Below are 487,587 nucleotides of genomic sequence, written 5' to 3'. Positions count from 1 at the left end.
ATCCAAATGAAGTTTATAGTATTTTGTATAGTTTTAAAATTGTGTTAGAATTGGAACTAGTATTGTTTAAAAATTTCAAATATGGTTAGAAAAATTTTACATTATTTTACTATATGCTTCCATTCAGGTACATTTATGGAGTTTTTTAAAGCTGTCACTAAATTTTTGTACTTTTCATTATTTAGATTATGAGCAATTATTATTAATTCCAACATAACTTATCTTGATATTATGAGGAAAATTTCTCTTTATAGTTCCTAAATAGTCATCACTGGAACCTAGTAGTTTTTTTTTTAATAATGAGTTTTATATTCATCATCTTACAAAATTTCTCCTATTGGTTCCATTTTTCAAAGTTATCGTTATTTTCCTATTCATCCTTGTAACTGGGTAAATTGAGAATGTAAGTAATTTGAGTGTTCATGGTTCAGCCCAGAGCGAGTTGATTGCATCAAAGAATAGTGTGTCTGTGTGTGTACAAGTGTGTGTTGGGAGGGGGCTGGGTAAGAACTTGAGACAACTATCTTAATGATGTCTCCTTGGAATTAATACTGTTTGTCTTGGAAACCTAGATACCCAGAGCTGAACTAATTATTTCTTGTGACATCTCCTCTCCTGGTTTTGGTCGGAAACCAGGAGAACTAGGAAACAAGGGGTTATTGTGCATGGAATGCAGTTCCACAAGATCTGTGGGCCATTAGCATACACATTACTTAATCGTTTGTATCTAGTCCCAAAATTTCTGGATACTATTGTGCATAAGTGTAGAGGAAAACAAACCATTTCCATCTTTGTGTCCTTTCAGGTTGTGACCTTTGACCAACCTCACTGTCCTGGGCAAGTTGTATCAAAACTTTCTAGTTGATAATTGATGATTATCTGTTTCTTAAAATGTAGCCATAAATATTTTTGTGAGTAACATATGGAATGGCATGACAACAGATATAAATATCAAACTGGAGATAGGATGACCACCAGGAGGCATGGCCCTGGCACTACTGCATTCTTTGTCCCTTTGCCTCGTCAATCACTAGTACCTGAGTTACACTGTAAAAACTGGACAGTAACAGGAGTCTTTAGCAGATAATAAATAATCTGTGCAAAATTGCTGGGTCAAATCTTCCTTTAAGCAAAATACTCTATAATAAATTCTGTTATATTCTATGGAATTGCCTGCTTTATCTTTTGGTCTGAAGTTACCTTTTCATTATGGTGGCCATTACACCTTTGCCTCGCTGTCAGACATCCTGTTAAAAAATATTTGGACTTAGGTCTTATTATCCCTTTGCTCTTAGAAGACTCAGGTTTCTGCAACACAGAAATCTGCTTTATTTCAAGATAATTGGTAACCTGATGAGTATGTTGAATGAACTCAAAAGGAGTCTGGAGGCTTTGGCTAGAAATAAATGATAAAGATTTATTCAAGGGTCTTAGGGTTTACAAACCAGAAACACAAGTAGGCAAAACCCAGAGTATTCCAAACAAGAGAAAAAAGCTAAGAGTTCTTATAATAAATTAAAACGTACATGCTTGAGAAGAATCAGTCCTGCGTTGTTAGCCTCTGGCCTGGTCCAAGATGGGAGTCCTCTAGATCAGTGGTTCTCAACCTTGGCTGCACATTAGAATCACCTGGGAATCTTTTTAAAATCCTGATTTCTGGGCCTCATCCTCCGGAAATTCTGTTTGTTACTAATGTTGTGGCCCCACCCCATCACAAAGAAACAGAATTTCCGGAGGATGAGGCCTGGAAATCAGGATTTTAAAAAGATTCCCAGGTGATTCTAATGTGCAGCCAAGGTTGAGAACCACTGCTCTAGATGACAGATTGTCTGGATAATGGAAGTCAGGTGGTCTGGATCCATGAACAACCTTTCCTTAGTCCTTCAGGGGGTAATCAGAAGGTTATCTGGAGGATTGAAGACAGGGGACTGGAAAGTGCAGGAGTTTAAGTTCCCAGGCTAGTATTCCTGTTGTAATTTAAAATAAATTACTTTATTTTAGTAGTTTCGCAGCTTGATTGTAGTGAATCCATTTTATTTCTTCACTCTCTTCTTCAGGTGCTACAGTAGCAGTAAGCATTCCTTAGGTTGCCTACGGAGATCACCTGGAAGGGAGCTGTCTTAATAGACTGTCAGTGCAGATAAAATCTGCCCGTTCTAGAGAGAGATGTCAGGGAACATACACCAGCCCCGAGGAGAGTATGCCTGGTTTTAAAGCTCCAAAGAATCGACTCTTACTCCTAATGAACACCCTAGAAATGCGTCTAGAGCTAAGCCCCTCTTGGAGACTTAGGACCAAATGCACTCATGAATGCTCTTTTGAAACCAAACATGTTCCTAAATAGAGGAACTTCTGTATCCTCACCTCCTCCTGGAAGCTTTCCCCAACCCTACCTGCCCCCAGGCCGACTTACCTCTGCTGAAATCTCACTTCATTTTCCTTCCCTTGACACTCCCTAGTGGCATTTGTGTTGCTCATGCCCCAGGGTCTCCCTCACTGCACCAGAAGGTCCCACCTCATTGGGCATCTCCCACCGCACTTACCAAATGCTTTGCGCAGAGTGGGCGCTCAGTACATGAAGATTTATGGGTGGATATTTTCCTAATCTGTAGTGCCTGCTATATTCTATGGAAAGCTACCAAAATGCTACTCACTTTATTTCTGTAGTCAGGATTTTCCCAAAACTACCCGGTCTCCAAGACATGCCTAACGATTTAGCAAGGGTCAGTGACACTTGGAATAAAGACATGAGCGCCAGGCCATCACGGTAAGGAACACGTAGGCTTGTGTTCTTATTAGGTTGGCGAAGAGAACCTTTCCTCTTAGCAACCCAGCGCGCTCCCCTCCTCAGGCCTCTTTCTCTCCTTTGTTGGTAAATGACTTCAGCCTGTGCCTTCAATTTTAACAGTTTGTGTCCCGCGCGCGCATAGCCCTCTCTTGTGGTGATTAGAGACATTCAAACCTATTCTGACACAGGACCCCAGCCCGATTCTGACTGCTCTGCTTCTTGGGGGTGGACAGTGTTCTCTGCACCGAAACGCTGGCCCTGGAAAAGAACGGGGAGCAAGTGGCATTTAAACTTTAAAGACTGAGTCACGGCCGGCTGCGCAGCAAGAGCTCCTCGGTGCGCGCAAGTACCCAGCGCGGTTCGCTGGCGCGGGGCTGGGCTGGGGCGACTTCGGGGGAACCAGCCGGGTGGAGCCCCCGCCGCGCCCGCACCTCCCCGCCCTCCCCGGGGCCGACCTCGCGCGCTTGCGTGCTGCGGCCCGGCTAGCCCGGAGCGGGCAGGGGGCGGCGCGCCGGGAGGGCGGGGAGCGGCCGTGGGGGCGGTGGGTGCCGGGGGTGGAGATGTAGAAGATGTGACGCGCGGCCCGGCCGTGCCAGACGGTGGACGCCGTGCCCGCGGCTGCAACCGGACCCCGGGCGCTGCAGCGCAGGAAAGCGGCCCTCCCGAGAGTGGCGGCCGCGGAGACTCGGAGCCCCAAATCCCCGGTCCCGGGCCGCCCGGCTCCCCGCGCGCCAGGGCCGGCGGAGAGGGCAGGGCCGAGTGGCACGAGGCTGGGGGCCCGCGGCCGCGGCCGCGGGCCGCCGGGCGGGAGGCTGGGGGGCCGGGGCCGGGGCCGCGCCTCGGAGCGGGTCGGAGGCCGAGGCAGGGGCCGAGGGGCGGCGGCTCCCCGCGCGGCGCCAGGGGCTCGGGGACCCCGACAGGGCCCCGGTGGGGCCATGGCCGCCGGGAGCATCACCACGATGCCCTCCCTGCCGGACGACGGCGGCAGCGGCGCCTTCCCGCCCGGCCACTTCAAGGACCCCAAGCGGCTGTACTGCAAAAACGGGGGCTTCTTCCTGCGCATCCAACCCGACGGCCGCGTGGACGGGGTCCGGGAGAAGAGCGACCCACACAGTGAGTGGTGGCCCACCCCACCCCCATCTCCTGGGGCTTCCACTCTGCTCCATGCCAGCCTCTGCCCCAGCCCTGCTTCCATCTCCTGGGGTGCCCCATTCACCCAGACCCCGCTTCCATCTCCTGGGGTGCCCCATTCACCCAGATCCCCGCTTCCATCTCCTGGGGTGCCCCGTCCACCCAGCCCCCGGCTTCCATCTCCTGGGGTGCCCCATTCACCCAGACCCCGCTTCCATCTCCTGGGGTGCCCCCTCCACCCAGCCCCCCGCTTCCATCTCCTGGGGTGCCCCATTCACCCAGACCCCGCTTCCATCTCCTGGGGTGCCCCGTCCACCCAGCCCCCGGCTTCCATCTCCTGGGGTGCCCCGTCCACCCAGACCCCGCTTCCATCTCCTGGGGTGCCCCTTCCACCCAGACTCCGCTTCCATCTCCTGGGGTGCCCCATTCACCCAGACCCCCGCTTCCATCTCCTGGGGTGCCCCATCCACCCCAGCTCCCCACTTCCATCCCCTGGGGTGCCCCATCCACTCCAGCCCCCCGCTTCCATATCCTGGGGTGTCCCCTTCTCTCCACTCCAGCCCCCCGCTTCATCTTCTGGGGTGCCCCCCTCCGTTCCATTCTAGCCTCTGCGCCTCTTCTTTTCCCTCGGACCCAGTGGGACTGCGGTTTCTTTCCGCGCGGCCCTGGACGGTTTCAGGTTCACCGCCCGCCACCTTCTCCCCGGGGCTGCGGTGTCGTGTTACGCGCCCCCCTGGTTTTAGGGGTGCCAGTTTCTCCGTAAGCCCGTCCGCAGGGCGCGCGGCCGGCTCCCTTCTCGCGGACAGCTTGTTGCGCCGGGGATGCCAGCGGCGAGGAGAGGTGTGTCTCGCCCCCAAGTCCCGACTCCTCGGTCGCACGTGCGCAGCCCCGCCGGCAAAGACCGAGGGGACGCGGCCGAATACACGTCCTTTGTTGGGAGAGCACCTTTCCGAATCGCGCCCCTAAATCCCGATCCGGTAGGACCCAAGCAGTTGGCACGCAGCTCTCTCTCACCCATCCATTTCTTCTCTCCCGCCCCTCCCCGCCCCCAATTGCCAAAAACTAAAAAAGCGAAATATAGAGATTTGGTTAATAAAATGCGACAGACCTTTGCTTCAATAGTGAGAAAACCTACAAAAACTGACCTTCCACCCGCAGTGATTAGCTTCGGGCCCTGAGCCGTGGCCAGTCCCTGAAGCGGGGATAACATGTAGTTTGCATCAGGGTTGAGGAGCCCGTGAGAGCTTATGTATTTGCCAGACTACACTTTTGTGTGCTGTAAAAATAACCTGCTGTGGTTATAGAAATCGCCGAAATCACTGGTTGTCAGACTTTAGGTTCCTTCCGGGAACCACCTGGAGGGGTTGTCACAACACATTGCTGAACGACTCCCAGTTGCGGACTCCTTAGGTCTGGACGCCAGCCTGATCATTTGCATTTCTAAGGAGTTCCCAGGGAATGCTGAGCGGGGACGCACTTTGATGGCACTGGTCTAGAGCAGAGGGAGAAAAGGGCATGAAATAGGCTGATTAGCAACACTGCTGGAATTTCATGTGATAGAAACAGGGTCCGGAAAGATGTTAGCAGTTATCCTGTAGGTGTAGGTAAAACACCTGTGCTAAAAGCTGGGCGCAGGCTTCCCTCCCTCAGAGGTTTCAGATGGAATCTGATACCCTATTTACCTGAGAAACGGCCAGCAGGAGCCTAGAGCTCCACTCTGTAGTAGTTAAGGTCTTTATCTTATGGAGCTAGTGAATGTCAGTCACTCTGGAATGAGGGTGGGAGGACCACTGGGGCAAGCAGAGAAAGCTGTGCAACCAAACCTGGCTTTACAAAGGACTGGGAAATTTGCTTTTATTTTTATTGATTTCAGAGAGGAAGGGAGAGGGAGAGAGAAATAGAAACATCAAAGATGAGCATCATTGATTGGCTGCCTCCTGCATGCTTGCCACCGTCCCCCCCCCCCCTTCCCCCCCACGGGCTGTGGGATGTGCCTGACCCAGAATCCAACCGTGACCTCCTGATTTATAGGATGAAGCTCAACCACTGGGGCACTCTGGCCGGGCAGGAAATGTCCTTTTAGAGTAGTTGGGTTTTTATGGATTCCAAAGTAGTAATAAGCAAAAAATGCAGGTCTTTATTTATTTTTTTTTCGGGCCTGCCATAATTTAAAAATCTTATCAATCACTTACATTATCAGGTCAAACGGAAAGATGTTTGTAAGCCAATATATGGGTTAGTGCTGTTTCTCTATCTTGGTAACTTCTTTGTTTGAAGCCTGTTCCACAGTTGTCTGCTGGGCTGGCTCAGCCAATGAGGGTAAGCTGCATATACGTCCCAGTCAGTTTACTATTTTCCAGTAACACAAACTGTTCATAGTAAGTAAAATAAAATAAATAAAAAGGAGCCTGTTATCTGACTAGAAGACAGAAAAGCTCTCCTCCAGATTAGGTCTGATTGGGTCTTCCCTTTACCTCTTTTCCCCTGAGACACTGTCTGAATCAGTTTTTTTCTTTGAAGCCTTGGGTGCCCTGTTTCCATTAGAATAACACTTAGGGGCTCATGAGTTAGGATAATTTGGAAGTGCATACTATGTCACCACCTCTGTAAAAACTACTGTTTTCTTCCCATTGGTGGATTGGGCTGTCATATTTATAATCTATTTTAACCAATGGTTCTCAAACGGGGGTGATTTTGCCCCCAGGGAACATTTGGCAAGGCCTGGAGACATTTTTGGTTGTCATACCCCAAAAGGTGCCACTGACATTTCACAGGTGAGGCCAGGGACACTGTTGAACATCTGACAGTGCACAGGTACCTCCCTACCCCTCAGCAAAACATTTCCTGACCCAACTGTTAACAGTGCTAAGGCTGAGAAACCCTGCCAACTTGAAAACTAGCTAAGGACAGATGGTAAAAGAGTGGAGTACTCATCTAGGTATGTGGTGAGTACTGATTTTTTTTAAAGACCACCTTTTATCAGGCAATAGACTGACAAGAATACAAACCTGAAAATGATGAATTTAGGCCACTTCTGTGTAGCTCAACATGGACATAAGTTTAAGTTCAGCATATTTTGCTGGCAGGTCAGTAGCTGACCAAAGCAGGAGGACTTAAGAAAAAACGTGTGTAGACATGCTATAATATGCTCTCCAGCACATCTCCAGGCCCCAAAGCAAACACAGCTGACCAACATACATGAACACATGTTAGTGGTTGCTGCAGTTTCCCATGGATTATGGCTCAGTTGTCTAGACCTGAAAAACCCATGGATGGCCCCATTCCTGTGTTATCAAGTTGACCTGTAAGCCCGTCCTTGAAGATTGATTCCTTTGGGATTAAAGCTTTCTGTCCTGCTGTCTCCTAAAATGCAGACACCTCTGAAAGGAAGAGTTTGGCTGTTCTCAGATTTTAATTTTTAGTGTGACTTAAATTGTGATGTAATTTCTTCCCCAAAAGCTGACCAGAAGGACTGGAATTTTGGAGGGATGCTTTAAGGACTGGCATACATGTGGGGTGCTGGTGAGGTGTGGGCGCTGTGGCTCAGGTACTGAAGAGGGGACAGAGGCAGACATGAAGAGGGAGGTAGTAGATGACTGAACCCAGTGTTTCTAACATCTTGGTGTAGCTGCAGCTCATCTTTGCTTCATACCCGGGTGCTCACTTGCATTGTTGCACTCAGAATGGCCCATTTTCCTGCCCTTACTCCTAGTCCTGGGGAACCTTCTTTGACGTGAGGGTCCTGGCGAAAGCAAGTTCTGGTGACAGTCTGCTTCCCCAGCACGCGTGCTGCATACCGCCTTCCCCTGGGCGTCCTGGGTGTTCTGGTAGGCCTCTTCCAAACGTCCATGGGGATGTGCAAGGTGCAGTGCATTCTCTACAGCAGTGAACCCTGTGATGACATTCAGAGGAGAGAACGTTTTATCCCAAGTAGCATGTACAACATGTGCTGGAGTAGTGAGATGTATGCTGCTTGTGTAGCATTAAATATGTTCCAGATGCTCTTATTGAGGGAAAAGTGAAGGTGGTTAGAAGTGATCTACCCTTGGGCTTCTCCCAGGAGGTGACTGCCTGTGGCCACACTCCTCTGCCTCCAGGCCCAAGAGTTCACAGAGAGGAGGAGAGCTGAGGCCCCGCCCACTCCGCACTCCTATGGACCGGATGGATCCTGGTGGCCTGACCCCCGCTTGCCCTCTGCCATGGTGCGGTCTCTGTGCAGCCCCGACTGTCAGCACATGCACTTGTGACATGCAGAGGGAGGCCTCAGACCTTCTGGTCACCGATCTCATTTTGTAGAAGAGGATATCGGGGTTCACCTGCCGATTTTCTCTTGGGTCCTCTGAACGAGCTTCTTGCCTACCTAGCCCCTTGCCTCATTGCTCGCTTCCGTTCAGTCAGAATGAGCACCCTCTCCGTCCCCCTTCGTGGGGCCCTCTGTTGCAGGGCGCTAATAGCAAGCCCCTCTTAGTCCGCAGGTTGCCTCTGGTTGGATTCCTGGGGTAGTAGATGAACCCATCTCTACTTCTCTTCCTTTATGTAAAGGGCACCATTGAGATCATGACACTAGATTCTCTCCCCCCACCTTTTTACTGGTAGGTCATACCTGGCAAGTGGATCCCACTGATTTGCCTTAGCAAACGTGGCATTTACTGTGATGCTATTTGTGTGCAGTAAGCAAGTGAAGTAAGAATCTAATAGCTCATCTGATGGTGGGAATCATGTAATCGGTGCAGCAATAAAAGGACAATTCATGAGTCATAGCTATTACCACACCTTAGGAGCCTTGAAAGATGAGTGTGATGCCAAGTGACTTCAGCCTAGAGGAAGCAACATCCCCTCCTGACATGCCTGCAGGCTGTCGCTGTGTTTATAAAGTGGCCATTATGTAATTAGACTTTGATGGTGGTGTCACAACGGACTTCTAAGTACTCTCCTTTTGATTTATGATACCACTTTAAATGGATGGCCATGATTTGTGAGTTCAGTTTAAAAACAAAAGGTTGCAGATGTAATAATCAAAATAAGAACCATCCTTTGTACATTATCATTGTAATATTGACCTATTCCTCTTCATGGATATTTTCAGAAATCCCCACTAGTGACATAAGAAAAGGCGATTTAAGGTCTTACGTTATTAGAATCGTTATTGACAAGATGCCTGTACAACAGGACAGTGACTACACATGTGCCGTGGCCTCTGCGTGCTTGTCCAGTTCCAGTGTTTGCTGTTTTCTCACACGCCCTGCTTGGGCCCCCTCATCCTGAAGCACACAGGCGTCTGTAAGAAGGCTGGCCTGGGAAGAGATGAGAGCAAGCAGATCGCGCAGTGAGGCCCAAACCTAAAACTCATTATCACGTTCTATCCAAAGAACTATACTTTGTTCGGTTTTGTTGTTGAGCTTGTCATTTTCTGCACTCTGGGATCTGGCTTTGCACTTGACTTATATGTCATCAGTGCTCCTAATATTTAATGCTTGGTAGTTTGGAAGATAATGCAGAACAACAGTCATCAGGGTAGAATTTTCATTGTGTCGGTAGGAAGTGCAGCATCCCTTGTTGTATCTGTTGTTAGGTCGGCTCCTGCATTCTCTTTTGCTCTCAAACTCTCCCTCTAAGCCAGGTGATTTACATCCACAGACCGTGGAAGGGGACCTCACCCACTGAGCCATGGACTATGGTTCTTAGAAGCCAGACGAATCCCTTCTGAAGGCCTCAGGGATATTTTTAGTTTGAGGAAATTTGGCCTGGAGGCAACAGACAGCCAATATTCAGTGTTTAATTTATGTCTCATCCCATCAGTCACTCTTCCTGCACAGGGGGGCTTTTGAGTTGATCACTGTGTCCTTAAAGCTTACTCATTCATTTACAGAAATCCAGTGTGTGTGTATTTGTATTTTCAAAGGGCTACTTACTTCCCCATATTGACCTACCTTCTACATTGAATTATCCCAAAGAACTCCGAAATGAAAGGTTCACAGATTTTGAAGATATTCTGGAGATCAAAAATGAAGAGTAGGTATATGAATATTAAGTGTTATGTTCCCAGTATAATTGAATTGTTGACAGGAATTTTCCTGGTTTAACTTATAATTAAGATATACATTAATTTAACATTTATAATCAAACAATAATCAAATTAGCCAAGAAAGAGGTGTGTTTTTTTCAAGGGATTTTGTATTCAGTAGTCATGATCTGGCTACATTCTGTGGCTGGGTTATTCTCTGTTCATAATGTGGGCACCTTCGGTTGGGAGCCCTGACTTCTCCATATAAATATTGTCATAAAAGGCTTGTGCCTTTTACTCAGGGAGTGTCACTAAATGTCAGTGGGTGATGAAAAGGCTCTGTGTGGACTTCCTGTGGAATAACTACTCATGGGCCAGGCTGTGTACAGCTTTGTGGAGGCTTATCATTCTCTTGGTGTAGTAACAAGTACATTGAGACCCTTGGTCAGTCTTAATGAAGATGATTATATGTAACAAAGTTATATTTGCGAAATATTTGGGAATCTCAGAGACTGGCTGTTAGCATTTCTTAGGGTAATTTATAGAAAGATGAATCATTTCTCAGGATAGTGGAAAACTCTCATGAGGAATTCTGTTTTCTTTAAAAAGCGTTTCAGAGTTTTATGACATCCTGTGTGATGTCAAGTTCCTCAGGTATGCGTGCATTGCTCATTCTTTCTTTGTGGCCATTGTCCTGGAATCCTGCACAATCCTCCTCAAATTCATCAGCTTTTCTCTTTTTAACTCTAGACTCTACTTAAGTCATTCTGGGCGCCAGCATGTTCCAGTTCCATTACATGACTGTATCCAATTTGTCACCTTCGTTCTGACATTTGGCATTATATTGTTGGCCCCGTCTTAGGAATTCCTTGGCTCTGTTACACCACATCAACCTGGTTTCTTCTCTCCCACCCAGCTGCTTTCTGGTCTCTCCTTTTGGGCTTTGGCTTTCCTGTAGCCCACGCATGTCAAACGTGTTATTTAAATGAGACATACGGCCCACCGGCTGCGAGTTTGACATGCTTGCAGTGTAGTCAGTTCACTCAGAGTCTTTAAATTCAACATGTGCCCAATAAATGAGCCAAGTATTTGAACTTCCTTTTTTTGTGTTGTTAATCATCACCCGAGGATATTCTTCCATTGATTTTTTAGAGAGAGTGAAAGAGAGGGGGGTGGGGGAGGGAAGAGAGAGAAACATTGATGTGAGAGACACACATTGATTGGCTCCCTCCCACACGTGCCCAGACCAGGGCCAGAGATCGAGCCACCAACTGAGGTACATGCCCTTGACCGGAATCAAATCTGGGACCCTTCAGTCCAAATGCTGATGCTCTATCCACTGAGCCAAACTGGCTAGGTCCAAACGTCCTTTCTGACCTTCTCACATTCTCCTTCCTCTCAGAGCCTTTAATCAGGCTGTTTCCTTGAACTCGAAAGTCCTCACAATCCTTTTCTCTCCTGTTAGTCAGAACTGTGCTTTGGGCCCCATTCTTTCACACCATCCCGTGGTCATCTTTCCTTCCGTGCATGCTATCTAAAAATTCAAAGAGCTTGATGTGTTTTGATTTCATGTCCCTGTATTTAATTGGAAATTCCTAGTTCGTAAGGATTTTTTATAGAGAAGTTCAAACAGCATTACCCAGCAGTCCTTTACTCCACTCCTCTGAGGGCCTGAGATGAAATTACTCATCCCAGGAGCCCTTGGCTCCATTGCTGAATGAAGGACCAGGAGGAGACCCACGAGGAGGTTCACTTTCTGTTTGTCGCGTGAACTATAAATAATAAGCTTAAGTACTTCAGTTTGAGGCATGAAAAATGGATACATTGAATGTGGCATCACTGTAGTTCTCTCTGCAGACACCTTGAAGCAATAAAGGTAACACAATCATTTGTTAGGATTACTTTTTATTATGGAAGGTTTTCTTTTCAGCTATTGAATAACATCAGTATTTCTAGCCAATGCCAGAGCTAGTAATAATCCTCTCATTTGGGAATGAAGGTCTAAGGAATTCATACTTGAATCAAACAAATCTGTAAATCTCTCAAGTCTCAAACCCAATGTTGAATCATTTGACAAATTGGGATTAAGAGCTGTCTGGGACCATTGTTAGTATCCTTTTTGGCTGTGAGGAAATGACACAGATAGTTTCACCCTACAATTCATTCAGATTTATGAGCCAGCCAGTATTCATCACAACAATCTGAAAACTCTTAAAAGGACAGAAATTGTGTGACAAAGTGAGTCACAGTCTTTGTGATGTGATGTCTGCAAGGATGGGTGGGAGAAATCGCACCGTGACTCCCCTCTAAGCTGAATCATTTTGCAAATAGAAAACAATTCGTAGGTTTTTAGGTGGTTATTACATAAATAGGAAAGGAAGAGAGGAACAGAGCCAGATAATACCTTCATTTAAAACATTACTTTTTGAAATGTTATCACTTGCTAAACAGTCAGTTTTGAATTGGAAATGAAATTAACCTCTCTACTGCCTAGTAGTATATATCTCTTAATCTAACACATGCTGTACATCTTCTTTATATATTTTTATGTGTATTTAAATTAATTTTGTTGCTTTCTTGCCTAGATTTTTTTTTTTTTATTCTCCCATGTCATTGACCTTTTTCCTCATGGCTATTTCTTGTCTTGGCTCATTTGAAGATGGTGTGTGTGTGTGCGTGTGTGTGCGCGTTGTGGGGAGTGTCATTCACTCACTGGCTGGATGACCACTTAAGTTGGATGGGGACCCAAGAGAAGAAGGTCCCTTTGGTCCTAGAAATTGTAGTTCTGGAGTGGATAATCTTGCGTTGTGCATGGTTAGGGCTCCTTCGTTACTTTTCATCTTATTAAAAACAAAAGTTTGGAGAGCCTTTCTCTGAGTCAGATTTAATCTTTAAATATAAGATTGGTTTTATTTTCTTATCTTTTTTGGAGTAAGACATTTTTCAAAAAAATTTTGTGAAAAGAGAAATCTTTTACTTTGAGTGTGTTTCTAAGTGTAGAAGTTCTTAAATACATTACTCTAAACTCAATAAATTTATAATGGGAATGTAATGCAAGTGAAATTGGGAAGACAATCTTGCTAACTGGTTTCATAGAGAATGCTAATTTCTTCAGGCGACATACACAGCACTGTTGGTTTAAGAAATAATGAATGACAGGCACACCTTCAGCTGTTACAGGATGGGGTGTAGATCATTTTGGAAGTAGGTATTAAGGAGGCTGTGAAATAGTCATTGGTTTTGTCCAGCCTTGGCCGGACACCTAGGGAGATTGCCCTGGTGACTAGCAAAGTCCCTGTCCCTCGCAGTAGGGAAAGAGCCAGTTGTTTCGCCTTCACCACTCTATTCCTAGGACTTCAGTATTTACTGAACAGTTATTGAATGAATGAATGAATGAATGAATGAATGAATGAAGTTTTTGAAAACATGCTGTGTGTCACCTTTATAAATAATATGTTTAATCTCGATTACAAACTTCTGAAGCAAGTATCATTGTCCTCATCTTACTGAGAAGAACAGTTTTTGCTCTTGGCTTTCAAAACATGATCTCTGTCTGTGACAACAGCACATAATGAATTGTAGGTTGCACACTTCTTAGTGTTTAGAATACAGGTTCATGGCCAGAATTCCAGAAGGACAGTGTGGCAGAAATTTGAACAGAAATAGTGATTTTAACAAATAATTTAAGCTCTCTTCAGAGGCTTTGCCACCTTTCCTCCCACCCCTTTCCTACATTATTTTATTACTTAGGAAAAAAGATGTCACGATTTTGTATAAAACAATTCTTTAATATTTAGGGGTTGCTTTCTGAAGAGCTCAGAGATTTTTAACTGGCACATACAAGAACAGAAAAAAGTAGGATGTAGTTGAGGATAAAAATTATGTAAGAATAGATACAGAGGCAGAGCTGCCTCAGACAGATTGTCAAACTGCAGCAGGAAGGCCGGGGAGGGTTGGGGGGCAGGAGGTAGGGGGGTAAGAGATCAACTAAAGGACTTGTATGCATGCATATAAGCATAACCAGTGGTCATAAGACATTGGGGGATAGGGGAGGCTAGGGGTCTGTCTAGGGCGGGGGGATAAAATGGACACATATGTAATACCCTTTGTAATACTTTAAGCAATAAATTAAAAAAAAAAGAATGAAATGAACTTTGAAGATGGGTCTGGAAGATTAAAATGCAGAAGGAACTAGGGCATGCAGAAATGCAGAGAATAACTGAAAAGTTTTGTAAGCAAGGTGTGTGGTTGTTGTTTTTTGCTTAATCTCCCACCTTTTTTGTTCAGCCCTGCAGCCCCCTTCACATCTGGGAGCTCAAAGACACTGGCAACAGCATGGTGATTACAGAGGGGAAGAGGATGAGAGAGTTAGGAGAGGATATAGGCAGGATAAATGGTGATGGAAGGAAACTTGACTTGGGATGGTGAACATACAATACAATATACAGATGATGTATTCTAGAATTGCACGCCTGAAACATATATAGTTTTATTAACTAATGTCACCCCCATAAATTCAGTTAAAATATATCTATAGTATATAGTTAAGCCCTTTCCAGGAACTTCAAGATAGGTTCACCGTTTAAGGGCATGTGGTGTACGATGAAAAACTTAGACCTTTTTTATTTTAATCTTCTTAACCAAGTGAGATTGTCAGTCAACCAATAATGTTTGAGTTTCTACTATGTGAGGAAATAAAGCTCAAGATAGACAGGGAGATGTCAAGAGAACACTTAGACACATCCAGAAACACGTCTAGAATAAACTCCTTCCTTGAAATCATGTGCCCGCTTTTGGCTTCCTGTATTTATAAGTGGTATCTCTGTCTTCCTTGCCAGCAGCTCCATCGTGGAATACATTCCTAGTCTTCATTTCCCTCGTCCTCCCTTCAGCCTCGTGCATGTCAGTTCTGGTGACTTGCACACGTGTGCCGGCTCAGCATTCTTGCCGCAGCTGCTCTGGTTCTGTCCTGACTGCTGCAGCTACCTTCTGACTGACCGTCTGTATTAGCTGCAGCTGCCATAGCAAAATCCCACGGACTGAGGGCTCCGACAGAAATATGTTTTCTCACAGTTCTGGAGGCTCGGAGTCCAAGATTACAGTGTCCACAGGTTAGGTTTCTTCTGTCCTTGACTTGCAGATAGCCATCCCTCTGTGTACACACGCAAAGTTCCTATCCTTGCAAGGACACCGGTCAGACTGGGTTAGGACCCATCGTAACAGCCCCATTTTAACTTAATCACCTAGGCCTGGGTTTGTTTTTAAAATAGATCCCACATGTATGTATATGTCTTTGTCACTTAGCATAATTCCCTCAAGTCGTTCACGTTGCCTCCAATGGCAGGATTTCCTTCTTTTTATGGCTGAATAATATTCCACTGTATACAGATACCGCATCTTCTTCATACATTTATTCACTGATGGCCACTTAGGTTGTTTCCATGTTGTGAGTAATGCTGCAATGAGCATGCAGGGGCAGATGTTTTTTGAGATAGTAATTTTTGTTCCCTTTGGCTAAATACCCAGAAGTGGAATTGCTGGATCATATGGTGGTTTTATTTTTAGATTTCTGAGGAACCTCCTCCACACTGTTTTTCATTAGCTTCTTTCTTCTGGTTCTTTTCCTTCCCCTGACATGTATGTGCAGGTTAGTTTAGCTTCATGAGGATTTCGGAAAGCAAGGATAATGGTCCTATTCCAGAAGAAAGGACATTATCAAACAAACAAAAACGACTCCCACCCAGATCACAGTGCTCCTCACACGTGGAGAGGTGTCAGCTGAGGTTGCCTGTGGTCCCGGGAAGGGTCACCGCTGTGCCTGGTCTCTGCCAGCTGCCGTCTGCTCCACAGGCCTCCTGTTCTCATCACAGCTGCCCTGGCCTCGGAGCCTGATGGTTAGGACCGGCCATGGAGAGGCGTGGAGGCTGCAGTCTGATCACATAGGACAGGCTAGTGTTGTTGAGTCCTATTCTGGTCTGTGGTTGGAAATGTCTGTTGCTCATCCTCTTTCCTTGTGGAGGAAAATGTCAATGATCAGCAGCAGCACAGCAGCAGCACCAGGAGCACTTCAGTGGGGCGCTGTCCGGACCCCCTGCCAAGTCCTGGGGGGCAGGAGGAAGGGAAGGTGGCCAGCAGATGCCAGTCTGCCTTTCTGAATCCACGTGGGCACTGCTGAGAGTTACCTGGGATATGAGGGCATGGGGTTGGGGGGGGCCATGAGCGCAGTCCTTCCCTGCACCGCAGATGTCCTGGGCCTGCTCCCTGGACACTGGGTCTCCTGAGTGAGTCTTGTTTTGACTCTATGTCCTCAGGGGCAAGGTGCCTCCCCCCTGGGAAGCTGAAGGCCATGCCAGTACCACCCAGTACACAGATCTCAGTGTGCCCATTTAGAGCAGAAATGGTACCAAATGGCAAACTATCTGGTGACTTAGTTGCTGTAAACAAACAAACAGACAGACAGACAAATGTGGTGAGCTTAGCGTGGCTGGCACAGTATGAGTGGGTACATTTTCAGGTTTGGGAACTCTGAGGGACTTTACATCTGTGTGATCCGTGTTTTCTTTGAAGTAGGAGGGAGAGAGGTGTGGCTGTGGGCGTGGCAGCCCGTGGAGCATGGGGCCAGTTTATGTGGCTGCTGTGGAGACCTGGAAAGTGCCCACGGTTACTGAGCACTTCCTGGGGGCTCACCAGAGGGTGGGGACCCCACATTCCTAATCACACCTGTCCGGATGACTGTGTCATTCCCAGGTGCATTCCACTGTGTCTGTTCAACTGGAAGTGTGGGAGCGGAGAAGCTGGCTGGCTCTGTTGGGCTGGGCTTTAGAAGTGCTGGGATGAAAAAGCAGGAGACTTGAATGATGCCTCTGAGCTTAGGCTGATCAGGAAGTGACGCCTCAGAGGCTCGGGATTGGTGGTAAACGCTGGGTCACATCCGTGAAGTCATAGGCTAACGAGCCAGTGGACGGCCAAGAGGGTGTGTTGGGCTGGTGCTTAAGGGAATGAACATCTCTGGACGATGACACGGCCATGAGAGTGGGCAGTGCAGGTCGCTGGATTGGATAAACCGAGAATCTGAGGCCAGGCTGTTGGTGGATCTTCTACGTGAATGTGAAGTCTTTCAAGATGATGACAAGATGTCAGGTGCCAGATCCAAAGTTTTCAGTGAGTGACAGTGACCCGTCAGTGGAGGAGGAGAGGGGATGAACCTTGAAGGAGGAAAGACTTTGGTCTGGGATCGGGAAAGTAATCGTAGATGCCGTTAGGGAAGCCAGGAAAAGACTCCACACACCCGCGGGAAGAGGCCTGATCCCAGTTGAAATGGTGGTTCAGAAGACTTGGCTGGATCCCAATGTGGGTGCAATGGCCTGTGGTGACCAGCAGCCCTTAGCGTTTGAGTGTTGTGAGGGGAAAACATCTTTTGGCAGGGAGTCTGTTTTCTATTTTTAATAACATCAGTGTTGGAACACGTGATCTATAAAGCGTCCTCCTTGCTTAAAAGTTCTTTTCATGAATCTGAACAAAAGGCAAAGCAGGAGTTAGTCTCTTATATTGCCCAGATGGAAGACTAGGCCCGGACCATCGCCATTCCCTGAGAGAGAGAAAGTAGAATGCTTTAGAAATGCTTGGGGAAAATGCGTCATTATAGCAAAGTTGCACAAAATGAGCCATGTTTTATGTTTCTGGTCTCAGAACACTTTACTCGGGAGGCCCAGACTCCCTTCCAGGCCTGAGGGAAGAGGTTTCAGTTCAGAGCCTCTCCAAGAGAATCACTGGTGGGTGCCTTCCTAGATGCCCGACTTCTCTCTCACGTAGACAGCCTCCACAGCTTCTGGAGGAAGCAGGCAGAATGAATGGAGCCAGGGGAGCAGACAGGGTAAGGGAGGCAGAAAGTAGAAGAGAAAAAGGAAGAGAGAGAAACAACCGAACACCCACTCGAGAACACGCAGGGAAGATTTCGGCTGAAACAGACTTTCATATTCAAACTAGTTGCGTGGGGCGCTTGGCGCTGTTTGCGGGGAGCGCTTCCAAGTCTGACAAGGTTCGAAAGGAGCAAAAGAAAACACAGTGACGTGCTTTCCTGGCCCCGGGGAGGGGAAGACATTCAGTAATTGTGATTTTAGGCTCCTTTTCTGGGAGGGAAGCGTGAATACTAGAGCCAGAAGCTATTTGCTTTACTACTTGCGCGCTCTCGGGACATTTCTTTACCTTTATAAATTATAGCAATGAACGCTTTGTCCTTTTATTGGAAGGAAGAAGAAGATGATATTTTGTGGGAGGATAAGCCTTCTTACCTGTTGGCATTATCTATCCCCTGCTGTCCCCCACCCCCTCCATCCTCACACAACTCATTGCTTGGACCAAGGCACAATTTTAGCATCAGTTCAACCAGCTAGTCCTTGGAGAATGGCGGATGAGGAAGTGACAGCGTGACACGCTTCACAGGCTTCTGTGAGGTTCAGCACCCAGAGAGAGAGGAGGGTGTGGCCTGCTGACCTGTGAGCCCAGGTCCCGAGTTGACCATGGGCTCTGCTTCTTTGCCTTTAATGGAAAAGTCTGCACTAGATGGTTTCTAAGAGCTAAACTCTAAGGATGCCTGAATCAAATTCTGCTGGAGGTTCAAAGAATGAGTTTTGGGGAATGGCTGAAAATGTCCTCAGAAGTAGGCATGTCCCTGGGAAAAGAGTATGTACCCAGAAAAGAGGGTACTTCATGCCGGGTACTCCTTCCTTCCCCCCTCCCTCCCTCCCTCCGTCCCTCCCTCCCTCCTTCCCTTCCCTCCTTCCCTTCCTTCCCTTCCTTCCCTCCCTTCCTTCCTTCCTTCCTTCCTTCCTTCCTTCCTTCCTTCCTTCCTTCCTTCCTATCACTTCTCTGTTAAGGTCATTCTCATGGCTTCATCTTTCACATTCATGCAGGTGACAGGTAGCCCTGGGTCTCTTCTGTGCCTTTCTAGTTGTAGGATCTTGGGTAAGTTCATTTCTTTACCAGTTTCCTCATCTGTCACGCAGGGAAACTATATAGTAACAGCTACTGTGTTAGTGTTGTTGTAAGTGTTAACATGAATAACAGGGCAGAGTGTTTGTATATGGCAGTGTCAGATAGCAATCCTTGATGGCTGTTAGCTGTGGCTGTTGTGTATTATTCCTGAATCTTCCTGACACACGTGTGTCTCACCTGTCCTCCAATGCTTTGGGTGTGTTACGAAGCAAACATCTCAAAATGTAATTGCCTGACCTAAACATGTGGTTATTTCTCATTCCATGGATTGACTGATTCAGCAGGATGGTTCTTCTGCTAGTAATTTGGGATTTCTCATACAGCTACAGACACATGGTGGCTGGGACAGGACTCTCTCAAATGGCTCCATGTGCCTATCTGTCATCCTGGGTGCCTGAGACTCTCTTTCTCCCTGTGATCTCCCCATGAGACTAGCTTGGGCCTCTTTACATAATGGCTGGATCTCAAGAGCAGAGGTACAAACTCCAGTGTCAAAGCACTGTTTACATCATGTTTGCTAATCTCCATTGATCAAATTCAGTCAATGTGGCCCAAGATTAGAGTCAATATGAGAGGAGTTACACGAGGTGTGACTGACAAGAGGCCTGGTTGACTAGAACCACCAAAATAAATCTACCACATCCAGGGCCCTAGTTCCTACTGTCTGGAAAATACCTTCATGTGAACGTTGCTCTGTGAACTTGAATCTACTAACTTCACTTCCAATCAAATGAGCAGTTCATTGTTCTCTTTGATGAGCTTGGAGCTGATACTGGGCCATAAATTTCATCAATTTCCTCCCCAGATTATTCTACATCAGTTTTCATATTTCTAAGTGGAAAACCTAAAGACATCTTATTTCTCCTTCTTGTTTTTTGTTTTGTTTTAAAAACCCAAGTCCAGCCCAGCTGGTTTAGCTCAGTGGTTGAGCTTTGACCCATGAACCAAGAGGTTTGATTCCTGGTCAGGGCTCGTGCCCAGGTTGTGGGCTTGATCCCCAGTAGGGGGGCATGCAGAAGGTGTTTCTCGTCAATGTTTCTATCTCTCCTTGTCCCTTCCTCTTTGTCTAAAATCACTAAAAACACATTAAAAACAATCCAAATCCAGACTTCATGAAACCCTGGCGTTTATTCCTTGGTTCTGCACCCTCAATGCCACCCTCAGAGTCCATGCCCTTATTATCTTACACACGATAAGATACCTTTCAGATAAGTTTTCTTTAAATGCCATTTTCAGTCTGATGCATTTCTTTTCAAGAATGTGCAGTCTACTCATAGTTCTTACTGCATGAAACCTAACCTTCCTGCTTGTGTTTCTGAGGCTTTTATTTATTGACCCTACTCCACTATCACATATTACCCACCCTCCAGAATCAGAGCATGAGGAGAGAAGGTACCTAATCCGAGAGTCTAAGTCCTTCCACATTGCAAATATCTTAGAACACAGAGGGAATGGAGGAGCCAAAGTGGCTGCAGGGCAAAAATCCCGAAGAATAGATGTAGAGTGGAAGGGGTTGGTTGTTGCTACTTGTGTTTTCAATAATTAGGTAGGTGGTGAGGGGAATTGGATGTTTCAGTGGGATAGAAATTAGATCCCTTTAATGGAATCCCTCAATTTTTAAAAATCTTGAATTGTCTTTTGTTCATTGCACTGCTCCTGATTCAGTTGGCTAACACATCCGCACAGTCTGGTTTCACTGCTATGGGCGGTGTGGGGACTGTGTTCCAGTGCCCTGCTCCCCACTCAGGGGGTGCGTCACAGTGTTTGTCAGATGAAGAAAAGAAGCACAACTTAAGTTAAATTCATCTTTTTTATAAACAAAAATGGATAACATCAACAGAGTCAAATAAAAGGATGCATGATCCTATGTATGAAATGGAGATACAGAATGCAGCTTCATGAATTATTTTTTGATGACATTTGCTAGACACTCAGCAGAGGGTGGGATGCCTGAGGGCCTAGCTGGTCACACCACACCGTGAGCAGACCTGTTTCTTCTGTGGATGGAGCATACAGAATGCGTTAGGAATTTGGGGAGGACATTGAATGACGAGGTTCCTGTTCATGTGAGGAGACAGCATGTTAAACTGACAGACACAGGAAGGCATTCACTCCGGAAGTGTAAGGGCATATGCTGAGATTCACTCCGGAAGTGTAAGGGCATATGCTGAGATTCACTCCGGAAGTGTAAGGGCATATGCTGAGATTCACTCCGGAAGTGTAAGGGCATATGCTGAGATTCCCAGGCATGGTTTTGGTGCTGCTCATTTCCATTCCGAAGGCATTGTCTCTTTGTGGGACCCGTGGCAGTGCGCAGCCTCAGCATTTGGGATACTCTGTAAGGAAACAGCAGGCATTTTCAAAGAACCTCCCACCCCACCAGCTTCCAGCCCCAGCGTCAAGTGCCCTGTTTTAAAGAACTGAACTCCGAGTGGTCCACATAGCTTTATTAACTTGGACTTCACCACTGCTGTGTTCTGGGCTAGAGCTGTGATCCCGTCTTACTGAGACCTGTTTTATCCCCTTGGATTCTCAGCACAGCGGAGGGCAGTCCCTGCTTCTTCCTGGCGACTTGGAGGCGGAGGAGCTGGTTCCAGCCTCCCGGAGCCAGGCGGCTCTGCCATGCAGGGTGCCCGGAGGGAGAGTTTTCCTTGGGAGGGCCTCCTCAGGAGTCTTGGACATGGGCCTTGGGCTCTTGGCTGGAACCAGGGTTTTCCAGAGCGGAGGCTGCAGTAATGCTCGTCATTGATTGAGGGACATGCTGTCCGGCTATTTTCATGAGAGTCAAGCAAAAACCGCTCTTGTCTTCAGCCGGCTCCGAAAGGTATTTTCCTAACGATTGCCCCAGTCAAATCGAATGATCAAGAGAGTGCAGCTCAATGGCTGGAACACTGGGCAGCTGCCCTCCCCCTTCCCAGTGTTCTGTTTTCCTTGCGGCTCTGTTTTCTGTCCTGGAGCAGCCTGAATTGTGTGATTTTTGTAGATGAATGTGAACTCTTCGATCCAGAGGGAAGTGCAGGGAACACAAACAGCCCGTTGAGTTGGCATTCACCCCCAGGGTTCAGTGCGCCGCCAACCAAGCTGGTTGCCACGGGGAGAGAAAACTCAGGCTCTCGCAGGCATCCAAGAAGCATTGCAAAAGGACAGAAAGAAGTGGCAACAGGAGGCTGCAGTCAGGCCACCCTCCATCGCTTGGGCATGTTGGATGCTTGTTTGAGGCAGCTTATGTTTTGCTTGTTAATATTGATCTGAGCTGCTTCTCATTTCAGGGTATTCCGGCCAGATTTCCATCACATACTGTGTGTGTGTGTGTGTGTGTGTGTGTGTGTGTGTGAGAGAGAGAGAGAGAGAGAGAGAGAGAGAGAGAGAGAGAGAGAGATTAAATCTCTGCCCTGGGCTGGTGCTGAGTGGTGGCGGCCCCAGGAGCTGGGGTGTGTGTTCTGCAGCTGAGCACAGACCCCACTGTCCCCTCCCCCTCTGGGTCCTGTCCCCAAGCTGCTCCACGCTGCATGAACCTGGCATGGCCCCTGTAGGCCTTGGAGCTTGTTACCCAACTTTTCGCACAAGAATCTCCCCAAGTTCCTTGAATGCTGAAATCCATTTACTCTGAGACAAACCAAAGGGGTGGGTAAGGATGCTTCTAGAATTGATTTGTACATAGAACTGAGATGTAGAAGCCTCGGGAGTTGTTTTCCAGTGAAAGCATTTCTCAGCTTCTAGCAGTGGCCAGCCCTGACTGAAGGTCAGGCGTCCCACAGTCTGTTCCGTACCAGGATATGACTCCCTCCCAGGCCTGTCTGCGTTGCTTTCCACAGACAACAGAGCGACCCTCTCACACCTGGGGCTCCCACCTCCAGTCCAAGATGCTCAAGATTTCTCCTAAGTGGCACAGACTCCTGTCCACGGGGCTGGAGGGCCTGTTTGTCCAGTAAACAGTGTAAGAAATACAGAGAAATGGGCAGTGGTCACATGTTCTGGGGGCACCGGAGCAGTTCTGGAGTTGTTTGCTAGTGAAAAACATAACAACCTGTAGACATTCAGCCATCTGAGGCACAAAAAAATCTTTTTCTTGTCTTTACATAACCCCCTTCCACCACCTAATTCTTCAATAATGCGACAACAGGTGCAGAAGTGATACTGCAGCTTCATCCTTCCCTCCTCTGTGCCCATGCCCTCGCCTTCTGGCTGGCTTGGAAACTGAAGTTACAGTAAAAATATTACCCAGAGCAGTCTGTCTTCTTTACATTCGTTGGTTTGTATTCTTTTCTCTCCAAAAATTCTGTGCCTCTCAAACATGTATTTCAAACGTCAGTTAGTAATCTAGGTCAGATTTTGAACGTCAGTTGGCTGACGTTTTGTAATTAATTTTTTAAAGTTTGAGGTAATTGAGGGTCACATGCAACTGTGAGAAGTAATACAGAGAGATCCCGCTGACCTTCTCCCCAGTTGTAACATCTTGCAATCCTATGGCATCACATCACAGCCAGGGTGTCGACAGCGACACAGGCGAGGTACAGACCCTGGGCTGCCCTTTCGTAGCCACATCATCCCCGCATCGCCCCCTCTGGCACCCACCAATCTGGTCTCCATTTCGATGATTCCATGGCCGATTTATTTATAGAAACATCTGTCCAGCGGCTGGCCTCTGGGAAGAAAAGGCCATTTAACACTCTGCAGAGCTCATGACGCCTGTGGGTGGAAGCCGGTACTTACAGATGCCTGCGTTCCCTGTTGCTTTGTGGCAACAATGCGGGGTCCCAGGCCCAGGCGACCGAGTGTCAGCATTGCAGCTCTCCTTGCCAGAAAATGCCCCGCCAAGGGCTGCGGAAATTTTCCCGCCTGAGCGACAGGATCCCCATGAGGCAGGCCAAGAAGTGCCCTTGGGGGCAGAGCCTTTCTGGCCTCGGCCTGACACTGGAGAGTCCGATGCGTCTGGAGCCCTGGCAGCTGCAGAAAGAGTGAGGCAGGCGTTTTCTCTGCCTGTCAACCTGCTGTGATGCTCCTGCGGATGCTTCCTTTTCTCTCTGTCGTTGAAGTTCTGTTTCCCCGTGTGCAGCTCTGCCCTGACCTTGCGTTGCCCCTGGAGCGTCTGGAACATCACAAGATGCCAAATGTCTTTCTCTCTCTCTTGCTATCGGTCTAATTAGCGGATGCCACCGTAGATGTAGACACCTTTGCCATTCTTAAACAGCAGCTGTGTTAGAAGGACCAGGAATCGTCTGATGTCCTCAGTATTTGGCTTTCACACTTGCTCTGGTCTGCAGCTCAGGCAGCCCAGACGTGCATTTGGGGACTTGACGTATGAAATCCGGAAGAGGTTGTATTGGAGGAAACTGCTTTCTATAAGTTTTTATGGATTGGAATTGCTTGTAACAGCTCTGTCGTCGGCATAAATCAACAGTACATTTTCAATTATTTTTTAAATTGCAGAAATTAAATGTTATGACTTAGACGTATAATAATTATGGCAAGAAAATTTGCATTTCAGACATATTATATTACAGTTATTTATATTTAAACTATTTTAGCCCAGCCGGTGTGGTTCAGTGGTTGAGCATCAACCTATGAACCAGGAAGTCACAGTTCGATTCCTGGTGAGGGCACATGCCCGGGTTGCGGGCTGGATCCTCAATAGGCAGCCAATCAATGATTCGCTCTCATCATTGATGTTGCTGTCTCTCTTTCCCTCCCTCCCCCTCTCTTCCCCTCTGAAATCAATACAAAAATATTTTTTTAAAAAGAGAATAATTTTAGATTTACAGAAGAATTGCAAAGATTTTCAGAGCGTTTCCGTCCCCTTCACCCAGCTTTCTCAGAGCTTAGCTTCTTACATAATGGCACTTTGTTTTGGCACGTTGGTCAAAACTAAAAAACAAAACAACTAATACTGGTCCGTTACTGTTAACTACAGACTTTATGTGGATTTCGCCACCTTTTCCACTAATGTCCTTTTCTATCCCAGGATCCAATCCAGAACATCACATTGCATTTAGTCTCTTGATATTTAATGTAGAAAACTACCATCTGCAGAGAATAACAATTTTGTCCATCCGTTTCCAAATCTGTGTGTAAGCAGCTCTCAGGTGTGTGTATACAGACCTTCCTGCGGGGGCCTGGCCTGACCACCGTGTTCCAGGCTCTCACTCCGTAAATGCTGGTGCTCCCAGGAGCCTGTCCTTGGCTCTTGAATTTGCATCTGCTACACACTCTGCAGCCATTGTGCATCTCCCTGGTGGGTTAGGTGCAGCCTGTGTGCCCAAGGCAGCCAGTGTGCTGTGGTCACCAAACCACACAACTGCCTAATCTCATTGTGGTTTGACAGCTTTTGTTTTTCTTTTCTGAGCTCCAGATCCATGTGTTTGGAAATCTCTATTTGTGCTTTCCACAGGCTTTCAGTGTGTCTTACTGGAGCACATCTCATTGTCTTCTCCTGCCAACTTGTCCCTCTTCCTGGATTTCCTGTCTCAGTAATGTCCCAGGTGGGTTTTTTTTTTTAACATATTTTTATTAATTTCAGAGAGGAAGGGAGAGAGAGAGAGAAACATCAATGATGGGAGAGAATTTTTGATCATCTGCTTCCTGCACGCCCGCTACTGGGGATGAGCCTGCAACCCGAGCATGTGCCCTGACCAGGAATTGAACCATGACCTCCTGGTTCATAGGTCCATGCTCACCCACTGAGCCACACCAGCCAGGCATAAATCTCTGTCTCAGTGTTAAGACAGAGAGACCTGGACTCATTCTTCACCATCCCCCTGTCCTTGCCTCCCTCATTCCCTTTGTTCCCTTCTCTCCATCCCAGCTGTTTCCCTACACACTCTTATCCTCCCATCCCTTCTCCTTAAACATCAAACTCCTTAACATGTAAGCAGAGCCTCTTGGTGTCCCTTCCGCCCTCTTCCACCCTCACACTGCTCGCCGCACCTGAGTACCTGCCGCTCCTGGGCTGCGCGGCTTCCTCGCCCCTTCTCCTTTGGAAGTTTTACATATGAGGGTCCTTTGCTGTTGTTTTCCTCTCTCTTTTCCTGACAAACTCCTGTGGATTCCTTCGGTCTCCATCAGTTGTCACTGATCCTAGGAAGCCTTCCATCTCCCTGGGTTAGGTGTACCTTACGAGTGCTCACAATAGCTGTGTACACTTCTCTGGTGGCACTTATGGTACTGAACCCGTCTAGTGATTTCTCTGTGTGCCATCCTCATCTCCTCAGCAACACTGGGTGTCCTCCAAGGCCAGAAAGATGCTGTGTTTTCCTCTGTGCTTCCTATCGCTAAGCACAGATCCTGGCGCATAGCTGTTACTAGTGCATGTTTATTGAATGAATGAATAAAGGTATTTGCCGTCCATGGAAATGCTGACTTAACTGTTTCCAAAGTCTGTATTTTTCACAAGGGACAAACCTCTCTGGATGTCCGTTTCCTTACCTGTAAACGAGGAGGGTGCGCTGGACGCTGCCTGAAGTCCCTTTCAGCTCCTGCAGTCTGGCATTTATGATTTTAAGATTCATCATCCTTGAGCATATTCGAAAGGCAGCCATGTAAATTCTGAAGAAAATTCCAAAAAAGGAGTTCTGTTTTGAGCCATGGCGGTAACATTGAAATAACAATTTGGCTTTTGGGTTACACTGTGTCACTGCGTGTGTCGCGTGCAGGGATCTGAGCACTTGAACATGTGAGTGGTGTCCTTATGGTGATCGGAGTCTCTGTGCCTTTGCTTACGTACCCTCAGTCACTTTGAAGAGACTAAATTCTCGTTTGCTGGGATTTTCAACTAAAACTTAAGACAGATGCGCCTCAGGGACACTGCAGCTGGGACTGAAGACTTAATTGCGCAATGAAGGGGCTGATTGACCACTAAGATCTCGCCTAACAGTGAGATTAGGCAGTTGTGTGGTTTGACCGCTTTTGTTTTTATGCTACAACAGGAAAAAAAAAGTGGAACTTTAAGCTTGGATAGGACACTATTTATTTTTTATTTTCATCTCTTACTGGATTTAATTTTAACATTAGAAAGCCACCAGAAGTCTTTGTTTATCAAAATTGTTGACTTTTGTGTATCCATAAACTAAATATAGTGGGTGGTCTCCAGCTTGCTGAAATGACCTGGGTGAAACCTTGTCTGAAGTCCCATTTATTTTTGGTTTTTTAGTGTAGTTCTTTAAAAAAAATTTTTTTTAAAAAACTTAAAAAATGTAAAATACACCACAGATACAGAAACCACATAAAACAGATTTGTACTTTAATGAATTATTACAGGTGAACATTCTTGTAACCATAACTCTGGTCAGAAAACAGAACTTTTGGCCCTGTTGATGTGGCTCCGTGGTTGAGCATTGACCTATGAACCAGGAGGTCAGGGTTTGATTCCTGGTCAGGGCACATGCCCAGGTTTCAGGCTCCATCCCCAGTAGGGGGCGTACAGGCAGCAGTCAATCAATGATTCTCTCTCATAGATGTTTCTATCTCTCTCCGAAATCAATAAAAAGATATTCAAAAAAATAATAAATAAAAATATGTTTTAAAAATAAAATACCTAGTGGCACATAACTGAAATGCAAGCTGAGTGTCAATCTCCTTCTTTAAAAAAAGAAAGAGCCTAGCCCAGGGGTGGGCAAACTTTTTGACTCGAGGGCCACAATGGGTTCTTAAACTGGACCGGAGGGCCGGAACAAAAGCATGGATGGAGTGTTTGTGTGAACTAATATAAATTCAAAGTAAACATCATTACATAAAAGGGTATGGTCTTTTTTTTTTTTTAGTTTTATTCATTTCAAACGGGCTGGATCCGGTCCGCGGGCCGTAGTTTGCCCACGGCTGGCCTACCCGGTTTGACTCAGTGGATAGAGCATCAACCTGCGAACTGAAGGGTCCCAGGTTCGATTCTGGTCAAGGGCACATGCCTGGGATGCAGGCTTGATTCCCAGTCAGGGGTGTGCAGGAGGCAGTCAATCAATGATTCTCATCATTGATGTTTCTATCTCTCTCTCCCTCTCCCTTTCTCTCTCAAGTCAATAAAAATATTTTTTAAAAAAGAAAGAAAGAAAGAGAGAAAGAAAACAGAACCTTTGCCCACAACCCCAATGCCTGTGTCCCCTGTCCCAATCCTGGTCCCTGCCTCCCATGTAAAAATGTACAGGTTTTTATTTTAATCACTTATTTGAATTTAAGTTTCATCCCACTGCTAGGCGTCCTTAAATACTTTAGTTTTGCTTTTTCAAATATGTGGGTTTTAAGCCATTTTAGTCTCAGGTCCTCCTTCCATCCTTTTTCTCCCTTGTAACTGATTGGAGAGGAAGTCGGATTACTGGACCTGTAGTTGCTCAGGCTGGATTAGGACCTGGCCGTGTAGAACAAGTGTGGTTGTTATGTGCCTCAGTCCTGGGATGATATTCTACCTGCAATACCATCCCCCGTGTCTCCTTACCCTGGACCTTGTTCGTTAGCTCATCTCCTACTTGACCTTCAGAAGTCAGCCTAGACTTCACTCCTCCTAGACAGACTTTCCACCTGATCATCCCTGTGTCCTTTTCTGTAGTCTCATGACACTGAGGACATCACTGCAATTGCTACTTTAGCCGTGTCAACATAAGAAACATTCAACCCTATAAGTAATTTTTGTGACTTTATTGGAGCCAAACTGTCAACAATTGCCTGGAGTAAAATCTCAACACATTGAGGTAAAGCTCTAGAAGATGGCAGTTTTGCACCTGATTTTATACATGACAATCAAAAGAGAAGACATAAGTAAGTTACATGACATTCATTGGTGATAGATTAGGGAGGCAGGAAAAAGCAAAGCAGGAAACCTCTGGAATTGGATAAGAAGTAAAATGATACATCTTTTATTTATTTATTTAATTTTTTAAAAAATATATTTTATTGATTTTTTATAGAGAGGAAGGGAGAGGGATAGAGAGTTAGAAGCATTGATGAGAGAGAAACATCAATCAGCTGCCTCCTGCACACCCCCTACTGGAGATATGCCCGCAACCAAGGTACATGCTCTTGACCCGAATCGAACCTGGGACCCTTCAGTCTGCAGGCCAACGCTCTATCCACTGAGCCAAACCGGTTAGAGCATGATACATCTTTTACATAGGTGGGTACAGAATAGTGAATAGTCAACAAAGAACATGATACAAATAACAACGAGAGGATCTGTAGTCTCTGCTCTGGTGCTTCGGTTGTGCCCTGAGGGGTCCGGAACAAGGAAGTTACCCAGACATTCCAAAGGTGTGTTATGGTAGATACACAAAAGACTAATACACAGGCTCAGTGACAGTAAAGATTGACTTTTGTCAGGGAAGATTCTAGCCTAGGACATGACTACCTGCCATAAACTACTTTTAGTTAGAAAGTTTTAATTGCAGACCATCCTTTGTGATTACTTGAGGTCTCTGAGGTTGCAAGGCCACCACGCAGGCCTTCCCTGAGCCTGTCAGGTTAGCTTGTGACCCATTTTCATCCCCACCTATTTTCCCTTCCAAGCTGCTTTTCATCCACGCGAGCTTCCTCACATATGCCTGTGTGCCTGGCATGTGAGAACCAGGTACAGAGTTGGACAGCTCAGTTCCTTGCCCTCAAGAAGCCCCTGGACAGGGAGGGGCAGACAAAGATGGTGTAAAACTTCTGAGCAGAGGAAGCAGGCCCCGGAGAGTGTGAAGAGGTTCCCACCCTCAGCTGAGGGGTGGAGCAGGAGAGACCAAGCACAGAGGCTCTCCAGAATCGGTGATAATGAAACCGGACGACCAATGGGTTCAGACTGCCTGCCATTACTTGAGCCGATTGAGCAGACAGAGTTGAATCATATCTGAGCTTTTATTCCAATAAAGCCGGCAGCATGGGAGAGCACCAGCTCATCCACAAAAATTTGTTCTGCATACTCCGCTGCTCATCAATATTAGCCGCTGCTCATATTGGGTAGGACAAAGACTGCATGGGGGGCGGTGATGACACCAAAAAAAAAAAAAAGACTGCATGGGGAAGTAGGCAAAAGGAATAAGAATGGATATAATGGCTCCTGGTTACAGGCAATGTGGGGCAACAGGTTGTATGCAACGTGAATCATATCTCAGATTGTTTAAAAATAAAGGGACCAGGAGCACCAGTAGTTCAGAACCAGAGGCCATCTTAACATCATGGTGTCTTTGGAGAAAACTTTTCAGCTGTATTTAATTTGAACAATTCAAGTCCACTAGGCAAATAAGCATTGAATAGCTTGCTATGGTGGCAGAGTTAATTTTTTTTAGCAGTTTCCAAACAACTATGATGTTAAAAGGAAAATAAAGTCTCAGGTGAGCCCTGGCCTGTGTGGCTCAGTTGGTCGGGCATTGCCCCATGCACTGAAAGGTTTCTGATTCTATTCCCGATCAGGACACATGCCTGGGTTACAGGCTCGATCCCTGGTAGGGGCCCTGCAGGAGGCAGCTGATCAATGTTTAGATCTCACATGAATGTTTCCCCCTCTCTCTCTCTTTCTCTCTCTCCCTTTCTCTCTCTCTAAAAATCAATTTAAAAATCTTAAAAAATAAGTCTCAGGTGAATGAAACCTACCTGATCTAAAATAAAATTTTAAAAAGTTAGGTCAAGTTGGTTGATAATGTTATTCATATATTCTATATTCTTATTTATTTTTTTAGTCAATTTTTGTTTCAGATATTTCAGAATTCTATTAAGAGGTGCTACTCAGTTAAGATTATTATGTCTTCTTGATGTGTGAGATCCTCTTACCATGAAATAACCCTGTTATCTTTAGTTATATTACGTGCCTTGAAGTCTACATCATTTGATGTTAAAATAGCCATATCAACATTCTTACATTGAGGGTGTGCATTTTATATTTTTCCCACATTTTTACGTTCAAGTTGCCTGGATGTTTGTGTCTAAAGTGCTTTTCTTATAAACAGCACAGTTGTTTCGTAAATTTATTTGGCCCCAGGACTGTTTTTTTATGTAACCTCTGTTAGCCAAGTACATTTTGGGGAATGCTGTTCTAGGCAGGAGAATTCAAATTGGAAATTTGCAAGGAGAGCAAAACAGAAAATTTTAATTTCATTTTTATTTGAATTAACTAGATGCCTTGTCTATGTGACATTATCATTATATTAAAGTAATATCTATTTTTTGTTTTCCTACAATCTACTTTAAAAAAAATTAAGCAGTAATCTAGCCAAGTAGAGGCTAATTGCACATAAAAGGGAAAAAATTCCCCACTCTGTCACTCCTCCGCTCTCTGACACTGTAGTGAGAAGGGGGTCAGGAGGCGCTCTCCTGTAGCGGACTTGCATCTCACTCTCATAGCATTTAATTGATAACCATCCCCCAGACCCCCGCCCCCCGCCCCCCAGCCAGTCTTCCAGAGTGGACTGTCTGGTTGCTGGGGTGTCTCCTGTATGTAGTTGCATGTAGTTGGCTGCTTTTCCTATGATGCTACAAAGGTCACTTTTCCCATTACTTCTAGTCAAACTACAACTTCAAGCAGAAGAGAGAGGGGTCGTGTCTATCAAAGGAGTGTGTGCCAACCGCTATCTCGCTATGAAGGAGGACGGCCGGTTACAGGCTTCTGTAAGTAATGCTTTCTGTTTTTGTAGCTTCTTTCTTTATTTGCTTTTATGCTCGGTATGTACTGATGTTGGTATTTGTTAAATCTTTATTAAGGGTTTTACAAGCATTATACTATTTAATATCCATACGTACCCTATAAAATGCGGGTATCATGCTCTTCATTTCACAGATACCAAAACTGAAGATCGGAGGGAGTAAAAAAGTAAGCAAGCAAACTCAGCTCCTCTGAGGCAGCTTTCACTCCAGTGTGAGGCCTCGCTCACTGCTTTTCCTGCCTTCTCTGCAAAGCTTGAAACTACAGTGTTGTTTTGTTTTTAAATCCTTATATTGCGCAGTTGTTTGAAGACCAGTGGGATGGACATATACACTTTTGAGCATCAGTGTTAGGGTTCTTCTGTCAAATTTGACAAACCCTTGCAGCGTGGAATGCCATTTGAGAAGGTGGACTCTGAGCCTATGTCTGAATACTGACTCTGCTGCTGATTAGCTGTGGGTTCTTGGGCCAAGGATTCTGAATTAGTTCCCGTATCTGTAAGATAGAGGCACTGATGATCCTTCCTATCTCATTGTTTTTGTGAAGACCATAAGTTATAAATTAGATAACTTATATCAAGTGTCAACATCAGGGTCTAATACATAATAGGTCCTCAGTGGTTACTTTCTAGAGCAGGGGTCCTCAAACTTTTTAAACAGGGGGCCAGTTCACTGTCCCTCAGACCGTTGGAGGGCCGGACTATAGTTTAAAAAAAAACTATGAACAAATTCCTATGCACACTGCACATATCTTATTTTGAAGTAAAAAAACAAAACAGGAACAAATATAATATTTGTATTTGCATGTGGCCCGCGGGCCGTAGTTTGAGGACCCCTGTTCTAGAGGATGGATTTGAGGCAGCGAAGATTGGTGGAGATGGGCCAGTTCAGGCAATCGATGATGACACCTGGCAATAGCAGGGCAGAGAGGCTGAGCCAAGGACTGGCACCTGAGAGGGAAAATGTTTAGGAGTACAGAGAGGGAAAAGTCAAAGATGGCCCGTAGGTTTCTGGTTTGGATGAGAGGGTGGATGGGAAAGGGGGAAGGGGAAAAGAGCAAGTGCCGGGGAAAGATGTAGACCTATTTCAGTTGAGTTGCCGAAGGGAAACCCGGTGAGGATGTTCACTGCATGGTTGGATGTATGGGTCTGGAGCTTAGAGGTCGGTGTTGACATACGGCTTTGGTGTCATCAGCATCAAGGTGGTAGTGGAATCAGGGGAATGGATGACGTTTGTAGGTGAAAAATAGCTCTAAAAGATGGACTGCTTGCTTGGGACATTCACTTTTTCCACTGTTCTTGTCTTTTTTTCTACCAGTCTGTTGTCAACTCAAGGGGTGATGTAATACTTTGGGATGCAACCAAAGTAGCATTTTAAATATTTCCAGGACAGTGAAGCAGCAGGTAATTTTAGATGCCCTTGATCTTGTAGGGGGAGGAAGAGGGGTTTAACCCTAGTCTTCTCACCTCCAGATGTGACAAGTCATACATGGTGTGAATCACTGTGGCTTTTACAACAGTGTTGGTTTGGCTCCTGTCAGACAGTGAAGATGGTGGAAAGAAGGAGGTGTACACACTGGCTATGTCATAACTAACTATGGATGACCCTAGTCAAATGCTTTTAAAGCTCTAGCCTTTTCTAGGACTGTCTTGATCTGGCTCAGGGAGAGATTTGAGAGTGTTACCCTGTGGTTTTCTACTCATTAAGATTAAGACCCAGTAACTTGATAATGATGGCTGCCCTGTAAGGTGGCCATTGAAGGGCTTGTTTATCTGGAGAACAGTCTGGAGTGGGTATGTTTGTAATGATAAAAGGCTCCATGTTGTCAAAAGAGATGAAAACAGAAGCCACTCTGCTTTCAAGGGCATCTCTGAAACTACGGGGGTCCTTAGAAGAAGAGATGCATTTAAGACCAGGGACCTAAAAATGGAACCGTCTCTCATTCTTCCAGAATTCTCTACAAGTTAGAATTCAGGGAATTCTGATCTCTTTTCTTGGTAAATAGGCATTAAGCTTCCAAAACTGTTGATTCCGTACCACCGGAAGCATAAAGTGCTCTAAAAGAAATTTCCTCCTTTCTTCCTTAGCTAACCAGGACCTTCTACAAGATTAAGGTCACGGTCTTTTATTTCCTCTGAAATGTGTTTCTGTCTCCTTGGATGTGTGTTAATTCTTCCCGACACAGCAGTAAGAGTGAATTTAGCAATGCTTAGGGATTTACCACACACTCCTCTGTAGAGACAAAGCTGCAGCTGTTCTACATAAATGGGAAATTCAGAATTTATCGGTTTCCTCTCAGGAAGGCATCATGGTTCCAGCTTCCATTTTAGGATCTATACTTGGCAAGTTCACGGTTAATCGCTAATCTGACCACTCCATTTGGGTGGCCGGCTGCCATGCCTGTTCAGCGGCAATCCTGTCTCCTTCGTGTCAGGCTGGGTGGGCTGTGTCAATCTTCGGATGAGAAAGTAAGCACACACCTCAAACCAAGGCGGTGCTGGTGGTGGCTCAGTAAGGGGCGGAGTCAGACCCAGAGGCGTGGAGCTGTCAGCAGTCGCTGCTGTTGGTGTCAGTCCTGTGTTGTGACCAGAAGCACCCCCTGGGCGTGCAGTGGCTTCTTGAACTGAGAAACTGCAGTTATGAACTTGCACTTGACAAAGGCATGGTTCTTCCTGCTCTTCAACTACCCGGCCCCATTCCGCCTGCTGTGTTCAGGGCTCATCCCTGTGTGGGATCCCGCAGAGATTTATAAAATATGCCAGTTCCCCTCAAAAAGAGAGCACTCTGGCTACATAAAACATTTGGTTTCTAAGTCACGTCAGGTAGGTCGCCACCAGTTGAGTGCATGAAAAATTACTAAGTTGTGTACCATTTTTTTCCTCCAACACCTTCATGTATTAATGGTATGAATGCATTCAGGATAAGGATTTCTCACTGTTTGCAAACATTTCTTAAGGGTCTCTCCCCCATCCCCCTTCAAAGCTAGAAAATACAAAAGTTCAAAGAGTAACTATATTTAACTGCCAAAGCCTATATTTGGAGGCAGACATGGAGTAGTCTTTAATCCACAACAGACTCCTTATTCCATTCCATAGCAGGAGAAATTCTGTTGCTATGAGCAACAGAAGTCCAGAACAAATATTAGGATTTATGATTTCTTAAGTGTTCACAAAATTGTAGTAGATTTTTTTAAAAAAATTGCATATAGTGAGGCAATTGTAGTTTTAAGTTTAAATCACCGAGCAACCTCAATGTTAGCATTGAACTGAAACAATCTGCCTGGTCTTTATCTGCTAGGAAGTCCGACATTGTTTTCTGTAAAGTGTGAGAGACTGCTAACCAAACAAGACATTTCAGTAAGTATTCGAGTATGTGTGACCTGTGTTGATCCATAATAGTGAAATATGAGAAATCATTTATATTCTCTGAGGATATACGATTAATCACTGTAAAAGTAAAATACGTTTTTTTTTTTACCTGCCTGTAGAATAACTTGCTTACTTGAGGGGCCTTCACTATGAAGCCTACATGCAAAGCAGGGAAACTAGCTTTTTGAGGGCTCCCTTATCTAGATTGACAATATATACTGATCAAAATTGTCAGAAAAATGCAACAATTAAGGAGGAATGTATATCATTTAAGAGAGAAAGTACAATTAAATGCAAAGGTTACTGCCTAATAAGAATTATTGCTTCTTTTAGAAACCAATCTTATAAAATGTTATACAACATATATATTTTTATTTTTTACAAGATTAAGATAAAATTTCCTTTTAACTTTTCACAGTTTGTGTGTTTGAGTTTGTTCTGAAATAGTCGGTATTAATACTTACATCGTCTCTGTTTTTAATTATCAGAAGTGGTGTAAGCACAAGCATTTTTGGATTCATGTTGCGCAAACTCCCTCCTAAGCCAAAACTGCAAAATCAAAGTACTGTAAAAGAACAAACAATCCAAAAACAGAGCATGGGGAAATGACCAGAAGGTTCAAATCTAATATGTAGCAGCAGGCGAGACTCCTGAGGCACAGGGAGGGCGAGGGCAGGGAGCACTGTGGAGTGATCGTCCCCCCACTACCACACTCTCTTCTTTGGAGGGAAGTCACTGTACACGGCCCACACTGAAGGGTGCAGGGTTATGCGCCATCTCCTTGGAGGAGGAATCTACATAAATGTTTTGGGATTTTCTCATCTGACACGCAGACAGCTTCTTACCATCCCTATGGCCACCACTGCGGTCTGAGTCTCCACTCCCTCTGCCTGTGATACTCAGCCCACCTCATACAGGTGCCCCGGCATCGGCCTTTGCCCAGCGTGGTCTTGGCAGCCAGAGTAACCCTGGGAGAATGTCAGGTCATGCCACTTTGCTGCTCAAAAGCCTACAGTGGTTTCCCATTTTCCCAGAGTATTTACAATAGCTTCTAATCTCCTATCTCGTTTCCTCTCTGACCTCATGTCCGCCTCCCCTCCCTTCATGCACCCGGGCTTCCTTGCAGCCCCTCACACGCTGCAGGCCTGATCCTGCTCCAGCTGGCGCTGGCTGTCCCCTCTCTGTGCTCGAAATGCCCTGCTCTCATGTCTGGATGGTTAACTCCTTCACCTCCCAGCATTTGCTCAAATGCCACTTTCCCAGGGGAGCCTCCTGTGACTGTGCTATTTAGTGTTGCAACCGTCCCACTCCCGCCCCCTCTCGTTCTCGCTTTTACTCCTTCCACAGGATTCATTCTAATCTGGCACGCAAGTCCCTCACTGACGTTCATTGCTTATTTGGTGCCTCCACCTGCTAGACTGGAGTGGCACAAAGGCATGGTCCTCAGTGAGTTTGTTCACTCACCAATCCCAGTGCCTAGAAGACAAAAACACACGTTAAATAAATGCATGTATTATTGGAACCGTGTGCTTTCTATATCTTAACATTATTTTTAAATTAAAATAAACCAAAATAAAGGAAAATTTGACTTGATGAAAAGGTGTGAGAAGTGGCTACTTAGTCACGTCCTCTGTGACGTCATTCCTCCAGAGGACCCCCCTTTCTCTGAGGTTTGAAGTGGTGAGAAGTTGAACACTGGGAGCAGGAAAAAAGCTCTGTAAACATGTTTATAAAGGTTAGGGGAACTTCTATTGCATCAATTTTTAATAGAAACATTGAGGTCACAGTCACCGAAGATTTGTAAACTGAGAAAGGAGAGAATTGAAATTGTACTTATATGGTCATGTGAAACCCCTGCTTTTCCTGAGAGCCAAATTTTGCCCTACGACCCATTTGAAAAAGCACCGCAGTTTGTTTTCAAGTGCGTAGCAGTTGTTTAGTAAACGTACGTGCCTGGACGTTTGGCACAGAAGCCAGCTTTCCTTCCGCCCGCGCTGTTTTTGTAAAGGTACAAGTAGCCTCTGTGGAAACAGTTTGTGGGTTCCATGATGTAGTGCCCACTTAATCCCTGGTACTGTTTCTCTTCTCTGAAATAGTAGGAACTGGCAGAGAAGGCAAATATTATTGGCATGGCACCCATCCCCGTAGGCCAACCATTTTAAGGAGTGCCAACAGCAAGGTGGGGCGCCCTGGAAGGTGACAGAACACCCCAAATGAGCGTATCAGTGTCCTGACGACTGAGGAGTTAGCCTGTGTCACTCCATAACAACCTTCCCTGTTATCTTTATGATCGGTATGACTTTTCCTTTCACTCTTTACTTCCTTTCACTTCCACTCCTGGTCTCAAACCTAGAATTGGGAAAGAGGGAGGTTTTTTATCAGTGGTGCTGAAAAATGACAAAGGAACACAGGTTAACATCAGTCATCACAAGAAGCGGAAGGCATTTCACCAGGGGCAGAGTGGAGGTGTGGGCTGTGGATGCCCCACATGACTGCAGGGTTCCCTGCTACCACCACCGGGCCTTCCCCAGCCGCAGCCCTGGCTGTGACGGAGCTGGCTCCTCTGCAAGGCTTCCTGGGTTTTATTTGTATCAGAAAGACTTACGTTGCTTTACTAACTTGTTGCAAAAAAACCTGGATGATTTTGCTTTTCAGTTTTAAAAAGTTTAATGAGCAAAAGCCAAGTAAGCATCCAATAAAATTCTCACTGCTGCAAGCCGCCGACAGGACCTGCAACCCACCCTCACTTTAACCGCCTGAGATGTATGCGTTCTCTGTTAGGTCTCTCTCAGAACCTTTCACTTTGGTTATTACACCAGCTCTTTTCATTGTTTTGCTTATTGATTTATGATTTTTTCTCTCCTGTCAGTTTGTGCCATTGCTCAGTTGATCTTGGAACCAAAGAATCTGGGAAAAGATTCAAGTCTTTTGAACGTGGGTTTTCCCAGTCCTGAAGTTTCCTAGATTTGAGTATCCAGACAGAAGTGGCAACCTGGTGCACTCATTAATGCAAAGCCATGGGCTTGTGCGCATGCTGTATTTATATGTGGAGATAGAAATAGGTGTAAAAGTATATGCCTTTCTTTATGATTTTATTCATCTACCTATAATTGAAATATAAAAAATAAATTATTTTTCCTTACTTCCCTTTAAGTGAGCAAATCATTTGTTGATTCTCCCCACTTCCACCCAGAGGTCAGTATGTATCATCATTGCTACCATGTGAAATTGAGTTTTTAAAATAGTTTGATTTTTAGAGAGAGAGTAAGGGAGATGGAGAGAAACGTCAATGTGAGAGCACAACCTCGAACGGCTGCCTCCTGCACAACCCCTAACAGGGATGGAGCCCACAACCCTGGCATGTGCCCCGACCGGGAATCTAACTAACCAGCAACCTTTTGATGCGTAGGATTGATGCTCAATCAACTGAGCCTCGTTGGCCAGGGTGTGAAGTTGATTTTTGAACATTTACCTGAAATCATGTGGCAGCCTATCAGACTTGATGACTTGGAATCGTATCACCAGATCTAACTATTTGTTTAGCTGGCTATTTTCTCCCCTCGATAAATAGTTGGATTGAAGTCAAAAGGCAGAGTAGTTCCCCCTCCCACAAGAAACTGCCAGAAAGGAGTATGTTCTCCATTACTTGTTCCTCATTATCTCTCAGTGTTTTGAGAATGCCAATCATATATGTTTCAATACAATTTGGGGGCGATATATACATTCACTATTTCCTGTGCAATAAACTATTCTTTTATGCCGTTGAAACAATATTAGCTACTGGGAAAAATATAATTTAAGGAACTTTTTCTTGCCTATGGGAAAGTTACCTGTCCAGCACTGTTTCACGAGAACCCTGATAAGTCAACACGACCCAGTTGGTAACCTGCCTCTGGATTGGATGAGCATGGCTGGACCATAAACCCCTACTGGAAGCCATAGCTTTGGGTTTCCCCAGGTGTAGGGGGGAGGTTTGGTACTGGGTGTACCCCTCTTTGTGGAGAGCCCTGAAAGCTATGTGTGTGGGGTACTTAAATTCCGAGCCAGTGTGGTTCCTACACTACCTGTGTGCCCTTGCTGCCTAACACATTCCTGCCCATGGGGGGTTGCAGAGAGGGCCTGTGGCTGCCTCCATCGGAGAGATTAGCTGGAGGCCCTCCTGCATCCTTCTGCGGGTCTGGGCTGTGTCAGAGCCTGGCCTGCCGAGTCTGGCTGGTTTGACTGTCCCGCTGAACCCAACAGCACTGCTGCTGGTTGAGCAGATTGGGCAGTGAATTGTCAAAACATTTAATATGCAGAGTAAAATAATAATAGCAACAATAACAACTACTTACTCTTCCTTTATTTTTCAGAAATGTGTTACGGATGAGTGTTTCTTTTTTGAACGGTTGGAATCCAATAACTACAACACTTACCGGTCAAGGAAGTACTCCAGTTGGTATGTGGCACTGAAGCGGAACGGGCAGTATAAACTTGGACCCAAAACAGGACCTGGCCAGAAAGCCATACTTTTTCTTCCCATGTCTGCTAAGAGCTGATCTTAAGGGCACCATCTGATCTCGTTTCACATGAAGGAAGAGGTATATTTTAGAAATTTGTTAACGAGAAGAAAAGAAAATGTGTGCAGCTATCTGCTCAGTTTGGATAACTGGTCAGATAACCTTTGATCTGATAGTAAAGTATTTAACCATTGCCTTAGTAAAGAAAACAACAAGAATTCCTGGAAAATGTATAAATTTCCACCTTTTATATAGCATTTGCTTTTATCCAGTGACGCTTACTTAGAGCTACAATCTTTCCATACATTCACTCCATTCGAAAAGAGGCTTTAAAAATGTGTGCACTTGCAAATTTTCTTCATGGAAATCATACACATTAGAAAATTAAAGTCAGAGATTTAGTTAACCCAAAATGTGCACCATTCTTAGAATATGGCACACATTAATCTACATGTACAATTTACTAAAAATTTTTGCACATGTAAATATGACTTAGTCCACTCCCGTCATCATTTTGTAACTGTCTGGCAGTTCCCTGTGATAGAGTTTGTAGAACAAGCCGGTGTAAACAGCTGGGAGCTGGTCCATGGTCAGGTCAATCTTCTCGAAGCCTTCCCTGTGCCCGTACAGGAGCAGCCGCGCGGCCCTGCTGGTGACGGGCGTGGCGTTGGCGGCCTTGGCCAGCTCGGTGAGGTCCATCCACTCACACCGCAGGCACTCGTGCGGGCACAGCTCGATGGTGAAGGAGCGCGGCTTCAGGCGGCAGATGATGTACATGTCCGACTTCCCGAAAGCCCCGGGGTGGCTGTGCTGCTGCCGAATGCTCAGGAGGGACCTGAATTCTGATCGTATACCAGTTTCTTCAAAAACTTCTCGAACTGCTGTGTCTCCTGCGTGAAGAAAAGATGTACAAATCAATAAGAATCACATTTTCAGAAGGTAATCGTCAAGGATTTTCAGTTAGAGAACTTTATCTAAAGGTTCAGAAGCAAAACTTTAAGAAAGTGAAGTTTTCAATAAAAACTCTGACACCCTGAAATACCAAAGTATTTTCTTACCACTGTACACCTAAGAAGCTTTTAAAATAGTGAATATTTCTTTGGCTGCTACTGGGGGGGCCTATCCACCTGATGTTTTTGGGGTCACATATTTTTAACTTCTTCCTGCTCTATTTCTCAAAAGGTGAAAACATAGGTTGCAAAGCTGCGGTTACTGTTCCTACATGTTTCTTCGTCGTTACCTGTTCCTGACCATCCGCCCATACTGCCTGAATTTATAAATGTCGGTGTGGAGAAAAGTGATCCCTCCTTATGAACGTGTAGGGCTGCAGAGTGCGGAGACTGCGGAGGGACTCAGACCTCTCCTGGTGATCGGGGGCAGGTGTGGAGGACAGTCAGGCCTCCAAATCTCAGGAGGATGCCTTTGCAATCTTTTTGTTGTTCTCCACTAATTATCCAGTCCGGAGAATCCCAATTGGGATTTTGGGCAGCTCCTTTGTTTGCTGAGATTCCAAAGAATTTAGATTCATTCCTCCAACACCCAGATGCTGCAGTCACTCCATCAGAGGTTTTTAAAAACTTGCAGTACACAGAACTTTGTAATACAACAAGGTTTCCACATTTTAGAAGGGTGACCTTCTGATAACACACAAAATTATGGGGCAGGATTTTCACTGCCATTAACATATGCTGGTGGCTGCTTTTTCTAACTATCCAGATGATCCCCCAATGGCTTCTTCTAATTCTGTGATGCTGCCATTATCTCCCAAAGAGGCACAAGAAGCCCTGAAAATAGCTGCCTTCCTCATCCAGTTTGCCGGGAATTATCATAGTTGCATAGCTTTTTGTTCAAATGCCCTTTAGTACCCGCCTTTTCTTGTTTGTCAAGCAGTAAATTATATTTGCCTTGTTAGTAGTCTTGCTGGTCTTACTGGTGAAGAACAGGCAAGGAAGAAGAGGGCAAGGAGACTGTCTCCAAGTCCATGCGCTCTGCCATGGATGCTCCCTAAGAAATGGCTCTGGAAGTGTGTGCAGGAGGAGCAAGGTGCTCTGAAATGTAAGCCATCGGTCTGCCATTTTTTAATTACATGCCTACTCCCCTTATAATTGAAATTTGCCACAGGTTGCACAGGGCTAGAAATTATATTTTTAAATTAAAAATGTATAAGAATTTATGCTAAAAAGGGAAAAATTTCCTTACTAAGAAAAATAATTTTCAGTCTGGTATAGAATCCATATTTGTTATTAAATCTATTAAAGACTGTGGCACTAGTCTTAGCTTTTACATGTCATTGGCTGGTATCACTTAACTATCGGTTAAGTGTTCTTTAAACACTTTGAAAACTAAACATGGGGGTCCTGTCTAGTTCTCAGTATCACTAGTCAAGATTTGGGCCTTCAGTTCCCATCTAGCCTGTTTCCATGTCACGGATCACAGATGGGGACAGTTGGGGAGTCAGCCCTGTTCAGCAGTCACTGGTGCGGTGGACCCCAAAGCAGAGTGCCTGGGTAGTCTGATCAGTTTAACTTGAATCAGCGGAGCAGTGGCTAGACGAAAACCGAGTGGGCAAGTAGGTGCTTCTGTGTCCAGGGTATGAGAGAGCCCTTCTGCCCCCAGATGGAAATCTCTTCTCCAAAGATCTTGCCATGAATCTGAATTTTTATTTGGATAAAGTGCTTTTCTCTGTTGGGCCTTTGTTATTCTAAAGTACTGTAAGCTAAACTGAAATACCATTTACTGTGTTACAAGTTTGAAGAACATAGGAAAAACCAAGAGGGTTATGTTTTTACCGTATTTTTGCTGATTGAGAGGTATGTTTAAATACGTCATAGCATTTTGTTTAGTTGTAGAACAATAGTGAGATGGAGTTTATATTTGTTATTTCTATTTTGTGATATTTAATGAAGGATTAGATGGAAATAAAATAAAATCATAGAAAAATTGTGCAGAATGTGGGCTTTCCTAGTGATTCACTCTGACTCTGGGCCACAGATGAACCCAGACCAGCGACTGGTGCAGTCCTCAGGCTATGCAGGGGGTTGTCCCTGGCAGGGATAACGGGGTTTTTTAGGAAGGCAATGCCTCTATTTTTAACCTTTGTACTCCTAGGGTAGTATATTAAAGCCCTATATTAAATGGATTGCATTCCATTTTGTATATGCTCCTCTTGATTCTTTTTAGACACTACAGACAATAGTGCTTCATTTACCTAGTAACACAGAATGAAGGTTTGCAAACAGATGTGTTTCCCAGTTAACCAGTGTTTACTACTTATGAGCCAGTATGAATGCTTGCACGTTGGTGATGGCAGTATTCCTAAAATAGATTATGTTCCTAAATATAGGGTTTAAAGAAAATAAATAATTCTTGGATGATTTGGCTTCATCATTAAAAATATCTATTATTGTATTGTATTGTATTACAGAACAGAAATGCCTTTGGATAGACATAGTCGTTCAGGACTCTGTCAGTTACCATTTCCAGCTGCTTTCAGGGTTTTATCAATCTAAGGCAAAGCTTTAATTTATACTAGAAAGTATGGTGAATGACAACTGCTGCTTTTTCCTTCATTCCACACGGTTGAGGTGTATCTATGATTTCTGGGTAGGTGGATTGTTGTGTCAACCACAAATACATGAAAAGTAGTAAATTCTTAACTACTTGGACTTGAAGGGTTCTGGAGTACACTTAAACCTAACTATTTGTCTTGGAAATGTGTTTCTTCGTGTATATTTAAATATAAGTCTATCTGAAATTCTGAAGATCCATAAAAATGAACTCCAGTTCATTGGCGAGGAAGCTACCCAAACCTCCTGCAGACAGCTTCCTGCCCAGTATGGGTTGGGTGAGGATGTAACATAAGCTTAACTAATTCACATGCTCTTATACATCACATAAGGAAAGTGGAAGATAATTAGGTGTTCGAGGATAAATGGCTTTACCTCCCAGCACTCACACCACTACCAAATTCCCTTTTATTTCCACAGAAGACCCACCAGAATCTGGGTCAATAAGTATCTAAAATCCAGAATTTGCTATGAATTTATTTGAATGTAGTAAATGTACTTACTAGTTGTTAAGAGTTGGCTGTATACTATATATAGAGCATTTTAATCTGTGTAACATTTTTATAAATTAAGTTTCAGGAATATATACATTTCTATATAAAATATCCAAGGATTATTTAGGAAATTGTGTTCACATAAATGTTGACTAAAGAGAACAGGGACATGCAATCTTGAGGGGAAAGTTGTGGAGAAACAGTACTGGTATCCACATGAGTTATCTATTGATTTATTATGACAGGGGCTGTATTTGACCAGCGGGGTAAGGAGGAATAGGTAGGAAAACTCAGTTTCTATTCTTTCATTTATGTCCTATACAATCAGTGACACTGAGAATTCTTAGCTTTTTTCAGATTCCCCTGTCTCCCATATTAAGCTCAGGAGCTTGTTTTACGGAGATCTGTCTCTCATGTGAGATCTTCTCTATGAGATATTTTACTCTGCTTTGGCTTCTGACTAGTCACAATAATTAGTAGATAAATTTTTCAAAAATAGAAGAATTACATCACCATGGTTCTATAAATGACTTTATAATACTTGTTTTAAAGTTCATGTAAAAGTTACTATTCATCCTTGTGTGATGACAGAGTCAAGAATTTGTGTTTTCTCATAGTTTAATTCCAACAATTTTAGTCATATCCCAAATAGCCCTCAATGCTAAACTTTACTGATGCATATCCATAGCTTCTCACTTTCAAACAATCACTCTAGAAGCAGCCCTAAAGGGAAAAACAGGTGTGTCCTCCTGATGGCATTTTTTAGACTAATGGAGTATGCATGTTTTGCTGCTAATTTTATATCCGCCCTGAAGTAACCTCTCTAAAATTTTCTTAGTCTAAACCAGTTAGAAAATTTAAAATCTTATTCTTAACTATACAGCAAAAAAAGTAAAACATGAATTTCCTTCACATTTTCAGGCCAATTGAAAATATGTAAGATACACACCGATATCTTCTCCAGGCTCCGAAAGGCCTCCTGGGAACTTCCACATGTTTTTCAACTGCAGTGTAAAGTCAGAAAATAACATCAACACAGCTTTTATTCACTAACACACATATATGGTGACCCACAATATTTACCCATATTGGTCAAGGTGGTTGAGAGTTTATTTTTTGGTAATTGCATGTAAATTTTTCCAGTTTCCTTCCTCATTACTCTTTTTCTTCTTTTTTGGGGGGACTGGTAACTTATGAATTATTTTCCCACTGTTTTCTTTGGGAAATAGAAGTGGTTTTGTTTGGTTAATGTGATAAATTCTGTATGAATAAAACAGTGAAGGGAAACATCTACTGAATTAGTGTAATTTTAAAAAATTTGCTGCTAGTTAACTATTAACAAATAGAGGAATCTTACAGATGCTGCTATAAATAAGTAGAAAATACAGTAAAAATGTAATCACTGAAGTACACTACTTTTAATTTCACATTTATTTTCTGTATTGTGTGTCTAATCAGATATATTAACCTTATGATTTTTCTTGCCCTGTGTGTTAATGATTTCATGGGTAGTGTGAATAAAACTGATTAAGTTTGTGGGGTTTTTTGTGCACCTTCTTTGGGGGTGGGAAGATCTGATCTTGGAATGGAGATAAACATGGGGAAAACTGATTAAAAATAATTATGAAAAGGCATGGGACAATATGCTTATGGCTAACATATTTTTTCCTGTTAGAAGTTTGTTACACCTACCCAATCACCATGATCAAAGCTGAAGAATGAGAAATTAGGACATACTCATAAAGGCACTACAGCTTAGAGCCAAGACACCCTCTACTCTTCATTCATAAAACAAGTTCATGGACCTTTTTATGGTGTGCTTTGCGGCCCTCTCATTTCCTGGACGGGTGCTTCTTAAAGTGTGTCATTTCCCAACTATGCTAGGTTGGAGAGCAGTGGCATGATTCCCAGAGTTTCCACAGACAGCTGATTATGTGGGCTCAGAATTCAGGCTTTCCACCCTTCTGTGTCTGGCTCAGACTTGAGGTTCATTTATAATGCATATTATGTTTTATTAATGTAGGAAGATATCTCTAAGGATGTCTACATTAATGCACTGTCTTCGGGGAGTTCTATTCTGAAATGGTTCCAGAAGCTATGTTTATATGGAAACGCTGCAATCTTCTCTCCAATAGGATACGGGCCTTTACCACCATAAATTCTATTTCTAACAAGAGATATAAATACTTCCTCAAAACAATAAAAGCCAATTTTTTTTTAAACTTAGACTTGATGACAATAATTGGAGATTGATTCTTGATTACATTTGGAGATATGAACTTATTGGAAGGGGGAGATATGAACTAGATAGAAGGACTGAAAACATCTCATACAAATTTGATTTTCTTTATTTCATAAACCTTAGCTATGGAAAAATTAAGTTTATTTCTATGCTGGTGAGTAGTTTTTTATGTTTTCTGGCACCATTTAGCTTTAAAGAGCATGTTTGAAAAAAGCTTCCTCCATCTCCAAAAAAGCTTCAGCCTACAGTTAATCTAAGTGGGAGGTAGAGAGGCCTTTGTCAGGTGGTTTGAAAACCTGGTTAATGTAGATCTGATCTATGGAGAGATGAGTATATCTCCTTTTTTAATATTAAAGAATACTCCCCATTAACTGGGTTGAGCAACATAATAACAACAACAACAAATACTAGGTAATATATATTACCTAAATGTTTTTATAAGAATTATATACGTTTAGCCCTGGCCAGGTAGCTCAGTTGGTTAGACCGTCATCCTGATATAGCAAGGTTTCAGGTTCGATCTCCAGTCAGGGCACACACAAGAATCAACCAATGAATGCATACGTAAGTGAAACAACAGACTGAGGTTTCTCTCTCTACCCCTCTCTCAAAAATCAATAAATAAAAAAAAAAAAAGAAGAATTACACACATTTAAACTTTACAGTAATCCATGAAGGACTATTCCCATTTTGGAAGTGATAAAACTGAGGGCATAAAAAGACTTAATAACCTGCCTGAGGTGACAAAGCTAGAGTGTAGTAAACTTGGTTAAAATCTAGGCCTTCTGATTCTATCCATCTTTCAATAAATTTTAAAAGTTGTTTAGCTATTTTCCCACTAATCCTTAACTACTGTTTTCTGCCTTTTTCTCTATCTTTTGCTCTTTTCTTCAGACCTCACTGGAACATTCTATGTAATCCAACCAGAATTTGGACTGTTTGGGTTACATTCATTCCAGGGCTTGTGAATTTGAACTGTGACCTCCAGGTTCATAGGTCGAAGCTCAGCCACTAAGCAATACCAGCTGGCACAGAGCCACTGTACTTAGATAATACATTAGCTATTGTATTATCCTTACCAATGAGATAGAAGCTGCCATAGAGATCTCTTAGTAAGTTTATCCATTGAACAAAAATTTATTGAGTGCTAGGGGGCCGGGTGTACAGAAATTAATGCACAATGTAGCAAGCCCATTCTCTTTCTCCCCATACCACTGTATTTTTCTTAACATCACTGCCTTATATATTATTCTCTTGTTGATTATTCTCATCTTCCCCATTTGAATATAAGCTACAGACATAGGAACTTTGCTTTGTTCACTAATGTTTGCTTTGAGTTCAGAACAGAGCCGACAACGTAGTCAGTACAGGAACTCGGGAATGCCAGTGAGTAAGTGAACAGGTCCCTGCCCTGGTCTTGGCTTTTTTAGCACCCAGTTTACAGATCAAGCCACTGTTAGACCTTTTATTTCTCAAAATCATGGGGCGGATGAAGTATTGGACTATATGGTTAGGGAAGGAGAAAGAATCCATTTTAAGTATCACTTTAGCTTTGTGTCTGTGTGCATATGTTTGTGGTGAGGGTTAAACTCTGCTCTGCAAGAATGCCTTGACAGCAATGCCTGGGCAGAGGGAGGTGCTAAAAGGAGAACTGTCTCAGATGTCAGAAAGAATGCTAATTAGTTGTTTATGGTTAATGGCTGTTATTTATGCTTAAATTCCACCTAACAATATAATTACAGAAATTAAATATGGTTTAGTATCACACTTTATATTGTTTTATAACAACACTGAACTCTACATGAAAACTCAGTTTTCATCTTTTGTTGCTCTCAGATGGTTCTCTGCTTATAGCTTAAAAAAAATTGAAGCCCTAGCTGGTTTGGCTCTGTGATTAGAATGTTGGCCCTCAGACTGAAGGGTCTCAGGTTCAATTCTGTTCAAGGCACATACCTTGGTTGTAGGCTCAATCCCGGCCCTGGTTGGGGCATGTGCAGGAGGCAAGCAATCACTGTGTCTCTCTCACATCGATTTTTCTCTCTCTCTGTCTCTCCCTCTCCCTTCCACACACACACACACACACACACACACACACACACACACACACACAAAATTAACAGGAAAAATATATCCTTGGGTGAGGATTAACAAAAACAACAAAACTGAAGCCCTAAAAAGGAGTATCATTTCTATGTAACCCATACAGAATCCAAAGTCTTAAGTAATCTAAATTTGTCTCCAGTCTCTGCCAGTCCCAGCTGCGCAGAAGCACAGTAGGAATATGAAAAGCATTGCTTTCTCACTCTTAGAGGACCAATTACTGGCAGGTTTGCAAGTCAGCAAATGAAGAGTCGGAGCTCAGTGTGCTAGGGTAGCAGTTCTCAAACTTGACCATGCACCCGAGTCACCTGGGTTTGTGAACATGAACTGCTGAGCAGCATTCCCAGTGTTTCTGATTCAGGAGGTTGGATCGGGGCCTGGGAACGTGAATTTGTAATAAGCGGATGCTATGATTGTCTCTCAGCTCCAAACTCACCCTCTGCTCTGCCTAATGATGCTGGAGCTGGGATCCTGCTAACCAGTTTCTGCTTTGCCAGGGGACTCCCTTTTAGGTTCCATCAACAGGCGTGTAAGGCAGTGGGAGGAAGAGACTTATTGAGGGCCAGGCACAAAATACTTTATGTACGCAATAAATTTCTGTTGGTAAAGCTTAGTTTGAGTCAGAGAACCTGCCTTAACTAAAACTTTGAAAGTTACTTATAACTATGAGAATGCTTTTAGATCGCATTTCTGAGAAATGTGTGATACTTTCAGCTATCATTGCCAATAGTTGTTTACAATTTAAAAACATATATGCTGGGGAAAATTTTTGACTTTGTCCATGATATTTACTGAAGTCTCTGAAAGCATTAAAATAATTATTCTCTTTAACCTTTATACTCCTGAGTGAGCATGAAAACATTTGTTTCTTAAAAACCTTTGTTGGTTTTAGTTGAATAGACTTCTTATTTTTGCGTACAAGGCTTTTTATATTCTGTTCCCAATCTAACTCTTAGGTCACGTATTTTTCCACTGCCTACACTCCTGGCCACAATGAAGTTTTTGCTATTCTTTCCACAGTGTGCAATGGACTGAATGTTTATGTCCTCCCCACCTCCACCCAATTCATATGTGAATCCTAATTCCCAATGTGATGATGGCATTATAAGGGGAGTCTCTGAGAGATGTCATAAGAGCGGAGCCCTTGTAAATGGGCATAGTGTCCTTATAACAGAGATCCCAGAGAGTTCCCGTGTCCCTTCTGCCATGTGAGGACACAGTGAGAAGACAAACACCTATGAACCAGGAGATAGGACCTCATCAGACACCAACTCTGCTGGCGCCTTGATCTTGGCCTCCCAACATCCATAACTATCCTATATAATAAAAGACTAATATGCAAATCGACCAAATGGCAGAATGACTGGTCACTATGGCATGCACTGACTACCAGGGGACAGACACTCAATGCAGGAGCTGCCCCCTAGTGGTCAGTACACTCCCACAGGGGGAGCACCGCTCAGCTGGGCTCATGGCTGGTAAGTGCAGTGGCGATGGTGGGAGCCTCTCCCCTCTCTGTGGTAGCACTAAGGACATCCCCCAAGGGCTTCTGGACTGTGAGAGGGCTCAGACCGAGCTGAGGGACCCTCCCCTCCCCGAGTGCATGAATTTCGTGCACCGGGCCTCTAGTGAGAAATAATATTTGCTGTCTAAGTCACCCATCCTATGGTATTTTTGTTATAGTGGTTAAATGGACTAAAACATCAAGTCAGCTCCTTTCCAAACCCTGTGCCCTTATGTATAGAATTCTAATTATCTCAGTCTGCTTTTTTTTCCTGGTAAGCTCCTATTCATTCTTTAAGATACAACTTAAATATCACCTCTTCTGATAATTCTTTAGCAACTTTTTAAAGGCAAAGTAAATTGTTACCATCTGTTGTATGACTGCTTTCCCAAATGGACAGTGAGATGCAGGACATCAGGGGTATTGTCTTACTAATCTTTGCATGCTCAGCACCTGGTTCGGAGTAGGAGCTTAATGAATATTGGATGAATGAAAGAATGTCTTGATAGTCTGTTAGAAAGAGAATTGTCTTCCCTATTAAATACAGCCATTAATAATTTTCCAGTAGCCATAAAATAATAGTGGGCAATAGTGAGGTTACCCCGACTTTTCAAGGCCTGCATAAGCATTTATGGATTAAATGAATAGCCAAATGATCCATAAGTGCTTAGGAATAACTTTTAAAATACCTTTCTGTAATTCCTTGAGCATATAAAAATTTCTATATTTTATTTTTCTCTAGTGAGAACTGAACATTTAGAAAGCAATTTATAAACAGAAGTAACTTACTTTATTTCGATCTTGGACAACCAATATTTTTCTAGTACTTTCATCAAATACAGCTCCTATTGGGGGAAAAAATAAAAGATAATTGAAAAATATTAATTTCATTCATCTTAGACTCCTCTCACACTCTTATCGGTGGCCATTAAAACCCTGCCCAACCTTCCAGACCTAATTCAATACCACCTCATCCATGAAGATGTACTCTCTCCAGCAAGAAGCTGGTGGCTTGGTTACCCAGGTTCTTGATAGTTCTAGCTATGCTGCCTAGTAGGATAATCATCTGCAGAGCTTCTCCACATTGTCTATTCCTGAGGGCACACAGTTAAATAAATTAATATTTCTATCCTTTTGTAGTATTGATTTAGTGTCCAAACAATTTTAAGTGCTTACAAATATTTACTGAATTAATGAGTTGACTTTTCCATTCTCATTTTTATTCCTCACATCACTATGTATAGAACATGGGTTGTGGCCCCTAATGATCCAAATCTCAAACATGTCAATATTAGTTCAAGACCTTCCTGAAGCCACCTAAATTTGTTTACCATGTATGTACACAGCTTTATAACATACCAGTATATTGCTTAGGGACACTTGCTTTATATATGTTTTAAGTTCTAGTCCATTCCTTTCATTTATTCATTCATGATATGCATGGCCCAGCACGCTAAGTATTTGGCTAGGTGTTAGGACTCAAAAATATTTTTTTCTATTTCTCTTTGGGCCATCCTGTGTCTTTATGATACTTTAATCTGTATTAGGTTCCTATAAATTCTATAATTTAAAAATATTTGTATTTACATAATGTGAGAAGATATTACTAAAAAGATATTTTTGATATTTCCATCCAGTCTTTCAATATTAACTGAGTTTCTATATATATCATGTATAGGTTTTATATATAGTATATGAATTGAGCTCCAATTATGTGTCAGGCACTTTTCTGACTGAGAGTGATAGGGATATGGTGAACAAAACAAAATTCCCTATCCTCAATGGGGTTCACAAGGTGTGTGTGTGTGTTTGTGTATATCTGTGTAAGAGGAGATGGCAAACAAGTCAATTATATAGAACATGAGAAAGTGATACATGTTATCTGGAGATAAAATATAGAAGGGGTAGGTATGTGGAACACAGGAAGAGCAATTTTCTCTGAAATGAAAACATATTTTAGTATTTTTAAGCAATAAGGAAAACCACTGAGATATAATTAATATTAATATTGGCTTCTATTAGAAAACGTAAACTATAATTTAATTGGACTTTACAAAGGATAGGATGCCAAAGAAAGACCAAGGAATCCTCCTCTTAAGTTTTAATAATTTGTGATTACTCAATGAATTCACTATAAACATGAGCAAAATATTCCAAAGACAAACTGAACAGTGCTAAAGCATAATGTGAGCGACCCCTGCTGACCACAGTACAAAAGTTAAATCTAAAGAGCTCAGAGCTTTAACAGGTTATTTAGTATATTATTGTCATTGGTCAGGAACTGTGCCAAGTGCTTTCTGTGCATTATCTCAGGTATTCCTCACAACAACCTCATGAGTGGCAACATTTTGACTGTCCACGTTCAGGCTGCTCTAAGACTGACATCCAGTGGGCCTGGTTTGCAGCAGGCATTGTCATGGCAACACAGCCCCTTCACCACACTATAGCTGTGTTCTCAGAGGGTTTCCATCTAAAGATCTATCCAAACACTCATTCAAGAAATAATTACTGTGCACTGACTTTATACCAGACACTGTCTTTAACCTGAGGAGACAGTGGTGAACAAGAGATAAAATATCTGCCTTCATGGAGTTTATGTTATTGTGGGGGAAACTAAGTAAATGAAATAATATAATCACAGATTTTGATAAGTCCTGTAAAGGAAAACAGCTAGATAAAGGGACACAGGATGATGGGACTGACATAAGAGAGGACTCTTTTTAAAAAATATATATTTCTTTATTGACTTCAGAGAGAAAGGGAGAAAGAGAGATAGAAACATCAATGATGAGAGAATCATTGATTGGCTGACTCCTACACACCCCCTACTGGGAATTGAGCCCGCAACCCAGGCATGTGCCCTTTGCCGGAATCGAACCTGGGACTCTTCAGTCCGCAGGCTGATACTCCATCCACTGAGCTAAGCCGGCTAGGGCGAGGACTCTTGTTTTAGACAGAAAGGCCAGGAGTTTTTTTGAGGAGGTATTTGAGCAGAAGACTCAGCTCTAAAGAGCGAGATGAAGCCCTAGGGAAGAGCATTCCGGAAGAGAAGCCAATTGGGTTTAAAGGCTCTGAAAGGATGAAAGAATTTTCCTCTATCCACTTAGGTTCTGGATCTGGGGCCTTTGAATGGAATTGACAGAAAACAGATTAATAGAGAAAAATATACATTTTATTTGATATTAATATTTTTATGTGGCCTGGAGTAGGAGTGGAGCACTTCATAGAAAGAAAATCCCCAGAAAAGTAGTTACCATTTTAACAAAGAGAAATAAATTGTGGGTTTGGACTAGGGGAGGTAAATTATGGGAAAGGGGCTAGAAAGCATCTGGGGGAAACTAACAGAATACAAAGGTCATGTCAGTGTTTGTCCAGACTCCTCTCAGTGTCAACTCCCACCTCCGGTGATAGAATGCTCTCCTCCTCCTGATACAAGAAACTTATGGTCTACTTTTAGGTAGAAAGGTGGCACAGAACCCTTCCTACATCTGCTGTTTTTCCATTGTCTTTAACTTAAAATACTAATGACCCAAAGTGGCATATTCGAGGTCCTAATCCCCTCTACCAGCCACCCCCACTGTTGTTGCTTATAGCAACAAATGTCAACTATTTTCTCTTCACCTAAAAACTCCGTACCTTTCCAGACCATATTCTTACATTATCTCGTCCCCATCCCCAATAGCCACTTCAAATCCTACTTATTCAAGATTTTTGTCAGGTTCTAGAATCTCATTCCCCAAGTTCTTGTGGTAGATCTTAACTCCAATATAAAATATAGTACGTAGATAGAAACAAGTCCTTCGTAGAACACTCTTTATGCAAATAGTACCAATTCTGTAATAATAAGTGGAAACTCTTAGTCTGTACCAATGAATGGACAATCATTTGTATGACTTTCTAATGAAGTCACCTAATGAAGGCTATCATCAAATTTTTCAAGCAGTCTTGTGAAGCAGAACCAGATGGAAAGTTTCTGAGTGCCTGTGCTTGAGACCATGGACAGAGAAAACATTGGACATCCTTGAATAACTCCTTTAAATGATGTCAAAGGTACAAGCTACCTTTAGAACCTCTTGTAAATTATATGAAGACAAATAAAATTATTATTATTGATTACATTACCAATTAATATGTATTACTGCTTTCATTTACTTTAGGTCTTGAGGATTCTTTACCATTTTAGTTTTTCTGGAAATCTAGGAATGTTCTTAACACTGATTCTCAAAGAGAACAGCAGCAGCAGAGAACTTATTAGAGAAGCAAATTTTCAGGCCCCAGACCTTAAAAAAAATTCTTGGGAGTCATTCCCAGCATCTGTTTTACAAGTTTTCTAGGTGATTATTCTGAACACCACAATCTGAGAACCAACTGTCTTAACCTAAATCAAGACTTTTCTCAAGACTATGTTGCTGGCCATAGCCGGTTTGGCTCAATGGATAAGTGCTGGCCTGTGGGCCAAAGGGTCCCAGGACAACCAACCGATGTGTTTCTTTCACATGGATGTTTCTCTCTCTCTGTCTCCCCCTTCCTTCTTCTCTCTCTCTCAAAAAAAATAAAAAGTCTGTCTCTGAAGCTAATCAGTAACTTTGAAATACTAGAATATATTTAAAGTATGTTATTTTAAACAACTGTTTGGCACACTAAATGTAAATGTCTTTAAGAAGTAATGTTCAAACCATTAAAAAACTGGTTTGCTTTATCTTAAATTCAACCTATGTTATCATAAATTTACATAATTAGTACTAATATGTTTTACCATAATGAATTTATTCCCTGGTCCCCATTCAGTGTTACTATTTGAGTAGTGAAGTTCACACGGGTGTGAAACATGTTCAAACGCATCCTGTGGAAAACTAAACACTGAACTTGCTTGTGCTCAGAGCTGCCACGTGCTGATTCACAGGGCAGACTTCCTCTAGTCAAAGCACTAGCAATAGTCCCAAGGATAATCATTTCAACAAAATTTTCCACAGGATACACCATCGCTCAAGCTGCACGAAGTAAGAAATTGGGGGAACCTTTAAAAAGTTAATGCTGACGATCTTGGGTTAGAAACTGACCCGCAACTCCCACTTGATGTGTCGCATATCCTGGGAGTCTGCTGGGCCCTTGTCCCAGCCACAGGGTCAGCGTGGATGAGTCCGCTTCCGCGTGGTGAAAGCAGAAGCCCAGGGCGGCGGCCGGGGCAATGAAGCGGCTCTGCAGGATGGGCACGTGCAGCCAGACCGCCGCTCTGCCTTCCGATCGCCACTGCTGTATGGCAGCTAAAATGGAGAAGATAAAATAGTGTCAGTGGTTGCCAGTGAGAGGAACGCAATAAATTCAAACCATCTTAGGGTGTCACCTCCTCCAGGAAGCCATTTTAAGCATCTACTTCCCTTACTAGTTAGCTATGGGGGATGGGGGTGGGGATTCCAAAATGTCCTGGTAACACCAGCAGCGCGGGAACTACCATGTTTTATGATCATGACGACCTTGTTTATGTGATTCTCCCACCAGACCGAATTCCTTGTGAATAGGCAGTACAGCGATGGCCTTTATATTCATATCACCAGAGACAATGCTTGGCACATAATTGATGATCAATAGTTGTAGAATGAACAAAAAAACTGATTTAAAATGCCATTTTAATGTTCCTTTTAACACCTACGTTTTAATTTTTTTTTTTAGAATAACATTACTTTTTTTTTTTTTTTAAATTTCCAAGTAATGTAGGACCTGGGGAGCAACATGACAAAAATTAAGATCAGTTCCCTTACGCCGAAACCGGTTTGGCTCAGTGGATAGAGCGTCGGCCTGCGGACTGAAAGGTCCCGGGTTCGACTCCGGTCAAGGGCATGTACCTGGGTTGCGGGCACATCCCCAGTAGGAGGTGTGCGGGAGGCGGCTGATCTGTGTTTCTCTCTCATCGATGTTTCTGACTCTCTCTCTCCCTTCCTCTCTGTGGAAAATCAATAAAATATATTAAAAAAAACAGAAAATCAGTTCCCTCCCAAAGGGTCCGTGGGCCTCTGTATTCTCAGCAGCAGAGCCTCAGGCGGGCCCATGTTGCCATGGCAACTGGAAGGCCTGTCACAAGTCTTAATCTTTATAAACGAGTATTATGGGCTTCTATTTACTCTTTAAGAGTTCTTTTGTCATTTAATTTTTTTAATTTATAAACTTCAAGATGATAAAATATAACTGTTTTTAAATAAAGTATGCAAGGCCTAGGAAGTTCTGTAGTCAGTGCGGCTAACACAGTGACACACACAGGGTGCATAAGATCCTCAGGTGACTTTGGTTTTTCTTTATAGGAAATGCTATTCAGTTTTGTTTTACTCAATAACAGTAGGACCAGCAGTAGCTCTAGGAAGCAGTTCAGTGCAGTAAGAATAGATTCCAGAGCCCCGGGAAGTTAGAATCTCTCTGTGCCTCAGTACCATCATCTTTAAAGTGAAGATAATATTGTACCTACCTCCCACGGCTGTTATGAGGATTAAGTAAGTTAATATTTGTAAAGTTCTTAAAACAGTGTCTAGCACTTAAAGTAAGTGCAATAGAATTTATTTTAAAAATAAAAACTACTGGACAAAAATCGTGCACCTATGGATGAGGACAGTGGGTGGGGAGTGAGGGCGGAGGGTGGGGTGGGAACTGGGAGGAGTGGAGTTATGGGGGAAAAAAAGAGGAACAAATGTAATAATCTGAACAATAAAGATTTAATTAAAAAATAAAATAAAAAGTATATGGTACTGCCTAACTGGTTTGGCTCAGTGGATAGAGCATCGGCCTGTGGACTCAAGGGTCCCAGGTTCGATTCCGGTCAAGGGCATGTACCTTGGTTGCGGGCATATCCCCAGTAGGGAATGTGCAGGAGGCAGCTGATCAATGTTTCTCTCTCATCGATGTTTCTAACTCTCTATCCCTCTCCCTTCCTCTCTGTAAGAAATCAATAAAATATATTTTAAAAAAGTATATGGTACTTCTGAGTTTATAAATTTCATATAATTTATCTTTGATCACCACATCTATCCAGTAACTTGGGCTGACATTATTCACATAAGCAACCTACGGGGCTAATATTTTCTGTGGTGAAATGCCTACATGCCTGCAGAAGCATGTGGCAGAGCCTGGAACTTGAAACCTGGGTGTGTGACTCCAAACCCAGCCCCCTTCCTGCTTCGCCTGCTGAGGGCACCTGAGCTTCACCTGTTCCGTCACTGACAATTGACAGTGTGTGCAGTACGTACCTGTATCTGCCCACACATATGTACACCTTCTAGGGAATGAACATCGACTCTTCTACTGGTGGTACTGTTGGAGTCGGCGATTATTCACAAGCAGGAGAGAAAACGAGAAGTAGTTTGGGAATAAAGAGGATTAAAGAAAGAAATAGGAGCACTCGAGATCTTGCTCCCAGACAGAGTCTGTTTGGTTCAAATAAACTCCTATAGAAATTCTCAAAAAGCAAAAACGCAGCTCGATTATATCCACATGGATGCTCACTTGCTATATTGCTCAACAGGACAGATTATTTGGAGCTCCCGCTAGCGCGAGGCTCTTCCCCCGGCTGCATCTGAAGTATGGTAGCAATCATCTCAGGTAGAAACTATAGTTTAACTTTAACCCCGCTGTTTGGCTTCTGTACTTATTTGCTTTGTTTAACAATAGGAAAGTTATTTTGATTTTCTGAATTATATAAATTATCCCATTGGTTGTGGTCATACTGGTCTTAGAAAGCACATCTTCCTTTGCCTGGGAAGGACAGCACGATTATCCCAAGGTCAGAGGGCTCCAGTTAACGTGTCCCTGTTGACTCAGTGTCCCGGAGACCCAAAAACTGTAATTTAGATCACATGCTTAAGTCTGACCAGGTTCCTCATTCCAGACCCGAGGGCTCTAGATAATGTGTTCCTGGCAACTCTGTGATCTAGAGACCCAAACCTGTAATTAACATGCTGCTTCTGCTTCTGTAAACTGCTTTTTTGCAAACCAGGTCCCTCATTCCAAACCTTGAGATGTAATCAATACCTTTGTGATCTTTGCCTATATAAGTCTGGTGTTGCCACCATCTTATCACTATGAGATTTGGGGAATGGCCCCTCCATAGCCCAGGCTTGCAATACATGTGACTCTTTAATTCGACTTCTTGAGGCATCCTTCTGTGATTCCCGGGGTACATTACAACACATTTCCATGGTCTACCTTCAATCTGATATCAAGGAGCCTCGGGGCCGTTTGGAAAACTGGCTGCTCACCAAATCAAGGCTCCTCCTTTCAAACTTTCCTCTTTATCACTGCGCTCAAGGTTAAGAGAATGGGGAGTTTTCTCACTGAAGACGAGCCACCCACGCCCTCCCTGATTAATCGCAAAAGCTTTGTCCTCCATGAAGCAACAGGCAAACGCTAGTTGCTGACGGCGCAGCCCCCGATCCGATTTGAGTGCAAATATGACCACTGGGAACCTCTGGTCCACTCACTGTCCACCACGTGTACGAGAGTCGGGGCAAAGCGCCCGGCAGGGCAGTGAATAGTAAAGTGACGATCCTGACAAGACCGCGAACCACCGTCCGAAGCACGTCCTGTTCTGGATCCAACTTAACCCTCAGCGACCCCAGGCGCAGCCATGACCCGGTTTTACCAAAGAGGAAATGGAGGTTTACGGGACCTGCCGAAGGTGAAGGTCACACGCTAGAAGGTGGGCCAGAAACTCGGGCTGCTGATCGCAGAGCCTGTGACCGACACCACTGCCTCCCCAACCGTCCCGGAGACCTCCCAGCAAAGGGCCCGGGAACCAGGGAGGCGGGACGGATCACGCGCGCCCTCCCGGCTCGGTGCCCGACAGGCGGAGGCGTGTGGGTCCCGGTGACTTCGACGCGACCCGGGGAGCCCGGGACCCTCGGCCGAGGAACTTGCCATGGAGGCCCCTCTGGAAGGCGGCGGCGTCCAGGCGATCCAGGGCGCCCAGCCGCACCGAGACGCCCCCGAATCGGTCCACTTCGCCCCGCAGCCAGCCGGCTTCGGCGGGGGAGTCCCGCGCACCACTTAAGCCGCCCGAGGCCCTGCGGGGCGCAGCCGAGAGCTCGGCGCCTCGGGCCCCGGCCAGCAGCGCGCGCAGGTAGCCCCCACGCGGCAGAGGCCACATCCCCGCGCCGGCCCACGCGCGCCGCTCGCTTCGCCCGCAAAGCGCCCCGCCCAGGCGCCGCTCGCCTCGCCCCCAAAGCGCCCCGCCCAGGCGCTACCGTAAACCCGAGAAGAGAGACGCACACGCGTCGCAGAGTTGAGCTGGGCTTAACCACTTTGCAGCGCTGTACCCAGGAGACCTCAAAGTCCGGTCCACCTGCTCCTCTCAGGAGTGTGCCCGGCTCCAGGAAAACGGGGAGAAACTTTCCCTCCACTGTTCCCCTCCCCACAATAGTTTAATTCAACGCACCGTATATTCAGGGATGGGGAAGACGAATGGGTTACGAAAAAGTCCTGTCTTTCAGGAATGTGCAATCTAAGGGACGCTTCCATCCACCTAATCCGTTTTCCTTTACAGAAAAGTCTCTCCGACCTCTTCAAAGCCCTCAGGTTCTGAAGACGGTTGGTTTCCCTGCCTCACCTTTGCGCTTCACTCTGGGAATTTCGGCGCGAGGGGGCGGAGCCTCGCTGACTTCTGCCCCGGAAGTTTTTCCCACAGTAAAGCGCGCACGTTGAGCCGGCTTCACTTGCTTCAGCTTCCAGGCTGCCTGTGGAGCATGTCTTCCAAGAAGAACAGAAGACGGTCCAACCGGAGCTCCGGCCGGAGCTCCGGCCGGGGTTCGCCCTCGCCCGCCACGGCTCGCTCTCCGGCGGGGGCCTCGGCTGCTTGTCCCGAAGCCGGTTTCGCGGCGGCGACTGGGACCCTGGCGGTGATCAACTTCCTAGAAAAGGGTGAGAGCGGTTGGGAGGGCGGCCGGAGGCGGAGGGGGCGCCACCTGAGGGGACGGAGACCAGGCGGTGGGCCTGGAGGCGCGGCGCTGGGGAGGGTGGGCGAGGCCGGGGTGTGAGGGCTCGGGGCCACGCGCGCCCCGGGCCGGGCACGAGTGCCCTTTTCGTGACTGACTCAACGGTCCCTTTTGTAAGTTGCCTGGAATTGCCAAGTTGCACTGCGGACATTGACAAAGATGGACGACATATTTAGCGGCACATTGCGCCTTCGGGGCGGAAAGGTGGCCGCTGCGTGCACGACCGCACGGGCTCTGCTCCCATTGCGTGTCCCCGGCAGGTGTAGTCCCCGCGGACGCCCTGGGGTGCGGGTGCGGGGTGGACTGTGCCCATTCTGTAGATTCCTCAGCTGCACGTTCGAGCCCAGGTCGCAGCTCGCAGGAGCTGGGAGGACGGGTTTGCCTGAAAGGTCGTTGGTCGGCCAAGCCCTGGAGAGTGGGGCGGAGTGAAGCGGGGGCAGGAGGCCTCTGTCCCCCGTGGACCCCACAAGCAGCCCCAGAGCGAAGCGCTCGTCCCAGAGTCCTTGCCTCCCGGGGGCGGGCGGGGAACAGCGCGTCCTGTCCCCAGGCGGGTCCTCCCGTCCGCTTCAGTGCGCTCCCCGACCCCCTCTCCCCCCCCCCCCCTCCGGTCCTGAGGCCGCTCTGCCCGGGGCTGTGCCCCCTCGACCTCCTCACGTCCCCCGGAGCTGCCTGGGCCGCTGACCGCGCTTGACCTCCCCGCAGCTTCGTCCAGGAAGCCACCATGTCCTCCACCTGGAAGCACTTGACTTCATTTGACGCCTCGTCAGGCTTTTCTAGTTTCCCCTCGCCCTCTGGTCGGTGCTTGGTCGGTTTCCTTTCCAGGCTCATCTTCTTCCAAATGGCGGAGTTCCTCGCCTGCCCGGCGGGTGCAGTTGGTTGGAGCATTGTCTTGCACCCCAAGAGGTGTGGGCTCCATTTCTGGTCCCGGCAATGATTCGTGTTCCCCCCTCTCGCCCTTTCTCTCTCTCTCTCTCTCTCTCTCTCTCTCTCTCTCTCTCTCGTCACTCCCTAATCAATAAATATATCCTACGGCGAGGATTAAAAAAAGTTGAAGTTCCTCAGTTCTCAGTCCTAAAGCTCGTCTTGTCTTTATAAATCTTTCTTTGGCAGGTTTAGTCACTGCCCAGAGTTTACCCATCTATGCCCTCAGCCTTTTCAGATTTATATTTCTAGTTTATACTATTTCTCAGTCTTGATTTACTTGTCCTCTAGACCAGTGTTTTTCAGCCTTTTTCATCTCATGGCACACATAATTAATTGAAATTCTTCGGCATACCGAAAATATGTTTTTCGCCAGTCTGACCAAAAAATCGATATAATTTTGATTCACTCACACCAGACAGCTATTGTTGGGTTGGCTGTTGTCATTTTTTTAAAATTTGACAATCTAGGGAAAAGAGCTCAGTGCCCCTGACTAAGTAGGCATTGCGTGCTTTAAAAATTCTTGGGGCAGGCTAGTTGAAAATTGCTGCTCTAGACCAATGCTTTTCCAACTCTACAGGAAAGGTTTTAAAATTTAAGATATGCCACAGATCAGCACAGTTTTAAAATACAATAAGCTCGGCTGGCGCGGCTCAGTAGTTGAGCATCGACCTGTGGTTGAGGTCAGGGTTCAATTTGTGGTCAGGGCACATGCCTGGGTTTCAGTGTGGGGCATGCAGGAGGCAGCCAATCAATGATTCTCTCTCATTGATGTTTCTATCTCTCTCTCTCCCTCTCCCTTCCTCTGTGAAATCAATAAAAATATATTAAAAATAAAAATAAAAGCTTTTAAACATTTATTCTCATTTTCTGTGCTTATCAGGAACCAGAAGCAAATAGTTTTCCAACTACAGTTTAAATAGCACTATATTATATCTCTTCTCTTGGATTTTTCAAAGGTATTTCAAGACTGACCTCAAGAACTCATTCAGAAACCTAGGAGTCATGTATGACACCTCTCGTCTCCAATATTCAGTCCACCACCAAGTCCTGCTTATCACCTAAAAATTTCCCACATTGCTGTTTTTCACTCTGTTCCATTGCTTCCGCCATAATCCAGACACTTACCCTCTCTCACCTGGACTGCTTACTACACCAGCCTTTCCACTTACTTCCTGCTCTGCAGCTGGAATGGTCTTTGAAATGAAGATCCTGTCATGAACCCTCATTTCACCCCTCAGTCCTCTGTTGCTGTTAGAGTAAAGACCAGCAACTTGATATCACCTGCTGCCCTGAATGGTCTTGACCTTCCTTGCATGGCTTGTCTCCCATCACTCCCTCTGCCTGTCCTCTTCCCTCTGATGCACAGAACTTGCTTCTGCCCACGATCTCTGGACATGTTGTTCTCTGCTCAGAATTATCTTTTTTCCTCTTCATTTAGTTAATTCCTACTCTTCCTTCAAATCTGAATTGAAGCAATATTTCCTTGAAGAAGCTTTCTCTTATTCTTCCAGATGAGATCAGATCCCACATTAAAGGCTTTCTAGCACTCTGTGTCATTTTTTTTTATTGCATTAATCTTTATTTATAACTATGCAGTTATTCAGTGTTTTTTTAAAAAAATCCTCACCTGAGAATATGCTTTTAAAAATTTATTTTTAGAGAGAGAGGAAAGGAGAGAGAAAGAAACATCAATGTGAGCGAGAGAAACATCGCTTAGTTGCCTCTCATATGGGCCCCAACGGGGGATGGAACCTGCAACCTAGTTAATGTGCCCTGAACTGGAATCAAACCAGCAACGTTTCAGTGTACTATATGATGCTCCAACCAACTGAGCCACCTGGCTAGGGCTCAGTGACTGTTTATAACTCTGTTATCCTATTAGATTATCAGTTAGAAAAAGCCAAGGACTGTGTCTACTTCTGAATCCCCAGTGTCTAGTGTAGTATCTGTCCTATAGTAAAGATTTGATGAATGACCGAGTGAAACCTGGATGGTTTTGTAAAATTACTTTTACTGTCTCATTAGTCAGTCTGGCACATAAGTGCTCAATAAGCATGACGTCAGTTACTGGGGACAGTGGATGTCTGCCTATTTACCGATCTATATTTTTAAATGTATTTTTATTGATTTCAGAGAGGGAGAGAGAGATGAGAAACATCAATGATGAGAGAATCATTGATAGCTGCTTCCTGCACGCCCCCCACTGGGGGGTCAAGCCCACAACGTGGGCATGTGCCCTTGACTGGAATCGAACCCAGGACCCTCCAGTCCGCAGGCCGATGCTCTATCCACTGAGCCAAAGCAGGGCAAGACTTTTATTTATTTATTTATTTAAAAATTAAATTTTTATTGTTCAGATTTTTACAGTTGTCCCTCTTTTTTCCCCCCTTAGTCACCTCTACCCGGTTCCCACCCCACCCTCTGCCCTTACTGCGCCCCCCCCCCCCCCACTATCCCCATCCATAGGTGTACGATTTTTGTCCAGTCTCTTCCTGCATCCCCCACGCCCTTCCCCCCACCCCGGAGAATAGTCAGTCGTCCACTCCCTTTCTATGCCCCTGGTTCTATTTTAATGACCAGTTTATTCTGTTCATCAGACTATTTATTCACTTGATTTTTAATTATTTTATTTATTTATTTATTTATTTATTTAAAATATATTTTACTGATTTTTTACAGAGAGGAAGGGAGAGAGATAAAGAGTTAGAAACATCGATGGGAGAGAAACATCGATCAGCCGCCTCCTGCACATCTCCCACTGGGGATGTGCCCGCAACCCAGGTACATGCCCTTGACCGGAATCGAACCTGGGACCCCTCAGTCTGCAGGCCGACTCTCTCTCCACTGAGCCAAACCGGTTTCGGCTGATTTTTAGATTCACTTGTTGATGTGTAGTTGTTGTTCATAATTTGTATCTGTACCTTTTTCTTCTTCCTCTTCTTAAAAGGATACCTTTCAGCATTCCATTTAATACTGGTTTTGTGGTGATGAACTCCTTTAGCTTTTCCTTATCTGGGAAGCTCTTTCTCTGACCTTCAATTCTGAATGATAGCTTTGCTTGGTAAAGTAATCTTGGTTATAGGTTCTTGGTATTCATCGCTTTGAATATTTCTTTTTTTTTTTTTTAAATATATTTTATTGATTTATTTTACAGAGAAGAAGGGAGAGGGATAGAAAGTCAGAAACATCGATGAGAGAGATCGATCAGCTGTCTCCTGCACGCCCCCCAGTGGGGACGTGCCTGCAACCAAGGTACATGCCCTTGACCGGAATCGAACCCGGGACCCTTGAGTCCGCAGGCCGACGCTCTATCCACTGAGCCAAACCGGTTCGGCGACTTTGAATATTTCTTGCCACTCCCTTCTGGCCTGCATAGTTTCTGTTGAGAAATCAGCTGACAGTCGTATGGATGCTCCCTTGTAGGTAACTGACTTTCTTTCTCTTGCTGCTTTTAGGATTCTCTCTTTGTCTTTTGCTCTTGGCATTTTAATTATGATGTGTCTTGGTGTGGTCCTCTTTGGATTCCTTTTGTTTGGGGTTCTCTGCGCTTCCTGGACTTGGAAGTCTATTTCTTTCACCAGGAAGGGAAAGTTTTCTGTCATTATTTCTTCAAATAGGTTTTCAATATCTTGCTCTCTCTCTTCTTCTGGCACCCCTATAATTCGGATGTTGGTACGCTTGAAGCTGTCCCAGAGGCTCCTTATAGTATCTTCATATTTTTGGATTCTTTTTTCTTTTCCGGTTGGGTGTTTTTTTGCTTCTTCGTATTTCAGATCTTTGACTTGATTCTTGTGATCCTCTAGTCTGCTGTTGGGAGTCTGTATAATATTATTTCAATCAGTGTATGCTTAATTTCTAGTTGGTCCTTTTTCACAACTTCGAGGGTCTCACTGGACTTACTGAAGATCTCATTAAAGTTATCGGCGGTCTCACTAGATTTCTTGAGTGTCTCACTAAGTTTATCGGTGGTTTCTAGAAGATTCTTGAAAAACCTTAAAAGTGTGGTTTTGAACTCTATATCCGGTAGTTTGCTTTCCTCCATTTCTGTCATTTGTGACCTGTTTCTTTGTCTCCGCATTTTTTATGCTTCCCTGTGTTGATAGAGTGGCTTCCTGTGCTAGGTGTCCTATAGGGCCCAGTGGCTCAGCCTCCCCAATTACCTGAGGTGGACACTATTGGTGCACCCCCTTGTGGGCTTTGTGCACAGTCTTGTTGTAGTTAAGCCTTGGTTGTTGTATCACTGGGAGGAATTGACCTCCAGGCCAATTGGCTGTGAGAAGCAGCTATGTCTGCAGTGGGAGAACTTCTGTGCTGGAGACACCCCTCTGGGGCAAGACTTGCTTCAGTGGGGCTTTGGTGCTCACTGAGTCTGCCCCCTGAGTGTGTTCCTTATGGATCTAAGGAGTTGTAATCTGGATGGTCCCACTCTGACCACTGGGTACACTGGCTCTTTGATCCCTAAGGAGGTGCTAATATACCCTCTGCCTGAGGCTACCCAGCAGGAGCTATGGAGAGATCTGCAGATTCCTCTTCTTTGTTTGGGGTTTGGAGGTGCCTAGATGAGTCCCAGCTGTGAAGCAATGCAAGCTGCTGTGGGGCCTTGGGCCTTCTTTTGTAAGTTCTGGGTCTCTCTGACCCAGCTGCAGTTTGTTAGGTAATTTTCAGATTGCAAAAGGCCAGGCCTTTCATATGCAAAAGCCTACGCACAGATTGGGCGGGGCGGGGTCCCAGGGAATCAACAGGGCAAAGCAGGCAGCTATGGCTGCTCCTCAGTCCTGCTCTAAGAGGCCCACGTCTCACTGTCCCGGTAATTGCTGCAAGCACCTCTGAGAGAAAGCCGCCCTCGAGTTCTGTCCACTGTCAGACAGTCCAGTTTCTCCCCGTATGAGTCTGGTCTCGAGAGACTCGCCCGGAACTGGAGTTCAAACAGTTGGGGAGCTTGAGACTCCCTCCCGATTGAAAAAGACAACCATGTCCTCAGCCGCCAGCCCTTTCCGCGTGTGCCTCCATACCTCTGCACTTTACTTCCACACCTCACCTCCTCTGAGTCTTGGTATGCTTTTCTCTTTCCTTCTAGTTATAGAATTTCCACTCAGCCAGCCTTCCTGTGGTTCTGGGTGATGTCTGTTTTATCTTTTAGTTGTATTTTTGAAGTGGTTGTTCTAGGCAGCAAACTCCGGTGTTTACCTATGCCGCCTTCTTGGTTTCACAAGAGTTTTTTTTTTTTTTTAAATTAAATCTTTATTGTTCATATTATTACATTAGTTACTCTTTTTTCCCCACCATAACTCCCCTCCACCCAGTTCCCACCCCACCCTCCGCCCTCACTCCCCACCCACTGTCCTCATCCATAGGTGCACGATTTTTGTCCAGTCTCTTCCCGCATCTCCCACACCCCTTTCCCCCCGCAACAATAGTCAGTCCATTCCCTTTCTATGCCCCTGATTCTATTTCAATCACCAGTTCATACTGTTCATCAGATTATTTATTCGCTTGATTTTTAGATTCACTTGTTGATAGATGTGTATTTGTTGTTCATAATTTGTATCTTTACCTTTTTATCTGGCCTTACACTATCTTCGTATTTTTGGATTCTTTTTTCATTTTGCTTTTCCGGTTGGGTGTTTTTTGCTTCTTCGTATTTCAAATGTTTGACTTGATTCTTGCGATCCTCTACCTTTTTCTACTTCTTCCTCTTCTTAAAGGATACCTTTCAGCATTTCATATAATACTGGTTTGGTGGTGATGAACTCCTTTAGCTTTTCCTTATCTGTGAAGCTCTTTATCTGACCTTCACTTCTGAATGATAGCTTTGCTGGATAAAGTAGTCTTGGTTGTAGGTTCTTGGTATTCATCACTTTGAATATTTCTTGCCACTCCCTTCTGGCCTGCAAAGTTTCTGTTGAGAAATCAGCTGACAGTCGTATGGGTACTCCCTTGTAGGTAACTGAGTTTCTTTCTCTTGCTGCTTTTAGAATTCTCTCTTTGTCTTTTGCTCTTGGCATTTTAATTATGATGTGTCTTGGTGTGGTCCTCTTTGGATTCCTTTTGTTTGGGGTTCTCTGCGCTTCCTGGACTTGTAGGTCTATTTCTTTCACCAGGTGGGGGAAGTTTTCTGTCATTATTTCTTCAAATAGGTTTTCAATATCTTGCTCTCTCTTCTTCTGGCACCCCTATAATTCAGATGTTGGTACGCTTGAAGCTGTCCCAGAGGCTCCTTACACTATCTTCGTATTTTTGGATTCTTTTTTCATTTTGCTTTTCCGGTTGGGTGTTTTTTGCTTCTTCGTATTTCAAATGTTTGACTTGATTCTTGCGATCCTCTGGTCTGCTGTTGGGAGTCTGTATAATATTCTTTATTTCAGTCAGTGTATCCTTAATTTCTAGTTGGTTCTTTATCACAACATCGAGGGTTTCACCAATCTTCTTGAGGATCTCACTACATTTATCGGCAGTCTAACCAGTCTTCTTGGAGATCTCACTACATTTATCGGCGATCTCACCAGTCTTTTCGAGGGCCTTTTAAATTTATCGGCGGCTTCTAGACAGTTCTTTAAAGACCTTAAAAGTGTGGTTTTGAACTCTATATCCAGCAGTTTGCTTTCCTCCAATTCTGTCGTTTGTGTCCTGTTTCTTTGTCTCGGCATTTTATGCTTCGCTGTGTCGATAGAGTGCCTTTCTGTGCTAAGTCTCCCAATTACCTGAGGTAGACACTCTTGGTGCACCCCCTTGTGGGCTTTGTGCACAGTCTTGTTGTAATTAAGCCTTGATTGTTGTAGTTATCACTGTGAGGAATTGCCCTCCAGGCCAATTGGCTGTGAGAATCAGCTGTGTCTGCAGTGGGAGAACTTCTGTGCTGGAGATACCCCTCTGAGGCTAGACTTGCTTCGATGGGGCTTTGGTGCTCACTGAGTCTGCCCCCTGAGTATGTCTTTTATGGTTCCACGGAGCTGCAAACTGGATGGTCCCACTCTGACCTCTGGGCTTCCTGGCTCCTGGATCTCTAGGGAGGTGCTAATCTAGCCTTTGCCTGAGGCTATCCAGCAAAAGTCTCCCTGCAGGGCTTGGTTGGGGCGGGTCCCAGGGGATCAACAGGGCGGGGTTAGCAATTATGGCTGCTCTCAGTCTTGCCCTCAGAGGCTCTGCTTCCCAGTGTCCTTGTAATCGCTGCAAGCCCCGCGGAGAGAAAGCTGCCCTAGGGTTCTGAGCGATGCCAGACAGTCCCGCTTCTCCCATATGAGTCTGGGTCCTTAGAGACTCGCCTGGAACTGGCGCTCAGAGCCTGAGACTCCCTCCTGGTTGAAAACGACAACCACGCCCTCAGCCGCCAGCCGGCTCCGCATGCACTCCGCACCTTAGTATTTTACTTCAGCACTGCGCCTCCTCTGAGTCTCAATATGCTTTTCTCTTTCCTCCTAGTTGTAGAACTTCCACTCAGCCAGCCTTCCTGTGGTTCTGGATGATGAGCGTTCCGTCTTTTAGTTGTATTTTTGAAGTGGTTGTTCAAGGCAGCAAACTCCGGTGTTTACCTATGCCGCCATCTTGGTTTCTCCCCGCAAGACTTTTTTTTTTAAATAATGAAAACTAATACCTACTCCATAAAACAACTTTTTAATTTTTAATTTTTAGTTAGTACTCATATTTTCTGGATCCTCAAAAGATTTGGTTTTAAGTTTATTTGTTAAAGTAAGGGTTGCTACAGTGGTTTCTTCAGGGTACAGTAAGTGTATTCATGTGGTTATGTGGATAAAAGATTTTTATTGCCTTCAAAAGAAAGCATGCCTTAACTTCAGTGACAAAATAGTACAAAATCATTTTTTTTTGTTTCTTGGTAGATGACAGAGTTCCTAAAAAGTTCCAGAATTCCCTTGCTCAACTCGGACTTGGCACTATGAAGTCTGCAAATATAATTATTGGCCGACCAGTGCTGCTTACCAGTTTACATGGAAAACAAGAGGTAAGAGTCCTTTTCATTTACTTAGTTTGGAAAGATTTGAGAGTTGTTTTTTTTTTTTTAAATTGTAATTTTCAGAACAAGCAGGGAAAAATGAAAAACTATATTTTAAAGACCCTCACACCAATGTAAACTTTCCCCTCCTTTGGTGTCTATGATTACAGTGAGAATATAGTCCTAAATGTCATAATGGAGAGAGAGACCTTTCCTTGGGAGGCCTTCCCAGTCTGTTACTTTTCTCTACAGAAATACTGTTTTGGGGTATGAAGTCATCTCTTTTTTATACAACATTTGATTACCCTCCCTGGTTTCAGCTGTGTTTCTCCTTGTTGGTGTTTTCAGCAGCTTGGCTTTCTTCTTTGCTGCCGGCCCCTGCCCCTACCTCTGCCATGTCTTCTCTACTTCATTACTCAGTGTTCTCTCATCCACCAGGGCTCTCTGGAAAGGTTTTGAAATCTCTTATCTGCTGGTGTCACACCTCCCATTCTTTTCATAGTTCTGGGCTTATATTTTTAAAAACTTTACTGTGTCTTGTGGACAAGAAGGCACTAAATATATGAACTCAGCCTCTGTCTGGAGCTTAACATTTGTCTGATGAGGTCCATGTTCCCTGGAACTCTGCTGGGGTCCTTACTATTTCTTGGGTGTAGTTTATGCTCTAGGCTGGGTTACCTGATGGTCAGCTTGCCTTCTGGATTTTATCTCATTTTCTTCTCACCTTGGTCTCTTTTTCTAACCCCACCTCTCAGATCTTTCACCATTTTCACTGTGGGGTCATTCCTGATCTTTGCAAAAAATGTAATATGTATAAAACTTTTTTTTTGTAACTTGTGTCAGATTGTAACCCCTTTGGGGGCTGGCAGATCCATGTACTTGGCTATGCTTAATTTTCTGCTTTATAAATTACTGATATTCTGTGAATGTTTATTATCTCTCCTGGCAGGTCTGTGTGGCCTGGCCTGTATCAGGATTTCCTGGAGGCAAGGTTGGCCTGAGTGACACAGCACAGAAGAGTATGGGTGTCAGAGTTGGTGATGCCATCCATGTCCAGCCTCTTTTGGGTGCTGTGATACAGGCTGAGGAAATGGACGTGGCGCTCAGGTTTGGCTCTTTTCTTTGGTGACTGAATCAGTGTTGCCTAGCAGAAATATAATGAAAGTCACAAGTGTGAACCACATATGTAATTTTGCCTTTTCTAGTAATCACATTTAAAAAGTAAAGAAATTAATTATAATTATATATTTTATTTAATTAATGTGAGTAAAGTCTTATAACTATAAAAAACTATTAATAAGATATTTTTCATATCTGTTTTTTAAACTAAGTCTTCAAAATCCAGTGTGTACTAGTGTGTTATAGTTATAGCACATCTCAGTTTGGACTGGCCACATGTGACTGGCTAGTTGCCTCCTGTATTACACAGTGCTAGCTAGACGAGTGCTATGTAACTTAGGGCTAGGGACTCTCTCATTCCTCTGATTAGAGTGTGCCGTGACACTTTAGGTGAGAGAATTATTGCTAATGGGTATTTAACTATGTTTTTCATCTTGGTCTGCAGTATACTACTCAGGGCTTCTTGTCTTTTTTACAGCTATAAAGAAGGGAGTAGGCTACTGTGAGTAGGCAAGAAATAAATTTTAATTAAGGCTGCCAAGCAAAGTACCTGATTGTGTGTGTGTGTGTGTGTGTGTGTGTGTATGTAAAATATATTTTTATTGATTTCAGAGAGGAAGGGAGAGGGAAAGAGAGAGATAGAAACATCAATGATGCGAGAGAATTATTGGTCAGCTGCCTTCTGCACCCCACACTGGGTGGATCGAGCTCATCTGTGTCCTGACTGGGGATCGAACCATGACCTCCTGGTTCGTAGGTCGATGCTCAACCACTGAGCTATTCCGGCTGGGCTGATTGTATATTTTAACTCATTGATTATTCAATCTAGTGAGAGAGTTATTTCTATCAGATTTTTAAATATCACCTCACCAAAGTCTAGTTATTTGAAGCAGCATATCAATATAATTAAAGCATATCTCCCATCCTCTTGGGTATTCTGTATCTAATAGGATTTTGATTCAGTTTGCATGTAAAAATCTTATCGAAATTTGTTTTTAAAAAGCATCTTTTGAAATTTTAATATGACCCTAGTAACAGTTGGGGACTGATGTTTATATTAATGTAAGAATCACAGAACATTTTCCAATCTAGCTTGATTTTAAAATATTTTCTTCTCTTTTGCTACTTTTATAGATGCCAAGCCTGAGCTTTGGCATATTTTTTTTCTTTAAAAACAGACAAATGTTTTCAAAGCACTTAACAAACATTTAACAAATGATGAAAAGCAGAAAGGAAAAGAAATATAACATGTGTTGAGCACCAGCTGTGTACTAGCACATACATGTGCATGCACACATCTTTCCTTTTTTTTCCCATTTAACCCTCTAAACATCCTGCAAGGTATCTTTACCCACCCCTTTTCACAGATGAGGAAATGGGCTCAGTAAGAAGGCAGGAACTTGCTTGCTCTTGTGTGGGTTGGTTAGAGTTACTGCTTGGATTGCACAGGATTCTTCTCCAGACTGACTTCAAACAGGGCTGCAGGCACAGCACTCATTTGACTGGAGTTTCGTTGATCACTCTTGAGGGCATAGCACTCTTAGGTGATAATGATTTCCTGTTATGGAGGGAATATATAGGTTTTCCATGGAAGCTTGGTTTTAAACTTTTTATTTAAAAAAAAATCTTTTGTTTTAAACGTGGCAGCAAGAAGAGCTTAGACAAGAAAATTTCCAGTAAGAAAAATCATTAATTTTAATCTGCTGCTTAAATCCTTCTGTTGTGCTGTAGCTAAAACATTTCATTAGTAAGTTTAGAGCTCCTTCTAGTGGAAATTATTTTATTTGCACATATTCATTTATAAAAGCAAAATTGGTTGTTTTTGCTGTTCTTGTACATATATATCTCCTATTCAGACTTTAATAAATGGAAACAATTTAAGTATAACTAGGTTCAGAGTTCTAGTAACAAGTAAGTTTAAGCATTTATGGATACATATAATTTCCTCTTTAGTTTATATATACATTTGACTCATTAAATTTTCTCCTTGTATTTCTCTTTCTCACATGAACACACAGTCGATTCTCATTATTTGTGGTATTGTGTCCTACAAAATTGTCCCCAAAACTGAATTAGCAAATACTGAACCATTGCTCCTAGGAGTGTGTGTGTGTATTTAACATATATAGATATAAATATGCAAGTATATATATTTTATATAGGTTATAATATTAAATCCTTAAAACAACTCATTCTGGTATATCCTATTTTCTTTATTTTACAAAAGAGAAGAGGTAGTTCAGAAGTGAGGCCATGTCACTAACAGCTGCCAGAGTGAGGTCCCAGAGCTGGAACTTTCACTATACATTGCACTGTTCCCCATCATCTCCAGTTGCCATCCTCTGGTCATCTGTGATGAGAGTTGAAAGAAGAAGGTGTCGTGTGACTCAGATTTTTTGCCTATTTTACGCACATCCATGAATGACTGGGAATCCTCTGCTAATACTGGTTTTGGGGTTACAAATAAATTTTAGCAAGTAGGTGAATTTGCACATATGGAAACTGTAAATAATGAAGATCAACTGTATTGGTTTTGTTACTGAGAAAGTTGAGGACATGGCTTAGATCTGACCCAGAAAAGCCTGCTAAAACAGCTTTCACTGGGCTCGATCAGTGGAAGGGTCTACTGATGTCTGGCAGAGTTCACAACCGAAGGTCACGTGGGCTGCTTACAAATGGAGGAGGAGGAAAAATGCACATCTTCTCCAAGGACATGGTTCTGTACAAGTGCCATGATTTTTAGGGTTGCCTGCTTCCTGTACTCAAACAAGTGTCCTTCCTGGCAGACATAGTTATCAGTCAAAAAAGGGTTCCCATTTTTCTTAGGCATGCCCTTTCTCTAGAATAAACTTTCATTGTACCACTCTCCTTTTACTTATTTCTACCTCTTCAGATAAAGTACAATATAGGGTTTATTTTTTCTGGAAGATAATTTATAAATTATACAAAGGAAATACATTAAGTTATTAATAAAAGCCCTTCGCCAAGCTAGGCAATTTTGGTAAGGGGTTAATGATGGTCAGCATTTCAAATGTTTCTGATTGACAAAGAATAAACATTTTTCATTGTAGTTCATTGTACATACACATCTATCATATATACATAGAGTGCACATATGCAACATGTACTTGTATAGAACAAGTGTATAGATGTTTGTGTGTAATAATGTCTTACAAAGCAATATTTAACTTTTCTACGTTTGATATATTCTGACACTTGTATTCTATTAAAAAAATGCTGGGTAGGATTGACAAATGATTAGGATCCACTTGTGGGAAGTACCCTATATTTGAAGAACATTGATTTATGCCACTAGGACATCAAACTATAAATGAGATTTTTATGGCTTTAAGAACTAGCTGAAATTTGTAAGTCATTCCAAGATTGTGTAGATCATTTCCAGGTTGTAAACTAATTATGCTTTTCATTAGGTCTGCATTACAACTATGTATGTGTTATATTAGATTTAAATTTCTGGTGTACTTAATGTTTATTTCTATTTTCCCCACCCCAAACCTTTACAGTGACAAAAATGTGGATATTAATGAAGAACAATTGGCTGATTGTCTTCTGAGAAAACTAGGTGAGACAAATTTTAAATATTTTTTTAAATTTTAAGAAGCAAGGCAGCAGCATATACGGCAATGTGTCTTTGAAGTGTTGTCTACTTGATAGTTTTCTTCAAAACAGCATAGAGACTATTCTCCTCAATGAATTAATGTCCTATTAAGATAGGGATGTGGGATTCTTTTCCCCAATTAATTGATTGGCAGTTGAGCAACAAAGAGAATATACAGCGTGTCTGTGGACAAAGTCCTTGGGAGAACCGAGACTTTGAATCCTTGAGCTCTTGCTCTTTCCAATGAGAAATGTTATATTGTTTTGTTGGTTTAAGTGTGCCATTTTGGGTTAGTTTATTATCAAACACTAGTGGCCTGGTGCACGAAATTTGTGCACAGGGGGAGGGGTTCTCTCAGCCCAGCCTGTAACCTCTCCATTTGGGGACCCCTTGGGGGATGTCCGACTGCCGGTTTAGGCCTAATCCCTGTGGGACCGCTGGCTCCTAACTGCTCACCTGTCTGCCTGCCTGATCGCCCCTAACTGCCTCTGCCTACCTGCCTGCTCGCCCCTAACCTCTCTACCTGCCTGCCTGATCACCCCTAACTGCCTCTGCCTGCCTGCCTGCCTGCCTGATCACCCCTAACTGACCTCCCCTGCCGGCCTGATCTTGCCCCCAATGGCCCTACCTACCAGCCTGATCTAGCCCCCAACTGCCCTCTTCTGCAAGCCTAGTTGCCCCAACTGCCCTTTTCTGCCGCCTGATCTTGTCCCCAACAGCCCTCCACTGCTGGCCTGATCTCACTCCAAACTGCTCTCCTCTGCTGGCCAATTTGGTTCTGATTGGTTGGTTCCTATATCAGCATCAAAAGCTCTGCCTCCTAGACAGCAATTGGTTCTTTACAGCACCCACATTTGGGTCTGATTGGTCGGTTCCTATGTCAATCAATGTCAAAAGCTCTGCCTCTTAGGCAGCCATTCGCTTCTCATAGCACCCAGATTCTGTTCTGATTGGCCGGTTCCTATGCCAGTCAGTGTCTCTGGGCCTATCAACGGGACCTGATCAGAAAGGTGGGCTGATCAGCAGTCCAGGTGGAAGCCTGGAGAGAAATGGAGGCATGGCTGCTGGCCAGACTGGGAGTGAAAGAGAGAGGCAAGTGCTGATCAAAAGCTGCCACAGAGGCAATGGATCAGTCTCTACTTCTCTCTTCAGGCCTCTCTCTGGCCCTGATTCACAGCCCCCTCAGCAATCAGTGCTGGGGCATCGTGACCAGCACTGGTTGCCATGGCAACCCAGCACTGACTGCAGGACTGACTTCTGGTTGGTCAAGCCTCGGTTGTGACCGGTGGTTACAACCCAGGCTTTTTATATATTAGGATAGATTGTCTGGCTATTTGTTAATGTAGCTGATAGAATCTTCCCCATTTCAGAGAATCATCTTGTTTTTCTTTGATCTCCAGATAGTGCTCCCTTATTAGGGGAATATTAGGGCCTTTATTTTTCATAGCAGTTATTTTATTAATACTGCCTTCTTTGATTTAGTCTTTTCAGTCAGGTAGATTGTTAATTGATAAAACAAATGCTATTTAAACATTAAATGGGTGAAAACTTGTGCTAATATATATATTCGATAAATTATTTTCTAGATGACAAGATTGTTTTACCAGGCAACTTTCTATACATTACATTCTATGGACGACCATGCATGTTGCAAGTGTTGCGAGTGAAAGGTGCAGATGGCATGATACTGAAAAGGCTTCAGAGTGACTCTGATACTGATGCTCAGGGAATGGCCTCAAAACGATCCAGCATAGAAGCCAGTACCCTCGATATGTCCTTACAGTTAAGCCAGTTGGATCTGAAAGAGCCTCTGGTCCCACCATCAAGCAGTACTCCCTGCAAACCAGTAGATGACAGAAAGATAAATAAAACTGGTGACAGTTTGTCAAATGTCACACAGAGTCCTGGTGGCAGCATTGGGCTTGGGCCAGAGGAAGTTACAGGTCTTGAATGTAGCTTTGCGTCTGCCAGAGGAGGAAATGAGTACCTTATCAATGAAGAGAGATTCCTAAAGCCAGCCAATCTGGGAGCAAAGTGCAACACTGATACTTTCTACTTCATTTCTTCAACAACGAGAGTCAATTTTACAAAAATTGGTGCAAAATCAAAAGAGCAAGGCAACCAGTTCAAAGTAACTTACGACATGATAGGAGGCTTAAATGGTCAGCTGAAAGCAATTAGAGAAATAATTGAAATTCCTCTCAAGCAGCCTGAACTATTCAAGAGCTATGGTATGATTTCTTCATTGTATTGTACCCAAAAGTATTCAATTCAAACTCAAAAAGTTAGCTCATTCCACTTATCTAATAATTGCTCACCCTCTTTTCCTGTTTTTCTTTCCTGAGTGGTAGGTATGGTAGGAGGTGTGAGTTGCTTTGGGAAATGCCAAGTGAGATGTTCTTAGGTTGTAATGACTTAGTTATAGCCTTGTTTCTTTTAACACATTGTATGCGGGAAACGTATTTATACGTTTTACGTATTTATATGTTCTACCAGTGTAGTAGAGCACGGGACACGTATTAATACGTTTTTTATAGACTAGTGGTAGAATGCGGGTAACGTATAAATATGTAAACTAAAGTTATCGTAATTTTGCCATTTGCACAATAAATTAGCAAAAATGGCCCGCGCCACCTATTAGCGCGCGATAAAAACTACCCGCAAACAATGTGTTAATTGCATACTTTCACAGTTGTTTGTATTGTATCTAGAATAAGTTTCTTGTCAGGTTAGATCAGCTGTAATGAGTAAAGAAATAAGCCAAACATTCAGATATGCTGCGTTGAAACTTTTCAGGAAATGTAGCTGTGTGCAGATATCTGCATTGACTTGGTTCCTAGGAAACTCAAGGTTTCCTCTGTGTGGTTGTTGCCCAATTCTCTGCATATATTTGGTGCATACTATCTCTTTCTCTGCTTTTCCCTCTTTTATGAACCTTTATCTACACTAATAAAAGGGAAAGATGCAAATTGACCATACCTTCACGAGGTCCACCAGCCAATCAGCAGTGAGTATGCAAATTGACCCAACAAAAATGGCAGGTTAATTTGCATATGCAGGCACCAAGTGGCCAGGGGTGGGGCGGGATGCAGGCGTTCCGCACCGCCCCAGCCCCTTCGGGCCTCTGGGCGGCATGGGAAGGTGGAAAGGTGGCTCCAGGCCAGAACAAAGGCAGAAAGATGGCTCTGGGCCGGAGCAAAGGTGGTGCCAGCAGCCAGGGGAAGGAAGACCCTTTCTTGCACGAATCTTTGTGCATCGGGCCTCTAGTATGTATATAAAATGAACCCTTGGATTGACATTTCCCTAGGAATGCATGTATGCTGAAAATTGGGATTGGTGGCTTGCTTTATGAGCTTTTTGTTGTCTGGACTTTGTTTTGATAATGTGGAATGGGGCATGACAACAGTGTCCAGCCAGTTTTTTACCAAAGTGCCCGGACAGGTTGGATCTATAGAGAGAGAAACAGTCATTGCTGGAAGTCAGTGTTTGGTCTAGTTATACGTCTTCTCTGGCAGAATAAGGAAGATCTGACTCTTTACTTTGTGATGCAAGGTAAATTTATACTTTTAACTCATGTTTTAAGTCATATGACAACACAAGAAACCTAGTAATGCTGAATCCAGTGTTCTCTTCTTTTTCTTCTAGGAATTCCTCCCCCTAGAGGAGTGTTACTGTATGGCCCTCCAGGTACTGGAAAGACAATGATTGCCAGGGCTATTGCTAATGAAGTTGGAGCCTATGTCTCTGTAATAAATGGTCCTGAAATTATAAGCAAGTAGGTGCATAATTTATTTTTTTTAATTGTTTTATTGCTTAAAGTATTACAAAGAGTATTACATATGTCTCCTTTTTTTTCCCGCCCTTGACAATCCCCTGGCCTCCCCTACCCCCCAGTGTCTTATGTCCATTGGTTATGCCTATATGCATGCATACAAGTCCTTCGGTTGATCTCTTATCCCCCCCTCCCACCCCTCAACCCTCCCCGGCCTTCCTGCTGTAGTTTGACAGTCTGTTCAAGGCTACTCTGCCTCTGTATCTATTTTTGTTCATAAGTTTATAATGGTCTTTATTATCCATGAATGAGTGAGATCATGTGGTATTTTTCCTTCATTGACTGGCTTATTTCACTTAGCATAATGCTCTCCAGTTCCATCCATGACGTTGCAAATGGTAGGAGTTCCTTCTTTTTTATAGCAGCATAGTATTCCTTCGTGTAGATGTACCACAGTTTTCTAATCCATTCATCTACTGATGGGCACTTAGGCTGTTTCCAGATCTTTGCTATGGTGAATTGTGTTGCTATGAACATAGGGGTGCATATAGCCTTTTTGATTGGTGTTTCTGTTTTCTTGGGATATATTCCTAGAAGTGGAAACAAGGGGTCAAATGGGAGTTCCATTTTTAGTTTTTTGAGGAAACTCCATACTGTCTTCCATAGTGGCTGCACCAGTCTGCATTCCCACCAGCAGTACACGAGTGTTCCTTTTTCTCCACATCCTCTCTAGCACTTGTCGTTTGTTGATTTGTTGATGATAGCCAATCTGACAGGTGTGAGATGGTACCTCATTGTTGTTTTGATTTGCATCTCTCGGATGATTAGTGAGTTTGAGCATGTTTTCATATGTCTCTTGGCTTTCTGAATGTCCTCTTTTGAAAAGTGTCTATTTAGGTCCTTTGCCCATTTTTTTTTTTTTATATATATTTTATTGATTTTTTACAGAGAGGAAGGGAGAGAGAGATAGTTAGAAACATCGATGAGAGAGAAACATCGATCAGCTGCCTCCTGCACATCTCCCACTGGGGATGTGCCCACAACCCAGGTACATGCCCTTGACCGGAATCGAACCTGGGACCTTTCAGTCCGCAGGCCGACGCTCTATCCACTGAGCCAAACCGGTTTCGGCCTTTGCCCATTTTTTGATTGGATTGTTTATCTTCCTTTTGTTAAATTGTATGAGTTCCCTATAAATGTTGGAGATTAAACCCTTATCTGTGATAACATTGGCCAATATGTTCTCCCACGCAGTGGGCTTTCTTGTTGTTTTGTTGATGGTTTCTATTGCTGTGCAGAAGCTTTTTATTTTGATGTAGTCCCATTTGTTTATTTTTCTCTTTAGTTTCCAATGCCCTAGGAGCTGTATCGGTGAAGAAATTGCTTTGGCATATGTCTGAGATTTTGTTGCCTTTGGATTCTTCTAGTATTTTTATGGTTTCCCGTCGTACATTTAAGACCTTTATCCATTTTGAGTTTTTTTTTTTTTAATTAAATCTTTATTGTTCAGATTATTACATTTGTTCCTCTTTGTTTCCCCCATAACTCCCCTCCTCCCAGTTCCCGCCCCACCCTCCGCCCTCACTCCCCACCCACTGTCCTCATCCATAGGTGCACGATTTTTGTCCAGTCTCTTCCCGCATCTCCCACACCCCTTTCCCCCCCAAGAATAGTCAGTCCATTCCCTTTCTATGTCCCTGATTCTATTATAATCACCAGTTCATTCTGTTCATCAGATTATTTGTTCACTTGATTCTTAGATTCACTTGTTGATAGATGCATATTTGTTGTTCATAATTTGTATCTTTACCTTTTTCTTCCTCTTCCTCTTCTTAAAGGATACCTTTCAGCATTTCATATAATCCTAGTTTGGTGGTGATGAACTCCTTTAGCTTTTCCTTATCTGTGAAGCTCTTTATCTGACCTTCACTTCTGAATGATAGCTTTGCTGGATAAAGTAGTCTTGGTTTAGGTTCTTGGTATTCATCACTTTGAATATTTCTTGCCACTCCCTTCTGGCCTGCAAAGTTTCTGTTGAGAAATCAGCTGACAGTCGTATGGGTATTCCCTTGTAGGTAACTGAGTTTCTTTCTCTTGCTACTTTTAGGATTCTCTCTTTGTTTTTTGCTCTTGGCATTTTAATTATGATGTGTCTTGGTGTGGTCCTCTTTGGATTCCTTTTGTTTGGGGTTCTCCGCGCTTCTTGGACCTGTAAGTCCATTTCTTTCACCAGGTGGGGGAAGTTTTCTGTCATTATTTCTTCAAATAGGTTTTCAATATCTTGCTCTCTCTCTTCCTCTGGCACCCCTATAATTCTGATGTTGGTACGCTTGAAGCTGTCCCAGAGGCTCCTTACACTATCCTCGCATTTTTGGATTCTTTTTTCATTCCGCCCCTCCGGTTGGGTGTTTTTTGCTTCCTCGCATTTCAAATCATTGACTTGATTCTTGCACTCCTCTGGTCTGCTGTTGGGAGTCTGTATAGTATTCTTTATTTCAGTCCGTGTATGCTTAATTTCTAGTTGGTTCCCCATCATAACATCGAGGGTCTCATTAGTTTTCTTGTAGATCTCATTAAGTTTATCGGCGGCTTCTAAACAGCTCTTGAGAGACCTTAAAAGTGTGGTTCTGAACTCTATATATCTTCCATTGACAGTTTTGTCCTGTTTCTTTGTCTCCGCATTTTGTTATGCTTTCTTGGTGCACCCCCTAGTGGTCTTTGTGCGCAGTCTTGTAGGTAAGCCTTGATTGTTGGAGCTAATACCAGGGAGGGTTTGACCTCCAGGCCAAGTGGCTGTGAGAATCAGCTGTGTCTGCAGTGAGAGAACTTCTGTCCTCTAGGGAGGTGCTAATCCAGCCTTTGCCTGAGGCTATCCAGCAAATGCCTCTGTGCAGGGCTTGGGCGGGGCGGGTCGCACAGGATCAGCAGGGTGGGCCAGAGAGAGCAGTTATGGCGGCTCTCAGTCCTGTCCCCAGGGGCTCTGCCTCTCTGAGTCCCAGCACCCGCTGCAAACCTCGGAGAGAAAGCTGCACTCGCTCTGACTGAAGCCAGACAGTCCCGCTCCTCCCGTTTGAGTCTGGGTCCCTAAAGACTCGCCTGTATCTGGAGCTCAGAGTCTGCGACTCCCTCCCGATTGAAAACGCCAACTGCGCCCTCCGCCGCCAGCCCGCTCCGTGCACTCCGCACCTCAGAATTTGACTTCAGCACTGCGCCTCCTCTGAGTGTCCATATGCGTTTCTCTTTCCTCCTAGTTGTAGGACTTCCACTCAGCCAGCGTTCCTGTGGTTCTTGGTGATGTCCATTCCGTCTTTTAGTTTCACTTTTGAAGTAGTTGTTCAAGGCAGCAAACTCCGGCGTTAACCTATGCCGCCATCTTGGTTCTCTCCATTTTGAGTTTATTTTTGTGTATGGTGTAAGTTGGTGGTCTAGTTTTATTTTCTTGCATGTATCTGTCCAATTTTCCCAACACCATTTATTGAAGAGACTATCTTGACTCCATTGTATGTTCTTGCCTCCTTTGTCAAATATTAATTGAGCATATTGGTTCGGGCTGATTTCTGGGCTCTCTATTCTATTCCATTGATCTATATGTCTGTTCTTGTGCCAGTACCAGGCAGTTTTGAGAACAGTGGCTTTGTAATACAGCTTGATATCTGGTATTGAGATCCCACCTACTTTGTTCTTTCACAGGATCGCTGCAGCTATTCGGGGTCTCTTTTTATTTCAGATGAATTTTTGGAGAGTTCCTTCCAGGTCTGTGAAATATGCCATTGGTATTTTAATGGGAAGTGCGTAGAATTTATAGATTGCTTTGGATAGTATGGACATTTTAATGATGTTGATTCTACCAATCCAAGAACATGGCATGTTCTTCCATCTGTTTATGTCTTCCTCTATCTCTTTTTACAACGTCCTGTAGTTTTCTGAGTAGAGGTCTTTACCTCTTTAGTTAAGTTTATTCCTAGGCATCCTAATTTTTTTGGTGTGATGGTAAATGTAATTGTTTTTTTAGTCTCTCTTTCTGTAAGGTCACTATTGGTATATAGAAATGCCATAGATTTCTTGGCGTTAATTTTGTATCCTGCTACATTGCCAAATTCATTTATTAAGTCTAATAGTTTTTGGATGGAGTCTTTAGTGTTTTTTATGTATAATATCATGTCATCTGCAAATAAAGACAGTTTTACTTCTTCTTTTCCAATTTGGATGCCTTTTATTTCTTTTTCTTGTCTAATTGCAATGGCTAATACTTCCAGTACTATGACGAACAGGAGTGGTGAGAGTGGGCATCCCTGTCTTATTCCTATTCTTAGGGGAAATGGTGTTAGTTTTTGTCCATTGAGTATGATGTTGGCTGTGGGTTTGTCATATATGGTTTTTATTATGTTGAGGTATGATCCTTTAATTCCCACCTTGCTGAGAGTTTTTATCAAAAATGGGTGTTGGATTTTGTCAAATGCTTTTTCTGCATCAATTGATATGACTATGTGGCTTTTTTCTTTCAATTTGTTTATGTGATGTATCACGTTAATTGATTTGCGGATATTGTACCATCCTTGCATCCCTGGGATAAATCCTACTTGGTCATGGTGTATGATAGTAGGTGTGCATAATTTAATAGGATGAACAATATTATTAAATACTAGAGGCCCATTGCATGACATTTGTGCACTTGGGGGTAGAGGTTTCCCGCAGCCTGGCCTGTGCCCTTTCGCAGGGGAGTGAACCTAAGCCATCAGTTGGCTATCCTTAGCGCTGCCGCGGAGGTGGGAGAGGCTCCTGCCACTGCTGCTGTGCTCTGTGCTTGCCAACTGTCAGCCTGGCTTGTGGCTGAGCAGTGCTCCCCCTGTGGGAGCGCACTGACCACCAGGGGGCAGCTCCTGCATTGAGCATCTGCCCTCTGGTGGTTAGTGTGCCTCATAGTGATTGGTCATTCTACCATTTGGTCAATTTGCATATTACCCTTTTATTATATAGGAGGATACTTCTTAAATTCTTTTTTTTAGGGCTCAGTAGTAAAGATTTAATTTAGTTGCATGTAGATTACTGTATTAGTTGAGCTCTTTAATATCTACAGGTCAGGCATAATTGCATTTTTATGTATCCTGCAAAACCACAATAAAGTACTAGAAATTAAAAACTTACATTATGATGATAAACTCTGCCTATGCTGTTATTATTGGTAATAATGAAACAATTTCAGAGATAAGATTTATTACTGAGCTCCAGTTATAATGGTTTGAAGAATGGAATAAATGTCTAGAAATGAAACAGGTCCAGAATCTTTATTAGAAAGATTGAAATTATATTAGGTAAACTCAGGACAGTAAGGAGACCTTACTCATTGAATAGTTCTGGTCTTTAAATAACCAACAACATTTAGTCTTACGTTTATCATATCACTGTAGCATTAATTTATGAAAACTAAAATTGTTAATAATCATAATCAAGTAAAAACATCAGACCTCAGTATAACATACTTATTTTTTTAAGGAAATACTACACTTACTTTGGATTATTCCCTCATTTAATCTTTCTTTTAGTAGATAAGTGGGAGTATCTTTTCAATTAAAATAAAATTCTGGACCAAAATTAGCTGAAATGAAAAACCAAAATATATGAGCCATCTGTGACTCCAAAAACTATTTGTCTTTAGTGTTGACTGCATGCTTTGCAATAATTTACAATTATTTCTTTTTCTCTACAGATATAGGTTCTATGCCAGGTAGAAGAAAAAGAAAACTGAACCTCACAATTCACCTTAAAATATTAAAAATACTATGCAAATTTAACAACACTGGGTACTTTTATTATATAGAACTTAATAATTAACAAAAATGACTTCCATTCTCGTGGCACTTTTATAAGAGGATTTAATTAAAAATAAAGTTGAGAAGCTTTCTATTGAAAAAGAATAAGATAATGGCTACAGTTTTGAAAGGACAAAACTAACTATACTAATCTGGTTGCAACTGCTATCTTGTTTCCTCATTAATATATTCTAAAACAAGAAACATGTCGTGCGTTTATAGAGTCTATCATTTGATGATTTCAGGACCCTTGTTATATCTCCATCTAGAGTAACCAGCACTATTAATCCCATTTAGATGTTTTTCTCTTCATATAACTGTGTTCCTCACTATTAGTAGTTTCATAGAAGCCTGTTTTATTCTTTTATGTTACATGTAGATAACCAATATAAGCCACCCAAAGTGAAAGGGCTGTCAATCCAAAAGCCATTACAGATTTTTTGTGTCTTGTTTTTAATATATTTTGATTGATTTTAGAGAGGAAGGGAGAAGGAGAAAGAGAAACACCAGTGATGAGAGAGGATCATTGCTTGACTGTCTCTTACATACTCCACACTGGGGATTGAGCCCACACCAAGGCATGTGCCCTGATGGGGAATTGAACCTTAACCTCCTGGTTCATAGGTTGATGCTCAACCACTGTGCCATACTGGCCGTGCAGGTTTTATAGGTATATTGAAGCGCTCTGGATTCACAGCTCAAAATAAGGTTGTTGTGTGGACCCCTCTGAGCCCTACATTTCCAAAGTCTTTCTCTTTGGGAGGTTCCTTTTTAAAGGCTAGAGGCTCAGGTGCTGAGACATATTGGCTAATGATGATTTGTTACCTGTTGCAGGGTCACCTCCTCTCAGTGCCCAAGATCCTCTGCTTAATGTGCTTTTTAAAAAAATGGTTGCTTAAATTTAAAAATGGTTGCTTAGTATTCTGTCTGGATGTTTCACATGTTGAAATGTTTTAGATTTGTTCTTTCATTTATATACAAATTAAGTTTGGAAAATAATTTTGGAAAGTTAATTTTAAGTATTCTGGAAATATTTGGAAAGTTTGAGAGTTGTTCCTTAAATGTATTTTATTTGTTACAGATTCTATGGGGAAACTGAAGCAAGGTTACGTCAGATATTTGCTGAAGCCACTCTGCGGTATTCTATATTTTTTTTGCTTGAAATTAGTAGTTAAGGCTGTGTTAATCAAAGTAGAGATACCAGCACTTTATACTAAGCATGAAAGAATAGTACAAAACTAGTAGTGGTAGCACTAGAAATAGGTTGTAAATCTAATGACATTTTCTCTCATCTATTTCTAATAAATTCCAGTTATTAAAGAAATAAGTCATGGGGATGTGATGTATAGGATGGTGACTATAGTTAATATAACTATTTCATATTTGAAAATTGTAAAGTGAGTAGCTCTTAAAAGATCTCATCACAAGAAAAAAAAAGTGTTGTAGCTATACATGGCGACAGATGTCACGATGACTAGACTTATGATCATTTCACAAAATACAAATATTAAATTACGTTGTATACCTGGAACTAATATAATGTTATATGTTAATTATATCTCAATTAAAAAATACATAAGGGAAAAGAATTAAGCCATTGTTATTTGATATCATGAGACTTCCTGAAGATTGTATTATAGTAGCTCTTTATGCTCAAAACTTTATTTTGTTATATACTTTGTTTCAAAGGGACAAATATTTTGCTCTTTAACAATAATTCTTGTTGAATTCTGTTCCTCAAATTAGTCTACCATGTTATATTACAAGAAGCATTAGAGCATGGTCTATAACTTGGTCTAAAGTAATATTATTTATAATATGGCTATGCTCTATCATTTTTTTGGCATTTAACTTACCATAATATTGCTCTCTTATCAAAAGAACTTCAATTTTTAAAGTACTTTTTTCCTAGTTATAGTAGATGAAATAAGTAGTCTGTGGTGCTAATACTGAAGGTTTGAGAACCAGGGCATACCTTATTGTTTGGTATATTTTTATTGTCATTGTTATGTTCCTGGCAGTTGAGGTTTCCTCTTATGAGAGAATTCACATCTTTTTTTTAAAATATATTTTATTGGTTTTCCACAGAGAGGACGGGAGAGGGAGAGAGAGCTAGAAACATCAATGAGAGAGAAGCATCGATCAGCTGCCTCCTGCACACCTCCTACTGGAGATGTGCCCACAACCAAGGTACATGCCCTTGACTGAGATCGAACCCGGAACCCTTCAGTCCACAGGCCAACAGTCCATCCACTGAGCCAAACCGGTCAGGGCGAATTCACATCTTTTTTTTTTTAGATTTTTTTTATTTTTTATTTTTTTATTTACTGCTTAAAGTATTACAAAGGGTATTACATATGTGTCCATTTTATCCCCCCACCCTAGACAGTCCCCTAGCCTCCCCTATCCCCCAATGTCTTATGTCCACTGGTTATGCTTATATGCATGCATACAAGTCCTTTAGTTGATCTCTTACCCCCCTACCTCCTGCCCCCCAACCCTCCCCGGCCTTCCCGCTGCAGTTTGACAATCTGTTTGAGGCAGCTCTGCCTCTGTATCTATTATTGTTCAAAAGTTTATAATGGTCTCTATTATCCATGAATGAGTGAGATCATGTGGTATTTTTCCTTCATTGACTGGCTTATTTCACTTAGCATAATGCTCTCTAGTTCACATCTTTTTATAGGAACATTGACTATCATGAAAGTTACTTACTTACTTACTTACTTACTTACTTATTTATTTATTATTTTTGTTAATCTTCACCTGAGGATATTTTTCCATTGATTTTTTTTTCGAGAGAGTGGAAGGGAGGGGGAGAAACAGAGAGAGAAACAAGGCAGTGTTATTTGATATCATGTGAGAGAGACATATCGATTGATTGCCTCCCATAAGGTCCCTGACCAGGAACAGGGATTGAGCCTGCAACCCAGGTACCTGCCCTTGACCAGAATCAAACCCAGAACTTTCAGTCTGCAGGCCGACACTATCCACTAAGCCAAACCAGCCAGGGTGAAAGTAATTTTTTTTAATAGGTAAAGTAACAGAGAGCATTTCTAATTTTGCTCCCTTGGACTTTAAGCCTGTTCCCAGGGACAACATCTCTAGCCTCTGCTTCTGAATTGAGGCATAACAATGCAGTAGGCATTAGTGGGCAAGTTCTGCCTAGGCGTAGACTCTCATCTCATGAGCAGTACACTGTTCTCAGTGCTCTTCTTTTAATTGAGGGCAGATCCACTAGAATGTACTTTTGGTGAGTTAATAATTTGGGCTAGAATTCATCTAAGGTTTTTCAGTTTAACATCCTGTTGCCTTTGTCTTTAATATTATTAACTAAATCCTAAATGTGACATGTCACATGTCAAATTTAAAAATTAAATGTATATTAGCGAATTCATTTTTACTTATTTGTTTTTAGGCATCCATCAATTATTTTTATTGATGAGCTGGATGCACTTTGCCCAAAAAGAGAAGGGGCTCAGAATGAAGTGGAAAAAAGAGTTGTAGCTTCACTGCTAACACTGATGGATGGTATTGGTTCAGTAAGTACAGCACTAGTATTGATTCTGTGTAGGAAGGGGTCGATTCTTAATCATTTGTGTATATATAGTAGCAAAAACTATCAAATTATTGAATTGTGGAGTATTCTAGGGTAAGGAAAAAATATTAGCTATAAACACTAGAGCAGGGGTCCTCAAACTTTTTAAACAGGGGGCCAGTTCACTGTCCCTCAGACCGTTGGAGGGCCGGACTATAGTTTTAAAAACTATGAACAAATTACTATGCACACTGCACATATCTTACTTTGAAGTAAAAAAACAAAACGGGAACAAATACAATATTTGTATTTGCATGTGGCCCGCGGGCCGTAGTTTGAGGATCCCTGCACTAGAGGAAAGGGCCACAATATAATTTTCTTTGGCAGATTTCTTAGTAACTGCTAGGATAGTATAATCTGACATTTTTTCTAGCATGTAAAATAATATACAACAATGGATTTCTTCTGTAATAAATGTTATTAACTTAAAAACCTGAAACAGAAATCATAAGAAAGATTTAGTGATTAAATTTTAGGAGAACTTATAAAGAAATTTCTTGAGTAAGTCTGATATACACATGTATAAATTGATTCTTTGGGGGCAAGTGAAAATAAAGAAGGTGAGAATAATGTATTGTGCAACATTTAAAAGTAATTTACCTTGTTATCACTCTGATGGCATATACATAATGTTGACAGTCATTTACCAGAAGAATACACTTATGCAGAACTTGTTTTTTAGAACCTAAAGAAATTTTTAAAAGTATGTAATTCCAGGTCCTCTTTTTGCATATTAAAAACTGGACTATTAGAACTTTTTGGTTTTTACTTCCTATTGGTAGAAATTGAACATGCAAAAATAACGTGAAGGTTTAGTATTAAGTCTCTATTATTTGCTAACAATGTGTTGTAATTTTAAGAGTAACACAAGACAAGGGTTGCTATCTGGGGGAGGCTAGATGACCACCTGGTCTCAGTCTTGGGGCAGCACCTAAATGTGATCATCTTGTCTCACTCAGGTTTGGTTTTCAGTTTATAAAGCTGGAGAATACAATGTTAGTATTTCGGAGATGGGTTGTGAGGACTGACAACCCACAATAACAACACTCACAAGACTGATATATAAACCGGGGTACCAGTTTGTTTGTTTATAATAAGAAATATAATTATTGCGCTGACTAAGTATCAACTTTACGGATGACTCTATTTTCACCCAAAAGGTATATATATATATATATATATATATATATATATATATATATATATAGAGAGAGAGAGAGAGAGAGAGAGAGAGAGAGAGAGAGAGAGGGGGGAGCGCGCGCGCGAGAGAGCGCTGTATTATAATTAGAATTCTTGGTGAGTAGGAAGTCAGATGTAAGACTGTGTTGGAGTGTCTTAATTACTGAGACACAGCTGCCTTTTCTTCTGCCCGTGGGAAAGGCCTGCTGTGGATTGGTGTTCTTGCCTTTGGGTAGGAATGGAAGCATGTGACATTGATGTTTTAGCCTGAAGATGTTTAAGGGCCTGTATTTTTGTCTTCTAAATTCACAATTTGTGGATTCATTATAATCCATGCATTTTCTGTTGGCACATGCAGTGTAACTGGTTAGGTTTGAATTTTCTTTGAATCACATTTCAGTTAAATTTGTCTCTGTGAGGTTACACTTGGTTCTTCTGAATAGAATGTTGGATAATTTCTATAGGTGGAAGATCTTTTTTTTTTTAAATTCTCACTCGAGGATATGCTTTTATTGATTTGAGAGAGAGAGGAAGGGAGAGAGAAAGAGAGAGAGAGAGAAACATTAATGTGAGAGAATCATCTGTGGGTTGCCTCCTGTATACCACCTGACTGGGATCGAACCTGCAACCTAGATATGTGCCCTGACTGGGAATAGAACCCACAACCTTTTGGCGAATGGGACAACGTTCCAACCAACTTAGCCACCCATAAGGCCATGATCATAGTTCTTTATAATTTCATTCTCAGAGAGTTAAAGTCCATACATATTCAAGGTGGCTGGTACTCCGGTGTTGGTTATATTGCTGTCTATGTTTTTAGAAATTTAAAAAATTATCAAATTTAAAATAGAGTCCATTTGTGAAGAAGATCTTTTTGAAAACTATAAAAGATCTCTTCTATTTGAATAATCTGTAGGCCATAATCTCTGGTTTCAAGTAGGGGAAAAGGGCAACTAAAATATTTAAATTAAGCCGAACCGGTTTGGCTCAGTGGATAGAGCGTCGGCCTGGGGACTCAAGGGTCCCGGGTTCGATTCCGGTCAGGGGCGTGTGCCCTGGTTGCGGGCACATCCCCGGTAGGAGATGTTCAGGAGGCAGCTGATCGATGTTTCTCTCTCATCGATGTTTCTGACTCTCTGTCTCTCTCCCTTCCTCTCTGTGAAAAATCAATAAAATATATTAAAAAAATATTTAAATTAAAATAACTATATGATAGGGTGTTATATATGTTATTATTCATAGGAACAGTGTCGGTAAGATGCTAGATGTGGGAGAGACATACTTGTGATATATGAAAGGTAAGTATTGGAAAACTAGGTGAGGGATCATTTAGGCTAAGCTTTGGAAAATGTAGGGTGAATAATAAAAGTGTAAGGGATAGGACTTAGCAGCCTGGACAGTTGGATCCATCCATCCTTGCCTATATAGTGTGTGTGTGTGTGTGTGTGTGTGTATTTTACTTGTAGAAGAATAATTAGTTTTTATTTTATTTTGTTAGGAAGGAAGTGAAGGACAGGTATTAGTTATTGGGGCCACAAATCGTCCTCATGCTTTGGATGCTGCACTCCGCCGACCTGGACGATTTGATAAAGAGATTGAGATTGGAGTTCCTAATGCTCAGGACCGGCTAGATATACTTCGGAAACTGCTTCGAAAGGTACCACATGTACTCACTGAAGCCGAGCTGCTACGGTTAGCAAACAATGCACATGGATATGTTGGAGCAGACTTGAAAGCCTTGTGTAATGAATCAGGTGAGATTGATTTGCTATATAGTTATATGTGTTGTTGGACTTAATAACTCTGGTTTATTTGCATACTGATCATTTATATCTCATTCCTTAATGAAAATAGGTTTAATTCCTAATCATAAAGTATATATTTATTGAAAAATGTCTAGATAATTCAGGAAATTATAAAAAATAAAGAAAAATCACCCTTAACTGTACCTCCTAAAGATAACCACTATTATAGTATACTAGGAGCCCTGTGCGTGATTCTAAATTGAACGGCGCTGCCCAACCTGGAGTCGCCAGTTCGGCCCTGCCTCCCTCTCCGGCCCTTGAAGCAGCTGTGGCCGCTGCTGATCAGGACCTTCCCCAGGGCAGGCATGCGGAGGCCCCTCAACCTCCTCCTGTCCTGTTGACCTGTTACGGTATCCTGGTTAATTTGCATATTTCTCTATTATATATAGAGATATGCTTTCAGACTTTTCTTAAATTTACACTCACACACACACACACACACACACACACACACACACACACACATGAATGTGTAACCGGATTCATTAATGGCATTGTTAATGACTACAGCATTTATTAACATTATGCTATGGAAATTAGGGAACCTGCAAAAATCATAATTTTTCTTAAGAATCAGCTTTGTATTTGTTGAACTGCTATAAAAGTACTTAGTGAAACCAGAGTTCTATGCCTCAGAGTATGTGGTAGTGATATTTAAAGTGATATTTAAGTCTGAAAACTTAAGGGCATTATTATTCAGTTGGCTCTTTGACTTTAAGAACTTCACCATGTCATAACTGTAGTTACTATGGGAAACCCTTAATACATTTTCATATTTGGGCAATTTTTCAGAGTAATTTCAACCAATAAAAGGTATTCCAATTTGGGCAATTTTTATAAGCTATTGAAATATTTATAAGCTTACTGGCAAGTAAGAATTTATTGAAAAATATCTGCTGGCCTTTTTTTTTCTTCCTGTATTTAGTTTTTGGTAATCTCTAAAGGCTGGGCACATATCTCAAAACATCTCTGGTTTGCCAGTAATCTTATATTCTTACATTTATTTCTTTTTCTGATATGGGCATTTGTTTCTAAGTCCTTTCATATTTTGGAGGAATTTTTTTCAGTTGTCGATTCTCTTCTTGTAGTTTGTGACCTATCCAATATTTTAAAAAAAGTTTAACTCTTGCCCTCACTGGGTGGCTCAGTTGGCTGAAGCGTTATCCCATACACCAAAACGTTGCAGATTGAATCCCCAGTCTGGGCACATACCTAGGTTGCCAGTTCAAGCCACATTCGGGAAGCAATCGATTGATGCTTCTCTCTCACATCGATGTCTCTCTCTCTCCCTTCATCTCTCTCTAAAATCAGTTAAGAAATATATCCTTGGTGAGGATTAAAAAAATAATAATAATAATTATAAAAAGTTTAACCCTTGAGATAATGGAAAAAATTGAATTTTTGAGTTGGAATTTTAATTATTTTAGAACTTTAGTACAGAAATATGGTTACTTTTACCTCTAAGTCATTGATTCATAGCTAATCTAATTTAGTTGGCTTTGAATACCCTTCCATTAGTGTATTGGTACTTCTGATCTGGCCATATTGCATGTATGAAAAGAGCTTGGAGAAGGAAAAATGAGTGGGAAAGGAAAACTTGAAAGATATACTTAGGAGTTTTTCAATATCTTACGTTTGGTGAAGAAAGTCAGTTTTATTTTATTCTATTTGATCATTATGATTTCCATGAAAAGGACTCACAATAGGGGGAGACTACAGGTTATGTAGACACAAGGCAAATATAAATATTCTTCTGGTACATACTGGTCTAGGACAAAGCCTTTTCTGTCTAGTTTTAGAGGTGCCGGTGTACAAAATTCGTGCATGGGGAAGGAGGGGTCCACTCAACACAGCCTGCACCCTCTCCATTCCAGGACCCCTTGAGGGATGTCCGACTGCTGGTTTAGGCCTGATCCTGGCCCAGCAGTTGGACATCCCTCTCACAATCCGGTAACACTGGCTCCTAACTGCTTACCTGCCTGCCTACCTGATCGACCCTAACTGCCCGCCCCCCCCCCCCCCCCGCTGGCCTGGTCACCCCCAACTGCCCCTCCGCCCCGCCGACCTAGTTGCCTCTAACTGCTCCCCCACCGGCTTGGTTGCCCCTTAACTGCCCCCCCATGCAAACCTGGTCGCCCCCAACTGCCTCACCTGCCGGCCTGGTCACCCCCAACTGTCTCCCCTGTGGGCCTGGTCACCCCACACAGCCTGCTGTTTGGTCATTTGGTCGCCCCTCACTAATCCCCCTGCCGGCTTAGTCACCCCATGCAGCCTGTTCGGTCATTCGTTCGGTTGCAATGGTCGCTTAGGCTTTTATATATGGACTAGAGGCCCGGTGCACAAAAATTTGTGCGCTTGGGGGGGAGGGGGAGTCCCTCAGCCCAGCCTGTGTCCTCTCGCAGTCTGGGACCCCTCAGGGGATGACCACCTGCCGGCTTAGGCCCGCTCCCCAGGGGATTGGGCCTAAGATGGCAATGAGACATCCCTCTGGCAGCCCGGTAGCCCTCGGGGGATGTCCACTTGCCAGCGGGGAGCAGGCCTAAACTGCAGTCGAACATCCTTAGCGCTGCTGAGGAGGCAGGAGAGGCTCCCACCACCACTGCTGTACTGGCAGCCATCAGCCTGGCTTGTGGCTGAGCAGAGCTCTTCCCATGTGAGAGCGACCTGACTACCAGAGGGCAGCTCCTGCATTGAGAGTCTGCCCCCTGGTAGTCAGTGTGTGTCATAGTGACCAGTCATTCCCAGTCTTTCTGCTGTTAGGGTCAGCTTGCATATTACCCTTTTACTATATAGGATAGAGGCCTGGTACACGGGTGGGGGCTGGCTGGTTTGCCCTGAAAGGTGTCCTGGATCAGGGTGGGGGTCCCGCTTGGGTGCCTGGCCAGCCTGGATGAGGGGCTGATGGCTGTTTGCAGCTGGTCACACCCCCTTCAGGGTGAGGGTCCCCACTGGGGTGCCTGGCTAGTCTGGGTGAGGGACTGAGGGCCATTTTCAGGCTGGCGGGTGACTGAAGCTCCCAACCTCTTCTTTTTTTCTTTTTTTTTTAATTCTGGGATTTATTTACCTTCTATGGCTGTCACTGGAACTGAGAGCCGGCTTTAGCTCTGAGACCTCGGCTGCTGAAAGCAGGTATCTGGGTTTGTTTGGGTTCTATAATTGTAACACTGTTGTGGTCCTGCTTGCTCCAGCTCTGACAGCTGAAAGCAGGTTTCTGGGGTTTGTTTAGGTTCTATAATTGCAACATTGTTTCTTAGAGTACAAGCTCAGAGGCTGGCAGCGGCAGGCGGGGAACCTTGGCTTCCTCCTTCACTGGAGCAAGCAAGCCTCCTGTTCGCTTCAGCTGCCTGGCTGCTGACTGCCATCTTGGTTGGCAGTTAATTTGCATATCTCGCTGATTAGCCAATGGGAAGGGTAGCGAAGTTACGGTTAATTACTATGTTTCTCTATTAGATAGGATGGTGGTTTTGTCCGTGGAACTGAATTATCTAGTGACCAAGAAGGAGATGTATCAGTGGATAACTTTGTTTCCTTCATTCCATTAGGTGATAATGAAGTGTCTGGGTTACAGGTGTATCTCATTTTGTTGTGCTTTGCTTTTTTGCACTTCACAGATGTGTTTTTTACAAATTGAAGGCAAGCTCCTTCAGCAAAAGGATTGCCACTCGCTTTATTGAGATACTGGCTTTATTGGGGTGGTCTGGAACTGAACCTGTAGTATTTACATAGGCTTTGCTTTGGACTTGCCCATCTAGGCAAGGAGTCATTCTTCAACATCGTTTATCAAGTAGTTTCTGACTTTCTTACGTACACACTCTAGGCAGCTCTTGGTACATGATGGAAGGACGAGATTTGTAAACACACAGTGAGGTACATACTCAAAAAGCTATGGAAAATGTAGTGACTTTCCTTTGGGGAAAGGAAATGCTCTGGTTATATAGCAAAAGTGACATCTGAAAAGAAGCTTAAATAAAAAGTAAAAGAGTTCTACAGGTAGAATGAGGGCATGAGAAGGTGTGGAAGAGAAAACAACACCCTTTCCTCCAATCCTTACACCAGCCCTATGATCTGAGTATCATTGGCTCAAGAGGTCTCAGCTGGTATGTGTCAGAGCTGGGGTTTAAACTCTAGTCTATTCATCTTACTCTAAGTCCATGCTTATAATTAAGTCATATACCAGACTTTTGTTAGAATGGTATAAAGCTTTTAAATTTACTTTATATATGAAACTAAGGGAAGGATCAATATATATACAGCAGAAAATATCCATATTTTTTCACAGGTAAGTATAGTCCAGAAATTAAGTTGTATCCTGAGACTTTCAGGAGAGAAGTGAAAATGTAAGTCACATACCAGATGTCAATAGGACCATCTACTTTCACAGGCACTTTACTACCCCAAGAACTTTAGGGAAATGGCAAGAAAATTTGAGAAATTCTAGTCCTTACAATCTTACATTTAATTGAAAAGGCTGTGAGAGGATCAGAGATGGGGAGGAGAGAACCCTCTAACCTAAAGATAAATAGATACCTTAGAGTTGCACACAAAATTAGAATCATTGTTTTATTAAAAAAGATTCCTGGTGGCATCTTGATATTTGGGAGCAATATCATGATTTCTGGTACATAATAGGTGCCCAAGAAGTATTTCATCTGAAGTAGATGTGAAACTGGGAGACATGATTACCATCCTACTCCCCTTGATAAAATGTTTATTAACCTAAGACTTGAGTTTTGGTTTTAGTCCTCTGGTGAGCTTCATCTCCTTCTCTCCTCTGCTGCCTTCAGAAATCCTTGCTCTGTGCAGAGGAAACAGTGGTTACTGTTTATAGGAGCTATAAACAAGTTGGACTTGCTCTGTGCCCCCTCTTATAATTGCTGCTGTTCACTTGAGCATTTCTAGTCCTTATTGACTTTCCACGGACAAGGCTTCTCAGTTGCTTTAAAACAGTGCTTTTCAGGAGGCATTTTTCATTGTTCAAAATCATGCTGTGCTTAAATGGACAGCTTGAGAATGCCCACTGGCATATCTGGGAAGTATGGCATATTGACCTTCAGATCTGTGAGATTTATTCCTCTCCACAGGATCCTAGTTCCTTTCACATGTTCCCAATTGGAGCAGAGGTTCTCAGACATTATGTGGTCAGAATCATCGGAAGAAATTAGTAAATAGATGGCCAGTGTGCCCCACTTCCTGAGTTTCTGATTCAGTAGGTCTGGGTTGCTTGCCTGCGAACATCTAACAAGTTCCCACCTGCTGCTGCTGCTGCTGCTGGTGGTGTTCTGGGGACCACACTTCAAGAGCCAAGGACATAGGACATTGGTTCTTAAACCTCATTATGCATCATGTTCACCTGGGAAGCTATACACGCGTAAGCCCCCTCCCCATGCTTGATTAAGGGAGGTGGGGAACTGGAAACAGTATTTACATTGTTTCCCAAGTGATTGTGAAGCAGCCATTTCTGCATTTGCCTATTAGCGGTTTGAATTCCTCATTTAGGCCTATGGTTCTGTGAAGCTATAGGTAGTATTAATGTTGCTGGTCTGAGAATTCCACTCTGAGAACCACACTGATCTAGGCCAAACAACTCTATGAGTTTTGAAGATTCTCCATAACTGATTTAAATAGCTGGATGAAATTTAGGAAATGTAATTCTCTGATTACCTTTGATAGTTTTTAATTTCTTCCCGGAGTTTTTACATGGCAGTAATGTACTATTCCAGACTATATCATTTAACTCCTGCTCTAGGAAAAATGAGCATCCATGTTTATCCTGCAAGTGTGTATAATGGTTTTGAATAAAACTTGAATAAGACAATTCTGAAAGATAGAAAATCCACAATTAAGGAAACAGTTAAGAATTAATAATAGAAATAAACATATAGATGTATGTTTTCCCTGGAATATTTGCTTGCTTATGGTTTGTGGATCTCTGTGCTCTGAGCTTTTGGGTTTTGGTTGTCGAATGGTTTTCCTTTTTCTGGGTTGCCTTCTAATCAGGGAACCTCTGCCCTTTTTAACAAAAAAATGTGGTGCACAGATGCCTAGCAATCACATACAGTGAAGTGATTCCAAGTTTCACAAAATCCACGTGAACTATGTTCCTGATTATTTTTGTAATGTAAAGGTTGTTTGCAGGAAGACAGTACAAAAGGTCAGACTCCCTGTGGTTGGTATATGTTTGTGTGTGCAAGCTTTTTCACACCCTCCTCCATAGCCTGGAAGAGGGACACTGCCTCTTGCAATGTGCTTACTCTCAACTTTCTCTTCTTTTCAATGTTACTAAATAGTTTCCCTAACTTTTACCTTTGTCTCAATAATGATATGAAAGTTGGAAATGCTACAGTAGAGTTGCTTTCAACATTGGGATCTCTTATTTGAGTAGATAGAAAGGTAATGTTGACACTTGGGTGTGAAACTTATTTTCAAATGTTATGTTTCCTTTATTATTAACTTTTGCACTAGAGCATGGTTTTATATGTCGTGACTTGTCCAAAAGCCTAATGTTTTGTAGCTCACCTTTTTAAGTAGAAAGCAGCTGCATTTTGAAATGTTTTATCTCACAAGCTATTTACAAGCTCAACTCTGACACATCCTGACATTGAATGTCTGTGTTTGTGTTCCTCCTGGGATTAGGCTGCCTTTCTAATGAATTAGTTACATAGCCTTTTATTAATTCTCTCAAAATTTATAATGTTTTAAATTATCAACCTAGATAAGCATACTACACTTTTTGGAAAGCATGAAATGTTAATTATGTAGCAGAGACATGAATTATATAAACTCTGCTGAATGTTTGAAGATGCTTAGCAACAGTGTTGTCCAAATACAGGGATTTATTATAAACTTGTCCCTTCTAAGGCTGCCTGTGCCATTTCAGGAGAGTGAGTATAAATAGAGTTGTTTTTTTCAAGAGGTGGATTCAGATATTTTGTTTGCAGAGAAAGGAAGTATTTGCTTCACTACTCTAAGAATTTCATCTTTAGCATCCTTGTTGATTACACATCATTTCATCATGTTCATACCAAATACTTGGCCTTTATAAGACAGCATCACCAAACAGGAAGAATGAAAACTCATATTTAAACAGTGATTTTATCATTATTACACTTAAACAGGTCCAGTAACAATATTAAACCTAATGACTGCAGACATTTCTTGAATGGAAACTTTTACCTGTCTTATACCAGAGTTCTGAGATATTTATAGCTGTTAGTCCTCCCTCCCACCCATTACTCACTTATTTTAAGGGGAATTTATGGTGGATCTACTATGTACAAAGTACTTAACTCTTATGAAAGTTTCTCTTTCTAACATTTTCCACCAAGGTTCTCTTTCTAACCTTTCCCACCATGTTTGGAATTCTTCCAATGGTGTTTTCTAAGAATTAAAATATTGATTCTGTGAAAATTCAGTATTTTAAATAAAATCCAGGAATATAGTGGGGTTTAGTGGAAAGCTTATGGTGTAGGTCGGTGATGGCGAACCATTTGAGCTCTGCGTGTCAGCATTTTGAAAAACCCTAACTTAACTCTGCTGCCGTGTCACATATAGAAATTTTTTGATATTTGCAACCATAGTAAAACAAAGATTTATATTTTTGATATTTATTGTATATATTTAAATGCCATTTAACAAAGAAAAATCAACCAAAAAAATGAGTTCGCGTGTCACCTCTGGCACGCGTGTCATAGGTTCGCCATCACTGGTGTAGGTTCACATGCTAGCTGCCTTTATCAGCTAGCTGAGAATCTTTGGGCAAGCCATTTAACCTCTTTTTGTTGTTGTTAATCCTCACTCGAGGATATTTTTTCATTGATCTTTAGATAGGGCAGAAGCGGGGAGGGGGAGAGTGCCCTTGACCCTTTAGTCCACAGGCCAACACTATCCACCAAGCCAAACCGGCTAGGGCGTCATTTAACCTCGAACTATGTTTCCTCACCTGCTAAATAGGGATAACATATATTTTTAAGAATTCTTTGAGGTTTCAAAAAAAGTCTGGCAGCAGATGTCATTCATTCAGGCCCTTGGTAAGTAGGACCTTTTCTCTTAAAAAAAAAAAAAAGAGTTTCGTATTATGTGTATTTATACATTTCTCTGGTAGAAGCTTATTTGAATTTTGGCAGTATTCCTGGTATTTTATGAAGTATTCGTGGTTATTTTGGTACAAGAGACATTGGGGAAATCTGTCAGAATTCTTTGCCTTGCTAGAGTAGTGATTTTTACTGAATCTGGATCAGTGAAGATCTTGCGCATCAATAAGAATATGCAGGCTAGAGATAGATGTGGCTTTTTTGGGGGGGTGCCTCCCTGACAGATTTTCTTGCTAAATCAATCAGTCACAGTCTCTCCCCTTCCCTGCTTTCCTCATTGCACATGAGTCCACTGTAGGCCTACAATAGAGCAACAAAACTAAATTTATATGTTTTATAAGGGAATATGTCTTCATTCATTGTTTTAGCTGGATAAGTAACCAGTAATTATGTACTATGATCTATATATATAAAAACCTAAGTGACTGGCTGGCCGGCTGACCGTCCTGTAGCTATGACATGCAATGACCACCAGGGGGCAGACACTCAATGCAGGAGCAGAAACCACAGGCATGGAAACATGGAACAGATTGATGAATCTCAGAGGGAAGGGGGAGGGGGAGGAGGGAGGGTGGGAAAAGGTTAGCCAAAGATATTATATGCATACTAGAGCCCTGATGCACGAAATTCATGCAAGAGTAGGCCTTCCCCCTGCTGCCGGCACCGCCTTTCCTCTGGCACCCAGGACCCAGGCTTCCCTCTGGCCACCGGCAGGCATCCAGGACCCGAGCTTCCCTTGCAGCTCCGACTTCGTCTGGAAGGTTGTCTGCAAGGACGTCTGGATGTCCGGTTTAATTAGCATATAACACTTTTGTTATAGACTAGAGGTCTGGTGCACGGATTCATGCACCAGTGGGGTCCTTCTGCCTAGCCTGTGCCCTCTCGCAACCCGGGACTCCTCCGGGGATGTCGGAAAGCCGGTTTCAGCCTGATTTCCACAGGCCAGGCTGAGGGACCTGCACTTAGGCTTATAGACTAGAGGCCTGGTGCACATATTTGTGCACTGGTGGGGTCCCTTGGCCTGGCCCACACCCTCTTGCAATCTGGGATCCCTCAAGGGATGTCGGAGAGCCAGTTTTGGCCTCATCCCACAGGCCAGGCTGAGGGACCCCACTGGTGCACGAATCTGTGCACCAGGCTTCTAGTATCTTATGAAACAATGAATTTTCTCCTCAATTTTATAATTCTGAAATATAGTTATATATGTGGTGTTAGGATTTTTCCTACTGCATAATATTATGGATATTATGTAAGAGATGGATTTTTTTTTTTTGTCAGTGAATTGAGTATCTTAGTATTACTTTTGCTGTTCATTTGAAATGACTTGGTGCTGAGTGGTTTGTTTAGATAAAATAGGTAGGTTTGATTCTGTTTAAGCTCTAAGTGCTATGTACCATTTACTTTGCTAGTGGAAAATTTTTTGAGTTGTCTTGCCAAGACTGGAAAAGTATAAAACTTGAAAGGTTTTCTATCTAATCAAAACAATAAAAAACTAAAATCAGTGTATCTAAATAAAAGTTATTTCTAAGCGTTATTCTTGATTCCTCTTTTCCTTTGTCAAATCCTATCAGCTGTATTTTCAAAATTTATTCAGAATTTGAGCTCTTAAAAATTAAAAAAATTATTTTTAACTACTCATTGTTCTTTTCTAGACTATTCATTATTCTCTATCCCACCTCCCACTCCTCTATTCTTTCTAGTCTATGCTGCAGGCCTTTGAATTGCAGGTTTTGGAGACAGCAGAGTCTTGGTTAGAGATAAGGATTTGGGAGTTGGCAGCAATGAGATGGTGAATGAAATCACTTAGAAAGAATAGAGTTTAGTCATCCATTCATTTGTTGAGCCAGGCCCTGCACTGGGTGCTGGGGCTACCTCAGTGAATAGTAAGACAGTCTGGATCTCTCAGAGGCCTTGATGCACAGGGAAATGCTGGGTGTGACAGGTAATTATAGCACAGTGTGTTGGGTATTGCTGAATGGTAGGGGAAAGTTTACAGTGCTAATGAGAGAAGGTGGGGCACCACCATCAAAGGCTGGGCTGTTAGAGAAGATCTAATATGGAGACTGAGAAGTGGCTAGAGCAGTGGTTCTCAAACTTCCTAATGCCGTGACCCTTTCATACAGTTCCTCATGTTGTGGTGACCCCCAACCATGAAATTATTTTCGTTGCTACTTCATAACTGTAATTTTGCTACTGTTATGAATCGTAATGTAAATATCTGATATGCTATATGTGTTTTCCGATGGTTGCGACCCACAGGTTGAGAACCGCTGGGCTAGAGAGATGGGAAGATAACTATGAAAGGGGTGACTTATGAAATGGGGGAGAATTCAGGGAGGAAGTAATTAAAAATAATGTAGTATTAGTTACCACTGATGGAGTATTTGCAATGTATCAGCCACTGTTGGAAGTTCCTAACATGCATTAATGCATTTCTTACAGCCTCCTTATAAGATTTCATGTTATAGATGATGGAACTTAGGTCAGAGAAGTTAAGGAACTTTCCCAAGATCACTTAGGAAATAAATAGTGGAGTGAGAATTCACAGTATTAGAGACCACAGTGACATTGAGTGGGAGATCATGGGTTGCCTTCAGAGAGTAGTTCTAGTCTAGTCCTTGACTTGCTGCTAGATGGCAATAAATTGAGGAATGATTGAAAGTTGTGGAAACTGATAGTGATTGTCAATTAATTTTTAGTTTTAATGGTGAGTTATTATTTAGAAGTTTTTCTTTTTACCTTTTATATAAAGGAATAAACATAGTTGGCCTGCCCTCCTTTTCAAAATCAGACTATATTCCTTCATTATTTTCCTAGTTCCTCTCACCTGGGCAATGCTCTGGTACACCAAGCTGTAGATCTTTAACCTTTCTTGGCATAAGAATTGTGCTATAATCAACTATTTTTTTTTTTAAACTCAGAATGTTAATAATGTTGGTAAAACAGGTAAGAAAATAATTTGATATTAAAAATTTGAAGCTAAAAGTTATATTTTTAGGAAATTTGTTGAAGTTGGCAAAGTAAATTAATCCTGATGTTTTTGAACTTTCTACCCTCAAAAATCATATAGTACATTCCTTTTCACAGATGAGGACAGACTACAGATCTATCCAGGCTCAAGCTGTCTGGGGCGTCTTGGCCAAGATTCATGTCCTGAGACTAGTGTGCTTTCTAGCAAGTGCACCAGTACGTTTAAAAGCAACTCTTGAAAGTGGTGGGGATTCGGAACAGACCTGGCTCCTGTGATTGCTTGAGGTTACACCAGTGACTTTTAATGTGTAAAAAGCAAGAGCTTTTAGTGCCCTCTTTGAGGGTTTTGTACTTGTTTCTTTTCTGTGAAGGAGCAGTGAGAAATGGAACTCTTCCAGTGACATATCTAGTTTTACTTATCACCTTGTCTATACTTCATACAGAGTTGAAGGAGAATAAAGACTCCAGATAAACCAGAAATTTCCTGGAGTTCTGAAATTTTGAGGAAAGTACAATTTCAAAAGGGAGCCTTAGATTTTATTATACTTGCTTGTACACTTGATGTTGTTGAGTATATTATTAGGAAATTTTATGCTCAACTTTTATAATTCAAATCTGAGATCCAGATGCCCATGTTTCCTGTTTCTTCTTGATATAATTAAGTATCATAGGGTAGGCAGTAATTCTAAAAAAGTGTTATTTCTGGAATCAGTTGAAGTTCAATATTTTTTTATTATTAATTAAATCTTTATTGTTCAGATTATTACATTTGTTCCTATTTTTACCCCCCATAATTCCCCTCCACCCAGTTCCCACCCCACCCTCCTCCCTCACTCCCCACGCACTGTCCTCATCCATAGGTGCACGATTTTTGTCCAGTCTCTTCCTGCATCTCCCTCACTCCTTCCCCCCAAGAATAGTCAGTCCACTCCCTTTCTATGCCCCTGATTCTATTATAATCACCAGTTCATTCTGTTCATCAGATTATTCACTTGATTTTCAGATTCACTTGTGGATAGATGTGTATTTGTTGGTCATAATTTGTATCTTTACCTTTTTCTTCTTCCTCTTCTTAAAGGATACCTCTCAGCATTTCACATAATACTGGTTTGGTGGTGATGAACTCCTTTAGCTTTTTCTTGTCTGTACAGCTCTTTATCTGACCTTCAATTCTGAATGATAGCTTTGCTGAATAAAGTAATCTTGGTTATAGGTTCTTGGCATTCATCACTTTGACTATTTCTTGCCATTCCCTTCTGGCCTGCAAAGTTTCTGTTGAGAAATCAGCTGACAGTCGTATGGATGTTCCCTTGTAGGTAACTGACTTTCTTTCTCTTGCTGCTTTTAAGATTCTCTCTTTGTCTTTTGCTCTTGGCATTTTAATTATGATGTGTCTTGGTGTGGTCCTCTTTGGATTCCTTTTGTTTGGGGTTCTCTGCGCTTCCTGGACCTGTAAGTCTATTTCTTTCACCAGGTAGGGAAAGTTTTCTGTCATTATTTCTTCAAAAAGGTTTTCAATATCTTGCTCTCTCTCTTCTTCTGGCACCCCTATAATTCTGATGTTGGTACGCTTGAAGCTGTCCCAGAGGCTCCTTACACTATCTTCGTATTTTTGGATTCTTTTTTCATTTTGCTTTTCCAGTTGGGTGTTTTTTGCTTCTTCGTATTTCAAATCTTTGACTTGATTCTTGCGATCCTCTGGTCTGCTGTTGGGAGTCTGTATAATATTCTTTATTTCAGTCAGTGTATGCTTAATTTCTAGTTGGTCCTTTATCAGAACATTGAGGGTCTCATTAGATTTCTTGTAGGTCTCATTAAGTTTATCGGCAGTTTCTAGAAAATGCTTGAAAAACCTTAAAAGTGTGGTATTGAACTCTATATCCAGTAGTTTGCTTTCCTCCATTTCGGTCATTTGTGTCCTTTTTCTTTGTCTCCCCTTTTTTTTATGCTTCCCTGTGTTGATAAAGTGGTTTTCTGTGCTAAGTGTCCTCTAGGGCCCAGTGGTTCAGCTTCCCCAATTACCTGAGGAGGACACTCTTTGTGCACAGTCTTGTTGTAGTTAAGCCTTATTTGTTGTATCACTGGGAGGAATTGACCTCCAGGCCAATTGGCTGTGAGAAGCAGCTATGTCTGCAGTGGGAGAACTTCTGTGCTGGAGACACCCCTCTGGGGCAAGACTTGCTTCAATGGGGCTTTGGTGCTCACTGAGTCTGCCCCTTGAGTGTGTCCTTTATGTTTCCACGGAGCTGCAAACTGGATGGTCCCACTCTGACCTCTGGGTACACTGGCTCCTGGATCTCTAGGGAGGTGCTAATCTAGCCTTTGTCTTAGGCTATCCAGCAAAAGCATCCCTGCAGGGCTTGGTTGGGGCAGGTCCCATGGGATCAACAGGGCGGGGCTAGCAGTTATGGCTGCCCTCAGAGGCTCCACTTCTCAATGTCCTGGTAATCGCTGCAAGCCCCTCCGAGAGAAAGCTGCCCTCGAGTTCTGACCGATGCCAGACAGTCCCGCTTCTCCCATATGAGTCTGGGTCCCCAGAGACTCACCCAGAACTGGAGCTCAGAGCCTGAGACTCCCTCCTGATTGAAAACGACAACTGTGTCCTCAGCCGCCAGCCCTCTCCGCGTGCGCCTCCGCACCTTAGTATTTTACTTCCGCACTGGGCCTCCTCTGAGTCTCAGTATGCTTTTCTCTTTCCTTCTAGTTGTAGAATTTCCACTCAGCCAGCCTTCCTATGGTTCTGGATGATGTCCGTTCCGTCTTTTAGTTGTATTTTTGAAGTGGTTGTTCGAGGCAGCAAACTCCAGTGTTTACCTATGCCGCCATATTGGTTTCTCGTGAAGTTCATTATTAGTTTGTAATAAAGAAACTTAATTGCACTTTCAAATATAACATAATTTAGCAAGTATTGAGTGTAAAATTATGGGATTCCATATGTGTGTGGCTACATGATGTTTGTTGATTGAATCTGGAGCATATAATATTGAAGAGCATAATTTAGAGTAATTGCTTTTGTCCTGAAATGATTATATCTGAATGGTGATGTGGAGCTTGAGAGGGAATGCCTCATACACTGGAAGGACTGTGTTGGCATTAGGCTTGCCTGGGGCATTTTGCCTTTTCTTCTCTTCATTGCATCTTGTTTTCTATTCTCAGCTTTGAGAGCATTGGAAAATAAAATGATGAAGACAAAATGACACAGTTATTGTTTAATTAGTTACACCTGTTTTGTTTTTTTTTAAATTTTTAAGAACAGTGAAGTTTGCTTCTGTTTTTGTTTACATTTTAAAAACTAACGTTAAACTTAGCAAGGGAAGGAAATGTCATAGATTGCTTGCTCTAAGCCAGCGGTTCTCAACCTGTGAGTCGTGACCCCTTTGGCTGTCGAACGACCCTTTCACAGGGGTTGCCTAAGACCATCGGAAAACACATATATAATTACTTATTGTTTTTGTGATCAATTACTATGCTTTAATTATGTTCAATTTGCAACAATGAAATTGGGGGTCACCACAACATGAGGAACTGTATTAAAGGGTCGCGATGTTAGGAAGGTTGAGAACCACTGCTTTAAGCTATATTCCTTGATCATGTACATGTGTCCATTTACTTCTCTGGTTAATTGTTTACTTCTGCTTTATAAAAATATGTGTATTTTTAAATATTTAATTTCTTGGCATAAATTCTAATATTTCTTTGTGAGGAATGGTTTATGTCCAATAGTTTTACCTTAGCACCACAGGATTTTAAAGCTGAAAAATAATTGACAATATAGATTTTAATCTTTCCATTTAATAAATGAGATGACTGATGGCCAATGAGGCAGTTTTTCTGAGATATTGGCAGGTATAGGACCATGGAGGATTGGTTGCATTAATAGGATGGCTCCAGGGATCTTTAAAATTGCAAGCTCTGATATTCATTTAACATCTCAAGGCCTATGGCTGACAGCTTTTTGCATATCTGTAACTTCCACATTGTTCTTTGTTCCTTTCTGGCAGTCTACTATACTTTATCTTCTCATATATCTACAAACAAATTAATAAAGTTGGATTTAGGTTTATTTAAAACATGTTCTTAAAACATGTCCTTTCATATTTCTAAGAGTGACCTCTTTAAGGACAGGGGTTTTGTCTTGTTCTACAGGGCCTCCTAGTCTCAAATGTTAAGCTAATTCTTGTCTCTAGGCCTTTGTTTATGCTGTTCTCTCTGCCTGGAGTACTCTGCTGCCTCTTTGTCCTTAAGTCCCATGTTATCAGTTCATATCAACTCATTTTTCAAGTCTGACTTCTTGTACTTGGATAGACCTTGTAGTCTCTCATCATTTGTGAAATAAAGGAATATACTAAATGATTTCTGCAAGGGTTTTCTTACACTGTCACTAATCCCCACTAAATTGTTAGATGTCCTTGATAGGAGCTGAGATGAGCACCTCTTAGACTTTCATCCATTTTTCTTTCCTAATATGTGTATTGTATCTGTCTCTGTCCTTGTAAGTACAGCTTTAGTAGCATCCCACGAATTTTCATGTTATATTTCATATATTTTATGTGAGTATGTTTACCTATTCTTTGGATATGTTAAGTTGTGCTGTGTTTGTCATAGAATCAATCTTTGTACTTTACTCTTTCTTAATTATTGAAAACTCAAGTCTTTTTCATCTTTTGCCTTTTCTGTCTCCTCTGGGAACTACTGCTGTTTTCTTATTATCCTAACAGACCTCGAGGTTTTGCCGAGCTCTTAAATTCTGTAGTTTGTATTTGAAAGTGCAGAGGTTTTGTTGTTTTATAAACATGTACTTATAACGTATCCTTTTAAAAAGCATATATTTTCTGCTCCTTTAAAACCCCTTCTTTTTTTTTCTTTTTTTAAAATATATTTTATTGATTTTTCACAGAGAGGAAGGGAGAGAGATAGAAAGTTAGAAACATCGATGAGAGAGAAACATCGATCAGCTGCCTCCTGCACATCTCCCACTGGGGATGTGCCCACAACCCAGGTACATGCCCTTGACCGGAATCGAACCTGGGACCTTTCAGTCTGCAGTCCGACGCTCTATCCACTGAGCCAAACCGGTTTCGGCAAAACCCCTTCTTTAAGTGAAAATAATTGGTCTCCTTTATTATCAAACTTTGTGCTTACATGACATAAGTGTGGCTGGAAAATTATTAGACCACTTCTCTTGTTTCAGTTTAGTATTTCAGTACTGGTATAAGTAAGGTGTCTGGTCTACATTAGAAATATTCTCAAGTATTGCCATATAGTTACTTGGGACATGAAGAACAGTAAGATTCTTGGTGTTTTGAGTACTTTCATTTATGGGAGATTTTTTTTAGAAACTGCTTATATTCTTTTAGGGCACCAAGGTGATATTGAATACAACACAGCACCTTATTACTGAAGTTTTTTTTTTTGTTTTTTTATTCTTTTTTTAAATTTTTTTTATTATTATTATTAGTTAAGGTATTACAAATGTGTCCTCATCCCCCCCTTTAACCCCTAACCTCCCCCCCCACACACAAACTCATGCTCCCATCCCCCCGTTGTCCATGTCCATTGGTTTGGCTTATATACATGTATACAAGTCCTTCTGTTGATCTCTTCCCCTTACCCCCGCCCTCCCCTACTTTCCTTCTGGGGATTGATAGCCTGATCGCTGTTTCTCAGTCTTTGGGTCTGTCCTTTTTCATCAGTCTATGTTGTTCTCTATAATCCACAAATGAGTGAGATCATGTGGTATTTATCTTTCTCTGACTGGCTTATTTCACTTAGCATAATGCTCTCCAGTTCCATCCATGCTGTTGCAAAAGGCAAGAGTTCCTTTTTTTTTACCGCAGCATAGTATTCCATTGTGTATATGTACCACAGTTTTCTAATCCACTCATCTGCTGATGGGCACTTAGGCTGTTTCCAAATCTTAGCTATGGTGAATTGTGCTGCTATGAACATAGGGGTGCATATATCCTTTCTAATTGGCGTTTCTGGTTTCTTGGGATATATTCCTAGTAGTGGGATCACAGGGTCAAATGGGAGTTCCATTTTTAGTCTTCTGAGGTAGCTCCATACTGTTCTCCACAGTGGCTGCACCAGTCTGCATTCCCACCAGCAGTGCAGAAGGGTTCCTTTTTCTCCACATCCTCTCCAACACTTGTTGTTTGTTGATTTGTTGATGATAGCCATTCTGACAGGTGTGAGATGATAACGCATTGTCGTTTTGATTTGCATCTCTCGTAAAATTAGTGACTTTGAGCAGGTTTTCATATGTCTTTCTGCCTTCTGTATGTCCTCTTTCGAAAAGTGTCTATCTAGGTCCGTTGCCCATTTTTTTGTTTATCTTCCTTTTGTTAAGTTTCATGAGATCCCTGTATATGTTGGAAATTAAACCCTTATCGGTGGTATCATTGGTAAATATGTTCTCCCATGTAGTGGGTCTTCTTGTTGTTTTTTTGATGGTTTCCTTTGCTGTGCAAAAGCTTTTTATTTTGATGTAGTCCCATTTGTTTATTTTCTCTTTAGTTTCCATTGCCCTAGGAGCATTATCAGAGAAGAAATTTCTTCGGCATATGTTTGCGATTTCGCTGCCTGTGTATTCCTCTAGTATTTTTATGGTTTCCCGTCTTACGTTTAAGTCTTTTATCCATTTTGAGTTTATTTTTGTATATGGTGTGAGTTGGTGATCTAGTTTCATCCTTTTGCATGTATCTGTCCAATTTTCCCAACACCATTTATTGAAAAGACTGTCTTGACTCCATTGTATGCTCTTGCCTCCTTTGTCGAATATTAATTGGGCATAGTGGTTTGGGTCGATTTCTGGGGTCTCTATTCTATTCCATTGATCTATATGTCTGTTCTTGTGCCAGTACCAAGCTGTTTTAAGAACAGTGGCTTTGTAATACAGTTTGATATCTGGTATTGAGATCCCACCTACTTTGTTCTTCTTTCTCAGGATTGCTGCAGCTATTCGGGGTCTTTTTTTATTCCAGATGAATTTTTGGAACGTTTGTTCTAGATTTGTGAAATATGCCGTTGGTAATTTAATGGGGATTGCATTGAATCTATAGATTGCTTTGGGTAGTATGGACATTTTGATGATGTTGATTCTACCAATCCATGAACACGGTATACTCTTCCATCTGTTTATGTCTTCCTCTATCTCTTCTTTCAGTGTCCTGTAGTTTTCAGCATATAAGTCTTTTACCTCCTTAGTTAAGTTTATTCCTAGGTATTTTAATTTTTTTGGTGCAGTGGTAAATGGGATTGCTTCTGTAGTTTCACTTTCTGTAAGTTCACTATTGGTGTAAAGAAATGCCATGGATTTCTTAGCATTAATTTTGTATCCTGCTACATTGCCGAATTCATTTATTAAGTCTAATAATTTTTTGATGGAGTCTTTAGGGTTCTGTATGTACAGTATCATGTCATCTGCAAATAAGGACAGTTTTACTTCTTCTTTTCCAATCTGGATGCCTTTTATTTCTTCTTCGTGTGTGATCGCAATGGCTAGTACTTCCAGTACTATGTTGAACAGGAGTGGTGAGAGGGGGCATCCCTGTCTTGTTCCTGTTTTTAGGGGGAATGGTTTTAGTTTTTGCCCATTGATTATGATGTTGGCTGTGGGTTTGTCATATATGGCTTTTATTATGTTGAGGTATGATCCCTCAATTCCTATCTTGCTGAGAGTTTTTATCAAGAAAGGGTGTTGGATTTTGTCAAATGCTTTTTCCGCATCAATTGATATGACTATGTGGTTTTTTTCTCTCAATTTGTTTATGTGATGTATCACGTTTATTGATTTGCGGATATTGTACCATCCTTGCATCCCTGGGATAAATCCTACTTGGTCATGGTGTATGATCTTTTTGATGTACTGCTGGATCCGATTTGCTAGGATTTTGTTGAGGATTTTGGCATCTATGTTCATGAGGGATATTGGCCTATAATTCTCTTTTATTGTATTGTCTTTATCTGGTTTTGGGATTAGGGTGATGTTGGCTTCATAGAATGAGCTGGGAAGTGTTCCTTCCTCTTGGATCTTTCGACATAGTCTGAGGAGGATAGGTTTTAGGTCTTCCTTGAATGTTTGGTAAAACTCCCCTGTGAAGCCATCTGGCCCCGGGCTTTTGTTTGCTGGAAGCTTTTTGATTACTGCTTCGATTTCCTCCATAGTTATTGGCCTATTGAGATTTTTAGATTCTTCCTGGTTAAGTTTTGGAAGGTTGTATTTATCTAGGAATATGTCCATTTCCTCCAGGTTGTCTAGTGTGTTGGAGTAGAGTTGTTCATAGTATTTTCTAACAATCCTTTGTATTTCTATGGGGTCTGTTGTTATTTCTCCTCTTTCATTTCTGATTTTGTTTATTTGGGTCCTCTCTCTTTGTTTCTTGGTGAGCCTGGCTAGAGGTGTATCAATCTTGTTTATCCTTTCAAAGAACCAGCTCTTGGTTTTGTTGATCTTTTGTATTGTTTTTTTTGTCTCTATGTCGTTTATCTCCGCTCTGATCTTTGTTATTTCCTTCCTTCTGCTTACAGTGGGCATTTTTTGTTGCTCTCTTTCTAATTCTTCGAGTTGTAGAGTTAGGTCATTTATTCTCATTGTTTCTTGTTTCTTGCAGTAGGCTTGTAGAGCTATGAACTTCCCTCTCAAGACTGCTTTTGCTGTGTCCCATAGGTTTTGGATTGTTGTGTTTTCATTGTCATTCGTTGCCATGATGTTTTTTATTTCTTCTTTGATCTCACTGGTGACCCAGTCGTTGTTTAATAGCATGCTATTTAGTCTCCATGTGTTTGATTTTTTTGGATTGTTTTTGTTGTAGTTGATTTCCAGTTTTATGCCTTTGTGGTCTGAGAAGATACTTGATATGATTTCAATTTTCTTGAATTTGAAGAGACTTTGTCTGTGACCCAATATATGGTCTATCTTTGAAGATGACAAATGTGCACCTGAGGAGAATGTATATTCTGTGGCTTTGGGGTGAAATGTTCTGAAGATGTCAATTAATTCCATCTGATCTAGTGAGTCATTTAGGATTGATGTTTCTTTGCTGAGTTTCTGTTTAGAGGATTTGTCCAGTGGCGATAATGGGGTGTTAAGGTCCCCTACTATGATTGTATTGCTGTCAGTCTCTCCCTTGATCTTCTCCAGAAGATTTCTTACGTATTTGGGTGCTCCTATATTGGGTGCATATATATTTACCAGAGTTATTTCTTCTTGTTGGACTGCTCCCTTTAGTATTATGAAGTGGCCTTCTTGATCTCTTTTTATGTCCTTCACTTTGAGATCTAATTTGTCAGATATAAGTATTGCTACCCCGGCTTTTTTTTCACTTCCATTGGCCTGAAAAACCTTTTTCCATCCCTTCACCATCAGTCTGTGTGCGTCTTTTTTTCTGAGGTGGGTTTCCTGTAGACAGCAGATATATGGGTCATGTTTTCTTATCCACTCATTTACCTTATGCCTTTTGACTGGGGAATTTAATCCATTTACATTTAAAGTTATTATTGATAGAAACTTGTTAGTCGCCATTTTTGTTCTTTACCGCTGCGTTCCTTCTTTGTTTCCTGTTTTTTCTATTTACAGCAGACCCTTTAGCATTTCTTGCATTGCTGGTTTGGTTGTAATAAACTCCCGTAGACCATTTTTGTCTGTGAAGCTCCTGATTTGACCCTCAATTTTGATTGATAGCCTCGCTGGGTATAGTATTCTTGGATTCAGACCCTTCCTTTGCATGACTTTGTATATTTCATTCCATTCCCTTCGTGCCTGATGTGTTTCTGTTGAGAAATCGGTCGCTAGTCTGATGTGGGATCCTTTGTAGGTAACTTTCTGTCTCTCTCTGGCTGCTTTTAAGATTCTTGCTTTGTCGTTGGTGTTTGCCAATTTAATTATTATGTGCCTTGGTGTCGGTCTTTTCGGGTTCATTTTGTTTGGGACTCTGTGAGCTTCTTGGATTTGTGTGAGTTTTTTCCTCCCTATATCAGGGAAATTTTCTGTTACTATTTTTTCAAACAGGTTTTCTATTCCTTGCTCAGTTTCCTCTCCTTCTGGCACCCCTATTATTCGGATGTTGTTTCGTTTAGCATTGTCCCAGAGTTCTCTTAGGCTCTCTTCCTGCTTTTTAATTTTTTTTTTTAGAAGCTGTTCTGTTTGGGTATTTTTTTCTACCTTGTCTTCTAGCTCGCTGATACGGTCCTCTGCTTCTTCTAGTCTACTGTTGATGCTTTCTATTGAGTTCTTTATGGCAGTGATGTCGTTTTTCATTTCTTCTTGGTTTCTCTTCATTTCCTCTTGGTTCTTCTTCATTTCCTCTTGGTTCCTACACATATTGTTGAATTGGTCTTCCATTCTTTTCATCCACCTTATGACCATTACTCTGAATTCTTTCTCTGAAAGGTTGCTTGCCTCCATTGCCTCTATTTCGTTTACTTCCTTTTCTGATGATGCCTGTTTTTCTTTCATATTTGGGTTGGTTCTTTGTTTCACCATGATTTCTCTTCTCAAGGTGTTTGGTTATGTAGATCTCTCTCTGTTGCACTGATTCAAAGGCACAAAATACAACACAACAAGGCACAACGTACAAGGCACCGAACTAAATGCATTCACGATATTAATAACCCCAAATAAAGGTGACCCCCCCGAGTGAAGAGAATTAGGGGATAAAGAAGAAAAAAGAGAAAAATATTAGAGAGAAAAATAAAAAACAAAAAGGAGTGCCGAAATGAGATTGGGAAAAGGGAGAGAAAAAAAACACACAAAAAGACCAAAACAAAACAAAACAAAACAACAACAACAAAAACAACAAAAAAAAAATTAAGAGAATGAAATAGAGGTGGGGAAGAGGCTATTTGTATGGGGAGTGCGAGGGATTGGAAATTAGATATATAAGTAGGGTGAAATTTAGACAGTGGGTAGAAAGAAGGAATAGGTAAAATCCAAAGCAGGAATAGGGTAAGAGAAACAGGACAACAAAAGGGGAAAAGTGAGGAAGAGAGTTTTGGCTTAAGGGTAAATGTGAGATAGAGAGAAATGATGCTAAAGGAACGATGAAAATAGAGTGTAGAACACTAATCCCAAAATAAAATAAAGAAAAATAAAAAAAATAATAAAAAATAAAATGACCCTTGAAAAAATGGTAAAAGGATAGCTATAATACTGGTTAAAAAATGTAGTAATTAAAAAGGTAAAATCAGGTGATGAAAAAAATAAAAAAAAGATAAAAAAATAAATAAAATAGGTTCTTAATGAAATGGTGAAAAAAGAATTAAAAAAATATATATATAAAAATATTCGGAAGTGAAGGTGCTTCAGATCTTCCACTCTTCTTTTTGGCACGCCTCAGTCCTGCCAGGCATTCAGGGGAGTGTTGAACTTCCCTGCGATACACTGTCCCTCCGTGCAGTAAACCACAGACCTGATTTTAAGGCAGGTTGTATTTTTTTACCAGACTGCCTTTATTTGTGATCGCAAAAGAGAGTTCGTGGCTCTGCCTCTCGGTGGCAGTGTGTCTGGATTTACCTCCGAGGCTCTAAGTCCTCTCTATCAGTAGGGTTTTGTCCTCTATGGTATTTGGAACTGATTCGGGAAAGACCACTGCCCAGAGCTGGTTCCTTGCCACTGTCCGCTGTTTCCCAGGCTCCCCAAAAAGAACTTCCCCTACAGGCTCTGCGAATGACCCCAACTGGGGAATTCCATGCGCTGGGTTTAATAATCAAATGCACGGATCTAAGGGGAACTGTAACAAGAGCCTGATAGTTGTGCGAATTTGCAAGCCTCCACCTTCCAGGTCTGCGCACAGTCTCCGCGCGCAGTCTCCGCGCGCCCACTCGCCCCTGGCACCAAGCAGCCAGCAGATTGGCAAAGTCCAAGGCTGCTCCTTTACATCCAGTCCAGCTATGGGCTCATTTTTCGCGTTCCCTTCTGCCAGCAGCCCTGTGGGGCCCCTTCCCCACTTGCGGGTCACGCTGGTCCCAAAGGCTGCGGACTCTGTGGGGCGCAGATTCCGCCCCGCACGCGCGAGCTCGGTCCTCCCTCCAACCCGAACTGCAAACCGCACCTTTAGGGGATGTCCAACCTTTCCGTGAGAAGAAGCAGTGCTCGTCTGAGTTCACGCAGTCACGCTGCTTGAGATCCCTTGTTTCCAGGTTAGTAGCTGGTCTCTGGATGCCGGCAACAACCACCCAAGATGGCGCAGTCTCCGCTGCTTAGCTGGCGCACCAGGAGAGGCTTCAGCCGCAGTCTCCAACCGTCCTTTTTTTTTCCCTGGGGGGTTCTCAGTCTTTCCTAGCTGCAGACAATCTCTCAGCTGAAAATCCTCTACCTATTCGGGCTGAATGTTACCCGTTTCCGCTGCTCACCCTTATCTGCTCCAGGACAAGGCACAGGACACGTCCGCTTATACCTCCGCCATTTTTTCGATCCTTACTGAAGTTTTATTTAGTTTTCTATGCTATTGCACCATTTAGCTAAAAAGAATGTTGGACAGCAAAACAATCTAATTTAACATAAATTTTTATTTTTATGTCAAGAGCTATAAAGTGTCTGAGATTTTTTTAAAAAAATATATTTTTATTGATTTCAGAGAGGAAGGAAGCAGGAGAGAGAGATAGAAACATCCATGATGAGAGAGAATCATGGATCGGCTGCCTCCTGCAAGTCCCCCACTGGGAATCGAGCCCACAACCTGGGCATGTGCCCTTGCCTGGAATCGAACTCAGGACCCTTCAGTTTGCTGGCCGATGCTCTGTCCGCCGAGCCAATCCGGCTAGGGCAGAAGGGTCTGAGATTTTTACCGTACTTGCAAGCTAACAAGTTTCACAAATGCTTGCAGGAGACACAGTATTCCTGGTCATAGTCAAAGGACAGAATATTACTGACAGCAGCAGAAGTAGCCAGAGCAGCGGTTCCTTGAACCTCAGTTTTTACAGAACGACTTAGAGAGAGGCCTGGGTTTCAGCCCCTAGTGTTCCCTTACAGGTCTCTTCCATCCTATAATAGAACATAACACTGAAGCCTGGCTTCCTCTTGAATTCCAAAACTACATTGCCAACCTGCCAACTGAATATTTCCTTTAAGGTGTTTTGCCAATACCTTACCAAACTTGTAGCTCTGGTTTGAATATATTGACAAGAAGTTCAGAAGCAAAAGATGTTATTATTTTAGTATTTTATCCTATTAAAGGAAATTCTCCAAACAGATTATTTTGATGAACGGTTATGGTCTTTTTTATGTGTATTGTTCTATTTATTTCACAATTATAAAGTATCTGTCTTTTCCTGTTTCATATCAGTTTGTTGTATTTTCCCTGCCAAACTAAGCATTTGGAGTTTTGCCTTTATCCCCCACATTCTTCCATATTCTACTCCACCTCCCACCCCCATATATACACACAAGCACAACACATTAGAAATGCTATAATTGCATGAGGTTTTAGGTTGTTATTATTTTTAATGGTAATGGTTCAGTCTGTATTTATGGGGTAAAAGATAAATCTTGTGTTACTTTTCTCTTTGTAGGTCTCAATGCCTTCCGGAGAGTCCTAAAGAAACAGCCTAACCTCCCTGACAGCAAGGTGGCTGCGTTGGTGAAGATTACTCTGAAAGATTTCTTGCAGGGAATGAATGACGTCAGGCCCAGTGCCATGAGGGAGGCTGCAGTTGATGTCCCAAGTGTAAGTCATTTGTATCCCGCATGCAAGCCATACTGTTTGAATTCAACTCTGAAAGAAACTGAGACGCCAGGGAAACTACCTTCCTAGGCTAAACTTAAAAAAATGTTTTTTAATTGAAATTTTTATGGGGGTAATTGTAGATTCAGTACTGTTCTAAAAAATACTATAGGGACATCCTGTGTATCGTTTATCAAGTTTTCCCTGATGGTAACATCTGCAAAACTAGAGTACATTATCACAAGCAGGATATTTATATTGTCTTAATCACTGATCTTATTCAGATTTTCCCAGAATTACTTGTATTCGTTTATGTGTGCGTGCACATGTGTATATTTACACCTATGGAGTTTTATTACATGTAAAGGTTGTGCATCTTGCCAGAATCAAGATGCTAAAAAGTTCCACCACCACAATGGTCCCCTGTTTTGCCCTTTTACTAGTATAATCACACCCACCTTGTTTCTACACCCATCTCTAAAATGTTGTCATTTCAGAAATGTTATATTAATGGAATTATATAGTATAGAGCAGTTTGAGATTAGGTTGTTTCTCTTAATATTATTCCCTGGAGATGCATTCAAATTGTTATGTGTATCAATAGTTTGTTCCTTTCTATTGCTGAGTAGTAGTGTGTGGTATATGTACCATAGTTTAACCACTCGCTTGCTTGTTAAAGGATATCTGGTCTGTTTCCATTTTGGGGCTATTATAAATAAAGCTGCTATGAACATTCTTGCACAGGTTCTGTGTGAATGTAACTTTTCATTTCTCTGGAGTAAATGCCCAAGAGTGCAGTTGCTGGGTAGTATACTAATTGCATGTTTAGTTTTATCAGAAAATGTCAACTAGGCTAATTTCAGAAAAAAAATATCTTCTAGTTATGATGCCTTCTACTAATGATGCTTGAGGGATTGTGGAGTCTTTTTATATTTAGTTTATCATAGATAGTCTTTGCAAAGTTCTCAATCCAATCACCACAAGGGCAAGAAGTTACCTTTTCTGCATGGATCATCTGTTATATCCTCCATGTCCCAAGTGGGCCTGTTATATTAATATTTTTGGAAAGTGAACAAAGCATTGGTAGTATTGAGGTACAGGATGGGCCATTAAGCTTTCCTGAACTGTATCTCTGTGCTGCTCAAGGAGAGTTAACAGATTGTTCTCTATCAGTTTTAGGAGTGTTCTGATAGAAGTGGGGAATTTTGGACTGTTCTTTCCTTTTGCCTCTATAATATCACACCATTTAAATTTCTCTTTTGCGGTAGTCCTATTGCTGCTGAGACACTCTTTAAAAGTTCTGACATTATAGCAATTTGAAAACTTAGAGCCTTGTTAGAGAGTCAGATATAATTTTGAACCTTTTGCCTCATTGTATATAGATTTGTTAATATTCATTTTCTTGGTCATTAACATTTTTTAATCGTAAGCTAAAAAATAAAAGACTCAAAAGATAGCAAGTCAACAGAGTAGGCTGTGGAACCGTATAGTGAGAAGAATTCAATGGATTTTTTTCACTTTTAAAAGTGACCATTCCTTGAAAAATGTGTTTTATGGTCAAATAGAGGCCTGGTGCACAAGATTCATGAACTCAGGGGGGTGTCTCTCAGCCCGGTCTGCGCCCTCTCGCAATCCGGGGAGCCCACAGGGGATATCTGACTGATGACTTAGGCCCGCTCCCACCAGGCCTAAGCTGTCAATTGGACATCCCTGGCGGGGGCATCCTTAGCGCTGCTGCGGAGGCAGAAGAGGCTCCTGCCACCGCCACTGCCCTCACCAGCCATGAACCCAGCTTCTGGCTGAGAAGCGCTCCCCCTGTGGGAGCACATTGACCACCAGGGGTCAGCTCCTGCGTCGAGCGTCTGCCCCCTTGTGGTCAGTGCGCGTCATAATGACCAGTTGTTCTGCTGTTCGGTTGATTTGCATATTAGCCTTTATTATACAGGATTAGAGGCCCAGGGCACAAAGTTTGTGCATGGTGGGGAGGGGTGGTCCTCAGCCCGGCCTGCGCCCTTTCGCAATCTGGGACCCCTTGTGGGGATGTCTGATCCCCATGGGGATTGGGCCTAAGCTGGCAGTCGGACATCCCTCTCGCAATCTGGGATGCTGTATGCACCAGTGATCATACTTTTCATACAGGTAAAAGGCATCTTGCTGTTGTATGGGCAGCTACATTTTTTTTGCCCTGATTATAAAAAGTAGTATATAACATGATCCTTCTGAGACAGTAGCACCATTTCCCCCATCTTATGGGTAGAAAAAGTGAAGCAGAGAGAAGTTAAGCAATTGGCTTTGTCACCCAGTTTTAAGTGTCAGAATCAGGGCTGACTACAAAATGTGCAAGCCAGAATCCATGCATGTCATCACTGCATCATCCTGTTTTTTCAGTGTTAGAGTAGCCTTGCCAAGTTTTAATTTTTAAATCTAAGAGACTGTTCCCAATATATAGAGTAGGGTCCCTTGGCCTGGCGGGTGATCAGGGTTGATCTGTGGGGCGGTTGGGAGGCTCCCCATCCCCTGTTGTCACCAGTCGCCAGTTGCCTCCCTCTGCGGGGCAACTAGCGGGCGGGGTGATTGGGGGGCCCCGTTGGCACCCACCTTGGTTGGCAGCCTGCCACTGCCCACTTGCTGGCCCTGACCGAGGGCAGCTCCTGTGTTTAGTGTCTGCCCCTGGTGGTCAGTGCACATCATAGTGACTGGTCATTCCACAGTTCAGTCGATTTGCATATTAGGGTTTTATTATATAAGACTAGAGGCCCGGTGCACAAAAATTTGTGCACTTGCGGGGGAGGGGGAGGTCCCTCAGCCCAGCCTGTGCCCTCACAGTCAGGGACCCCTTGGGAGATAATGACCTGCTAGCTTAGGCCTGCTCCCGGGTGGCAGAGGGCAGGCCCAATCCCTAGGTGCAGCCCCTGGTTGGGCTCAGAGCAGGGCCGATTGGGGAGTTGGGGCGCCACCCCCTGTCATGCACAGAGCAGGGCGGATCGGGAGGTTGTGATGCCACCCTCAGTCACGCTCAGAGTAGGGCCGATTGGGGGGTTGGGGCACCGCCCCCTGTCACACTCAAGGCAGGGTCGATGGGGAGGTTGTGGCGCCACCCCCTGTCACGCACAGAGCAGGGCCCATCAGGGGGGTGGGGGCTCCGTACCCTGTCACGCACAGAGCAGGGCCCATCAGGGGGTTGGGGAGCTCCCCCCTGTCACGCACAGAGCAGGGCGGATCAGGGGGTTGGGGCGCTGCCCTCTATCACCCACAGAGAAGGGCCGATCAGGGGGTTGGGGCACCGCCACTCTCACACTCAGGGCAGGGCCGATGGGGAGGTTATGGCTCTACCCCGTCACACACAGAGCAGGGCCCGTGGGGGGCGGTTGGGGCGCCACCCTCTATCACCCACAGAGCAGGACTGATCAGGGGGTTGGGGTGCCTTCCCCTATCACGAACGGAGCAGGCCGAATAGGGAGGTTGTGGCCCCGCCCCCTGTCACACACAGAGCCGCAGGGCGATCAGGGGGTTTGGGTGCTGCCCCCTGTCACGCTGATCCTGGTGCTGGGAGGCATATTTCCCTTTTACTATATAGGACAGAGGCGTGGTGCATGGGTGGGGGCTGGCTGGTTTGCCCTGAAGGGTGTCCTAGATCGGGGTGGGGGTCCCCACTGGGGTGCCTGGCCAGCCTGGGTGAGGGGCTGAGGGCTGTTTTCAGGCTGGCGGGTGACTGAAGCTCCCAACCGCTCCTTTTTTTTTTTTTTTCTTTTTTATTCTGGTCCAGCTTTAGCTCTGGCTCCAGCTCTTAGGCCTCTGCTGTTGAAAGCAGGTATCTGGTTTGTTTGCATTCTATAATCGAAACTCTGTATCAACTCCAGCTCTGAGATCCCGGCTTGCTAAAAGCTGGTTTCTGGGGTTTTGGTTAGCTTCTATATTTGTTACAATGTTTCAAACTGCAAGCTCAGAGGCCGGCAAGGCAGGCGGGGAACGTTGGAGTCCTCCGTCACTGAAGCAAGCAAGCCTCATGTTCGCTTCCAGCTGCCTGGCTGCTGGCCGCCATCTTGGCTGGCAGTTAATTTGCATATTGCCCTGATTAGCCAATGGGAAGGGTAGCGGTTGTATGCTAATTACCATGTTTCTCTTTTATTAGATAGGATAAGTTTGGGAAATGGTGGTGTAAATAAAATCAACTGTATTTCTTTGCTGCAGGATTTCTCAGTTTTTTGATATAGAGACTAAAGTGTCAAAAGAGCTGTTATGGAAACTTATTTGACCATGGATTATGTGGAGCAGGGACTTGTGCATTTTGCAGTGTGGTAGATTTCTAATAATGACCACAAATTCTTCCCATCACTGTGTGCTTGCCCTTTGTACTGTAGCTTTGTAGTTCCTGTCATAAAAGAGATAGAGTTAAGTTTTTTCCCTTTTGAATCTGTGCTAGGCCATGTAACTTGCTTTGGCCAATAGGATATTAACAGTCATGATGCAAGCAAGCTTGAAAGTGCTTTGGTCTTGCCAGCTCTTGCTGCTCTTTGAGACCCTGCATTAACCATGTGAAGAAGTCTGTACTCCTTTCCTGGGGGGTGAGAGATCATGTGGAGTAGAGATAAGCCCTACTACCTGAGATCCTCTTAGTCCAGCCGTCCACCCAGTTGTCAGACATGTTGCCACATTAGACTATCCCACCCCAATCGAACTTTGCTCAGACCAGAACCCCAGTAAACCCTCAGAATTGTCAGAAATAATATGTCTGTTGTTTTAGCCACTAAAAGCTAAGTGATACACTTGTTAACTTAAAGAACACAATTATTTTGTAAACAACACCCAAGAGATAGGAACATCCCCTGGGCCTTCCTGCTAGTTTAGGCTACTTAAGGTGGTTTTGAATTCTTTTTGAAACATTTTTAAATTTACTTAACTGAACTTACAGCCTACCTTTGGGGTTTTTCCAAAAGCTCTGTAGGAGAACATGCTAATTTAGTTAGAATAATTTGACAAATAGGGTTATGAAATAGTGAATGGTTAATGTTGGGTTAGTAGAAACTTTTCATTTCTTTGGAATTTATGGTCTAAAGTTTGAGCACATTGGTATGAATACTTTTATTTGCAGTATTTATCTTAATTTTATTGGCTACTGTTGTATAGTATAATGGGTCAGGTAGATGCCTAACCATAAAATGCCATATGTGAAAATTTCAGATGATAGGGTTATAAATCAACTACACCATCCAAAAACACTTTAGTTTTTTAAAAAATTTAGGAACTAGGGAAACATACAGTGAGATTTTAAACTTCAAACTGCTGCCAATGGAGAATGTGTTTAAACAGTGGCTGTCAGCTCTTGGACCTGCTGAACTGATTTATTCATCACAGGAACTGGTACTATAACTGCACTTTTAATTGCGCTAATGAAAGATTTTTTCCTTTATTTTCTTTTGATACAGTATTTACAATCCATGGACTGGTGCCATTTTCCATTTGGCACTTTATGGTTTGGCATGGGGCCATGGTGTCCTGTGATGTTACTCATGAGCTCCGGCGTGGTTACCCCTGGTCAAAGGACTTTCTTATATTGCTTTTTATGCTCACTTCAGATTGTAAAAAATTTCCTGAGAAGTAAACATTTCTATAATTGGATTCCTAAACTTCACCCTTCTGATTTCTGGCTACTACATCTACAAAAATATCTCCAAATTATTTCTGCAGAACGTTTAATGCTTATTTTGCTATAGAAAACCTGCTTCAAGTAGCTATTTAATTGTGAACATTTAATAGTAAATTGAGCATTCAACATCTTTTGAGAAAAGATTTTTAGTGTGTGAAATTAAAACCTTGAAATCACACTTGCCTATTTATATTTAAGTTTGAAAGAAATGTCTTAAGATGGGAATATTGCCAGTTATAATATAATACATTATTAATTTTAGGAGACCGTAAGTGTTAGCCACTTACTTAAATTAATGTTTCCCCTTTTTTTTGGACATTCTGAAATGGTGATTATACCACTTGGTATGTTAAAAGTCAAATGCATTTTACAATTAATTGGTGATTAAAGTCAAATGTATTTCTTTACCACAAGAATTCCTAGAATCTTTGAATATTCTAATATATAATGTGAAAGCTCAATTTTTCACTCAGAGATAACAACTGTTAATATTTTGTAATAGTTCCTATAGATTTTTTTCTGTGTATATAGATATTTTAGTATAGGATATCATTTTATATTCTGCATTTTTCACTTAAAATTATATGGTAAACATTTTATTTTAAAATTTATTGGCTAATATCTTTTTAATGACCAAATAATAGACTTAGTTGGATAAACCGTAATTTGTTTTACCCTTCCATTCTCAAATATTTAGGTTTTTTTATTTTTCTCTAAAATGGTTATAAACATGATTTGTGTCCAAATCTTTGCATTTATGATTCCTAGAAGTTGAATTACCAGACTAAAATATCTGCTTTTTAAAGCTAAGTTGTTTTTTTCAAAAAGATTGTTCTGATTTATAATCATGTGATAAAATTTTTAAATTACAAAGAGCTTAAAATCTTATTTTATTGTCACTTTAGTCCTTTTCCTTTTTACTATCTACTACAGTTTATTTTCTTGACTGAAAAGATCCTCTTTATTATTATGAGGAATGCCTTAGCAGGTTTGGCTCTGGATAGAGTGTCATCCTGTGAGCCAAAAGGTCCTGGGTTCGATTCCAGTCAAGGGCACGTACCTCATACCTCGGTTGCAGGCTCCTCCCGGTCCCTGGTCAGGGCCCGTGCAGGAGGCAACCAATTGATGTGTTTCTCTCACATCAATGTTTCTCTCTGTCTTTCCCTCTCTCTTCCACTCTCTCTAAAGCAAAACAAAACACAAAATACAAAGAAAACAAAATTACTTATTAGGAATAATACTGGATAATTTTAAGATGCATAGAGAATTTAAAAAGAAAATGAAAAATACCTATAATATCTTCTCCTTCCTATAAAAATGTTTAATTTTTAGCAAAAGGGTGTAGCTTGATAATTTTTTAAATGGATTTTAAGTTTTATGAGAGCAGAGGTTCTTTATATTTTTATCCTTAGTACCTAGCATATGACTAGCACATAAGAGATGTCCAATCAATATCCAATCAATATTGTTGAATGAATGAGTGAATATAATTTTTCATGAAAAAATGTATTAGATGGTCCATTTCAGATATATCTGAAAAAGTATGTCATCTTTTACACCAAAATACAGTATACTCGATTATCACCCACATTCTTTAAATTTTTTATATTTTATAAAGCAGTTGATTTCTGTAGTGAATTTTAATCCTTACTGTTTATTCAATGAATATAACATTTTGGAATTATGATGCCTGTAATAGTGCTAAGCTCTCTACTCTGGAAGGATATAGAGTAGTCCTTTATACTTTCTGCAGAAACATGTTATTTCCTTAATCTATTAGGAATTTTCATTAAGGTAAAGAAAAACTATGCTTTCAATATGTGGTATTTTTACATTATTATTGTATTTACACCCTAGCAATTATTACTGATAAATAGCAATCTGACCAAATATATACCAATTAATTGTCATTAAGCTTAATTCATTTATGTATCTTAACCTCCCCTTCCCAATTCCCAGGCTTTCCCTATTTCATTTTATGTAGTTTTGATTTATCTCTTATTTGGAAATAATCCATCTTTATACTTGTGATGCTGTCTTTAGATTGCAGTTTTCAGAATTTGGATACTGGTTCAGAATAAGCTAAACGTCAAGAAAAAGATGGAGCTTTAATTTCATGTGAACCTACTTTTGTAAAGTGAACTGCAACCGGAACCTCAGGACTGACTATATGGCCCCAAACCCCTTTGTAAACTTGGGTCCAAGTTAAACCTCCTAGTAGTCAGCAGTCACATTAAGTGTATACCACATGTTATTAGTTAAACTAACACTCCTTATTTACTCCCATTTTAGGAAGTAGCAAACTTTTTAATTATATGAATAATCAAAAGGCTTTCTGGTTCACTAATTACATATTCAAAATTTACTGGTGTATTTTCATTTGGCACCTTTTCAGATGAGAGGAGATCATCAGAATGTGACAAGCCAGTTGAATTTCATAGGATGAGCTCATTAGCATTACTTTTCTGGTGCAGAGATTTGAGTAAAATAGTTTAATTGACCATAATTACTCTTCACGTACCCTCAGGATAATTAGAATTTGAGTTTCTGTATTTTAAAAACACTGTATTCTATATTTTCTTTACTTTTTACAGATTCAAAGGGTTGGGGGTTTCTGTGATGCTTTCCTAAACAACAGATTGCTTTTTTTGGAATAGATATTACAACCTGTGGAAATTCTATTAATTCCACATTGGTTCTTGGCAGGGCTTTTGAAATGGGTTTCTTTTGATTTGGGTTCTTGTTGTCTAGACAGAAGAGTGTCTTCTATCACTCCCAAGATCCCAGTCTTCCCTGCCAACTTCTCTTGTACATTTTTATAGTTTCAAGTAATAACAATTGAACAGGAAAGCACATTTGGGAAAGTAGATTACTTTTAACCAGGAAATACTCTGTGCCAAAATCAAGATTGTAGTTTTAGCCTTATTACATATTTTAGAAGTTTAACTCTTTTGTTCCACTTTTCTTTTTATACCTTACTTTTCTCAGACTTCTTTTATAGGAGCAGAAATGAAGAGAGACAAAAGTTGTTGGAAGAATCACCATTTTCTGTTCTCAGCTCTGATCCTGGTTAACTTATGTGAAATCAAACACGTTCTTTTAAATATAAACGGCAAACTCTTAATTTGTGGTTTTTTATGGGTGTCTTTTGAATTTATAAGGAAATTTTTAATAATGCTGCACTTGTGTAATTGATCAGAACTCAAAACTTGATGAGTGTTTGCTAAAAACATGTTTTCCTTTGGAGTAAAGGAGATTATTGGTAGGGTTAATGTGGTTCTTTGTGGCACTACACTTCTTCATATCCCCTTCTACAAGAATGGAGAAATTAATTGCACACTCATCTGATCTCACCTGTTAGTCCTTATGTCCCAATACTTCTTAGAGTGATATTTCCAAAAGAAATTAAAGCCATCAGTATAACTACCTGTTGATCATCTCTAAGATGAAGTCTAAGTTTTTTAAAGTTGGTATCCTTAACCTGGCTCATGCCTCCTTCACTTTCATCTTACATTAGTATTGTTAAACCATTCTGTTGGTGGCTCTGGCACCAAGTCAGACTGGACCTGGGTTCAGCAAGCTCGGTTCTTAAGTTCTGGCTAGGAAAGGATTCAGAGCCAAGATTCAAACTGTAAGAGAACTTCCTATATAATAAAGAGGTAATATGCTAATTAGACCAAACAGCAGAGCGACTGTCTGGATGACCTTCCAGATGAAGCTGGGCTGTGAGGGCTAAGCCCCTTGCATGAATTTCTTGCATCGGACCTCTAGTCCTATATAATAAAAAGGTAATATGCAAATTGACCCTAACAGCAGAATGACTGGTCACTATGACACACACTAACCACCAGGGGGCAGACACTCAATGCAGGAGCTACCCCCTGGTGGTCAGTGTGCTCCCACAGGGAGAGCTCTGCTCAACCACAAGCCAGGCTGACGGCTGCCAGTACAGCGGTGGTGGTGGGAGCCTCTTCTGCCTCCTCAGCAGCGCTAAGGATGTCCGACTGCAGCTTAGGCCTGCTCCCTGCTGGCAAGTGGACATCCCCCGAGGGCTCCCGGGCTGCCAGAGGGATGTCTGACTGCCAGCTTAGGCCCAATCCCCCCAGGGAGCGGGCCTAAGCCAGCAGGTGGACATCCCCGAGGGGTCCCAGACTGCGAGAGGGCACAGGCCAGGCTGAGGGACCCTCCGGAGTGCACAAATTTTTGTGCACTGGGCTTCTAGTTTATTTATAAAATCACAAAGGTAGAAGAAGTAATTTGTAGAAGAAATGGGCTTAGGAAGCAAGTTATAGAAGTAAAGAAAGGGCTCTTGGAGCTTGGGAGTGAGGAAGGTAATGGTAATGTGCCTGGAGGAAGGGAGAGCACACTGGTCCTGAGGTCAGCCTTGGTGTAGCTTGTCTAGTTTTGCTACTTTTCTTGGCCTGGAGCTGAAATACAGCTGAGGCCTAGTTGTTAATCTCTAGGGAGGCAGGGTTAGGGGGTCCAAACTGAATGACCAGCCATATACTAGGGGAGGAAGGTCACCTTGGTGATGAGGTCCCACTCAACAATTGTCTTTTGCTAGGCATCCAGGGCTTCTCACCCTGGTGACCTTCTGTACCTAGCCCAGTACCCCAGGTAAACTTACCTGGTCAAACTGGTACAGCATAGCCCAAGGCCTCAGGCATACAAAAATACTCTTAATCAGGTGTAATATTTAAAAGGCCCAGAGGTTATCTCCAAGATGCCTGACAAGGGCCACTCCTAAAGACTGGCCTTTTTTTTTGGAATGGGCAGGGTTTGAGCAACCCAGGCATTCTGAATCAAACCTTTCTTGAACACTATCACCTTCCTAAACTCCATACTATTTGGATTTTATTAGTTTTTCCCTAATAACCTTTGTCTAATTAAGGATCCCATCTAGGCCATCACATTACATTTAGCTATCTGTCTCCTTAGAATTCTCTGGGCTGTGACAGTGTTTCTTACTCTTATTAGTTTTTTAATGGCCTTGACAATTTTGAGGTTTGCTGGTCAGGTCTTTTGTAGAATGTCCCTTAATTTGACTTTGGCTGTTTTTAATATGGTTAGTCTGGAATTATGGGGTTTGGGGAAGAAGACCACAGAGGTGGAATCCATTCCCATCAGAGCTTAACAAGGGTATAATATTAAATTTGAACCTTTAATTATCTAATTTAAAAAATTTCCAGCCCCTCATGAGTACTAAACTAGAATTTAGGCTGATGTGTGGCCTACATGCAAAATTTGTTCTCAGTGGCTCTTAATCATCTTTAATCTACAACATTCCTCTTTTCACTGGTGTCAATATCTCTAATGTCCACAACTTTAAATTTATCTAGAGATAGTAGGGAAAGGCAGTCAGGATGTAGAACAGTAACCCATCAAGTGATGGATCAGGGAAGCTAAAACAGGTCCCTTTTACTAGATGAGAATCTGGAATAAAACGTGGTCAGGTCCCCAAGTATGATTGTTATCATTTTCATATGCATCTCTTCCCCAAGATGAACTAAAGGTAAGTATTAGGGGCTCCAAATGGTTCAACCTCATTCATTCTCTTCAGTTGGCCTTACTCCCACTCAGTGTTCATTGTCCCTGCAAATGTCAGATTGTCTAGAAAGCTGTATTCTTCAAGCATGTTGTATGCTCTTGTAGTGTCCTGTATTTTTTTCTAGTTTTAAAATTAAGTAATTATGAATATATTTGGTTATTGTCTGCCTCTCCTTCCAGACTGTAAGCTCCACGATGTAGAGACCATGTCAGTCTTGTGCATTCTTCATCCCTCACTCTGTATATATCTGAGTGAATAAGTGAATAAATGAGTAGATGAATGGATATTTGATATTAAAACCTCTATCAACTACAGCTGTAGGAGTCGGATCTCTTGTTGATACCTGTAATACCTGAAGCCCCATACTTATCAGAACTTATATAAAAGATAAAAAGTTAGCCCTGGCTGATTTGGCTCAGTGGATAGAGTGTGGGCCTGTGGACTACAAGGGTCCCAGGTTTGATGCTGGTCAAGGGCATATGCCTGGGTTGTGGCCTCAGTCCCCAGTAGGGGACGTGCAGGAGGCAACCAATCAGTGATTCTCATCATTGGTGTTTCTATCTTCCCCCTCTCTTCTGAAATCAATAAAAAAATATTTTTTTTTGAAAAAAGATAAAAGTTACACAACTTTTACCCCAGAATAGATAATTTTTGCTCAACTATCTACCACCTAGGCTTGTGCAGTTCTTGAGACTTTCTTGACCTTTCTCCTTGAATATGCTTATGATAAATGTCTAATTTCTCTAGGCAACTTCTTCCTCCACAATTTTCTTTTAGCATCATCTTTCGGGCCTGATTCTCAAGCTGAAAATCCTAGCTATTACATGTAGCACCTTTAGCATCCAGGGACAAGTTTAATTATGGTATAAGGAAAAATCTTTTGTTCTTTTTCTAAATATTCACCATTATTAAGACTGCTGTAAGGACTGTTTTCTGACATCTCCTTTATTCTTTGTCAGGGCGTTCTTATACCTCTGCTTTCAAGCCAAAACATCAGTGACAATCCTCTTTCCCCAGCATGTTGGCTCTCTGGCCAGTGTTAGTTATTCGCCCCATGTGGGAACTTCCTTTCTGGTCTGTATCTCAAGATACAGAGTGAGAACTACTTAAGAATTTACTTACATGAATTGCGCAGCTTTTTGACAGAGAGAGGGGCCTCTTCTCTTTGCCTCCTGTTTAACAAAAACTTGGAGCATCTCTAGGGCCAGTTTTGGCAGGAGAGGGTTTTTCTTTCTGTATATGCAAATATTTGTTGTCAACCAACCATCAGAGGAAATAGAGGAAAGCGTTTGAATTTACACCCCAATTATTTGGACATATCTGGGCTAGAAAATGTCATGCAAGGCATGTGTATGTCTGTATGCTTTCACATGTTGGTGACACTTTACACTAGCTCTGAGCCTGCTGCTATGTTGCTAACTCTCCTAGTTTTCTCATCTCATGGCCTACCAGGCTGTTCCCCTGTGATTTCTACCCTTCTGCTGCTTTCTTTTGAAGATGATACAGAGAAGTATATGTTTGGCCATTAATTTATCCCTTTACCAAACCTTGAGCATCTGTAATGTATGGGGCACTATGTTGGGAAGGTCCTGGTGGTACATACTTTTATAACAAAGAGCCTTTTCATTTGATTATCATTCACACATACCACAAATTTCCAAAAAGAAATAATCAGAACAAAATTTATTTAAAATTTTTTACTATTTAAAATGATTTTTCTGGGCCTTTTATATGATTTATTTCAGTTTGGGGGCATTTGGTCATGGGTGATTTAAAATTTAATCACCTATGGGTGATTTAAAATTCACTTGAGGAATGTGTTGCTTCTTTAGCACCTGGGAGTGGGGGCCAATCGGTAGAAATCCCTGTTTTTTTCCTCTGTTCTTGTATTCTTCATTTCCTTTATCCACATTCCTTTATCTTTTCCCAGTTCTGCTGTGCCTTAGTAAGAATGGTAGAGGTTACTAAGCAGTTTCTTAAATAATCAATGCATTTTCTGCTGATCACAGCTGCATTTCATAAATTAGAAAAAATATATTTTAATGAGATACAAAGAATTTTTAGGTGAAGCTTTATCATTTTCATGATGTGAGTTTTAATTTTTTTTCAATTATTACTGCTGTTTTTCTTTTTTTTTTTTTTGTTTTTGTTTAAAGTTTCCATTTTTTTATCAGATTTTTTTTTTTTTCCTGTACTTGTTCATCTGGCAAAAGTAGTTTTTTAAAAGCTCATTTTAGAAATGTTTAACCATTTTAAGGGTGAATTAACCATTTTAAGTTTGTGATCTAAGGGAAGCTTATTTATTATATGTGTAGATAAGGTTTGACTTCATACATAGCCAGCTTTCTGAGAACAGCTCATAGTAAGTTTGATGGTAATATATAGTGATATTTTAGAAATTAAGTTCAGATTATAATATAATCATTAAACTGATTATGAAATATTTGTCTTTAAGTTGGTCATGTTTTCCCTGTTCCTTGAGATATGTGCCTTTTTTTACTTGAGTAATTCATCTTTTTTATCTTAATGTTTTCCCTTATAAATTAGGAATTAGTAGGAACATCTGGCTCTGATAGTTTTTTTTAATGTTTTATTGAGGTGCTTAATATGATTTATTAAAGAATAAGGTCACCCAGATCAGTGGCAATTTGCAATTAGTGGGGAAGTTTTGGTGTGCAGTTTCTTACATTGTTTCTCATCCACTTTTTTTAGCTCCTTGTGCTCTTACCTGTGACATTGTTATGCAAAATGGAAGGAAACAGGCAAAGGGGAAAAGCTGAGTCCAGTGAGAAAAGACAAGGACAAAATAGCACACTCAGCCCCTCCCACCCTCTGTGCAGGGTACTGCTCCATGTTTTTACTTGCCTCATGTCCCACCCTTGACTTTTCAGACTCCTCATGTAGTTGGGGTTTGAATTTTGAATAAAGTTTTTATTTTTAATCAATTGTGGATTGGCAGTGTAGATGGTTTGGGACCCTATAGTAGAACTGGAGCTTTGACTTGATTTTTTAAGAATTCTCCAAAGAATACATTTTTAAAGCATAAGGGAAAATACTTGTCTTTTTACTATATAAAGCTAAAGGCTTTCACTTATTTTCAGTTAGATCTAAGAACACATTTGAACATTGCTGCTCCCTAATTTTGCTTTATGGAAATCTTTTGCTTGTTTTTCCTTTTGGATCTTGGAGGTTAGATTTTCTCAACTTACTTCTTTCTGCATTATGTAGTATCTTTAGAAATTCGGTATGTTTACGATTTCAAAACAAAATCAATGTACTTTAAACATTTGAATTGTTAAAAAGCTATTTTATGGCCCAGCAGAGAATTTGGAACAGGTGCCAACATACTTGCTTCTGCCTGGCTTCTTGTCCTTATGTTAGAACTTGTTAGCATGAATGAACAAAATGAAAAGTTGCAATATTTTCGATAAAAATAACACTTTAAAAAGAATTTTTGTTCCTGGCAGTGTAAAACTTGGCACCTAGCAAATAAGAGGACTCACAGATATATAAAGACACTGTCAGCCCCTCTGGAACTACTGAATTCCTCCATCATAGTAATTCTCCCAATGTCTGCAATCCAGTTCATTAACTTTTATTTTGTCCTCTTGGAACTTGTCCATAAAAGTTTTTTTTTTTTCCTTTCTTTTTTAACCTGATCATCAGGTCTTTTGGCTGCTATGGGTGTGTAGTTTGAGTTGAGGTTTTTTTTTGTGTATTGTTGGATTCTTGTCCAGAAAGTACTATAAGATGTTGGGGGTGGGGGTCGTTTTCCTTGGGAAATTTATCTCACTGCTCTGTCTCTGCTTGTTTGACAGCTGTTCCTTCACTTCTAACTTTATTACTAATTCAAAGAGTTATAAAGCCATGTGTGAGCAGCTGTTCACTGTTTCATTAGGACAAAATAGAAAGAAAGGACCCAACTATTATCAGGAGTGATTTAGGTTAGGTTGTAGAAATAATTTTCTGGCAGTTATGATATAGTAACTTAGTAAAAAGAGAGAGTTGTAGAATTTTTTAAAAAGAGCATAAAACAGTATTTGTTGAAAGATGAGAGAAGTTGAAAGATGAAATACTGACTGAAGATGGGATAGTGAACCAACTAGTTTTGAATTCCTGTTCTAGTTCTAGGATTTTATGATTTCATGCTGGAGTTTATTCTCTTACAGACTAACTTTTCCCATGACTTTCTGTGTTTAAGACTCTTCGTGCAATTGTAAGCTTTTTAAGCTGATTTATATTTATTTTTGAGTTGATATCTTAGCTATAGAAAAACTTCATTTATTTAGCACCCAGGTGCTGAATTAAAATTTAAAACTTGTTTGCTTTTAGTTAAAGAAATGTAATAATCAGACAAAGGGAAAAAGAATAGAAAAATTTGGTAATTAAATATTGCTCATGGGACTACAAATGAGATGGCTTAATCCTTATCTTTTGTCACTAGTCCTTCAGAATATAATTATTATAATCATGTTTCAGACCTTTAAATAATACCTAGCATGTGTTAAATAGGTACTGTGTGCCTGGCTAAAAGTGCAGCTAATTTAATAGATAGTGTACTGTTTAATTCTCACAATAATCCTGGGAATTGTATGAATATGAAAAATGTATGAATATAAAATTGTGAATACATTAGGATGTCATTGAAAACACATACACCCATGCATTCGCGCACATGTATTTGAAAGGTTGTAAGTATTAACAATGGTTACTTTTAGGTGGTAGGAAAACATATAATTCTTCTATTGTCCTTTATAATTTCTGTATTTATTATATATCAATTATCTTTATAATCATATGAGATGGGAATTGCCACTATTATTTTCACATTCTGACACGTTGGCCATGTCTTACATATGTGCAACAATTTCCAAATCGCTATCCTCACCATCTCACATATTTAGGAACTGTAAAACCATTTTAAATATTTTTTAGAAGTTTTTGTATTAATTTGTGGAAAGATATTTTATGTTTTTAGACAAAGTCTGTGTCTTTCTTATTCCTCTCTAGATTACAAAATTTTGAGACTATTATCCTTGTGCCTTTACTGTTCCTAAGACAGGCCCAGCACATAGAAGATATTTTTCTTAAAGTTTATTTAATTTATTTTACTCGTAAATTCCAACTGCAGTGCAATAATTGAAAACAAATTCCTTAATTTCCAAACATTTTTTTGTTTTTGTCTTTTAATGTAACTCTATTATACACTTGCCCAAAGTCTGAGTCCTGGTTGTTACCCTTGATTCCGTATGCTTTTTCACTACCTCTCCAAATCTAATTAATTATTGTTGAAATGGATGAAGTGTTCGGGATAATAAACTGGCATTGTGTATGAAGAGACCTTAAAAATGCCCATGTCCTTTAATCCAATAATTCTTACTTTATGAAATAAATGCCAGGAAAGCAATTTAGAAAAAACATTATATAATCTCAGGATTATGGTTGGTAATACAGCGTTCTCCTGGTTCTGTGGACAAAAAACCATAACATGCAAGTTCATTTGGGAAAAGTAATCTTTTTGTGATATTAACAACAACAAAAAAAAACACACACAAAAACAACCTTCTGTTTTCTTAGATTTGTAGATTGTTTTCTGACTTTTCTTCTTCATTTCCTCTTGCCTCTTAAATGCAGGTGGTGCCCAATACCCACATCTCTCTTCTCATGGTTGGCAATTTTAATGGATCTCATGGATTCTTTTTTTGTATGTAGAGATTTCTGAAATCTGACATTCCAGGCCTATCCTCTCTACAGTGCTCCATTTGTGATGCTTACATTCAAAATACTCAGTTTTCATCTTTTGAATATCATGTAACTGTGAAAAAAATCTATCTTGTTTATTTTTCCTCCTGAAGATCATTTTTCTGTGGTCCATATTCTACCAACCTATCTTGACATCTTTTCTTTTCAGTTCTCCCTCTTTCTTATTCCACCCTCAGAACCCTCCACTGTAGACCTGCATTGTCTTTCTGGTGTATCTTCATTATCTACAGGTGGTCACCTTAGTTTAAGCCGCTTTTTTTTGTTTTTAAGGATGTTTGTGGTTGGTCTGTAATTAGTCTCCCTGCACACTCTATCCTCAAATGACTTTTGTCAGAGAATCTTTCTGATGCACAGATCAGACCACATCACTTTCTAGATTAAAACCTTCAAAGACTTCTTATGTGAATAAAGAGATTCTTAAACTCCTTCATCTAGTCTTCAGGCTCCTCTATTACTATATGGCCTCAATTTAACTTTTCTAATTTTACTTCCCACCCTCAAATTTTTTTTCTCTTATTTTTGTCATACTTTCTTCTGAGTCTTACATCATATTTTCACATTTCTAGATCTCATCTAGGCTTCAAAAGTTGAATTTCAGATTTGCCTGCTAACTGGAAGGAATCTTTCCTTCCTGGGAACTCTCAAAGGCCTTTTCTGTTTCTTTGCTATTGTGCTTAGGATCCTTTCCATTGGACTATGGCTATTTCTGGGCATGTTACTGGTAGTTGTTAAGTTCTTTAAAGTTATTCATGTTTTATTTTTCTATTTCCTAATTAGTTCTTAATGCATATTAAGTAAATAATATGTAAGGAGCTCTCTTGTTGGGGGGGGCATTTCATATTTGAGGAAAAGGAACAAAAATTTGAGGATATTTCATCAGTATGCCAGACAGAAAAGATTATATATTCCATAAGTACCTACAGAAATATATTTTCAAGTATTTGCTGAAAACGAAAATAAATTAGGTGTATAGATAAGACTTTGGGTCACTAATACAAACCATTTGCAAACAGATGAAACCTAATTTTAAAAGCCATCTAGAATAGACGATAGACTTAGCAGTGTGCTCAATCATTTAAGCAGTTATTTATATAAGATTCGCAAGCAGAAACATTTTTTTTTTCTGTAGTATTTCTGTAATATGCAGATTACATTTTATGTACTTTTAATTAATCTTGATATTGTTGGTATTTCTTTTAGGATCCTCCTGATTTTTAAATGGTCTGTTCCTTCTCTTGTACTTCTTTTGTTGATCTTTTTTTTAAGTTCTCTGTTCTGGAAAACTTATGTTTAGAACATGTTCTGTTTTGCAGGTATCCTGGTCAGATATAGGAGGACTGGAAAATATCAAACTGAAATTGAAACAGACTGTGGAATGGCCCTTGAAACATCCGGAGTCTTTCACCCGAATGGGTATTCAGCCACCTAAAGGAGTTCTTCTGTACGGGCCACCTGGTTGCTCTAAAACGATGATTGCAAAGGCTTTGGCCAATGAAAGTGGACTGAATTTTCTAGCAATAAAGGTATGACATTAAGTTTTTAAATTGCTAATTTCTATTCTAGTCCCCTTAGAACCCATCCTCTCATTCCTGCCCTTCAGAGAACATGAGAAGGCAACTTAAGGAGTAGCTGATTTGAGTTTTATAGCAATGTAGTATAGGGAGATGAGAGATAAGTAAATTAGTTTCATCAGCAAATCAGGTGGACAGTAGAAGACTGCTTTATTTAGTTTCTTGATTCTCAGTATTTCTTACACTCATGTGTAATAGAAACCAGTCGTCTTTAGTTTTTACATTTTTAAATTATACTGATCACTTTTGCTCATCTAAGACTTAATTATAAATAAATAATAGGGGCCCGGTGAATGAAATTCGTGTACGGGTGTGGTCCCTAGGCCTGACTGGTGATTAAAGCACGAGCAATCTGGTATAGAAGGGCATGTCCCAGCTGACCTCCGGGCCCTGGGCAACACCTGGACCCCCGGGCCCCAGTGTGCCCCCTGTCTGCCTGAGTCATTGGGCCCCTGCCTGGCTCCCTTAGCGCCTGGGAACTGCCCCCCACCGCTGGTCGCTGTCTGCAGGGCGATTGGTGGGGCTGTCGGGCCCCTGCTCACACCTGTCTTGGCCTGGCACCTCCCACTCACCTGCTCCACCATCCCACCACGGTCCCGCTCTCATCGGGGCCATCAGGGCCTGCTGCCAGTGCCCTGTCGCCGACACCTGCCGTGTTCTGTGCCACCCCCTGGTGGTCATTGCATGTCATGGCGAGCAGTCGAACTCCCGGTCGAGGGGACAATTTGCATATTAGGCTTTTATTCTATAGGACTAGAGGCCCGGTGCACAAAAATTTGTGCACTCGGGGGGGAAGGGGGGGTCCCTCAGCCTGGCCTGTGCCCTCTCGCAGTCTGGGACCCCTCGGGAGATAACGACCTGCTGGCTTAGGCCTGCTCCCGGGTGGCAGAGGGCAGGCCCAATCCCTAGGTGCAGCCCCTGGTTGGGCTCAGAGCAGGGCCGATTGGGGAGTTGGGGCGCTGCCCCTGTCATGCACAGTGCAGGGCGGATCAGGAGGTTGTGATGCCACCCTCAGTCACGCTCAGGGTAGGGCCGATTGGGGGGTTGGGGCATCGCCCCCTGTCACACTCAAGGCAGGGTCGATGGGGAGGTTGTGGCGCCACCCCCTGTCACGCACAGAGCAGGGCCAATCGGCTTGGGGTGCTGCCCCCTGTCACTCACAGAGCACGGCCCACCAGGGGGTTGGGGAGCTCCCGCCTGTCACTCACAGAGTAGGGCCGATAGGGGAGTTGGGGCACCGCCCCCTGTCACACACAGAGCAGGGCGGATCAGGGGGTTGGGGCGCCGCACCCTGTCACACTCAGGGCAGGGACGATAGGGAGGTTATGGCTCTACCCCATCACACACAGAGCAGGGCCCGTGGGGGGCAGTTGGGGCACCGCCCTCTATCACCCACAGAGCAGGGCCAATCAGGGGGTTGGGGCGCCGCACCCTGTCACACTCAGGGCACGGCTGATGGGGAGGTTATGGCTCTACCCTGTCACACACAGAGCAGGGCCCGTGGGGGAGGGGTTGGGGTGCTGCACCCTGTCACACACACAGCAGGGCCGATCAGGGGGTTGGGGCGCCGCACGCTGTCACACACAGAGCCGCAGGGCAATCAGGGGGTTGGGGAGCTCCCCCCTATCAGGCACAGAGCAGGGCTGATCAGGGGGTTGGGGTGCCTTCCCCTGTCACGAACAGAGTAGGGCGGATAGGGAGGTTGTGGCCCCGCCCCCTGTCACACACAGAGCCGCAGGGCGATCAGGGGGTTTGGGCGCTGCCCCCTGTCATGCTGATCCTGGTGCTGGGAGGCCTCTCAACTCCACTGATCCCGGTGCTGGGAGGCCTGGCGGCTCCGCTGATCCCAGTGCTGGGAGGCATATTACCCTTTTACTATATAGGGTAGAGGCCTGGTGCACAGGTGGGGGCCAGCTGGTTTGCCCTGAAGGGTGTCCTGGATCAGGGTGGGGGTCCCCACTGGGGTGCCTGGCCAGCCTGGGTGAGGGGATGATGGCTGTTTGCAGCTGGTCACACACCCTTCAGGGTGGGGGTCCCCACTGTGGTGCCTGGCCAGTCTGGGTGAGGGGCTGAGGGCTATTTTCAGGCTGGCGGGTGACTGAAGCTCCCAACCGCTCCTTTTTTACTTTTCTTTTGTTTATTCTGGGCCAGCTTTAGCTCTGAGGCTTGGCTCCAGCTCTTAGGCCTCTGCTGCTGAAAGCAGGTATCTGGTTTGTTTGGGTTCTATAATCGAAACACTGTTTCAACTCCAGCTCTGAGATCCCGGCTGGCTGAAAGCAGGTTTCTGGGGTTTTGTTTAGCTTCTGTATTTGTAACAATGTTTCAGACTGCAAGCTCAGAGTCCAGCAGGGGCAGGCGGGGAATGTTAGCTTCCTCCGTCACTGAAGGAAGCAAGCCTCATGTTTGCTTCCATCTGCCTGGCTGGCAGTTAATTTGCATATCGCCCTGATTAGCCAATGGGAAGGGTAGCGGAGGTATGGCTAATTACCATGTTTCTCTTTTATTAGATAGGATATATAGGATGATTGTAAATTTGATATTTACATACATAGAATTTTCAAAGAAACCAGATACTTTATATGGTAAAACTAGGTTCCTTAAAATAACACTTCCAGTCAGAATGTATGTACATTCTACTCTGAAGTACACACACTCACACACACACATTTGTTCACTGCCTTGTCCTATTACTTGGGATAGATAATCCTATTTGATATGTAGTTTTACATTTACTTTATGACCAGATATTAATGTCTATTAAATGTGATCACATATCCAGTTACTAAATATATATACATAAAACCTCAAAATCATTTCTGTGGACTTTACTACAAAAATATGTATTTAAATATTGTAGATAGCAAATTCATTTCAGAAGAGGTACATGATAATGGTTTTTTTAAAAAATTTATTTCTTATTGATTTTAGAGTTGAAGGGAGAGGGAGAGAGAGATAGAAACATCTATGATGAATAAGAATTTTTTTAATATATTTTATTGATTTTTTACAGAGAGGAAGGGAGATGGATAGAGAGTTAGAAACATCGATGAGAGAGAAACATTGATCAGCTGATCATTGATCAGCCTCCTGCACACCCCCCACTGGGGATGTGCCCGCAACCAAGGTACATGCCCTTGACCAGAATCGAACCCGGTACCCTTCAGTCCGCAGGCTGATGCTCTATCCACTGAGCCAAACCAGTTAGGGCTTATTTTACTTAAAATTTTTTGTGGAGTGATATTTAGTTAAGTTTAACCTATTTACGTTTAAAGCATCAGTATCTTCATAATCCCTACTGTTTGCACACTTACCTTTGTTTGTGTGGAAGATACTGGATCATGAAGATTTGGAGAGGATACCATGTTATGCTGAATCACAACCACAGTTTTCAATGTTGGAGTAATGAATTATTTTGAAAATTCCCGTTGCTTTTTCTATGGTTCCTGTCCTCCTACCTTGTGGTAGTGGACATGGCCATTTTACTGGCATTTTCTACTCTTTCCTGTCGCCTCCATTTTTCTATGCCTACGTTGTCATGTAATTGCACAATTACATATGATAAACTTTGAATTTTTCTTGTCTATTCAAAATAACCTTATTTTATAAGGACTTAGCTCATAGTTATTTCCACTTGAATCTCACTTTTCCTGACCTAACATAACATTCCAGATGCTACCAGGACTGCTTTCTGGCCTATTCTATGATTACTCAAAAATATATTTAGTACTGTTTTTGAATATGAAATTTTTCATAACTTGAGATAGTTTCACTTTTGTCTTTTTCCAATGTGAGAAAATTACTCAAAGTGTTCTTTGAGAGGTTTATCTTAGATACTGTTCATTTAAAATAACCAAGTGTTCAGCTTTTTTGTTCGTTTAATTTCATTTATTTATTTACGAGAGGCCCAGTGCACAAATTTGTGCACCAGTGGGGTCACTTGGCCTGGCCTGCGGGATTGGGCCGAAACTGCTCTCCCACATCCCCTGAGGGGATCTGGATTGCGAGAGGGTGCAGGCCAGGCCAAGGACCCCACTAGTGCATAATTGGGGTTAGGGAGAGACACGGGAGGTTGGTCAGCCAGGGAGGGACTGCAGAGGGCTCCAGGGCTTGTCTGGCCTGTCTTGCTTAGTCCCAATCGGCCAAACCCCAGCAGCAAGCTAACCTACCGATCGGAGCGTTGCCCCCAGTGGTCAGTGCACATCATAGTGAGCGGTTGAGCGGCCTTAGCATATCATTAACATATTATGCTTTGATTGGTTGAATGGCATAACAGTTGACCAGACACTTAGCATATTAGGCTTTTATTATATAGGATTTATTTGAGAGAGAGACAGAGAGTGAGAAATACTAGTTTTGTTGTTCCATTATTTTATGCATTCGTTGATTGATTTTTAATCCCTGACCAGGGATTAAACCCACAACCTTGGCATATTGGGACAATGCTCTAACCCAGCAGTCGCCAACCTTTCGGACCTCACGGACCACCAGTAGTCCGTAGACTACTGGTTGGTGACCGCTGCTCTAACCAACTGAGCTATCCAGCCAAAATTGTGCAGTTTTTTAATTTTTTAGTTTTTTAGGTCACACACACAAAAAGTAAGTGATGTTAAGAAATTTTCTGCCCTGACTGGTTTGGCTCAGTGGATAGAGCATTGGCCTGTGGACTGAAGGGTCCCAGGTTCGATTCCAGTCAAGGGCATGTACCTTGGTTGCGGGCACATCCCCAAGTAGGGAGTGTGCAGGAGGCAGCTGATTGATGTTTCTCTCTCATCGATGTTTCTAGCTCTCTATCCCTTTCCCTTCCTCTCTGTAAAAAGTCAATAAAATATATTTTTTAAAAAAAAGAAAAGAAATTTTCTTAGTTCATACTTGCTTATAGATTATTATATTCTACTTACAATTTTTTTTAATGTGGATTTTTATTCAGTGTAGAGTTTAGTGTAGTTTCACAGTATTTTTAAATTTGGTTGGAGGATATATTTAATGAAGATGGGTGTTCATCTTACCATTTTTTTTCAGCTTTCTTATATGCTTAAATTTTTCAAAAGTAAAAGCTGGGAACATGAAAAACTAATTTGCTTTTCTTAGCATTTTCATTGATCCTTTCATCTTGGTCTGATTTTGTGAGAAGAGTTAAAGTAGCTTTGTCATATGGCTTACGTATGAGATGAAGTAAAAACATTTGGGAATTCACATTGTATTATTTCTAGTTTTATCTTTGTATGAGGAAAAAGTTGCCTTTTGGCTCCAACATACATGTTTGTTTTCTAAGGGTTTTCAGTGTTATAATTTAAGTGTGAGTTTAAAGCAGGTCTTATACGTTTTTAAAGTGATCAGAAAAAAGTAGTTAGATATAGGGATTTTCTAGCTTGTTGGGAAACACAAGTGTTTTAATACATTGAAAGGAGAAGTTCCCTAATACTTTTCGCAGTGATAATTATCTTTAATTCCCAAGTTAAAGAATTGAAAGACTTTAAACAGTTCCTTCTCTGAAATGAAAGTACCCTCTCTTCCTCTGTGCATCTTTTCTACACAGTGATTAAGAGATATACACTCTACTCAGAGTTAAGACTTCACCTTGGCCAATTGTCTGGGCCCTTAACATCCTTTGGCATCTATATGTGTTTTTGTGCAGACTTGACATATGCTTCAGTTTAGGTTGTCATCTGGGTCAATTATATCAAAATATTTTCCAGTTGAAATTTCCTCTCTGCTTCTCTCTTGCTTTTGTCTGGAGTGCTATAATAGATTAATTATCCTGGTATAGTTGGGGCTGCTTTACTTTATGCACAACTGTTACTGATTCTGGAAGAAGGGTGGTTAGGTCTCTGACAGGGATTTTCAGCAAGTCCTTTATTAACTGTATTGGTGAGTAAAAAAATGTAATGAACTTAGTGTATCCTTGACTTTTTGAGGAAATTTTCTTCTGATACCTGTCTCAGAGAGGAATTTTACAAAATACATCCTATGTTCAGGAAAATCTGTAATTTATTCAAAGCAGTGCACAATTTAAAGTAATTGATTTTGTTTATTTAACCAGATCCCCTATCATTCTGTTATCAAAGATACAAGTTATCTTGAAGCTTTTGTTTGTAGGCTAGTCTATAAATCAGAGAGCTTCCATTTTGCAGACATTACATGGAAAACTGCATAGACACTTCTTTTATATCCTGAAAACTTTAAGATTGGTTTCTAGGGTTACATATACGGAAATGATGCTTAAGAAGGTGAAATGACTTTTCCAAGGTCAAACTGCTGGTGATAGAACTAAAATTTGATCTCAGGACTTTCTGACTCTAGAGCCTGAGCTCTGAATCCATTGTATTATAGGATCGTGTGTGTGTGTGTGTGTGTGTGTGTTTAATAAAACTAATTTCCAGTGCTTTTTTCATTAATTACACCAAGTTACTGGAGAAGGTGTTTCAGGCAGTTTCCATAGGGCAGCTTCAGAAAAATGGAAAGATGGATGTTTCTGAGACCCAGTTTAAAAGTAATTTTGTTTCTCTTGAACAAAGAAAACTGAGAAAAATAGCATAGTTTTGAAGTGGTAGTTGGTTGAGTTAATAAGAAAAGTTTATCATTGGCAAAGAAACAGGAACCTGACCAATAAAATAGAAGTGCATGGAAAAATACTAGTAGTTGAATAAAGTGGAGGTTGACATTTATATACTTGTATGTGATCTGTGCCTTTGAGACTGAGTGTGTTGCAATGAAAAGCACTAAGCTAGGGTTCAGGTGGCTTTGGTTTGATTCCTAACCCTAGTACTAAATTTTTGCTCTGTAACCTTAAACAAGTTCTCTTAAGTCTCAGTTTTTTATCTGTTTAGGCTTTTTGAGAGGACTAGATTAAAAAGATAGGTGAAAAAGTTTTGGAGGGCATAACTACCCCACTCCTTAAATATGGGCTGCATATGATTATTACTTCCTTCCAACCAAAGAGTTCAGTATGGAAGCTGGGGTGGGGAAGAGCTGCTTTCTAGTGGAGAAGTCTGGCAAATACTACCTCAACCAGGTGATCAAGGTTCACATCTTCAGTGATTAGTCATGTTGATAGTATGTGCTTTTTGTATTGTGAGGAGAATGGAACTTCACTGCTTTGGTCTTCTTCCCAAGCACTCATAATTTGTGTCTAGCTATGAGAAAAAATTAGGCAAACTCAAATTGAACAGTCTGTAAAATACCTGACCAGTACTCCTTCAGCTGTCCAGGTCATCAAAAACAAGGGAAGTTTGATAAACTCAGAGCCAAGAGGATCCCAAGGAAACATGACAACTAAATATAATGTTAGGACTTTCTGGATGAGATCTTAGAACTGAAAAAGGACCTTAGCTAAACACTAAGAAAATCTGAATAAATGTGGAGTTTAGTTAATCATGCATGAGTATTGTGGTTTTTAAAAAAATGTATTTTTATTGATTTCAGAGAGGAAGGGCGAGGGAGAGAGAGATAGAAACATCAGTGATGAAAGAGAATCATTGATCGGTTGCCTCCTGCACAACCCCTACTGGGTATTGAGCCCGCAACCAGGGCATGTGCCCTTGACCAGAATGGAACTCAGGATCCTTCAGTCCACAGGTCGATAATTTATGCACTGTGCCAAATTGGCTAGGGCAATATTGGTTTAGTAATTGTAAAAGATGTACCATACTAATATATGATATTAATCATGGGAAAACTTAGTGTGTGGTGGGAGGTAGGGTTGGGCATATGGGAATTCTTTATACTGTCTGCTCAATTCTTCTCTAAGTCTTAAACTCCCCTCTTCCCAAGAAAAAGTCTATTAATTAAATAAATAGAGTTTTAAAGTCACTATCACAGATCTGGGCAGATTATAGACATTCAGTGAATGTAATTGAAATTAAAAGCCGGCTCAGAGTGGTGTCCTGCACCCTACAGGATGAGTGGAATGCAGGGAAGGAAAAGCATGGGGAAGATTGTTGATTCCTTTCATGAGGACAATGGAGGAGACCTTTCCAGTTCTTTATCCCTCTGTTCCTGGTGGTAGTGGAAAGTTACTAAGAAAAGCCCTGTGAGGAAGTTGGCTGGGGAACCTCCTGGGTTTGGGCTGCCCTGAGCTTGCCTGTTTCACTGCTGTTCTCTGTTGAAGCCTATAAAGATGTGTGTTGGTTCTGGCCCCATACCCAGACCCCATATTCTAAAGAATACTTTCTTTTAGAGTTTTGGTTATTTTTTCTTTCACCTTGGGTACAGTTTCTAATTTAGAGTCTCACCAGGAACTGTGTTCAGTTCTGTGCCTTTTGTGGACCTTAACTCTTTCTTTTCCTTCTATAGGTTTGCTGTCATGTGGACTTGTCTAGAGTCTGAGACCTTTTGAGTTTCTATTTAATTTCCTTTAGAGTTTTTATTTTTTAACTTTAAAAATCCCCTTGACCTCTCCCAATAATGTTGTATAATGTGCCCCATACACTTAAATTGGCAATTATTAACATCAGTAGTAAATAAAGACATATACTTAATTTTATCATTGTTAGAATGGCTGTTAGGGAATAGTAACCTATTATTCTTAAGACAAATAGTGTACTTAATATGCCATTGTCAGTATAACAAACTTCTATAGAAGTTAGATTGGATTTACTTAAATTTGGCAGTTTTTTGTACACTGTTTAAGTTGACATAGTAAAGTTGAGACACCAATATGTTGAAACTGTATGTTAATAAAATGTTTTTTTTTATTTGTATCAGTTGATAAAATTGCTATATGAAATATATGTCTTGATATGAAAACATCCTATTACATTTGGCTAAAATAAAAAATGACAATAATATGAACTATAATAACAAAACCTTTAGCAATTGGAATCTAAGAGAACCAAAAAAAATTTAGAAAGAGAAGAATGCTTTCAGACTCTTAAGAAGTTTATTTAATAATAGAGAAGAAAACTTTATTATTGGGTTGGTTTAATTTTTTTATTCATAGATTCCAGCTGAGAGAGACCAGTTATTCTTTTCAATCTTTTTAAATAGAATTTAATTGGAGTTGAAATAAATATTACAGATTTACATTTATAACAATTTAAAAATATCTGTGAATGTTTTACATTGCAACAATAATTTCAGTCTATACATTAAGCACCTTCTTTGTGTCAGGCATTGTCAGTGGTAAGCAAAGATGCATTAGATGGTTCCTTGTTATCTGTCAGCCCATAATTTAGTGAGAGAGACACTTAACTAAACAAATGACATAATGAAATGGGTAATATTTAGAATCTTGATGATTAATTGTATGTGAAAATTGAGAAACAAAGGGAGAACTCGAGGTGAATTTTTTTTGTTTTTGTTTGTCTGTTTCCAATGACTGACAGGTGGAAGTACCGTAACTCTGGAAAGAGTATGTGAGGAGTATGGTTGGAGGTGGGGAAGCAAATAATAAATTGGGATTTAGACATGTGGAGTTTGGGAATGCCTTTATACTGTTTTAAAAAATTTTTGTTTTGTTTTTGTTTTCTTAATATATTTTTATTGATTTCAGAGAGGAGAGAGAGGGAGAGAGAGGAGGAGGAGAGAGGGAGGGAGGGAGGGAGGGAGGGAGGGAGAGAGAGAGAGAGAGAGAGAGAGAGAGAGAGAGAAAGAAAGAAACATCCCCAAAGAGAGAGAGTAATTGATTGGCTGCCTTGTCAATGGCCCACATTGGGGATGGAGCCTGCAACCTGCCTGGGCATGTGCCCTTGATAGGAATTGAACCCGAAACATCTCATTCTGCAGGCTGACGTTCTACCCACTGAACCAAACCAGCTAGGGCTAAAAAATAAGTTTTTAACTGATTTTTAGAGAGAAAGGATGGGAGACAGATAAAGAGATAGAAACATCAATGAGAGAGAAACACCATCGATCGGCTGTCTCCTGCACACTCCCTACCCAGGATTGAGCCTGCTGGTCATGTGCCCTGATTGGGAATCAAACCAGTGACCTCTTGGTTAATGGGTTGATGCTCAACCACTGAGCCACATTGGCCAGGCTGAGATGCCTTTAAAACTACATGGCAGATGGATCCCGAAAGCCATTGTAAATATGGATTTGTAGCTCAAGAGGATGGTGATTTCTAGAGATAAGAGTGTGGAAGTTGAGACCCAGTGTTTAAGATCATAGATAGTAAAGAAGATTGAGACAAGAGAGTCAGGAATAACATACTAAGGGTTTTTGTGGACATGTGGTCATGTACACTTTACTGTTAGCTTAATTGGAGTCAGCATGGTGTCCTCAGTGTAAGTTCTTAAAATTTCTTTGTTTTCTTCTGAGTGAATGAATTATGGAGAAGGTTTATATTATACTTATTGAGACAAACAGCTTGAATTATCTTCCCTTCTCTGTCAGCCTTTGTCACTTTTTAGTAGAAACTTGCCCAAGGCCTGGTATGTAATGCCTGTTTTCAAATTTTTTGAAGTGCTTTTCCAAAATGGCCTTCTGTATGTGCTGATGCTGGTTTTTTTAAAATTAATTTTCAAGATCCTGTACTTATATTACATATATGTAATTCTATCTCATGTGAGTTTGGAGTTTTTATGAGCATATTCCATAACATTTAACTATAGTTAACACGTAGGTTAACTTGCCTTCCCTAGACATTTCAGAACTTATAAAAACTTGATTTGAATTGTAATAGCCAAAAGCAACAGGCAGGTGTCAGACACATTTAAAAAGCCCTTGGGAAGACTGGAAGAAACCCAGTAGATTAAAGGGACAAAATTGCAAGAGTATGAGGTATAAATATTGCCCTTGAATTTGTGACTGATATGGTGTAAAATAATGAAACAGTAAAAGATAAGTCAGGTTAGTTCACACTAGATTCAACAGCCTGACAAATATTTTACATGCATTTATGCTATTTCTGTTGTTTTGTAAACTTGAACACTTGATCTCAGCCATGGAAACATGCAAAATAATGCTACCCTCAACTAAGCCAGTATAGGGTACTGGTAGTTTTCTTTTTCTTTTATTTTTCTTTCCTTTTTTGGATTCCAAAATCTAAAATATTTACTAGTTGGCCTTTTACAGAAGAAATTTGCCAGTCCCTGTTTTAAATGGTATCTCAGTCCATTTAGGTTGCTATAAAAAAATATCATAGATTGGGTATTTATTCCTCACAGTTATAGAGGCTCAAAGTCCAAAATCAAGGAGCCAGCAGATTTGGTGTCTGGTGAGATCCCACTTCCTGGTTCATAGATGGCTATCTTCTTGCTGTGTCCTCACATGGTTGAAGGCCCTTCTGGTAGTTTTCTTGATCACCCTTATCAGTGAAGCATATGGTATCTAGACAGGTGGAATGTGGTAGGACTGACACACCATAGTTATCTGGTAAGTAAAATTGGAAAAGAAATAACCTTATCCAGTCTCATTTATCTGATCTATTCTAGGGATTTATGTATCACTTTCTTTTTCTTTTTTTTTTTTTATATATTTCTTTCTTTTTTTTTTTTAATATATTTTATTGATTTTTTACAGAGAGGAAGGGAGAGAGATAGAGAGTTAGAAACATCGATGAGAGAGAAACATCGTTCAGCTGCCTCCTGCACATCTCCCACTGGGGATGTGCCCGCAACCCAGGTACATGCCCCCGACCGGAATCGAACCCGGGACCTTTCAGTCCGCAGGCCTACGCTCTATCCACTGAGCCAAACCGGTTTCGGCTATGTATCAGTTTCTTAAAGAGTTAACTTAAGAGCAAATATGGGCCTCACAGACCGTACTATATGTACCCATGCTAGCAGCTAACCCTAACACTGTGCTTGATATAGGGTGAAAATGGGGGCAACGGGTAGACAGAGAACAAGATGTTTATGGTCACAGCTTTGCCTTTGTATTGATGTGAAGTTTTTGGAACATGGAATGGCTTAATTTGTTGAGGCACAAATAACATCTAGTGAGAATAAGCATGCTAAAGGAATTAATTTAATTATAAGCATATTTTTATTTATTCCCCCCCCCCCCCTTTTCTTCTTTCATGTATGTATTTGCTCTTTCCTCGTGGTTATATTTATAAAGAACTAAACAGATGTTTTCTTCTCATGCAGGGGCCTGAATTAATGAATAAATATGTTGGTGAATCTGAAAGAGCTGTTAGAGAGGTAAGAACATGATGCCGCAAAGTGGAACTCTGCACAGGAGAACCATACTTCTGTCCTCTGTATGATTTCCATTTTGCTTGGGTTACAGATTTTGAAATTTTCAAATCTAAATTCTAGTGGTATATTTTTTCTTTAGGCAAATATTATTTTATTATTTAAAAATGCATTTTTGACCACCAACAATATTTTGTTTTTAAGTCTCATAGTAGTACCATCCTTTAATTTTACCAAATAAAGATTTTTTAACAACTGCCAGCATTTTATTTTAGAAATGACATGTGTATACTTACAAAGAACACATGATCTCAGAATGAGATTTAAATCCTTTAAACTAGATAGTCCTTTAAATCAAGTAAGCTTAGTATATGAAAATGCCACTGTATTCTCCTATTTAGCCTGTGCCTAAGTGATAGGCCACTCCTTCATATTGCGGAAGCTACATGTACTAAATTCATGTAAAATCAAGGTGCTGGATTTTGGTAACAGCAGTTTGACCACAAGTCTTGACTTTCCCAAGCGGAGGTGGGCCTGCCTCACATAGGCACCCTCTATCCTCACAGAAGCTAAGCAAGGACAAGAACACACAAATAGCAGTGGAGTGGATGGTCTCCACTTGTGAAGTTACCTGAGTGTTACAGATTGGGACACTTTCTTTTTATCTGAGAAAACATTTTAAGTTACTTTTTTCCTTTTAAAATATAGGTGAAGATAATTGTATAAAACATTAATTGATAATGACAACACTATCATTAATTAAAATGAAATAAAGTGATCTTTATAAATATTAATGCTTTGGTAACTGTTTTGTATTTTTATGGTCATGATACTTGTGACAAGAAAATGGGGGCCTAGATTTCACGTAACACACGTTTGGATTTCTTTCTGTCTGTGCGGGCTTTTTCTAACCCATTTCCACATGTCACACTCATGGCTATCAGGCCAGTCACTGGTGTTGATAGTTTGATTGACTTGTGGTATAACCAACCAATGACCTTCCAAGTTTTGGCCATTTTTCTTGTCCCATAAACTATTCCTTTCCCATAAAGTCTTCAGTGACATGAACAAGGTGCTTGGTTTGAGTTTATGGGTATTGTATATGCTCAGCTATGGTTGATTTTGCACATGTATGATTTTTCTTTTAAATATGTGTTGATTATAGTTAATAATACCTGCCACTTACTGAGTTCTTAATATGTTTTAGGCATTGTACTAAATGCTTTGCATTATTATTATTTTTTATTTAGTTCTGAAAAGAATCTTCTGTGACTGGCATTTATTATTATCTGCATTTTATAGATGTAGAAATAGAAGTTCAGAGAAGTAAAGTTATCTACTCTGAAGGTCATACAACTACTGAAATGGTGGAGTTGGGATTTTAGCTGAGATTGTTTGATTGCTTAATCACATTACCTTCTACAGGCAGACCTCTGGATACATATTGTTGCCTTACCTTTGTGCAGTGTGTATCCATCTATTATAGGTTGTAGACAAAATGATTGGGCTGATTGTCTTGTACATAATAGATTCAGTTCTAAACAGTTTTCAAACTAAAACCAATGACAGGAGTTTTTTGGAGTTTGCTGATCTTTCCCTAACGTGACACTTTTCTTTCCACCAGATCTTCCGCAAAGCGAAAGCGGTGGCTCCTTCCATTATTTTCTTTGATGAACTGGATGCCTTAGCAGTTGAAAGGGGCAGGTAGGCAATATTTCATAGGACTACTGTTAAACATTAGCAATCACAGTGTAGAGTAAATAGCATTTCTTATACCAATTTTATTTATTAGTACATTTGGCATAAAGAAAACATTTTTCAATTCATGTGGTTATTTTCTCTTATACCCATTAAATTACTTCATGAATATAATTTCTCATATACCCATTAAATTATTTCATGTATATAATTTCATATACAATTAAGAAAAAAGCCATACGTTGATATCCATTTGGGACATTTGAATTAATTTTTATAGTTTATTATCTACAGGGATCCCTAGCACTATCAAAATTTGAGTTGTTATAAATATGTGATTAAAACTATAAATAAAGCTCAATTAAGCATAATATAATGATACAGTAGACCTCAATTCCAGTACAAGATGTTATTACACAGATGTTAGTATTTCTGAATTAATCATCTTTCCAAAAATATAAATTAGGTACAGTAGAATAAAAATTAGTATTAATAGTTTTGTTCCTGAATTTCAGGCACTGAGTATAATTATTTATATTTTAAATATATAATCATATAGTCGCACACACACACACACACATATATATGTATACATATCACAGAACTATTTACAAGTATGACTTTTTTCTCTACAAATGTTTAGAGGTCCTTTAAGGAATATGTGCAAGTACTTCATGTTGGAGAATGTTAATCTGTATTCTCTGTGCATAACTTCCTGATGTATATATTGATTATAAAAGTTCCCTGATGGTAATTACAGTGATGGCAGAGGGCACCATGTAAGCCTCAGGAGTAAATTCAAGAAGAAGCATTGCTATTCTCTTCCTTTCTGGGTAGTCTACCCTGCCTCACCGGATGAGAATGTAAACTCATTAGGAAACTTGTTAGGCGGGAGCCTGCCCTGCTTTCCTGTTTGATCTCCTGTAAATACCCACCAATCTTCTTTATTTTATGAGTTAAAGTACTTGGGCCCTTTTTATTACTTCTGAAGTGAGATGACACAAAAGGTTGCAAATAGCTCAAGTTCACCTTAACTGCAAGAGAAGAAAAGGAAGCCAGAAAAGTTAGCTGATGCAGTGTGACCTGCCATATTCATGTGATGTTGGGGACATCTGTTTTTGGAGTCTAAAAAGGAACAGGGTGGGATACATTGTTAAATGTGAACCAGATGGGAGGTAGAATATGTAGCAGATTCTCATAAAATGCTTTTGAAATAAAATGGTGTGAGAAACCAGACTAGGCACTTGGCAGAAATAACCTGTTTTTGCAGGCAATTTGGTCAGTAGGACTTTGCTAATGTATTAGAGATGATAATGATTTGCAACCTCCAGATATCATTTCCTTTAATAGTGTTCATTGTATTCTGTACTGTGTACTTCCCTCTTTCCCTGGCTCCTTCAAATCAAGTACAAATGAATTCTGTGCAGTTTTCCTTTGTATAGAAAACTAGAGGCTCCGTGCATGAAATTCGTGCACGGGTAGGGTCCCTAGGCCTGACCAGAGATCAGGGCTGATCGGGGGCCTTTAGGCTGCCGGCCAGGGCCTTCCTTCATTCTGCGCCACCCCCTGGTGGTCAGCGCACATCATAGCGAGCCATTGAACTCCCAGTCTTCCGGTTGAACTCCCGAGGGGACACTTTGCATATTAGCCTTTTATATATACATAGAATTGGGGTCAAAAGTTATTTGACATTTCAGAAAACAAAGATGAGATTGATAAGCAAATGTAATGCTAATGGGCCAAGGTTGAGCGTTTTGGTTGTACTTTAGTTGTGGTGAGCCTCGTGCGTTTGTTTTTTTATAGCTGTAAGAATCTTATAGAATGATATTCTCTTTTCATGGTGGTTGTTTGTTTGTTTTTCCTAATTTGTTGATGGGCCACATTGCCTAGAAAATGATTGTTTTATCTAATTGATTGCTATTACCTGAACACAAAAAATGAAACCTCCACAAAGGTATCTATCAATAGCTGTTTTAAGCTATTAAACCAAGTAACATTTTCAAGCTATTAAACCAATTTTATGCATTGTTAAAGAAATGGAAACATGGAAAAACAGAGAAAAATAAAAAATTCCAAACTAGGAGGCATTTCTACATAATACTGGGCTATAGCAGTGATGGCGAACCTTTTGAGCTCGGCATGTCAGCATTTTGAAAAACCCTAACTTAACTCTGGTGCTGTGTCACATATAGAAATTTTTTGATATTTGCAACCATAGTAAAACAAAGATCTATATTTTTAATATTTATTTTATATATTTAAATGCCATTTAACAAAGAAAAATCAACCAAAAAAATGAGTTTGCGTGTCACCTCTGACACGCATGTAATAGGTTCGCCATCACTGGGCTATAGAATAGTCATTGCTTTCATTTGTTCAAACAGTAACATTAAGATCAAACCCATATGGCTAGTCTAAGAATGGCAGTGTGTAAGAAAGCTGTTTCTTCTTATCAAGGTTTTAATTTCCAAGTTTAAGATGTCTTACAAATTCGGCAAAGAATTATGATGTACTAGTATACATACCAGTCCTTACTATCCCATGCATGTTAAACCAATTATTTTACATACTATTTGCTTAGCTTTAAAATAGGTGTGCTTTCAGACAGATTTTTTTAATATGTACTTATAAAAGTGTCTAATTACACCACTATTTTCTCCTTTTTGCCTCATTTAAATTTCTTTGGGACTTGAAAAATAAATAAGCGTTATATTTATTTCTCTTTATCTGTATACTCATTTAAATTATGGTTGTTTTGAATAAGATTTTTTGGGAGTCCTTATTTCATGTTGGGAGTTGGAGGAAATATAAGATCCCTTTTGCAAAGTGGCTTCTGTGATCTCCCTAACATTTGGGAAAATTGAAAATGGTGTTAAAGTAGCATAGCTCTTTTGAAAATAGGGAGGAATTCAAGCACTAAGATTGGGAAGGGGTTACTGGGCTAATAATATTAGCTAACACTCATTTAATGCTTATGAAACTATAGACTTTTAAGTGCTTTATAGGTTTAAAAAAATTTAAAAAGCTCACAAAAGGCCCCTGTATTAATGCAAAGTAGGTTATTATACAATTGACAATTGGCTTTGGTACTCTGTTGCATCTCTAGCTACCTTAAGTTTATATATTTTTCAAGGTTATAGTGGGGAGAGCAAACTCGGCAATAATTCATCAGTCAAACTTGTCTTAGGCAGCATTGGAGAGGTGTAGGGGGAGCCCCATGTACTGTATTGTCTTGGCCAGGCGTCCTGTGACTGAGGACATGGTCACTGGCCTACCTGAAGACTCCTAGAGCAACCTCCTCTGTCACTGATCCTGAATCAAGCTCATCAACTGATTGCCTGGTAGTTCCAAACTGCAGGCAGAACTAGAAGAGATTTGGAACTGGAAACATATCTCTGGAACTTAGAGCCACCAGCTGGAGAGGCCCATATTGTTTACTTAATTAACTTCCAGATAACTGTGACTTCCTTTGTTTGGAGTGACTCCCTTTGTCACAGAACATGTTGTGTGACCTTTTGTTGTATTATCTTCAAACTACTAGCCCCGTGCATGAAATTCGTGCACATTAAAAGGGAAATAATTAGCGGAGATATTTTAATATTGCTGTTTGCCCTTTCTCTATAATAGAAGTGTGAGAGATAAAAGGAACTTAGTAAAATGTATATGAAAATAATATATAAATTTATTAATAAACAGTAACAAAAGGATATAACAACAACAGAAGCATGATATAAAAATGACAAAAACATGATATGAAAACAACAAAAACATGATATAAAAACAATAGTGATGCAAACAATGACTGATAAAGTGATTAAACTTATTCTAATATCTCCCTGTACACCATATTAAGAGTGAAAACACTTTCAGAGTGCTTGACTAATTTCCCTTGTGATGAAGTACTTAGAACTTTAACTGTAACGTCACATGCTCTTCAAACTCAAGAGAAAGCAACATATAACTAACTGACCATGTGTGAAAGCGGGTTCGGGTAGGAATATGCCTACTCTGTCTAGAGTTTGTCCTTGTGATTTATTAATAGTCATCACAAATGCTGGCATCACGGGAAACCGTCATTGAATCAATTTAAATGGGAAGCCAGTGTCAGATGGGGACAAATTAATTCTTGGAATCAGAACAACCTCTCCCTCTGCAGATCCTGTTAATACTTCAGCTTCGATAATGTTAGGTCGTAATCTTTTGATAATAAATCTGGGACCATTACAAAGACCCCATTTACTATTGAGATTTCTCAATAGCATGATGATTGCACCCATTTTCAATTTTAATTTATGACACGGCATTCCCGAAGGAGTAATGCTATTAAGAAATTCGATGGGGAAATTTTCCTTTTCAGCATCATCTGTAGAATCAATGAAATCATCACTCAAATATATGTGAAAATCTCCATCGAGTATATCCAAAATTTCTTCATTTAATATTTGAACATGCTCATTTTTTGGACAAAGAATTGCATGTTTAGATATATTTTTAATATTATCTATAGATATAGTATTTCCAAAGGTAGCTTTAATAATAGATCCATTACAGATCATTTCACAGGGGATTTCAATATCCATTCCTAAATAAAAACTATTAAGTTTGCCATCTCCAAGTTTTACTAACCATCGACTATAAGAAGAATCCTCTGATCTCTTATTTGTTGTAAGAGACAACTTTCTGAAACATCCCCAAACATTACAGTACTTTAGATCACATAGCATGCAGTACAGTACTGAGACATTGTCGAAAATCCCTTCTAAGAAGGAGAACTTTCCCACCAAATACAACATTCAGACTCATAATTTCTCTTAGTAATCTGTCTATGGCATTTATAGCATGACTGGATGCCATGGTGCATTCATCAATAATGAGAAGTTGGGCATTTTTAATAGTTTTAGCAACTTCACTCTTTATATTGAGTCTAGAAATTGAAGTTTCACTTAATGGAATCGGTAATTTATATTGGGAATGAAAGGTGCTTCCACTGAGAAGTAAATCTGCAGCAATTCCTGTAGATACTGTGGGTAAAACAGTACCACCACGACCTCTAATATAATGTATTAAAACTTTATACAGATTTGCAGGTGAATAGGATTCCTACCTGGCAGGCCCCTGACAGCAAGCTGGCCACCTGTCGATTCTGTGAGGAATGGGGCTCCCTCCTCCCTCCTGTCAGGGTCCGGGGTGCAGGTGAATGGGGTTCCTGGCTGGCAGGCCACTGACAGCAAGCTATCCAACAGCAGATTCTGTGAGGAATGGGGCTGCCTCCTCCCTACTATCAGGGTCTGGTTTGAAGGCCGGACTCAGTACTTCCATGCTCTGCTCCGAGGGTGGGTTCCTGCCTGAAACTTTGCCCTCTGGGAAACAGCTGGGGGAGGGCGCAGCCCTTTCCAAGACGACCCCTGCAGGACTGACTTCCTTCCGGTTGGTCGTGACATGATGTTACACCCAGGGTTTTTATATAAGTTGATCATCATAAAAACCCCAGGAGGTGTAGGTCGTAGTCCCACCTCCATTCTGCAGGTGAGACAGCTCAGACATTTAGATGTGTAAATACCTTATTCGGTCATGTGTCGCTAGTAGCAGAGCTGGGATTTGAATTCAGATATTTCCACTCCAGAGCAGATACTCTGAGCCACTTTTTGAGTTGACTACCACACCACAGATTCCAGGACTCCAGGTCTAAGTAGTTAACTAACTTACCTTTCAAGCTTGTATTTAGTGTGCATTTTCTCAGTGACTTACATTAGTAATGACCCTGCTCATCTAACTGGGCTGGTGTTAGACTCCTTTCAGAAAGCACACAGTCATTCACCCATTCAGTAAATATTTATTGAATGCTATTTCAGCAGCAAGCTTGATGTTGGGGATAAAACAGTGAATAGGACCTAAGGCAATTTTCTTAACCTCTCTAAGCCACAGATTCTTCATTTGCAAATTGGAGTTAATAGCAACAAATTCTAGGTTGTTGGAATTAAATACATGTAAAGTGTTTCCCATGGTACCTGTGATTTTGTAACTGCTTAAAAACTTTAGTGTTTCTTATAATTTCTGCATAGATTTTTTAATAATAATAATTTCATATAGATAGGAATACAGTGCTAGAGATAAAAATGTATCCTGCCCAACAGAGTTTATATTCTAGTGGAGGAAACTGAAGCATTTTGGAAATGAGAAAAAGTATTCTGGAGGTGTCAGGTACTATGACATTTAGTTAATCTAAGATGCCATTGGTTGAAAGACAGGTTATTATTTTATGTACCATTACTGAAGAAAAGTGCAGCTTTAAACTATAAAATGGTGCTGAGAAATACCAACTCCAGGATACATCTTGATTTCAAAATTTTTAAATATGAAAAATGTTTGTGGTCTAGAAATAGAAGAAAGTATTGTTATTTGTGTGAAAGAGAAGATGATCTCTTCTATTTTATAAAACTAATGCTACTATATAAAAAACCATTTGGGGTATTGTTTTATGACTAGAATGTAAAAAAGATGGTTATATGAAAAAATGGAAAGGATTAAGTTTTCAGTCAAAAACTGACAGACTAAATAGTATCTTCTGTGAGGTATTGGAGAATCTGTGGTATCAATGACTGTTGTCTTGTATGGCTGTTTCTGCACTTAATAGTCCAGAATGGGTTTCCACTTGGAGTGGTTGGGGAAAACAGTAAGGAGTTCTGAACTAGCTTTCCTTGTAAATGAGGATTCCAGGCTTAGCAGCATTCTGAGAAGAGCTCTGGGTTTTAAAATAATGGTCAGGAAATGGGGTGGCCTCTTTTGCAGCACATTCAAATTTCAGGTGAATGCATGACACTAAGCGCTGTGGAAGAAATTTTTGTAGGCATTGTTTCTCTAAATGACATTTTTCAAGGAGGATTCTGAATTGTTTTAATGTGATTTTTATGGTGGTTTTAAAATTTTCATAAAATCATAAAATTTTATAGCTGGAAAATTTCTTAGAAGTCATCTAGTTCAAGTTTTTATTCTTTAGAAGGAACAAAAGCCCCTAAAATTTAAGAGAAAGGCACATAACTTCTTTGTGGCCTGGACAAGACTAGAGCTCATGCCTTCTGATTTAGTGCCCTTTGAACATCTTCTTACTATCAAGATTTGGGTGTATTTATACCTGGATAAAAATTACCTAATTATATAAAGAACATTGCTATGCTTAACAAACTCTAACAAAAACTACTTATTAAAAATTCTAAATGTTATTATTTTATATATTTCTTTCAAGTTTCTAACTTCAGTGCCTGTTTTCTGGTATGCATAGTTTTCAAATTAGTAAACTTTTAATATTAAACAGAAATGCTGAAGAAAATAGCAAAAGAAGAAATGGGAAGTGTGTAACTTTTTAAAAAAAAATATATATTTTATTGATTTTTTACAGAGAGGAGGGGAGAGGGATAGAGAGTCAGAAACACTGATGAGAGAGAATCATCAATCAGCTGCCTCCTACACACCCCTCACTGGGGATGTGCCCGCAACTAAGGTACATGCCCTTGACCGGAATCGAGCCTGGGACCCTTGAGTCCGCAGGCCGACGCACTATCTACCGAGCCAAACCGGTTAGGGCAGTGTGTAACTTTTTTTTTATTTTAATAGTTTCATGACATGTAAGAGAGTTCTATGAATATTTAGTGTTTTGTTTGTGCTAAGTACTGTAGCATATAGAGTAAAGGTCTGACTTTTCAAGGCAGGGCCTATTGTAGCATTGACTAGGAACTGGGAATTTTTTGTTGTCATAGGACAGGTAGTTGCTCTTGTTCTATCTGTCTTGCCTTTAAAAATGAAAGTTTGGTTGTGTTTTACATCACCAAGAGAATCGTCATAGGAAATGCTTGTGTTCAGAGTAGTATTTCTTTGGCTAGCCCTTTTTAGATCTTTTATAGGTTTCTTCCAAGCCTGAATAATGACTATGGGAGGTGTGAGAGAGAGATTTTTAAAAATATATATATTTTTTATTGATTTTTTTACACAGAGGAAGGGAGAGGGAGAGAGAGTTAGAAACATCGATGAGAGAGAAACATCGATCAGCTGCCTCCTGCACATCTCCTACTGGGGATGTGCCCGCAACCAAGGCACATGCCCCTGACCGGAATCGAACCTGGGACCCCTAAGTCCGCAGGCCGACGCTCTATCCACTGAGCCAAACTGGTTAGGGCAAGAGAGCGAGATTTTAAGAAACATATTAAGATGCCCACCATTTGGAACTGTTTATGACATTTTGAAATGTATACTAAATAAACATTGAAAATTTTAAATTGGATAATTGAGATGTTGTCTATAATTTATAAATTATATGAATAGATGATAGGGCATTTTATTTTATTGGAAGAGTTGAAAAGGAAATGAATATATAATTTTTGTGAAGTATGGAGTATTGAAAAATAAAAATCAGTGTACTAATGACTACATAGCAGTGATATTTCTGTTAGTACAGATTTTTGGCTTTGGCGGGGGGCATACATTCTCTACTGAAACTCTTCATTCTTTGCTACTGTAGTGCAAGAGTCTCTAGTGAGTATGTGATCAAATAGGAAAACAGTCGGCTGGCCAGATTTAGTCTGTGACTATAGTTTGCTGGCCTGTTCTAAGATATAAAGTCCCTTTGGTCCATGGCACCATATGACTTTTGAATCTGAATAATTTAGAAAAATGGCTTGACCTCTTATGGGAAAAGAGGGTTAATGTTTTGGGAAAGTCTAGCTTCAATTTTCTACAGCTGAACATTTCCCCCCATTGTCATGTTGCCTATCTCTAGCAGATAATAAAGTTTTATAAAATCATTTCATTATGTTAGTGATTACACATTTGTTTTAAAACTTTTTCTGGGAGTTGATTTCCTAGGATGTCAGTTTTATGGGTTTTGTTTCCTACTGCAGCTTTGAAATTCAGCCAAGAATATTTCTCAGCCCATAAAACATTTTCACTGTGCTATTCTCTGGCTAGCTCTCAATGATTTGTGGAAATAAAGGGCAAGGCAGCATGGGTAATGGGAATCCAAAGAATTCCCTTCACCTCATCATCCACATTATTTACAGCCACTGTTTCCTCCTACAACAAATAGCAAATTGGACAAGTATGAGTTCACCACTTTCTGTTTAGAAGTGTCCTATTGGAGGGTATCAGTAATGAGTTTCTGAATACCGATATTTTTATAAAAAATAATGAATTAAATATCTTTACTTAGGTGCTACCTAATACAATCACAGAACCATAGACTTCTGAAGTTAGAAGGATTTATATAATATCTAATATAACTTCCTCATTTATACATGCCAATGATTATGAAGTCCTTAAGGGGACATTAATATCTTTATCCTCTTATCTCAGCTTTCTAGAGCAATGTCTTCCAAAGAAGCACCACACATTCATTTTTCAAATAAGGCAGTGATGGTGCAGAGAACCTATAGATTGGATTCACTAAGTTGGTTGTTCTCAGAATCTGAGCTCACCATGTTTTAGTGTTATTTTAAAAAAATTAAACACTGGGACTGTCTTGGGGAATTTTGTGGCCTGCGTTTATGTGCATAGAAGCATCACTGTCTTCATTCTAAAGAAGCCTTTGTAAGGTTTGGAATACATTCACCTGTCAAAGACCTCTGAAAAGAATTAATGAAGTACTAAGCAATGCTTTTTCAAAAAAATTCTAGATCATAGGCCTTTGGGATATAATTAGGTTTACATGAGGTCATGTGGGTGTGGCCCTCATGGGAGGATTAATGTCGTTTAAGAAGAAATACCAGAGACCTTGCTTTCTATTTCTCTCTGCCATGTGAGGACACAGCAAGAAGGCAGTCATCTATAAGCCAGGAAGAGAGCCCTCACCAGAACTCAACCATTCTGGCACACTGATCTTGGACTTCCAGCCTCCAAAACCATGAGAAAATGAGTATCTGTTGTTTAAGCCTCTAGTCTGTGGTGTTCTGTTATGGCAGCCTGAGCTAACTGATACACATCCCTTCTAAAATACTGGTGTTAGTATTCTGTTTGTTATTAATGTATTAATTAATTTATTTTTTAAATTGATTAAAAATTTTTTTTAATATACTTTTATTGATCTCAAAGAGGAAGGAAGAGGGAGAGAGAGATAGAAGCATCGATGAGAGAGAATCATGGATCAGCTACCTCCTGCAATCCCCCTATCGGGGATCGAGCCCGCAACCTGGGCATGTTCCCCTGACCAGAATTGAACCTGGGACCTTTCAGTTTGCAGGCCGACGCTCTTTCCACTGAGCCAAACCGGCTAGGGCTGTTATTCATTTATTTTTCATCACTATATACTTCCTGGGTGATCTTTTCTACTTCCATCTTTCCAGGTACCATCTCTATGGCAAGACTTCAATAGATATATTTCTACATCAGACTGCTTTCTTTTATGTCTAACTCTTAAGATGTCCCACAGGCACTGCAAACCCAACATGTTTACAGTTAAAGTTCTTTTCCCCCAGTGACTCCATGGAGACTTTCGTTTACCAGCCTTATTGATTGTGTCGCCTTAATATTTCTCATATATATCCACTTCTTTCTCTTTTGTTAAAAAAATTATCTTTATTGTTGAAAGTATTACAGATGTCCCCTATCCACTTATTTTTAAATAAGCAAATCTTTCTTCCCAAATCTTTTATATTTGACAGTTGTGTAGCATGTCATTATTGGAGAGAAAAAGAAGACGGTTGATGATGGAGGAAAAAAAATGATTTGAATAGAGTTAGTTTTGGGATATGATAATTCAATAAGTAATGAATTCTAAAGTATGCATTTTATATTTTGAAACTTTTTTTGTTAGAGAATATACAATATTTTTAAAATAATGGAGTATTTGGAGATTGGTAAACAGATTTTTAAAACTGTTTTTAAATGTCAGTTCTTCAGGTGCTGGGAATGTAGCTGACCGTGTTTTGGCTCAGCTCCTTACGGAAATGGATGGCATTGAACAGTTAAAGGATGTGACTGTTTTGGCAGCTACTAACCGCCCAGATAGGATAGACAAGGTAAGAAAGAAGGCTATGTGGGTGTTGTAAATTCAAGAACTGGATCATTTGATTGTTTTTTATGTCAAATTACTTCCTAGTCAGTTTTTCATTTAGAGAATACTGAAAGCTTTTTAAAAAATATTTAAAAAATTGATTTCAGAGAGCAAGAGAGAGGAGAGAGAGATAAAAACATCAGTGATGAGAGAGAATCATTGATCGGCTGCCTCCTGCATGCTCCCCATTGGGGATCCATTCCCGTAACCTGGGCATGTGCTGTGATCGGGGATGGAACCTCCACCTGGTTCGTAGGTCAACATGATACCAGTTGGCTGAAAGCTTTTAAACTAAAGGAAATGAAGAGAACAGAGAAAAGTTTATGTTATTATTGTTTATGATTTTTGTATTAATGAAACCCTTTGAATTTCCCCTACCCCATGGTTACAGAAAACTTTCAATATATTTCCCTAGGGAATTAAAATTCTGTGATTCTCTTGTTTATTTCGTCTGATGGTTTTTGAGAAGTTTTTAACATTTCCAGTCATATTAAGATAAATTTCTGGCTATTTAGTACTAGACTCAAGTTATTATTAACAACTTTCCTGAAGTCCTGGCCTAACCACTGATTTCAAAATAATTAGAATAAAAATGACAATGGATTTTACTTCTGTAATAAATCCATTGCTTAGCCTGTAGTGTTAAATAAGCTATATAGGTGCAAAATTAACCTTTTCAAGCTATTGCTATCCCTCCCCTCCAGGCCATAGTTTAATGTAGAGCCAACTAAATTTTAACTGACTAACGTATACTAAATGTATAATTTTTTCAACAAGGATTTAAATTGAGGGTAATAATTTACTCCTAGAGCTTGAACCAATTTCTCCTTTTTTGTTAACATGACTTTATGAGCTCCTCCCATCCTGTGCACGTGTACACAGACTTTTAGTTATAAAAATGAGGTTTAAAAAATGATCCTTTTGAAGATATAAAAGGAGCTTTGATGTGGAAAGAAAGCCTTGCTTTCGTTTACTTATGTATTTTGCTATGTGACAAAGACCCTTTAGTCGCTACAGGTAGGAAAGCTTTAGACCTGAATAAGTCATTCTTTTTCTGATGCAGTGTTTTATAAGAAGCCAGGTGAGTTCTGAGCATTTGTGGGATCTGGGTCAGTGCCCAGCCTTCTCTGATGCTTATAAAAAGGTAGGACTGTGTGTGACCAAGGGTTATAGAAAGTGTTGAAAGAGCCCATAAAGATGACCTAGTCCTACCTTTTGATTTCACAAATAAAGGCGCTAAATCCAGAAAAATCATCGTTTTCCTGTTAAGACTACATTATGTTTTTATATTTGTCTCCCGGTGACTTCATGGCTGATGAGTTCTAAAATTTATTGGGTTTCCTTCTCTGTAATGCCTAATCTAATAGCGGTTTTCTTTGGTTCCTTAATATTGTATGTCCTCAGTGTTAGATACATTTCTTGAAGTAGGACATTAAGTTCTAAATAAGTTTCTCTGGGTTCCTCTAAAGTTGTATGACTCAGCCCGGTTGGTGCTTGTGTTAGTTCTCTTGCTGTATAACAAGTCACCTCAAATTTAGCAGCTTCCCACACCACCCATGTATTAGGATGTCTGTAGGTAGGTCAAAATCTGGGCATGGCATGACGGAGCTGTCTGCTCAGGGAATCACTACAGGCCAAAAACTAGGTGTTGGGTGGACTACTAGTACATTCTCATCAGGAGCTGGTACTCTTCTTCTAAATGCACATGGTTGTGTGATTGAAGGTCTAGGGACTGAATTTATTTACTGGGTCAGCTGGGAGCCACTTTCAGCTCCTGGAGACCTTCCATGTATCCCCTTCCCATCTTCAAAGAAAGCAGTGGGGAAAATCCATATCTTATACCTCTCATGGTTTAAATTTCCATTGCCAGGAAAAGCCACCTGTTTTAAAGTCTCACCTGGTCAGGTTAGTCCCCGTTTCTCCCCCGCCCCCCAAAGGGAAATCTCTCCACCTCCAAGTCAACTGATTCAGGACCTTAATTATATTTGAAAAAACCCTTCACAGTAGCACCTAGATTAGTGTTTGAGTGACTGGGAGAAGGTGGGTCCACCAGGGGGTTGTGGCTTGCTGTACTAGAATTCTTCCTACCACAGTGCTCTTCAGCTTCTCCCCGCACCCCCATCCCTCCACTACCTAATTTCTCTTCTAGGCACTAAGAGCAAATTTTAACTCTCAGAGACCAACTTATCCTTACCTGTTATATGACTGGTGACAAACTAGCTCCTTTGAATTGTCCTTGTTCTGTGGAATCTGCTGTCATTTCAGATGCGGCATTTATCTGCCTTGCCTTATACGTCTTCAAATTATACATGTGATCTCTCTTAAAATAGAAAAGGATAAAATAATTAAAATTCCTTTTTGAAAGGATACATTTTTTTCATGTTCTTCATATGTGTAATACTTTGTAAATCTGTTCTTTAAGACAGCGGAATTGTTGATTTATGTTTTGCTTCTATTTCTCTCTGTAAGAGCTAAATTGAACACCAACTGTGTGTTTTGTAGTAAAATTTATCCTAAATTTTACCTATACTTGGTACAAAAGACCTTGAGAAATTTTTAAGACAAACCTAGAGATGAGAAATTATTCTTGGGCCACTCTAAGGTTTGGGGCCTTTCTTCAGGCTCATCTTAGAAGAAGTCAAAACCCCCAAAGTAGATGACTTCCATTCTCTTTAGGATACTGTAGTCTGTAGATACCTTGGATCTCTTGGAGAAAATGCTTAACCAGATTTTGCGCAGAACTTTTCTCCAAAGTGTGAGATTGAAGGGATGGAAGTGGATCTTCTTTTATACATTTTAGATTTTTTGCACTGTGTTTGTGTTTCTTACCTGCTAATAATATTAGCCCCAGGTAGTAGGTGGTGTTTCATTAGTAGCAACTCATAAGTGACAGTCTTCAACATTGCAGAGTTTGAGAAATTGAAATTAAAGTTTGGGAAATATCTTACCCGAATTCTAGTCATATTTTTGATCCTTTATAAAATGTTACCTTTAGTACCTCAGTTCTAAAAACACCTCTAACTGTCCAAAATAAATGTTTTAAGAGCCAGTATTTTTACACATACTGCTAACATTTCTTGATTTAATAACCTTTGCTTCAAGAGGCTTCAAAGAAAACTGCAAACATATATGTATGTGTACTTGTGTGTATGACTTTGTTTATACGTATACATATAATCACATTATATATACACACATACATACATACTTTGATTAGTTTTTTAAACTAATCCTCACCCGAATATATGTTTATTTATTAGAGAGAGAGAGAAACATTCTTCGGTTGCTTCCTGTACACATCCCAACCGGGGATTGAACCTGCAACCTAGGTATATGCCCTGACCGGGAATGGAACCTGCAACCTTTTGGTGATGGGATGATGTTCCAACCAACCAAGCCACCCAGGCAGGGCATACTTTGATTAGTTTCTAAAAATTGGAAGTCCATGTTTTTTTAACCAGTTAATTTTGGATGAGCACATTTAAACTAAGATGTTGAAAGCATTTGCTAAATAGATACAGACTTATTTTTAGGGGAAAGCTAAAGATCTTTAATTAAATATTTAAATTTTTGAAAAATTATAATGTTTACTTTGTAATAGATGAAAATAAAATTACTGGCAGGAAAACATAAAATTAATAAATGGGAAAAAGTTATCTTTAAGTTCATCAAATGATAGGCTATGCTTTTAAGTGCAGCTTTGAATGCAGTTCATTGAAACATTGCTTAAAGGTTCTGTATCCTGTACTTGTACAAAGTAACTACTTTAAATAATTAGAGATTTTTGTAAAAATATTTTTTTAAATATATTTTATTGATTTTTTACAGAGAGGAAGGGAGAGGGATAGAGAGTTAGAAACATCAATGAGAAAGAAACATCAATCAGCTGCCTCCTGCACCCCCCACTGGGGATGTGCCCGCAACCAAGGTACATGCCCTTGACTGGAATCAAACCCAGGACCCTTCAGTCCGCAGGCCAACACTCTGTCCACTGAGCCAAATGGGTCAGGGCTGTAAAAATATTTTAATCCTTTTCTATTTCAGGTAGAATTTCATATTTGTGTGGAATATGGCTTTTTTTCTTAAGTGTACTTTTGATACTACTTAGATGATATAGAGTATGTCAAAAGTCTGCTTCCTTCCCAGATTTTTTTCCTTTGAAGAACTATTATAGAGTATTTCTATATTATGTAATCTTATATAATAAAGCAGTAATATGCAAATTGACCATCACACCCTCACACACGTTGGCCGCCCCCATGTGGTCACAAGATGGCCGCCACAGATGGCCTGCAGAGGAGGGCAGTTAGAGGTGACCAGGCCTGCATGGGAGGGTAGTTGGGGGGTACCAGGTCTGCAGGGGAGAGCAGTTGGGGGCGATTGGGCCAGCAGGGGAGCAGTTATGCATCGATCAGGCTTGCAGGGGAGTGGTTAGGCCCTAACCGTTAGGGGGTGGTCAGTCTGGCAGGCCGAAGCGGTTAGAGGCAATCAGGCAAGCAGGCAGGCAAGCGGTTGGGAGCCAGCAGTCCGGATTGTGAGAAGGATGTCCGACTGTGGGATTGGGCCTAAACCAGCAGTCAGACATCCCCTGAGGGGTCCCAGATTGGAGAGGGTGCAGACTGGGCTGAATTTCGTGCGCTGGGCCTCCAGTAGTACTATAAGAAAAAAGATTCAGCACATGTGTGATTAGAACATGGCGTCCAAAATGTGCCCTGAATGTGCTAGTAGAAACAAAACAGTCTTAGAGACAATTTTTAAAAAGAACAACAACAACAAAAAAAACCAATTTCCTGTTAAACTAATAAATAGACATAGTTTTCACCACCTGTATTGTCTGGAGGAAACTGTAGTAGGAAGAGAACAGTCAACAGAAGAATTAAATTAAATGTCATGGGCTGATGCTGAAAGGTAGAGATTTTGTTTTTAGCCTAAAACTGGAAAGGGGGGGAAAAGGGCCAATCTCGTGTCAAAGAAATAATACATTTAATCCTAACTTTGGCTACATTTAATTAAAGTGTTTGGCCTTGTAAATTAGCTAGCATACTTTATAATTCTGTTGCCTGTTAGCCCATAACCTCTATGTCATAACCTCTTAAGTTAGTATATTAAAACAGGGAGAATTCCTGGACTGTCAGAGGAGTGAAATTGATACCATCATGTGACCCATATGTTGTGCATATTTAGTGTCTTTTTTGGACAATATTTCAGTTTCATGTAGTCTGGGGAAACTAAAGTTAGAGTTTCTTGGGAATTATGGTGATTCAGCAAAGGAAGTGAGACACAGCACAAGAATCACATTATTCTGCTTCCTATTATGTCGCATTTACATGTCAAACCCATTAGCTGTGCTGTGGTCTCTGGTGGTATCTTAAAGTCTCTGCAGACCTTTTACCCTTCCACCCCCTCCTCCAGTTTACAGATGAGTGAAGAGAAGTTGCAGCCTCAAGTGTCCATTTTGCATGAGAATGGCAGGAATTGAAGGGCAGATGAAGATTAATGAGATTGTGTGATGTCAAGTAGACACATTGATGATGGTCAGGATTTCCTCAGCATCAGGAGACTTTAGAACAGCAAACAACTAAATTATTATTGATGCCGAAGTGATAGTTAAGTGTCCAAACTCTAGGAGTTTATATTGTTCTATGTTAGGCTGTTACTATGTTGGCCCCTGTAGAAGAGGATAATGTCCAATCCATGACATTTCATGCATTTGTGTTGAATATTAAGGAAAAATGTTCATGTCATCTTTTCTAGGTGTTAAATAGCCTCAAATAGTTTAATTTCATGAATATTTCTAAATTTAGGCCCATGGTCACTTTTAGTACTTATTCCTAGTATGTAATAGGCTCTCAATGATTATTATTGTAAAAGTATTATCCCTAATTTATAAATCTAGTTTTCTCATATTAGTAAATTTGTAGAATTTTAAATATCGTGCTCTAAGCCAGCGGTTCTTAACCTGTGGGTCGCGACCCCTTTGGGGGTCGAATGACCCTTTCACAGGGGTCGCCTAAGACCATCGGAAAACACATATAATTACATATTGTTTTTGTGATTAATCACTATGCTTTAATTATGTTCAATTTGTAACAATGAAAATACATCCTGCATATCAGATATTTACATTATCATTCATAACAGTAGCAAAATTACAGTTATGAAGTAGCAACGAAAATAATTTTATGGTTGGGGATCACCACAACATGAGGAACTGTATTAAAGGGTTGCAGCATTAGGAAGGTTGAGAACCACTGCTCTAAGCTATCTATGGAAACAGTTGCTCAATTGAGGAAAATTTTGGAAGTTATGTAGAAGTCTTGAATAATTCAGGGTTCAGAATTATTTGCTAACTTAATATGTTTAAGTCATGGAAGTAATAAACTGGCATTAATTTTCCTTTCAGTTTTTCTGAAAGAAGAAATGTGCTTGATGAGTTCAACATGATACAATATTTTTATTTCTTAAATATTGCAAATTAAAAGTTGGTTTTATGGATATCTTTGTAACATGGAAAAAGTTAATCAGCATATTTAGAAATGTCAGCAAATGAGAAGCTAAATATATGTAGCTCCAATTTTCAAATGAATTGCATTCCAAAAATTTCTTCAGAAAGAAGGTTACAAATATGTTTGTGGACAATTTTTCCCTTTACCCTTCCTAGTTATAAGTTACAAGTCCTGTCTAACATTGCCTTTCTCAACTAAATCAGAACTGATAAACGAGCTACTTGCCCTAACAGACATAAAAAGTGTAAATGAATGATAAATTTTTTATTTCCTGTAAGTATTTAAGGCAAGGATACTTATTAATTTTTAATAGTGTTTATCAAAATGACATGGAGAGTCTTTGGAGGTTAGATGGTGAGCTGTAGTGTGGTCAGACCTAGGAGGCTGCCTCCAAGGTCATCTTCCAATTTCAGCTTTACCATCATTTTAGAGTACTCTCTGAAGTAGTTTTACTGTATCTTCTATGGCAGCAGCTGGAATGGTTGTAGGTTTGGGGAGGGAGTTTAGGAGAGAGGAGGGAAGTGAATCAAAGGTTGTATGCATCTATGGGTCCTGTCTTATTTCAATGTTGATAAGATAAAGACTGTATATCCCAGGGGTCAGCAAACTGGTCTGTGGGCCAGATCCAGCGCACTACCTGTTTTTGTATACCCCATAATCTAAGAGTGGTTTTTACATATTTAAATGGTTGAAAAAATTCAAAAGAAGAATAGTATTTTGTGACATGTGTAATGATAAGAAATTCACATTTTAATCCCTATAAATAAAGCTCTGTTGGAATACAGCCACACTGATTTGTTAACGCCTATGATTGCATTCACATTGCTCTAGTAGAATAGATACAGTGGAGACTTGTAGCCTGTAAAGCCTAAATTATTCACCATTTGGACCTTTATAGAAAAAGCTTACTGACCATTGGCTCTGTCCTTGTAAGCTTTTAGAAGTTTAGTAAAGTCTCTGATGTGTATTGTTTGTACATGTGCTACAAAGTTTCTAACAATTGTTTAAATATAATTATTGCATAACTTTTCTGAAAATAAATTATATGAGTCAATAATATAATGCTTGGACAAAAATACACCCACATTAGTAGGAAGACTACATTAACTTATTGTTCTTTCAAGTATTTTATCTTTTCTTGAAAGTTCTTTTAATATTTAATATTTGAAAATATATTTTATAGGACTAAATAATTATTCTTTCCAACAGAATGGCTCACCAAGGTCTATAAATCTAGAAATGCAGTTTTTTTATTATATGAATAATATAAATATTCGTATATATTTTATTTATATATATATATATATATATTTCCCCCCTGAACTATTGTCCATTTGTTTCTTTCTCTAACAATTGTGGCATCCACAAATGTATACCATGCGAGGTTATGGTCTGACTAGCAGAGAGTTTAGTGAGGCACATCATGCCTTTAATTTCAATGCTGTACTTCTGCTAATGCATTCCAGGATTGTGTTAGTTTATTTGCCAGCTGCATCACACTATAGACTGCTATTGAATTCAAAGATGCACCTGAATATTAAAGTTGCATTGGTTTTTGTTTTTATGTACTTGTAGTTCGAATGCCCTTTTTAGTATTTGTCATCATTGAGATTTTCAGGCTTAGATAGTTAAATTTTAAGAAGTTAAATTTTGTATTTAAATATCTTTGTTTGATAAATAATATTGGATGGTGTCAATATGCATACATACATTTAGTCTTCTGTTAGAGAAAGAACAATAACAAAATATAAGGTGTATTGCCTTTGGTAACCAAGTTCTGAAACTACTTTTTTTCAAGGCTGGAGAGAACTTGGAAGGCTCGATAGTCTAGTTACCCTTCTGATGCCTTGACCCCATTAAACAGTTCCTACCCATCATTTCTCCATCCTTTGCTTATTCACCCACACTGATGGGGAACCTATTAACTATAAACTAGACCACTTTATCTGTCTCTCAGACTATTAGGAAGTTCTTTATTCTACTGAAACAGCAGCTGTTTTTCTCCCTACAGCTTCTACACAACAGCCTGATTTTATTCCAAGATACTATAAAAAGTTTTTAATCCCTCTTCTATATGGTTCTTCCTTATTTTTGAAAACTGTTTATGTGTCTTATCTTTACATTCTACCTTTCCCACCAGTTTTTTCTTCTTTAGGCCTGATGTCATATTTAGCTCCATGTGTTACTCTTATTCCATTATTAGCATTCTTAATCTTTTTGTTCCCCCTGAACTATTGTCCATTTGTTTCTTTCTCTAACAATTGTGGCATCCACAAACGTATACCATGCGAGGTTATGGTCTGACTAGCAGAGAGTTTAGTGAGGCACATCATGCCTTTAATCTCAATGCTGTGCTTCTGCTAATGCATTCCAGGATTGTGTTAGTTTATTTGCCAGCTGCATCACACTATAGGCTGCTATTGAATTCAAAGTCACCAAGAACAAAACAGAAACAAAACTAAGAAGTCAAAATCTTTCCTCAGTTTTCTGCTAAGCAATAACTTCCCTGCCTTGGATTTGTGCTATTAATTTAAGTCTTTAGAAGTCGAACCACGTCGATCACATTTAGAGGTTTTCCTTCGAGTTTAGAACCTCCTAGCTTCTACTTTTCATATGCGTCCCAAAGATTTATTTTCCCTTAGTTCAGATGGTTTCCCAGTAGCATCCATGGCAGCAGCTGCAAGGGCATCAGGCCTTGGGAATAGAAAAATTAATTCTTACGAAATTCATTTTATTAGTCTTGATTGATCTTTCTAATTTGTCAACTGTGGGATCCTGTTTCTGCCATTTTCTATGTGTCTCTTATACGCATTGATAGCAGTCTTATACGCATTGATAGCAGAGGCATTATATATATTAAATATTAATGAGAATTTGTGTAGCTTTCTGACTTTTGAAAAATAGTTTAACATATATAGTCCAGGACCCCCAATTGAGGTGAGCTTCACGGAACATTTAATTGGCACAGAGATAGGGATGTTTTTGAAGAGTTACCAAAGAGAGCCCCTGAAGAGAAATGGGTGATTAAGATTGTTTTTGGAGGGCCGAAACCGGTTTGGCTCAGTGGATAGAGCGTCGGCCTGCGGACTGGGGGGTCCCGGGTTCGATTCCGGTCGGGGGCATGTACCTGGGTTGCGGGCATATCCCCAGTGGGAGATGTGCAGGAGGCGGCTGATTGATGTTTCTCTCTCATCGATGTTTCTAACTATCTCTCTCCCTTCCTCTCTGTAAAAAATCAATAAAAATATATTTAAAAAAAAAAAAAGATTGTTTTTGGAGGAAGACCAGTTGAAAGTGGAATTTACCTTAAGAATACATATTTGGGTAAAAAAATGCTTTCTATTTTCTCTGATGGAAGTAGATAAGGTATTCCATCCCATGAAATTTAGATAAATTTCTTAACTCTAAGGCTTATATATATTGTTATAGTATATTCAACATTAATCTTGTTTAAACCTTATAGGTATTTAAAACATTTTCTTTTAGCTTTAAAACGGGGCTGAAATATGTAGTTAATTTCCTCATCATTTGCCTCCACTTTGTGTGTGTGTGTTTGTGTGTGTGTGTGTGTGTGTGTGTGTGTATAGTTGTGTAATTTTCATCTTTGAACATTGTGTTTTGGGCAAAACTGTTTGCATACCTTAGTAATCAGCTGAGTTTTCAGAGTGTGCATACATTGGAGAGGGGCTTTTGCATGGTGTAGGCAGCATGATTGGGGAAATGAGTCTGGAAGACAGTGAGATTGGCACCTGATGCTAAAAATGATAGTGACTAGAATGTTTCATGCAAAATGTGATAGGCCTGAAATTGACAATGAGAAACTGGCAAGGGAGGAAATGAGACAGAGTGAGAGATGCAGGGTAGTGGTTCTGATTCTAGCTCTCTTCTAACACTGTGTTCTTTGAAGTTATTTAGCCTCTCTGTGCCTTAGTTTCTGTACCTGTCAAAAATATACTAAGTAATCCCTGATAATATCATTTACGTACTACAGTCTTTTTTTAAAAAAAGTTGTTATTTATTACAGAGAAAGGGAGGGAAAGGGAGAGATAGAAATATCAATGATGAGAGAGAATCATTGGCTGCCTTCTGCACACCCCTTACCGGGGATTGAGCCTGAAATCCGGACCTGTGCCCTGACTGGAATCAAACTGTGACCTCCTGGTTCATGGGTCAATGCTCAACAACTGAGCCACATTGGCCATGCCGATCCCCTTTTTTTGTGGCAGAGACACATAACAGAAGCTCTAAATGCTGCATAAAATGATGTAATTTACTAAACATTTCTAAGTTTTGTTTTGTTTTAAGCTTTTTTAGGTATCTTCCTTGTTACTGAAAAGTTTCTTTCCTCAAACAGGTTATAAAGCAAGCATATATTATCCAGGTGTGCATAAAGTACTTTTTAAACCACTTGATTGTCAGAAAAGGGTGGGGGAAGCCATAAACCAGCCTTAAGGCTATTGTTGTGTAATAAAAACCTTGGTTGACAGTTGAAGAACACTTAAATTTTTCACTGAAAATTTATTACTCTTTGAAAAAGGAAAACTTGTTGAGCTGCATATTTTCCCCTTTCAGAGATGTCTGATCAGCCTATAATATTTTGGTTTCTATAATGCGCTGTTTTAATAAACTTCAGTGAATGTGAAAATAATTTTGAGTTAAAACAAAAATGTCTAGCTGTATGATGATTTAAAGGTAACTCCCTTCAAAAAAAATTTTAAATTCCCTTTTACATTTGAAAAGCTTTTTACCTTATATTGTTAATGCTCCTAGATTCCTGTACTTGAGAACTAATGCTTAGTGTAGCCAAGAACTATATCTGAAGGCATGTATTGATTATTTTAAAGTCATTAGTAGAAGGAGTAATTTAATTATTTTTAAAGTGCATAGAGATAGGGAGTATTAATAATGTGCTATTATTATGCCTGGCATTTTAGTGTGTGTGTGTGTGTGTGTGTGTGTGTGTGTGTGTTGAAGGGGTGTGTTTGAAGTATTATAATCATAAAGCATGAACCATCTAAACCTTGTCTGCAGAACTGTACTGGCATATGCATCAGAGTAGATTTGGAAAAATGTATCTCGGGTCTCATACTCTCCAGCCTCTATCATCTATGTTCTCTACTTGACAATAAATTTGGTGTTGCAGTTACTCTCTTTTGACACAAGATGGAGATGCTCACCTGAAATGTTGCCTGAGTGCAGGCCCTACTGCTTTCAGAGGCTTCTCCTCCAACCAAAGGATGAGCAGCTTAAGGAAATGAGGGGAATTGGCTTTGCTTTTCAAAATAAAAGAGGTGTGTGTGTGTGTGTCCTGCTGTATAATTTATTTAAAAAATAATAATTTAAATTTAAGTGTAGATTATGTAAATTTAGGTAGGGAGGAAGTGGGAACATTGGGAAAAGGGCAAGTTGAACAGTGGGAATATTGGAAAAAGGACAGTCATTAGATAGGTACATACTGCGTACCAAGCATTTTTGCACTATTCACATATGATAGCCAACTGATTCTAGTCTAATGTAAGCACTTTATATGTATTTTACATAATGCCAATGCATTACTTAGCTTGTTAACTGCAATATTAGTAGTGCTGTGTGTGTTGTCACTTGTAAAAACTATGATATATAGCAGCCAGTATGTAATAGTTTTTTTCACAGTTTATCAATCTTCACTTTAAAAAAAATAGAAAGGGATAAGGGAAGAGAAAAAAGGAGAGGAGGAAAGGGAAGGAGAAGTGGAGTTTTTGTGTCATTATTGTAACTATGTTTTGTTTTGTTTATTTGAGTTGATTAGAATTGAAAAAGTAAGTATTAGCAAGTATATGGTAAATATACGTACCTTTATACTTCTAGGAAAATTGAATCCAAGACTTAAGGCAATTAGATAAACTAAGTGGAGATTGGAAAACTCCTATGTTTTCTGTCTTTTTATGTAAATAATGTTTTATTGGAATACAGCTGTTTAGACTGTTGGGCTGATAAGATGAAAATATTTATTATCTGACCTTTTAAGAAAAAGTTTACTGACCCCAGAACTAAATTTTTCGACCACTGTTCATATGAACTGTTTGTTTATTGGCTTGGATTGAGTCATTCACCAAATATTTATTGAACACTTGTTATGTGCCAGCAATGACATAGGTGACAAAGAGGCAAAAAGAAACCTTTCCTACAAAAATGTTTGACAGTTTTTATAACTATTATAACACAGGTTGCAAAAAACTAAAAGGAATGATAAGACAGATCTCATTTGTCTAAAGCAGTTATAATCCTGCACCTCTTGGAAATACCATTATTGGTTTTCTGACACATAGATACCTCAACTCTTTTTCCTGATTCCCTTTTATGCTACTCAGGGTTTTTCTATAGTATTTATTGCCATACAGACCACTTATTTACAGTATTTATTATTATTCATCCCCTCTTGTTCCAGTGTAAGCTCTGGAAGAACAAAGATTTTTGTTTTGTTTCCTGATGTATCCAAGTGCTGGAACATAGATTAAGCAGTTAGTAGGAAAGAGACTTGCCTTACATATTCTTCTGATTAGCTGCATTAATGCATTTGGAAAGCCTCAGCTTTTCATGTCAGCTATAATTTGCTTATTCAAAATGAGAATAATTTGCTGAGCTAAATTATATATATCTTTTCAGTTTGTTTTATATGTTCTTCACTGAGAATGCTAGTATTTCCTATATGTTTAATCTCCTCACTTTATCACCAGTTATATATTGTTCACATAGCTTTTTCTTGAGAGTGATAAATGTTTAGTAAAGGACAGTTTGGGTAGTTGAGTTATATATTTGCTGAATAGAAAAATGCACTCTAAGACTAAAGCTTATGTTAACTATTCTGATGGCCTTGAAGTAAACTTGGTTGTGTGTACAATCAGCATTAAAACAATTAAGAATGATTCCTTATAAAACTTCTCTTCCTTCAGTTTCTGTTGTATGTTTTGGTGATAGTTAATTTCACTGCCTACATAGTTTGCAAAATTAGTAAGGAAAACAGTAATCTGCAGCCAAGTTTCCATGAGTTGATATTTCACATTCACATTTGTGACCTAAACCTGTGTTCCTTCAGACAGTGAGAGAAGCCAAATGTACTCATAAGCAGCAAAGATTTTCTGCATAGAAAACAAAGAAGCAAAAATGTAGTCTAAACAAAAGTATAATGTGTATATGGAATGTTATAGGCAGATCTACCTATATGAATAAAATAAATATGTGCTTTTATGCATTTCAGTGCAGGAGTTTTTCTTAGGTATGATATTTGAAGTGGAAAATTAAATAATATAGAAAGTTATTTTTTTCAATTTTAAAAATAAGTGCTTTTTTAAAAATTAAATCTTTATTGTTCAGATTATTACAGTTGTTCCTCTCCCCCCCCCCACCATAGCTCCCCTCCACCCAGTTCCCACCCTACCCCATGCCCTTACCCCTCACCACTGTCCTCATTCATAGGTGTACAATTTTTGTCCAGACTCTTCCCACACCCCCATACCCCTATCCCCCACGAAAATAGTCAGTCCATCCCCTTTCTATGCCCTGATTCTATTGTATTCACCTGTTTATTCTGTTCATCAGATTATTTATTCACTTGATTTTTAGATTCACTTGTTGATAGATGTGTATTTGTTGTTCATAATTTGTATCTTTACCTTTTTCTTCTTCTTCCTCTTCTTAAAGGATACCTTTCAGCATTTCATATAATACTGGTTTGGTGGTGGTGAACTCCTTTAGTTTTTTCTTATCTGTGAAGCTCTTTATCCGACCTTCAATTCTGAATGATAGCTTTGCTGGATAAAGTAATCTTGGTTGTAGGTTCTTGGTATTCATCACTTTGAATATTTCTTGCCACTCCCTTCTGGCCTGCATAGTTTCTGTTGAGAAATCAGCCGACAGTCGTATGGGTACTCGCTTGTAGGTAACTGACTGTGTTTCTCTTGCTGCTTTTAAGATTCTCTCTTTGTCTTTTGCTCTTGGCATTTTAATTATGATGTGTCTTGGTGTGGTCCTCTTTGGATTCCTTTTGTTTGAGGTTCTCTGCACTTCCTGGACTTGTAAGTCTATTTCTTTCACCAGGAAGGGGAAGTTTTCTGTCATTATTTCTTCAAATAGGTTTTCAATATCTTGCCCTCTCTCTTCTTCTGGCACCACCATAATTCTGATGTTGGTACGCTTGAAGTTGTCCCAGAGGCTCCTTACACTATCTTCATATTTTTGGATTCTTTTTTCTTTTTGTTTTTCCGGTTGGGTGTTTTTTGCTATGGAGAGATCTTCAGATTCCTCTTCTTTGTTTGGGGTTTGGAGATGCCCAGATGACGTCTAGCTGTGAAGCAATGCAGGCTGCTGTGGGGCCTTGGGCCTTCTTTTGGAAGTTCTGGGTCTGTCTGACCCAGCTGCAGTTTGTTAGGTAATTTTCAGATTGCAAAGAGCCAGGCCTTTCATATGCAAAAGCCGCTGCGCACAGCTTGGGTGGGGCGGGGTCTCAGGGGATCAACAGGGCCGAGCAAGCAGCTATGGCTGCTCCTCAGTCCTACCCTAAGAGGCCCCGCATCTCAGTGTCCCGGTAATAGCTGCAAGCACCTTCGAAGAAAGCCGCCCTTGAGTTCCGCCCGATGCCATACAGTCCAGTTTCTCTCCAGTTTCTCCCCGTATGAGTCTGGGTCCCCAGAGACTCACCCGGAACTGGAGTTCAGAGCAATTGGGAGCTTGAGACTTCCTCCCGATTGAAAAAGACAACCGCGTCCTCAGTTGCCAGCCCTTTCCACGTGCGCCTCCGTACCTCTGTACTTTACTTCTGCACCTCCTCTGAGTCTCAGTTTGCTTTTCTCTTTCCTTCTAGTTGTAGAATTTCCACTCAGCCAGCCTTCCTGTGGTTCTGGATGATGTCGTTTTGTCTTTTAGTTGTATTTTTGAAGTGGTTGTGCGAGGCAGCAATTTCCAGTGTTTACCTATGCTGCCATCTTGGTTTCTCTACAAAGTTAAATGCATGAAAGGAATCAGAAAAATCTAGAACTATTACTCTAAGGTAATAAGAATTATTACCACTTGTAATTACGCAGGCACACATCATATGCAATTTTAACAACCCGGCAAAGTAGCTTTTCTGTTTACATTTTGGAGATGAGAAAACTGATGTTCAGAGAGCTTCAATAGCTTGCAATGGTTTGAAAATTAAGTGATAAAGATGGTATTGTAAGATAGTACTACTGTCTCTCTAAATACTGCATTTCTTTATCCTTCAGCACATCAGTTTCTCATGGATTGTCATGATGTGCTAACCAATGACTACACCCTATACTTGATTTTAAAATCTTACATTTTATAGCATTCACACCATATAGTTTTAAAATTTAAATTTTTAATGTAGTGTGCTTCTAAATAACTTAAAGAGAATACTATACAAAAAGAAGTGGTGCATGGAAGGATTAAACCTCCTTGTTTGTCATTTTAAAATTAAAGCCATTGCCTTTTGATTTTAAGCTGACATGGATTCTTTTATTTTACCTTTCTCATCCTAATATTTATTAGGCCTTATATAGCCACATATAAACATGCACATAATCATCAACAAGGTTTGTAAAGTTTGTTTAAAATATTTGGCATTTCAAAAGTTTTCAAATAAAAGTATTGTGCATAAAGGTATTACCAAAGGACATATTTATTATGTAAACTGACTACAGAGACTGAGTTGTTATATGTAATTTATTTATTATCACTGTACTTTATTTTCTTCATGTTACTAATCAGGATTAGCATGCCATGTTATCCAGGAAACTGAGATAGCTTTATTCTGCAGCCCTTCACATACATTTCACTTCTAGTTTTTCTAAATTCAGATGTTTACTTGTCCAAAAATGAATACTTTGTCCCATTTAATGAGTTTTCTACTTTTAGAGCCATGAGAAATAATGTGTTATCTTTACTGTGATTTGAGAGTATATGACCTATGACTCCTTGTATTCTGATTAGTATAGAATTTGGCATCTGGTTAGCATAGACACTTAAATTTTGGGGTAGCCCTCAGGTTTTACATTTAATAGAACAATGAAAAGGACTAATTAAACTTTAATTTGATGAAAGACTGAGAAACCACAGGACAATGAAGGAATTAGCATTCCTGAAAAGATATATTCAATTCTTGTGGTGGCATATGAAAAAGAGAACTAGTCTTGAAAAACACTAGTTTTATTATTCTATTTAATTCTGTAACTTTCAAATGACTCCCTATTAAGGCTGCCTCCCATTTCTACATCTTATTTATCATAAATTTAATTTTTCCCCTTTATAGTATATCATAAAGCCAGGAAAGAGAGAAAGGTCAATTATAATAATGAAGCGAAGGTGATTTGTACATACTTAATCATTATATAAATGTTAGTTCTTATAATAATAATTATTATTATAATAGGATCTTATAAATACTATTCATTAATACCAAAGATTAATATCTGTCAAGTGACTGACCTGTTGAATGAATTCAGATTTCTGGACTCCAACATTATTGAGAACTTCCCATTGAATGAAAGGTCCTTCTCCTTGGTTTTAGAACATTATAAGATAGCTTAATATTGATGTATAGTTAGTTTTTATAATTGTCAAAAAGAAATTATAGAATCCTCCTAAAAAAGGAGATAAAAAAGATGGTGAGCTAAATTATTAATTTTTATTGATTTTCTGTGTTCTCAAATCATTGAGATTAAAATCCAGGAAGGGATGCAGTCCCTTTGTGAGTTTTATGTTAGAATCTGTCACTTTGGTGCTTTCCATATCAGACAGTAATATTGCTCAAGATCATCCTTGATTCAAAGATGTGACTTTTTATAGTCTACATTTGTTTATGTATCATTTAAACCTTACGCAACTTAATTACTTGCATCATTAAAATTACAGTTTCTCTTCCATCAGAGAGAATAGTGATATGGAATAATTTTTCCTGAATGGCTGGCTAACAGCACAAAATGTAGAGGATAGAACATTAAGCACACAATAATGAGTTTTAAAAAAATTCTTCTTTATCTGATTTCTAAGCATTAACATTTTTGTTCTGTTACCAGTCTTTTAAAGATTCTTCCAAAAGTGTCCCCAGGTCATAGAAACTCTGTTTAGGTTTTCCCTATGTGCTTCTTGATACTTTCATTTAGCAGTATGAACTTGCTATTTACTTTTGATGAAGTTGCTATCTGTAAAGTACCTTTAGATTCTTATTTCTTCAAGTTAGATGATAATTTGAATGCTAGATTTTAAAAGACTAGTACATAGATAGTCTTTGGAAGTCAAGTCTGGTTTGGAATTAATCTGTAATTTAGTTATTAGAGGTTGGTGGGGCATTATTCATATATTTATATTTCCTGTTTACATATTTAAAAACAGTTAGTGATTGCCCTTGACCTTTTTTCTCTAATGTGTTTTGAACTTCAAGAAATTACGTTTGCATATGCATTATTTTCATTGATTTGAAGTCACTTACTATATATAGAAATGTAGATTTTAAAAAATGGTTCTTTTCCAAAGTTTTGCTTGGGGTCTTTGATTTAGATGGATGGAGAGGATTGCTTGCTTTACTGTTTATCATTTTTTCAGACAAATCCATGGAGACAGGCTGCTGATAGGACAGGAGGAAAACAACAAAAACAAATACAGTGCTTTGGTCTGGAACTGAATTGTATTATCTCTGCTGTCAGCTAGAGTCCCTGCTCACTTACCCAGACAATCTCCTCAGGGATTAAAACTTCCCCCTGCATTAGTGATAGCCTTTAGTATGGTGGAGCATCATATCTAGTTTAAAAAAAAAATCTGACTATAAACAGTTTTAATAGCTTGCAAAATCCTCACCATTTCAACCTTTGGGAGAGAGAGAGTGATTATGCTAATGAATCAAATAGGAGTGTCGGTAATGAAATTGCTCATCGCCTGGATTTCATTTTTAGTTTTTATATTTAGCTCCTCACAACCCCCAACTCTGGGTCTCATTTGAAAAGTTTATATTTTGCCGTCTTGGTCAAAGTTGAGAAGAAAAAATGGGCAATGTCTGGAGACATTTTGGGTTGTGATGGTACTGGCATCAAGGGGTAGAGTTAGGGGTGCTGCTGCATGCCCTGTATAGGGCAGCTCCCACAGTCAAATATTATCCAGCCCCAAAGTCACTGTTGAGGTTGAGATTTTTGTCCTCATGTGAGTTTTTCCAAATGAGTATCCATGTGACATTTATAGTGTTTTATAGGGAGATTTTGTTTTGCTTGAATTATGAATTAGAGAAGAGCAGTTTTAGACATTGATTTGAGGATTTATGTAGATGATAAGCAGTCTTTCAAAAATGTTCATGGAGATTTTATGGTAATTTCATGATACAGAGAAATGGAAAACAATCCTACTTCATCATAGAAGGACATGAGGAATTTTGTATTTTTATTTTTTTTCCTTTACAATTTATTTAATGTCTAACACATTTGGAAAGTCAAGTGGTTTTTTTTTAAACTTGTCGGATGGGTTTTGGCTATTTGTATTTGGTAATTTGCATCGACACTAAACTTTTCTCAGAATTAAAAGAATTGTTCAATCTTTAACTGACAGCTGCATTCTCTTGTTCATTTCACAGCTGGAGCTTTTGTTCCTCTATCATGTCATCATTGTCCACTCAATCACAATAATTTGCAGTAGAAGGAAGTATATGTAACCACACATGGATAAACACATACAAACACATCGAGTGACTTAGCAGAGACAAATTAGAGACTAACAAAGAATGTTTGCATTGCTTTCCTGAGACTTAGGTTTTCAGATCCTGGCCCAGGATCCAGGGCAGGGGTGGGCAAACTTTTTGACTCGAGGGCCACAATGGGTTCTTAAACTGGACCGGAGGGCCGGAACAAAAGCATGGGTGGAGTGTTTGTGTGAACTAATATAAATTCAAAGTAAACATCATTACATAAAAGGGTACAGTCTTTTTTTTTTTTAGTTTTATTCATTTCAAACGGGCCGGATCCGGCGGGCCGTAGTTTGCCCACGGCTGATCCGGGGTATAGCCATAACCACTATTGATGTTCATTGCTTGGGGTAGATCATAAAGCCTCAGAGAGATTTAAAAGTATTTCATCCATTGTTTTAAAACAAAAACAGACATTGGGGATGAAATGTAATTAGTCTTCTTAATCTCACTGCATTAAAAATATTGCAGTGGATCTTATTTTTTAAACAATTATCTGCCTTTCTATTCATACCCTGTTAATTAACTGAATGCATGCTGTGAAAAAGTCATACTTTCTATAAAGCCGGAGAGGGTGAAAAAAAAAATGCAGCTTGGAATTAGAAATCATAGTGGATCACTCTACCTTTGTTTACATGTTTAAGAACAAGGTGTCTCTTTGGTGGAGACAGATAGGAGATCTGCATTCTGTCACCAATAAAAGTCTTTTTAGGGGTTTTGTTTTGTTTTGTCTTTAATTAAGGGACCAGCTAGAGTTATGAAGTTAGTATAGAGAAAATTCAGATAAGAAATTGGCTGTCAGATAGAGGTAAAAAATGCAGTTTGATGATCTCTTAGATGTTGTGGTGTGTAAAATAAATTATTTCACTGATAACAGAAAGCAAACAAATAAATTTCATGTTATCCTATATTCTGTATATTCTTCAGACATTTTATTTTTAAAGAAATACGTGATATTTTGAATAGGTAATTACATATTACATAATTCAAAGATCAAAGCTGTATAGAAAGATACATATTGTAAAACCTTGCTCTCACCCCTGCATCCCAACCCTGATTTTCTCTCTTCATTTTTATTAGTCTCTTTCTTCTTCTAATGTTGTTTCTAGTACAAGCAAATTATGTATATTTACTTATTGTTTCCAATACCCATTCCCCCTTCCCCTCCCCAAATATACAGAAAGTAGGGAACTCTGTACACCACCTAGCACGTTGCTTGTTCATTTAGCTCTGTATCTTGGAGATGTTCCTCGCAGTATGTGAGTGTTTTCCTCATTCTTATGTGGGCTGCATGGGTGCAGAACTACATACAAATTGTCCCCTACTGATGGACACTTAGGCTGGTGCCAGCCTTTTGCCATTACTAGTAGTACCTCAGTGATTAACATTGTCCAGACGTCATTTGGTACATGTGCAGGTTTGTTAGAAAATTGGGTTGTTGTGTTAAAAGTCTTTGTAGTTTGGGTAGATACTGCCTTATTTCCTTTTACAGTGGTTCTACTATTTTGCCCTTTCCTCAGTAATTTCAACTATATCCCTATTTCTAGGTTGGTACCAATAGTTAGTAATTAATTTAAAAAATCAGTTAAATAAAGAATCATTAAAATATTTTCCATTAATTTGATATTTATTTGCTTTAGAGCAAATGTATTTATTGGGAAATAGTCTACTGATTAGAGTTCCATGATGTCTCTTTTCTAAACCTCATCGTTCTGATTTAAATGTTGGCTTTTAGCCCTGGCTGGTTTGGCTCAGTGGTTGAGCGTCAATCTATGAACCAGGATGTCACAGTTGATTCCTGGTCAGGGCACTTGCCCAGGTTGCAGGCTCCATCCCTAGTAGGGGGAGCGTAGGAGGCAGCCGATCAATGATTCTCTCTCATCATTGATGTTTTATCTCCCTCCCTCTCTGAAATCAATAAAAATATATTTAAAATAAAATAAAAGTTGTCTTTTATAGGGTGAGACCTTAGAGTACCCTCAGTGTCCCCATTTTTTTTTTTAACTGATGTTCTCCTTACACCAAATTAATAGTTACTTTAGTTATTCACCTTTATTGAATATCCCTGAGCATTTGGCATGGTTTTCTCAGAAATAGTATTGTACTTTTAACAATCATTTTTTATTGGTTCATATAATATTTATTTACCTTGCATTATTTTAATTTTTAAACAATTCTATATAATAAAAGTCTAATATGCTAAGTGTTTGACCGTTTGACCAGTCACTATGACACACACTGACCACCAGGGGGAAGATGCTCTGACCAGTACGTTAGCTTGCTGCTGGGGTCCGGCTGATTGGGACTGGGCGAGATGGGCCGAACAGGCCCTGGAGTCCTCCTGTGGTCCCTCCCCAGCCCCAATAGTGCACCGGTGGGGTTCCTTGACATGGCCTTCATCCTCTCGCAATCCAGGACCCCTTGGGGGATTTTGGAGAGCCGGTTTTGGCCCCATACCTGCAGGCCAGGCCGAGGGACCCCATTGGGGCACAAATCCATGCACCAGGCCTCTAGTAGTGCTGTAATTTTTGATTCAGGATTTTTTCATTGTTTTGTTCACTAATATGTCGTTGTGCTTATTAGGGTGTCTGACCATATTAAGTGCTCAGTAAATATTAGTGCATGGCAGAGAAAAAGGAAAAGCAGTAGCATGGGACAGACTGCTGATTCTGGGTTTGCACTCAGAACACCAGAAATCAACACTCTGTCCCAGAGCAAAGGTTCGGCAAGGAAGAGGAAGAGACAGCATTGCAGAGGGTAATCTTATCAACCAGGGATAGTGAGCCTGCCATGGCTGGCACAGTCATGTATTAGAAATTAAGACTTTTGTGATACTTCCTCTGTGATTAAATTGAAAGAGCAGTGGCTTAAAGGAAACCTCAGTTTTAAGTTCTAACCAATCTGCTTAACATGAGTGCCATACTGGGCTAGACATCTCTGTATTATACTCTTGCCCAGCCAGCTACTTATTCTCTTTTCGGAAAAAACAAACAAACAAAAAAAAACTACAGCTAGTTGAGTGTTTTCTAAACTTCATTTTCTCCCGTGTATCATCATGAATTTGCCATATCCATGTACCTCCTCACTGCTATTTACTTTGTCATCAGATTCCAGATATTTTGTTCTGTAACTGCGCAACCTTTTACTGTGAGGATTCAGGATCTAGAGAAGGGGCCACGCACAAACGAATGCACTAGACAATAAATATGAATTTAGAAGGCATGGGGGGCCATGCAGAAACCTTTCTCTAGTGGAAAGGGTCCCTGACTTCTCGGTCCCATTGCTTTTATTCACTTGAATATACATTTTCTGTTTAGGAATGCATACAGGCATATAAAAGGTAAAGTTTGGTAAACAGTAAAAGGATTATCAGGTTAGGGGATTGCCTTGAGCTATTTGGCCAACAGCAGGGCAATATTATGCTGATTTTTAGCCTTGCTGAATATCTCATTAATATGCTACCCACTGTTGGTCTTAGCCTCTGGCATGTAACCTTTATCCAAGTAGACAATTTTAAATGAGTCAAATTTCACAGACCTTTTTGTGTCTCCTTGGAGTATAATGAACTGTTAACTTCTGAATTCTTAAAAGAGGAGTATATATTCAAGGTTGATTGTTTACAAAACTTTGTAGAGGGAAAATTTGATTTTTATTTTAAACTAGCTTTGTCACACTCGGGGCTGCCATCACCCTCTCTTTCATTCCTGGCCAGGGCCCATTGTATTCTCCCAACTGCCTACTTGGTTTTTTGTTTGTTGTTTTGTTGCCTCATTTCACACCCTCTACTTCCAGTCTTTAAGTTTAACATGAACCTGTTTTAGTGAACATGATAATATTTAGTAAATTGGGTAGCTATTTCCTCAGGATATGTTGATGAGACAGCTATATTTTCTCAGAGATACATATATTTGTTCTAACTATGCTCCTCTGGACACAGTACTGCTACTGTTAATGTCTAACGCAGTAAAATATTAGAAAGAAAGATTTTGAAGTATTGGTAAACTGTTCTTTCTTTGCATTTATATTGATAACCTTTAATGCATAGAGTATAAAGCTATTATTTTGGCCATGTCATTTTATTTTGTTTGTTTTTGTTAATCCTCATTCAAGGATATTTTTCCCATTGCTTTTTTTTTCTTTTTTTTTTTAGAGAGAGAGAGAGAGTGGGAAGTAGGGAGAAATTGAGGATGGGGGAGAGAGAGAAACATCGATTGGTTGCCTCCTGCATGCACCCCTTCTAGCGCTGGGGATTGAACCTGCTCCTAAGGTACATTCCCTTGACCAGGAATCAAACCCGTAAGCTTTTATTTTGTGGGCTAATACTCTAACCATTGAGATCACCGGCTGGGGCCATGTCATCTTTTTTAATTACACATTTGTTAGTCAGCTTATTTGGTTGTGAGTTGTATTTTGAAATCACCTCTACTCTTTTTTTAAAAAAATCTTTATTGTTCAGATTATTACAGTTGTTCCTCTTCTCCCCACCCCAGCCATAGCTCCCCTCCACCCAGTTCCCACCCCACCCCACCCCATGCCCTTCCCCCCCCCCCACTGTCCTCGTCCATAGGTGTACGATTTTTATCCAGTCTCTTCCCGTATCCCCACACCCCTTTCGCCCCAAAAATTGTCAGTCCACTCTCTTTCTATGCCCCTGATTCTATTATATTCACCAGTTTATTCTATTCGCAGATTTTTTATTCACTTGATTTTTAGATTCACTTGTTGATAGATATGTATTTGTTGTCACTTTGTGCATAATTTTTATCTTTACCTTCTTCTTCCTCTTCTTAAAGAATACCCTTCAGCGTTTCATATAATACTGGTTTGGTGGTGATGAACTCCTTTAGCTTTTTCTTTTCTGTGAAGCTCTTTATCTGACCTTCAATTCTGAATGTTAGCTTTGCTGGATAAAGTAATCTTGGTTGTAGGTTCTTGGTATTCATCACTTTGAATATTTCTTGCCACTCCCTTCTGGCCTGCATAGTTTCTGTTGAGAAATCAGCCGACAGTCATATGAGTACTCCCTTGTAGGAAACTAACTGTTTTTCTCTTGCTGCTTTTAAGATTCTCTCTTTGTCTTTTGCCCTTGGCATTTTAATTATGATGTGTCTTGGTGTGGTCCTCTTTGGATTCCTTTTGTTTGGGTTTCTCTGCGCTTCCTGGACTTGTAAGTTTATTTCTTTCACCAGTAGGGGAAGTTTTCTGTCATTATTTCTTCAAATATGTTTTCAATATATTGCTCTCTCTTCTTCTGGCACCCCATAATTCTGATGTTGGTACGCTTGAAGTTGTCCCAGAGGCTCCTTACACTATCTTCATGTTTTTGGATTCTTTTTTCATTTTGCTTTTCCAGTTGGGTGTTTTTTGCTTCTTCGTATTTCAAATCTTTGAGTTGATTCTTGGGATCCTCTCATCTGCTGTTGGATCTCTGTATATTATTTTTTATTTCAGTCAGTATATGCTTAATTTCTGCTTGGTCCTTTTTCACATCCTTGAGGGTCTCACTAAATTTCTTGGAGGTTTCTAGAAGATTCTTGAGTAGCCTTATAACCATGTTTTTGAACTCTATATCCCTTAGTTTGCTTTCATCCATTTCTTTCATTTGTGACATGTTTCTATGTCTCCGCATTTTGGCTGCTTCCTTGTGTTGATAGAGTGGTTTTCTGTGTTAGGTGTCCTATAGGGCCCAGTGGCTCAGCCTCCCTAATTACCTGAGGAGGACACTCTTAGTGCACCCCTTTGTGGGCTGTGTGCACAGTCTTGTTATAGTTAAGCCTTGATTGCTGTTGGTATCACTGGGAGGAATTGACCTCCAGGCCAATTGGCTGTGAGTACCAGCAGTGTCTACAATGGGAGAATTTCTGTGCTGGAGACACCCTATGGGGCAGGACTTGCTTCAGTGGAGCTTTGGTGCTCATTGTCTGCCCTTTGAGTGTGTCTCTTATGGATGTCAAGAGTTGTAATCTGGTATGGTCTCACACTGACCACTGGGTACACTGGCTCTTGGATTTCCAAGTAGGTGCAAAGTCAGCCACTGCCTGAGGCCACCCAGCAGTACCTACAGAGAGCTCTGCAGATTCCTCCTCTTTGTTTGTGGTTTGGAAGTGCCCAGATGAGGCCCAGCTGTGAAGCAATGCATGCTGCTGATGAGCCTTAGGCCTTCTTTTGGGAGCTTTGGAGCTCTCTGACCCAGCTGCAGTTTATTAGGTTTTAGATTGCAAAAGGACAGGCCATATGCAAAAGCCTCTGTGCATAGCTTGGGTGGGGTTGTAAATTGGGTGAGGCGGGGTCTCAGGGAATCACCAGGGCGGAGCAAACAGCAATGGCTGCCAGTCAGCCTTGCCTTGGAGAGGTCCCTGGGTCTCTGTCCTGTGACCCAGTGCAGGAACAACGATAGCTGCGAGCACCTCTTAGAGAAAGCCGCCCCCACATTCCTGTCCCGATATCAGATAGTCCAGTTTCTCCTCATATGAGTCTAGGTCCCCAGAGTCTTGCCTGGAACTGGAGTTCAGAGCAATCAAATCTTGTATCTCCCTCCCGATTGAAAAAAACAGCAGCACCTTTGTACCTCCGCACTTCTGCACCTCCTACCAGTCTCAATGTGCTTTTCTCTTTCCTTCTAGTTGTAGAACTTCCACTCAGCCAGCCTTCCCGTGGTTCTGGATGCTATTCGTTTTGTCTTTTAGTTGTAGTTTTGATGTGGTTGTGAGAGGCAGCAAGTACAGGTGTTTACCTCTGTCGCCATCTTGGTTCCTCTCTCACTTCTACTCTTCATCCAGGTGTGGCCTGCAGCATTGTACATTAGAACCTGCTTTGTATTCCTTTTTTAAAATTGTCATTCCTGTTGTTTTATCATGAATATTTTACTTTCTGAAAATCAGTTGCTTTCTTTTTTTCTTCTTTAATTTTATTTCAGGGAAATCTTTTATCAGAGGAACTTATATTTGTTTTTCAAAAGGCAGCTGCCTTAGAAAATTCCATTTTGCCAAAAGATATTTAAAATACCTAAAATATAACTATTGTATAAAATATGTTAATTTATATAAAGTCACAGAGGATAATATTTAAAGAAGAAAAGAATGGTCTGTCTTTTTCTATTATTATACTTAATAAATTATGTATTTTTTTCAATTTAACAGGAAAAACGTTGTTATTAGATTCCTTTCTGTGTAACCTTAAAGGGAATTTAGTTTGGTTTGTTGTATAGACATATAATCAGTAGAGCACTTTTATTCATTCTACAAGTACTTACTAGTTCTTGTTGATTTTAAATCTTTCCTAGGAAATGTCTATTAGTGTTAACGTCTCATATCAATTTAATTTTGTATTTGAAGATTCAGTCCTGAGGCAGAATCAGGCCTTTGTCTCAAAATAGCTGGTGTACTCTCCAATAAGCATAAAATGTTCTTATTGGAACTCTGCACATCTTGGTGTTTATTTCATTATTTTGGGAATATGAGTTTTGAGAGGAAACTTCATTTTTTATATTTATTTTAAAAAACTGACAATATAGTGATACAAGATAGTGAACTTGGGCAGAAGCATTACAAATGGTCTGCTCTTTAAGCAAATGAGTTAATTGAAATCTAACTTTAAGTATTACATTTCAACAGAAATGCCTTTGCAAAGAAAATGTAGCATAAAATATAATTTATCATGGTTTTGTTGGATGATTCTAAAACAAGCTACTGTTCTATTTTAGGGTACACATGACTTTTCCAAGAAGTCTTACCATGACCACATTTACTTATGACATGTGAATATGGTCTATTCTTGAATTCCATGCTTAATTCCAGATGTCTTCACATAAACCATACTTGGAAAGACTTCTTATATGTGTAGGAAGTGGTGTCAGTGGTGGGTCAGCTTTGAACTTTGTTATGAAATAGCACACAGAGTTTTCTAGACAGCTATAGAAAATGAGAAACATTGGCGAGATGAAGCCATCCCTAGAGACTGGACATCTCCAGTAGAAACTGGACTCCTGGCTAGAAAAGTGATATCAAATATTTTCCAAGTTTTTTGTAAATATTAATCTATCTTTTTTTTTTTTTTTGAGAAATGAGCTTGGAAACTGATTTGTAGAGATAAATTGAGACCATTTGCCATGAACTTCCTGTGTATCCCCATCTTTAACTAAACATAGCTCTGCCCTATTATTTACGTGATCCTCTTTTCCTCTGCTGGGAGACAGACATGTTCCCCCTAAAGTGAATTACTCCACTTAATTTCTATATCTCATCTCAATTTAAAACATTTTCAGCTCTCTGTTTCCTCTTGAGTGTACTACTTTGCTAAAAGTGACCTTGTGAAGGTCACCAGTGACCTCAACATAATAAAGCTCATATATGACAAACCTACAGTCAACGTCATGCGCAATGGGCAAAAACTAAATGAGTTTCCTTTAAGATCAGATACAAGACAGGAATATCCTTTTTCACCACTCGTATTCAACATAGGACTGGAAATCCTAGCCACAGCAATCAGAAAAGAAGAAATAAAAGGCATCCAAACTGGAAAGGAGGAAGTAAAACTGTCATTATTCGAAGATGACATGATATTGTACATAGAAAAATCCTAAAGACTCCACCAAAAAACTGCTAGATTTTATAAATTCGGCAAAGTATCAGGATACAAAATAATATCCAGAAATAGATGGCATTTTATACATGAATAATGAACTCTCAGAAAGAGAAACTAAAAAGACAGTCCCGTTTACTATTGCAACAAAAAGCATAAGATACCTAGGAATAAACTTAACTAGGGATGTAAAAGACCTGTACTCAGAAAACTATAGGACTTTGATAAAGGAAAATAGAGGTAGATACAAACAAGTGGAAGCATATACCATATTCATGGATTGGAAGAATTAACATCATTAAAATGTCCATACTACACAAAGCAATCTACAGATTCAGTACAGTCCCTATTAAAATACCAATGACATACATATTTCACAGATCTAGAAATATATCTAAATTTATGTCAAAAAATTGTTATGGAACCAAAAAAATCTAATGACTTCCTAGGGTTCTTTGTCTTGAATTCACAGATTTGATTCTGCTGACTACCCAAGTATTCTTGAAATCTGTACCCCTTTAGCTGCCATGATACCATAGTTTCCCCTTCTGTTAACACTTTGGCCACTGTTCCTTATTTGTCAATTGTATTTAATAATCAATATGGCATAAGAACTGCACAAAATTCTGAATCTGCCAGGCACCCAGTTTTTTTTTCACCCAAAATGTATCTCCATTTTATTTTTCTTTCTCATTTCCATTGCTTCCATTCTGGTTCAATTCTTTCCCTGGATTACTAGTTATCCCCTTACCCAGTTTCTGTGCCTCCATTCTCTTTTTTCTCCGTTTCATCTTCTACTTCACAGTACTCTTTCTAAAGGAATGTCTTTACCCAGATGATTGTACTGCTAAGGAACCTTTCCTGTTCCCTATTGTTTACCTCAAGTCCTGCTCTTTATTATGGCTTTTTTAGTTTAAAAAAGTTGGGCCCCAATCTCTCACCATTATTTTCTGTTTTCACTCAACATTTATCTATTTAAACTGGCAGTTAAGTCTTCTGGTGTCACATGTTCTTCCCATGCTGTGTCATCATTTCCTCCAGGCATGTGCTTATTTTATCTCATTCCTCTTTGTCTAACCTCATCCTCATTGCTTTTCTCAGCTGTCCCAGTCTTCACAGCCATTTCCATTAAGTTGGTTTTTAAACTAAGTTGGCCTTAGTTTTCTCTAGTTTGCTTCTCCTCAGTACCACGTAGCTTAGTTTTTTATTTTCTCTAACACTTTATTCTTTTCCAGATTTTTCCTATCTAATAACATGTAAGTATTTTGAGGTCAGAGAAATGAAATATTTTTGATATGCACCAGGTAATACTGTAGATATTCCACAAACATATTCCCATTGAGTGAAAATAAGACACAAAGGTTAAACAGTTAAATGTCCTTGGTTTTCACGAAGAAATTGAAACCAATTTCTGGGTAGAAACAGTTTTAAAAAAATAACATCACAATTTTATCTAGGCAACCTGTGTAGTTTTAGAAATCTCACATCAGCAGGGGGCAGTCAAACCCAAGTGCATTCATTCTATCTTATGGGAAATTAGACTTATGTCTGAAATTAGAATACCAGCTGTACTTTATAATCTATTTGTAAATAATTTTCAAAACTCTTCCCTAAGTAGGTTTGTAGAATTGTATTAATCTGTTAATCCATGGAAGGTAAATGAGATTTTTTTAAGTGAAAAAAAAGGAAAAATTTGCTTTATTTGGTGTTTTTGATGAATGACCACTTTACATAGAAATTTGTTTTTCCTGCCCCAGAATCAGAATTTCAATTCAATTAACTTATTATTAGGCTGTTTTTATATTCAATAAAATTATTAACTTTTATAAAACTTTTATTTGCCCTGTGATTTTGAGAAAAATGAGTTTTTATTAGAGGTGGATGTATAACATTGAAATGTAGTTTGGCAAATTCTTTAAGTTTTATTGAGTTTTTTTTTCTGAACCTTTCCTCTGGCTGGCTGCAAACAACTAGTGCCATGTGTTTATTGACCTGCTCATTTTCACCTCCTCCTCTTGGAGGTTAACCTAGTACTTATTAAGGGAGAAACACAGTTTATACTAAACAATGTTTAAATATGCTGATGGTATTACTGTATTTCCTGTTTTGTATTCACAGTAAGAAGACTCTGAAAAACTGCCTTTGTATAAATACTTCACTGACATTCCAGACAAGTATAATCTTGTCTGCTGGTAGGCAGGAAAGAGTGATGTCCTGGAATGCTGTAAGAGAAGGAAATCTCTTTGTGTTCCACAAATGATAGCCCTAAACCTTTTAAGAATTTAATTTTAAAATGACCAGCTCTGTATTTGCTTTTCCTTCCGTTTATTAACTTTGAATGCATTTAGTTCACAAATGCAGCTAGTCAGAAAAAAACACATTGTGTCTGAGAAAGAAGCATCTTCCTGATAGTTTGCTGGAAATTGTTGGTAGAAACATCAGAGGTTAACATAGAAACAGATTTAGTAAATAATTATTATTTTGTTCTCATAGCTTAAATCTTTTTTGATACTTGCATCCAGCTTTTGATAGTTCTCTTCAGGCTTGAAAGATGCAGGGTTTCCAAAATTTCCTGTAAAGAAGTAATTTGGAGATTGTTTTTAGAACACAGATTATATTCTTTTAAAGTTAGATTTGGAGTTTTTCAAGTCTATCGCCTTAACCACTCGGCAACAACTACCTGCCAGATTTGGAGTTTTTATGTTATTTTATTATTTAATGTAAGTTAGTAAAATATATAAAAATCAATTGTGTAATTTGAACCCAGCAAAACAGAATCACCTGTAAGAATTTCCAAATACAAGGTTTAAATACCCATTGATTACTTTCAAGTTGTAGAAAAGTATGATCAGATAATTGTTGCCATTAATGTATATGTTGTACCATTTATTTAAAAATATGTTGACATTATTCTTCTTATATACCCCTTCTCATAAATCTGCTGTGATGAATTCTGAAATACTAAGGCTACTGCATCTTCAAGTAAGAGCCTTTTAAAGGAAATAATTTAAGACAGCAGAGCCACCAACTGCTACAATGATTCCATGGTGTTAGAAACTCAGATTCCTTCTATCTTGCAGCTGTACCATCCCTTAGGCCACATGGGAAAAATAACTCACTGTTCCATTAGTTGGGTTCTCATTCAGGTAAAAGGGGATGAGAAGATGAGGAAAGAGAGCTCACTCTCTCACTTTAAGGACATAACCTATAAGTATCATTTACATCCATATGATCCTTCTTAGCTTCATACCCAAAATAAATATATTTTCTATTTTGGTTGGCTGGCTGTGCAGCTTGAATTGAGGGGTTTTGTTGCTAAAGGAAAAAGAGAAAAACTAGCAGTCTTGTGTGTTGTTAGCTTTACTCATTGTCATTGCCCACTCCTTCCTCTTTGAATCATTTTCTTTGTTTCCAGTTTTTATTTTATTTCTGTTTCCTCTTGGTTTCTTTACATATTTATTCTGCTCTGCCTATCCATAAAGTGTTGGGTTCATCAAGGTTGGGTGCTAGCACCCCTCTTTTTTTCTTTTGTCTCCATGGGCAATCTCATTCACATCCATGACTTCAGGTGTCACATGACTGCACTTGATTCAGCTTAGACTATTGCTCTGATCTCTTCAATGAACTGCCTACTTAAGAGATGTCAAAGGCATTTCAAATTCATCATATCCTAAATATAAGTTTTGCTCCAAGTATTTTAATCACTAAATCTTCTTAACTTTTGAGGTAAATACAGTGATCATACTTGATGCTATATATGAGAAACTGAGATATAGACAGGTTACGAAAGGTGACCAACACAGTATTTGTCTTTTTGTGACTGGCTTATTTTACTCGCTGGCTGGGCTCACTTAGCATAATGTCCTCAAGTCTCATGTGTATTATAGTATGTATTCTAATTTCTTTCCTTTTAAAGGCAGAGTAGTATTCTAATGTATGTATATACTGCATTATGCTTTTCTCTTTGCCAGTGGATACCTGGGTTGCTTTCACTTCTTGGTTATTATGAATAGTGTTTTTATGAACATAACTGTCCTTTTTAATGATTGGACTTTAATATTTCTGAGATCCTGCTTCCAGTTATTTTGGATATATACCTCAGAGCTGGAGCCAGAGCTAAAGCTGGCCCAGAATAAAAAGAAAAAGAAAAAAAGGAGCGGTTGGGAGCTTCAGTCACCCGCCAGCCTGAAAACAGCCCTCAGCCCCTCACCCAGACTGGCCAGGCACCCCAGCAGGGACCCCCACCCTGAAGGGTGTGTGACCAGCTGCAAACAGCCATCATCCCCTCACCCAGATTGGCCAGGCACCCCAGTGGGGACCCCCATCCTGATCCAGGACACCCTTCAGGGCAAACCAGCCAGCCCCACCCGTGCACCAGGCCTCTATCCTATATAGTAAAAGGGTAATATGCCTCCCAGCACTGGGATCAGCAGAGCCGAGAGGCCTCACAGCACCGGGATCAGCGGAGCTAAGAGGCCTCCCGGCACTGGAATCAGTGTGATAGGGGGCAGCGCCCAAACCCCCTGATCGCCCTGCGGCTCTGTGTGTGACAGGGTGCAGCGCCCCAACCCCCCCACCCCCCCACGGGCCCTGCTCTGTGTGTGACGGGGTAGAGCCATAACCTCCCCATCGGCCCTGCCCTGAGTGTGAGAGTGGCGGCGCCCCAACCCCCTGATCGGCCCTGCTCTGTGGGTGATAGAGGGCGGCGCCCCAACCCCCTGATCCACCCTGCTCTGTGTGTGACAGGGGGGAGCTCCCCAACCCCCTGATGGGCCCTGCTCTGTGCGTGACAGGGGGCGGCGCCCCAACCCCCTGATGGGCCATGCTCTGTGTGTGACTGGGCAGCGCCCCAACCCCCTGATTGGCCCTGCTCTGTGCGTGACAGGGGGCGACGCCCCAACCCCCTGATGGGCCCTGCTCTGTGCGTGACAGGGGGCAGCACCCCAACCCCCTGATTGGCCTTGCTCTGTGCGTGACGAGGTGGCGCCGCAACCTCCCCATCGACCCTGCCTTGAGTGTGACAGGGGGCGGTGCCTCAACCCCCCAATCAGCCCTACCCTGAGCGTGACTGAGGGTGGCATCGCAACCTCCCGATCCACCCTGCTCTGTGCATGACAGGGGGCGGCGCCCCAATTCCCCAATCGGCCCTGCTCTGAGCCCAACCAGGGGCTGCACCTAGGGATTGGGCCTGCCCTCTGCCACCCGGGAGCAGGCCCAAGCCAGCAGATCGTTATCTCCGGAGGGGTCCCAGACTGCGAGAGGGCACAGGCTGGGCTGAGGGAACCCCCCCTCCCCCCAAGTGCACAAATTTTTGTGCACCGGGCCTCTAGTTTATATAATAAAGAGCCAGGGTCCTAACGACCGAAGGCTTGACCAGACCGGAAGTCATAGCAACCCAGCACTGACTAGGGCCGCTGTGGGCGCCCCGACCCAGCACTGACTGCCTAGGAGGCTGCGAATCAGGCCTGGAGAGAGGCCTGCAGAGAGAGAGAGGCAGGGTCCGATCTGTAGCCTCTGTTGTAGCCATTGATCAGAACTTGCCTCTCTTTCTCTCCCAGCCTGGCCAACAGCCACACCTCCATTTCTCTCCAGGCCTCCACTGGGGCTGCTGATCAGCCCTGCATTCCTGATTAGGTCCTGTTGATAGGCCCAGAGATGCTGACTGGCATAGAAACTGACCAATCAGAACCAAATTGGCTGGGAGAGGAGGGAAGTTAGGGGTGAGATTAGACCTGTAGGGGAGGGCAGTTGGGAGCAAGATCAGGCTGGAAGGGGGGGAGGGCAGTTAGGGGAGATCAGGGAGGCAGAGGCAGTTAAGGGCAATCAGGCTGGCAGGGAAGGGCAATTGGGGGTGAGATCAGACTGGCAGGGGAGGGCAGTTGTGGGCAAGATCAGACCAGCAGGGGAGGGCAGTTAGGGGCGATCAGGCCATCAGGGGAGAATAGTTAGGGGTGAGATCAGGCTGGCAGGGGAGGGCTGTTGGGGGCGATTTCAGGCCAGCAGGGGTGAGCAGTTAGGGGCAACCAGGCTGGCAGGGGAGGGCAGTTGGGGGCGATATCAGGACAGCAAGGGAGGGCAGTTAGGGGTGATCAGGCAGGCAAGCAGAGGCAGTTAGGGGCGATCAGGCAGGCAGGCAGATGAGTGGTTAGGAGCCAGCAGTCCCAGATTGTGAGAGGGGTGTCCCCGATAGGAGTGGGTGCAGGCTGGGCTGAGGGACCCCCTCCCCTCCATGCAAGAATTTAGTGCACTGGGCTTCTAGTACTTATGATAATAGACTATTCTGGTTATATATTTTCTCCTAATAAAGTTTTGTAAGCTAATGTCTTTCAAGGAATTTGGTTAATTTCATCTAAGTTGTCAAATTTATACCCATAGAGTTGTTCATTGTTTTTTCTTTTAGTGTCTGTGGGAGTCAGAGTGAAATCTCCTCTTTTCTTATTGATAAGAAAATTTTGTGTTTTCTCTTTTCACTTGTTAGTCTTTGGAGAGTTTTATCAATTTTATTGCTATTTTCAAAGGTTGTGGTTGCATTGAATTTCTTTATTGCTGCTTAAAAAAAATTAATTCTCTGTTTTATGTTTCTTCCTTTTTGCTTCTTTCGGATATTGTTTGCTGTTCTTATTCCCCTATGGTGGAAACTTAGATTATTCATTTGAAACCTTTCTTGAAATGGTACAGATATCTCTAAAGGTGTTCTTTAAAAGAATGTATTCTGCTGTTGTTGGGTATAGAGTCATAGATGTCATTTAGGGCACTTTGGTCAATTGTGTAGATTGTGTCTTCTGTATTCTTACTGGATTTTTATTTGGTCTATTCTTGAGAGAGAAATATTGAAGTTCTCAAGTATAATTGTGGATTTATCTATTTTTCTCTCAGTTTTTGTTTCATGTATTTTGATACTCTTTTCTTAGGTGCATATATATTTATCATGGTTTACTGCCTCTTGCAGTCCTGGTAATTCTCCATATTCTAAAGTCTAACTTAGTCAGATATTATAATAATCTCACTTTTCTTTGGGTAGTGTTTGCATGATTTAATTTTAACATGTCTGTTACTTAATTTTAACGTGTCTATTATTTTATCTCATTTGAGTTTCATATAGATAGCATTTAGTTGGTTCTTATTTGTCATATAATTTGAGAATCTTGGGTTTTTTGTTGTTTTTATACCATATACATTTAGTATAATTGTCAGTATGTTTGGTTTTAGTTCTGTGATTTAATTGCTTTTCTGTTTGTCCCTCTTTTCATTTTTCTGTGTTTTTCTGCCATCTTGTGAATTATTAGCATATTTTTCATTACTCCATTTCAATTCATCTAATGCCTTTAATATTATATTTTTGTATGTTTTTTAGTTAATTGCTCTAGTAATTACACTATTCACACCTAACTTTTCAAAGTCTACTTGTAGTTAATAATTTATCCTTTAAAATGAAGTGTAGAAACCTTACAACTATCTTAGTCAAGAAAATTACAAATATGAATATTTGAGGAGCTTAGGTGTGTGCCGTAGAAGGCAACCTTCCTTACTCTTTAACCCCCTCTTCTTCACTTAATCTTTTCAGTACCCATCCTTTAATTATTTTTTTTATTCTGTACTACTTTCAGCCTACAGTGTACACCTATATGTAGAAAATAACTTTATATTCATTTCTCCCCTCTTGAAACTGTTTTCTAAATTCAGTATGAGATTATTGATATAGATGAGAAAACTGAGGTGCAAGTAGTTTTATTTGTCCAAGGCCACACAACTAGTAAGTGGTAGAGCTGGGTTTTTGGTCTTAGGGTTTTGACTGCAACGCAACTGCCTTTATTTTACTGCAGACAATAGTAGTGCTTATGCAAATCTCTTCCTTTTGTAAGCACATGATTTCCAAGTGTAATTATTCTCATATCTTTGGGTATTCTAATTTAGTTATAAAAATGTATTTTTTCCCATCTTCCATAAGGTATCTTCAGTACTTAAAATAGCACATTAGAAATTTATTGCTGCAAATTTTAACTTATTTGAGTTTGTGGAACTAGTTTTTGGCATCCAAACAATTTGTGGATTCCCACATAATTGCAGTTAAATTTCCTCAATGTAATTGAAGCAATATTTTATGGAAAAAAATTAACTACTGAGGACTGTGTAACGTTTTTAAATGATTTTCTATCATTGCAATCACAGCATCATATACATATATTTAAAAAATATGCACATGTCATTTGTTCATTTCTTAGATAATACTGGGTATTTATCTGGGGTCTGCAATCACAGAAGTCTGCAGCTCATAGACTAGAAACCATATTTTAGATTATTAGTGAATAATAACAACAAAATACATTTTTCCTAGGATATTAGAGTTGAATATATAGAGAGATTAAAGAACTCTAATTTTTATCAAATACAAACCTTACCATCAAAATGGAGATGCTCTTCATATTAATCACCTAATGTGTTCCTATTATTACCATGAAGTATTAAAAGGTATAATTTTAGAATTTTTAATAGTCTTTTTCTCTTTCAGGTTTGATAATATTATAGTCCTTTATGGTGGGAAAAGAAACATATTTTACAAATGTTAAGACAAACACCCCTAGCCAGTTTTGCTCAGTGGATAGAGCGTCAGCCCGTGGACTGAAGGGTCCTGGGTTTGATTCCGGTCAAGGGCACATATCTTGGTTGCAGGCTTGATCCCTGGCTCCAGTTGGGGTGTGTGCTGAAGGAAACCAATTGATGTGTCTCTCTCACAGCGATGTTTCTCTCTCTGTTTCTCTCCCTCTCCCTCCCACTAGCTCTAAAAATCAGTGGAAAAATATCATCGGGTAAGGATTAACAAAAAAAAGTAAAAGATAAAAAAAGACAAACAATAACTTGATTTCTATGAAACAGATGATCGCCAGCTATATAGAGCTAAAAGATCTAAAAATCCTTTGAGTTTGGCAACTTTCTTATTGCATTTCCTTTCTTTCTTTACTAGCAATCATTGTCTTATTCCTAAAGAATTAGTACTCAAGGTCATTCAAAGAGATTTTTAAAAAACCAGTAGTGAATTTGTTGTGTTAATAGACTTCTCTTAATTGGCCTCTTTTTGTGTTGTTTTTTTCTCTTTTTTTAGCTTTGGGCACAGTAATATTTTTTCTTTCTTTATGGAGTCAGATGAGCTTTAAAGATTTGAAAAAAGCAGCACTGACATTTAAAGGTTAAAACCTTATCTATTTGACAAAATTATGATTCAGAAAAGCTGCAAGTAAAAGTATGAATTCTAGTTTTACAAATATAGTAATAAAGAATATACTTTGTTGGTAACTTAATACTCATATTAAGAATATTAAGATACTCAATACATTTTAAGGTATAGTTTTTAAAAATAACACCTGAATTAATGTACTTTTTAAAAACCATTGTGAAGGAATGGACCCATTATTTTGAGACGAACATTTATCTTAAGATAAAACTTACGTTGTATTTTATGTTCTACAAAAATTGACACATTATTACACTACTATTTATTATCAATCTGTGACTAGACACTAATTTTCTGAATCATTTAGCATATACATTCTATTAGATTTTGTAAGCTTATTATTTAGTAAGAACTTTTTCCTATTTCCTAATTGAGATCTGTTGTTTTTTCAGCTATATCAGAGGAGTAGGTTTTTAGAATAAAATAACTTTTAAAAACTGTGCCACAAAGAGATAAATAGATATCCAGTAGAAATAGGGATAAAGTTGGAGAACTCACATTCTCTCTTTTCAAGATACACAAAGCGTAAAACAAGATAATTCGCCCTGTTCGTTGCCATCAAGATGTATCAAATTTTTATATCAAAATAATAGCCCCATTCTGTCAGCCCTGTGTTGTGTACTCTGCAGAGTAATGTGGTAAATCACAGGTGGATTGTTCAGGTGCTCAAGGAGCCCCCTGACAGGCCATTGCTGGATCCAGTAATTCACCTTTGTGGCGTATCATAGTTCCTGAAGCCTAACATTTTGGTAACTGTTTCAGGAAAAGAAATACTGTCCAAGGTTTCCTTTCTTGCCTCAGTCCCTGTTACACAAAGCAAACAAACTTGTTTACAGAACATCCAGCCTTCAGTTGAGTAAATGACGGGCAGGAAATCAAGCTGTTAATACAGGAGGATGACTAAGTGAGGAAATCCGTCTTTTGTCAACCACTCTTATATTATTATTGTTTTTAAAATAGAATCTGCTTTCAGTTTCAGTGGTTGGGAGTGTTAGATGTACATGGTTTAATGGATTTTGTACTTAAAATTCTGGTTTCCCTCTTACTTACAATCCAACATTATAACAGAAAATACTGCAAATAGTCTTTTAAGATGATTGATATAGGATGATGGTTCAGGCTTATTTATTGAGTCAGAACTTCACACCTGTTCCATGTCATAACAACTTCCTCAGAGTATGAGTTAAAAAAACAAATACACACACACACACACACACACACACCAAAAAAAAAAAGCCTTTCTTGCAATGCCAAAAACATTATAAATCTTTAAATTGAAAAATTCTGAATTAATTTTCATTCTTTTAAAAATTTTAAAAGTAACCCTTTGTAGTTTATAGTTTCTAAAGTAGATTGCTGATTTTCACATTGCTTTATATGTACTTGCTCTGTTGTAAACTTTGATAAAATATTAAACTTCATATTATGGCAATATGAAAAATAATCCTAATATTATATATAGCATTTTCACTCCAGAAAGGAGTTTACTAAAAACAAGTCTCAAATTTTATCTTTAAGTTCATCACATTAAACACATGTAGGATAAAAGAGACTTTACTTGTTTGGTGGGACACGGAAATTTGAGCTCACATTTAATATAACATTGTCATGAATCTTCCAAAAAAATGCTCATGTCATTTTAGACTGCATAAATTATAGCATCCAGATTGGATAAGCTAATAGTTCCTGGTGCTCTGTCCTGGTCAGATCACATCTAGAGTGTAGTATACAATTTTGGAATCTCATGGTTTGTAACTAATTTTAGATACAACAGGTAAGGATCAAAGCATGTTTTTATTTTGGAGAATAGAAGAATACATGTAGATACAGTTATGTCTTCATATTTTTAAAACTCCATCCTGTTGAAGAGACAGATTTTAAAAGTTTCTGGGAAAGCAAATGGAAAAGTTTTCCAGTGAGCTAGAGTTGTCAACTTTAGTTGACTTGCTGGTTCTGGGAATCAAGAACTACCTTAGTATTCTAGGTGTTTTGAAGAAGGGTTGATTGTACTGAATGTCTGCTATATTGATTAGGAAATTAGAAAAGATAATTTCCAATCTCTTTTCAATTTTGAATTGAGGTAGCAAGCATGAAATGATTTCATGGTTCAGTCACTTCGCATATGTGTAAGAATTTGCAAATTTTGTATTTGAATTTTGAGAATAATATTGAAAACTATCTTTGGCCCTATGCATTTTCAATTTTTTTTCTCTTTTATGTTTTTATTTTCTAAAAAAACAGTTCAAACTATCAAAAAGAAAAGAAAAACATTAAAATGTGGCCCAGGTCATATAAATGCAGTCTGAAGTTAGATGCAGAAATTGCAATGAATAATACAGGTCCTTTGTTTAACTAAGTGCGATCCCCACTCATCTCATCATTTGTGAAAAAATTGGACATGTGGCACTTAATAGCACAGTCTAATAACTTGCTCTTTTCTTTGTAGCAAACATGATTCCTCCTAAAATGAGGGAAAATCATTTCTTTGAACTTTAGTCTAAGATTTGTTGATATTCTTCCTCTTTATTTAATGTTATATATATTTGGGAAAGTTGACGGTAAAGATAGGTTGTGTTTGTGCAGAATTCAGCAAAAGAGGTTGGCTGTTTAGCATTAAATACCTATCTATACTATTAAAAAGGTAATATGCTAATTAGACCAGACGTCTTCTGGACATCCTTCTGGATGTCCTTCCAGACAAAGCCACAGCAGCTGCAAAAGGGCTGAGGACCAGCAGTGTGGGAGAGGCTGCACCTCGGGCCTGTCTAGTGCCGTGGTCCCTTTTGCAGAGGCCGTGGGAAAAGGCCAGTGCCGTGCGAGAAGGGAGAAGCGAGAAGGCCAGTGCCACAACCCCTTCTGCAGAGGCAGCGGGAGAGGGGAGTGCATGGACCAGTCCCAATGTTGCCCCTTCCACAGCGGCAGCCACAGAGGCAGTGGTGCCACCCCTCTATAAGGCTAGACATGTGCAACCTGCTGTGCCTCAACCTCCCACAGCCCCTCCCCCAGCAAGCCTGGCCCCGGTTCGCCTCCCCCCCACCACCACCATTGGGCAGGGGGCAGGGCCAGCACTAAGAAGCAAGGGCTGAGGGCCAGCAGCCACTGTGGCCCGCAGTGGCAGCAGCAGCCGGGTAATGGAGGCAGTGCCTTCCCCTGATTGGCCTGGTTGCCTCCCGCAGAGGAGGACATCCCCTGAGGGCTCCTGTACTGTGAGAGGGGGCAGGCTGGGCTGAGGGACCCCCCCCCTTCCCCAGTGCACAAATTTCATGCACTGGGCCTCTAGTATTAATATAAAGTTTTAAGTTGCTTTTAAATGCTAAATAGCACTGAGTAGCACATGGAAAATACCTGTTACTTAGAGTTAGTCATTGTGGAATGTAAGGGAAAATGAATGTATGCATAAATGCTTCTATGTATATATGTATGTATGTATGCATCCTTGGTAGTTACAAGGGCTGTGATCACGTTTTATCCATGGTCTAGTCTAGAATGGTTCTTGGCACTCTTAAAGTCCTTGTAAACCTTTGTCATGTAAATTAATATATTTGATTTAGGTATCATCAGGGAGATTTTAACATTTGAATAAAGCAGATATATTGTAATTTTAAAATTACATATATGAATAATTTTATTTTTTAAGGGAATCTGTCTATATATATATTGATTTTGTATTAGTTTAAAACAGTCTATTATATAACTATGTTAACTTTGGTAATCTGCTAAAAACTTTACTCCATCCTTGTGGCCATTAGTTTAGGAGAATGGTAATTTTTTCTACCATTAATACTGAGAGGGCATTTATCTCAACATCAATCTCTCAACAGCTGAAAAACCAAGGGCAGTTATAAAAAGTACTTATTATAGGATGCCATAGCTGTTTTTTTCCTTAAAATAATCTACAGTATAAATGAGTCTTAAATCACTTGAGGCTGGATTTGAATTGTTATTTGGCCTTTACTGTGTGATATGAGACAGTGTAATAATCCGTAAAATAGGAATACTACCACCTCTGCAGAAATGTTGGAGGCTTAGATGCAGTAACTCATCTGAACCATTAGACTACCAGTAAGAGCCTGTTGCACATGAGCCCTTGATACATAATACCTTTTACTATTTTCTCCAGCAAAAGAAAAAAATATTAAAATATCATGGATAAATACCTGACTTTAACACTTAAAATTTTAGCTTGTTATGCCTTCCATTGTTTTATTTTTTTTCTTTAATGCTGATGCTGAAAAATCTCCTCCTGTCATACAGAATACATCCACAGTTGTCATTAGTTATCACTATAAATGAATTATATGTTAGCTCAAAGTACTCCTTTGGGAGACCTGGTGACTTTTCCTTTTTCTCTCATAGTGTTATGGTTAATGCGCTTAATTTTTTTTGCACAGAGTTTCTGAGATCTCCAGGAATCTATCATGGTTGTATGCATATGGTTCTCATCTATTGGCAGAAACCTGGCTTCTCAGGGGAGCTTTTCCAATATTTGGACAGATACCTGTTAGAATGTTCTGGTTACCTAAACTGGAAGACTAACCTTTTTGTATTTTTTAACTGGCCTGATTTGATATGAGTCTGTTTGAAGAGGGGTGGGCTAGAAAGTGTTCAGCTAGAAACAGAGACTGAATATTGAAGCTCTTTGTTCTTTATTATACACATGTACAATTTTTTCTCTGAGGTTCTCATTTAGCTTATCTATGGCTCAATATTGACCCAGCAACAAGTTTCCTTCCCCCCACTTAACCCATGCACACAATCACAGGCATACACACACATACCATTCCTTTTCCTTAAATGCAAGTTGATGACTTATTTTATATAGGCATATTATTTTTCAGAGAGTACTTAGCTGACTCCAGCTTATTATAATCGTACCCATAAATGATTAAAATCTCTGATAGTAGTTATGGGAAAACTCTAAGAACCTGTATCTCTGTACTAATAATTTTACCAGTACTACTGAAAAATGTAACTTTATTCTGTGGTAGTAAATAAACCAAGGGTTATAGGTTTTGAGAATTAAAAATTAATTCTGCAGTTCCTGTGTATATTATACTGAAAATTGAAGCTAGTTAGAGTTGAGACAAATATAAATCTATTAGCCATAGTAGTTAAATTATGTAAATATTCAGTTTTTGAGAATGTTTATTAGTGAATCTTCTGTGCTTAGGTATTTTGGGGAGAGAGAATGGGGGAGATTGTACCTAAACCAAACCATAAATAGTGGCTAGTATAGATTTTAATAATAAATCTGTTTATATAAAAACTGTTATTATACTTTAATTTTAGTTTAATCTGTTCAAGTCAAGAATGTGTATTTCTCAAGAATATCCTATTTGCACTCCCTGAAAGACTAGTTTATTCTCTCACCAGTAAGGTCAGGCCATGAATAATTTGTAAGACATACTATGGAGTTTTTTTTCCGAGTGGAAAGACTGAGGGACAGAAAGTGTTAGGCAGTTTGCCATTAGGCAAGTAGTAAACCCGTGGAGGAGCACAAGTATAACCTAGGCCTGTGGGATTGACAGTTTTCTGGTTACTGTAGGAATCCTTGAAATCATTTTGTTTTTATTATACTGTGTAGCCTTATAGACAGACATGACGGAAATTTTGGAAAGAGTACATCCTCATAAATCTTGAGCTCTATATATCTGTTGGTGTCACTTACTTTTTAATATTCTTTCTAACAGTTACTTTTCTGTCTTGCTCAGCAAAGTTCAATTAATTTAAGGATAAGCTGTATACATTATCTAATTCGGTTTATTTACATGTTCTGAGTAATATAGTAATGCTAATTATGCTTTCCCTGGCTTTTGTTCTGTTATTATCTGAGGCCAGATTATAGTTTTATATACTATGTCCTGCATTGGGTGCCAGATGCAGGGGAAGCCAGTAAATAACTTAATATCTAGAGAGATTCCAGCTTTAGTTGAAAAAGGAAGATGCCTTGTAAGTGCGACTATTGTGTAAACCACACAGTAATTATAAAGCTCCATAATTACAAGGGGTATTTTCTCTCCTTTTTTTAACCTGTCTTAAAGTGTTAGATATGATTAAAAGCAGAAGTGTTTCAGTAAGAAGGAAAAAAAAAAACAACTTGTTTTTACAGTCCGTTTTTGAAACAAAAGGAAAACTTCACTGGGAAAAAGACTGTTCATACAGGATCTGTTGTGTCAAATTTTCCAGACTCATAGAGACTTGAACCCTGTTTCTTGGTTATTGATGAAATTGCTTATACTAGTTTATAAATAGTTCTAAATGTCCTCCTGATCTTTTTTACATATAACATTTGAAAGTGTGTCAGTTTTGGTCTCACATCAGTAGGTTGGCCTGTGGAAAAGTGGGACGTGCTTAGAAAATGCATTGAAAGGAGGTGTTTTCCCAACCTTGGATAATTTATTTTCTCCTTCTTCCAATTTCTAGTATGTCTGCTGATCTTTTTGTGTAGAAGGCTTTAAATTGCTATTTGTCTTATTTGTGTGTCCCTAAATTGCAAGCTCCTAGGAGGCAGAGATTCATTCTCTTACTTATTCCTGGTGTCACTGTGTTGCTTTTATTCTTTGAGATCACAGGGGTTGATATAAGATCTCTCATTTTTCTTCATTATTACACCCCAGTCATGTGCACAGCAATTGAGGTGGTTGCTTTACTAGAGACCTGTACTGAGGGGTTGCTAACATAGCTTTCTTGTCGTGTCACATTGTTCACAGAACCTGGAATCAATCTCTCCTGAGCACAGATCCACATTCTAGACCCTTTTCTATCCTGTACCATTTTTCATTCTTGTCAGCTGGAAGCTCTAAGATATGTAACATTTTATGAAAAACTTGATTGTTTTATTAATGTTATAAATTTGTGTTACAGTTTCACTCTTCAGTTATCTTCACGAACACTTGAAAATGTGATATGACCAATCTTGAAGTTAATTTCTTTAAGCAAGGAGACTTTCCATGTGGATATGCATGGTATGCATAGGGATGGTAGATTAAGGAAATTCATTTCCAGATTTTCAGTGCCGAAAACTGACCTGCCTGAGAACCCACTTGTGATGAGAGTGGAGATTTTCCCCTTTCCAAACTCCTCTTTAAAAACCTGTGGGGCACCAAACAAGAGGACAGTGGGAAATATGGGTAACAGGTTTGAAAGAATGGATGACTCTGAAGTACCAGTTTTCTAAGTGTGGTCTGGAGATCATCATAATTACTATTTTCTTTTTTCACTCTCATTTTCTCAGGAGTTACAGTGGAAAAAGACTTTCAGTTGTCATTTGTTTATCATCTTATAAATAACTCAAATTTCAAAGAATTGAGGGGTGTTGTAACACAATTTCTTCTATTCTGACTTATTTATGTGAATAAGGTCTCTTTGTACTTTATTCCATTAAAAAAAGAAATTGAATTGAAAAAATATTTAATCCTAGCAATACATAATAGACTCCCATGTTTACAAGAACTCATTGTGGAGAAGACTAATGAGATCATTGTAATGCTAATCCAGTCCAGAAGAAATTCAATACTTAGAACCTTATGTTTGTATGATTTAAAAATTTTTAAATGTATATACATATTTTTATTTCTGAGAATTATTTCAAAATGACCAGTGACGGAAAGATGTTCTCTTGGGGTAGTGGAATAGAAATACAAATTTGAGGAAAAAAGCATTGTAAGATTTCTCAAAGCTAGTTTTAAATGTATGGTAGTATTAAATCATGGTGATTTTAAATCTGAATGCTTTGGAAAGAGTTGATATAAGGGTCTTATTTTAAAATCTCAATATTTATAATACTCTGGAAATTACATCCTTTACAACTATTTAAACATGAATACATGTGAGAAGGCAACAATCTCAATTTTATTTTTCAAGTATACATAAAGTTCCTTCTTAGCACTACTGAGAGCACACTGATTGAGACCAGAACTCTACATTTTTTGGAGAAAGGGAAGAGAGAGAGAAATCCTTTTAAAATTAAACAGTGAGGCTTTTCCAGGGAGTAATGAAGAGAGAAAGGATAGTTATAAAATGATTTGTGGAAGGAGAATCATTCAGAAAGGTGAAAGGATCACAGTGCAGGAAGAGCAAAAGAGAATGGAGTCAGTCCCTAGCCAGCCTGTACCACTTGCCTATTGTATTTTAATATATGCCACTAGCTGTATGTCTTGATTCCTTCAACTTTCTGCAAAATGAATGACTCTTATTTCTATAGTAACTAGAGTTGATTTGGCTGGTCCTCTGATACCAGCACAGCCTTTTCTAAACTTTTGTCCCACAGTTTTAAAGTGGGACAGGAATATGGCAGTGCTCCTTTGATTGTCAATAAAAGGTACCACCTTGGCAACAATTTTACACACATACACACAAACACACACACACACACAAAACACACTCTAAAACACTGTTTTTTACACTTTGCCCAAGTTTTAATGGAGGTGTCACTTATGCTTCATGAATATAGGAGTTGCATGTGTAGAAATGGGGAAATAGAGAGTAGGTGATTAAAATGAGATGGAGCTAAAACTAGATAGGATAAATCTTTGCTACAGAATGGATAGAATAAATCTTTGCTATAAAATCCTAGACAAAAGAATTAGAATTATCTAATTCAGAAAATTTACAGAGTCAATGAAGGAAGAAAAAGAAACTTGGGAAGAATACTATGAAAGTGAAATTGTGGGGAAAAAATAAAGGTCTTAGAGACAGGAAATAATAAGAAATGGGAATATCTAAACAAAACAAAATGAAGACTACATTTTTTTCTTCAATTCATACTTTTCGATTTCATAATTAGTAGTACTAAAAACTAAGTTTTTTGTTTACATCTGTGTTGTGATAGGTATACACAGGCACATTGGAAAGAGGAAGCCAGGATTGGACAAATTGCCTACTCAAGCAAGGGGATAGCTGATGCCTGCTGGAGAAAATAATAGGGAAACTTGTGATAGTTCTTTGACAGTAGTTATAACAGCTAATGTTTATTGAACATTTATGAAGTGTCAGGCACTGTCTTAAATATTTTACATATATTTAATTATTTAATTGTCACAATAGTAACTACATATGTGTCTTACTATCAAAGAAATGTCCCCAATTTTCCTTTTATCATTCAGGTATTTTTTAGCTCTTCCCTTATCTAAGTGAGCAGTTGAGCCCAGCTCTAGCTTCCTCTTTTATTTACTAGAGGCCTGATTCATGAAATTCGTGCAAGAATAGCCCTCCTTCCCCTGGCTGCCGGCACCGGCTACCTAATGACAGCCGGGACTCTGGCACCCGGGACCGGGCTTCCCTCGCAGCCCAGCTTTGTCCCGAAGGTCGTCCAGAAGGACATCTGGTCTAATTAGCATATGATGCCTTTATTGTTAATAGCTTTTTAAATTTTATTTATTGGTTTTAAAGAGAAGGGCGAGAGAAAGAGAAAAACAGATTTGTTGCTCCACTTATTTATGCATTATTGGCTGATTCTTGTATATGCCCTGACCAGAGATTGAACTCACAGCCTTGGCATATAGGGATGACACTCTAACCAAGTGAACTACCTGGCCAGGGCCCTAGCTTTCTCTTTTTAATCGGGGCTTGGCTAGCCTAGAATTTGGTTGGCTTACCTGGAGCATTACCTTGGAGCTCTTTCATGTGGCTGCTCTACTAGCATGAGTTCCTAATGGCATGGCATCTGGGTTCTAGATAGAGCATTTCTAGCCCAGCAGAGTAAAAACTGCAACTCTCTGAAAGCCCTCCTGTGAAGTTACATTTTACCCAATTCCTTTGCCCCAGTTTTGGTCAAAGCATCTCTCAGGGCTAGCCTTGGGGCCAGAAGAATAGAATCAACCTCTTGACAGGAGGAATGGAAGAATTTTGCAGGCATCTGTAATCCACAACAGATAATACAGTAGCTTGCTATGTTATTATTGTTAGATTCTTCTTATGAGAGTTAACCATCTAGTTTACATGCAATAACGTAAGTTATTTCAAAAATATCTTGCCTACCACAGTTTTCTTAAAGGCTGTCAGACAGTTGGATAAGATTTTGGTCCTGGGAGAGGGGAAAGGAGAGGAGCTGAGTGTGATTATGCAGAGTGTCACTTATGCACCACTCTTTTCTCACTCTCTGCATTCCATGAAATCACCTGCGGAGTATCAGGGAGAGAGACTGTGGGATACTTTATCCCAGTACTTCCCAGAATGCAAATGTTTCTGTTTTATGGAGAGACAGAGATAGAAAGGGATGGATGATGGTGCGCATAAAATCACTTAACATATGTATGTATAGCTATATTTTTCTATATCTATTTTAATTTAGTTTTATCTTTTTAAACGTCAAAAAAGAACTACAGGGCTACAAAGAAAACAAATGTCTCTTATACATTTCTCCCCATTCTCAAATTTCTACACCCTAAGATGAACCACTTTCATCTAAGTACCCACCACCACCTTTTAAAATACCATGTTTATATTCTTATTTCTTAAAAAAAGGAGGGGGGCATTCATTGAATGGGTTTAACAGCAAATTAGATGCTGCACAAGAAAAATCAGCAAACATATCAAGCTGTTGGCAAATGAACCCATTCAAACTGAAGCACAGAGAGAAAGGGGCATAAAAGAGAGAGAAAAAACAGAATCTTTGTGACCTATGGGATATTATTAGGTGTTCTAACATAGATGAAATTGAATTTATGGGGGTGGAGTGGGAAGATGATCAGAGGTAATATATTTGAAGAAGTAGTGGCCAAATATATTCATATTTGCTAACAAATCATCCAACAGATAAAAGCAGCTTCCAAAAATAATCAGGGTAAGCACACACAAAGAAAAGCAAGCAAGATAAGCAGAAGAAGATCACGCCAGGGATATCACAGTGCAGTTGCTGAACCAATGATAAAAAACAAAATCTTAAAAAGCAAACAAAAAAAATCATGTTAAATACAGGAACACAGGTAGGGATTGTCAGAAACAGTGCAAGCCAGGAGACGTTGGAATGATATCTTTAAAAGAAAAGAAAAACACATATAGAAAGAGCAAAACCTTAAAGAATGTTCTTGTTGAACAAGAACTTTCCATTTATAGTCACAGAAACTGTTGCTGGCAAGGACCTTTTGGCCTACCAGCCTGTGGCAAGGGGAGTGGGAGTAGATAGAGATGGGATTAGATTGACTACCCCTGTAACTCACACCCCACTAAGGTTACCAGGTACACATAAAAGCCTTTCTCCAGCACACACCCTTCCCGTCACTGTAGCATTACCAGGGTAGTGAGCCTGTGTGTATATTGAGACTGAGTAGGATCATCTCTGGTGTGTTGAGGCAGAAATAGGTTGAAAAGCACTGACAGTCCAAATCCTCACTTGACACATGTGATCATTAAAGCTTGGAGAAGATAAAATGATTTGCCCAAATCACTTTTTTAAAAATTTTTTTTAAATAAATCTTTATTGTTCAGTTATTACAAGTGTTCCTCTTTTTCCCCCCACAGCTCCCCTCCACCTGGTTCCCATCCCACCCCCTACTCTTGCCGCCGTGCCCTCCCTCCCCCCACCACTGCCCTCGTCCATAGGTGTATAATTTTTGGCCAGACTCTTCCCGCACCCCTTACACCCCCTTCCCCCAAGAGAATAGTCAGTCCACTCTCTGTCTATGCCCCTGATTCTATTCTATTCACCAGTTTATTCTGTTCATCAGATTTTTTATTCACTTGATTTTTAGATTCACTTGTTGACAGATACGTATTTGTTGTCACTTTATCTTTTTCTTCTTCCTCCTCTTCCTAAAGAATACCCTTCAGCATTTCATATAATACTGGTTTGGTGGTGATGAACTCCTTTAGCTTTTTCTTATCTGTGAACTTTTACCTGACCTTCAATTCTAAATGATAGCTTTGCTGGGTAATCTTGGTTGTAGGTTCTTGGTATTCATCACTTTGAATATTTCTTGCCACTCCCTTCTGGCCTGCATAGTTTCTGTTGAGAAATCAGCTGACAGTCATATGGGTACTCCTTTGTAGGTAACTGACTGTTTTTCTCTTGCTGCTTTTAAGATTCTCTCTTTGTCTTTTGCCCTTGGCATTTTAATTATGATGTGTCTTGGTGTGGTCCTCTTTGGATTCCTTTTGTTTGGGTTTCTCTGCACTTCCTGGACTTGTAAGTTTATTTCTTTCACCAGGAAGGTGAAGTTTTCTGTCATTATTTCTTCAAATATGTTTTCAATATCTTGCTCTCTCTCTTCTTCTGGCACCTCTATAATTTGGATGTTGGTACGCTTGAAGTTGTCCCAGAGGCTCCTTGTACTATCTTCATGTTTTTGGATTCTGTTTTCTTTCTGCTTTTCCAGTTGGGTGTTTTTTGCTTCTTTGTATTTCAAATCTTTGACTTGATTCTTGGGATCCTCTTGTCTGCTGTTGGATCTCTGTATATTATTTTTTATTTCAGTCAGTGTATGCTTAATTTCTGCTTGGTCCTTTTTCATACCCTTGAGGGTCTCACTAAACCTCTTGGAGGTTTCTAGAAGATTCTTGAGTAGCCTTATAACCGTGGTTTTGAACTCTATATCCCTTAGTTTGCTTTCATCCATTTCTTTCATTTGTGACCTGTTTCTCTGTCTCCGCATTTTCGCTGCTTCCCTGTATTGATAGAGCGACTTTGTGTGCTAAGTGTCCTTTAGGGCCCAGTGGCTCAGCCTCCCTAATTACCTGAGGTGGACACTCTTGGTGTGTCCCTTTGTGGGCTGTGTGCACAGTCTTGTTGTAGTTAAACCTTGATTGCTGTTGATATCACTGGGAGGAATTGACCGTCAGATAAATTGGCTGTGAGGACCAGTTGTGTCTACAATGGGAGAACTTCTTTGATGGAGATATCCTTATGGGGCAGGACTTGTTTCAGTGGGGCTTTGGCACTCACTGAGTCTGCCCCCTGAGTGTGTCTCTTATGGATGTGAAGAGTTGTAATCTGGATGGTCTCACTCTGACCACTGGGTACACTGGCTCTTGGATCTCCAAGGGGGTGAAAAGTCACCCACTGCCTGAGGCCACCCAGCAGGAGCTACAGAGAGATCTGCAGATTCCTCCTCTTTGTTTGGGGTTTGGAAGTGCCCAGATGAGGCGAAGCTGTGAAGTAATGCAGGCTGCTGACGAGCCTTAGGCCTTCTTTTGGAAGCTCTGGGTTTCTCTGACCCAGCTGCAGTTTGACAGGTTTTTAGGTGGAGAAAGGCCAGTCCATTAGTATGCAAAAGCCTCTGTGTACATATTGGGTGGGGTTGTAAATTGGCTGGGGCAGAGTCTCAGGGAGTCACGGGGCTGCACAAACAGCAATGGTTGCCATCGGCCCTCCCCGGATAGGTCCCTGGGTCTCTCTGTCCCTTGGCCCCATGCCGGAACAATGAACGCTGTAAGCACCTCTGTGAGAAAACTGCCCTCACGTTCCGGCACGATGCCAGACAGTACAGTTTCTCTCCATATGAGACTGGGTTCCCAGATTCTCACCCAGAACTGGATTTCAGAGCAGTCGGGAGCTTGTTTCTTCCTCCTGGTTGTAAAAGACAAGAGCATACCCAGCTGCCAGCCCCTTTGGCGCGTGCTTCCGTACCTCCACACTTTCACATCTCTGCACCTCCTACCGGACTCAATCCGCTTTTCTCTCTCCTTCTAGTTGTAGAATTTCCACTCAGCCAGCCTTCCTGTGGTTCTGGATGCTATTCGTTTTGTCTTTTAATTGTAGTTTTAATGTGATTGTATGCGGCAGTAAGTTCAGGTGTTTTCCTATGCCGCCATCTTGGTTGTCTGACCCCAAATCACTTTTGGCAGAAAAAAATAATAAAACTGAATCTCATATCAGGTAGTTCTCTATTTCTTTTGGACACTTAAAAGCTTGGGCCCTAGCCGGTTTGGCTCAGTGGATAGCGCATCGGCCTGTGGACTGAAGGCTTGCGGGTTACAGGCTTGATTCAGGGCAAGGCACATACCTTGGTTGCAGTCTTGCCCAGATTGGGGTATGTGCAAGAGGCAACCCATGGAAGTGTCTCTCTTACATTAATGTTTCTCTTTGTCTCTCTAAAAATCAATGGATAAAATGTACTCGGGTGGTGATTAAAAACAAAAAGAAAAACATATTTGGGAATCCTCTTGGAATTAGTCTGTGAAGATGGATTTGCAATGAAAGATGAATCAGATTTCAGAGCAAAGATTGTGTGTATGTGTGCATGTCATGGTGGGGGAAGAGGAGACTTACTGTTTTTGTATAAATATGATTTTATATAAACTCAGTATAAAAACTAGAGTTTACTAAGCTATTAATTTATAGAGGCATAACAATAGTAGAGATGAATAAAACACCTTTTCAGTATTTCATCTTTCTCCTTGATAAGTGATGTTCCGCGTGCGATAACACCTAATAGTGTAGTAGCTCCCCAAAGAAGTTCAAGTCAAGAAATAGAGAGTGCATTGGCAGTATATAAACATGCTCATAGTTGCATCATGTCAGTGGAGGGAAATACACTAGGAACATTAGAGCATAATAAATCTCTGCTAAAAAGAGCATTACTTGCTATAACCTGTCTGCAGCAATCAGAGGAAGGAAGTCAGCAAGAACAGGAAAGAATGCCAGGTCCAAGTGCCAGAATGTCTCATCATTCACAACTCAAGGGAAAGAGCAGGTTTCTATAACTCAAAACAAGGTTCAAATTCAGCTGCTAAAATTGCAATAGTGTCCTGGATTTTAGAATCTATTTTTTTCTTTTTTCCACCATTAAAAGTGATCTGTATCCAAATATGAATGCTGGAAAATACAGAGGGTAAGTGTTGAAAGGGACTTAAATCATCTCTAACCCTCTTATTCTCAGGTGAGTAACATGAATCAGAGAACATTATTTGGCTCCCAGGGTCTGGTGTTCTGTCCATTACACTTTGTTATGAAGAATAATTCTAACCACATCACTTTCAAATTCCAGGTAAATTACACCCCATCCAAAGTTCATATCTTTGTAATTTGATTATAGTTAGTGTTTCTGAGAATTGAATTCTGAAGGATTTATAGATAATATATCATGTACTTTTCTTTTGTAAAAGTTTTTAATGTCATATTCTGACCCATTTGAGATCTACCAAATGTTGCTTTTAAAAGTCTCATTTCTCGAAAAAGGAGACATGTAAAACTTTAGACAATAAATAAATTTTTTTTAAAGTCTCATTTCTCACTCAATTTCAGTTTTGATTAAAAAAAAAAAAAAAAAGCCTGCTTCTGTGGGGGAGTATTTTGGATACATGCAATAATGCTGAGGCAAGTAGACGGCAGCAGGAAAAGAGGAAGACCGAATATGAGATGGATGGACTCCATCAAAGAAGTCATGGGCATGAGTCTATAGGAGCTGAACAGAGCTGTTGAGTACAGGACATTGTAGACCTCACTCATTCATAGGTCGCCAGAAGTCGGAGCCAACTCAACCACACTTAACACAGAGGCGCCAAGTCATATGGAAGTCATGTAAGGTGCACCATTAGTTTATAGATTACTAAGGAAGAAAATGCGCCAATTTACCTGGGATCTGCATTGATGATAAGATGCATACTGATTTCTGTGGTGTTAGAGGACGGAGAAATGTGCTCCTTGGAATCATGGAAATATTGGAAGTAGTTAGGAAAGATGAGGATCTTTCTAAAAGGGAGGAGGCAGATTGGAAGCAGGAGTGCAGAAGAGAACCTGGGCTACAGAGTAGGTGAGCCAGCTGAGCATTTGGGGTGAGGGGGTCAAGGGGCGGTCACTGCTAGACAGCAGCAACTGGGCTAGGTGAAGAGTGAGGGCCATGCCCACACTGGAGTGCCTGGCCCTGAGCCCAAGCCTGGTTCTGTTCAGTTGTGAACAAGGGAATAAGTCACAAATCGAGTGTTAACAATTTAAATGGGAGCAACTCTCAAAATCTTCGACGAGACTCTCCTAGGATTTTGAAGACAACTTAAAGGATAGAATACTAGCGTAAAACATTTGACCCTTATTTTTTCATAAATAGTGAGCCTCCATGAACACTTTTAAGAAGATGAATCTAACTAACAAGGGTGTCAGTAATTCTAATCTACTCTATATGGCGAAACAACAGCAGTGTGATGACTAGCTTTCCTTCTTTCTTTCTGTTTACCAAGTTCTACTTCTTGGAGAAAAATCCAAGTCTTGCACATGGTAGTAAAGAAGCTACCCAGCTTCACCTGTCAACTCAAAGCTAAACACAACATTTGATTACATCCTTAAAAAAGTGATTCACTTTGGGTGGAGTACAGACTTGCCCATAGTCACAGGTTTTACTGCAGGCAAAATAAAGACACACCTCTTCCTGAAAACACCGACAACACAAATTGCTGTGGCCAGGTTCTTCCATTATCACTTTTACATCAGTTCATCCCTAACTGCTAATCACCTAATCCTACTAATGTAAACACTGCCCTTTTCAAGCTCCAGGCTTCCATTGGTAGCACTCTGGGATGACCTCGCATTCTGCAGTATCTTCTTTGACTTTTCTTCTTCCTACAAGATTCTCTAAAGACCCACCATGTGAACAATAAATGCTAAATTCCTAGTCATCCTTTAAGATCTCCTGACTGCCCCTGGCAGAGATTCTGGCTTTTTCTATGCCAAGGGTGGGGAACCTTTTTCTGGCAAAGGCTATTTGGATATTTATAACATCACTAGCGGGCCATACAAAATTATCAACCTAAAAAATTAGCCTGCGATATTTGGTCAACATTTAATTAACTCACCCCAAATGCCTTAGCAGGGCCGGACCAAATGAGCCACTGGCTGGATGTTCCCCACCCCTGTCCTATGCATAAAGTAGACTTTTTTTTTAGTGTGTGTGTGTGTGTGTGTGTGTGTATGTTTTAAGTACTTCAGTTGTCTCATTGTATTATTTACTCCTTGAAGGAAAGGACTATCTCTTCAAATTCATATCACAAAAACTTAGCGAAGTGCCTGACACATAACAGATGGTCACTAAATATTTGCTGAATTGATTAAGTGATGAAGATTTATATCCCATGCCAACTATGAGGTTTGTACCATGTACAATATTAGAATCTGATAGGAGACTTAACACAAAAAACTTGTAAAAAACTTGTAAGAGACTGGTAAAAACTTGAGCACTGTCTTTATATGAAAGAAGAGTCCGCCATGTGGAAATGGGACTTATAAACAGATTCAGCTAATTGCATACATCAGAACCATTTATAAGTTATAAATAAACAACTTTTCTATTTAACATAAGAAACTGGCTGTTAATTATAGCAGGCCATCTATCAGAAATATTGTAAAAAGGATGGGCATATGAGAAGTGGGTGTTGACAGTGGCATATGTTTTTATAGGAACAAATTATTAGTCCATTGGATTTATTTTATTAGTATCTTTAATATCAGAGGGTAAAGGAAGAAGAATCATGGGCTTTCCAATGTCTTAGAACTTATGTCCATAACTTAGAAAAATGTCCATACTATTTACTTATGTTTCTGGATGAGTATTCCAGAATTTATAGTTCTCGGATAAACAGTATGCAAAGAGATATAAGGAAGTGTAGGAGTCCATGTGTAAATAACAAACTCTCTTAAAATGCATATCTAATAAGGAGTTGTGGTATAGGATAAAGACCAATGGGTTTACATTAGACATACCTGAACTTGAAGCCAGCTCTTCCACTTACTAGCTGTTTGAACTTTGGCATATTACTTGGCCTCTCTGGGTCGTGGTTTAATCATCTGTAAAGCAGGAGTATAACTACTCACTTCCAGGGTTATTACACAGATAATTCATTACAAAAGATCCTAGAACATACTTGATACTAAAAAGTAGAAACTATTAATGTTATCTGAAAGGTTTTAAATAAGCATACTATATCAACACAAAGTGGTAAAGTAAAATGGGCTTTGAGGTCAGGCTGACTGGACTTTGAAGCCTGGTTCTGTTACTTATCAGTACATCTATAGCCACCCTAACCCATGTGAACTCAGGTTCTTTATCTGTCTACCCCACAGGGTGCAGTACACTAAATTAGGTCATGTTTAGGATTTCTGTGTTGAGCAGAGTCTAGTGTAGTAAACGCTCAGTGTCAGTTTCACTCCATTTCTTGAAATGTATGAACACGCGGTTCCTCACTCCTGACCGGTTAACACCTATCTTACAGATTTAGATGGACTGGAGTCTTGGCTGGGCTCCTCAGTTCCTGAGGGGAGAGACGCTGTTCCTTTTCGCATTGCCAACTCCTGGGTGATTCACCTAATGGACTGCCCGCTATTACACAATCATTGAAAGGAAACGTCCAAGTGTTAATAGATGAAGTGAGGACAAAGACTTCTATCTTGTTCTATACAGAAGTAGAATCTATGTTACTAACTTCCAGTCACACTTATTGCATGTAATTCCTCCTCTCTAGACCTCATCTAACACTTCTGCTGCCTTACCTTTAGAGGTGTAATGATAAGAGAAGATATTTGAAGTCTGACTGACACTTATACCTAGTCTTTAACCCTCTCATCTTCAGCCAAATATCACAGTCCACTTATACTGACTGTCAGTTCTGATCAGGCTTGTTCCTTATTATTGAGATAAATCACTTTCTTCTTTTGGCAAATCTACTGTGATGTTCTTCCTGTTGAGAAAACCACCCCTTTGGGGCTCTTACATAATTTGAACCACACTTCAAGTCAATCCTCTATAACCTCTAATGATCCTTCTAAGCCCACTTCGCTCTCTCTCAGCCCCAATACTGACCCACATTTTGACACTTATTTTTTCTATTTTGAATTCTTCTCTAATTCTTTCATATGTCTAATTTATTTTCCCTAAGCCCTTGAAGGGTAGAAACTATCTTATATTTCTATTGTGCCTAGCAAAAAATGTAGTTATGTACAGCAAAAATGGATTAAAATTTATTAAATTGCCTAAAGTTTTTGAATATTTGTTGGTCTCTATGCCAACACTTCATTACTGTGTTCAATTTGCCTTTGAGAGTTTTCTGAGCACTTCTGATTTATTTTATAATTAGCAGCACTTTGATGTGTCATGACTAGCAATCACTTAGTATGAAGATAAACTGTGTTGTGATTCCGAGTCCAGTTTGTTTTTGTCTAGGTGTGATATTGAAGCAAATGAAAAATGGTGCTTTTTCTTATTTAATTATTCTGGCATTCCAAATGTATTTTTAATGGCAACGAGAATGTGAAGTTTGAGGGTTCTTTGATTATCTCTAAAAAATCTTAAAGTTGTCCTTTTCATTCAATATACAGATGGTTATAATCTCAAATAAATATATGAGATTTTTACTTTCACTTGACTTTAAAGTCAAAATTCCATAAATCTGTGAATGTAACTATGGCTAAGGTTGTTACCCTTCTTTTTTAAAATAAAATAATTTTTTTTAATGTTTTTATTGATTTCAGGACGAAAGGGAGAGGGAGAGAGAGATAGAACCATCAGTGATGAGAAAGAAGAATTGATCAGCTGCCTCCTGCATGCCCCCTACTGGGGATTGATACTGCAACCAGGGCATGTGCCCTGATGGGGAATTGAACCATGACCTGGTTCATAGGTCAGTGTTCAACCACTGAGCCACACCAGCTGAGCAGGATGCTACCTTTTTTAATTAGTATTGCCTAGCTCAGTTTGCCCCTTGTCCAACTAAGATCAATTTCAGGTTTTAATGTATTAATGCTATCTATCCAGTTCCTTGTACTTTTTATGAGAAGGACTATATATATAAGAGTTCTAAATCCAAACTCCCTGGGTTTGGGTCTAGTTCTGCCACTCATTTCCTCTGTGAGCTTGGACAAGTTATTCTCCCCTCAGTGGAGGAGAATGAAACTCCTCATAAACTTGACAGGATTAAATGAATTAGTGATAGGAAGTACTTAGAGCAGTACATTGAATGTAGAATAATAGGAATTTATTATTAACATCATCATAATGAGCTGAATAATATAAGCTGAACAAATTGGCTGGGATGGGTAAAGAGGCAGACCCATATTAGTAGCTTTTTTCCTGTCTTTAGCCAGATTTTTCTCTTTATAGATTTAAATCTGGAGCTGTGTTTCTTAAACTTAAATAATGCATGGATACATTTTAAAGATAATTCCCTCAGGCTTCTAAGACTATACCTGCAAATTGCAGCTGAAGAAACTTCATTAATTAAATGCTGTCACTTTCCATGATAGCTTGGTGCCAACACAATCAAAAATACAAATATTCATTTAGATGTTGAAATTTGGTTAGTAAGGTATTCATTTTATTGATTTAGCATTTCAATTTTTTGAGATTATCATAAAAAATGAAAACACAAGTTTAAATCAAGCAAATATGAGAATACTTCAGCAGACCTTGATATGAGAACGATTGCATCAGAGACAAAAATAACCTACCTTTTGCACAACAAGTTTGTTGTCTTATATGTACTCAAGGACCTAGTATCCCTGTTTGTTTGGATCAGTTGAAATTGCTGCAGGATAATCCTGGCCCTGATTGCCAGTGGTAGTAGCAGCTAAAGCTGACTTTGGTCCAATCACCAATGAGTCAAGATCATGCCAGTTCTGGGGCCAGCTCTAGGCAGATTAAGCTTCTAACCTCTTTGTCTTCCTTCTGTCATCCCACGAAGTTCTCTTATTCCTCCTTCTAACTGCTTTTACCTCTTAACCCCAAATATATGTTCCCCACTGAGGTGAGATTAGTAAGTGCTTATTAGTGTGTTATAGTTCCCAAAATATTTACATTTTAAGAAAACCGTTCTTAAGCCCCCCCAAAACTCAAGATTTATTAGAACCTCTTAAAGTGGAATTTCTAACACTCATGTTCAATAGGAAAAAATATAGGTATATATATCTTATGTAATTTTTTTTGTTTATAAAGCAAGAACATGCTCTTTGTAGAAAGTTTTAAAAATAAAATAAAGCAAAACAGAGGAAAAATATGTATTCTTAGCTTATGAAGATAACCAATGATAATATTTCTAATGTCTTTTTAAAAAGATTTTGTTTGACATTTAAAAAAATTATTGCCCTGGCCGGTTTGGCTCAGTGGATAGAGCGTCAGCCTGTGGACTGGAGGGTCCCAGGTTCGATTCTGGTCAAGGGCATGTACCTTGGTTGCGGGCACATCCCCAGTGGGGAGTGTGCGAGAGGCAGCTGATTGGTGTTTCTCTCTCCTCAATGTTTCTAACTCTCTATCCCTTTCCCTTCCTCTCTGTGAAAAATCAATAAAATATATTTAAAAAAAAAATTATTGAACCAAAATTATTGACCGATTTTGTAGTCTGCCTTTTTCACTAAACATCATAAACATGTAAATTTCTCATGTTTTTATGAACTATTCTAAACATTATCTTTAATGGTTACATTATATCAGTGGTTCTGAACCTTCCTAATGCCGTGACCCTTTAATACAGTTCCTCATGTTGTGGTGACCCCCAACCATAAAATTATTTTCATTGCTACTGCATAACTGTAATTTTGCTACTGTTATGAATGGTAATGTAAATATCTGATATGCAGGATGTATTTTCATTGTTACAAATTGAACATAATTAAAGCATAGCGATTAATCACAAAACAGTATATAATTATATATGTTTTCCGATGGTCTTAGGCGACCCCTGTGAAAGGGTCCTTCGACCCCCAAAGGGGTCGCAACCCACAGGTTGAGAACCACTGCATTACATGGACTTGTCAGGTTAGGGTATGAACATTTTTAATGTTCTTTTTTTACATTATGAGAGTCACTTTATTGACATATTTTAATTGTTTGGTGGAATGATTAGGAAAAGCACATGATGATACAACTTGAATTGGACTACGAACTCGTGGTGGATTATCACTAGACTAGAGGCCCAGCATGCATGAAATCATGTGCAAGTAGCTCGCTTCCACTTGCCTCAGCTGCCACCTCGCCCATTGCCGCTTGTAGCTCGCACTCTGCCCTCCGCAGCTAGTAGCTCATGCCCTGCCCTCCACCGCTCCTTGCTCTCTGCTGCTGGTAGCTCTCCCTAGTAGCTCGCTGCCCTGCCCTCTGCTGCTCATATCTCTCCGCTGCTAGTAGCTTGCGCCTCACTCTGCCCACCATGAGAGCCGCTGCTTGTTTGCTCATGACGGCCACAGGCCTTTTATTAGTATAGACAGAGATATCAGCTTCAGATGGAACAGAGACCAAGACCTATTTGGAAGATGGTTATGAGTCTGTGTTTGAAGACAAAGGGAAGATTGTCTCTGGGTTACTTAAGGACACTGTCTCAGTTAGTGATGTCTGAGAACTTAGCACCTAGGTAGGGGCTTAACAATGTTTAAATGGTGCCTAAAAGTGTTTGTTGAATTGAAAACATTCTGGGAGATAAGAGAAACATAGTTAAGAGTGTATAGTCTTGCCAAATTGGAGGTAGCAGAGTTAAGAGGCTTTCACACAAGTTGTTAGCCAGGTATGGGGTTGGGGTGGGTGGGCATGGTGGGCACAACTTAGCTTTTCCTCTAATTTAAAATAATGGGTCTAAAAAAAGGAGGAATTTTGAGGTCATGAGCAAGGTCCATGAATAAGTTAACACCTGATGCCCTTGGCCCACTTTGAGGGACAGGAGACTTCCGCTGACCTTTTGAGGGGATGAGAAAGGATGTGCATTAGCCAGGGAGGCTAAGGTAAATGGGCTTCTAAAAGAATAACCAAATAGCAGCAAGACCAAGTTGAAATTTGAGAACTCATTTGGATTATGTTTATTCCACAAGTTTTTTTTTTTCTTCCTGTCAGAAATGTGAGGTGCAGTGCACAGCATATAGTTCTGCCTTCATATTTACCATTCCAAATCTAAAATATGCAATCCTGTCAGGTTCCATATTTTCTTCAGGTCCTGGAACCTGGTTGCAAATATATCCCTAGGCCTTTGCGCAGGGTTGGAAGAGTGGGCAAGCACAAATTTAAAATATTCACCCTAAACAATTTTGAGAATGCTTAGAGAAGCTTTGGGTCACACAGCTCAAGTCGCAGCGCTGGAAACATGATTTTGTGGGTAGAGCCAATGGGTTCTTTTTTGTACTTCTGACAATTGTGGTATTTTTAGTAGTTATGATGTGGAGCTCTGTCCTTCCCATCATCTAATTATAATGTGCAAGGATTGGTTGCATGTGCTCTTTGACTACAGTCCTTGGCACTAATAACCCTAAACAAAGCTGCAGGCACTAATTACCTCCTTTTCCTAATCTGAATTTTGATGTGCTTTTGTACTGGTAAGTCTTGTGGCATTCTAAGACAGCTTCCCCATCCTTGGAGAGTCATTTACTTCCCCCAAATTCAGGAAACTAGATTGTGAATTAAAGCTTTTTGAAGGAGTTTTTCGTACTTGTAATTTTATAGCAGCATAAAAAAATCAATGTGCCCTTATTTATTTGTCTTTATATATCCAAATTAGCATTGCCTGGATAGAAGGAGATAATTATAAAGGTTTACTCTAAGATACTCATGAGATATGTGTGCTTTTTGATCGAAAACATGGAGACAAAGAGAGTTCATTCTGTCTCTCTTTTTGATGTGTGTTTATTACCTGTTGGTTTGTTTTTTTTGTGTGATGATGTTAAGAAGGTAAAAAAACCTAAAAATTAACTTTGAGCTTATGCCAGCTGAAAGAAGGTGATGACTGAGTTACTGAGCACATTTGAAAAATGGCAAGGCAGAGTCTTAAAGAACCAGGAAACACTTTTGACTGGTGACATTACATTGAGTCAGATTTTTTAGCTTGAAGCATAGAACTATTGTCTTTCTCCAGAGTCATGACCAAGAGAATATGGTCTTATATAACAGAAAAGATAGTTTAGGATTTTTGTTCTGTTTTCAAATTTTGTTTTTCTTCTTTAATTTTTTCTCCTTTGTTTTATTATTAAAATTATGTGAAATGGGCAACTCACTGTGCTTCCATTTTCTTATTAAAATGGGGTTATTAATCTATTTGTTTAACAGAGTCATTGTGAGGATTAAATGGGAACACATCTGTGGAATGATTAGAAGGACTAGAACAGTGTCTGATGATAATTGAATGGATAGTAGCTATTGCTTTCAATTAAACCAGTATGGCTCCAACCTCTCTGGCAGGAATGATATTCCAGGTCAGCCCTTTTGCTAGCTCTGTGACCTTAGGAAAGTTACTTAATCTCTTAGTACCTCAGTTTCCATGTCTGTAACATGGAATATTGATCTCTACCTACCTTAATGATTTTTGAGAAAATGAGTCAGTGCATGTTACAATGCTTAGAACAACTTGGCAAGAGAATAAGTACTACAGACGTAGACAGTGTGTAACATATATACACCCAGGGAGAGAGGACAAATAAGATAGAAAAGTTCCAGAAAGTTCTTCCTTCTAAAATTTATTTATTTGTTCACACACATACTCAAATTCTAGATAGAATTACATGTTTTATGGGCTACTATCTCCCACCACTTCATAGCACTTATTACACTATATTCTATTTGCTTGGTTCATTGTCCATCTTTCCATTCCGATTGCAAGCTCTTTGAAAGCAAGAAACCTGTATATCTTGTTCAGCTTTGGAATCATAGAAGGCACTCAATAAATATTTAAATTTCAAAAATAGGGCTTTGCAATACTAACTTGTATTTTTCCATGGACTTTTTTCTAGTATTATCCATAAATATGTCTTAAATGTAAAACACATATATATGTTTATATGTATGTATGTGTGTATATGTATATGTGTGTGAATGTGTGTGTGTGTGTGTGTGTGTATGTATGTATATGTATGTATATATATCTCCTTGGATTGTATGGAACATATTTGCCTTCTTTACTGCATGAAATATTTTTGTTTCTAAATTCATATGAAATATTTTTGTTTCCAAATTCATATTTCCTTTTTAATTGGGCAGTCTCAATACTTATTAAAATTAAATATCTATGCTATTTAACATAATAATGCTCACCACCTCTTTAGGAAAATAGTTTTGCTCACCACACTTTATAGTATGTGTTAACTTTTCTGTCATTCTTTTCTTTCAGAGTCTGTTGTTCCTGTTTGTAAAGCAGCATACTTGATGCTGCAACCAGTGGCATTTTGCCATGCATTTTTAGTACTTCTTGGAACATTTGGTTTAGGAAGTGGGGTAATTAGTATATAAACATCGTGTAGCAGAGCTACTCTAATTAGCGTCTTTTGGCCTGAGTTCAGTGATAAACAAAGTAAAATGCACGTCAGCATTGGTCCTAACAGTTTATTAAAATCATATTATGGTCTATGGGTTAGCACATACAAGATATATTAAATAATACAGTAGTGGAGACCATGAGAATAGTCTCCACATGATAAATTAGCTGCCTAAATTGGAAGACTTTCATTAGCCTTAACTATTCAGAAATCCTAAAGTTAGCCATCAAAAGTGTATCCCTAATAATTGTTCACATCTTTTTTTAAAAAAATATTCTTATTGATTTCAGAGAGGAAAGGAGAAGGAGAGAGAGATAGAAACATCAATGATGAGAGAGAATCATTGATCAGCTGCCTCCTGCACGCCCCCTACTGAAGATCAGCCCGCAACCCAGGCACGTGCCCTTGACTGGAATTGAACATGGGACCCTTCCGCCCACAGGCCGGCGCTCTATCCACTGAGCCAAACCAGCTAGGGCTGTCCGCATCTTTAGTGGGATATTGCCTTTTTAATCTATACCTAAATCTGTTTCTCTATAATCTACTAGCAGAAGAAGAGCATTGATTTAGACAATCAAAATAAAATAGATTGAAAACCAGGTTCAAAGGTAAAACCTTTCCACCCACTTATGGGCCATCAGCAAATTTTCTTTGGTTCAAATTTTCTTTGTTTCTTAAGTCCCTTGCCTCTGGAAAGCACTACTTCCTATATTTGAAGTATAAATGCTGAGAAGTTTTTCCCCATTATCATAAAATGGTCCTGTCAGACCTTATTACTTAAGCTGCTATCCATATAGGGACAGATAATTGTTTCTAGAGGCTAAGAACAGAACTTCCTGCTAGACAGATTATTTTTTATAGATACTTTGAGCTTAAAATTGGGGTCTGGGTCTGAGGTTTAGGTATCAGTTTTTATGAATCATTTGAACTCAGAATGTTGGTTGGTAAAAACTTATTTGTGATTAATTACCTTATGAAACCACTGGGCTGGAAAAGGAAGGTAAATATGTAAGAATAGAAAATTTAATAGACAAAGAAATGGTTTAATTTAATTGTCAAAGAAATACTCAAATCTCTCCCTAAATTCTACATTGAAATACCTGAGTAAATAGACACACCTCCCCAAGCTGAATAAGTTTTACAAGATACTTGTACCAAACTTCTAGATGTAGCTCCTATCTCATGCACATATTTATCCTTCTCCTGCCAAAAAAAAAAGTGTTTGTGTGTGTGTGTGGGGAGAGGGGGAGTTGTGGGGGGGGGGGTATTCTGCCTAGATAATTTTGCAAGAGTTGTGCAACTCTAATTCCAAAAGAATAGTGCAAGAAAATTATTGATCCATCTCACAATAACAAGGGCAGAAATTCTAAATGAAATATTGCTACCTAAATCTGGCAGAAGGTTTTTTAAAAAAATACAGTATTGTATCTCTGGAAGTCAAGGATGATTTAACATTAAAAAAAAAAATTAATGATATCCTTTATATGAATGGTAAAAACACATAATCCTTCTTATATAATGAAAGGCTGATATACTAATCAACCAAATGTCAGAACGACCAATGGCTATGATGCGCACTGACCACCAGAGGGCAGACGCTCAACGCAGGAGCTGCCCCCTGGTGGTTAGTGCACTCCCGCAGGGAGAGTGCCACTCAGCCAGAAGCTGAGCTCATGACTGGCAAGTGCAGTGGTCGTGGCGGGAGCCTCTCCTGCCTCCACAGCAGGGCTAAGGAGCAGCGAGCAGGCAGGCAGTAGTAAGGAGTGAGGCGTCCTGGATTGCGAGAGGGTATGTCCGACTGATGGCTTAGGTCTGCTCCCCATGGGCCTAAGCCATCAGTCGGACATCCCCCAAGGGCTCCCGGACTGCCAGAGGGAACAGGCCGGACTGAGGGACCCCCTCACCCCCACCCCTGAGTGCACAAATTTCATGCACCAGGCCTCTAGTAGATATATAAAAGTATCTAATTATCCAAAAGATTGCTTAAAAAGTACTTGATAAAACTTAACTCCAAAATATGACAAAAGTATAGAATAAACTAGGAATAGAAGCAAACTACAAACTTGATAAAGGTTGTATACCAAACCTATAGCAAACATCAAAACTAAAACTTTAAACAAGCCTTAGACAAAGAACAAAAAATATAACTGTTAGTACTGATGTTCTTGATACATATATGGCTAATACAATAAGAAAAAAAATGAAGTAAAATATAGATGGACAGAAGAAGAGGAAAGAGGGAGGAAAAGAGAAAAATATAACACAAAACAGTCCTTCTTTGGCTATTATATGATGTCTACATGAGCAAACTATTAGAACTAGCAAAGGCAAGTAATAAACTTTCAAATAAGTAGTTTTGTTTTTCCACATTAGTAGTAACTTACTCATAAATTATAAAACTATATGTATTTAGGCTTTAACACCCCCCCCCCCCCAATACATAACTTCATAGAACGAATTTAAAATGTTACTGAAAGACATAATGAAGACTTGAATAACTGAAGCTCTCTAACATGTTCATTGGTGAGCACATAACATAAAGATATCCATTCTTATCATATATAATCCAACTAAAATGATAGTGGGATTTTTTAGGAACTCAATAAATGACTATAATGAAGAACAAAGATCCTCCAATAGCTAAGTATATTTTGAAATATACTCAGAAGACTCATTTTTTACCAGATTTTAATCTGTATTAATATAAGCAGGATAGAACTGACATGGAAACAGACTAATGAAATAGAAGTGAGTGCTCAAAACCAGACCCAAAGTAGGAAAGAGGTGTGTTGCTTAGTAGGTTCTTGGAGAGACTGGTTTACAAATCATTGATGTTTGGTTTACCAAAAGCCTTTAGTTCCCTCCTTCTCTTCCCTCAGAGATATTATAGTTACATTTACTTAATTCATAATTATGTTTATTTTATTTATACATAATTAGGTATATTTCATTGTAAAATGCATGACACAATGTTTCTGATCTTAAAATCGTAGACCACAGTTAATGGGGAAGTCACCTGTATATTATGCTGGTTAAGTAATGAGAAGGACAGAGAGTAGTTTCTGAAGTGCCTCAGAAAAATGTCCCTACAATTTAATGGCATAGATAAGGTTTTAAGGCCTTATCTTTTACTTTTTTTTCTTTAAAGGCACAGATTAAAGAATGGACATCTCTTTAAGAGATAAATGTAATGTTGGTTACATCCCTTGTTAATTGCAACCATTGCTCTTTTCTAGAAATGTTATTTATAGCTTAAAAAACAAACAAACATGGTTGGGCCCTACCTTGCATCATGTACTATATGAACTCCAGAGAGAACAAAGACCTCCAATGATAGGTAAAACTATGGAAGTAATAGAAGAAAATGTCAGAGAAGATCTTTGTGACATTGGTATGTGGAGGAACTTAAACCCTACCACAAAAGCTCAAACTATTAGGGACAAATTGGTTGCCTTACCATGTTAGAACTAAGGATTTCTACTGAGTGAGTTGTAGGATAAACAAAATTACCATAACAGGGACAGATTAAAGAAGATATCTGCAACTTCATAATCTGCAATGAGTTAAATCTGTGGACTATATGAGAAATGCTTGCAAATTCAAGAATAAAAAGGAAAACAGTATATGTGAAAATAAAGATTTTACTAGACAGTTCATGGAAGGAAACTATTAAGAGAGATGTTCAACCTTCTAAGTACTTAGAGAAATGCCAATTAAAATAACAGTAACACCACTTCACACCCATCTATTTAGGAAGAGGTTTCTGAAAAAAATCAGCTGATAAATCAAAATGTAGGTGAAGATGGAGGTCATGGGGATACTTGGGCACTGCTGATGGAAATCCAGACTGATGTGGCCAGTTCAAAAAGCAACTCACAGACCTTAGTAAAGTGTGTGTATACCTTGTCCCTCAGGAGTCCCATTTCTGTGTACACATTCCAGAGAAACACAGCTCAGGTTTTTAATGGGCTATGTATTCTAGATGTTTATTGCAGAATTGTTCCAGGTAGTGTCAAGTTGGGGACTACTTAAGTGTCTATCACTAAGGGAATGCTTACATAAAACCTGAGGGATGCACCCTGTAGAACACTTTGTAGCTGTCAGAAGCAATAAAATAAATGTACTGGCAGCACCCTCCAGCCAGAGACACCCCCAACATCCACACTCACACCCACACCCCTGTAGTGGGACAAGCTAAGTTTATTACTCATTGCAGGGAGGGGAGAACTTTGGGGCATCTCAGCAAGAGGCTATTGGTAAGACTTACAAGATCTGAGTTTGTAAATTCTGAGTTGATTAGAGACCAAGTTTAAGGTGGGGCATTGCTCTGGCATGGATACTGTCAGAAAGCAGAGGTAATTTCATGGTTGGTTATCTCTTAGGAGGGACGAATAGGGAGTGCTCGGTTGTTTCTGTGGCTTGGGCAGTGTCCACAATTTTGTCTGTGTTCTTACATGGTCTTGATCCATATGGTCACAGAGTGGCCTTGTCTGATGCAGATGCTTTGTGAAAATGTTTGTGTTCCACAGGACACTGCATGAGTGTCCGGCCAGTGCAAAGGCCAGTGATACTTGGCGTCGTTCCTGGCAGCTCCCGCAGGTACTGTTCTGTTTCCCAGCACCGAGGCCACACAAAGAGAACTTAAACATGATACACTTTATTGAAAAGGGCCCACAGCAAGATCTGTAGCATCATATTATTTATGTAAATTAAACACATAAATAAGCAATCATGTGTATTATTATTATTCAAGGATGAACATATATCCAAGTCCCTGTGACAAATGATGGGTTTTCATCTTTAGTGAGGCTGGAGGGATGTGTCCAGTGGCTCAGACTGGGGGGGAAAGGAAATACTAAGAGAGGAGCCTGTGGACTGTTATGATCCTGTGCTAGAGATTGAAGATGAGGGAAATTGGGTTCTCAGCGGTTGAGATCCAGAAGCCAGTCTGTACATCAGCAGAAGCTGGTAAGGGAAAGAGTGGGCACAGGGGCACAGCATCTTACTGCATTTACTGTCCCTGCCTATGGCAGGTCGGGGAGGAGGAATGCCTTCTTTAAGCTTTTCCTAAACTGCTTTCATTTCCCCCAGCAGGAATGAGCTACTGTAATAGCATGTTGCTGCTTGTTGAAATAAAACATGCCCACCAGTGTAAATGAGAGCGTTAATATTTCATGTGGGAACTTGATTTAACTTTAAACATACCCAAAAGCTTTGGAAATTAAGCTGGGGGGGGGGGGGAAGCACCCCTATTAGCTTCAGAGAAAGCTGGTTTGTTACATCTTAGGTAAAAGGTTTCTTCATAAACCTTCAAATTAGTGTCTGTAATCATGTTGTATCATCCTTTACTTTTTCACTGTAGAAAAGAGCTTGTGTTTTTAAGGAGCAAAGAGACTTCCTATCCCCTTTCTTGGTCTCTTAGTGATTCTTTAAAAGCAAATGTGCTAGTGTCTTGAGAGAATTCACTTTAACTTTTGTAATAAATATTTAGAAGTAGTGTTAGGATCATAAAGGCTGTAATTTAAGAAGGAGAAAAACTTAATTTTGATTTTGGCACTTCTCTACACATCTCTAAAGTGAACATGTAGGTTTCTGTCTCCTGGGGTCCTCCTCTTACTTGACCTTATACCCTTTCTCACCACATTGGGCCCCCTGGCTTCCTAAGCATATTGTCAAAGGGCAGTCAAGGCACCTATGAGGGTCATTCTGCCTCCCTGTCCTGTCTTACTGTTAGCTCCTCTTCTTCATTGGCTGCATTTTGGTGTTATTTTGAAACATTCTTTCTCTTAATTTATGTCATTTCGTTATCAGGTAGGGGAGAAAGTATAGTATGGTAGTTCTTATGTCATCAGAACCTGTTTAATCATCTCTGTAATTACTTGAACATTTATTACCATTACAGGAACAAATACAGAACTTTCTCTAAACATTCAAAACCCTGAAATTAGTTTTTAAGTATACGTACGCTTGCCTATACTACATCCATGGCAGATCCCCAGGTTTCTACCCTACCCACCAGTAAATATAATGAATGTTGACTTAAGAATAAGCATTCTTGAACAATATCCCAGTTGATGAGTTACTCCGGAATTTTGCTTACTAACATAAGGAATGAAATCTCTGTATTGTATAAGACCTCTGTTTTCTTGAGAGAAGTCCTATTGTTTCCTATATAACTTTTTCACACTTCTGGGTTTCATCTTCTAAAATTTCTGTGTGTTTCATCTCTAAAAATATTGAGCAAATTCCACATACGTTTTATGTAGATAGTATTAAGAAGGAACTGTGTTCTCAAAATTGGGCTGTATAGATCTCAGAGTGGTGGGGATGGGGGTACCGGTAGAGATTAACCAAAGAACATATATATGCATATATGTGTAGCCAATGGGACACAGACAATAGTGTGGTGAAAGTTTGGGCTGGTTGGAGGGGGGTATGAGGGGGAGTGGGGGACATCTGTAATACTGTCAGTAATAAACAATAAATTAATTTAAAATATATATATATATAAATTGTCCAAATTCACATTTTCCTACAAAACACTATTAAGAACTATCGCTCCCTACCGCTTTTAAAGCCCACAACATGGCTGACTTACTATGTTCATAATGAAGACTACTAGAGAAACAGTACCGCTGCACGTGTAAAGACAGGCCTTTAATTCTACAGACTCCTGTGCTTCCATCAGTACCTGCAGGTCAGCTTGCCACAGCTGCAGTGTGCTCCATGCCAGATTCTGAAACTCCTTTACACTAACATGTAAGTGAAAATGCCTGAATGGCCTTTGAGCTTATGAAATAGAGGGAGCCAGTGGACAGTGTTATGATTTTATCCCCTCTTTCTCACCCCTCCCCCTGCCCGCCCTGCCCACCCGCCCCCCACCCCCCCAACCAGTTCTCTTTCCTGGACACATTTAGGTTGTGTACGCTCTCTTGGGCCCAGGATTATAAAGCACAGTAAGAAGTCAAAAACAATGAATACCTTTTGAGGAACTTTTTTTCAAATAGTGTACCTAAGCAGACCAGGACCTTAGGAGTTTTTCCTGCAGATACTAGAAATCTGGAGGAAGCAGAATGGGAATGGACAGGTTGCTTCTGCACCTAAATAACTAAATATGGTGTTTTGCAAACTCTTCAAATTACTGACACACACTTTAAGTAGGACTTTATTTAGTATCTCCGTATCAGGAATGAAACTTGACACAATTTTTCATACATGCACCCACACATCATAAATGTCACCCTCTTGCAACTGCTCTAAGAATTAGTGCTTATAACATTGGATAGGCTGTTAAAATCATTAACTTGAAATAGAGTTCTTTCCAGGGGAATTTTATCAGAAAGGATAGAAGGTGTTTTGAGCATGTGATACCAAAGGAGAGGGAAAGCTAACAAAGAATTTAGTAGTATAACCATTGATTTAGCTATTTTACAGGTATGTTTGGAACTAAAGTGGCTTTAAAAAAAAAAAAATCTCTTTAGCCACTGTGGTGGTAGGAGAGGATCATATGTTTGACAGACATTTGGCTTTAAAAGTCATTGTGGTTGGCATTGGAGTAGGAAGTCTTCTGGGATCACTGCTGACATGGACCAGAGTTTGATTTGTTTTTTGAGGAAGGGATTACCTGGGCAAGGTAAATTCTTACTTTTCGTATTCATACTAGAATTGTCTATTCTAGTTCTTATGTTTTTGCACATTATAGTCAAGTAGTAAATCTCCCATGATTCTCCAAACAGAGATATTACTGAGAATACAGGTATTTAAGACCTGAAATAAATTTACCTAAAAACATTTCCATGTTTTAAAGTAGAAAGGGATAGTCTCTCTAATTTCCCCTTTATAAAGTTTAACTGCATTTTGAGATTGTATCATTACCTGATATACCAGGCCTCTGGGGAATGGTATTCCTTTTGTTCTTAGGTTTTAGTATCTCCACAGGGGTCAGCAAGCCTTTTCTCTAAAGGCCAAGTATCAATGTTTGTGGCTCTGCAGACACATAGAGTCTTGTTGCACTCCCCACCCTACTATCCTCTTTTCCCTCTATTTCTTACAACCTTCTTAAAATTTTAGTAGCCATTCTAAGCTTACGGGACCTATGAAACAGACTGGCCCATTGGTCATTTTTGTTTTTTGAAAGAATAGGTTAAAAGAAATACATGTTTTTATTGATTTCAGAGAGAGGAAGAGAGAGGAAGAGAAAGATAGAAACATCCATGAAAGAAACATCGGTTGGCTGCCTCCAGCACATGTCCCCACTGGGATTGAGCCCACAACCAGGCATGTGACCTGACTGGGAATTGAACCAGTGACCTCATGGTGCATGGGTCTATGCTCAACCACTAAACCACACTGGCCAGGCCCACTCATCATTTTAAGTGAGCCCTTAGTTCTAGACCCAGCTCTGCCCAAATGCACTTGTGATTTGGGGCAGTTGGTATGATTGGCCTTGGCTTCTCGGGCTGGCCCTTCTATGAAGATAACCTCATAGTCTTTTACAGCATGAGAATCTATGAAATACCAATACATTTGTTTTTGTTTTGTCATTTGAAATATACAGTTTAGTTATTGCAGAAAATAATTTTATTGTGCTTTAACTAAATTTCATTAATGCCTAGATTTTAGTATTACTTAGGGCCAACCCATCTGTTATGTGAACTTGGTTAGAAAGTCTGAATTTGAGTCTTTGATTTGCCACTTATTAGACTCTGTGGTCTCAAGCAAGCCACCAAACCACTCTCAATTTAAATCCCTCTTCATCAAATTGAGGAAATGACACCAACTCTGCCTACCTCTTAAAATTGCTTCATTATTTTCTAATAGAAATGTAGATACCGAAAATCCTTTGTAAACTACAAAACAAAATCATCATTATGTATCCTTCTTTTAAACTAAGTGCTTTTATTATAACTGTGAACTTTTCCTTATAAATTTTATTACAGGGAAATAATATTTTTTATTTAAAACCCTAGGTTAAATAATAACCAACAAGGCCAATAATACTTTTTAATATAACATCTGGAAAACAGTAGATACTCAATGGCCAGTTGGTTAAGGTAGCTTTTTTCAGGCAGAACTTAGACATAGATTTTGACGGCACTGTTTCTTTTTTAGTGGCATCAATTGCTCTCTAGAATATAGACAGTCCAGTTCTTCACATAGTGCCTTGCACATAATTGCCACTCAAGTATTTGCTGACTTCCCTAGGACCTTCGGTGTGCCTTGGCGTCAGATGTTCCTATTTTCCTCTCAGGACGTCAGAGCAAGACATCTTTTCTTAAACATGTAGGAGGTTTTACAATTTGTATGCTTTGATTTTCTAAGATAAAAACATGTTCTTGTTTCATTGTTATCAAATTTTAAAAAGTCATTTTAGTGCCACAGTAAGCTCTTACTTTTAAAAGTTGCTTAGAAGGTAAGTGTTCTATTGTGCTTTCTATGAATTATCAGAACTCTTCTCCAAATATGTTTCAAAGGACTTTTGTTGGGTGAAGTCAGAACACCGATATTTACGGAGTGTATCATAGTGTCTCACAGGTATTATTTTCTTTTGGAAGTTAGACCAAATTACAGGAGTACATCATTCAAAATGCTAAATTTTGAATCTTCTATAGCTAATATGATTAAATATTCAAAATCACAAATTCATGTTAAAAGTATAATACCAAAATTTCCATAGGTTTTAATAGGTAACATAATAGACTAGGAATTTTGCTATAAGAATTATTTTGGAGGCAGATCATTCATGCACTTTCATTTTAGTTTAAAACTGATAATAGTATTATTGGTACTGATAAAATATTGATTCATCTTAGATGAATATTGTGACTACAGAGTAATTGCTGTAAAGGATGATTTTAACACAGCAATAAAAAAGTTGAATAAAAATTATTAAGGTTGGAAGTTTTTACTTTTACTTCTGCTAGATACTGGATTTTCAGAATATGAGGCAGTTTAACATTATTGTGTTCTGCCTTTAAAACAGCTTTTAGAGTTTCATAAATAGCCACAACCCATTACAGTAGAAGTTGGTGGACATGTCGAAGCTGGGTGCCTTCTTTTCTTCAAAAATAACATGCTCTTCTGATTTGTAAGTTTTAGTTTTCTAAAATCTAATAAAAGATATATTATTTTAACACAGACAACAATATGATTAGGGCCATAGCGAGGGGAGGGTTGGGGTCTAGATGGAGGGAGCAAAGGAGGGGGATGAGAAACATTTGTAATAATGTCAACAATTTTTAAAAAAAGATATATCATTTTAAATTTGAACTATAGTTGGAGTGTGATTCATTGCCTTCAGTCATAGCTTGTCATTTTCCTGGCTTCGTTCTTGAAAAATATTGACCTTTAGGATCATAAGAAGAAAATAATGAAAACTGTATTCATATATAGAGTGATAAAAGAAGTGAAGATATACGTTGTTGGGGTATGTGGTTTAAAGTCTGTGGGGCTGTTCCTAAGAAGTTACCTTAGTCATAAGAAGAACACCAAGTCCTATACTTTGGCCTTGCAAAGAATGGAGTACTGGAATGGGAATGTGTGCCTGCAAAGCTCTGATGACTGTCACTTCCTGGTTTGTGAGAGGAGTGCAGGCCATTAAAGACTAGTTTATCTTTGCCCTAGCTCCCTAGACACTGCTTTTTGAGGAAAGAAAAGAGGAAAGAGGCAATGCCTTGAAATGAAGGGAAAGACTAGGGAGAAGCCACATCTATTATCTTCTAAATGCCTACTTTGTTATCACTGCTTTGTAAATAAGGTAAACAGAAAACCCAGACATTTAAAAATATAAATGCCCACAAAAGGGAGAAGCCAGGGCTTACCTACTTTGGTTTTTACTGCTGTTCTAGTGCATTTGTGTTTACTGTACCCTCTGGAACAAATCTCCCAATCACTTTTTCTGTAAGTTTTTACTACTCATCATCTCCCTTGTTTATTAAGTTGTTTGCATTAAATTGCATCTGTAGTCATTTCCCAAGTTCATTCTGGAATGACTGAAACCACTTATAAAGAAGATAAAAAATATTAAAGGAATGGAATGGCCAGTGTGTTTCTTACGATTGCTGAATTCTGCTTTTGACTAGGAATAATACTGAGGTTTTCATTTAAAAATACATCATTTTCTCTTTGTAAATAGAATATGTATGGAGATAGTACAGTCTTGAATTTATTTATTAAAAATACTAATTTTTAATATTTCTGCTTGAAGTTTAAAAAGTTCTAGCATCAAAATTATATTTATTACTGATTATACATATTAGTTGTATTAATTGTATCTGATTTAAATTGATCCTTCACAATTCTCTATGTTCTTAAGGGGGAGTGGAGAGGGGGGAAGGCTGAATTCTTGCCTCTAAATATTATGCTTCTAGATTTTTAAAAAAAAGGAAGGAAATGAAATTACTTCTTAATCTTTTATTTCCTATTATTAAATAACTAGAATGCAATATTATATAGTCAATGTGAATTTAATAATTTGTATATTTTGAGGATTTATATATTCTGATATCTGTTACATTCCTACAAAGTTTGTTGTACAACTTTCTATTTATTGTAGTGATTTTTCCCCCAATGATTTTCATTATAGCATTAAAGCTGTAAACCATTTTTCTAGTTCTGACATTTAACTATTATAAAATCATATTTTTTAAACATCTATATCCTTGAAAGAAAAACAACTCTCCCATAAAGTATTAACAATCTTAAAATATTAATAACATTTTTCAGTATACTCAAAATAAGAACCAGAATTTTTAGCAGAAGGATTGTCATTCGCATTTTTCTTCACAAGCTGTTCCAGTCACAGATTATAGCATGACCTATACTGTTATGGGGGTGTGGAATCTCACTGTCACCTCACAAGTTAACGCTGTTTTCCCCCTTAGCCTTTTTCCTGCCTTAAAACTTACTGATCTTTTCAAAAGTATTGATTTGGACCACTTCTGTCTTAAAATGCTGACCATAAAAGATAATTCTGTTTTGACAATTTATTATGTATCAAATCATAAAGGTATCCGTTTATAGGTAGGCATCCAAATGGTTGTAGAACACTAGATGTTGTATTGCGTCCTGAATTCTGTAAATCAGCTAGTTCTTGTTCTGTAATGTTGAGGCAATTGACAAAATCCTTAAATTTGCAGGTTTATCAAGTGAATTTATGTTGATTATTCCTAAACCCACAGCTTGCTTACAGGTTTAAGTATATGAGATAATATCTATGAAACACTAAAGAACCAAACGTATTTGTTGGTTATGGCTCTCACTACTCTTTGTCATCCCTCTTTCCTGGTCATGCTTTCACTGCTCTACCAGGATGTTTGGGGGGTTTTATCTGCAGATTAAAAAAAACATTATTTTGTGTTGATTCAGGTTAACTCGGCAAGTGAGCAGAGGTGGATGATGAATGGTTGGAGAAAGGTTAAAAAATAATGGGACTTTTGTGCAAACACTTCTTCATTCCCTTCCTTATATGAAAGAAGTCTTGTATTTATCTTTTTGGTACCCTCATTGTGACCCAGTCAATAATATCAGAGAAAGAAGGGTCATTCAGATGGAAGTATTAAAACAGGCAGAGGCAAAAAGTGGGCATTGCTGAGCACTCCCCAGATTTTCTTGGAGCACCATTCTATGCAAAACCATATTAATATTAAATAACAGAAAAATAATATTAAATAGGAACACACCCTGGTTTTCCTGGCCAGTCTTGTTTGTTGGCTTCTTGATATAATTCCTGAATTTCAAAATCTAGATATCAGCATATGCTTTATGTAAATATTTTTTAAAATTTGAGATAGAGTGTCGGCCTGCACACCAGAGAGTTGTGGATTTGATTTCTAGTCAAGGGCTTGTACCTGGGTTGCAGGTTCTAACAACACTGACTCTTCTCTCCTTTCCATATTAAGAGATGGGGAAGACCGAGACCGGTTTGGCTCAGTGGATAGAGCGTCGGCCTGCGGACTGAAAGGTCCCGGGTTCGATTCCGGTCAAGGGCATGTACCTGGGTTGCAGGCACATCCCCAGTAGGAGATGTGCAGGAGGCAGCTGATCGATGTTTCTCTCTCATCGATGTTTCTAGCTCTCTATCTCTCTCCCTTCCTCTCTGTAAAAAATCAATAAAAATATATTTAAAAAAAAAAAGAGAGAGAGAGATGGGGAAGGGACGTGCCTGACCATGCTGCATGCACGAGAGTAGTAGTTGGAGTGGTGGATGTGGCTCTGCTTCAATAATAGCACTTTTGGCATCAGACCAGCATCCGAATTAATTCTGAAAAAAATATGTGCCACATTTTGTTTCATCGGTTTCTATCTCAGCACTAATGATCGAGGCAAAAAATAAAGCAGTGTGCTTTCTGTATCTAACCTCATCTGATTTCATGGTCTTGGCCAGATTTCACAGAGATGAATGGAGGACTTTGAAGTATCACTTTTCTGGTTAGATTTCCATCTCTCCTGTGTGTGTTTAATAGAGCTGGCAGAATGAGAAAGGGTCTGAAGGTACCTCTATCTCCTTCTCTTCCTCCTCCAGTGAAAGGACTTCCTCTTGTAGATTAGTGGATGGGGTTAATAATACCAGTATTCACAGTAATAAAAGAGAAATTAACTATGCGTGCAGGAAGTCAGGAGCTACTATGGGTGGGTTTATCAGCTAGCATCCTGACTTTTGTAATGTCTAGTAGTAGTGGGGGCATTTTGTTGTTCATATTTTTTATAAAATACACTCTGGTCATGTGAGTGTTGTGAAGAGTACAGAGATTTTAAAAAAACTGCTTCCATGCAATATTCCACAGAGATGTCACTTTTTATCCATTACTCTAATAAATGCCCTCATCTAGCTGTCTAAGCAGCACTTTTGTGGACTGCTAACTTCTGCTGGGCCTGTATCAATTACAGGCAGTTTGACAGAAGAGTTCAGAACAGGAGGGCCATGGTTTGTTTGTATTCACTTAATCGTTTTAACAATGAAGTTACTATTTGGTTCATACAAGTTATTCCATGCACAGAAGAAATGAAACCCTTCCTTTAGATATTTTTATTAAATATTTCCAGCTCCATGCTGTAAGCATCACTTCTGTAAGGAGTGTCTTACCTGATTGGTTTGGACAAAGGAACCAACATGTCCATCTCAACCCCTTCTAGGCTCTTTTCTGAAACTGCCTGGAGACAGTTTGCGTGGCCCTGCTTAGTGGGGTTAGCCCACAGTGACTGGGTAGGTGAATGCATCTAATTCAGAGGCAAACGTTAGGAAGGCCCTGTATCTATACAGACAAGTTACATCCTCAGGAAGAAAGTATGTATTTTGATATGTTCTCATCCTCTCATAGAGCTCGCTCTCCCACATCTTCCTGCACCCTTCCCCCTTTCCTTCACCCCTTCCCATCCCCTACTCTGTTCAGATAGGAAAGATAGGATTATTTTTTTACACCCCCACAAGAAAAGCATCTTTTGTTGTTGTTTTCTATGAGTGTCTTTTCCTATTATGTCTAGGTCTTCCTGTGTTCTGATTACTAATCCCTTGTAAGTCATATGTACTTCAGATGTCCTCTCCCGGTCCTGCAGCTTAGGGTTAACACTTTGTGTTTTATGTGGACTTGTATTATAAGAGTTTTGCACTTTTAATGTAATCAAATTTATCAGTCTTTTTCTTTTTGTGTTTTTATGTCTTAAAGAAATCCTTCTGTACACCCCCAGCCATATTTTCTATTAAATGCCTTCAAGGTTTCCCTTTTATATTTAGATCCTTAGTTCATCTGGAGGTTCTGGCATAATACTTAGCGCTGCAATGGACATACTCATGGATCTCTTCATACATATAGCACTGTTCAGTACAGAGGATATTTTGTCACATGTAACTACTTAAGTTTAAATTGATTAAAGTTAAAGACAACTTTGTTGGGGACCGAAGATCCCCATCACTGCAGCTTTTGCCCTCCCTGTGGTCCTACCTGGACTCTCCCCTCAGTGGGCTTGGACTCCAGTTTCTCTCCTCTTGGATCCATGAGTGTGTTGAAGGACAGCTAGCTTCTTATCTTTCCATGTCTTCTTCCAGACATGAGCTGCTCCCAAGTGAAATGCTGACCCAAATACAGGACTCATCTCTGACATCCTCCTCCTCCCAGATGCTGGCTGCATTATTACTTGTTTGTTCTCTAATTTCTTCAACTAGATGTTTTTCTTCGGTTTTTCTAGTTATTCAGAGCAGAAGGGTTAGTTCAAATGACCTAGACCCCCATTATCAAAAATGCAACTGCCAGCATTCACGCTTGCATTTATTCACTAATATATTGTTCATTTGCATAAAAGTTCTTTTACCCTTAATTTTGAACTCATTTTATTTGAATTCAATATATTTTATTTTTAAATCAATATATTTTCTTTCCAAATCCAAACCCACTTTTTTATTTTATATTTGATTAGATTGTTTGTCAAGTAAATAAATCAGTTCATTAAAAAATATGCCAGACACAGCTGATTCTCACAGCCAGTTGGCCTGGAGGTCAAATCCCCCTAGTATTAACTACAACAATCAAGGCTTAACTACAACAAGACTGTGCACAAAGACCACTAGGGGGTGCACCAAGAAAGCATAAAAAATGCGGAGACAAACAATATCCTGTCAATGGAGGATATTGAGTTCAGAACCACACTTTTAAGGTCTCTCAAGAACTGTCTAGAAGCCGCCGATAAAGTTATTGAGATCTACAAGAAATCCAATGAGACCCTCGATGTTATGATAAAGAACCAACTAGAAACTAAGCATACACGGACTGAAATAACGAATATTATACAGACTCCCAACAGCAGACCAGAGGAGCACAAGAATCAAGGCAAAGATTTGCAATGCTAAGAAGCAAAAAACACCCAACCAGAAAAGCAAAATGAAAAAAGAATCCGAAAATACGAAGATAGTGTAAGGAGCCTCTGGGACAGTTTCAAGCGTTCCAACATCAGAATTATAGGGGTGCCAGAAGAAGAGAGAGAGCAAGATATTGAAAACCTATTTGAAGAAATAATGACAGAAAACTTCCCCTACCTGGTGAAAGAAATAGACTTACAAGTCCAGGAATCGCAGAGAACCCCAAACAAAAGGAATCCAAAGAGGACCACACCAAGACACATCATAATTAAAATGCCAAGAGCAAAAGACAAAGAGAGACTCTTAAAAGCAGCAAGAGAAAGAAAGTCAGTTACCTACAAGGGAATACCCATACGACTGTCAGCTGATTTCTCAACAGAAACTTTGCAGGCCAGAAGGGAGTGGCAAGAAATATTCAAAGTGCCAAAAACGGTTTGGCTCAGTGGATAGAGCGTCGGCCTGTGGACTGAAGGGTCCCAGGTTCGATTCCGGTCGAGGGCATGTACCTGGGTTGCGGGCACATCCCCAGTAGGACATGTGCAGGAGGCGGCTGATCGATGTTTCTCTCCCATCGATGTTTCTAACTCTCTATCTCTCTCCCTTCCTCTCTGTAAAAAATCAATAATATATATTTAAAAAAAAAAAAAAAGAAAAAAGAAATATTCAAAGTGATGAATGCCAAGAACCTACAACCAAGATTACTTTATCCAGCAAAGCTATCATTCAGAATTGAAGGTCAGATAAAGAGCTTCACAGATAAGGAAAAGGTAAGGAGTTCATCACCACCAAACCAGTATTATATGAAATGCTGAAAGGTATCCTTTAAGAAGAGGAAGAAGAAGAAAAAGGTTAAGATACTAATTATGAGCAACAAATATGCATCTATCAACAAGTGAATCTAAGAATCAAGTGAATAAATAATATTATGAACAGAATTGGATAAACAGAATATAATAGAATCAGGGGCATGGAAAGGGAATGGACTCACTATTCTTGGGGGGGGGGGGAAGGGGTATGGGAGATGCGGGAAGAGACTGGACAAAAATTGTGCACCTATGGATAAGGACGGGGGGGGGGGGTAAGGGCAGAGGGTGGGGTGGGAACCGGGTGGAGGGGAGCTATGGGGGGAAAAAGAGGAACAAATGTAATAATCTGAACAATAAAGATTTAATAAAATAAAAAAAAGAGATTAAAAAAATATGCCAATTTGGCATTAAATTTAACCATAAACAATATTTGCTTAATATTTCTAAGCTACTCATATGAGTAAATAAGAAATGACTAGGCTTTACCTGAAAAGGTACATTGTTAATTTTTTTGTTTGTTTTTGTTTTTTTTATTAAATTGATTGGCGTGACATTGGTCAACATGAACATTATAGGTTTCAGGTCTGGGTTTCTATATTACAAGATAATGTATGTTGCTCAGTGTGCCCACCACCCAAAGTCAAATCTCCTCTTTCATTTGTTTTTATGTATTTTGTTTCCTCATTCATTTAATAACTAATTCTCCTGAGGATACTGGTAAACTCCATGTGAATACACATGGTCTTGGAAACCTGAAGCTTCCAGTAAAACTGTGCTGAAACATGATTTGGGGGGAAGAATTATAAACTTTGCAGTAAAAAACGACCCAACCTCCTGGTACTGATTTCAATAGCCTATTGTTCATGTAAGTACACTTTAGCATCTTAGTGACATTAATGCAGTGTTATCAGCTTTAAAATAAATATTCTAGACTTCAGTGTACTCAGAAAACATCTAGGAAATTAAAAACAGTATTCTTAAAGTGTCTCTGTTTTTTTAAATACTCCCTAATGTTGCAAAAGTTTTATATATTTACCTATGTGAGATACTGACCTATAATGCAATATGCAGAGAATATAGATTGAAGAGTACAGCACTGACTATTCTCTGAAGTAATCATTATTATTAATTATTTCTAATAAACTTTTAGGTGCTGAATGTCATAATAATAAAAAACAAGCTTCTCTTTAAAGCACCACAAATAAGAGAAAGCATAATGTTCCTTTAATAGCCAATGAATAAATGATTTAACATTTTAAAGCATTTAATAAGACTGAGCCCCATTCTTTGGTGTATGATTACCAGGGAGGTTCAGTAGGTCAGAGTAAAACTGAAAAAGACTGATCTCAACTTCTAATATGCAGTGTACCTTTGTTTGTTTTTAAATGTGAAAAAGGACATAAAATACAGAATTGTATATCAACAAAACTTAAACCAGAGTTGACATCTTTAAATTATGATTCAAAAATTAGAAGTATATAAATGTCATCACGTAACTAAATAAGGAAAAAAAAAACAACGTATGTATACCCTGTCCTAATTATTCCTGAAAAGAGACCACACACAAACTTACATTTTTAAGCCAAGAGGGCTTTAAAATGTAAAGAGGGAAAAAGATACTGAATAGCATCAGAACCAGTGTCCCCTGTAGATTAAAAGGAAAGAGATAATGGAATAGGGCAAGTATTCTTCCATCAGCCTCTCAGTTCACTTTACACTGCTTCCTAGGATGCACTTTATTGAATCGTAAGGTTTTATTAAGCAGCAACTTGAAATGACATATAAAATGTCTTGTCATGTGGGCTAGTCTTCAGAGGGACAAACTAATCATCAAATTTCTTTTTATAAGGTAAGTTACAGGGTTGTACAGTTTCCATGTTAATACATAACTCACAGGCCACTTTATTTTGTTTTACCATGTTTTATAAGTGGTTCTTAGAAATTTTAAAGAATTTATGCAATTCAGTGTCTGTTCTTGGGTGGCTTTGGGGATTTGAGAGTGGGAGGATGCCAGAGGGATTCGTCAGCTTTCCTGACCTAAGAAACAATAGGGTTAGCAGGGAGGGAGCAAGTTTGGATATAAGGTTAAAGAAAAACTCAATGAAACCTCGGTGGTATTTTTTACAGTAGCTTTTTCAAGGGATATTTAGCATTGCATTAACACTGAACCATTTTTTAAAAATATTTTTTCTCTATAAGGAAAAGCAAATGTCTTCTGTTCTATAAAATCAAAGGAATTTGAAAAATTCAAAAGGATATAAAGAAAATATATCAATAAGTTCATGTATTTGGATTTCTGAATGATGTTTAAATTTTTTAGTTGTTAATTCAAAATTGATGATCAGTGCATGGCCTTAAACATGAGATTCCTAGTTTTATGGTGATGACAAAACCAAACAGTTCCATTCCTTAGCTCTTGGGCCAGACTGGTACTTATTAACAGTAGTAGAATTAATAATAAAAATAATGATCTCTTATAATTAGAATAATACTCCTTACTTAATTAGCATCCATACATCAATTTTCTTTTAGAATATCCCCCATAATATTATTATATCTAGAAAGCAAATATAGAAAATAAGGCAAAGACTTTATCAGGTAACTTTAAATTGCCATCATGCTTCCATTTATTCATTTCCTCCTATTTTTAAAAGGATATTAAGCTAATAATAGCTTAATGATTGACATCAAATGGTGACTCGAGTAGTTAAACAAGTTGACAAAATAAAACAAAAGCATGAGTACTTTACACACTTCAATCATCACTAAGGCATCATGCCAGTTAGCCAAGTAAAAAAATAAACAAATAAATATGTCAAACTATTTGTTTTATGTACAGAAGACTTGATCCCAAACATTCCCTTTTCTCAGTTATTTGCTCTACTGAGAATCCAGTTGAGTCTTGTCAGAGCTAATTTATAAGATACACACCAAAATTCATCTGATACTAAAATAAATTGTTTATTAAGAAATGTCAGATTTTTATTAACAGTTAGACCTTTTGAATGGAAGAATCTCAGTAGCAGATGTTTCCAAACACAGTGCATGTAGAGAGAGAGATTATGAGTTTATTATGTATATGCAGATATACAGTTCTGGTTTGAAAATCTAGATTACAAACATATAAAATTCACGTTTAACAACATATCTTATTAAGATAAGAATCTTAATCCTCCTGTGAAAAGAATAATAAAGCAAAACAAAGCCCAGATAACAGGTTTCTTTTGGTGGTCATCTACTAGCATTAGGATACTATTTCCCTCTTGTTCTGCTGTCTCCATGGCCCTCAGTCATCACAGGTAGAGCATCACTCCAATAACTCTTCCTGTCAGGATCGTTGGCGACAGCCAGTCTGACCTGAAAAGAAACCAACACTCCCTCCCCAACCTGGCAATGTTGGCAATTTATTTCACCACCCCCACTCCCTGAACCTTCACCTCACCCCACCAAGCAGGCTATGTTTATTTAGAATTCCAAACACCTCTTTCACTTGGAAGCTGACTGGATTTTTTAATTTAACATAGTTTTTCTGAGCATTTTACACAAAAAGAAAGGACACATGTTTTTTTTTCCCATATTAGACCACTATTCATGAACTTTAAAATTTCATATGATGCATGCATAAAAGGACCTTGGTTACTTGATGTGTTGTGTGTTGGTCAGGTATAACCAGGTATGGAGATCAGATGAGGGAGAGTAAAGTGAAATTATAGAAGCTACTTCTGAGGTTTTCCAAGTTCATTACCAATTCATAGTATTAAAAACAATGTCACTGTAATTTCCATTCCCACCACTAATATGTTATTTTAGTAAGATTCTTGCCATCGTGTCTTTACTATTTCTAGATTTTGGGGAATGATTTTTCTGGTAATGCAAAGTTCTCTCTTATACATAAAACACTAAATAAAATGAATTGAAAAGATTATTAATAATATTAGGCAAAAATACTGTCCTTTAGTTTACTGAAGATGATCTTATCAATATTAGCAGTGGCTCTTGCTTTAAAAGAATGAGTATCCTCCTCCTGTTTTTTATTATACCTATAAGCAAGAACACCAGCAGTTTTTATTGCAATCATTAGTTATTTAAAATAGTTGTCTAAAATCTTTGGGTTTACACACTTTACATTGGCCATACCTAGGTTTATTATAAGTAGTCAAATACATTTAAAGTACATAATACAACCCACCAATCCACTCGATACAAAAAAACTTAGGGTGATATTGGTTCTCTTATTTTAGACAGTGTTAGCTTAAATAATGAATAACCATGAGTGTTTATTATAATTATACTTGAGGCCCGTTGCACAAATTCATGCATCGGTGGGGTCCCTTAGCCTTGCCTGCGGGATTGGGCCAAAACCTGCTCTCCAACATCCCCCGAGGGGTCCCAGATTGCAAGAGGGTGCAGGCCAGGCCAAGGGACCCCACTAGTACACAATCAGGGCTAGGGAGGGATGCAGGAGGTTGGTCAGCTGGGGAGGGACTGTGAGAGGGCTCCAGGGCGTGTCCGGCCCATCTCGCTCAGTCCTGATTGGCCAGACCCCAGCAGCAAGATAACCTACCTGTCAGAGTATCTGCCTTCTGGTGGTCAGTGCACATCATAGCGAGCAGTTGAGCAGCCTGAGCATATCATTAGCATATCATGCTTTGATTGGTTGAACTGACGACTGGAACGACTGGGCACTTAGCATATTAGGCTTTTATTATATAGGAGGATATTTTACCTAGTTATCTCTAATATTCATTTCTATTCTTAAATCCATCCCTAGGGTAAAAGAATATAGGCACTTGCATCTAGCAGGTATTATAAATACAAGTAAGATTAAAAAGGCAAAAACAGTAAATTTCTTGTTAGACTCACTAATCATGCTCACTAGTTTCACTCCTGGTTTCTTCTGTATAAGCATATATGTACTTTACTTCTATGGATATGCACAGAGGGAGTCATGTGTTAACTTATATAAAATGAAACTCTATAAGGTAAGTTTTTGAATGCTGACCTACAAATTCTATTTAAATGACATTAAACAATAGGAATTCTCAGATCTTGAAGCTTTCAACATAACTATATATTCAGAGGATAACAGAAACCAACTTGAAGGCATTCAGTATACAATTGCTCAGAGCCTCCTCCCTATGTCATGTGCCTAGTTTGTTTGGTATTGTAGTGAGCATGTGTGTTAGACGCACATATGTTTGTGTGTACGTGGCTCATTAGAGTGTCCCTGCCTCCCTTGGGTTTCTGGCTTCCTGATCAAACTCTCTGAGTCCACTGCCCCATTTGAAGGGATCCTGCCACCCTCTTCTGAGAATTGTATCTCTGCTTCTAAGTTTGTTTGTTTTTTCTCATACTTAATTGAAGCTAGGACTTCACACAACACTGAAAAAGTCACTACTAGGTAGGAGCATTGAAAGCCCTAAAATCTTTCTACCCCAAGACTGGTTCTTTTCCCCACCTGAGATTGATATGTGTTAACATTTGCACTTTTTAAAAAAAAATACATGTTTTTATTGATTTTGGAGAGAGAAGGTAGAGGGATAGAAATAGACACATCAATGAGAGAGAAACATCTATCAGCATCTTCCTGCACGCCCCTCACTGGAGATTGAGCCCCCAGCCCGGGCATGTTCCCTGACAGGGAATCAAACCAGTGTCCTCTTGATTCATGGGTAGACACTCAATCACTGAGCCACACCAGCTGGGCAAAATTTGCACTTTTTAATATATTATGTGTTACTTGCTATAGGATAGAGTAAAGGAGGGGTGGGAGGAGACAGGATAGGGAATATGCATATGTTTGTGGGTTTGTATCCAGGAGATGAGGGGGAACTGGAATCCTGGGGTTTCTTGTTGTAGTCTGACATCACACAGATGAAGGACCATGTGAAATTTAGGACTATGGATTCAAGGCACAGATAGTACTGGTGACACTGATTGGTGGGAGAAGGGAAGGTCAGGTGTTTGGAGCAATGATAGAAATCCTGATCTGTCCAGACTTGAAATATAAAATAATGTTAATGTTAACATCGTACAAAAAAACTTACACAGACTGAACTGCCAGGATTTTGATGACCCACAGAGACTGAGTGGTTTTCAGAATCATTATTTATATAATAAAATAGCATAATTATTTTGAATTTGTTGAAGGAATTATAGCAGTAATATAAGAGAATAAAATAGAGCTCTAACTAGATAATACATTAATTTATACAGCGTAAAATTTTTAAATTGAGATAAATATTCCTATAAGCACTAGATATAAAAAATTATAGAAGCCTTTTAATGATATTCCCAGATTTCTAATGTGTTATCTGTTGTCTTTCCTACAAATCCAAAGATATATATATATCCTATCTAATAATAGACAAACATGGTAATTAACCGTAACTTCGCTACCCTTCCCATTGGCTATTCAGGGTGATATGCAAATTAACTGCCAACTAAGATGGCGGTTAACCGCCAACAAATATGGCGGCTAATTTGCATACTGCAGGCAGGATAGGACAGCGCCATGTGCGACCCGACCAGGGCTGGTGAGCGTGACCGCAGCAGTCCGCCAGCACTCACGCCCCCAACCGGCTCTCCCGCCAGGAGATCAGGGCTAGTGGGGCGACCGCAGTGTTCCACCAGCACTCACACCCCCAACCGGCTCTCCTGCCAGGAGATCAGGGCTAGTGGGGCGACCGCAGCAGTCCGCCAGCACTCACGCCCCCAACCGGCTCTCCTGCCAGGAGATCGGGGCTGGTGGGGCAACCGCAGCGGTCCGCCAGCACTCACGCCCACAACTGGCTCTCCTGCCGGGAGATCGGGGCTGGTGGGGCGACCGCAGTGGTCCGCCAGCAGTCACGCCCCCAACCGGCCCTCCCACGGGAGATCTGGCACTGGATCCAGGCCTGCCGTGTCTTGGGAGAGGTGGGTCCGGTGGGCGGGGAGGGCGGCAGCGTGATCCGAGCTGCTATCCACCCCAGCGCGGGATCCGGGCCTGCAGTGTCTTGGTCGGGGTGGGGGTGGGGGGCGAACGGCAGCATGATCCGAGCTGCTGTCCGCCCCAGCATGGGATCTGGGCCTGCCGTGCCTTGGGTGGGCGGGGCCAGCGGCAGCAGATCTAAGCGGCTGCTAACCCCAGCGCGGGATCCAGGCCTGTGGTGTCTTGGGCGGGGTAAGCGGGGCGGGCTGGGCGGGCAGGGCTAGCAGCAACGTGATCCGTGAGAGGGCACAGGTTTGGCCTGAACCCCCTGCCTTCTAGTATACACACACACACACACACACACACACACACACACTAGTGGCCCGGTGCACAAAATTTGTGCACGGGGGAGGGTATGTACCTCAGGCTGGCCTGCACCCTCTCCAATTTGGGACCCCTCAAAGGATGTCCTACTGCCAGTTTACAGGAATCGTGCCTAAACCAGCAGTTGGACATCCCAACTGCCCCCCCCCTCCCCCCGCTGCTGGCCTGCTTGCCCCCAAATGCCCCCCAGCCAGCCTGATCACCACAAACTGCCTCCCCTGCTGGCCTGCTTGCCCCTACCTTCCCTCCCCACTGATCTGCTCATCCCCAACTGTCCCCCTGCTGGCCTGCTCATTCCACACTGTCCCCCCACTGTCCTGATCACCTCCAACTGACCCCCACTGATGGCCTGCTTGCCCCCAACTGGCCCCCCTGCTGGTCTGCTTACCCCCAACGGCCCCGTCCCCCACCAGCCTGATCACCCACAACTGTCCTCCCCTCTTGGCCTCTAACCGCCTCTACCTCGGTCCCGCCACCATGGCTTTGTCCAGAAGAACATCTGAAAGGTCTCCTGGAAGGTCTCCCAGTCTAATTAGCATATTACTCTTTTATTAGTATAGATATATTTGTTTGTAAATATGATTATGATTGCAGATATGAGTAGGACCAGGTAAAATTTTATAGAATGGGCCTTTTATTACAGATGGTTTGCCATGTATGCTTTTTTTCTAAAGAAGTAAAAATTACTTTAAAAAATGTTTCAGGAAGACTTTGAGAAATTTACAGTATCTGCTTTTCTTCCAAGAAAGTTGTCACTTTTATGCCAGAATGAGAATTATTTGTAGGCTTTGTATGTCAGCATTGGGCCACTGTGACTGGGGGGCACTTAGCTTGACTTGAGAGTAATTATCTTGCTCACTGGCTGGGAGGGAGGGTGTGTGGCAGAAGAGATAAATACTCAGTTCTGGATTATTCATAGATTGCTGACTTTCTGGATTGATTGTGCAAGCCCCTCCTTTTATTGATGTCCACCTTCTATTGACAAGCATCTACCCTGGGAGAGAAATGAGATGAAACTCTCTTTTCATTGTAAAAAGCATTTGAATTCCTAAGGTGTAATAAAGCCACCCAGCCATCCACAGTCAAGGTACACATTTTCATGGAGGATGTTCCCACTCTTGAATAAATCAAAACAATTTTTTTCTTTTAACTTAAACTTTCTTCTATAACTGTTCTCTTGTTACTTAAAAGCTAGTTTTTTGAAACTACTTCCAAAGATTTTCAAGCTGTATATGTCCTTGGAATGAATTTATAAATAAGAATTGAGCCCGGCCGGTGTGACTCAGTGGTTTAGCATTGACCTAAGAACTAGGAAGTCACAGTTTGATTCCAGGTCAGGCCATATGCCGGGGTTGTGGGCTTGATCCCCAGTACGGGGCATGTAGGAGGCAGCCGATCAATGATTCTCTCTCATCATTGATGTTTCTATCTCTCTCCCTCTCCCTTCCTCTCTGAATCAGTAAGAATATATGAGAGAGAGAGAGAGAGAGAGAGAGAGAGAGAGAGAGAGAGAGAGAGGAGAGTATATATGTTTGTAAATAAGAAAACATGTATTTGATGCTCTTAGAAAGTCTTATTTTCTTTCATTAAAACTTGTGCAGTATAGGGAACTCCATAGATTGTCTTAATTTGAAGAAAATTAAAGGGAAAGGTACTAATTCAGAGTTCCTTGGGAAAATGTGTCACTTACATATTTTTTTATGTTTATTTTTTTAAATCAAAAACTGAAATATTTTCTATTCAAAAAATATATTTGGATCTAAATATCTTCTATAATTTTAACCCTAAAATATCAATTTAAATATTTTAAAAATGGTTGGGATGTTTGTTTTTTTAAATAAGTTAGGTTGCTGGAGTTCTACATGTTACTGGATCGATCACCTGGGGTAATTTTCTGATTGGAAAATTAAGAATTATAGTTAGAGGGGAGGACATGAGAATTTTTAAAGAACATATTCATTTTACTTTAGAAGCCGAACCTCTCTTATCATGTGACTTGTTTTGTATGTTTGTTAAACTATATTATCACATAAGCATTGCTGCTATTGGGACAAACAGTGACAGTTGATTCAGGTCATTTGAATGTCCACTGTTTTAATTTGTATGTTCGTTTTGACTCTGTCATATGCTCAAACTTCAGTGGAAGTCATGAGAACCTATTATTTTTGCCTGCTCCCTCCTTTACGTTGGAAATATTCTTTTTTACTCAGAGGGACCTTAACTTTGATGTAAGGGATTGTTTCCGTTGTCAACTGTTTTCTTCCTTGCCAAGTAAGAGAGTTGTTGTGAACTCTTCAGTGATGCCTTCCCCAGGATATTTGCAGATGTGGTTGGGAAAAGTCATTTCATCCCCGACCTTGGCATGTCAGGTGCTGGGGTGCCAGGGTGCTGCCTCCCCTGCACCCTGGCTCTCCAATCGCGATGGTGACCACGGGGCCGCAGGCAAGGCGGCTCCTGGGTCACGGGGGTACTGCCTCGCCTACAGCCCAGCTTTCTGATGGCGATCAGCGGCTGGGGGATGGGCAAAGGCAGCCCTGGTTCTCCACCCCGCTCTTGCCTGCCGCCTGGGTTTCTGATCACCATTCTTCCGTCCTTCCCCTTTCGCCTCCCATCATTGCGCCTATGTATGCAAATTAACGACCATCTTTGTTGGCGGTTAACTGCCATCTATCTTGGCAGTTAATTTGCATATTGCCCTCTTTAGCCAGTGGGAAGCGTAGTGAGGGTATGGTCAATTACCCTTTTTGTCTTTTATTAGATAGGATACACACACACACACACACACACACACACACATCTCATATATATACTGAGTGGCCAGATTATTATGACCACCTGACATTTGTAGGCAAATTAGCTATAATTTTGCACTGAAGTTGCTAGAGGGCCAGACCATTATAAATAGGGAAACAGATTGTTTACCATGACAGTAGAAGTGATTTTTTTTCTTAATATATGGGTAAACAATGTGATTTGACAGCCTTTGAACGTGGGATATATATTACACTGAGTGGCCAGATTATTATGACCACCCCATCAGTAATTCGTTGGGCCACCTTTTGCCTTTAATACTGCGGCGATTCTTCTTGGCATTGACTCCACGAGATGTTGAAAGGCGATGTGAGGAATCTGACACCATGCCTGATGAATAGCACTGTCCAGTTCTGTGAGATTTGATGGCTGTGGAAACAGCTGCCTGATGGCTCTTTTAACTTCGTCCCACAAATGCTCAATTGGATTGAGATCTGGTGATTGTGGGGGCCACCTAAGCAAGGTAAAGTCTCCCTCATGTTCTTGAAACCACTCCTGCACAATATGAGCACCATGGCATGGTGCATTGTCTTGTTGGAAGAAGCCATCTCCATTGGGATACACCATCAACATGATAGGATGAACTTGATCAGCAACGATACTTAGGTATGTTGTGCTATTCAGATGTAGTTCCATACAAATTAAAGGGCCCAAATCATGCCAGGAAAACATGCCCCAAACCACAACACTGCCCCCACCAGCTTGAAGGGTTGTACTCATGCATGTGGGGTGCATGCTTTCATGCTGTTTCCGCCAAATTCTCACTCTGCCATCTGCATGATACAACTAGAAACGTGATTCATCGGACCACATGACTTTTTTCCAATTCTCGACTGTCCAAGCCTTGTGTTCCTGTGCGAATTGGAGACGTTTTATCCTGGTAACTGCAGACAGCAAAGGTGTTCGAACAGGCCTTCAGTTTCCATATCCCATACGATGCAGTGTACGGCTAATCTGCCTACAAACGTCATGTGGTCATAATTATCTGGCCACTCACGTTCAAATATATCCCACATTCAAAGGCTGTTAAATAGTGTTGTTTACCCATAACTTCAGAAAAAAAATCACTTCTACTCTCGTGGTAAACAATCTGCTTCCCTATTTATAATGGTCTGGCCCTCTAGCAACTTCAGTGTGAAGTTATAGCTAATTCACCTACAAACGTCAGGTGGTCATAATAATCTGGCCACTCAGTGTATATAACCATTGTTCTAAAGTAATTGAAAATATCCTTAGAATCCTTTGAGGACCATAGAACTACTTTTGTTAATCTGTATCCTTACATCTTTCTCTTTTCTTACTGATATATGGAACAAGACCTTAGTCTTTCTGTTTTCCAGATTTCAAAGTAAAAGATGTGTAGCAGTTTACATGTTATGATTGTTTCAAGGATGCCCTTAAGTTTCCAGGGCTTTAATGCACACCGACCCTGAATGAAATCCTTTATAATCCTATATAATAAAAGGCTAATATGCAAATTGGCCGAACGGCAGAACAACTGGTCTCTATGACGCAAACTGACCACCAGGGGGCAGACGCTCAATGCAGGAGCTGCCCCAGGTGGTCAGTGCACTCCCACAGGGGGAGTGCTGCTCAGCCAGAAGCCCTGAGCCGGGCTCACGGCTGGCAAGTGCAGCGGCAGTGGTGGGAGCCTCTCTCACCTCCGTGGCAGTGCTAAGGATGTCCGACTGATGGCTTAGGCCCACTTCTCCCAGAGCGGGCATAAGCTTTCAGTTGGACATCCCATGAGGGCTCCCGGACTGCGAGAGGGTGCAGGCTGGGCTGAGGGGACCCACCCCCCACCCCCACCCCCAGTGCACAAATTTCATGCACTGGGCCTCTAGTAAAGAAATAAAACTGGTGACTCAGTTCCAAAGTGAAAATCCACATTGTGTGGGTTAATTTGTTTTCTACCATAGCCATTTCATGTTTCCAGTATTCTGAGAGGAGGTACATTTATTTTCTCCACTCTTCTTGACATCATCTTAGAAGCCAAAGGGAATGTTGTGTTCAGAACAGCCCTTTGTGGTACTTCTTGGTGCATACCGACAACAAACTGATAACATAGCTGAGGGACCTGAGGGGCACAGGCATGTGCCATCTACTAAAACATGAAAACGTGTTTGCCCAAAGTTGCCCAGTTAGGATTGCTCCTATGGCCCTTGCTGTGTCCTTGCTCACAGTTTGGAGGATTCCTTTCATTGTTTGAATTTGGTTGCCCTGAAAAAACAGGCCTGTTACTTCATTGGGGAAAAAAAAGTGCTTGTCAGGGCACGTTGCGTGTTGGCAGTTTAGAGCCGCTCTTTTGCCCTGGAACTTGAACAACTTTTTAACCTCTCCAAGGCAAGGTAGGTGTGACAAGGTGTCAGTTACTTTCACAAAGTAAATAAATCACAGGCTTTGAGTTTCAATATAGTAGTAAGGATCCAATGTCCTCACACGAGTTTCTCATTCCATGATTTTAAGTCATATTTTTTTGTAGTGAATGCTCTACCTTCAAAGTAAAACTTTAAAAAGGCATGGTTTAGAGAGCCAAATACCCTGAGAGGAAGATTTTTAAGAATTCTTAATGAACGAACAATAAGCTGACTTTAATCAAATGAACCAAAAAAAACAACAAAGAAAATTGAAGATATATTTTAAATTTAATTTTTCATTGCCTATTTTTACTTTTCTGAGAAAGTACATGAATACCCATTGAGATATGTGGTATTGATAAATGTGTGAGGTCATTCTCTTTCTTCACAATATTATTTTTGCTGTTTTTATGTTTCATCAATTTTATCTTATGATTACAATTTTTCAGAATATCAGGTAGTAATAAGTGGTATAGTTCAGTAGTATGGATTAGATTATGAATATTGGAATCAGTCTGTTTTGGTTCATATCCCACCTCTACTTAGTAGCTGATTGACCCTGGACCTTGGGTCATATATATTGTCCCAGTATATAATTGGGACAAAATATTGTCTCATATATAAAATTATGATAGTAACAATACATACTTCATAGATTATGAAGCTTGTAAGATGATATTTATAAAGCATTTAACAGATAATGACTCAATAACTGTTAATTATTATATTGTTATAATCCTTACCTCTATAATCTCTATAGGACAAACTGAACACCTTTTATAGTTACAACAAATTTTACTAAATGAGACATTCAAAAAGGTATGTACATAATAGTACTAAAAACATGGCTACCTCCATATGTTAGTACAATCGAAAGATGGATTTTGAATCAATGGAATACTTGGGGGGGCAAAATTCATCTCTTATAGATACAGCACTGTACACAAAATATGTAACAATATAAAAATATAAATAAATAGAATAAAAACAATTCATTCTCTAGTTACTAAATACCTACTATATGCTGTGGAATACCTACTCTGTTCTCTTCAGGGAAAAAGCCCTGGGAGACATAAATACGACAAACCATTGGTTCACGTTCAAGACCTTTTTCCTTTAAAAATGCATACAAACATAAAGTTTGTGTTTTCAAGGTGTTTCCCAATCCCTTGACATTTGTCCAGGAGCACCAGCATATGAATATCTATCTTAACTATTTTTAAAACCTTCCATGGCATACTTGGTGAAGGGAGAAGAATATTTTGTGACAAGTGCCAGTTTTATCAGCAAGCTAGAATGGGCCTTAGAAAGTGCTGGTAAAACAGAAGTAAGAACTGTAGGGAGAAATTAGTAGAGATCTTCAGTCCTTTGGACCCTGACCATCTAGTCCAGCAGATCATGAGGAGCTCCCTTTTGTTCAAATTGTCACAACAGTTGGAAACTAACCTTTTATACAGGGTATGGCAAAAGTAGGTTGACAGTTGTGGGTACGTAAAAGAGCTTATTCTTGTGTTATTATTTATTAATATGTTATTATTTTCCATACGAACAACTGTGAACCTACTTTATCCCACCTGTATGTGGTTTGACTATAGCTAAGAATCAATGATAGTGATATATTTTTTTCACTTAACATTGAGCAATATTGAGTCATTTAATAATTTTTTACACCCACACTAATAATCTTGTTTCTATGTTCAAATGAGTAATGGAATTGGGATAAATCTTGAAAATCTTGCTACCTTTAGACCACTGTAAAGCACTTTGCCCGCCTGCTCTGTGGTTTTCAGTTGGCTCGGGTACCTTTAAGATACTGTGGGCAAAGTACTCACCACAATACCAGACAAACTGGGCACATGACGTAGGGAGGAGGCTCTGAGCAGTTGTACACTGAATGCCTTCAACTTGGTTTCTGTTATCCTCTGAATACATATTTGTGACCAGTAAGTTTAAAACAAGCAAGAAAAAACAATCCCATTTTGCTGTTCTTTTTCATAGTCAGGCTTGGATATATCTATCTAAAAATAGAAAATGTCTGGAAGAAAAATGGTTTCTGTGGAGGCAAATTATTAGGTTGGAAGAGGGAACCGGATCTTTGTTCTTCACACTACACATTTCTATACTGCTTGTTTTTGCTGTGCTTTTACTATGAGTTTAAGTTACTCAAACAAATAACAAAAATAGGTGAGGCTGATGTTGCTCATTGGTTCTATACCTGGTCAGGGCAAATGTCCAGCTTGTTGGCTCGATCCCCAGTAGAGGGCGTGCAGGAGGCAGCAGATGAAATCTCTTTCATTGATGTTTCTCTCTATCCCACTCCCTCTCTCTCTAAAAAAAAATCAATAGAAACATATTTTAAAATCAATAAATAGGTGAGGACAGGACACTTTTTTTTCTATATTGATTATTCTTACCTCATTCCTAGTCTCCTGGACACAACCTAGATATGATCATACATGAAACCTTCTACCGATACACTTCCCTCACATCACCCACCTTTTCCTTGTCTTAACTTTTCCAGTTATTCCATTATTTTTGTTCTATGCTTTGGAGAATTCATTGTTTATAAAGAACTGAAACATTCTGAGTTTGTCCAGTCTCATCTCTTTCCATAATGTTTTTCAGACTAAATTCTAGTTCCTTCACATTTTATTTATTGTTACACTCTCTGTGAGATGGAGACTTCCTCTATAAAAGGAAATCTCAGATCTTGTGGCTTATTCAGGAGAATGTGGCTAATGAGAGCAAATTAATTTATGGCATTTGGTTTTTTTAATTGAAAATAATTTTATTAGAGGCTGACCACTTTTAATGGATATACTTACATAAATAGTATTTTAAATCTACATTGTAGAGTTTTTATTCAAAGTTTCCAGCATTTGAAGTTAAGAATCAATGATAGTGATATCAACATCAGTCTTTTTTACTTCATACACCTATAAAACTAGTAGTTTCATTATTTAAAAACTGAATGCCATGGTAGTGGTATTTATCTAGTGTGTTATCAATATTTTGAGTTTTGTTATCATTTCCTATATGCAGGTTGATTCTTGCATATAAGCTCAAGCTAAGCTCTGAGCTAACGAAATCTAATGGGCACACATCCTATGTGGAATAAAGTTTTCTCTGAATTCCATTTTCCTTTTCCTGAATTCATACATGCTTATGCAAATACATCCAATCTTATTTAAGTTTAGATTTCTTTTGATTAAAATCATATGTTTAGTCCCACATCTACAAATGTATTTTTTAATTTAGGAAAAAGAGGGCACCCCAACAAAACTATTAAGTGAACTTCTGAGCTTAGCACAAGTCATGTCCGAATTCAGGTGGATAAAATTAGCTACCACTAAAAATGAGCCATTGGTAGATGCTGAACAAGGCTTTGGTAAGACAGGAAATGACAGATAATGGAAAGAACCTAGCGCTCTGCCTCTAAGAAGAGCTGTTGGCTGCTGTCTCTGGGGTTTCTCTGTGTGCTGAAGGCTTCTGCTCCATTGTTGAGGCTCAGCACTGTCTCTACCATTTCAGTAGAGCAGAGCACTCCCAACAACCAGCCTTCTAGGTAGGAAATGAGGCTTCCTTGCCAGCAAGTCCACATAATACCACTGCACTTTTTATAGATAGATTATATATATATACAAGCACACATAGTTAAAAAGGAGATGAAAGTGTAGCCTTTGGTTGAATGTGAGAATTACCAAGATGATTTACATGCTAATCAATCACACTATTATAATTGTGTCCTTGCCAGCTTCCTTCAAGGACTCACCTTTTGTTCTACTAATCGTACTTCTAGGAATTAATACAAGGATATATTAAGACAAGCAGTCCAAGATGTTAGTTTAAGATATTCATTGCAAGATTTGTTTTAGGACTGAATCTGTAAAATAAGACTAATGGTGTCTACCTATCTTAGAGAGTTGCTTTGAAGAGTAAATATTACATATATGGTGAATGTACATAACAGAGTAATGGACAGCTATTAAGAGAGTGATAGATATCTGTATGTACAGGGTGTCCCCCCAAAAATGTATAAACACTTTAAAAGCTGATATCTTAATTTTGAAAATGAAATGTTTTTTCATAAACACTGCCTTTATAATTATTCAAAGTTTGTGTATACATTTTGGGGGTACCCTATATTAACATTAAAAGAAGTCCATGTATTATATTTACTGGGAAATAAAATTAGTTTCCATAACAGTCATAAATAAAATAATTTTTATGTAAAATAATGTATGTTACAATGTTCTGGAAAATTGTTGCCCAAAATGTTAATAGCGCCATCATTTGGGTGATTTTTACTTTCTAATGAATGTTATTTAGTATTGTGTCAAAATTGTTTACAATATGAGTCACTTCTCTATTCACAGAAAGCAGTGTAGTTACTAAACGGAATGTGCATAACCTTGCTGTTTATTAACTTGTGACTTGGGAACTTCCTCATATGTAAGAGGTGGTTAATAGTAAACTTTCATTGTAGATGTCAGTTATTACCCACATTCCACCTTCCTGACCATTCATGAGTCCTGAACCATCCTTGGCTCCATAATTGCTGAAGTGAATAGCTTCCTTCTTAGGGGTGTGGGATCAGATTTCTCAGCAGTGACTTCCTTAGTAAAAGTAATGCTATTAGAGAGGTGAAGGGTCTGGAGGAAACCAAGCTATTGACAGAGCCCAGGAGAGAAGTCAGCACTATGATGCAGAGGAGTGTTGGCAATTTCCGGAATCAGGTGGCAGTTTCAAGACTATTTAGTTTTATTCATCATTTAGAACTCAGTCATGTTTTAAACATTCTCCTGGTGAATTTCAGGAAAGGGAGACCATCTCTTTCCATTCATTTGGTTTCAGCAATTTTTTTTTAGGTATATATAATGGAGAAATTCTCTTAGTTAAAAAATATATATACACTGAGTGGCCAGATTATTATGACTGGCCAGATAATTATGACCACCCCATCAGTACTTCGTTGGGCCATCTTTTGCCTTCAATACTGCAGCAGTTCTTCTTGGCATTGACTCTACAAAATGTTGAAAGGTGATGTGAGGAATCTGACACCATGCCTGATGAATAGCACTGTCCAGTTCTGTGAGATTTGATGGCTGTGGAAACAGCTCCCTGATGGCTCTTTTAACTTCATCCCACAAATGCTTAATTGGGTTGAGATCTGGTGATTGTGGGGGCCACCTAAGCAAGGTAAAGTCTCCCTCATGTTCTTGAAACCACTCCTGCACAATATGAGTACTGTGGCATGGCGCATTGTCTTGTTGGAAGAAGCCATCTCCATTAGGATACGCCGTCAACATGATAGGATGAACTTGATCAGCAACAATACTTAGGTATGTTGTGCTATTCAGACGTTTATAATGATCTGGCCCTCTAGCAACTTCAGGGTGAAATTATAGCTAATTTGCCTACAAATGTCAGGTGGTTATAATAATCTGGCCACTCAGTGTGTGTGTGTATGTATGTGTGTGTGTGTATCCTCCTATATAATAAAAGAGTAATATGCAAATTAACGGTCACTCCATCACAAAGATGGCAATGGCCTTGGAGCTGGAGCGAGCAAGAGGCTTGGGTTGCCCCTGGCAATGGAGGAAGCCAAGCTTCCCGCCTGCCCTGGCCAGCACTGGGCTCTGCTCAAGGCTACAAAGTTTCAATTATAGAAGATAAATAAATCCCAGGAAAAGCACAAAAGGAGAGGCTGGGGCTTGGGTCGCCGGGGGAGCGTGGCCAGCTTGAAAACGGCTCTCAGCCCCTCACCTAGGCTGGCCACACCCCATAGGATGAGGGTCCCCACTGGGGTGGCTTGACCAGCCTGAAAACAGCCCTTAGCCCCTCACCCAGGCTGGCCAGGCACCCCAGCAGGGACCTCTCCTCCCCCACCCCCTGAACCTGATCTGGGACTCCCTTTAGGACAAACCAGCCGGCCCCCACCCGTGCACCAGGCCTTTATCCTATATAGTAAAAGGGTAATATGAAAACTGACCCTAACAGCAGAAAGACTGGGAATGACTGGTCACTATGACACACACTGACCACCAGGGGGCAGATGCTCAATGCAGGAGCTGCCCCCTGGTGGTCAGTGCACTCCCACGGGGGGAGCTCTGCTGCCAGCACAGCAGTGCTTGCGGGAGCCTCTCCCGCCTCCTCAGCAGCGCTAAGGATGTCCGACTGCAGCTTAGGCCTTCCCCCTGCTGGCAACTGGACATCTCCCAAGGGTTCCCTGGTGGATTGGGCCTAAGCCAGCAGGTGGACATCCCCCGAGGGGTCCCAGAGTGCAAGAGGGCACAGGTGGGGCTGAGGGACCCTCCAGAGTTCACAAATTTTTGTGCACTGGGCCTCTAGTGTGTGTGTGTGTGTGTGTGTGTGTGTGTGTATGCAAATTAGCCAGGACACCATAACCTGTCACAACTGGACCATTAGCATATTAGCTTTTTATTAACTTTTATCATCAGGAGGCTGCCTGCTCGTGCCTCTGGGTGTTGCTCTGGAGATGAAGTGGAAGTGGGGAGGCTCCTGGAGGAGGCAGGACCATCCCGTGCTGGGGAGGGCGAGGGTGAGAGCCCATAGCACCCCCCTCACCAGTCCTTCGCACCCACCGCGGGCACTCAGAGTGCCCCACCGCCCACCTGCCAGGGGAAGGAGCACAGTGCAGCAGGCAGGAGGCTTCCACGCTCTCCTCTGGCGCCATGACAGGGCGGAGCTGCTGCATTGCTCCGGAGACAGGGCGGAAGCAGGGAGGCGCCTGGAGAAGGCGGGACCAGCCCGAGATGACTCAAGGGTGGGCGGTGTCATGAGATTTCACAGGCTGGGCTCCTAATGTAAGTGTGTGTGTATACACTTAGTCGCCAGACTATTATGACCACCTGACTTTGTAGGCAAATTAGCTATAATTTCACCCTGAAGTGGCTAGAGGGCCAGATCATTATAAATGTCTGAATAGCACAACATACCCAAGTATCTTTGCTGATCAAGTTCATCCTATCATGTTGATGGCGTATCCCAATGGAGATGGCTTCTTCCAACAAGACAATGCACCATGCCACTGTGCTCGTATTGTGCAGGAGTGGTTTCAAGAACATGAGGGAGGGAGAGTGGAGAAAATGGCGGAGGTATAAACGGACGTGTCCTGTGCCTTGTCCTGGAGCAGATAAGGGTGAGCAGCTGAAACGGGTAACATACAGCCCGAATAGGCAGAGGATATTCAGCTGAGAGACTGTCTGCAGCTGGGAAAGACCCAGAACTCCCAGAAAAAAAAAGGATGGTTGGAGACTGCGGCTGAAACCTCTCCTGGTGCGCCAGCTCAGCAGCGGAGACCGCGCCATCTTGAGTGGCTATTACCAGCATCCAGAGATCAGCTACTAACCTGGAAACAAGGGATCTCAAGCAGCGTGACTGCGTGAACTCAGACGAGCACTGCTTCTCACGGAAAGCAGAGAGAGAACTACATAACCAAACACCTGGAGAAGAGAGATCATGGTGAAACAAAGAACCAACCCACATATGAAAGAAAAACAGGCATCATCAGAAAATGAAGTAAACAAAATGGAGGCAATGGAGGCAAGCAACCTGTCAGAGAAAGAATTCAGAGAAATGGCCATAAGGTGGATGAGAAGAATGGAAGACAAATTCAACAATATGTGTAAGAACCAAGAGGAAATGAAGAAAAACCAAGAAAAAATGAAAAATGACATCACTGCTATAAAGAACTCAATAGAAAGCATCAACTGTAGACTAGAAGAAGCAGAGGACCGTATCAGCGAGCTAGAAGACAAGGTAGGAAAAAATACCCAAACAGAACAGCTTCTAGAAAAAAAAATTAAAAAGCAGGAGGAGAGCCTAAGAGAACTCTGGGACAATGCTAAACGAAACAACATCCGAATAATAGGGGTGCCAGAAGGAACGGAAACTGAGCAAGGAATAGAAAACCTGTTTGAAAAAATAGTAACAGAAAATTTCCCTGATATAGGGAAGAAAAAACTCACACAAATCCAAGAAGCTCACGGAGTCCCAAACAAAATGAACATGAAAAGACCGATGCCAAGGCACATAATAATTAAATTGGCAAACACCAACGCAAAGCAAGAATCTTAAAAGCAGCCAGAGAGAGACAGAAAGTTACCTACAAAGGATCCCCCATCAGACTAGCGACCGATTTCTCAACAGAAACACATCAGGCAAGAAGGGAATGGAATGAAATATACAAAGTCATGCAAAGGAAGGGTCTGGATCAAAGAATACTGTACCCAGCGAGGCTATCAATCAAAATTGAGGGTCAAATCAGGAGCTTCACAGACAAAAACGGTCTACGGGAGTTTATTACAACCAAACCAGCAATGCAAGAAATGCTAAAGGGTCTGCTGTAAATAGAAAAAACAGGAAACAAAGAAGGAACGCAGCGGTAAAGAACAAAAATGGCGACTAACAAGTTTCTATCAATAATAACTTTAAATGTAAATGGATTAAATTCCCCAGTCAAAGGCATAGGGTAAATGAGTGGATAAGAAAACATGACCCATATATCTGGTGTCTACAGGAAACCCACCTCAGAAAAAAAGACGCACACAGACTGATGGTGAAGGGATGGAAAAAGGTTTTTCAGGCCAATGGAAGTAAAAAAAAGCCGGGTAGCAATACTTATATCTGACAAATTAGATCTCAAAGTGAAGGACATAAAAAGAGATAAAGAAGGCCACTTCATAATAGTAAAGGGAACAGTCCAACAAGAAGAAATAACTCTGGTAAATATATATGCACCCAATATAGGAGCACCCAAATACGTAAGAAATCTTCTGGAGGAGATCAAGGGAGAGATTGACAGCAATACAATCATAGTAGGGGACCTTAACACCCCATTATCTCCACTGGACAAATCCTCTAAACAGAAACTCAGCAAAGAAACATCAATCCTAAATGACTCACTAGATCAGATGGAATTAATTGACATCTTCAGAACATTTCACCCCAAAGCCACAGAATATACATTCTCCTCAGGTGCACATTTGTCATCTTCAAAGATAGACCATATATTGGGTCACAGACAAAGTCTCTTCAAATTCAAGAAAATTGAAATCATATCAAGTATCTTCTCAGACCACAAAGGCATAAAACTGGAAATCAACTACAACAAAAACAATCCAAAAAAATCAAACACATGGAGACTAAATAGCATGCTATTAAACAATGACTGGGTCACCAGTGAGATCAAAGAAGAAATAAAAAACATCATGGCAACAAATGACAATGAAAACACAACAATCCAAAACCTATGGGACACAGCAAAAGCAGTCTTGAGAGGGAAGTTCATAGCTCTACAAGCCTACTGCAAGAAACAAGAAACAATGAGAATAAATGACCTAACTCTACAACTCGAAGAATTAGAAAGAGAGCAACAAAAAAAGCCCACTGTAAGCAGAAGGAAGGAAATAACAAAGATCAGAGCGGAGATAAACGACATAGAGACCAAAAAAACAATACAAAAGATCAACAAAACCAAGAGCTGGTTCTTTGAAAGGATAAACAAGATTGATACACCTCTATCCAGGCTCACCAAGAAACAAAGAGAGAGGACCCAAATAAACAAAATCAGAAATGAAAGAGGAGAAATAACAACAGACCCCATAGAAATACAAAGGATTGTTAGAAAATACTACGAACAACTCTACTCCAACACACCAGACAACCTGGAGGAAGTGGACATATTCCTAGAAAAATACAACCTTCCAAAACTTAATCAGGAAGAATCTAAAAATCTCAATAGGCCAATAACTATGGAGGAAATTGAAGCAGTAATCAAAAAGCTTCCAGCAAACAAAAGCCTGGGGCCAGATGGCTTCACAGGGGAGTTTTACCAAACATTCAAGGAAGACCTAAAACTTACTCTCCTCAGACTATGTCAAAAGATCCAAGAGGAAGGAACACTTCCCAGCTCATTCTATGAAGCCAACATTACCCTAATCCCAAAACCAGATAAAGACAATACAATGAAAGAGAATTATAGGCCAATATCCATCATGAACATAGATGCCAAAATCCTCAACAAAATCCTAGCAAATCGGATGCAGCAGTACATCAAAAAGATCATACACCATGACCAAGTAGGATTTATCCCAGGGATGCAAGGATGGTACAATATCCACAAATCAATAAATGTGATACATCACATAAACAAATTGAGAAAGAAAAACCACATAGTCATATCAATTGATGCGGAAAAGGCATTTGACAAAATCCAACACCCTTGATTAAAACTCTCAGCAAGATAGGAATTGAGGGATCATACCTCAACATAATAAAAGCCATATATGACAAACCCACAGCCAACATCATAATCAATAGGCAAAAACTATAACCATTCCCCCTAAAAACAGGAGCAAGACAGGGATGCCCCCTCTCACCACTCCTGTTCAACATAGTACTGGAAGTACTAGCCATTGCGATCACACACGAAGAAGAAATAAAAGGCATCCAGATTGGGAAAGAAGAAGTAAAACTGTCCTTATTTGCAGATGACATGATACTGTACATAGAGAACCCTAAAGACTCCATCAAAAAATTATTAGACTTAATAAATGAATTCGACCATGTAGCAGGATACAAAATTAATGCTAAGAAATCCATGGCATTTCTTTACACCAATAGTGAACTTACAGAAAGTGAAACTACAGAAGCAATCCCATTTACCATTGCACCAAAAAAACTAAAATACCTAGGAATAAACTTAACTAAGGAGGTAAAAGACTTATATGCCAAAAACTACAGGACACTGAAAAAAGAGATAGAGGAAGACATAAACAGATGGAAGAACATACTGTGTTCATGGATTGGTAGAATCAACATCATCAAAATGTCCATACTACCCAAAGCAATCTATAGATTCAATGCAATCCCCATTAAATTACCAACAGCATATTTCACAAATCTAGAACGAACATTCCAAAAATTCATCTGGAATGAAAAAAGACCCTGAATAGTTGCAGCAATCCTGAGAAAGAAGAACAAAGTAGGTGGGATCTCAATACCAGATATCAAACTGTATTACAAAGCCACTGTTCTTAAAACAGCTTGGTACTGGCACAAGAACAGACATATAGATCAATGGAATAGAATAGAGACCCCAGAAATCGACCCAAACCACTATGCCCAATTAATATTCGACAAAGGAGGCAAGAGCATACAATGGAGTCAAGACAGTCTCTTCAATAAATGGTGTTGGGAAAATTGGACAGATACATGCAAAAAGATGAAACTAGACCACCAACTCACACCATACACAAAAATAAACTCAAAATGGATAAAAGACTTAAACGTAAGACGGGAAACCATAAAAATACTAGAGGAATCCACCTTGTCCAGAAATCAAACCAGTGACCTTTTAGTATACAGGACAGTGCTCAACCAACTGAGCCACACTAGCAAGGGCTATAAATAATCTTTTTTTTTTTTTTTAGAAGTACTGTATGGTAAACTTTGAGGGGTATAAAAATATGTCAGACAGCCTTAGCCAGTGTGGCTCAATTGGTTGGGGTATCCTCCTGTGCACCAAACGGTTTCAGGTTCATTCCTGGTCGAGCCTAATACCTAGGTTGTGGATTTGATCCCCAGTCAGGTGCTCACGGGAGGCAAGCAATAGTTGTTTCTCTCTCACATAGATGTTTCTCTTTTTCTTTCCCTCTATAAAATAAAGAAAAAAAGACAAGTTATCCTGGATTGCAGCATATAACTCTTCAGCATTTACATTCTTTTCTCTCCTAACATTCCCAGTTAGTTAATACTGAGCAGTAAACCCATGCAGACTTTTTCACTGACAAGGAAATGGTGTAACTGTTCACAGCTGTTGCTGCAGAGGTCAGCTGCAGCTCCCTCAGACTCCGGATCAAATTTGAGTTAATATCATTAGACTGCCTCTGCCCAAGATAATAAAATTTTAAGTCCTGTGTGTCAGGAGGACATGTGTGCAAGTACTTGAAGAAGTTTGTTTAAAGTATTTCCTTTTCAAAAAGCAGGAATTTCAAGAAGCAGGAGAGTAGGACCAGGATAGTATACTGGGGAATTTAGTTCAGTTTATTCCCCTGAGAAATTTTAGTTTTATTCAGTGGCCTGGTTGTCGCATACAATAGTGACTCTTACAGAAAATATGAAACTGGAGAAATGAAGAAATTCATTTGCTATTTGTACTTTATTGGGTATAGGTGTAAAAGTAGGCAACTGATACTAGGAAAAAGACAATTCTGCTTTATTAAGCTGAAGTGAATCCTGTCTCTTTCTATAGTTTGAAATGTTGATTTTTGTTATAATTATTTTGTTTAGAAAAGTTAGTTGTACAGATTTTGCCATTAAGAACAACATTTTCATATCTCTCATCTCCATTCTCAAGGCTCCTTCAGGCCAGAGCAATATTGCTTATCTCTGATATATCCAGTGCCAGGCTGATAAATATTTATTTAGTTGGCTAGTTAAGTAATTTTGCCTTTTAATACAGGTGATTTTAACTAACAGTAGGTTTTTTTAATTGATTTTTTTACAGAGAGGAAGGGAGAGGGATAGAGAGTTAGAAACATCGATGAGAGAGAAACATAGATCACCTGCCTCCTGCACACTCCCTACTGGGTATGTGTCTGCAACCAAGGTACATGCCCTTGACCGGAATCGAACCTGGGACCCTTGAGTCTGCAGGCCAACGCTCTATCCACTGAGCCAAACCAATTTGGGCAATTAACAGTAGTTTTACATACACACACACACACAGGCCTACATTCTATATTCTGCTGCTTCTAACTTCAGAGACTTGAGAATGGGAATATTTTTTGCTACAGCAATTTAAAAGTTGTAGCATTAAGAGCAGAAATCATCCTAAATTGAGTGGGAATTGAAAGGAATTGTAATATTAGGGGCTATGCTTCAGTTTGGATAGTTTTATTGCTATGTTGTATCTAATCTGTTGATAAATCCAACCAGTGAATTTTTATGTCTGATACTGTATATTCCAGCTCTATAATTTCCACTTGATTTCTTTTATAGCTTCCATTTATCTCTTCTGAACTGTGCTTTCTTTTAAATCTTTAAATACACATATTGTAGCTGTTTCAAAGTCTGCTACTTCTAGCACCTGTATGAGTTATGGTCTATTTTTATTGACTGCTTTTCCTTCTAATTATTCAGTTTTCTTATTAAAAAGATATCAGGTAAAACTGAGGACAGAGGAGATGGTACTGGAAGTTTGAAGAGAGAGAACATATGAGATGGTTGTCTAAGAGAGTGGGAAAGTAAATAGACTGGGAATACATAAAATGTTCTTTTCCTGAAGAAACTGAAATTAAGAAAGAAAAAAAAAACCTGTGGTGCCCTGACCGCTCATTGGTTAGAGGGTTGTTCTAATACTCCAAGTATGTCCTCTTGGGGTTGTTCAAGGATTAAACAAAATAATGTATGTTACAAGAACTAGCACAATGTCTGATTTATAGCATTTCTATTAAATAATTTTAAGTATTTGAGAAAATAATTATAGGCATTCAGTGCTATGTATAAACACCAAGTGCTATGGAAACATTTAGGAAGGGGAACATCTCACTTGTTTTGGGAGATTAGAGAAGGCTTTCCCTGAGTTATTGATTTTTCAAATGAATCTAAAGCAGCCGTGGGCAAACTCCGGCCCGCGGGCCGGATCCGGCCAGTTTGAAATGAATAAAACTAAAAAAAAAAAGACCGTACCCTTTTATGTAATGATGTTTACTTTGAATTTACATTAGTTCACACAAACACTCCATCCATGCTTTTGTTCCGGCCCTCCGGTCCAGTTTAAGAACCCATTGTGGCCCTCGAGTCAAAAAGTTTGCCCACCCCTGATCTAAAGAGTGAATTGACTGTTAGCCAGAAAAAGAGAGAGTAGGGTACAGGAGATCATCCTACTCAGAGAGCTCAGTGTTTGAAGACAGGTTGGACAGAGCAATGCATGTTCTATGCAAATGAAGATACTGAACTGACCTTAAGGAGCAATATTGAGGACTGCAAAACAAAAATTCTGATTTTTCTACAAAAATCATTAAAGCAGAATTGCCTGTTTGAGACTTTTCATATCGACAGTACTTTTAAGTTTAATGTCTGAGGCAGTATTAATCCCATGACCACACATGAAAAATTTGTTAAAATGCTTTGTTAGAGAATGTAGTTGCAACTTGCAGACTCTAAAGATTCTAATATTCGGCTAGAGTTCCATTTTTCTCTTTTGCATTCTTACAAAGAAATCACTGCCCTCCCCCACCCCCAGAATAAATTTGAGATAATTCAGCTCTGTCAGAGCTGTGCTAACCTCTGTCATCCAACTGTTCTGGTTATAATATTTTCCTTCCCTTTCCTTTCTCTCTCCTATTCTATTTTCTCAAACCTTCAAAAAAAGAGTTGAGAGGGGGAGAAAAATCATCTCTCTTTTCATATTGATATTTAAGGTAGAGTAAATGTGGTTATAAAAGCATCAATCAACACAGCACTAACTTTCCAAGCCAAGTATTTGGGTTGGAACTCATGTCTCCCCAACTGCTTAAAAACAGGAAGTATTTCTGTTAAGTGGTAGGTAGTTCCCTATGGCTATATTTTTGAACAATAAAACAAGTTCTGCAGTTTCATACATAGGGGCCAAATACTTGCATATACACATATATACATATATGCAAAATGGGTTTGCATTGTGAATGTACACACACACATAAACCAGTAAATATAAATATATATTAAAATACCTTCAAAGGCTTTAAACATAGAATCTCTTTCAAAAGCCAGCCCAGGCACATCTTATTCAACAATTCAAGCAAAGCCCTGGGAGCTGTCAGGAACAGTCTATAGGTTTGGGCTCAGTGATTAATTGCCTGAGGAATCTGGTTCTATATTCCATTACATATAATTGTTCTCTTGTCTAAAGGTGTTTATTAAGCTTCAATTTTAAATGGGGGGAAATACACATATAACTTCCATTTCTGGTGTTTAGCCCTTCTTACAAGAAAGAGGAGAACTAATTGATGTTTCTATCTCTCTATCCTTCTCCCTTCCTCTCTGAAATCAATAAAAATTTTAAAAGAAAGAGGAGAACTAATACAATTCACTAACAAAGTCAGGTTTACAGTCATTTCCCCCCGGTTTTTACTAAAACTTTACTAATATTTTCTTTTGCCTAGAAATGTGTCATGGGATGGCAGTATGGAGTAATGGAGTATAGCTTCATTGTTGAGATCTGGGAGTGTAGAATGGACCCTGTTTCTCATTCCAGCTTTACCACTAATGCCACTCTGATTGATGACAGCTACTTAACCTCCTATAAAGTGGGTAGAAGAATATCTCCTGAGTGTTCTTGTAAGGATTGCACAAATTGCCATAGTAAAGCACTTGTCACAATTTTGAACATATCATAGGAGCTCAGTACCTTATCATTACTAAGTTCTGCTTAACCATGTATGACTTGACATGAATTGAACCTCTCTGGACCTCACTCTTCTCAGCAAATGTAGGAGTTTAAAAATGGAGGAAATCCTGTAATAATAGTATCCTGTGATTCTCTAGTTCTCTTCATGTCAAATTAAGAAAAAATATCTTTGCTTTAGATAAAAATGATTCTTGCCCTCAGGACTGACAGAGTAAGACCCTGGCTTGTGTTTACAATGTAGTCTTTGTTTTACTTTGTGAGTATCTAGTAAGGTGTTTTCTGGTGCAGAGCTAAAGTAGACTCGAGTGAAACCACCAAGGGTCCAGTCCTGGCTTCGCCACTTACTGTGCGACTTTGGGCAGGTTACCTAACCTCTCTGTACTTCAGTTTGGTTATTTGTTATCTGTGACACGTTACATTTTGATAAACTGTTGTTTATTTGGAAAAATATATATCCCTTGAATAACTTAAAGTCCAGTGAACCATTAGGACATGAGAACAAATATTATGGTCTATGTAATATGTGCGGTAGATGTGTGAACTGTGTTTAGAAGTAATATAGAGGGGAAAATAAATATTCTTTTGTTTTATGCAGATGTGATTTGAAGGAAGAGCTAAAATTTGCCTGGAATGCATGGCAGAGGGTTGGGTGGAGTGATGTTCAGACAGAAATCAGAATGTGCAGAGAGCCACAGGGGTAGAAAGGGTGTGCTTTCAGGGAATTAAAGGGAGTTCTGTGTTGGTAGAACATACAGTGCACTGAGACGTCGAACGCTAGGAGAGGATCCTGGAGCAATAAGCAGGGGACAAGATAGTTCCTTCCCCCACCACCACTCTGAGCCTCTACCCCTGCTCAGAACCTATGAGTTTATTTATATTTAAGTGTTATAAAAATCAATGTACAAGGTGTGGCAAAAGTAGGCTGACAATTGTGAGTATAAGAAACATGAATTTATTCTTGCATTATTATGTATTAATTATTGTATTTTCCATATGAACAACAGTAAATCTCCGTTTGCTTCACCCTATCTACATGTAAGGAAGCCCCCTCCTACCTCATGAAGAACTTTTTAAAGCAAATTCTATAGAGATACTTGAAAGATTAATTGCAATGTTTTCTGCTTTCCTCTTATCAAAAAGCAGATTCACTGTTTATAAGAGGAAGAATTAGGATTAGTTCTAGATAAATACTGTTTTGGCTTTGGAAAAGGGCCCTTTATTTATTTTTGTATTTAAGTATAGTTATATTAGTTTCAGGTGTACAATAAATTGAAGTGGATGAAGAATATATAATTCTAGCAAAAGAACTTTGGAGTGTGTGTGTGTGTGTGTGTTGAATTGTTTTCTTCACCTTTTTGTGCTCATCATCAAGCGCTGCCATTTATTGTGGCCCAGCGTCCTCAACAGCTGTCATGCAATGTGCCAAGTCTTTTCTTGCTCAGCGCCACAGGCTGTTACAGAGCTGAGCAAGCCCCACGTTAGACAGGTAGCCTACAGACTGATGGATTGGTTTGTGTTAACACAAACACAGGCTCAGGTGTTGTTATACAGAAACCCTTTTTTATTTTTTTATTATTTATTTGATTTCTTTTTACAATTAAATTTATTGGGATGAAATTGGTCAACATGATCATATAGGTTTTGGGTGTGGGTTTCTATGTTACAAGATCTTTATATTGTACTGTGTGCCTACCACCCAGTCAAATCTCCTGTCACCTCACTTCCCCTGTCCTTTTCCTTCTGGCAAACATACTGCTGATTATGTTCACGAGATAAACCCTTTTTTAAAGAATTATTTTGCAAAGGACAAAGAACATTGTAACTCTAGCATCTAATCTTGTGCCTGGCACATAGGAGATACTTGCAGATGCTTACAGAATTGAACTTCTCTGTGAATCTTGAACAGAGCACTGAAAACTCCCTCAATTCCAGGAATAACTGAGTATCTCAGTAGTTATAATACAATTGGAAATGTTGTTTAAAAAGACTTTCCAGCAGTTGCAAAATATAATCATGGTATATGGTAAGATCCAGATTTTTGGCAAGAATCATTCTCTTTGCAGAATACAAATACAAATATATCTAAAAGAAACCCTGCTTTATCTTTTATCTTCCTTTGCTGCGGAGAGGCATTGTCAATAAGTTGAACACTTTGGGCAGATCTACTTCAAAGATATCCCTTAAATCATCCTTTTCAGGCTCACTGCCTCTGTTATATTCGTGTTCTAATTTAAAGCTGAAGGTTGTCCTAGCTTTCTTTTTTTTTTTTTTTAATTTATTGGGGTGACATCTATACTAACAAAAGGGTAATATGTTAATTAGATCGGACATCCTTCTGGACAAAGCCATGGTGGTGGGGGCCGAAGCAGAGGTAGTTAGGGGTGATCAGGCTGGCAGAGGAGAGCAGTTAAGGGTACCAGGTCAGCAGGGGAGAGCAGTTAGGGGCAACCAGGCCAGCAGGGGAGAGCAGTTAGGGGTGAGCAGGCTGTCAGGGGAGAGCGGTTAGGGGTGACCAGCAGGCAGGCAGAGTGGTTTGGGGCAGTCAGGCAGGCAGGCAGGTGAGCGGTTAGGAGCCAGCAGTCCTGGATTGCAAGAGGGATGTCCGACTGCCAGTTTAGGCCCAATCCCTGTCAGTCATACAGTCCCTGAGGGGTCCCGGATTGGAGAGGGTACAGGCCTGGTTGAGGGATAGACTCCTCTCCCCCCCCCCCCCCCCAGTGCACAAATTTCATGCACCAGGCCTCTAGTTGGTTAATAATATCATATAGGTTTCAATTGTACATTTCTGTGATACATGATCTGTATATTTCATTGTGTGCCCACCACCCAAAATCAAACCATCTTTGTCACCATCTATCTGGGCCCCTTTACCCTAGCTTTCTTTTTTTAAACAAATTTTTTTAAATAGATTTTTATTGATTTCAGAGAGGAAGGAAGAGGGAGAGATAGAAACATCAATGATGAGAGAGAATCATTGATCAGCTGCCTCCTGCACACCCCTTACTGGGGTCGAGCCCACAACCTGGGCACGTGCCCTTGACTGGAATCGAACCTGGGACCCTGGTCAAACATGGGACCCTTCAGTCTATAGGCTGACGCTCTATCCACTGAGCCAAACCAGCTAGGGCTACCCTAGCTTTCTAACTGGACGTTCCACTTCATTCTTGTGCCACCTACACTGCTTCAGAATTGTTTATTTTCTTAAACAGAAAATCGGGCCTGTCCTTCACCTGATTAGAAACCTCCACAATTTCCTATGGACCATGAGACAAAGACCCAAGACCTTGGAATTCCCCACCATATATAAAATAACTGGACCTGGGTCTTTTATTTTACTTCATTTCATTTACCTCCATGTGCCCATGTTTCAAGAATCCTCCACCAGTGATTCCCAACCCTTTTCATGACCTGTCACATATGGAATACTAACCAGAAAAGGTTGCTGTCCGACTATGAGAGCCTCTGGCCTCTCTGGGCTTCTGGAGCTCCGGAGAGCTGAGGGAAGCAATGTCCCAGCACACCTGTGATCCATCCAGGTGCTGCCTCCTAAGGTTGGTCTCCCAGTGTGACTATGTAAACCTTTGCCTGCCCAGGAATGGTTAGTGCATTGCTGCCCCTTTAGTTCTTTGTACATAGTATTCCCTCTACCTTTGCCCAATGTCTCAGTCTGGTAAATTTCCTTCTTATCTCTCAAGGCCCAGCTCATTTGGATCAGGGAAAGGTTTCTAGATTTTTTTAAAGACATTTGAAATTCCTTGTTTCCAAAGTCTTAAATTAGTTCATCTCACCTCTTGGAAATTCTCACTTTTTATTTTCTAAACCAGTTAAATAACTTAATTTTAAGGTTAGACAGTTACCTACTGCACTAATAATAATTTTATAATTTTTAAAAATACAAGTAAAATTCTCATTCCTTGGCTTTTTGGAAACCAGTTCATTACTCCATATATTCCATGATATCAAATATACCCATTTCCAAAGGGTTACTTATTTAAAGGATGATGTGTGTAGTACAAATTATATTATTACTACTTACTCAGTTATACTATAAAATTAAAAGATCTCAAATGATTTTTGTGTGAAAAGGTTTACTAAGCTAAAAGCTGTAAGAGAAGAATTACAAAAGTTAGTTTCCTTGTTTAACAGAGCCTATTGCTTAAGAGTAATTTAGCTTGATCTCTGACAGCATCCTCACTTAATTATTTCTGCCTTTCTAAAAACGTTTTATGTATGCATTAGGTAAATATTGCTGGGTTTAGCTCATTAAATGATTGGCCTTCAGTATTGGAGCATCCATCAGGTTGCAATTTGATTTTCTCCTCACCCTGAAATTCTTAAAGTAGAAATTATCATGTACTTTTTCATCTTTTTTACTACTATCTTAGCCTGTTGGTTAAAACTTACTGCATTTAACTCTTTGTTGACTTTTCTTCACTTTTAATGTGTTCTTAAAGGTAAGGACCAAGTCATGTGCTTTTTTTGTATAGCTAATAGTGCTTTGCACACAAAAAAGTTGATCAGTTGATATTTCTAGTTACTTTTAAATATGTGGATATTATAGGATTTTTTTCAAATTTTATTTTTGAAATATTTTTCAAATATTATTCAAATTTTATATAAAACCTGTTTCTGTTTTCTAATATCTGTTCAACAGATAATTCCTCCAACTTAAGTACAATTTATATTCTTTTTCATTAACCCAAAAGTAATACTAATATAACGAAGAGTGTTCCTTACCTACCAGGGCTTACATGATTTTTACTATATGTTACTTATTTTATTCTAAAGCTAATCTCCCTTCAGTTTAATTAAACTTTTAGAGATTACTAATTTATATAAAAGACATTATGAAATTGTATTCCTGAAACATTGAGGATTTAAGGCTTAAAAGATAGCAGCTAAATTGAAATAAGCCAGATAGAGAAAATCAAATACTATATGGTATCACTTATATGTGAAATCTTAAAAATAAGATAAAAAGGCCAGTTTTATAAAAACAATAGAATGATGGTTGCCAGGAGCCATAGGAAGTGGGAAATGGAGACATGTTGGTCAAAGAGTACAAATTTTTAGTTATGAGTAAGTTCTGAGGATTGAATGTTCAACATAGTGACTATAGTTGATAACATGGTGTTGCGTCCTTGAAATGTGCTGAGAGTAGATCTCATATTTTCACCACACAAAAAAGAGTTAAATATGTTGGCCATGTAATTATCTTGATCTTGATAGTCATTTTACAATGTGTATATGTATCAGATCATCACATTGTACACCTTAAATATGTACAGTTATATGTATCAATTCCTCAATAAAACTGGAAATAGATAAATAAATATTTTAAAAGTTAGCAGCTAATGTCGAAGATGTGAAACATTTCTAGACATCAACTATGTCCATCTATATGCTGAGTGATCTGGATCAACAGCATGTAGAGATTTAATAAATACAGGTGTGTTCTACGGCTTCCTCTCTTAGTGATCTCTCGATCAGATTTCTGTTGAAAAGAGGGAGCAGTTAACTAGCATTCCCTGTATTCATAGGGCTCAGTCAAGTGCTAGGGATAAGTACCATAAATAGGAACAATAATAGTGATGATGACATGTAAAGTGAAGCATACATGCCATGTGCCAAACACTGTGCTCAACACTTTATATAGGTTATATCATTCAATTTATACATTCATCCTCTGAGTAAATACTAGGAGTGTTAAGGATTTTAATTACCAGTAGGTTTAAATGATTTATCTGAGAAAAAAAAAAAGAAATAAAAAACAAACAAAAAATAAATAAATAAAAATAAATGATTTGTCTAGACAATAGCTAATAAATAGTGGAGCTAGAATTTTAACCCAGTTTAATTTTAACCCCTTCAGTCAATTATTTTGCCCTTGCTTTTAACCTGTATGCCATATTACAAGTTACATACTTGAAAGAGTCATAGAAGTTTATATAAAAGAGAAAACGATTAAGCTGAGACTTGAACAAGAGGAGGAGCTTGCCGGATAGCTAAGAAGATAAAATATCATTCTGAGCAGAGAAAAGGATATGTGAGGCAAGGAGGTGGAAGATATCCTAATGGGTTTGCCAATTGAGTGGTTAGGTGCACTGGGAGCCATAGGTTGAGAAAGAAGTAGCTGCAGATCAGGTCGGAAAGTTACACCAAAATTAGGCAGGCTCAAAGTACCATGCTTGAATTTGACTTTTCTCCTTGAGGGTGCCATTCATTAATGGTTAGAAAATAGGAAGTTACAGCATTTTCAGTTAGAATGATCACTTTAGCAGTGATGCGGACAGAGGGAGGGAGAAGAAGGAAAGAATAAAGCTGCAGGCAGAAAAATATCTAGCCATGGCAGCTAAAATATTTTAAATGGGATTGCCTTGGCTTGACTTTGTTGAGTAAACATTTACTGAGTGCCTTGTCTGCGCCATTGCTGAGTTTACAGTGTGGAATAAAACAATATATACCCTTCCATTACATATAGCCTACAATCTGGTGGGAAAGTCATGCGTTAAAGAAACACAAGTATATAATAAAGAAGATGGAGAATAAATGAACGTTTCAAAAAGGGTATCATGAACCACACATGTTAATCAGTTGAATTTAGTAGGAGAGAGAGATGCCTAGAATAAGTTAAAGGTTTCTTTGAAATAAGTCAGAACTGTTACCAAGGATTCACCTTTCTCCCCAGTTTCTGGAACTATTTTCTCTATGAATCATGAGCAAAATATAAAGACTCAGTGCTGCTTTTCTTTTTAGAGGAAGATACTCCCCACACTTACATACACACCCTGTTGATCATTTTAAATGAATGACAGCCATAGGACCTGCTTTTTCAGTGTCTGTTTTAATACTTTGGTCTGAACAAGTATTTCTATGCTAATTAAATTAGATTTGAACATTGATAGAATATGAAATTACAGGTATTAAATTTCAGAATCTCTTAAAACAAGCCCCGTAACTGTGGTATATGGTTGGATCAATAAGAATCCTGAATGTGAAATACCAGAAATGCTTTTGAATTCTTTTTTGTGAAGGTCAGAAGCAAAAAAAGTTAATAGTATTCGTTCAATTAATTAGTACAATTAGATAAATAGAACACTTTTCAGTAATGACCATGTGATATAAGCTGTGGGCATGACATTGGGTAAGATACTGCATTGGAGTCTTAGAATTGGGGCTGGAAGGTCATCAAATGCTTCGCTTTCTTAGTCTGGGGTGCACGAGCAGATTTCAGGTGAACTCCATGGAATTATTTATAAAATTGTGTGAAGACGTTTTGTCATCTGTGTAATTTAAGGGTAATTCTTGTCAGATGCACATAGGCTTCTCTTATTAAAAAGCCATCTTCATTTTCACACATGAGGAACAGGCTGATAGAGGTCTTGAATAAGTTCTCTTGAAAAGGCAGTTTTCCTTATTATTTTTTTAGAGTTTTCATGTAGAGGCCACAGTATCTGTGATCTTGGGCCAGAGGGGTCAGAGTATTAGGAAGCCTTGGCTTTGTTTCTCATTGAGAGCTGTCTTGTGGTGATTTTAAAATAACAGAATCTGCCATCATTCAGAACCTGCCATCATCCTTCCACCCTAATATCTCAGGGCAGTATTTTAAAAGAAATTCTAGGAAGGCTGTTAATTCATTTAGGGTTCTACAGGAAGGAAAGCTCTGTTTTTAAGCTCACTTTCACTGGCAAGATCGGGCCAGAAAAAGCTTAGCTGGCTGTTGGCCCAGACAACATTATGGTCATTGAAGTGTGCTTAGCCTTGCACTGTCCAGGTACCAGGGGGAAAAGCACAGATGCATGCTGAGTGTTGTTCCAGTGACTTAGCTACATCCTTTGCTGTGTTGTTCTTTCAGCTATGAGAAAGGGAAGTTTAAATGACCCAGAGTATGACTTTTTCTAGAAGGGTGAGAAGGATAACTTCAACTTGATTAAAAAAAATAAACCAAGTTATTCACAGCTGTATCCCAAGCCACTAAAACAAGGTTTAGCACATAGTAGATGTATAATACTTTTTTTGATGACATAATTATTCACATTTATTTTGTTATCCATGTCATATTTCAGAATAAGAACATTTTTCATTTGTCCATTGATAGAATTGCATATTGTACTGAAGGATAGTAAAGTACTAGTTAAAAAGGACTGATTCAACTTTGAGACTCCTGATTTCAGCCCACTTTTCTGCCATTTATTGTGTGATCTTGGGCCTCATTATCTTTTTCCTAATGGAGTATGATAATATCTACTTCACAGGATTTGGAGAACTATTAAGTGAAATATAGTATGTGAGAAGTGCTTGATAGATTCTTAAGGGCTATTTAATATTAATGTTATTTGTCTTAGATAACATTTTTAATAATTTGAAAATATGTATTTACTGGAGTCATTCTAATTTCCTGAATCATGCATTTGCTTTAGGTGGGAAGCTGTGATCCCCATGACTGAATTCTGTGACATTGTATATTTCAAGGAAGCCAATCATGTGTCACTTCCTCCCAATGGACTGATGCTAGGGTTGGGGAAGAGTCTACAAATAATTAAAGCATTTATCTTTTAAACATAGGGAATATATTTACTACATATTTGTTAGTTGACTTGCTTGCTATTTTTGTTTATAACTTAAAAATTAACAGTTATCTGGTAGACACTCATCATGTTCTAGGTATTGTAATATGTGCAAAACCTGTACAATAGCATTTTCCAAAATGAGAATGGAATATTAGTTTTTGAGATGTTCTATGATTAGAATTTTGGAATTTGGGATAGAATTTCTATAGACTACTGCAGTCCTCTCCTGCAGATTTTTCATATCCAATCTATTTGGAATTCTAAACATGACATAAGATAAATTTAAAAATAAAAAATAAAGATAATTCTTCCTGGATTTATATATTTCTAATTTTTCTCTTTCTTTTATAGGCACACTAATGTTAGGATGATAAAATTGTCAATAAATACTATTTCTCACACCTATTTCTAAGCTACCAGCTAGCCTGCCACAAATAGATTACCCTATTTCTAAGCTAACCAGCTAGCCTGCCACAATGTCATGGAGACTGGCAAAAGACATGAAACTCTTGGGTCAGAGACAGCAGACAATTTATCGTGTTCCCTAAGAACTAATTTCCACAGAGCAATTATATTAGGTTTTGATGTTTGCATTTTCTGTAATGTTTTATGTATGGTCCCAGGTATATTTTCAGGGTCTTGTGTTTTGGTTTTCTTTTTTCTTCTTCTTTTCTTTTGTTTGTTTAATTAGAAGTTGTCCATGCCTAGTTCTTACTTTCCTTAGTTTCGGTATTTACTTCTATGACATCTTCTTTCTGTATACTTCACTCTAAAAAGGGTATATATAGAAATGTGCTATTTTTAACTATTTATAAGTGAGTGTCTCTTAAAGCTTCAGGAAATGCCATTTCTGATTATGCCAGCAACAAGAGTAATTTTTTGGAGGTGGAAGAAGGCTACATTTTGGGAGTGTTTCATTTACAAAGATCTTCATTTGTTCCTGAATATTCAATTTTCTATCTTATGTCATTTTCCTTCAATCTGAATATCTTTCTTTAGCATTTTCTGTGGTGGTTTTCTTTGTCTGACAATGACTTAATTTTTTTTTTTTCATTATTGAAGGATATTTCCACTGGGAATAGAATTCTAGGGTGACGTTTTTTGTTCTCCCAGCACTTTGAAGATGTTGTTCCACTGGTTTCTGCTCTCCACTGTTTTTTATCTTTGGTTTTCAGTAGTTGAACTATGATAATATTTTTAATCATTTGAAAATATGTTTACTGGAGTCATTGGTACTAAGAAATAGCATAAGATAGATATAGGTGAAATTGGGATAAAAGTTCTCATCCTTTTCCTTGGACACTTTTCAAGTGGATGTGGTCAGGTGTGGTTTTCTTTGTATTTAATATGCTTGAGATTAACTGAGCTTCTTAATTATGTAAATTTGTTTATTTACCAGTTTGAGGAAAGTTTTGGCTCTTCTCTCATGAAATATTTTTCTGCCTCATCTTTTTCCTTTCCTTTTGGGACTCCAATTACATGTATGTTAGACCTTTAGATATTGTCTCTCCTACAAGAGTGATCTTTTAATGTAAATCTTACCTTTTCAACCTTCATACTTAAAACCTGCTAGTAGCTTCTCATTACAAGAAGAATGCCATTCAGACTCTGTACCATGTCTTGTAAAGCCTCTGATCTACCCATAAATATCTGTCTGACCTCATTTCCTATCTCTTTTCCCTCTACTCACTGTTTCTACCACATTGGGATTTTTCTTTCCCAGGAACATACCAGTCATTCTGCCCATTGAACTTGATGTTCTCTTTATCCTGAACGCTCTTCTCCCAGATCTTTGTATGGCTGACTCCTTTGGGTATTTGCATCAGTTACCTCCCCAGAGAGGCTTTCTCTCACTTTCCCAACTAAAAGCTACCCATCCCCTCTACACACACACACACACTTTGACCTGTGTCTCTTTTAATATCTATCTTATGCTATTTCCTAATACCAAGAACAATGTCTGGTATGAAATGCATGCTCAATAAATATTTTATATAGATGAATTTATTAGCTCTAAGATAATTTAGACATTAGCCTCCAATAAGATATGCGGAACATTTATTTGGCTACATCAGTTCTAGAAGTAGTCTTTTATCAGAGCTGTGTTTATTTTAGGACTCTCTGAAGGAGCTTAACTCATATTCTAAGTTACTGCAGGAAGTTACAACGAATGAATATCTTTTGATACAATGAATGCAAGTCATATTTGCATTCCCCTAAAAGACAGTAGTCATCTTTTACTAACCTAACAGTTGCTGAGGAAATATTGCTTTTCTATTTTCAAAAGTAGCCTAAATATTGTTTATTGATTTGAATCTTTAAAATAGATTGTAGAATCTATAGTAGGTGTTTTCTTTTATTTTTTCTAGATATAAACTTTATTTTCTTCTCTGTGTTTTTATTTTTTTAATTTTTTAAATAATTTTTTTCTTTATTGATTAAGGTATTACATATGTGTCCTTATCCCTCCCTTGCCCCCCCCCCCCACTACCCCCGCCTCCACTCATGCCTTCACCCCCTCTGGTGTCTGTGTCCATTGGTTAGGCTTATATGCATACATGTAAGTCCTTTGGTTGTTCTCTCCCCCTTACCCCCACCCTCCCCTACCTTCCCTCTGAGGTTTGATGGTCTAATCGATGCTTCTCTGTCTCTGGATCTGTTTCTGTTCATCAGTTTATGTTGTTCATTATATTCCATAAATGAATGAGATCATGTGATATTTATCTTTCTTTGACTGGCTTATTTCACTTAGCATAATGCTCTTCAGGTCCATCCATGCTGTTGCAAATGGTAAGAATTCCTTTTTTACTGCAGCATAGTATTCCATTGTGTAGATATATCACAGTTTTTTAATCCATTCATCTGCTGGTGGGCACTTAGGCTGTTTCCAAATCTTAGCTATGGTAAATTGTTTACTAACTATGAAGAATAGTGGTTTATTCATGAGATTCTGGACATCCCTTTCCTTGAGCACCTTTCACATGGAATGTCAATTTTGAGCCTGGTTAATCCGCATTGCCCCATCTTCTTTCCAGGCTTTGATGCGTCCTGGAAGAATCGATAGAATCGTGTATGTGCCTTTACCAGATGCAGCAACAAGGAAAGAAATATTTAACCTGCAGTTTCACTCGATGCCAATCGGTCAGGATGTTGATCTGAATGAACTCATCCTCCAAACGGACACATATTCTGGAGCAGAGGTAAGAAAGTTCTCAAAATATCTCGGTGGGAGGAAAGTAGTGGTTTGGGGTCATTTGCAAAAAGACTGCTTGATGCCAATTGTTTTAAATAACTATATATTAAAAAATATTAAAACAAGAAATGCACTGCATGATAGGTGATCGCTAAATGAAATTGCATTTTACCTGACCTCTGATGTATCTCAATTGTTTTTACCTGGCTCCTGTTATTGCTCATTGAGACAGCAGCTTCCAACTATACTTCTTTGAACTTTGATCTCTTGGCCTATCAAATGGAAATGATATACAACTGCCTACTATTTTCTCATAGAGATCATATAAGTGAAATTAGGATATCATGAGAGCACTCTGAAGTTCAAAAGACTTGGCAAAGAGATTGTATCATTATTATCTTTTATCAAAATTTTGGGAAATTATTTCAGCCTAATTGTGTATTATCAAAGATTCTCTTCTAAAAACTGTAAAAGGGACAGTGTGCCCTTAACTGAAAATATACTCAATAAGAACAGCCAGAACTCTGTGGAAATAGGAAGGTTTTAAGTATGGCAGACATACTTTTTTTTTTTTTGTCCTTAGCAACTGTTAAGTTAGGCTGTTTTTATTTACAAAATACAATTCCATTAAAATAATTGTGCATCTTTCTACATGCATTTCTTAAGAAAAGGACAAACTTAACAGAAATATCTTCTGAGTACCATTGACATATATTTATACTGGGAAATTGATATTTTTTAACTAAGAAATTGTAGATTCTTTCATTCTGAGTTACCTAGCAGATTGGAACTGCATTCCTTTTTGCTTGTTGTTGTTTTTCTCTCTCTGCTATAAAATCCAGAGATTAACACATTACAGGTTGTTTAATAGTGCTCAGAAAATACATATGTCAATTTACATGTGGAATTGGCCTTAGTGTATCACACAGTCATAGATAATAACTACCAAATAGATTCCAAAAGTACTTGTTTTGCCTCAGGTATGAACTATGTATATTTTATTTTCCCCCTTTAGGTTTCTCAGTTGCACTGAGGGGGAGGAAGAGGGAAGCAATGTAGAAAGTAGCTTAAGACACATGAAGGGCATTTACTTTTAAGTTCTATCTGAAACAATAGTCCTAATTAATGAACATCTCTTTGGCATGACTGTCCATTATGTTACAATGAACATATAACTACTGTTGACTGACTGCTGCCACATTTCAGGAGTTCACTTTTTGATGTGAAACCAAAGGCTGGCATCATGTACATGATGTGTCAGTTTACAGGAAATGGCAAGGAGAAGACACCATAAATCTTTCACTTGAGCTGAGTGAGGAGGAAGAGTATAAATGTGCCTTTCTCACTTTGAAGTAATTTATGGCAGTAACAGAGAAGAACAAAACAAAAATCAAAGCCAGTGAGGTTCTGTCTGGCTGAAACTCAGGTGGTGCCAGGAATTACTGTACCAGCTTGCTAGTTCCTATATGGTGCATGCCTTATTTAGTCTAAAATACAAGCACATTCGTTTCTGATTAATATTTATATCAGATATTCTAAAAGTAGTCACAGGAAAAGTACCAGAAAATTCTGTTCTTCCTCGAATTACATTTTTCGTATTCCATAATGCTTGAGTGGGGGAAGGGTATCCCACTGTGGTCCTAATTATAATCGGTATCATCAAAATTTTGTTCCAGAGCTATATCTTACTAGGACTGGAGTTTTCAACTTGGACAAGACAAGTTTGTATAATACTTGAGGGGTCTTTTGGGGGCTGCCCTATTGTTTGAGGACTATTATCATTTTTTTTTTTTTGTCTTCAAATTGCCCTGGCCATTGTTGCTAAGAGGTCAGAGCATCGGCCTGCATATCAAAGGGTCTCAGGTTCAATTCTCCATCAAGGGCAGGTGCCTTGAGTTGTAGGTTTGCTCTCTGCCCTGGATCCGGGTACATGCGTTAGACAACCAATGTGCCTCTCTCACATCTATGTTTTACTCTCTCTCACCTTCCCTCACTCCCTTCCACTCTCTCTGAAAAGCAATGGAAAAAAATATCCTCTGATGAAGATTAACAACCAAAAAAAGTCTTAAAATTAATATATAGGAAATGTAAGAGATAAAATTTAGCTTCAGATAAAATATAAGATCTCATCCTGCCCCACCCCATCAAAATGAAATGGTGCTGTAATGTTGAGAGCCAAAATTAGTTTTGATTTTTTTTAAATAGTAAAATATTCAAAGCCAGAACTTCAGTCACCTGCCTCCTACAGAGTCATTGCTTTACCACTGATGTAACTAATTTATTTCCTCCCCAGGCTAAGGCCATATTCTTCAGCAGAGAACCTTCTACATAGTATGTATTTAACACTTATTAAACTGAAAAAAAAAAGACTTTAAAAATTATATTTAGGGAAAATAAGCTTTCATTCTCATTTGTCATAAGAGGAGTCCCCTAACATTGTAGCAATGCACCCTGCTACAGGCACAGCCAGTGTTTCAGAGTTTGACCACTTTTGGTATCTATAATAATAAAAGCATAATATGCTAATTAGACTAGTTGTCCTTCCAGAGGAAGCTGTGACTGGGAGGGAAGCCCGGGTCCAGGTGCCAGAGGGAAGTGGGTGCCGGCAGCCAGGGGAAGGAAGGCCTATTCTTGCACAAATTTCGTGCATTGGGCCTCTAATAAAAATGAAAACACAGGTCAATTAATTGTCTTCACAGGAAAGTAGATTAACCAAAATTACATAAAGGTAATTTTATATAATTATACACTATTAACTATATGAACAAGAATTTGGCCAGGTAAGCCAGAGATGAGGAAATTGCTGACTGATTTTTACAAACATAAAATGTTTATTTTAACTGTAGTGAGGTTTGTTTGTTTGTGGGGTTTTTTTGAAATTTTTTTCATTGATTTTTAGAAGGAGAGGGAAAGAGAGAAACATGCATGTGAGAGTGAAACATCGATCAGCTGTCTCCTGCATGTCCCCTACCAGGGATCGAGTTCACAACCCGGGCATATGCCCTGATCAGAAATCAAACCGGCAACCTTTCTCGTTGCATGGGATGACTCCCAACCAACTGAGTCATACCAGCCAGGGCTATAAGTGAGTATTTTTTGTTTTGTTTTTGTCAAGCCTCACCTGAGGATATTTTTTATACTGATTTTTAGAGAGTGGAAGCGGGGTAGGGAGGGGGGCGGGAGATGGGAAGAGAGAGAGAGAGAGAGAGAGAGAGAGAGAGAGAGAGAGAGAGAGAGAGAGAGAAGCATCCATGTGAGAGAGACACATCGATCGGTTGTCAGGGACCTAACTTGCAACCCAATTCAGGTACGTGCTCTTGACTGGGAATTGACCCCACGACCCTTCAGTCCCAGGACTGATGCTCTAAACACTGATTAGGGATGTAGAATATTTTTTCATTTTAATTAAAATGTTGTAGAGGATGATTGAAATGAAGATGATACTGGTGATACTTTTGAAGACTGGATTAGGGAGGTACTTTTAAAAATGTTTTCTTCCCACCTGGTACTTTATTTTGCCCAGTCAGCCTTGTTCTATAAAGCTTACACAGGCCCAATGTTTGAAGTAGCTCCTTACACCCTTCTAAGTTACTCTATTGTTTCTCCCTGGGGAGAGTGTCCAGAAAATTTGAGCATTTGGGTAATCATCAGGAGAGCCCCAAGAAGTTTGTCGCCAGCTGGAGGAGAAATGCGGCAACTAGGGAGCCTCCCTGGAGGCTGGCAGGCAGCATCTTTCAGCCACCCTGCACCTACCACTCCCCTGTGGCCAGGACCTCATTGTCTCTGGCTTCAAGGCTATAGCTCTCAGTTAGTGTGAAAACATGTTACCATTTAAAAGCCGATGGTAATAACAGATACATGTTGTTATACATTTGTCCATACTCATAGAATTTATAACACCAAGAGTAAATCTTAATGTAAACTGTGGACTTTGGGTGATAATGGTGTCAATGTAGGTTCATCAGTTGTAATAAATGTACCACTGTGGTAGGGGATGTTGATGATTGGGCAGCCTTTGTATGTGTAGGGAAGGGGATATAATGGAAATCTCTTTAGAATATCTGATATAAAAATATTTATCTTCCCCTCAATTTTACTATGACCTTAAAACTACTATTAAAAATAGTTTTTTAAAAAACTATGTCATGCACAGAGGAAAGGACCATAATAAACATGTACAGCACTGTAATGTTTACAAGAAGAGAAACAGATCACGTCTCAATCAATTATTTTATACTTAATTATTAGTAACTGTCACCAACCCATCCCTTGTAAATTTGTGGACAATTCTGTATATACTCTTGTGGACCTAATTAGCTTTGATTCCCTTTTCTAAAAATAATTTTTTATTTTTCAATTACAGTTGGCATATAATATTATATTCGTTTCAGGTGAATAGCCCAGTTGATTATTAGACATTTATGTAACTTATGAAGTGATCACCCTGATAAGTCTAGTACCCATCTCACAGCACACAATAGTTATTATACTATTACTGACTATATTTCCTATGCTGTACTCCACATGCCCATGAGTAGCAATTTTATAGATACAGTTTCAGCCTGGGGGCCAGCCTTGGAGGAGGCTAGCAATTTTATAACTAGCAATTTTTACTTAATCCCTTCCCCTTTTCACCCATCCCTCAAAACCCCTCCCATCTGGCCACCATTAAAATGTTCTCTGTAAAATAAAAGCAGATGGGAATTCAGCTCAGGAGGAAATAATGTCTTTTTTGGATATAGGTATTGTTTTCTTTGCTTTGACTTTTTTAAGTTATTTGTAGCAGATTCCATTTTTTTCATTTATCTTTTATCAAATTATTCTAATTACTTTAGAAAAACTTTTACCTTACCACCAACAGGAAACCAACAATCACAAATAAATGGACACGAACATAGCTGGGTTCATCACCCGCATACCCTGGGACAGGGTGATGAGTAAGAGACATTATTTCCTCTCTGTGTAGGATTTGCTGGCATGGGCGGAAAGCTAATGTCTATATAACTGGAGTTGAATGTTTGTTTGTGTTTGAATACAGTCCTCCTTTTAGTGCTTATCTCATTCAGTGAAACTGAGAATATATCTAAGAGCCAGGTATCAACTATATGTTTTATAAATAGCATAGCAATCATAGCATTTTTCAACTTCCCAGAGAGGCAGTAATTTATTAGCGGGGGGAAAAAATTTTTAACTTTGCAATTGAGTAGATGTCTAATAGGATTGTAGCTCCTTTCAGGATGGTTTCAGGTAAGTTATTAATTTTTTTGAAATCTCATTTTGCTCATTTGTAAAACATCTACATGCTTTTAAGAAACCTGGGATCTTAGAATCTTTGCCAGTGTCTGTAAGTACTTGTTACTGTGGCCTAGAGATCTTAATCGTAGCACCAGATTTTGAAAAAAATTCTCCTTAGCAAACTTTAACAATTTTCTATTCAATGGAGAAGGAAGTTTTACCTCCTAAGAGATTCCCAGACCCAGTGACTTTATTTTTTCATCTAAGGTGTTTGGTTTTTCTGCTTTTCAACAGAACACTTAGTTAGGTTCAATATCTATGATTCTGGGGGCATTAGGATAAAAAGTGTTATAAAGTGGGAATATGTAGCAGTCACTTTTCTCCTAAACTCTTTGTTAGAAAAGTAAGTGCAAGGTTCAAAGTTACAGTTTTGTTTATTTTGTTATACTTTTTAAAACTTCCAGTTTATGAAGGTGTAAACATTCTCTATGTTTCCAAACTTCAACTCCTACTGAAATTGGCAATAAAAGAGCCTTAATTCATCTTACCTGAGGGCTATCTCCGATCGGATGTTTACAGCAAAGCAAGTCATCCTCCAGAACACCCTGTGCTGCCATACCTGTAGTACTGACTCCTTGCCAGGTGCTTAAAACTACTGTCAGATTACTAGAAGCGTTAGTCAGAAAGGAAGTGGATGTTGAATGAAAGGCTGGCTGGCAACAAACTTCATACAGCATTTCATAACCAGATACTACAGCCCCTTTATAGGGAAGCAGTATATCAAGACAACAAGTTAGTTAAGACCTACCTAATAATCTAGTCCTCCAAGGCTGGCCCCCAGGCTGAATCTGTATCTGTGAAGAGCTACTCAGGCCAGGAGTCATGGTGATTTGGGCAATTTAACAATCCATCTGGGTTCCCCTCTCCAAATTCTCAGGCTTTCTATTGACTCCAGAATTTTTGCACAAACAATTCATCTATTTTTCTTCATCTTCAAAATTGATAAAATTGGGGGGGTTCTACCAACTTGAGAGGAGTTTATGATTTAAAAAGATATGCAAAACATACTACTAAGTCTGTCATGCAGATTCTGGTAGAGTTGGATTTCACCCCGGCCATGGATGGTCCTCTGGCCAGGCCGGGGCACAGAATGCTTGCGTTGGCACGGAATGCAAGCATTCCATGCCCAGCCGCGGATGGGCCTCTGGCCAGGCTGGGGCACAGAACACTTGCGTTGTCACCCCAATGACGAGGCAAGCTTTGCGTGCCCAGCCGTGGATGGGCCTCTGGGCCGTGGAGAGCCTCTGGGCAGCAGGCGCAGAGCGGCCAGGCCCTGCAGAGGGCTAAAGGCGCACGGATTCGTGTGCAGGGCTACTAGTTTCTAATAACAGTAATTGATCTATGTTGAAAACTCATGCCACCAATATATGTGAAAAGTGTTTCATCTTTTAAGAACATTTTGTACTATGTGCAACTGCATTAGTTAAGCAAAATGGGTTATGGAATGAGAAAGATCTAAATCCAAATTCAAAGCTTGTCCACTTCCTCGTTTGTGGCCACTCTCCTTATATTAAATAAAGATATGAGAGGCTCTACCTCATAGAGCTGTTGTCCAGATTAGATGACATAATGCATACAAGGTGCTTTCCTAGTAAGCACCTAGCCAGTGCCCAATAAGTCATTTTTATATTTTTTTATAATAACAAATCCAATTTAATTATCTCTAATACTAAATTTTTAAAAAATTTTCCATATTTTGTTGCCTGAGATTTTATGAATACTCATGAATGTTATATGTGTATATCATATTTTTAGTTTTGATGGTGTGTTCTTTAAATTTAAACCATATTTTATAGTTACGTGTATTTTTTTCAGCTGGTTTACTAGTACATTTATAAACATTTATAAGGCCTATTTTTATTTTTTCCTTTTTAAAGATATATACTATTTTTTTTACTTTAAAGTGTATAAAGTTGTTTCTTTACAAACTCTCTACATAATATCCCTATTCCAGCATATTTGTTAAGGTAATTTCTGGTTCCTAGTATACAACTTAATTCTTTTTTTCTTAACCTAAGTTTTGTTAAGGAAAAATAAGCGGGAGGGGGTGGGGGGAGATAGTGAACCTGGCAGCTTTACAAACTTGAAGGTTTCTGTTTCTACTAGAATGAATATTTAGGAAATAAGCATACCTAATTACTGTGCCCTTTCATTTAAGTTAGGATTGAACCCAAGTGTTTAGGTGAGGCTCAGAAATCTAATGCTGAGGACATAAGCACTGCATGCTTGTCCTTGGTGTTTGATGGCAACATCTCTACATGACAGTAATTCTGAGTTCTTAAGGGTGTCATTCCATTAAAATGTTAATAAACTCTATTAAGTAGTTGTTCAGGATTGCAGTGTAGTTATTAAATTATTCTTAAATATAACGTCCACTAAGTTTTGGAAATGTTCTAGTAAGCACCTAGCCAGTCCCCAATAAATTCTAACCTTGCCTTAGGTCATAAAGAAAACTAGAAAATTAAGATTTGCCTGGCTCTTTTTTTGTTTTATTGGTTTTAACCTCCAAATATTATTCCTTAAGTCCTTTAATAATGGCTAGCTCTCTTTTTGCTATTAAAATCTGGAAAATGGGTTTTGTTTTTATATTTGTAGAAAAGTTTTCCTGTTCTGTTAGGAGCAAGAAACCATCAGGTATAATGTACATGCCACTTTTATCATTGTGGAAGTTCCAAATCATAGAGTAGTTATTTTCTCTTTTTCTTCAGAATTTTTTTTTAAGATCTCTTAAACTGTTTTTGGCATTTGGACAAGACATTCTTTCAATAGTAGCAAAAGTAGTCCCTTGGCATATTTTTATTCACTTCAAAAGAATCCTTAAGGAGTGGTTTTATATTAAAAAGCAAGAATTGAATTTTGTTTGCCTCGCATTAACTTCTTGCCAAAATTCTTAAAAATATAAAAGGTCAAACAAACACTCTTAAATATAATAAAACAGTAGTCCCAGCATTAAAAAAAAATATTTTTAGGGGTCCTATGTCATAAGTCTAAGTGTCAGAACTGGAGATTGGGGGGGAGATGAATCCAAAAGTTGTCAATTCAAAATGAACTTTCTTGGACATACTGCTCATGAAATATGCACATACACACTGGTTAACAGAAGCTGGTCTGACGTTTCCTGTATAGCTTCCTTAGAGTTTCATAAGGATACTTATGCTATGAAATTAACATCAAAAACTTTCTGCCACGTATAGTCTACTTTATTTTTGAACTCCTCAGATATTTTTAAGGGTGAATAGAGTATGATTACTAAGAATATGTTTAGTTTTATAAGAAACTGACAAACTGTCTTCTAACGTGGCTATGCCATTTTGCATTCCCATCAGCAGTGAGTGAAGGTTCTTGTTGCTCCAAATCCTCACCTGCATTTGCCGTCAGTATCTTAGATTTTAGGCACTGTAGTATGTGGGTAGTGGTATTTCCAGGTTTATTTGCATTGGCCTGATGACATATGATGTTCAGCATCTTTTCATATGCTTATTTGCTTTCTGTATTTCTTCTTCGGTGAGCTGTCTATTCAGATGTTTTACCATTTTTTAATTGAGTTTTCTTATTGTTGAATTTTGAGAGTTCTTTTTATATTTTAGATATGACTCCTTTATCAGATTTGTATTTTCTAAAGATTTTTCTCCCAGTCTGTGGCTTATCTTCTTACTCTCTAAACTGTGTCTTTCATGGAGTAAAAATTTTTAATTTTAATGGATGTTTAGTATTTTCTTTCAAAATATCCTATTTAATAAAAGCCTAATATGCAAAATGACCCAACAGCAGAACAACCGGTGGAACGACTGGTTGCTATAATGCACACTGACCCCCAGGGGGCAGATGCGGAACACAGCAGCTGCCTCCAGCCCTCAGGTCCCAGGCAAGCTAAGACAGGTGCCCCCAATTGCCCTGCCAGTAGCCCCACAGAGGGAGGCGACTGACTGGTGGTGGCAGTGAGGGATGGGGCCGGTGAGTGGGTGGCACCAGGCTGGCCAAGGCAGGTGCCAGAGGGGGGCCTCCTGATTGCATTCCGGTCATCCCAAAGATTGGCCCTGATCGCTGGCCAGGCCTAGGGACCCTACCCATGCACGAATTTTGTGCATCAGGCCTGTAGTATTTAATAAGGTAGTAAATGTATTCTTTCTGTAAAAAGAGATCTATTAGGAGAATCATGCTTTATGAATGTTTATAGATAGAAGTTACCATATTTGCTCAATAGCTTATTTTTGTCTTTTTATAATTGTGATGATTTATAACTTTTAATGGTGAGGGAAAATTATTCCCTCAAAGAGCTGTTAGCCATGAAGAAAACCGTCTTTTTTCTTTTGGACATCAGATATTTCTGCCTACATGAATAGAAAAATGTTTTCCTCGGAAACTGGGACTCCCTATTCAACAGGAGCGACTTTAACTTAGACATATGCAGCATTTTATATGCAGATCACACACTACACAATGGCAGTACTATATAGCCATGTTTTAAAACACAGGATAACTGTACTAGAGTGATAGATGAGGGGAGGGCCATTTTAAATGAAAAAGTAAGTTTTTGCCTTCTAACTCACAGACCTAGTCACATCACATATTGTCAGTAATACAATAGAGTCTCATTCTGTGAGTTCTGCTAAACCACTTTTTGACCTTGGGCAAGTCTCAACCTGTTTGTATTTCAGTTTCCTTTTATTGAATGAAATCACTTCATAGAGCTTTTCTGTCTTTACAATTCTGAGGTTTTATATCCACATTGTGACTCTTACATTGCACTATTACCTATTACTTTTAAACATTATTAGAGCTAGGCTTGGGGGAACTTGTCTACAGAAAACATATATATATGCCCACATTGTAAAATAATGTGAGCATATCTATGACAGAAATTTAAAGAAATTTTTTTTCATATATACTGTATTTTCAGTTTTTAAAATCTTACTCAAAAGATAATTGAGGATTTTTAAATAATAGCAATTTGCTGACATGTCTCTTGGAAACATGTCTAATTGAATATATCTTGGTAGGTACAAAGCAGCAAAATACAAATATTCTCTGGTAATTCTACCCTTATTAGAAGAGTTCAAAGCATAACGCTGATCAACCATGATTCTTTCTTATTTGCCCCTATTAAGAAAGCAGGGCTCCACATCTAACATACTCCATAGCAAAAAGCTGAAAACTTTTCCTTTAAGACCAGAATCAAAATAAGGATACCCATTCTTGCCACTCCTGTTCAACATAGTATTGAAAGTACTAGCCAGAGCAATTAGGAAGGAAAAAGAGATAAAAGGCATCCCAATTGGAAAGGAAGAAATAAAACTGTCACTATTTGCAGATGACATGATTTTAAATATAGAAAGCCCTAAAGACTACACCAAAAAACTGTTAAAAACTAATAAATAAATTCAGTAAAGTTCCAGGGTACAATATATAGAAAAAAAATGGTGCATTTTATATACCAAAAACAAACTATCAAAAAAAAATTAAGAAAGCAATCCCATTTATAATTGCATCAAAAAGATAAAAATACTTAGGAATAAATTTAACCAAAGAAGTGAAAGACATTGATGAAAGAAACTGAAGGAGATATAAATAAATGGAAAGATATTTCATGCTCATGGATTGGAAGACTTAATATTATTAAAATAGCCATACTACCAAAGCATCTACACATTCAATGTGATCCTTATCAAAATTCCAATGGCATTTTTCACAGAAATAAAGCAACCAATTCTAAAATTTGTATGGAACTGCAAAAGACCCCAAATAGCCAAAGCAATCTTGAAAAAGAAGAACAAAGTTTGAGGCATTATACTCTCTGATTTCAGACTATATTTGACAAGCCTCATCCATGAACACAGAGTTTCCAGTTGGAATTTTAGTGCCTCATTCCTAAATATAAATGGAAAACAGGATCACCAATATTTGAAGAAAGCTTCTACTATGAGATAGTCTGGAACAAACAGGGAAAATAGAGACAATGAGGAAGCTGATGAAAAGAGAGTTAAGAAAAAGATAGTACAAGTATGAAAGAAGCACCAGGGGCTCAACAAAAGAATACCCAGTTGTTCCGTAATTGAAAATTTTAAATGTTTAGGTAGAAAGTTTAAAAATGCAATAGAAGGCCCTGACCGGTTTGGCTCAGTGGATAGAGCGTCGGCCTGCAGACTGAAGGGTTCTGGGTTTGATTCCAGTCAAGGGCACGTACCTTAGTAGGGGGTGTGCAGGAGGCAGCTGATCAATATTTCTCTCTCATCAATGTTTCTGACTATCCCTCTCCCTTCCTCTCTGTAAAAAAAAAATCAATAAAATATATTTTAAAAAATAAATAAATAAAAATGCAATAGAAGAATTTGAAAAAGTTGAGTAAGTCTCTCAGAAAATAAAACACAAGAGATGAAAATTGGAGAACTAGAGATATGACTAATAGGAGTTGCAGAGAGAGCAAACAGAGAAATCAGAGGAGAGTAAAGTCTCCAAATATCTTTCCAAGAATTGAAGAACTTAAGTTTCTAGATTGAAAGGCTCTATCAAGTGCCCATCCTCAACCCATCAAATACAAGGAACTAAGTATGTAGATTGCCACAAAATTCTCTGCAGCAGCAGAAGCAGCTGTAAGACAGAAGAGTTGTATTATCTATGCTTTTATATTTCTGAGGGTAAATGATTTCCAACATAGAGTTCTGTATCTAGCCAAACTATGAAACCAAATGTGAAGATGAATTAAATTCATTTCAAACATGCAAGATGTAAAACAAATTTATCCCACACACCTCTTTTTAGGAAGCTAATGATGGATGTGTTCCACCAAAAACAAGGAAAAGACATGGATCCAGGAAACAGTTCAATGCTGCAGGGTGGTGAAGGCAATTCCTGGAGAAAAGTTCCAGAAAAAAAAACATTTTTTAGCTTTTCAATATAATAAGCTAGCTAGGAAAAGTTAGTATTATCAGGTTGAGACACTTTGACTGACTTTGCTTTTCAATTGAAAATAATAAGGCTAGTACGTGAAGATTACATCAGCTACACTTGGAAATTATGAGTGTATGTTTTTTCTTTTCTACCTTATTTCAATCCAGAGCTATTTTTCCAAGAAGGCTTTATTTTAGAATTCAATGTTAGTTTTTTCTGTCATTTTTTTAAAAGTAAAGATGAGTAGTTTGTAAAGATTTTGGAAGCAGAACCTTTCCCCTCCCTCAGATAAAAACCTTATGTGGAAAGACCATTATATAGGGTAGGGCAAAAGTAGGTTTACACTTGTAAGTATGCAAAACAGTTTATTCTTGTACTAGAGGCCCAGTGCATGAAAATTTGTGTACTGTAGGCTGGGGGAACGTCCCTCATCCCAGCCTGCCCCCTCTCACAGTCCAGGAGCCCTCATGGGATGTCCTACTGATGGCTTAGGCCCGCTCCTATGGGGAGCGGGCCTAAGCCGCAGTCTGTCCTCCCTCTGCAGGAGGCCACTGGGCCGATCAGGGGAAGGCACCACCCCCATCACCCCACTGCTGCTGCTGCTACTGCCGGCCACAGTAGCTGGCCCTCACTTCTTAGCGCTGGCCCCGCCCACTGGTGGGTGGGGGGCGATCTGGGGCCAGGCCAGCTGTGGGAGGGGCTGTGGAGGTTGAGGCACAGCAAGTCGCACCCTATCTAGCCTTTGCGGAGGCGTGGTGCCAGGACCGGGCCCGCACTGCTCTCTGTGGCTGCCTCTGCAGAAGTGGCCACAGCACTGGACCGGCCCATGCCGCTGCCTCTCCTGTACTGCCGGCCCTCGGCCCTCGCAGCTGCTGCAGCTCTGTCCAGAAGATGTCTGGTCTATCCCGTCTAATTAGCATATTACCCTTTTATTAGTATAGATTATTGTTTATTAATAATTGTATTATTTTCCATATGAACAGTTGTAAACTACCTTTGCCCCATCCTGCATAAAAGAGATGGGACTGAATCTACTTTGGTTAGGGCCTGTGAGGCACTTTGGAGATTGTAGAGCATTTAAAAACTATTGCTCTAGCTAAAAAGGCTACTGAACACATGGCTTACTTCATTCTTACGTTTCAGAATTATAACCTGAGGACCCCGAGTCTCATGAGGTGAATCAGGGCATGGTGTGGCATTGCTGCTGCGTGGTGAACTTGTATAGCTGAGCACCTGGGACATAAATGCACACTGACAAATTTGTATCTCTGATTGTAACAGTCAGGTTCGTTTTTAATGAAATGTCTATGCCTCGGTTTCAAATAAAGGTTGGAACCTCCAATTTTTACATTCCTTACATTTTTAAGTTTGAAATTAGTAGTTCATATTTCTTTTCCTGTATATGCATGAGCTGAGGCAAACCTGGAGCCTCCAGATAGCACCATGTTTGGAGTGGGGAGCCTGCATTTAAGTGATCCTGGTAATACATCCTTTGTCCCTTGTAATGCTGTCCTTTCTCTTTCCCATGTCACCTCCGTAAAAGAAATTGTTGACAGATTATAGTTTTAAATAGCTTTCCAGATACAATCTTCTTTGGTAAATAAAACTAAAAGATGAGGTTAAAGAATAAAGAGATAGCAATGCTATGAGAATTTGAGTTTTTGTATAATGTGGTCATTATGGGAATTGAACCTGCCTATGTACCATGAAACTGCACAACACACAATAGAGCATGGCCATAACTTTTCAGTCTGAAAAATGATTTGTCGTTGGCAGGTATTAAAAATGCCAACTTCACTGCCTTTATTACCTGCTGTGGGAAAGGGTAGTTCCTAGCTAAACATTTTGTGAACTGGTTAATGTTTAATATTTATTTGTAAGGCTTAGTGACATAATGAAGAAATAGTTATAAATCTTGTGTGCTTTGTGCTTTAAGTTCATGTTGCTTCCCCATTCACCTTTACTTTTGGGTTCTTTAACTAAATAGTGCAGAAAGTGTTGCTTATGAAATTAAAAGAGGAAAATAACAGTTTTAAAACTACCTTTTATATCTCTACCTATAATTTTGGGAATTAAAACCTTGAGCAAGTGCATATCTTGGTAGGCAAATTATTTTAATCTGATGCTTGATCAGAGTACAATTAGAAGAACACTCTCTGTCTTAGCTAGAGGTATTATTATCTTTTTATGTTCAACCTAAAAAGCAGATACACGGATTACCATTTCAACTCAGAGAATACATTTTTATCTTGAAGCTCATGAGAAATAAGTTGCATGTGAAAATTAACAGAGCAGTTTCTCATTTTTATTACTCAGTCATTCTCTAAGAACACTGCCTATGACACCTGTGAAGAAGCAGAGCCATGGAGTTGTGTACCCAGCAGGAATAGATGTGCCCAAATTTAGCTTGATTGATGGTATCCTTATAGAACTGTAGGACTATTGCTGGAGAGTGACTGTAACACCCCAGAAAAGCCCCTCACTCAGATGCTGCATTCTAGGCCAAACCATTACTGAACATACCTTTAAGGAAAATTGCACCTTCCCAACTTGGCAAGAAAATAGTAGTTGAAATGGCTTGAGGATGTTCTTCAGTTCTTTTTCATCTTCATCTGGTTTTCCACCGGAAGATACAGTTTAAAAAATATCCATCTGTGATTTTTCTTTATTTTGTTTTAATTAAATGAGGATCCTTTTGTTGTCAAGAGTTGAGGGCGCTGAGGAAATCCCGCCAGCCAAGGTCCTGGGGGGTCCATATTAATGTTGCCCCTCGACTTAGGCTGTGCTCAGTCACTGTGGCCTCATTCTGTGTAGCTTTCCATACCAGGTGCATGGCTTGAAGGATGTCCTTCTTCCTGTAGGTTGAGCTTTTCTCTTACTCTTCTTGGTGTCTAGCTAGCTTACTTACTGCCAACAACAATGTTCCCTGGGTACTTGAGACCCATTGCTCATTTGAGGGGCTGTGGTACACACACATTTGAATGAAATTTAAGCTTTGTGTTTGCCATTTGTAGCTTATACTGGAAAGTTATCCTGGTCCACAGATAAAATCTATGGTGGGCATTATTCTGAATATGTCACTGGTTGATTCTTTTAATATCCCCATAATGATATTGGTCATTTTGATTTTCTCATTGGAACATGAATAAAATTTACCTATACTGGTTTTTAACGGTTTAGAATAATCAGTACTTCACATGCTAAGAATCATGATGACATTAATAATAATATACTGTAGAACCCAGTGAAATTCTTTGAGGTGTTGGCAAGGGTGAACTTTCCTATCAACTTAGAAATGCTTCCACCAGTCAGCAAAGGCAACACAAAATTTCATCACTCAGTCTTGATGCCCAGGTAATACTAGTAGTCAGGGTGACACTGTTGAGCTTCTGTCTGCTGGAAAATGTTTTGCTTTCCGTTTTCAAAGATGTCTGTTGACAGATAACCCATTTTCTATGTGTGTGGATGTAATGAAAATACCATTGTGAGTTCAGTAAACCTTTCGTTACTAAATTCACACAAAGTCCATCTTTGGGATTTTGCTATTTGCAAAACTTGGTTGTGCACAACTATGTCTCAAAGCTATAAACTTTCCCTCCTTGTTCCTTTGTGCTGGTTTGCTGTTTGCAATATCATTCTCCCTTAGTCTCCAATATTGGTTGCTAAATTAGTTTGGGGTTGCTTGGCTTATAGTCATCTCACATCAGAACCCCGTTTATCAGCTTATTCTCTAGAAAATGTTCCAAAAAAGCAAGAAGATAAGGCATTAGAGATCATTTGCAACCAGAAAGGGAGTGTATCCACCTGTAGAAGCTTTTAAGGACACATGAGATATAAGCCTCCTAGACCACTCACAGTGACTTCCTCTTGAGTCAGGTTATAAATGATTTTTGTTGGGGAAGGATGGTAAATAAATCCATAGCCACCAGATTCTCTGTTGGCCTTTATTATACATTCAGTAATCACGCAATATATTAATACAATGAGTAATGTTTGCCACAATTTTGTTGAGCACTTACTATGTGCTAGCATAATAAGTACCGTACATAAGTTATCTAATTTAATGTAACAGCTATGAGTTATAAAATTAGTATACTCATTTTACAGAATAAGAAACTTGTCCTTATACTGTCTCTGTAGAAATTTCTAACCCAGTTCACCTAGCTTCTACTACTCTTGGCTTTGGTGTTCTTGCTTCAGAAAGCCTCTTGACCCATTCTTTTTAGGTCTTTTATCAACTTTTTCCAGAAAACTCTCTCTAGTCATACTTAATGTCATATTATATTATAAATTTGTTCATGTATCTTTCTCAATGAGACCATTATTTTCTTAAGTAGTAATTAGTGGCTTGATTAGTAAAATCTGTCCCTGAAACCTAGTATTTATGTGGAGCACGTCTGCATGAACAGAGCTCCTCCTCTGGATACCTTGAGTAGAGAGGTGGGTGGAGCAACGCAAATATAAGGTTTGGTGCTGTTGTTGCCCTTTGCAGCTGCAGAATGGATAGGCGTCTGGGCAGAAGGTATTGTCCAGTCCTTGGCTTCCACACCAGCTCATCGTTAACAACTTTGTCCTCTTTGCTACAATATCTAGTACTACTTGAGCAAAAAAAAGGGCAGGAGTCCTTGATCTCTTATATTGTTGAGAAAGAAGTGAGGATGACTGTGGATATAAATGATTTTGTAACCAGGGGACTTGGAAAGTTGAAGAAGGGAGTTGGATTCAATGGTTCACAAGCCTCAACTTGAGTTTATTTCATGAATCTTTTATTTGACCTATAGTATTACTGAATTGTATTAAGGAATTGCCATAAGGTTGAGTCTTAACCTTCATTATGCATAATATAATACATACTAAGGTCTGATCCCTTTTTTTGGAAAAATAATAAAAAGAAATCCAAACTTAAAAATTTAAACATACTAAGTTTGAGGTAACTTTTGCTCATCTTAATGGAGTTGATTATTCAAACAAGATTTTATATTGTTTTAATTTCTCCCCACTTAAAAATTAATCCATTATGTAAAATTCTAATTAATATAGATCTGTTATTGCATAAAGAGAACAGAGAAGCTACATATGAGTGAATGGTCATGTACTTATGGAAGATTTTTTTACTATAAACTAATACTATCCTATCCTATCTAATAAAGGAGAAACATGGTAATTAGCGTACATCCGCTACCCTTCCTATTGGCTAATCAGCGAGATATGCAAATTAACTGCCAGCCAAGATGGCGGCCGGCAGCCAGGCAGCTTGAAGCTAACATGAGGCTTGCTTGCTTCACTGACGGAGGAAACCAACGTTCCCTGCCTGCCTTGCCGGCCTCTGAGCTTGCAGTTTGAAACATTGTTACAAATATAGAAGCTAAACAAAACCCCAGAAACCGGCTTTCAGCCCGCTGGGATCTCAGAGCTGGAGTTGATACAGTGTTTCAATTATAGAACCCAAACAAGCCAGATACCTGCTTTCAGCAGCAGAGGCCTCAGAGCTGGAGCCAGAGCTAAAGCTGGCCCAGAATAAAAAGAAAGAAAGAAAGAAAGAAAGAAAGAAAGAAAGAAAGAAAGAAAGAAAGAAAGAAAGAAAGAAAGAAAGAAGGAAGGAAGGAAGGAAGGAAGGAAGGAAGGAAGGAAGGAAGGAAGGAAGGAAGGAAAGGAAGGAAGAAAGAGAGAGAGAGAAAGAAAGAAAGAAAGAAAGAGAAAGAAAGAAAGAAAGGAAGGAAGGAAGGTAGGAAGGAAGGAAGGAAGGAAGGAAGGAAGGAAGGAAGGAAAGAAAGAAAGAAAGAAAGAAAGAAAGAAAGAAAGAAAGAGAAAGAAAGAAAGAAAGAAAGAAAGAAAGAAAGAAAGAAGAAAGAAAGAAAGAAAGGAAAGAAAGAAAGAAAGAAAGAAAGAAAGAAAGAAAGAAAGAAAGAAAGAAAGAAAGAAAGAAAGAAAGAAAGAAGCAGTTGGGAGCTTGAGTCACCCGCCAGCCTGAAAACAGCCCTCAGCCCCTCACCCAGACTGGCCAGGCACCCCAGTGGGGATGCCCACCCTGAAGGGTGTGTGACCAGCTACAAACAGCCATCATCCCCTCACCCAGGCTGGCCAGGCACCCCAGTGGGGACCCCCACCCTGATCCAGGACACCCTTCAGGGCAAACCAGCCGGTCCCCACCCATGCACCAGGCCTCTATCCTATATAGTAAAAGGGTAATATGCCTCCCAGCACCGGGATCAGCGGAGCTGTGAGGCCTCCCAGCACTGGGATCAGTGGAGCCGAGAGGCCTCCCGGCACTGGGATCAGTGTGACAGGGGGCAGCGCCCAAACCTCCTGATCGCCCTACGGCTCTGTGTTTAACGGGGCGGGGCCACAACCTCCCTATCAGCCCTGCTCTGTTCGTGACAGGGAAAGGCACCCCAACCCCCTGATCAGCCCTGCTCTGTGCTTGATAGGGGGAGCTCCCCAACCCCCTGATCGCCCTGCAGCTCTGTGTGTGACAGGGTGCGGCGCCCCAACCCCCTGATCGGCCCTGCTCTGTGTGTGACAGGGTGCGGCGCCCCAACCCCCTGATCGGCCCTGCTCTGTGTGTGACAGGGGGGAGCTCCCCAACCCCCTGATTGGCCCTGCTCTGTGCGTGATAGGGTACGGATCCCCAACCCCCCTGATGGGCCCTGCTCTGTGCGTGACGGGGCAGCGCCCCAACCCCCTGATTGGCTCTGCTCTGTGCTTGACGGGGTGGCGCCGCAACCTCCCCATTGACCCTGCTCTGTGCGTGACAGGGGGCGATGCCCCCACCCCCCAATCGGCCCTACCCTGAGCGTAACTCAGGGTGGCATCGCAACCTCTGATCTGCCCTGCTCTGTGCATGACAGGGGGTGGCGCCCCAACTCCCCAATCGGCCCTGCTCTGAGCCCGACCAGGGGCTGTACCTAGGGATTGGGCCTGCTCTCTGCCACCCGGGAGCAGGCCTAAGCCAGCAGGTCGTTATCTCCCGAGGGGTCCCAGACTGCGGAGGGGGCACAGACCGGGCTGAGTAGCCCCCCTCTCCCCCCCCGAGTGCACAAATTTTTGTGCACCGGGCCTCTAGTCTAATAAACAAACATGGTAATTAACTGTACCTCCGACACGCTTCCCATTGGCTAATCAGGGCGATATGCAAATTAACTGCCAACCAAGATGGTGGCCGGCAGCCAGACAGCTGAAGCGAACAGGAGGCTTGCTTGCTTCAGTGAAGGAGGAAGCCAAGGTTCCCCGCCTGCCGCTGCTGGGCTCTGAGCTTGCACTCTAAGAAACAATGTTGCAATGATAGAAGCTAAACAAATCCCAGAAACCTGCTTTCAGCCAGCCGTGCCTCAGAGCTGGAGCTGCAACAGTGTTTGAATTATAGAAGCCAAACAAACCCAGATACCCGCTTTTAGCAGCCAAGGTCTCAGAGCTGGAGCCGAGCCTCAGAGCTAAAGCGGGCTCTCAGTTCCAGTGACAGTCATAGAAGGTAAATAAATCCCAGAATAAAATTAAAAAAAGAAAAAAAGAAGAGGTTGGGAGCTTCAGTCACCCGCCAGCCTGAAAATGGCCCTCAGCCCCTCACCCAGACTGGCCAGGCACCCCAGTGGGGACCCCCACCCTGAAGGGGGTGTGACCAGCTACAAACAGCCATCATCGCCTCATCCAGGCTGGCCAGGCACCCAAGCGGGACCCCCACTCTGATCCGGGACACCCTTCAGGGCAAAGCAGCCGGCCCCCACCCATGCACCAGGCCTCTATCCTATATAGTAAAAGGGTAATATGCAAACTGACCCTAACAGCAGAAGGACTGGGAATGACTGGTCACTCCCATACTGACCACCAGGGGGCAGATGCTCAATGCAGGAGCTGCCCTCTGGTGGTCAGGGCGCTCTCACATGGGAGGAACTCTGCTCAGCCACAAGCCAGGCTGACGACTGCCAGTACAGCGGTGGTGGTGGGAGGCTCTCCCGCCTCCTCAGCAGCGCTAAGGATGTCCAACTGCAGCTTAGGCCTGCTCCCCGCTGGCAAGTGGACATCCCCTAAGGGCTGCCAGGCTGCCGGAGGGATGTCTGATTGCCATCTTAAGCCCAATCCCCCGGGCAGCGGGCCTAAGCCAGCAGGTGGTCATCCCCTGAGGGGTCCCAGACTGGGAGAGGGCACAGGCCGGGCTGAGGGACCCCCCTCCCCGTGTGCACCAATTTTTGTGCACCAGGCCTCTAGTCTATACTAATAAAAGAGAAACATGCAAATTGGTGTCACTCCGCTATGCCCACCAGCCAATCAGGATGAGTATGTAAATTAACCCAACAAAGATGGTGGTTAATTTGCATATGTGAGCACAGAGTGAGGACTGAAGACTGAAGAGGCTTGGCTTCTCTGCTGCAGCCAGAGCGGAGAAGCCAAGCCTCGCTGTGGCTGGAGCAGAGAAGCCTAGCTTCGCTGCTGCGGCTGGAGCGGAGAAGCCAAGCCTTGCTGCTGCAGCCAGACCAGAGACCTGGGTCCCGGATGCCGGAAGAAAACCAGTGCTGGCAGCCAGGGGAAGGAAGGCCTATTGCACGAATCTTCGTGCAACAGGCCTCTAGTTTTTTAGATAAGAAAATAAGGTTAAATATACTGACGTGACAAGTAATCCATTTGTTTTCTGGCTTTACATAATCCTGTTTTGGTCAGGACCTGTCCATGTTGGTGGTCTTGTCTGTGCAACATTTTTTGCCTACGTTAAACTTCTTCTATAGCAGTGATTCTCAACCTTCCTAATGCTGTGACCCTTTAATACAGTTCCTTATCTTGTGGTGACCCCCAACCATAAAATTATTTTCATTGCTACTTCATAACTGTAATTTTGCTACTGTTATGAATCATAATGTAAATATCTGATGTGCTATATGTGTTTTCCGATGGTTGTGACACACAGGTTGAGAACCGCTGCTCTATAGCATTTTCTTACTTTCTGACCTGCTTGATAATCTATCCTCTATTCGTTATCACAAATAATTAGTGTATATAGTATGCTTGTTGTGGCTCAATATAGTCTTAAAGGGTTTTCTCCGTTATTTTAATTCTTGCACTTCTGCAATTTCCCTTTTCCAGAAATAATACCTTTCTGACAACTTAATGCTGTCAGAATCTTAGAGTGAATTGATTGATCAAAGAAAACCAACAGTGCCTGGCCTGCAGTTTGTACTTAATAAACATTTGATGAATGAAAGACAGAATGCATGCCATTTCATTTTTGTGAAAGTTTACTATGCTAGAAAGTCTTAAATTTTCTCCGGAAAGGAGTAGTAATGCATATTCTTTTTGTAATATCTGAATCCTTTGCGTTTTCACTACGATAACAAGTGCTTTTATGAGTCCCAGATACTCACCAAAGCACTCATTGCAGACAGTGACTTCGCTTACCTCCTTTTACTTGGGATGAGTTTCAATATTTGATGATAACAAGTTTGGATAGGTTCTGGTTTGGGCAAGGTTCAGATTAATTATATAAAAGAGTATATCATGTTTTTAAACCCTATCATATCCTGTTACCCAATTCTCCGGTACAAGTGCTGTAGGCACTGATTTAATCTGGCAATGATAATTGGACTCCCTGCTAGAATAGTCCATGTGTTTGGAGAGGCCCTGTGGTCATGACAGGATGTCATTCTTATACGAAAGAACTTAAGGCAAGAATCTAGAATGAGGAACCAACACTTGATCTCACCAGAATATTAGCAGGTCTGTAAACGTAGACATTTTGGTCAAAGTCCAGTTTACTGAGGGTCATAATTTTCAGTAACAGGAAGAATCTCAAAGTCAGTTGTTGGATGGGTCGGAAACAACTCATATGCTGCATGATTGAGCACGTTTGCTGTTAATTTCTTGAGTTGTGGAGATATATTAGCTTTCACATCCAATTGTGCTGGAAACAGTTCGTATTTTAATTGGATTATGTTCACCTTAATTTTTTGGCGGTACTTTTTCCTCAGACCCTTGGATGGTTTTCTTTTTTGTTTGTTTTGTTTTTTAACCTCCTCCAATTTCACCATTTGTTTTTTGGTTTGTTTGTATGTTTTAACCTCCTCCAATTTCTACCATTCATTTAACTGGATCATTACGTGGTCTAGTTAAATGTAAACAGCCACAGACATGCTCTGTAATCTCTCACCTCTTCCCTTGAGGCCGTGCCTTCTCAGTTCTGGTAAATGACTTTTGAGGCTGCAGAAACCAAGTGATGAACCCCCTACAGGTAGTGCAGAGGAGTTTGTAAGCAGTGTTTGCAGAAAGTTCTGGTCCCCTCTTCTGTTCCCATTTGGTGTTCTTTTAAACTGTCTTTCCATTATTTTAGTTTCTTTGGGGCCAGGAGAAGGAAAAGGGAAGTACTGTGGCAATTCAGCTTATGGCCTTAACTAACTGACTTAATTGGTTTATGCCTTAATTTTTATTTATGAAGCTATACAATTATAAAGCATGTGATAAATGCATAAGTACAATACTGATGCTTTTTCTTGGATATGTACATTTCAAAAATTAGTTATGTTTCTGCATTAGGATGAGTCATGTGCTGAAGTTTTCGGGATAAATTTTAAATCTTACTTTAAAATTTTAAAATTTATATTTCTTATAGTGTAAATGGAACCTTGCATCTTGTGGACACTGAAATAACCTTTAGGATTTAGGACCATAGTAAAGAAATCTGAAATGTGAATTCACATGATCTCTGGTTTAAAAAAAAGATTCTTTAAACCTTCAACTAGAAGAAATATATATAAAACATATGTACATATTGGAAGTATAGCAGAGACACAGAGAACTCAGCGTCTGGAATTAAGAAAACTTGGATTTGAACCCCATCACTGATATTTACTGGCTCTGTGGTCTTGAGCAGTTTTCTCATATGTCATAGTTATTGTGACACTACTTACTTCTAGAGTCATTGTGAAGATTAAATCATTACCTAAATAGTTTGTCTCTAATACTAATAAGCAAATGGCTGGAAAAAAATTTTGAGGATGTCTGAATCACATTCTAGAATACTGGAGGCAGGGAGGAAATGCACCATTTGGGGTATTAGAGCTAAATTAAATATCCTACTCCAGACACTAGGAGATTTTAGACCTGCTCACAGCCAGTGTGGACCCGAGTTTAGTGCCTGTAGTTATTGCAGGCTGGACTCAGATGCACCAGGAGGTACAGTGCCATGGCCAGTCACTTCACCTCTGGGCCTCAGTTTCTTTGTAGCTGTTTTGAGGATTGTTAGGGTTGCTTAATTAAGACCCTACTTTGACAAACTTTCACTTTAAAGCAGAAGAAAGATGCTAAAATAAAGAAGGATGAATATAAAAAGTATAGAAGCAACCAAGATGTCCTTCAGTAGATGAATGGATAAACTGTGGCACATCAGACAATGGAATATTATTCAGCACTAAAAAAAAAAAATGTGCTAACAAGCCATGGAAAGACATACTAAGTCAAAGTAGCCAATCTGAAAAGGCTACATACTGTATAATTCCAACCATATGACATTCTAGAAAAGGGAAAGGTATGGAAACAGTAAAAAGAGCAGTGGTTGCCAGGGGTTGAGGTGACGGGAAGGGATGAATAGGCAGAGCACAGAGAATTTTAGGGCAGTGAAACTACTCTGTATAATACTCTAACTGAGTACATGTCATAATACATTTGTCCGAACCCCTAGACTGCCCAACGTCTAGAGTGAACCTGATGTAGACTATGGACATTTGGATAATGATGAGTCGATGTAGATTCATCAGTTGTACCAAGTATCCCACTCTGATGGGGGATGTCAATAGTGGGGAAGGCTATGTGTATGTAGGGGCAGGGAATATCTGTACTTTACACTCAATTTTACTGTGAACATAAAACTTCTCTAAGAAATAAAGTCTGTTAAAACACATGCACACACAGGATGGGAGGAAATGAAGGAGAGAGGAAATAAAAAGGCTGCTCACAGAGCCCATTCTTGCCCTCACAACCTGTTCACAGGCGGCCCTTCCACTCTGTGGCTCTCTCTCTCCCCTCCATCTCAGTCACTTCTGTGTGGATGGTAAGGCAGTGTTTTCCCCCAAAGTGAATTCCTAGAAACAGTGCCATAAAGCAGACAGCCACAAAACAGATCATTGTTGAAAGAATTCCATTTCCTTATACAAATAGTATTATAACTGAGGATTGCATCCCTGACCAGAACTTGCCATCAAATAAAAAAGTGTGCTCCAGGTTCTTGAAAACAAGCCAATGTGTGCACCACACATTGATCAGGACCCTGTGGCCCATGAGTGATTGGTCCATAATACTGCAGCTCTGGAGACCATCATGTTTTACAACCATATTCCTTTTTAAACCTTCTTTGGCTCATTGTTGCCCTTATGATACAACCTGTCTGGGCCAATGGGGTCATGCAGCCACTCCTGTGGCCAGAGGGATGGGTGCTATGACAGACCTGTCAAAGGGTTGGAGTGGCTGAGGCAGTTCCCTTCAGAAGGCTTCATTTGTTCAGATAACAGTAGTGGGGAAAGGAGGAAGAGTAAGAGACAGAAGGGAGGGAAAGGGAGAATGTCATGCTTCCTGCCTATGTCAAGATTGTGTTACAAGATGTGTTACAAGATTTTTCTCTCATAGCACAGAAAGGGAAGGTCATTGTTCCAGAATAGGACATTTAAGCTATAAAAATTACTGTGCTTCACAAAAATTCTGAATATAGATGCCTTGCACATTTCTATTTCCTTTGTTTCTGGAAGTCTAGGTCAGGTGCTCCATAAAGTTTTTATCACCTGTGATCTGTAAAGCATATGTTCTGCCAGAAAATTCTGCTAGTCACCAGCCTTCTGGTTTCCATACAGGTGACAATGGAAACTTCTGTGTGATTGCAGACTAGCATTATGATGCCAAGGATGTTTGCAAAACATTAAATTCTGATAAAAGAGATAATATTTTAAATCATTCTTGATCCCTGAATAATGCTGCACATTACTAGCTTATACCATTTAGCTTCAAAATTTCTTATAGCATAAGCTTTGATTTCATGCTAGTGTAAAGTACCCTGTCTTTTTATACAGAGTTAGAGAATCTCCTATTTCTTCGAAATAAATTCTTTCTACCATCTTTTTATTCAGCTGCTGAATAAAAGAACAGCAGTTGCTCCTACCCAGAGTCCCAAATCTGAGTAAGTGCAGTTTCATAGGAATGGTCAATGGAATGGGGAGTTAACTGTCTGAATGATGAGGGGTCAGCAAACTACGTTCTGCAGGTCACACATGTCCCACAGTCTGATTTTGTAAGGCCCAGAATCTATGAAGAGTTTTACATTTTTAAGTGATTGAAGAAAAATAAAAAGAAGAGGAAAAATACATGAAATTTTCAATTCAGTGTACATAAAGTTTTATTGGAACACAGTGACTCATTTATTTACAGACTAGAGGCCCGGTGCACAAAAATTTGTGCACTCAGGAGGGTCCCTCAGTCCGGCTGTGCCCTCTCGCAGTCTGAGACCCCTGAGGGGATGACCACCTACTGGCTTAGTCCCACTCCCCAGGGGGATTGGGCCTAAGCTGGCAGTCAGACATCCTTCTGGCAGCTCAGGAGCCCTCGGGGGATGTCCATTTGCCAGTGGAGAGCAGGCCTAGTTGCAGTCAGACATCCTTAGCGCTGCTGAGGAGGCGGGAGAGGCTCCCACCACCCCCGCTGTACTGGCAGTCATCAGTCTGGCTTGTGGCTGTATTGAGCATCTGCTCCCTGGTGGTCAGTGTGTGTCATAGTGACCAGTCATTCCCAGTCATTCTGCTGTTAGGGTCAATTTTCATATTACGCTTTTATTATATAGGAGTGCATGGCCAGCCTGGGTGAGGGGCTGATGGCTGTTTGCAGGCTGGCCACAGCCCCTTCAGGGTGGGGGTCCCTGCTGTCCCTGCTGGGGTGCCTGGCCAGCCTGGGTGAGGGGCTGAGGGCCGTTAGCAGGCTGGCCACAGCCCCCTCAGGGTGGGGGGTCCTGCTGGGGTGCCTGGCCAGTCTGGGTGAGGGGCTGAGGGCCATTTTCAGGCTGGCCAAGCCCCCCAGCGGGGACCCTCACCCCATGAGGATGTGGCATCTTGGGTGAGGGGCTGATGGCTGTTTGCAGGCTGGCCACGGCCCCCAGCCACCCAAGCTCCCAGTGGAGGCTGGCTGGAAGCAGATATCTGGGATTTATTTGTCTTCTATAATTGAAACTTTGTTGCCATGAGCAGAGGCTACAGCCGGCTCAGGGCAGGCGGGAAGCTTGGCTTCCTCCATCGCCTGGGCAACCAAGCCTCTGCTTGCTACAGCTCCATGGTTACCTGCTGCCATCTCGGTTGGGTTAATTTGCATACAGTCGCTCTGATTGGCTGGTGGGTGTGGCTTGGGTTGTAGCAAAGGTACGGTCAATTAGCATATTTTTCATTTATTAGTGCAGATTGCCTACAGCTGCTGTCCCACCACCAGGGCAGATTTATGTAGTGACAGGAGGGACTATTCTCCACAAAGCCTAAATATTTTCTATCTGGCCCTTGACAGAATAGATTGGCTAGCCTCTGATCTAAATAATTTTTCACTATCTACCACTCTGCCCACACACTTTATTCATATTTCTTTCTCTCTCTCTCTCTCCCTCTCTCCCTCCCTCTCTCCCCCTTTCCCCTCTTTTCACACATACATCATTTTAAATTTGGCAATTAGAATGAAAAAGAAATAAAATAGTGAGCCTGCAGTAAATGGTGAGCAAGAAACACATTTGATTTTCCTTTGACTTGTCAACTCTGACCTCCCTGCCTGCTTTTCGTTTCTTTTACTGTCTTTTTATAGAATTTCTAAGGCCATGCCATTTCCCAACCTATTTTGTTTTTAAGGTGGGGTTAGATCTGATACATTTTTTTACTTCATAAAAAGTTCCCTGTTAGTATGTGGTCCCATTTTTAACCTATTTGCAGACACCCCCGATTATCTCAAATCACTTTCACATGGGGCTGAGGTTAAGCTTTATTTCTTTTGGCATGTCCCTGCCACAGCAGACACTTCCTCTTTGCCTTGAAAGGACAAAACGATGTTCAGCTGTCTGGGCTCAGGCCCAGTGTTTGATTTATACATTATTTAATTTCCTCCTGAAAATTGGAAGCAGGACTTTTAGGAATGGAAGTCAGTATTTTTCATTTGTTTAAGAACACTTTTAGGTCTAATATAATCATCAGTAGTAGATGTCAGCATGATTAGGGGGTGACTTAAGGTAAAGCAAATAAAACATGAATACAAAGGGAAAGTACTTACAATGGAGAGGAGCTGAAGGTTTTGAGTAATCATTATTGTATGTGTTATTGGGATTTTTTGTGTAACTAATGTACATTCAGCAAACTTTTCTGTGCTACATTTGGGGCAACTGTCTTACCTTCAACCATTATATGATAGTTGAAATTGTTGGAGGATTAGAAGTTTGAGGAGAACATAATGTAATTTTACAGAGGATTTTTTGGTTTTGTCTGAGCTGCTACTGCATTTATCTCCACAATTAAGTTCATGCACATGCCAGGATGTGAGTGCCAGAATAGTTTGAAATTCTTACAGCAGTGAACTCAGGAAATTAAAAATTAACTCTGGAAATACCATTTCTTGTTTTACATCCTCTTTTCGGTAGTGTAGTCCTTTTTTTAAACCTTCTGTAGATCGTTGTTACTCTTCAGTTACAACCTGTCTCGTTTTTACCACAAAAGTTCTTAAGTCTGGCACACCCACAATCTCCTTGTCCTTGTCTTCACAACTGATTCACTTCTTCAACCGTGACAGTCTGGCCTTCTCCTCCCTGGGCTGATATCTCACCAACTCTCTCCTTATCTCCCAGCCAGTAACTACCTTCAAGTTCTTGGCTCTGCTGCCTTTCTACTACACCTGCCAGGCTTCACTCCCCTTCCTGAAACACTCGCCACTTTCCACATGGACTGTCTCAGTTTCCTGTTCATCTTCCTCTCCGGTATAGACTCCTCTCCTGGTATGGCACTGAGCTGGAGTTTTCCCCAGGGACCATTTCTTGGACCTCTTCTCTCCCTACAAGCTTACCCTTTTCCTTCTCATCCTTCCTCAGAGCCTGAGACCTGAGGAGGCCTAGGAGGGCTGCCAGGAGCAGTCTGGAACAGCCCCCCTCCCGACCCCCGGTCCAGGACTGCTCCTGAGCCCCTGAATATGGCCCCCTGTGCCACTCTGTGCCTGGCTCAGCAGGGTTCCTCTTCATGAAGGGCCTCACCGCCAGCCACTTTCTTCACACTCCATTCCCTTACGGCCATTCTAGAAAGGAATACTCCGTGATGTTTCTGAGCACCCAGAATAGAAGAGTCGGCAGATACGGGTTTACTTCTGTACCCGCCCCTTATCTGTTTGCAAGATGTTGGCAGATTTGCCTAAGTTCTTACGTCACTTTGTTCATTTATAGATGGTGGGGGAAGTGGGCTGGCCCTTTGGATAAATCAAATGTGGGAAGTCTGGGGACCGGGGCATCATCTGTGGCAGTGGTGCTGGTAACTGCCGTCATCGTCATCGGTGTCGCCTTCCAGCCAGCACGTTGTTCTCATAGGTCAGGTGCTTCACTCCCCTTTCCAGATAGCCTCTGATGTGGTTGTCTTATTTCCCCTTTTGAGTTCTAGGCCCCCTAGAAGTGTCTTTAAGCCCCTGCTCCCCCAAAGCATGGAACAATGACCTGTGCCTCAGTTTTCCTAAGTGGGTTGCCTGAATAGAACAGCCCTTCCTTCCCTACAGGTAACACAGGCTCCAGTGTTCTGATGATTCAGAGCTCATCTGTTTGTAGCCACATCTTCGTATTTCAGTCCGATGTTCGCCTACTAGAAAGTCATTGTTCTATTTTGTCACACGAAACTAGCCTTAAAAATGATTGCATTTTAATTCCTTAAGGAGCTATATATTTAGATCTAAATAGTCTGAAGTAATTCTTATTAGTATATAAATGCTACCAGTAGTAAAATATTTAAAATAAAATGATAAATTAATATATACTTAAAATGCTTATATTAAAATGTATCTGTCTTACTTTTGATTTTATACTTTCTAATGTATGAAATCAAAGCCAACTGCAAAGTCTTTTGGCTTAAGTAACTAGTAAATTTTTTTTTTACATAATGTTTTTTCTTATAAAGTTTTTACTTTCTATCTCTGAATATATAGTTCCAGAGAGCAGATTGTCTGCTTCTCAGAACTGTCACTTCTTCACAAATCACGCTTAATGCTGGTTACAGTGCCCTATCACAGACTTGTCATTTGGGGGACCAGGTATATGGATGAGGTCCTGCTGGTAGTTTTGCAGGAGAAAGTAGGGAAGAGCTGAGCACAGACTGGTCTGACCTTCTGTGATGGGAGCACTGCCACTGGTGGGTTTGACTGGCCCATGGCCATTGAGGGGCCATGGGAACAGTGTCAGTGCACATGCAGCCCCCAGAACGTCCCCTGGCCAGGCACTCAGCAAGCCTTTCTGAGCAGCAGTTGCAAAGTTCAGTGTTGGTGGGATCCTCAGAGCTGGGGACAGCTCTGTGGTGAGCCCTGGGAAAGGGTGCTCAGGAGGCTGCGGGGCGGGGGAGAGGGGGGGCAGGGAGGCAGACTGAATTCACACTTTGAATACTTTCAGGAATTATTCTCAGCCACTTAGAAATGTGAAATAATATCACAGCTGAGAGCTTTATTTAACATTCATTTTAGCACTGATCTCTACTTAATCTCTACTATTTTTATTTGGTTACTATGTATTTAGTGCAGCCCCATTTTTGTGGAAGGCCAGCCAAATCACTAGGCATCAACGCTGGCTGGACTGGCTCTAGGACATGAGCGTAAAACTCAGTGGTTCTACAGCTTGTGGGAGAAAAGTGTTTTAGTTTTTGTAAGTTGGAACAATCTGCCTACACAGTATATATGATAAAAAGTACAATATAGCTATAAGTTCCACATTTGGTCAAAACCAAATTATTAGGTCTGAAGTCCTAACTTTAGTTAACATAAGTCCAATATCAGACCTTATTGTCTTCATTTGTTCCCCTTCTTTCTTCATTGTTCTCATTCATTCATTCGCCATATATTTATTGAGTACCTAATATGTGCCAAGTAAGGTTCTAGGCACTGGCAGATGTTAGTGAACAAACTAAACAAGCCAATGCTCATTGTAGAGCTTCATTTTTGTGAGAGGAAACAGACCACCAACAAAATAAATTGCAATGTCATCTATTAGATAGCAGTGGGGTGGGGGTGGGGATGGAGGTGCAACGCAGGAAAGCAAGAAAGGGTTTATGGGGAGAAGACACCAGGTTTTAGTAAAGTGGCTGGGGAAACTCACTGAAAAGGTGACATCTGAGTAAAGACTGAAGACCAGTGAGGTATGCAGATGCTTCTGTAAGGGAAGAGCATTCCAGAAGAGAGAACAACAAGCACAGATGCTCTAAACAAAGCTGAGCTTTTCATATTTCAGAACAGCCAGGAAGCTGGTGTGAAGAGAGTGTGGGGTGTTCTGTCCACTTGGATAAAGTGGGAGGGGTGATCGGTACCAAATGCTGCTGATGGGCCAATCCAACTGAGGGCTGACCATTGGATTACGATTTTTTTTTTTAAATCTGTATTGTTGAGAGTATTGTAGATGTCCCCAATTGTCCCCTCCACCTGGTTCTTGCATCATCTCAGGCCTTCACCACCCTATTGTCTGTGTCCATAGGTAATGCATATATATATATATATATATATATATATATATATATATAATGTTCTTTGGTTAATGTCTTCCCAACACCCCCCTGAGTTATGAACTTGACAGAGCAATCCTGTGTAGGGTCTGAGTTTCACTGAGTGAATTTGAGTGCAAGTAGTAAAGGCAGATAAATACGTCTCTCCCAGGAGTTCTGCTGGTGATGGATTTGTGTGACAAGGGAGAGACTGTTTTTAAGATATATTTTACGGCATATTTTTATGCTGGTGGGAAAAGTTGATCCTATGTGGGGGATACATACAGCAGCAAATCTTGGTGTAGGAAAAAAGGAATGGAGTCCAGTGCATAAGTAGGATGCGTCTTAGGAACCCACTGAAGCAGGGACAAGTGAAGAGAGCGGGAAGCATATTCAAAGTTCTTTCTTACTATGTAAACAAAGCTGTCTTTACAGTGTTTGAATAAAATCCTGTCATAAGGTCATTTACTCACTGTCTCTAGAGCTATCTCCATATTTGGCCAACTGCTAAATTATTCCTGTTCCTTTTATTCAATAAAAACCTGTTTTCTGCATCACGGGTCCTGGTTTGGCTTGTAGAGACTCACGAGATCAACAGTTGTAACCCTTCCTTCCCAGGAGGGCTGGAACAACTTTCCATGGCACCTTCATCCTTTGGCTCTCACACCCAGTCCCTCAGTGCTGCTGCCAGGATGTGGTTTAAGCCCCTCTCACATGTGATTGCTCTCTCTCCTAAGAGGGCTCAGGCCCACGAAATCAACTCCACTTATCCATCAGGGATGATTTGTCCTGGCCTTTGGGGTCTTGGTTTTCCTAGGCATGTGCTTTGCACATATTCAGTGTATCTCACATATCTACACTCTTGACCAGCAGGCCAACAGGGTTTCTCAGGTTTTTCCCCAGGGTGCAGCCAAGAACCAAGCACAGCTGTTAGGGAGTCCCCTCCACCCACTTCCCACTCATTAGACCAGCCGTGGGCAAACTACGGCCTGCGGGCCGAATCCGGCCCGTTTGAAATGAATAAAACTAAAAAAAAAAAAAAGACCGTACCCTTTTATGTAATGATGTTTACTTTGAATTTATATTAGTTCACACAAACACTCCATCCATGCTTTTGTTCCGGCCCTCCGGTCCAGTTTAAGAACCCATTGTGGCCCTCGAGTCAAAAAGTTTGCTCACCCCTGCATTAGACTCTCTTGGATATAACTGTCATTTCTGAATTTCACATGACTCCAGGTAAATCAATATAGAAAACAGGAAATATGGTCAGATTAAGTGGTATGAGATAACAGAAAAGGGATGTGTTCCCAGGGTTTGAGCCTGGACGATAGAGAAAGGTGTGTCACTGAGGATGAGTTAGTGGGGCAGGCAGTTTTCAGGTCAAGATGACTCATCTGGAGTTGGGCACTTTGGACTGTAGGTTCCTAGAGAGATGCCTGAGAGGAAGATGAATGTGTCAAAGGTACATAGGTGAGTATTTGAAGGCCTGAGAGTAGGTTCATTCTTTGAGAGGTCATAGGTAAAGACTAGAAACCAGGGACCAAGAACACTACTTCTACATTAGAATAGTCGGTGAATGTGAGTGTGTGATCCTCTGAGAATTAGAAGCACATTACCATGTACGTGAAAATGCAGGAGAACCACACTGGTTTGAATTACCAGGATAAATAAGGAGTCCTGAATTTCCTTTCCCTATCCTCACTTCTCCAGCCCATGATACCACTCTTGACAGCCCAGGAGCTGAATCTGAGCTGACTTTGGTCCCACCGGCAGCCCTGTGAGCACTGCCATTCCTTTACCTGCAGCAGGATATTGGTGGCAGCAGTGAGCACCGGAGGTGGGAGTCAGCTCCAGTAGCCAGGCTTCAGTGAAAAGCCAGGTCATTCTTTAGCTCTGACTGGAGCTGTCAGAGGCTGAGGTCTTGAAAGGCTGCTTGAAGCAGAGCAATGTGAAAAATGGGAAGAACAGGCAAAAGGACGCAGGAAATAGGATTTCTAACACTCATCTTTTCTAAATTTAGGATGCGTGAAGGTAGGATATAATTCTGTATCCCTAGAATTATATCCATGCTAAAGTGAGTAGGAGCATCTTCCCAGGTTCATTCATGCGTTCTTTCTTTCTTTCTTTTGTTGGGATTTGACTTTTGTCCTATTTGACTGCCTTTAGACTTTGATTGACATATAAATAAGTCTTAAAAGGAAACAAAAGACTGGAAACCACTCAAATGCCCATTACTGAGGACCTGGTTGAATAAACTATGCAACTGTAAAAGGAATGAGAAATAGCTCTCTACAACCTATTAAGTGATTTTCAATTGTTAAGTGAAAAGGCAAGGTAAAGAAAAGTGTGAATAGTATGCCAACATTTATCTTAAAAGATGGCAATAGGCTGTGGAAAGCTTCCCAGCCACAAAACAAATGAATAAATATATCTCAGCCAATAAATGAAGAAGGAATAACAGAAATAGGATAGCACCATTTTGCAACCCTTAATGAAGTAAAAGGACTTGGGCAGTTATAAGTGACTACTAACCATAAAAAGAAGGGTAGCCAGACACCATATGTATCTCTATGTCACCTGTGAAGTATCTGTTCCAAAAAATCCAACCTGAGTCTGCTCACACCTTTAGATCTTAGTATGTGTGTACAGGAAATGCAGCAGACAGAGTAATATGTTAAATCATACCACAGGGACACTGTTGGAAAATAAAGAACATGGAAACGAGAGAGGATGTATGATCCAGTTTCTTCAATATAAATTGTAAGGGAAAAGAAGGAGAGAGATATCCTTTAGATTTGAGACATATTAATTAAATTCAATGTGTAGATCTTATCTTGATTCCAGTTTGAACAAATTGTCTGTGAAATACAATTATAAATAATTGGCAAAATTTTAAGACTGACTAAATATTGATAATATTAAGAAATTAGAATAATGATGCTATGCTTTTTTAAAAAGCATTATTTTAGAGCTATTATGTTGAAATATTTATGGATTAAATATTATGATTCTGGGATCTGTTTCAAAAAGTTCAGCGCAGTGTTGGTGGTGAGGATTACAGTGTAGATAAAACCAGGTTCGCCTTGTGTTTATCATTGCTAAAGCTGGGTACCAGGTGAATGGTGTTCACTGTACATTACTCTTTCTATTACATATGTTTGAATTTTCCCTATTTAAAAACAACAATGTAATGAGATAGGGGGGAGAGGTAATATTCTTCCCCTAAATATTTTTTAAAGATGTCAATCTTGTCTCTCTCCCCTCTCTATTCTCCTGAGTAGGAATTGGGCAGGTTTACAGAAGACACTTCAAATCGTTGTCCAGCCACTTAGCCTGGTAGCATGAGTCGGAGCTCTCCCCACTTGGAATGCCATCCATTGCAGTATGCCCCTCCTTCCACCTTCTCAACACACACTTCCAGTTACATGCACAACTTTAATTGAATTTAGAGACTGTCTCCAAATAAAATTTCCACAAACTTCCAAACTAAACAGCTCTAAACTTTAGCTTTGTAGTCTATTAGCTATTTATGACCCCTCCCCCACACAAAACAGTTGAATTTTTATTTGCTTTCTCTTCTGATGTTCATTGAGACTGCTCCAGTTGCCAAAAAAGAAAATGGATTTAATACAAAGATAACTTCAAACTTTGACCATGACCTGTACTGGAATCATCACCCAGAATGAACAGCCTTAATTTTTCCTATAGATTCCATAATCAGTTGAGAGAACTTGACTAATGGCCTTGAGGCTTTTCATCCTTCTCGTATTTGGTTGATACCTGTGGCCTAGAAACCAGTTGTACAGCCCAAAAGTTATCTGGAATCTAATGAGCAGTACAGCCCTAGAAAGTGGCAGCTAGAACCAACTGGCTCCACAGCAGCAGTCTGGGTACATGCCGGAAGTGTGGCTGGCAGGGAGCAGGGGCACAGGTTCCAAAGTGGCGCCTTTTCTACAGAACATTCTGAGGTAATGTGTTGCCAAGACAGTATTTGAGAGGAAGCAGTGTGTAAGCAACAAAACTTTACCTATGCAGAGAAGGAATAAGGGCCTTTTTTATATCCTCTCGTTCCCCCAACCAGCCAACCCAGGCCTGCCTCATATCACCTCCCCTTCCAGCCCTTCCAAGCCTCCTCACTTCCCAGGATGGCCGTGCGCTTTAATGTCTTTTCAGAACTTGGTTTTCTTCCTAAAGAAACTAAATCAAAAGTGTTCATTAAAAGATTGATATAAAAATTTAATAATTTTGAGGTTAACCCAAAACTTAACATAATCTATGGGAATATTTGTGTTTGTGTGTGTGGGTTTTAAATTCCACAGATATTACCAAAATGAGCAATCAGCAGAAAGATGTTTCAAAATATTTTGTTTCAGCATGTAAAATCTCGTTTTATTACAAATTCTTTTGTTAAAGGCACAGCTCTGCTGGGTTGTTGCCAAAGTGATGGGCTCGTAACCGCCCAGTTAACTTTTGAAAGATTCATAAATAGTGGGCTTCAGTACTACTGATGGTAAAATGTAGTTTAGTATAGTGCTTAGACTCATGCCATGCCCATGAACTTATATTGTTTCTGCAAATGAGTGTGTATATACACATATACAGTACATACATAGAAATGTTGATTTTGTGTTTGTTTGTTTTTTTCTCAAAGAGAGCAGAGTTTTATGGGAGAGTAGATGGACCTGTAAAGTAATTCAGAATTTCTCATGGCTCACACTCTTCAGTGTAATTGTAAAATGTGCACAGAAGACACCATGTGAAAGGTGGTGTAGTTTGCTTTCCAGTTGGATGCCTGCATGCTAAAACTTGGAGGTGCTTGTCACCAAGGTGTAGCCCATCAGAAGCTTAGTGACTAGGTTTCCAAAAGAGAAAGCATAGCCCTTCAGAGGAAATTCTTGGCACTTACTGCAATTTTCTCCCCATTTCAACAGTATTGGGTGCTTCTGTATGTATATTTCATCATTCTTGGTAGAGAATACATAGACTAAGATTGCAAAATAGTTTCCATTGAAGAATTCCCTTGTGTCCAGTTAACTCATCTCTGAAATATTTCTGTTCAGTTAGAAATACCTACTGGTCTCTTTCCAATGATGTCCTTGACACAAATCTTGTTCTCTCATTATAGTTCTTGCAAAGGAGTTTGGGTAATAGTAGTTAAGAAGAAATGTTTAGGTTTTGTAGTCATTAAGTAAGGGTTGGACTTAACGATCAGAAAAGAAAAACAAATGCATGTTTTGGCTAAAGCTTTCATAAGCGAGTCATTCCTTATTCTCCACCCTGACCTGGCCTAAGAATAACTATATTGAAAATGATTGTCCTGTCAATGATGGACTTTTACAAGTATTTGTAATTTCTTTTCATTGTATCACATATCTTTTTATTGTTAAAAGGCAAGAGCTGTATCTCACTATTGGCTTTCAAATTAGTAAAATTAGAGATTTCTTTTTTTCCCTTTTCAGTGGACACCCAGGGAATAAAGCTGAAAGTGTGTATCACTCCTTATAAGCAGCAGACCATATAATTTTGCAGATAAGGAAGCCAGTCCCTCAGTTTCTGAATTCCTCATATGTGATGTTATTCTAAATATCAAAACTGATAGACCAGCCATAGCTGGTTTGGTTCAGTGGATAGAGCGTCGGCCTGCGGGCTGAAGGGTCCCGGGTTCGATTCCCAGTCAGGGCACATGCCTGGGTTGCAGGCTCGATCCCCAGTAGGGGTTGTGCAGGAGGCAGCTGATCAAGGATTCTCTCTCATCATTGATATCTCTCTCTCTCTCTCTCTCTCTCTCTCTCTCTCTCTCTCTCTCTCTCTCTTTCTCTCTCTCTCCCTCCCTCCCCCCCCCCCGAAATCAATTTAAAACAACAACAAAACAACACCACCTGACAAACAACATGCCCTTAAATTTAAAAACTCATGGGTTAACTAAAATCACACATTTAATCCGCACCACTTGTAAATTCTAATTTAATCTTAGGAATTTGGCTTTTGCATTCCTTAACTAGTATGTTGAAATTTGCGGTCTTAGTATCTTATTACCATAGCTCCCCCTGCCATGATAGTAAATGAAATAGGATATACGTCTTTAGATTCTTCTTCATGTCAATAAAGGTCTCAGTAGCATGTAGTTATATGTAGGGGCAGCTGTTTAATTTTCCTAGGGTACAAGAGGAAGGTCTAAGAAAGCAAGAACTCCCTGCCTTTAACTGTGATCAGCCCCATTGTGTAATTCCTGTACTGGGCTAATTCTAGACAAGTTGCATTCTGGCCTAAGTCATCTGGGAAGGGAAATATAGATATTATTTGAAGCATTCATAGGATTTACAGTTTGAAATATAGTTACTATAGTTCAGTGTTTATTAATCCTTTGGGAGTTATGGTTCCTTTTTAGAATATAATGAAAGCTTTGGACTATCTCTAGAAAAATACTTACAAAGTTTTCATGAGTTTCAGTATATTCTTAGATCCATCTAGATCAGTGGCTCTCAACCTTGACTGCACATTAGAATCACCTGGGAATCTTTTTAAAATCCTGATTTCTGGGCCTCATCCTCCAGAAATTCTGTTTCTTTGTTACTAATGATGTGGCCCCACCCCATAACAAAGAAACAGAATTTCTGGAGGATGAGGCCCAGAAATCAGGATTTTAAAAAGATTCCCAGGTGATTCTAATGTGCAGCCAAGGTTGAGAACCACTGATCTAGATATTCATGGATCCTAGGTTAAGAATCTTTATTATCCTATATAATAAAGGCCTAATATGCAAATTGTCCCCTCGGGCAGGCAGTTGACTGGGAGTTTGACCGCTTACTATGACGTGCACTGACCATCAGGGGCAGCGCGAAATATGGCGGGCGTCAGCAGTGGAGGCGCTGCCGGCCCCAATGGGCCCCAACAAGAGCAGGGCCGCAGTGGGATGGTGGAGCAGGTGAGCGGGCGGTGCCAGGCCAAGGCAGATGCAAGCGGGGGTCCCCATTGCCCTGCAGATGCCACCAGCAATGGCACCACCCAGCTCCTAGGCAATGAGGGAGAAAGTGCAAATAGCAATATTAAAATGTTTCTTCTAATTAGTTTCCTTTCAATGTGCACGAATCCGTGCACCGGGCCACTAGTACGTTCAATAAGCACACAAAACTGGTGAAGTACTACTTGAAATAGCATCCAGTTTATGTAATAAATGACACTGAATTTAAAACAAAGTAATACAATGTTAGCTTCTAACAAATGGCTTATAAGCAACATAAGTATTATCAGTCAGAAGGGAGAAATGAAGAAGAAATGTGAATATATCCTGGGTGTTCTAGAATATTTTATTTGATGGTGACATCACTTAATATAAATCCATTTCTAGGGGAGAAGAAGAGCTTTCTTTCTTTTAGGACAATACTGTTGTCAATGAGAATGACATCCTTAAAATAAGAGTAAGATAAATAATTATATGGTATTCTCACTCTCTGTCATGTGCTAGTGGTATACTCCATGTTTCTCATCAGGACCTATCTTTAGATGCCCCCTAGCTAGATGCAAATTGTTTTCTATTTAACACAGATAGGCATTAACACCATGACATACTCTTTAAAATGATTTTAGATGTAAGAAGCAAGGCTACTGACCAGGCTGAACCAGCCTGCAGCTGCTTGGAGAATGAGAAGAGAGAAAGGGGCTCATTCTGTAATGAGCTGAGAGTGGGGTGGGTGAAATGGGTGCAGGGGTTCAAAAGGTACAAACATTATAAAATAATGGGGAGTATATTTGAAAGTTGCTAAGAGAATAGATCTTAAAAGTAATCATCACAAGAAAAACAGTTGTAACTGTGTGGTGATGGATTTTATATTGTGATGGTCATTTCACAATATACAGAGTGGGGGAAAAGTAGGTTTACCATTTGTATGGAAAATAATACAATAATTAATGAATAATAATACAAGAATAAAGTTTCACACACAACTGTACACCTATTTTTGCCCTACGCTGTATACATATATCGAATCATTATGGCGTAAATCTAAAACTAATATAATGTTACTAGAGGCCTGGTGCACGAAATTCATGCACAGGGGGTGGGGGTATGTCCCCAGCCCAGCCTGCACCCTTTCCAATCTGGGACCCCTCAAGGGATGTCCGACTGCCCATTTAGGCCTGATCCTCTCACAATTCAGGGCTGCTGGCTCCCAACCGCTCGCCTGCCTGCCTGCCTGATTGCCCCTAACCGCTTCTGCCTGCCAGCCTGATCACCCCCTAACCACTCCCCTGCCAGCCTGATCGACGCCTGACTGCCCCCCTGCTGGCCCAATTGCCCCTAACTGCCCTTACCTGCCAGCCTAGTCACCCCTAACTGCCCTCCCCTGCAGGTCTGATCCCTCCCAACTGCCCTCCCCTGCTAGCCATCTTGTGTCCACATGGGGGTGGCCATCTTGTGTGTTGGAGTGATGGTCAATTTGCACATTGCTCTTTTATTAGATAGAATATGTTGATTATACTCTCCTCCTCAAAGAAAACTCTAGGTGTAAAGGTACTGCATTATGTGCAAACCCCAAATACAGTCATGTGCTGCATAACAACATTTTGTCAACAACAGACCACACATACAATGGTGGTCTCATAAGCTTATAATGGAGCTGAAAATTGCTATTGCCTAGTGGCATTGCAGCCATCGCAACACATTTACTCAAGTGTTCGTGGTGACGCTGGTATAAATAAACCTACTTCGCTGCCAGTCCTATAAAAGTACAGCATATACAATTATGTACAGTACATAATACTTGCTGGTGATAATAAATGACTGTTACTCCTTTATGTATTCACTATACTGTATTTTTATTATTTTAGCATGTACTCTTCCTATTTATACAAAAATGTTTGCTATAAAACACTATGCTGTGTTACATTGGTGACAGCCAGCCCCCTACATCCCTTGTTTACCGAGTCTCTTGATTACATCATTTTCTCTTGTGCTTAATTTACTCACATCTTTGGATCTCGTCTAGCTTGGGATGCTGGGTTCTTTGAGCACTCCCAGAATGGAGTGCAGTCACGTGCCACTTTACTATGGGGACAGTTCTGAGAAATGCATCATTAGGTGATTCTGTCATTGTGTGAACATCATAGAGGCACTTACACAAACCTGAATGGTATAGCCCACTACACACCTAGGCTGTATGATAGAGCCTTAGCTCCTTGATTATAAGGCTGTTGTATAGCATGTTACTGTACAACACAATAGTATTTGTGTATCCAAACATGCCTAAAGATAAAAAAGGTGTGTAATAATACAGTATAAAAGCTAAAAACTGTATAAGGCACTTAACCATGAATGGAGCCTGCAGGATGGAAAGTTGCTCTGGGTAGGTAGAGAGTTGTGAGTGAATGTGAAGGCCTGAGGACATTACTGTACATGACTTTATTCTTTACAAACACTGTACACTTAGGCTACACTAAATTCATAAAACAACATATTTTAATGCCCCACCTCTGGCAGCCACCACCTCCCCAGCTCCCACCACCTGCAGACTTGGAGAGGAGCCCTAGAGCAGCTAGGACTTTGCTTGGTCTCCTCTCCCCAGAACACGTCCGTGCTGCTCTTCTCTCTTTGCTTGGGCGCTAGCCTCAAGCTCTCCCCTTCCTAAGTGCTTTTATCCCATGACTCCAGTAACTTCTGGTCATAGCTTGGTCATTAGTTCCACAAGGGCTCACAAATACACCTCTTTATTTAGAATGACCCATTGTGCCCCAGACATGTTTGCTTTTTTTAGTCCATAATAGACAGTGTGGCTTCAGTTAGTTATCACAGCAGGAACTGAGTGTTTGTATATATATACACACATACATATTTTTTTAAAGCAAAAATTAGTTTATATTTCAGTTCATAGAAGACCGCCGCAGGGGACTGTTTTGTGGACTCCCAAAGGTCAAGGGGCATGCTAACCTGATATGTTTGGGGAGGAGAGCAAGGCCAAGGCTGGAGGTCCTAGTCTAGTGAGGGAAATAGACATGTACCACAAAGAGCTCTACACCCTGACAGCTGTGATGTGAGCGAATAGTACAAGTGGCTGCCAGACCATAAAACAAGTGACCCAAGCAGTCAGGCTTGGGGAGGGGGTGGAGCGGTAATGAAGTTGCCTCAGGCTGTGCCTCCCAGTGAAACCTTCACTATGAACCTGGAGAGAAAATAAATGGATTAGCCGGGACTTCACACACCTTGCTCCAGGAAAGGGACCTGGCTGCTATATCCCCAGGGCCCGGAATTTGCTAGTTGTCATAAAGATTTCTAGAATAACGAATGTATAGGGCAGGGATGGGCAAATTTTTTGACTCAGGGCCACAATGGGTTCTTAAACTGGACCGGAGGGCCGGAACAAAAGCATGGATGGAGTGTTTGTGTGAACTAATATAAATTCAAAGTAAACATCATTACATAAAAGGGTACTGTCTCTTTTTTTTTAGTTTTATTCATTTCAAACGGGCCGGATCCGGCCTGCGGGCCGTAGTTTGCCCACGGCTGGTATAGGGGGTTCTCAGCATCTGTTCATCCTTCCTCTCATCCCTCTCCTTCCCTGCCCTGGTTCCCATCCTCTTCATTCCCATACCAGTTCTTTTCTAAACTAAAAATACTCCTTTTTATTTTATTATGGTTCAGTTAATGTTAGAAACATTTAAAATTCCCACAGGTGCAGATGGTTCTAGAAACAGTAAGAATAAAAACTCCTGATCTTTCCAGCCCCAGAGCTCCATGGAATGATTGATGCATTTGTAAATTTTAAAAAGTAAAAATTATTATGGGCTTCTCCATGCCAAAATAATGAAGGGTTATGCACAGGATGTTCATATACCTCAGCTATATTTTTAGTGACCTCAAAATAACTTTAAATCAGTGAAAAGTAAGCAACCAAGGGTTTTCCCCCTCTTTTTTACTGCCTTTGAATGTGTCTTTACAGAAATTCTTGTTTTCTTTTGACTCAGTACTGTGTATAGCATGCTAGACAGTATGACCCTAACATAATCCCAGAAGGATTCATCATCATCATCTTATTTTGCAGACAATTCAAGGGAATGTATGTAGCCCAAGAGCAATACTTAGGTAATTTCTTAAATATGTCCTACCAAATCCTCATTTCTAGCATCATGACTTAAAAGTTTTCCATGAGGTGGCATTTTAAAGGACTTTAAGTAAGGGCCTCTTGTTCCCCTCCCCGCCCCAGAACTCCCTTCTCTGGCCCGCATTTTCCCTCTGAGCTGCCTTCTGGGTAGTTTGGGCACCCTCGTGGTTCCTGCCTGGGACAGTTGGACTTCATCTGCCGCACTGTGACTCTCAGCTTCTAAGGCTTCTTTCGGTCACCATTCAGCCACCTCTGAGCAGGTCTCAATGGGGCCGGGAGAATGAACACCTAATCTCCCAGGTAGCCTCCTTCCTAAGCACCTCCAGTGCAAGCTATTCTGGAACAGCAGGCTACCACTCCTCCCTGGCTTCTAATCCATCCCCACACAGGGAAGGAGGTAGCAGGCTGGGAAAGTGAAAAGAAAGGTGGGGCCGTGGGCAGCTGGCACATAATGTCCCGGCCAGCTGCAGCCCAATTAGGCTCAACAGGTCACAGGTGTTCCAGACAGAGGACGCTTTGAACAAAACCGCTGTCTTGAAAATACCTAATACTTTTTCAAGCACTGCAGCCCATTCCTTTTGGTAGATTCTTTAAAGCTATTTAGTGCACTTGAAATACAAAGAGGCTGAAAAGCACATTTAGGCCTCACTGGAGGCACTTTCCTCCCGCCAGACAGCAGGAGCAGGCGTGGAGGGCAGCTCTGCTTCTGCATGCACCCAGGGCACATAGCGCACCCGAGGATGGCTGGCCGCTCTCCCCTCCAGTTCAGTCCTCCACATCTAACACCCTCCTAGGTAGCTCACCGCCCATGCTGGCCATGTCCTGTGCGCATAGACCCCATAGGGTGCACTTGTCATTCCTGTGGACCTCTCAGCAGCCCTGGTGTGCTGATTAGAGAGGAACGTGAACCCTGCTCTTCACAGTCTCTGTCCTCCTCACCTAAGGTTACCCTGTCAATTAGCCTCCTCTTCGGCCACAGATCTGAAGGCTCCTGTGCCTGCAAGGGGCTGGAGGTCGGGGAGAGGGGCGGGGAGTGATAGAACCAAGCTAGGCTGCCCCTGCCGCTTTAAGCCACTTTCAGAACTTTGTTACCTTCCACCCCGCTGGGAGGGTGCAGCTCATCTCAGAGGGAGTGAGGAGCTTAGTGCTGAAGGATGGGACAGGACTGCAGTGTCCCTGTTGGAAGCCAGCTGCCCCCAGCTCCCCTCCCCCCACCCCCGCCTCGTCTGCAGGCCTACATCCTCTGCACTCTCAGGTGCTCAGCTGCTGCCATTGTCCCAGTCTGTTCACAGCCAGGAGAAAAGTACACATACTACCCAGGCCTTGTCTGGAAATGGAAAAGAGTCTCAGTGCGCCAGAGAAGGTGGTGTCCTTGACGCTGAGGACACGGGGCAGGTAGCCACGCACAGGAGGAGTGCTCAGAACACTGCCCAACACTGCAGGTCTTCCTGCCTGTTGATTAGTTTTTGGCAAACAAACAGTCTTTGCCTTGACTACTGTTCTTTATCACATCGTCTTAAAAAACGGTTACTGCCTGCTTAGAAAGAATATGGATTTCCATGTTTGTAGTGAGCCTGCTTCTGTGTTACTAAGCTGGCCCACCTGTTTCAGTTCTCCTTGTCTGTGGATGGGAACGAACCGTAGGCTATGTACAAAAGGTTTCATTTTTTTCTTCTTCAGTGAAATAAGACATTGTTCTTACTTTTCATGGCATTCAGAATTCAGCACAATTGCCTCTTTTGCGCTTTTGCATTTAAAAGTGAGGTAATTAGATTTCCCAAGGTTCAGTGGTCAAGAGCCTCCTCCTCCTGGGAAGCTGCTCGCACCCTCATGAGCGTGGCCGTCCCGTAATCCAGTCACGGCTAAGTGGTGTCCTACAGGCACTGCTTTCTCAGAGGGGGTCAGCCCAGCATGAAATCCAGCCTCCTGGGTCCTTGCATCACTGAAAACAGTCACTTACTCTTTCCTTCAGTGACTTTCTTTTGAGGATTTCTATTATTTATGTTATTTTTCAGGAATCTGATAGGTCTATTATTACTGCTGAACAAATGGAAAGAGAATTGGTGACACATTGGCACCAAATAAATGGGTGTCATGGCCACAGAAACAACATGTCTTAGTCGAGCTCTGACCGCGAGACCTTGGACCACTGTTAATCTTTTGTCTCCTTCGTTATTTCCCCTAAGCAGAGAGTATTTCACCTTTGCAGCAAGGCACATATATATTCTTTTAAGTTCGGGTATCAATATTTTGGTCACAACATAACACCTAGCTTTACAGAGGCAGCCAAAACCTTTTGCTTTTACAGCCTAAGGGCAAAGGCACCCTATTTATTTAAATGATCTAGCCTGCAGCCTGTGGGGAAGAGGACAAGATGGTGAAGGGTCAGGGAAAAGCTTCCAAAACCCTTTTTGCCAGAGAAGTAAGGTGCTCAAGTGTCCAGCGTTTTCTTTGTAAACAGGTTAGTTTAACATTCCAGACAACCCATGATTCCAGTTTGTCAATTCAGCTACATCTTCTCAGTGAGGTTCTTCTGTGCCCTCCTGGGGGAAATTCGGCTGAAGCCCCTCACCGTGGAGTCCCCGACTCCGTCTGCTTTTGAATATGATGCCAGCAGAAGGGGGGCGTGTGGTGTCTGTAGCCTCTTAGAGAGGTAGATACGTATACATATACTCATCTCAGTAGGTTCTCTTACAAGCTTGAGAAAGTAATGAGGAGGTCCTAGTTTAAACTGGAGCTCCTTTTACTCAGTTTCTATAGTATTCGTTCTCAGAGATGTATTAGCAAATTTATCAGAAAAGACCCTCCCTTTTCAAAGTTTAATACAGAAAAGAAAATCCCTCAGCAACTAATGGGAGCCAGATTACTTTCATCAAGTGGAAGAGTAGATCACCATTTGCACAAATTTTTTAAACAAAGCTTCCATTTCAGTCCTCTAAACCAATATACATATTACTGCATTGTTGGCACGTTTTCGGGAATCTTTCTCAATTACAGGACACTTTTCCCCCATGACAACACAGCAAAAATGTTCTGTCCTGTGTAACAAATTTTGATACCCAAGGAAGCTTCTCTTAGACTAACACAGGCATTCCTGCCGGAAGTCCTCATTTGTGTTCTAAGGACGATCTAGGGTCCCAGTAGTGCCTCAGATGAAACATTGCTGAAGATGAACATCCATCACAGGAGAACTGACAAAGTCTAGGTCATGTGAAATGTAAGTGAAAATATTACAGGATATGGGCCTGATATGAGAAAGATGCATGTAGCACACACTTTTTGAAAACTTGTTTTAAATTAAAGAATTGTTGGGTTCAATTCAACAAATATATACTAACTGTTTATATCTCCAAGTACAAATGTGTGCTGTGGCCACTGCCCTTTGACCTCATTAAACAGACTGGCCCTCTGTCTTTTGCTCAGCCCTTTCCCTCTTCTCTCTGTTCTGGAATAGGGGAGAGCAAAAGAAAAAAGGTGTGAGGCAGGCAAGAGTCACATTGTGCCTTGACTGAGTTGTTTGGTGGGAGTTAGCACCTCCTAGAGTCTGTGCTAAAGATCCCCAATAACTCTAACAATGGCCATTTATAGGTTTTTCTGCCAAGAACAGGGCAGGGGGGGAGTTCTGTGGGAAACACTGGGTTAAAAAAAATTAAGCAGATCATCATTATTAGGCTTCACAAAATTTTTAAAAGTCTACCATGCTTCGTGGGAAACAGTATAAACACGATTACCTAAAACTTATTTGATGAGAAATACTTCTTCTGAAAGACACTAATAGCTCAAGGGGAATGCTGGCATGGGCCATGGGAGCAAGCGGGAAAGCGGCACCTTCCTTCGGAAGTACAGTCTCTTGGCACTCCTACCAAAACCGTGACCCCAGAGCCAACAGAACCCAAAAATACGCCTGTTTTTCAACCTGTCTTCTTCATTGTGTCAGAACCAGCAATACCATTAAGGCTTTTCCTTTTGGAATTTTTACCAAGAAGCCCTTTCATGGGGAAAATAAAAACAAAGGAACTTTAGGAGCGGTGCTCTGTCCGCTGCTTGTGCATCAGATGCTTGTGAAGTCAGTGAGAGCTTTAGAGATGCCTGTCATTGACGAGCCCTCGCTGCCATTGTGGCCCTCGTGACTTCTGAAAACTATCCTTGCTCTCTTTTTAGTGCCCCCCCCCTTTTTTTATGGAATTACTCTTTTACTTTTAGTTCTCCATTGTCGTCTCCTTCCCCATCTTGCCATTTCTTTGCTCACTTTATTCCTTCTTCTCAGAATGCCCTTTCCTTCCTTGTATAATATCTAAATTCTGTCCTTCCCACTCCGGTTTATGAAGCACTAATTCCTTCCGTCTCTCCCCACCAAAGTACTTTGCCTTCTCTCCCCACCAAAGTTAGCTGCTATCTATACCTCCTGGTTTGGGAGCATCAGAAGACAGGTACTGTGTCTTGGACATCTCTAGATGCTACACCAGGCCTCACCTAGGTGTTGCACAAAGGAGCTATTCAGTAGGTGTGATTGACGAAAGCATGACTGGTCAGTTATGAGTAGTGTACTATTTCCTCTCAGTTACAGGTTGTGTATTGCTAAGTAAATACTATAGGAAAATAAAAGTGGTGGAAAGGACTGCCTAATTGGCTGGTTCTTCAGGGTGTCCTTGTAAATAAAAAGAAGCAGGATGACATTTATCAAAGCAAAGTGTTGCGTTCAGGTAGTCCTCCTGCCACCCTGGAAGTGCAAACAGCTGCAAACCCAGGAGGACACCTTCCTGGGCGGTCCTCGAAGGCCAGGATTCTGCCGCTGTTTCCCTTGTCATTGTCTCTCAAAGGTTCTAAAGGTCATCTGTGCCTAATCCACACATTTCTCAGCACTCTCGTCAAAACTCTGTCCAAGTTTTCTGTATCTCACAGATTTGTAGATCTCCAGGTTGGATGGAATTGTTAAATAAGGGTCAGGCCAGTACTAAATATTACAGGGAATTTCTCAAATGTTAACATACACTAGAGGCCTCAAGTTACAGACATCCAGCTTTCAAGTGGCTGTGATTGCTCTGACCACATCTCACCACCTAGGCCCCTCTGTCACTGCCATGGAAGCCACCACATTAGGGCAACATGCAATTTACCGATTAGAGAGAACGCTATAGCTGCAGATACGGAAGAAGAAAAGCTGACCTGCAAAGAGAAATTACTTAGGGGAGCTGACCCCAAGGACAGCCTTTGAGGCCTCAATGACCTGTAACTACCCACCTGCTCTACCTTGACACGTCAGACTACCTGAGAATCCAGGAATTACAGGAGCATAGTCATTTCTTCTTCCAGTTTTATTTCTGTGTATTGAGAGGAAGCCGCTTAGACTGTGAACTTTCTCACATGTGCCAGCAGAATTAATCACCTACCAAGTAGCTCTGTGAACCAAATTCCAGGAACTTTGAGAGGCTCCAGGCAGCCTTTCAGTCACCTCTCCTTTCCTCAACTCAACCAACCTCTCCACCCCCTACTCCCTACCCACCACCACCTCCCTGCACGAGCTCATCTGGCCACTCCATTTGCCATGCTCCCATCGAGACTTCACATTAGCTGATCACTGCATTGTACAAAACCTGGGGCACTGGTCACATAGCAGTCAGTCAGCACAGTCATGAGTAGTTGTCTGGCACACGTGGCATGTACTCAGTAAATGTTCGCAGCATTCGATGCTCTGTGAGCTAAGTCTCACTTCTGAAGTGTGCAAGACGTGGCATGCCCAGAGTGATGGCTTCTCTACTCCACTTAGCCTGAGAGGGAGCAAGGCAGTGGGAACGTTCCTGAACTGTCAGAGGGCTGGACTCCGCCGCCAGCAGAAATTCCAGTCCTCTCTGCCTCCTCCCCTCTGGACCTTCTTTGGACTTTTTAGCCTCATAATCAGTGCTTCACATTCTTACCCGGATGAGGAAAGTGCTGCTCAGAAGGAAGGTGGGAGGGTTGAGGCCCTTCAAGGAGGTCCCCCAGTTCTCTTTGGCACATAGTGGGACCATTGAATTGCTAGGTTACCATGCTGGGCACTCCACACTCTCTTACCGTGCTTATTATTTATCATGTCTTATTTTCAAAATAACTTTTTTTGCATCAGGGTATGTGATGAAGGTGTTTTACTAATCCCTGAAGTTTTATGTTTTCCCTCAAGTTGGTAGCCACTCTTTCTGGAAAAGCATTAACATGCAGAACCTTGGCAGTCAACTTCAGTGCTCATTAATGAAGCCCAGAATTAACAGTGTCATTGTCGTAATTTGACAAAGCCACCTAAATCTATGCATGTTTTTTTGAAAGCTTCCTAAAAACATGCTGCTAAATCCCCTAAAAAGGGACTGAATTGCTTTGGCAGCCATTAGCCCAGCATAAGCAGAGGAGCCTTTTCAATAAGTGAACAAACAGAGAAAATATGCTGAATGGCTGGACAAATGCGTTTCAGCTGGCCCTTTCATTTACGGATAGAAGGGCGCAGTCAGTATCAATCACTGTTTTCCCTGTTGCCCTGAAAATCACAATCTCTCTTTTCATCCCACAAGCCCCTTTCACCACAGTAATGTGTCTTTAGAATGACACTGCCATCAGCCTGCTTCCGCTGTCTGACGAGTAGAGAGCTTAAAAACACATTTCAGGATTCGAGACTTGAACCTGCCTCCCTTCCGGTTCCCCACCACCCACTCTGCCCCCCCCATTCTTTGCCATTCTTTCAGCTTCCCTGGCTGAGTAAACAGAATTCACTTCTCTGTTCTAACGCAGCTCTCCAAAGTAAACAGAGACAACTCGATCTGATATTCCCGAGATTTAAGAACTCATTAAAGAGATGTACATAAAGAAATGCTTTTACATGTTGGTAATACATCAAAGGCTGAAAGGAATGTGGCGATTCTGTACGTGGCCAGGTGTGCTGATGAGCCGGACCTCTCTCTAGTGCCTCCTTCCCTGCCCCGCCACACGTACACACTCATCCTTCATAGTCCTGCGTGAGACAATGTGCCAGCCGGTCTGTTCCACCTTTACAGTTGTAAGCAAGGAAGGGCCGTTATCTTGATTATGTTGCTGCTCCTGGTTCTGAGTACTTAATGCGTTGTTTGGGAATGAAGGTGATTACTTTTTATCCTTTTGAAAATGTAAGTGGAATAGGTTTAGCAATGTGCTTATAGTTATAGAACTTACACCGAAATACTACATTTCTAAAAGCCAATATTGATTGCCTTCTCTCTCCCCTCAGGTCATCGCCCTCTGTAGAGAGGCCGCCCTTCTGGCACTAGAAGAAGACATTACAGCCAAATGCATCAGGAAAAAACATTTCACTCAAGCCTTGAGCACTGTGACGCCCAGAATTCCCGAGTCACTGAGACGTTTCTATGATGATTATCAAGAGAAGAGTGGGCTTCATACACTCTGAAAAAACATACCCCTTCATTATGCTAAAAATGCTTTCTAATTTGTTTCGTTTTAAAATTTTGTGTTGAGAATGTTAAAAAAAGAAATTCTTAAGAAACAAAATGTCTGAAATTTGTAGACTGGAATTAAGGGGCTTCAGTTCTTGTAGACATTTTAAATCATATGGATAAAATGGAAATCTCAGGACAGAGGTTTAAATCAGTTTTACCTGGAAATGTGTGCTGAGTTTTAAAATGTAAACTTCTAGCTTTTCCACTTTTGACCTGGTTCCTTCATCCCATGAAATGCTTTTCTTACTTCAGAGCCCATTTCAGTGCATTCCTAAATGCCAAACCTGGGCATCAGTTTTATACAAGAACAGAGAGAATTCATGTGGATGACGCATGGTGGGAAATATTTACAAATCTTTATTTTTGAAGGCCAAACAATGAAATGGCCAGAAGCACCTGCCAAGCTTATGTGGCCTTGTTTCCAAATACATACTGGTTCTCATTATATTCATACCTGCATTTTTGTTTCAGCCACATTAATCTATACTTATGGCAGTTAAAGAACAAAGAAATAAGAGTCACTTCATATACTGTAATGCCCTTTAAAAATTTAAAAAATTGAAAATATAAGCCCAGTCCAGTCCTAGAGCAGTACTTGGTGGTGTTTTTTCATCAAATGCTAGAAATGAATCGTATAAAGTGTTCATGTATTAACTTGTACACATTTTCAGTCACCAATAAACTTTTCAGTTAAAAGATGAACCAAATTGTATACTCAATCATACTGTTTCATGTTGCATTCTAAATACATTTATTTATATTTCTGGTTATTTTATCCTTGAGGTTTCTTAACGCTTGAGTACTCCATAAATATCCTTGAAAAGTTGTTGGACTTTGATTCCCTACCTTCCTAGCAATGGAAAGAAGTGCACTTAAACCTGGTCACTGTAGATCTTTGAAAATCCCCAGAAAGACAAGTCAGGCAAGAAATACCTGATTATCAAAATAATGGGGCTACACAGTTTTGTGGTGGCAGGTATTCTGAAGTCGTGTCCAAATACTTCATTCTGTAACTATCAGAAGTAGATTTGCAAGGTTTGTTCCCAGACTTCAGTGGTTTGTTAGTACATAAAATCACCAGAGGGTTGAAAACTATTACTACTATTTAGAACTGTGCTGTCAAATATAGTAGACACCAGTCACATGTGACTATTTAAGTTTAAACTCTAACTAAAATAGTATTAAAAATTTAGTTCATCAGACATGTTAGCACTTGGCAGCCACGGGTGACGAGTGCCCGCCATATGGAACAGAAGGCATTATAGAACACCAGAGGCCTGGTGCACAACATTCGTGCACTCGGTGGTAAGGGGGTGTTCCTCAGCCCAGCCTGTACCCTCTTGCAGTCCGGGAGCCCTCAGGGGATGTCCAACTGATGGCTTAGGCCCGTTCCCCGGGAGCAGGCCTAAGCTGGAAGTTGGACAACCTTAGTGCTGCCACAGAGGTAGGAGAGACTCCCGCCACTGCCACTATGCTCGCCAGCCCTGAGCCCAGCTTCTGGCTGAGTGGGCTCCCCCTGTGGGAATGCACTGACCACAAGGGGGCAGCTCCTATTTGAGCGTCTGCCCCCTGGTGGTTGGTGCACATCATAGTGACCGGTCATTCTGCTGTTTGATCCATTTGCATATTACCCTTTTATTATATAGGATTCCCATCCCTAGGAAATTCTGTTGGATTCCGCTGATGTAGAAAATGAGGCTTAAACATTGAAACAAATAGAACCTCAAAATTACTTTTTTGCTCCCATTTTCCCTTATGAGAGCAGCATAACTTCTTTCCTACAAGTACTGGGGCATAAGAGAATAAGAGAAAAATGTTTTCCAAAGGCCTGAACATTAAAATTAAACTCCATTGCCAATAAAATAAAAACCAGAACAGTAAACTTGAACCCACACAGGCTTGTGGGCTGCAAGCTGGGTGGTGAAGAGGAAGGTGGCCATCTCAGCCAGCCAGGAGTTCAGATGTTAAAGGTCACTTGGACCTTTCAGCCCGTATGACATGAAGTTATAACTGAGCCTCATATTTAATGCCAGATCTTTAAAGACCTTCAGTGTAGAAACAGACTAGACAAGAAATCCTCCTGCTGGCCAGGGAGACCTCAAGGAGCCTCTGTTCTCTTGGTCTGTGCTTTGGATTAACAAAGAAAAAAGGCCCCTCTGAGAATTCCAACTGGACTCGCCTGACCATGGCTTCAGGATTTGAATTCACAAGACTTTTGTGATACAGAAGCTCAAAGCCTGGAAATTAACATGAAAGCATGTGTCTGAGCTAGAAATATCCTTGGGATGACTAGCAGTTGCACTAGTTGGAGGAATAGATCCTCAGCCCGGCCACAGGAGATTCCAACAGCTAGGACTCTTGCCTACAGAGTTTATAATCCCAAGGCCCCCCACTCTGCTGTAGGAGCTTACATGGTACAATCACTTCAGAAAGCAACTGGCATGTCAAGTCATGTGGAAGACCCTGTAACTCAACAGTTCTTGGTGTTCAATGAAGAAATGAATCAGAAAATCTTAGCTCTATTGTTCGGAAGTAGTAAGAAACTGGAAACAACCTAATATCCACCGATACAAGAGTGGAATACTCATCCGATGCAGTACTGAAGGCAGTAAAAAACTAGAGCTGCAGAACAAAAAGAATGTTTCAGAAGAATACTCATAATATTTAATGCTTAAGGCATGCAGAATAATATATGCTGTTTGTGGGGGTGTGTAGTAAAAGACAACCTGAATAGAGATGAAAAGCACCAAATACTAGGGAGTAATTTCGTCAGGGAAGAAAAGTTGAAAAGTGTCCTATCTTAAGCTGAGTGGTGGGGTTTCAAGTATTGATTGTAATACAGTCTACACTTTTTGTATTGCGTAAGTACTTCATAATAATTTTTAAAAGATGTTGCAGTTCAAGGGCAGAATGCATCTGTGGCCATTACTGTGTTTTAACCAACATCGCAGACAGCATTGAACTCAATTCCATGGTCTCCCAAAGCAGTCCGCAGTGCTCTTACCCCACGAGTCTGGAAAATCAGGAGGACTGGGTATGATGGAATAAAAATGCAAGAAGGGGAATAAAAGGTCAGGCTTTTAGGAGCCAGGAAACAAGTTGAGAGACATTTCTTGGTAACAAAAGTTAGTTTTTAGGTCAGCATTGGAAGAAAGAAGTTGAAAGTTAAGACTTTGTTTTTAAAATACATTTTTATTGATTTGAAAAAGATTTTTAGAGTACTACATCTTTATTGCACACCAATTATGTTTTATATCTGTAGATAGCTAGTTATTACCATTGAAAAGGCCATGATATTCCTTTATTTGAAATTTATGCCAATTGACAACAGTACCAGTAAAAATCTGAGTCACAAAAAAGAGTCAGGTGTCACTAATAAGAGTTTACCTCTGTGTCATCTCCATGAGGGTTTTACTTCTGATTCCAAAGTCTTGTGTTTGTGGATTTAAAACAGTGTATGATCCTGTTATTGGGTTTGTTTGTGATTGAATACACAGTATAGTTCATGGAAAAATTAAGTTCAGCAATGAAAGAAAATGCTTTTTTGGCATCTGTTTGGTAAAATTTTGTCTTTGGTCCAGATTCTTTTCAGGGTTTCGGGCATATTCATATTGACACTCTTTTTCCAAGAGACTTTAGTTTGAATAGTGAAATTAGTGTTTCCTTATAACAACAAAACTTAGAAAAATGGCTTAAACTTGTACTTCTTCATGACAAAGAAAGTGTATTTATAAGCTAAATACTGACTGCCCCAACTTAGCTTGAAAAATGTACAGTTCTGTGTTATTTCTAATGTGTAAAACAGGTTTTAAAAATAATGTATAGGTTTTCCATTTTGGAAACATAATTATTGGATTTATGGGAAAACCAAACTTGGGTATATGTTTAATTTATCTTAATCAAGAGAAAGCTACAGAAAGTTGCTGTAGAGATAGAATACAATGACTTCCCTGGCCTGAATGTGAGGTTGTTAGAGTCTCAGTTCATTTTGTCACATTTCCCTGAGTCTTTTCTTTAGGGAGGTGCACACACCAAAGCACCTCGGAAATTGTATATGGATTGAACTAACAGTAGTTTCCAAGTATAGGACTTCTAAAGCTCCACATTCGTTTGCTTTCCTTCCTTCACTTTTCATGATTACAATTGAATAGATAGTCTTTGTAACCTAACATCTCTGCCAGATATACCCCCAGTAGACTCTACTTGCGGGGGGAGCGGGCTCACTTTGGGGGAACAGAATTCACTCCAGCAAATCTGAGCAGAAAGAGACATGTTACGGGGTTTTTAATGGCTTACAAAATCATTGGGAAACTTACAGACTCCTCTTTCATACTTAATGGTAAACATTTCTGGAAAGATGGTTAAAGTGTCAACACGTACACACCACACAACAAAAACCAAGGAAATGGAAGGAAAATCAAGTTCAACTATACTGAAATTAGGGAACAGATGTTAAATACTTCAAAGACTATGCGTCCGGTACAACACATTTTGGACCAACTTAAGAAGAATTCAGGAAGTTCAACACACACTCTGCTTAAGATGTGTAGGAAATACTGTACTGGTTTCAAAACACCATCAATGGTAAGACTATTAATTTTAAAACATTTTTTGGGAAGAAATATAAAGAACTGTGATTTGAATATTATTATCACGTCCTGATTTCAGAAACATGAAAATATGGAAAATGTGCATATTAAAAATCAGTCAAATAGAGTTAAGTAGAAGGGAACTGACATGTAATAATATGTTCACATATTAATCATAAGCCCACAGCAATTAAAATACTATTTGCACCAACATAATCATAATAATGAAAATGTTGACAGGTAAATAGGGGAGGCAAGGATGTGGGGCACAGAGTATTTGGGGGCCAGGAATGACCACAGACTGAAATACCCGAGATGGAAATAGCAGCAGGGGGACTACGCCAAAAATCTGGGGGGAAGGTTGGAAGTCGGGGAGAAACAAAGTACTGAATCCAAAAAACAGAGCTGGAGCACATTAGGAGGGACATTTTCTGAGGAAAGAGAAGAAAATTTTAGAATTCAACTTCTTGGAAGTCTCAGAAATGTGACTCGGGAGATATTAAACAATTGAATAAGACAAAGAGAAGAAAGCTCAGGAAACGGATTGATTTATAATTTATTCCACAGATATCCTCCCACAGAATGACATTATTGACCATATCATGGTAATGTATTCATTTCAGCCTCATTTGTTACAATAGCAAAATATCTGAGCAATTCAAATATTTATCAGCAGGGGATATTTAAGTTATGGTACTTCCATACAATGGAACATTATAATACCGTAAAAAATAATAAAGATTGTTATAAACTGACCTAGAAATTATCTCCAAGATATAGAGAACCCAAAAACTTACACACTTAAACCATGCAAACAAATAATGTAATTGTTTCATGCTCTCATTGAATAATCTATATAATTATATAAAATGGTGCGCGTGCACACACACACACACAATATATATATTTGCAAAAACAGAAATGATGCAAAATTGCTCTATAACCACCATGTAATGAAACTAAAGAAATGTAGAAACAACCAAAAGAAAACAAAACACCATCTGCTTAGAAGTTCAAAATTCATTTTGAAATTATTCTTTAATCAAAGAGGAAATCAAAATAGGAAAATACTTTACATCAAAATCTCAATACAATTAACACTTTTCAGGGAGGGTAATTTATAGACCTAAACACTTCTATTAATTAAGATGAACCAAATTAAGCATTGTTCTAAAAAAATTATTGTGGCCCTAACCAGTTTGGCTCAGTGGATAGAGCGTCGGCCTGCAGACTAAAAGGTCCCAGGTTTGATTCCGGTCAAGGGCATGTACCTTGGCTGTGGGCACATCCCCAGTAAGAGGTGTGCAGGAGGCAGCTGATCTGTTTCTCTCTCAACGATGTTTCTAACTCTCTATTCCTCTCCTTTCCTCTCTGTAAAAATAATCAATAAAATATATTTTTTAAAAATAAATAAATTATTGTAAAGAACTCCAAAATTCAGGAAACTATAAAGATAAGAGCTGAAATTAATGACAACAATAAAACAAGAGATGATTGATTCAACAGCTCTTTCTTTGGAGAACAAAATGTAAAACAAATTAATCTTTTTTTGTGGTGGAAATAGTAAACACACACACACACACACACACACACACACACACACACACACACGGATGTCCGCGTCCTAACCCCCAGAAACTGTGAATTCAGTGATACCTTCCATGGCAAAAGGGGCTTTGCAGATATGATTAAGGCTCTTGAGATGAGGGAGCTGGATTTTCTTGATGTCAATCATAAGGGCCTTTAAAATGGAAAGGGAGAGGTGGGAGAATCAATCAGAGGAGAGGTGAGAGAGATTGATGCTCCATTGCTGGCCTTGGAGATGGAGGAAGAAGCCAGTAGCCACGAAAGGCAGACGGCCCTAGGAAGCTGGGAAAGACAAGGAAAGGGGTTCTCCCCGAACGCCTGCAGAGCACATCGTGACATTTACTAGCATGCCTGTTTGTTATAGGAAAGTACTTTGTTTCTTGAATTTCCTGAATAATTTCATTGTCTTTAAAATGTACATGGTCAAAATCTTTCTTGGAAGTTCTCATGACAAAAACAAATACATATACTCAACATTTGGATTGGCAGTAAGGTATATAACATAGTTTGATCATAATTATATAACTTTGTTTTCCTCCGTTCCCAAACAATGCCTCCTGCATCTGCCAAACATGGGAAGTGTAGATTTCATCCAGTTGGCAATGGGAAGCCAGAGCTGTGTTGAGTTTGATGGTTTATAGAGCTTCTCTCATTTCAAATCTCTTGGAATTCTTTTAGCTAAAAGTATCTCTTTCCTCTCTCCCTCTCTCTCTATGCCCATCATCAGTTTGGTATTTGCATGAAATATTCTAAATGCGGTGGAGTTCCAGTTGGTTGTCTGAAATGGTCTCAATAGTGTCCTATGTTTGTTTCGTAAGGTTGAGATGCCAGAGCTTCCCTGATATATTAAAGGCGAAGTAGTCTGGCCTAGATCTAGCCCTGGAAGTGGCAAAGACAGGAAAGAGTGCAGGACCCAGGGCTGGAGGCAGGCGTGGCCTTGACCAGGAGCACACAGAGGCCTCTGGATGCAGGGGGGGGGGGGAGGGGGGCAGGTGGTTCAGGCAGCAGGCAGAGAGACTGGGTGGAAATGTAGGACTGCTTTTCGCAGTGAATAGGAAGCTGTACTCTCAGCTGAGTTTGGGGATGGGGAGGAGGAAGGGACAAAGGAGAAGGAAGGGACGAAGAAGGACGGTGGAGGGAGGAAATGGCCCATGGAAGTGTAATAAGGGCCCACTGCAGTCCGTGATCAGGAAATCAGAGCACAAAGATTCCATCATCAATCAAATGCTTACATTTTATTTCAAATTCATATCATTTTTAAAACTCCTCCTCGATTTTAGTGTAGAAAAGCCAAAAACCCGCAAAAATTTTATCCCCAGTTTTCATGGTCAGTGAAGGAAAATCATGTGGCTTCTGTGCCAGATTTATTTAAAAACAACATCCTCCTCCTTTATTTGCATATTTCCACAGAAGACATTTCCGTGGCCTTCTGTGCTTTGCCCCCTCCATATGACCTGAATTGTTCAGAAACTTGAGGGGAGTTTGAATAAATGCAAAAGAGCCTGTTGGCTGCGAGTTGAAGGACAGTATTGGCCATTCTGACCGCTTCTACAGGCTTTCTGGGTTCAGTCAAGAGGTCAGTCTGGCCCTTTCTCTCCAGGGTTCGCCTTTAAAACTTCACCACTGTATTCCTCCGCGCAGCTCCTGTTTAGGAACAGCATGCCTGGTAAAAGCTAGGTGGGGGGAGAGGGGGTCATTGGAGGAGATACAGAAACATTAACACACATTAGAACGTTTTTCAAGTCACCAAGGCCCAAACGTGTAAAATGTTGAGTCTTGGGGAGGCTTTCTTACCGTAAGCCGTGCACCTGGAGACATCTCACAGGGCGGCTGTAGCCCAAGGCCAGTTCCACCAGCCAAGGAGCGGGACGGGTTTCCCAGTGGCTTCTGGGGTGAGTGGTACTTTTCACCTGGTAGGGCGGGTTACGGTTCCGCATCGTAGACCAGCAACCTTGGCCTGGCCCAGGAGCTCCGAATCCCAGGCGCTGGTCCAGCTGTCTGGGCGGAGGTTGTCTGCCCCGGCCTGTGGGGTCTCTTTCTGTCACCACAGTGCACATCTTTCTTGCCTTTCGCTTTTGGTTCATTCCTTGACCCTGGACTTAACCGGCCAGCCCCACTCAACTAAAGGTGAACTCAGTGGAGAGCACACTGGGGAAGAAGACGGCCAAAGAATGTTAGCTAATCACAGGCTGTGGGTAATCACATGCCCCTGGGAATGGCGCGCTCAGCATCTCATGGGGGTGCAGGGAGAACTGACTAACGTGTGTCAGGCCTGGAGTTCCTGGGAGGGAAGGTGCGCTGAGCGTAATGGTGAAGGGAGCCTGTGCACAGATGCAATGCCGGAGCCAGGGTGGTGCTAAAAATAACGCAGAACTTTCTGTGAGGAAGGGAAGGAAGGAAATGCCTCACCGAAAAAAGCTTAACTGTCTCTTAACAAACGCTCCGGCTACAGGGGAATGGACAACAGGGTGAGGTTCTGTTCTCAGTCAAGGGTTGTGTTCGCTCGGTTGAGCAACAACACAAAAGGACCTCTTGACCCAAGAGAAGGTTCTAGTCTCTGAAAAAGAGCTTTGAAAGGAGGAAAGACAACCGAAAGCAAATGTTTGTTTGCATTTAGGGGGCAGGGGTTCTACAAATTGGAAAAGGCTGCACTAAATTAAAATAATTATTGGTGGTTGCTCCCGATAAACCTAGTGATGAAGAGGAAAGCTTGTTAGAAACCTAAATACATTTTCCATTTGTTTCTCTCTCAAACAAGGGCTGACCACCCTAACTTTGAACTAGCAGCGGTAAAACATGCTTGCCTGTGTGTTTACAGAATGTCGTGTTAGAAGTCCTCGTTGGGTGTTGGGTTAACAAAACTTACCGCAGAACCAGGAATGAAAACTCTGCTTCCTTTTCCTAACCTCTCCTTTTTGACCCTTTCCTACTTTCGTAGCCAGGCCTCTAGAGTCTGAAGCAGATTAGCAAACAAATAAATCCTTGAATGTCATGGAATACTTTCCCCAGCATAAATGGGATTAATCTCCCGGCCCAGCAAATTCTGCACTTCAAACCCCCAGCTGCGTAATAAGCCATTTCTGCCAAGCCCCTAATTTATGGCACAAAGGTCACATTCCTTTAATGTTGGCGCTGGCTAGCCTCCTCCATTCATCCTTCCCATCCCCTCTCCAAGCCTCTGGGTTTTCTCCCGTTGAGAATGTCCTATCTGTGGCCTTTAGGACCCTTGGCCCCCAGAGCAGCAGGAGGTGTGAAAGACCATGTGAACTGCCCCCACCAGCCCCAGAAGGTCCTCCTCCAGAGGCTCCAAGGGGGCGCTCTGGGCGTGAGGACTGGGGGTTATGGCCAAAACGGATGCTATAGAGCCACCAATCCTTGTTCCCCCCAAATTTTACTCGAATCATGAGGACCAACTGAACTGGTTCCATAGATCCCACTTAGACATTTTAAGAACTAGGCAAGGGTTGAGTTTTGCAGAGTAGAGAAGGCAGGCAGTCTGTCCCTGATCTTAGGATTAGAGGGCATCTCTAAGCACCATTTGTCTCAGTGGCTTGTCCAAGGTCACCGAGGGAGAGGGGGGAAGTCACAAGCACTCAGGCTTCTGTCTGCGCCCCCCCCCCCATTCCTCCAAACTCCTCTCTTCCCCAAGGAAAGGATGGCCACGCAGCCCCCACCAGGAACCTAAGGGGGAAAGACTATTTTGGGGGGTTATTTCTCATAACAACTGGGTAAGTTCTGACTCATGTTAACATTTCCCTTTGCTCACCATTTGAAACCTGAGCAACAGGGGCCACTGCACAAGTCCTTCCTCCCGGTTAGTGTCAAAGGGAAATGCTTCGCTTGAAGAATGAGGTGCTCAGGGCTGTTGTGATACGTGTCTGAGCATCACCATGAACAAAGCTATGACGAAGAATGAGTCCTGAAGCGCCCTGCAGCTGTGAGCCCGGGCCTCAGGGCATGCGCACCAGGGCGGCTCCTCCTAAAATTCAGGGTCTCCATCAGGCCTTCCAGCTAAAAGTGGAGGAACAATGGGGAAGGAAGGATGAGAATGGAAGTGGTTTCCAATGAGCAGTGGTGACATCATCAGGACATGTTATTTCAAAGCAGAAAAGAAGGTAATAAATACAGCTGCCTGGCCCCAAGACCTGGTGGTTGGAGTGTCGACCTGCACTAAAAAGGTTGCAGGTTCCATTCCATCAGGGCACAGACCTAGGTTGCAGGCTCAATCCCCATTTAGGTGCCATAGGGGAGGCAACTAATCAATATTTCTCTCTCACATCAGTGTTTCTCTCTCCCTACCTCTCTCTCAAAAATCAAAAACATACCCTTCCTATAGTTTAAGGCAACAGCTGACTGTTTTTAATGTGCAGTTTAGGAATACAAACTGTACAGAAAGAAAGGCAAGGAAATGGTGAGTGGAGGATGCAGGCTGATGGTGGGGGGGACGGGGTGATGTTCATGGGGAATGTAGGAGAAGAGGTGAGTCATTTCCAGGTCCTATTTTTGTTTTGGAAGATGGGTTCACAGATGTGAATTCCTCATTAAAAATAAGTAAGTAACAAAATTTTAGCTGTACATTCACAGCCCAATGATGACAATGGATCATGAACCAAGGACCTTGATTAATCCAAATTAAAATTAAGAATGATAATTCCACTAGTTTCCTGGGGCCACCATAACAAGCTACCACAAACTGGGTGGCATAAAAAATGGAGACTCCTTGTCTCACATTTTGGAGGTGGGAAGTCCCAAATCAAGGAGTTGGCAGGGCCGGTCCCTCTGAGAGTGAGGGACTGACACTCCAGGCCTCTCTCTGGGCCTGCGGGCGGCATCTGTCCCCTGCGTCTCTCCCTCTGTCTGTGCCTCACACTTTTCTGGTTTGTAAGACACTGGTCATATTAGAGTAAGGGCCAAGCTAGTGCCTGAATTTGAACTTTCTCCAAATGAGGTCGTATTCTGAGGTACTGGGGGTCAGGACACAATTCAACCCATAACAACGATGTGCAGTTAAGGCCCTTGGCATGGGGAAGGGGATAACATAGTTCTCATTATCGTGCACTTACCATGCCGTTTTCAAAGTGTTTCTTCATTTTGGCACTCCTGACTTAAACGGGGTGAGTGGAAGAAAGTGTAGAAAGGTCGTTGGTACATTCCAAAGGGTTATTCTGGGGGGGAAGTGAGGGGACGGGGAAGAATCTCATTCTCTGAAAGTCTTTTTAATTGTTTGCAAATATTCATTACAAATCTTTAAGCCAACTTTGATTTCATTCTCTGTCTTAAAGCAGCCACTAAATCCTAGGTATCCTTCCTATCACATGTTATCTATCAACATTTAAAATGTCCTGGTCAGTGTGGCTCAGTTGGTTGGAGCATCGTCCGGTGCACCAGGAGGTGGTGGGTTTGATTCCAATCAGGGCACATACTCACGTTGCAGGTTCGAGCCCCGGTTGGGGCATGTGCAGGAGGCAACAAATAGATATTTCTCTCTCACAGCAATGTTTTTCTCTCTCTGTCCCCTTCCTCTCTCTAAAAATCAATAAAAAAGACTACATCTAATATAATAAAAGGGTAATGTGCAAATTAACCATCACTCCAACACAAAGATGGTGGCACCCATAGCGACGGGGGCAGGACACTGGCATCGTCACCCTGGTGATGGTGCCAGCGCCCCACACCCCGGCTGCAGAGGGAAGGAGAGAAGGCTGCAGACACAATGTGGGGCTGCTAGGCTCGGGGCGTGCCCCTGGTGGCCACCACAGGGCTCGGGGCACGCCCCCAGCCCTGCAGATACAATGCAGGGGGTCCTCTGCTTATGAGCTGCAGAGGAAACACCTTTTCTGGCCGCTCATTGGCTAAGCTCCCTGTACACCACCACTCGCAGTGTTCTTGATAACGGGTAATAATCCAAGAAGGTGATGTAGGGTTTTTCCACCTCACTCCTGGAGGAAAAAACGAAGGTCTGCTGCTGGAGGGGCTGAGAAATGTCATATCCTGCCCTAGCCAGTTTGGCTCAGAGGATAGAGCTTCAGCCTCCCGACTGTAGGGTCCGGGTTCGATTCTGATCAAGGGCATGTACCTAGGTTGCAGGCTCTTCCCTGGCCGGTGCTCAGGTCAGGGCTCATGCAGGAGGCAACCAATCCAAGTGTCCCTCACATTGATGTTTCTCTCTGTCTTTCCCTCTCTCTTCCACATTCTCTAAAAATCGGTGGAAACATATCTTCAGGTGAGGATAAAAAAAAGAGAGAAAGAAAGAAAGAAATGTCATATCCTATGAAAGACACATCTTGAAAATGCCTAAAGAAAGTTGTCATTTTTTCGTGGTGAAGGGACTGGAGTCTGTGCTGATGAAAACACCTTGGCGGCTGCAGCAGTGGCAGCAGCAGCGGGGTGATGGGGCTGGCGCCTTCCCCTGCTCAGCCCAGTCACCTCCCGCAGAGGGAGGCCAGACTGCAGCTTAGGACATCCCCTGAGGGCTCCCAGTCTGTGAGAGGGGGCAGGCTGGGCTGAGGGACTCCCCTCGAGTGCACAAATTTTTGTACCAGGCCTCTAGTTTTTAAAATAACAATGATAAAATGTGTCAGCCTTTCTCTTCCTGGAATCTACCTTTTGAAGGAGTTTTTATGACTTAGATGTACAAGGATGTTTATGGCAGCATTGTTTGTACCAGCAGAGAACCCCACATCCAAACAAAACACACTCGAGCTATCCTGAAGGTGTGCCAGCCAATAGGCGGCTGGCTGTATCCCTGTTAAGCAAGCACTGAAGCAGAATGGAGGTGCGTAACTGCAGCCAGGCTGGGAGTGAGTTGAGGAAAGTGGGACCCAAGGCACCTGAGAGGGGGCGTAGCGTGCTCAGGATGCACAGCGAGGAGCTGCAGACAGGCTTCAGGCAAGGACACGCCTGAAGGGGAAGGAGCCTTGGGAAACATGCATCCAGGTGCGGACAGTCATCGCTCCCAAGTGGTGGGCTACGGATGATATTTCTTTTCTTTTTCTTTTTTAAAATATATTTTTATTGGTCTCAGAAAGAAAGAGAGAGGGGGAGAGAGAAACATCAATGATGAGAGAAAAATCATTGATCGGCTCCCTCCTGAACGCCCCACACTGGGGATTGAGCCCGCAACCCAGGCATGTGCCCTGACTGGGAATCTAACCATGATCTCCTGATTCATAGATCAACACTCAATCACCGAGCCATGCCGGCCAGGAGAATTTTCTTTTCTTTTTTTTTTTTTTTTTTTTTAAAAAAAAGAAGTTTGTGTCGCTCAGGTCCTCCCTTCCTCCCTTTTTGTTCCCTCCGGGCCCAGTGAAGCCAAGTCTCATCCACCAGGCGGTTTGCACGCTGGCCTCCTGGTCTCTGGCTTTCCTCTGACCCTCTGCCCGGCCCTTGGATCTGGCCATCGTCGCCTCCAGTGGGTCCCCGGCCTCCTAAGAAAGTCCACCTCTGCAGGCTGCCTCCTCCTAACAACCCAAGCTTTTCTTCCTCTCGGATCTGCATGACCAGCTCTGCTACCAGAAAGCCTCAGCTCTTCCCTGCCGCTCACCCTTCCACGCTTCCGCCACCCCGTGTCCTGGCGTGGTTTGCTCCCTCGTCCTCGGGTCCTCGGGTCCTCGGGTCCTCGGGTCCTCGGTGGCCTTTCCCTCTTTGCTGAGCTAAAGCCTTCGGCGCTCAGCCACGACCCCGTCTCTGTGCAACTGTGCCTGGCTCTGCCACCTCGCGCCCTCTCCTGCCCACAACCTCCTGGGTCATCTCCCCCTCCCCCCCCTCCCCCACCCCCCTCGCGCTCCCAGGCTGGCTCTTACCTCATATTCTTGCTGGAGCGTCACTGGCTAAGTGGCCTCCTGGGTGGGGGGTAGCTCCAGAGGGCAGAGCGCACCTCCCTTAGGTTTTTGAAAATGCCCTCCAGCCCGCGCTGTGCCTCTACCTGGTGTCCAACAAGCATATACCAAGCAATGCCAAGGAGTCACGGTTGCTGGGTGTAAAATAGCAACTCTGTGGGTGCTGTTCATAAGCAGAACAATAGAGAGCTTCCATGCGGGAAAATAGAAAGCGCAGATTGCCCCCCAGTGAGCCTGGGCCTGACAAGGGCTGTGCCGGAATGATCTGTGATGGTTCCGTCCCGAAGCCTCCACCGTGGCTCAGCCAACTGCGCTCCCACCTCCACGTCCCCAGATGGAACGTGGTGAGCACCCTCATCAGTCAGCCTGTGGACTCTGATCCCTAGCTCTCTCCTGTGACTGGGTGTCTTCCTCTCTACCAAGGGACACCATCCATAAAGTCGATAGAATGGCATAATTGATGAAATCATCTGCCGTTGGTAATTCAGCCTTCCTCCACTCCCCAGGGGAGGGGCGGACTGAAAGTTCTAGATCTCAATTGCATGATTGATTCCCTTGGCAACAGCCCCCACCCCCCACCCTGAAGCTACCTAGGGGCCCACCTAGAGTCACCTCATTAGCATAAACTTGGGTATGGTTGGAAGGGACTTGTTAGGAAAAACAAAGAGGCGTCTCTCGCCCCATCACAGGAATCACAAGGGGTTTAGGAGCTCTGCGCCAGGAGCCCAGGATGAAGACCAAATACATATTTCTTACTATTTCACAGTATCACACGGAGCACAGACACGGCATCCACCCTGTAAGGGTGTGAAGGACGAAAGGAAACGACGTATGTGAAGTGCGACCCATGGTTAAGGAGCGCGCTGCGGCCTGCCCCGCCCTGCCCTCCCAGCCCGGGTTCTTGGCACAGCCTGGCCGGCCGCTGCGGTCCATCCTCTGCCCTTTAAGCACATCCTGTGGAAATTGGAACAATTCAGAGGAGTTTTTTCCGTGGCCGTCACCACCTGTTCTTCTTCACAGGAATTATTTACGTGTTCAATCGGACGCTGCTTTTTCGGCTGGTTAGTTTGTTTTCAGAATTTCCCTTTCTTGTATTGTATTCCTGGCCAGTGGGGACATGCCTATCCTTTTTTTTCTGAACTTTCCAAAGCCTGTTTTCCCAAGTCCAGGCCTCACGTTAGCTCGGCCCGACGGTCTCTTTCCTCTCTCTGGCCCATAATGCCGTCGGTTTTTCTCTGGGTTCCTGGAATTTGCACAATAGCCGTCCAGTTCTTTTTCGTGAGCGTTATGTCAAGAACAGAGTTCCCGCGCGGGGGCTAGTGAGGACTGATGACCGGGCTTACTTACCTTTGGCAGAACGAGCCGTCTAGCGAGACCTGCACCTCTGAAGCTGGCCCCCGTCACCTCCCCGCCTGCCCGGGTGTCACCTAGTGTTGAGGAGCGTTTTCCCACGTGACCTGCAGACAGTCACACAGAACCGCTTACGCTCACTGCGCAGTGTCCGTGTGGGCGCCGGGCACTGGCTAAGCACTTCCAGTACACCATCATCGTTAAGCTTAAAAATAACCGCCCCCCCCCCCACACACACACACTATGGACTATTATTCAGTATTAAAAAGAAGTAAATCCTGCTATTTGCAACAACATGGACGGATCTTGAAGGCAGTATGTTAAATGAGATAAGTCAGAAACACAAATACTGCATGGTTTCACGTATGTGTGGAATCTTAGCAAATAAAAATTAAAAAAAATAATGAACTCATACAAACAGTTTTTTTGCTGTTTTTTTTTTTGTTTTTGTTGTTTTTGTTTTGTTTTGTTTTTTAATCAAATTCCTAGAAACAGAGTAGAAAAGTGGCTGCCAGAGGCTGGGGTGGAGGAAATAACAAAACTTTGATAAAAAGGTAAAAACTTTAAACTATAAGGTGAATAAGGTCTGAGGATCTAATATGAAACATGGGAATATAGTTGACAATATACTGAATTGTATAACTGAAATTTGCCAAGAGAGTAGACTTAAATGTCCTCACACAAAAAAAAGGAAAGGAAAAAGGCAAATATGTAAACATGTGAAGTGATGGATGTGTTAACGTGTATCAAATCATCACATCATATGCTTTAAATATCTTACACTGTTATTTGTAAACTAGAGGCCCAGATCATGAAATTCATGCACTGGGGGGAGGGTTTGTCCCTCAGCCCAGCCTGCACCCTCTCCAGTCTAGGACCCCCTCAGTGGATATCCGACTGCTGGTTTAGGCCTGATCCCACAGGGACATCCCTCTCACAATCCGGGACTGCTGGCTCCCAACGGCTCACCTGCCTGCCTGCCTGATTGCCCCTAACCACTCCTTTGCCAGACTGATTAATGCCTAACTCCTCCCCTGCTGGCCCAGTTGCCCCCAACTATCCTCCCCTGCAGGCCTGGTTGCTTCCAACTGCCCTCCACTGTCAGCCCGATTGCCCCCAACTACCCTCCCCTGCAGGCCTGGTCACCCCTAACTGCCCTCCCCTGCCAGCCATCTTGTGGCTGTGGGTGCCACCATCTTTGAGGGCGTGGCAGTTAATTAGCATATTCCCTCCTTATTGGCTTCATGTCTGTCTCTCAATTTTCTTGTTTGCAAAAATCGGAATAACAATACCCACATCTCAGGGATTGCTACAAAGTGAAATCAGGTGACCCAGGGCAGCAGGTGGAGCTGGGGCAGCTCTCAAGAGGGCGTCTCATTCCTATTCCTGCACCCAGGTCTCTGCTCTCACCAGGCAGGCCCCTTTCGTGCCCACATTTCCCATGCAGACACTCGAGGTTCGGCTTTCTCCCCAAAAGTTCCCTCGATGGCATGCCCTTCTATCAATGGTGCCTGTGAATCCGAGAGATGTATCATTTCCATGTGTGTTTGGCTCATTTGTGTAGCGTCACTTAAGGGCAGAGGCTTACCTTGACTTTCTGGAGTTCTCTCCCACAGGAATGCTCAGTGCTTCGCTGTAGGGAACAGAGCGGTTGTCCAAAGGCAGAATTGGACTCCCCACTCCCACCCCCCAAGTGGGTGCGCTCACACGCGGAAGCCACCGGACCTGCTGACCCAGGGTCTCAGTGGGACTCCATGGGACGGCCCGCCTCGCTAAAGGGGTGCCTGTGGCCCGCAGAGCGCTGGGCCTGGGAATTCCGCCCCAGAGCCGCACTCTGCCCGCCCGCCTGCCCGCGGGTCCAGGCCGTCCCTTCCCCACCGCAGCCGATTTGGAGCTGCCAAGGGGAAGTCTCTGGGCTGGGACCGGGGCAGAGCGGCTCCCCGCGGCGCCGCACAGACACGCCGTCTCCACGCTCACGGAGGGAGCGCACCCAGAGAAGCCACACATGTGGGCAAACACTCCGAGTTCCCCCATAAAACTGGAGTCCTATAAAAACCGGCCATCAGGGGGCCGGAAAGGGAGGAAGGAATGTATTAAATCTCTTTCAGGTTGGCTGCTCGCGTCTCATTAGGCCTGTGGGCACAGGGGCACGTGCCTGCGTCACGGCTCGCCTGAAGCCCGTGGGCTCAGTAAAAGCCTTGTTTTCTTTTTCTGACCCAAACCAGTCCGCAAAAGGGAAGTATTCTTTGCTGTTGCTTTGGTGGCTTTTAAGGACATGCATGTCTCCCCTCCCCCCACTCCCGGGGGCTCGCTCAACAGGTGGAATGACTGAAAAGGGCGTAATTCGGGGTCCGATTCTCCCCTGGGTGCGCCGCCCCCACACGTAGGGCGGAGACGTCATTGGACGCTGCGTGGCGTGGCTTCATGTCTTCCTTTTGCAGAACTGTACTTGATTTACGGTGTTTTATTTGGGTCAGTGGGAAAGGACTGGCCATTAGTTGTTTTGGCAAAGGCTCGGTTATGCCTGAAAAAGGAACACGGACTTCGCGCGTTATATAATCACGCTGAGCCGCCTCTGGGAGGCCTCCAAGCCCTGCGGGTGGGTCTCGGTTGTGCATGTCTGGACACAGCCTGGACCAGAGTTTCTCTTTTCTGCGGCGGGTGGGGAGGCTGTGGCACAGCTGAGTTTAACTGCGCAGTTGACTTGCTCTGGGACAGCTCAGAGGAAGGGCCGATGGGACCCTGAATCCCACGTTAACCTCGGGGCGCTGCTGGGGCTCCGCGGCTCCCAGACCTCTGTACCCTATGCTGTAAAAATAATTTCGCAAGATTCTGGGTGAAAAATCTATGGACGATTTTTCATGTTTGTCTGCTGAATTGTTTAAGTAACATGCATACAGAAAGTGCACAAATCATAAATACACAAGTTGACAGATGATCACAGCGAATATAGACATGTGTCCACTCCCCAGGGCCAGAGTGGACGCACCCAGGAGCTCTCCTGCTCCCTGCCCCCCACGCTTCCCCGGGGGAGACCACTGGCACCCTTACGGGCAAGTTTTCATTTTGCTTTTCTCATTCTGAATCATAATTGTCTCAAAGGGCTCTAACTTAGCCCCAAGTTTTAAAACTATAGATCAGGGATGGGGCATCACTGAGTCAGGTACCATTTGTGCCCAGGTCACAGCCATCCCCTGGGCATACAGGGGGCAGGGCATGCCTTTTTTGCAAGGCCCTCATCTATGTAAGCAATTTGACTAAAAAAAAAAAAAACTACCACACTCACGGTGCTACATGAGGCAGGTGCTTTATCATGAAGTTATAATAATGGTGAGAGAAGGGGGACGACTGTGTTTGCTTACTGTCCAGTCCCTGCACCTGGAGAGTCTGAGTACTTATTGTCCAGGCAGCATCTCCCCTCCTTGGGTCCAGGAAACCGTTCTTCCTGTTCGTCACAGGCCCTGTGTCTGGCTAACGGCACGTCTCCCCGCCACAAGGAAGGAGCGACTCACAAATGGCTCCGGTTCTTCTGAACCGCGAAACAATCGACTCTTCCTGCCGCTTCCCGATTCCATTTACTTAGTTCTGGTGACGTGTATTTAAAAAAAGGTTCTGCAAATTGTTAAGGGTGACCCAAATGTAAGTTTATGTTTTTTTAAAAACAAGGATGTGTGTGTGTGTTTGAAACGTTTGCAGGTACTGACTGTCCCACTGGGCTCTTCTGAGTCATAATTTCAATTCACTCTCTTCTGCGTCATAATTTAGAATCCGTGCTGATTCTATGATTTGAAACCTGTGTCCTGAGTCTAGTGAAGGGCACATGGCCCTTCTGTTGTTTCCCTTTGTTCTTCTTAGTCTGATCCTTGGCTTTGAGTCCCTGATTCAGGCCTGCCCCAAGCACTAATCTATGTGTTATATTTACCTTGAATTAGAATAATTCTTCCTATTTTTCTACCCCCAGAAATGTACTATCAAGTCTCTCAGTCTTGATTATAAGGCACCCCCACCTACTCACCTGGGTAAAAGAAGTGGGTGATGAGCGAGGGCCCCCTTCACCCACATACACCACCAGCCCGGGCCCTGCAGCCTGCCCTGTCCTCATGACGTTTTTCCCATTCAATATATGTATATTCTTTTATTATTCCAGCCTTCTCTTGTTTCTTGTTCCTCACACCGGCCTCCTCTACACCGGAAGAATACCTAATTATTTTTTAAAATGTATTTTGCTTACCGACGGACATATTCCGTGTTCCCTCACATCAAAAGACCTCCCTGAGTGGGACAGATTACTTTCTCCATTTGTTAAATCTGAAAGCGGAGCATGGGAAGCGTGTCTGAATTATGGAAGTTCGGCGTCTTCGGTTTAGCTCGGGGAGACGTGGCCAGTGGAAATGCAGGGTCCGTGTGAGAGCAGCAGCCAGGGACCAGGTGCAGCGTCAGGCGGGCCACGTCTGTGCTGTCATAGTCACTTTCATGATTTGCCTCTCACAGCTTTCCATGTGTTCATGTCCTGGGGCTCTTTCTCTGTTGCTTGAGTTTATTGTCGCAAAGCTCTTAAAACCAGGAAAGGAATCTGCGTCCATCTCCGTACAGCTTGACCAGGCCCCAAAGTTTATCTTTGAGGATGAGCCACAGGCAAAAATATGTCACCTTTCTTTCCATTCAAGATATTTTTACAACATTTATTTGAATGCCTTTCCATTTCTGGTTGTCATGGGACAAAGGTAGTCACCGGGGACATTAGACAAAGGGGGAGTACTTGTTCATTGAATGAATGTGTGAACAGCAGAGGTGACACCAAGAGGTGGGCGCACAGCCTGGGTGTGCTGGCTGCCTCGGCTGAGTGGCAGAGGGTGGTGTCAGGAAGCACAGGTGTTGCGTTGGCCCAGGAGACCAGTGCACCCGGTGGCATCCGTTACTCACTGGCAGGACCGAAAAGGAACGAGGGAGAGAGGGACAGGGGGCTATTTTGTGCTGGGCATCACTTTTCTTGGAATTCTGTGGAATTACTGTAGAGTGATCACTGAACAATCCCACTCCTGTTCTGTTCCCAACATCCCAACGGGACAAATAAGAAAGGAAATAAGAGAAAGGAACCATCAGTCCTGCTCACTTCACAAGGAAAGGCCTGACATGATTGTACAAATGGAAAAGCATGAAACTGTTCACACACCTCATCCCACTGGCAGCCTGCCGCGTGGGCTCTGTGGCGGGGCTGCAGCCGGCCGACGGACCGAGCCGGGAGGCCGATGGCGGGGTCAGCAGAGCAGCGAGCATCGGCATTTCCCCTTTGCTTTCTGGAAGTCATCCAGCGGCAACAAGGAGAATGAAAATAAATCATTTTTGGTGAAACTAGGAAATGGGTATAGTTTCTAGATTCCAAACTGTGTAAGAGGCTGCCAAGTGCAGCTCGGCTACCAGGAGGAAGGGGAAATGGAGAGAGAGGCTTTCTCGGGGAGGATGACGCTGGGTAGATCTAGGTGACAGCCAGCAAAAAACACACCAAGCACTTAGGAAGGTGAGAGGCATGTCCTGAGGGCTAAAGCCTTTGCCCTGGGTGACAGATTATATTATTTGTTCAGAATATTTACTGGCCGTCCCCAGCAGTCTCTTTCCTACCAGCCCGACCTTCCATCTAGCCCCTCACTGAGCAGAGCTGGCCACGCTGAAGATGGATATTCCACTCCACTGGCCTTGGGCTTGGCCATGAACCTTGCTTTGGCTAATGATGTGTGAGCAGAGGGACAGGTACCACTTTTGAGAGGGAGCTTTAAAGAGCCACCACGTCACGTGGCCTATGGCCTGCCCCTTCCTTTCCCTCTGCCACAGCCCAGCGAAGACCCGGATGGGGATGTGAATTAAGAGGCTGTGTGTCTGAGCCAGTCAACCCACAGGTCAACAGCTGCAGAATGAGTGAGAAATAAATCTGTGTTGTCAGCCACTAAGATTTTGGGGCCATTTGTTCCCACAACATACCTTAGGCTGAAGTAACTGATATGAATCTTTTCAACAGGAGGTGGGGCAGTTGTGATGAGCTGGGCTTGCCACAGAAGGCTCCTTGGATCTGGGTCATTCAGAGCGGAAGCCATAGATCTGCTCAGAGTCGCACAGAGCCGTGTCTGAGGAAAAAGCCTGTCTCTGCAGCAGCCAGCCTGGAAAACAGGGGAACGTACTAATTTCATCAATGCTGAGAACAGGGCACTGGTAGCTGTTGGCTAAAGAAATAGAGGACTGAGGTTAGTCAGTCAGGTTATAACTATGAAGAGCAAAATAAGACAACAATAAATACCTTCCTAAATATTAGAAAAACAACATAAAAAATACACACACACACAAACCAACAAATAAGTGTACATGTAATGAAAGGCTTCTTAAAACACAATGAAAACAGAAACACCAAGTGATATAGAATGAGACCCAAATATAAAAACGGAAGGAAAAGACTCAGATTTGATCACTGTGTTGGCAGACATGGAGGTGGCCACATGACCTGGAGGGATAGGGGACCTGTGACTTGCTTCTAACCAACAGAATATGGCAAAGGTGACGGAATGTAACTCCCATGATTTTGTTATGTTTTGTAAGACTCCGTCTTGCTGGTCGACTCCATCTACACACATTCCTTACCGGCTTAATGTGTTAGCCAGCCATGTTGTAAGCCCCTGAAAACAGGACCTACAGGTGGCCTTTAGGAACTGGGTACAGCCTCAAGGAGTGGAGGGTGGCTTCCAGCCACAGCCAGCTAGATGCTGGGACCCCAGTCCTACAACCATAAGGAATGGAATTCTGCCAACAACCTAAGAGAGCTTGGAAGACTGTTCTTCCCCAGTGAAGCTTCTGCCTCAGCCAATACCCTGATTGTAGCCTAGTGAGACCCTGAGCACAGGAACCAACTAACGCATACCTGGACTCCTGGCCCACATAATGGGCAACGTATCTTCATTTTAAGTGTCCCTGAGCTGATAACTTAGATTAGCCCACGAAGGAAACCTCAGCAAATTCCCAAAGTTAAAGTATTATAGACAAAATTCTCTGATTACAAATGGAAGCAACCTAGATATTGATAACAAGAAAAGCCCCTACTACCTAGGAATGAAAAACAGAAAACAAACCAATAAAATCTGTAACTTTTGGCTCGAAGAGGAGATACAAATGGAAATAGAGAAAATATATAGAAAATACAAGGAATAGAAAACCTACATATCAGGACTATGGGATACAGCAAAAACAGCTTTTAGAAGGAAACTTCATAGCCTTTCATGCTTATATCAATAAACAAAGAGTGGCAACAAATTAAGCATCTTAAGCACAACTTATGCTAAGAAATAAAAAAAAGAGTACAATAATAAGAGCAGAAATTAACAAATTGGAAAACAGAACAGCAGTAGCAGATACCAATACATACAAAATAAATCTACGGAAAATACAATAAAATAGACAAATGGATAGCTGAATAGTTAGTTCACAGGAAAGGAAATACACCCAGTCTTTAGTGTGCTCTGAAAAGATGTTCCGCCCTTCTGCTACCATCAGGGAAATGTCAAATAAAACCACACCTAAGTGCCATTTTTTACTTATCTGATTGGCAAACATTCAAACACTTGATGACACACTGTGTTGGTGAGGCCTGGAGGAAAAAACTCTCTTTAACAGTTCTAATGAGTGTGAAAAATCGTGCTATCTTGGTGGATGGGAATTTGGAAATATCTAACAAAATGACAACTCCAAAAACCTCACCAATCCACTTCCAGGATTTCATCCTGTGGATATGTTCCTACAAGGATGAACAAGTTTATCCTTTGAGGTATTTCTTGTCATAGCAAAATATTAGTAAAATCCTCAGTGCCTGTGTTTCGGTAAGCTACAATCATCTGTGAAATAGTATACTATGCAGCTGCAAATCAGAGGAAGCTCTGTAAATGCTAGGATGGAGAGCTCTCCGAGATATAACGTTAAGTGAAAAGGGCAAGGTAAAGAATAGTGTGGATGCCCTAACTGGTTTGGCTCAGTGGACAGAGCGTCGGCCTGTGCAGGGAAGGGTCCCAGGTTTGATTCTGATCAGGGGCATGTACCTTGGTTGCGGGCACATCCCCAATAGTGGGTGTGTAGTAGGCAGCTGATCGATGTTTCTCTCTCATTGATGTTTCTGTCCCTCTCCCTTCCTCTCTGTAAAAAATCAATAAAATATATATATTTTTAAAAAGAATGGTGTGGAGACTATGTTACTAGTTATATGAAAATAGTGGGATAAGTGGAAAAAAGATATCCTATATAATAAAAGGGTAATATGCAAAGCGACTGAACAGCAAAACAACCAGTTGCTATGATAGGCACTGACCACTAGGAGGCAGACGCTCAATGCAGGAACTGCCCCCTGGTGGTCAGTGCACTCCCACAGGGGAAACACTGCTCAGCCACAAGCTGGGCTGACAGCTGGCAAGTGCAGTGGCCTGCCTCCACAGTAGCGCTAAGGATATCCAACTGATAGCTTAGGCCAGCCGTGGGCAAACTACGGCCTGCGGGCCGGATCCGGCCCATTTGGCTGTTCTATCCGGCCTGCGGAGCCGAAAGAGCAGAGGGTTCTCTTGCTCTCCCCTCCACTCCTTCACCAGCAGCAGTGTTAACATGTATTAGTTCACACAAACACTCCATCCATGCTTTTGTTCCGGCCCTCCGGTCCAGTTTAAGAACCCATTGTGGCCCTTGAGTCAAAAAGTTTGCCCACCCCTGGCTTAGGCTCAGGGAGTGAGCCTAAGCCTTCAGTCAGACATCCCCCGAGGGCTTCCAGACTGCAAAAGGGTGCAGGCTGGGCTGAGGGATGCCCCCACCCTCCCAGTGCATGAATGTCATGCACCGGGCCTCATAATTCCTTGTGTGAGCAGTAAAAAATTCTGAAAGGGATATTCAAAATGTAATAGCTGTGGTTCCTTATTTGGAAGGATTAGGGACTAGGGAGATAGGGCATTACACATTTTTGTACTTCTGTGTTTTGACCCATGTAAAAATCTCATGTAATAAAAATATTTTAAATAATTTTTAACAACATGTTATTATTCATGTATAGAAGTACCATTGGGTTCTGTGTGTTGATCTCTCATCATTTATTAGTTCGTGGACTTGCTGTGTAGACAATTGTGTCATCTCAAACAGAGACAGTTTGGGTTTTTTCCTTTTTAATTTGTTTGGCTCATAATTCCTTGTGTGAGCAGTAAAAAATTCTTTCTTTTTCTGGCCTTTTTGCAGTGACAAGAACTTCCAGCGCTGTGTTGAGTATGAGTAGTGAGAGTGAACATCCTTGCCTTGTTCCCGGTGTTAGAGAAAAAGCATTTTGTTTTCAGCACTAGGTAGATGATAATGGCAGGCTTTTGGAGACACTCGATACCAAGTTGGGTGAGTTCTTCTCATTCCTAATGTGCTGAGAGTTTGCAGGGTTTTTTAAAATCATTAAAGGGTGTTGGATTTTGTCAAGTGCTTTTTCTGATATGATGATGTGATTTTCATATTTTACCCGGATTATACTGATTGATTTAAAAAATATTAAACCAATCTTGCAAACCTCGAATAAATCCCACGTAGACATGGTGTATAAATCTTTCTATACATCACTGTATTGAATTTGCTAATTTTTTTTGAAGATTTTTACATCTGAGCTGCTAAGACATATTGGTCTATAGTATATTTTTTGTACTATTTTGTTGTTGTTGTTTTTAAATATATTTTTATTGATTTCAGAGAGGAAGGGAGAGGGTGAGAGAGATAAAAACATCAATGATGAGAGAGAATAATTGATCAGCTGCCTCCTGTATTTTTGGTTTTGATAAGAGAATAATACTAGTCTCATAAAAGAAGTTAGAAAGTGTTCTCTCCTTTGCTGCTCTCTGGAAGAGTTGGTACCACAATAATGTATGTAAGAGTGTTTTGCAGCTGTTAATGCACTTGTTTAATAGTTATTGGGCATCAACTCTATGCCAGGTAATGCTACCCTCAGCCAAGTCCTGCCCACTGCACACCAGCGCTTGGCTCTACACACCCCGTGAGCTTTGCATTCTTGACAGTGACTCTCACACTTCCTTTCACCAGCACGACATGGCCACCCGAGTCCTCCACAGCCACCGGGCCTTTCCAAACTTGCAGGGCTTGGAACATCTTTGTCACTTCCTGGCCTCTGCTTTAGCTCAACCAGGATAGCCTGCCTCCCTCTCCCTTCTCATCCTCCAGCCCCGGGCCCCACGATTGTGACTGTAGCTGCCTGTGTCCCCCTTCGTTCATTCAAACACTGTTGACTTGTCATCCCACTGTACCTGTAAGGCCTGTGAGGGCAGGAACTGAGTTTTTATCTTCTTCGTCCCGCAGCGCTCACTTAGCACCGTGCCTGAGTGAGTGGCCACTCTAACAACACAATCATTTTTTCTTTCTTTTTTTGCTAAATGTATGAACAGCCCCTAAATCCTAATGTTTTGCATTCAGTCTCTTTTTCCTTTTTTTTTTGGTTCTCTCCCTTGGGGGTTCTCTCCATACATCCAACCATCTGCTCTGTGCATGAGACTCAGACATCTCGTTCGCACGGCCGTGTTCAAATATAACTTATTCTTTCCTGCCAAACGAGCTCCATTGAAAATGCGGTGTAGTGCCTTTTCTGCCTCCTGTGAGCGCAGAGCGTTCATGTTGCCTTTCGATCTCTGGAATCACAGGTCCCAGCGACTGCCCCGTCTTATGAACTGCCCCTCTCTCCAAGGCCTTCTGTTTCATCTCTGCCTCACCTCCTGCACGGCGACTCCAATCGCCTCCGAACAAGTCTCCTCTGGCCCCCTTCCCCTGTCACCCAGCTCCGCTACAGGACAGGCTTCCACAGCAACCACCAAGCCATCACCTGGCTAGTGGAACTTCTAGGGCCCCCAGGGTCTTCTGCCACATGGGCTCTTCCTCAAGTGTAACCCTCGTCTGCATCCCCAGCCTGTCCGCCTGGCCCCCTCTGCTGGAACAGGACCCCTGTGTAGCAGGATCATGATGCCTGCCCTCCAGTAGCCCTTGACCTAATCCTGTAAAGAAGGGAGGAGCTACACTTCCTGCCACATAGCACTGCACACAGTGTGACTGCTGGAGGACCACGGCCACACTCAGTAAGTTCTTCTCAAAGCAGTCATTGACCGACCGACGAGAAGACAGAAGGTAAAGTGTAAAACAAACAAGGTGAATGGCGAGGGCAATAGTCTCGGAAGCGACTGACCAGGGTACTGAGGAAGTGCCAGGGTTGCAGATGAGGTGTTGGGGAAATAAAAATAAGAAAGACATTTATAAACTAAAAAGGGACAAAGACTTTTTTTAAAAAGGAAGGAAAGATAATAAATTTTATCTCTTGGCAATGGAATGTTTTAATTTACAGTTTTCATTCTGGCTTCTGGATTTGGCTTAAAGCTTAAATATTTTGTTTCCTCATTTCTAGACCAATGCTAGTGTCTCTTTCTTTGCCTTTTTATAAAATAACTATATCTACATAGTGTGAAGTAGCATCACCATGAAGTATGAAAATAGAAATCGATTCTGGAATAGACATTTCCCAGTGTGTCCAGGAAAGAACTTTAGAAAGGTGTTTTCACGAATACACAGCTCACTTTACATTCCAGGTGTCCTACCAAGATGTAGGAATCATGTACACAACACATAGTAAGACTTTCAGAGAAGCCTGTCTTTACAAAGGAATTGTAATGCAAGTTCCGTTTCTTCTTCCTGTTACTTTAAATAGACTGAAGACCTCGGCTTATTTGTTTATTATTTATTCATTGTATTGTTTGATTCTATAGCTGTGTGTAGAATACAAAAATATAACTATGGAATACATGGGTGGTAACGGGGGTCTGTACTCTTTATGTGATGTGGATTTAGAGAAAATGAATCAGGAAGAAAAGTCTCTGATTTTTTTCCATCTGGAAACCACCTCAGGTGCCCGACAGGAGGAAATCATGACGCAGACATTACAACATGACGAATACTACCTATTATTTTCTCCTGTTTTACTCAGAGTTAAGGTTTCTTTTTAAAGTAGTATTGCTTTCTATATAACTAATAGTTTAAAGAAAATGATGTTCATATTTTAAGAAAAATATAAGAAATCCCCTTATAACCCTGACCTAGGTAGGGTAACTACAAATCCACCAGGCGTAGATTTAGCCAGATTACCTCTCCCTGTCTTAATGCCAGAGGAAGAGGCGAGACAGGGAAGCAGCCTGGGGGGCAGCTGAAAACGAAGGATCGGAGACAAACACCAGTCTCCTCCCCTCTGAGCCCCAGACAGCTCCTTCCAAAGCATGTAAGCCTGCTGTCAGACTCACATCATGTGAGCTGATTTGTGCAAATGATTGCAACTACTTTATAATTAAACATCTAGGGAATTACAGATGTGAAATAGATATCTCTGTACATACCGGGGGTTTAATTACATCCTGGATTAAAAGAAATTTTGACCTACGATTGAAAACAGATGGTCAATCACCTCGGGTCCCAATGGTCGCTTTGTAAGCAAGTGACACTGGATTCTGTGCCTTCAAGAACATTTTCCTCCACCTCATTGTTTTGCCAAATTCTCATTAAAGAAGAAACACAAAGAACTACACTGTTGGGTCCCTCCTGGGTTTCTTGAATGTTGGAAATCAGCGGATTAGCCATGTTTGATTGGAAAGCTGTCTTAAGCGTGTACCCTGTGATTCGCCCCTAACCTGAAAGGAAACCGCTGACTTACTGAATCACCGAGTTACTGCTTGTTCTTTATTCCTACCTGTGAAACTCCCAAATCTGGAATTTAGATGATGATTTGTCTCATTTTCTACCTTATGTTTTTTAACTTTATGCAAATGAGCCAATCGTGTGAGAAGGGGATTTATTAGATATTCTTATCCCTATATTGTTGGGAAAACAGTGAGAACCCCCGCCCCCCCCCCCCCAAAAAAAATAAGATACAACAATGTGTTTGCACTGAGAAATACACAAACAATTCTTGTTAATACTTTGTTGATTTGATTGTTACAGAACACAGAAGGAACTTGAATTTCCGTCCTCATCAATGAATTAGGTTCTTCCTGTAAGAGAGGGACCTCTGGTAATTGCGCTCATGCGTGGGTTGAGCCTCAGGACTCCACAGGGGCTGGGGGTGGGGGGCAGTGATGTGAACACAATGTCCGCACGCATGCCTCGCCGTCTAGAAGGAAAGACGGACTTTAAACAAAGTACTCATCGGCAACAAATAATTAATTACAGTTGTGCAAAATCATGCAAAGCAGTACAGCATGTTGGAACATCCTGTAGCTGAAGGAGAAATAACCGGCAAAGCTTCTAAGGTTAGCAAAACCTCGGCACATTCCAGGAACTAAAGGAATCCCAATGTGGCTGCAGCACCAAGAACCAGGATGTGGCCGCAGCGAGAGGCAGCAGCCAGATCACAGGGGCCCAAGGCCATGCCACAAGCTGGGATGGGAGTCTGTGGACAATGGGAAGCAATTGATAAGTTTTTATGTTAAAAAAAAAAAAAGTGACCAGTGTTTAGGGAGTTCACACTATTAGTATAGAAGCTATTCTGGACAAAAATGATACAAAACGTTGACACATGTCGTTCTGGAATCAGAACAGCCAAGTCTTATTATTTGAGAGGTACATTTCATAAGGCCATAGGTGCCATTGCTGGTTGTCCTCTGATGGCTCTGGGCAAGTCAACTGAAAACCTCTGGGGAGGATTCCCCATTCCAGATGCCATGAATAACATTCCAGATTCAGGGGAAGAGGCACAACATTAACAGGACTTCGGAAGAAGCTGACTCCAGCCCTCATGGATGACCTTGAGCGGTTCAAAACTTCAGTAGAGCAAGTACTAGTAACTGCAGATGTGGCAGAAATGGCAAGAAAACTAGAATTAGAGGTGGAGCCAGAAGCTGTGACTGAATTTCTAGGACCTCATGATGGAACTTTAATGGATGCGGAGTTGCTCCTTATGGATGAGCAGGGGAAGTGGAGGTGGAATCCTCGCCTGGTGCAGGTGCTCTGGAGGGTGTTGAGTGACAACAGACGTTTGTAATATGACATAAGCTTAGTTGATAAAGCAGTGGCCGGGGTTTAGAGGAGAGAAGTGCTGCGGGTAAATGCAATCAGATCACATCACATGCTGCAGAGGAATCATTCATGAAAGGAAGAATCAGCCAAAGTGCCAAACTTCACTGTCTTCTGATTTTAAGAAATTGCCACAACCACCCCAGCCTTCAGCAATCACCTCTGACCAGTCAGCATCCATCAACATCGAGGCAAGAGCTTCTACCAGCGAAAAGCTGACCACTCACGGAAGCCTCAGCCTCAGCCTCAGCTGATGGTTAGCATTTTTTTTTTAGCAATAGAGCATTTTAAATTGAGGTACGTCCATTCTTATTTTAGACACTAGAGGCCTGATGCACTAAATTCGTGCAAGGGGCTCAGCCCTCACAGCCCCAGCTTCATCGGAAGGTCATCCGGAAGGATGTCTGGAAGGTCATTCGGCTGGCTGGTCTAATTAGCATATTATGCTTTTATTATTACAGATAATGCTATTTCACACTTAATGGACTGCAGTATAGTGTAAACATAACTTTTATAGACACTAAGAAACCAAAAAATTTATGAGACTTGCTTTATTTAGATTGTCCTTTTATTTATGTATTTTAAACATATTTTTTATTAATTTCCTACTTGTGAAAATCCCAAAGCTGGAATTTAGATTATGATTTAAAGAGGAAGGGAGAGAGAGATAGAAACATCAATGATGAATCATTGATCGGTTGCCTCCTGCACACCCCACACTGGGGATCGAGCCCATAACTTGGGTATGTGCCCTGACCGGGAAGCAAACCATGACCTCCTGGTTCATAGGTCAACGCTCAACCACTGAGCCACACAGGCTAGATTGTCCCTTTATTGCAGTGGTCTGGAACCAAACCTGCAATATCTTCGAGGTAAGCCTGAAATATCCTTGAGACCAACATTCACAGCATAACCTTTCTACGACACAGCTACAGAAGGGACAGCCTCAGCCCCAGCCTCCTCGGGCGAACCCTGATCGCTGCTGTGATGTATGCTCAGGATCCTGACTGTCACAGGGAACCGAGCGAGAGCCAATTAGTGATGTTTGCACAGGGCCTTATAAAAATACACCCGTCAAACGGCACACTGTCATGGAGGGCAGGGCCACTCATTAATAAAACTCCTACCCAGGATCAAGTTCTCTGGATAGTGTAAAAAAAATCTCATTAATCTCATTAATTCAGAACCCACTTTGGAACTGGCAATAATTCAGACCTGGTAGATGTGATTCTTGTTCAGCAGAAAAGGTCACTGTTGAAAATAGAAGGCAGAACCCAGAGTGACGGTATTAAATAGTTATGGGACAGTAAGCTGCTGTGAGTTTAATTTTACTCTTTCTGGAACTTTAGGTTTTATATGTAGTATACAAGGCATACACCTCTATTTATTTTTGAATATTACTTACTGTTTAGACTTTTTACCAGTTAAGACACCCCTCTCTTCGTCTTCCAGGATGTCCTTTCCCTCTCCTTCCCCCCTCACTTCCTTCACCTGCAAACCCAAAGCCCCAGGGAGCACGTGACTGACCACAGACCCACCTGTCACCAGAGAGAAAGAAAATTCAGGGGCAAGAGGCTAATCCACACTGTGTCAGTGAGGTTTCTGTATAAAATTAAACATAAAGCAGGAAAAAGGTGCAAGTGCATGTTAAAAAGTAAAAGCACACACTCATTTCAAATACATCTCCTGACATTTGCTATTTCCTCATTTTTAATAAACATCTTACTGGGTATAGTTGTTATGATTCAACACAAATCCCCTAGAGGCAGAAAATGCTCCCTGCCCGACAAATCATGATATTACACATTTCAGTGCAACGGCTCTGAACACTTTTTGGCTCTGATGGTTTTGCTGCAGTGAGAATGCAGGCGGTTAAAGATGGAAACGGAAAGGTCTGAGCCAGGGGTCCTCAAACTACGTCCCGCAGGCCACATGCAAATACAAATATTGTATTTGTTCCCGTTTTGTTTTTTTTTACTTCAAAATAAGATATGTGCAGTGTGCATAGGAATTTGTTCATAGTTTTTTTTAAAACTATAGTCCGGCCCTCCAACGGTCTGTGGGACAGTGAACTGGCCCCCCGTTTAAAAAGTTTGAGGACCCCTGGTGAGCCACAGGGGTGCTGGACATTCCATCTCTGTGGTGACATCTGCATAGACACAACTAGGGGCACAAGAAAAGGGGCTTATAGGGTGCACATTGTAGTCAGAAAAGAGCAGATTTCTTATGCATTTAGTGCCACACAGAAAATAAATTTTAAAGCATGATATCATATTTGTGTATATATCATGCTTTCTTGGCTAAACGGCGACAGGGCAAGCAGTTTAATTACCTGCCCCAAATCACCCAGGAATTGCATCCCATAATCAGGTAAATTTCACTCATTTCTCACTTAGGTGTCATATAATCTACCTAAGAATTCTATTTACCATATCTGATCATCAGTGCTGTCCCATTTTTTCCACCTAACCTGTGTGTGTGTGTGTGTGTGTGTGTGTGTGTGTGGTGGGGGGAGGGATTGCAGGGAAAGGTGTTAATAAGAGACAGAACTTTCTTTTACTTCCAGATGTCTCTTGATTGAAACCTCTGATTTGTTCCTGGATTATATTTGTTCCTGAATTCAAAAATAGTATTGAATTAAAAGGTAAACTTGGGATCTTAGATATAGCACGTCAAGCACTAACATGCACATGGACACCATGGCCCCTGAGCAGGAATCTGTCTCACGAAGACACTGCGTGTGAAACTCCCTGAGGTGGGAAGGGGAAAGGAAGAAGAACATAGGAAACACCAGAGGAGCCAAAGCCCCGGGTGCATGGTCTTGGGTGGGAGCAATCTGCTATTCCCTTGGATCATTTTTCCTACGACACGTGGCTTAGCAAGCAAGGTGGGGAGGAGGACACCCAGCGAGATAGTGAATAAAGTCCTCTCTCCTCTTCCATAACAGTAAGTGTTCCCCTCTGAGCCATCGCTCGCTCTCCACTGTCAAAAGAAAACAAGACTACCCATCTCTCCTGCTGATTTGGTTTCTGAAACAAGGAGTGGAGTGGCCCTTAGAATGACCACCTGGTGTCCCCTTTGACTCTGGGTGCTCTGGGAGGCATCAAAAGTCAAAACCACTGTGCCTGCCTGAAGCCACACTCTCAACGGAAAGGTAATGAAGTAGCGATACTGACTTTTAACCAACACATTAGGACGAATGTATCCAAAAGGTGCTTATCTACTCAAAGTAGTTACTTAGAACAGGTACAGATGCTCCTGCACGTAGGGTGGGCTATATCTTGATAAACCCATTGTAAACTGAAAATATCGTAAGTTGAAACTGCATTAACACAGCTAACCTATCGAGCATCATAGCTTAGCCTCGTCCACCTGGCATGTGCTCAGAACACATACATTAGCCTACAGTTGGGCACGATCCTCTAAAACAGTGGTCAACATGAATACCCAGTTCCAGGGCTCAATCACATGTTCCAGGTTTTGATTGAACTTTGAAATGACTTATTTTCAACAATAGGTGGCGTTTTATAGGTTTTTGGCTCGTTGAAACGCATTGGCTATGTGAAATAATCTCTGCTACATATTTTAAAATGAATACAAACCATTAAGATTCATAAAGCACTTTGGTAATTGACAGAAGTTGTATCTGCCATATTTATGATCACAATTAACATTCTAAGAGATTATCCAAAAGAAGCAGCTGTAATGTACTTTCTGGAAATATGTGTAAGGATAATGTGTTTTTTGTGTTTTGTGTGTGTGTGTTTTTTACTTTTCTACTTATTTTCAACTTGTAAATTGCTATTCAGTTACTTTTTTTTTTTTTTTTTTTTAAATATATTTTATTGATTTTTTACAGAGAGGAAGGGAGAGAGATAGTTAGAAACATCGATGAGAGAGAAACATCAATCAGCTGCCTCCTGCACATCTCCCACTGGGGAGGTGCCCGCAACCCAGGTACATGCCCTTGACCGGAATCGAACCTGGGACCTTTCAGTCCGCAAGCCGACGCTCTATCCACTGAGCCAAACCGGTTTTGGCAATTCAGTTACTTTTTAAAAAACACGTATCTGCTTTTATTTTACTCTTTATGATCACAGAGTTTACAAATTTTATAGATGTGCCTGTTTATATTTGCAATGACCTTTATCTTCACTAGAAGTAAAATGTAAAAGATTAAAAATTCGAGATAAGTATTGAAGTGATCAGGGCTCATTAAGTTCCGTTATCTGAAATTATTGGCAGTTAGCTTCCCCATAACACACACACACACACACACACACACCCCACAGCATTCAATTACTTAAATCTAAGCGTTCAGCCTGAGAAAAACAAAAGTAAAACTGAATTATCTCGAAACAATTAGAAGACAGATGAATTTAGTATTTGGGGATGGAGCACCAGGAAAGGGGGACCTGAAGCGTTCCTTCATCACACAGGGTGTTCAAGGCGATGATGACACAAGCATTTACACAGAGCTGGGAAGCTCGGAAAGAGCTGCCCACGGGCTGAGCCCACCTGCACTGTGATATGGGAAGGCAAAGTATTGCTATTGCTTCGGGTTATTAATGAGAAAGCGGGCTGAGAGGAATAAATAAGGCTCACCCAGCCAGGAAGTGACAAAGCTGGGACATGAACTCCACGTCAACTGACCCTTCGTCCGATGGCCTTTTCTCAATACCATGTCATCTTCACACTTGGGTTGTTATGAGAAAATGGGGTATCTCAGCTAAATTTATAGACCATGACATAGAAGAAGGGTGTAGTAAAAACTCCGAGTTTAATATATACATCCTATCAGGATTACAGACCGTGTGAAGTGTTTTTATAAGTGGAATTATTTAGGATGTTCCAAGAGAATTGCAAATCAGAGAAAACGCGATCAATTCTCTTTTAAAAAGAAAACCTCTTGTAAGTTTTCTGTGTTTTCTTTTTTTCAATATTAGGCATTCTGATAGAAGACATGCCTAGATTCACTCATCAAACAAATATTGTACTTTTGTTTTCCCATAGAAAGGATAAACTATAGCCTTTGGCGTCGGTTATTTCAATAGGAATTTTAAAGATTAAAGTGGGCACGACTTTTAAGTTGTTTTTGTTTTAATGAAAACATGGTTTTTGTTTGTTTACTCTCCTATCTGTGGGGGCAGATACACGTTTAAATTGAGCGATGTGTTTATGCACTTGTCTCTGAAGATGAAGCTGGCCCGTAGGCAGAAATGGAAATGGGAGATTAGTAACTTTTGCCGATCAGAATCAAAGGTAACACCAAGTGGTCATGAAAAGGGCCACTCCACTGCTTGTTTCAGAAACCAAATCAGCAGAAGAGATGGAAAAACCTGTTTTCTTTTAAAAATGAAGAACAAGTGAGAGCTCGGAAGGAAACACTATCATGGAGGAGGAGAGAAACCGGTGTTTATTCTTCAATTGTCTAGAGAAGAAACGAAGACTGTACCAGAGCAAAGGTGTGCCCTCAAACAGTCCTACCAGGTGCATTTAATTAGTGAGATCCTTGCTGTATAGAAGTGATACAGTTTGTCTAACTTGTCACTTTGATTCTCTGCAAAGGAATATGACACTTAGGCACCAATTCAGAGCCCTTCCATCTGCATGTCTTTCTTTTCCTACAACTTGTAGAAAAACAGTCACTTGTGACAAAGGACACAAATGGCGAGGTGTGGAATTCGAGGGCTGACAGAGACCCCACAAATCATTCAGTGTAATTTACTCCATGTATTGCTGGATGTACCCACCTCCAGAATTTGAAACGAATACAGAACATTTGTATTTCAAATAGGGCAGGATGAGAATTACGCTTATGAAAATGAAGAGAATGTTTATGGAAAATTTACAGAGTATGTTGGTCTATTTCTGTCAACTACAAAGATTGTTTACAAAAGGAAACTGAAAATAAAATGGCCTGTGCTTGCCAGCTTTTCTTGGGAAGCACAGTAATAATAGTGACTATTGCCCTAAAAGGAAAGACTTCGTTTTGTTCTTGGCCCTTCATTGGCTTATTAGATACTCATAAGCTAACTCACCAACTTCTGTGATTATTTTTGTTTGCTTCTCAACAAGATAAAAGATTGGGTTTGTTATCACGACTCCGCAGACACATTACAAGAATTACTAAGGTATTATTTTTCGAGAGCTTGGAATACATTATGGGTCTGCAATTTTGGCATATAAAGTAGATAAATGAATAAGTTAAGCCTCTTCGTACTCCACTTTTTTTTTTTTTTTTTAAATCACTAGCAGTTGGGTGGAGTTACTGGATTGTTTTTTCATTTTACCTTTTTTTTTTTTTTTCCCTTCAAAAATCAAATCAGCAGGAGAGATGGCTGATCTTGTTTTCACATGACAATGAACAAGTCAGGGCTCAGTTACCATCCACTTTATTCGTTTAGATATATCTTAATATAGTAAACTGAAAATTATTGTAAGACTTTCCCAAGGATATTTATTTACATTGTTTTTCCTTCTAAGAATTTTATACTCCAGCTATATAATTGTAGCCAAGGTGCACAGTAATTAAACTTACTAAACAAAAACCACTATTTTAAGCTGAAAATTTAGAATTTCTATAAAGTCTTATAGTTGTAGGCAATCAAAACGAAAGGGGGATTTTATTAAATGTCTTCTAGATCCAGGTGGCAAGGCTATCCCTCTATTTATTTGTAATCTAGTGTTTTAAAAAAACAACATATTGGTGTATTTTAGTGCTAAATGATGTAAAGGGTCACTGGTCAACTTTGTGCAGCATAGTATTTTATTTCTAAATAGAATGTGACCCATGTATAGATAGGTGTTATAGATAAAATGTCTCGGGTTTTATAGATTATTACAATTTAAAAAGTCTTAATCTCATGGAAATTGTAATTTCAGACATCTATGGTGGAAATAGTCGGAAGTTTATTTGTGATAGGAATCTATGAAACCTATTTTGTAGGATTTATGGAAGTAGAATGTTGAGTGCTCCCTCTCCTGGTTTTATCATATTGGTGAACTGACCTTCCATCCCAAACGGTTGCTGATGGCTGAGAAAACAATTTTGAAGAAACAAATAAGGTCCCATGACATGATATTCTATTTCTGATTTGATGATTACACATCGATTCATAATGGTAAAAAAGGCTATCCATCATTAAAGTTCATTACATCCCAGAATATAATGAGATCTATAAAAAAAATAGAAGATGTTTATAATAAAGTTGATTTGTATCTTTTTAAACAGCCTACTTTACCACAATTTAAGAGAGTAAGCGTAAGAGTAAAGATGATTTTTGGACTATGTTATTTTCTGGTGCTGCTTTATTCTTGCTGATGGTCTTAGCACTGCCCTAGGTTCCTTACAGGTAATTCCAAAGACACCTTAATGCTCAAACATGCGTAGTCCAGCAGAGAACAAAACTAGTTTCAACGGAATCACTTGTTACTGTGAAGAAGGAGATGTAAAAATTTCTTTGAACTGAAAATTTCAAAAACTCAGATTTATATGGGACTTAATCCTAGAGTTTTATTTTGTTTGCTGAGAAGACTTTAAGTTACTTTTTCAATGTAGTACCTGAGGAAAGTATTTCCTTTCCACTTACTATGTGTTTTTTTACTTTTAGCTGTCTTTTAAAAGTCTCTGAGGAACCTTAAATTTTACATTAGTTAGCCTAACTGCAGCATTAGGTGTGATTTTGATAATAAACATCTAAAATCTAGTAGTTTCAAAGGAAACAAAAAGCAAGTTTCCTACTGGTAAAAATTATTTTTTAACCCCAGTGACAAAAGAATTATAAAGCTTTTTGGTAAATTATTTCTATTTTAATTGGTTGTCATTTAGCTAATTTTAAAAAATAAATGGGCTGCGCTTTTTTTTTTTTTTGCCAAAGTATACAAATATATTACAAAATTTAAGGAATTTGGAATTTTAAAATTTGATTGATATTTTTTAGAAATTATATCACAAATCAAGATGATAAAGCAAGTATGATAAAATGGACAGCAAGAAATTTCAGCTCCATGACATACTGTTATACACATTTGCAGTAAGGAGTCCACCTTTCAAACCTTCAGATTTTGCATATTCTGAACTTTGCTTTAAACTGTAATATTATCATCTTTTTATATCAAAATACAGTTTCTCTCTAGCTGAGCAGAAGCGATGGCTTCACATACAACTTTTTAATCTTCTTTTATGCTTCAAAATTATTTTCGAACTCAACTTTAAAGGTAGAATCCATTTTTTTTTTTTTACTGAGATAACTGAAGATTGATGACTGAATTTGAAGGTATTATTTTATGGCAAACTGCATTTGCAGGATTGTCAGAGGCATCCTTTTAGAGGATGTTTACTGCATGCGTGTACAGTGCAACATTTCCAAGTTGGTGCACTTACAACGAAAGAGGAAACAACTGTGGGGGAAATCCTGTTCCAGGTTTTCAGGCAGCCCTGTGATTGACACATGATATCACGGGAGGCGTGTCTTGGAGTGGAGGTGGAGGTGGAGGCGAGGAGCTGAAATCGTGGGGAGCTAGAGTGGGATTGCTCTGCGAGGCATGCGGTGGTTTGCAGAGTGATAGCAGCAGAGGTCCCTGCCCCGGATGAGGAGTAGCTACGCGCTGTAAACGTGTCTGAAAAGCAATTTCCAACCTTTGCGTTAGGTAAGAGCCGTTTTCTTCCTTTCCTTCTGTAGGCGTCTTAGGAAAGATTAGGTGAGAAATGTTGGCTTTTGCAAGGAACTGAATGTTTCTTTGAACTCGCTTTATAATGTGGTTGCGATTCGAATTTCCAGTAGCTTTCCCACTGCTAAAACCAGCGCTCTCGAAGTAAATGCTATGGCGGGCGGGGGTGGGGGGAGCGGGGGGGCGGGGAGAGGAAGAAAACCCGCAGGGTCCCTTTGATTTTTTCCCCCCTTAACCGAGAAGTAACAAGTTTAACCTCTGAAGCGGTCCGGTGTGTGGCAAACTGGGCGGTTTGTGCGGAAGAGGGGCTGGCTGTCGGCGTGTGGACCAAATGCTGTTTGTTTAGGCATTGTCGGAGAAGCAGTTGTTTAAAACCTGAATTTCCCGTCTCTGTGTATTGATTTCCAATGCGCAGAGGCGTTGTTTGAACGCTGTTCGAACTCTTGGGCATTCCGAGGGGCAAAAGCACTTCGGCAAAAACGTGCAAGATTGCATGTTACTGCGGCTCTCTGCTGACACGCCGACTGTGCGCCGGCCTGTCAATCACCGGGAGCCGCAACAGCCAGCACATGGCAGCGGGCGGCGGGCGGCCCGCCCCGCGTCCGAGCGCCTGGAAACGGGGAAATTAATGTGTTTTTATCTCCAACCCTCGGGTGCAGGCTCCTCGGCTGATGACCGGGAGGTTCGGAGGACTGGGAGTGACCGCTGGCCCCGGAGGCTGACCTGCCAAGACCGCGGCGCCCGGGACGCGGCGCCCCACTTGCGCAGAGTGCGGATCGGGACGGTGCCTGGACCTGCGCGGGCCGGACGACGCCCCGCCTCTTCCCCCAAGAGAGCCCCCCAACCTCGTTCCCTTCACCGCCCCTCGAAAAGAGCGGGTAAAAAGGCCCACACCCACCCTCACCCCCGGGGAGCGGCGGCCTCGGCCTCTCGGGCGTGCGCTCCCGGGCCCCATCGCAGACGCCGGTTCGAGACTCGACCCGGGCCGCGGAGACTCGAAAGTCCGGGGCGCGGAGCTTGCCCGTCCACGGCCGCCTGTCGCGCGAGCAGCGATCGGCACCGAGAAGCCCTCCGTTCCGCGCGCGGCGCGCACCGACCTCGCCGCCGCTCCCCTGCTGCCCGAGGGTGCGGAGCCTCCTAGGGGGACTGCGCTCCGGCTCTTGGACGGGCCGCCGGAGAAGAGCCCAGAGGCGGATGCTACTGAGCCGCGAGGGCAAGGCGAGCTGTGAGCGGGCTGAGCCGGAGCCGTGAGCTCCGCGGCCGGAAGGGGGCCGCGGGGAGCGCTCCTGCCCGGCGGCGGCGCGGGCCATGCCCCCTCGCCCGCCCCGCCGCGCTTGATGCGGCGCCTGCCCGCCGCCCGCACCGGGACCTGGGCCCCCCGCCCCCGCCGCGGCCTAGGTGAGTGTGGGGCGGGCGGGCGGGCGGCAGGTGCGGGCGCGGGCCAGGGGCCGGGTGGGCGGAGGACAACCAGGCAGGGTCTCCGTCCCGTGTCCCGAAGCGGCGGCGCCATGGCCCGGGCGTCCTTTTGGGGGAACCCTCCACGTGAGAGGTGGATTCGAGGAGTCTTATGGGGTTACTTCCCGGAGGGCTCGGAGCTTTTGGGTTTGTGCGGGCGTCGGGCTTTCTGTGGCGGGGTCCCCGTGCGACGGGGCACCGGGCAGGGCCGTGAGCGCGCTCGTGCACGCGCATGTGCATTTGTGTGTGCGCGCGCGCGTGCGGTGAGCAGACCCGGAATTCCGATCCCCCCCAGACAGAACCAGCCTGCGTCCCCCAGCCCCACTTTTTGCCCGTTTGCCAGCCGCGGAGCGGCGGGGACGGCGCGGCCCCTTTAAAGGGCAGTCCGCCCTCCGAGTCATGGACACCTCCGCCTCCGCCCCCCCCCCCATCCCCCCGCCCGCTGGAGCGGGGGAGAGAGCTTGTTTTCATTCATAACTTTTTCCTTTTCCTTCCTCTCCGTCAACTATTTATTCAGCGCTCCGGGCTCGGAGCGCAGAGGGCGCGCTCCCCCGCCGGCCGGGCGCTGTGGCGGCGCTGCGCTGCGCCCCGGCCCCGCGCCTCCGTCCCCGGCCCCGGAGGCCGCTGTGCGCCCAGGTGCAGACGCGCGCGGCGGACCGGCCGTGCCGCGGGCCCGCTCGGGATCGGTGCGCCCCCGCGGTGGGGACGCAAACCGGTTTTGGAGAACCCACGGCGGTCCTCAGTGTATGAGCGACTTGTCCGAGAAGGTATCGGCTTGGGTCGTGTTTTCGCGGAGCGAACCGCTTGCCCAGAGCCAGTGAGCATGTTGTGGGGGTGGTGGTGGTGGTGGTGTGTGTGTGGGGGGGGCGGGGGGGGGGGGAGGATTGTACCTGCTGCCCAGGGGGCCTTGCTTCAGGCCAGAGGTGGCTCGCTCACCTTCTGCTGGCCTTCCCAGCCAGCGGGGACTTGGTGACCACAGCGTGCCTGGGGTTTGTACACTCTTCACATCCTTCTCCATCGTGTTTCCTTCCTGTTCTCTGACACACTCTGCTTTCCAAGCCCTGGGTTACCAGGTGAGGAGTGGTGTGCGGTGGCGACGGGCTGGTTTTTCTCAGCCTTTAGGGCGCCGGGATTGAACCCGGCAGGTTGTGCGCGTCTTGGTCCCCATGGACAGAGAGGACGAATCAAGCAGAATCTTGGGAGGAGGGAAGGGACCCCCGGAAATGAACATACAAGATATTCACTCTAGTTATTAGGTGAAATGGACTTCTTTTTGCTTTATTCCTTAAGCTGGTGGTGGTTGTATTTTTATTTTATTATTATTATTTTTGGGGGGCTCAAAGTGGCAGTGGAGAAAGGGCATTTTTCTTTTCATTCTTGAATTGAGTGGAATCTGTAGACTCCGGGAGGAATTTGCGTGAGAAATATTCTAGTTTACCACTAATTGAAAACGGAAACGTTTTTATGTTTGGTCGTTTGTTTTATAAGGAATGCATAATAAGTGAGAAGTCATTTACTGTTGGTAAGGAAACGCAACTGCTCATTTTTATCAGGGTATTGCCGTACTTATTTTATTGCAAGCAGCATGTTAATTTGGAGTTGGCAGTGCTTTTGAAAATCAGGCTGTCATGTCAATGCAGATTTTTAAATTAGAGGAAATACAGATAATTGAAATGGCCAGGATTTCCTCGTACTGCTTTAAAGGCCTGACGTTCGTTTGTGCACGAAAAGTTACCTTGTTATGTGAGTGAGCCCTTATTTAAACTTTAAAAAGTCTTTTCATGATTTCAAATGTGAATACTCCAACATGAATGGAACTGTACATTGAGGCGTGTGTGTGTGTTCACACACACACTATAAACACGCAAGAACTGCTATACTCGTCTGTATTCATTTTGCGTCTCGTCCATGAGCTAGCTTGAAAATCCTGGTTGCTACAGAAAATGACTTCTTATTTGGAGACTCCATTTTAGTTTGGGATCTCTTTTTTAATGAATGAAGTATATACCTTGACTAGTTTCTTCATCATGAATCAGATGCTTGTAACAGCAAACAAATGGCACAAAAGCAGCAGCACCAAAGCCGTTTTTAAGTGGAATTTTCCTTTATGGAGATGAACTGATGCCGAGCTCTCTATTCCAGTGCTCATGCTCAGTATTCCCTACAAGGGCGTATTTTCGTTATTTGTTAGTTTCACCAACAGGAAGGCATTACTTCTTGATTCTGCTTTTTACAAGTTGAGTAGCCTAATTTTTATGGTATGGGGTCTCTTGCTCGCATTCTTCTTCCATGATGTGGTCCTCGGCCTCTCTTGGATTGGACTCTGGCCAGAACCCCAGCATCATTGTAATCCACTGATGAAGGTGATCATTACCAGGTGCTTTAGGCAATTTGTGACTTGACAGGGTTTCTCCCCCCGCACCCCCCTCCCAAAATACTTCCTGTCATTTATTTTCTCTCTGTCTTTTTCATGTTCGATTTCCTTTTAGGATTTCAGATGCATGCCAGGTTTCCACTGATTGCCAGAATTCGAGATCACTACACATGGATCCCCCAAACCAGCATGGCAGTGGCAGTTCATTGGTCGTGACCCAGCCGCCCGCCCTGGACAGCCGGCAGAGGCTCGACTATGACAGAGAGATCCCACCTGCTGCTATTTTGTCCCTAGACCAGATCAAGGCCATCAGAGGCAGCAATGAATACACGGAAGGGCCGTCAGTAGTGAAAAGACCTGCTCCTCGAACAGCCCCGAGACAAGAAAAGCATGAGAGGACTCATGAAATTATACCAATTAATGTGAATAACAACTACGAGCATAGACCTGCGAGCCACCTGGGACACGCGGGACTCTCACATCACGCCCGAGGCCCTGTTCTGAGCAGATCTACCAGCACTGGGAGCGCGGCCAGTTCTGGGAGCAATAGCAGCGCATCATCTGAGCAGGGGCTGCTGGGAAGGTCACCGCCCGCCAGACCTGTCCCTGCTCATCGGTCTGAAAGGGCCATCCGGACCCAGCCCAAGCAGCTGACGGTGGATGACTTGAAGGGCTCTTTGAAAGAGGACCTGACCCAGCACAAGTTCATCTGTGAGCAGTGTGGGAAGTGCAAGTGTGGCGAGTGCACGGCCCCCAGGACCCTGCCGTCCTGCTTGGCCTGTGACCGGCAGTGCCTCTGCTCGGCGGAGAGCATGGTGGAGTACGGGACCTGCATGTGCTTGGTCAAGGGCATCTTCTACCACTGCTCCAACGACGATGAGGGCGACTCGTACTCGGATAGCCCTTGCTCCTGCTCCCAGTCACACTGCTGCTCTCGGTACCTGTGCATGGGAGCCATGTCTCTGTTCCTACCTTGCTTACTCTGCTACCCTCCTGCCAAGGGGTGCCTGAAGCTCTGCAGGGGGTGCTATGACTGGACCCACCGCCCGGGGTGCAGGTGTAAGAACTCCAACACTGTCTACTGTAAGCTGGAGAGCTGCCCCTCCCGGGCTCAGGGGAAGCCTTCATGATTTGGGAGGTGGGTTGGACCTCTTGAACTCCTAACTTTCGAGCTGTGGCTGTTGAAAAAGATGCTATTTGATACTGATTTTATTTTCTTTACGACTTTCCCATTTCCTGCCTTCTCTCCTTGTGTTCCCAAGGCTTGACTTGTGGATGGTACCCTCTCGTGGACAATCAATGAGAATGGACTGGGTCCCGCTCAGGACGAGAGCCTCTGCCACCCACCGAGAGGGTGTTGGGAGCCACTGGCTTGGGGTTTTTGTAGCCTTTTTGGTCTGCAAGCAACTTTCCAAAGTTGCCCATACAACAACCGCCCCCCCCCCCCCCCCACACACACACACCCCTAGGGGACAGTGATTGACAGCTGTTTTTGATGGGGTTATTCTGGGAGCAGGGAAATTGGTGTTTAAAAAAGCAACCCTTTAATTGCTTAAATAAGCTATGTATTCAGTCTCTCTCCAGTTAGTGCTGTCTTACTAGCATTGGACCCTTAAGGAGCACGGGGGATATATTTTTGTTATAACGTAAAAGTTTTCCTTTAACCACTGCCTTCTTGCCCCTCAGAGTTCCCTCCCCTCAGTTTTGGCGTTGTCTTATTGTAGTGATGCCATGGTTTTGTTTGGGTTTTTTTTGGTATGGAATGTTAGATTCACTCTTCACATTGGAGATATATTGGTTGTCTCTTGCTGATCTTGATTCTAGCTTTCTTATTCGTGAAGGCCTCAGCCGCCTTCCTTCCACTCCCACACCTTTCACCAAATCTCTCTTGTCGTTGAGGGCACCTGGGTTACTGAAGGTGATATTTATAGCTCATCAGTCTGCAGGTGTCAGAGAGGTATGCTGCCTGACGTGGTCTTGGCTCCTGAATGGTCCCTTTGCCTTGGTTAGTTAACAGCTGAGTAAGTCTAATCTCTTCTGTGTTCTCATTGCCTTAGCCACGAATTGTGGTGCTTTTTGTATATTTTATGTATAAATCACAAAGTTGAATTCTGACTATTTTTAAGACAAAAGTCTGTTAAACTTTTTTATTGTAAAGAATATTTATTATGCGAATCTCTATTATTTTATGATATTTATTGCAAAAGACTGTTGAAATGTACTCATGTCTGAATATAACAAAATATCAATACATAACGGAAAATAAGGTGATACGAAGAAAGTACATATGTTAACTATAATGCAGAAATATATTAATTAACAAAACTGTCTCTGGATTTCTTCATTTATTGGCCTGTACTGTTATGGTGATGTTGGTCATTTGCTTTGACTGGTCATGCACACTCATTTAATTTCTTTCCCTTAATGTCCTGAATCTAGACACAGGTGACTTCAAATTTTGAACTAGATGTTTCCTGGAAAATGCATTAATCAAAATTTGTAATCCAAATTCTGTTTCAACAAATTCCCAAGTGAGTTGCTATGAAGTAAAAATGTAATTAGTATAAACAATCACTCCCACTTTGGCTGTTTTGTAAGCAAGAGGCTTTGTGTAGGTCTTAGTGTCTTGGAATGGCCCATATCTAGAAGTTCTTAAAAATATTTATCTTAACTCTTGGATTAATCAGAAGTTAGTCTTCATCAGCAAAACTTAAAAGGATTTAGTTCGGCAGGCATGCTGGGAGTCTCAGGCACTGTCGCTGTAATAAAACATTCTAGAAGGCAGAGTGCACCAAGGGAGTAGTTCCCAATAGCAGAAAGATGCTTTAAAAACATTCCTGTCCCTACCTTCTCATGTCCTTTAGTGAGTCTTTAACGTGGCCTGGTCACATTATTTGTCATCATGTCCTGTGGAATAAGGAATCTGGGGGCCTGAAACTATATTATGGGAAAAGTAAATATTTTAATGGTTTTACTTAGAGCTAAAACCACTGCATAGCTAGTCCCTTTGGGTCTGACAACATTCTGTTCCAGTGAGTCCTCAGACTCAGTGCCCCTGACTCCCTGTGCCTAAATGGTATGTATGTCAAACCTGAACAGTTCCTCGGGTTGGAGAAGAACGTGCCATACTGTGAACCCAGGATTTAGGCTTTCCAAACTCCTACCCAGCCTTTTTGTTTGGGTGGGTATCTCCTAGACAACTGGGCTCCTAGCTTTAGAAGTGCTGTTCTTTGTAACCTGGCCTTGGTTTTGTTTCATTCAGACAAGGCATGCGCGGTAGAAGCCTGTTTCCATGCTGCCCATCAGGCCACTACGCCTCTCGCGACATTTGATAATCAAATGGTGTCTCTCATCTGAAAGCACATGCATCTCCGTGTTTTGGAGGCTACTTCATGGCCCGGTGTTCCAAACTGTGAACTTCTTGCCTCTGGTACTCAAGTTCTGCGGTGCTATCACTGGCCCCTTAATACTCAGTATTCCATTGAGAATGTGACTCCTTAACGACTGAAGTGTAAGTACAGGCTCCCTCAAAATACTGCGTAGCGGTTTTGCTATTATTCAGACCCTTGGCATAATGAGCTGGTGTGAGGACTGTCTGTAGTTACAATAACCAGACTAAGAAGCTGTAGTTTCTATTGAAAGCCATGTGTAACTTTTATGAGCATGAGGTATGCTGGGGAGTTTTAACTTCTGGCTCTTTGCGGAATGCATTAAGATCACAGTACGGAGCCGCCGGCTGCTGCTCAGCGCTGTGTGTTTGTGTGTCCTCGGCCTGAATGTCAGGCCCACGTTAGGAAGCAGCAACAGGTTAGAGGTGCAGGCGAATGCAGGCTTGTCAGGTGGCAAAGCAAAAACACTTGGATTCAAAGCTTCCTCCTATATGATGGTTTAAACCTAGAAGGAAAACAATATTAGGGTGTGTCCCCATAAGTGCTTTCGAACCTGATACTGATCGTCATTTAAAGTGCGAAGGCCCCGAAAGCACCAGCAAAGCTGACATCTCTTCAGCCCCGCTGCCCTGTGTTGATCCTGCTCCCTGGAGACGGACATGCCAGGTAGATGGGCCAACCTGTCCTTTCTGTTCCTCAGTCTTGTTTCTCTTCCTCTCCTGCAGCTCGACAGAGTGGGCCTTTCTGTTCAATGGAGTCTTTCCAGCCTGGTCTCCGACGGCCAGTCTTTTCCCAGGGAGTTTTAGAGAATTCAATTGTGAGTGAAACCAATCCCGGATTCCTGTAATTGAGTAGTTTCCTGTCAACAGAGTTTATAAAATGGCACCTAGTGGAAAAATGAAATGCAAAAAAGTAGATCATGCTTCTTTTTGTGAAGGCCTAAGGCGAATCCTTAACTTATAGTCGGTTACAATTATTGTCTGGTTTTCAAAATCCAAACCCTAGAATGTTCCAGTTAGGACTAAGAAAAAGAAAAGTTAAAAAACAGTGGTCTTTAAAGTGAAAGGAAGCAAGTCAGAAACTAATCGTGTTTTTTCCCTAAAATTGATATTGGAAGCAACTCAGAGGATTCATTTCTGGAAGATTGATGTAGTTTTTGAAATTGTCTCCTTTTCCTAAATCTTTTCTTAATGGAGTGTTTCTTAATATTTCATGGCCGTTTTTACGCATAGCTGGTTAGCAAAGAAAAAAAAAATACACTCCCTGTTGAAATACTGAAACAAAGTGTCTAGACAGTTCTCATCTAAAACTCTACACCATATAGATTTTTTTTAAGTTGCAAGAAATAGTTTGGAATCTTTGAATATCTTGAAAACAAAACATTAAGGCCTTCTTTTGGCCAACTGACAGTTGGAGGACTTTTTCCCCCATTATTTTACTGATTAGATATAACCCAAATAGCCATGTACTTAATTGACAAGTGTTGATTCTTCTAATATTTGCTCAGACTACTCCCAAGCCATGTCACTACATTTATTGAACACCTACCAGGGGCATTATTCTGTATGCAGAAGGATGCCAGAGCTGGAACGGGATCTCAGAGTCTGTCTTGCTTAATGTTTCTCAACGAAGTATGAAAACAAATAGGTCACCAGTTAAAAAGTGAACAATTTCAGAAGGCTGTGCCACAGCTCAGACCCACTGTATCAGAAGCATTTCCAGAGCAGGAACTAGGTATTCAGGTTTTGTTTTTTAATCCTCACCCAAGGATATTTTTCCATTGCTTGTAGACAGAGTGGAATGGAGGAGGGGTGAGAGAGAGATGTCAGTATGAGAGAGACACACTAATTGGCTGCCTCCCCCATGCATCCCGACCAATGCCAGGAAACAAACCTGCAACTCAGGTACATGCCCTTGACCGGGAATCAAACCTGTGGCTCTTCGGTGTGAGGGCTGATGCTCTAACCACTGAGAAACACAGGCCAGGGCATGGTATTCTGGTTTTTAAAAACACTTCTCAAATGATTTTTATCAGGCAGTTTTGAACTGTTTCCTTAGCTTGATGTCTTCAGTTTGAGGATGAAGAACAAAGGCCTGGCTTGTGCAGATAAACTGCTCCTGCTGCCTAGGGCAGAACCGGGACCCTCGCTGGATTCAGGATTTTCTTCATCTCTCAGCAGCAAACCCAGCACCTCTCCGCTGCATGTTAGCTTTCACCATTCATTCTCTACTAGCAGGCCTCCCCTTCCTAATTAATGTATTTGACCGTAATTGAGGACATGGGATGCTTTTCTTCATATATTATTTGCACTTAGCGCCCAGGAGTAAGTAGCAAATGACTTTATTGCCATGATCATGTTTCATATGCTAATATTAAAGTTCACTTCATTTGAAGACTGAGCATGCGTGCTTCCTCTGGCCAGATTTAGATGAGCAAGTTGATGTAATCAGTTTGTAAAAGGTGCAGGAACTTGGCATCTAGACTTAAGAACTTGTGTGATCATACTTCTTACCATTATCCTGGTTGCATTGGGATCACTGCGACTAAAAAGCAGACCTAACTGTTCTCTTTTGTCCTATTAAAAAGATTGGTGTTACTTGTCAGAAGAGTCATGTAGTTATGGTAATAATTCTAACTGCAAAAACCATCAGAGAACCTAAAACTGTTTTAAACTAGGTACCTGGAAACATATACCAGAAGCTTCCATCATTCACCAGTAGTCCGAGTTCCTTTTGATGAAATAATTGTAGACTCATACTCTTAGTGCTAGAAAGAAACTTAACGGTCGTTTAATTAATCTTTAATTTAGAGATGAGAAAGCCAGGTTCAGAGAGGTTACTTACCGGAAGTCAGGTCTAGGTGCCAAAAATAAAACAAACTTTATAGAAACCTACTTGCTGTATAAGTACCTGTGGTAAATGGTTGGAAGGAAGGAAGTTGTTGGTGATGGTTTGAATGAAAGTTGCAGGTTAATTTATGTTATTAAATTGAACAAATTTGTTAAAGTACTATGGACTACTGGTACTCTGAGGGAAAGAAATGGAAGGGAATCAGAGAAAACTAGCTGAATAAATTTGATGCAAGAAAACAAGGTATGCATTTGGGGAAACTGAGTTCTGGTTTAGGTCGCAGTTGAAAACTTCAGCTGTACATTAAAATCACCGGAGAGTGAAAAGCAGCCACAAACAATACCTGTACCCAGACCACCCCCGCCTCCCCAGGCCAGTCAGTCAGAATTTTGGGGATGGGGCTTTGGCTTTGGTTTGTTCTAAAAGCACCCCAGGTGAGTAGATTCTAGGTATGTGAGGGGGATTGTGTGAGATTAAAATGGCAGATTTAGAAAAAGAAAGGCAGAGGTATTAAGGATCACAATTAGCTTAGAGGTTAGTGCAGTGGTTCTCAACCTTCTGGCCCTTTAAATACAGTTCCTCATGTTGTGACCCAACCATAAAATTATTTTCGTTGCTACTTCATAACTGTAATGTTGCTACTGTTATGAATCGTAATCTAAATATCTGATATGCAGGATGGTCTTAGGCGACCCCTGTGAAAGGGTCATTCGACTGCCAAAGGGGTCGCGACCCACAGGTTGAGAACCGCTGGGTTAGTGGGAATGGGAAGAAGGGGTCAATGTGGGAAGTAGTACAAATGGTCAACCTTTAAGACTTTGTAGTTATTTGTATGTGGGCTTGAGATGGAGGAAAGAATTGAAGGTGAGATTGAGATTTTGGACCTAGGTGACCAGGCAAACCATAATTGTGTTAGAAGAAATGGGTGGTATTCACTTAGGAGGTGTGGGGAATGGGAAAAGTTGTGAGTTCTGTTGGAATAAACTCTGAAAATGCCAGTGAGTTTCTATCAGGTCATTGAGAAAGAAGTCTAGAGTGTAAAGGAGGCAAGTGGTCCTATGACCCACTGGGGAGGTGGGGTGGAAGGGAGAGGACGATGACTCTGTGTCACAGATCCCTAAAGATAGATCCCTAAGGGAAAGGACGGATTACATCAGGCTGGGGACATACTCTTTTAAAAAATACGATATAGATATAGATATAGATATAGATATAGATATAGATATAGATATATAGATATATATAGATAGGTAGATTTCAAAGAGGAAGAGAAACATCAGTGATGAGAGAATCATCAATTGGCTGCCTCCTGTATGCCTCCTATGACGGATCAACCCCGAAACCTCAGTGTTATGTGCCCTGACTGGAATTGAACCGTGACTTCCTGGTTCATAGGTCGATGCTCAACCACTGAGCCATGCTGCCAGGCACGGGACAGAATCTTGAGAAACGAACTTGCGTTCAGGGGGTAGGCAGAATATAGGACCAGTCGGTGAGGGGTGGTCCAAGAAGCATGAGCATCAAGAGATGGGTATGTTTTAAATTTCCAGGAGACTTTCAAGATGGAAGTTAGTCATTAAATGTCAAATGCTGCAGAGACTCCCAACTCAACTTGGTGGATGGTATTCAGGTGAAGTTGTGATAATAAAAACCAGGTTGCCCGGGATGAAGAAACGGGTGGGTGGTGAGCACCTGAAGGTAATAGTTTAGACTATTCTAGAAATTTTGAGGTAGGAAAGGAAGTAGAGGCAGGTAACAGGTGAGGAGGATTTTTAGACTAACAGAATCCTGAGCCTTTCTGGAGGAAGAGAGAGAGGGCAATTGGGAAAGAGGAAAGGGCCGAAGGGACACAATTCCCGACGTGGGAGGAAAGGATGGAAGAGGAGGCACAAGGGGTCCTTTCACTGGGCAAGCAAGGCTCTTCTCCCAGAACGAAGAGTAAAAGAGGAGAAGGGAGAGAAAGACAGTGGAATTTGAAAACAAGAAGAGGGAGCTACACCCTGATTTTGGTAAGTAGAGGATGGTCTTCTTTTGATAGTTACGATGTGTCAGCGACTGAACTTGGGTCTAGAATGGGTTGATATGGTGACGCCCATACACAGTCAACAGGTCAAGGGCAGAGCGGTGCAGAGAGCTCAGCTCACGTTGGACGGGAAAATATTTTTTGTGAGCTACTAAATAGTTTTCAGATTTCATCTAGACATTCCTTGCAGCAGCTGGTTGGAGGGGCATTTAAAGCAGAGAATGAGGGGCCAGAATGAAATGGTGAACTTGAAGGAGGTCAGGAGGCTTAGGGCAGTCGTGGTCTGGATATTTGCTGATGTGACTGGCCAGAGCTGGACGAAGGTTGCAATGAGGAGGAAAGACAGTTTCACAGAGAGCAGGGGAAGAGGACCGGATACAGCTGAGGACAGGAGGTGTTCAGGTCATGATCTTAGAAGGTGACTGTTTTTAAATGCCAAGGAGATCTGGACTCTCTGTGCTGATGGGTAGCTGAGGTAACGGTAAGCCTTCTGGAGGGAAGGATGAAGAGGAGGAGAACACAGGCCCATGTGTCAGTGGAGTTGTTAATTTAGGTATTAAATGCAGAGGTGGAGGTGGAGAGGAAAATTCAGAGGCTGCTGTTTATGCTCGGAAGGGACTTGTTTTTAAGCTAATGGATTATAAAGTCAGTGTATCAGATTTGATAAAAATGTCAGATTTCTTCATAAGGAATGAACTAGTGAATGAGTAGAATTTATTTCCAATGGGATGTGCTTCATTTACAGCACACATGGTCTATTCACAAAACATGTTATTGGTAAAGAAAATATCTTCATGGAAATTGATTAACTCGTCAATTCAGTCAAAATAGTACACGGAGCCAAAAGACCTGCGTTCCCTGTCCCTCCTTGAAGCGTTCGTTCCGGTCAGAAAGCAGAGGGTTGGGTCCCGGAGCCTGGCCCGCCTACCTCACAGCCTGCGTGTGCAGATTGGCAGTGCAAGCTGTGAGTAAACTTGGTTGCCGTAGCACAAGTACATTTTATTCTTCTCGTTCACCCAGAACCTGCCTTCTACTCCAAATGTAGAGAGGCCTGTCTTTACAGAGGAAGCTGCTGGTGTCAGAGTTACTTGCAGAGTAGGTGAAGTTCTAACTGGTTTCTTTGTGGTTTATAAACCTGCTCTTGGAATTACCTCTAATTTCCTCTTTGTGTCTGCCTTTGGCTATTTTTAGCTTTGGTCCTTTAGTACCAGAAACACAATTCAATTAGGGTAGATGAAATAAAGATAAAACTAAAACTTATCAGTTTAATTTCTTGCCATCGAATGCTTAGAACAGTGCTTATTACCGTAGACTAGGAACTCAATATTTATTGCTGATTGCCTTGCTAGATTTATTCTTTTATAAAAAAATTTATCTTTATTGTTGAAAGTATTACAAAATATTTTTTCCCATTGACCCCTCCACCCTGAGCCTGCCCACCCCCTAACCCCCCACCTTCACCACGCTATCGTCTGTGTCCATGCGTTATGCATACTAGTACACATTCCTTAGTTAATCTCTCCTCGCCCACCTTCCCTCTGAAATTCATCAGCCTATGCCATACGTCTATGTCTCCGGGTCTATTTTGCTCATCAGTTTATTTTGTTCATTAGATTGCACACATGAGTGAGATCATGTGATACTTGCCTTTCTAAAAGCTTCAGACTAAGGACAGATGCTGAGATTAGTGACCAAATTGAATTTTTGGTTTTGCAGGGCTTTTGATACTGTTTCTAGTATCAACAATATTGGCAATTTTGAGGAAAATAAGAACTGCTGTATTTAATCATTCATTTGGCAATATCTTAGGGGCTGAGGATCCCAGTCTATGACTAGTAATTCACAGGTGTTTAGCCAGGTGGCTGGTGCGATTATGTGCGTTGGTAACTGGGGCTGTGAAAACACTCTGGGAGGAGCGGCCACATCTGTCTGTGCACGTGGGGAAGGCTTCGTGGAGAAACCACGAGAGACGATTGGTAATCCATCAGGTAGACAAGTTCGGCGTGATGGGAAACTCGTAGGTATGTTAGTAGGTTTGGGCTGTAAGGTGCCTGTGGGAAGGATGGGAGCCGGTCATGGGAAGTGTGGCTGTCCTGTTGGAAAGTTTGAGCTCTTTCCTGTGGGTGGTAGGGAGTCACAGACAGGGCAGAGTATAAACAGAAGAGTGACATGACCAGATGAGGGTTTCAGGAAATTCTGCGGGCAGCACTTTTGAGGAGACATTGGGGTGGAGGAGGGAGGCCAGCAAGGTAGCCATACCATGGCCAAGGTAATGAATGGGGCGGGGCCATGGAGACTGGAAGGAAAGGGTGAATGGGTGATGGGTGTGACTTGATGGATTGAGGAAGATGAGTGAGGAGGAATCTGGTGACTCGGTGCTGGATCAACTCCTCTCTGGTAACCTAAGGCAGAGAGAGCACTTGTAAGAGGGAACTGCACAAGGAGACCAAACTTTTCCACACTGAACATTCTAGCACTCATGCAGATTCAAGAATCCTTTTTTCCTCCTAGACAACATCTCTCCCAGAACAGTTAATGAGTAATGAAGTGGACGTTAGGCAGGGAGCAAGAAGGCAGAGAAAAATCAAAGGCTTTGAAAATCAAACAAACTAAATTATTAATTCTTTCTTCTACCCCCGCTCCCCAGAGTTCATCGTATATCACTCAGAGAAGTGAATCATGTATCCAGACTTCGTCGTGAGAAATAACTAAATTCCAGAACTAGAAAATTCAGCAAGCCCACCACTTTCTCCTGGTTGTCTGAAAACGTTAATCCCCCATGCTTTCGGCACCCCGCCCCCAGGCGTTGCATTTCAATCACTGGAGTGTCTTAAAAACAATGTCTGTAACTTCAGTATCCTGGTTGTCCTTCTTCCCTGTATGTTTCTGTTTGTCAAAGTCAGAAATGGCCGTGATAATGGACAAAGGAAGGAGATGATTGGGGAACATGGGTATTAGATGATTGGGAATTAGGGTTATAGAGTAGTTTGAATGCACTCAAACTCAAACCTGGGAGGGACCATAATGGCCACTTTGTTCCTTTTCTTCAGTTTAAAGAAAGTTGACCTCATGTGGGGTGGAAGGGAGGTGAAATGACTTACTCAAGGGAAAACTCAAAGGGAACCAGCAGAAAGGGAAAAGGATGTGAAAAGTACTTTGTAAAGGTCTGTACTATTTCCATTGTGTAGACCTGGTCCATGCCGGCAACCTGGGAGTTTATGTTACATTTCTGAAATACACGTGGCAATAGGCGGGTGCAGAAAATCCACAGTCTTGCAGAAGCTCTAGGAAATAAAGGGCCAAGTCACCTTGGGATTGGAACTGGTCTGCCTCTCTCTTGTATTTTGAAACGCTTGTAAATGCTAGTATTGGAGTTAAAATGTCTACCTTTTATAGGTGGTATGTGGCGCATGTGGAGGCTTGCACGGGCTTTTAGAGGTGATCATTATAAAGCAGAATAACTTGAATTGGAGGGAAGCTGGCACTGCTTAATTTCAGAAGTTTAGTGGGGAAAAAAGAAGTCAAGTGTGAAAGTCCACATTGCTTTGTGTCCTATGTAGATAATAGGATTTTCTTTCCTCCTTGGCCCTGAACTAGGTACCATGTCCCTTCATTTCTTAACTAAAAATTTTATCTGGGGGGAGTCTCTCTTAATCCTTAGGGGAAAATATGTTTCATAATAGATGGTAAAATCGAGCAAATTTCGGAAAGAAGGAAAGCAGGCAGTACTCTTGAAAAAAAAGAAAAAGATCTGTTTGAACTTGCTTTTCTTGAAAAAAAAAAAAACAAAAAACAAAAAACAAAAAAACACAAAACCCAACATTCTTTCATGAAGCATTTTTTTTTCCCCCAAAAGTATTTGCCCTCCAGCATTTTTTCCTACTTACCTACGCTTATCTTTCAAAACAAACATTTATTCCTTTCTACTATAGAGTGTGAGGAAGTTCCTCTGAGGTTATGGCCTCCAAGCCGTCCAGGCAGTAACTGTCACCCCCTTCCTATGGCACAACAAGTGACTAAGTCAACCGCAGGGAGCGCTCAGCGCAGAGCGGTGATGTCACGTTGGGCCGTTCACATGTTACCTATGGGACAGTTCCTCAAGGGGAAAAACACAGAGCTGTATTTTTGTGTGCAAATAAAATTTTGGGTCCTTTTGACCCAATGGAAAATGTGTGTCTGCTGGTGGCTGCCTCGTTGGAATATGATGATTTACGCTTGGAAACATTTGTGTCATTTATCATATGATGTTCCTGGCCTACAGCATGACTGCATAACAAATAAGCATATTAAAAATTAATCTTTTCCAGTTCATCAGACTGTATGTCTTCTTGGAGCCCCAGTGTTCTCTGTCCCTCTGGCCCTGCCCTCTTTTCCTGAAGTCACCCTTGACATTAGCTATAGAATTAAAGTAAAACTCACCTCTGGGCACCCATGGCTGTGCTTCCTGACTCCCCACCTGCCCTCTCACCCTTCTCTCCCGCTTTTCCGCAGGACAAATCTTTTATCCTGTGCAACTGGTTCACCCTGTGTCCTGAAACCCACCTGTGAATCCTGACCTCAGGGACATCTTTTACCTTTTTAACCCTATTCTTGTGTTGCTGGGTTTAAATCCTCCTTCTTTGACTGAATCATGCCAAAATATTCTCTCCCAGAAATTCTTTAGTAACAGCATTGTGTACACTGCTCGTTACCTTTTTATTTTTTTAAATTGTTTAAAGTATTACATGTCTCCTCCTTTCCTCGATTAACACCTCCCGGCCACTCTCACCTCTGAGGGCAAGCTCCCGCCACCCCAGTGTCTGTGTCCATTGGTTATGCTAATATGCATGCATACAAGTCCTTTGATTGATCTCTAAGTCCTCCCTCCTCCCCTACCTTCTCCCTGAGGTTGGGCGGTCTGCTCAGTGCCACCTTGTCTCTGGATCCATTTTTGTTTCTCAGTTTATGTTGATCATTATATCCCACATATGAGTGAGATCATGTGATATTTATCTTTCTCTGACTGGCTTATTTCACTTAGTATAATGCTCTCCAGGTCCATCAATGCTGTTGTAAATGGTAAAAGTTCCTTCTTTTTTATAGCAGCATAGTATTCCATTGTGTAGATGTACCACAGTTTTTTAATCCGCTCATCTACTGATGGGCACTTAGGCTGTTTCCAAATCTTAGCTATGGTAAATTGTGCTGCTATGAACATAGGGGTGCATATATCCTTTCTGATTGGTGTATATCGTTTTTTGGGATATATTCCTAGAAGTGGGATCACACGGTCAAATGGGAGTTCCATTTTTAGTTTTTGAGGAAACACCATACTGTTTTCCACAGTGGCTTCCCCAGTCTGCATTCCCACCAGCAGTGCACAAGGGTTCCTTTTTCTCCACATCCTCGCCAGCACTTGTCATTTGTTGATTTGTTGATGATAGCCATTCTGACAGGTGTGAGATGGTACCACATTATTGTTCTGATTTGCATCTCTCGGATGATTAGTGACTTTGAGCATGTTTTCCTATGTCTCTCGGCCTTCTGTATGTCCTCTTTCAAAAGGTGTCTACTTAGATCCTTTGCCCATTTTTTGATTGGTTCGTTTATCTTCCTTTTGTTAAGTTGTATGAGTTCCCTGTAAATTTTGGGGATTAAACCCTTATCTGAAATAGCCTTGGCAAATATGTTCTTCCATTCAGTGGGCTTTCTTGTTGTTTGTTGATGGTTTCTTTTGCTGTGCAAAAGCTTTTTATTTTGATGTAGTCCCATTTGTTTGTTTTCTCCTTAGTTTCCATTGCCCTAGGGGCTGTATTGGTAAAGATATTGCTATGACACATGTCTGCTATTTTGCTGCCTGTGGAATCTTCTAAGATTTTTATGGTTTCCCATCTTACATTTAAGTCCTTTAACCATTTTGAGTTTGTTTTTGTGTATGGTGTAAGTTGGTGATCTAGTTTCATTTTTTTGCAAGTATCTGACCAAATTTCCCAACACCATTTATTGAAAAGACTGTCTTGACTCCATTGTATGCTCTTGCCCCCTTTGTCAAATATTAATGACACTGCTCATTACTTTTAATGTTTCCTTTATAATGTCCCGGAGGCAACTCTACTGCTGTCCTCCTACTGTCTCTGGCTGGGCCTGAGTATTAAATAGGCATAAAATGGGTTAACAGGAGAAAAACACACAGATTTTTACCTGTACATGGAGCCTTCGCAGAAAAATGAAGACCCAAAGAAGTGGCTGGGCCCAAGTGTTTATACACCAGGTTGAACAAAGAGAGGCAATTGTGGGAAAGTAGCTAAAATGCCTGGGGAGACTAAGGCAAATTGAGTTATTGTAACAGGTCTGTTTGTCCAGATTTCTCTTGGCCTCAGCTCCCGTCTCTGGTGATGAGTGTTCCTTTCCTCCTGGGACAGGAGGGCATCTATGGGGGGGGGGGGGAGTTTTATCTCCTGCTTTCAGGAAGAGGAGGGGAGTCAGAACACCCTTCTTGCATCTACTGTTTTTAGTGCCTTAAGCTCAAAGTACTCCTTATGCCCAAGTGGCATATTTTGCAGTAGCATTTCTCTACCATTCTTCAAAGTTTATGTTTTGTCTCTCCTTTTATACTGTAACTGTTTGAGACTGAGATTAAGTTGTAGATTGACCTTCACTCCAAAGGTGTTTTTCCCATGGTAGGTGCTCAGTAAACATTTATTGATATATTCTCTCTGCATTTTACAATTGAGTCATATAAGCTCATATTTGGATTTTGTTCTTCTCACCGGAGGGATATTTAACTATATTAATAAAATATATATTCTGATATGATCTGTAACCTGCTTTAAGCCATTTTAGTCTTGCATACTAGTAAATAGAGCTCTAAAAACAATGTAATCATTTGCTGCAGGGAATGGTGGCCATATTACTGATGGTGTTCAAGTGCCCAGAAGAGACTAGTTTTAAGAACTGGAGTAATAAAGTTTTGGCACCGGAAGAGGCAGACATTAAAGGTCATTGAATCATCTTACCTGGAGTAGTGCATCCTCTCCATAACATCTCAAGTAGGCCTGACATGGTCGTGCCTAGGATTACTGACTCCTTCATTTTACAAATCTATTCTTAGTTATTCATAATGTAAACCATTTGGTCGTTTTTTTATGAAGAGCCAAAAGTGCTCTTGAGAGTGACTAATATTGAGCTGACTTGAGAGTCTTAGACAACTCCAGAGCCTTCTCAGCTTCTTAGGTGCGAATGCTCTTTCTCCTGGATATCAAACTGGTGTTTATCCTCTTGCTGAACTTGGCATAGGCATGACACTCATCACTTTTCATTGTAAATGGCTGTTAATGCTTTTTAATTGTTGTTTTGAAACATCTATGATCATATATAATTTGTTATCACTCAAATCAAAGCACTATTATGAGTAAATACAGTCATACCTCAAATTGTATATTGCACATAACATTTTTTGAAAGTACCTAGGTTTATAAAACTTTGGTATTTCAACAAACTTGTGAGTTAAGGAGGACTCAAATTATTAGCCTAGTTTTATAAATAAGGAGGTTTGACTAGGGAGGAAATATGATTTTCCCATTTATTGGTAAAGTTAGGACCAGATTCTAACTTCTCTGACTGCTTAGCTCATTCGGCTGTCTTTTCGATGACCACTATGTAAGCACGAAGGCTATGCCACGCCTACTGATGACATCAGTGTTTGGCTGTGATGGAGCATCCATTTGAAAAAAAAAAAAAAGTCCTATTCTCATACTTGAATTTTACAGGGAGCTTCATTTTAAATTGTGCTGTCTTGTATGAAAGCTAACCTGGCTGATTTCTTAATTGCATCCCATTCTGATGTTCTAGAACAACAATTTTCAACCTTTTCCACCTCATGGCACACATAAACCAGTTACTAAAATTGTGCCACACACCAAAAAATATATTTTTTGCTGATCTGACAAAAAGGTAGGTATAATTTTGATTCATTCACACCAGATGACTATTGTTGTGTTGGCTGTTGTCATTTTTTTAATTTGACCATCCAAGGGAAAAGAGGTCAGTGCCCCTGACTAAGTAGTCAGGTATTGCATGTTTTAAAAATTCTTGTGGCACACGGGTTGGAAATCGCTGGTCCAGGAACACTGCGGTTGCATTTACAAGGAATGCATGTAGCCCAAACACACAAAAGCACATTTCAGTTGCGTTGGAGTTTGATTCTTTAGTTCATGGTAACTCAGCTAGCTATCTGTGGCCTCTTATTCTATCCTCCCCTCCCACTCCACTTCTGCTCAAATTATTAGGTGGAAATTATTCTCACTCTCACGGTAAGGTCGCCTTTGGGGGGAAATTGGGGAGACAAGGTAGAACTCTCCATGATGCCTGGAACTCTCGGAGCGGGAAACCGGAGCCAGGCCCCATGGCACTCTAATGAAAACTTTTATTCCTGCTGGTTTCTTCTGTGGTCCCACTGAACAGATCTGCCTTGGGTTTCTGTGGGTGAGTTTTTCAGCAGGAATGCGGGCTTTGTTTCTCTGAATAGTTGAGTGCAGATTAGTGGGATGCCAATTTCCTGTGGCCTTTCAGGGCTGCAATTTGAGCCCTGTTTGCTCCTGGCCCTTGCACAATGGAAAACAATGGGTGACTTCATTCAGGTTTCACTTCAGGGCTCTCAGAAGCAGGGGAAGTGGCTAAAGCCCTACTTTACAGGTAATTAACAATAGATAATGTTTGCTCTGCATTTTTTAGAGCCGATAAAAGGTAGAAGAACATATTCAGCTCCTGATTTAGACACTGTGCAGTGGTTTTATGGGTACAATAGCTGTTTTTAGCATTAGCAAGGTGGCGTTAACATCTGGGACACATACAGGGTGTGGCAAAAGTAGGTTTACAGTTGTTCCTATGGAAAATAATGCAATAATTGCTAAATATTTGTGCTTCATGTACTCACAATAAACCTACTTCTGTCCCACCCTGTATATGACGGAACAGAAAACTGAAAAGGTAGAAGAAAAAAAGATTTTTAAAACAGGTGCAGCTAGCCCTGGCTGGGTAGCTCAGTTGGTTATAACATTGGCCTGATATATCAAGGTTGTGGGTTCAATCCCCAGTCAGGGCACATACAAGATGCCTCCAATGAATGCATCAACAACAATCAATGTTTCTCTTTCTCTCTCTACCCTCTCTCTAAAATCAATACATTTTTTAAAAAGTAAAATAAAACAGGGACAGCTAACCAAGAAAGCAGTCCTTATAGATGCTGAAGAAACCTGTCACTGGAAGCCACGCATTTGGCTCAGGGGGCACGTGTTATATCTTTGTTTTAAGAGGCAAACAGTAAGTATCATGCTTACTTGATACTTACTCAATGTTCATTTTTTCTGTTCTGTACCTTCAACTGCAGAATTCACCTGTTTGTTAAAATTATGCCAGCTTGAGAGGTTTTTATTGGCCACTATTTAATGATTAGCCACAAATATTCTGCCGAAAGGGTCTTAGATGCCTGGCACGTGGGAGAAAACAGTGTATCTCGCGCTTTCATTGTGTGTTTGGTAGTGACAGGGTCTTGGTTTTCACACTCCACTCTGAATAAATACTATTTTTAGACTATCCTTCTCTCTGAGATATACAGGGTGGGGCACAAGTGGGTATACAGTTGTGAATACGCGAAACAGAGTTTATTCTTGTATTTTTAAAAATTAATTATTGTATTCTTTTCCGTACGAACAACTGTAAATCTGCTTTGACCCACCCTGCGTTGTGTCCACTTCGAGAGAAGTGGGTTTGTAGCCATGCTGAGGGCTGAGGGGCTTAGCCAGTCTTCAGCAGTTTTGCAATACCTATCTGCCCCACATACTGGCCGGAGCAGCAAGATGGAGAGATGGAGGGGGCCTGTCCCTAAGGAGATATGACAGACAGTCTTTCCCAATGCCATGGCCAGAGCAGGTGAAGCTTCTCTTTGGAAAAAGTCATCTCAATTTTAGCCCCTACACTTCACGTCTACGAGTGCAGTGTGTACGCAGAGCTCTTGATACAAATCTGAGGACTGGGTCATGTCTGAGATCCCCACGTAACTTATTTTGAGAGTGAACATGACTCTAACCCAAAAGTCAGTGGCTTTTTGTTCCGAGCCGCATCCAACTAGAGACATGAAAAGGTCACCTTACTCATCTGCTCTTGAGAGAAGTCGCTTTGGTGGAGACTTTATGACATTTGAAAGCAGAGCAGCTCTTTGGAAGTGTGTGCAGACACCCTGGAGAGCCGTGTTCAAGTGCAGCGGTGTACACAGGCGAAGCAGCCCTCCATCAATTTATTACTCCGCCCGACCAGCCTCGGCCGGCTGAGCGCTGGTGTGGGGCTCGCTACACGCCCTTCATCTCCACCCAGAGCTGGGCAGGGGCTGGCCGGGCCCCAGAAACAGGAAAGCACTCGACCCTTCTTTTCTGCTGACAAAAAGGAGCGTGTGTTTATTGTAGTATTGTTTCTGAAGATGTAGAAAAAGCATAAGGGAAACAATAAAAATCTCATAGCCCCACCCCCCCACTTCCTAGTTCCAGAGGGGCTCTAACAGTTCTCTGAGTACCCTCTTTACCACTATCTCCTAGTTTCTGTACCTTCTCAAGTGCAAATTTGGAAGTAGAGACACTCCTCAGCCTCTCTCCTCCCGTTGTTATCTATTATGCATTGAGTCTTTTAGAGTGGAGGCCTTGGCTCCAACAGAGACCAGAGCGATGTCAGAAAAGAGTCACTCGGAAGAGAACCAGAACTGGCATTTTCTTTCACTGACTCCCCTTTTCTTACGAAGAAGAGTTGAGAAGGCGGAAAGCTCAGCGTGCCTTTTCCAGCTTCCCAGGACTTCCCCAGCTAAGCACATTTATTGGAGGAAAACGAAGACACTTGAGAAGAAAAAGAGAACTGAGACTATTGGAACCACTGGTGAAAGTGTCAAGGCCCAGGGACAAGAATATTTGATTTTTATTTAAAAGAAACTGTAGTTGTTGGACATTGCCAATGATTACAGCAAAATACTGGGGGTGGGGGGCGGGGGGCGGGGTGGGGGGGCACACTTTAAAAAGTCTCTGGTGCTTTGCTGTGAGAGCTGGGTTCCTTCTCCCCCTCCCCCACCCTGTCCATTAAGCACATTAACAGCGCTAATAATTTCCCTTCAGAAACTCCGTCTCCGAAGATGAATGCTCATCATTTTCCCCGTGGCTTGGAGTTACGTAACCAACTTTATCATCACTATCATTAAAATCAGTGTATATTTCATTCCGGTTGTACAGGAAGTGATTACTGAAAGTATCCATTTGAAAGATGACTTAATGTTTAGACAGTGAGCTTGTATGTTTATCATGTCAAAGCCTCGGGAGGAATATTTTGTTTTCCTTAAGTGCCCTACACGCTGCCCAGGTGCACGCAGTTCTGGTGGCCTTTATGTATGTCCGCACAGTTAACGGTGTTAAAGTAGGACGGTTACCTTGATGCCATCAGACTGTTCCAGACCTGTTATTATTCTTTTGTTCCACTGATTGGAGGAACTTCTGAGTTGTAGGCCAAGGGACTTCCTCCGTGCACTCATTCTCATGCAAGCATGCTGACAAGGCTCGTCTTTTCCGATGGAAGGACAGACTCCTTTGCTGAACCAACTCGGCGGCCTTAGGAAGAAGTGACGGCCGGCTTTGATTTACTTAAGCAGCCTCTTACAATGACTCCTAGATAGGCAAGTGCTCCGCTCCAAGGGAAGGCATTTGAAAGCAGCGAAGCTCACTTAATTTCTCTGTTTAAAACAGACTGCTTTTGATGGTTTACCAGACACGACATCACAGTTTCCTGTTTCAGATTTGAGTTAAGCAGGTTTGGAGAAAACCATTTGCCCTAAGTTTGAAACTCTAGGGACAAAAAGCCCCTGACCAGTAGCTTCAGAAGCACAGTAGCTTTTTTTAAATTGTAAAAGAGAATGACAACCACAGCACTGATGAACCAAATATACAACATCCTTCCCACCGTCTTCTCCCCCCCGCCCCCCCAAAAAGGGTAAAAGCTAAAACAGGAGACTGAATGATGGAAATGATTCCTTAAGCTTTTCACATTTAAGGGCTCTTTGATTTAAAAAAAAATTTTCCTTCGTCCTAATACACAGCTAGCCCAGCACTCTGCATGTTGGCCAAGTTGTTGCGTGGTCTCAGTCGAGACAGAAATTGAAGGTTGAGTCAAGCTTTTAGACACTCAGAAGATGGCTGCAGTTAGAAGGTAGTGCTGATGGTGGCTGCAGAGCGGGGGTGTTTAACTGTGCAGTAAAGAAAGATGATTGGACCTCTCCTGCACTCCTCAGGGATAAAAAGCATATTTGGCCGCATGTATTACTCTTACACATACTGATTTATACTTTTTCAAAAAGCAACAGAACAACCAAGGGCTCTACAGAAAGTAAGGCACATCTGAAAGCTGTATAAACCACCGTTACCTAAGGTTCCTGGAGAGGAAGCTCTAATGTGTGACTCATTTAGAGTTGTAAAGTAGGGTCATTTTTAAGGGAATGTAATTAAACCTAGGGGCCCAGTGCACAGATTCGTGCACTGGTGGGGTCCCTCAGCCTGGCCTTCACCCTCTTGCAATCTGGGACCCCTCGGGGGATGTCAGATAGCCAGATTCAGCCCAATCCCCGCAGGCCCCATCCAGATAGGAGGGAGCCCGATCCTGTGTGTTGAGTGTCTGTCCCCTGGAGGTCAGTGCACATCATAGCGACCAGTTGACCGGTTCTTTGGTTGCTTGGTTGCTATATATATATATATATATATATATATATATATATATATAGCATACAAGCCATTTTGCAAAAGCATTCAGTAGCCCAACCTCTGCACATCCATAGGAGGAATTAGCCTGCACTAAGTCCACCCAGAGAAACAACTGAGATACTGAGCCTTTGCAGAGACAGTGACTTATTTCCTGAGTTAGGGCTGAGGGTGCAAACTGGGCCATTCAGAGGCCTGATCCTGAGGTTATGGTGGGAACGGGGCAGACATCCTGCTTCTAGTTTGGTCTCTTCTTTTCTCCTCTTAAGTATAGGAGCAAAAACAGTGTTTTGGGAAACACTCATAGTTTCAGGACTAGTACTGTGCTGGCTCTGTATTCCAGATATTATAACCCTCTATAAAAAAAAGAGAGGGAGTTCCTTTTTCTTCTGGGATTTATTCTTTTGGTGAAACTGAGAAAGACTAGCCATTTCCCCTTGTCACCAGGAACCCAGCTTGCATAATAATGGAGCCATCAGCTGGGATCCCCAATATTTCAGTTCTTATTACTGAATATGGCCTTTGAACTCTGCTTCTTTTGTGATTGAGTCCTGCTCAAGAAAAGACTACCAGCATTTCTCCATCATCTCCATTTCCTGAATGTTTACTTGGGAAGCTATATATATATTTTTATGCACATTAATACTCATTCCCAGATAACTTACTTTATTTATTGTTTGTTTTTCTCACTGTATCGTAAGTTCCTTCAAAGGATAGATCTCTCTTTTTATATCCTTTTATTCTATCCATAGCTCAAATTTATTGAGTACTTACTATGTGCTGGGGTGGCTGGGTACTATTCTAAAAACTTTACATGAATGAACTTGTTCGGTCTTCTCAACAATTGTAGGAGGCAGGCACCATTTATAGATGAAGAGACCCAGGCAAAGGGAGGTGAAGTAATTAACCTGGGTTTCCACAGCTAAAAGTGGGGGAATCAGAATTTGAACTCCAGTTATCTGACTCCAAAGCCTGTGCATAACATGTGAGTTTGATCTTTGTTTCAGCCCAGATTGCTGGGAGAGTGGCCATGGCTACCTTGCCTTGGAAGCAGAAACTGAGTGCTATAGACTGAAAGTTTGTGTTCCCACACATTCACATCTTAAATTCCAATGCCCAATGTGATGTTGTTTGATGGTAGGGTTTTGGGGAAGTGATTAGTTCATGAGGGTGGAGCCCTCATGAATGGATTAGTGCCCTTATAAAAGGGACCCTGAAGAACTCCTTCCCCCCATCCTCTTTCCCCCATGTGAGGACACAGCAAGAAGGAAGCCAGCTCTCACTACACACCAAATCTGCTGGTGCCTTGATCTTGGACTTCCAAACCTACAGAACTGAGTTGACACTCAACCATTGAACCACACTGGCTGGGCTGAAGTATCATTTTAAAATCAAGCTCCCTAATCTGGCTGGCATGGCTCAGTGGTTGAGCATCGACCTATGAACCAGGAGGTCATGGTTCAATTCCCGGTCAGGGCACATGCCCACTTTGTGGCTCAATCCTCTGTGAGGGGTGTATGAGGGGCGGCTGATTGATGATTCTCATCATTGATGTTTCTCTCTCTCCCTTCCTCTCTGAATTCAATAGGTATATATTTTTAAATAATAAAATAAAACAAAACTCCCCAGGTAATTTTTGTGACAGCCAGGGTTAGAGCCCATGGCCCAGGTCAGAGGTTAATGTATGTGCTAGCAGAACCTTTTAACCAAATAATGTGCCCTGAAAGTCGGTATATAAGAGTTTAATATGTAGCCACCCCGTTAAAGAGAGAGGGGTGGTGGGAGGCTCTTTTCCTCCCCACCTCCTCAGCATTTCTTCGCCTCTCCCTGAACCCCTTAGAAAGGTTTTAAAACCATGATGGTAATGACCAGATGCATAGTCACCACAGAAAGCCTTCAGAGGACCTCTACGCTTTTGAAATGATATGCAAAATCGTGTGTGTGTTGTTTCTTTCTTGGGGAAGAGTCCAAGGTTTTTTCAGATCATCGAAGATCGATTTCCCAAGAAAAGGGAAATTTCCACCCCACCTACAGAGAAGGTACTTTATTTCCACGTATAATCTATTTTTTGAGACAGTGAAGATTGGAAATTTATAACAAATATAAACAGAGCTTTTTAAATGCTGCCTTTTACGAAATGGAAGCTAGGGGTGGGGCCATTGAATGATTTCTCCTGGGTTATCATCACCCAACAGTGAGATGGTCAATATATCATCTCTTTCATGGCTGAATTTAGTTCAGAATTTTTGTTCCAGAACCACCCGAATCTCCCAGTTTCCCAATAGCCATCTACTACTGAGAAAAGAAAAACAGTTTTAAGACTTTTTAATCACAAGTGGGAACATCCTTGCCTACTCATACACTGTGCCTTTTTCAGTTCTTGACTTTCCCTGTAGTCTGCTCTTTCTCACCTACCATTTTGTGGACACCCCCTAACACTTTCCTATCAGAAAGTAAGTTGCTTTACTTAGTTTTTTTTTTTTTCTCATTTCATCGGGACTACAGCACAAGATGGAGTCCTTATGGAGGTCTGTTGTATTTATGAAGAATTTCTGGAAACCCTTACCTAGTTTTTTGGGTTAGTTTTCTTTTGTTCAGCAGATCTGACAGCATGCTGTTTCCTGACATCCATGCATGATTGATAGATTTTAAATGTTATCTTAACACACATTGCTGATACTTTGGTAAATGCATCCCCTGAACCTTCACACATATGTAAAACATTTGACAACATCATGCTACATGTATTCCAATGCCCTGGCTTTGTACCATAATAAAAGAACTGACTATTTCTGTACCTGACTTCTTTGACCTTTTCTTTTGCAAACTCCCTTTCTAGAAATGATAATTCTTCCTCAGACCTAAAAACTCAGCTTTTCCTTAGGCATTAATTTTGTTAGTGGGAGGCCTTGAGGTCACATCCTAGCACATGTGCAGATGCAGAAAGGACATCTGTCTTCTCCTTCCTGGATGTACTGCTATCTATCTCCCTACCCACCTACCTACCTACCCACCTACCCACCCACCTACCTACTTACTTACCTACCTACCTACCTACCTACCTACCTACCTACCTATCATCTATTTATCTATCTATCTATCTATCTATCTATCTATCTATCTATCTATCTCCCTCCCTTCTTCCCTCACTCTCTCCTTACCTACCTATTATCTATCTACCTATCTGTCTATTATCTATCTATTATCTATCATGTTTTTATCTGCAAAATTCTTGTTGCTCACATAAGAGGTTTGAGTGTAAGTATTTGTGTAGTAGTGAGTTATCTTACATTTTGAGTTTCTAGAGTAGTGTGAACTGAATACACAGGAACATAACAAAAGTCCTTCAAACTCTCTGTATTAGAAGCCAGTTATTAGTGAGATAGACAGGGGGAAGGAAAGGAAAAGGCACTTAGATAAGCCCCTGGAATAAATTGCCAGGTCTTGATTGATAGCTAAGATGTTTTGCATTTTATAGCAAAACGTATTTTTAGGATGTTTTCAGTTATTTGGCAGTCCTGCATTGACCTGGCTTAGTTTGATCTAAAAGGTTTGCCAATGCTTCACTGGGTAGATTCAAGCAGATTCGGTGGAATGAGAGTAACAGCTTTGGGCCATGCCAACACCATGCCTCTGTCTAGACTCACTTTAGGTTGTGAAGCGGTGTGATGCAACGTGAATAAATGTCTGGGCAAGTGTCCCTTTTGCTGTTCTCGAGGGGGTTATGTCCTGGATTTGTTCCTTCAAGAACTCTCTGCAGTTGACATAGCTGGAGAGACTTCACTCCTTGGCAGCGGCACAGGTTCCGGCTGCGGGTTTACCCTCCTGCAGGGGCAGGTGCTGAGTGCGTGTGGTACCTGCATTCGCTTTACCTGTGATACATCTTGATGCTTTATCACTGAGTTCTTTTCAATATTTTATAGGCTCACCAGGCTTTCTGTAGAGAAAAGGAGAAAGGCAGCTGTCTGGATTTCTCCTGTCCCCCTGATCTTCCCTTCAGTGTTCCTCCTTAAGGATGTGAATCATTGATTTAGTTGAATTCTGTGAGTATTTGAGCATTTGTTACTGAAAATGCTAGGCCATGTGCTCTATGTCAACGGGTGAGGAGTGGTAATGTCACAAAGTCTTCTGAAGGCTGTGAAGCCGATAAAGAGAGCGTTTCCCGTCTCCAGGCCTCTTCTGGGTCCTTTTCCTTCCAGTGGTTCTCAACCTTCTGGCCCTTTCAATACAGTTCCTCATGTTGTGACCCAACCATAAAATTATTTTCGTTGCTACTTCATAACTGTAATGTTGCTACTGTTATGAATGGTAACGTAAATATCTGATATGCAGGATGGTCTTAGGCGACCCCTGTGAAAGGGTCGTTTGACCACCAAAGGGGTCGCGACCCACAGGTTGAGAACCGCTGCTTTAGACTCACTGATGTTGCCGTGACAATCAGTACTTTGGTCAGCAGCAGAACCAAAGTCACCTGGAAGTGAAGTTATTGACATCCTCAACTATCAGTAGGGTTACTGTATCGCCTAGGAAGGGATTTCTCTGTTTCTTTATCATCACTTTAATGATCCATCATTAAATAACTAACTCTAAGATAGTTAACTCAAATCTTAGAGTCAAGGTTTTCTTAATCTGTTTGAGAAATTCAATAACCAATATATCCTGGGCCAAATAGATTTGCTTTGCAAATGTTCTAACATATTTCTTCTGAATTCCTGTTGGTATATATCCACACCTCAAGCTTAAACTTGATATATTCTTTATACAGTTAATTTTTATAAAATGTGTTTCAGTAACTTGCTTAGAAACGTTCAATGCCTCAGTCATCTTCAAGTCCCACATAAGGTTTAATGCTCCGGACCCAGTATTCCGAAGTACCTGGACTTCAGGCAGAGGTTGGTTTCCAACTTCCCCAAACACCATGAACCTGAAGGTCAAATTCTTGAACACCTATAATAACTCTTTGGATTAAAACAATCCATTATTTTTTTCTTTAAAATTCACACTGAAAGTTTTAGTTTACTCACAATCACGAATTATCTGGACTTTGATTTCTTGGCAATTGGAAGCAGAATGAAGGATGATAGGGGAGAGGGATTTTCTGAAGCAGAAAACGGAAGATAGTGACTGTTGACCTAAAGATGTCCTCTGGGCCTTGGGGTGGAGGATTTGAGCAGTTCTAAGCATCAACATTTTTCCTGAGAGTATTGGTATATTACAACACAGTATACTATTTTCATAATAGATCTTGAACTTACCAAAAATTTTGTTTTTATATTCTGTCATAAAATTTTTAAAATCCTCACCCAAGGATATTTTTTTCCATTGATTTTTTTTTTTTTTTTTTTTTTAGAGAAAGTGGAAGGGTGAGACAGAGACAAAGACTGATGTGAGAGAGACACATCCATTGGCTGCCTCCTGCACGCCACGCCCCAGACCAGTGCTGGGTGCCTGCAACCGAGGGATGTAACCTTGACCAGAATCCAACTCAGGACCCTTCAGTCCACAGGCTGACACTCTATCCACGGAACCAAACCAGCTACGGCTGAATATAATATATTTTAGATAAAATTCAAAATAAAAATATTAATGCTTGGGAGAATAAATCTTAGTTATTTGGAAAATTATCATATCTGTAGTAACCTATCTAAAACAGTGTTAATAAATGAGTGAATGAATTACTCAATTAGTTCAAAATATAAAAATGCATATTTCTTAGATAAAATGATCATTTCTCTGCTCAGGTTTCTAAGGTGGCTTCTGTTTATCTTATATATAAAATCTAGCTTACCATTTCCTGAGTTGGCTGCAATAGTTACCCAATAAGATGGCTACTTGGCTGATACCTACTCTCCCAAAGGGTGTCTGCATCCTCTCTCTTGAACTTGTGTTTTATTTATTTATTTTTTGATTAATTAAATCTTTATTGTTCAGATTATTACATCTGTTCCTCTTTCCCACCCCCCCCATAACTCCCCTCCACCCAACTCCCACCCCACCCTCTTCCCTCACTCCCACCCACTGTCCTCATCCATAGGTGCACGATTTTTGTCCAGTCTCTTCCCGCATCCCCCACACCCCTTTTCTCCCCCCCCCCAAGAATAGTCATTCCACTCCCTTTCTATGCCCCTGATTCTATTATAATCACCAGTTCATTCTGTTCATCAGATTATTCACTTGATTTTCAGATTCACTTGTTGATAGAGGTGTATTTGTTGTTCATAATTTGTATCTTTACCTTTTTCTTCTTCTTCCTTTTCTTAAAGGATACCTTTCAGCATTTCATATAATACTGGTTTGGTGGTGATGAACTCCTTTAGCTTTTTCTTGTCTGTGCAGTTCTTTATCTGACTTTCAATTCTGAATGATAGCTTTGCTGGATAAAGTAATCTTGGTTATAGGTTCTTGGCATTCATCACTTTGAATATTTCTTGCCACTCCCTTCTGGCCTGCATAGTTTCTGTTGAGAAATCAGCTGACATTTGTATGGGTACTCCCTTGTAAGTAACTGACTTTCTTTCTCTTGCTGCTTTTAAGAGTCTCTCTTTGTCTTTTGCTCTTGGCATTTTAATTATGATGTGTCTTGGTGTGGTTCTCTTTGGATTCCTTTTGTTTGGGGTTCTCTGTGCTTCCTGGGCTTGTAAGTCTATTTCTTTGACCAGGTAGGGGAAGTTTTCTGTCATTATTTCTTCAAATAGGTTTTCAATATCTTGCTCTCTCTCTTCTTCTGGCACCCCTATAATTCAGATGTTGGTACGCTTGAAGCTGTCCCAGAGGCTCCTTACACTATCTTCGTATTTTCGGATTCTTTTTTCATTTTGCTTTTCCGGCTGGGTGTTTTTTGCTTCTTCGTATTTCAAATCGTTGACTTGATTCTTGTGATCCTCTGGTCTGCTGTTGGGAGTCTGTATAATATTCTTTATTTCAGTCAGTGTATGCTTAATTTCTAGTTGGTCTTTTATCACAACCTCGAGGGTCTCATTAGATTTCTTGTAGATCTCATTAAGTTTATCGGCAGTTTCTAGAAAATTCTTGAAAAACCTTAAAAGTGTGGTTTTGAACTCTATATCCAGTAGTTTGCTTTCCTCCATTTCTGTCATTTGTGTCCTTTTACTTTGTCTCCGCATTTTTTATGCTTCCCTGTGTTGATAAAGTGGTTTTCTGTGGTAAATGTCCTCTAGGGCCCAGTGGTTCAGCCTCCCCAATTACCTGAAGAGGACACTCTTGGTGCACCCCCTTGTGGTCTTTGTTCACAGTCTTGTTGTAGTTAAGCCTTGGTTGTTGTAGGTATCACTGGGAGGAATTGACCGCCAGGCCAATTGGCTGTGAGAATCAGCTGTGTCTGCAGTGGGAGAACTTCTGTGCTGGAGACACCCCGCTGGGGCAAGACTTGCTTCAATGGGGCTTTGGTGCTCACTGAGTCTGCCCCCTGAGTGTGTCCTTTGTCGATCCACGGAGCTGCAAACTGGATGGTCCCACTCTGACCTCTGGGTACACTGGCTCCTGGATCTCTAGGGAGGTGCTAATCTAGCCTCTGTCTTAGGCTATCCAGCAAAAGCCTCCCTGCAGGGCTTGGGTGGGGCGGGTCCCATGGGATCAACAGGGTGGGGCTAGCAGTTATGGCTGCTCTCAGAGGCCCCACTGCTTCTCAGTGTCTCTGCAATTGCTGCAAGCCCCTCCGAGAGAAAGCTGCCCTCGAGTTCCGACCAATGCCAGACAGTCCCGCTTCTCCCGTATGAGTCTGGATCCCCAGAGAATTGCCCGGAACTGGAGCTCAGAGCCTGAGACTCCCTCCCAATTGAAAACGACAACCATGCCCTCAGACGCCAGCCCGCTCCGTGTGGGCCTCTGTACCTTAGTGTTTTACTTCTGCACTGCACCTCCTCTGAGTCTCAGTATGCTTTTCTCTTTCCTTCTAGTTATAGAATTTCCACTCAGCCAGCCTTCCTGTGGTTCTGGATGATGTCTGTTCCATCTTTTAGTTGTATTTTTGAAGTGGTTGTTGGGGGCAGCAAACTCCAGTGTTTACCTGTGCCGCCATCTTGGTTTCTCCCAACTTGTGTTTTAATAGGGGCTTTCTCACTTTCCTAGCCTACCCAAGTGAATGGTCCAGGGGATGGACATGTGACCAAGGATAGTCCAATCAGAATCTTTCCAAATAGGAACAAAGCAAGAGCTCTTTTTTTTGTGTTTGTCCAAGTGTGAAGGTGTAAGAATGAGTACCTGGAATTCCATTACTCATGTTCTCTAGCAATCAGAGAAACTACCAGGCAGAAATGACAGATCACATTAAAAGAACCTGCTAGCATTGGATAGCAGCAACTTAATTCCATTTGTTCCAAGGGCCAGTCTCTAGCCTTACCTGCTAGTAGTTTGCTTTAATAGGCCAATGAAGTCCCTGAGCAACTTCACTGTGGTTCTTGCAACTAAGAATCCTAGTTAACTCGTATCTAAGTATTAGGCACTTTACATTTTTTTCTCTCGTGTTCATAAAAATGCATTGTGGGTGTCATTTTCCCTATTCCATCGTTGAGATTTGGGGTCACAAAGAAAAAATACCCTGTCCATGGTCACATGGCTACTAAGTGGCAGAGATGGTGGTCAGCAGCCTCACTGGCTTTGAAGCTCATCCTTTTGGAAATAATTTTTATCTTAGTGCTTTCTTTTTTATTGTGGTAAAATATACTAATATAAAATTACCATGGTAACCATGTTTAAAGTCTACAATCCAGTGGCATTGAATATTTTCACATTGTTGTGCAGCACATGTCAGACTTTCCTTTCCTTTTAAGACTGACTAATATTCCATCATATGTATTTCCAAGTATCTGCTGATGGATGTTTGCATTGATTTCTACCTTCTGCCTATAGTGAATAATGCTGCTATGAACACGGTTATTATACAATGTTCTGTTTGAGTCCCTGCTTTCAACAATATACAAGGGTTCCAATTTCTCCACATCCTAACCAACACTTGTTATTTTCTGGATTTGTTTTCATTTTCACAATCTCCATCTTAATTGGTGCATTGTGGTTTTGATTTGTCTTTGGAGCTCCTGATTTTTATTTATTTTTAATCCTCACCTGAGGCTATGTTTTCACTGAGAGAGAGAGAGAGAGAGAGAGAGAGAGAGAGAGAGAGAGAGAGAAGAGAGAGAAACATTAGTTGTCTCCAGCATGTGCCCTGACCAGGGATTGAACCCAAAACCTAGGTTTGGGCACTGACCAAGAATCAAACCCGCAACCTTTTGGTGCATAGGATGATGCTCCACTCAACCGAGCCACCCTGCCAGGGCTGAAGCTCCCAGTTTTGTTTTTTTTTAAAATATATTTTATTGATTTTTTACAGAGAGGAGGGGAGAGGGATAGAGAGTCAGAAACATCGATGAGAGAGAAACATCGATCAGCTGCCTCCTGAACTCCCCCCACTGGGGATGTGCCCGCAACCAAGGTACATGCCCTCGACCAGAATCGAACCTGGGATCCCTGAGTCCGCAGGCCGAGGCTCTATCCACTGAGCCAAACCAGTCAGGGCCAGTTTTTAAACTACAACTTTGTGTGCCCCGCTCTCTAGCAGCTATGCCCCCCGCACTCACAACTGTCCTCATCTGTTGTCTGTTGAGTTTAGAGTGTGAAATCTCATTGACCAGACTCAGATTTTGTCATCCCATCTTCAAACTTCCTTGGCTAGAAAGACCAATGTCTTCTTTACTCGGTCAAATCATGTGTCCATCCTTCTTTAAAATTCTGTTTGAAATTCATCTCACCATCAAAGTCATCCTCTAAAGGAAGCTGACCTAATCCAGAGCGCATTCTATTCTAGATTTCTTAAGCATTAGAAGCAATTAGTATTGGGCTAATCTCTATATTCTTTTACATGTTTTCCAAGTTTAGTTTCTAAGCTTTTTGAAGAGATGGATCCTGGGTACCTTTCTGTGGCAATACCATTGTACCTACTGCTCAGTGATCAATGCACAGTGGACACCTAATAGACCCTTGTGCTATGTAGGTTCCATGATTATTATCATTACTTACTTGCCACCATTATAATTATCATTACTTATTTACACCCAATATGGTATTTACATTTTCCTATGGTGTTCTTCTTCAGAGGACATTTTAATAGATATATCTTTGTATTATAATTTTTTATAATGTCGCTTCAATATTTTTCTTTGTGATATTTTCTCTTACTTAAGAGGATGTCAGAAAGCAAGTTCCAATTTTCTTATCTATGTTTCTGTTTCTTACTTACATGAAAGGGTCCCTTGAAGAAGGGACAAAGCTTGAGTCTTCCTAAGAGAAGTGGACACTTAAGCTCTCTATTCAAATCCCATTCTTGGGAACAGCCATGTTTTAAAGACGGTCATATTTAGAAACATGACTGCCATACTGTGGCCCACCCTGAGCTGTCTCTGGCCAGCTGGTCTGTTAGCCATGCTACACCCCTCCAAAAGAAAGGTCTGAAAATGATTAGGCTTCCTGTGTGGTGAAGTTTGAATTACTGTCATTAGGATCTCAAGTTTGGAGCCAGACAGCCAATAGTTGTCTCTCTCTACCTGGTCACTTTCTATTCCACTTGGTAATTACTCAGTGGTAAAAAAATTAATAATAGATAAATTACAGACGAGGGAATGGAGGCACAGTTTACTTGGTATGGACCAGCCGTGGGCAAACTACGGCCCGCGGGCCGGATCCGGCCCGTTTGAAATGAATAAAACTAAAAAAAAAAAAAAAAAAAAAGACCGTACCCTTTTATGTAATGATGTTTACTTTGAATTTATATTAGTTCACAAACACTCCATCCATGCTTTTGTTCCGGCCCTCCGGTCCAGTTTAAGAACCCATTGTGGCCCTCGAGTCAAAAAGTTTGCCCACCCCGGGTATGGACTCTTTGGGGGAAATAGGGTTCACCATCTAATCCCAGCTTTCCCTAGACCAGGGCGTTCAGGCTGAACGTCATGGGGCCCCTCTCTTGCCTGGCAGCCACTCCAGGGTGCTTCAGTAAGAACAGGGAGGAGACGGCATGGATTGGGGCAGGACCAGGAAGCAGAATCTAGGCTGGAGGAAGGAAGTACAGCTGTGTCATTACAAGGGGTCTTATACTTGTTAAAAATTATGTTATTATGTTATGTTATGTTATTATGTTATGTTATTAACTTAAGGTTAACTTCAAATAGTAATTAAACACCAGTTGCTGGATCATCTACTTAGTACTCATCAAGAGACTTTATTTACCGATCTGGTGGATTGAAAAGCAGTGCATCCTCTATTCAACATTTGCTCAGACTTCTATGTGGAAAAAGATGTCTTCCCTGCTCTCTCTGGCTCTCTCTCTCCCTCTCTCTCCTATGCCTGGGAAAGCTGGGTTGATATCATTAAAAAGTTTGAGTCGCCCAGCCCAGAGTTACTGGCTTCTGTAAAGGGAGCTTTCTCTCTTGTCTTCAGAGCAGGCCATAGGAGCCAGATGGTTCCTGTCTGCTGCCCGGAGTCAATGCCCTCCTCCCCCAGAGGAGCCCCTTTGCCCTCCTTCCTCCCCATCCCCTCCCCACTTTCCACCTCCCACCTCTGGGCCTCTCTGTTTTGTTGCTAGAAATAATCTTTTATTGCCCAGTTGTTCGGAAGTGACCTTTTACCCTTGATTAGATAGCACCAGGCTCTATCACCGGATTGCTCTGGAGCTGGCAGCCGCTTTTTGTGTGGGCTGATCCGGTATCAGGGAGAACAATGCGAGGCTTTGCAGAATTCTGGTACAGCTCGCCTCGTGGGAGAGGTGGGGGTGGGGAGGTCAGGGTTCTATAAAGCACACCCGTGGATCTCGGTTGCAAACTATCTTTTCTTTAGTAAACCGAAAAACAAATGGTGTATTTTGAAATTCATTTGAATGTATTTAACTTACTTCTCTTCAATAACCAGGCATTTCAGAGAAATAGGAGATTACTCCAGGATTTCACTATATAGTATTTAAGTATATAAATATACTATTAAACTGACTTGAGTGTATAGTCCTACACTAAAATAGTAATCAAATGTACTATTATATTTCTCCGAGAGCAATTTTCCAAGAGGTCCCAATTATTCTAAGTAACAAGTGTAACAAAGCCACGTGACTGGGACTGTTCTGAATCACTAAAAGCTAACTCATTCTTTATTTAAAACTTAGGGCAAATGCCCATAACTTTACTTGCCTCTGGATTAAATGAAGGAACTTTTAATTTTGTGTTTTTCATAGTAGTTCTCAAATTCATTTGACTTCAAATTCCCAGGAATATCTGCTAGAGTTAGTAGAGTACATTTGAAATTTTTGTTTTACATCTCCCAATTTCATGTCGGAGGTTAATATTCTGCAATACAGGTATAGAAAATTTTGGGATTTTTTTGGGAAACATATTAACATATTATTAACATAAAAATGTTGACATTTTCTAGCCCTCGACCTGAGGGGAGACAAATGTCTTCCCCTCCCAAGTCCTGCCTCCCCACAACTCCTGCAACCCTGCATTTTCCTGTAAGTGATTCTTAGTGCAAATGGCCATACTGTTTCCTAACTCTTTTTTTTTTTTTTTAAATATATTTTATTGATTTTTTACAGAGAGGAAGGGAGAAAGATAGAGAGTCAGAAACATCGATGAGAGAGAAACATCGAACAGCCGCCTCCTGCACATCCCCCACTGGGGATGTGCCCGCAACCCAGGTACATGCCCTTGACCGGAATCGAACCTGGGACCCTTCAGTCCGCAGGCTGACGCTCTATCCACTGAGCCAAACCGGTTTCGGCGTGTTTCCTAACTCTTGACTCCCCTCTCCCTGGACCCCCCCCCCCCCCCCATCCCACTGTGGTGGCTAAACCTGAAGACCACCTTTCTGCAGGTCTTCAGGCGGCCTGGCCTATTGTGTCAGAGATTTGTAGTGGCAGCAGTCATTGTGCCTGTCACATGGAGGGACTGTCTTTGCTGCACGATGTGGAAATACATGCATCAGCTTTCACCACAAAGGAAGTTAAAGATGGAAAGTGCAGAGTGAGTAAGTCTTACCGGTTCCATTGTATAGATGCAGCAGCGGGAGCTCACAGTCATGCAAATGTTCTAGAAGGACACAGATAAGCCCACCAGTTCTCCATTACCAGGCTCCTGTGCTATAGGAATGATTGTGTTCAGCAATATTTTGTGTGTAGATGTCGCAGACGAACAGTGTGTCCTACCTTTTTCATTTTGCATTTATGCTTTACTGGTTAAATATATTTCTCTCAAAAAATCAACATGAAACACACAAATTTTACCAATGAATAATTTTGAGAAGATGAGAGGTGTGTGTGTGTGTGTGTGTGTATCCATGTTTTTAAAAGAGTAATGAATGTTGTTGATCACTTTTATTCGCAGACAGAATAAATAGTTTGCCAGATAACTGTCCGTTTGGTAGGTTTTCTGCTTGCACCTAGAACCTTGGGAAATGACCAAGGGGAGATGGATGTTGAGATGCCATTGAATGAAATGGAAACATGCCATTTGTATGTTTGTGTATTTCTTTTGGTTTTAGACATTTGTCTATCAGCAAGAGCAGATCTCTCTCTGTCTTTGGAAGGGTGACTGTGCGTCTGAGTGGTGGCATTTGAGTCTTTAAAAGGATCCAGGAGACCTGGTCGGTGTTGCTAAATGGTTAGAGTATTGGCCTGCCCACCAAAAGGTCATGGGTTCAATTTCTGGTCAAGGGCATGTACCTGGGTTCCAGGTTTGATCCCTGGCCCTGGGTTGGGGTGCATGCGGTAGACAACCAATTACTGTATCTCTCACATTGATGTTTCTCTCTCTCTCTCTGTCTCTCTCTCTCTCCCTTTCCCTCTCCCTCTCCTTCTCTTTCTCCCCTCCCTCCCTTCTACTCTCTGTAAAAGTCAATGGAAAACATATCCTTGGGGGAGGATTAACAAACAAAACAAAACAAAACAGGTCCAGGAAATGTCTCTGAGTTTTTCTTCCACTTTTCCCCTCAAAGAACTTTGTCCTCAGCTCTGATGCTGCTCTGAGAATTGGTCAGACTCTTCAGGGGAGAACATTGGAAGGTTTCTTTTGGGGCTTTGGGTGGGGGCCAAGGAAAGGCTGAATGTGTTTCTCATTGTCTATTATAACAGAACAGCAGACAGGTCATCGTTGTGCTGATCACATTTTATGTTTTCTACACTCCTGTCTGGGAATGTTCATGGGAATGTTGTAGAAACTAACAGTTTCATAAATGGAACAGTAAACTCTCCATGATACGAATTTAGCTTAAATATGAACTTAAAAAGGAGAAGAGAGACTAGGATTCAGGAAACCAAGATTCCTTCTAGTGATTATCTTTTAAAAAGACAAAAATACTTTCCCCCTAACTGATACCATCATTAAAATAGTGAGTGGGATGTATTCGATGCTCCTGACACCATCACTGAGCAACAAAAAGACAAAAGCAAACAAGAATGCTATGTAGTCTTAGTGGTCAAGTCAACAAACGTTTATTATCTCAATATTAGTATATTAGTATAGCAATGCTATAAAAAGTTTAAATATATGTTAAAGCTGTAAACTATATTCTCTTATTGCCATGCACAGAAAGCTGATTTTCTGTATCCTTGACATAGAGATATCTAATTTTGACTTTTATAGGGAATGACATGTAAATGCAAAGATAAAATTATACTCTCACTGAAAAAAGTAATATACTAGCAAATTATTGATGAGGTTAACCTTAAGGAGGCATTGAGGCTTGGGAATAAAGGCCACAGAGCAGGTTTGCTGATTATTCTGTATATAATCACCGAAAGTCATAAAAGTAAGCCAATACTCTTCCTTTTGATTAGGAAGAAAATTAAAACCCATTCCTAAAAATGGATTGCAAGTAAAAGAATTAATTAAAAATAAAGCCATGGTAAAGTATCATATAGAAACGGCTGCCTTCAGGCACTTGACTGGATATTAGCTTTGTCATGAAATAAACAAGGCATTTGTAGAATCATTATAGTTTCCAATATTTCTTAATATTTGATTTCACCCATGCCACTGTTCAACTTGAGTTTCATTCTCTTCACTGATGAAGTCTCTGAAGTTCTAGGAAATTCCTTTGCTAGTGAAATTCCAGATCTCTCTGTCGTCACCCATCTGACCTCGGCCACAGGAACCCCAAGGTTTCTGCCTCGTATAACTCAGTCCACATTCCCAAGGGGCTTTCTCCAGTCCTGTACTTTCCATCACCTATTAATGCTAATGACTTCCATATCCCCAGTCCTGTCCTCTATCTCTCTGATCCTCCTTCCAGATCATCAGAAATAAGATCCATTACCATCTGATTTCAGGTGACTCTGAACGTTTCCTTCACTGCCTGTCCTTCCAAGTGCTTTATATCTCACTCTGCAGGGTAGTACTTCTCAGATATTCTGATGGTCAAACAAAACATCTTTAAACTTGTATCTCTCAAAAGAATCTATTCTTACAACCACAATTTCAAAGCATGTTAAGCAACTTGCTGAATAGAGGTGGAAAACCCCCCACATCCAACATAGATGAACCAGCCTCAAAAGACTGTAGGGACTTTGGAGGTGATAAGACCTAGGGATAGTGAGGAAGGTGTAGCTCCTTGTCGGAAGAACACGAGATGGGAGTGGAGGGTGACAGGTTTCCTGTGTTCAAGCCCTGGCTGTACCACTGACCATGCAGAGCTCCCCGAATCTCAGTTTCTCCTTTGTCAAAGGGTTCCCTGCCGATTTATGTGGGCAACATGAAACCAAATACATGAAAATGCCGCGAAGTACTAAGCAATATAAATAGAAGGTAGTTATGCTGCAGTGATCATGTTGGGGGTTTGTGGTTGCTACGGCCACAGTGAGAACACACATACCATGGTCGTAGTTAAGTGTTTATTTGCTTGTTCACTTGTTTATTGCCTTTCTCCCCGACTAAATTGTGAACTCCACTAGCGCAGGGATCATGTTTGCTTTATTTCCCACTGTAATCCTCTTACATTGGACACTTGCTGGCTCTGAGAGGCACTCAACAAATATTTGTTGGATGGATAGATGGAGTAGGGTTACTAGCACTGAGAACCTCAACTCGGTGACATCCAAAAGGATATCCGCAAATCCATGCACTAGAGCAGCGGTTCTCAACCTGTGGGTTGCGACGCTTTCACAGGGGTCGCCTAAGACCATCCTGCATATCAGATATTTACATTACGGTTCATAACAGTAGCAACATTAGAGTTACGAAGTAGCAACGAGAATAATTTTATGGTTGGGTCACAACATGAGGAACTGTATTGAAAGGGCCAGAAGGTTGAGAACCACTGCACTAGAGCTTTGGAACATTAATATCTGTAGAATTTCTCCAAGTTTATTGTAGAGCTGGTTTTAACAAACCTGGCTATGCTAGTTTTCCAAGTTCTATAAAGCCAGAGGTTGACAATAAGGAGCTCCTAGGGAGGAGCACAGTCGACAACCTGAGAGTAAGAAGCAGAGAAACTGCCATTGGAGCTCCAAAAAGAAGGCAGTCAGAGAGAGAAAAAAGATAAAAAGACAAACAACAACAACAAAAACCCACAAAAAATAGGGCAGTCTGGGCCCCGTGAACGTAAATTAAAAAGGAAAGCCCTCCAAGTTTATAATTACTAAAGTCTCCTGAATTAAATAACTTATTGAAGGAATGATGTATAAAGTTAGGTGGAAAAAATTCATATGAAACCAATTGCAGAAGTGACATTTTTATCAAAACAATTTCTAGCATCCATTTACTTCATAAACTTAACTTTCATTTTCTTTTATTTAAATATTTGTTGTCAATTCTAAACAACTTTTGAAGATCTTTAAAAGTAAGCAATTCTAAATATTTCCATGGGTTAGGTTTTTGATGTCCCGGGTTCCTCCAATCCATTAAATCAACCAAGATCAAAATAAAAGCATTAAGAATAGAACAAACTGTGTCTGATTAAATGATAATTTTGTAAGTTGAAGTTTTGTTCCATCAGAGAGCAGATGTATCCACTGCTCACTATCCAATAGGAACCCACATGTGCCATTCATTGAGAATGGCCTAGAGCTGTCATCAGTGGTAGCTAGAAAAGGGCAAGATGAAAAGATTTGCTTATAGCATGGTCATCATTAGTAATTTGTCGACCGGGTGAGACAAAGCACCCCTCTCCTGGTTACTCTGCCCTCCTGCGTTCCCTCTGACCCCCTTCACCTCTCTCTGGATCTCCTCGAGGTGGTTGGTCTGTTGCAGCTGGCACTGGGGTCTCCGCAGGCATTTTTGGATGCTTGAGTTAAACATCCCCTTCTCCACCATCTGACCTAAAACAAACAAAAGCCTACTACGCGCCTCTAACACAACTTTCAGTTGTCTCCAGCTAAAGTTCATAGCATACTTTATAGGTTAGAAGTGTGTTTCAGCCCTAAGGTAGGTGGAGTGGAAATGGTGACCCAACAAGGAGGTGAGGCCAAAGGAAGGTGGTTAACATCGCCCTCTCAGAGGTCAGCGGGAAAGGACTCATTTATGAGTAAATCAAGAGGAAAGACCCACAGAAAGGAGAATGGCTTTATTAAACAATGGAAATGGAGAAAGTGCGGTGCCTTTTGAAGGGTGGAAGTACAGGATGACTGGTTTTTTAAAGGCATCTGAATGAAAATAAAAGAAAAAACAGACTTATACAAGAAGAGAGGGGAAACGTTAACTGAACACAGGCCGAAAGGGAATCCAGTCTGCACACAGCTTTGAAGATGAGGAAGGAGCTAATGAACCCTTCATGGTTACACGTCAAATGCCATGTCCAATGCTGGACTGCGGGTAGGCACAAAAGAGAAATTATGGTACACGGTCCAGGATCCAAGGCACCGGCGGAGCCCGTGGGCTCTGTGCCAGGCTCCCTTATGAGGGGCAGGGTGCAGACCTATTCAGAATCACAGCTTTGCTGTGAGAAACTGCCCCTTAGAGATGGGAGTTCCTGCTCCTCCGAGGCTCCCCGGCGGTCTGCAGGAAGCCTTGCATGGCCGGGCAGAGCCCGCTGTTTCTATTTCCAGGCCTGTTTTCTAACACAAGGGGTCATAAGGACACTTCCAAGTCCACCTAAATCTACGTTCCTAGGGGGACATCTGAATGGGGTGAAATTAGTCCAACTCTAATGAAAGTAGATTCAGTGGCTGTTTTCTTCTCAGGCAATATAAGGCAGGCATTCTAAGAAGCTTCTATACTTTATTTATTTATTTTTTATCTTTGAGAAGCTCAAGTCCTTTCCAGAACACTGCAGCTTATCTTTTGAAACCACTGTACCTCTCCAGTGCATATTAGTTTAAAGACAAGTAATCAAGATGGAAAGTATAGGCTTAGGATTGGACAAATGCAGGTTCACACCCAGTCTCTGCCGTGACAATATCTACTCTCAGTGCTGCCCATAGACCTGAGCACCCTGGCCTTATCTTGGCACACTGCCCCTTGCCCTCGGAGGACCCTGCCCTGCCCTCTTCCACGTGGCTGGGAGTCTGGGTCCAGGGGGACATGGCCACTCTCCCAGAGCTGGTACTTCCCCAGAGACTGGGTACCCTGGACCAGAATTCTAGACCCACAGAGTAGGGCCTGCCTTCAGGCAAGCACAGGACCCTTTCTCCGGTGTGCCTTCACTAGGTAGGCAATAGCACCAAGATGCTGCCATCAAGGGGAGGGGGCAGCAGAGGGAGGTGGAAATAGATGGCTGGGATGTGGAGGCTGCAGTGTCCACACATGTATGCGACATGCCTGTGGTGCAGGACAGAGTGGCTGAGGGAAAGAAAGAGCCCTCCATTTGTACTCCAGCTCCACCTGCAGCGGTTAAAGCAGGCCTGTCCATGTAACAACGTTATTGTGATGTTTAAATGAGCTAATGTACACCAAGTGCTCAGCACGGAGATCGGTGGGCCTTGGGCTTTCAGTATGTTTTGTCCTGGATGGTTTCTGTTTTAAATTAAATCTGTCTTAGCCCCTTCTAAATTCTGGTGAAAAACGCATCCAGAGGCCCCAAATGAAATGAAACCTCCTTAGCAGCACTGAAAAATAAGACTGATAGCCATCGTCTTGTTGGAATCTGGGGGGAATTTACAAATGCTACAAAACCTATGGGGCAAAATGAAGAATCAAAATGGGTGTTTTGGGTCATTTTATACTGATAAAATAATAACACACTATGGAGAAAGAAATCATAAACCTACACAAACCGCATTATATAGGTACTAGAGGCCTGGTGCATGAAATTCATGTGGGGGGGGGGGGAGGGGGTTGTCCCTCAGCCCAGCCTGCACCCTCTCCAATCTGGACATCCCTCTCACAATCCGGGACTGCTGGTTCCCACCCGCTCGCCTGCCTGCCTGCCTGATTGCCCCTAACCACTTCTGCCTGCCAGACTGACCACCCCCTAACCACTCCCCTGCCAACCTAATTGATGCCTAACTGCCCTCCCCTGCTGTCCTGATGTCCCACAACTGCCCTCCCCTGTTGGCCATCTTGTGGCTGTGGGCACTGTCATCTTTGAGGGTGGGGCAGTCAATTAACATATTCCCTCCTTATTGGCTGTGGGTGCCACCATCTTTGCAATAGTGTCAGGGTCAATTAGCATATTCCCTCTTTATTAAATAGGATTGTAAAAGGAATAAAAATCAGTGTATAAAGTGAAAAATACTAGAAATACATACAGCAATAGACACACATACGATTCTTGTGGAAAATAATACCCCAACCTCGGCTTTTAGCAAATCAAGTAGGTAATATATAGACAGAAAATTTGAATAAAAAGTTGAGTTCACAGCTAATGATTGACCTTTGTATAATTAAAACAATGAATATCCTTCCTTTTAAATGTATATGAAATATTTTCAGAAACTGATTTTATTGTAGCATAAAAAAAAATCTCAATAAGGGACCAAAACAATAGTAGATAAAGAAGCCAACAGTAGGATGGGGAGCTCTGGAAAAATTTCTCATTTTTATAATGGCAGTTCATGATGTAAAAATAAAGTCTTAGATAAAGGCCAAGTTGGTTGGGAGACCAGATCAAGAATTTGGAGGAAAAATGTTTTATTCTTTTACTATATCTTATTGTAAATATTAGATGGATTAAAACTACAAAAAATCCTAGAAGAAAAGAATTATAGAAGAAAATATATGTATTTAACTAATTTTGAGATGAGGATGGACTTTATAAGCATAAAACAATGTAGTAAATGCAGTGGAATAAATTATAAAAGAAAAATTGTTTTAAAAGCATATATAAAATGATGAAATGAGAAAAATATTTGGGAAAAGCATTACTGTCACAGGTTAGCTGTAAAAAACTTAAAGGGCTATTATAAATCAAAAGAAAATCATGACTACTCAACCAACAACAAATTTCAACTTCATTAGTAATTAAAGAATCACAGATTAAAGCAAGACTATGTCTTTAAAAATATATGTATGTAATACTTATACATTATATATGCCCAAGTCTATATAAAATATCTAATATTGATATTAGCAAGATAAATACATTTCTTGTGGCAGCTTACATGGGCAGTCGTTTTTGAAAAACAATTGTGTGGTAGGGAGCAAGGCATGACAGACATATATATATATATTTAACTCTGATTTTTTTCTCTAAAAATTGATTCTAAGGAAATCACTAGAGATGGACTTGAAAGTTCATGGGATTGCAAAAACACTATGATTTCCTTTTAAAATAAATGCTTACAGTTGTTTACACATGCACACATATGCATTATGAAAGTCCTGAAGGAGTGTTTGCTTATGGAGGTCAAGATTTTAAGTTTTGTATTTTTCAAAGTTTATATAATCAGCACATACTACTTTAGTGATTGGAAAAACAATCAAACACATTGAAAAGTTAAAAATGCTTTCTGCCCTTACCATCTGATCTTAGAGTTGTGAGTGATCTGACCTCTTTTTTTCTGTTCTCTCATCTTATCTCCCAAGACACATTATACATTTTCTCCTAAAGTCCTATAGCTCTTTACTAAAGAGAAATAAATGACATTCTCATAATTACAAGTTTTTACTTTACATGCTTTATAAAACATGATCATCAAAAATACCAAATTCACATTTCAGTTCAATATTATGTCTTCACCTCAATGCTTAATGGATCCTAGCAGTAAAAGCTACCTAGCAATAGGTGAGATTATTTTGGCAAACATCCAAAGGTAAAATTAGATATTGCTATTAGAATATTTTTAAAGGTAATTCATGCAGAGTCTCTTGGCTGGAAAATCCCAATAATTGCAGCAAAGAAGCTTTCCAAAATTCAGCTTAATCTAACGTCTGGTTCTCACTTCCTTCGTGGTCTCCATTACAGTTAAGATGCATAGATTCTGAATTTCATATGTGGTTTAAAAACAATCTTGATTGCAACTGTGACCTTAAAGCCGATCTTTAATAAAAAAATATTTTTCTCTATGACAGGTTCTTGGATTTCATTAAGGATAAAGGGGGCAATTTAGATTATTACACTTAAGCTGTGAGATGAGAATGTGGTAAGTCACGTGCCAGGCTAAGTCCAGCCGAGCTTCGTAGTTTATGGAGGCTCTCGCAGGTCGAGATAGGGGCTCCCTGATTCCTAGGAGCTAACTTAGGTATTTATGAGCGTCCTTGGAGTTATTTTTATAATTTCAAATAGCTTAATGGAATCATTCATTTTCCCATAGGAAGGTGGCTTTCTCCCCTCCTCTGTTTTTGCTTTCAGTTGGACTTGATTTGTTCACTCAGGTAACCTTATACCAATTAGACACGGTGGCAGCTCCATGTGACTTTGACTAGTAAGAGATGACAAAATGATATCATCTCAGTTCGAGAGACAGTGTCAAAACCTGTGGCCATTGGATAGTCGTGGAGTTTGAACGTACTGACATGCCCTCATGTCCTACCTGGCCAGTTCAGGACAGTTCTTTACTTAAAGGCTTTAGTTTCTCTATGATAGAATGGACTTAGATGTTTTTTATAGTCAAATGTTCAAGAAACTTAACAGATGACTTTTGTATAGATGAATCTTTTTTTCTGTGTATCTAATATGTTAAAGTCTGAATCTATCCATCAGGTACATTTCCCTTGACTCCCTTTGTGTGACTGCATACACATGGGCCACTGAAATTTACTTATTCCTGTCAGAGTTGCTTGTATTAAGAATAAACCTATGTAGCCCTGGCCGAGTAGCTCAATTGGTTAGCACATCATCGCCATAACCAAGGTTTCAAGTTCAATCTCTGGTCAGAGCACATATAAGAATCAACCAATGAATGCATAAATAAGTGGAGCAACAAATCTCTCTCTCTCTCTCTCTCTCTCTCTCTCTCTCTCTCTCTCTCTCTCTCTCAACAATTTTAAAAAAGAGAAAATAAACCTGGGTTGGTCTTGCAGACTTTGAGGGCATTATTAACAGGCATACCTGTCTCAGTTGCACCAATAAAAATGGACACTTTTAAAGCTGGAAGGGCCATGAGTTCTGGGATCACACAATGAGTTCAATGGGCAAGCCACTTCTTTCTGGTGAACCATTGGAGATCTTCAGTAGGTATTGGTGGATCTTGAAGCAGCTTGAGACAGATTTCCTCCTTCAGGTGCCTCTCAATTTTACTTTGGTATGAGATGCTTTGGCCAGCTACCTTTGAATATGAAATAGAAAACCAAGAGAGAAAAAATGTTATCACTCCTCTATCATCAGGTATGCAGGAGACAAGTGGGATAATTTGCAGGTAGAAAGGAAGTTGATCTGATTAGGGACTAAATTAAAAAACATAAATGAGCTTGACTACAACATCAAAATTTCCAAATCTTTATATAACTCCCCCCCCCCCACATCAACTCCATTCTTATTTTTCTTATAACGAGGAAGTAAAAGATGAACCCTTAAAAATAACGAGTAAAATAATACTTATTTCTCAAATGAACTTTTTGACTCCTATTTGCTACTATCATTGGGCTGTATTTCCAATAATTTTTTTTTTTTAGCATTTTAGAGAACTATTCATTGAAACTCATCATTTTTCTATAAAGCCCATCTAAAATTGTGTGTTGTGTGTGTGTGTGTGTGAAAAATGTCTCTAGGTTCAGCTCTATTTGCATTGGTATTTCCAGTGGAAATGTCAAGTGTGACCTTTTTCTTGTTTGGGTGTCTAATCCTATTTTAAAGCCCTGTCACGCCCCTGCTGAGGGTCAGTGCCCTCGTGAATAGAACTTCTGCACCTGCTCCCCCTTTCTTCTCCTCTTCCCCTCTGCCCAGAACTGGAGGATGTTCCGGATGGCAAACAAAACAATACTATGCTTCAGTGACTGCAGCGACAGAAAATAACTCCAGACTTGGGAATTTGGTAGAGTAAGTTTTGCAACCATGAGAAAATAAACACAGAAATAGGCAAACCTGAAAAGGGTAAGAAAAAACGTGCAAGCACATTGCGTTTCATTGCTACAAACATCAGGGCTAACACACCCTTGAACTGGTCAATAGAGGCTCTAAGAAAAGATCAGCTCTCACAAATGCAGGATGCTAAAATCAGTGTCCCTGACATTTCACCTGCAGGGGAAAAATTATTAACATGGAAGAACTGTGGGAAATATAAACAAGGAAGTCCCAATTACCATAGTGACTGCATTTGGTTTGCCTGTTTCCCAAAGTAGGATTTTGAATAATTATGCTTAGTGAGATGAATTAAGCAGTAAATGAGTATAGGTGACTGGAATAGTAAAAAGGATTGTAATTTCATGCTAATTATCATTTAATAAAGACAATGTTCTGTAAAAATCAGTGCCTGAGTTGGATCATAATTTCCCATCACATGCATTATTAGGGCATTAACAAAGACTTTCTTGTTGGATTCTAATAAAATTTAAATATGTCATTTGCCATTTTACTATATTTGTTTTAAAGCTAACCAAGAGGGGAAAAGCAGTGAAATTCTGCTAAAACTATAAAGTTCAGTGTCAATAGTTTTACCTGAAAACATCTTCACCAGAAAAAACAAACAAACAACCTAAGTGAACAACTTTTCTGGCTGTATTAATTTTCTTACTATTTTATCGAAAACCATGCCAATTTCCATGTTTTCTGGTAAAATAAAGCCTTACTGGTGTTCTCCAAGCCAGTAACAGAAACACATCTTATCTTTCATGTTGCACCAGGCGGCCAAGTCCGGCTCAGGACTCAGCGTTTCAGTTAGTGCGTCTCTGCTCTTCCCTCACCACCTCGTATGTTGACCCTGCGATTGCCCACTAACTGGTTTCCGCCTCCACTCAACCCATCCTGCTCACCACCACAAGAGCAGTCTTCCCCAAAGACCCCCAGGCCCAAGAGTGAAATGTCAAAGTGGAATTGACCACAAGGAGCAATTGAGCTGGTTAGAAGGCAAGTGGTAGAGGTGGAGAGTGCTAGGATTCAGAGGGCTTCAGAGACGTTGGAAGTGGGATGATCCTAGCATTGGGAGGAAGTGGGGCTTGACACAAACCTTGAAGAAATAGGGAGAAATTACCGAGAAGAGAAGGGGCAAGGGAGCCTTCCGTTTAGGAAACGGTGACCAAAGACTCAACAGTGTTTTGGGCAGCACTTTGGCTGGCAAGGAGGACTGTGGGAGATGAACCTGAAAAGTAGGTTGGGATTTGCTTGGGGCTGGCCCTGATGATCAGCTTAGACATGTTTGTCTTGTAGGTTTGGGAAGCTGTGACAGGTGTTTGGGCAGGATAGTAATAGTATCATCTAGAAAGACTCATTGCCTGGAAATATATAGGGCAGGCTGGGTGGGATGGGATAGTTGAGGCAGAGAAATTGGTTAGGAGGCAGGTGCTGTAATCAAGATGTGTGAAAGGACTTGATTAGATGCAGGCAATGGAGACAGAAGAGAGGTATATGAGAGACACTGGAGAGGAAGTATTTGTAGGGTTTGGAAATTAAATGGGTATGAAGGAGCAGATTAAAGTGACTCAAAGATTTAAAGTATGAAGACCAGCAGAAGCAGAGCAGCCAGGAGAGGAACCCCATTACATGTGTATGTAATGAATTTTTAAATGTGATGTTTGAAATGATTGCAATTCATTTTATTGAAAATGTCACATAGGTAGTTTGGGATGCAGGGTTAGGGGTCTGGAGAGAGTCCTGGCTAGAAGTGTAGATTTAGGAATCTTATTAATCGAGAGCTATTTAAAGCCTTCAAAATGAATGAGATCATTCACCAAGGACTAGACCTAGGAAAGTACTCATATTTCTGAGATGTGAAAGAAAGGGAGAGCGCAAGGACAAAGATTAGAGGTAGGAGGGCCCCAGGTGAGCGTTGCCTTCTGAAGGAAAAGAAGGAGGCACTGGCAGAGAGGAGGATGGCACAAGTCAAAACAAACGAAATCTGCAAAGACCATACTTGGCTTTTAAAAGAACAGCCACGTTACAGATGATTTAGGAGAGAATGCGCTGTGTGAGAGCAGAGGCAGCAATCATAAAAATTCATGATAGAGGGAGTTTAAGTGAGGAGGATATGACCAGGGATGGTGCTGAAGGGAGGTTCATTAATAATTTTATGACATTAATCCAGTCTCTCGAACAAGATTGGAAGCCTCCGAAATGTTTCCTCATTGTGCCTTTCAAAGTGTTCAGGGCTGAAGCAACACTCAACTACTACTTGTGCACTGATCAGCATAAACCAGAGTGGAGACTGAGATACAGTGGAGATGTGTGCTGGCTAGAGCCAACACTGTTTTGGAGCTGTGTGCTTTGCTATTAAGCTAAGCAGTGATTTGATTAATAGTAATAATAATAATAATAATAAAGCTCTTCATGAAGGAAAATTTGACTGAATAGACATGCCTGGATCAGAGTCACTGCAAGAAATCAAATAGCCAATCTGATGAAATAAGACCTTGGCAACCGTGTTCCTTATACTGTATTGCTCTAGGGAAGAAGAGAATAATAACAAATATTTTTGAGTACTTGTCCCAGGCATTGTTCTAAGTACCAGTTGATTTAATCTTCACAATGACCTTAAAGGTAAGTATTATCATGATATCCATTATACAGATAAAGAAACTGAGGCCAAGCAAAGTAGTGGCAAATTTAGCCTAAGGACACAGCAAATTAGTGGCAAATTTAGCCTAAGGACACAGCAAAGTAGTGGCAAATTTAGCCTAAGGACACAGCAAATTAGTGGCAAATTTAGCCTAAGGACACAGCAAATTAGTGGCAAATTTGGAATTTGATGGTTGGCTCCTAAGTCTATGTTCCTAACTACTTTACCATTCTCCAAATTCTGACATTTTCTATTTTATGGTACAAACAGCTTCTTTGTGTTGGATGACAAATATGAGTAACTGTTAGCAAATCTCAAGTGTGTCCTTTCTTGGCGGCTGTGTAAATAAATTCCCCTTTATCCAGCACCTGCTCTCTCAATTGTGTTCAGAAGGAAATCCTTTCTTACTCATTTGTATTTCAGTGATTCTTTGGCAAAAGTATTTCACAACCTAAAAAAAAACCTACTACGACAAAGGATGTCTTCACATTTCCATGAATAATACCAAGATTGGGTCTGAGCTGTCAGATTTCTCCCTTCTTTCAGTTTTGACCAGTTTCCTTCCACTTGGCTTTAGAAATGGTGTTTGAGAAATCTTTTTAAAAAGGAATTTAATCTGATGACCATTGTAATTTTATTTTTCCAGCTTTATTGAAGAATAGTTGACATAGAGCATTGTGTAAGTTTAAGGTATAGATGTGATGATTTAATATACATAGGTGTTATGAAATGATTCTCATAATACCAGTAAGGTTATTTAGCACATCCATTTCCTTACAAAAGTACATTTGTGTATGTGTGCGTGCGTGTGCATGCATGTGTGCCCGCATGTGGTGAGAGAATTTAAGACTTACACTCTTAGTGACTTTGAAGTATACTGTAATACAGTATTGTTAATATAGACACCATGCTGAATATTAGATCCCCAGTACTTACTCATCTCATAGCTAGAAGTTTATACCCTTTGACCAAAAGGTAATTTTTTCTTAATCAAAAGAATAGTGCAGGATTCTATATTTATCTAGGATTTCAATTGGGGAGATCATACATTTGGACTCTATAGCTGTAGGCCCAAAAGACAGGGTTCTGAGCGTCTATTTTATGCTTATTTTCCTCCAACAATAGGTAGACCAAGAAATGACTCTTTTGACTGCTTCCAGTCCTAAGTGCATTATTCAGAGATAATTCAGAGAAATTCAGATGCCATTAATGTGAAGTTTGTATTTTGTCCTTGCAGCCTGTCAAAGTTTATCTTTATAGACTGGGCTGTAGGAGGCATAATAGTAATAAAAATTCGTGTTAAAGATAGCTCTCTAGAACTTTTTGAAGCTACAGTAAATTCTTACCAAATGCTCTTAAATATCTCATCCAGTGTTTGAAATGTAGTTCATTCTATTTAAGAAAAACAACTGTGATTTGAGTTGCTGCTACCACGTTATGGAATGATTAGTACACAAAACAAACTTATTTCCAATGGAGTTTGCTTGTTGAGTTACCCAAGCAGAGCATCATGGGGAAGTATTTGGCCCACTGTTATCTACTGCAGTACACATACAATTAAATTCTGTTGACCAGATCATTGCCCGACAGAAAAGTATCTTTTATCTTCAAGACCTTTTAAAATGTCTTGTTTGTTTGTTTTTATTGCCAAGTGTGTGCCCTTCTAGAAGAATCGTATAAGACAGATCCTCTTAATAAACATACCACACCCACTGTGCCTACATGGGCCAACGTGTTACTGTGCTTCCGATAGGTCTGTGTGCATAGTTTTCTCATTCTACCTCATCAACACATATATTTAGCATTTCTGTTTGCCCATGTACTTCCAATCTTAAAGGATGATCAACAAGTAACATCTACATGCTAAAGTTTTGCAATGAACATGGTCAAGTTTCACAAGTACTTAAGATTTTTCGAAAATTTCTAAAAACACAAAATGTTTGACAAGCAGTGCTAAGTAATAGATAGACAACATAAACACTCAGTTGCCTGACAAGCAGGATCCCCCCACTCCAAGTTTCTAAATTTTATACCAGAGTGATTTTAAACACATGTGGTTATAAGCTTATCAGATTTCCAAAAATGAACCTTCCATAGAAATCACACTGGGCCCCTCAGCTGTGTTTTCTTCCATTATTTATTGACAAATTGAAAACAAATGTTCTTTAAGGAAAAGTACGCTGAACTGAAAGCAGCTGTCAGGATGCCCGTTTTCCCAGAATTCCTCTGTGATGCAGGCGCGCAGCAAGCCAGAGACCGCGTCTCAGGAAATCACGCCGTGCTCAATGGTGTCGGTTCAGAGATAGGAGAGCTAATGTCTGTTGCAACAGGAGCTAAATGGTTTATTTAATGCAGTGAAGGTTACGGTTAAATAAGCAAGTAATACGTGGCAAATGCGGACATTTTCATTTTGGGAGTCTTAATTGTGAATATACTTTGAAAAAGAAGATACTTTTTCAAAACTCACTGGGAGGGATTTAATTAATATTATAGAGCTGGTTGTGGACACTCCCCTTCTACTGCTCCCGAAGGTTATTGAATAGCCTACAGATATTGAACGCTTGATCATAAAATAAGGTCATAGGAAAAAAGCTCAGAAAACGTGTGTAAAATATTGGATGGCTTATTTGTTCTAAACAAAAAAAAATTCTCTTATGCATAAAACATTTTGCTTAATATAGAAAAAAGCATCTTAAGCAAATAGGCTTATTTTAAAAGTTGAACATTTCGTCTAAGATGCTATGCAAAAAATATTTTCAACTTAAAAAAGCATCATCCTTTCTGGATGTGATACCTTGAGAAGGAGATACCCTTACCCTAAAAGAAAGAGAATGAATTTTTTCAGAAATGTCAGTATCCTAAAAGACAAAGAAAGGCTAAGGGAATTATCAAAAGTAAAAGACACTAAAGGGACATGACAACTAAATGCAATACCTGACCTTAGACTGAATTCAGTTGAGAAGAAAATAATGTTATTGGGGCAAGTGACAAATGTGGAACACAGGTGGTAAGTTGGATAGAAGAATTGAATCAATGTTACATTTACTGAAGGTGATAACGGTGCTGTGATTATGTCAGGAAATACCCTTGTTCTTAGGTAACACCCACTGAAGCCCCTGGGGCAAAGGGCCCCGATGTCATCCATGGAGTCTCAAATGGTTCGGAATGACAAAGAAAACAGCACAAAGTTAACAATGGAAGAGTCTGGGTAAAGGTCGGTGGATGCTCTTTGTATTATTGCAATTTCTCAGTCTGAATTTATTTACAAATACAAGTAAGAAATGAAATTTTTAAAAATCCCCTTATTTGAAAATGATTTCTGAGGAACATGAACTCTGTTTAGATAGATGCTGTTGTAGAAATCGCTTGCCCACCCCCGCTAGGTGTTATGGCACATTGGTTAAATGAATCCATGCCCGAAGGAAAGAAACCAATGGACGTGTTGAATTACTTTAAATTTTGTTTTTTAATTCCATGGCAACTGACATAAAAAATAAGCAGGGTCCATTGACTCAGTCTCTCAGGGACCGCAGAGCTTAGTGGGTAGCATTTTGCTGCACCACAGCTTTTCAAGGCTCCTTCTTTCGCGCTCTCACTCAGCTGCCGTCCAGTCCTGAGGGAGCTTTGAGGCCCCCAGGCTTCTCTGCAGGACACAGATATAGTTCTTCCTCTATGGTCTCATTGCGTTCACAATTTTATCAAAAAGTGTTTGATGCAACCTATTTCATGAGAGCAAATTTTTCGTATTTTTATTTCACATTGGATTTACCACCTGAAAAACCCAACGTCCTTCTCATAACTCTCTTCTCTGGAAGGTACGTAGACAGTGTAGTCCCAGCTTCCTGCTTTGTCCTTAACTGATGGTGCCATGTCATCTCCTCCCCATTTCCTTCTTGTTGTTTTTGGTTTGTGTGTTTGTGGTAAAGTCACCCTAAAGATCCAAATACGTTAAAAGGACTATACGGTCTATACAACCTGCTTGTAGTGAGTGATGAAAGGGCTGAGGAATGGGAAAAGATTGTTGGCTTGGACCACGTGACTTATTTCTTTTACATGATTGGATGGGCAGGCAGTTATGACATGGTCTCTTCTAGAACTCACCACAGAAAGGGTGGCGTGCAGACTAGTGAGGTCAGCCCGATGTATTCAATAGGAATTTGCAGTTTCACAAGGACCCTAGGTCTTCCACATGGAGGAAAAGGTTGCGGAACGGATAAAACGTGGAGAGTCTAAAACAGATGCTCCTGAGAATCCAGAGGACACAGCGAGCTGCACTGCTTCCGGCCGCCTTGCTGCTAGGACCACTCTGAGAGAATGAGAGTCGTGGCTGTTGTCTCTCCTTCATAGAACCCCTCTCTTTCTGATTGTTTACTCTCATTTTTCCCCTTTAAGACTTGCCAATCCTTTTCTTTTTTCTCATGGATTAGTTTTGTGTTGCTTATTCTCATCACGCTGGCATGTTTTTCTTAGACACAGTTATCTTGGATGTTTTTTCGTTACCTGCCCACAGAGTGACCTCATGCTATTTCTTTTCCATTGTGGTCAGAAAACATCTGCTGTAAGATTTCAACCCTTTGAAATTCATTGAGTTATATATTATAATCAGCACATGGTCTATCTGGGTGACCATTCTATGTGCCTGGAAAACAAATGTGTATTCCACAGTGGTTGGGTATAGTGCTCAGCAAATGTTAATTAGGTTAATCAGATTGCTTGTGTTATTTAGATAATTTACATTCATTCACCATGACTTTTTAATACGTGTTCTATTAAGTACACTGTCTCCAAGTACAGTCACATTCTGAGTTCCTGGGGTTAGGGCTTCAAGTTTGGGAGGACGTATTTCAGCCCCTACCAGCTGTTACAGACAACGCTTCGCAGACACTGTTGTGAAGTTCTCCTTGTGCAAAGATGTGATTTCCCTCGGAAACTCTCGGAGTGTGCAATTGCCAGGTCACAGGACAGAGTGCTATTAAAGGATGATGAGGATGAAGTTTATACAGTGAAAATCTGAAAATATTGCAATGATAACGGTAGCCTTTTTCAAGTAATGATAACTCTATATCATATAAAACTCTAATTTAGACAACATTTTCTTGAGACAGGTATTATCATTATTCCCATTTTGCTGATAAGGAAACTGAGACTTAACTATTACTCTTTCTAAGGGCCCAGAGGAGCCAGACAGAGTTCTGACTGAGGTCTGTTTAATTCCAAGCCTGTGCTTTTTATACATGATAGCAGCCTCTGTTGTAGCTTCATTTGGAAAACACAAACGCACACAGATGTACATAGATGCACACAGACACACACCACGTGCGCACACACAGACACATATGCACACACATGCGCACACGCACACCCTCCCCGCATTTAGGAAGTGATGCCTGAGCATAATTGGCCACCAGTTCAAAAGCCCATTCATCAGGCTGCACTGGATGCGGCTGGAACATGAATGACAACAGCATGTGAGAATAGCCCAGGAAAAGAAAGCGGTACAAATTCCCTGAAAAAACAACTTCCAGAAAGGCACATCTGTGTCCAAGCATAAAAATAGAAACGCACAGAAACACCATGGCCCCGGAGCCTTTGCTTCAGGAGCAGAGGCACGACATCCTGTGAGGCCAAGAAATGGTGGTGGAAGTGCCTGCGAACAATGGCCACAGATGCCAGCCGAGCAGGGGAACCGTGTGTGACCCTCCGGCTGAGGGACATGCGCAGGAAGGAAGCACAGGCCCAGCTCCAGCACTGGGAGCATGAGACGCTCTCCTAAGTGCAGGTGCCCAGCAGCGCCTGGTACATAGGCAGCGCCTGGTACATAGGCAGCGCTCGGTACATAGGCACCGCTTGGTACATAGGCAACACCTGGTACATAGGCAGCGCTCGGTACATAGGCAGCGCTCGGTACATAGGCAGCGCCTGGTACATAGGCAGCACCTGGTACATAGGCACCGCTTGGTACATAGGCAGCGCCTGGTACATAGGCAGCACCTGGTACATAGGCAGCACCTGGTACATAGGCACCGCTTGGTACATAGGCAGCGCCTGGTACATAGGCAGCACCTGGTACATAGGCAGCGCTCGGTACATAGGCAGCACCTGGTACATAGGCAGCGCCTGGTACATAGGCAGCACTCGGTACATAGGCAGCGCTCGGTACAGGCGGTTTATTATCACTTGTTATTCTCTTCAAGTGGCCCGTTTCCCCCAGACACACAGGTAGAAACAGCAAGCTTGGGAGGAGGAGGTAAGAATTAGATCAGCCAGCCTTCCGTTCATCTCATAACCAGACCTTTAAATAACACGCGTGCAGATCGGTCCGGGACAGCATTTGGGTAGGAAATGTGGGTGGGATTCCTTTTTGGCTTGTATCACAGGAAAAATGAGCATGTGTTTAATTGTCTTTTTGCATAAGACCAGCTGGAAAGGGAGCTTGGACTTCCCCTGAAGCATAAGCAGTTGTGGCTTCAGGAAAAGGAAGACCCAGTTCGTAGGGCAGGGATGCTCACTCTACAGGCCAAGTGATGTGAAAAGACTTTTACTCCTTTTCTTCTTATTATTTTAAAAAACGACTGGGGTGCCATTGATTGATACAATGATATAGATTTTTACTCCTTTTTTTCCTTTCCCTCTTCCCACCCCTTCTGCCCAGCTGGAATTTCTTCCCTCGAATGGTCCTAAGGGATCTGAGAATCCGAGGTAGGCATGCTCTGGACGCCGAAGCCGACTTTGTGCCGAGGGGTAGGCATTCCTGCGGCTGCATCTACCTGGTAGACGTGTTTCCTAATGTGCTGGGTGGGATGAGCGTGTGGAAATGGGGCCTCTGTTGGTGTGCAGAACAGAGGTGGCCCAGGGGGAACCCAGGCCCCTCAGAGGCCACCTCCTACCCAGGCCTGACCTGCTGGTGGGAACTCAGGAGGCACAGGGCAGTGAGACCTCCTTGGCGTGGCCTCTTTGGGGTCCTCTAGGAGGGTGCATACTGGGGGCCAGGCGGCGCTGGGGGCAGGGCAGAGGGGTGGGTCGAGGGACCCTTGGCCACAGGCGCCTCTCAGCTGAGCGCTGCGCACCCGTCTCCCCCACCGGCTCTTCCCCCAGGCGTCTGACAGATGGTGCGGCTCCTGAAAGGCATTCCTGAAAGAGAGGCGCATTTGTTCATCTTATATAACTTCTCTGTCTGTCACAAGGCCGAGGCAGTCTTTCCGGCTCACGTCCTGTTGAACGGAGTCCAACTGAAACCTCTTTCCCTTCCACACTCCGAAACCTGACGACCTGTGTCAGTTCCGCCCAGAGCGCAGCGGCCTGTTTGCCCTCCGTGCCTCTCTGACCCCCGTGCACCCCGGATTTCACAACGACATTCCTCATGCCCCTCGCGAGTCTTTTTAATGGTTTAAAAGAGCAGCACCAGCTTGTGGCTGAACCGTTTCTACAATGGGTTCTTAAGTCCAGGGCGTGCGTGTCAAATGCATATGTTTTAAAAGCAGAGGGGGTGCTGTGTGAGTCTGGAATGCGAAGGTGGAAGTTTGGCTGGTGGAGCTTGGGGGATGTGGGGATGTGTGCATCGCTGGGGATACTGCTGCCCAGGAAGAGGGAGAATTTGCATTTCCAGGGCTCAGAGAGCTGCCGGGCTTTGGCCCAAGCCACACAGCGAATCAGTGGCCTGTGGGCTCTTCCATACAAAGAGTTTGTGGCTCCATCTGTGCTGGTTCCCCTGTGGTGGTGGTTGCCAGGGGCCAGTCCTGGGCGTGGTGCTCCCAGCACGTTGCTTCAATGGACACTCATTGATGCTCGAAGGGTTGGCATTAACTGCGACAGAAGAGGACCCGGAGACTCGCGTCACCCGAACAGGAACATTGGGAAGCACCTCTGAGGCCCTTTAAGCGACGGCACACTCAAGAGCACCTGCTGTTCTGTGTCTCACTCACTGTGAGACCCCTTCTCCTTCCCATGCTCCCCGTGGGGCAGGGGGTCCTTGCTTCAGGATGATGATGGAAAGAGTGAATGCAGGGTGGGGACCAGGCTGCCACAGGGACATCCAGGGAGGGCTCCGACTGCCTACATGGGAAACCAAGCCCAGCGGCCACATGCGGCCATCTGTGGTCAGTACGGCAGCCCCCAAAGGGAGGAGGCCAAAGTGAACCCCAGGAGAGTCAGGCTGTCGGCAGCTCATTGCTCTGCGTGTAGAACACCCTGGCATTTCCCCCGCCCCACTATGGAGCCTGTCCCCCGAACCCGTGCAGGGGAGGGCCGCTCTGCTCTCGGCGTGGGCCAGCCTTGTGGTTGGTCCTGCGGCTCCCTTGACATTATCTGTGAGTAGGTCTTACTGGCTTTGGCAGACACTGGGACCAACTTGCCTTAGGAAAGACCAGAAGTGGAAAATTTGAGTAAAAATCTCCAGGAAAATACAATAAAATGTCCCTAAGAGTTAACATTAATGCCTTGAATATGGGTGGCTTGTATTTTTAAGTTGAAAGTTAAGTTTCAAAGTGTAGCCCCTTGTAACAGCCATGAAGCTGGCTATTTAAAAAACTGTCATTATTTTTTGAAACTTTATATTTCAAATGATACTGGTTTTTTTAATGTCATTGTAAAGTAAGGAATGTGATTTACCAGATAGGCTCTTATGTCTCAGCTTTTCCACCAAGGAATGGGACTAAGAACATAAGCTGCTAAGAGGTAGGGATTCATTTGAAGTTATTGGAGATGCCACACAAAAACATCATCATTAAATTAAAATGCATTATTATTCAGAAGTACAGAATGTTCATTCTACAAGCAGAACCAGTTTGAATCGTAAAGAATCATTGACTGAAAATCAATTGCCTTATGTGAAAATAGAAAGTCTTTTCTCTGTGTGTCTAAAAGGAAAATTAATCTGAGATCACTGAGATGGAATGTTCCAGGGATAGACACTGCTCATGTGAGTGTGGTCATGTGTGGGGTAGGGCAAGCCCACACTCTCACTGAGTAGGAAAGTCAGGGCTTAGTCAGGAAAATAGAAGCCGGTCTTTGTGTGCTAGACATAAAGAGTTTAATTCAGAATTAGGAACTTATACAACTTTTACAAGAGCTTGGGAGTAAGCGGGGAGGGGTGCACCAGTGCAGAGGTCGTAAAGCTGCCCTTGAAGGTCAGAGGGGCTGCCTGAAAGGTCAAAGAATTGACATGGAGCCCACAGTTCCAAACACTTGGTGTTGTTTGCAAACACTGGTCTGCAACCTGCTGAACCTCCTGGGAACCTCTGAGAAGCTCTCCCCAACTCCCAGTCTGCTATGCCAGGGGTTGGTTATCAAAGATTTGCCTGTGCATCCTTGTGGAAATGCCTCCAGAGAACCTGAGGAGGCATCACCTTCCACATCTACCCCAAGTCTCCTGAAAGCCTGCAGGAGGGTTCCGAGCAGCCCCAGGCTTAGAGGCCAATTTGGCCCACAGGCCTAACTCTCTCAACTCACACAGGAAAATCAAATTTCATGTGATTACACGACAAAAATGGACACTGGCATGAGTTCATTTCTTTTTTCCCTTCCTTTATTCAAGGAAATATGCTTTGAATAGCAAGGCCGTGTGCCATGTGTTAGGACAAGTATCGTACAAGGATAGATTAAGGCTGCTTATTTTCATCAGGGAGACCCACCAAAAATGGTGGCAACATCCGATGATGTGACGGAGCCAGGTGCATGGGGGTGGCATTTCTGTCTGATGGCGCCTCAGTGGTAGAGCTTTCACAGGGGGCTTGTATTGGGCTCCCCTGGATGTATGTCTTACCACATCAGGGAGGTCTGAAGCTCCCAGAGGGCAGCTTATACTGTTGTTCCTTATACATAAATCTGTACAGAATAGTAGTCAGCAAGTAAATATTGGTTGGACAAACGTGGGCCACAGTTCAGCATTCCATACAGAGTCAGGTGGTTCCAGGTAGACTAGATGGACAAAATGTTTTGGTTTTGCAAGTGATTCACACTCTGATGTAGACAAGGCCACATGGTAGCGAAGGCTCTCATATTCCTTGGTTCTTTTGCCGAATACCTGGGAGCTAAGCCTTGACACTCTGGTTCTCAGAGTTCTGATAAACGGGTGGGTTCCTCCAGTCCAACGGCCTGAAGCAGGCAGGGTGAAAAGGCAACAGAAACTATAAAAGATAAACGTGTTGGTTAATGTATCAGACCAGTGTTCCTTTACACCTGGCATCTTTCCTATCTCCACACAAAGGTTTTCTTCTCAGAGAAGCACCCCCCTCCCTGTCCCCAAGCAGCATGCTGCTTTGCAAAAAAGATGCAATTGAAAATTCAAAATCCGTCACAAATTCAGGAGAACAATTTAGATTAAACATCTACATCGAATGCAGTATGGACATGTGAGTGGGATAGTTGTTTACTTCTTAGGAGAATGACCCAATGGGGGAAACATGCAAGTAGAATAGATGTACGTTTCTTCAAGGTGTCCTTTTTGGGAGAATGTTGAAAGCCTACAACTTTCTAAGAAGCAGACCACATAGTGAATTATGCCAATCATTTCTTCTTCCCTGGTGCTCGCAAATGCAATGAGATGTGTAGCCTCTTACTCTTCTTTTGTATTTTATCGCAGTTGAGATCATCAGAAGCAGAAATATGCAGAGAGTTAAGTGTCTAGTGTTTTTGGCTTTCTCTCCATAGAAACATGACCCAAATCACATCTTCTGTCTGTGTTTGATTCTCCACGTAAGAAACAGCCTTGGGACCCAGGATTGATGGGGAGACCGGGCTTTGAATGCTGCCCTTGTCTGGAAACACATGGTCAGACATAGCTAGTTAGTAGGCAACTGATCTTGGGGACCTTTCTGTGGCTCACTTTCCCCAACCTCCCCCAAAACATTAACAGCGCATTTTGTCCCTGTCTGGGTTGCATCATGGTAAACAGATGGATCCCAGCTACAGCATGAAGATGGGAAGTATGTTTGGAGACACTCTGTTTCATATTCCTTTCCAGCTGCCTCTTGCTTCCATCATCACTAAATCTACGGAAAACGCGGGACTTCTCATTGTAATCTGTGAAGGACTGTTCTTTCTCCCCCCCTCCCTTCTCTGCGGCTGTAAATTCTCTCCCCATTAGTGATTATAGCGTGTCTTTAAGAAGAGAAAGATGCTCCTGGAGAACCCTACAGTGTCCTGGAGCAGTAAACCCTCATTTTTCTTTGATTTTTTGACTATGAAAGGAAAAGGGAACTTATTCACTCTCCCATCCTTCTCCCACTTCAGACCAAAATGCATTAATTACCTCTCAGCGTCACGTGAAGATGTGCTGATAATGATTTTGGGTGGGGGGCGGGGGGCGGGATCAACTCTGACACAAGAACAGTGTTCCTTGAGTAGGCCGGTGTGTTACTGGGGCTGCATGTCTCCTTCAGCCAAGTCGAACCATTTGACCTGTAAATTGGCTGGACTTAATTTGTCCCTACTAGGCATGTGATGGAAGTAAGATGGTAAGGAAACATTTCTGGGAAACTTGAATATCCAAAAATTATGGATTGCTACGTTGGTTTTATTGTGCTTGCGGTGACAATCAATTAATCAAGATATTTATTGGGTGCCATTCTGGGCAAAGCACAGTGCCATATGCTGTTGTGAAATCTACAGCATACCCTGAATGACAATGCTCACTTAGCTGTCCAGGCGATCCTTTCTCTGTGATGTGTGTTAAGACCAACCCTCCTTCTGTTTCAGCGCAATTTTGTGTCTAGCACATTGTAAGCAAATTTTTGGAGCATGTCGTCTGGGATGGAGAAATAATCTTACTTTATACAGATTAATGTGAGAAGCTGGATTTCAAATCAGGCTCAGCAGATAATAGGTAGTTTAGAGAATTTTTAAGAGGGTCAGAGAACCAGGCACGGGTGGCTGCTACACAGATAGGGACAGAGCAACTTTGAGAAATATGTTAAGTCCAACACAGAAATATATATATATTTTTAAAATCTATTTTTATTTACTTCAGAGAGGAAGGGAGAGAGAGATAGAAACATCAATGATGAGAGAATCGTTGATTGGCTGCCTCCTGCATGCCCCCTCCTGGGGATTGAGCCCACAACCCAGGCATGTGCCCTGACCTCCTGGTTCATAGGTCGACGCTCAACCACAGAGCCACACTGATCAGGCCCAACATAGAAACGTTTTAAAGAAAACACGCCTGGTATTACCTTCTGTCATTTGGAACCTGTAACTATAGAAACTGGACTTTAGAAAGTTTCTAGAAGAATGGGATGTTGTTTCTTTCCAGGAGATCTGAGCTTCCTCTACATGTCCACTGCCCACAATGTTCACTTTCACTTTTGAGTTTTGAGTGGTGATGTCTGCTTGGCAGAAGCTAGATCTCATAGGACCCCCAAGCTGCAAGGGAGTCGGGGAAATGTGGCATTCAGCTTCTGGCCTCTTCAGCACAGGAAGTCAAGCCACAAGGAGGTTATATAAATGCTGAGGTGCTCAACTTACAGTTATTGTTCACACTTGTTAGAGTCGGACCTCTGACCCTCTTCTCCATTTGATTAAACTCTGCCGATAACATGGGCAGAACAGATGGGAGTCAAGGAGGTTGAATTAACTGTGAGTCATTTCTTAAAGACCAGGAATTTTGAAGCAAGAGTGGAGCTATCGTCAATGTACTAGCAGTAAAATATAAAAATAGAAAGCAGATGTGTCAAACATTACAGTGAGGAAGGAAAAGAAGTCAATATTTACAAAACAAAGAACTAATGGCTTTCCCCCCAATCTTCTAAGGTATGACAACAGTACAGCCAAGAATAACAAAGAACAGGAACTAGAAAAAAATGAACTGCAGTTTCTCTTAATTTTCAATCATATCTGAATCCTCTGTTCTTAGATTTTTAAATAAAAACAGCAACAGGAACTTAGCTTAGGGCTAAAACTGGAAACAGTTCAGGTGGTTATACTTTACTGAAAACAAGATTTAATTTTTTCAGGTCCAAATAAACACAATTCAAAGTAATATAATGATAATCATGAATGAATGATAACTGTGGGAGGGATGATAACATCCTAGATCAGATAGTAATTAATTTGGAGGCAAGTTCACATCTGCTACATCTGAAAAAGTAGAATCATAACTAACTTTTATGATTCAAATGCTAAAAGGAACCTAGAAACCAATCTAACTTCTCATCACAAGGCAGAATTCTTTCTATTTTGTCCCTGACAAAAGATTTGTCTTCTATCATCCATTTCTGGGAACGAAGAACAAAGCCCCCCCTTTGGTTATCAAGTGAGAGATGCATTTGGTTTCCTATAACTTTTTCTTAGTGAAGTTTTATTATTATTCAGTGACTTTCATTTTTTTAATTCTCACTCTCTATGCTGTCTCTTATTTATTAACGTACATAGTTACAAACTTATTAAACTTTTCAATAGGTGTGAAAATATTTCTTAAAACCAATTTCCATGTGTTATATGTCTTTTACTTACAATCAAACTTAAACATGTTAAGAGGATTAGCCCCTTGGGTAGTTTCCAACCTTCCTACCTAACCCCCCATTTAGTTCTCTGTATTAAACAACGGAGAAGTTTACAAACTCCCAAAGGAAGTAAAAATCCATTCCTGCATTTTATTCTAATGTGTTGTATATTGAAGATGAAGAGGCAGGGGAAGTGGAATGGTTGTTTATAAGGCTGATTTACCTCTCACTGAAAGAAGTATGAACCACACTGATAGCAAAACCCAAAATAAATTCAGTTATATAAATACCATTTTCTGTGAGATTTACCTCTTCCCGCTGTGACAATGTACTGATCAAGATTCTTTTGGATTACAAAGGACAGGAAACCCTTAAACTGGCTTAGTCAAAGAAGGAATTTATTGGCTTACATAACTGAAAAGGGGAATGATTCAGACAAGGCTGAACCCAGGTGCTCACATGCTAAGAGGAACAACCTCTCCCTCTGATCCTATCTATCTCTTGCCTTTGGCCGACTCTTCTCCATTGATGATGGTCATGGTCAAGTGTAGCTCCATGTCTACACGCCACCATTTAATCAACTCCACTAGAAAGTAAGAACACCTCTTTTCTAAGAATTCCAGCCAAAGACTTTCATGAGCTCTACTTGTTAGTATGCCGGCTCCTGGAGCTCTTCAGGTCAGCCTGAGAAGATGAATTGGGCGCCTTGCCTGTGAGTGTACGCAGGCAACGGGAAAGGCTGAGTCTAACCGTGAAGGGTGCAGGGCCCCAGCTGATGACCACAAAGCCCTGGCCTTACGCTGGGCAAGCCTGCTGCTCTGCTGCTGGGCATGAGCTTCATCCGCCTGGTGGAAGGGTGTGCTTTCTGATTTACATGGACGCGTCCTAGAGACCAGCTGTGGGCGTGCACCAGGGGACTGTGAGTGGGGGAGGGTGGGCCTCTGGCTCAGGTGTTGTTTGTTTACCCAGGAAAAATGGACCCGGGGCAATACTCAGAAGATGTGCCATTACTCCAATATTGTTAGTGCAATTCTGAATGAAGTCTTGTCCTGTAAGTCCAACTCAATGCAATTTAACTCAACTCAACTCAGCTCATTCCCATGCTACAATTCTAGGGCCAAAACGTGTGCATGCACGTGTGTGCTGGTAGGTGGATAAGGAGGCACTATAAAGTTCTCATGTAAAATCAGAGATGGTAGAGTGTAAATATTTATTTAGTTCCTTTTTAGCAAAATAATCTGTATATGTTCAAATATGAATATGCTCTGTTAAATCTACAAGATTAAGGTAGTTTTAAATATTTACTTCATTATATTTGTTATAGTTATAGCAATCCTCACTTCCTAATAGTCTGAAATTGCAACCAAATATTTCCTGTAGAGTCATCTTATGTTTTCAAGTGACCTTCAAATATCATTTAGTTTTATTCTTAAATTATTGCTAGTAAGTCATAATTTGCTTTTAAAATTTGAATTTTATTTCTGTAAAGAAAATACTTACCTTTATTCCTCTGCTAAGTATAGTGTAGGAGTTTCAATAGTGCATGCCTTTGACTTTAAACTTTACGGAAGGTAGGCCACAAACAGGAAGCTGATATTATCAAGTTAAAGTAAAACAAGGGGTCAGGGATGGGGAGAGAGGGTGGGCAGCACCCCAATGCCAGTGGGGCTTGTTTTTACTTAAGCATTTACAGGACTTCAGCCAGAACTGCCTTCTAAGCTCAAAATATGTAGCATCTGAAAAAATTTGTCTGGTTCTTTCTGGGTAAAAGAGAACTGGATTTAAGTGAGTAAAATTTTAAGGTTAAGCGAGTAAATACTTAGGGAGTAAATACTTAAGGAACTTTGTGGAACTTGGGAATTTTGAGTTTGTTTGTTTTAAACTCAGAAGCGGAGTGGATGGTTCTGTTCCTTAGCCAACGATGGGGACCTGCGTGGAGGGCTAGGGACACTGTGGTAGGTCTTCGGGGAGAGTGAGGATGAAGATCACAGTGATGGGCTGAGGACTTACAGAAATTAAAGTGACAACAGAGCGGGCTGGGTGCTGGTCTGCGGTGCCCTGGGTGCGTCCCAGGGGGTGAGAAGTTAAGGGGCGGGAGGAGGGGGATGCCCGGGCGAGGCTGCTGCATTTGCATTTCAATGAGACCCGCTGGTTGACTCCTTGCCAGCGCTTCCGCTGCTCCCCCCAGAATCTGCCTTTGTTGGTTTTCGCTCGGGTCAAGTCCTCTCTGGCCGCGGGGGAGCGGGGAGCGGGCGCATTGAGTGTGTGCAGCCAGGCGGAGCAGCGGCAGGAAGGAAGGAGCAAGGGGCTCCTGCAGCCTTTGTCTGGGCCCCGGGCTCAGGCAGCCAAGCGACTATGTAATCTGTAAGGTGCACTTGAATCCCTCGCAAATCCTCTCGGTGTGGGGCGGGGGCACCCAGACACGGACAGATGGTGCAGAACCCCTTTGTTTCAAAATATGGAAATGCGACGTTTCCTGGACTTAAGGTAGTCCGCCCTGCTAGTGGTGGCTTCGCCCCCATCGCACTGTCCAGGGAGAGACCCCAACGTGCCATTTGGTCTGGGCAGCCCTGCCTGTGCGCCTGGGCAATTAAAAAAACCCCAGTGATTGCTGCAAGTGAGTGAGCCATGGGTATCCCTTCTTCGGAGCGTGGGCAGAGAGCAGCCAGGGGGATTGGTTTCAAAGTTGCCAAGATCTCTTTTTCAGAGGCCCCGCCCTTGCCTTTTCCACATTAAACATCACTTTCAGAGATCTCGGGAGCCTCAGGTGCATCATGGGGACAGGGAAGCGCCTGTCCTGGGGGTCCCCTGCGCCTTGCTGGGAAGGACCCACCACCCCATCCCAGGGAAGGATGCCATGGCCTGGGCTCGCACGTGTTTCTGCAGCCACGGCTCTGCACACGGAGCCCCTGCGCAAGGTTCGCAGATGCATTTTCTGATTGTCCTGGCGACCTCCAGGACTCGGCTCCCAGTGGGGCTGGAGCGCACCTGGCGGGGCCGGAACACGCCCGGGTCCGTCTGAAACCAGGCCCACGAACTGCCCGCACACGAGACCTATTTTCATTCTGCCCCAGCTTTTGTTTGAAACGCGGTTGTCACGGTCCTGCTGGCCTTTTCTAGTCTCCAAGGAAAAATCTGATTGGACACCCGTCTGATAGCAATCGGACAATTTTCCATTTTCAGCACAGATTACACAGGAAGCGGATTACTGTCTTGTGGTTTTGAAGGTAGTTTTAGAAAGTAGATTGTTGAAATATTTTAATCTTGAGGCGTTTCCATCTTGGGCATGTTAATACAGTTGTATACAGAGGCAGACGTCTGTTGGGTCTCTAATTCTAATGCAAACACAGGACGAAGCGAAATGCGCATAGTCCCTGTCTATTTTCTTAAAAGAGGCTGTCTCTTCCCTGCGCACGACTGCAGATGCCTTGCCCTCGCGTTGTCCTGACTTGCTCTCTCTAAGAACATACACAACACACACAACACCTGGATCTGCGAATTAATTACCACCCTGGCTACCACCGACAGGCTTCCCAACTGGCCCAGTGCAGGGATCTTCTGTTTCTTATCCAAGTACATTCTTTCATCGCAGCCCCCAGTCCATGAACTGACCCTTCACAATGAATTCCTGCTTCGTTTCCATTCCAGTCAGCCATTTCAGAGCAGAAAAGAGCCAGAATCAGGTGTCAGCCAGCAGGGGTGGCTTATAATTCATTTCATTATTTTTTATTTTCTATTTTTTTGCAGAGAAATCAAAGTTGATTTCCAGTTACCTTGTCAGAAATTAACACACAACGTGGGAGTGGGAGGATCGTGGTTTTACACACTTAGCATTGTTCAGTAAACAAATTTGTTTAGAAATTCAAATGTGGAAGCCAGCTTTGCTTGGAGTTTTAAAACTTTATAGGTTTTTCCTTCCAAATGGTGAAAAGTAGAATATAATTTATTATCATTTTTCTTCTTCTTCCATGGGCAGGTGTGAACTTGAACATACTCAATTTCTTGGCTTTCTGTTGATTTTATATAATGAACCTTTTGTTGGAATTCATTACAGTGATGGTCTCTCTCTCTGATTCTGATTAAGCCGTGAAACCCCACACGCTCCCTGGCATTTGTCATTTCATCTTGGTTGGTAAGTGAATTTTGGTGATGAAGCTGTGAGCCACAAATTCACTTGGGGGTGCAGTTAAAAGTGAACTGCCCCATTTGGCAAAGAGTTTCCGTTTTAGTTGAACCGCAGCCTCTTGCTCACTCCTGGTGAAAAAAATGATGCCCGTTCACTAGCCCAGGGGACAAGATATGGGAGGCATTCAATTTCTGTTGGGTGAAGAAGCCACAGGGTGCTCCGAAGGCCAGGGTATTATTTGGGACCAGCCAGGGCCTCTGTTAGAGGTCAGAGAAGAAGACAACAAGACTGTATTTCCACAGGGACAGCCACTTCCGCCCCGACCCTGGGAGAGGGTCTGGCCAACAGGGACTTCAATTCAGAGGTTTTAGCTACCAGTCAGTTCCTAGAAGACTCTCATGTCTGGGCTGAAAGTGTTGGAACTGAGCTGTTATTTGTAGTTTCTGCACGGCTCTGTTTTGTCCAAAATGAAAAGAGTTATGGTGGCCTTCCATCCCAGGAAGAGGGTTGTTTAGAAGCGTGAACCAAAACCTCCATTCAGGTGTGGACTTCGTTTAGGACAGCTCTCTAAGACAGAAGCTGTTTTCCCCGAAGGCAGGATGGACTCCCGGATGCCAACTGTAAACATTCCTGTTGTCTGTTAGCTGACCTCTGCGGTGACGGCCTGTGTTGACTTCATCCTCTTCTGAGAGCTCCTCCCCTGGCTTTGGTGATAGGACTCCCGGTATTTCTCTCCCTCTCTGTGGACTTATTCTGAGTCTTCTTCATAGGCTGTGCCCCTCTGCTCATCCCTTAATTTATGCTTTCTTGGGGGTTCCCATCTCCTCTGTACATGACCCCGTAGTGAGATTTCTGAGAGATCTTTCTCGAATACACTATGTACCCTCTCGTCTCTGGGTCTTTGCATATACAGTTTTCTTTGCTTGGAATGTTCTTTCCCCAAATATGGGGGCACCTGGCTTTTTTCTTTATTCCCTTCTCTACTCAAAGGTCATTTTTCAAATGAATCCTTCCCTGATTTTCCATAGAAGATAAATGGTCAGGACTGGGACTAGGGTGAGGCAATTAAGGTACCCCAGACACAAAACTCAAGGAGGCAAATTCAAAGTCAGAACCTGAGAATGTGTGCCTCCGTTCATTTGGTGCCCTGAGCACCTGGCTTGCCTCACCTGCCCTGGTCCTGTGTCTGTACTCAGTCACTCTTCAGTCTCTTAATTTACTTTATTTTTCTTCACAGATATTATCATAGTTAAATACATATAATTGATAACTGTATGTCTCCTCACCCTCACCCACTCATTCCATTAGGATGTGGGATCTTTGTCTGTTTGGGGTTTTGCTGTATACCCAGAGCCTAGAACAGATCTCAGAACGTAGGAAGTATTCATTCTATATTTATATTTGAATGAACATAATGCATAAGTGACTCATATTCCTGATGACTCCCAAGTGCACGGAAACAGGTTTGTAAATGAACTTCGTCTCCTGGATGTTCCACAGCGTTTGAAACTCGGCATGTCTAAAATCCCATTTATCACTTTTCACTCCCAAACCTGCCTCCCACTTGAATTCTCTTTTCTGTTGAATGGTACCTCTATCCCACTCAGATCAAAATGCTGAAGGTGTGGTAACTCAGGCCTATCAAGTTTACTCCCTAAATAACTCCTGCCTTTTTCATCTCCCTCCCGGCCGCCCGGGCTCTCCTCCCTTCCTCTGGAGAAACTGCCTTCACCCTCCCTCTGATCTCATGGTGAACAGCTGGTCTTGTGCTGCCCAAGACTTCAGATACATGGCTGGCAAGCAAGCTCTCTTAAACCACATACCGGCCAGGCCACTTCCTCCTCTTAACATTCTTTCTCGTAGCCCCATAGGTTTGAAGGTACAACGCAAAGTTCGTAGACCAGGAAGACCCCCTGTGGTCTGTCTGCTGACTCCCCCGCCTCCCTGGGTCCTGCTGCGCCTTCCTCTCTCTTCTGCTCCTGACGTTACCCCTGCCCACCTCCAGCACACACGTTGTGCTTCAGCCACAGGCCACTTGGAACTTTGGCGTGTTCTGTCCTCAGAAATGCTGCTCTACCATTGCCCGGCTGACGTTATCCATTTAGCCTCAGGGAATGGGCCATTTGAACTTCCCTCTGCCCATCTGGCCGTTGACTTACCCTCCTCCTCAAGATACGGTGAGCACCTTACGGGCGGAGAACTGGGTCTTTCATTTTTGCACACTTGGTGTAGAGTTTGCCCTCCATATTGTTTGTTGAATGATGTATAAGTTAATCTATAGATTATTTTTTGTGGGATAAGGTATGGATCTAAATGGCTTTTTTCCTTACTACCTATTTATTCCCACATTATTTTAGCAAATCCTTCCTTACTCCCTTGTGTGAGGAGCTTACTTTGTCATATATCACGTTCTTACAAATAGTTGGATATGGTTCCAGTTTTCCATCTTGTCCTTTGACTTATGTACCCATTCCTGCATCAGTAACACACCCCCCTAGACTCTCTCAGCCACTTTCAACCCCCAGAATATTCCTTGGGCTTTGTCCACATTTATTCTCTAAGTACATTTTGGCATTGAATGTTTTATTGAATTTACCACAAAATCCAGTTAGAATCTTTATTGGAGTAATAATCTGAAAATTAACTTTGAAAAAATAGAACTCTTCCTCACTTTAGTTTTCTCATGATGCCTAGGTTAAGAGTCACCAGATAATAGAAAAATCACATCAAAAACAAAAGCTGTGGCAAGTGATAGCCACATTTTAAGTGCATCACTCTACGTCCTCAGGACCGAATTCAGACTCCGACGTCTGTCCTGCCATTGGAGGCCCTTCCCTTCCCATGGGCAGACGGCCTGCCCAGTGAGCTAATGTATTTGTCTTTTCTGTCTCTAGTGGAGATAGGCGGTGTCTCCCTGTACCATTTCAGTGTCACATGCAATGTTACGGATGGAAAGTTCTTCCCCTTGTACAAACGTGGTATTTAAACACAAATTCAGCCTATTTTCTTGGTGGAGATGAAAAGCAGCTGGCCACCATCTCGTTTCCGCAAACTTTCCTTATACTTTCCACTAGTAACAGTGAAATACATCTTTAGCTCACTTTGTCTACAAATTTATTTTGTAGGACCTCCTAAATATGCATACATTTTTACACAAACCATCCTGACATTTTACACGATTACTCCTCTGTTGTTGATCTAACATCAGAGGCCGAGGGACTACCTACACTCTGATTGGGAAGACATTATCGTGGCCTTCGGGGCGTCTGGGCTACGTGTCCACAGCATCATCACTCTTTCCTACCCCCTTGCTTGTATTATGGGATGAAAATCACCCTGCTTAATTTAAATCCCTAGTGCCCTCTCTCTCTCTCTCTCTCTCTCTCTCTCTCTCTCTCTCTCTCTCTCTCTCCCTCTCTTTCTCTCTCTCTCTCTCTCTCTCTCTCTCTCTCTCTCTCTCTCTCTCTTGCTGGAAATGGAGTCTAAACTTTCTAATTTAAACAGAGGGGTTCATGAACCCCCCAGGGCAAAGATTTCATTCCATAGCCCTGAAGTTGGAAGCAGGGAGATGATTTGGTTCATTGATTTCTCTTCTGAGTCCATTCCTTTCTAGTTCCTGAGCCCCTGATCCCTATCTGCCGGGGGAGTAGTTAATAATTTTTTCTCATATCCTCTGGCTTTCAATTAATAAGTGCTCAGGTGATCTGGTTTAAAGCAAGTCTTAAGTTTGTACAAACCACTTACATGAGCCAAATACATAAAGCTACAATTTATTTCAGGTACAGTTACTGGTGGTATATAAGGATGGCAAAACTGGGTTTCATTGTTAAACCTGGTTAATTTCACAAAAGTAGATATAGGTTTTGTTTTTTTTAAATTACCTTTTTAGCACTTTCAAAAGTGTCCCAGTTTGGATGAGAAATTATATGGCCACTCCTTTGTATTTTTTATCAACTTTATTAAAGCATAATTACATTCCATTAAGTTCACCCCTTTAAAGTGTATAATTCAGTGGTTTTAAGTATATATATAAGTTGTAAAACCATCACCATAATGAAACATAGAATATTTTCATCACCCCAAAAAGAAACTTTGTACCCATCAGTAATCACCTCTCTTCCCTCTATTCTCACATACATCTCAACCTTAGGCAACCACTAATCTACTTTTCTCTCTACAGATTTGCCTATTCTGAATATTTAAAATAAATGTTATTCAATAAGGTGTGTGTATGTGTGTGTGTGTGTGGGGTGGGGGGCTTCCTTCACTTAGCATGTATCATGTGTCAGTATTTTATTCCTTTCAATGACTGAATAATGTTCCATTGTACGGATATACCACATTTTATTTATCCATTCATTAATTGAAGGATATTTGGATTATTTTCACTTTTTGGATATTATAAATAAAGCTACGGTGAATGTTAGCATACAAGTCTTTGTGTGGTTGTATGTTTTAATTTCTCTTGAGTACAATATATACCTGTAGGTGGTGTTACTTGGTCATTTGGTAGTAATGCTGTGTGTCACATTTTGAGGAATTGTAAACTGTTTTCCAAAGAAGCGACACCATTTTACATTCCCATTAGTAATACGTAAGAATTCCAATTTCTCCACATTCTCACCAACACTTGTTATTGTCTGTCTTTTTTATTATAGTCATCCTATATGTGAAGTAGTATCTCGTTGTGTTTTTGATTTGCATTTCCCTAATAAGTAGTGATATTGAGCTTTTTTTCACATACTCATTAGCCATTCATTTGTCTTCTTTAGAGACATGTCTATTCAATCCTTTGCCTATTTTTAAATTAGGTAATTTGTCTTTTAATTACTGAGTTGTAAAAATTCTTTCTATATTCTGAGTATAAGTCCCTGATCAGATGTATGATTTGCAAATATTTTCTCCCAGTCTATGGTTTACCTTTTCACTTTCTTGATGGTGTCCTTAGAAACACATATTTTTTCATTTTGATACAATCTGATTTACCATCTGCTCGTTGATGGCTTTTGCCTTTGGCATCATATCTAAGAAATCATTGACCCAAGGTCACCAAGATTTATGCCTGAGTTTTCTTCTAAGCATTTTATAATTTTAGATCTTTCATATAGGTGTACGATCCATTCTCTTGAGTTAGTTTTTGTGTATGGTGTGAAGTTAGGGGTCCAAATTTATATTTTGTATGTGGATTTTCAGTTGTCTCAGACCATTTGTTGAAAAGACCATTTTCCTTTATTAAATTGTCTTGGTCCCCTATCTCTATGAATTTTTATATTTTAATTATTTATGTTATTACCTTGACCTAGAATTATTATGTCATTCTTCCTATTGATATTTATTAATCCCTTTAAAATTATATTCAGATTTACCATCGCATTGAACATTCCCTAATACCCAAGCTGAATACTTGCTCCCTCCTTTGTGTTATCAGAAGCAGCATTTATTTTATATCTTGAATATGGTATGTATCTTCTCCAATTTTAATTAGCTGTCGGCGCTCTGTCTCTCCTGCACTGTGTGCTCCTTAGCGGGGAACTTTCTCGTGTATGTGTGCTCTGTACAGTATGTGGTGACTGGTAGGTACTCAGAAAATAGTTGCTGATTAAATGAATGGATGAATATCCTAAATGAGAATATATTTCTATCTTACAGTGGTGGGTTGTTTTTTTTTTAAACTAAATGTTCAGTGCCTGAGGGGGTCTGGCTGGATGAAACTATGTTGAGCCAAAGGCAAACTCTGGAGGCCATTCCAAAGGAGACCATGATGTTTTGACCAATGGCATCACTGTCCAAATCACTTCTCCAGACACCTCCACTAAGGAGGACAGCATTTGAACAGATGAATATGGGCTAGTATGTTTATTTAAAAGCCTTGTTATTTAGTTGTTACATTTCCCCCAAAGATACCTATCTTTGACCCAGGGTAATAGTAGGTATAACACCAGGGTAGGAGTGATGACAGGAATATTGCAAATTTCTGCTTAACCTATATCTGCCCATTCTCTACTCACCTTTCTTGGTGCTTCCCTCCCCACACTTTGGCCCATGAGCCCCAGTTTAAGGTCGGTATTCCCCATGCGACACCGGAAGCTGAGGCATCAGCTCTAGAAGGTCACATTTAGAAAACCAAGCTAGCTCTCTCTGGGAGAGCACCTTTCATCTGAGCTTTCCCTTGGCTAATAGCAGAGCTTTGTTGACCACACCTGGTGGTCATGTAGGTCACATTGGAGGACAGGAGATGGGTTGACAGAGGCAACACATGGTGGTGGCAGAAATCTGAGGTGATTGGTGCTAATAGACTTTGTCCTATATGGAAGTTATAAAAAAATACGCTACCCTTTTGCAAGCATCTAGGCTCTCCTGGTCCACAGCTATAACAGCACACCCAGGGAGCCAATGGTCAGGAAAATCCAGTTCGGCTCTAAGCCGATGCTTAACCAGGACTTGTAGTGTTAAGGCAAATAGTGCTGAGATGGTAAAACCCCATTGTAACCCATTGTCTGGAGATGAGAAAACACCATGCTACTGGCTTTTAGTCACAGTGAGAGAGCTCACTTGGTGCCACCGTGAACTCCGGATGGGGCGGAGGGTGTGATTTAATTTGCAATATAACTGAATCCCTGGAAAAACCAGGCCTGGGTTTCTTATGGGCTTTTACTAGCACTGTGTTTATTCTAAGCCAAACCAACAAAAATGAATACGCGTCTTTTGTAGATCGTCAAAAGAAAAGCTAGTCAAGTGTCAGCACTGAATCATGTTCTTGTCAATGTATGTATGTGTCTTCAGAAACTCAGCCTTACAGCTGGGGGGGTTGCTGGTCTTGGGGAATGAATAATTGGCAGCCAGGTAGCATAAATGTCAACGAATACTTTCAGCTCATAGATTCACAGATAGGCTCGCTGCTGAAATGATTAACAACTGTGGTCAGATCAGCGAGTAGTAACCACAGAACACTTGCACTCATTTTATGTGCTTGGATTTATATTTATTAATATATTTAAATGATTGCTCATTTACATAACAAAAATTAATTCTCATGATTATTAGAATTCATCGAAGACTTTTAACACAGTTAAGGACTGTATTCAATTGAATACCATATATAACAAAATTTAATTCTCATAATTCTTAGAATTCATAGAAGGCTTTTGACATAGTTAAGGACTATATTCAATTGAACACCATAAATCTGTATTCACGAGTGGGAAGAATACGTGGAAAAGTATCAAACTGCTTAGGATTCTACAGTTAGGCTAATTTACGTAGGTGAGACTACCCACGTTAATTAAAAGCATGTGTGGTAAATAAAAGTCTGGGTGATTTTCACAAATCGTGCTATTATCAAAGTATGGCATGCTTAGCAAACCCTAATCCAGGAATAAGTTCTCATGGAACAACAGATTTGCTTTGAATATAAAAGTAAAGCTGAAAATGATTCATACATCCCTTATGCCTTTGAATAATAATTTTCTATTTGTTTAGCCCTATCAAGAGGGCCTATGCTGACATTAGGCATCTACATATGTAACAAGAAAGGCACATCCTGCACTTTAGAGTACTTCGTGAACCTCGATTGTTCACCAGCTGCCCACTATTATTCCACACCACTTGAACTTGTCCGCTAGGGCCAATGACAACTGGTTTGTCAGTAGCTGTCTGGAGGTGCCTGTGTGTGATAGGAACTGAGACTAGATGAGCGAGTTCCAAATATTGGGGTGCCAAAAAATCACTTGGGGAGCATCTGTGTTTTGACCAAGCTCACCTAGATGATTCTGGCATGCACCAACATTTGTGAAATACTAAGTTAGGTGACCTAGAAGATCTTTTTCAACTCTATATGAGCTTATAAAACAGGCACGTATGTGACTTGAATTCTCAAGATATCAAAACTCAATCAAAGAAAAGAAAGCTTACTTGCAAGTCCCATAAAGAGAAAACCAACTTTGAGTCATTCTTCCTGATTTCTGGTTTTCTCCCCACTGGTGCTCTGTCACCCTTCACAGTCTCTATTTGTCCTATTTACATGTGATTTCTATGTGCTATCCAAAGTTTAAGGACATATGAGATGAGAGTTATAAAGCAGTTCAGTGTGTTAGGGCTCAGCCCCTCTCTGCTCCTGTGTCAGCCCCACCCCTGATGGCTAATCAGAAGGCTTTTGTGAAACAAAGAGAAAGTGCAGCTTGCTTTTGAAAGTACTGCTCTCCTCTTGATCACACCTAGTTACAACCATAGCAAACTACAGGGATTCGAATCAGAGACCTCAGCAGGCTGAGGGGCCAAGCCTGCGCAAACCCAGGCTGCCCTACCAGAGCCCATGGGACGAGATGCAGTCCCCCTGTCGCTCGTTTCCAGAGAACCAGCCCGTTCTCTGTATCAGTGGAAAGTAAATCTCTAAGGCCTGACAGGGTCACTCCAGGAGGAGGGGCAGATGCCACTTGGGAAATATCCTTTTCTAATTTAACCTTCTGTTGCCCAGGCAGCAAGGATAGAACCCCCATGACGCTAATGATGCATCTAGAATGAAATTCTGTCATGAAGCTTGGAGAAGAGGATATTCCACTTTGTCATGCTGAATGTGTCTTTGCCACATGAGTAAGAATCACACAACCTGGTCAGTAAGGAGCAACCTGGCTGTTAGTTTTAAAATCATCAGTGGACAGGAACTCATGTGCATTGACTGGCATAGAAGGAGACACAGTTGATGCTGAACGGGCTGTGGCTTTAGCATCAAATCACTCACATCCTGTAAAATGATTGGTTCACTGGTAGAACCAGAATATCCTGGGTGCTTCTCTCCCCATCCCCATGCAGCTTACCGTTCATCTCTTACCGCGTTTCTCTGAAGGCAGCAGGGAATCTCTTAGGCAGATACCTTTATGCAGGAAGTCACGTTTCCAGAATACAAAACCCTGTGTATGTGTCTGTGTGTGCATGTGTGTGTGTGCATCTGTGTGTGTGTGCTTGCAATTCAGAGAAGGGGGAGAAACAAGGTTGACGGGTTGCAAGGCCAGCTACTGCTAGCTAAGTTTATTAACCTAATTCTGAACTGATTAAACTTATGAGAACATTCCTTACAGAAAGGAAATAAGTCTAGCCTGTGGCTGCTTAACTAATGAATATAAACACAGGATAATTCCAAACTGGGGAAAGGAGAATGTATGTAACAAGGACGCTAGACTCTGTAAAAGACCTGAGGCCCTGCCCAGTCAGCCCGTGCACCGAAAACATGGCACTGTTTTCTAATGGACTTGTATTGTAGGACGTGAAGTCTCAGAATGAATGTGCTAGTGCATGAAATAAAATGTCATAAATTTAAGCCAAGAAAGAATAACTTTGGAATGGAATAGTAAAACCAATTTTTAAAATTTTTTTAAAATAAATTGACAAACCTAGCTGTAAAAAACAACAACAAAAAAAACTTTGTTAAAGAGAACACCACAGGCCCCAAATGGCATCACTTGTGCTAAAGCTCATGATACCAAACCTGGACTTAGTACCTGCCTTACCTGCAGTTTCCCTTTCACCAGAAACGTAATCTTAGTCAAATAGTCTGGACTTTTCTGGTGAACGCCAATGAGGTAATCTGTCACGTGGACTCTAACTCCCCGGCCCCCATAGAAAGAAGAGGGAATCTGTATGATAAGCCCTTCCCCTTCTTCTCCCCTCCCCCCGCCCCCCAAAAAGAAGATGTCCTGGTCAAAAGAGAATCCTTTCTTTTCTTTTGTTACTAGCTCCCCTGCCACACCTTCTTATAAAAATGGTCCACCCCCTCTGAGCAGAGCGCCCTCTACTTGCTGGACAAGGTGCTGTCTGACTCATGATCATTTAATAAAGCCAATTGAATCTTCATTCGTGCTCCGTTGAATTTAGGGTTTTGATAACTTTAATTATTTTTAAACAGACATGAGCCAAAACACCTCAGACTTACTGCTGGGGCTTTTTTATTTTTACCCCAATAGTCTTCCTGCTCCACCCCTGTTCCGAATCACTGCCAAGTGAGCGCGGTCACCGACCAGAGTGCTCAGGATGGGCAGGAAACCAAAAGGAGCTACTGGCCGGCACTGTAAGGTCTGAAACACCTTCCATACATTCTCACTTGTATCATTAAATTCCTTTATATGGGGAACAAAAGTAAGCTACTGAACTAAAGGTGTTAGACATGATTGGAATGATAGGTAATCATGTTTGAGTTAAATTTTTTTCTTTGTTTTAGAAGCATGCATAGATATGATACAATATCCAAAATGTAGAAAAGTGAAATAAAACATTGCCTTCATAATCTCACCACCTAGAGTCATTGTTGTCATTTTGGGTGGCAGCCAGTCTGAGAAAAACTGTCCCAGTTTGCCCATGACTGAGGGGAGTTGTCTGGACATGAAGTGCTAGCACCAAGAGAGTACTTGCAAAGTGGGGTGAGGGTCACCCTGCAGTTGTCTCCAAAACGAGGCTAAATAACTGCTCACCTTCACCCAGTCATCTTGGCAACACACAGAAACAGAAGAGAGAACAAAATAGTTGTTTTAAGCGACTAAGTTTTGGGGTGGTTTAGTTCTATCTACCTATCTACCTACCTACCTACCTATCATCATCTATCTTCCTACCTACCTAATTTCCTATCTATATTAGACTGCACACAGAACTTTATAACCAGACTAGAGGCCCAGTGCATGAAATTCGTGCATGGGGGTGGGGGGGTCCCCCAGCCCAGCCTGTGCCCTCTCACAATCCGGGACATCCCTCTTGCAACCCAGGACCGCTCACCCCTATCCACTCACCTGCCTGCCTGCTTGTTCCTAAATACTCACCTGTCTGCCTGCTCGGTGCATGTCATAGCAACCAGTCATTCCAGTCATTCCACTGTAACAATCTCTTAGGCTTTTATATATAGAGATTTTAAAAAGTAGCAATATACTATGGATATTTTTTCATGTTTTAAAATGGTCCTCCACAGCATCAATTTTAATGGTTGTGTGAAATTCCACTGAAGGGGGGTCCACAGTCTATTAAAAAAAACCCTGTTACTGCACAGTCATATTGCTTCCCATTGTTTGCCCTTCCAAACAATGCTGTCCCAAGGCAAACTCCAAGACTACTTCTTTATGATGAATTCTTAGAAGTGCAATTGCTGAGTCAAAAGATATTATGTTGAAGGTTTTTGATGAAATTTGCCAAATTGCCCTTCTTAAATGTTGTGCTAATTCACAGACCCACTGATCCTGTATGAGAATGCTTATTTTGCATCACTGGGTTTACAGTAAACACACTCCCAAACTCTGTCAACTTGGCAAATTAATGAGACTTTCTTATATTCCACACCACGGTGAGATCCCGCTGGTCAGTTGGAAACTGTGCCATGATAATATATTCTATGGGGCGACTCCTGGTGTTTACGTGAATCATTGCTTAAACCCTCAACATCATCAAATATTTATTTAACATCCACTGCTTGTTAAGAATTGCAATCATGGGCCCCAGTGTAACTTAGAATCTAAAGGAGAGAACTGAGGCACAGTTTCCTTATCTTTGCCTTAGGAGTATTTTTAGTAACTTCCTTCTTTTTCTTTCCTCTCTATAGCTTTATAGAATCAAATGATGGGGAAAACATATTGCAATTTAAAAAATTAAATATTTTACATTGTGATATATAAAATACTTTCATAAAAGAGCATAATGCATATGTATTAACAAATGGTTGAAAATGAAACTTCTATGTAATCACCATCCAACTCAAGAAACAGCACTGCCAACACCTGCCATCCACTCCCAGCCCCTACCTCCCACGTGTCCTCCTGGAACGGCAATCTTCCTGCCATCAGAAGGTAACCTGACTCTTTTCTTTTTGCTCTTGTTCAATCATTGTTTAGTTTTGCCTGCTCCTAAATTTTCTATCAAGAAAATTATGAGGAATTATTCTTCTGATTTGTTGCTTTTGCTCAACAAAAGATTGATTCATTGTGTTGTGGGTAGTTATATAATATTCCACAGTATAAATATGCCGCATGACTTAATTCACCCTGGATTAAATTGATGGATTTGGATTGTTACCAATGTTTGGCCTAAGATTCATGATTTAACCATGGAGCAGATGCTTGGAGGGAATAGACTTCAGATTCGATGCAGACATAAACCTAATCTTTAAACCATGTTAGTTTCTTGGTGGTGGATCTCCCGCCCCAGAGCTTTCAGCTATGATGCTGTGATGATCTGCTGAAACTGTAGTTTTGATTGTGAATCCTAGAGTCCTGAATCCTCTTTGGTTACAGCTGTTTCCTGAGGGGTTTCCCTTCCTTCCCGTGGGATTGTGTTTATATGCGTCATCTCGCCCAGGAAGCACTCAGTACAGACACCACCACTGCAGCTGCCTGAGCTCTTGGCTCCTGCCACAGTGGTGTTCTCAGCGAAAAACTTAAGAGTTACCAGGAAAACAGTGGGTTCAGAAGTGGGCTGAGGTTAAAGGAACTGACCTGGGAAGAGAAAGTAGTTCCACCAATTTAGAGATTTGTTCAGAATAGAAAATGTCATATCTAAAAAAATAAATTTTTAGCCTGGCTGGAGTGGCTCAGTTGGTTGAGTGTCGTCCTGTGATTAACCAAATATATATATATCTATATTTGAGTAATAGTCTTAAAACCATAGTAGGCATGAGTTAGGGTGGTAATGGGAAAAGCAATGTGAAATATCTCAGATTTAAGTAGTTTATATAAAGCAAAATCTTTATCTCTCTTATTTGTGACTTAATTGTATTTATTTTATGTCTTAATCTTTTGTGACTGAAGAAAGATTGGGGTACTATTGATATTTAGAAATTCATAACAGTTGGAAGGAAAGAACCAGTGTCAAAAAATGAGGGAGAACATTAAATATAGTGAGATGACATGGTATCCAAGATTTTGTTCTAAATAACCTACTGTGAAGAGGAGTGGGGAGGGTAAGGGATAAGGATGACACATATTAGATTGGACAGAAGATGGTTGGTGAAAGGTTGGGTACTACTGGGTATGGCAAGCTCACTATGCTATTATCTCTACCTTTGTGTGTTCAAAATTTTCCATAATAAAAAGTAGGGGAGCCCGACCTGTGTGGCTCAGTGGTTGAACTTGGACCCATGGAACAAGAGCTCGCTGATTCTATTCCCAGTCAGGGCAAATGCCAGGGCTGCATGCTTGATCCCTTGTAGGGGGTGCACAGGAGGTAGGCCATTGATGATGTCTCTCTCCCTCTCTCTAAAAATCAATTAAAGCATATTAAAAGAAAAAGTAGGAGTGAGGAAAGGAGAATGAAATAAGATAATGATTTAAAATGTTAATCCCGTTTTTAATACAAAATGACTTAAGGGTAACCCCCTCACCTTCCATTACATCTGGGTGAATGACATATCAGAGCTGAAGGAATAGCTATTTTGATGCTGGAGAGTAGAAAGGAAGAAAAGTTTTGGTGTGTGCCAATGGTTGTGGAAGGTCTTGAGGGTGCAAAGGTGGGTAAGACGTGGTCCCTGCACTTAAGGAGCTGTGGGTTAGTGGAGAGAGAGTGGAACACGTGGACGGCATGATGGCCTGAGAGTGGTGATGGTAGGTGGAGGGTCACTCCAGGACCAGGAAGTGGGACGGGAGTGGGGAAAGGATGGGTGTGGCTGTTAAAGCAAGCTTTTCCCACTTTAGAATTTTCCTTTGAACCAGACTCATGTCCAGAAAAGAGGGCGGAGGAAAATCTCTTTCCCTTAAAAATTTTTTTTTTCTTGTCAAGAATTCATGCTATTTCTCTGAGTTTCCTTGGACAGCCAAACTATGGATTAAATAGGGATTTAGGAGCTAACCCCAACATCTCCCATATCACTGAAGTACTATTGATCCCTGTAGGAATTCTACATGAAAACTGCAAAGCTATCAGTAGGAGCTGAAAACTTGCCCAAAACTATAGTAGGTCACATTTGGGCAACACATCAAGAGCATGGAGAAACACAAAGACTCACAATACATCAGAGAAAGAAATGGACCACACTTTTTAAATGCCTTGTTGATCAATGACAGTGAAAACATGCATGAAGGTTGATAATGTTTCTGTGTGGGAGAAACAACAGAAAATAGGAGAGTCGGTGGGCATTCATTCAGACCCACCAACTAGTGGTATTAGGACCGTCTTCAAAGTGTGTATACAGCCCTAATCGTTTGGTTCTGGTCCTGGGTTTAGTTCAGTTCCTGACTTCCATTCACCTTTAGTTGGCTGCTCAGGTCCTCAGTGGGGGGTTGGAGGAGGAAGGCCTTTAAGTTATGATGCAAACAGCATCATTACAGCATGGGGCACATTTTTGTGGTTAGTGTTTTAACTGTCCCTTCCAAAGATAGGGATAACCAAGAATACTTTTTAAGTTTTATTAGATTTAGTTTCCAATAGGATTCTGGATTCTTGATGGGAAAAATTTGTCACATGGGATCTGTGTCCAATGAACTTGGCAGGAAGATTGATGTGAATCAGAGACTGTTCCCAGGAGACTCACTCGATTACTTCAGATGCTTTCATGATGAGGGGTGTGCCACTCTGTCTTTGTAACATGGGAATAGCAATGTCTGCCTTACTGGAGGCTGAAAAGAGGTAATACATGCAGAACACTTAGCACAATGTCTCACACAAGACACATTTGTTCCTGATGCATTAGGAACCTAATAATGTTATCTTCACTATTGGTAAGGATCCGTAGGGCTTGTGAATACCTATCAGATACATAGGTGATAAAAATAGCTGGAAAGCTGGCCAAAGGGTTTACAGCTGGATGGCCATGTGCCTATTTTGCTAGCATTCTGTCTGGTCCAATCATGACCAGACTGACCTTTCCTATGACACTATTTCAGAAACGCCTTCCAAAGATTTCAGGGTCATTTTCATGAGAAAAAAATCCAATAAAGCAACATTGTAAGCCATCAGTGCTTTTCATCAGGAATGCAGGAACAGACTCAGCTTCGTGGTGCCAAGCCCAGACTCCAGTGGTGAATGGGCTCTGTCTTGCCTGTAGGTCTCCTCAAACATGCACCTAGGGCTAGGCTTTCTATTCCCTTTTATCCCTCATTTCCTTGCTATTGTGGGTGCTGCTCTAGTCCCACAGGAATAGTCGATGATCTCAGTGGTTGATAAATAGCTGTGTGTACAGTGTTCACAGTTGGATGTTGGTACACGAACTTGGTCTGTGTTAGGGCCACATGCCCGCATTTCAGAGCAGTGTGCTGACTCTGAAAATCAGTGAGGTGATACCTGAAATACGCTTCCACGGAGCGCACGCATGTGGGCAGGACGCCCCAGTTCCCGAAGGATGTGCTCGTGGCTGTTCCGCAGTGTTTACAGCTTGAATTCCCAAAGCTTTACAGTTGGACTTTTGTCATTGAGCCTTAGATTCTAAGGAAATGGCAGGCTTCTTCTGTAAAGGACCGGATAATAAATAGTTTGGGCTTTAAAGACTACATACACTCTGTCACGTATTCTTCTTTCTTTCTTTTTGTAAAGTAATTTTTAAAATTGTAAAAAGTATTCACTTGGTCATGGCCGCAGAGAGGTCAGAGCCCTGGGCTGTCATTTGCCTGCCCCTGTCTGGCCATTGCAGTGGGACAGACGGAAAAGACGTGCCCTTGCTGGGCAGCCTTTGGGGTATCAGGATGAGCTGACTGAGTCCCGTTCCTGAGTCATAATTTTGGTGATGGGGAGGGGAACGGGTCACGTCCCCACCAACCTTCCTTTGTGGCAACATCACCATGGTGTACACTGGAGGTGATTGTAAATTTCTCCACTGGGCTGAGCAGTACTTCATTAGTGAGTGTCATGAGTCCTGTGGTAACAATTTGTGAAGTCCTTTGAGGTGAAAGGCGAAATCATAACTAATAATTACCACCATTGTTTTGATGAAAGGAGGCTTACTGGAGGCACAGAAGCCTCTAAATCCACCTATTAAACCATACGCTAGCTCTTAAGTTCTTGAATGAAGGGGTTAAATTATACTAGGGAAAAAAAGTCCGTGGGGTTCTCCTGTGGCCTGAAGTCTAATAAAAGACTGACCTTTCCTATGACACTACTTCAGAAACGCCTTCCAAAGATTTCAGGGTCATTTTCATGAGAAAAAATTCAATAAAGCAACATTGTAAGCCATCAGTGCTTTTCATCAGGAATGCAGGAACAGACTCAGCTTCTTGGTGCAAAGCCCCAGACTCCAGTGGTGAAATTTTTAAGGAGGTATAAAACACACTTCAGGCTTTTTGAAATAGTTATGAAAGAGAAGAAAAAACACTTGAATAAACGTTCTTCATATTTTATATGTGTTACTATGGAGAAAAATAATTAGAAAGTGACTGAGTGAGTTCATTTAGGTCACACGTTTCTTTGGTACGTGGCTCCACTAGCCAAGGAGCCAGCGACTGTGTTGGCAGAAAGTGCTGATTATTGACCATCTTTGTAAAGGTCCCCCTTTAGGTCCCAGCGCTTGGCAAAGAGGAGGGAGGGATGTGTCTCAGGAAGCTTATTTAGAAATAGAGGGGCATGGTAAGATTCAAAGTGAATCAGTGGGTGAGTAGGTTTCAAAGGATTGGACCAAAGGCTTGGTTTTTAGTATCATTTTTCTTATTATCAAAGTAAAAATGATAAAATATGGAAAATGATTAGAAAAATCACCTGTCTCAACATCTGAAAAGAAGTCTACCATTAAAATGTTATTGCTATTTCAAACACAATTAGCTGATACTGTGAATATTGTTTTGTAACTAGTTTTTTTCACTTAAGGTACCAGGTCATCTTTGCATGACATTCATTATTGTTTTTAAACATTTTTTTTTTATTTCAGAGAAAAAGAGAGAGGGAGAGGGAGAGATAGAAACATCAGTGATGGGAGAGAATCATTGATCAGCTACCTCCTGCACGTCCCCTACTGGGGATAGATAGAGCCTGCAACCCAGGCATGTGTCCTTGACCGGAATCGAACACAGGACTTTTCAGTCCACAGCCTGACGCTCTATCCTCTGAGCCAAACCAGCTAGGGCAACCATTCATTATTTTAATGGCCACAGGATTTTGAGCCTCTGAATATGTTTGCTTAACCAATTCTGTTGGATAGATAGCTGTATTGGTCACAATTCATTCCATTGCAGCATTAGAAACTAATCTCAGAAAAATTTATCCCAGAAAGGGAATTTGGGAGCTCTTGACAAAGGTAGGGAAGAGGCAGGGTTGACCTCAGAGTCACCTAGATTTAGAACTGGAAGTATCAGGACTGTCTTTCCATTCCTCTGCCTCAAGTCTTGGCTTCTTTTGTAGTCATCACTCATTCTCTATCACTTCAGATGACTTCTTGAATGGCGATGGCCACCGGCAGCCCCAGAGTTACAGGGCAAGGCTTAGCAATGCCGAAAAGAGGAAGCTCTTTCTCTCGCCTTCAGTTTGGGGGACCTCTGGAAAAGAAAGGCCCAGAGAAGCTCACCTGTGGGCAGGTGCTCACTCCTGGACCAATTGCCTGAGTGAGTGGGCATTACTCCTATTGCCTTGGCTCAGGTCATGGACCTCCCTGTGGTCAATGGGACAGCCAGGGGCATGGGATTTGTGCACCCATCCAAATGGGGGGAGGCACAGTTTTTCCTTGTATGGAGTGGAGTGGGAGTGGCTGGTCCCAGAAGACTGGAAAATATGGTGTTGTGCGGGTAAATACGTTTATGCAATTTAATATTTATGTTTATTGCTAAATCTTCAGTAAAAGTTTAAAAACAGGGGTCCAGTTGGTTTCTCCAGATATCTGATGCATATTTTCTAAATTACTTCGGAGGATTAAAACGAAGTGTTGAAGGGATAGCACACTCTAAAAAACTGAAGAATTGTAGCTCCCTCACTATCCTGTTCCAAACCCTCTTAAAAATGGGGTGTTCTAGCTTCTAAGTAGTTGGCTGCATCTACTTTTCCATTTTTAAATAAGTTGGTTTCAATTTCAGCAACCCATTTCCTGAATTAAGAACGTCCTGCACTCACCATTCCACATACAAGCCAGCAAAACGTTAGGTTGTCCCGGAGTCTAAGCAAGACTCTTCATTGCTCCCTCCACAGAATCCACTTTGTGTGTTGATGAAATGTGTTGGGCATTATTGTTTTCTTCTCTATTATATTAAGTGAACTGTCTTTTAAGATAATGCAAAGCCTCTGAGGAAACTGACTGAGTCCAAGGAGTCTAGAAGACGGATCTTCGGAGGAAAGCTCTGCGTGCGACGCAGGCTTCCCTGCTCCTCCTCACCTGCTCTCACCCCTGAAAGGCAGCAGTGACAGCGACGAACTCTGCCTCTCGCCATCAGCCCTCCTTGCTGGCTCGGCTCAGATAACTGTTCCAGCAGTAGCTATTCAAAAGTAATTGCCTCGTTTATTTAATTTTGCTGAGTCTTATTTGAACTTTTCAGTATCTTTAACATATCATTTCATTGTTTACTTAGAATACAGTGCATGTTCACGGCAGTGCAGGAAGAAAAACATAATTCCCATTTGATTCTCTCCAATACCATCAAGTACTGCATATGAATTAGATAATGAGCATTTTAAGTGTTTTGTAGCATGAAGGAATCCTTGATGCATTATTATGTAGACATTTAAGGGTGTTTTAGGGATGTTTGGGGAAATTGGTCGAGATTTTTCAGACACATTGGGAACATTTTGTTTTTTTTCCCATTAAAAATAATGGTTTACCCTGGCTGGTTTGGCTCAGTGGATAGAGCGTCAGCCTGCGGACTAAAGGGTCTCGGGTTCGATTCCAGCCAAGGGCACATGCCAGGGTTGCAGGCTATTCCCCCCCCCCCCTGCCACACACACACTCAGTGGGGAGCACGCAGGAAGCAGCCAATTGGTGATTCTCTCTCATTATTGATGTTTCTCTCTCTCTATCCCTCTCCCTACCTCTCTGAAATGAATACAAATATATTTTAAAAAATGGATTTATTGTTCCTATCATCCAAAAATTAGCGAATGCATTTTGGGGACAGGATTAAACTTACTATACAACATATCTTTCAGGATGGGAGAATGAAGCATTCCTGTATAAACTAATTCAATTTGGATGTTATTTTGATTAAACCACAGCAAATGCCTCATAACTGAAATATAGTGCAGTATGTGTGATTTCTGCCCCTCCCCCCCCCCATCATTCTTACTTGGAGGCAGGTTATGGTGGGAAGGAGGATGGGAAACAGAGTTGGGAGGAGACTTGGAGCTTGATGGAACATGGTGGCCTCCAAGATGGTAAGAGGAAGCGATGGAGGCAGTTGGGGGTAGACCTGGAGTTCTGTGGCCAGAAAGTGAAAAAAATGAGTGGAATTGAGTGGAATCCAGGGAAGCCACGGAGTTATGATTTGAGTGACTGGAAGATGATTTCAATCACAATCAAGGGGTGGACCTCTACTTGAGGTCTGAAGAGTTTCCTTCCCCTTCTCTGACTATGCAACCCCTACTCCAGGCCAAGGGAACTACCAGCCCTTGGGAAGTAGATTTGACAGTGAACTACATACAGGAATTATACAATTAAAAAACCTGATCTATGTCCATTTAGGCCAAGCTCAATAAGCCCAGATACCTGGAAATTACCTCAGTGTTCAGACTTTGCTATAAGCAGTGGCCGTATGTGCAGGGACACGTACTCTACAGGCATAAGAATACTTTAGGAAATTTGGTCTCTGGAGGAGAAACCCCAATTCTTGAGGTAATACTGGCATACAGTGTCCTAAAGGTGGACATTTAGAAGATCAGAGCTTCCTCACAGAAGCTTTAAGGACTTGTTGATCTTTAACAAATAGATCACCAGGTATTTCTCCAACAAAATGGGTTTATTCAGGAGCAACAAAGCATTGCAATTCAGGACATGTGGTCTGCTGGTGAACCACCTGCCAGTCCAGAGAAACAAAGGAGAGGAATGCTCTTTTATGGACTTGGGAGTGGCTGTTGTAAGCGAGGAGTCCATTGAAGAAACTGAAAGTTCAAAGCATAGTAGCTTTTCACTGGCTGAGTCATGGCAGTCTCCCATTGGCTGAGGGGTTACTGGCAGGGAGGAGTCTTTCCTTTCTCCTGTTGAGCATTAAAGTCGTATCACTTCCTGTCTGAGATGCAGGTACATCTCTTCCTCTTGGGGTCAGTTGTGTGCATTGAATGACAGGTGCATGAGAGTTCTTTCCTCCAGCCTCGCGACTCCATTTTAAAGGAGGTTTCTGATTATAAGTTTTCAGACTATAAATACTATGGGTTCTACTGTTGAGATAACAAGGCTGTCAATTCTGAGGGGGGAAAGGCGAATTTATCCTGTTGATCAAGGGAGGTGGAATATCGGAGCACGGTTTACTTGAAGATTGCTTGAACAGGACTTACTCATTTCTGCGTGAGAACAGAGGGTTTTGATTAGTTCAAACTGAAGAGAGAAAACCCTGTACTAGCTTTAACAGAATCGGGGAATAATGTTAATTGGCTCTTGGGCCAGAGCTGGGTTGCTTTAACCCACTCAGCCTCAAGCTGTTTCCTTTGGGACTTATGATCCCTGACAGGATTTCAGAAAGCCAGGTTTCTCCAGGTGCATGACTTACAGAATAGGGTTTCTTAGTATTAGGTCCTTGACGCGCACCAGCAGCAGCACTTCTACAGACTTGAGCATATTCAGTCAATCCAAGAAATAATTTGAATGATTGGTCTAACCATGTTATTGATCAAATTAACAGAAAAAAACACATTTGAATCTTTTATTATTTTTGTGTTATGAAGACTCAATCTTTAGCAAAACCTACAGTCTTTTGTGCATTAAGAAGGGAGTGTCTGCAGTGGGCCTCCCAACTCTGTGTGTCCTGGGAGTGTCAGCCATGGGCTGTGTGTCTGGGCTGGAGGGATTCCAACTATGTCCATTCCGTTTAATGGGCATTTACGCAGCATGTGATGATTGCATCATACCTGCTGTGTGCTGTGTGTTCACCACCCCAAGTCAAGTCTCTGACAATCACCATTTATCCCCCCTATGTCCTTCTTCACCCACCCCTCCCCCTGGCAATCACCACATTGTCATCTGTGACCATGAGGTTTTTTCTGTTTGATTTTCTTTTTTTGCTTAATCCCCGCCCTCCATACCCCCCACCCCCACCAGTTGTCAATTTGCTCTCTATCTTGAGTATTGATCTCTTTTAAAGAACCTTCCCATAAATAAAATAAACCAGCTTCTGGCTGATGAAGAACCATGTTAATGACCCCTCTGGAATTTGGGGAAAGTGGAAATGGCTTTTGTTGAGTTGTCAGTTCCACCCTTTGTGAGGGACCATTTCCTGCGGTTCAGACAATCCACACATTTTGATGGTGTTTACTTTGAATGATTTTGATGGATGGCTTTTAATTTCTTTGAACATAGTTAGAAAGTCTAATTAATATGTAATTCCTTGCATTGTGTGTAGTAAATGGAGAGACCCTAATGATTCAGGGCTCAGTCCATGAGTAAGATATTGTCCTTTTTAGGGTCAGAAGCCGAATCTGCCCCAAACATCTTCTTACTATTTCAAGAATCTTTCCTTTGAATTAAGTCCCTCGACAATTATTTTTTGTAAAGATATGTTTGTGTTGTGTCCATTATAACATCAGCCCATTAAGCCCCATAGCTAAATAATATAGGACTATGATTATTTTTAAAGAATTCAGAGAGTCAAAGAGAAGGAAAACTGGGAAAAGAAGTCCAGTGAGGGCTTCTAGAAAGCATTGGTCCACTCTTGATAAGGAACTCTGAAAAATAACCAAGAGTGGGGGGCAAACTTGGCCCATTTTGTGGTTTTGCATAGGGTGAGTCTTTTGTTTGTTGTTAATCCTCACCTGAGTATATTTTTTCCATTGATTTTTAGAGAGAGTGGAAGTGAGAGAAAGGGAGAGAGAGAGAGAGAGAGAGAGAGAGAGAGAGAGAGAGAGAGAGAGAGAGAGAAACAATGATATGAGAAAGACATATTGATTGGTTGTCTCCTGCACATGCTCTGACCAGGGCCAGGGATTGAACCTGCAACCCAGGTACGTGCCCTTGACTGGAACTGAACCCATGACCCTTTGGAGTGCGGGTCCACATTCTAACTGCTGAGAAACACTGACCAGGGCAAATGATTTTATTTGCCAACCTAGGAAGATGCTAAAGTTACAGCGAGCTGCCTCAAATTAAATGATGGCATAGTCAGGAAGTCAATTGTTTTTGGTATGACATTCAGTTTTAAATCTTTTTCAGTATTAAAAAATAAAATATGATAAAACAATGCACTTAAAATGAGTACTTAGTCTTCTTTCTTAAAATGTGTAGATCAGTTTCTCTTAAGGAAATAATCGAACTGTATTAAATTCTGAGTGCCGAAAGTATTCACTCTCCCTTTTTATCTTTTGTCTGACCACTACTCATAATATAGCTTAGAACAGTGGCTCCCACACTTGGCTGATGATCACACCAGGGAGAAGTTAGCACAGAATCCCAGGTACCTATAGGGCCCCAGGAATCTATCTGCCTTTTAAGAGCTGTCCCGGTGTTGAGAGCTACCCTGGCAGAGTGGAGAACCACTGCCATAAAACAAACAGGGGTTTATAATTCGTGGCCTTATCTCAGCCTCTCGCGGAAGATGCTCCTGTGAGGTGCAAGGTAATAACGCCCTTGTTGCGGGCTGTCTCCTGTTGATTAAGGGCAGGCGGGAAGAAGTTGTCTCTAAGATCTCTCAATTCACAGCCAATAATCGCCCAACTAAACACTCGCCTGCAGTTCAGTTTCGGGAACTTTTCCTCTGCAAGGAACGTGCACTCTTAGGTTGTCTTATTCGCATTCCTTTTCGAACTCATCTCTTCAATGCCACAGTGGCTCCAAAACAGAAAAAAAAACAAACCTGAGGATCAAAGTGTATGTCTCTGCTGGGACAAACCAACTGGAGAGGCAGGGGGAAGCTTTAGCTCTTGGCTGGATTTGCTGCCATGTTTCATCTGTGCAGCAGTGATCGGACCAGGTCATGTGAAGGAGGCTGTGCTCGTCTTCACAGATGACACCCCGCTTCTCTGTGCTGCTGAGCAATTTGCAGCGAGTTATTCCCACCCAGGCTCCTCTCTGCCAACTGGGCTCCCACCGCCGCGTCCACTTTGAGTGGGGACAGCACCTTTCACAGCGGGCAGGCCGCCCTGCAGCCCTTCCGCCCACCCCTGCCCACCCCTTTCCGGGGAGGTGAGGAGGCTGCTCAGACCTCAGCTCTTGTTACCAAGCAACAGAGTCCCATTTGCCAATTGCCACCATTTCCTTCCCATAGCATTACGGGCCTTATTATTAGCATTTAGTTCAGAGAAATTGCTGTCATTATGTGAAGTAACTTCCTTTAGAGGTTATTCATTAACCTTAGGTATTTTAGTGTGTAATTATAATTGCCAAGTGCCGCAGGCTTGGAAAACCTTTGAACTCCTCAAGGTATTGGACGGCAGAAAGGGTATCTAATTTTTCTTCCTTTTCCAGTGAAGTTTTCATCTTGAAGGTACCTTATGTCCCCTCTAGAAGTGTCTGCCTCCCTCAGGGTGAGCCCTGGCGTCCCCTTCTTCCAGGTATCAGGCTAAAGAAAGCTGTGGAGGAGCCTGCTGTGAGTCTGGTTTCCCCCAACACTGTAGACCAGACTGAAACGGTTTCTCCTTTGTCTTAAGGAAAAATCGTGGGGATGGCTATTCAGAAGACATCTGTGGTTGGCAGGCACACTTGTGTGTACCTGGGGTTCTGTGAACACGCACAATACCTGGAATTGTATATTGTGCACGACCTTGTTCTGACCCAACGGAGGACTTCATCCTATTGCTCACTCGCTGGCTCTTTAAAAACAATTTCTCAGTGCCTGGTCTGCAGGAGCCAGGTGTGCGGGCCATAATGCACCCTTTATCCCCGCATCCTCAGTAGCCATACAATGACCCTTCTGATCTGCCCCATTACCGCCTGGTTGCCAACGACTCGGTCTCCACCCAGTACAACTTCAGGTATGCATTTCACATATATTTTCAGGCCAAAAAAAAGCAACACTCTCCCCCCACCCCCCTTCCCCTCACTCTTTGTTTCAAGACAAACAAAAGTAACTGGCATATTTCCTTCCCAACCACGTGCGCAGGCAGCACGGGTGCCCTAAAAAAAGGAAACCTGTTTCCCTCTTCCCAGGTTTCTGGTTTCTCCACCCAGTCTCCCCACCGTCCCCCACCCCTGCACCCAGTCCTTCCGGCCTCCACCCAGCCTGGGAGAAGGGGCCCCACATTCCAGGTAACCTGACTCCCCAGTCAGCAGGGGCGGTGGCTGCTGCTGCGTGGCCACGTGACTGTCCCTGCCCGCCCGGGAAATGCACACCTTGTCAGAAAATAGGGGACAGGTGAGCCCAGAGGACTGTGCGAATCTGAATTTAAAAACACGGTTGCTAAAAGGGAGCCTGCCTCTGCAGCAGGCAGCCTCCACTTTGATCCTTAGAAATGAGAAGGCACGGCTGGCCCTAGGCTTCTCTGGCAGGAGCTGAGCTGCAGGACAAAGGCTGGAGCTCTGGGGAGGAGAAGGCAGGCTGAGCGGGTTTTATGGGGCTGCCGCGCAAGTCTGAACCGGAGCTCCGGGAGGGCCCAGCTCCTGGCGAAGTGGAGCTGCAGGCCTTGGTCCCGTCCCGGGTCATCCCCCGGCTCTGCCGGCCCGTCCTTGCCTTTGATCTGTAAGATGGGAGAATGTAGGGGACACTCGGATGTTCTTTAAAGGGTACGGGATCTGCTGTTTCCTCCCCAAATAAAGGGCTTGGGGAGAGTTTCTCTGAGCACTGGAAGGAACATGCTCTCATATGTAATCTAATGAGCTGGGCCTCCTCTTCCAGCGCCTGTCAATCAACTAACCAGTTCTGAGAGCCTCTGCCAGGGATCCTGTGTGGAGAAGGGAGGGTGTGGTCTCGCTTTTAAGCTATTTATGGTTTAGCTGGGAGGATGGAAGACATGAGTATAAAACATGACAATAACCTGTACTGAGTGCTTCCCATGTGCTAGGCTTTGTGCGTCACCCTCCTTTATTCCACATAACACCCCATCAAGTAGGTAATATATTGCCATCATCTCTGTTTTATGGACATTTAAGCGAGATCCTTTGCCCCAGGTCACACTGTGCGGGCATCAGGCTGTGCACAGGTCTGGGGGACTCCACAGGAACCAGCTGCCTTCCCTGCCCACCTTTGGCTTCAGCCTCCCCACTCTGGTCTCTGGCCTCTTCTTGCCCTCTCCCTGGAGGGCAGGAGGATTCCCTGTCATCATGACATTTTAGCCCCCTCCCCCCCACTTCCTTTGGGACCCCACACAAGTTCTGTTTCTTCCCCTTCTTCTGTGTTTCCGAATTCCACACTCAGCCCAGTTGCTTTCCCCATGGGCAACGTTAACCTTGTACATCATCTGGTCCTCTGTGATCTTACTGTCCAAGGAGAGAGAGGAGGCCTAATTCCGAACAGTTAAATGCACAATGAGTGAGACTTGCCGGTCTCTTTAGTCCCTTCCTCAAACTTTCAGTGACCCATTTCCTCTTTGTTTTGCACGAAGCAATGACCTTCCGGACAACAGTCAAGTACAGCCAGGGTTTCCCCAGCACCCCAAAGGCAGCTCTGACAGCACAGCATCTCCAACTCAATTTGCCACTCAGGACGACTAAAGGACCAAACAGAATGCGCCTTCCCAGCGAAGCCAACATCTTGGAACTTTTTTAATATTGTGAAACACCAGCCAATAAGATTTTACGAGCACCGTGGGAGACACATCCTTTGACCTGGTAGATAATCCCACATTTCTGGCTGCTGGGCTAATCACAGCCTCTCCCTTGGGCATGGGTCTGAATGGGAAACATTCTGGTCTTTGGAAAATTCCAGACTATAGGAATTAACCCTGGGCCCCCTGTTCTTTATGTGGTATCCCGAGCTGACCGGGATTGAGAAGGCCTGGTGATCCTTGTTCAGTATAATTCCATCCTCTCTTCAGCAAAAACATGGGGATCTGGAAACTTGCCACACTTAGTTTTGTTTTTTATTGAGCATCTGTGTGCATCACTTAGTGGTAAAAATAATGGGAAGAACAGAGTAGGAGTTGGGAAATCTAGGTTCTCCCTGTCCTAGCCAGTGTTGGGCCAATTGAACATGCTAATTCCTACCTATATGGGTCACAGTTTCTTTACCTTTAAGAAAAATAAAATAAAAATTGGGCCGAAACCGGTTTGGCTCAGTGGATAGAGCATCGGTCTGCGGACTGAAAGGTCCCAGGTTTGATTCCGGTCAAGGGCATGTACCTGGGTTGCGGGCGCATCCCCAGTAGGAGATGTGCAGGAGGCAGCTGATTGATGTTTCTCTGTCATCGATGTTTCTAACTCTCTATCTCTCTCCCTTCCTCTCTGTAAAAAATCAATAAAATATATATTTTTTTTAAAAAATGGTCCAGGCCAGTGGTTTTCAAATCAGAGCAGCTCTGCCTCTCTCGCATGTACATGGGAATTGTGTGTCAGATGTTTAAGAAATGGAAAGGGGGGTTGATAACTATTATACACCCACTGCTCCAGAGGCTCTGAGGCCGACAATTCTCCTGAAGGCGTGTGGTGGTGATCGTGCTTCTGGAATCGCAGCTGTTTAGATTGGCTGAGTGATGGGTTGCATGAGGGAAAGGAGTGGAAGACAAGGCTGGGAATAAGGTTTCGTTCTGGACTTGGGATCGCCATGGGTTCTGGGCCAAGGACTCTGGACATTGTTTCATTGGAATTCAGGAGCCACCAATGATTTTGAAAGCAAAGTCTTGTCAGCTATGATTTGCACGCAGCTGTAAGAGACCTGCAAAAGAGTGGCTTAAGAACAGAAAAGTTACTTCCTTCTAAAAGTCTCTGGAGATGGGCAATTCAAGGCAGGCCTGTGAGCTCCATGCATTGTCAAGGTCCAGGTCCTTCCTGGTTTTCTGCTTTTCTGTTCTAGTCAAGCAGGCTTTCACCTCCACAGTTGCCTCATGGTCCAGGCTGGCTGCCGGACTCCACCCATCATGCGTGCATTGCAGGCCGGAGGAGAAAGAGTGAATGCGGGAAATGCAAAATGGGGTGGGCAACCCAGCTGAGTCGGCCTACTTTCATCAGCCTTCCCAGCAGCCCTAGACAGCCCATTTTCCCACTTTTCATTGGCCAGAACAGTCTCACTGCCACACCTAGTGTCAGGGGAGGCTGGGCAGGGCGCATTTTCTTTCTGGGACTTGCTAAAAGGCAGGATTCTGTTACTAAGAGAGAAGGGCAAATGGGTATTGGGAGGGAGCTAGTGGTCTCTGCTATGGAAAATGAGTGCAACTCTGGCCTGGATTCCTCTGTCTGGTGACAGTAGATGGGACACCTTGGACTTGGCGAAGGGAAGGAGGCCTGACCTGGAGCAACCCTAGGAAGGCGGATTGGGGAGGAGGGCCAGCAGGATGGTTTCAGTTGACAGGATTTTGTCAGGTGGGCATGAGGGACTGGAAGGATGCAAAGATCACACCCAGTTTGGGAACCATGTGGAAAGGAAGCTGGTGATGCCAGTGGCTAAAATAAGGAAGTTGGAAGAGGAGGAGTTTTAGGAAAGGGGGTCATGAATTAGAATTTGGATCTGTTGAGTTTGTGGTACTGGTGGAACACCAGGACTGGAGCTTGGGGGCATTTTCAAGTAAATATTAGGTTCACCTAGTTTTTAAAATCCTGTTATCTAGGATGTCCTAGCATCTCAGATGCTTTATTGCAGTGGTTCTCAACCTGTGGGTCGCGACCCCTTTGGGGGTTGAACGACCCTTTCACAGGGGTTGCCTAAGACCATCGGAAAACACATCTATAATTACATATTGTTTTTGTGATTAATCACTATGCTTTAACTATGTTCCATTTGTAACAATGAAAATACATCCTGCATATCAGATATTTACATTACGATTCATAACAGTAGCAAAATTACAGTTATGAAGTAGCAACGAAAATCATTTGATAGTTGGGGGTCACCACAGCATGAGGAACTGTATTAAAGGGTCGCGGCATTAGGAAGGTTGAGAACCACTGCTTTATTGGGCTTCCTAAGTTATTACAGCGGGACATTCTGTAGAAGATGATGGAGGAAGATACTGGGGTTACCTCTTCTCTGCTGAACCCGAGCTCCATAGAGGTTCCCTCCCACCACTGGGCTGAAGGATCCCGAGAGTTATGATAAGGATTATATTCCAGGTATTTTGATATTCCAGGCAAATGCACGTTTCTTAAAGGGGTTTCTGCCCAGAGCCCCCCCTGTGATCTTCCACCGTGGTTAGCTCAAATATGGGCAGGGCACAAATTCTTCAGTTCCAGTCCAGAGACATTTCCTGGTCACAGAATCCTGGGTTCCCTTTCACTCTGAGCTTCCACGTGGCCCCACTTCACCTTCCCTGTCTCGAACCCACTGTTAACAGGGCATAGGCTAAGCGAGGGCTGCCCCTGTATACAGGAGGTATGTACATAGAGCCATATGCAGTGTCCCTCGTCCAAGAGAACAACTCACAATGACAATGTGGAGGGGAGGGCCCAGCTGGGTTGAGGACTGGGCACAGACAACAAGTTTAATAGTAAAGGTAGTCAAGGCATCAAGGATTAAGGTGAGGGGCCCTGAGCTCAGGGAGCAGAACTGAAATCCACTGAACGTGGAGCATTATGGGAATGCTCTTAGCACATCTTGCCTGGTAAAAGCCACTCCTTAAAAGAGACAACCTGGGTCAGATAACTGCAAGTGAGGGCCTTAAAAAGACATGCTCAGTGAGAGAAGAGAGAGCCGCCTCCGCTCAACCTGTGTATGGTGTAGAGTTAGTCATTAGTATGCCTGGAGCAGAAACCTAGACTTCAGGATGTTGAAGGCGTTCTTTCACTGTCACTGGCTGGAGATATTGCTGCTGAGGTGATGGTAGCAGTTCTGAGTACCTGTCCATTATTTGTGATGCTGTTCGCTCTACCTGGAAGCTTTTAGGATCTTGTCAGTTTGACTTTGGCTTTGCTATAAATCTTTTATTATTCACTGTGCCCCTCACTTAATGAGCCCGCACCTGTGTCCTTTAGGTAGGGGGCATTTTCTCATTATGTCATTGGCAGTTTCTTCCATGAAATATTCTCTGTTCTCTCTTTCTAGAAATCCTGTTAGTCACATGTTGAAAATGCTAGACATCACTTCTACTTTTCATCCCTTTGCTTTTTATTCAGTAAATCTTAGTATTGCCTTCCTGATAAGGCAATTAAAACAATTTTTTTTTCTAATGGCATCAAAGGGGTGCTTACGTTGAATGACCAGGATGGGGGTGGAGGAGGGTTTGGGCACTGGGACTTTGGTTGGGAAATGGGCTGCCTTTTCCCCTCACTTGCAGCTGGTCATCACCCTCGTGGCTCTGGTCTTCTGTGTGATGGTTTCAACTGAGGTTCTTTGGCTTCTTGAATTTCTGAATGGAACCTGAGCTCTTGCAGCTTTCTGTGTCTCTGTGGCTTAGAGCATAATGTTTCTGCTTCCGGTCAGTACAGTCACTAAGGCATTAAAGAAGTGGGTGATTACAAGGGGATGGCCCGTTGTAATGCGTGTACATGGAGTGGTTGTATTCTACGTAGATGGTGATGATTTAGTTGCCTGGCCCCAAGCAGCTGACTATACCTAGGTTGCTTGAATGAAGTTGCTTTTCTGGAAGAAGCTTGGGTTAACCTGAGGCTTAGACTACTTTCACTTGAACAGCATATTGGCATGACACAAATATTAAAATGTGTGCTTTCGTATTGTATTTTTGAATAGAACTTGAGCATTTTAACAGAATGCACCACAATTATCTTCCTCATCAACCCTCTATTGACCAGAGCTCTCAGTGCCTTGCCCTCCCTGGGCCCTTGGCGACCTCGTCTGCGTCTGTCTTTTGATTCTGTTGCTGCTACAGCACCTTGCTGCTTCCATTCTCTAGGCTCCTCTGGCCGCCTTCGTGCCTCTCAGCTTCAGCTTTCCTGAGTTGCCTTCTTCCTCTCCCTCAACCTTGGTGTTTGTCAGTGTAGTTGGTGGCTATCCAGTGTCAGAATCACATGAGGCCTCACCCCACCTGCTGATCAGAACCACTGGGATGGGGTGGGGATGCCTAGCGGTCTGCCTGCTGCTCCAGCACTCTGGAGGGGGGTCTTAGGGGGGTTGGGAGGGAGGGGTTCTCTTGCATGCCAAGTTCATCCCCATAGCCACAGCTACCACGCTCAGTGCCTGACTGCTGCTCATCCTCCACCCTTCCTCTTAGGCAGTTCAGACCCGGCAGAAAGGCATCACTCCCCTGCAAAGCACCAGAGGCTCCCCTCCAGCAGTCACCTTATCTGAAATCTTCTATTTCCAAGTGTTGCCAGGGACTCTCCTCTGTGCTGTCTGTGGCTCCAGACTTGCCATCTATTGGAGTTAGGTGTTTCCCCCCAGGTCACTGGGAGGTGAGGACTCAGGCCTGAGAGGGAGATGTGGGCAGGTCTGCGTTGTTAGAGAGAAGCATGGTGCTGCATACGGACTACCTGGCTGAGATAGTGCACTGTTTCTGTAGCCAGGAGGTAAGTGGGCTTTGCTGTTCTGTATCCCATCACTTCTACTAGAGCCCTGGGAGGAGGGAGAAGGGAACCAAGTAGTGAATTCCTGGCAAGAGTTCAGCATTAACATTTGAAGTGGAAATGCTGTGGGAACCCTCCTCCACGCCTCCCCCACACCCCTAGATTATGATGGGGGTTTCTGTGTGGCATTCACTGGCTGCTGATTATTGCAGAACTGGGTCAGTTGGAGGTCAGGGAGGCAGAGACAGGGAAAGCTGGGGGCTTGGAGGTAGAACAGGCAGCTCTACCGATCTGTGTGAGATCTTCAGAAAGGACATTGGGCTTTAAGAATCACATTGTTATGCCAGGCTGGTGTGGCTCAGTGGTTGAGCCATTGGCCCATGAACCAGGAGGTCAGGGTTCAATTCCTGGTTGGGGCACATGCCTGGGTTTTGGGCTTGTTCCCTGGTAGGGGGTGTGTGGGAGGCAGCCAATGGATGTTTCTATCTCTCTATCCCTCTCCCTTCCTCTCTCTAAAATCAATAAAAATATATTGTAAAAAAGGAAACACATTTTGGGAATTTATCACATGATGGAAGGAGTAGATCACTGCCCTGTTCACGCTCTGCATGTGAAACCCTGCAGATGTCATAGGAAACGCCCAGGAGGGAGCAGTGAGGAGAATGGCACTAGGAGAGCCAGGTCACTGCTGGCCAGACCTGCCCTGGCCTGGCCTCCCTTTTAGTACTTGAGGAAGGAATGTTTCGTTTACCACAGAGTGGCCTGGAGTGCCCCCTCTGCTTCACAGGTTGTGCTGGGTCCCTGGGGATTTACTGCTTCCTCCAGGGGGCCCCTAGCATGGCTGGGAGGCAGGCCTGTTTCTCCAGCTGCCTAACCTCTAGTTTTATCTGTCTCCCGGCTGACCTCTTAGTTTTACAATGAGTCAGTTTATTTGCCTGTGCAAATTGAGTTTTCTTAGAGAGAAACAGAACAGAGCTAGAAAGAGGCCAATGTTTTGATGGTGTCCTCTTAAGAAAGAGAAACAGCCACGGGCCTGGGCTCCGCAGACCTTGCTCGTACCCGGATAGTCCATGTTGGTGGCTTATTTTAATCCCGTGCAGTGAAGTCAAGTGGGCAGGGAAATATCGCCTCCCTTGTCGGAGGTAGAGAGATCTGCTGGGTTTATGAGCTAATTACTTCTGGATTCCCTGGGAGTTCAGAGAATTTGCTTAGCAACCGGCCTGACCGGCCCCTCACCCCCTGCGGCCCCCTAACTTTACTGTACTTACCAGTGGGGTGATCTGGCGAGTTTCTAACTAAGCAAGGACTAAGCATTTTGGGAAAATGGTGCCAGTCTTTTCCTAGATGGGACCCGAGCCTGAAACCTAGTCCAACAAAACGAGGGAGAACAAGCCAAAAAAAACCTTTTTAAGAAACAACACAGGCAGTAGGAAATCATACTGGTCAGGGCTTGTTTTCCTGGCCCAGGGCCTCATTCCAACCTGTTGCAATCAGCTCTGGAGTGTCTATAGGGACACCCCGGTGCGGGCCCCTCGGAGGAAAGGAACTTTTACATCTCTGTTTGACTGGGCTCTGTGCCAGGGGCTAAGTTCAAAGTGCAGTTTCCAGTAATTTGCTGGGTCTCTCTGTGGGTTTGATAGGCCAGGACAGAAGCCTGCAAGCCCAAGTAATATTTCCTGATTTCTGTCATTTCTTAAGGAGAGAAGGAAGGTTGCGGAGAGTCAGGGCTGAACACTTGTGTTGGTTCTGAGAGCAGAGGGGGCCTCTTCCACCCCCTGCCTCCCCAGCCTGGCAGCCTGGTCCAGGGCTGGTGGGCAGCTCCCTCCCCGAGAGGCTCGAGGTGCCCGCCCGCCAGCCAGACCCTTGGTTGATTTACTGGCCTTGTTTGCAGCTATAAAGTTGTCGAGTAATGGCAACATGTTCTTGTTTTCTCATATCTGCAGGATGAAAGTGAACATTTTTATAATCCTCCCCTCCTCGCCACATTGAAGTTCCCTGGCGTTAGACATGTGGGCTTGATTAAAGGGGAAACGCTACAGAAAAGTTCAATTTTACACTCCCTCAGCCACCCCCTTCTGAGGACAGGGCCCATCTTCCTATCATTTCATCTTTGTGTCTCCCCGCTGAGGACCTGATTTGGAATGAATCCTTATTAAATCATGGGGTGGGTAGTGGGGAATCGCATTTCAAGGAAGTATTTGATAGGACAGTGTAATCACTGTATCAGGTAGGGGCTTATAGAAGGCTGCTCTATGGATCACAGCTTCTTTTCCACAAGGACTTGTGTGTGTGTGTGTGTGTGTGTGTATATATATATATATATATATACACACACACACACACACATATACATATACATATATATATTTTTTTCTTTCAGAGAGGAAGGAAGAGGGAGAGAGAGATAGAAACATCAGTGATGAGAGAGAATCATTGATCAACTGCCTCCCACTGGGGATCGAGCCTGCAACCTCAGGAATCAAACCAAACCGAGAGCTCCCAGTACATACGTCGACACTCAAGCACTGAGCCACACCAGCTGGGCAGGACTTGTGTTTCAAAGTGTTTGCTCTGGTCCCTGTAGCCGCTCTTGACCTGGAAAAGACACAGGGGAGATGGGGAGGCCTTAGGCACAGTAGACAGAGAAGCAGAGGGAGCTGAGCTGGACTCTCCAAGGCTCGTTAGCCCCGGCATCAAGGGCAGTCACCTTTGGAGCCTCCCCGTACCTCTAACACCCTGTCATCCACAAAATGAAAACCAGACCAACCCCCAGGAATACGCACAAGGACTGGGAAGGGGTCTGGAAATAGCCCCTGAGAGTTACTCTCCCCACCCCCTCCACCCCGCCCACCCCCAAGTCTGCCCTACTTCCTCAGTTCTCCCACAGCAGGCTTCTTTTCATTTGCTAATTTGCTTCAGAAAAAGTGACTATCTGAGCTGCTTTTCTACTAGCCTGGAAACTTGGATTATAGCAAGTTAACATTATAGCGTGATCCCGCTGCAATGAAGCCATGTGGAGCTGGCGGTGGTGGAGTGAATGTTGGTGAGAGTGGGAGCAGAGAATTTACCATAACGGGTATTTTCTGTGCTCGTTTCAGAAATGCTACTATAAAGCTATGTTGGTATGAAATCTTATTTAAATATTTTTATTAGAGGATTGGTGCTATTTGAAACCATCTAACTATGCATCTGTATGGTGCCAAAAGAACTAGTTAAACATTTAAAAACAAGATGAGGGACAGTCTGATTGTATGGACTTGTATTACACAAATAATGCGTTGGTGTGACTTCCCCCCTCTTTAATGAACTGACTACACTTCTTTAGCTTACAAGAATGAATTATGTGTTTTTGCAATGTGGAATAAAAAAATATTTCAGTAGTCTTCAGTTACAATGAAAAGAACAGCTTGTGACTTGTTGTCTAGGAAACCAGGCACCCAGCTAACTCCACAGGTCCGTGTCAGGGAAATGGAGAGGAAGGCAGAGATGAACTCACGGCCTCTCCTTGCCCAGTGACTCCTCACACCACGGTGCAAGGAGTGGGGGTAGGTTAGGTTCTTGAGTGAAGTAAGGACAGCTGTGTCATCATCAGACAGCACTCTCCAGGCAGGGCATGGATTTCCCACCACTTCTTTGGCGATTACACATCTCTTCAAAAGAAGATGTGCCTGTGGAAGACCCTGGCTTTCCAATTGATTTAAAGCATGTGTTCCTTGCTTTCAGTTGCTGTACGTGCTCGGGATGGGGGTGTGATGAGCTGCACGCCTCTCATGTCGATAATGTTTGGCCTCTGGAGTTTATGGAGCCGGCATTGGCAGGCTCACCTACTCACAAGGCACCCTGAAGGTCCGTGATACATACACTTCTCATCTCGTGTGTGGGAGCAAGCCCCAACGGCCTCCGCGCGATTGGCTTGTTCTTCACACCTCTGATGGGTGCAGCCAGCTTTACACAGTCAGCTGAGGGTTTTGAGGAAGTGACAGGCGAAGGTCTAAGAAAATGAAAGCTCTTTGCTACGTGACCCAATTGGGGTGGGGATTGAACCCGCAACCCAGGTACATGCCCTTGACCAGGAATTGTCACCCTTCATGCGAGGGCCGATGCTCTACCACTGAGCCACAACAGCCAGGGCCAGAGCTTATTTTTAAACAGTTTTTTTTAACCATGTATTTTGTACCTCATAAACTTATTAAGAACCCTACAGAGTCACTCAGACTTGGTGAAATCTACACACGATGGAGGATGTTATAGGCTAAAGTGCTATGTGAGGATTTGAGAATCTGTATGTGAACTAACCGGTTGGAATCACAGATTCAGTTTTGCTTTTATGCTATGCTTAGGATATTGTGGAAATATTTTTTTTTAGGCTACCATGCTGTAAGGATTAATAGCTATTTATTGACTCTTTTGGGATAAGCACTATCGCAGGCCTAGAGCATTTAAATGAACAGTATAAAATGAATGATGTAAATAATATATTTACAGCTACATAAGTGAATGGGTATCCTATGATTAGAGAAATTGAAAAATTAAAACCATTGGGAGTCAGTTATTCATATTGCAGAAGCATCCTTCACAGCAAGGGAGGCTGGCTTCAGGTCATGCGGCACCTGTGGGTGGTGTCCCTGGGTCCTCTCATGGAGGCTGCTCTGCCAGGTATTACAGGCCACTCCCAGCATCTCGTCCTTCCTACCCACACCCACTTCTTTTTTTTTTTGTTGGTCTGGACTCTTTTTTTCCCATCCAGTGATCCCAAAGCCAACCTAACAACTGGGTGGGAAGGAGGAAGGAACTAAAATGTAACAAATGTCTCCTGTTTTACTTACATTTTCTCATTTACATCTCACAACACCCTCTGAAGTGGGTACTGATAGCACCCTACTTTGTAGGTGATGCTCAGAAATTTTAAATAATTTGCTCTGAGTCCCCCAGCAGGAAGGTAGAGGGATTTACATTCAGATTTGGGCAGTCTTGCCCAGCTTCTCCTCAAGTTCTGACTACATCATCTCATTGGTTGCAAGTTCCCCCAAATATATAGAAAAATATGGTTGAATTAAGGAACATCTATTGTATAAAGCAAGGAATCCCTGAGTACTTTTTTCATGTGTCTATGAATGCTAGAATTCAAGGATCATGCTTGTTGTACATACAGTTCCGGAAAAGCTAGTCTTTAATGTGTGTCACCTTATTCTTTATTTTCAAAGTAGTTCCAGACGTCTTAGCCAAAAAGCTACGCATCCAGGCTATACTTTTAAAATTATCGCTACACAATCCTTGTGAAAACTTTTGACCCAATTCTTTTTGCTCTCCAATATGTCTAATACCACCATTGCCTACTAACTGTGGCTGGAAATAGCAAGTCATTATGATGTCTGAATTAGCATCCAAAACACACTGGGTTTCTTCCAGGGTTCCCGTATCTATTATTGTTAAAACATATAACTTTTAAAACTCAAATGGTTTTCCCAAGCCAATTCTCTAATCACAGACATAAATTTCACTCCATTAAGGAAAGGAAACCAGGCAGTATGACTAAAGTTAGGAATATGATCAAATTTCAAGGGAGGAAAAAAAAAAAGATGAGACATGGAATTCTTTCCATTGCTTCTGCTTGTGAAACATGGTTCAAATCAAGCCCTGCTTCCCTGCGCACAGAAAGTGTGCAGCCTTTCAAGTGAGAGGCTGGATGGAGGCATGGAGGCTGCCATCTCTCGAGGTGGTTTGGCAGAGAGGGGGTGTGTCAGGCCCCCCACTATCCTTGGGGTGGCCGAAGGGATCCCGGGACCTGTGAGAGCCAGGAAGACAGGCTCTCTCCTTCCTGTAGCTCAGGCAGTTGGAAGTTATGTAGCTCCATTTTTTCCTGTTGCATATTTATGAATCCTCTGAACAATGACCACCCGGAGAACTTGTGATAACCAGGCAGCCTGTCAGTAAGGAAAGAGATGTGGGGGGAAGGCCAGCTCCATAGGCTGTGGAGGGTGGGTGCCGTGGTATTGATTGCTGCTCCTGAAAATACCCCGGGCCTCAAGGCTCACTTTTTAATGTTTATCAGCATTTTTCTTCATAGGAGACTCTTTTCAAGCTATTATTAGACTTGCTTCCTTGCTATTCTTAACTGTGTTCAGCTATCATTTAAAAATGCGAACTCTTACTCTTTATATTGAGAACATGAGATGAGACAGTTCCCCATCCCAACCTCAGAGACAGGGCACGAGTTTTCCCTGAGAGAGTTCCATGAGTCCCATGTTCTTCATTTCATAGGCATAGCCACTTATATGTGTAGACACAGTTTTCTGAAGTATCCAAAGTGATATAAAGTAATTTTTGATGCTTACTTTCTAGCGGATCAACATGAATAGATGTCGAATTTTAAGTAGGTCAGCATAGTTAGACAAAGAAAACTCATTTAAAGTTCTCTTAGTGAGTCAAAGGAAGACAAAAGTTTATCTTTTAAATCTGTATTTCTATTGTTGGTGGAAATGTGGGGGAAAATCTGCATTTCTATTGTTTGTTGGGAAAAAGTTTATTTCAAAAAATCTGTTATTTCTATTGTTGGTAGAAATGAGATCTGTATTTCTATTGTTGGTAGAAAAGGAAACAGGCCTTTTAGGAAGCAAAGTAGCAGGAATTATTAAAGTTAAAAAAAGTGTATCATTCAACCCAGCAACTCCACAACTGGGGATCTGTATCATATAAAAATATCTATAGTTCTCACCAAGTGGCTCTCAATCACATTACCCTATTTCAATACTCTGTATATGACTGAATGATGTTATCTCCTGTTTTTCTTGTTGTTCATTCATTCATTCATTCATTCATTCTCTTCTCCCACCAGAATGAGAGCTCTATGAAAACAAAGACTGCATCTGTCTCTCTCACAACTATAATTTCAGCATCTGACACAGAGTGGGCCCTCATTAAGTATTTGTTGAATGAAAGAAATAAAAACACCCATAGATCAGGATGTGTGTCCATGGATATTTATAGCAGCATCCTTTTAGTGGCAGAAAACTGGGATTAAAGAGAATGCCCATCAGCAAGGGACTGGTTGGGAGCCACACAGTCGTGGCTAAGCGGCTTGGTGTGGGTGTCAATGGCATGATTCTAGCATCAGTCTGCCTGGGCATTGATCCCTATATTTATATTAAATGTATAATGAATGGCCTGTGGAAAGGTATTTAGCTTCTATGTCTAAGTTTTCTCATCTCTAAAATAAGAACAATAGTGATGTCAACCTGAGGAATTATACTTTTGACTTGTAAATTTACCTATATGGCCAACCAAAGGTCTTGTAAACACAGGCAAATGGGCCATAGAATTCTTAAACATGGAGAGAAGGGAGTCACAAATGCCCATATATGCAAATAACTCAACCTCTGAAGGCTCCAGAGGTTGAGTTATTAGCAGATATGGGGATTCTCTTGCACGTGGAGTTCGTTCCTGTAGCCACCATGCTCAGTGCCTGACTGATGCTCATCCTTGGCCCTTCCTCTCCGCTGGCCGTTCAGGCCCTGCAAGCGTCACTCCCCTGCAAAGCACCAGAGGCTCCCCTCCAGCAGACACCTTATCTGAAATCTTCTATTTCCAAGTGTTGCCAGGGACTCTCCTCTGTGCTGTCTGTGGCTCCAGACTTGCCATCTATTGGAGTTAGGTGTTTCCCCCCAGGTCACTGGGAGGTGAGGACCCAGGCCTGAGAGGGAGATGTGGGCAGGTCTGCGTTGTTAGAGAGAAGCATGGTGCTGCATACGGACTACCTGGCTGAGATAGTGCACTGTTTCTGTAGCCAGGAGGTAAGTGGGCTTTGCTGTTCTGTATCCCATCACTTCTACTAGAGCCCTGGGAGGAGGGAGAGGGGAACCAAGTAGTGAATTCCTGGCAAGAGTTCAGCATTAACATTTGAAGTGGAAATGCTGTGGGAACATCCCTCTCCCCCCCTCTACCTACCCCCCCAGGTTATGATGGGGTTTCTGTGTGGCATTCACTGGCTGCTGATTATTGCAGAACTGGGTCAGTTGGAGGTCAGGGAGGCAGAGACAGGGAAAGCTGGGGGCTTGGAGGTAGAACAGGCAGCTCTACCGATCTGTGTGAGATCTTCAGAAAGGACATTGGGCTTTAAGAATCACATTGTTATGCCAGGCTGGTGTGGCTCAGTGGTTGAGCATTGGCCCATGAACCAGGAGGTCAGGGTTCAATTCCTGGTTGGGGCACATGCCTGGGTTTTGGGCTTGTTCCCTGGTAGGGGGTGTGTGGGAGGCAGCCAATGGATGTTTCTATCTTTCTATCCCTCTCCCTTCCTCTCTCTAAAATCAATAAAAATATATTGTAAAAAAAGAAACAGATTTTGGGAATTTATCACATGATGGAAGGAGTAGATCACTGCCCTGTTCACGCTCTGCATGTGAAACCCTGCAGATGTCATAGGAAACGCCCAGGAGGGAGCAGTGAGGAGAATGGCACTAGGAGAGCCAGGTCACTGCTGGCCAGACCTGCCCTGGCCTGGCCTCCCTTTTAGTACTTGAGGAAGGAATGTTTCGTTTACCACAGAGTGGCCTGGAGTGCCCCCTCTGCTTCACAGGTTGTGCTGGGTCCCTGGGGATTTACTGCTTCCTCCAGGGGGCCCCTAGCATGGCTGGGAGGCAGGCCTGTTTCTCCAGCTGCCTAACCTCTAGTTTTATCTGTCTCCCGGCTGACCTCTTAGTTTTACAATGAGTTCGTGGAGAGAAAGGAATCACAAATACCCATATCTGCAAATAACTCAACCATTGAAGGCTTGATGGACTCCACATCCAGTATTTTCTGAAAATACCACTTTATTCATGCCAAGGCTTTGTTCTACAACCCCTCCTACTTTGTATCACTTAGTAGATATAGTTGAAAATCTGTAGGCTGAGCTTCAAGGGTCAGGATACCTTTCCTAACTTTCTCTACCACAATCTCTTTACAAAAGCTCTCTGCCTCAGTCGGGGTCCTCCCAGTGTCCACTCACCATCTCTCCTTCCCTTTGTTCATGTCCTTCTCCCTCCTTTTCCCTTTTCCGAATCTTACTCATCCCTCAAGCCTTGGTTCAAGTCCATCTTCCCTGAAAGGATTTGAATGATCCTGGTCCGCAGGGTCCCCTCTGCCTCCTTCCAGCCCCTTGAGGATGAAGCTGTGCCTTTTCCTCCCTGTAGCTCCACGGTTCCTAACATGCCGACTTGGGTATAGTTGACAGACAGTAAATATTTGCTGATTGATAGGTATTTATAGGTATTTTCTGAAAACCAAAAGTATGTAGTTATCGCATGATTAATGTAAGTGCTGGAGTCCTTATGTAGAACCAATTTATTTGCCTATAAGCTTATCTATCTAGATAAGAATGCCTGCCCAAACAGAGAGGGAAAAAAAAAACTTTAAGAGTCTTTCAAATCCTTGGAAATATGTATGTATTTAGTGATATGAATCAATATTTGCCATAAACAGGATGAAATGAAAATGAAGCTGAATGAGGGACATTTAATTTTTGAGAACTGGAAAGAGTGAAATATTAATAAAGATAATATTAGCTAACACTTATATGGCATTTATTTATTTTAAGCTTTGATTTTTTTATTTTTATTTTTGAACCATTTAAATTTTCTAAACCTATTCAATTATTACTTTTATAATTTTTAATAAAACAATTGATTAGACAGACTGATTATAGCTTTTGTTCCTTTTCCTCTCTGAAAATCTGTCTATATGCTTTAAAAAATTTATCTTTGTTGTTCAAAGGAAAAAATGGGACATCTCTATAGCATTTATTATGAGCTAGTTTGTCTAAACTATATATATATATATATATATATATATATATATATATATATATATATCCATGTTACAGAGGATGAAACACCACTGAATTAGCTCCTACTTATACTGAGTTTCTTTAAGTTGTTTAATTGAAATATGAATAATTTTCTGATTTTTGACCTGTACATTTACCTATAGGACTACATTTGCATAAAGGATGAACCTGTACATTCAAGTATTTTGTAGATCACATGGCTATGATTCTGCTTAAGGTGGGATTTAAAAGTAATAAAGTTGGTTTAAAGAAAAGCAAATGTATCCCAAGGAAAATTTTCTAAGGCAGACATTTTCTGAAGAAGCTATTTACGTTGAGTCTGAGCATTCTGTCACTACCTTCCCCTCAGAATATTTTTAAAAGTCAGTCTCCCTTACTAATAGTTACATCTGGTTTTAAGGCAAAGAGAGCTTTAGTCTCTGCCTTACTCAAGTCATCTCAGCTGTGTATGATGTTTTTTAACCCTCAAAGCCTGAAGATGTCTTACCAGCAAGGCTTGCTCAGAAGAACTTCGTAATAGTCTCCACAAGACAAGATATCCAAAAATTACAACAACATCTTGTTACCCACATTCTGGAACGACCAAGCTATTATTCAAGATGGTATGCCTTTTCAGGGACAGAGACAAGAGAAGAATCCAGGTTGTTGACCCTAGTCCACTGTGTTGTCCACTGACCTACAGGACCCCTACAGGCCTCAGTGAGGGACCACAGGTGGGCATTAGAGGTGGCACTGGGAGAGAAAGAGCAGACCCTAGAGAGTGGAGATAGGCATGTGCCATTGACCCGCCCCTCCCCTTCTTTGGGAGCAGCAGATGGCATGTCAAAATGGAAAACCCAAAGATCCGTCAGTCTTTATAGTCTATTTGGCTGTTGTGTGTGGAAGAAAAGAGGTGAATGGATTTATACTATGCTCCTCCCTAAGAAGACAGTTTCTCAGCAGCTAATCTGACAGTTTGAATACTCAGAAACTCTAAGCTGAGCTTTATCCAATGTTGTGGACTTACAAGTCATAAAAGCTAACGTGTAAGTGTGTGCAGTATATCAGGAATTATTCTAGGCACTTTACTTGTATCCCCTCACCGAGTCCTCGAACAGCCCCCCGTGCAGTGACTGTTTGTGTCGTTCCTATTTCATAGCTGGAGAGCTGAGTTACAGAGGGTCACACACATGCTGTAATTTGCCCCAGATCAGTAGCTATTATGTAGCTGAACTGGGATGCAAACTCGGGCAGTTTAGCTTCAAAAGCTCATCAATTAAAATCTCTAATATGGAAAATTGTACACACACACAAAGGTAGAAAGAATGGGGCAATGAACCCCCATTTACCCATCTCCCAGCCACAATCGTTAACTCAGGACCAATTTTGTTCCATCTGTATCTCTGTCTGCTTCACGGTCTCCCACTCCCTTTTCCTGGGTTATTATCAAGAAAACACAGATATCCGATCTTATCAATAAATATTTCAGTAAGTGTCTATAATAATAAAAGGGTAATGTGCTAATTAGACAGGGCGTCTTCCAAACATCATTCAGGACATCCTTCCTGATGAAGCCGGGGCTGGTGGGAAGCCGACTCGATCCTGGTGACTGCCGGGCGGCTGGAGGAGGGAAGCCTGGGTCCTGGGTGCCAGAGGGAAGCTGGTACATCAAGCCTCTAGTGCTAAAATAATAATGGCTTAAAAAACAACCCAGGTTCTTTTCATAAGATGCTCTTAGTACCTGTTGTCTCTCTTCTTGTGGCATTAGCAGCTGTGAATCTTATTGTCTACATCTGTGATGTTCTAATGCTAGTATTTCTTCTTCACTTATTTGCTGGAATACTAGCTATTTGATTATCTTGATGGGCAATTTGCATAGGGAAGGCCACACAGATGTCAAATTTACAACCATTTCCCTCTTTTTGTTGTTGTTGTTGCTAGTTTCAATGAGTTGGTTTTCTTAATGTCAGCCAAAGCTGATCACTTTTTAAAAAAGGATCATAATAGACGTATGGACTTGTACACATATTTGATATTTATTTAATGCATTTTTTTTATTAATACTCAAGTTGTTCCATTTTGGCCGGTGGGAGCCGCTTCAGGTTAGGCTCTTCGACAGCTCCCTTCCTTTCTGTTCTGACAAGATATTCTAGGTTCACCTTGTGTAGTTCTTGTCCGAAGCCTGAAAGTAGGTGTTTTTCCAAGGAGCTGGTATTCCTTGATAGGAAATGGTATTCTTTAGAGACTGCAACCTGCATATGACGGTGTTCATTGCTATTGGATTGGTCATAGTTCTACCACCCCCTCCTCGCTGCTTCTCCCTCCTTCCCTCCCTTTGTTTCTTTTTAGAGAGAAAGTAAGTTCTTACTGGTAACTACTTGTTTGTTTTCACTTCTATATACATTTATATACAACTAATAATCATTTCAGAATAACACTGTAAAATATTATTATAATGACCCTTTGAATTTATTTTACAGTTTTTTTATTGTTAGAGTATATATAGGGATGTATGGTGAGATTATTGTCCTATTTTTGTTGTGGTAAAATTGGTATACAACATGATATGTATTTCAGGTGTACACATCATAATTCAATATTTGCATACACTACACAGGGATCACCACTTTAAGTCTATTACCTTCCATCACCATACGCTTTGCCCTTCCCCCAGGCCTCTTCCCCTTTGGGAACCATCAGTCTGTTCTCTGTGTCTATGAGTTGGTTTTTGTTTTGTTCTGTTTGTTCAAAAAATCCCACATACAAGAGAAATCATATTTGTCTTTCTTGATCTACCTTAATTCACTCAAGTATAATGCCCTCAAGGTCAACCCATATTGTTGCAAATGACAGTATTTCCCTCCTTTTTATGGCTGAATAGAATCCCAAAGTATGTGTGTGTGTGTGTGTGTGTGTGTGTGTGTGTGTGTGTGTGTATCATCTCTTCTTTCCCATTTACCCAATGATGGGCATGTAAGTTGTTTGTAAATAATGCTTCAGTGAACATAGGGGTGCATATATCTTTTTGAATTAGTGTTTTTGTATTCTTCAGATAAATACCCCAAAGTGGGATTGCTGGGGCATGTGGTAGCTCCAATCTTAATTGTTTTCAGGAATCTCCATCCGGCTTTCCAAGTGGCCATACCAGCTTGCATTCCCACTAACAGTGCACAGGGCTTTCCTTTTCTCCACATCCTCTCCAGCACCTGTTATTTCTTGTCTTTTTGATGACAGCCATTCTAACAGGTGTGAGGTGATAGCTCATTGTGGTTTTGATTTGCATTTCCCTGGTAGTCAATGATGAATATCTTTTCTGTGCCTGTTGGCCATCTGCGTGTCTTCTTTGGAAAAATGTCTATTCAGACCTTCTGCCCACTTTTAAATTGAGTTGTTTTATGTTTCATGTTGTTAAATTGTGTGAGTTCTTTATATATTTTGGACATTAACCCATTACTGGCTGTATACTTTACAAATATCTGTATAATTTACTAATTGTGTAGGAAAATGTTTTTAAAAGCTGAAATAGATGATCTACAATTAAACAAAAGAAAATGATAAATGCCCCAGGTAGTCTTAGGACAGACAGTGACCTGGTGTGAGAGGGGTTGAAACCCATTCTCAGCAGAAACTTGGAGGTGCAAGAGGTGACAGCCAGAGGAATGAGGTCAGCAGTGGGAAGTCATGGTGACTCTCCCGTCCTTGACAGGCTCTCCTATAGAAGGATGAGAGCTGTCCATCGAAGGCCTGGGAAGCAGGGCAGGTGGAGGAGATGCTAGAGGTGTATCACACACGGCCCCACAGGGCAGCAGTGTGGGCTGAGGTTTTATTACAGGAATTAAACCTTGCACAATTGTGGGAGGATCAGGGGACAGGAAGGTCCAGAAAGTGGAGTTGGAGGATCAGAGAAGGAGTCATCCCCTTAAGAAACGACTGGAGCCCTGGCCGAGGTGGGCAGGTCAGGGCTTGCAGAGATCTGAGAAGAGGAGCCCAGCGGCCGCTGAAGTGGGACTGCGAGGGGAGCTGGGGGCGTGTCTGTGGGAAGCTGCTGCCTCTGAATAGCCTGGGGTGGATGCTGTGGGTCAGCAGGACCTCCACTGGGGAGAAGAGATAAATGTGGAATAGAGGACAGTGAGGACTATGGGACCTGCCAGGCTCCTCTGGCACCAGGTCTGGCTGAAGACTTTGCTGCTGCCTCTCTGATCTTGCTCGACCTCCTCCTTTGGCAACTCTAACCCAGAACCTGCGGGGAGGGGAATTCTGGGAAATGTAGCTAGCCTGACCGCTCTGACCATAGCAAACCCAGCTTAAGAAGAGGCAGGCTCTTCCTCAGGGAAAAGGGAGAAATAAGGGGGATATTTCAAATCTGTCCAAGTGTGAGACCTCTGGAGGCAACTGGGGACATCCACATGGCAGGGACATTGTAGATGGATTCTAGAGCTGGGCATTCTGTTTGTCAGGTTAAAAAGAAAGTCCATCGAATCCACTCATTTACCCACATCTGGACCTGGGCACTCTGTTCCTCACTGTCTCTCCATTTTCTATGAACTGGTAGTTAGATTTAGAGACTCGATTTAAATTCAGATTAGAATTTTTTCAAGTGAGAGCAGTTCTAAATACGTGCCTAGTCACAGCCATCTCACCCTTCTTCTGTGATGTTAGTGCAACTGACAACCACTCCTTCATTTGGGGAAAGCCAGACCTCCAACCCTCTTTGCCGTTGCCTTTTGTACAAACAGTAACCAAACCTTCACAATTCTGGGCAGAACAGGCGTGGTACAGAGCAGAAGGATCATGCACACACGTTCTCAGGAGCATGTGTACGGTGCACCCATCCCCACACACATGTCCTCGGCAGGGTGCGTTATTCTGTGCGTTGGTAAGGGAGGGCCTAGGTGACCTTCTCAGTCAGCATGGGGGAGGCCAGCTGGAAGCGAGCAGGTATAGGAAGCGGAGGATCTGTGGGCAGCGGGTGTGCTGGAAACATCACAGCCCAAGGGGTAGGTTCTCCGGTTCCTTTATCCTCACACTGTGCTTTTGTACTCTGCCTCCTGGGGATAAAACCAGATCCCTCCCGGCCACGAGGCAGGAGGGGCAGCAGGAAAGGGGCCCTGAGCAGCTGGGCCTGTGAACTGAGGGATCAGGCATTTGCTTTCATGGCCCGGGTGCCAGCCCAGCCTGGGGACCTGGGCGAAGGTGCTTTGATGCTTCCACTTTATGGAAGTCCATAAACACAATGTGGTGGAGTTCATACAGGACCAGACTAGTTCGGAAGCTAAATCACCTGTAAGTCTTGACGGATTTTTTCCTCAGCGGAGATGGAACAAACGCCTTTGCTGAGGAAGAAGAGCCAGGGATTACAGAGTCTTAAACTGTTTACACTTTGGAACACGCTTTTATTGCCTGCCCAAGTTAAAAGGCCCTTTTCCCCCTGTTATTTCCTCTGGTTTCAGAATTATCCCCTGAAAGAAGGCCGGATTTTTCTGCCTATCATTTCTCCAAAACAGAACTTCCTACTGACACTTGACAGGTACCGGGGGTTGGAAGGGCCTAGAGGCGTCTTTCAGGGGAACCCCCCCCCCCAGAAAAAGAAAAGGTCCTGCCTAAGGCGTCTCAGCACACCAGAAGCTCTTGGCATGTTTCATGCTATTAGCATGTACATATAAAATTGGTATTTTCATATGTAAAAATGGTGAACTAGTGACTATTTCATATGGTTCAACCTCATTAATCAAGATATATTCAGCAGCCATCCTTGGCATTAATGTATACAAGTTTTTCTGAATGTGAAATTGTTATTATGAGAGGGGGAGAAATGCACTCAATTGGTTTCTGATTCTGTAAAAATATGAATAATTATACATAACTCAAAGGTTTCATGGGGACTGAGTGAAGCAGACAGAAAAGCAATTTGGGCTGAAAAACCTGATGCCAGCTGCTGTGTAAAGGTTGACTTCTTGGGCCTCGTGTTGGTTTAATCTTCTTGTAAAGCATTGTGCATGGAGGCACCCAATGCACACTGGGTAGACTGCATTTCAGGTGGCCTTTTTCTGGATAATGTGGAGTGAGACCCCCTTTTGGTGGCAAATGACCTCCATCCACATCACATGGTAGGATGGGTTGCTTTTGGGAAACCATCTTGTGAACCAGTGCCTGTCAATATCTTGTACTTAATAGCTACCATGAGAGGAAAAAAAGAGTCGTTTTTCTGAGAAGGGCTGTGGCTGTTATATTGTCACTGTTGGCAAGTTTTATGGACATAAAAATTGCAGTAATCCTTGCTGGGCTCCCTTTGCCTCTTCAGCAGTTGAGTGGCTCAGCAGTGCATCGGGAATTCCAACATAATTGTGGATTTTGGTCAGTGAACCTCCGAGGATGGCCCTTTCTCATGGAGCCTCTGTTTGAGGCTTACTTTTATGGGCTTGTAGAACTTTATGCATTGAGTTCCGTGCTTGCATACTTTTAACTGGCTGGAGCCAAATGAGAGCGTTTTGAAATAAATCTGTCTTGGGCAGTATATGGCACCTTCTCTTTGAGTAATAGCTGCTGTCAGATGTGGTTGAACTTTACTTTTTCTTGCCTATGGATTGTTTGCCCAAACATTATAAAGCTAAGAGGTTTTAATTTTTGAAAAAGCCCCTGTAAAGATAAAAGATACAAGATAGTATGTGCTTGCGATCGCTTTACTGAGGCTTCAGAAGAAATAAAAACAAAAACAACGAAGAAGTTTCTTTGTCAAAGGTCTGGAAAACACAACTTTTGGATAGATTTTTGGGAGACCTGTTTTGCATTAAAATACCAAATAAAACAAAATGATGGATTGTTTTGGCACCACTTTGGTTGAGCTTATGTGATGAGAACTGTACATATAAGACAGCCAGTTATTGTCATAGCTGACAGATTTGGGGTCCTGTCTACTTGTTCAGCATAGTAACATCTCAGGGGTGAGGAGCTTTTCCAAGATCCTTATGCCAGGAACGTTGCAAACTTTTGCTGTAACAGACTGACATTATCTTTCCAGTTCTACACATAATCTGTAAGTTGTGGTCTTGCCTGGCACACTGAATCAGTTCCTGTGACTTTCTATGCAATGCATTAGCATTATTCACATGGCTTCCTTTCTTTTTTTTTGCAAGTTTGAAAGTTGCCTGAAGGTATTGGTTGGACTTGAACAGGAGCTGGGTGCAGAAGTCTTTGAGTGGAGCAGACAGCTCAGGCAACAAGGACATGATGCTGAGCACGTCCTGGGAAGAGCAAGCTGCTTCGCCTCTTGGGAGAGTAGGTTATGTCGAGGGGTTTTCTGAGAAATAATGCTGGAAAGGTACTGTGGGGACATGTTTAGGAGGCCCTGAGTACCAAAATAAGGAGCTGGTACTTAATGAAGAATTTTTGGCAATGCGGATCAGTTTTAATCTGATGAAACACATGTTGGAGAGACTCCTAGGAGGCCAGTGATCTAGAGATGAAGTTTAGATCAGCTGGAGGTGATGACAGGAGGCACCCACACAGATTGCCTTGATTCTGCCACATCACACTTAATGCACTTGTAATACAATGTGACATATGTCACTAATGGATCTTATTGTAAACCTATTAACAGAAAGTGATGGCCTGAGGTTAAGTCTGAGGTCAAATAAGGAATAAATGCATTAAACACATATTTATGTTTGCACGGTTGCTGTGAGGAGAGGTTGCCACCACACAGCCGTGTACCAGGGTGGAGGCTTACCTGAAAGATGATTGTTGGAGTCCATCAAAGCCCAGTGACACTTGTCTCAGCATTTCGCAGTTTCTAGTATTTCCCTTTCTACCTTGTTTCCTCCTTACGACATTTTTACCTCGTTTCATCTTTTCGACAGTTCTGTAAGGTAACCCCTAGTGTCCTCATTTTGTAGAAACGGAGGCACATGGAGAATGAGTACCTTGCTCAGAGTAGTAAAGGTGACAGAAGCCAGACCCGAATCCATGTTCCAGGGTCCACATCTATTTCCTGCCATTTTGTTCTCATGCCTCAGCTACATTCCATGACCCATTAATTTGAAATTTAATGAATTTGTTTGCCAATGTGGCCTACTTACATCATTTTCATCATGGGAATGTACAGATCCCCCAGCCCTCTTTCTTTTGTACATTAGCCTCTAAGGGCAGTATGAGAATTACGTCGAACATCACTTGCTCGTTGTCATTGGCACTGAGTGAAGGGGAGAATGTCAGCCTGTTTGCATGGAACATATTTGAATGAACCCCTGTAGCACTTCCAATGACAGACAGGTCAGAACCCTTAAGCGCTGAATAAATGTTAGCTGATGAGCAATGTTCCTGGGAAAAAGAAAGATGCTTAGGAATGCGCCTTAAATGGAACATTAAACGATCCCCTGGTGGCTTGAGATTCACGGTGCTTTTCTAAGTGCCTCATTTATGGCAAGGCCCTTGGGAGACCTTAGCGCCTTGAGTTTTATTGTTTGTAACATTTGATATGTTATTTGAAGAAAATTGAAGCATTCCTTTTAATGCTTCTTTCAGTCTCCCATTTTTTTCCACCCAAAATAGAATTCTCATTTTAACTTACAGATTAATTCCTGACATTCAGCTGAGCTCATAGAACCAAGGTTTAAGGTTATCAATGAGTTGCCTATAGCAAACACTTGATAAGGACATGATTTGATGATGATGAAATCCTGGACCAATAGCCTGCACCTGACCTGAGCTTGGTGCCACAATGGAGGATCTTGGGAGGGAATATGTGTGAACTCTGAGAAATGACTTAGAACAAGTATCTCAGGGTTATTCCATCTGAGCCACGAGGGAGTTGTGGTATCTACTCACATAGGGAGCATGTTAGTGTTTGAGGTCAGAGGGAGGACTGTAGAAGTTTTAAAATGCATCTGCAAATACATCGAGAGGTGGGGTCTTGTCCCCTGTCCTTGAATATGGATGTACTGATAACTGCCTTAAAAAGCAGTATGTGACAGAAATGATGCAGTGTGACTTCCAAGGCTCAGTGACCTGAGATTGAGTGGTTTCTGCTTTGTTTACTATCCCACCTGCTCTTGGACCCTGAACTGCCAAGCAGACATGGTCATTCTACGGCCATTGTCCTAGAGAGGCCTCCTGCAAGCCTTCTGGTTGACAAGTTCTGCTAAGCTCAGCCTTGCAGCCATTCCTGCCAAGGTGTAGACATGAAAATGAAACTATGTGGACCCTCTGACAAGACCAGTCTCTAGTTCAGTGATGGCGAACCTATGACACACATGTCAGAGGTGACACGCGAACTCATTTTTTTGGTTGATTTTTCTTTGTTAAATGGCATTTAAATATATAAAATAAATATCAAAAATATAAGTCTTTGTTTTACTATGGTTGCAAATATCAAAAAATTTTTATATGTGACACGGCACCAGAGTTAAGTTAGGGTTTTTCAAAATGCTGACACGCTGAGCTCAAAAGGTTCGCCATCACTGCTGTAGTTGAATTCCCATGAACGGCCTACATTGATTCCATATGAACAGAGAAGCACCCACATGACCTCTGACCAAATTATGGACCCATGAAATTGACACATAATAAAATGGTTGTTCTAAGCCACTAAGTTTTCAGGCAGTTTGTTATAAAGAAATGGATATGTGGAACAGAATTTAGTATCAGAAATCGAAAGGATTGATAGAATGTCTGCCTGCCCAAAGAAGTCTTTGGGAACTATGTGGTTAAGTAGTTACATGTATGATGTTCAGACATGAAGAGAAACTTTTATGCTGATCTGAAAACACCTGAAAGTGTGTGTGTGTGTGTGTGTGTGTGTGTGTGTGTGTGTGTGTGTAGTTATGTGATACTTAAAGACCAGCCCTAAAGTGAATTGTTATACAGGTTGTTGTGTATTGGTTTGTTATGATTTCAAATCCACTTGTTCATTACTTAAGTGAAGTTGTTTTGATCTAAGGTGAATTAATGTACATTGGGGAGGCTGTGTCATGTCAGGATGATGTCATCAAAATTGTTGTGCTACCGAGTACTTATCAATATGAATGTTTGGAAAGGCAACCATGATGTAATGAACACTTAACTTTAAATACAAGCGCCTGTGAGGACCTACCCAGCGTGTTTTTCTGGGCAAGGCTGTTCTTTGCTGATCTAAATGGTTCTACAAAGAACTTGCAGTGGTTCTCAACCTGTGGGTTGCGACCCCTTTGGCGGTCGAACGATCCTTTCACAGGGGTCGCCTAAGACCATCCTGCATATCAGATATTTACATTACGGTTCATAACAGTAGCAACATTACAGTTATGAAGTAGCAACGAAAATAATTTTATGGTTGGGTCACAACATGAGGAACTGTATTTAAAGGGCCAGAAGGTTGAGAACCACTGCCTTAGGGCATTAGCTCCCGCCCCAGTAAGACTACTCTTTGCTGGGAGTGGTGCAAACCATGCAGAGACCCATGAAGGAGACACCGTCTTGCCCAGCACCACTGGTGCCTTCGTTCTGCCCGCATTGTGCTCGGGTAACAAGGGACTTTCAATTAGTTCAGGCAGCTGGACATCAGCTCTCGGTTGGCTCAGCTGACTCTTCTGAGCACCAACTTCTAGAAAGGTATATCTCAACCCAATTTGGAAATTCTTTCATCTCTCCTGTGCCTGGAACAATAGTGCAATTAATCTATCACTGATTTGGGGTGTGCTATTTTTTATTGGCTTATTAAGAGACTTTATGCTGTATGCTATTGGCTTGTGAAATATTATTTTAAATTATAATTCCTGCAGTGAACCTGTGTTAAAGAAATTATTGGCAAAGATAATCTGAGTTTCTGAGTGTAATTTTGCCACAAAGCACAGATGCCGTGTTCTTTCTTGTTCCTGGCCTTCCAGAGGTGATATTCCATATTCTTGCTGCTCACACCATCGTCCGAGGCCCAACAGTGTAGGTCTCACTTGGGAGTTTGTTAGAAAAGCAGACTCTTGGGCTCTGCCCTGGATTCTGAATCAGAATCCGTGTTTAACAAGCTCCCAGGAGATTCCAGCGCACACATTAAAGCTGGAGGAATACGGGTCTAAGAATTACTGGTTGCTATTGTTGCTGCTTCTGTTACTGTCTCAACCACTAAAACCCCAAGAGCTGCCACTTCTGCACCATGCAGGAGTGATTTATATGCATTGTTGTATGGAATTCCATTCTCTAAATAACATTGCAACATGGATATTATCATCTCTATCATATTCACTGAGGCTTAGAGACTTCAAGGAACTTGCCTGAAGTTGTACAACTAGTGAGTACCAGTGGAACCCAGGCCTGTCTGTCTCCAAACCCTGGACACAGTCAACCACAAGGGTTCAGGTGTAGTGTACTTGGCAGATGATCCCAGGAGATACCTGTTAGGGCGTGGGGATGTGAGGCAGGAAGAGGAGAAACAGGGGTGCATTTCTGAGCCAGTGACCATTCTGGACAGCTAGAACCGAATCCCTGGGGAACTCTGAGAAATGACTTAGAACAAGTATCTCAGGGTTATTCCATCGGAGCCACGAGGGAGCTGTGGTATCTACTCAGTCGTCAGTAGAGATCTGCTTCTGGGGATGCTAATTCCCCAGTAGTTGCGGGCAGCTGAGTGTGTGAAGGAAGTGGGTGCAGGTAGAGACAGAAAGTTCTTAGGCAAAGAAACACAGTTCTGATGGTTGGAAGCCTGGCCAGGATCGGGCCAGAGGACATGGCTGGGCACCCACATGGGCACTACACTATGCTTACCTGAATCTTAGAGAAACCATCATCAGAAATGCATTTTTTTTAATTTTTCTTGATTGGACCAACTGTTAGTACAGAATTAAAGGAAATATTCCCAAAAGTCCTTATTCGTAGGAAACTGGCATGCTTTTCAGATCTTCACAGAAAACCTGGATAATGGAAAAGTTCACATGAATTATTTTACCTTAACAAGGAAGTTTTTATCTCACCGTGTTCTCTAGCAGCACCCATCTATGTACACACATATTGCTATATTCTGCTTTTTTAAACTTAATGCATCCCTAACACTTTAGATGTGACTGCCTAGTCTTTAAAAGGGTAAGCATGCGTGGATGCAAAACAGCCATTGTGTGCCTACCGCAGTGCCTGGAACAAGCCCTTTATTGCTGTGTTCTCAGGCCGAGAAACAACTTCAGTGGCGTAAACATGGGAGTAGACACTTTCTCCTGCATGTGAACACAACTAGCTTATTTTGTGGTGATTGAGGTACTTCCACAGGCTTTATTTCATTCAAGAAATATGTGTTGAGTAACTTCTACATGCCCAGCTCTGTGCTGGATATAGTGCTAAGATGCAAAGATACACACCGTCTTTGTCCTCTAATAGACAAGCTTATTGGTGAGGCAACTGGAAGAAAGTTAAATAGCAAACAGAAGTTAAATAGCATTAGAAGAAATGTGATGCGCTGTGTGCCAGATGGGGGCCATGTTTTGATGAGCTTAGACGTGTGAGTTTCTGAGTTTGTTCCTTATTTTCTTGTAACACAGAGCAGAAAATCCATATTGGTCCTCATGAGACTCATGAATAGAAAGGCTCTTAGACCACTGAGTGTGTATTCAACAAGCACATATTTATCGGTTATGAGGGAGGAAGGTGTGGTCATGCACATTGCTGTGGGCCCCAGATGTCCCTGTCGGTTTGCTTCCACATGATGCTGGGGTTTGAGCCATGCCCTTGCCTCCTATGTGGGGCTGCCACTCAGCACAATGAGGCCAGAGTACCAATGGATGCTTTACACAGGAGTCTGCGGGTAGAAAAGGAGGTTCTGAGAATATAATGCCCATCGTTACGCTAAGTATCAAAAACTGATCTTAGGTGATTTAAGCAGAAAAGAAACATTTTTACAAGATACTGGATGGCTCATAGAATTTTCAGCAATATTCTGGGCCTGGAGACCATGTACCCAGGAACAATGCCTCAAATCATACTGTGAAAGGGACCGATGAAGACCCGTCTGTCGGCTGACCACACGGCAGGACCCACCAGTGCTTGGCCGCCTCTGGGACGAGGACCCAGCTACCCCAGTCCACACTCACACGCTCTGCGCTCCCTGCTTTTTCCTGCCACAGCACGAGGTGTCGATCCCACGTCTGCGGCCGGTGATTTCAGCTGGCACAGCCTACACCGTGGGCTAGTCGGGGAGACTCAGAAAGCAAGTACCTGCCGCTTTGAGCTTCCATGCTGGGAGGCCAGAGGGACGGGCTCCTCAGCTGCCCTTCTGGTCCTTTAGGTCCCTGGTAGTGTGCTCCTCTCTCTCCTGCTGAGCAAAATCTACTCGTGCTTCGGGGTTCCGTCTACCTCCCACTTGCTCTGTGACATTTTCTCTGACTCCTCTAGTCTTGGTTTTATTGCTCTTCTGAACCTCTACATTGCTTATAGCCAGGACAAGCTGTGAAAACATATTTAAAGCTGCCTTTATATCATTAGACCTCAGCCTCACTGTGCCAGTAGACGGCTGTCACTAGAATAGTATTTGGCGGCTGTTGAACTGCGAGTGGAGAGATAGTGAGTCTGCGCCAGCCTGTGTGGCAGCGCCCTCGCCTTCTGTCTGACCTACTTCCTTGTTCTGTTTTTAGTTGATCCAAGAGGCCATACGTTTGTGTGGTTGCTAATATTTCGTGCTATTTTCTTGTCCCCTTAACTAGAATGAATTTCCACTGAAGGCAGGAATCATATCTAGTAGTTTTGTGCTGTCCATAATATGGTGCAGACAGTACATACTTATTGATTGGTGAGAATAAATATGCCTGAAAAATGCAACATTTGATGGCATATTTGAATCTTTTATCCAAGCAGGTAGTCATTTGATGTCAGGAAGCCTCATTTGTAAGAACTGTAATAAAGAATGCCTCCCCTTTATGTAAAACCTCCCTCAGGGATTGACAATAGGATACTTTTTATAGAATTGAAGAGCCTCTTAGGAATGTCAGGGCCACACCCCTGGTAGTAAAGGATCCTCTATATATGTCTACACACAAAGGTTGACTGCATGGTTCTCTAATATGCTTTGCAGCAGATTGATTTCTGTGGGAGTGACGAGCAAGTTTTCAGTATCAAATGGTTGATCTGTCACATTTGTCTTGGTAGAGATACATACCTATTCTAACAATTGATATCTATGATAGAAAATTATTTGCAATACTAGTATCTAATTCCTCCGCAAACATGTAGATTTTTCTATTATGGTTTTCTTTCAAAGAGAAAATAATCTTAAATGTTATTTTTTTTAGTGGTTTGGGATATATGTCTATCCTGTAGATAGAATCTCCTATGTATTATTACACTTAATAATTTTCAAGTAGAAATTTAGAGTTGCTACTTTCAACTCTTTATTATGCTATTGAAGCATTTTGTTGACTCATTGAAGAGATAAAGGTATAAGCATTCTCATTTGTAGTTTTCAAGTCTCACAAGCCTTTTCCAAAGGAATTTTTTCTTTATGAGATTTCAATTTATTAAAAAATATGTATTACACAGATTAGGGAAAATATTTGCAATTCATATATCTGATAAAAGGCTCATATCCAAACTATTAAAAGAACTCTCAAAATTTAATGCCAAGAAAACAAACAGTCCTTCAAAAATGAACAAAATATTTGAATAGACATTTCACCAACGATGTACGGATGGCAAATAAACACATGAAAAGACACTCAACATTCTTAGTCTCTAGGAAAATGCAAATTAAATCCATAGCGAGATGCCACTGCATGCCTATATTTTAGGCTAAAATAAAAGGAAACTGACAATCTCAAGTATTGGTGAGGACGTGGAGATGCTGGAATTCACAGATAGCTGGTGGGAAGGGAAATGAAATAGCCACTTTGGCAAACAGTCGGGGAGTTTCTTATAAAGTGAAACAAACACGTACCATATGACCCAACATCCTCATTCCTAGTTATTTATCCAAATGAAGTAAAAACTTATGTTCACACAAAAACCTGAATGTGAATGTTTTAGCTGCTGTACGATAGTCATCATTGACCTAAACTGAAAACAACCAAAATGTCCCGCAGCTGGCAAATGGGTAAACCAATGGTGCTATATTCATAAGTGGAATACTCCTCAGCAATGAAAAAGGAATGAACTGCCGCAGTCATCTCAGGGAAGAATCTCACCTGCATTATGCGAAGTGAAGAAGCTATACTCAAAGGCTGCAAACTGTGTGACTTCATTGAGGTGACGTGCGGCATGTATGTGTAGGAACAGAAAACTGTGGTTTCCAAGGGCTGGAGAAGAGGGGAGGGTTGACTCCTGAGATGGAGAAGATTTGGGGCAGCGGGCTGCTCTGTACCTTGATTGTGGTGGTGGTGGTTACATGGCTGTATGCATTTGTCCAAAATCATAGATGTTGGGGTCCAACCCCAGCAGGTCCAGGGGTTCCCAAAGGTATGGACGGAGTCGGCGAAGAAGGAATGACATGAGACAGCGTTCAGTTGATCCGCAGCCTAGCCAGGATCTCCAGCCAGGTTCTGTGCTTATTGTCTTGTTACATCTGTATTTATACCAGTTGATTTTAATCCTATCCATACTATTCCAAAGGTTAGGGCTTTCTTATCTCCATTCCAAGGTTACTCTATTGTTCTATTAAACTACAAGGAAGTAACTGAAGGAGATTATCCGAAGTAAAGATTATGTAGTTTAAGCGTGATTGTTCGTAGTTAAAGTGATTAATTACCCGCCTGGCACTTAGTTAAGGGGTTTTATTCCCTCCC

At 41.4% G+C, this 487,587-nt stretch overlaps 4 protein-coding genes across 5 annotated transcripts; 3 read left to right on the top strand and 1 right to left on the bottom strand.

Moving 5' to 3' along the window:
* Window positions 1–3,723: 3,723 nt before the first annotated feature.
* On the top strand, window positions 3,724–40,413 carry FGF2 (fibroblast growth factor 2; the record flags this gene model as incomplete). Its single annotated transcript, XM_081091176.1, has 3 exons — window positions 3,724–3,901; window positions 31,375–31,478; window positions 39,232–40,413. The coding sequence occupies 3 exons, from the start codon at window positions 3,724–3,726 to the stop codon at window positions 39,415–39,417; spliced, it is 468 nt and encodes a 155-aa protein (XP_080947302.1). The 3' UTR covers window positions 39,418–40,413.
* Window positions 39,605–58,449, bottom strand: NUDT6 (nudix hydrolase 6). 2 transcript variants are annotated; one of them, XM_081091175.1, is made up of 6 exons: window positions 58,183–58,449; window positions 56,517–56,580; window positions 54,345–54,548; window positions 50,074–50,129; window positions 44,388–44,442; window positions 39,605–40,268 (listed from the first exon to the last, which is right to left on the bottom strand). In XM_081091175.1, exons 5-6 carry the CDS (start codon window positions 44,431–44,433, stop codon window positions 39,871–39,873), a joined length of 444 nt encoding a protein of 147 aa, XP_080947301.1. In that variant the 5' UTR covers window positions 44,434–44,442; window positions 50,074–50,129; window positions 54,345–54,548; window positions 56,517–56,580; window positions 58,183–58,449; the 3' UTR covers window positions 39,605–39,870. The 2 variants fall into 2 exon arrangements, with proteins under 2 accessions (XP_080947301.1, XP_080947300.1); XM_081091174.1 differs by lacking the exon at window positions 56,517–56,580 and having other exon boundaries at window positions 58,183–58,443.
* A 557-nt stretch (window positions 58,450–59,006) lies between these two features.
* Window positions 59,007–325,731, top strand: AFG2A (AFG2 AAA ATPase homolog A; the record flags this gene model as incomplete). Its single annotated transcript, XM_081091172.1, has 16 exons — window positions 59,007–59,181; window positions 68,015–68,136; window positions 69,077–69,234; window positions 72,771–72,829; window positions 74,452–75,096; window positions 76,511–76,640; window positions 83,529–83,585; window positions 85,866–85,989; window positions 88,723–88,978; window positions 113,599–113,753; window positions 132,022–132,231; window positions 144,309–144,362; window positions 145,981–146,060; window positions 156,931–157,057; window positions 275,387–275,551; window positions 324,738–325,731. The coding sequence occupies 16 exons, from the start codon at window positions 59,007–59,009 to the stop codon at window positions 324,912–324,914; spliced, it is 2,694 nt and encodes an 897-aa protein (XP_080947298.1). The 3' UTR covers window positions 324,915–325,731.
* A 41,110-nt stretch (window positions 325,732–366,841) lies between these two features.
* SPRY1 (sprouty RTK signaling antagonist 1) lies at window positions 366,842–369,248 on the top strand. Its single transcript, XM_081093277.1, has 2 exons — window positions 366,842–366,926; window positions 367,039–369,248. The coding sequence occupies exons 1-2, from the start codon at window positions 366,907–366,909 to the stop codon at window positions 368,051–368,053; spliced, it is 1,035 nt and encodes a 344-aa protein (XP_080949403.1). The 5' UTR covers window positions 366,842–366,906; the 3' UTR covers window positions 368,054–369,248.
* The last annotated feature ends 118,339 nt before the right edge of the window (window positions 369,249–487,587 follow it).

The sequence above is a fragment of the Myotis nattereri genome (genome assembly GCF_964212035.1).
Source record: "Myotis nattereri genome assembly, chromosome: 5".
NCBI classification, from domain to species: domain Eukaryota; kingdom Metazoa; phylum Chordata; class Mammalia; order Chiroptera; family Vespertilionidae; genus Myotis; species Myotis nattereri.
This window is presented reverse-complemented; position numbering and strand designations above follow the sequence as displayed.

Coding starts and splice junctions, on each gene's coding strand:
- NUDT6 (XM_081091174.1), bottom strand. CDS start 58,411: ATGTGGCCTCTGCCGCGTGGGGGCTACCTGCGCGCGCTGCTGGCCGGG. Junction 50,130..54,344: donor ACATCAAGTGGGAGTTGCGG/GTCAGTTTCTAA, acceptor TTCCCCCAATAG/GAGCTGTATTTGATGAAAGT. Junction 40,269..44,387: donor GGAGCCTGGAGAAGATATCG/GTGTGTATCTTA, acceptor TTCTTCACGCAG/GAGACACAGCAGTTCGAGAA.
- SPRY1 (XM_081093277.1), top strand. CDS start 366,907: ATGAAGGTGATCATTACCAG. Junction 366,927..367,038: donor ATGAAGGTGATCATTACCAG/GTGCTTTAGGCA, acceptor ATTTCCTTTTAG/GATTTCAGATGCATGCCAGG.